Below are 453372 nucleotides of genomic sequence, written 5' to 3' on the forward strand. Positions count from 1 at the left end.
CAGTGGCTTAAAAAATTCCACATGTTTTTTCCATGTAAACAAGAAAATGATTTATGTTCACTTTCCTATCTACACTATGTATATAAAAGCTCTTCAGGCATGAACAAAGAGCTTAGCATTGATTGTAATATATGTGTGTACACAGATTTCACATATAATTACTTGTCACTCATAGGAACTTGTGTACAACAATGATCCAAAGAAGAACTACAGGTTCTTCTAAGAACCTCTATAGGTTCAACTGAGTTATGTGAAAAATTCTTGTACAACTTGTTGTAACACGTTCTTTATTTCCAGTGAGGATTGGACGAAGGAAAAGAAGTTTTTAGGCAGAAATTCAGGGTGTGTCTCATGTAGTCATGATTAATACTCTCTGGTAACTTCTCTGGTGAAGTTGCCCGGCACCAGTTAGCTCTCCTAGTATCATTTTAACCCTCGGACTTGCATCTTGAACCCAACTAGATACTGCACGTGTTTAAAGCAAGACCAATGCCTCTGGTTTTGTTCACCTTGGAAATTCCCAGGGCCCTGTGCATGGAATGAACATCGAATGACATTTGTTAGTGAGTTACAGAAGATTCAGAGTGAGCAGATGAAACAGCTTCCTGAATTAAAACTTTCTAATTGGCTGGTGACCTAAGTGAGGCCACACACCCTCATTTTGGAAACTTTTAACCATTATGTTGTCCTTGGAGTGGTTTAGGTGCCACGTGACTTGGATAGTCTCTTTGGATTGTTCCTGTCCCTGCGTTCTGCGGGAAAACAAAATAAGAGTAAGTCTGAACATCTTATCTGGAGCTGACCCTGGCCAACGGAATTAAGTTTTGTTTGCTCCAAAGGCTAAGTAATGAAAACAATAGATCTAGAATGTAGATCTTTACACCAGCTCTAGTTTCAGCAAACAAGTCAGTCTCCAGTCTACCACCACCACACCCTTTGAGGGAACAAATGAATTCTGCAACGTTTTTGCTCTTGAAGCAAACTTTCTAAAATAAAACTGTCAAAAACTTTCTTAAAAGGGCGTTGGCACCTAAAACTCATTAACATCCAAATCCAACTTAAAATATTATTACAAAAGCTGAGCAGATATCCAGTATCCAACCCAGTATCTCACAAGTGGACGTTTCATGAAACACTACTTCTGTTGGATTGTTCACAGGTATTCACAGACAGACGTTTACATGGTCAAGTACATCTGGGAAATTCTGGGTTTAACACGAAGTATAGGTTTTCTCAGAGCCTTTAATATGATGTAATATTGTAATATCCCATGAAGGTGATCTGCTGAACTCTTTCCCACACTTATTTGACCGAAGAATTCCTTTTTCCTTCAAAAAATGCTCTGTAGAAACCAACTTGGAAATCCCTGGTTGCGGCAGACAATGCTGTTGCCGCCTTTAGGGCCTTTCCCTGCTTCCTCCTTGCTGTCAGAAGCCTGATTTGTTCACTCTGTCCAGAGTGGCCCTCTCCTTCCATGGGGGTTGGACCCCTCCTCAGCTCCAGACGATGAATAGTGATTGAATGAAACCAAACAACTGGTCTCATTCCCTTTGCTAAGCCACTGGTTCGAGCATGAGCATGTAATGCAATTCTGGCCACTAAAATTTGAGGGAAAGCTTTCCGGAAGGATTTTTAGGAGGATTTGTTTTAAGCTTAAAAAGATAACCAAGACACCAACATTCCATTTTCTACTTCTGGCCTTCTAAATATGAGCTGTGGCAACCATCTCAAGACCATGAAGGGAGCCAGCCTCAGAGGCCCCTCAGAAATAACAAGGACCACTGAAAGGAGAGATGGAAAGGTGACTTTTTATATGCCCTCTTGTCCCAAGATTATGGCCACAGGGATATCCAGGTCACCAACAATAGTTTGAAGGTTGCCAAGGACTTGTTTTAAAGTGTTTTCAAGTCTGACCGAGAACTCGAACACTTGGAAACAACTGAGAAAATATGAATATTTAAAATCACGTTCAAAAAAGAAAAGAAAGAAAAAAGGTGGAAAGAGCCAGGATCCTTGAGAACTGCATTGAATCACTGATTTTACCAGCCTTGGGACTGCCCTATTTCTGGAGTTCTCTTCTGGAACAGTATAAATAGTCCTTATTTTAAAATCAATTTCTTTTTTAATATATGCAGTCAAAATCATCCAGACATGGGGTTCTAACTAGTCAGAGCCTTATATGCCATTGGCACAATTATAAAACATTCAAAGGATTGTTTTTGGAAATGTTAAATGTTTTTTTTTTGAAATGTTAATTATTAAAAAGCAGTAGGTTATTATTACAAGCTGAGTGTCTACTGCCATTATCATCAGGATCTGCAACTTTTATACTTAAATGAACGACTCTAATACTACCATTTTTAGTGTCTCTAAATTAGAAAAGGAAACACTTATTCCTTCACAGTGGGGACAGGCTAAGTTGAGAAACAATCATCAAAGTGCTGTTACAGTGAAATCCGTAACTGACTGCCATCCCCAGAGTCGAAGGAAGTCGAACGCACACAGCAGCCCCGTGTCTCCCTGTGGTTGCCCGGCGTGTGCTGCACGTTGTCTGGGCCAAGACTGTTTTTCCTTTGCCTTTGGCAAGTTTGTATGGAGTTCTCCCCATGTGCAAGACTTGGGCAGGCTCCTCTCCTTTCCTCCAAGTCCCACTCCCCATCCCAGTCCTGCTGAAGTCCATCCCCGGGGAACCTCCCCAGTTACTCCAGCCTCCACTCAACAGCCTTGCCAAAGGATTCTTCCCGGATGCCCAGTCGGAACCATTTATTCTGCCATTTAATTGAAACACCCTATATTTTCTTATTAGTTTGTGTTTTGTCTAGCTCCCCTGTTGGGTGAAAGGAGTGGAAGGAAGGTGGACATGATAAGAGTATTGTCCAGGTCAGTGGTTCTCCGCTCTGTCTCACCCAACAAACCCATTTTATAAGAAATACTTCCGTAACACCCCTTTATCTAGCGTGACATTCATAGATATGGTAACTGGCCTACACATATACCTTCAAAATACAGTTGGGCTTCGAATAATGCTGGGGTTAGCGGCGCCAACCCCCTCCAGTTGACAATCCTGTGTAACTTTTGACACCCCCAAAACGTAACTACTAAAAGCCTACTGTTGACGGGAAGCTTTACTAATAACATACATAGTCGATTAACATACTTTGTATGTTACATGTATTATATACTGTATTCTTACAATCGAATAAGCTACAGAAAAGAAAACATTATTAAGAACATCATAAGGAAGAGAAAATACATGTGCAGTTCCATACCGTATCGAAAAAAAATCTGCATATGAGTGGACCCATGCAGTTCAAACCTGTGTTATTCAAGGGTCATCTATTTATCAATTCAATGCCCTTGCTGTGGTATAAGAGAAGAAAAGGAAAAGCAACTTATGATAAAGTAATATGTATATCAATATGTAAAGTAATATGTATATCAATATGTATATCAATATGTAATATGTATATCAATATGACAAAAAAAAATCGTCACCAATGCTGTAGAAGCCACAATGAACTACTGAGACAATGCACACAGATGCAGTGTGTGGTATTGGCCGCTCGAATTCCACAGGCCATGGCATTTTTTGTGATGGGACTTTCTGAAATGACAAACAAATGATAAACAATCTAAGTGATAAACAAAACAAAAACATACAACTTACCTTGATTTATGTAGTAGTCTCGTTCCTAGCAATTCAGTGTCTATTAAAATTCAGCAAAAAATACTTTTTGTTATATATAAGGTATGTTTGGTTCTAGGTTCAAATAATTATAAACAAAATTTTCGCCTAATGAATGACTGAAAGGACATTCAAAAGTTGCAAGGTGGGGCGAATGCCAGGGTGGCTCAGTCCATTGAGTGTTGGACTCCTGGTTTCAGCTCAGGTCATGATCTCATGGTTCATGCGATCGATGGAGCCTCATGTCAGGCTCTGCACTGTGCATGGAGCTTGCTTAAGATTCTCTGTCTCTCCCTTTCTCTCTCCCTCTGCCCCTCCCCCATTCTCTCTCTCTCTCTCTCTCTCTCTCCCTCTCTCTCTCTCTCTCTCTCTCAAAAAAAAAAAAAAGTTGCAAGGGTTGCAGGACAATTCTTCACGTGGGGCGCAGTCCCGCACATTTTAGTGTGCTCGGCAATACTAGCCCTCGCCTGCTGCAGGCCAGCAGTACCCTCCAACCGTTAGATTACCCCAAAAGTCGCTGCAAATTTCTAAAAAGACCTATGGGGGAACAGGTTCTAATGACATCCACTGAGCTAAACCAAGGCCAGTGGGGGGTGGGATTATTATTAGACAATCCAGAACCTGACCCTCAGCTTTAAAGGCCCTAAGAACCTGAGGTCAACTCCCAAATGTCAGTTTACTGGTTCATTGCCATGGTTCTGAGAAGGGTGCTGCAGATTAATCAAGGGAGGCAGCAAGTTAAGCTGGGGGTAGGGGGTGATCTGCTTCACCATCAGGGGTTTTCATTTGTTCCATTTACCAAGTGAGTTGCCATCTACATTTCTGTTTGAGCAAAGGGTTCCTCAGTTTTAAGAAGTAAATGTATATGTTTTGACAGTTGTGTCCTGATTGATATTTTCTGTGAGAGGAAGTGTTGACCTCCTCACTCCATCATGCCATAAATGAATGTCCCATTTTGTTCTTCTTAGTAGTTTCTACCTTCTCTATCAAGGCTCTGTATATATTCAGTCTTTGTCATCATAGTTTCCATTAATTCTTTGAATATATTTATAATAGCTGCTTGGAAGTCTTTGTTTAATCTAATTTCTGGGCCCAAGCAGAGTCCATGAGTTCTGCTGGTCACTCAACTCTGAATGTCACATCTCAATATTCACTTGGCACATTCACTTCCTATGGTCAAAACTTCATGGAAAACCATGAGAAATCCTGTCCAATGATAGAAACCTCTTGGGCTATGGACTTGTTATCAGCTCCTACTCTCTCTGTGCTTGGAACAGCTAAGCAGAAGGCTCTACAGTGACAAAGAAGTATGAACTATGGCTGAGTGGCCTACCTCAGAGGTCATGGGCTTCTGGAAGAACTGCAATGACAGGCTTCATTGAAGAGAGTGTCCTTCAGCTGCATGTCGTTCTCTTGTAGGCAACCCGTGAGAGAGGGCATAGTGAGCCTCGACACAGAACCTGGGGAGCTGGACGATCAGAAGATTCTCTGGCTCTAAGCTTAAGATGCTGATTAATATGATCCATTTATACTCAAAACACTTGGGACACCAAAAGTGGGGGTTTTCCACACCAAAAAAATTCTTCAGTTTCTCTATAGACACCAACTGGGTGTCAAATGTAATTCAATTCTGATACTAATTTCCTGGATTTAGTGAAGACTCCACAGTTTAAGGGCTCAGTTCCACAAGACTGCTACCCTTCAGAGACAGTCATGTGTCTGGGCCTTTTAAACTTCTGACTGACTAGCCATAAATTAGGGATTCCTACAACCCCTCCTCAGGTTCAGTAATCTGCTAGGAACCTCACTGAACTCAGAAAGGTAGTTTACTTACTATTACCAGTTTACTATAATAGATATAACTCAAGAACAGCCAAACGAAATAATGCATAGGACAAGGTATGGTGGAGAGTGGGGGCCATGGAGCTTCCTTGCCCTTCTTGAACACATCACCCTCCCAAATGTGTTCCACATTCTGAAAGTTCTCTCGACCCCACTGTTCAAAGTTTTTATGGAGATTCCATTATGTAGACACGATTGATTAAATCAACAGCTGCTGGTGATTAATTCAATCTCTCCTCTCCTTGGAGCTTGGGGAGTGGGGCTGATACCCGGCCTTTGTCTTTCTGGTGACCAGCCTCCCATCCTAAAGCTATCTAAGAGCCTAGCCACGAATCATCTCATTAGCATATGAAAAGACACTCTTATTACTGTGGAGATTGCAAGGGTCGTAGAAGGTTTTGTGTCCGGAACCAGAGGCTAAGACAAAATATGATAACAGAAGATGCTTCTATTACCCCTATCATTCAGAAAATTACAAGGCGTTTAGGAGCGCTGTGGTAGGAACTGAGAACAAAGACCAAATATATATTTCTTATGACATCACAGTATCACACTGATATATTCATCTTGCAGTTGGATGCCCTGGAAGGCTATGTTATGGGCTAGAAATACACAGCTCCTCTGCCAGATTCCGGTCCCCTGACTGTGATTACGTCTGCTCCATCTTTATCGGCCTCAGCCTTTCTTTTCCTGTTCTTTTATGGCTGACCTACCCATAGTTCCATCTGGTGCTAGCAGAAGCTTCTGGAAACTACTTGTGAATATCTCTTTGATCCAATGACAGTTTAACCCTCAGAGTAATATTATTTCTCTCATTTCCAGTTCCCAGAGGAGCTCACGGGAGCCTGCAGGTGCAGGCAGCACCCCCCATCTGGACGATGAGCCCTAGAGGAGCACAACATAGCTCTGGGTCTGGCAGACCTGGTCTCGGCTCCTCCTGACCAGTACTGTGTGTGTTCCTGGGTGAGCTATTTCTCTTTCAGAGCCTAGTGTACTAAACTGCTAAATGAAGATCATAACACTTACTTCACAGAGCTAACATGATGATAAAATACGACGAGGTATGGGTAGCATCTGGCTAAGATATTATTGATAAGCATTATTGTCTTTTCCTGTCTCTTCATGGCAGGGGCCATATTTCCTGTGTAACTCCTGTAATATCTAGCCTAGTGTCTAGTTCCCAGCTGCTGCTCAGTAAATACTTGTTAGGGGAATTACCTGCCTCTGCTCTATTGTCCTGCATTTTTTTGTTGGTGATTGTCACACTATGCTCTGTGCAGTCTTAGGGCTTCTGAGGAGGTGCCCAAGGACCTGGGTGGATCAGGCAGGTGAGACTAGATAAGGGTGGAAAGCAGAGGAGGGAGCAGGAGGGTTCCATGCCCATCCTCATGTAAGCTCTGCTGGTTTGTGTTTTATTAGTTTGGGAACAATATTTTCTTTTTTTAAAAGAATGGATTCTGGGATTTAAAGTTAGAAAATAACTGCCTTATGCTTTGAATAACAGAGAAGGAATTAAATTTTATGAGTGACACAAATGTTTACATCTTCATTCTCCAAAACATTAGCCACTGTAAGTTAAATAAAGAATTCAATTCAGTTCCTCAATTTCACTAGGCATATTTCAAATACCCAATAGCCACATGTGGCTAGTGGCTACCATTTTGGACAGTACAAATGGGAACATTTCCATCGTTGCAGAAAGTTCTCTTAGACAGTAATGATCTATAACTTATATTATTTAAATCATAGGGCTTAATTGATACTGGCTGTGTACTCTGTGCTATAATATGTTTATAAGCTTAAAGGGAAAGTTGAGTTGCCCATAGATGTAGGTTTGGGTCCTGCTACTTAAAAAAAAAAATTTTTTTTAAATGTTTACTTACTTTTGAGAGAGAGAGACAAAGCATGAGCAGGGGAGGGGCAGAGAGAGAGGGAGACACAGAATCTGAAGCAGGCTCCAGGCTCTGAGCTGTCAGCACAGAACCCTGCATGAGGCTCAAACCCAGGAACTGTGAGATCATGACCTGAGCCGAAGTTGGACGCTTAACTGAGGGAGCCACACCGGCGCCCTGGTTTGGGTTCTGCTATTAACTTGCCATGTGGCCTACTGTCCTGGCTTCCTGTTTCCTTATCTGTACCAGGGAGGTGTGGGCCATATTGGAGGCTTCTATCTATTTTATCTCCAAGCGTCCCTTTGTTATTTTGTTCCCTTGGACCCACACCCATATTTAAAATAAACTGTTTTATTAGGTAATAATTGGCTTACACTCCCACTTTTGTTAACTGGCACTATTTATATCTACCAACAAAAGCCTCTGATCAGCATAAGATTACCAGAATTCCTATATTGAGCTGAAGTAATTCCAGCCCAAAACTTAGAAATGAGACATTGTGTTTAGCTTTGCATTGTCTCTGATAATTGTACAATGTTCATGTGGTGTTTTTCAAATATTGAAAGTGTCTTGTTAATTGCCCTTCCCTGTCCCTGTCCCTGTCCCTAATTTCTCCAACTCCTAAGGTTTAAGGGGTCCAAGTTAGGAGTCTCCTAATACATGATCATTTAAAACTTTTTGAGTTTTTAAATGGATTCTAGGTCAAAGTAAATAATGACCCCCAAAGTTCAATTTTGGAATTCAGACAATCAACTAAAAGAAGCCGAGCACCTAATGCACAAATGAAATGGAAAATCTAGAATGGACTTTTCAGTGTAGAAAACAAAATGTGTAGTGTGATTGTATTTTTAAATTATTTTAGGGGGTGGGGGACTTCTGGCTATGGCAGAATGAAAAGGTTGACGAATTCTCACCCCCCAAAATAAAGTATAAAACTGAGCAAAATGGTAAAACAAAACAAAACAATTTCAGGACTTGGGAAATCAAGGAAAGGGCAAGAACAAATTGAGAAGCATTTAGTCCTGAAAAGCTGCTAAAATTAAAATGATGAGAATCTGTGGCGTTTATGTCTGGAGCTGCTCCCTTCCCCGTGCCCCCAGCACATGTAGCCTGGTAATTTTACCAGCACAATTCTGGCTGTGAAAACCAGCAGCATCACTGTCAGAGGGGGGTGGATTGGATTTGGAATGAAAGTTGAAAACCCACACCCAACAATGTTGTCAGTAAAAGCAGCAAACTCAGTAGGATTTAAAAAGGAAACTGTAGCACTGCTAGCCTGAGACTGCAGTCCTGGTTGGAGTGAATGGCTGACCAGCCAGAAATTTAATGGGGAAATCCTAGAAGTAAGAGAGCCATAAAAAAGCTATATGGGGGGCGCCTGGGTGGCTCAGTCGGTTAAGCGGCCGACTTCGGCTCAGGTCGTGATCTCGCGGTCTGTGAGTTCGAGCCCCGCGTCGGGCTCTGTGCTGACCGCTCAGAGCCTGGAGCCTGTTTCAGATTCTGTGTCTCCCTCTCTCTGACCCTCCCCCGTTCATGCTCTGTCTCTCTCTGTCTCAAAAATAAATAAACGTTAAAAAAAAACAAAAAACACAAAACAAACAAAAAAAACCCCTACTGTTTAAAAAAAAAAAAAAAGCTATATAAGTTCTCCACACACCCCTAGTTGACCAGGGAACTATGCATCTGTACAAGGGAGAGCCAAGAGAATCTGGAAGAAAGTGCAAGTCAGGCAGACTTGAAAACGGACTGAATTTTGAATGCATTCCTCAACCCACACACAGATCCATCAGCAGAGGATGGATCTTATAAGCTTAAGATGTTTGAGCATAACCTCTGCCCAATCATCAGCTGGCCATAAACTGTGCAGACACAGGGACAAATGCTTAGGGAACCAAGGTCAAAATTAAAACATAAGAATTACAAACAAAAAAACTGAGCAGGAACATCCACGGCCACACACTGCAGGAGACACAGATTCTGCAGATTAAGTCCAGGCTACTTAATAAAAACAAAATAACCACCTCAGAAAAAGAAGTCAGAGTCTACAGTTGCTACAGTATATTTTCCAAAATGTCGAATTTTCAAGAAAAATTGTGAGACCTGAAAAGAAACAGGAAATCTGATTCATACTCAAAAAAAAAAAAAAAAAAATGGAACCATACTCAAGGAAAAAAACAAACAAAACAATAGAAACTATCTCTGAGTAGGCCCAGAAACTAGATTTAGCAGAAAAAAAATTCAAAACAGCTATTATAAATATGTTTAAAGAAACATAAGTGTGGTCTAAAGGAAACCACACTTAAGAATTAAGGAACAGTTTAGTGACAATGACTTGACAAATAGAGAATCTCAACAAAGAAGTAGACATTATAGAAAAGAACTTAATGGGAATTTTGAATTGAAATATATAACAGAAAATTAAAAATCTACTAAAAGAGGTCACTGAAGAAAAACTCAGTGAACTTGAACACAGATCATTAGAAGTCATTCAATCTGAGCAACAGAGAGGAAAAATATTACAGAAAAATAAACAGAGCCCCAGAAACTGGTGGGAAAACACCAAGCATATCAATATACATGTAACTGGTGTCTCAGAAGGCTAAAAGAGAAAGTGGCAGAAAAATATTTCATGACATAATGCTGAAAATTTGTCAAATTTGATGAAAATAGTCATCTACCAACCCAGGAGCTCAACAAACTCCAATAAAAAGAGATTCACACCTAGACATAGTCAAACTATAAGAAGCCAAATACAAGAGAAAATCTTGAAACTAGTGAGAGAAAATGTCTCATCATGTGCAAAGGAACAATATAATTAATGGTCAACTTCTTGTCAGAAACCATGGAGGCCAAAAGACAATAGAATTAGATATCCAGATTGCTCAAGGAAAAAAGAAAAACTCTCAACCAAGAATTTTATATCTAGTAAAACTATCCTTCAACAATGAAAACAAACAAAAAAAAAAGATGTTCCCAGATAGAGGGTGAGAGAATTTTATTGCTAGCTGACAAGCTTTATAAAAAAATACTAAAGGAAGTTCTTCAAGCTGAAAGGAAGTGACACCAGATGGTAACTTGAATCCAAAGAAGAGATGAAGCTTTTTTACAAGAATAGTGCCAAAAGCAAAGAAGGAAGCTCCTGTCCCTGCTCCAAAGCCAAAGTAAAGGCTTTGAAGGCCAAAAAAAAAGTGATGTTGAAAGGTGTCCACAGCCACAGAAAAAAAGATTCACATATCACCTGCTTTCTGATGTTTCAAGACACTGCAGCTGCAAAGACATCCCAAATATCTTTGGAAGAGTGCCCTGGGAAAAACAAGCATGACCACTCTGCCATCATCAAGTCCCTCTGACCACTGAGTAAACCATGAAGATAATAGAAGACAATAACACACTTGTGTTCACTGTGGATGTCAAGGCCAACAAGCACCAGATCAATCAGGCTGTGAGGAAGTTCTATGACATTGACATGGCCGGGATCAACACCCTAATCAGGCTGATGGACAGAAGAAGGTGTATGTTTGTTTCCTGGATGTTGCCAACAAAGTTTGGATCATTTAAACTGAGTCCAGTTGGCTAATTCTAAGTGTAAAGTTTTCACCATTAAAGAAAGAAAGAAGAAAGAAAGAAAGAAAGAAAGAAAGAAAGAAAGAAAGAAAGAAAGAACGAAAGAAAGAAAGAAAGAAAGAAGAAAAAAATGAAGAACATAGGAGTTCAGAAGACATGAACTGACACTTTTCCAAAGAAGACATCCAGATGGATAACAGACACATGAGACATGTTCAACATCATTCATAATCAGAGAAATACAAATCAAAACCATGATGAGATATCACCTCACACCTGTCAGAATGGCTAAAACTAACAACACAAGAAACAACAGATGTTCACAAGGATGTGGAGAAAGGGGAACCCGCTTGCACTGTTGGTGGGAATGCACACTGGTGCAGCCACTCTGGAGAACAATATGGGGGTTCCTCAAAAAATGAGAAATAGAGCTACTCTATGATCCAGAAATTGTACTATCAGGTATTTATCCAAAGGATACAAAAATACTGATTCAAAGGGACACATGCACCCCAATATTTATAGCAGCACTGTCAACAATAGGCAAAGTATGGGAAGAGCCCAAATGGCCATTGACTGATAAATAGATAAAGATGTGGTATACACACACACACACACACACACACACACACACACACACACACTAGAATATTACTCAGCCATCAAAAAGAATGAAATCTTGCCATTTGCAATGATGTGGATGGAGCTAGAATGTATTATGCTAAGTGAAATAATCAATCAGAGAAAGACAAATACCATAGGATTACACTCATATGTGGAATTTAAGAAACAAAGCAAATGAGCAGATAGGAAGGGTTGGGTGGGGGAAGAGGAAAGAGGGAAATAGATCACATTAAACTCTTAACAATAGAGAACAGACTGAGGGTTGATGGAGGGAGATAGGTGGAAGATGGGCTAGATGAGTGAAGGGCACTTGGGGGGTGCCTGGGTGGCTCAGTCAGTTAAGCACTGACTTCAGCTCAGGTCATGATCTCACAGTTCATGAGTTCGAGTCCCATGTCAGGCTCTGTGCTGACAGCTCAGAGCTCAGTGCCTGGAGCCTGCTTCAGATTCTGTGTCTCCCTCTCTCTCTCTGCCCCTCCCCCACTTGCACTCTGTCTCTCTCTCTCTGAAAAATAAATAAACATTAAAAAAAAAAAAAAGGGCACTTGTGATGAGCACTGGGTATTGTATGTAAGTGATGAATCACTGAATTCTACTCCTGAAACCAATATTGCACTGTACATTAACTAAAATTTAAATTTTAAAAAAGATAAACTTTTAGCTAGAGTGAAGAATTAGAAAAAAGAGAGAAGACACAAATTGTCAAAATCACCAAAGAAAGAGGGGGTGTCATTACTAATCTGATAAAAGTATTTTTTTTATATGTTAAAATATTTTATTTAAGAAAAAACTTATAAGTTTATTTATTTTAAGTAATCTCTACACTCGAAGTGGGGCTTGAACTCAAAACCCTCCGATTAAGATTTGCATGCTCTTGGGGCGCCTGGGTGGCTCAGTCGGTTGGGCGCCTGACTTCGGCTCAGGTCATGATCTCACAGTTCGTGGGTTCGAGCCCCACATCGGGCTCTGGGCTGACAGCTCAGAGCCTGGAGCCTGCTTCAGATTCTTGTGTCTCCCTCTGTTTCTGCCCCTCCCCTGGTCACGCTCTGTCTCTCCTTCAAAAATAAACATTAAAAAAAAAATGGCATGGCCCTTAGGAAAGAGAAATTCCTAAGTATTAATTCATTCCTTATTCTTACCTGGGACCTTGAGCATTATTATAAATAAACAGTTGCTCTCACACCAAAAACCGAATGCAGTTACTGTGCCTTTGAGAAGGGTAGTGCCTGCTGGGGAGAGGCCAGAACTGGTCTACCTCTGGAAGCACTGGTAGGGATTTTTAAATTTTACTTTATTTAATATCTTATTTGATGCTTTGTTTTGCAATTTGGAGAAGGAAATGACAGTTGGTAAATAGAAAAGTTTCTCTCCTTACCAACCTCCTACCTTCCCTGAAACTCTGGCTCCCAGCTCTGGTGACATGACTTCCCGCTTCTCACTTTGGACCAGAGGGGGCTCGTCTGGACACTAAATCCTGAGACTGCCGAGGCAGACCCACAAAGCTGGTGCTGATGCTGAGAGGAGCGGGGTTCCAGCCTGGGCATGCCAGGGCCTGCGATGTGTGGGGTCCCTCTCTCCCTGAGCCCCAAAGTCCTTTACCAAAAATGCATTTACTTATGCATCTAGCATGCTAATAACTGTCGAAGAGGTCACTTCTGCACCAGTGTTCAAACAAACATGCTAAGTGATACAGAGCCCTTTCAGAGAACCAACTGCAGAGGGTTCTAGGTCCCTGAAAGGAAGCTTGGAAGCCATCTGTCCACCAGACCTGTGTCATTCAGGGCACACGACAAACAAAATGACAAGCAGCAGCACGCGCACAGCACATCCCTGACTGAAAGTGAGGAGATACTGGGCCTGACTGACAGGAGCGGGGGAGGTGCAGAAATAGGAGGACTGTCGCTGCTGGCCTAGGAGCTTCTGGGGAGCACAGCAGGAGGCTGGAGGGTGGCTGATGGGGAAGAGGCCGCGAGGCAGAAACTGAGAGTGAGAACAGTGCGTTCGCAGGATGAGCCTCAGAGGTATGAGAGGCCTGAGGCTGGGGGAGGGTGTGCGGGCTCCTACAGAGGCCTGGGACAGGCAGAGGAGGCCCAGACCTCAAGGAGGCTGCAGAGGCCCACCGAGGGCACCGCCAGGGATTGCTTTTATGCCTGGGTGTCCATTCCCCTGAGGCTATGTTGATGAGGTCTGGACTCCCTTGCGGCAGCCCATCCTTTCCTCTGTCCTTGCCTGAGGACCCTAAATACCACCTCCACTCTGCTTCACCTCAGAATCTGCTCTGCTTGCATTTGGCCGTGGCCAGGACACATGGGAGGAATTGAGCAGAAACCCCTCAGGCTCGAAGGTCAAGCCTTTCTAGTCCCGCCTGTGATGCACAGCACCAGAGTCACTGACAGGCTACGGCTCTCCTCTCCTTCCCGTGTTCCCTGGTCTTGCACACGCGGCTGTCTTCTGGGCTCCGCAAGCTCTTGTTGCTTTACTTGGCATCTGAGCCTCACTCGTTGGGCACCTGCCCCAAATTTTATCGAAAGGCAATTCATGTGGTGGTTAAGCAGGTAGGCTCTGGGCCAGACTGCCATTCATTGTGCAATCGTGGGCAAATACTCAAGCACTTTCTGCCTTAGTTTCCCTCTATGTAAAGGGGGATGATAATACAGCCTGTTTTCATACGGTTGTTGTAGGAATTGAAAGAGTTAAGTACAGGGGCGCCTGGGTGGCTCAGTCAGTTAAGCGTCCGACTTCGGCTCAGGTCATGATCTCGTGGTTCACGAGTTCGAGCCCGGATTCGGGCTCTGTGCTGACAACTCAGAGCCTGGAGCCTGCTTCGGATTCTTTGTCTCCCTCTCTCTCTGACCCTCCCCCCATTCATGCTCTGTCTCTCTCTGTCTCAAAAGTAAATAAACGTTAAAAAAAAATTTTTTTTTTTTTTTAAAAAGAGAGAGTTAAGTACATACTGAGCACTCGTTAATGCCTGGCATTTGGCCCGAAGGCTGGCTCTTGCTCATTTCTTTATTCATTCGACACGTTTGTATTGTGCATCCGCTTGCCATGAACTGCGTTAGGTGGTGGAGATACAATTGTGAATGCAGAGAAGCACTGTCCTTGCCCTCAGGAAGCCTCCAGTCTCAGTGAAGTGTTCTTAGACTTTAATCAAATAATTATGCTGTATTTATTTGTAATTGTTGCAAACATTTCATCTAATCCTATTGTATGTGTATTGACGAGAAACCTTGCTGCAAGAGGGCAGTGGGTACAGTACTAAGAGAGTGTAATAAGGAATATCACCCAGGCTGGGGTGAAATGTCTGAGGAAGGGCGACAGGTGTTACAGTTCTTCGCTCCCACTTTCTCTCTTGGCATCTTGAGATAATCACTGGCCACCCATGACTGTGTGGTTCATGAAAAAGAGCCAGTTCTCTTCTTGAACTAAACCAGTGTCCAGTCATTAAAGCAGGATGTTGTATATGCATCCGCCTCCATGCAGTGTGTGGGGAAGGCACCACTGAGATTTTCATGTCTCTTCCACCAGCTATGGGACATGGGACGCAGTGTCGGATTTGCCTGGGCCTCAAATAGTCAGCCCCGGAGCAGAGTAACCACCATAAACCCTATTCCCACAGGTCTGTGTGAGCCCTGGCACCTGAGAAGACCCCTGACTTTTGCCTCCGGCCTCTGAAAGGGCTCTGTATCACTTAACATGTTTGTTTGAACACTGGTGCAGTGAGGGTGAGCCTCACTTGGACGGGTCTTGTCCAGTTACAGGGAGTAGCTCAGACCTTTTCAGAGCCAAAGTGACAAATTACAACAGAGGTTTGAGACTGTAAAAATCCAATGATTACATTAGACATACTTAAAACTGTTCAGACTCAGATCTCAAAGATATGGCTTGGTATCTTTGGGAGAATGCACAAGGAAGTGGTAATTGGTTACATGTGGAGACTGGGATGAAATTAAGATTTATTTTTCATTGTATTCCTTCATACTTTTTATTTTATTTTTTATTTTTTATTTTTTTTAACATTTATTTATTTTTGAGACAGAGAGAGACACAGCACGAACGGGGGAGGGTCAGAGAGAGAGAGGGAGACACAAAATCTGAAACACGCTCCAGGTTCTGAGCTGTCAGCGCAGAGCCCGACGCGGGGCTCGAACTCACGGACCACGCGAGATCATGACCTGAGCGGAAGTCGGACACGTAACCAACTAAGCCACCCAGGCGCCCCTTTCGTACTTTTTAAATTGTGTATCATGTACCTATATAGGAATATATAATTTTATGGGGTGCCTGGGTGTCTCAGTCAATGTCTGATTCTTGATTTTGGTTCAGGTCGTGATCTCATGAGTTGTGGGATCCAGCCCGGTGTTGGGCTCTGTGCTGATAGTGTGGAGCCTGCTTGGGATTCTCTCTCTCTCTCTCTCTCTCTCTCTCCCTCTCTCTCTGCCCCTCCCCTGCTTGCACATGCTCTATATCTCTCTCTCTCATATATATATATATACATATATATATTATATATAATTTATGATTAAAATTAAGGAGATAGTGAGACTTAGAACATTTTTCAAAGCTACATAATATGATGTAAAACATAAGATGTGATAGAGATTTTTTTGTCTTTCACGGAGCTATGGTTTTTGTCCTTTGGTAACTTTACTGGAGCAAGTGACTATATGTAAGAATTAATTTTATTCTTTCATCCACCATGTGCCAGGCACTGTTGTAGACACTGGGTATAGAATGGTGAACAAAACAGAACTCTGCCTTGTCTCCCAAATTTTGTTTCCTCAAGGAGTTTATTTTTTAAGAGTTTTTTAAAAAAGGTTTTTCATTTTATTCATTTTGAGAGAGAGAACCAGAGCGGGGAAGGGGCAGAGAGAGAGGAAGAGAGAGAATCCCAAGCAGGCACTGTGCTGTCAGCACATGGAACCCAATGTGGGGCTCGATCTCACGAGCCGTGAGATCACGACCTGAGCCCAAACCAAGGGCTTAACTGACTGAGCCCCTTTCCTCAAGGAGTTTAAATTTGAGAGGACCTAAGTTCTAGTCCTGGCTATGTTACAGATTAGCTAGGAGTCCTTAGAATCTTCAGGTTTATATACTCCCATCTTTAAAGTAGGGACTCTATTGTTTGTTTGTTTATTTATTTTATTTTTTTAATATAATTTTTGTCGAGTTGGCTAACATACAGTGTGTACAGGGTGCTCTTGGTTTTGGGGGTAGATTCCTGTGGGTCATCGCTTACATACAACACCCAGTGCTCATCCCAACAAGTGCCCTCCTCAATGCCCACCACCCATTTTCCCCTCTGGGACTCTATTTTAAAGTACAAGATCTTTCGGGGCACCTGGGTGGCTCAGTTGGTTAGGCATCCAACTTCATAAGCTCAGGTCATGATCTCGTGGTTTGTGAACTCCAGTCCCTGCCTCGGAGCCTGCTTCGGATTCTGTGTTTACCTCTCTCTCTGCCCCTCCCCCATTTGTGCAAGCTCTCTCTCTTTCTCTCTCAAAAATAAACAAACATTAAAAAAAGTTAATGCACAAGATCTTTAAATTCTAAAGGACAAGATCTTAAAGCTGATTTAACCACCTATTCTAACTCTAAGAGGTCAGTAGTACATATAGCACAGGCTAGGCACTGTATTCATTCTTTATGGTTTTGTAGCAAATTGCAACTAATTTAGTGCCTTACAACAACAGATTTATGTTCTTACAGTCTGGAGGTCAGAAAGTCTGACGTGGGACCTCACTGGGCTAAAATCAATGGGTTGGCAGGTCTGTGTTCCTTTCTGGATGTTTTATGGGAGAATCTGTTTTCTTGCCTCTACCAGCTCAAGAGGGCATCCACATTCCTTGGCTAGGGGCCCCCTTCCACCATCTTCAAAGCCAGCAGCAGTAGGTCAAGTTCTTCTCACTCTGCATCATTCTGACCTCCTCTTCTTCTTCCTTCTTCCACATCGAAGGACCCTTGTGGTTATATTGAGTCCACCAAATAATCCAGAACAGTTTCTCCATTTTAAGGTCAGCTGATTGGCAATCTTAATTCTATCTATAATCTTCATTCCCTTTTGCCATGTAAGAGAATGTATCCACAGATGCTGCAGATTAGGTCCTGGACGTCTTTGGTGGGGGGCATTATTCAGCCTACTATAGATGTTTAACCAAAACAGGAACCAGCATTTCTGTGACTTTTGAATTTCATAAACTGTTTAGACAAATGAGCTGTTTTGAGTATGTATTTCTATATACCAAATCATTCTCAAACTTAGTGGTTTAAAGCAACAAAAATCATTTATTTTCCTCACCTATCTGCAATTTGGGCAGCATCTGTGGGATTCATCTCTGATCCATGTAGTATCAGTTGTGGAAGTAGGACTGGAGCTGAAGGATCCACTTCCAGAAGGACTCACTCAGTGACTGACCGGATGGTGCTGGCTATCAATTAGGAGCTCATCCAGTGTATTGACCAGGGGCCTTGCTTCCTTCCTATATGGGCCTCTCCTCGTGGCTCCTTGGGCTTTCTAACAGCATGACAGTTGGGTTCCAAGAGTAAGTGTTCCCGAGGTCCTAGGAGGAAGCTGAAAGGCTTTCTATGACCTAGTTTCAGAAATTCTAGACTATTGGGGCACCTGGGTGCCTCAGTCGGTTGAGTGTCCGACTTCGCTTCAGGTCATGATCTTGAGGTTCGCGAGTTTGAGCCCCGTGTTGGGCTGTGTGCTGACAGCTTGGAACCTGGTGCCTGCTTCAGATTCTGAGTCTCCCTCTCTCTCTGCCCTTCCCCCCCCCACCCCCCCGCCATGGTCTCTCTCTCTCTCTCTCTCAAAAATAAATAAACATTAAAGAAAATTCAAAAAAAAAAGTTCTAGGCTGTTATGTCCACTATATTTTATTAGCCATGTAAGTCAACAAGGCCAGCCCAGATTCAAGGGAAGACAAATCAGATCGACCTCTCAATGGGAGAAGTGCCAAAGAATTTGTGACCATCTTTAAGCTACTACACACACGAATAAAAACAAAATCGCAGACAAAAGGGAAGGCTAACATAGCATTGCCATATTTTATTTTGATGGAGAGGAATATTAAACAGCAAAGCCAAAAATATTATCATCTATTACATTATCCCATCTGTTTCTTAAAAGCAAGTCCTTTTTTTTCTATGAAAAAAAGTAGAAAGGACATAGTCCCAGAACAAATGGTAGTTCTCCAAAATTAAACAAATTTAGCTTCATTAAAAAGACACTATGCTATACTTGTTTTTCGCATTTCAAGCCAGGTTAAAAAAACTCGGTTATGGAGAAGGGCATCCAGACAACCCACCAGGCATTAGGCACGAATGCCTCTGGGGTTCAGAGCAGCAGTCTAGTGCCACCCCTTTGGCCTGGTTTGCAGCTAGACTATCCAGAATCCCATGTCCTGCTGGCTCTGGGGGTTCACTGCCCTACTCGGTTCCTGGGCCCCAGGGAGCTGCCAATGGGCTCATAGGCAGGAGGATCTCCCTGTTGTCTAGGGTTCGGTTGGGGTGGCAATGTTGGGGCTTTTCTTCTAGCAACGTCAGGCTCTCCAGCCATAGCTTGAACTTCTTTCAATGTGGCTTGGGCTTGGTGGGCCGGGCTCTTCCGACCCTGCAGGCCTAGGCAAGGCACTGATACGACTGGCCTGGGGCAATGTGAAACTTGCCCAAGACCATCACCATCTCGCCATCTGGGCTTATCAGAATCCCTGCGGGAGGCTTTTCAGTGCCAGCTTCCACCCACCTTACAATTCTGGCACCTCTTGGGTACTGTGGAGCCTCCCGTCCTGCAACGGAAGTGTTTTTGCTAGATCAACAAGGGACCTTTACTTGGTCTTCTGCGACCAAGAATGCAGAGACCTCTAAGCCAAGCCAACCCTGTGCTTCTAGGCCTTGGCCACCTCAACCAGACCTGGGAGGTATTAATTAATAAGATGGTTCTTAAAAGGATGACCGAGGTTTTTACCTGTAGAAGGCAATTACCTGCTGTTAGCTACTCAGGTGGTTGAGGATTGATTTAAGTGTTTCTGACCTACACAGAGAAGTGGGGAACCTTAGGGTCTGAGTCAGGGAGATACATACCCTCTGGATTACCTCCTCACTCCAAGGCCTTGGCAGTTCAGGGAAGCGGAGGCCTTCTCTATTTTCATTTCACAAATGTCAGAGTGGGATATTTCTAGAATTCTTGATGCGGAGGGAGGAGCCAGTGTATATTATCCACCCTACTCCTTTTAGGTAAATTGTTCCCTCTTAGAAAAATGGCCTCAACCTGGATTTCTGTAAATGAGAGGTGTATGGAGTAAAAGGACCAACTAGAAACTGGAGTCATGATGCTATTCACGAGGCCTTATTTTTAATGACAAGTGAGATGAGGGGGAGAGAGCACGTCCCCTCGGTGTTTCTCCTGATATGGGAGAGCAGGGCTCGGGGTTGGAGAGGTCACCCATCTAGTGATGCATCGAAGAAGCAGGTCAGCCGAGTACAGGCCGGCACAGAGCCCTCTGTTTGCAATTAGCACAAAGAGCCAATTCAACAGCCCACAAAGCCCGTCCTCCATAATAGTTCTAATTAGAAACATTATACATAGGAGGGAAACAATTCACACCAACTCCAGCATGAGCTCATGGCAATAGAGTTGTCTGTCAGCCCTGAGGCTATAGACACACACGGCCCCCAAAATAATGCATATGTATTTTAAAGACTGATATTTTCACTCTAGAAAACCATGGCAGCAGCTATATGCTGTGCCAAAGCAGCCTCAGTCACGACTGGCCCCCGCCCCCCATTTTCCTTCCTCTGCTGTCTGTCTTGGTGAGTGTGAGGGTTTTGTTAGTAGCTTAATATTTCAAAAAATAATTTACAACCTGTTCTCTCTTCTCTGTTCTCGTATAACCTTGAAATTGAAACATCTTTCCATCTGCTTTCAGTCCTTTTCCACCAGGCAGACCCTGATGATGTTTCCCTTGCTTAACGGAGCAGAAATCAGCGTGCTGATTAGCAGTCATGCTGCCCGGAGCGACAGTCAAGTAAGCGTGCTGTGTGTTAGCACTGATGTTACTGAACTGTTGCTAGGGGAGCCAGAGAGGGAAGACAAAGAGCTTAAAACACAGCGTCTCCCCGATACTTTGCCATCAACACTCCTCTTTCTGGCTCCTCATTTGGACCAGGGATGTTGGTTTTGGGGGTTTTTTTTTTGTTTTGTTTTTCTTTCTCTCTACAGTCTCTCCATCTGGTGCAGTGGAGAGGAATTCTCCATCCGGGCTCTGGGAGATTCACAGGGGATGTCATCTGAGCCACACCTTCATTAGAACCCCACCTTCCTGCCCCTTTTTTTCTGCCTCCTGCTCCTGTTCGCCGGCTCCAACAATAGCTGGTGGGTAAGTGCATGGTCTGTGTGTAGTGTGGGTCCACTCGCTGGCTCTAGCTGTACGATCTTGGGTCACTTAAACTCTCTGAGCCTGTCTCCTCCTCTGTGAGACAGGATAGGCTGGCCCCTCCTCTTGGTACTGTTTCGAGCATTAAATGAGATACTGCAGGGAAGAGCCTAGCATAAAGTACTGCGGGGTTCAATAAACATCATTTATCTTGTCATTAATATTCTTGTGGCTTTCTAGATTTTCTTGGCGATTGGTCCTCAGTGAAACTGTGATAATGGAGGATAACAGCGTGTTCAGAGTATACATCGTAGATGCTCAATAAATTCCATATGATGAGAACCAATTTCAGTTAATCCCCAAAACTGTGCTGGACAGAATGCCGCTCCAGCCCAGCTGTCCCTGCCCCCTCCTCCTCGCCCAAAATAAGGCCTTTTCCTGTGGTTGAGATAAATAGTCCCCCCCACCTCACGCTGAAGGGGCACTGTGGGGGAGTATTAAGTAACACTCATTAAATTGCCTTAAAGACAATGTTTGAAATCATTCTTCCCTCAGTTGGATAGAAGATGTATTTTGCCACGAGGATCTTCCTGATGACCCAATTTTATTTTCCCACTTTTTTCAATGTGAAAATTCTCCACTTTCAGACTTGCATAATTTAACTCTCTGAAAATTTACACATTCACAAAAGTTAAAATAATCACCACAGTGTGTACAGAGGGGTGGTTTCTGACCACTACAAAATTTCTTTATACACACCTCTGTGTGTTTCCCTAGGTGGACTTTGCCCTGGCCCCACCTCCTCCTCTGGGAGCCTGGCCTGGTTCTGGCCACCCGTCAACCCCAGAGGTGTCAGGGAAGGGGTAAAAAAGTGCAACTGAGTGGCTCAGGCCGTTGCCCGAGCCCTGAACTGAGGAGCAATTGCAAGTAACTCCAAACACTAACACTGCACTCACAGCACAAAGACAAGTTCCGTTCCTTTGTGCTGCCCAGAGCCTTTGCCAACTGTTAGGTCACGTTGCCTGGAACCATGTGCTTCTGCAATGAAAGGCCCCATTGTGATGACTAGTCAACAAGGCAAAGCAAAGTTTGCCCCATGCATCAAAACCTGGACCGTCCTGACTTTTTACGTGCTGAGAAGTGTGTGCCTGGTATCGTACTAACGTAAATGGGGAGGGGCAGTTCCTAAAGCAAAGAAAACTAGACACCTATCTGCTCAGTATCTCAAATTGGAGGCTTTTAAAATGACCTGAGAAATGGGTTTATTGCTTTCATTGTTTCCTTCCTTCTTCCTCCTCCTTCTCTCTGACATTTGCCCTCCTCTCCACAACTTCCTTTCACAATGAGCCCAGGTTTCTGTCGGGAATGTTCACCCTGCTGCATGGATAAACAAGCAAAACAGACTGTTATACGTGCGCTGAAAACATGGACAAAAAGACATGGGAAAGTTTCTGATACAGAAACCCAGCTGGGTGTGAAGTGGTTCTTGTCGGTAAACAATGTAGTGAGCTGAACATGTATTGAAACTACAGCCTCATTAAGAGCTGACTGTTTAACACGTAAACACATCGTTTCTCAGACACGGGCATCTGAGTGCAAAACCACGATCTTTGTCCTGCTTGGGTGCACCAGTGAGCCTGTCTGGTCCCAGTTTTCTTGTCTATACAACGATGCATTTGCTCAGATGATCAGATGATCAAAGGCTCCCTTGGAAAGTCTTTCGGATGTGAGCTGAAATTCCAGTTCTACTATCTGCCTTTTCTTGGTTCTGAGATGCCACAATATCCTTCTAGAAGACTGAGTTGGTAGGGGATGTTGGCAAGGAATGAGAACCTCTTCATTAATGAGAAACTGAGGGAAGGGGCCAACATCAATGAAGGCATTAAACATGGCAAATGTTGAAATGAGGACAGTGAGAGCAATTGACTCTACTTTTTGACACAAAAGGAGCCTTGATTTAAATTCCTCGAGCCCCCTCTTTTCTTCTGGGAGCTCATTTCTTTCAAAACAACTTTGATCTGAAGTCAGGAGAACTGGCCCAGCTCAGGGTCTGCCACAAACTCAGGCAGGTCCTTTCCCACCTCAGTTTCTTCACTGGTGAATGGGAAGTATGGGATTAACTGATTTCTAAAGCCCATTTAAGAGCTAACATTCAGATTCTGAGAATTTCAGGAAATGCACATTCAAACCAACATTCTGAAACAAGTGAAAAAACAGATCAAATAATTGAACCAATGATTTTCAGACATTGGACCACTGGCAGTGTGTGACGGTGATTCCTGGGAGAGAGGAAACAAATGAGGAAAATCCTGTGATTGCCCCCAGCTGACTACCTAGAGAGAATTTCCAGACCACAGTGCAAGGAAAGGAAATATAAGCGGGGCCCAGTGGTATCCCTGAGTAGAAGGAATGGAGCTGGTATCCCAGGGAGACCAATGAAGCTAGAATTCACAGAACAGAATACTGGAGAGGAGGGAGCTACACACAGAGAACACTGTGGAGTTCTACAGAGCATCCCCTTCAAGTCTTCAGCTGAGTACTGATCAGCAAGTGCATGTTAGGGAACTCCATAAAGCCAGGGAAAGAACCCCCCACAAGGATTATGGGGAACAATCCAGAGAGCTCACCCAACACAGGGAATAGTCCCCATTCCCACCAGCCAGAGTTGAAAACCTTGTAATTCACAGGGCATTTAGTACTCAGAAGTCTCAGGAATGAGGCCTAATTAGCCTAAGATTAAAGGCTGCTCTGGGCATTTCTAACAAGGCTTAAAAGCAAGCCTTTAAAGGACCCAACTATTTCCAAGTAACCATGTCCTAGAACGACACCCAATAATATCTTAAAAACAAAAGAATATCCAGCACTCAGTAGAGTGAAGTTCAAGCAAAAGAAACATGAAAGAAATTATACCAAGGCACAGCATAATCAAATTGCTCAAAACTAGTGAAAAAGAATCTTAAAAGTAGTCAGAGGGAAAAAAAATTATGTTATGGACAGAGGAACACAGGTAAGGATAAAAGCAGAATTCTTGTCAGAAATAAAGCAAGTCACATGACAAAGGAACAATGATCTTTGAAGAGCTGAAAGGAAAATATTGTCAATCTGAAATTCTATACCCAGCAAAAATATCTTTCAAAAATGAATGCAAAAGGAAGACTTTTTTAGACACACAAAAACTGAAAAAATTTATTCCTAACAAACCTGTATTATAAGAAATGTTAAAGAAAGTCCTCTAGGCAGAAGTAAAATAATACCAGATAAAATTCTGCCTCTGCACAAAGGAATGGAGAAATCTGGAAATGGAACTTCATTTACTTCAAACATTAAAATAGCAAGCTATTAGGTGGGACTCTTTCTGTTGCCCTGGCCCTGGGTACCAGCATCCAAGAATAAGAAAAGAGAATTACTCAATACTTGAGCCAACATCCATAGGAGCCAGAGAACCAAGGATTCCTAAGAGGAGACAGATGTGGCCCTGTTACCACCAATCACCACCGTCTATGTAATGAGATGAGGAAGGAGAGAGAGAAGTTGATCTAAGAGTCATTGAAGTACAGTGGGTATGAGGAGAGGCAATTCCTCCCCTTCCCATGGGGATGAGAAATAGGGGTAGCTGTATTTTTTCTCCAGTGAGGGGATTCTAAGAAAATCATTAATAAAGATTGGGGTAGAATGCAGTTCTCCAGTGGGACAATTTACTAACAAAAGGATTTTCTGATTTACCAGTACATCATTTGGACCCTCAGAGGCATCTTAAAGAAAGAAGAGAAGGCACAAAGGGTTGTGGGGAGAAGTTGGAATGCACCCAGTTTGTCAAGGCTAGGGAATGAGTTCTCTGTGGTTTATGTGCATGTTACTTAGCAAGTAGTTGGATTTGTTACATTTCCATCCTAAGTCAGTTCTCTCCTACTCCCCAGGGAGGTTGAACTCAGAGCCTTTAAGGTGCTGAAGAGCATGGAAGGGTTGAACCTGGATTTACCATATCCCTGCCTTACAAGTCCCCGTGAAAAACTCACATGTATCCCCCAGGTGAAGCCAGGGTTTGGGTGTCCACCTCCCAGAGGGGATCAGCAGTCAGTTTAGGTCTGTCAGAGAAGCAGCTGCCACAACTAGGCTATAGCAGTGGTCTGTTTATATAAGACCCTTGCTCCCTTCCCTGTCCTATGTCTTAGCTCAACACACTAGAGGAACCAGTCCTGGAAGGGGAAAGGAGAAGCAGCAGTATCCCAGAATGAGACCTCCAATCAATCAGGGTCCAAGTTGCACAGGGTGGGAGAAGTGAGAACATGAGAATAGAACCAAGTTTGGAATGGATGTTTTCAATTCTACTAAGGCTTAATATCTGAAAACAACTGGAAAATTATGAATCTGCCTAAGAGGCCATTAAGAGATCTGCTACCTACTGGAGAAGCTGGACTTGGTGTAGTACATTTGGGGAGAGTGTTTGAGAAAAGTAGAGAGCTTTAATGTCTTGAAAAAACAAACAAACAAACAAACAAGCAAAAACTGTCTTCCCCTAAAGGCACAATTACCTTTGTGAAGACTTTTCGTCTTAGTGCTCTGGTTCCCAGCAGTGAGTGAGTGCTAATGAGGCCAGGGAGGGACTCATGAAACCATCCACCTTCTTTACCCTGCTCCTGTGGAACTCTCATCATGCCTGGTCCTCAGGCTGGTGACTTTTCTCTGCAGCTAGCTGTTCTTTTTTTTTTTTTTTCTTAATTAAAAAAAAAAAGTTTATTTATTTGGGGGGAGGGGATAGGGACAGAGAGAAGGAGAGAGAGAATCCCAAGCAGGCTCTGTGCTGTCAGCACAGAGCCCAACATGGGACTTGAACTCATGAAATGTGAGATTATGACTTGAGCTGAAATCAAGAGTCAGACACCTAACCAACTGAGCCACCCAGGTGCCCCGGCAGCTGGCTGTTCTTTAATGCATGGTCTGTCTGGCCGGAAGAAAAACGTGAGAGAGTGATCTGGTCCAGCAATCTCTGCCTGAGAGCAGAGTGGGGTATGTCTCTCTCCTGGGAAGACCCCTTCACAGCAGGTCAATAGCAGCTGAGCTCTACCCCAGTTGAAGCCTTTATACTTGGTTATTTTATTTCCTTTTTACACTGCAAATAATACACATTCTTAGTTGAATAAACTAGAACATACAGGTATGTGAATGGATAAATAAATAATAAATACATACCTCTTATAATCTCACCATCGAACAGCCACTGTTAAATAACATTTTTGTGTATTTTCTCCCAGATTGGATGAGCGTATGAATTATATATAGACACACACAAACACAAAATGGATTGATATTGTGGGCACATATTATAAGACATTTATATTGTTCACAACTTACTGTTCTCCTAAATAAAGTGCAATGAACGAACACTCTTCCACATAAATCCTTGTGCATATTCTTTATAATTTCCTTTGCATAAATTCCAAGAAGTAAGCTGAGGCAGGGAGGTTGCACATTTTTATGGCTAGTCACTGAATTTCTGTGATGGTGGAGGACCAGAAGAGGTGGGGGGAACAAAAAGGGCAGGACCTCTGAGGCTGGAGAAGCTGCTTTGTCCTTTTCTTCCTTCTGTTCACCTATTTAATCTACCCCTTCTTTCTCTAGTCTCCTCTTTTCTCTTTCACCCTTTAATTTCTTCATCCTTTGCCCCTTCTGCCATTTCAACTCTGGATTATTCCCACCGTCTCCAACCCGTGCTCAAATCCCATTCCCTCTTGGGGCTTTGAACCTTCTCTCCATTTCTCAGCCCGCCTTTGTGCTAGTTTCCTAAGGGCCATGTGATGATAACACGCCTGCACTGGCCTCAGCTTCACACCGTCTCAGATTTGTCTACGGCAGAGACGAGTATCTTTTCTAGTGGTTCCCACAGTTCCCTAGTGACTCTCTCACCGATTCATTAAGGTCACGTGCTCATCTCTGAACCAATGACTGGGGCCAGAGAATACGGCGTTTTAATTGGCCACATCTGGGCCACTTCTCCGAGCCCTGGAGTTGGGGCGAGGCGTCACCCAGCACACAGGAGGTAAAACTAGGAGAGAGGTGAATCTAAGGATGAAAATTGATGAAAATCGAGCTCTGTGCTGGGAATAGTGGGAATGTCCTGGGAATGTAGTGGGATGCTTGTATATAGCAGGAGAAATTATGACAAAATAAATTATGTGAGAGCATTTTGCTTTTGAGTGTCGGGGGTCCTACCTGAGGAGTGACTGGAAATAAATTAAATATTAAATCTGAGGGCATACATTAGCTTAGTTAATACTACAAGGTTTTTGTTTTTGTTTTCTTCTCTTTAAAAAAAAAAAACCCTCGTGTGCTTGTAAACAAAAGAAGATTTTGAATGAAGGATAACCTAGTCTTTTTCAACCAAATGTATAGTGTTAAAAATGATTTCACTATGAATGAGAACTTTTTCAGTGCCAGGTTGTGCACTAGGCTCTTTACATGTTATTTTTAATCCTACCACAATTCTGCAAATAATAATCCAATTTTAAAGATGAGGAAACTGAGGCTGAGGGAGGGTAAATAATTTTCCCAGAGTGACCCAACTAGTAGCTGCCCCTAAATGATTCAAGTATTCAGGCTGTATACGCCAGGGTGTCTTTTTCTGCCAAGGAAACGTCGAATTCCCTAAACCTATGTGTGGCTGAATTTCTGAGGGATTTTAGTGCTCAGAATGCTTTTGCAGCTTCAGAAGCCACAGCTTCAGTTGCTTTTGAACATCTCAATGGCCACAGGGATGGAAATAATACTGAATGGACAAGGGATTTAAAAGAAGAGTCTAAAATTTCAGATATTGTGTAGACCAAAAGGTGCACTACTTGGGCCTTTTCAAATGGATTAAAGGATGCCACACCTAGGTTTTCCAAAAGAACTTTCCTTTCGGTGTGCCTGGACGGTGAGGTGTGTGTGGGCTTTGTAAAAGCATTCTGATGCCATCTCTTGGTAAGGCCAAGGGCTTCGGAACTGAAATGCACAAGAAGGGAGCACTCAATGGAGCAAGTTACAGTCTGTTCTCTTTGGTCCTCCACGTATTTCTGCGGGCTGGTTTTCTTTTCATTTTTGCGTCTCATCGCCAATGTTTTTGGTTTCCCGAACCTCTCACTCACGAGATTTCACGTTGGAAGTGATAGTTTTTGTTACCATCTTATCTGCTCCCAGAGTCCCCTTTCTGTTACAGAAATTTGGAGCAGGAAAATTGATGCTTTCCCCAACAGGTGAGTCACCAAGAAAATGTCTGAGCCCTCAAAAGGGGACGGATCCACTCCAAGCTGGTGAATTCCATGAGCAAACAAAGCTCTGTTTGTAACCCTGTCAGATAAGAATAATCTGGAGTGTGTTTTCTGTTTGGTACAGGAAATAGGAGGTGGGTGATTCCATTTTGTGGAATTTGGCAGTCTTCTCTTTAGTCAGTATCTCTTATTTTGTTACTCATATTTTAAAAGAGAGACAAGAGGTCTTTTAGAAAACTATGAAACCCATATTTTGAATGGGGTAAGGTAAGGAAGGAAGTGTGGGATGTGTCCAGAGGACAGACAGTTCATCTGCTTGGCTGGAGCAAAGGGGATGTGGCGGTCAGGAGGAGGTCAATGTCAGTTCAGGGAGGGCATTGAAGGTTCAGCTGAGGAGTTTAGGCTTTATTTTCAAAGTAGCAGGCGCTCCCAAGGGCTTTTGGTGAGGTGGATCAGAACTGTGTTTGAAGCTGAGCAATTTATTCACAGTATATGAAACAGAATGGAAAGTAGAGAGAGTGGAGGCGGGGAAACCTGTGAGGGGTCCCCCAGGGTCTGCCAGGCTGACTCAGGAAGGCGGGAATTAGCATCTGGAGAGGGTGAGAATGGAAAAGATGTCACAGGAGCGGGGGACAGCTACTGTAGAGACAAAAGTTACAGGATCAGGGTGCATATGGAAGGCAAAGATCGTGCCAACACTTCTGCACAGGGTGAGTGGGAGGATGGTAGTGCCATGTACAGATACGGGGAGGACACCAGGAAGCACAAGCTTAAAAGAAGAGACCACGAGACCCCTTTGGGACATGCTGAGTTTGGGGTTGTCAATGGGACATGCAGGCGGGGTTGCTTAGAAGGTGACTGGATGTGTGCACCTACGACTCAGAGGCTTAAACTATTAGCCAAGCTTTTAGACCATGCCACCTGCATTGAGGGGTTGGTTGGAGCCATGACGCTGGGTAAGAATATGAGAGATTTCCAGGGGAGCAGTCAAAACTAAGGGGAAAAGAGCAGGCCCTTAAAGAATCTTGATTTAGGGACTGGGAAGAAGGGGTTAGAGAAACAGACCAACCAGAAAAGAACAGGGGTCCGGGAAGCCGAGGGAAGAGTTTTAAGAAGGGGGTGGTCAGTAGCATCCAAGTTGGTGAAGGGACAGAGAAGGTTGACGTCGGAAGCTGCCGATCTTTGAGAGAATGCATACAGGACAGGGGACAGAGGGTGGAAACCAAATGACAAAACACTGAAAAGTAAGTGGCTGTAATTAACACCGCTGAAACATACATTTAAAGAGGGTTAAAATAGCAAACTTTATGTCCCAAAGAAGTCCTCTCCTCAAACTTTGAAAGCTCCCAATGAAAAACTGTTCTTGGAGGTGGGGGCAGCAATCCTCCCTGGGAGCATGCACCTTGTGCTAATCCACACGGGCCAGGTGATAGGGGAGCCTGGGACCGAGGGGGGCAGCAAGTGGCAAAGGGAAGGGCTCTGGAGAGGCCCGGAGGTGGGCCTGCCCCTCACAACTGTGATGCACATTAGTTGCTGATTTCGACCATCCCAATCCTTCTGAATTCCAGTGACGGGTGGGCGTTACTGCGGGCCAGGCTCGCCAGGGAACAGATATCTGTCTTCCCAACCCTGGCAGAGATGGATGTGGGCCAGGATCCTCGTCCCGGCCAGAGCTGAGGTACTATTTTGAGGCCTGAAGGAGGGGAGTGGGGCTGGCATGCTGGGGAGGCAGTGTCCTCTGAAAGTCCACACTCCACGCAGTTTTCCTGTGGCCACAGACATGACTGCTGAGTAGGGTGGCCCTCGGGGAGAGCACAGCTCTGACAGGGTCCTCCACCACCAACACCACCTACACCACTGTAATTCCCCGGCCCCTGAGCCTCTCTCGGTCACGGTCTATTCGCCCCCCACCCCCACCCCCACAGCGATGCACCAAGTCTTTTGCTTCTCTCTCACTTAGTGCACCTCTCTCCTTTCCTTCTCATTCCCGCTACAGGTGTCCCTATCGGGAACCTTTGGTCTTTGTCTCTCTTGGTCTGCCCACTGCCTGCTCCGCTGTCCAGGTCTTAGTGCCTGCTCACTGCATGCAAAACGCATTCCAGCCTCCTTGGCCCCCCGCCCTGTGCCCTCTGTAACTTGGTCCCCATTGACGGCTCCTGGTCTCTGCATAAACCTCCCACTTTGGCCACACAGGGCTATTGTTTCCTTAACACGTGGCTCTGGGTTCTTGCTCGTCCTGTTTCCTCCACCTGGAATGGTGTCCCCACAGATCTAGCCATGCATTTCCTTTAAGACCCAGCTTTCCTACTTTCTCCATGAAGCCATTTCTACTTATTGTAGTCCACAGAGCCTTCTCTGTCCTGTGAAAGTTTCTGGTTCGGTGCTATCGTCCCTGGCCCTGACTCACTTTTCATCTGCCACTGATAATTTTCATGGATGCAGGTGCACTCTCATTCACTCTTTCCTACATTTGTTCAGAAAAAGAAATGCACCATGTGCCAGGCATTTGAATATAGGTGAGTGAAACCTAGTGCCCGCCTTCTGGGAGCTTTGGGTGTGGTGTATGCGCTGGGTGTCGCCCACTGGCTCTCCCACATCCGTTCTCTGCCCTGCTCATGCCTGAGAGGCTGACCTGTACAGGGCCATCTAGAGGCCCCGTTGCCCACCCCCCCCCCCCCCCCAGCTTCTGGTGGCTCCACCAGTGGAAATCCCCTGTAGGGGAGCAAGTCTCTGTGTGGTAGTGGTCCCGTTTCTACGGCTCCTCGCTGTAGAATTGCCCTGGTTGGTCTGTGTCACTGCTTTTTCTCTCTGGGACTAGTAACTGTTGGTTGCCTTCAATCCTCAGGCAAAGGGTGGCAACTGTGCCCACTGTCGCTAGCCCCATGCCGTCGCACCACCCATCCCTGTGGCTTCCCCACACCTGCTCACACCTTTGTGGGTGGTTCCTCTAGTCCATGTCCCCAAGGTGTGTGAGTGAGCCATTCATCCCCTTGACCTGTATGGGTGGAAAGCCTTTCCCAGGGGAAACCTGGAAGACGGAAGCTCCTAGCCTGAGGACAGAAGACGCTGCCACACGGTGTAACCTCTGCATATCAGACTCTTGTGCCACAGAGTGGATGCCCAACCTTTTTTGCTTTCATGTCTATTAAAAGAAATTTACTCTAACCTAACCCATACCCCACTCTACTTCCCGTACGGAGCATTTCATCATTGCAAGACTATGAAAATAATTACAAAGTTTAAACAGCATGCTTTACTGAGGAGCTTCTGGCTAAGAACTTTGTATCTGTGCCCCTAAGGCTGTGGGGCAGGACTCTAGCTGGGTGGCGTAAGACTTGCTGTCCTCACGAGGGTGGGAGTTGCTCGAACAGGGACTGTTCGGTTTCATTAACAGAGCAAAGCCTGCTGTCAACAGGCATCAATGGCCATAGGACAAGATGCAACCAAATCTGACTCTGAAACATCCAGTCCTAGCCTCGAGCAAACTTCCCCTGTAGGGGTTTTCCGGGAGAAGAATGGTAATCAGCCAAGGAGAGCCCCCTTGAAGGGGAATTATGTTGAAGTCGATCTAATGTGTTCTGAACATTCAGCTACCCTAAAACTGCCCCAAACACTGTTTGCTACAAAGTGGAATTCAGTATCCAGAGGGACGCCTTGGACTTCACCCACGAGTTTAGTTTTTGAAACACCTAGAGGATTGCCAATATATCTCTGGGGTGAGTGTGGGAGCCAGGTTCCAGAGCGTTATATCGTCCGTGGATGCTTTAACACCCCGCGGAAAGAGAATTTAACAGAAAGAAAAGATTGTTCAGCTGGAGTAGATGTATCTAAGAAGTAAACCTTTCTTAAGCCCCACTAATGTACGACCTCAACCCACAACTGGATTCAATTACTGCGGGGAAAGAAAGGCATTTTCTCATAAAGCTGCTCTGTTTCCACGCCTGGCTGTGAGCTGGGGCGGTCATGACAAAGACAGGCCTGTGCGTTGTTTTTGGTTGTTTTTCCTTTCAGGCTCTTCCACTGTCAGTGCCAGGCCCCAGGCCGTTTGGATCAGTTATGTGGGGGCCAGTTTACTTGTTTTGGCTTTCAGCCTTTCTGTCCAGCATTGATGACAGAAGAGTGAGCCTGTGTCCTGCGTGACCAGTGGAACTGATGGGCCACGCAGCACGATTCAGTGGTCGCGCTGTGTCTGTGTGCCTCTTAGGAACAGCATTTGTGAGGAACATCTTATGGAAGGAGAGTGGGACAAAGTATAGGGGACTGGAGAGGGGTCTGGCCTAAATCAGTCTGGGTGTACCTGTTCTCAGATATCAATAATTATAGCTGACAGATACAGTGCTTGCTAGGTGCGATGTGCTACCTTGTCCAAAGAGCTTTGCCATTAACTGACTTAATCCTCCCAGCAATCCTCTGAGTAGGTACTATCATTATGTCTGCTTTCAGATGGGAAAACTGAGGCACAGAGGGGTGATGTAGTTTGCCCCAGGTTGCACAGTTAGTAAGCAGCTCAGAGCCCAGGCTCTTGTTCACTACATTGTCAGGGAGTATGTTGCAGAAATTTTGCAACCACGATTGGCATTTATTTAGCTACGAAACATATCCATTGTTCATGATTCTTAATTCATCCTTACAGTATTCTTAATTCATTATTTTTCTTGATGCCACTAACAGACATATTAGTATTGTTAAATATATATTTTAAATCCTAAGACTGGGAGATCCATTTGGTCCAGCCTGCCTTGGGTAGAGTAGGAATGATTCATATGGAAAGGCAGTGGACTTTCAATAAAGCTGTTGCACAGAAGGAGGCTAAGAACCTGTTCGCTCGGCAGCTCAAGCTTCCTGCATGGGCTTGGCTCTCTAATAGGAACATCCAGGGCAAACCAATGAACATAGGTGTAGCCATCAGCTTAATTCCCTGTGACAGTTGCCAGTTTATTGTCTCTCAGGTCCCAATTCACCCTTCATTACCTGCTCTGCAATAATGGACCTGGACCTTCTTAGCAGTTCTCCTTTGCCAGCTAGTGTGGTGGTAAGTTTTGTCAGCAGAGGGTCCTAAAGGGAAACTGTGAAAGGTTGGGGCTTCTCTTTCTGGTTCCGGGGGGGCTTGCTTTGTCAGGATCCTGTAGCATGCATAGCTCTTTCCTTCCTGTAGGCAGTTACCCTGGGCATCTCCCTTTGAATGATGTCTACTGGAACCCTCACAGGAGGTTCACAAGAGAGTGGCCAAAGGTAGGGTGTCTCCCCTTGGATGACTTCCCTGGAACCCCATTGGATTGGTTTGTAGTGATTTCTGGGGCATGGTATCTCACTCAATGGATGGCTTCCTCAACACTCCAGACAGCAGGTTTCTGGAAAGCCCCACCAGTGCAGCGCCTTCTGAACTTTTCCAACATTCAGAGAACCACATCTGTACCCTCTCCAATAAGGTCTAGATCTCAGCCCTGGGACGTGGTGGCCTCTTCCTCAATGTTCTATCTCAGCCATAAGGGTGATAGCTGCTCTTTGTGTCTGCTACTACTGTTTTCTTTCGAGCTCTCTTTACTTCTTACTAGCCAATCTCTTGTTACTCCAATTCCCTATTACTAATTCTTTATAGTTAACTTTCCTTGTAGAAATTACTGTGTGGTTTCTGTCTCCTGTTTGTTCTCTAATAGATTTACCTTATTTTTTTGTCTGCCATTTTAAATAAAGATGTATCTTTTCTATGGAAAAACATGTAAGAATTCATGGAGGCAATGAAAACAACATAAAAACTTTCACCATAAATTTACTAATAAATTCTAATAAATAATAAATTTAGTAATTAGTTAGAAAACTATTCTTTTAAAATTCTTAGCTGTGTATCTGCATGTCTCTTACATAATTGTAACCCTTGTACATAATTGAGTCTGTAATTTATGCTTATCAGTCTGACATTAGTTTATACAGTAGTTTGATGCAATCTCATAATCCACATGGAGCCACAGTCCACACAGGCTTGCATTTATCATCAGTCATGGCAAGATCATATTCCATCTTTTTTTTTTTTTTTTTTCAGATGCTGAAGTTTGCTTAACTGGTTCCTAATTGGTGGATGCTTGGGTCGGTTGCTGCTTTTCCATATTACAAAAACGACATCTTAAGATATCTTCGTTCAAGTTGTGTTAACCCTACCTAATTTTTTCTGTCTCCCCCTTTCTTTTCTCTAATAGCTGGGCTCACACATTAGACAAGAGATTATAGGGAAAGGAAGGAGAAATACAGGGAGAATGTCTGCCCAAGAAGGATGATGGAGCTTTTTACTGGAGTAAAAGCTTCAAGGAGCAGCAGGTTATACTCTGGAATAGAGTACTCTGCCCAGAAGAGAGCCAGTCTCAGAGGGAACAATAATTCTTTGGATGGGGAGCAGGAAGACTAAGTATTGGGAAGAAAGTCATTCCAGAGACCAAGACTGTCTTTTCTTGAGTCTCTCATACTGTAACTTGTGACTAATGCATTAGTCATACTGAGCACGTGGAAACTGCACAATATATACTAGAAAAACATTTTAGTTCTCAAGAATAGCCTCAAAATCAGACAATGCTTGAAGTAATTGAGAGTGGGAAGCACATTGTGATTACTGCTCTCTGACATTTTAAACCACCAATAACTCAATTGTTTCCTGAATTCCCATGGAGTCAGGAACACCAAAAACCTTCTTTGTCACTCAACTAAGTAAATGTTAAACTCCTGCTTACATTTTTTTTCTTTTTTCACAAAAAAGCATTCCTGGTATGATGCCCAGAAAGAAGCTTAAGCATAGCACCCTTCATATTGTTCATTTTTTGGTTCACATATCATGTTTATCTAAAAATTATTTATTCCACACTGATTCTTTTTTTTTTTTCAATGTTTATTTATCTTTGAGAGAGAGAGAGAGAGAGAGAGAGGATACAAGGGAGGGGCAGAGAGAGAGGGAGATACAGAATCTGAAGCAGGCTCCAGGCTCCGAGCTGTCATCACAGAGCCCACTGTGGGGGAGAACTCACGAACCCGGGAGATCGTGACCTGAGCCGAAGTCAGACACTTAACCGACTGAGCCACCCAGGTGCCCCTATTCCACACTCATTCTTAAAAGTAGTTTTGTGGCACATGTAATTCTGGGTTATTTTCTCTTATCACCTTGAAGGTATTATTTTACCATTTTCTGGTTTCTGTTTCTGCTGATACCTTTATAGGTGTCTGCTGACAACCTGATTGTTTCTTTGTAGGTGATCTGCCTTTTTTCTGCTTGTTGCCTTCAAGATCTTCTTTTTTGAGTTTAGCATTCTGCAGTTTTATGACAATGTGTCTGAGTATAGATTAAAAATTTTTTTTTTAATCCTGCATGGTCTATGTTGTGCTCCTCTGTCCCTGGATTCATATCACTTTTCATTTTGGACATTCTAATTCATTATCTCTTTGAATAATGCCTTTCCCCTATTCTCTCTGGTCTTTCTGGGACTCTTCTGATCAGCATATTAAAGTTTCTCATTCCATCTTCTTTCATATTTTCTATCTTCCTGTATCTCTGTGCTGTATTCTGGGTAATTTTTTCAGACACGTTAGTTAACTCTCTTTTCAACTCTGTCTTATTTACTGTTTAATCCAGCCACTGAGTTGTTCATTTCAACAATTATATGTTTTACTCATAAATGTTTTACTTGTGTCTTTTTCAAATCTGCCTGGTCATATTTCTTGGTCTCTTGGTACTTTTACAACTATGATTCCGTCTTGGAATATTTCATATATGGTATTAAAAAATTTGCATTTGATAATTCCAGTACTAAAGCCCTGGAAGTATAAATGTATTGTCTGTTCTTCCTGCTTTCTCTTACATGTTGTGGTTTATTTTCTTGCTGTTTGGTAATGTTTGATTTTGAACTCATTTTGCTTCATCTGTGGGAGTGCTGAGGGCCTAAATTAGAATTATTTACTCTAAAAGAAGTTTTCATTTGCTTCCTCCAGGACCCGAGGGCTGATTTAGCTCCCTTCAAGGGTTAGAGTTGAAAGCAGGACTTGAATTTGGCTTTGGCATCTTGCAAAGGGCTCAGGACTCAGTGTTCAATTTGGTCCTGTGCTTGCCACCCTTACTTGGATTTCAGCTCACTGCTCATTTCTTTGGACTCTGGAGGATTCCTTTTCTATCTGCAAGCCCAGTAGTGCACATTAAAAATGACACTGTCTTGGGGCGCCTGGGTGGCTCAGTCGGTTTGGTGTCCGACTTCAGCTCGGGTCATGATCTCGCGGTTCGTGGGTTCAAGCCCTGCCTTGGGCTCTGTGCTGATGGCTCGGAGCCTGGAGCCTGTTTTGAATTCTGTGTCTCCTTCCCTCTCTGCCCCTAACCCACTCACGTTCTGTCTCTCTGTCTCTCTCAAAAATAAACATTAAAAAAATTTTTAAATGACACTGGGTTTAGGATCTAATAGAATTGTAGCAGGAGAGCCTTTGGATGATCGGCTCTGCCATGATACTGGGAATGGATATCATGTGTTCATAATATTCAGGGCATATGGACATAGCAGCAAGATATATACATGCAGAAGCAAACATAGCCTGCATGTCAACATTTTAAGATAAAATAAAGATATGAGAAAGAAAATTTCAAGGCTCTTTCTGTCATTCTTCATAGGTGTGTGTGTGTGTATACATACATTACATATATATAATAAAATAGTTAGTGATGAGTGAAGAGCTCATACCCAGAGTATCAGCTGTAAGGGACTGAAGCTGGTATTCAGGGTGGAGTAAACAGCATTAACAGAGGCACCAAGAAGGAATAAATAAGGGCTTATCTTTGAGTCTGTTTATAAACCAGGCCTCGCCTCACTGTGATTTTATTCCTCTGGCTTCATAATTATAAGACTTAGCTAGTAATTTTTCATATGAATATCCGTTTTAAAGTCCCCTGTAATTTCCTGATTTACAAGAAGGGTGCTTATTAGAGTCCTCCTGGTCTTATCAGGTGGCTTACATACGTGTATACCGAATGAATGAACCATGCCATTTACCCTCCTCGATGACTTTGTAGTTAAGGGTGCTGAAATCAAACAACAATACCTCAAAGACACACACCTTGTTTCCTACCTCTGTGTGCAAAATGAATGCTTTTTCCTTACAATATCCACTTACTGAGGAGAATTTTTAGAACACTGGTTTCTGTTTTTTAACACTAAAATTCCCTCCGACACAAGTATGCCTCCCCCTTGGTATGGAAAGTCTGTTTGGCTCAGCCTCCATCCAGATCTTTGGTGTCATCCTAAACTTTGTCGTTTCTCTAGTCTTCAAAACAAGACGATCCAAAACAGGACCTACTTCTGGGTTGGAAATTCGTTGTAGGAAATCTGGGCTCTGAACGAAAACCACATTTGAAAGAGTATGTCTTTTCTTTTATTGGCTTTTGCTCTAAAAAGCAAAGGCCGAAAAACAGCTGTTAGCTGTTTATACAGTATTTTTTATTTAAGTGTTAGACAATAGCTGTTTTCTTCTCCACTTAGAATGGCACATTTTTTCTTGGGCCATTTAAGTCCTCTCTCCGTGTGGCCACAAGTATTGGTATGCACCCCCTCCGTCTCCCTAGGTTTCTGGAGGAGATTAAGGAGTCTTTCTTTCCTTCCTTCTTTTCTTTTCTTTTCTTTTCTTTTCTTTTCTTTTCTTTTCTCTTCTTTCTTTCTTTCCTCTTTTTTTTGGTCTTGAAGTCAGACTTTGGTTTTTCAGAATAGATGGCTTAGTTTCTTACTTGGTCAGAGCTCTGCAGGTTACCTTTGGGTCAGTTGGACACAGGTACTCACACAAGACACTCTAGATGCAAAGTATCTATAGGTTTGTGGCTAGATAACATAAACCCAATTCGATATGGACTGAGTTATTGCCATTTATTCTCGAGCCCTGAACACTGATAGTTGGTTTCCTCCATTTGGAATTCGGAAGATAATTCTTGGCAATTCTCCCTTCCTCAGACGTGCTCAAAGGACACCATCCGTTATCATCACCCTCATGGTGCAGAGCAAAGCAGTATTAGCAGGACTCATGGAAGCCTTGTAGATGAGTAGAGAGCCCTCCCTAACCTGCAGAAGGACTCAGCCAAATAATTTCCTTGCTTCCTCCTCTCGTGTTACCATAGCAATTCTGTAAGACAATGGTTACAACACCAAGTTTCATGTTATTTCAGATCTTCCTGGGATTTTATTTGCCTGCAATCTGCTTCCTTTTAATAAATTTAGCTTCATTCAGGTCATCAACCTGCATTGATTTACATATGAGGGAATAGTCTAGTCTATGACTTTTAGCAAGGGCAGCATCTTATACCTCGCTAAGAATAGACAGTTGCTGGGTGTCTCTCCCTGAGATATCAGGCATTTAGAACCTGCCTAAAGAACATTGAGCCTCTTCATTTATCAATTCATCACATCATGAGCCAGGCTACCTCTAAACCAGTTTTTAGAACTTGGAGATTTCCTACAAGGTGACATCTGAGAAGCGTTGTTGAAATAAAGGTGCGGCTGGATGAGAAACAAGTTTTGTACCTTTCACTAGGACCCTAGGTATTTGCAAAACTATAGTGACAATGCCACCTCCAACTCTCTAGTAACACTCTAGAGGTATCCCTCAATCTTATTTTTTTGTCACACATGAAAAACCATTTTTGCTCTTATTTAATAAGGAACAACACATTATCATTTTTAAATTAAACTAATAAATTTTCTGTAATTCCAATATAATTAACTTACTGTATTAGATTAGTTTCAGGTGTGCAATATAGAGATTCAACAATTCTATAGATTACTCAGTGCTCATCCCGGTAAGTATACTTTTAATCCCCTTCACCTATTTATTGCATCCATCCCTGCACCCACCTGCCCTGTGGTAACCACCAGTTTATTCCCTGTATTATCTGGTTTTTGATTGTCTTTTTTCATTTGTTTTGTTTCTTAAATTCCACATATGAGTGAAATCATACAGTATTTGTCTTTCTCTGACTGACTTATTTCACTTAGCATAATACCCTCTAGACCCATCTCTATGATTGCAAATGGCAAGATTTCATGCTTTTCTATGGCAGAAAAATATTCCATTGTATATATATACCACATTTTCTTTATTCATTCATCTATCATCAGACAGTTGGACTGTTTCCGTAATTTGGCTATTGTAAACAATGCTGCAATAAACATAGGGGTGTGTGTATCTTTTTGAATCAGTACTTTCATAGTCTTTGGGTAAATACCCAGTAGTGGAATTCCTGGATCATATGGTAATTCTATTTTTAACTTTTTGAGGAACCTCCATACTGTTTTCCACAGTGGCTGCACCAGTTTGCGTTCCTACCAGCAGTTCATGAGGGTTCCTTTTTCTCCACATCCTTGCCAACACGGTTGTTTCTCGTGTTTTTGATTTTAGGCGTTCTGACAGGTGTGAGATGACATCTTATTGTACTGTTTTGATTGCATTGTATCGTTTTGATTTCCATTTCCCTGATGATGAGTGATGTTGAGCATCTTTTCATTTGTCTGTTGGCCATCTGGATGTCTTTGGAGAAATGTCTGTTCATGTGTCTGCCTATTTTTAATTGGATGATGTGGTTTTTTTGGTGTTGAGCTGTAGAAGTTCTTTACAAATTTTGGATAGTAGCCCTTTATTGGATATATCATCTGCAAATATCTTCTATTCAGTAGGTTGTCTTTTCATTTTCACTGTTGACAGTGGACAATCAAGTAGACAGTGACTTGGGCCACGGCACCACACCACCTGGATGCCAGCTTCCTGAGTGCGGAAGCATCGATCTCAGTCCAGAGATCAGGAATTTACCTTTGAGATCAAATATTTACCTTTGTAAGATAGTGTGCCTATGTTCTACCCTCTCTCCCTCTGGCATCTGGGTGCAGAGTAGGGGGAGCAGAGGGACAAGGAGGAGGTGGAAGGAACTGACATGTTCTGGCCCATAATTCTCTTGAGCAGAGAGAGGCCAGTGAGACTTTCAAGGAGGCTGATTTCCATTTGCCAGTGAAATCCATGTGTGTGTATCACTTTTGCCATGCATGCCACAGATTGCACACGGGCTACAGGCTTACTTGGTTACATTCATGCCCACGTCCACTGCACATTCACACCCTTTGCAAGGATGAAGCAAAATGTTAAGAATGGTTGCATAACAGTCATTAGTTTCGTAGCTGAGAATGTTATGCATAACAGTGTTCTCAGCTGTTTGGTTACCAATCCGCCCCCAGGAGCAAGATGAGGCTGATAAAATGTTTATGGGCTAGTAAATTTTTTCTACTAATTTGCAAGGCTGTAATAAAACCCATGAACTTGATGGCCTACAGGAAACATAACAAGAACTGGCAATGTACAGTGATGTGGAGGTAGAAGGCCTCTTAAGGCCCTACAGGAAATGTCTGCCGGAAAGGAGATGAATCACTATTTTAAACAGAAAAGAATGATGCTACATTTGTACTTACCAGTTATAGCCTGAGAAAAGATTTTCCAGAAGGATATGGTGGAAATATTCTGCTTTCAATTATTCTTGCTTCAAAGAGTAGAATTAATTCAAGTATATAAGAACAATGTTCAAATGAAAACAGTTACTGAAGCACAGTGTATCCTGTTGTGTAATACTAACTTTTAAGATTGTCCATTGTTTCGTGCAATATACACAGTCCCACTGTGCCCTCTTGTGGTAGAAACATTATTATAATTAGAATTTAGAAGACGTCCTGGCCTATTTTATAGTTATTCATTAGATTTGTTTTGTGAAAAGCTTATTCAAGGGCAAAGATGGTTTGCAGAAAAGGGTCATTGCTGGGGCACTGACCGCATCTACATTTGGGTGGGGTTATCCTCACACTAAGGGGAGCAGGAATGGAAAGAAATCATGACATTGTCACAGATGCATAGAAATACCCATTACAGAGAGCTGGCATTTAAATTTTCTGCTTAATGTTAAAACTCACTCATGTTAAATGTTTTATAGTTATCCACATATATAAATAACAGTACTTTATATACATTATCCCATTTTATCTCAGAACTATGGGGTTATATAGGGAAACTGAGGCTCAGAGCTATCAAGTATGTTTGAGTTTCCCCAGCTAGTGAATGGCAGTGCTGGGATGTGAATTAGTCTTCCCCTGATTCCATAAGCCTGCATACTTTCCATCGTGCAAAGTTGACTCTCTAGCCAAATATGTCTCTTTTTAAATGTTTATTAATTTTGATCGAGAAAGAGAGTGAGAGAGAGAGAGAGTGGGAGGGAGGGGCAGACAGAGAGAGGGACAGAAAAAAATCCCAAGTAGACCCAACATGGCGCTCGATCTCACGACTCCAGGATCATGACCTGTGCTGAAATCAAGAGTCTGACGCTCAACTGACTGAGCCATCCAGGCGCCTCGCTAGCCAAATATTTCTTGAGTGTTTGACACATGTGAGACACTGCTGCTGGGTGCCTTAAGACTTATAAAGTGTAACATAGTCCCTATTCTTCAGGAACTTATAGCCTAAATATGGAAATAAAAACATACATGGATGCTTAACAGTGAAAACATTAAAGCTTTACCTTTAAGATCAGGAACGAGACAAAGATGCCCAACTCTCACCACATTTATTCATATGATATTAGGAGTCCTAGCTGGAGTAATTAGTCAAGAAAAAGAAATAAAAGGTATCCAAATTTGAAAGGAAGAAGTAAAACTGTCACTATCTGCAGATGACATATTATATATAGAAAACCCTAAAGACCCTACCAAAAAAACTATTAAGACAAGAGAATGAATTCAGTAAAGTTGCAGGAAACAAAAAATTAATATACAGAAATCTGTTGCATTTCTTTTTTTAAAGATCTTATTTTTTTTTTAATTTTTTTTCAATGTTTATTTATTTTTGGGACAGAGAGAGACAGAGCATGAACGGGGGAGGGGCAGAGAGAGAGGGAGACACAGAATCGGAAACAGGCTCCAGGCTCCGAGCCATCAGCCCAGAGCCTGACGCGGGGCTTGAACTCACGGACCGCGAGATTGTGACCTGGCTGAAGTCGGACGCTTAACCGACTGCGCCACCCAGGCGCCCCTAAAGATCTTATTTTTAAGGAATCTCTACATCTAGTGTGGGGCCTGAACTTACAACCCCAAGATCAAGACTCACATGTCCTATCAACTGATCCAGCCAGCACCCCAAAGAAATCTGTTGCATTTTTATACACTAATAATGAACTATCAGAAAGAAAAATTAAAGGGGCACCTGGGTGGTGCAGTTTGTTAAACATCCGACTCTTGATTTCAGCTCAGGTCATGATTTCACGATTGTGAGACTGAGCCCCACAACAGTCTCTGTGCTGGGTGTGGAGCCTGCTTGAGATTCTCTTTCTCCCACTCCCTCTGCTCCTCCCCCACTTGCACCAGTGCTCTCTCTTAAAAAAAAAAAAGAGAGAGAGGGGTGCCTGGGTGGCTCAGTCAGTTGAGTGTCCAACTTCAGCTCAGGTCATGATCTCACAGTTTATGAGTTCTAACCCCACGTCAGGCTCTGTGCTGACGGCTCAGAGCCTGGAGTCTGCTCCAGATTCTATGCCTCTCTCTCTCTACCCCTCCCCCACTCCACTCTGTCTCTCTCTCCTTCAAAAATAAATAAACATTAAAAAATTTTTTTAATAAAAAAAGAGAGAGATTAAGGAAATAATTCCATTTACAATTGCATAAAAAATAATAAAATACCTAGGAATAAATTTAACCAAGGGGATGAAAAACCTGTACTCTAAAAACTATAAGACGTTGATAAAAGAAATTGAAGACAACACAAATAAATGGAAGGATATGCATATTCATGGATTGGAAGACTATTGTCAAAATATCTACACTATCCAAAGCAATTACAGTCAATGCAATCTCTGTCAAAATTCCAATGACATTTTTGCAGATAAATAGAACAATCTTAACGTTTGTATAGAACCACGAAAAACCCTAAGCTATAGCAGTCTGAGAAGAACAAAGCTTAAGGCATCACTCTCCCTGGTTTTCAAACTATATTACAAAGGAATAGTAATCAAAACAGGAGGATACTGGCATGAAAAGAGACACATAGAGCAATGGAACAGAACAGAAACCCAAGAAATAAACCTATGCGTCTATGGAACATTAATTTCTGGCAAAGGATGCAAGAATATACAATGTAGAAAGAACACTCTCTTCAATAAATGGTGTTGGGAAAACTGGACGGCCACATGCAAAAGAATGAAACTGGATCACTGCCTTACACCGTCCACAAAACTTAACTCAAAATGGATTAAAGACTTGAATGCAAGACTTGAAACCTGAAAACTCCTAGAAGAAAACATAAGCGGTAAACTCCTTGACTTTGGTCTTGGATGATTTTTTGGATTTGACACCAAAAGCAAAGACAACAAAAGCAAAGATATACTACATCAAACTAAAAAGCATCTGCACAGCAAAGGAAACCAAAAACAAAATGAAAAGGCAACATACTGGATGGGAGAAAATATTCGCAAATAACATATCCAATAAGGGGTTAATATCCAAAATATATGAAGAACTCCTATAACTCAATAGCAAAAAATTAAACTATCCAATTAAAAAGTGGGCAGAGGATCTGAATAGACATTTGTCTAAATATCCTATACAGACAGCTAACGAGTACATGAAAAGATGCTCAAATCACTAATCATGAGGGAAATGCAAATCAAAATCATGATGAGATATTACCTTACACCTGTTAGAATAGCTATTACAAAAAGACAAGAGATAACAAATGCTGGTAAAATTGTGGGGAAAAGGGAACCCTTGTGCAATGTTGGTGGAAATGTAAATTGGTTCAGACATTATGGAAAACAACACTGAGGTTCCCCAAAAAGTTAAAAATCGAGCTATCCCATCTAATGCAGCAATTTCACTTCTGGATATCTATCCAAAGAAAACAAAAACACTAACTCAAGAAGATATAATATGTACCATCATGTTCATTGCAGCATTATTTACAATAGTCAAATATGGAAACAACCTAAGTGTCCATTGATCGATGAAATGGGTTTAAAAAAATGTAAAGGGGGCACCTGGTGGGCTCAGTCAGTAGAATATGCTACTCTTTGATCTTGGGGTCGTGAGTTCAAACCCCCCTTTGGGTGTGGAGCCTACCTTAAAAGCCTACCTATAAATATATATGTACACACACACACACACACACACACACACACACACATATACACACACATATATATAATAGAATATTATTCAATCATAAAAATAATGAAATCTAACCATTTGTGACAACATGGATGGAACTTGAAGGCATTATGCTAAGTGAGGTAAATCACACAGTGAAAGACTAATACTGTATGATCTCACTTATATATGGAATCTAAAAAAAAAAAACCAAACTAAAACATAGATAGAGTGAACAAGTTCATGCCAGAGGTGGGGGGTGGGGGGAGTGGGCAAAATGGGTGAAAGGAGTCAAAGGCACAAACTTCCAGTTTTATCAAATAAGTCAGCATGAGGACTATAGCTGATAATACTGTATTGTGTATTTGAAAGTTGCTAAGAGAGTAAATCTTGAACATTCTCATCCCAAGAAAAAATAATTCTGTAACTATGTGTGGTGACAGATGTTAACTAGAATTATTGTGGTGATCATTTCATAGTATATACAAATATCAAATCATTATGTTGTACACCTGAAACTAATATAATATTGTATGGTAACTATTCCTCAATAAATTAAAAAAAAAGCATACATGGAAAAGATACCACCATGCAAATCAACATACAAGAAATAACTTTGTAGAACTTTTTAGAAAAAATTTATTTTGAGAGAAAGAGAGGGAGAGCAAGTGTGTGGGAGCAGGGGAGGGGCAGAGAGAGAGGGAGAGAGAGAATCCCAAACAGGCTTCATGCTGTCAGCTCAAGGCCAGATGTGGAGCTCAATCCCATAACCATGGGATCATGACCCAAGCTGAAATCAAGAGTGGATACTCAACTAACTGAGCCACCCAGGCACCCTTGTAGAACTATTTTTTTATTTTAAACAAACAAATAAGCAAAGGATTTCTATGGTCATGTACATTTTTCCCCCTATCAGTGCAGAAAAGCTATATACTTTCTTTAAAAATTTCTTTTTCTTGGGGCGCCTGGATGGCTCAGTCAGTTGAGCAACCGACTTTGGCTCAGGTCATGATCTCACGGTTTGTGGGTTCGAGCCCCGCGTCAGGCTCTGTGCTGACAGCTCAGAGCCTGGAGCCTGCTTCTGATTCTGTGTCTCCCTCTCTCTCTGCCCCTCCCCCACTCATGCTCTGTCTCTGTCTCAGAAATAGATAAACATAAAAAAATTTTTTTTAATTTCTTTTTATTTTCAAATTTTTATTTAAATTCTAGTTAGTTAACATACAGTGTGATACTGGTTTCAGGAGTAGAATTTAGTAATTCATCGCTTACAGGTAATACTCAATGTGCATCACAAGTACCCTCCTTAATACCCATCACTTATTTAGCCCATCCCCCCCTCTCCTCTCCTTCAACCCTGTTTGTTCTCTGTAATTAAGAGTCTTTTATGATTTGCCTCCCTCTCCTTTTCCCCCTTTCCTATGTTCATGTGTTTTGTTTCTTAAATTCCACATAGGAGTGAAATCACGTGGTATTTCTCTTCCTCTGACTGACTTGTTTCACTTAGCATAATACACTCTAGCTCCACTCACATCATTGCAAACAGCAAGATTTCTATATATTTTCTTTCATTGTTCTATTGCTTTTGGCCTTGAGTGTGGGCAAGACCTGTGGCTTGTTTCTGATCAACAGAATATGGCAAAATGGATGATATATATATGACTACGTGTGATTACGTGATTATGTGACTTAAGATTTTAAGTTCCACTTTGCTGGGGTCTCTTTCTCTCTGGTTTCGAGGAAGCAAGTATTCACGTAGGGAACCCCTCATTGTAAGGAACTGCGTGTGGCATCTAGGAGCTAAGAGCAGCCTCTGGCCTGTGGCCAGCAAGATATTGAAGTCCTCAGTCCTACAGCTGCAAGAAACTGACTTCTGCCAGTAACTGTCTCTAGTAGAGTCTTGAGTGAGACGATCGTCTGGCTGACATTTTGACTGCAGTCTTGTGAGACCCTAAGCAGAAGATTCACCTACCCATGCCTGGACTCCTGACCTGCAGAAATTGTGAGATAACGTGTGTTGTTTTAAGCCACTAAATCGGTGGTAATATTGTTACTTAGCAATAGATAACTAGTACAGTTATCTTTTTGAAGTTATATAATTTTAACTCCTATGTGTATACCTTTGATCTATTTCAAGTTAATTTTTTATAGTCAGATCATCTTTTTCTCTTTTTTTCCTTTTCTCTTTCTTTCTTTCTTTCTTTCTTCTTTCTTTCACCATCCAATTATTCAAGCACCAGTTGTTGAAAATATTATCCTTTTCCCATTGAATAGCCTTGGGGTCTTTGTCAAAAGATGATTGACTGTATAAATGTAAATCTATTTCTGGACTTTCTGTTCAATTGCCCTATATGTCTATCTTTATGCCAACACACACTGTCCTAATTACTGTAGCTTTATAATAAATCTTGAGGGGTGCCTGGGTGGCTCAGTCGGTTGAGTGTGTGACTTCAGCTCAGGTCATGATCTCACAGTTCGTGAGTTCAAGCCCCACGTCGGGCTCTGTGCTGACAGCTCAGAGCCTGGATCCTGCTTCAGATTCTGTGTCTCCCTCTCTCTCTGCCCCTTCCCCACTCATGCTCTGTCTCTGTCTCTCAAAAATGAATGCATGTTAACAAAATGTTTTATAATAAATCTTGAAATCAGATAATACAAAGTCCTCCTTTGTTGTTTTTTCTTCTAAGGATTTTTGGCCATTCTGGTGCCTTGCATTTCCACATAAATTTTAGAATGCAGATTCATCACAATTCAAAAGTACCCCCCCTGCCTTTTGCCCTGCTGCCCCTGGCCTCTGCCTTTAAAGCTTCCTCACCCCTGAGTCACCTGAGCCCTGTGTCTCACAATTTCCAGGAACACATATCAAGCTCTCTAAGGGGTTTTCTGGAAGCTCTTCTTACTAGATTTGAGAGAGGCATCATCACACTTCATAGCATAGCACAGCTCCCACCAGGGAAGTCTTCCCACAGGCCCCACCGCAGCGGGGTTCCAGGTGGAAAGTCACTGTGCTGTTTTGTGTCTTCAGTGTATTGTATTCTTGGCCACCTGTGATGGACATCTTTATCTTGGTCTGTCTCATAACTCGCTTTGCATCTGACATTTATTGCATTTTGGTGTCTCACTCAAAACTCCTTTTTTTTTAAATTTTTTTAACGTTTATTTATTTTTGAGACAGAGAGAGACAGAGCATGAACAGGGGAGGGTCAGAGAGAGAGGGAGACACAGAATCTGAAACAGGCTCCAGGCTCTGAGCGGTCAGCACAGAGCCTGATGCGGGGCTCGAACTCACGGACCGCGAGATCATGACCTGAGCCGAAGTCGGACTGCTCAACCGACTGAGCCACCCAGGCGCCCCTCTCACTCAAAACTCTTAATTTAACATTTTGTTATATATTTAAATTTGGATAAATGAGAACACTTAAATAATTTCACCTGGCATCTTTAGTTGTTTCACAGGGGGAAGGTTGTCCAGAGAACTGAATCTGTAATACAGAAGGTCTGCAGCTGTATTTCACCCCATGATTGCTATTTCTCAGCTACCATTATAGTTACATATTAATTGTATGGAAGGTACAGATTATTTCTCTGCGGTGCAATCACATTATGAACACAGACAGAACTTACCTGTTTGGAGGGGCAGAAGAAATAGAGGGAGACGCTGCCTTTTGAATATATTGGAAAGAAAAGAAGTGACCAGAAGCCAGTAAAACCTGAAATTTTCCGAGTCTTTTTCAGCATTTAAATCAGCTCCTGTGAGCCCTTGAGCCCACCGGCCAGCCAGGAGGGTTACGCAGCAGCATTTAAATGGGAGACGAACCGTCTGAACCACATGCTGGCTCTGTGGCAGGTTCCTGCAAAACGACTATGTAAATCCAGGTGAATACTTGTTAAACACACAATTATACACCCAGAGAGCTGGACTGAAAGCACATGAGCAGATGAGAAGCATTGTGGGCACAGTTTCTCAGGATTAATAATATGGCTATAAAAGAACACACACACTCATGATAAAAATTGTGCAAAACCCGGGTGTAAAGTAAAAAGTAAATGTCCTCCCCTTCATCTAACCCCTATGTTCTATTCCCCAGAAGAAATCAAGTTATCCATTCCTTTCAGAGATATTCTGTATATATTTAAGCATATATATGTATTCCTTTTATTAAAGCACATTTCCGTTAGGCAGAAAGGATCCCCATTTACCTTTTCACAGTACATCATGAACATCTTAACATTTGGTACATATTGTTCTACCTACTCATTATCATTGTATGGATGCACCATGATGTATTTAACTACTTTCTTAAATTGCTTTTTTCATCAACAATATGTTTTCAAGATCTTCCTGTATCTCCCGTACGGATCTCCCTCATTTCCCCCATGGCGTGGTATTCTGCTGTAGGAATATACCACAGTGTATTTATCCACTGACAGGTTGTTCCCAATCTTCCTCTATCACAAACAGTAACATTTCTTCTTCTTCTTCTTTCTTTCTTTATTATTTAAAAAAATGTTTTAACGCTTATTCATTTTTGAGAGACAGAGCGAAAGCAGGGGTGGGGCCGAGAGAGGGAGACACAGAATCCGAAGCAGACTCCAACCTCTGAGCTGTCAGCACAGAGCCCAATGCGCAGCTTGAACCCACAAGCTGTGAGATCATGACGTGAGCGGAAGTTGGACGCTTAACTGACTGAGCCACCCAGTTGCCCCTAATTTTTTAAAAAAGCTTATTTCTTCATTTTGAGAGGGAGAGATACAGAGAACAAGCAAGAGAGGGGCAGAGAGAGAGAGAGAGAGAGAGAGAGAATCCGACGTGGGCTTCTGTGCTGACAGCAGAGAGCCCGACGTGGGGCTCAAACTCATGAACCGTGAGATCATGAACTGAGCCAGAGTTGGACACTGAGCTGCCCAGGCACCCCAACAATAACACTTCTAGTACATGTTCTCTTGTGAGAGTTGCTCTAAGAGTTCTGCAACGGTTCCTGTATTTCCAAAGGATCACTCTGGCTGTTGTGTTGCGAATAGGCTGGGGTCAGCCAACAAGAAGGAGAGCAGGGAAATGGGTTGAGAGGCCACTGCAATAGCCCAGAGAAGTGGCAAGGATGGTAGTGATCAGCGGCTGGAATGGGGTACATTTTGGAGGTAGAGGTAACATGATTTGCTGATGCTTACAGGTAGCCTGTGAGAAAAGAGTCAAAGAGATTTCAGAGTTTGGGGCTAAGAGATTGAAGGTACCACTCACTACGATATAGGACCCTGGTGGATGAGCAGTCTTGGGGAGAAGCTCAATTATCACAAATTCTGTTTTGGAAAACATCAAGGTTGAATGCCCATCCGACTTCCCAGTGGAGTTGCCAAGAAACTGGAGTTCAGGGCAAAGCTCAGGGCCAGAGATCCTGATTTGGGAGTCAGGGCTGTGAGGATGGTATTTAAAACCACAAGACCTATGAGAGAGTGCAGGCACAGTGAGAAGAGGTCCATGGACTCTCAGAGCATTCCAACGTTTAGAAATTGGAGAAAGGAAAAAGACCCAGTAAAGGACACTGAGAAGGACTCGCCATCGACAGAGGAGGAAGCCAGGGGAGAGAGAATGCTAAGATCAAGATACGGAGACATTCTTGTATGCAGAGGAGAGATCCCAAGCTGAGAGGGGAGTGCGGGAGGAGAGAGGAGGTAACGGCATGATTGATGACCTGGAGTAGGAGAGAGGAGATAGGGACGCAGCTCAAAAGTTGCAGGGCTGGCCTGAGTTAGAACAGGGTCCGCCCTTCACAGCAGTGAGAGAACGGAGTATGTAGGCATGCGGCAGGAGCATGGGTAGATGTGGTGCTGGGAGTGTGTACATGTCCTCGACTGGTTTTTTCTCTACTGTGTCCTTAGTGCAGTAAGAAATAAGAATCAGCCAAGACTGAGGGGCTGGGTGTTGAAGGCAGTCCCACCAGGGGTGAGTGAGAAGTTTTGCCTATGATGGAGGACAGCTGGTTAAAGCTGTGTCATAAAACATAAGTGAATTGGCAAGGAAAGACTGTTGTGCCTACTGGCAAGGTAGGGCGGTAAGCTGTTCTAGAAAACCAAAGAAATCGAAAGCCAGCTGAACAGGGGGAGCCTTTACTGAGCAATTCAGTTACCTTTTGTGGCGTTGCGTTCATTGTACAAACATTGGCTGAGAGCCACCACCAGGCTAGGAGGTCAAGATGTGATAATGGATGAGATTCCTCCCGGAACATATAACCTATGGAGGTGTATTTTTCTGTAAGAATAAATCTCAATTTATAACTGAAGTGGGGGGTAAAGGGAGGATATTCTCAGGTATCTGCTGAGAGCAGGTGGAGAGAAGGAAGCTTGTGAAAACTGAGGAATAAATTTGCAGGGGGGTGGGAGGCATGCATTTCACAACTTGGAACAAACGTTCCTCCTTAAGCTCAACTATCCTTTCAACCTAAGTTACACAGAGTTAGTCACGACCCATTGTGCTACTAGCTGACTGAGGCCTTTGAGAAGTCCCTTAATTTATGTGCCAAGTACATTCTAGATGAGGTGCTCTCTGCGGCCCCACCCCACGGTGCTGTGATTCTGCCACAGATTCCATTACGAGCAGTAACTGCATAGGTTGTTTTGTCAAATTGCTGTAAGAAAATCCATCCCGAACATGAACTGTTTTTGCAGACCTCTCAAATTATGCTGCCCTTTTCTCCTTTCACGGTTCCAGGTAAATCCAAGAAGGTCATCATCAAAGAAGCCATAGTTGTAAAAGACACACATGCTAGGACTTAGTGTGCTTTGCAGGCAGTCATCACACCGTGAGCCCCACAGGGTTCCATTCCATCATATTCTGCGATTCTTGTTTTGGTTCCTTTCTTTCATTATTCCAAACAGACCCACGCTGAGCTCCCACACTCTCAAAAGGACCATTTCCCGTACTGCTAAAAGTTGTATAGAGTTTTCTACTCAGGGCTGTTGCTGTTTCCCCACAGCACACTTCTGTCTCAAAGCTACATTATCCAATGCTTGTCTACATGTTATGATTTCCGCTTGCTTCTTTCCAATGCTCTTACTTAATGGATTTTAAGTAAATACAGTTCTTAGCCAATTAAACTTTTCCCCACTTGTTTTTCATCTTTACGCAGATTGACTATTTCCTTATTCCATTGGGAAAAAAAAACAGTACTAGGCAATGATTAATTCTAGGCAACCACACCAAAGGAGCCATTTAACCATTTCCCATTAAGAGCTAATTAATAAATACTTGGTAAAGGCAATAATACTCTTTTCATTTTATTGTTCTGACCTAACAAATGTGTTTATTCCTGCACATATCCTTGTGTGGTTTGATCATATTGATCACACAGTGCTAAAAATTAAGTGATTCTAAGTTGTTTCTGCTCTTGGAGGAAATTGCTGTGTGATTGCACAAATCATTCTATATTTTGCAAGCTGGGATAAATCCTAAAATAATTTGTGGATGGAAATCTATCTATAATTGAAGTTTATTATGAGTTTTTCATAATCTTTGTATCAATTAGTATTCTGTATTGTAAATAACTCAAAGTAGCTTAGACAATAAAGAGAAATAATGGCTTATCTAACAGAAAAGTCCACAGGTACTTAGCTTCAGGTAAGGTTTGATCCAGCAAACAATGTCATGGAGGAGAAAAGGATTATAAAGAGTGTCAGAGCATTCAGTAATAACACTATTAGGTAAGTTTTTGAGATTTTGTGATTTTTTTTTGTATTTGTCAGCTTTTTGAAATCTGTAATGCATTGTGATTTTTTTCTTATTCTAAATATATTTTTTTATCCTTTAGAGTGGTTTCTGCAATTGCATAAACTGTGGACTTCACAAAACCTGGATTTGTTCCTGCAGAAGAGAGGGGGAGAAGGTTGCTCCCAGAAGAAAATATTTTATAAAAATGAGGGTGAAAGGACATCTAGTGACACAAACAAGACATGACCACTAGGTTTTAAACTTGTTTTGAGATTTCTTAGCTTTCAGTTCTGCCTATACAGGTCTAGTGAATGGTTTTGTTGGTAATGAAGCTATTTAAGGCAGAGACTATGTGTTAAACTTTTCTGGTTGATCCCCCCAGTGATCAGCAAAATAGTTTGTGTATAAAAGCATATTGATTTATTAATGCTTTTTTCCAGGAATGTGATTCCAAAATGATTATACTTTCTTTTTATTTGACCATAGACAAAAATCTCATGGAAGTGTCCATGTTCCAGAGGAGTTCAATCATAAACTCAAAGAATCCTATACAGAAATACTATTACAACAATAGCAAAACATGGATAGAGAACAAAACAATGACCTAAGCGTTGGCCACTGACTCTCTTATTTCAAGTAATTATCCATTGGCTATGTCCTTGATATTTGTTGAAACAGAACTTTCAAGTAAAAAATCTTGCCTGATATAAGATTGTTATTATGTTAGGAAATTACTAAAAGTTGCCTCAATGTTTTCTTACATCCTTGAAGAGCATGAGTTTAAGGGTTGACAAAGAAAATGCATTTTCATAAAGAGTTAATGTGAAATTATTTGGGAGGAAAATAATTGAATTAGACTGCTCACCCTGGCCTTTCTGGGAAAGGTCTGGGATTCATGTTCAGTTTTGTCATGAGCTAAAATTCATTCTCAGTAAGAAAGCTTGTGAGAATGAACTTGGTTAGGTTTGTCTAGAGATTGTTGTCATTGATCCGGAAAGGTGAAGATCTTACCCTCAAAGAATCTTTGGCTTCTACTAGGAAGACTTCATTCGGCAGTATGGGTGACCCTTTGGTACATTACTAAGTAACCACAGCTTGGGTCTCTTTGGGCCTATTGGGAACAACTCCAAACAATTGAGGATGCACCTTGTTTGTACTTGGCTGTTTGCCTAGTGGACTCTCTCAGCACAGCGTCTTTATCTGTAAAAACCAGAGGCTGTTCCAGAATGATCTCCAAGGTTCAAGCAGCTGTGACAGTCTGTCATTCTAGGATCCTATGATAGGATATATATATTCTATATACTATATTCTATAGTACTCTATAGATTATGATATACAGATAGTCTCAGACAAATGTTAAAGACTTGATTAACATGAGAAATAGTTCCCTGAAACTCAGGAATCTTCTTCAGCTTATTGTGAATGTACTGACTTTAATTTTTTCTGTGTTTTCTGAGATTTCCTAGAAGGAAGGAGACTTTTCTTCCCCCTCAGCTGTTAAACCAGCCTGCCTCAGACAATCCTCTTGGATTGGGAATATTGATGTAAGTGGGTTTGTAGGCCTCAGAATGTGCGTATCAAACACAGATTGCTGGGTCCCACTCCCAAAGCTCCTGGCTCAGCTAGTCTAGGGTGGGGCTTGAGAACCCGCCTTTGTAACAAGTTCCTAGGTGATGCTCCTGCTGCTGTGGGACCATGCTTAGAGAACCACTAATTTATTGAATTAACTCATTTAGTGGATTCTTCCCTTGAAAGGTGGAGAACATTTAAGGTCTGTGGCAATTATGTAGGATTAGGTCTATATATTCTTGTCTCTTCTCCTTCCTCCTTTCACATCCTTCCCCACTCCTGGAAATTCAGAGCTGCTGTAGGAGACAGTACAGCTGGGTGGTGGGTGCTCAATTTCCAATTTGTGGCATGAAAGATGGGGGATGAGACTAGAAAATACTATCTTCTTTCACCAGTGGTCTGTACTGGGAGACTTATTTAAGTAGACTGGAGCCAATTAGCATGCCTGACCTTTCATCCAGTTAATTCTATAATGGTTCTTGTTTAATCCTGAAATTCTGCATTTCATCCATCTTTTTATGTATCTGCCCATCCATCCATCAAATTTATAATCACCCTAAGAACATGGAAAATGCATATAAGTAAAAAATAAAAATATCCAAAACTCATTTAGCTCAAGAAAATCACCTCCAAGCTTTTTCTATAACTGAAGAAACACACATTAAAAAACGGGATCATATTGCTCTGAAACATGCATTACCATCTGTTGTGAACATCCTTCCATGTTAACAAATATACAACTACACCATCATTTAGTTTTTATTTTAAAATTATATATTATTTACTATAAAAGTAACAATTTCCTAGTGCAAAAACTTCAGATGGTTTAGGAATGTATAGTAACTGAAAGTCCTGGGGCACCTGGGTGGCTCAGTCCGTTGAGTGGCTGACTCTTGATTTCAGCTTAGGTTGTGGTCCCAGGGTGGTGGCGTTAAGCCCAGTGTCGGGCTCCGTGCTGAGCGTGGATTGGGATTCTCTCTCTCTCCCCCTCTGCCCCTCTTGCCTGCTAGCATGCGTGCTCTCTCTCTACAACAAAACAAAACAAACCGTGGAAGCCCTATTTTCCCATATCAAAACGTCATTTTTAATAGCTGCACAGTATTTTATTATATAGAAAACACCATGATTTAACCAGTCCTCTATGAATAGTTAGCTCTTAAGTTGTTTCCTTTTTTGCTTTCATTATAAAATAATACTGTATTGAAATATTTTGCATATAGACATTTGCACATTTCTCTGATTATTTCCTCATTTTAATGATATGTTAATATCCTTATGGTTATAAGGATAATGAATGTTACCATATTTGGAAATAATAACAATATTTTTACCTAAGGCAGTTAGGACAAGTAGGTGGTTAACTGAAAAAGTTGGTAAAGCGGGACGCCTGTGTGGCTCACTCAGTTGAGCGTCCAACTTTGGCTCAGGTCATGATCTCACAGTTCTTGGGTTCAAGCCCCTCATCGGGCTTGCTGCTGTCAGTGCAGAACACACTTCAAATCCTCTGTCTCCTCTCTGCTTCTGCCCCTCCCCCGCTCATGCTCTCTCTCAAAAATTAAAAAAAGTTAACATTAAAAACATTTTTAAGAAGTTGGTAAACATTAAAAAAAAGTTGGTAAAGCAAGGAATCATTAAAAAAGAAGAATTTTATGAACGATGCAGATGACTCTAATGCTATTTAAACTGTCCCAGAGCCTAGAAAGAGAAATAAATTATTTTATATGAAGCCAACATAACACTGATAATATGCAATAATGATTACACAAGAAAACTGTAGAAAAATCTCACTTATGAATGTCAACCCAACAATCCAGCATAAATATTAGCAATCAAACTTCAGTAGCAAATTAAAAGAACACTGACATTAACAATTAGGAATTCCAGGAATGTAAGGACTCTTCAATTTTAGGAAATCTAATTTTGTGATAGGAAAACCTTAATATTATATTTCCAACAGGTATGAGGAAGGCATTTGACCAAATTCAATATCTATGCCTGGTAAAGATGCAGTAAACTTAGCAATAGTTGGACACTTTCTTAACATGATTCAATAGATCTTAGTCTAAAAGCCAGCATTTAGTGTAATGGTGAAATAATGTATGTTTCCATTAAAGTCAGAAATGAGGCAAGGATGTCTAGTAACACTACGATTATTTAACATCATTCTACAGGTATTAGCTAATTCAGTTAGGTAAAAGAAAGAAATTAGAGGAATGCTGAAAGAAAGAAGGGGTTAACATAACCACTATTACAAATGAGGTAATGTTATAGGGCACCTGGGTGGTTCAGTCGGTTGGGCATCTGACTTCAGCTCAGGTCTGATCTCACCATTTGTGAGTTTGAGCCCTGTGTCGTGCTCCGTGCTGACAGCTCAGAGTCTGGAGCCTGCTTCAGATTCTGTGTCTCCCTCTCTCTCTGACCCTCCCCCACTCACTCTCCGTGTGTCTCTCTCTCTCTCTCAAAAACGAATAAACATTAAATTTTTTTTTACATGAGGTAATGTTATATTTAGAAAGTTTAAGAGAGATTCATCTGACAAATGATGTTAAACAATATGGGAAGTAATTTGGCTTGGTTAAAACACACACACACAGACACACACAGAATAAACAGCCTTTGAAATATAAAAATAATAAAAAATAATAATCAATTCGAAGATCTAATGGAAGACTTTATTTACACTGTAACTGAAAAAACAAATGAAAAGCAATATGGAAGTTCTGGTTAAAGAAAAACTTCAGAACTACATGAGAAGATGTTCGACACCACTAATCATCAGGGAGATGCAAGTTAAAACCATAATGAGATGTCACCTCATACTTGTTTGAATGGCTGGTATGAAAAAGATAATAACAGGTGTTGGTGAGGATGTGGAGAAAAGGTAATCTTCATGCCCGGCTGGTGGGAATGTAAATTGGTGCAGCCATTGTGGAAAACAGTATAGAGGTTCCTCCAAAAATTAAAAATAGAACTGCCATATGACCCAGCAGTTCCACTAACTGGGAAACATTAACTTGAAAAGCTGTATGGACCCCTATGTTCATTGTAGCATGATGTTCAACAATAGAAGTTTAGATAAATGGACTATGGTATATTTATAGAATAGAAAAATATCATGCAGCTATTTAAGAAGGAAATGTAGTCTGGGTCCCTAAGTGACTTCGTTCAGCCTGTAACTCTTGATTTCAGCTCGGGTCATGACCCCAGGGTTGTGGGATTGAGCCTGAGGTGAGGCTTCCTGCTCAGTGTGGAGTCTGCTTGGGATTCTCTCTCTCCGTCTCTCTCTCTTTCTCTGCCCTGCCCCCACTCTCTCTCTCTCTCTCTCAAAATAAATAAATAGACATTTTTTTAAAAAGAGAAATATTTGCCCAGAGAGTCCAGTTTGCACAATGGAAAGTGTGCAGGCTTATGGAATCAGGGGAAAACGAATTCAAATCCCAGCTCTGCCGTTCACTAGTTGGGTAAATTCAAACATACTTAATAGCTCTGAGCCTCAGTTCCCCTATATAACTCCATAGTTTTGAGATAAAATGGGATAATGTATATAAAGTACTGCTATTTATAGATCTGTGTGACTATAAAATGTTTAAAATGAGAACCAAACATGTGATGTAGGCCAGCCAATCAGAGAATTCCCTGCCCTGCATTTGATGAGAGGCTTTCGCTCATCTGGGATTGAAATCTACACAGAAAAGCAGAGAAGAGAGGAGATGGAGAATAAGAGAAAGGGAAACCCAAGGCACTGTTTGTCCCTCGGGATCACATCACACATCCTGCTAGCTCTACCTTTGGACTTCTCCCACAGTGAGTCAAAAAAGTCCCTTTCTGGCTCTAGTTTGAGCACGGTTTGCTGCTATTTGCAACTGAAAAAGTATCAAGAGCACTTTACAGGGCTTAGCTAATTGACCTCACCACTGCGCCGTAAGGTAGGACTGTTACTTGAATTCAATCATTTTGACCACATAGTGACATCAGAGAGATGTTACTTGGCCTGCGTGTCAAAGTTTTTAAGTGATGGAGGTGGAATTTACAACCAGGTTGTCAATTGCAGAGCGTGAGCTCTTAACAGTGCATTCCAAGGCCGTTCGGGTCAATGTACCCATTATTTTCTGTGTGTCAGGCCTAAGACTGAGCCCAAAACATGCCTGCTCTCATCCCATCAGCTTCTTCGACTGTCCACATTGACATAATTTTACTATTTTTCTGTCTTCATTAACATGACTTTACTATTCTAGAAAACTCTTGCCAAGGAAGATAAAAGTTACAAATACCTTATTGTTCATTTCAGGAATTTCCCCAAAGCCTTTAAATGATCATCATACTCTTCAACTTCTCAATAAAAAGCCTGAGATGACTGTTTACTTCCCAAGACTCTTTATTTTTAATTCATTTTTAAAAGTTTATTTATTTATTTATTTTGAGAGAGAGAGTAAGTGGCAGAGAGAGAGGGAGAGAGAATCCAATGCAGGCTCCATGCTGTCAGCACAGAGTCCAATGTGGGGCTCGATCCCACAAATCATGAGATCATGGCCTGAGCTGAATGAACCAAGAGTCGGTTGTTTGACTGACTGAGCCACCCAGGTGCCCCTACTTCCCAGGACTCTTAATGCCTTGCTTCAAAATCCTTACCTTTCTGTGTTCTCCAATTCTAAACTCATATATTAAGATCCTTTTCCAAGCCCAGTCCAGCCCATGGAAAGACCTTCCTGAAACTAGACTCCCAGACCTCACCCGCGTTTGCCCTTTCCCCTTTGAATGCTACGGGGACGCTGGCAAGTCCATGCTTTCCCTTACCACAGCTTTGCTTGACTTTATCAAGTAGTTTTGGTGGTGTTTTCTGGGTTCCAATACTGGTGAGTCTGCTCAATCAGGAGAGAATATAGGGCAAGAAAAGAAAAAGGCCAAAGATAAGAAACGCCAGAGACATCATCATTCACAGGCAGTGGAGGAGCCGAGATATTTTTTTCCTACAAGAGGACCCAATATTAACATAAATTCCATCTAGAATCACTGGCTTTGGGAAGCAGGGCTTTGACAGCGGAGGAGGAGGTAATTTTAGCTGGGGGCCTTCAGGCGGGTGGGGCAGAGTGAGGGGGCAGTGGGAGTGGAAGTGATATTTACAGATCAGCCCCAGCCTGGAGCCCCGGAATAGAGGTGATGGGGTCCCTGGGGTGGGAGGGAGGTGTGGTCGGGGAAGTGAGAGGGTGCCAAGACAAGCTCTACTCCAGAAACTCCCCTCAGGCAGGCCCTGCCTGGGCTCTGTTGAAGAAGGACTTTGGTTTGATAGCATGTGGCTGTCTGTCTAGACCATGGGGAGGACAAGGTGCGACAGAGCCTTTGAGAAATGGTTGGCAGACCTGCACTGGCAGCAATTTTGTGGGCTTCTGCCTGCCCCCCACCACATCAAACAAATCCCCTTCCTGCTCATGTTGGTGATTTCTTAGCCATGGGCAGAAAATCTGTTTCCATACATTTATTACTAACTTTATAATCTGATGTGTACTTAGCATTTTATAAATAAAGCTCCAGGTCACTCTTTGCCCATCAATGAACTTAATCACCATTTGCTCTTTGGTTTCTCTCCAATTTGTGGATACCTCTTAGGTACCTAGATATAGTTCCAAAGAGACTTTGAACAGAAACTCCAGGCTGGTGGGTAGCTCAGCCAGTTAAGCGTCTGACTTTGGCTCAGGTCATGATCTCATGGTTTGTGAGTTCAAGCCCCATGTCGGGCTCTGTGCTGACAGCGTAGAGCCTGGAGCCTGCTTCAGATTCTGTGTCTCTCTCTTCCTCTCTGCCCCTCCCCCACTCATACTCTGTCTGCCTGTCTCTCTCTCTCTCTCTCAAAAATAAATAAACATTAAAAAAAAGAAAGAAAGAAAGAAAAGAAAGTCCAGGCTGGGATGAAAGTTGGGACCTGGAAACCATGAGGCCACAGGACATCAGAATACTTATGTGCCTAGGAGTTCAACTCACCCAATTAAACAACTAACCATTTAGATTTAGAAGGATACAAAAACGTTGTTTTTTCTTGGATTCCTGCCTTTCTCCCTTCCCTGTTCCCCTGTACCCCTTCTACTCACTGGAAGAAATACATCTGCCCTGTATTTGTGTTAAAACGACCTCACTGGATTTCTAAGAAGGCAAGTGCGTTGTTAGGGGGCTCCTCTTTAGGAAATCTCAAGATTTGCCTGAGTTGTGTGTAGGGTTTGAGCCAGGACCTTAGCCTTCTTCCATTCATGTGTGGATACACTGGGGCTCTTAGAAAATTGTGTGCATTTTATTTCATTATTCCTGATGTTTGGATTATGTTCATTCATTCAACATATACTTGCTGAGCATCTACTGTATGTCAAAGTCCCTGCCCTCATGGAGTTTATATTCTATAGCAGTGATATCAAATTATATATACACATGCCAGGTTGAAGAAAAATAAAGCAGGATAGCACAGTAAGGGGCTAGAGAGTGGTGAAGACTGATACTGTAGGAGCAGCAGAGAAATCTTCTCAGAAGAGGAAACATTTGAACTGACTGAAGTAAGGAAATGAGTTGTGTGATTCCTTGGAAACAGAAGTCTCAGGTAGAAGAAACTGAACTCATAGAAGCAGAAAAGAGATTGGTGGTTTCCAGAGGTGGAGGGGGGGGAGGCGGTTTGGGAGAAATGGGTGAAGGTAGCCATGCTTGCGGCCTTAAGATGAATAAGTCCTAGGGATGTAATATATAGTATGGTGACTATAGTTAACCACACTGTATAATACTGTATACTGGAAAGTTGCTGAGAGAGTAGATCTTAGAATTTCTCACCACATGCACACACACACACACACACACACACACATAGTAACTATATGAGATGGTAGGTGTGTTAACTAATTTTACTGTGGTAACAATTTTGTAATTTATACCTGTATCAGATCATCACATTGTACACCTTAAACTGACATACTGTTATGTGTCAATTATATCTCAGTAAAGTCCCAGACTCTTGGTGGGGGTGATTTATTTGGGCTTATTTCCCATCTCAGTAAATGGCACCTCAGCAGTTGCTTAGGCCAAAACCCCTGGTACCTTCTTTCATCGCTCTCTTGTTTTCATGCTCCATATCCTTTTCCAGCAGAAAATTCTGGCTGCTCTGCCTTTATGATAGAGCCTGATTCTGTGCACATCTCTCTACCCCTACTACTAACCTTCTTGTCCAAACCATCATCTCCAGGCTGGATTGTGCCACCCCCTCCTAATTGGTCTCCACGCTTTCTCCCTTGTCCCACACATCTCCCTAAAATATAGTTGTGGCTGTTTTATCTGGGAAGGGGTGCATATTTTTAAATTGAAAAATAAACAGAAAGTCAAAGTAGAAAAAAAGTTGCAAGCAGAGGGAAAAGCAAGTGCTAAAGTGTGGGGACTGGAGTGTGGTTTACAATGAGCAAGGAGGCTGGAGTGGAAGAGTAGTTGAGAAAAAGGTGGGAGATGAATCAGAGAAGCAGACCGCGCCATGCTAGGACTCTGATTTTATTCTAATAGTGAGAGAAAGCTGCCAAGCAAAGGAGTGTCTTACTCTGAATTATATTTTGGGGAGATGTGGGGGGCAAGGGAGGAAGCATGGAGACCAATTAGGAGGATGTTGCCTAGTCCAGGCTGGAGATGATGGTTTGGACAGGAAGGTTAGCAGTGGGGGTAGAGAGAAGTGTTCAGAATCAGGCTCTATCATAAAGGCAGAGCAACCAGAATTTTCTGTTGGAAAAATATGTGGATTGTGAAAACAAGAGAGGGATACAAGAAGATACCCAGCGCTTGGCCTAAGCAACTGGTGAGGTGCCATTTACTGAGACAGGAAATGCTGGAGAGGAGTGGGATTGAAGGTGGCCATGGTAATTTTGAGGTGGCTTTTAGACGTGTGGACAAGGGGTGGAGAAGGTAGTGGTATTAACAAGTCTGGAGTGCTGGGCTGAGGTCAGCTTGGCCACATAGATCTGGGAGTCATTCATACATGTTTTGAAAGCCTTGGGAGTAGATCATGGGTTGACAAGCTTTATCTATAAAGGGCCAGATAGTAAATATTTTAGACTTAGTGGGCCATACACTCTGTCACAGCTACTCAAGTCTGGCATTGCGGTATGAAAGCAGCCACAGACAATATATGAATGAATGAACATGATTGTGTTCCAAAAAACACAATTTGCTAGAGCAGGTGGCAGACCCGACTTGGCCTGGTCTCTGTGGTTTGCCAACTCTTGAACTACGTCATGCTTCTGAGGGAGAATGTAAAAAGTGAAGAGCTCAGAGCCCTGGGGCACTCCAACATTTAGAGAAACCGGGAAAGGGAGGAGGAGCTAAGAGACGGAGATAACAGCAAGTGGAAAGGTGAGAGGAAAATCAGGAGACTGGGGTAGCCCAGAAGCCAAGGAGGATGTTTGTTTTAAGACAAACCAATATTGTGGTACCAGTAAGTATTGTGAGACACTTTGAGATGGGAACCTTTTTTTGGAATACTCTTCACGGTTATCTTCATCTTTCATTATTTTTGAACCATTTTACAACTTTGTAAGTTGTAGAAAACTGATAATAATGCAAATTGTTCTTGTCCATAGAAATGAAGTGTGTTTAGTGGAATGCAATTGATACATTGGTGGAATTGGTGAAATGCCATTGCCTGGTGGACGGATCAGTTCTGCATCTATTTGTAACTTCGTACTAGCATCCCTTATTATTTTTATATGTGGGGTTCACTGAATTCTTCTTTGAACAGATTGTAGCATCTTATTGGTTCCCTCGTTAATTAATGAGTGAAATAAAGTTACTGATTTGTTCATTTTATATTTCTATGCGAGTCATGATCATACCTTGTAAAATAATTTTTCTTTAACAGTGGACATTAAGTAAGATAAGGATTGAAAATTGACCGTTGGATTTGGCAACATGGGGACCATGGTGTCTTTGATATGAGCTAAAAGTTTGATTGGAGCATATTGTATGAAACTATAATAATAAAGACACATGGGTATAGGGAAAAATAAATAGGTCACTGGAACAGATTTAGAGAGCCCAGAACAAACCCGCCCATAAACTGAAACTTCATAGATGACAGAGGTGGCAATGCAGAGATAGAAAATGCCATAAATGGTGCTGGACAATTTTTTATGTGTATGACAAAAGCCCCAGACTGGATCTCTATCTTAAACTAAATGATCTTTCAGTGGATTTAAGACCTAAATGAGAGAAGCCAAAAGCTATAACTTTGAGAAGAAAATAGAATATTTTGTGACCTCATGGTAAAGCAGAATTAAAAAAAATTTTTTTAATGTTTATTCATTTCGGGGGGGGGGGTGGGGGTGGGTAGGGGCAGAGAGAGAGGGAGAGAGAGGGAGACACAGAATCCAAAGCAGGCTCCAGGTTCTGAGCCGTCTGCATAGAGCCTGTTGAGAGGCTGGAACCCATGAACCCTGAGATCATGATCTGAGGCCAGGTGGGATACTTAACCAACCGAGCCACCCAGGTGCCCCCGGTAAAGCAGAATTTTTTAAACAAGATACAAAACCACAAATTATAAAGGAACATATGTATGAATTCGACTACATTAAGATAAAAAATACCACTTCTGATCATCGAAAACACCATAAATGGATTGAAAGTACAATTTCTCATAACACTTAACTGACAAAGGATAGGTATCCAGAATATACCAGTAGGTGAGGGAAGTACTTTGGGAGTGAGCTTTTCTCTCTTTTTCAAATCCTGCTCAAGTACAAGTTTCTTGTTACCACTGTTCTGCTCGAGCCTCTGCCCAGAGCGTTCTTTAGCCCTTTGGGTGACATAAAAGCTCTAACACAGCCCTGCCAGATCCTGTCACTTTTCGGGGCCATCAGAATCCGTTCTTTATGCTCTGCTCTTGGAGACTCTGTCCTGGCGCTCAAACTGTCGGCCTCGTCTGAGAGGGCGGTTTTTGTCCCAGGCGAGAGTGGAGTCCAGAAACGCTACATAGAAAAATCAAGTACCTGCAGTAGCCGCTTCCCGCAAGTCTGAGTGCTACGCTTGTGAGGCGTGTCTTTCCAAAGATGCTAGGTTCTTGCGGGCCCCCAAACCTAACCCCGGTCTCTGCATTGCCTCCTCGGGCAGTCCCGAGGCACCGGCACGACCGAGAGAGACAGAGAGACAGAGAGAGGCGACCACGACGACGCGGTGAGTGTCCCACAGGAGGGAGGGAGGGCGCGGGCGCGACGGCGGGCCCCAGGACCGCGACGAGCTGGGGACGAGGCCACGGCGGCGGGGAGAAGCCGGAGGCTGCGCGGGCGGGGAGGAGAGACCGGCCACGGAGGGGGGAAGCGAGCCCGGCCCCGCGAGCCGCCCGCTGGCGCGCGGGGGACACTGCCGGCGGGGCTGGCCCCCCGGGGCACGGCGGGCCTGGGCGGAGCGGGGCGGGGCGGGGCGGGGCGGGGCGCGGTGCCCGCCGTCCCGGGCGCTCGGCGCGCTCGGAGTGTCCAGCTGGGGAGCGCAGCGCACGGCGGCACCATGAAGCCCCACAATTTGGAGTTGATTTTTGACCACGTGGGGCACTTCGGCAGGTAGGGAGTTGGGGGTGGGCAGGGGGGAGGGCGGCGGAGGGGAGCGGGAGCCACGTGGAGGGGGCGCCGGTGGGGTCTGTTTCTTTCCGTTGCGGTGGGGGGGGGGGGGTTCTCGCGCGGCGCTCCCGATACGGAAACCTCTCCCGCTCGTTTCGTGGGGTAGTCGGGAGACCCGCGTCCGGACTCCGGGCCCAGGGCTGGGCTTGTCCTCTCGGACTCCGGCGCCGGGGTCTCCCCGACAGCGAGCAGCGGGGCGCTGGGACTGGCCTCCTGAGTGGTGGCTGCTGCGAGCAGGTGGGACCCGGGGCGCGCCCTCTGCGGGAGCCCAAGTCCGAGGTCGGGCCGGAGCGGCCGGCTCACACGAGTGGAGGAGTGCCTGCTCCTGGCGGCCCGTTTCTCCAGTCCGCCAAACCGGCCCCTCTTTCACTTCCCCGGACGACTGCTGACCAGCTCTGCCCCGTAGGGTCTGCCTCTGTGCCTGGCAGGCAGGTATTGCCCCAGGAAAATCCGTTAGTCAGATTTTGTTGCCATTTATAGAAGCCTAAAGATGTGCCAGGTACATTGTGTCGGCTTGTTACACACAGAGTTTCATTTGATGCCCTTGCAAAGGAGGTGTTTGCATCCTTATTTTAATGATTGAGAAACTGAGACTGGTAGGGCCAGGGTCCCACAGACGCCACACGCTGGGACCCAGATTTAGCCACGTTGCACCCCCCTTTCATTCGTCAAATTAATTAAGACATTAAAATATTGCATTCATTCATTCATTCATAGAGAAACGCTCCTCTCTGACCCAGAGGCTTTTGGGAGGAGAGGCTGCTGGGTGAGGGGCTATACAGTAAGTATGACGATCAGAGGTTTGGAGCTAAGTCCTGGCCTGCCTCTTACCTCTAATATTCTGGTAATATTGTGCCTCAGTTTCCTATCCACAAAACAGGAATCACAATAATTCCTGCCTTACCTCCCAGGCTTGTAGTAGGGAGATGGTGTGGTGCTGTTTTCCAAGTCGGAAAGTTACATAAATGTTGGTTATGATTCTGCGTGGCGGGAGGGAGAAGGCGGTTGAGCAGTCCTAGGAGGGGCAGGAGGTCCCAGCTCTCTCCTGCTTCCTCCTAATACCTGTGTTTCTTGAACACTGATCTGTGCCTGGCTCTGTCAGAAGCTTTTGGTACATGCTACCTTCTTTTGTCTTCTCTACAGCTCCGTGAGATTGGTAGTATCACTCTCATTTTACACCTGAGAAAACTGGGGCTTGTGCCTACGTCACAGATCTGGTAATGGCAGGGCAGAATTGGATGTCTTTGGAAGTCCATCAGTCCTCATAGCCCACACTCTCAACCATGATGCTCTCCTGAGCACGGTTAGGTACCATCCCCAGGACTCCATCGGGCTCTTTATATATTATCTTGTTTTATCCTTCTTGAAGCAGAATAGCATGGGGAGTACAAGATCCGCTCTGGGGGTTGGATGTCTGAGTTCCAGTCCTGGCTCTACCACATACTGTGTGGTCTTCAACATTTCACTTACTACTTCCTCATCTGTGAAATGAGGGTAATTGTTACCCTCCAAATGCTTATTCTAAGGACTCCACATGCAACCTCTCATTACATCCTTACAGTAACCCTGTGAGGTAGGAGGTGCTAATACCATTCTTTCCCTTTGTATTTTAGAGATTAACAAGGTCATTGTATCAGTTGGTGTTTGGCTAACAGAGATCCCTCAGTTGGAAGTTTGTCCCTCTCCAGTAACTATTCAGGGTAGGTTCTTCCCACGGGGTCATCCAGGGACCCAAGTGGGTGAGGCAGCCCTGTCATCCACAGCATGGGGCTCTCTCTCTCTGTGCTTGGGGCATCTGGTCCCTCACCTGCAGCAGTCAAACAGTCAAACGTAGCTCTCCATGGTGGGAAAAGGAGAGAGTGGATTTGGGGAGACAACTCTTAGCTGGCTACAATGATGTGTGCAAAAGTCTTAACATTCAGTAAGTTCTCAGTAAATCATGGTTATTATTGTTACTCGAGTCCCCATCCTGGTAGGAAGGGTTGGCTTGTGAAAGCAGCATGTAGCAAGGCAAGGGTAACGAGCATGCTTACAAAAGGTGAAAACAGTGTGACCATGGCATGGGATCCCCAATTTTCTCTGATATTTGCTGTAATTGTGCTTTTTTATTGTTTACAAATAGAAAGGAAGGTTATCGTGTTTCATTATTTAGCCTTCTTTTAGGGAAACCTAGTGAAAGTGTTAAGTAGGGAACCTTAATTATCTTTCATTTAGCATTAATCATTTCTAAGGGGAGGAAGCACTATCCTAGTCACCTTTAAGAGAGGGAAGCAGGACACCTAAGAATTAAAAAGCTGTTCCTGGTCTTGTCTTGAAGCCATACTGAAGTTCCATAAACTTCATGGATTAAGGCCCATGTGAGAGGGAAATGAGGAAGCATACTCAGGTATCTGTGCTGGGATAATCTCAGAACTGGTTCCCTGAGTTGTCTTGGCTTAAGGGGAAAAATAACTTAAAATACTAGAGTTGGAATGTGGAGCCTGTAGCTGATTTACACCTATGGACGCAGGTAGTTTTGTTTTTTCAATATATGAACCTGCTTTGGTTCATCTTTTCTGACTTCACCTTATGAACATCGTAATAGCCAGCACTTCTGTGCACTAACAATGTGCCATAGTGCTTTACATTAACCCTTTTCAGTCCCTCAACAACCCACTTTTCAGATAAGGAAACTGAGGCACAGAAAGTTTAAGGATCTTGCCCATGGTCCCAGGTGGTAAGTAACAGACACAAGATTCAAACCTTAGTAATCTAGCTCTGGAGGCCATGCTCTTGACCACAGAGGGGTACCACCAGTTACGTTTCTTTATACAGAATGATATAAATCTAGGACTGAAGGTAATTTTCTTCACCTGTCACCCAGATTGCCTGGCTCCATTTCTGGTCATCTTTGCTTTTCCTTGCCTCTGGGGTTTCTGCCTACTGTGTCTGTATGATTCTTTTTTTTCCATTAGTGTGCCTCTCTAGCTGTGAACAGAGTGCTGTGTTATATCTATAAGTGTTATCCCAGAGGGTCCTCAGGTTGGACAGATTGATAACACCTGTTGGACCGTAATCTTTGTAAGGGAGAGAGTGGTATGTCAGAATGCTAGATGCCTCGGGAAGTAGGGTCTCGTTTTTTCCAGAAGTTATCCTTGCAACGAGGAAAGGGAAATTTGAGTTGCAAGGATACTCAGGACCTTTCCAGCATGTACAAAGCATATTTCTGTGAACCAGCATGGGTTGTTTGGAAACTGCGAAGAGGCGTATTATTCCTAGAGTATAAAGTATGAGGGTGACAGAAGGGAGGTCAGTTCACAATCATCTCTAAGAATATTTTTGTGTGGCATGCTGAGGAGTTCAGGTATTAGGAAGGTCACTTTGCAGAATGGAAGGTGCATTGGAGGGGCAGGAGTTTGGGCACAGCCCAGAGAAGACCTAGGTAAGAGCCCAGGCAGGAGATAAGGAGGGTCTGGACCGAAGCAGGGGGAGTGTGAGCAGGGAGGACTGGACCGTTTTGACAGGAGGGATTGATGGGGCCTTCTGGTGATAAAGGACAAGTGGGCAAGACACCCCCCCCCCCCATTCCATGCATCCTATTTCTGGTTTGTGTAGATGATGGTGTCCTAAACTCAGAAACAGTTATACTCCAGGTGGGGCAGGCTTGGGGCTTGCATCAGTTTGAGAGTCTTGTGGGAATTCTTGGTTGAGGCATTTAACAGGCATTTGGATAAATAATGTATTGCTCAGGCAAGACGCCTCCTTGTCAGTATGGGTTGGATGGCCATTCAGGGCTGAAGGCACAATGTGGACAGACTGGGTATGACTTGGTACCCATTCCAGTCAAGCCTCAGCAGGGCATTGCCGAATACTTTTCCTGCTCTCTGGGTCCTGCAGATATAAAATGTTTAAATTGATATATTACATGTATACAGAAAAGTACACACCATACTCTACAACCTGATGAATCATCATAAAGTGAACACCACCAGACCACCCCTTCTCATGCCCTCTCTCAAACAATATCCTCTCCCCTCCCCCAGCCACCACTGTCCTCATAGCTATGGCCACGGGTTAGTTTTGTCTGATTCTAAACTTAAATAAATGGAGTAAAAAATCATATACTTTTGGTTGGGCTTCTTTTGTTCAACATCATATACGGGTGGGGGGGTCACCCACATTGAGCGCCATGGTAGTTTGTTGATTTTCACCGGCATGCAGGATGTCATGACACGAATATTCCACAGTTCATTCACTCACTGTTAACAGACATTTATATCGTCTCCAGGTTGGGTTTATCACACATAGTTCCTCTCGTCTATGTATTTTAAGGTCCTTGTGTATGCATTTCGTTGGGTACGTACCTGGGACAGGAATCCCTCTGGCTTAGTGTGCATGTGGTCAGCTGCCAGACAGATGTGCGAAGCGGCTGTGGCAAATTACACCCTCACAAGTTTAGGAGAGTCCCAGTGGCTCCACAACAACTGTTAAATATTTTCAACGTCAAATCTTGTATCAACAGATAATTCAACTGAAGATTTTGATTTCCCGGGGTGGTGTTTCTCATCCACGTCAGAATCTCTTAGGAAGCGTTTTAAGCTTGTATAGAGTTCTGGATCCTACCTCAGACCTCCTGAACCACAATCACTAGGGGTGGGATAGAGAAGACAAATCCTGGTCTCAGAGGTTGCTGTGGTGGATGCTCTGTTGGTGTGTGTGTGTGTGTGTGTGTGTGTGTGTGTGTGTGTGTGTGTGTAAGTAGTTCTAGTGTTGACTGTGGGATTCAGGCTGGTTGGGGAAGGAATTGAAGCCAGGAAGGTGGCAATAAGCTAAAGAAGCTGGTGGGATCCAAAGACTGGGCACCTGGATGGTGCTGGGGATGGGGTCAATGGGAAGGACTCGGGGATATGGGGGAGAGTGGGAGGTTACGGTCAGCAGAATGTGAACTTTTCAACGGTGGAGCCATTCCAGGGGAAGAAACTATTTAGGTACCAACCCAGATGCTAACGTGCGTGATCCAACCTACAGTGTTAGTAGAATAGGCACAGTAACCCACCCAGACAGTGCCAAATAAGGTGTCCTGTATAGCACGAGCAGCAGGTGTAACCTGGATGAGGGAAACGGGGAGCCTCTGCTGTGCAAGAACAGGCACAGCAGAATCTAGAATCTGCCTGACAGAAGCAGAACCACTCAGATAGAATTGTCTAACAGGATCCTTCTATCCTGTTATCCATCATCCTTGCAGGCTGGAAAGTGCTTCCTGAGAAATTGCCGGGGAAGGAAGAAACACTTCCTGAATTCACAAGCCTGTTCCCTGGCGCAGGTGACCCACCAACCACACCAGGTGCTCACAAGTAGCATAGTGTGTGCAGGCCAAGGGCAGAGCCTGACCCTGTGGCTCTCCAGTGATATCTAGTAGCCCATGCATGGGGGCTAGTGACCTGCAGGGGTGAGGGTTCAGGCACCACCATTTCAAGCTGTGATCTTAGCTTCTCAGGGTCTATTGAGTCACAGCAACTCAGGCTTGTCTTCCCAGCCTGCTGTTCCTACCCGGCCCCTCTGTATGGAATAGACCGAGGCAGATTTCTGATAGTTTTTCTTCGGGCAGGGGCGCCTTTTCCAGAAAAACAGAGCTGGCTCCTTTTAGCTGCAAGGACTCAGGCTTTAGCGCTCTAGGCTCTTTTCTTGGCTGCCCATCCCATACTCTGAGAATAGTATTTGTGTGTTCTCCCTCCCTTTCTGTTGCTAGAAAAAAGCCACTTGTTGCTTGCTTGCCTTTTGCTTTGTGTTTTTCTTTTCTGAACTAGCTGCTGGGGCCAGTGCCAAACACAGAGTTCAGCCTTGAAACTGTGGCCAGCTCCAGCGTGTGGTGTCTTGATGGCCACAATATGTTACATTGATTCCATTTTACTTCTTTATCGACGTGGGTTTCTATGAGACGTGAGGAACCGTGGCCACGTGCCAGCTTGGCAGTCATCCCCGAGGACTTGGGGACGTTGCCAGCTTGACAGTTTCACGGCACCACTTCTATGACTTTGCTTAGCGTTGCCACTTTGTGATAGTCTCCCAGGTGGGGTGTGTTCACCCCTCTGGCTGGCAAAGATGATTCTTTGGAGCACCATGAAAACACCTACTTTGTACACGAATGTATACGTGTAAGTAAATATATATGACTTTATATTTCCATATGCATCATATGTATGTCACTTTAATCTGGGAATACGTGTATCCAGATATGCTCATTTTATACATCTGTGCCCACACACACATTCATTTTTTTGCTGGTGGAGAACCCAGTAAAATTTTTTTATACACTGGCCTCTTTTTTTTTTTTTAAGTTGATTTGTTTATTTAGAGAGAGCGTGCGCAGGGGAATGGCAGAAAGAGAGGAAGAGAGAGAATCCCTTGCAGGCTCTGTGCTGTCATCATGGAGCCTGACATGGGGCCCAAACCCATGGACCATGAGATCATGGCCTGAGCTGAAATCAAGAGTCAGACGCTTAACTGACTGAGCCGCCCGGGTGCCCCCATACACTGGCCTCGTGAACACCTCTCCTTACCAGAGGTACTGAGTATGCATTAACCTCAGCACTGTCCCTTTTACCCGGAGGGATTCTATGACATTCTGTATACATTGCACAGCACACCATTCTGGGCACCACGGGATAGACTAACGTGATTGAAGCACCGTTCCTACCTTTATGGGACTGTCGTTCAGCCTTTTGTGGGATTTCTTTGGTGGCTGTTGATTTGGTAGAGAAATAGAAAGCATTCACCTGCTCTTTGTTAAAAAATACACGTATATAACAGAAGGTACTTCAGCTGTATACGGTGGTCAGAGAAGGGAAAGAAAGAAATGGGGGAGGAGATGAGCAAATGAGAGATGGCGGAGCAGGGGAAGCAGATAGAAAGGGTGGACCTGAGAGAAGCAGGCAGTGGGGGATAAGGAGGGGCCGGATGGAGGCGGTTAGCGTGGAGGGAGCAGAGCCGTGGAGAGGAGGTGCTGCGACAGGGACGGGTGAGGCCAGCAGTTGTCACGGTGTGAGACCTGCACATCTCTGGGTCTGCAAGATCCCAGCTGCTGTCATAGTAACACAGAGACATTAGTTGACTCGTTTAGTCTCACTCTCTCATGAAGGCACAGTGGAGTTTTCCAGAGGCTAGCCGACACGTGAGAATGCATCAGATGGAATGCAGACACTGGTATGAAAAACTAGCTGTCTTCCGTTAATCTAAATTTAAAATTTTTTAATGTTAATTTATTTGGGAGAGAGGGAGAGAGAGAGGAAGAGAGAGAGGGAGACACAGAATCCGAAGCAAGTTCCAGGCTCTGAGCTGTCAGCACAGAGCCCAACATGGGGCTCGAACTCACGAACTGTGAGATCATGACTCGAGCCAAGTCGGACGCTTGCTTAATGGACTGAGCCACCTGGGCACCCCATTAATCTAAATCTTAAATGTAAAACAACACCATGCTGCTCACTAATTTTGTTTCATTTTGTTTTGAAAACTATGGCTATATGTTCTTTAACGGCTTATTCCTGTTATGTTTAAGTGGATGAATAAATGTTAAAATTTTTCTCCTTTTTAATTTCTAATACTTACTGACGACTCACATAAAGAAAAGACCCTTGGGACCCTCAACACTTTGAAGGATACAGAGGCTCCTGAGAACAAAACATTTGAGAACAAGTGAGCTACAGGAGGGTCAGAAGCGCCTTCTAGATAGAAGGCACACCAAGACCAGGATGATGGGCAGCTCCGAAAAGCAGACAGGGAGATAAAGATTGTATGTATCAACAGTGCAGTTTGGCTCAGTGTGATCTGACAGGACCTATTTTCTACTTCCTGTTATAACGGTTTTACAGTAATGTTCCTTGTTGTCCGAACTGATCATTTTAAAATTGAATATTGAAACCACCCGCCCAAAGGGGGCTGTTCTATCTTGATTCCAGGGGTCTGAAATTAATGGGGAAATCCACATTTTATATATTTTACCCTGCCGTCCTATGGGCACAGTTGTCCTTATGAGACAATTTTTACTTGGGAGAATATGTCACTGCTTGTTGGTTTGAGTCTGTAAATTTAGAGACTTTACATTTATTTTTAAATTTTGAATAAACTAATTTTTGGATCATTTTAGATTTACAGAAAAGTTGCAAAGATAGTTCCTGTATGTCCCTCACCCAGTTTTCCCCATTGTTAACGTCTTACATCACCACGGCATATGTGGCAAAGTAGGAAGCTGACATTAGTATATTACTATCAACTAAACTCCAGGCTTTCACCAGTTTTCCCACTCACATTCTCTTCCTGTTGCAGGATCTAGTCCAGGGTATGACACTGCATTTAGTTGATATGTTATTCCAGTCTCCTCTGGTCTGTGGTAGTTTCTCAGTCTCTCCTTGTTTTGTTTTTAATGACCTTGGTGGTCTTTAGGCATATTGGCCTGGAAACCTGTAGAATGTCCTACAATCTGGGATTTTTTTACTGTTTTTCTCCTGGATAGACTGGGATTATGGCTTTTGGGAGATGTCGCCGAGGTGTGAAGTGCTTGATGATCACATCATATGAGGAGGTACATGATATCCACATCACATCATGGGGGTATTAACCTTCAACATTTGGTTAAGATAGGATTTGCCTGATTTCTCCCACTGTAAAGTTACTATTCTTTCCTTTTTCCTTCTTTGTTTTTTTTTTTTTGTTTTGAGAGAGAGAGTGTGTGTGCATGAGAGGAAGAGAGGGGGAGGAAAGAGAGAGAGAGAGAGAGAGAGAGAGAGAGAGAGAGAGAGAATCCTAAGCAGGCCCCATGCTCAGCTCAGAGCTCCACACAGGGCTTAATCCTATGACCCCAGAATCATGACCTGAGCTGAAATCAAGAGTCCCATGCTCAACTGACTGAGCCATCAAGACACTCCCCCTTTTTTTCCTATCATATTCTTTGGAAAGGAGTCACTGTGTCTTAGCCTGCCCTTCAGGAGTAAAGGGTAGGAATGAAACTCCATCTCCCATAGAGGGGGAATATCTGCAGATAGTACTTGGAATTCTACTAGAAGAAAGATTAGTTTCATCTCTCCTTTGTACTTGTTTGTTCAACCATTTATTTATGCCAAGTGGTATATTTATCAGGATTCTCCAGAAAAACACAATTGATAGGATATATAAATAGAGAGACATAGATGTAGATAAGAGGAGATCTATTACAGGAATTGGCTCACACAATTATAGAAGTGAGAAGTCCCACAGTGTGCTGTGTGCAAGCCAGAGACCTGGGAGAACGAATGGTGCAATTCAGTCCCAGTCCCAAGGTCTGAGAACCACAGGGTTGATGGTGTAAGCCCCAGGCAGAGTCTGAACCAGGAGCACGGGGGCATGAGATGTCTGAGGGTATGGTAACATGGAAGTCTCAGTCCACGCAAAGAAAGTGAATTAGTACTGCCTTGGCTTTTTTGTTCTCTTCAGGTTCTCAACAGGTTGGGTGATGCCCACCCACATTGGTGAAGATGATGTTTACTCAGTTTACAGGTTCAAATTCCAGTCTCGTCTGGAGATCCCTCACAGACGCACCCAGATATAATGTTTTACCAACTGTCTGGGCATCCCCTTGGCCCAGTCAAGTTGATTCATAAAATTAACCATCATAGGTTCACCCCTTGTCAACTTGCAACCCATATGGATCTCTTTACACCAAACCTGATCTCTAAATAAAGACAATAACAAGGCCCTAATTCCACCCAACATGATACAACTATCCAACATACAACTAAATACACTAATCCCTTTCCCAGAAGGGGACATAAAGTCCTTGGATGATGTTTACTCTTTTTTTGATATCCCGTAACTTAAATATTATGGTGTAAAACTATTTAAGGACTTATATGTCAATACATCTTATGTTGTATGAGGAGACAATAAGGAAGAAAACAAAGATATTTGCTTAATATATGTCTATATATACACAAGCATTCATAACAAAATAAAGAAGAAATACTCGCAGTGCCTGGTGGCTCAGTTGGTTAAATGTCAGACTCTTGACATCGGCTTGGGTCGTGATCTTGCGGTCATGGGTTCGAGCCCCACACTGGGCTCTGTGCTGACAGTGCAGAGCCTGCTTGAGATTCTTTCTCCCTCTCTGTCCTCCCCTCCCCCACTGGCACACACACTGTCTCTCTCTCAAAAAATAAACTTCCTTTTTTTTTTTTTTTAGAGAAGAAATACTCATGATAATTACAGCCCTTGTTTCTATAACTGGTCATGTGGTTGTAGGTGGTATTTAGTATAACTACCTTCTTTTCAGGACCCATTCTCTATTCCCTTTGCCTTAAGCAAGAACCTCAGTTGCCTGTGGACCTTTACCTGATAAAGTGACTCACCCTTTATTCCTTGAAGGGTCTGGGCCATTAATATTCCTGCCTGGATTGGGTTGTTGTAATTTCCCATTGACCTAATTCACTGGGCATGGTAATGCTAAGGAGATACCCTAAGGAATCTCCTGTATTGCCGACATACTCTTTCTTACCTCCATCGTGGTGTCAATTTCCCCTTGATATTGAGGATCCTTCACCCCAGCCAACACTGTAACTCCCTGCTTTGCCTTTTGATTCAGACGCCTGAGGAACCCAAAGTGGTCAGGCAACAGTCTTTATTTCCAGGTCAGTGGAATCGCTGTTGTGTCCCCTGGTGGCAGTATTCTTCCCTCTGGAACTAAGATCTTGAGGCTAGCAGAGCGTAAGATTATGGGAACAGGAAGCAAAAATTTTGTTAGGGGATCGCTAGGTGTAAAAGTGAGTGCTACAGCCCTCATTTCCACGCCTCGATTCCTGGACCCGTGAGTGCTGACTATTTGAGAAATAGCACCATATATTGGACACTGATTTGGGGCATATGCAAAGAGGCCAATTAGACATTGTCATTCAGCTGCTCCCAGGATGAGGTTCTGTGTTTGATTTTCGGGTCTGTGGCTACAGGAGATAAGGATCTCTTTCAAGATTCACCTTAGAAATTCTTAGGTTGTTTAGGCATTGCTTGAGCTGGGGATTCAAATTCCTTGAGCTCATCTGTTTTCTTTCATTAATTTATCCAACGACAATAGGAGCAACCAACCAATGCCATTACATTTCTTTAGTTTTCAAAAAATGGTTGAAATTTTCAAATACAGAGTCACTTAGCCCCTTGCTTCTTCTAAGTGGTTGATTATGAGCGTCCAACACAGATATTTTGTGTGTTTCTCTAAACAGTGCACACCACGGATTATCAGTGTTCTCTACTGCTGGAAATAGCCATTAGTGCTTTTCAATCTAATCAGATTAGACAACCAATTCCAGAAACCCCAGGACCAATTCAGAAAGCTCATTCTTAAAATTCTGTTCCTTTAGAACTACTTTCAGTACCAAAACCTGTATTCATCAAGATCTCCTAGAAAAACAGAACAAATAGGACATATATAGAGATGTAGATAAGAGATTTATTGTAAGAATTTGTTCACACAGTTATGGAGACAGTCAAGTCCCACAATGTGCTGTCTGTAGGCTGGAGATCCAGGAAAGCTGGTGGCATATTTGTGAGGTCTAAGTCTGAAGGCCTGAAAATTGGGGGGCTGATGATGTAAGTCCTGGTTCAGATGCTGGCAGGCTGGGTTCGAGGACCCAGAAGGGGTCCCACAGGATCAGCCAGGAAAGTCCTTGTCTGTGCACAGGATAGAAATCAAACTCGAGCCAGCAGGAGGTGAAAGCAGAGTTTATTCAAAGTATAGAGAGTCTGCAGGTACAGACAGAGCTTCTGGAAGACTCAGAAAGGAAAGGAGGAAGTCTCTATTTGTTCGGGGTCTGGGGAGTTTTATTGAGGATCGTGACCTGGTGTATGTGTCCTCTCAGGCATCCAGGACTCAGAACAAAGATGAGGGCCCAAGTGCTATTGCTTGGAGCCAGGGGGCCTTGGCGTCGAGATGTCTAGTGCTGGTGGTCTGGAATATGCATATGACAGCTTCATTGGTCATTCTCACCTGGTCCTTCCTTAGATGTTATCCATTCTGAAGAAATCATTAACTCCTCGTACCTTATAAGGAGGACATACACTGTTTGCATTCTGAGGCATGTGTAAAGTGGGGGTGCAGGTGCTAGCAAGAATAGAAGCAGGAAAAGGAGCAAAAGACAGGTTTTTATGGAGTCTTCAATTTCCCTGTATCAGCCTGAGTCCAAAAGCCTGAGAACCAGGGATGCCAATGTCTAAGAGTAGGAGTAGATGGATCAAATTTGCCCCGCCTCCACCTTTTGTTCTTATTCAGGTCCTTCCTGGATTGGATGATGCCCGCCCACTGATGAGGGCCCTCTTCTTCACTCAGTCTACCGATTCAAATGCTAATCTCATCCAGAGACAACCTCATAGACATATCCAGAAATCATGTTTACCAGCCCAATCATGTTGACATAAAATTAAACATCACAGTATAGACTTATATATTTATTTTATACTTTGGGATATACCAAGCTATTTATTTTGTTGCTCAAATTGTTTCAAACTTGCCCATTTGGGAGGTTTTTCAGATTGGTTCCTGTGTCCCTTTAACATGCCCCCATCATTTTGTATTTTGAGCGCTTCCTTACTTTCTGATACCGCAAGCATACCTAAAGCATTAGGCATGTTTTTCGTTTTCCCTGACTTGGTCTTAAATGAGCCATTTTTCCTGGTTTCTTTTATTGAAGGATGGTATTTAGAAAACAAGATCTGGGCACTGGGTGTGCTTGTTGCTATTGAGATGTTGATGCAGGCTGGCTGGGTTTGAGGACCAGCCAAGAGGGTCCTTGGCTTCGTGGAGAATACAAATCAAATGTGAGCCAAGAGGAAGTGAGGACAGAGTTTATCGAAGACCTAGAGAGAACAGATATAGACGGAGCATCTGGGAGACTCAGAAAGGAAAGGAGACTGAGTTCCATATTTGCTTGGAGTCTGGGGTTTTTATTGGGGACAGTGGTCTGGTGCACGTGTCTTCTCAAGCATCCAGGACCAAAGATGAGTGTTCAGGTGTTCTGCATAGGTCACTTACGACCTGGCACCAGGTGTCTTGATGAGTTAGTGGTCTTGGCCCTACCTGGTCACTCCCTCGATGCTATCTCCCGTGCTGGAAGACTCCAAAGAAATCATTAACTCCCTGGCCTTTACAAGGAGGACATATATTACCTGTTCTATAAGGCATGTGTAAGGTGGGGGTATAGGTCCTAGCAAGAATAGAAACAGTAAAAGGAGCAAAAAAGCAGTCCCTTTAGTTTCCCTGTCTCAGTGTCATTGCTTCTAGGCCCTCCTACCAGACAGAGCTATGTGTATATACTAACATGTTATGTATATGTATATATTACATATCTATAATTATTTCTGTATTTATTCATCTCTATATATATTAAGCTAACCATGATGAACACCCTTCATATTTGCTTATAGTCTTTTTTAGCCTGTAGGTTGGATACAATAACTTGCTTTTCTTCTCTTTGCAGATTTCAGATATTCCTCTATTTTATATGTGCTTTCCAGAACATCTCTTGTGGTATCCACTACTTGGCTTCTGTGTTCATGACAGTGTCCCCCTACCATACCTGCAGGCCCCCCGGCAACGTGAGTCGGGTTCTTTTCCACAATATCTCTAGTTGGAGGTTGGAGGACATCTGGATTCTGTTTTTCACAGGCCACGAAGATCACATTATAGTGCAGCTACAGAACGGTGAGGTCTGGGAGCTCACAAGTTGTCACAGATTCCGGAGGGATGACAAATCTGGTTTGAACTATGATTACAGTGGCCGTAAGAGTAGCTTTCCTTGCATGGATGGCTATGTCTATGACAAGAGCAAGTGGGACAGCACCGTGGTGACTCAGTGGGATCTGGTCTGTAACCGAGAATGGTTCGCAAAGGTGATCCAGCCTGTGTTTATGGTGGGAGTCCTGCTGGGAGCGATGATTTTTGGCTACCTTTCTGACAGGTAAAATGAAATATTTAAGTTTGTTGCATCAGGGTTCATTTTCCTATCTGGTTTTCTTAAAGGTCAAGGAATTATGTTCAAAGCTTTAGTCATTTTCATACCTCCTATCTAAATACCTGCCTCTGCTCATCTGTTATTTAGAGGCACACAAAAAACCATAGTGTTAGAGGATGGGTTTTGAAGACAGTCTGCCTGGGTTCAGACCCTGGTTCTACCACTTATTAGCCATGAGCCCGAGGCAAATTGCATAACCTGTGTTTCAGAAAGTAGTCTATAAGCTGGTGATGAAAATAATAGCACTCACTTCAAAGGGTTATTGCAAAAATAGTAAAAAAAGTACCTTGGACATATAACCACTCAATAAATACTGGTTACTATTTGAATATCAACATATATATCTGTATCTATCTATCTATCTATCTATCTAATTTTCTAAAAATAAACTTGTTTTTTAAGGAGTGTAGCCTGGTTCTAAGCAATAATATCTATGAAATTGTGGGTTTGATACACCAGCCATATTTTCTTAAAAAAAACACACACACACATTAAAATGAATACATAGCCCTTAAATAAGGCAAAATTCATCTCTGTGTGGACAAGGACTGTACTTAAAGTACCTGTGCTAAAGCACAGAAATGAACTTCTCTGGTCCCCATAGTTGTGAGTTTTACAGCCATATGCTGGGCCCTGGGAACCTGAGGGCAACAGCTTAGGTCCAAATCCCACCCCTGGGATGTGCTAGTCTAATGGGACTGACAAACATGTCCAAAATAAAATGATAGGGCTTTGTTGTGGCCAGGGCCATAGGAGAAGTGAGAACAAATGGAGGCAAAATCTGTGGAAGCCTAAAGGGAGGAGTGCCTAGGTCTTCCCACCCCTAACCCTATCCCAGGAGGTGGCATTTGAATAATGAAATTAAGGCAGAAGTGGAGTCTAGTTATTATTTGGTGGATGAAGTTATGTTACTATGTTTAAGAATCTTCTATTCCAGGGGCACCTGGGTGGCTCAGTCGATTGAGCATCCGACTTCAGCTCAGGTCATGATCTCGCGGTCTGTGGGTTTGAGCCCTGTGTTAGGCTCTGTGCTGTCAGCACAGAGCCTGGAGCCTGCTTCAGATTCTGTCTCCCTCTCTCTCTGCCCCTCCCCCGTTCATGCTCTGTCTTTCTCTCTCTCTGTCAAAAATAAATAAACATTAAAAAAAAAATTAAAAAAAAGAATCGTCTATTCCAGGGCACCTGGGTGGCTCAGTCAGTTAAGTGTCTGACTTCAGCTTAGATCATGATCTTGCAGTTTGCAGGGTCGAGCCCCACATTTGGTTCTCTGCTGATAGCACAGAGCCTGCTTCAGATCCTCTGTCCCCTTCTCTCTCTGCCCCTCCCCTGCTGGTTATCTCTCTCTCTCTCTCTCTCTCTCTCTCTCAAAATAAATAAATAAATAAATAAATAAACTTAAAAAAAAGCATTAAAAAAGAATCTTCTGTTCCATAACCATCTTCCTGGAATGTGGAAATTAGGTCCGTCAAAGCCAAAAACATGATTGAAAGGCACCATGAGTGAGAGTCAGTAGAAGCAATAGGCCCCCAAAGCAGACCTTCTGCACAAAGAAGAATTGAAATACTGGAATTGTCAGGCACAGATAAAAATTCACTATGCTTACTGCTGTTAAACAAATAGAAGACAAGCCTGAAATTATTAGTAAAAATCTGGAAATTGTATTTTATTTTTGTTTTTTAAATATTTATTTATTTAGAGAGCGAGCATGCACACACGAGTGGGAGAGGGGCAGTGAGAGAGAGGAGAGAGAGAATCCTAAGTAGGCTCTACACTGTCAGCACAGAGCCTGAAACGGGCTCTGTATTTTATTTATTTATTTATTTATTTATTTATTTATTTATTTATTTAAGTAAGCTCTTTGCTCAACATGGAGCTCAAACTCATGACCCCAAGATCAAGAGTTGCATGTTCCACTGCCTAAACCAGCCAGGTGTCCCTGGAAATTGTATTTTAAAATGACATAAAATTGAAGAATAACTACCTAGAACATCTAGAAAAAAAACCATAATAAGTGACAAATTCCTGGGCAGTTTTAACAACCTATTACATATAACTAGAGAAAGAATGAGTAAAATTGATAAGAGCTCAGAAAAAATTATCAATAGTAAACATCAGAGAGACAGTTGGAAAATATGAGAAATTAAAATTCATGAAGGCAGAGGGATAAGGTCTGAAATATACTTAATATCGGAAACTTACCAGGGACGCCTAGGTGGCTTAGTCGGTTAAGCCTCCGACTCTTGATTTCCACTCAGGTCATGATCTCACGGTTTGTGGGATCAAGCTCGGTGTCCTGCTTGGGATTCTCTCTCTCCCTCTCTCTCTGCCCATCCCCTGCTTGCATGCTCTCTCTGTCTCTCTCTCATAAATAAACATTAAACAAAAATAATTAGTGGAATTTACCACATTAATAGATTAGAAGACAAAATTCATATTATCCACTTAATGAATACAGGAAAAACATTTGATAAATTTCAAAATCCATTCATGATAAAAACTGAAAGTGGAAGAATGTCCTTAACCCAATTACAGGTGTCTACAAAGAGATCTACCATGAACATCTTAACTGTGAAATATTGAAAGCTTTCCCTTGGAATCAGGAATACATAAGGATGTATGAAACACTGCTTCTGCTTAGTATTATACTGGATATCCTATTACTGTAAAGCAAAACAGAGAAATAAAAGAGAGAGGGAGAAGCAGGGGTGGGGGGAGGGGGAAGGCATAAATGGAAAGAAAGAAGACAAAAAAGTCATTATTTTTAGCCATTACAATTCTGTATGAAGAAAATCCAGCAGAAGACTTATTGGAATTAATGAGCATTTAATGATGTTGCTGGATAGGTTATCAATATATATAAATTAATTATATTTATATCTACTAGTAACAAATATAAAAATTAAAAAATGCCATTACAGAGCCCAGAAATAAAGTCACACTTATATGGCCAATTAATCTATAACAAAGGAGGCAAGAATCTAAAATGGGTAAAAGACAATCTATTCAATAAATCGTGCTGGGAATACTGGACAAGAATGGAACTGGACCATTTTCTTACATCGTACACAAAAGTAAACTCAAAATGGATTAAAAACCTGAATATGAGACCTAAAACCATAAAACTCCTGGAAGAACACATTGACAGTAATCTCATTGACATTGGCCTAAGCAACATTTTTCTAGAAATGTCTCCTCAGGCAAGGGAAACAAAAGCAAAAATAAACTATGAGGACTACACTAAGATAAAGAGCTTTTGTGCAACAAAGGAAACCATCAACAAAAGGAAGAAGATATTTGCTAATGATATATCCAAAGAGGGAATAATATCCAAAGGGTATAAAGAACTTAGGCAACTCAACACCAGAAAAAACCCTCCAATCTGATTAAAAAATGAACAGAAGATATGAATAGATATTTTCCCAGAGAAGACAGGCAGATGGCCAACAGACACATGGAAAGATGCTCAACAGCACTAAATGTGAATCAAAACCACAAGAGTTGAGCATCTGACTCTTGGTTTGGCTCAGGTCATGATCCTGGGGTGGTGGGGTCGAGCTCCACCTTGGGCTCTGTGCTGCCTGGTTGGGATTCTCTCTGTCTCTCTGTCCTACTTGCTCTCTCTCTCTCTCTAAAATAATGAAAAAAAAATAGCTCACTTTTATGGACCATTCACTATGAGCTATTTTAAATGTCTTGTGTATTATCTCATGTAATTACTTAAAAAAGTCTGTGAGGTAAACATCATTGGCCCTATTTTAAATACCAGTGCGGAAAAGGAAGGACAGAAGGTCAACCTGGAAAGTAAAGCAGCAGAGCTAGGATTTGAACCCAGGCCCGGGTACCTAACTACTATATTGTATTGCCTCTTCCTTTCTGCCACGAGACCCCAGAGGATGGTCAGAAAAGGCTGCACCTTTGACCTGGCTTTTTTTTTTTTTAATTTTTTTTAACATGTATTTATTTTTGAGACAGAGACAGAGCATGAATGGGGGAGGGTCAGAGAGAGGGAGACACAGAATCTGAAACAGGCTCCAGGCTCTGAGCTGTCAGCACAGAGCCTGACGTGGGACTCGAACTCACGGACCGCGAGATCATGACCTGAGCCGAAGTCGGCCGCTTAACTGACTGAGTGACCCAGGTGCCCCTTGACCTGGCTTTTAAACACACAATGGGGAAGGCTTTCTAAGGGAGAAGGAACAACTTCATGTCTTGAGAGAGCCTGGCACATTCAGGGAATTGTGAGGAGGTCAGTTTGGCAGAAGCATAGGATGGATAAACCAAGTGATGCAAAACCGCATCTGGGATTGTTTTATTTCTGGGCAGTGTGGGGGGTACACTGGTGTGTTGTTAGGAGGACTGGGTGGGAGGCCCTGAGGATGAGGGCTGTAGAAAATGGTGAAGGTCTGAATGAAAGCAGGAGGGGCAGAGAGGGAAGGATGGACACATATTGAGGAGGTATGTATGTATGTATGTATGCATTTTGAGAGAGAGAGAGAAAGAGAGCACAAATGAGCAAGGGGCAGAGAGAGAGAAGAAAGCCCAGGAGGGGCAGAGGAGGAGAGAGAGAGAGAGAAGCAGGGCCCATCCGAACAGGGTTCACCCGAAGCGGGGCTCGTGCTCACCTGAAGCGGGGCATGAGCTCACCCAGTCCAGACTGAATCATGATCTGAGCTGAAGTCAGATGCTTAATGACTGAACCACCCAGGCGCCTGAGAAGGCATTTCGAAACTGACATAATTTGGTGGACTTTAGGAAATGCCAGCATGGAGACAGGTAGGCCACCAGGGTGATATGAGCCAAACCTGGAGAGTGGGGTTCTACAAGATGATGGAGAGCGGTCCCTCAGGAGTGGGTGTGGCCAGTGGCACTAGAGAAGGTAAGCAAATAAGGACTGAGAGAGGCAACCTGGAGGTCCCTGGTGACTGGAGAGCAATCTCAGAAAAGCCAGTTGCAACCTGGTGGTCATGGCTAAGGAAATGTAGGAGTTGAGGAAGTAGATATTCCTTTCAGAGATGCCATCAGTGGAGGAAATGCAAGGTGCAATGAGGCTGAAGGAGTGATGGGATCCAGCAGTTCTTGTCTTTGGTTGGAAAAGACTTAAACTGAAAGGGAAGAGTCAGAGGAGAGAGAAACATAGAGGGAAAAAAAAGTAATTGTTAGAATAAGTTCTCAGAGGAGGTGGGAAGAGGCATGATCCAATTCAAAGATTGCAAAATGGTATTTGGAGAGAAACGTGTGTGTGTCCCTGGAAAGGAGAGAAGAAGAGAAAGCTGAACACAGATTCAGGTTGTGTTGACAAGTGGGCAGAATAGGAGGTTGTGGGGCTTTCTCTTTGATGGTCTCTGTTCTCTGCAGGAGATGGGTGGTGGAGACATTGTGGGTGGTCGAGGAAGTTGACTGGGGACGGGTAAAAGGTTTGAAACGGCATTCAGGGCTCAGATGAGATCAAAGCATATGCATGTGTAGGACCAACCATCCCTACTAGTGTGTGGGGGGAGCAGAGAAGGCTGAGCGTGTACAGAGGACAGTTTTTATTTGCTTACATATCCTCTGTTCTACCAGGCAAACGTGTTGGTTGGAATCTTAGGCCTATATTCTTTTGCCTTAAAATTATCTGTCAGGGAGAAAATATTTGTAAATCATGTATCTAATAGGAGTCCAGTATTCCAAAGATATAAAGAACTCTTACAACTCAACAATAAAAAGACAAATAACCCAGTTTAAGAATGGGCAAAGGATTTGGATAGATATTTCTTTTTTTTTAATTTAATGTTTTTATTTATTTTTGAGACAGAGAGAGACAGAGTATGAGCGGGGGAGGGGCAGAGAGAGAGGGAGACACAGAATCCGAAGCAGGCTCCAGGCTCTGAGCTGTCAGCACAGAACCCGATGAGGGGCTCGAACTCACAGACCACGAGATCATGACCTGAGCCGAAGTTGAATGCTCAACCGACTGAGCCACCAGGCGCCCCAACAGATGTTTCTTTAAAGAGTATATGCAAATGGCCAATAAGCACATATAAAAATGCTCAACATCATTAATCATTAAGGAAAATGTAAATCAAAACCACGATGCGATATCTTTGCACACGCACTAGGATGGCTGTAATCAAAAAGACAATGGGGCACCTGGGTGTCTCAGTCAGTTGAGTGTCCGACTCTTGATTTCAGCTCAGGTCATGATCCCAGGGTTGTGGGATCAAGTCCCGAATCAGGCTCCACAATGTGGAGCCTGCTTAGGATATTCTCTCTCTCTCTCTCTCTCTCTATCTATCTTTCTCACTTTCTCCCCACTGCTCCTCTCCCCTGCTCACCTGCATTCTCTCTCTCTCGCTTAAAAAAAAAAAAAAGACAGACAATAATAGACAAGTGTTGTTGAGGATGTGGGGAAATTGGTCCCCTTATACATTGTTGGTGGGACTGTAAAAATAGGTCAGCCACTTTGGGAAACAGTTTGGCACTTCCTCAAATGTTAAACAAAGAGTTGTCATATGATCCAGAAACTCCACTCCTAGGTATACACCCAAGGGAAAACAAGTTCACACAAAATCTTGCTCACAAACGGTCATGGCAGCATTACGCCCAATTGCCAAAAAGTGGAAACAGTCCGAACGGTCCATCAGCTGACGAATAGATAAACAAAATGTGATACAGCCATAAAGGATTATTTAGACACAAAAAGGAACGAAGTACTGAGACATGCTACATCACAGACGAAACTTGAGGACACAATGCTAAGTAAGAGCAGCTGGACACAGCAGGTCACCTATTGTATGACTCCGTTAATGTAAAATGTCCAGAACAGGCAACTCTGCAGAGAAAGAAAGTAGGTTGGTGGTTGTCAGGGACTGGAGGGAGCAGAGAGGGCAGAATGATGGTTCCTGGGTGCAGAGTTTCTTTTTGGAGTGATGAAAATGTCCTGGAATTAGTAATGAGAGTTGCACAACTTTTTGAACATACTAAAAGCCACTGAATTATATACTTTAAAAGATTGGATTTTATGTGAAGTATACCTCAATTTTTAAAAACCTGTCGGGAATATGATTTGTTTGCTTTTTAGACAAAGAAATGCCCCTCCCAATTATGAAAATAATAGGGCAGGTAAGCACCTTATTCTTAGGAGCAGAATGTGGCAAGAGCTCTGTTTTTAGAGGGGCCTGGCAAGAGCTGACTTACCCCTGTGGGCACAGCCAGCCTGACACGGAAGATGATCCGACAGATCCGAGAGCAGAAGTCCTCTGAGCGAAAGGACACATCCTCCCCACTCTCCCTCGCCAATCCTGGGTTAGGAGGTCCTCTGGGCATCACCCAGGGTGATCATGTATGTATATGAGCGGCTTAGGTAGAGGCCTCCCCACTGAAGACTGGCCTCTTGAAGAAATCCTGCGTTAACTCGTGATTTCCCCCAAATGAATGAATGGATGACAACAATCAATACAGAAGCTATTGAACACATAGATCACGCTCACTTTCATGAACTGGAGTGAATGTTTAAGCTCTGATAACCATACCTTGCTGCTTCTGCTGTGTGCTTCTTATTTTTCAGGATAGGAAGACGATTTGTCTTGTGGGCCACAAGCACTGGCATATTTTTATTTGGCCTTGCAGCGGCGTTCTCATTCGATTATTACAGCTTCATGATCGCACGCTTTCTTCTCGCTATGGTGAGTTGTGGGGGGCGCTTTTCTTAAACCTCTAATTCTACTGCAGTATTTTCATATTAAACCTTACTCTCTCTGAGTGTGGGTCCTTTAGAATGTGGTGAGAGAGATCCGGGGCTGATCTTTGTTCATTCCACTGAGAAGTCTTTCTGCAGAATAGTAGTGCTCTGTGTTTGAATGAAACTCATTAAAATGAAAAATGGTTGCTTACTAGGCAGAACCTTTTTGTTTGACTCCATGCCTGGCACATGACCCACATTCCATGACTACTAAGGCATTATTTTATTTCTGAGCAATTTAATGGGCCTGGTCAGGGCCTGCACACATGGGCCAAACAGACATTTAAGGTGTAAACAAAGTCGTTTGTGTAATGCACAGTAGGAATGAAAACCAGAGGCATTTGGCTTTTCTGTTATGAGGAACAGGGACGTATAGTTTGAATATCCGCTTTATCTTATTTGGGCAACATGTTGTCCTCTTTGAGCCGTAGTTGCTAATCTATAAACTGTAGAAAATAATACCTGCTTCACTGGTATTGATAACTGGTTGTGATCAGGATTCAACGAGATTAAAGAAAACTTCCACAGTATGGCAGCTGTCACGAAACAGGCCTTCCTTCTGGCAGCGACTATTATAGGAAGTGGACCAGCCAGTGAGGAAGCGTCCCCACACTTGGTGAGGCTTCCAGACAGGTTCCCAGCTGCCAAATGACAGCAGCAGCGACTCTATTTGGAGGTCACTGGTCAAGGATAATGGTGTGAAGTTACCGTCTTTGAGAGGAACATGTGGCCTTGCTGAACACAGAGGTGGGGGTGCATCCCCTCTCACCAGGGTATATGAGCCAAGGGTCCAGCGAGAAGCCAAGGACTTTGGTCTCAGAAGAGGTCACTGCAGCCCCTCACAGAGCAAGGTGCTGTGTTCAGTTTCGGTGTCTTCACTGATGGCTGGAAAGAGTTCCTAGGAAGCCACACAGATGGCCAAGAGTAGGGACGATGCATAAAAAGAGAAACATTTAGGAGAATGGGAGGTGTGGCACCTTTAAAAAAAGTAATTATATATATATTTAGGAACGTAAAGAGTGTTTAATACAAAAGGCAACAACAGCAGTCTGTCTCCACTGAGGGCAGAGTAAGAGGAAATGGCCCTGTAACTGATGAGATTTGATAAGAGGCCTTTTGGTGGGAATGATGGTTCCAGAGGCACAGGTATGGGAGAGGGTGAAGGTCCTCTTTTGGAGGACGTTCTGAAAATAGCTATTTCAGTCTTGCAAATAAAGTGTTTGTTTTCAGAGCTGAGAAAACAAGCCACTCATTGAATACATTTGTAAAATGTGACCTTAAGTTTCTGCGGCTCTTATCTTTGATTTTCACACGAAATGTTGTTGTGGTTGAATTCTGAGTAGGGAAGATGCAGACAGACCAGTTTACTCACCACATTTATTGATCTGCCCACAGAATGTAATGCTAAGTAAGCAGACCAGGCCATTTCAGTAACCCTACAGTGTGGTGGGAAGGCAAGACACTGATGGGCCATCTTCAAAAATACAATGTTGACAATGGAGGCTCGACAATGGAGTGGTTTCAGTTGGGGTGGGGCAGGGGGAGCAGTGGAGAGTCTGGAGAGTCAGGGCTTTTTAGTTCTGAGGGACGGGTAAGAGAAGAATGTTCCAGGTAGACACAGCAAGTGAGAAGGCCCTAAGTTGAGAAGGAATGAAAGGTCCAGACGTCTGGAGAGTAGAGAGGAGGTGAAATACCTTGATGAGGCTGAAGGGGAGGGAGATGATTAGGCAGAGGCTTAGAGGGTGATCAAGAGTTTGCTTGACTTCTTAAGGGCTGTGAGAATCTCCTGAAGGGGTTCAGGTGTGGTGAAGTGACCATTCTGGCTGCTCTGTGGGTATAGGGTCAGGGTAGATGTGAAGAACAGAGTGTTCCCAGCGGAGGTGACAGGTGTGAAGGGATCCGAGCAGTCTTTGGAGATAATATAGGCAGTTGTGTAGAGATTGTCTGAACCCAATGACAGAAGTAACCAGTAGGAAGTGGGAGTGGACTCAAGAATTAATATGGAAAAAAAAAACTTGTCATGGACTGATGTTACTGCTTAACTTAATGGAGAAATTTATAGTATTTTACAATTATCACAATCTTTGTTTGGGTACTGTAACAGCAGCAAACATTTACCAAACAACAAGATTCTTGGATGTGGGAGTCCTCATTATCAGGGTTCATTGTCTGAGTGTTGCGATTATAAGGCTGTATGGAGAAATGAAAGCTGTTGTCACAAAAATATTAAACTGAACTTTAATGCGGAGGCCCCACTAAGCACACCCCTACTTACTACTATTGTCATCCTCTCTGTCACAGGAAATTGCTTGTAGGTTAGTTAGCCTCTTTGTGACTCTCTGATGCAAGGTGAAATTGCAGGTCTTACAAAGGATGTTTGATTACAAAATGTCTTTGAAAGCAATGGGGGAAAACTGAATCCTACCCAAATCCGTTGGCCAATTGGGATGTGGCTGAGATAGACAAGTTAACTTATGAAGAAATTGATGTCCACAGGATAATGACATGATGAGCCTTCAAAAGACTATGATTTGAATATCAAAGGATTAGGAGATGCCTTTGGCTTTCGAATAATTTTGCAAAAATTAACTTTATGATTTGTGTTATAAAAGTCAAATGTGAAATAATCCTGTAGGTAAAATTCTAACCCTTTCATCATGCCTCCCACAAAAAAAATCCATCATTTGATTTGTTCTTTGTTTACTCCAAGAATGATCACATAATATTATTATAGCCTAATTTTTGATAAAGATAGGCTTAATTTCAAAATAATTTTCCCTGATTTTTAAAATTGTAGTTTCCCATTCCCACCAACAGTGCACATAACATAAAATTTCCTATCTTAATCATTTTTAGGTATACATTTAGGGTCATATTAAGTATATTCATGTTGTGGCACAATCAAAACCACTATCCATCTCCAGAACTCTTTTCATTTTGCAAAAATTGAAACTCTTATACCCATTAAACAGTAAGTCATTTCCTCTTCCACCCAGCCCCTGGCGACCACCATTCTACATCCATGAAATCTACATGATTTCGACTATCCTAGGTACCTTATATAAGTGGAATCATACAGTATTTTATCTTTTTGTGATTGGCTTATTTTACTTAATATAATGTCCTTAAAGTTCATGCATGTTGTAGCCTGTGTCAGAATTTCCTTCCTTTTTGAGGCTGAATGATATTCTATTGTATATACCACATTTTGCTTATCTATTCACCTGTTGATGGATGCTTGGCTTGCTTCTACATTTTAGCCATTGTGAATAATGCTGTTACAAACATGGGTGTACACATATTTCTTTGAGATCTTGCTTCCAGTTATTTTGGGCATGTATCCAAGGTAGGGCTGCTGGATCATATGGTAATCTATTTTTAGTTTTTGGGGGGGAATCCCCATGCTGTTTCCCACAGCAGCTGTATCATTTTACATTCTCACCAAAAAGTGCACAAGGGTTCTGATTTCTCCATATCTTTGTCAACACTTGTTATTTTCTGTTCTGTTTTTGTTTTTTTGTTTTTTTGTTTTTTTTTATAGTAACCATCCTGATGGTTACGGGGTGGTATCTCATTGTGATTTTGATTTGCATTTCCCTAGTGGTTAGTGATGTTGAGCATCTTTTCATGTGCTTATTGGCCATTCATATATATTTTTGGAACAGTTCATATCCTTTGCTCATTTTGAATTGGATTGTTTGTTTTGCTGTTGAGTTTTAGGAGTCTTCTATATATTCTGGGTATTAATTTCTTGTCAGATATATAATTTGCAAATACGTCATTCCATACATTGCCTTTTCACTCTGTCGGTAGCGTCCTTTGATGCACAGATGTTTTTAATTTTCATGAAGTCCAGTTTGCTTACTCTTTTCTTTTGTTGCCTGTTAAAATAAAGTTTCAGTCAAATCTTTTTCTTCCCATCAGTTGCCATAATTTTTTGTCCCCATTTAACAATTTTGGATTTAATAATAAGGGCCTCTTGTATATAGGTAAATTGGTATGCACACTCACATTTACATTAACTGGGAAATAAATTCACACCGTAGAGGAATACTTACATGAAACAGGAGGTAGGGTCTAACATGTATTGTACAGATCCACTTGTTTATCTCATACTTAACCTCTCAAGTTTGGCCATTTGGGGAAGCAAGGGTGGGGGAAGAATGAAAAAACCCATTTGAAGAAGAAGGATGGATTGGATGAAACACCGTTTTATAAATGTGGTATGGCTTTCAGAAAACAATTTTTGTCATTTTCTTTCTTGCCTATGTGTGATTTACAGAGAGATCAGACCCCTTAGCAGTTATAAATATGACCTTAAATCTGGACCACCCTCCCTGCTTTGTTTTTCAGTCTGGAAGTGGCTATCTCGTGGTGGTGTTTGTCTATGTGACGGAATTTATTGGCATGAAGTCTCGGACGTGGGCATGCATCCAGATGCATTCCTTTTTTGCGGTTGGAACAATGGTGGTGGCTTTGACAGGCTACTTTGTCAGGACCTGGTGGATCTATCAGATGGTCCTCTCCACAGTGACTATCCCCTTTGTCCTGTGCTGTTGGATACTCCCAGAGACACCTTTTTGGCTTCTCTCAGAGGGAAGATGTGAAGAAGCACAAAAAGTAGTTGATACAATTGCCAAGTGGAATAGGGCACGCTCCTGTAAGCTGTCAGAACTGTTGTCACTGGATCTAAATGGTCCCGTTGGTAATGAACCCCTTGAAGTTAAGAAGCACAACCTGTTAGATCTATTTTATGACTGGAATGTTGGAACAAGGACCCTTACTGTTTGGCTGATTTGGTTCACTGGGTGTTTGGGATTCTACTTCTTCTCCTTGAATTCTGTTAACTTAGGAGGCAATGAATATTTAAACCTCTTCCTCATGGGTAAGTAGTTAAATTATATGTAAGTGTAGCAATGAAGTGACATTTCTACCATGTTTTTAGTGTGTTTTCATTGTCCGTTCTCTACCAAGAACAATACTGCCAACCTTATTACTATGGTCTCTTTTAGGGTTTATATACTGGAACACAAGTGTATATTTTCTTTCAAAATAATGCAAACAGAAGAATTTAGTTCCTTCTTCTTTCCCTGCTTCTGCTCCTTGCTTGCTTCCTTCCTGGAAGCCCATCCCCTCAGAACTGTCTTTGAGAGGTAACATCTATTACGTCTGGCTTGTACCCTTTTAGATCTCTTTCTGTGCATTTCCAGACATTTGTGCAGATAAAGAGATCATTCACTGCTTATTCTTTTTTGTAATTTGTTTTCCTTTTAAAACTTAATATGGCTTAGAGATCTTCTGATGTCTTTCTACCTTCAAAAGTCCTTAATTTAGGCATTTCAGGCAGTAAAATCACTTAAATGCAACTATAATTTCGTTGTCATGCTTCTTTCATTTTAGTATAGCGGGTTAAAGTGGATCCAGATTTTGCTGTGACATCTTGAAGCATGACTCCTAGGGTCAACCAAATTCAGACCAAACATGAGAGAAATATGAGAAACCTATATTTGTCTGTCTAGCCTTAACTCCTGGTTATTTTCACATAGGCTGCCTGCATTTGATATTATCCTCAGAAAAGCTTGCTTTTACATTTTCACACATAGATATCATCCCTTCTCATTAAACTGCTCTGATGACACTTCTGTGTTTGTTTATTAGAGCTCAGCGGGAATTATGAGAGAAGTCGTTTTAAGAAAAGAAAAAAAAAACCCTTTTTTTTTCTCTTTTTGGGCAAGCCAACAAGTTTGCAGAGTCCGGCTTGATTTCAAACCCATTCTATGTGCCGGTTTGAGAAATGACACAGAATTCCTAGGACAGGGCAGCAAATGGCAGGAGAACCAAGTGGGGCAGGGTGTGACATAGGGACGCTTTTGGCAAGCTGGAGTTTTAGATCGTTACGATATAGTTTCTTAATTGTAATGCAGATATAAATTCTCAAGAAACTGGGACATCCCCTAAATATAAAAATGTCTCTAAGATAAATATACATGGTTTTATATTCTCTACTGTCTTGGATTTTTCCTGTCATCACCCTACCCGGAAGTCCTCTTGCTGACAGGTGCTTCTAGTTGAAATTCCTACACTGGGAAATTTTTGAACGAGTTTTTATCTCCGGAGATGGGCTGGGGCTGGTGGGCATTTCAGATCAAGTTGTGGGTGATAAATGCTTCAGTAGCTTCAAGACATCCAGGGATAGGAGCGGAATTGGGCCTGAGTGATTAGAGAGATTATATATTATAGAGTGAGGAAAGTAATGGCAGATTGTCCTAATCCCGTGACGCTTGGGCCTCGCTGCTTGTGCCATTTATATCCCAGACACTGTCAAAATTAGATGTAGTATCAGTATCCTGAAGTGACAACTCAAGGAAAACCAGTTTAGGGTACTTTAAATGCTCTTCAGCCATTTCACAGTTGCTGCCCAAGCGTTGCTAGACTCCAGGAGTCAGGCAGGGAGGGGGGCAGTGGGGGAGGGAGGCTGCAGGAGAGGAGTCTTGGCTCCTGAAGACTTTGCTTCTAGTCCCTGAGCTGTCACTTACTCTTCCGCTCAAAGCAGTTAATCTCCGTTGTAAAGTGGGGACACTAACCCAGGGCTACCCCCATGCGGCTCTTTTGTGGATCGTTGTCTCTTATTTGACCTTGAAAAGTGCTTGATAAAGTCTTGGAAAAAAAAAAAAAAGAGTAGAGTAACAGATGTACAAACCGATCCGGCCTAAAAGCATGGACTTTATCACAGGGTCCAGAGTCTGTGGAAGGGAGGCATTTCCTCCAGAGGTGTCTGTTTTCCATTTCAGTGAAACGGAGAGACCGGCTCTCAAGGGCGGCTTATTTTTTGCCTTTGCCTGAGCCACTGTTTTTGAGCAGCGGCAACTGAGTTTAGTTTCTAATGTACTACTAAGACCATTCACTCCGAAAATATGTTATCTACCCCTGTGACGTGTTCAGAAGACGTGTGGGAGATGTACAGATAGATGCACACCTGCCTCTCCAGGTGTTTGTGGTGTTCTGTAGTTGCAAGGACAAGTGCAGGTCGCTCCTAAGAGGTGGTGGCCCAGTTGTGTCCCGAGCTTAGGCGAGCTGCAGAGGGAGGAAGGAACTTGAAGACTGAATTACATGGAAGATCTGGGCTGCGAAAAGATGGCAGTTTCCTAAGGGCGGTTGTGGGGTTTGTGCAGCTGGGTCGAGCTTGCTCCCTGTTTCATTGTGGCTGGTAGATACATAGCTTTTTTGCTTTGGATCTCCGATGCAAACTTTGGTTTTGCAACAGAAGAGCTTTTAAGTTAGTTATGGACTAGATCCAGCTCTTTACTTTTGCTGTGGGGCAGTAAGAAGAGGCCAGAGGAAGTTTTTGTTCTATAGGGGATTTTTTTTTCTTCAAGTTAATTTATTTGGTTTGAGAAAGAGCGAGCGCGAGCAGGGGAGAGGCAGAGAGAGAATCCCAAACAGGTTGCCCACTGTCAGCACACAGCCCCATGCGGGGCTTGATCCCACAAACCCTGGGATCATGACCTGAGCTGAAACCAAGAGTTGGATGCTTAACCGCGTCAGCCACCCAGGTGCCCCTTGTGTTAGAGTTTTAAATATTTTTTAATGTTTTATTTTATATTTGAGAGAGAGAGAGAGACAGAGACAGAGCACAAGCAGGGGAGGGGCAGAGAGAGAAGGAGACACAGAATCTGAAGCAGGCTCCAGGCTCCCAGCGATCAGCACAAAGCCCCATGCAGGGCTCTATCCCATGAACCCTGAGATCATGATATGAGCTGAAAGCAAGAGTTAGAGGCTTAACTGACTGAGCCACCCTGGCGCCCCTTGTGTTAGAGTTTTCAATGTTAGGTTTAAAACCCATCACACATTTTCATTAGTTTGTGTACCTAGCCGACACTGAATTTTCTACTTAGTTCCTAAATTTGAAGTTACTAATATAGAATTTTTCCTAGTTCTGCCAAGCACGAGAAACCAAAGAGCAGAACTTATCAATGTCATCTATGAATTTACTTATTTATTCATCCGACAGGTCTGTCCTCTGGACACCATGCTGTGTACTGGGGAGCTGACAGCCTGGTAGGGGGCAGGATCCCTGGGACAGGTGATAAGTGCCAGGTGGATTGTGTGAGCATCAGTGCCCTTCACAGGAAACATCCTCCTCACTCCAGGGGATTTAAAAGGGTTAGGTCTTCCCGCCTTTCAGGCAGTCAATGGGTGTTCTTGGGGGCTCCTGGAAGTGGGGAGAGGGCTAACCATTCCTTTTGGGTGGTGGGTTAGAAGGAGAGGTCCCCTTGTGCAGTTGGTTGCCATGACTTATAGAGAGCCCTTTTGCTCAATGACAGGTGCAGTGGAAATTCCTGCCTACATCTTCATGTGCTTGGGGATGGACAGTATAGGGAGAAGAAAAGTTCTGGTGTTCTCCCTTATCTCAGGTGCACTGCTCTGTGGTGTCATTATGGTGATCCCCAAGGTGAGTTATTTTTTGTTTTCTTTAGGGCACGGTTAGTTGTATTATGACAGGAAGTACGAAGATCCATTCAGACATATGAACAGCATATATACATAACATTTTTAAATGTTTTCTTTAAAAAAAACCATTCTTTCTGTGTTACATAAATAATACATGTTCATTGTAAAAAAAATTAAGGAAAAATATGTTAAAATTAAAAAAAGCCCGTAATCTCACTTCCCAGAGATGGCCCGTGTTGCATTTTGTAAACATAGTGATCCTGAATGAGGAAAGTAGATCACGCCTTCCAGTGATTATCATTATCTTAAACATTCATTCATTTAACAAATATGTATCTGGCATCTCTTATGTGCCAGGAGTTCTTCTAGTTGCTGGAGACACACAGTGAATCAAGTTTCTAGAAGTATGAAGAAAAACAAAACAAGATAAGGGATAGAGTGTATTTGTGTGTGTGTGTGTGTGTGTGTGTGCATGCGTGCACGTGTGTGTGACATGTGTACTATTTTATTTTATCCAGGGTGATGGGGGATGGTGTGCTTCTCAGAGAAGGTGACAGTGGATTAGAAACCTGAAGGAGGGAGGAAGCCATAGAGACATCTGAAAGATAAAATGAATTTTATATTCAGGACTATTTTAATTTGAATATCTTGTTTTTCATTGCAGTAGATTAGTAGTTTCCAATTTCTAGTATGCCTAAATCCCACAAGGAGCTTGTTCCCAAAAATGCAGTTTCTCACTGAGAAACTACTCAAACAACTTTCCTATTCCTGCATTTGGGCAAACTCCATCCCCTAGAATAACTCTTGCGTCAAAAAGGGCTCCTTTTCTTCCCTTCCCCCCCACCCCAAATGTTATCAGAACCTATTTTCATTCTTGATTTGGAAAATATAGTCACTATAACAATACTTTAAAATACCTTCTATAGGGGTGCCTGGGTGGCGCAGTCGGTTAAGCGTCCGACTTCAGCCAGGTCACGATCTCACGGTCCGTGAGTTCGAGCCCCGCGTCAGGCTCTGGGCTGATGGCTCTGGGCTGATGGCTCTGGGCTGATGGCTCGGAGCCTGGAGCCTGTTTCCGATTCTGTGTCTCCCTCTCTCTCTGCCCCTCCCCCGTTCATGCTCTGTCTCTCTCTGTCCCAAAAAATAAATAAAAAAAACGCTGAAAAAAATAAAAATAAAATACCTTCTATAATTTTCTGTAACGATTGTATCGTTATCTAGCAATAGTATCTCAACATTTAGAGCAAGGCATTTTAAGTTTTGCATATTGTTTGAAATTTACTTTAAGTTACCCAGTGACTTCCTTTTGTAGTAATACTTCATTTAATTATCAAGGTTGGCAAATCAAATTGTTTATGTACCTGAAATTTCCAAGTGATTGATACACAACTAATATGAATGCAGTAAAAAGACTCAGAGGACCGTGAGGGGACTTCATCCATACCGTTTTTGGTTTGTTTAAAAGAAATTTTTTGAAGTGTATTTATTTAATCTCATGAGCTGTGAGATCAGGACCGAAATCAAGAGTCAACACTTAACCGACTTAACCACCCAGGTGCCCCTAGTTTGCTTTTTAAAGTAATTTGCAGATATACTAGTTGAGTGATGGCAGCTGCTTTTGAGCTGGTGAAGATTTACGGGAGCCCCAGAACCTTTGAGTTATATAGTGGTTAAGCCCCAATGGTCATGGGGAAGACAGGAAAGTAGATGGCGGGGATTTCTAGAAACAGGGCACTAACACTTACCTACAAATTTCTCCCTTCTAATAAAATCTCTCCCCACATGGCAATGTCAACACGCTTCGGTTTTTTCAAGTGACATTAATTCATTCAGCAAATACTGTCTACAAAAGGGACTGTCAACAAATTCATTTGGCAAACACATAGTTTATAGGGTGACCGTGTGACATTAGTTGCTTTATTAGAGGCATCATCAAATCTCAGTGATTTCCCAAAGCAGATATTTATTTCTCGTTCTTAGAAAGTTTGATGTGGATGCACCTGGTTGTAGGCAGAAGTGGAGGGAGAGTATCTGGCTCCATGGAGTCATTCAGGGATTCAGGTAGACCAAGGCGCTGCCATCCTCAGTGTCGGGACTCCAGGGTCACCTGAGTCTCAACATCCAGCTGGCAGATAGGGGAGGAGAGAAAAGATGGAATGTGGGAGGTCTTTGTGAACACAGCGGGAAGTGGAGCACAAGCAGGGACAGCAGAAACAGAGTTGGAGGCGCTGAGGGGTTTCACTGTTGAGGAATGTTATCAGCCAAAAGAAGAAAAAAAAATGTTTTAATAGTTCAGTTTATCGCCTTCAAATTATCTTCTGAAGATAACTTATAATCTAGAGGATTACTGTCACAAAGGACACAGTTTGTTTTTATGGCTCTTTGATTCCTTCTGCTGGATCATTTCCAGAAGGAGTAGGTCAATTACTTGTGGAACCAGGACCATCTGGGCATGTCTCATTCCAAAGCAGCCTCTGCAAATGGCTTTTCTAATTGGGTAATTTGAAATCTCCAAGGCTGCGAGGAGGCACAATTAAACTTTTCCCTAAATTTCATAAAGACGGAAAGCTTTTCCAGACCAGGAGTAGAGATCACAAAACAAATTCAGAGAAATAAAACTTTTTATTGTTCTGAAAAATCCTGGGCAGTTAGAAAGTTTTAAATAATAATGTTAAAGATTTTATATTTTCTGTTTAAAAGTGTTACTTATGATGGTCTATTTTGCTAATCCATGTCTTTCCAGAATTACTTTATTTGGACTGTGGTGGTGACCATGGCTGGAAAGTTTGCCATAGGGGCAGCGTTTGGCCTCATTTACCTTTATACAGCAGAGCTGTATCCAACCATGGTAAGGTAAGAACTACTTATTTTTCTTCTGTTTCCTTGTTGTCTTTTACTTACATGTCATTTCAATATATTTGGCCTTTGAGTATAAATGCTTTCTTTCGGTAGCAGTTACTGGAGCGCTGAGATAATGAGAAAGTTACAGGATGACGCTAATTCCGAATCGGAGGCTTTGTCTACACTTCATTAGCAAGGATAGTAAAGAAATTATGAAATCACACTCTATTATTCTAGAACCATTCTAAATCTCAAGTGCAGTTGACTTACACTGACTCTCCATACGACTCAAGGCTAATCTTCTCAGGATGTGTCTCTTGATGTTCTGATGTCACTTGTCTTAATTTTTACGGCTGCTGTAACAAAACACCAAAGTTTGGGTCAAACAGCAGAAATCTATTTTCTGGAGGCTAGAAGTCCAAGATCAAGGTGTTTGGCAGATTTGGTTTCTCCTAGAGCCTTTCTCCTTGGTTTAATAAGAGATACTTATGCACTTAAAAAATACATTTTTTCCTTCTTACTAGATATTCTGTAAGGTTTCCTTACATAACTTTTAACAAAAAGCACATTAAGGTATTGCTTGGGACTCCTGGGAGGCTCAGTGAGTTAGGCCTCCGACTCTTGGTTTTGGCTCAGGTCATGATCTCACTGTTTCATAAGATCGAGCCCTATGCACTGGAAGGGCAGAGCCTGCTTGGGATTCTCTCTCTCCCTCTGCCCCTGCCCTGCTCGCACTGTCTGTCTCTCTCAAAATAAATAAATAAACCTAAAAAAAGATATTACTTGGCTTTAAAAAATTGAAATAGAATGTTCCACAGGTATAAATCTTCCGTTCTCCCAAATTCCCATTCCCTACCCCAAAGGAATTCCTGCTCTAGAAGGCTGATGTTATTCTCAATGTTAGACTGAATGAATATATAGAAGGGCCTCATCTGCGTAGCAAAGGAAGAATGGTTTATCTTTTTTTTTTTGGTCTTGAACTCTCTGTATGCTTGTATACACCACTGTTTCACAGAACGTGGATATAGATCACAAGTGATTCTTGAAACAGTGTGAAATGATTTTCAAGTATATTAGGACGAGCGTAAGTGTTCTTAGGTTTATTTTGTGCTGGGCATGCGGACAGGGGCTGCCTCTGTGCTCCGCTGGGCTTCAGTTCTGGCTGCTGTCTTTTTTTTTTTTTTTTTAACATTTTATTTATTTATTTTTTGAGAGAGAGAGAGAGAGAGAGAGAGAGAGAGAGAGAGAGACAGAGCACAAGTGGGTGAGAGGCAGAGGGAGAGGGAGACACAGAATCCAAAGCAGGGTCCAGGCTCTGAGCTGTCAACACAGAGCCTGACGCGGGGCTCGAACTCACAAACCGTGAGATCATGACCTGAGCTGAAGTCGGATGCTTAGCCGACTGAGCCACCCAGGCACCCCGTGGCTGCTGTCTTAACGCTCCTCCCCCGTTTGCAGGTCGCTGGCCGTGGGAAGCGGCAGCATGGTGAGCCGCGTGGGAAGCATCATGGCCCCGTTCTGCGTTTACCTCTCCAGCATTTGGAACTTCCTACCACAGGTGTCCATCAGTTTATAGGCCCTCACTGAGACAGCAGAGAGGCAGAGCAGCTAACTGCCTTCTATCTCTTTACTCATTGGAAGCCAATTTGTAATTCAATGATGGAGGTTTCTAGAAACGTGATTAACAGCTCACCAGTCGGTAAGTAGAGTGGTGGCTGCTGTTTTCCTGTTGGTCGATCCCTTCCACCACTGGTGAGCTGTTAACCGCAATCGTGCCCACTGTGGAAGGACCCTCTCCCCTCCCATCTCATGCAGCTGCGTGGGGAGAGCTCTGTTGTCCGTCCTCCCTCTGGGTTCCCGCTGCATGCCTGCTGGTCAGGGTCAATTCTGGAGGCTGCTTGCCGCTTGGAGGGTTCTGTGGTGCCTGGTGGAGAGGTTTAGGGTCCTGGTTTTCAGCTTACCTGAAACTTGACAGGCTCTTCATGGTGAGGAGGAAGAAGATGGGAAGCAGGTGGGGTGGGGGGTTAGGGAGGCAGGGAGGGTTTGGGGGCGGCCTGAGGTGCTCTGAGACTAGGGGGAGAGCCCTGGGTCTGTGGCCCTCTCCCCCTTCCTTCAGGTGCCCTCTCCTGAATTTCTTTGCCGTAGCTCTGTCTAGGCTGTCCCCTCTCGTCCTCAAGGCTCCTCATTCTTTTTCTGGGTTCCCCTTAACTAGACTCACTCTCTGGGAGCCATCCCGGCTATCCTCCCCAGTCCCTGCATGGATAACCTCTTCTCAGTTCTTCCTTCCCTTCCAAGCTGCAAACCCACCCTTCCGCTGGGCTCATGGATATTCTCCCTGGGTGTCTCACAAACGAAGTCAGCTTTTCCCAGACTGAAGGGGTCAGTGCTTTAGAGCCCTTCTCCTCTGTCTCCCGCTTTGGGTTAGGAGTCCGTGGCCTCCAGCCTGACACTTGAGCATCAGCGTTTCATTTACCCTGTGCTTCTGTCCCCCTCTCCTCCCAACCCATGACCCCAAATCCTCCCCTTCTTTCTCAAAACCACCCCAGCTTGCTTGCTTCCAGTTCAGTTGCCCCCACCTTCTGCCTCCCAGATCCTCTCCCTGCGCTCACCCCCACCCTGTCAGAAGAGTTTACCAGACCACAGCTCTGACCCAACTGCCCCGTCACCTTCAGAATGGACTAAACTCCAAGCTCTTCCGGATGTTGAAGTCCTTTCCAAATGGACCCCCTGCAGATCGCCCCTGTCCTGTTTTGTTTCCTCACCCACTTCCCTCCTCTGCACCCTTCTCTCCTCCTGTGCCTGTTCCCCTCTGCAGAGAAGCCTCCTCCCATCTCCGCTTGCTAAACTTGCATGTACCCTTTAAGAGGCAGAGCAAACCCGACTTCTCTGAGAAAGACCCGGATCCATGACCCCACCTCTCCCTTCCTCAGTCTGTGTAGCATTTCATATGTGCCCCTTTCCCAGCCCACGGCCACAGTCTGGCTTTATTATCTTCATGCATGTTTTTGTCCCCTTCCTTAAACTGTTGGCCTCTTGCAAGACAGGGCACTTTGTATCCCCACAACTGTGTCCAGCAGAAGCATTTCCCTCACCCTGTGTGCCACTCACGTTATAATTTATTTGATATTTTAAATCAAATAGACTGGCTTTTTAAAATTATCTTTGTCTTCAACACTATTGTCAGAGAAGTCATGGGTGTTTTGGTAGTTATCGGTTTTTCAAAATACACTAACAAAATCTCACAATAGAACAAAGTGTGTGATGCTACCTTAAAAAAATCACCTTGCACGCACAGGTACACCTGCTCTTTGGATGTCTTTGGGAATCTCACGTTCCAGCAACAGGCACTCAGTCAAGTTTGCTTAACTGAGGTGTTGGGATGCCAGCATATTTTATGGGCTGACCCTGAGGTTGAGAAATGATATGTGCTGTCTAGCCTGTGCGGGGAGGTGTTTTTGGAGAGCCCACCATCCTTTTTAGGGCATGGGTTTTTCTAGAAGCATCTCCTTTAGGCTAGCACTTTGTGTTCCTCATTAAATAAGTAGAAGATAAAAATGGAGAAGGCGTTTTTGAAACCAATAAGCTGAAACATACAGAAGATACATATATCTATAAAAGCAAGCTACTATAAAAATACTAAAAACTAATAAAGATGAAAAAAAAAAAGACACCCGTAAGAGTCAATTAGGGGCTATGTAGTCAAGAGGGATTTTAAATTTTATCCAACAGATACTTAAATGGCACTTGTTATGCAAAGCCACGAAAATTGGTCTTCATAGAATGCAGATACTGTTCATTGCTATCCCCATTTTACAGATGAGGCTGATGAATAGAAAGTAATCATTAGCCCGAGGTCACATACCCTAGAGGTGACAGAGCTTGGATTCAAACCAAATACCAGATTTTGTTACTGTATTTTGAAAAACCGATAACTAGCAAAACACCCATGAGGTTAAACAAAACACCCATGAGGTTAAACAAACAGTACAAAAGGGAATACGAAAAACTGAGCTCCTCCTCCACCCTGACCTGGAACCGCCCTAGTCCCCTTTCCCCAAGACGACCCCGGTCAGGAGGATCTTGTATATATTTGCAGGGCTATTCTGTGAATATGGTTCCTTTGGATGCAACAGATGTTGCTTGTTGTTTTAAATGAGTAAAAACAATAAATGATTAAATTTCTCATTCAGCTTATTTACGGGAGTCAAACTGCCTAAGGAGCCAATATTTTCATTTGAAGGAATGGAAATGCTAAACTAAAAGATAAGTTTGTCTTTCTCTTTTGAAAAGAAGCACATGAAAATCACTCATTCTGATGCTTCTTTTATCAACCATTGTTTTCTGGTAATCTGAAAAAGAGTGGACTCTAATTCATATCAGTTTTGAATTCATCATTGAGTTTGGCAAAGATTTACTGAGTGTTGATTTTGAACCAACCCCTCTGTTAGGTGCTATGGAGCAGAGATGAGAGAAACAGCCTCTTCTTGAGAGACATCGGTCCAGTGTGGTGGGGAAGTCCGAAGAACAAACCATCCCGAGCCCCAAAGACAAGGGCTATAGATGAAGGCTGCATGTAGGGAATGCCAGAGTTATGAGTTGTAGGAGAGGGCGACCAACCCAGGCTAAGGCCAGAGGGGAGGCTTCCTGGAGGAGGGGGCCTTTAATCTGTGTCTGGAAGAGCCAGTGAGGGTCAGCCAGGGGACAAGGAGAGAAGGGAATTCTAGGCAGGGGGAATGAAACAGGGTGCTGTCGGGGGGAAAAAAAAAAAAAAAACACCAGACACCAAATAGAAGCGAGGCAAGATTTTATTCCCGGCTGGGCCAAACCTGATCTCCTGATCTTAAGGAGAAAAAAGTGCAGAGAATGGCCCCAAACAAAAGTAGCAGTGAGCTTATGTGGATTTTAGCAAGTCAGAGTACGTCATTATTTAGTTAACCAATTACAATTTACAGCATTTCATGGTAGCCATTCATATTGTGACACAGAGACGTTAGTCTTGGCGGGAACCTATCAATTTAAAGTTCTTTGTCCTAAGAGGGTTTAAAATGACCAGAGTTAGACACCTAAGATACCGTGGGGAGTGAGTTCGTGACTTTTTACATTTTGGTCTTGCCTAGGCTAGATCTTGGTAGAAGGGGTGGGGGAGCATTTTGCAACCTAAGTTATCTATTTAGCAAGCAGGCGAAGTTACAGAAGCGAGATAGGGCGGTTAGTAATTTCCCATAACCCTAATAGGGAACTACATAAGCTTTTTATCTCAATTATTCATGAAAGGTGAGTTTAAGCTGAACTCATGTACAATAAGCTTTCTGATATCTTATAAGTTGACCTATTACAGGGAACAGGAAGGCAACAGCTTACAGGAAAAAAGGAACATGGCCAGTGTGGGTTTGGGGGCGAGCTTATTGCTAACAGCTAGGGTGGGTTGTGGGTGTCAGGAGATAAATCTGGAAAAACAGGCAGGGATGTCAAAGGAGGTCAGAAGGGAGGTGCATGCCTACTACAGTCGGCTTAGAGATGACAGGATGGAAAAGTCGCCTCCGCAGGACCTGGTGACCCGTTAGTTGTGCTGGAGGTGGGGAGCAGGAGGGATGCCAGAGCCATTCTTGGGGCTGGAAGGAACTCAGGAGGAGTCACAGGGTTGAAGTGGGGAAGGACAGCGCCCTGGAATTGTGTGTGATGAGTGTGAGGCACCTGCAGGACGGCCGGCAGAGGCGTCTGGGAGGCAACGCCTTTCCAGGTCTGGAGCTGGGGGGGGTGGGGGAGGGGGGGTGGGAGGGGTGAGCAGACTGAAGAGCAGAGCCCTAGGAACGATGGCATTTAAGGCGTGATGGACGGAGGGCCCGGGTCCGGCAGCCAGGGAGGTGGGGAGGTGACCAGGACCCCAAAGGAAGAGAGGAAGTGAGGAAGGCAGGAGAGGACAGTGGCCAAGAAGGACCAGGACAGGAAAATGTCTGGTTGGTTGGCAGCTAGGAGTCTGTGGCTTGGGAAGCGCAGCTCCTGTGGGTGGAAGGAGAGGGAGAGAGGACAGCGGGAAGCAATGGCCGCCGTGCGGGGGATGAGCCAGCAGCCAGAGTGGTGTAGGCCCAGGCTGAGGGCCTCTCTGGCTTCTTCGAATGATAAAATCGCATTTATTGACTGCTTACCGTGGTCAGGCACTGTTTAAGTGCCTTAAATGTGTCCTTTAATTAAACCTTTCAACTGTCCTCTGAGGGAGGTTCTATTGCTATTTCCATTTCACAGATAAGGAAACCGAGGAGCCGGAAGTTTAGGTAGCTTGCTCAAGTTCACACAGGTAGCAAGAACAAGTTCCCAGGAGGAGTGGGTACAGAGATTATAAGAGGCTCGAGAACTGTTGTTTTTACTGAAGGAAAACAACCAGTGGAAAGGAAAAGGTCAAAAACCTGTGAGAAGGAGGGAGGCCTGTTGATAGAGGAGCCCCCTTCTGAGGCCGAGGCCGGAGGCAGTGGGGTCTGGAGAGGATGAAGGGGGAGTGAGAGGTGGGGCATGAGGGGTAGGGGCTTGTGAGGAGGCTGGAGGGGCTGGAGGGAGCTGACCAGGGGGCTGGGAGGCCAGGTCTTCTGCTGATAGAGAGGAGGGGCTGGAGGGCTATGGGTTTGTGTACTGCGGGACTCTTCTCACTGCCAAGCCAAAAAGAAAACCCCGGTCCTGTCTGGGATTCTATTTCTTGTTTTGACTTATTCGATGGATGTACCTGCTACTTCTCGAGGCACCAAAGATGCCTTCAAGCGTCCTTTGGAGGATCACTTTGAATTCTGCTACTGCTTCTAGGCTTGCTCATGTCTAAGAATTAGGTTATCAGCGTTCCACAAAACAAAACCAAGCCCTGTCTTCTCAAGGCCACGTGTATTGTTGAGGCGGCCGTGCATCACATCATGGTTGCTCTGTGTGCTTTGCGTTTCACATTCTCAGAGGTGGTAAAAGCACCAAGTATGCGGATTTATCGGGAAAACCATCTAACTTACGGGCTCTTCCCAGGCAGTAGTTTTGGCTGGACGAGTTTGAATTATGTAAGGATGGAACACATTTTTACAGACTGTGTGGAGGTTTAGTTCCAGAATCCACCCAGCATCTCATACGGCTCAACAGAGAATAGATATATAGATTTGCATTTTAAAAATTGAGGTAAAATTGGTGTAATGTGATTTGCATTTTTAAAGGCACACACCTTGGTGCTAATCTAGAAGGTTGCCTTTGATGTGTCAAAATTTGGAAAGTAAAGAAACACTGAATTATTTTTTAAGGAAATTAGATGGATCCTTACCCCCCAAAGTAGCAATTAGTTTTCATTTGCCTTTGTTTGGTTTCTCCCTAAATTCTGTAGGCTTTGGTTCATTGAAACATTTCATTTGTGCATTCATTCAGTCATTCATTCATTCTGTGCCACTTACTGAACACTGACAGTGTACCAATTTTGGGGGTAAGGACAGGGTTGACCAAGGCAGTCTCTGACCATTAAGTCCCAACCCAAGGCTCAATTGCTGGGTTTCTCTCTAAGACTCTGGGATCCGGGAAGATGCAATAAGGACTTTTTTCCCCCCATGCATCTCCTAGGACAGTGCCTGCAAGAGTACTACTCTAGGCACAACTGGGATTTATTGAGTAGGTCTCCATAGTGGTCAATGAAGTGATGAGTGACCATTATGCCGGACTGCATAAGTAACCAAAGCCTAGTTCTGTATAAGTAACCAAAGATTTCACCAGGAAATAAAAATGACAACTGTTACATCAAATTTAATTCTATTGCCTCTGAAAAGGGCTCAGAAATTATTATTCTGAAGGGTACGTTGCTTTCTGGGTATGTCACTTATTATTGTTTTTTTTAAATTCCTTCTAGTTGCTTGTTGGGATTTTGGCCTTCATCAGTGGAGTGCTGTCACTAATGCTTCCAGAAACCATGGGAAGGCCTCTGGCAACGACTTGGGAGGAAGCTGCTAAACAGGATACAGAAAAAGATAGTTCAGGCAAATTATTTCCCACAACCAATAATACTGCGTTGGAAAAAATAGAAGTGATTGACTCAGGGGTTTCTGGTCTTAGTGAATAAACGTGCCGTATGTGCCGTCTAGCACCTGAAATATTGTTTACTTTCATGACTTTGTATTCGAGGAATATTATTCTCATCTCCTGAATGTGATTTGTATGTGTCTTTTAAAAATTTTTTGTAAGAAAGTCTTAAAATGATAATTTTGTAAAAGTAAAAGAAATAAAACCAAGATGAGAATTCTCATTTTTTACGCCGCTTTATTGCCACAAAATATTTCTTCCTATTTGTTCTTATATGTCATTGATTCTCAACCTTCCCCCCTGTCCCCTGCTGTGCCTGCCTGAGGGAAGACCCACACTCTCTTCAGGACCAGGGTCCTTGGGAACTGTGGACTGGGAAAAATGGGCATGGCAGCTTTTGACAAAGCCCTTTGAAGATTCTAGTTCTGATATTCCTTTCCCTCTTAGGAGAATCCTAGCTCTAAATGCAAGTTTTATTCAGAAATGCTCTGTCAAAAAATGTTTGTCTTCATAATTTAACCGTGAAAACCATAGCTGCAGAAAAAACGGATCTTGCTTTCCAGCACCCTCGGGACACAAGGCATGAGTTTTCTAGTCTGACATTCTTATCTCTCCTAAATTTGCCGAATGCCCTCCCTAAGTCTCCTTCAAGCTACAGAGAAACTGTGGCATTTTAGTGCACTGCAAAATTTTTGTTTGCAGATCATCCAGGAAATTGACTCTAAGTACCATTTGGATCTGTCACCAATGTAAAAAAACAAACAAACAAAAACAAAAACATTAAGTATTCATTTTTGAGAGTTTTTTTTTTTTACAGGAAGATTTTACTTTTTTTTTTTTAGTACTAAGTTTTGTTTCCTCAACTTTATCTAAAACCGTATTTTGCAAATATGTTCAGTTTAACATCCTGAACATTTCAACAGCAAAATTTGGGCATAATTTTACCTTTAGAAGAATACATTTCAGACAAGTTTGCTATAAGTTTTGGATTTTTTCTTTCTTATGGTTTCATCAGAAGCTCATTATTTTTTTCTTCTTTGCTCTTGAAATCGAGCTGTCAGAGATGCTTTATTGGAATTGGTGAAGTACTGGGGCACCTGGGTGGCTCAGTCAATGAAGTGTCCAGCTCTTGATTTCAGCTCAGGTCATGATCTCCCGGTTCATGACTTTGAAACCTGCATCCGGCTCTGTGTTGACAGTGCAGATCCTGCTTGGGATTCTCTCTCTTTCCCTCTCTCTCTCTGCCCCTCCCCTGCTTGCGTGCGCAGCGCGCGCTCTCTCAAAGGAAAAAAAAAAAGAATTTGGTGAAGTATTAGTGGCAGAGGCAAGTAAAAGGATTAAGACAACTTATAGATACTGGTTTTTAAAAAGCACTGCTAGGGGCGCCTGGGTGGTGCAGTCGGTTAAGCGTCCGACTTCAGCCACGTCACGATCTAGCGGTCCGGGAGTTCGAGCCCTGCGTCAGGCTCTGGGCTGATGGCTCAGAGCCTGGAGCCTGTTTCCGATTCTGTGTCTCCCTCTCTCTCTGCCCCTCCCCCGTTCATGCTCTGTCTCTCTCTGTCCCCCCCCCCAAGAAAAAAGCATTGCTAAGGGGGAAAAAGGGATTTGCCCCGAATTATTCAGACTTTTTATATTAATTCAGTTCCCTGGATAATCTCTCAGTTCTTCACTTGGCCTTTCCACTTGGAAAATAAAAAACCCCCCAAACCTCTCTCCCTTTGTAAGGAAAAACAAAATAATAGAAGGATATGAGAGGGAGATTTTCTTTCTCTTTTATCTCACCTCTTCTTGTGTCTCTTTTTTTCCTTTAACCTTAGCTTGTTTTTCTTTTTTTTAATTTTTTTAATGTTTATTTATTTTTGAGAGATGCAGAGTGTGAGTGGGGGAGGGGCAGAGAGAGAAGGAGACACAGAATCTGGAGCAGTCTCCAGGCTCTGAGCGGTCAGCACAGAGCCCAATGTGGGGCTCGAACTCACAAACTGTGACATCATGACCTGAGCTGAAGTCGGACGCTTAACCAGCTGAGCCACACAAGGGCCCCATTGTTTTTCTACTGTTACTTAGGTTTTTCCCTCCTTGTTAATCTTTGGTGTTTTCTCGACTTTCTTTCTATGGTCTATATTAGTTTGCTAAGGCTGCCATAGCAGAATACAGACTGGGGGGCTTCCACAACAGAAATTTGTTTCTCACAGTTCTGGAGACTGGAAGTTCGGGATCAAGATGCCTGCAAGGTAACTTTCATTTTAAGGCCTCTTCTCTTGGCTTGTGGGCAAGCCAGGGTCTCCCCATGTGCTCACATGACCTCTTCTTTGTGCCTATGCACAGAGAGAACAAGCGAGCGAGAGAGACAGAAAGAGAGCAAGCGAGCTCTCTGGTGTCTCAAAAGGGCACTGATCCCCTCAGGAGAGCCCCCACTGTTTTTACCTCCTCGAACCTCACCAACATTTGGTCTCTAACACCCATGTATGTGTCTCTGTGTTTATAAGTGTCCAGAAGCGTTCTGTCCAAAACAGAAACCCTCTGAGCTATTTCAAGCATAGAATTTAATACAGGGAATAAGTTACCAAAGTGTGGGAAGGACTGATGGAACAAAATGGAAGAAGTTACCCAGGGACTGGGAAGCCACTGCCCTCACTGGGCTAGAAGTCCCCATGCCTATACTCTCTGCTTCCAGTGCTCATCCAGAAATCACATTTCTGTTGCTGACAAGAAACAAAGGAGCCCACACTCCCACTGATGCAACTGAAACTGCCTGGCATGGTTTCAACGTGAGTTGAATTTTTAGATTAATTTAGAAAATTTACCTTGTTTCTGGTATTGACTCTAATATCCATTATCATGGGTAATGTCTTCATTTAGTTGGGTTATTTTAATGTCTGTCAATGAAGTATAATTTTCTCCACAAATCATGCACATAGCTTGTTATACTTAGTCCTGGGGATATACATTTATTACTGGAAGTGCTGAGTTTCTAATATATTTTCTATTGCTTCTTGCTGGCATTAAGGGAGGTGGTTGGTTTTTGTATGTTGTTGTTATAGCCAACAACCTTGATAAAAAGTGGTTTTAAATCAGTGGGAGATGAAAACTTTATTGGGAGAAAAATTGAGCTTTTCATCATGACAATTAAAAATATTAGTCATACAGGAAGCCAAACATGCTTTGTTCCTCCAGCATTTCTTAACATGCACAGTCTTCTGATTTTATCCTTGCAAAATAGTGATATAGATCTTTAACAGTTGGACCCTTGTCATAGCACATCAGATGTGTCTCCACCTGTAAGTATTTCAAGGAGTACTTTACCATGGCGCTGGAAAGCTCAGAGAACAACCCGTACACAAGTAGGTGAACTTCAGGCAGATGACCTCGTTATCAGTTCTGTTTAACTGAGGTCTATGCATCAACCTGATGATGAAACACTATATCTGCATCTATCACCCTGCACAGCTCTGATGCTGTACAACATTATTTCTCCCTGCTCCGTGTACCATTCCAACACTCGGTCAAGGAGAGTGTGGCAGGTGTCCTGTCCAGTCTTGGTCTTCGTCAGTGGGCATGTGGGGCCCATTCTGTCAATACTACAGCATGCTGTCACTGTCCTGAGTTGGTTGTGCCCTCCAACATACGTTGTTTCTCTCTTGAGGACCCTGCTATTCACATTGTTCTGGTGATTAGTCTTGGCCCATGATAGCTGCAGGGAAGACCTCCCGTGAAGCAAGCCAACAAAGCATGAACTTCGGGTTCGAGTCCCACCCTTGCCCAGGCTCTTGTGAGAGGCCTTAATAATGGGCTCGTTGGTCATAAGTTTTTGTAAACTCTTGTAAATTTTGCAAAAGGAAGATATAGTCACTGTAATCAGTTAAGAACGCTGGCTCTTACCACTCTATTTCCCTTCTGTCACATTTCGCCTCTGTCACATGATATCAAAGTGACCACAGGCACTTTTTCTGTTATGATTCTGTATATTTTTTTCTTAAAGGGGGCTTTTAAAACTGTACAAACTTCAGATCTCACAAAATCTGACCCTCTTCCCAACTGTTGTGTTGTTAGGGAAGTCCATATTGAACTTCAAAATATACTCTGAATGTATACCCTGAATGTATACCCTGAATGAGGGGCTTGATCAGTTCTGTTCTTTTCTCTCACACCTGTCAAATATTTACTGACAACATGCTAAACACAAAGGGTTCATTCTATAATATGACACATCCAAGGGAGTACTTAATAAATTCTTGCAGATGGTGAAGAGGAATCTTTTCTTATTTAAGATCGTTTAAACTGACCAGGAAAGCCAAAGCCCATTGGTAACCTTCCCCAACAGAGATGAATTATCTGAATTTGCCAGAAGTCTGTAACAGCTACTCACTCTATCTCTAAAGTCCACATTGCACCAGTATTTACTGACAACTGCTAGTTCCCTAAGTAAATTCATTTTTCTCATTTATTCCCTGTCTCTCCCTAGGCTCACCTACTTGGGTTATCTTTAATGTCTTTCTAATGTCCATCAGGAGATTTTCATGGATGTTCCAATAGTAAGTCTTGAAAGTCAGATTATTTTACAAAGAAGAAAGGGTTCCATTACAGAGTTTGCCCTACTTCTGTATCTCAAGTCAGGGCTAGCCTGTGTATCAGAGAGTTACGTCACCCTGAACTCACTCCTCCCCCATTTCCCTGCCCCAACCTGTGGCCTATGTGACTGAATCCCTGGCCCCCACAAGCCTTGCTTCTTTAACAGCCTTCAAAAAGATTCAAGTTCTGTTGGTTTGAAGCTCTCCATTTACTGGCAGACTAACATACCAGCAAGGCCAGCACATCATAAGCCATTGACACCCATGGAAGCAGAGCAGGAGGGGCTGGGTGGCCAGGGAGGCCTCCAACATGCTGCATAAGGGCGGCTCTGTGGACCTCCAGAGCCCACAGTAAAATGTCTCCAAAAAATTGTTGAGGAGGAATGTGATGCTGAGCTCACCTGCATTCTCAGGGGGATCACTTCAACTTTTTGGCCCTCAGCCGCTTGCCTGTAAAATGATAACACAAGACCCCCCTAGATGGTCCCCACTGCCCCTTTTCAACTCCCACCCTCAGTGATGCCTAAATCAGTTTTCCAAATGACCCCTTTTTTGAGTCACATTGCTACAAGTCTGTAAAGCAAACACTAAAAGACCTATTAGCTGTTGACGCACGTAGCTTGCGTTCTTGGTTTCGTTTCTGAATGTTTCCTCTTCTTGCTTTCATAGGAAAGTAGAGTCCTGACCCAGGTGGGGAGAAGGAGCCCTCTCAGGTATCTTCCATGGTTCCCATTACTTTTCAAACGCTGTCCTTCATCCTGGCCAGATTCCACACTCCGCTCTCACCCAAACCTCCCCATGGAGCCACACCTTGTTTCTTCAGCATTCTTGAAGCTTCCTGCCTCTGTGGCTTTACTCACACTCTCCTCCCTCCCAATATGTCTCTCCCTCCTCCTCCTTGTCCATCCACATCCCACTGATTCTTTGGAACCTTCCTCATTTCCCATCCTCTCTCCTGGACTGGCTACGTGGGTCCACCAAGCTCCCTTCTCTCTGAACCCCCACAACACCTACACTTTGTGCTACATATTAGAGCACTGTCTATTCTGCCTTCTTTCCTTTCTTGAGGGAGAAAACATCATTCCAGAAATCCTTAAATCTCTGATAGTCCCGGCAGCATGCTTTGGACAGGGCAGGTGCTCCATAAATGTTGGATGATTTTATAGTAGGTGCTCAATAAAATATATATATACCACCTCACAGATAGTTTTGCATATTTCAACTCAGCAGATGCTCACCACAACTTGTAAGAGAAATTAGTTCACCCCCGATTTTCAAAAGGGGAAACTGAAAACTCAGAAGTTAAGTGACTTACTCAAGGTAAAACAGACAGGTCTCTTGATGCCATAGTGTGTGCTTTGGTTAAGACCTTGAGCCTTGGAGTCTGACACTCAGACTGGGCTTTGCTGCTTAGGAGACCTTGGACTCTTCCTTATTCTCTTGGAGACTCAATTTACCTATCTAAAGAATGGGGATAATAATAGTACCTCACCACTTCAGAGGGTGGTTGTGTTATATGGTGTCATATATGCATGTAGCACATGGTTAATGCTAACTACATATTAGTTACAATATTATTTATTATTTTGATTCATCAGACTGCTTCCCCATCGACAACTTGTTGACCACACGGTGGACAATCAGCAAATATTTGAATATGCTGGTTAAAGAATCATTTGGTTTTTATCCTCAATTGTCTCCTGAATAATTTTCCCAACTGCAGTCAGGTCATCTTCTTAGTGATCAACAACATTATTCTGCCCTCACGCAACCCCCATTCCTCCCCCCACCTGCTGACCCAGAAGAGCCAAATGAGGAAACCAGTGTTGCTTCTGGCCAGAACTTGTTGGAAATTGGAGGAATTCAACTGTTATTTCCTGTGCCTGTAAATCAGCTGGAGAAATCCCAGACTGTTGGCAAGATGGAGGGTTTGTAAACTAGGAAGAGAAGAGCTGCTGAGGGTGTACCGGCTCCCAGGGGCTCGGCAGAGCCACAGCTCCACACGGCTCCACGAAGCTTACAAAACGAAGTTAATCCCTCCTTTCTCCAGGGAAATAAGTTCCAGAGACAGGGGGGTATGGGCCAATGGAGAGTGAGTTTAGAGAGAATGTCCTTAATAAATTCCCCAATGGGAAGCAGTTTTACTTTCCCTCTGTCTCTCAGGGCACTAGACCAACCACTCACTGGGAAAACAAGTGTTGGTGCCAGAGCCTTCTGTGGGTTCCAAGACTGCTTTTCCAGACTCAGGTACTTGAATCCTTGTGCTTGCAGCTCAGGGGTCATTCTGTGCGTACTCTGGGAGTTTGGGACTGTCTTAACGGGATCAGGTGACAGTGATTCATAGGTCATTGGGCTAGGATGTACCCACCTTGCTGGCTCACTTTTCTCCTCCCTGGCAGCTGGTTATTCTCAGCCACAGATTACTTTCCCCTCTCAATTTATTACAGCTATTTTGAGAAAGTTGGTAGGCAGGGGAGCCTGTGAAGTAGGAAAGCCACCAAGGGACAGCTGAGTGCCTCCTACCTCCAGGGGACGTGTGTGGGACTATGCTCTTCCAGCTTGCCCCCCTCCACTGGTCTCCTCCTTGCCTTCTCAGTTAGCCAGCCCACTGGGGAGCAAGCAAATTAATGGCCAAAGAAATGCATAGATTGCTTGAGAAATAAAAATAACACACATTAAACCTCATTGGAATGACTTTAAATTATCCTAGAGCCAGAGACCTTCAGAGCTGGAAGCCGAGCCCCGCCATGTTTGCCCTGCTCACAGCAGAAATGCCCCACCCGCTCCTGGGGAAGGGTGAATTTTATGGGCAGGTGGCCATGATCTGAACCACAGGCTATTGGTTGCCCTGTGCCAAGATGCCCCGTCTATTGCTGATTGGATGGGAAAGGACAACTGTGCCAAGAGCGCATTTACAGGCTGGCTTAGCCCAATGAGCTGATCCGGTGCTAGAACTTTGGTAAGGATGATTATGACCAACTGGAATAATTGCATTTTTTTTCTCTCTCTGGAGACCTGAGACCTACAGAGAGCCTTGGAGAGTGGGAACAGAAATGGAAAGACAAGCAGGAAAGCAACAGGGGTCAGGAAAGCTGACAGCAGAGCAAGGCTCGGTGGGCTCCCACTGCTCACCGGTGAGGAGGAGAGAGGGTGTTGGGCCCTCACCAACCCCCTAGTTCCCACGCTGGGTGCCAGTCTCAGGCTTCTGGATATCTGCCTCCTGCATTTCCATTCCAACCCTCAGAAGGAGCCAGCTTTGTGAGACAACCTGAGTGGGTCCTTCTTATTTCCAACCCAAACGAGTTAATAAAGAATTCACATGGCCTGCTTTACAGATGAGGGAATTAGGAGCCCCTGGGTTGCCCCCCAGTTTACAGAATCAGCACCTGAGTCTGCGAAGGAATCCAGTTTCCTTATTTGGGAAGTCTGCTTTCAGAGGGTGGGTTTCAGGCACAGGAGTGGAGGGGCGAGGGGTAGGGCATGGGGTGGGGGCATGGAGTGGGGAAAACTGACAGAGTCAAGGAAGGGGAGAGGAGGGTTGGTTTCCAGTTAGAGTGGGGGCAGGAGAGGGGACGTGGGGTTCAGTCATTCAAACTTTTTGTCTTGTTGTTATAACTAAAATCCAGTTTGTAAATGGTAAGAGCTGAGTTCTGAATTTGCCCATGGGTCAGGTTTCTCAGCGGCTGTTCCTCAGGAAGCTTCTGGGAGCAGAGACGGCATCTCTTCTGTTCTTGTCTGCCTTCCTAGGCTGTGCCCAAAGGAAAAGTGGTTTAGGAAGGGGCTGGAATGAGTAGCAATTTCCCCCCAAACCAAACCTATTTACCTGTCGTGTGCTCTAAAGGCAACTCCAGGCTGGTTTTGGGCTAATGTCTAACACTCCATCGAGACCTTGTTGCCCATAGCCCAACATTTAGCAGAAACAGGGCTTATGGGGAGTTCTCTTGGTCCCATGAGAAATGCTGACAGGAAAGGCGTTATTTTGAGAGGCGGCGGACCTAGGAAGAGAATCCTCAGGGCCGGACTTTGTACCGGATGCAATGACCCTTAAACAAGGTTTATGGCTCACACTTTTTCTCCTCACAGGTCCATGGACCCGGTACGGATTGCGGTTGTGGGGGCAGGCGTGGTGGGGCTCTCTACTGCCATGTGCGTTTCGAAACTGGTGCCCCGATGCTCCATTACTGTCATTTCGGACAAGTTCAGTCCTGATACCACAAGTGACGTGGCAGCCGGAATGCTTATACCTCATGTTTATCCAAGTAAGAGGGATTTTAGCTCCTCTGTCAGATATGATTCCTCAGTCAGAATTCTGTTGACAGAGACAGTTGGATATGCATGTAACTTAATGTTCACTTTTTAGAAAAAAAAATCTTTTTAAATGTTTATTTATTTTTGAGAGAGACAGAGCACTAACGGGGGAGGGGCAGAGACAGCCAGAGACACAGGATCCAAAGCAGGCTCCAAGCTGTCAGCACAGAGCCCGACATGGGGCTCGAACTCACAAACCGTGAGATCAGGACCTGAGCCAGACGCTTAACCAACTGAGCCACCCAGGCGTCCCCTTAGTGTTCACTTTTAACATCGTACTGGTTCATCTGTTAGGAAATGCTCAATTATGCTGTAAGGCAAACACAACCTCCAAATCCTAGCAGCCTAAAAAGCAAAGGTTCGATTCTTGCTGGGACCGCATGTCAACTGAGCATCAGCAAGGGCTCTGCTCATCATACGTGATGGGACAGCCACTGTCTTGGATGTCATCAGTACCTGTGCCTGAGGGGAAAGCAGCTCTGGGGAGGTCTCACCTCGGCTGGCTCTGGCCAGGATGCAACTTTCATTACTTCTGATGGCCGGTCATTGGCCAGCACGAGTCACATGCTCCCACCCCTCAGAAGGTGGCCAAGAAGTGCAATCCTATAAGGCTCCCAGAAGGCAGACAGTCAGAAGGATTTGGTGAACCGCTCTCATGACTACCACAACTGGTAACTCTAAGTCTTTCCACTGATACCAGTAATGACCACAAGGTCAGAAATTACTTGTAACGGGACTAAAATTATCCACACTTCTCAGCTGGTAGACAAACAATCAGTCAGTATGTATTTGGGCCTAAAGATGCATTGATTTTTTTTTTAATGTTTATTTAATTTTGGGATGGAGAGAGAGAGCGCGCAAGCGGGAGGGGCAGAGAGGGGGACAGAGGATCTGCAGCGGGCTCTGTGAGCTGGATGCAAGGCTCCAACTCTCGAAGCATGAGATCATGACCTGAGGCAAAGTGGGATGGTCAACCTACTGAGCCACCCACATGCCCCTGCATTTAGTTTTTAAAACATGGTCACACATCCTTTCCAGCTGTATTCTTCTCTTGAAATAGAATAGAATAGAATAGAATAGAGGAGGGAAACAGCATTAAATAAAAACCCAAATCACTTTGCAGCCAATGAGGTTTATACTCACTGTCTCCACTTCCTCATTCCCATGCTTTTATTCCCCTTTAATTTTAGCTTTTTTTTTTTTTTTTCATCAAAGTTACACATGCACAGGATTAAGCACAGGAACCTGGCGTGTTTGCAGAATGCTAGTTCACACTTCCTGGGCACCTTTCTGGTGACCAGAGTTCTTTTGTCCATTGTCCAGGAACCCCTTTGCTTGCATCAGGCCTGGGTGAGTGGTCAGAAGGCTGCATGATAGTCATGGAATCGTCTTCAAAGAAGGAGGCTCGTCTAAGAGTTCCTCCAGGCCATTGAGGCCCGAGCTCATCCTTCGGCTAGGTGGTTGGGGCCCCTGGATCAGAGAGTGTTACTCTCTGGTGCTTCCAGATAAGGACTTTAGTCTTCTCTTTGGGCTTGTTTCAGACCAGCCTCAGTGATAACAGTGGTATCTTCTGTGCTCATAAATATCAGTACCGTATGGGGACCATACCTATCCGATAGGGTTGCTGCGACGATTAAATATATTTATACATGTAAAGCATTTAGCACAGTGCCTGGGACATAGTAAGAGCTGTATCAGCAATTGCTATTATTACCGCTACTCCAGCTACAGCTTTCTTTTACCAGCACTTGAACATGGATTAGATCACCAGGTTTGCTGGCTCTATCCACTGCTGAATTGGAACTGTCCATTCTTTTGGGATGACTCCTACAACATGTGAGTCGCAGCCAATATTTTGTTTCAAAGTCTGAAATGGCAACAAGGGGACGCGTTTCAATACAGCCCCATACACTGGCTTAGATTGTTGGGGTATAATCCATTGTGAGGTCTAATTTAGCTCATTTTGCAGCTCATTATTTCTTCCTTATTTCTAAACCAGTGGCCCAGTCTTCAATTTTGGAATACAGTGTTGAGTTCACATGGGCACGTGTTTAAAGATGACAGCACAGATCCACTATTAAAGAAATATTTATTGGCACTTTAACAAGTGAATTGTTACAAAACCCTGCTATTGAAATGCCCTCATTGACTTGGGCACTTGGTCTGGGGGAGCAGGATGTCTCCAGGGGCCTTTTCATCTCTACTGTGAACTCTGGGGACATCTCTCCAAGCAGAGCTTATCCAGTGTCCTCTCTGCCTCAGTTCCTTCACCTCCTCTCTGGCTCCCCCCATAGCAGCCCCTTGGGATTTTCATTCCCCAGTCCCTCGCTTGACCCTGGATTCTCCCTCATGACCCTTCCATAGGGATTGGATGGCCAAATTCTTCACCCCATTTGGATTTGTCTGCCTGTCCAGATTATGCTTGTTTTCTGTGCCTACACTGGACACTATTATTTTGGGGCTTGAACCATGACCCTTCTTTCAACCCTGACCCTTATTTCCTCTCCGATAAGTCTGCACCCTTCCAGAAGCTGGATGTGGGTCCAGCCTCTTGTGCTCTGGCAGGGATGCCTGGGTGACAGGAGCGCCGATCCACAGGACTCTGCCAGAAAGGTGGTGCCTCGTGTGGTCCCTGCATGCTCTAGTGACCCGGGGAATGCTACTCTATGCTATTGCATGATTCCACAGAGTGGAAGGGGATGGACATAATGGCAGCCTTGAATGGGACTGCAGGGAGTCCTTCCTGAGGAGCTCGGCTCCACAATGCAGACCTTGTCTCCTTGTATCAGAGGGTGAGCAATCTGGGCTTTCTCTTGATGTTCAGTTATTCTCTGTTCTGGTTGACCTGGGCCCCACAGATCTTCCCTTATCACCCACCATGTTTTCAGGACCCATGAGAGAAGTTCTGGGTTCTTTCTCCTATCATCTCAACTGTGTGGCCAGCTGGATACCTCAGCCATGAATTCACTTCTGCTCAGATTGGTTATGAACCTGTCAAGGTCTGGAATATATCTAATGCCAAAGACTACCTTCCAGATGGCTCATATGTCAGATTTTGTCCTGATCGGCCATTTTACCCTCTGATGATTAATCTTTACCTGAACAGGAGTCAACAGCATGTGTCAGCATTCAAAACTCGGGTTGCTGATAGATTCTCCACTATAATGTGGTACCTTATCTAAATGTTCCTCTCTGCCTCTTTATTTTCTCCCGGCTTCTGGGAAGGAGATTGAAGCATAGTTATCATCACCACTTCCTTTCTGTTCTGCTTTGTCCCCCCCCCCCCCCTTAACAGACACACCCATTCCCACGCTGAAGCAGTGGTTTCGAGAGACCTTTGATCACCTGTTTGCAATCGCCAATTCTGCAGAAGCTAAAGATGCTGGTGTTCATCTGGTATCTGGGTAAGAGAGGATATCTGAAGTTATTTTAGAATTCGGAATGATCTTAACAGACTTTAAAATTCAACATAAGATTGGGGTGCCTGGGTGGCTCAGTCGGTTAAGCGGCTGACTTCGGCTCAGGTCGTGATCTCGCGGTCTGTGAGTTCGAGCCCCGCGTCGGGCTCCGTGCTGACTGCTCAGAGCCTGGAGCCTGTTTCAGATTCTGTGTCTCCCTCTCTCTCTGCCCCTCCCCCGTTCATGCTCTGTCTCTCTCTGTCTCAAAAATAAATAAACGTTTAAAAAAAATTCAACATAAAATATTGTTGGGTACTGCCGTGAGCAGAGTGCTGAATTCAATGCAGGAGGATTTTGGAAAACATTTTCAGCTTTACTCCAAAGAACTCAAGAAAGACAAGTTATTAGTATAGTGATTGTATATTACACATCAGTATATATAGCATTCGACTTTTAAACAACCATCACAGTTTCTCATCACCAATACTAGTGTGAGTTTCGTCAAAGATTTTGCAGTGATTTGCAAATACAGCTAAAAAAACATGCAGCAGGTAAACACTGAGCATGGGGATGATGTGGCTGATGGAAAGCCAACAGGTGTGATATTGAAGAATGAGACATCCCCGAAAAGTAAATGTTGTAGGTCACTAAAGTGACCTTTGAGGTGCCATTTAGGAACTATATTTCTGAAATGGTTAAGGCACTTCTATTTGATTCTTAATATGTGATTTCAGGGGACATGCATAATTAAATGAAAGATTTAAAAATCCTATTTGACATTTCTGGCACAAACCAGCACTTAGAATATGATAATATCTTTCTTTATCTTCTTTTCAAAAATATTTATTTTTGAGAGAGAAAGAGCATAAACGGGGGAGTGGCAGAGAGAGAGGGAGAGAGAGAACCTCAAGCAGGCTCTGTGCTGTCAGTGCAGAGCCCAAGGCAGGGCTTGATCTCACGAACCATGAAATCATGACCTGAGCCGAAATCAAGAGTTGGACGCTTAACAACCCAGGTGCCCCTCTTTCTTTATCTTCTTAAAAAAAGATTACTAACCCTTCTATCACTTTTAGTTTATGACATAACACGTATGTCATCTGTGTTACCCCATGTGCTAACACAGTAATGCCCTATACCTTTCTGAAGAGCAGAGGGTGTTTGCTTTTTACTAAGTTCTCACAACCACTGCACCCTTTGTACTGTATAAAAAAAACCTGTCCTCGCTCCTCCTTTGTGATCAGGCTGTCTGCTTACATTTCTGGTAGGAAACACACCTGCAGCAGGCAGGTTTCTATCCTTTTCCTCTTCTTGCCCTCCCTCACCGTCATTAATGGTGTTGACATCACTAATTTCCCCCAGTCTGTACCCAAAGTAGCAACTTTTACTTCTCCATCTTCTGAGGATGAATTGATACTATAACTGTCCCCAGATCCAGCCGATGAGTCACAGAGAAAAATTGTCCTTATTGATTTATGGCCACACTTCATTTTTGCTCAAAACCAATTAATTCACAAACGTTGTCTCTAAGTAATTTTTGAAGGCAGATGTGTCTAAAATTCAAATGTCCTTTCAAGACTAAGATTTTGCCACCATTAAGGATATGAAAAAGAATATACTTTAAGCTAGCCTAAAAGAGAGTTATTTATTGCACTCACATGAATGATTTTTCTCCCATTTGCTTCCAAAAAGACAATTTGAATCAGTCAAATGAAGACAAGGGCCTTATTCATCTGTTCGTCTATACATTTCTTCAAAACAATTTATTCAGCATTCACCTGTATCGGGTACTCTCTTAGATATTGGTGATATAGTAACGAGCAATTTAGCACATACTGTTTGGCATATAGTAAATGCTTAATAAATGTATGCTTAGTGAATTTTTAAGAAAAGAAGACACGGACCTGTTCTCATATAGCTTATGGTCTGTAAGGAATGTCCTAAACGTAACTAGCTGCAAAAAGACACGAGTTACCAAGGGAAGCGTACAGGGTACTATGGAAGAATATGTTTGGAGAATAAACTTGCTCGGAGGAGTTATGAGAAGCAACCTGGAGCAAAGTGACATTTCAGCAGAGACCATCCGGATGAGTGTAGGTTAACGTGGTGACATTATAGAAGTGAAGGGGACAGAGACAGGGCCAGGAACACAGGAGGCAAACCATTCCAGGTAGAGAGAGCAGCATAGGCATAGACGTGAGTCGAGGGTGACTGTGGTGTGTTGGAGATACTGGAGATCATTCAGATTGATGGGAAGCCATTGAGGGATTTTACACATTGAAGTAACTGATCATGTTTACATGTCAAAAATATGCCTATAGTGGGGAGAACAGGTGTGTGGAGAGAGAGAGAGATGGTGGTGCAATAGATTAGGTGTTGGCAGTGGGGACAGAGAGGAGACGGACTTGAGAGAAGCCTGAGAGGAAAGCTGATAGGGCTTGAGACTTGGTGGTTGATGGCATGTGGGCTTGTGGGGAGAGAGAAAGTCACTGTAGGTCTGGGTCTGGTTCGGGAGCTCAGGAGAGAGAGAGGAGGGCTGGAGGTGGAGCCCCCTGTTTGGTCTATAGGTGATGGTGAAGATATGGAAGGGGAAATCTAGCCCAGGGAGAGTGTACGGAATGAGACAGTGAGAAGGCCCGCATGGAGCCCCACAGCAAACATTTATACTTTTGCCGGGGACTGCTTTGAATGAATTACTTAGAGGTATATGAATTCTGGTGTGTTAATGACCACATCATTAGCAACCACATACACCATTCAGGTGATTTTCCTTGCTCTTTTAGAGCAGCCATGATTTATAACACTTACTCCGATTGATGAAAACAACCCAATACTTACAAATCCAAACATATGCCCAGCAGCTATCGGCAGCACTATTCGGGCTTGTTAACAACCAATATCATTCCAGCCTCACCCATTCCAGCCATGCTGGTGGCCTAACAGTAATGGGGTTCCTCCTGACAACCCAGTTTTTCTTACCAACAGTGTGAGGTGATGACCCACATCTTAACGGAAAATTCACACTTAACTCATAATTCGCAACTGACCTTGTAATTCACACTTCCGCCTCCTGTACACCCACCATTGCTCACTGTAATTTAGATGTTTTGTTCAGAATTGAGGCCAACCTTTAAACTTTTGATGGATGCTTACAATTTATGTAAAATGTTATACGAAACACAAAAACCTCTCATCAAAAATGCATAGTCATGAGTAAATAAAGAAAATCTGAGCAACAGATTTTTAGGAAAAAAAACAATTAAATTAAAATTTAAAATTTTTTTTCAACGTTTTTTATTTATTTTTGGGACAGAGAGAGACAGAGCATGAACGGGGGAGGGGCAGAGAGAGAGGGAGACACAGAATCAGAAACAGGCTCCAGGCTCCGAGCCATCAGCCCAGAGCCTGACGCGGGGCTCGAACTCACGGACCACGAGATTGTGACCTGGCTGAAGTCGTTCGCTTAACCAACTGCGCCACCCAGGCGCCCCTTAAATTAAAATTTTAAAACACAACTTTTTAAATGTCTTATTCTCCCCAATCGTGACCATTTTATTTATTTTTTATATTTTTTTAATGTTTATTTATTTTTGGCAGAGAGAGAGACAGAGCATGAACGGGGGAGGGGCAGAGAGCGAGGGAGACACAGAATCCAAAGCAGGCTCCAGGCTCTGAGCTGTCAGTACAGAGCCCGATGCGGGGCTCGAACTCACAGACTTTGAAATCGTGACCTGAGCCAAAGTCGGACGCTCAACCGACTGAGCCACCCAGGTGCCCCACCAATCGTGAATATTTTAAAGTGTTCACTTATTTATTTTTGAGAGAGAGAGGGAGTGCATGAGTGTGGGAAGGGCAGAGAGAGAATCCCAAGCAGGCTCTATGCTGTCAGTGTAGAGCCCGACGCGGGGCTCAAACTCACAACCTGTGAGATCATGACCTGAGCTGAAAGCAAGAGTCGGATGCTGAGCCACCCAGACCCCCTTGAATATTTTAAATTTAGCTACTGAATTATCTGAACCCAAGGGAATGGAAGAAGAGATCTTTTTCTTTCTTTTTTTTTTTTTTAACGTTTATTTTTGAGACAGAGAGAGACAGAGCATGAATGGGGGAGGGTCAGAGAGAGAGGGAAACACAGAATCCGAAACAGGCTCCAGGCTCTGAGCAGTCAGCACAGAGCCTGACGCGGGGCTTGAACTCATGGACTGCGAGATCATGACCTGAGCCGAAGTCGGACGCTTAACCGACTGAGCCACCCAGGCGCCCCGATCTTTTTCTTTTTATGGGTATAGGAAGTGTGTTTTAAAAATGCTTTAGAGAATGTCTTGCGGGGTTCACCGGAAATGTGTTATTTCACAAAATTTCAGGAAATTTTTCCACTTATGTATTTGAGTTGGCAGATATTTCGGAGCATTCCTGCTGAAGAAGTGCCATTCTGGGCTGATGTGGTTCTGGGGTTTCGAAAGATGACCAAGGCTGAGCTGAAGAAATTCCCCCAGCATGTGTTTGGTCACGCCTTCACGACTCTGAAATGTGAAAGCCCTGCCTACCTCCCATGGTTGGAGAAGAGGTCAGTTGAAATGGCTCTTTGCTGCTTCCTTTATCCTTCATAGCATAGCCATAAATAATTGCATAGCTATTCACAAAATATAGATGGAAAATTCCCTGTGGTTCCTCAGAGCTCTTTTGCATTGTGTCTTGTTGCTCACAACGGCTAGGGTTTTGTCAAACAATCTGAAGACAGTGCTGTGTCCAAAGGAGTAAGTCATACCACGCTGGTAGTAACACACCCATCTTCTTCTTCTAGTGCATGATGCGTGATTCTTCTTCGTCATGCATGATTTGGTTCCCTGCCCACCAGTAAAACCCACTTTATTGAAACAGTGTCTTAGTTTCCTCATTTGTAAACTGGAGAAGTTTGGGGAGTATGCTTCCAGCTATAAAATTACATGATTTGCTCCAGTTCTTTGGATGGAGAATCTTAAGCGTATTATAAATTGTTTTTTGAATTTTTTTCTCATTGGTGATTAAGAAAATGGCCTTGTTATTTTCTTTGTTATAAATAAGATCTCTAAACCTGAGAGGTCTTAGCTTATCTAACTCAGGTAATTGCTTCCTCACCAAGTCCAGTCCAAAATACCTTGAACTTGTATTTTGGCTTGGTTTTCAGGACTTTCTGATTCCAGTTAGTTAGGAAATGCATCAAGAGCATCTTTATTTGAGATATATCAATAAATCTCTCTTTAGTTTAGTCTGGAAATTGTAAGCATATTGAGGGTTGTAAAACATTGGCCCTTTCAGTCCCCAAATGTGTGTATTTGGTAGATAAATAGGGGCAATGTGAGCTATTGTGTAAACATTGGAAGAGTGACTTGAGGCAAGCAGTGGCCATGATGATTGGTCCCAGATGTGGGCTGTAAGGTAATTGATTCAGACAATTCATTAATCCCACAATTCTGTGTTGAACACCTACGTCTGAACTTGGCACTGTGTTAGAAGCTGGTCAAAAAAGGATAAAAATATGATCCCTTTTCTTAAGGAATTCACAGTCTAATGGCAGTCATGGGGTGTATGTATGCGTATGTGTGTGTATGCATGTGTTTGTTTATATACGTTAATTAACAATCACAGTAACACACATGGTATGGGGTTGTACCAATTTTGAGGGTGGATTGGGAGCACAGAGAAGGGAGGCTGCATCTATTAGGCACATGTCAGGAGCATCATGATACATTTTTATAGCCTTATGAGTGCTCTTCTCATTTTTATCTATCAGCAACTTACATGGGACATTCTCCTTTTGTAAGTTTCAGTTTTTCATAAAACCCACACTCTTAAGCTTTGTTCACTGGGCCCTAAAGCACAGTTGCAGGTCAACCTCGAACCTAGACATCAGCCGATACCCGAGCATTTTGAGCTATCACGTGATGAAGTTGCCCATCAGTCAACATTCAAGTTTCAGCAGCAACACAGTCTTTCCCTCAGTGGCAATACCGTGTAGTTTTCACTTTTGTCCTTATAGTATAAAAACGACTGGAAATAGGAAAGCGGAAGTGTTAATGCTAGTGATTTAAGATAAAGGTATCATGTACTTTATCTTAATTAAATTCAGATAAGGGGAATTATTAGGCTGCCATAAGGGGCAGAGCTTTACTCTCATTATGGTACATAATTCTGTTTGATTACAATAAAAAATGGAAGAACATGTACAAAATGTTGGGTATAAAAAGGTGTCATTACATAGTTTTATAATTTGAGGCTAAACTTTCATTATTACTCCCAAGTCTATTGTTTGGCTCCCTCATCTTGGACTTTTTTCTCCATGTTCAGGAAGGTCTATAGAAAACCTGGATGGATCCCTGTGGTCTTTGGAAGATCAGACAGAATCAGGGAAGGGAGGATCCTGCAGAGTGTTCCCCATCACAGAGACTATCAAAGGCTTCCCCTTGGCTTCCCTGTGTGGAAATGGCTGGGGATCAGGCATGATGATGGACATAGAGACAAGGAAAGTGGATGAATGAGCTCTTATAATGCTTTATGCAGATGCCTAACATTTTCTTTATCATTTTCTCTCTCTCTGTCTCATATATATGTATATACATATGTGTGTGTGTGTGTGTGTGTATTCCCCCCCCCAGAACGATTTAAGAGTAAATTGCAGACATGATGCCCCATGATTTCTAAATATTACCATGTGTATTTTCTAGGAACAAGGATGCTCTTTTACGTAAATAGAGAGGTATGATAAAAATCTAGATATTTATACTGATACTGTAGTCTATGGATCTTATTCATATGTTGCCCAAAAAGGACCCAATTAGGTCCTTTATACAGATATATCTGGTCCATGATCCAATTCGTAGTCACACATCACATTGGTTGTCATGTCTCCAGTCTGTAGTCTGTCTTTGTCTCTTATGACCTTTACAGCTTTGAAGAGTACAGACCAATTGCTCTGGAGAATGTCTCTCAGTTGGGGTTTGTCTGACGTTTCCTCATGATCAAATTGAGGTTACACATTCCGGTGGAACCCCGTAGAAGGAACGTTGAATCCTTAGTGCGTCGTAGTAGGAGACACGTGGTGTTGGTTTGTCCCCTTCCAGTGATGTTAACTTTGATCACCCAACCTGCCAGTTATCTCCAATGTGAAGTTACAACTTTTTTCTTTGTAATTACTAAATGCTTTGTCAAGATACACCTTGAGGCTGTGTAAATATTCTGCTCCTACTAGTTTTAGCATACATTCATGATTCTTGCCTCAATCATTACTATAATGTTTGCCAAGCGATAATTTCTTTAAAAATTTTTTCGGGGCGCCTGGGTGGCGCAGTCGGTTAAGCGTCCGACTTCAGCCAGGTCACGATCTCGCGGTCCGTGAGTTCGAGCCCCGCGTCAGGCTCTGGGCTGATGGCTCAGAGCCTGGAGCCTGTTTCTGATTCTGTGTCTCCCTCTCTCTCTGCCCCTCCCCCGTTCATGCTCTGTCTCTCTCTGTCCCAAAAATAAATAAACGTTGAAAAAAAAAATTTTTTTTTTTAAAATTTTTTTTTCTTAACATAATTTTTTTTTGAGAGAGAGAAGCAGGGGAGGGGCAGAGGGATGGGTTCGCAGCTCATGGGCTGGAAGTGAAGGAGGAGGACTCTGGCCGGGTGCTCCCGGTGGCCCCACATACTCATTTCTCATGCACAGCCGGAGAAGGGCCAGAGTGGGGTCCTCTAAGTGGCCCAGTGGAAGGAACGTACAGCTCAGATTAGCCAGGATCATTTTTAAGTCCTAGAAATAGTCTTGAGCTTACAGTAATCATATGTATATGTTTGCGTGTACGTGTGTGTGTGCATGTAGTTTCTCCTGTTTTTTCAAAGAAGCATTGGCTATAAAGTCTAGACAGAAAACTGAAACAGAAATTCTTCCTGGAAGAGAGCATACATTGCTTTCATGAGTAGTAGATAAGGTTCTTGGAAGATGGGGAGTTATGATGGGGCAGAGAGGGAGTCTGAGGGCCCAGGGCACCTGAGTAGGTGGTATTGCTGTGGGAGGGGGCAGAGGCAGGGAAGCCAGCATCACCCCCAGTGTACGTGTTCCTTCTCTGAGGGGTCTTCGTAAGTCTTGCAGTTTGCCTGGGGCTGCCCTGAGCAGTGGGAAGCTTCCCCCTGGGTGGGGGAGGGGCATCCCCAGGAAGACTGTGAGGGCCAGTCCCCAGCATGGCCACCATCCCAGCCGCCCTTCCACTCTGGCTGAGAATAAATGTGTTAGCTCTGCAGGCCACCCTCAACCACTTTCACAGGAAAACAAATATTATCTGAACGATTTGTTCTGCCTGTTTCTAAAGTTATCACCTGGAAAACAGGCCCCCGTTTCCATAATAATGTTATTTTCAGGCCTAATCTCTAACTGTGGGATGAAGACCTGGGAAAAATCCTGCTACCTTCTCATTAGTCGGAAGCCTGGTGTCAGCATTTTACTCTACTTAAAATAACCCCGAGTCAGTGGTACTTTGTGCCAGTGGGAGCCACCTCCTGACAGCAATGCCATTGGCCTGATGACCAGTCAGCTGGGGTTCGTGTCTTGGAGCACGTTGCTTCCTGTCTGTTTTTAGGTGACAGTCAGGGAGAAGAGGCCTGAGGGGCTGCTCTTGTCCTGGGGAGGTCTTTTTCAGTCCATTTCTTGGATATACACATCCACCATGACAGTGGACTGGGACGTGAGTGCCTCAGACAGACTGTATACACGCCTTTGTCCCACCAACCCTCCCGTCCCAGCTTCTGTGCCCCTGAACCTTCCTCTTCCTCCTGGCCCCCAAAGCAGGGCCTGCGCAGATAGCACACAGGGTCTCCTCTCTGTGGAAATTAGCTGTCTTCTCTTCTCTCAGGGCCTGGCATCTGGCCAGAGGGCCAACATGGGGAAGAAGAGAGCCACATGTCCCTTGTTCTCCTGAGTGAGGCTTTGTGGGGCAGGGACTCCTCTACGCCTAAAGCAAGGCTTTCAGGCAAGGATTTCAAGCCAGGTGGGAGGCAGGGCGGCATTGTGGTGAGGGGGTGGGACCCCCAGGGTTCATTCTGTGGGCTGTCACCTGCTCTTCTCCATCAGGGTGAAGCCAGCTGGGAAGCCACACAATCCCTGCTTGTTCCTCACCCCCGGGGTCTGTTGTATTGCCTCCTACGCCCCTTCTACACAATGTGAGTGTTCAGCCTACAGTGTTCTGACTCAAAAACAGGCATTTTACTCAGTAAGCCACACAAAAATGTCTCCAACCTAAGCTCTATCCTTCTGAAATCATATAAATTTCCAGGAAAGGGAAAAAAATGTTTTTAACCACAAATCAAATCTTCAGCTTTTTTTCAAAGAACAGAAGGGATCATCTCACTCTCAAAAAAAGAAACAATGCCCAATAATATCCAGAACAAACAAAAGAATAAAAACCCCTCAGAGGTTTAATCAGCCATGCAGATCATGTTTTACATCCTCAGCCAGTGGAGTCATATTCTGCTGCTTTTTACTTGCCCCTTCCAGGAAATGAATCATAGAGGCAATAATTCAACTGAGACTGCTCTTCGCCAGACATTCTACCTAAATAAATCATCCCAGCAAGACCAGGCTCATCGTGTCTTTGACAACATCCAGAGAGCTGGGTGCCTCATTTCAGTGCCAGGGGCCCTGTAACTCGGGTGCATTTCTTTCTCAGGAGGCCATGCTTTATCCTTTGGTCTTGATAAGGCCCACACTGACCACAGCACTCACCACACTGAGCTTCTCTCTCTGTACTTCCTTCCCACTGGTCTAATGAGGCCTCGCTGTTACTTTCCCTGTCTCCCATCTCCCTAGCTTCATTCTCCCACTTGGCCTGATTCACAGCAGTGCCTCTGAAAGAAACTCATGTGGCTCTCCCTGCAGTTGGACAGAAATATGGATTGTACATCAGGAACATGACAGATAACCCTGTCTTATAAATGCCCAACTTGCAAAGGTGCCTTGCTGTGCACAGCAGCCCCCTCGTCCCCAGGACTAACACACACCTTGCTGCTGGAGCACGGCCATCCTTCTCCAGGCCTCTAGTTGTTTCTGCCCCCCCTCCTGGCATCTGCCAGCTCTAACCAGAGGAGCCGGGGGCAAATGATGGTCCTGGACACAGGTCGAATGTGAGCACCCCATTTTCTGCCCAGGTATGCAAGGATAAAGTGGGAGGGTACCAGTCAGGAAGGTGCAAAATGCTGGTATTTATTTTTTCCGATGATGGCAATAAGGTTAGCCAGAAATAGATGGAGGCTGTGCGCTAGACTTAGGAGCCTCCACTGGGCCTTCAGTAGCTGCCCCAAGGTGGCTACACAGGTGAACTTGTTCCCCAAAACCTCACCTGCTGGTCTGACTGAGGGTACACAGCTGCTCCCCTCCAGGACCACCCTGCCCACAGAAATACTGAGCCTCATCCACACCCCCTTCCCCAAAGGGACCAGAGGCTGCTCTACTCCTGAACGGAACTTAGAGCCATTAATACAAGTTTGTGGAGTGGTCAAAGTGAGGATAGCTATTCCGAGAAGTGGGGAATAGAATGCACTTGGTTTTATTGGAATAGGCATTGCAAGGAAATGAGTGAGGAATGTGGTCATCAGGGGAGATCATGTTGTTAGGTCAAAATCAGACTATATATAAAAATACAAGAAATGCCATGTATTCTTCACTCAGATTCCCAAATCTTATACTTAACATATTTGCTTTATCCTTTTTCCTCTAAATATATACTTTTTCCCTGAACCATTTGAGAGTAAGCTGCAGATGTGATGCCCCTTTACCCCAAATACTGAATATGTATTTCTTAAACTCATGGTCAGTCTCTTATATCACTAAAGTCAACTCATCAGAATGAGGGCATTATCTTAACACAGGTATATTTCTTTTCTTTTCTTCTCATTTCTTTTCTCTTTGTTTCAGGAATAGAATTTAGTGATTCATCACTTATATGTAATACCTATCACTCATCACAAGTACCCTTCTTAATACCCATTACCCATTTAGCCCATCCCCCTACTGAGCAACTCTCAGTTTGTTCTCTATAGTTAAGAGTCTCTTATGGTTTGCCTCCCTCTCTGTTTTTATTTTATTTTATTTTTCCTTCAACATGGGTACATTTCTGAAATCTACAGACCTTATTTGGATTTTGCCAATTGTCCCAATAATATACATTGCAGCAAAAGAAAATCCAGGATCATATGTTGCAAATATATATATTATGGATATAAATATTCATGAGAAGCAAGTGACTAGGTTCAGCCCACATTCAAAGAGAGGGGCATTAGGCTTCAGCCTTGAAGGGTTCAAAGAATTTGTGGATATATTTTGAAAACATCGCCATTGACCTTCTGAGTACAAATTGTTTACATTCCTATCACATGCAAAATATGCATATATATGTAAGCATATATATGTACATTTAAAATCTAACTCTTGTAAGCTATTTTAGGTATAGCTACATCAAGTATCACTATGAAGAAGAGTAGACTTTTTCTGTGAATCTGTGTGCATAGTTCTATTTGCCAAATGAGATTTTCTTTTCTTTTTTAAAAAATATAATTTATCGTCAAGTTAGCTAACATACAGTGTATACGGTGTGCTCTTGGTTTTGGGAGTAGATTCCCATGATTCATCGCTTACATACAACACCTGGTGCTCATCCCAACAAGTGCCCTCCTCAATGCCCATCACTCATTTTTCCCTCCCCTCACCGCCCACCCCATCAACCCTCAATTTGTTGTCTGTATTTTTATGGGCTTGCCAAGAGGGCTTGCCTCCCTCTCTGTTTGAAACTATTTTTCCCCTCTCTTTCCCCCAATGTCTTCTGTTAAGTTTTTCAAGTTCCACATATGAGTGAAAACATGATACCTGTCTTTCTCTGACTGACTTATTTCACTTAGCATAATACTCTCCAGTTCCATCTATGTTGCTGCAAACGGCAGGATTTTATTCTTTCTTATTGCCAAGTAGTATTCCATTGTATATATAAACCACATCTTTATTCATTCATCAGTTGATGGACATTTGGGCTCTTTCCATGATTTGGCTATTGTTGGAAGTGCTGCTATAAACATTGGGGCCAAATGAGATTTTAAATTAGGTTTCCTTTTTATTTTATTTTTGAATAGATTGAACATAGTTAATTTTCTGATCATTGTCATTAAGGTGTCATGATTCAGTCTTGAAGCAAGGATTACTTTTATTATTATTATTGTTATTATTATTATTTATTTTTATATTTGAGAGAGAACATGTGAGTGTGGGAGAGGGGCAGAGGGAGAGAGAGAGAGACAGAGAGAGAGAGAGAGAGAGAATTCTAAGCAGGTTCTATGCCCAGCGAGGAGCCTGACATGGGGCTCCATCCCATGCCCCTGGGATCATGACCTGAGCTGAAATCAACAGTCAGATGCTCAACTGATTGAACCACCCAGGTGCCCCAAGGATTAATTTTTTTTAATTGACTGCATCTAATAATTCATACATAATACATAACCAAATGCTTCTCAAAGCCAGCCCCCCACCATGTTCTTGGCCACCATCCTCTCCCAGCCTCCCTGCATCTCTCCACATCTTTAGCAATGTCTTCCTAGCTCTTCACTCTTTCTCTCCACTCCAAGGCATCCTCACATCAGTGATGCAAAAACTCAATGCTCTTTTCCTCATTCCAATGAACTTTGAACTATAGCAGCCATGTGGAGAATTGTCTTTTTTCCAGCTCTGACCCTGGGGTTCCACTGCATGGCAGTCCTGCTCAGGCTCAACCCTCACCAGTTCTCCTCAAAATCAGCGCCCCCAGGCTCTGGTCCTCAGGCTCGGGCTCTTGCGCGTTGGTGAAGATGTTCCAGCCAGTCTGAGGAACCAGCTGGGGAACAGACACTGAGTCATCCCCTCTTCCCTCCTCCCTCCTTGGTGGGGACCGATTTTCCAAAAGCAGTCTGGCTTGCAGAGAAGTATCCTGGCTTTCATGCAGAAATTGTGGACCCTCTCACCCCAAAGTCATCTTGGACCCTTAGAAGAGGGTTTTTACTTTGTATTTGTGTAATCCATAGACCTATTTGGATAATATTCCCAGAATAAATGTACAAGCTATTAAAATGTTACCAAAGGAGTGTTAAAATGTCTACCTTTGGCAAGCGCTTAGAAATTTTAAATGACAAAAAGAGTGTTTTCCCCCAGTTTCTACTCATTAGGTTTTCCCCCCAAATTTAGGGTGTGTCAGCGGGTGAATTCCAGGTATGCATGGGTTCCAGGGCAGTATCTTGGCGCTGCTGCACCCCTCGTTCTGTCCCTGTTGGGCTGCACCCCACATCCTGCCCTGCCCTCCCACTCCCTGCAGCCCTGCTGCCCAATCCTGCTGTCAAACCAGCCCCATCCCTCGTTCTAGAGCCCATGTGTACCCCATTTCCCCCAGTGGGTCTCCACACTGAACCCCCACTTCCCTATTTCGTGCTGCCCAGGATTTCTCTCTTATATGGCTTAGGCTGCAGCAGGCAATGGGAGGTGGGGTGCAGGAATGCCTCTAGTCCCAAGAGAAGGGAGAGGGTGAGAGGACTCCCCTTTGCTCCTGGGATGTGGAGTGTGTGTGTGTGTGTGTGTGTGTGAAGAAGCACTTAGTGGAACCCCCATCCCTCTCAGGGCCACACCTACTCAAATTCCCTCTTGCTGACACACCCAGAGAGTTAAGGAAGGGCTCCAAAGACAACCATCCCCCAGGTTTGTTGGACAAGCTGACTTTTAGGCTTGGTGAAAATGGGCACTCTTGGGTTTTAGCGTGATGACCAGAAGACATTGGTCTGGGGCTATTTAGTGAGCACAATTTCTTGAGTCCCCCATCCCCCATTTCCTCTTGGGAGGTTGGGACAAGGCATTCTCCCAATCTAGAATGAGGTCTTGTTCAGTTTCAGGAAGCCCTACAGGGAACGTCATCAAGTTGATATCCCCGACCATGTCATTCAAAATCTCCAGAATAACTACCTCATATGGTTGTAGAAGTGCTTGGTTTAACGTCCAGCTTCCATGTAAGATTTCCTCCTACACCCCGGTGCCCCTTGATACATTGCCCGTGGGGTACACAATAATGACTGGGCATCGCCACATGGTTATATTGCAGCAGTACAAGGATGCCAGGTTCTGGCACATTCCATAAGTTCCCTCCTGGGGTGCAGACCTGTGAGGTACACAGCACAGCAAGCCTTCCAGGGCCTTCCCACAGCCCGGCTGCTATGATCATTTCAGAAGTAGAAAGTGGACTTTCATCAGTAGTGACCAGCAGGGGCCCCTTGAAAAGGAAAAGAAAGATATCTGCATGTGTTGAATTCTTTTTTTTTAAGTTTTATTTATTGAGAGAGAGAGAGAGGGAGAGAGAGAGAGGGAGAGAGAGAGAGAGAATGAGCAGGGGAGGGGCAGAGAGAGTGAAAGAGAGAGATTCCCAAGCAGGCTCCACGCTGCCAACATGGAGACCAATGTAGGGCTTGAATTCACAAATCATGAGATCATGATCTGAGCCAAAATCAAGAGTTGGATGCTCAACCGACCGAGCCACCCAGGCACCCCTGAATGTATTGAATTCTTACAGAATTTTTATAAAAACCCTGTGGTCTCAGCATTCTTATCCCTAGGTGATAGTTGAAGAAACAAGTTCAGTTCAGTCATGCCCCAAGGCTGGTAAAATTCCTTTATTTCTATGAATTAGGAGAATAATTCTGAGTTCTAACTAGAAGAGTTGGAACACAGAACATCATGTTCAACTTTCAATACGGGGAATCTCCAATCTGTTAAAAGCAAAGCCAAGATAGTGTTCAAATAATAACCAATGTAAAACATTTTTTCGAGGTCCAAATGTCCTTCTTACAAGCTGTTAAACCATTGGATGCCAGTGATAGATGAGTGTGGAAAATAGGCATACCCCTATGTGAGCTACTGGCTCTTGCATTTTATAGGAGCATAGCAACTACAGCCTTCCCCCCCCATTAGAAAAGATTACTGAGGAACCGCAGTGCATTATGGGCTGCAGCAGGCTTTTTCCAAATGCTATCTCATTTCATTTTCACAAGGACCCTATGAAGTCAGTATTGTTGTCTCCAAATTATGGATGGAAGATTAAAAGTCCACAGAAGTTAAAGAACTTGACCAAGGTCTTATGATTGGTAAAGGATAGAGCCCTCCTAAACTCTTTTTAAGGGACTTTTCTTGGGGTGGCTCAGCTGCTTGAACACCAACTTCAGCTCAGGTCATGATCTCATAGTTCGTGGGTTCAAGCCCCGCATCGGGCTCTGTGCTGACAGCTCTTAGTCTGGAGCCTGCTTCAGATTGAGTGTCTCCCTTTCTCTCTGCCCCTCCCCTGCTTGTGCTCCCTGTCTCTCTCTCTCTCTCTCTCCCTCAAAAATAAACATAAAAAAAAAGACTTTTCTTCATATTCACTATTTTAAAGAATGTAAACACACGGCAATATGTTAGTGTCACCACAAAATTCATAGGTGAATATATTAAAACTAATGCCATTGAACTATACTACTAAAAATGGTCAACGGAGCGAGTTTTATGTTATGTGTATTTTACCACAATTTAAAAAAAAAAGATTTACAGGGCCTAGATAAGCATTTATTTTTATTATCAATATACTTGGTCCAAAATAACATTATTAACCATAACTGTCAATCCGTGAGCTGCAAATATTTTGCGTTCCTCTCATGCTATCATCCCTGTGGTAGACATAAAAGAGTGACTGCTGTCCCAAACAGCTAGTTAGGGAGACCAGAGTTACAAAGGAACATGCAAGAGTTAACAGTATGACACAAAATGTCTAAGGCTACAGATTTAGGCACTAAATATGACACAAAAAAGATATGCTCAGGGATTTAAACGACTGATTAAATTAGCATTTATTTAGCATCTAGTATGACATAGGAACTTTATAAAACATAAAAAGGACAAGACATTTGTTTTGAATTTCTGAAACAGGTTTTTATTTAGGTTGGAGTTTAGGAATCCCCAGTTTGGGATGCGAGGTAGTTGATGGCTGGAATTTGGCCTGTTTGGGCCCTGGATGTGCTCATGATCTTGTGCATCATTTCCTGTGAGGGGCAGCACAGGAAGCTGCTAAAGCTTCCCTGATGGTCTCTCTCTTTCTTCCAAGGTTAAAAGGCAGTGGGGTCCTGATACTCACCCGACGAATAGGAGACCTGTGGGAGCTTCATCCATCCTTCGACGTCGTGGTCAACTGCTCAGGCCTTGGAAGCAGACAGCTTGCACAAGACTCGGAGATGTTCCCCATGCGGGGCCAAGTGCTCAACGTTCGGGCTCCCTGGGTGAAGCATTTTATCCGAGATGGGAGTGGGCTGACATATATTTATCCCGGCACATCCAATGTAATCCTGGGTGGAACTAGGCAACAAGGAGACTGGAATCTGTCCCCAGATGCAGAAATTAGCAGAGGTATTTTTTCCCGGTGTTGTGCTCTTGAGCCCTCCCTCCAGGGAGCCTGCGACATAAGGGAGAAGGTAGGCTTAAGGCCCTTCAGGCCTGCAGGTGTGCGGCTGCAGACAGAGTTCCTCGCCCAGGACGGCCGGAGGCTGCCCGTGGTCCACCACTACGGCCACGGGAGCGGGGGCATCTCCGTGCACTGGGGCACTGCTCTGGAGGCAGCCAGGCTGGTGAGTGAGTGTGTCCAAGCCCCCAGGACCCCCACTCCCAAGTCAAACCTGTAGGTGACATGACATGACGGCAAATGGCCCAGACACTATGGATCGAAACACAATTTAAGCACCAGAATGGATTCCAATAACTTTTCCACCGCATGAAAAGTTAATGAGGTCTATCTTTGTTTTCAAAATTAGAAATGATGCAATATGAATCAGTAGCCTGAGACTGGTACTCATCTGTAGAACTAGACTCAAGTCTAGTGCTAATGACATAGAGCATAAAGTTCTATTTTTGTTAAAAACACTTGTTACAGAATAAGATTTCTCTCAGACCTGGCGTTCAAAGATCTGTGCTAATTTTCATGGATGCTGGAAGCTGTAGGGATGTTGAAGTTTTGGGGGCTAATAAATCCCCAGGAAGAGACAATGTACGGAAAACACCTAACTCACTGTTGCAAAGCCGCCCATGGTGTTTGTAGGTTGCACTCAAGTGAGCATTATAATCCCTCTAAATAAAACACACAGTGATCGTGTGGCACAGGCTTATTCCATTTAATGGCAGACAAAGCATGATTCCTGCCAGTACCCGAGGCAGCCTCTTCCACCCCTCAGCTGGTCATGATGCTTAGAAGACAGGGATCAAGTTACCTATGGACATGGCATCAACCCAACGGCTGCCTGGGGTCAGTCACCTAAGGGTCGTACTCTCCATTACCACAAATGATGGAGCGCTAGCTTGTTGTGTGGTTGACTTTGCCTAAGCGTTTTTGAAGATTGAATAGCAGGTGCAGCCAGAGAGCTAATTAGCTGATTAGGATGGAACAATCGTTCTGAATGAAATATATCCAGAGTTTTCCGCAGGTTGTTAAAAAAAAAAAACAAAAACTACTGGGGAGGAGGGGACATGTGTCATGATCAGATGAATTTGGGAATTGCTGATACAAATCAATCTAGCCTGATTTCTTGACTCTGGCCTGCTCAGAGGCTTTAATCTGTTCACGTGTATTGTGGACGGTCAGGAGGGTTTTGGCTTTAGTGAATGGTAAAGGAGGAGCTCCTCACTGAGGTAAGGAAGCTTTGGAGAATTGTACAGAACTTTAATTTTAATTTTGGCAGGAGATGGCTTGTGCTTAGTGATAATTCTCGTTTGGACATCCCAGGGGTGGGGGTGGGGGAGATATGGGTTTGGCAATGAGAAGGTGGGGAAGAGAAAGTCCCCAGCAGAGCTCCATTTGATTGTTTTGTTCATTGAGCTTTTGCATATGATTTTCTCTAGGAGAACATTCTGCTGGTAAAAAGAAAGAGGGAGAGACAGAGAGACAAGGAGAGAGAGACAAGGGGATGAGAAAGAGAGAGAGATCTTAACTTCCTTTGCGGTATTAAACATTCTCCTTTCAATCAGTGTGCTTCTTCCCCATAGATTTCCACCAGGGGGCGATATTGTATCAGATTCAGGTAAATTGGTAAATTTGAAAATTTAGAAATGACTAGGAAAAAAAAAAAAAAAATAGAGACCAGCCTGTGTGGAGTGAGTGTGTGATTCTTTTAAGGTTTTGGAGATTACATGCCCCAGATGTAACTGTTTCTGTTTAAAGTGTTTGAGAGACGTACAAGCTTAGACACAGTTAAGAGCACGCACCCGTGTGTGTGCTCATCACAGCCTGTGAGAAATAGTAAGTTACGTTAACATGGCATTTGAAAAAGACGCAACAAGCTGCTTAATGGTTAAAATGAAAAGGAAGGCTGCTGCTCGAAATACGTAGGGCTCAGCTGTGTTTGCCGCGGTTTTAAGCGCACACGTTTGCTCCTCACGCCCTCGGTTTAGATCCTGCAGCGTTTTCATTTCGCACACACAGGCTCATGCTCCATGCTGCTGTCTATGTGCTACCCTGTTTCAGTCCACATTTGATTTTTCTAGTCCCACATTGCAAGACTGAGAGATTGGAGGCTTCTTGAGAAAGTGGTCATGGCTCCATGCCCTGATTTCATTGTCACTAATAGCTAAATATGTGCTCCCAGCGTCACTCAAAGGTTTATTCATTGTGGTCAGCAGCTGCCAACGTGGGCTGCACATTCGAATCACCGGGGAAGTTTTGAAAGAAATACTGATTTCTGGCCTGCTATATTAAATTAGAATCTTTGGAGGGTGGTGTGGGACCCCGACATCAGTATTTGCTCATACCTGCCCACGGGGTTCTAACCTACAACGGCAGCTGAGGGCTACTGAGCCCTGTTGCCTCCTCTCCTCCTAGGACTCCGGTGCTACCATAACCACTACCCTTCCCTTCCTTCTTTGTCACCTTGGGGCACTGAGTTCAGAGGGATGTGTTCACGTTCAGTGGTGTGCCCTTAGCACTTCTGGGCAAGGTGGCCTATGGAATTAGCTATCTCTCTCAAAGTGGCTCTCTAGAAACGCTGGGAGTTACCTTGCTGGTAGTAGGCCAGCTGCCCAGAGTCAGCTGTCTTTGTCTGAAAGATGAGACACTGAATATACAAACGGATGATGGCCAGACTACATATAAAAATAGAGCTCTGACCTACAACGTGCAGCAACCCGTGCAGGAAGCCAAGCCCCTTAATCTACAACAAGCAGCCCAGGGAGCCTGCCTGCGATAGGTCAGCCTCCCAGGGGGCCAGATTACTATCTGCATCGTTAGATCCAGAAAACTAAACAACCATTTCCGAAACAATTGGCCCCAAATGGCCAGGGCTTGATTATTAATTGACAGCTTCCCTAATTTTCGTCCCACTTCCAACTTAGGACCAACTAGAGAAAGCCAATACTCACCCCTAATCAATGACACGGGACGCCCCATTTCTACTTAGCTTGCTTACAGTTTCCTCGTGACAACAGTATCTATTTAGGGTACACCTACAGTCTTCTCTTTTTTCCTACTATAAAGCTTTCCCACTCCTCAGCCTGTCTTGGAGCCATGGCGGCTGACTCCCTTGCTGTAGCAAACTGGATAAATCGTCATTTTTTTCCCATTGGTAGTCTTCATTTCCACAAACGTTTCCTGTTTCTTTCTCTTTTTTAAAAATTTTTTAAGTTGATTTATTTATTTTGAGAGAGAAAGAGAGACAGCCAGGGAGGAGCAGAGAGAGAGGGGGAGAGAGAATCCCAAGCAGGCTCTGTGCTGTCAGCACAGAGCCCAACGTGGGGCTCGAACTTACAATCTGTGAGATCATTACCTGCGCTGAATCCAAGAGCCGGACGCTTAACCTACTGAGCCACCTAGGCGTCCCGCAGGTTTCCTGTTTCTATGAGTTGTCTTCTTGGGGAATCTGTGCTGAGGCCAGAGAATAGAGTATTTCCCTCCCCACCCCCACCCCCCATTTTCTATTACAGACCATTTAAACATTTTTTTCTGAACACGGAGAACAACCAATTTCTTTCTTAAATCTCTTCTTTCAAGTGTTTAACACTTGTGGCTAAGCTCGAGCCTGCTGTGCCTGTGACCCAGAGGGACACGGCCACTTGAGGGTATGGGCATTGCAAAGCTAGGTGCTTCTTCACCATCAAAGGTTACGTACATACTTTTAGGATTTTATCCACTTGGGAAGAAGTTAAACAGAAAGACCACAGTCCAGAAGGACACGGTTGTATAGAAGAAAGGCTACTTTTAAAAATGACATACCTTGCTCCTTTCATTGAATAGATGCATTCAAACCAATTGATATTTGAACCAGTTTTTTTCAGTTCATTAAGAGCTTTTAGAGAAAAAGAAGAAAAATAATGGCGGGATCTGAGTCCTCTGGGAGTTGTAGTTCTGTTGAAAACCTGTTCCAGGACTCTCCTAACTTGTCAGATATTTCAAATGAATGTAGCGCTTTTAGTATTTTTTTCTTGGTTCCTCTCATCTTTCTTCTTGAGGGTGTGAATTATGGAGACACATTTGAAACCTGTTTCCTCTGGGTATCATTCACTCAGGAAAAGCCAATTGAGATGTTTTTTAAGTGGTCCCTTTCTTCCTGAAAAATCTCAGCAGTTTCCTACCAGGCCTGGGGGCTTTATTATCCTAAGTGACTTTGCTGCCTATAAATTACAGCCCTAAGTAGCCAGAGGGAATGAGTTAACCAGATCTCTGAAAGAATGTAACCAACGTTTCTTCAATTATTAGCAGAACAGTTGACTTCCATCTGCTCAGGGCACCTGCCGACCTGGCCCGCAGCCATGCTACCCACAATTCCATCACTCAGAGTCTGTTTCTTTTGAATTATAATTTTTACCTTGGTGCAGGTTCTACGATATCAGCCCACTCCCAAATTTTATATGTATCCTAGTATGTCCCTCCCTTACAAAGCCAAGTGGGCTGGCAGTGGACCTCAGCCAGTGTTGCGAATACTCCACATGGTTTGCCTGCTCTGCCCAAGCCCACTTTCCCGGGAAATCTGCTCAGATCTGGGGGCTCACTATCTGGGCAGTATCCCCCATGTCCTGCCTCTCTGGCCACAGCTTATTGGATCAGAGGAAACTATCAGGTTTACGTTCAGTTGCAAGTAACAGAAACTTCCCCAAATAGTTGCTTTAACAAGATGGGCATACATTTCTCTCACATAAAATATGCCTGGATGTAGGCAGTTCAGGGTTGGTGTGGGGACTTCCTCAGTAACCCAAGCTCAAGGATGTGGCTGTTGTGCTCTTGGCCACCACATCATCACATCTAACCCCAAGGAAACTTCCCAGAAGACTTGCTACACTGTTGCTTCTATCTCATTGCATAGGATTTAGCCTCAGGGCTACACTGAGATTCAAGGGAGGCTGGAAATGTGGTCTTTTGGCATGGTGATAATGTAAAGGTCAAGGTTTTAGCAGGCTCTTCTAAAAGTATCCAGCTATAAATTGGATTAAGCCAGTCAGATTCTTAAGAATTTACACCAAGGGATCCTAACACTGTCTCCTGGTGATGGCAGGCTCTGGAGACATGTATGCTTGGGCCAATGGGCTAGGTTGTTCAGATTATTACAGAGGAAGCCAGGCAAGAGAGGATGCAGGGGAGAACAGAGAGGGAAGCCCAATGGGCCATGTACTTCTGGGGAAGCATTGAGAATGACCTCAGGTCCTGACCCAGTTCTACTCCTCATGAGGTCTGACTGGGCAGTCAAATCTGCATTCCTCAGAAACCTCACATTTTAAAAACTGCTTTTTAAATATATATATATGAAAATGTTTATTTATTTTTGAAAGAGAGAGAGAGAGGGAGCAGGGAGGTGCAGAGAGAAAGGGAGACAGAGAATCTCAAGCAGGCTCTGCACTGTCAGCACAGAGCCCAGTGTGGGGCTTGAACTCACAAACCGTGAGATCATGACCTGAGCCAAAATCAAGAGTCGGATGCTTAACTGACTGAGTCATCCAGGCACCCTTTCAAAAATTGCTTTTTAAATATCATTGTATTAAGGAGGGAGAACGAATGGGGGGTGGAGAGTTTCAGATTTGCCCCAAAAGAAGTTATTTTTTCTGCAGTAATTTCAATAATAAGGATACTTTTATAGCTATAAGAGTAAAATCTAAACATCACAGAGCAAATTCAGCATTTGGTGACTTTTAGCTTTTGCTTAAAAATCTTGTCCATTCCTTTCTTATCACCAAGAGGGGACATTTTATATATCCTTAATGTCCTTTACCATTGTTATCACCTATTGTTAGGATAAATAAAGTCAAAACTACCCAAACAAAGCTCTTGTGTCTCTCAGGCAACAGTTTTTCTTGTATCAGTGCCAGCTCTTGAATATGTTATTAGTTCCTGGTCAAGATCTTATTGTAACCAATGGTGTTCTTAGTAATGCAGATGATGTTCTTTAATTAAAAGAATTGAGTTATGGCCAGTTTGTATGGCAAAAGCTCATGCTATAGGAGCAATGCCTATATATAATTTCTTGTCCATGGATTCCATGAGGAAAAATCCCCCTTTCTCCTTGAACCGAAGTAGATTCTCTCCTTTTAACCAAAATCCCTTGTCTAAGTCAGCTAACAAAAACCAAGTGTTTCCTTGAAGTGGGAAAACATATTTCAACTATCCAGTAGACCAGGGATTGGCCAACTGCTTCTGTGAAGTGCCTAGTAGTAAATATTTTAGGTTTTGCAGACCATATAGTCTTTGTTACAACCACTCAACTACTCAACTTTGCCACTCTAGTCTGAGAGCAGTGAGATAATTTGTAAACAAATGGTCATGACTCTGTTCCAATAAAACTTTATTTACAAAAACAGGCAGAGGGCCAGATTTGGCATCAGGGCCATAGTTTGCCCTGCCCTAAACTATAATCTCCATGTGGGCAGGAACATGTCTGATTCATTTAACATTTTCTACCTGACTCTCAACACCAGGACTGGTACTCGATAAACATTTGTTAAGCTACTGGGTGAATAAACTATCCAGGTGACGTTAGGAGACAGATTATCCCAGCTTAAATGTGAAAAAAAAACTACTCAGTCTCATTCAACACTCTTTTTTGTTGGTTTTCTAATTGATTTTCCTTAAAAACTGTGCAAACCTATCTACTAGTAATATCTTGCAGCTTGAGTATACCGCAGAGAATACATTCATGGCCTGGATTCTCAGACAATTGAATGATTTAACCAGCCAGAGGGTGTAGAGCAAAGAAAATTTTCTTAGGAGCAGAGCCATTACGTCAGTATCCTCATCCAGGCCTGCACATCCCAGTGGCATTATTCTACTAGGCTGGGAGCAGGAAGGAGAATAAGGATGTCCTCTGGTAAGGGAACAGATTAAAGCTATGTCTCCTCCCTGCTTTTGTGGTCTCTGCAAGCCTCCAGCCTGCTGTGCCTGGGATTTGGTTCCTAGTAGGAGAAGAATGAGATAAAAAAAAAAAAAAAAACATGGGCCTAGAGTCAGGAAACTACCTTAGCAGAAAGGCTTCTGGGTAAGCTTGATATCTTGTCTGAGCTTGGCCCTTCCCACATTGACCTCTGCATCTTGCTGTCTGCCTAGCCCACCGAGAGCACCCAGAGTATGTCTGGTCTTCTCCCATGCCTGTCTTACCTTTGCACCCACTCAAATGTGAGCTAACATCCCCGAACAAAATCCCGTTTGATTGTCTGGACCAGAGGTCTTCAACCCTGACTATGCATGGGAAAAAACAAAACAAAACAAAACAAAAATTTGATACCTCGGCCTACCACAGACCAACAGAATCAGAATCTCTTGGGTGGGGCTAGCCGACATCAATAGTTTTTAAAAGTACCCCCCACTCTCACCTTGGCAATTTTAATGTGCATCCAGGAGTCAGACACACTTACCCAGATTTCCAACACTGCCTGTACCTCAGAGTCACCCGGGAAGCTCTTAAAAAATATATAGATTCCAGACCTAATAAACCAGAATCTCAGGGGGTGACGGGATCTGGGAATGTATATTTTTGAAAGCTCCTCCGGGAGCTTTCTGATAAACAGCCAGGGTTTAGGCCATGCCGAGCACTTGCTGTTGTTACATGCTGGGATTGGGCACAGAGAGAGGGCACCTCAGCCTTCTGAGCCTGTGGGAAGGGCAGAAAACAAGACTAGGTCAAAAGATGGAGGTGAGTTGTGGCCTGCTCATGGTAATACAGCCCACCCCACTCAGGCCCCAAAGACCTCCGACCTGGACTCTCAACTTCAGTCCTTCAGCTGATTCTGTCCAAGCCTGATAATGTAGGGGAGGCCCACCTTCATCCAAGCTCTGGGATGTTTAAAATGACAGACTTGAAAATGCTCAAGTTTCCTGGAAGGAACAGAATGGGAGACACTGAAGATTCAACCACAGAGAGTTAATTGATGTACAGATTCTTGGAGAAGACAGGGGAGGGGATGGTAGAGACCACTCTTCCGCTGAGACAGAAGGCAAGCCAGAACGGGGACGGGGTGGTGGGGGTGGGGAAGAGGGTATGTTTGTAGGTGTGGAATTCTCATTTGATGACCTTGCTTGTTCCCCGTCTTTTGCTGATAACAAGTGAGGAACTGCAGGACAGGGAAGGAGCTTGAAGATGGGGGGGTGGGGGTGGCGGTGGGTAGTGTTAGAAGAGGCATATAGAAGAGTTCTGCCCACAGGTTCATGAGATAGATCACTAATGCTTGGAGGTTGGTGACCCTAAATTGATGGTGCTCCAAATCTGCAAAATTCATTCATTCAGTCATTCATTCACTCAAGGCATATTTATTAAGTGCCTACAATGAGTCAAAAAGATGGTGAATGAGGCAAAAATCTTGTCTTCATGGAACTTATATTCAATTGGGGTAGACAGAGTACAAAAGTACATACCTTAATGTACAGAGGCGTTTCATGCTAAGAAAAATAGGTTTTTTTTTTAAACAGGGAGGATCAAAGTCTACTATTTTATATAGAGTGATATGGTTAGACTTCTCTGAGCAGGTGACATTTGAATGGAAGCCCGGGGAAAGTGAGGGAATTACAATCCATGTGAGCCTCAGAAGTCTCTCTCATGCCTCTCCCACTTTACATCCCTCCAAAAGTAACCACTTGTGATAGTTAATTTTTTGTGTCAACATCATGGGATGCCCAGATACCCGGTTAAATATTATATCTGGGTGTGTCTGTGACAGTGTTTCTGGAAGAGATTATCATGTGAATCAGTAGTCTCAATGAAATAGATTGCCCCCCTCCCCAGTGGGTGGACATCATCCAGTCCACTGAGGACCTAAGAAGAACAAAAAGGTACAGGAGGGGAGGCATTGCATTCCATCTCTCTCTTACTCTCTCTCTGTCTGACTGCTTGAGCTGGGGTATCAGTCTTCTCCTACCCTTGGTGCTCCTGGTTCTCAAGCCTTGAGACTGAGACTGGAATCTACACCATCGGCTCTCAGGCCTTGAAACTACACCACTGGCTTTCTTGGGTCTTCAACGTGCAGAGTGCAGACTGTGGGACTTTTCACCCTCCATAATCATACAAGCCACCAGTGAGAGTAGGGGCTTATGGACGTCAGGTGATCAATGGAGTATTGGCTCAGGTCTGTTTCACAGTGGGCCCAGTAGATCCCCAAACACACCCCATGATTATGTCCCCAGTTCTGGAATGCATGATTAGAATAGATCTGCTCAGCAGCTGGTAGAATCCCCACATAGGTTCACTGATCTGTGGAGGGCTATTACGGTGGAAAAGGTCAAGTGAAAGCCACTGGAACTGCCTCTGTCTAGGAAAATAGTAAACTAAAGGCAATATCACATTTCTGGAGGGATTACAGAGATTAGTGCCAGCCTCAAGGACTTGAAAGTTGCAGAGACTGTAATATACTCCTCATTTGAGTGTTACTCTGGCCCATTTACTAAGTGACCTGAAAAGCTATTAGTTTTGAGTGGGTCCAAAAACAAGAGAAGGCTCTGCAATAGGTCCAGGCTGCTGTACAAGCTGCTCTGTCACTTGAGCCATATAATCCAGTAGATTCATAGATACTTGAAGTGTCAGTGGCATAGGGATGCTGTTTGGAACCTTTGACAGGCTCTTAGAGGTAAATCCCATCACAGGACCTTAGGATTTTAGAGCAAAACCCTGCCATCCTATGGATATAACTACTCTCTTTTTTGAGAAAGAGCTCTTGGCTTGCTACTATGGTGTAGTAGAGGCTGAAGACTTAGCCATGGGCCACCAAGTTACCATGTGACCTGAGCTGCCTAACATGAACTGGGTGTTACCTGAGCCACAAAACTATGAAGTTGAGCATGCGTAGCAGTACTCCATCATCGAATGTAGGTGGAATGTAGGTGATTGGGTCTAAGCAGGTCCTGAAGACACGGTAAGTTACATGAAGAAGTGGCCCAAATGCCAATGGTCCCCACTCCTGTTGCACTGACTTCTTTTTCCCAGTCTGCACCTATGGACTTATGGGAGGTCTTTCCGATCTGTGGAAGAGAAGATCTAGTCCTGGTTTACGGAGGGTTGTGCATGGTATGTGGGTACCACCGGAAAGTGAACAGCTGCAGCATGGCAGCTCCTTCCTGGGACAGTGGTAAAGAGAAATCCTCCCAGTGGGTGCAATTTTGAGCAATGCACCTAGTTGGCCACTTTGCTCGGGAGGGGAAATGGCCAGATGTGTGATTAAATACTGGTTTATGGGCGATGGCTAATGGTTTGGCTTAATGGCCAGGGACTTGGAACATGACTGGAAAATTGATGGCGAAGGGATTTGGGGAAGAGATATGTGAATAGACGTCTCTGAATGGGCAAAAAGGGTGAAGATATTTGTGTCCCAGGTGAATGCTCACCAAAGAGCACCAAACCTCGGCTGAGGAGGATTTTAATAATTGAGTTGATAGGTTGGCCTGTTCTGTGGATACCAACCCACTTCTTTTTCCAGCCATCACTGTCATCTCCAAACAGGCTCATGAACAGAGTGGCCATGGTGGTGGAGGTGGAGGTCATGCATGGGCTCAGCAACATGGACTTCCACTTACCGAGGCCAACCTGATTATAGCAACTGCTGCAAGTCCAATCTGCCAGCAGCAGAGTCCAACACTAAGTCCCTGGCGTGACACCACTGCCTGGGGGTGATCAGCCAGCCACCTGGTAGCAGGTTGATTGCATTGGACCACCTCCATAATGAAAGGGGCATGTTTTGTTCTTACTGGAATAGACACTTACTCTGGGTATGGATTTGTCTTCACTGTACACAATGCTTCTGCCAAAACTACCATCTGTGGACTTACAGAATGCTTCATCCACCATCACAGTATCCACATAGCTTGCTTCTGATGAAGGAACTCGCTTCCTAGCAAAAGAAGCATGGCAATGGGCCCATGTTTCTGGAACTCACTGTTCTTGTCATGTCCCCCACCCATCCTGAAGCAGCAGCAGAATGGCCTTTCAAAGACTCAGTTAGAGTGCTGTGTAGGTGGCAGTACCTTGCAGAGCTGAGGCAAATTTCCCAGAAGGCTGCCCTATGTTCTGAATCAGCATTCAGTTTATGGTGCTATTCCTCTCATAGTTAGGATTCACGGATCCAAAAATCAAGGGGTGAAGATGGGAGTGTGGGAGTGGTAGCACTCACTATTACACCTAGTGACCCACTGAAAAAAGTTTTTGCTTCCTATTCCCACAGCTTAGCCTCTGCTGGGTTAGAGGTCTTAGTAGTTCCAGAAGGAGGAATGCTTCCATCAGGAGACACAATGATCCTTTTGAATTGGAAGTAAAGACTGCCACCCCACCACTTTGGGATCCTCATACCTCTGAATCAACAGGCAAAGAAGGGAGTTATGGTATTGCCTGAGGTGATTGATCCTGTTTACCAATAGGATAAATAGGAAGAGCCATCCCTTATGGATGGAAGGAAAAGTATGTTAGGAAAATAGGAGATCCTTTAGGGCGTCTTATTATTACCGTCCCCTATGATTAATATCAGTAGAACACTACAACAACCCAATCCGGGCAGGACTACTAATGGATCAGACCCTTCAGGAATGAAGGTTAGGGTCACCCCACCAGGTAAAGAACCATGACCAGTTGAGGTGCTCGCTAAAAGCAAAGGGAATATGGAATGGATAGTGGAAGAAGGTAGTTTTATAAATGCCGGCTTCAACCATGTGACCAGTTATGGAAAAGAGGACTAAGGGGCGCCTGGGTGGCTCAGTCGGTTAAGCGTCCGACTCGGCTCAGGTCATGATCTCATGGTCCGTGAGTTTGAGCCCCGCATCGGGCTCTGTGCTGACAGCTCAGAGCCTGGAGCCTGCTTCAGATTCTGTGTCTCCCTTTCTCTCTGACTCTCCCCTGTTCATGCTCTGTCTCTCTCTGTCTCAAAAATAAACATTAAAAAAAATTTAGAAAAGAGGACTAAAATAGTCATGAGTATTCCTCCTTATATTGTTATATATATTTATATATACATCCATGTATATATATATATATATATATATATATACACACACACATACATATATACATACATGTATATACATGCACATATATATACACATATACACACTGGTATTTGCAGCACAGTAAGCGATGTTTATGGTTATGGTTTTGGATCATTGAGAACAAAATGAATTGACTGTGGTCCTTTTTATCATTATCTGAGGCTGGAAAAAGTGGAAAGCCCTTCACAGAAAGTAGTTGTAAATAAAGGGATTTAGTACTTCAAGATTGGTCTTCGGTCTTACTGGAGCTTCACTCATTAGAAATACAATGTAGTAGATTTTGTGAATTGTTCAGCACTTCTGTACCGTAGAGTCTTGAAAGCCAAAAACTGCATTTCCTAGACCATCTTACAGTGAGCATTCCATACGTGATTTGGGTTCTTTTGGACTGACGCGTTTGCGTGACACTTGGATCTGGAACTGAGTAGAGTGTTGGAAGAAGCAGGACCAGAAACATCCACTCCTGCTGGAGCAGACGGTGGCAGAGGCATCACAGTGCAGAACTAGCCACTTCCTGATTCTCTTGCACCCAATAGCAATGGCAGCTACTCTTCCAACAATGGCACAGGCAGTTGTAAGTTGTTCTCCGTAGCTCAGTCAGCACCTGTTCCTCTACTTTTCCATGATTTAGGAAGCCACATAATACTTGGAAATAAGTACCTTTCTGCTTACGTTAACTCATAGGTAGCATCTGTTGTCTGCAACTGAATGCTGTATACCAAACATGCCCATCCCTGAGAAGCCATCACCGTGTTCTGTACCTCAGTCCCCGGTGCCTGGAAGCATGTGGCCCTGTAATCAGGGTTAGGTTAGCCTCTAGGTGGAACAGGGAGCACCCAAGGTGAGTGACTTCAGGGGATGCCCCCTGTTCCCTGAGTTTATGGCCCTCAAATTTCACTCGAAATTCTACTCTTAGGATTTCACTTAATTTAAAGCCTTCCCGTACTCCCCTCCAAACCGTTCCTATGTGCGTCACACCCCTGTTGGACCATCTCTTATAATACATAATGATTTTTAACAGTAATGGAATTTCCTCTCTCTTCTGCTCATTGGGGATGATAGGTTGTGGGAGAGAATATACAAGCAGGACAGGGAGAGAAGGTGTATCAGAGTCTGAAGGAGAGGAATAGGAGGTAAAAATATTTAGGAGGGTGTAGCTCCCTAAACAGATACTAGTGAGTTACAACTGAATGTGAATGTTTTGCAGGTCTTAGGTGAGAGTTGGTTTTGATAATGTAGAATTTGGGGAATTTAGGTGGGAAGGGCTCTGGAGTGGAAGGTAGAAATATTTGGGAAATCCACATATATGGGGTCAACAGAAATGTCTGTTGCCAAGGATGCAGAATCCTGGGCTTTTAATTGGGAGAGGGCTGTGAGATGGGATCATGATGAGTATTTCAAATTCCAAAGAACAAGCTTATCCACAAAGTGTGCCCCCAAGTCTTCCCTAAGGAGAGTTAGAAACACTTTCACAATTATCTAATTTTAATCTTTGCAACATCCTTCTGAGGTAGGTAAGAAGATAGCTTCTGACACTTTTTTTTTTTTAACAGATCATAAAATTTCATGACAAGTAGTTTCCAAAGAAACCACGTGGGGCCAAAGTGTGAAGCCAGCTAGAGCAGTCTGTTTTCTGAGAGCAGAGTTACTATTCTTATTGCGGAAGCATTTTGTGTAGCCTGTGCTTTCTTCTCTTTCTTTTGATCCTGTGGCCATTGATGGCCTTCCGTGCAGTAACGCAGGGCTTAGCATTGACCTATAACAGATTCAAAGAGTGTTAATTATGAAGGCTTTCCTATGGTTCTGAGACTAGACTGCATATAGAATCTTTTTTTGTTTTGTTTTGTTTTGTTGATAGGCACTTAGGTTTCAGGGTTGCAGAAAATTTCCCTGGTATGTGAAGCTGTTCAACCTAGGAACTGTCTTTTGTTCAGCAACTCAGAAAGCGTTTTCTGGAGCACAAACTGCTAATGAAAGGCAGAATTTTTTTTTTTTTTTAATGACATTGCTAATCATTATCTTCCTAACTTCTACTGTCTGAGGAGAGAAATAATTCTATTGATCTGCCCAGCTAAGATTTACCCCTGTCAGTAACAAAGACTTAATTTCTAACAGTGGCGGACAAATAGTAGACAAACAGCCAATTTATCCTGGGATGTTAAAGGCTGAAAGATAATGGAACCTCTCCCCTTTGTTTAACATGGGATTTGAAACGAGCCACATATAAATAGTTGTATTTCATTAAAGCATGGTGGTCAAGACGATAAGGATTTTTATGGTAAAGAGGGTTTCTCTGTTTTAAAGAGATCTGGTGGTAACAGATTTCGGATTTAATTTTGAGTTTCATTTTTTATCCATGAAACCATCAGTCATCTCCTTTTCATATTTAATTTAATTGTTAAAAAAGCTTGGGGCTGGAGGACTCCTGTGAAATCAATACCCTTTTGCTTTCAAATCAGCATTAGGCAAAATGAAGGACTGGGCTGGTTTTAGGTAGGTACCCAGTGCTCACCAGTTGTAGTAATAATCTCATCCTTGTTCTGAAATTGAATGCTGGAATACGATTGCATTCTGCGGCTTACAAACTAGTTTCGTTACTGTCCACCAAACTTAGGAGTGCTCTAATCTAATATATTCAATACACGAAACCAAGATTTCCTTAAAATGTCATCAACTTTTAAGGGTTTCAAGAAAGATACTCTAGGAGGCGCCTGGCTGGCTCAGTTGGTACAGCCTGCGACTTTTGATCTGGGGATTGTGAGCTGGAGCCCCACGTTGGGGGTAGAAACTACATGCAAAAAATAAAAAATAAAATCTTAAAAAAAAAAAAAGGACACTTTGGATATACAATAGCAGCGCTATGAGGCTATTCTCAGTGCATTCTCTGAAGCCGCAGCCAAAGTGAGAGGATTTATTCTGAAGCAATTATGCTAAACCACCTCCTAGTTTTGTGTGAAGAAAATGTATAGTTGAGCAATGGCCACTAAATTTTGTTAGATCTCTGTGTTTGAACCTTATAAAATTCTATAACTATCGGGGAGAATGAAGAAAGAGATCATGGCAGCCTTGGATGGGAAGGAAAAGCAGAGACAGGCGTGGAAAAGGATCCTGTTTTCTGTTTTCAGAATTTTGCATGCAGAAGATATAGAGTTGAGTTTTTTCAAAGTCAATATATCTGATGTTTTGTGTTTCACCAGTTGGTACTGTTTTCACTTTGAAGCATATAAGGTGAAGGTTTGGGAGTGTCGTGATCTGCATTCTCAGGGTCTATAAATGTCTTCATCACATTCTACCTTGAATCCATACTAATGTCTCTGGTTCCAAAACCATCAGTGACTCCCCACTGCTCGTTCAATAAAATCCAAATCGCTCAGCCTGCTCTTTTCCAAACCTGCCCACGACCTTGCCATTTCCAGAACAGCGCGATCCTTTCAGGCAGTAAGAATAGCATAAGCAAAGGCCTAGAGGCAGGAAAGTGCAGTGGGTGTTTGGGGCATAGCCAGTGTGGGGGGGGAGAGAGGGGAGAGGGGGTGCCTGGAGATTGAGTTCATATATACCACGTCCAGCACCGCAGGGTTCTTGAAATCCTTGGTTGCGCACATTATCCTGAGCCCCTCTCCGTGCAAGACACTGGTTACTGCGGGGAGACAAAAATAAATAATTCCCCACCCCCACCCCCATCCCTGCATCTGCTGTGGGACTTAGGCTGGTGAACCTTTGCTGCAGAGTTGGGAGCTGGGATACCTGGTTGGCCACAGTTAGAGCAACAACCGGAATTCGCTTCTTGACTTTTACCTACAACTTCCCCGCATTAAAGGCTGAATTAAAAACCCACAACGATGTTAAAATAAGAGCGGCAGCAATTAAAAACCTATTCCACTGATCTCATACTTTGAGGTTAAAGCAGCTAATGGTAAGTACACACCCACAATATTAGCAAGACACAGAAACCCCGGCCCCTCTTCTTTGTCCTCCGGCTTTGAGCCGCTTTTCTCCCGGCTGCCCTTTGTGAGGGGAACTGTTTCTCCTGCTTCCTCTCCTGGCAACAGCAACATTCTTTCAGACAGCGTTTGTCTCCCCTCTCTGAGCAACCGTCTAAGTCTCAGGGGAAGGTGGGGGTGGGGGACAGAGGAGGAGAAGGAGGGGGAGGGGAGGGGGGTGGAGGGAGAATAGCTCCAGGCTTTCTACTCCCCTCCAGGGGCCCTCCCGGCAAATTCTCAGTGGGCCTCTGCACCAGAGAACATTCCTCAAAGAGGTGTTGGGGGATGTGTGCTCTGCGATTGGCGTCGTATCTAATACTGACGGTGCACGCTCCGGGTCAAGTGAGCGGGACGGGCGCTGTTCCGAGGGGCGGATGACAGGCAATCAGCAGCAAGGGCACTGGCACTGTGCGGAGCGCAGTGTGCAAAAGTGAGCGCGACCAACAGCTTGAGAAAGGTCAACTCGGAGAGGAGAGTGGCCTGTGGTTCCATGTCACACAACGCCCGCAGAAATCAGAAGCACAAGGGAGAAAAGGGCGTGTTTTAGAACACTGCAGGTCAAAGTGGGAAGGAAAAGGCCTGTCAGTCAAATCGGATCAAGATGCCTTCCCAGAAATGGTGGAGGGGCGCCTGGGTGGCGCAGTCGGTTAAGCGTCCGACTTCGGCTCAGGTCATGATCTGGCAGTCTGTGAGTTCGAGCCCCGCGTCGGCTCTGTGCTGACAGCTCAGAGCCTGGAGCCCGTTTCAGATTCTGTGTCTCCCTCTCTCTCTGACCCTCCCCCGTTCATGCTCTGTCTCTCTCTGTCTCAAAAATAAATAAACGTTAAAAAAAAAATTAAAAAAAGAAATGGTGGAAAGCATAGAAGGTATGCTGGTAGCTGATGACTGTAAAGGAAAAAGACAGTGGGCTAGGTAGGAACAACAGAAGCAGAGGTGTGGGTTTCGTTTCCCCACTTATGTCGGTGGAGTCAAGACCCAGTGGGCCCAAGCCCCAAACAAACAATTCAACACGAAGGCAAGAGGAATACACACCAGTGCAAAATGAAAACTAATGTCCTTTCTGACTTTCAATGAACGATAGGAACACATTACAGACACGTGAAGCACTTACCATGCACCAGGCACACTACTCTGAGTTCTTTATTTTTTTAATTTTGTTTTAAAGTTTATTTATTTTGAGAGAGAGAGAGGGGGGAAAGGGGCAGAGAGAGAGAGAGAGAGAGAGAATCCTAAGCAGGCTCTGCACTGTCAGCACAGAGCCCAACTCTGAGCTCAAACTCACAAACTGTGGGATCATGACCTGAGCCAAAATCAAGAGGCACCCCAATTCCAAGTTCTTTAAATATATCAATTTATACAATCATTACATAGGAAGTTACCATTATTATGCCCATTTTACAGATGGGGAAACCAAGGCGTAGAGGGGAAAGGTAACTGGTACAAAGGCCACACTGCCAGTGAGTAGTTTAAGCTTAGAGTAGGGTCTTCTCCTTCCTGCTGACTTTTTGGCTATGTTCTTTAATCTACCTTCCCGAGACCACGTCTCTTTAACTCTCTGGGGTCCTCTAGTGAGTTGAATGCCTTTGCAGCCTCACTAGTGATGCGGATTTCCAGGTGCTACAGAAACAGGGGAGGGAGGGCAGGCAGGAACGAGTCATGGGGAAGAAGAGAATGGCTGCCATTCTCTTCTCATATGAAGACCCTTTGTTAATACGTAAAACTTTCTTAGTAACTGTACTTAGAGGCTTGCGGGAGAATGTTTGCACCCATGGATACATGGACACCGTGTAAGAACCGGTGACATTCAACTATTCACCCTTGACAGTCAACTATTTCCACGGCTGGGGAACTTCTGTGCCAAGACTTCTGACAGTTTGATCATGGACCACCTAAAACACATTAAAATAAAGATTTGGGGGACTCACCTCTGACTGCCTCTCTGGAGGTGGGGCTTCTGACTTATCTTTAAACAGCTCCCCAGGTGGTTCTCATGCATGCTTGAGTGTGAGCATCCCCGCATCATGATCTGAAAATAATATGGTTTCTATACTTTCTGTAGGGCTAGAGCAGTAATGTGATGAGAAAGTAAAATGGCTTTTGACCTCTGGATTTTTAATATATTCACAAGCTCAGTTGAAATGACAGGGCCTGGAGATTTTTGCCTTTGGGCATGTTGTGCTTCACTTTACCCTGTCAGCTCCCTGGTGATCTTTTTCTGACCTTAAAAGATTTTTTTTTAAGCCCTTGACTTTGGGAAATTTTCAACCAGGAATGTTTCTGACTTCAAAGTGATCTGTAGCTTGGGAGATTATTTCTGGCATGTGTCATAATGATAAGATGAGCTGAGGGTGAGGGAGAGGAAATGCTCCATAGGTGGTCCTATGAAACAGGCAATGTTTTGATAATTGTTCACCTGAGCTGCTTTATTGTCATGAAATCCAGGACTGTCTCATTAAATAAATCTACCTAATAATATCTCAGATGTGTTTTCAGAATCCAGGAAAGTGTGTGTGTGTGTGTGTGTGTGTGTGTGTGTGTGTGTGTCTTTTATGAACTTCCTGTCCAGGTTGAGAGTTTACCTAAGAGCCATCAACCCCCAAAATTCCCATGCTGCCAAAGTACTGCTCTCCCCCCAGCCGTGTCTTTCATTTTGGTTCTTCTTTCCCAATGGCTTGTGTGAAGCATTCCGTGGTTCTTCCCAAGTCCCTTGGGTGAAAAAAGTACCAGGTTGGAGACATAACCTGTAAGCCATCCAGTAGAGGTTGGGGTATGATTCTTTTTACAGGCAGGATAGATGACAAACAGGATCTGTTGGAAGAAATGTGGTATCTTGGGTCTGACTTCAGCCTGGTTGGGTGTGATGTCTGTTGTTTGTCAACAATTCCAGAGACGTGGTTGAGACCCATTCTATGCAGGGTGTTGCAGGGGCACAGAGGTAAGACTGCACCTGTATATTTGAGAAACTGCCTATGTAAAGGAAAGAGAAAGTAAGACCACAAATTCTAGAGTAAGTTGAATACCAGGAATGGGAGAACACAATGTTAGGAGATTCAAAAGAAGCAGGAAAGACTCATGCTGTCTCTCCGCAGGCAGGCGAGGGCATTAAGCCATTCCCCAGGCATTTTCCATTAGGCGAGCTCTGAGCCAGCTTTATTAGGTTGTGGATCAAGCAGTGGTATGATTTTAGGCAGGGATGCCAGCCCTGAGCAGCAGTTCCAGTGTCTGTCATTCTATTATAACTTCATTCTTCTAGGTCTTCAAAGCTTTCATCTTGGTGAGTTCTTCCTTTAGCATGGATACTTCCGATGGGGCCTTAAGTCATGTTGAACTGGTATCTTCTTATTTAGCTACACGTTTAGGGTGGGGAGGATGAAACTAATTGACAGCCCCACGAACACAATCCTATGTAAGATGCAGCTCGTGATGAGGGGGAATCCAATGTGGGATCAAGTATAGTGATAGCAGAGTGGGAGGGAACTAAAAATAAACTGCTTGGTTCATCGTTTGGCCAGAGGCTGGCTCAAGCTACTTTTTGAGGTTTCCCACTGATAACAAAGGAATACTTGATGGACTTTGAATGGGATTAATCCAGGCTTCCCAGGCTTCTTTGGTGGACTGAAAAATTAATAATAGCACTTCACATCGAAAGATCTATTAATTTTGCCTTAAGTTAGCAATTCTATTCTCAAGAATTATAACTAATTACAAATGCACACAGACTTGATTCATTTCTACTCTTTAACTCAAGCATTATTTACTGAGCACATACGACATGCCAGGGAAAGTTCTAGGAACTGGTATTGTAGAAATTACTGAAGAAAAGTCCCTGAATTTATGGAGCCTCCGTCCTCGTTGGGAAAGAGGTATTAAATAAGTCATCATGTTTCCAAATCTCATGGGAAGTTTTCAGCCCACATGTTATTAGACCTTTTAGTCTCTTCCTTCTAGAAATACTTTCTTCATTTGGTTTCTGGGACAACACGTTCTCTTCCCTTACTGTCTATCCATTGAATTCAGTATGCTTTGTTGACTCCTCCTCATTTTCCTGACTGTAAATTGGTGGACCCAGAGCTGTCTTCAAATATTTCTTCCCTCCCTTATTTGACATCACTGCGCCCATGATCTAAAATTTGTATTTCTAGCCCTCGCTGCTCCCCTGAATTCTAGTCTTTTCAATACAACTGCCTACTTGACACCTTCACTTACATATCTAATGGGCTTCCAAAATTTAACATGACCACCCAAATCACAGTCTTGATTTTACACCCCAAACTACTCTTACTATTAAGTCTTTTCTTTCTCCGTTAATAGCAGCTTCATTCTTCCAATTACTCAGGAAAATCCTGGGAATCATCCTTGACCTCTTTCTCTCTCAGTCTACCTCTGATCCATCACAGGTAGCTATAAAGATGTCCATCACAGCATTGTTTAGAATACTAAAGCTTGGAAATGATCTAATCATTCAACAGTGGAAGACTGGTTACATTTTAGCACATATGGCCATTAAAAATGATGCTATAGGTTAATAGCTTACTGTTTAATGACATTTTTATCATGGAAAATTTCAAACATGCTCAATAATAGAGATCTGTAAACCCCATCATCCAGCTGCAACAATTATGGACTCAAAGTTAGTCTTGCTTCATTTATACACCCCGTTATCTCCCACCTCTTTCACTGGATTGTTTCTAACCAAATCCCAGACATCACATTGTTTAATATGTAAGTATTTGTACCATATACAAAAGCAGATTATTAAGAAATATGTATAATGTGATTTCATTTTTGTAAACTATGTACCTAGGTGCATAGGAAAAAGTCTGACAGGGCAGCTATCTCTGAATCGTGGTACGTGACTGTTGACATCTTTTTCTCAATGAACATGTATTACATATAGAAAAGACGGTGGGGATGGGGTGCGTGGGGGAAGATGTTGATGCCAGACATTCTAGTTCTATTCCTTTCCAAATCCGATTACTTTAATTCAGGCAAGATACTTCATGTAGTGAAAGGGAAATAACCACTTTGTAGAGGTGAGGATCCCTGTCTTTCAGCTTCTGTGTTCTCTCCCAATAGTCTGTAACTAAAAGTTGCCATATGAACATCTATTGTTACAACAGGGCTTCTCAACTTCAGCTCTACTGACATTTGGGGCTGGATAATTACTTGCTGTGGAAGGCTATCCTCTGCCCTGGATGAGATCTCGCAGCATCCCTGGTCTCTGCTTATTAGATGCCCCTTGCATCTTCCCCTCATCCTCACCCATTGTAGCACCCAAAAATGTCTTCAGAAATCGCCAAATGTCCTTGGGGAGGCAAAATTACCCTGGACTGAGAACCACTACACTTTACAGCATGTGTACTCATTTAAATGCATGGTATCTGGGAGGTTAGCGGCAAAAATGTTCTGTTTTACTCATTTTGCTGGCTGAGACCTCGGGAAGGATATAATTTGTGATCTGATGAAAACTGCTTTCATGGTTTACTGACCTGCACATTTAAGTAACCAACCTATGACTCCGTGGTTAATGATTATCTGCATTTTTGAAACATATCCAGAAAGGAACATGACAGGTTCAACTCCATGAGAAAAGCAGATGTCGTGAATGAAAGATGGCTTGTCAGCTAAGACAGTGATCAGTTAGATTTTCCTCTGCTGCCTACCAACTAACCTATTTCACTATTCATTAAAATCCACGACACAGGGAAATGTGCGGAAGTTAAAAATGGGGGAATTCTTCCTAGAAAATTAATGATGCTACATACATATAAACAGTTCCTTTTTATTAGTAATAAACATGTAGGGACCATTGTAAAAGATGAGGGAAAAGGGCATTTAAATGTTGTACTTTATTTGGATTTTTTCTCATAATGGAAACATTATTAAAGAATCATAGAAATGAGATAAGGGAAAATATGAGGTCATCTTGCCCATTTTCTTCAAGAGCTACACTGTTCTGTGTAACCCCTCCCAACCCCAGTCCAGAGCCTTATTAAATATCCCCATTTTCATAATATAGGCTCCTCCTCATGTTCCCCCCCCCCCCCCCCCGGAGAGTAACTCAACAGATGAGCAGAGGACTTAAGTTAGTGGTTTTGTAATATTCCAAAGATTACCTCTTTAGCTAGCACTGTGTTGGTTGCATAGAAAGTAAAACTTCTAGCAAAGTCTACACCAGACTTTGGTGATCCAGATTTATCAAGCACAATGTGCATCATGTCTTAAACAGCTTTACTGGGGCACCTGGCTGGCATAGTTCGTTAAGTGTCAGACTCTTGATTTCGGCTCAGGTCATGATCTCACAGTTGGTGAGTTTCCCGTGTGGGGCTCTGCACTTACAGCATGGAGCCTTCTTGGGATTCTTTCTCTCCCTCTCTCTCTCTCTCTGCCCCTTCCTTGCTCGCATGTGCACGTGTGCATGTGCTCTCTCTCTCTCAAAATAAATAAACATTAAAAAAAATAGCCTTACACAGGGGCGCCTGGGTGGCTCAGTCAGTTAAGCGTCCGACTTCAGCCCGGGTCACGATCTCGCGGTCCGTGAGTTTGAGCCCCGCGTCGGGCTCTGGGCTGATGGCTCAGAGCCTGGAGCCTGCTTCCGATTCTGTGTCTCCCTCTCTCTCTGCCCCTCCCCCATTCATGCTCTGTCTCTCTCTGTCTCAAAAATAAATAAACGTTAAAAAAATTTTTTTTTAAAAATAGCCTTACACAATTATACAACTTAATGAAGTAGATCTGTGAGCCTTAATCGTTGTTTCTTGCAACTGTTGGATACTCCTGATGCCAGACAATGTGTAAGATATTTATAAATCTCCTTATACTTTCTTACATTTACCTACTTTAGAATCAATGCTTAAATTTCATTTTTCATGATAACATCCAGGATTTTCTTTAATGGTAAAAATACCATTAATTGAGTAGCTTCTGTGAGCCAGGCATTATTTAAGTTACTGAACATTTAATATTTTATGCAATCTTTGTAATCCTACCAGATATATAGGTCTATTTACACAGGAGAGAATGGAGGCTGAGAGAGGTTAAGTACTTTGTCCAAAGTCTCACAGCTTCTGCAAGACAGGGTTCTGATCCAACACATAGGTCAAGTCTGACTATTTAAATAGTCACAGAATGTGAGATTTTCTCTAAAAATTTGTGTCAGGGAAATGTTACTTGCTTGGATTCCTTAAAACAAAGCCCATCTGCAATAGCCCCAGGGCTACATCTAAGAAAAAAAACAAGAGTCAATCATAATGAAACACTCAGGAGCCTGAAGACTGGCGTGGCCCAGGGAATGGACTCCATTGTGTTGTTAGATGTGGAGAAAAATAGCCCAAGTGCTTTGTACAGTGACGGAGAATAGACTGGCTCTTTCTTAAGCTACAGAGGTTTTAGAGAGGAGGGCTCCTTGTGGAAAATTCCTGAGATTCAGGGAGTGGGGGAAGGGGACTCCATATTTGGTTTCTGTTGTCCAAGCTGTGGGTAGTTAGGGGACAGAATAGGACTGCAGGGGTAGTCTCATGTATAAGTATGGAAAATAGAAGCAAAGAACATAAAAAGAAGTGGCCACAGCTAAAGACAACAAACCCAAATCCAAACCTAAACCCCAAGCCCAAACCTCAAACAGGTTATGGGAAAGAATTGTAACCATTGGAAATGAACAGTCAACACCGGACTTCAGGCTGAGCGTTCAGTCTGATTAATTAAGGTCAAGGTGGTGATGGAAATACCAGCTGGGGAGCATTTTGCCTAAAGATAAATTTGTCCCTCTGTATCTCTGCAAGACAGCAGGGAGGTGTGTGTTTGGAGCTAAATTAATTTGATTTACATCATGCCATGGTAACTTCTGTTCTCTCTCCCTGCTGTCAGATGTCTCAGCTGGCTCTTTCCCTCTCCTTCACCCCCACACATTTCATAACACGGAGAGAAAGCATGGATTGGCTTCGGGCAGAATTTAGAAATGGAATAGCTCTAATTTGATTATTTTGTATCGAGTGCTCTTTCCTCCCCCCGCCCCTTTCTTGAGGGAGAGAAGTTGTAAACCCGAACCTAAGTGCGATATATTTTTACGCTGTGCTTAATGGCACAAACTGCTTGACAATCAGAACTTGTTCCGTGTAGCAAAACCTAGCAGCTCACCTACCTCCTGTGTTTCTTCAACAACACTAATGCTACAAAATGAAGTTACCAATCAGGACCCCGTTAGGAATGCGCTTTTTCTGGCCATGTAGCTTTTCAACTCCGCCTGGCGCCGGAGGCCGGGGTGGAGCCCCCCCCCCCCACTTCCTCGGGGACCCCCCCCCCCCGGAGCCCGGGTTCTGGCCCCGCCGAGCCTCCTGCACCTCCGCGACCCCACCCGACACGCCGCCCCTCACCCCTTCCAGCGGCCGGCGCGCTCGGCCGGGCAGGATAAGGTTACGCCGAGGCTTCCTTGGACCGCGGGGAGGGAGGCGGGTCCGAGCCCGCGCCCCGGCCGGCGGGGGAGTTCCCACCGTGGGCGGCTCGGGCCCGCGGGGCCACATCCTCGCTGCTGGCCGGGCGCGGCGTGCGGGCCGCCGAGCTTAGCCCCGGGCCCGGCCTCCCTGCCATGGCGCGGGAGAGGCCGCCCGGGAGGGGCTGCGGCGTCCTGCGCCGGTGTGTGGTCGGCGCCGCGCTGCTGCTCGGCCTGCGACTGTGCGCGGAGCTGCGCCGCGCCGGGCCCCGGCCCCCGGCCCGTAGCGCCCCGCCGGGCCCGGCTCCCAGGCCGCCCGGGCCGCACCTGCCGCCCGCGCCCGGCCCGCCCCGAGGCGCCAGCAGGAGGCAGGTGACCTACGTGCGCAGCGGGCGCCGAGCGCCTCCGGAGGGCGGCGGCAGCGGGACGCCGGAGCCGGGCTGCTGCGCCCCGCGCGGGCGTCCCCGCCGGAAGGTCAGTTGCAAACGGTGCAGTCGTGGGCCTTAGACCCGACTCCCCTCCCCGATCGCGCTCAGAGCCCTCCGCTCGGGCCCGCAGGCAGCCCCACCGGGACCTTCAGAGAAGTCTTCTGATTCTCCCAGCTCAGCCCTCCCTGGAGGCTCCAGTGGTGGCACCCTCCAGCGCCCAGATACGAAGAGGGACTGAGCCGAGTCCATCCAGTAGTCCACCGAGCGTCCACCGCGTGCCAGGCTCCCTGCAGGCTCGCATCCAGCAGTGAGGGACCAAGTCCTGCTCTCAAGGAGCTTACATTCTAGTGAGGAGGGGCTACGAGTGATGGGCAGGGAAAGGAAAAGAAAGGTGTTGGGGTTTTACTTATATTCTGTGCTTCCCCCGGTTTTCTCCTTGAGGCCTGGCAAAGCGAGGTGGGTATCCACCGTGAGTGGCTTTTCCTCTCTGCCTTCATCGAGGCGATGGAGATCCACTTTCCAGCCGAATTTCCCTTGAGTGCCGCCGCAGACGTTGGCATGGTGGCTGGCACGGGGCGAGAAGCCGAGCCCCGGCGCCTCTTGATGGGAAGTTAATTGGAACCTCAAGGACTGAAGTAATAACCTGGGTTTGTCTTACAGCACTCGACAGTGTTGCTCTTCCTACCGCATTAACTTCTTGACTCACACCTCAGTGCGTGGTTCAAGTTTAACCTCTGGTTGTGAAGCCTCTGGCCTTCTTCCCTCCTTTTGGAGCTCAGTAATTTACTAGGTCCTTGAGGATGAAAAGATTAAGAACTGCAGGTATGAGCTTGCCTGGGCCTCACACCCATCAAGCCAACCACAGCCTCTAGGGCAACTTCTATCTGTTGCCTGGCTCCCCCTCTTTTCTTTAAAACATCCCCTGTCCCCCACCCCCCACCTCTTGGGGAGAGGGAAAATTCTTCCTTTGACTCTGCTGCTTCCTGTAGCTTCCCAGGCTAACCTACTTTTCAGGATCACACCCCTGCCTTCCTTTCCTCCAAGGCTTGCCTCTGCGGTGCCATACCCCTGCTGTACTTGCCTGGCCCTCAGTGTTACCTTCCTGGATAAACTCAAATACTTTTTCCTATCTCTGAAACCTCACTTCCCAAATCTTTTTTTTTTTTTTTAAGTTTATTTATTTGTTTTGAGAGAGGGAGAGAGAGAGAGAGGGAAAGAAGAAAGAAAGAAAGAAAGAAAGAAAGAAAGAAAGAAAGAAAGAAAGAAAGAAAGAATCCCAAGCAGGATTTGCACTGCCAGTGCAGAGCCTGACATGGGGCTCCATCCCATGAACCATGAAATCATGACCTGGGCCAAAACCAAGAGTCAGATGCTCAACCCACTGAGCCACCCAGGTGACCCCCCCCCCCCCCGCCGCCGCCCCCCCCCCCCACCAAGTGAAGTCTTAATTTGCTCTTTCACTCCCTTCTTCATGCTCCTAATGCACTTTCCATGACACCATGTTATGTCTCCAGCACATGTCTGCCAAAGGCTTTCCAGGTCCCAGATGCTGTATCAGGTGCCGGGGCCCAAAATGAGTTCAAAGTCTGGTGAGGGCGGCACTGGGCTTGGGCCTCTAGTAATGTGACTAAAGTTGTAAATAAGGTCTTGAACTCCAGCTGAGGAGTCAAAAAAGGCTAACCGTGAGGGGACATTTGACCTAGGACTTGATTTTCCTTAAAGGTTCAGGTTCTTTTGTTTCTCTCCATGTCCTCAGATGTCCCCATCAGGCCTGCCCTGCAGTTTTCCTCTCACATCCGCCCTCAGCCTGTGTTGTTTCTGTTGTCACCTGTCCAAGAATCACTCTTAAATCTTGGTCACCACTTGAGACAACAGTGTCTGTAACTGGGGCCTGTCCTGCACATGGACAGGGTTGGAATGCACAGACTCCGAGGGTCGCTGGAGGGGAAGTTCACATCCATCCTTTTCAGGAGTCTGCAGCAGTGATGCAGGGGACAGTGGTGGCTTTTACAGGCTGGTAGGAATGGAGGTGTGCAGAGTGGTCTGATCCTGGATGTGTTTTGAAGATGAGGGAGGGAGGAGAAGTTTTTGTTGTTTAGCTTTGGGTTTGGGGGGGAGTGGACAGAAATCAGGAGGTTGGATTTAAACATGTTGAGTCTGAGGTAACCTTTAGACATCCAGGTGGAAATGTCAAACAGGCAGTTGGACGTATTAGTCTAGAGTTGGAGGAAGCATCCAGGCTGAAGAGAGAGATGGGAGTCATCAGGGTACAGGTGGGACTAAAGCCATGAGACTGTAGGAAATCATCTAGGGAGTGGAGGGTGGCTAACACAAACGAGCGATCTGGGTCTGAGCCCTGGAGCTCAGTTTTATTAAAATTAAATTAGAAAAAAAAAACCAAGGAAATATGTGCATAGAGTCTTGCATGGGATAAGCACTCAATTAATGGTAGCTTTAATATTCACATATCTGTCCTGGGTCTTTAGCCTCAGCCGTTCCCCAAGTGTAATTTGTTGTAACCTATTTCCATTCCTTTGGCTGATGCTGATTCTCTTCCTTGCAAGCCTTCCATCCTCCCTTCCTGTGACTCATGCCCTTTCCATTCTTGACCGCTCAGGTCAAGGGTCATCACCTGGAAAGCTTCCCATATCAATCCTACTTCCATGCCAATCTTTCCCCAACTGGGGATGATGACAAATGCATCCTGGTTTGTCATTTGCTTTGTACATGTCGCATGGTAATCCATTTCAGATTGACCGTTTTGTCCCCACAGTTGTGCTTGATGGAAAGGATTGTATTTCCCAAAATGACCCCTTGTAGATGCTTACTCCTGAGACACCGATATGTAAAAAAAAATATGAGAATCTTACTATTTCAACCTATGATGTGTAACTCTAAATGACTTTGGTTAAAAATATATAAGAAAGGACTGAGCTTATTGCTGTTTTTAAAGTACTGCTTAATTTTTTAGCCTCCTAAGGAAGACTCTTCCCTGGGTTTCTTCTTTTCCCCAGCTCTCTATTTATTTACTCTTCTTCAAGATATACATTCTAACTTCCTCGCATTCCTAGCTAGTGGGAATCTTGAATGTGTTTCATTTTCCCCTTTTTTTTTTCAGTTGAATTAAAATGTTCCTCAAAACCGGAAAGACCAGTTATCCAATCTGTTCTCCCACTTTTGGAAACAGAGTTTGCCATCCCTTATCGATCTTACTCCTCTGTAGCCTCCTGTCCAGATGTGCAATATAAGCTGAATGCACCATTAAGTAATTGACAACTAAAGTTTGGAAATTATGCGTTAAAAACCTTGGATCTTATTTAAATTTTGCTTGTTGAGAATAATGGTAAACAATGCTATTTAGGTTCTTGGTTACTTTGTGGAAGGCACCTACCAGATCGGTGAAAGAGAAAAAGTTCCATTCTATTTTGAGGATGGTTTTTTGGGTGGATGAAACCTGCATGGAATAATTGGGTTGTGGAGGGTTTCTTGTCAACGTGCTTCCTTTGCAGGTGTTAGAGGCACAAATAATTCAGCAATTATATTGCCACTTTAATCATAGCTCGTGCTTCTCTTAAAGAAAATAATCTGTTATAAAAAAGAAAAGCAAAGTGCAGTCCTCATATAATTCTTTCCCTCTTTCCTCCTCCCCTTCTTTCAGAGTCATGCAAGAAACTAACTCTAAATATTACATCTGCTTTCACATTAGAGGTCATAGCCTTAGAGCACTGTGAAATCGGGGCAAATGATACATGGTGGATAAAAACTGTCTTTTTTCATTAGGACAACCCTAGAACCCATGCATTTTGGTATAGACAGAAGCTTTCCATCAGAGATCTTAGGCACTAGAATCTGCATACTACATATGAATAAAAACGTCGCTGTAATTCTTTTCCTTCCCCCCATTGCTGTGTTTCTTTCTGGTTTTTCTGTCTTTGACATACACTGTGATCACATGGGCGAAACCTCACATGGGTGAGGACTAAGATACGGCCTCCATGATTTATGCTGCTTTCCACAGTCTTGGGTAGATGTTTCTCTTACAGGTTAGCAATCCACCTAAAAGGCAGCACCACAGTACGTGGCTCATTTGCACAGGAGAAGCACTCACATAGGAGCCAAGCTTCCTGAAGAAATTTTTTGTCTTATCAGAGATATTTTACTTGACATTTAATATGTTGGAGAGAAAAGTGGCTTCTGAGTCACAGAGCCAGGGAACCAGCAATGTGCTGGATTGGTTTGATAGTTACAGATCCTTTGGAACAATGTGTCAGAAAAGAAAAAAAAAAGCTGTTTCCTTTTCTGAATAACCATATGGAAAAATTCAGTCGTTCTTCCTCACTTCTCATCATCTTAGTTTTCTAATTCTGTGATTTTCATCAGGAGGGAAGAGGAAGATGCATAGTAGAGACTTTGATACATCCAACTGCCTTCAAAGTCCTTACTCTTTGCAGAACCCTTGAAGGTAGGTTTGAATGGCTTGTAAAATATGGCCCAGCGGTAGTTTCCAGCTGCTTAGATTTTTGCTGTGCACCTACAACTCCTGTCCTTCAGGGAACAACATTAATCAGTCCTCTCACACTGTCCTCAGGAGGCAAAGCATTTTCATTTTAAACAAAGTCATTGAGGGTAATTGAATGAGCTCCAGCAATATGTGGGTGTGAAATAGCAGTTGCTTGGTTTCACAGAGAAAAGCAGATTTTGATTAAAACTTGGATGTGCCTCAGATGGAGAATAGACCTCCGCACGCCTTCTAAACCCCCACAGTTCCTCAGAGAACATTCTGTGGGCAAAGGAGCTGGTAGTGGAGGCTCCACTGTTTGTCAACAAGTGGTGGTGGAGATGTTAGGTGCAATGTGTCCAGTCCATTTTCCGAGGACAAGAAAATCCTGTCAGTTTTCTCGAGTGAGATTTCCCTTTTCGTCTGCGAAGAGAATCAAGAGTTGTGTAGTCAAACTGGAGACTGTCAAGGGTGATGGGCATTTGAGGTTTTCCATCTACGCTATGACACCTTTGGAGTACTTCTGCCTCTAAGGAGTTTGGCTCTTTATTCTGTGCTTCATAGAAAGTAACAGGAGCCTGCTTCATTTACCACGAGACACACACAAAAGCAGGAATCTACCAGCGTTGATAAGCTTCTTTTAAAAGCAGCCCTTGTATTCTCTAGAGACCTCACGCGGGTCCCCTTAATGGCCTGTGGAGTTTTCTGCTAAGAGAGGGTGGGAGGATTTGCTGTACAAGAGCATTTTTATCCTGTCAAATGATTGAGACAAAATTTAGTTGTATGAGCCTCACGGTCTAGGACCATGGGTAATTTAAACTAATAGCAAGCTGGGTTGTTGGTGAATGGCTCAGGCGGTAGATCTCGCCCGTGAAGAATTTTATTTGAACCATACAGTTTTTTAAGTATTTGAACATTAATATCATTCGATGGGGCCTACAGTGTCCAGTGGAACCCAGCACAGCACTCTCTCCATTTGCATTACCTGTCTGATCTCTGAACGCATTTGAAGTTGCAACCTCTTAGCCAGACGTCAAAATTGATCATCGTTTTTGCTAAGAAGTGACCGGCAATGTTAATGCTGCTAAGCTCAATGACCACACGGCGCAGAAAAACTAGATACGCAGAAACCAAAGGGCCTTTTTAGTCATTCCTAGTCAAGAAAGATGAGTTACTAAAGGCTAGAGTTGGATAATGGGGAGAGAAAGATGGTACAGCAGTATACTTGGTTAATGTAATGTTCTTTTGGTTATAAACGAGAGAGAATGGACTCTGACCTAACTTAAGCAAAAAATGCCAAAACGAACAAAAAAAAAATTAAAGACATTTATTGGGAAAACCTTGAGAATTTCTCACTGAATTGGAGGAAGAGTTAAGCGACCACTATGTGCAGGGGGAAGGAGCAGGGTTGCCCAGGAAATCCCAGGTCTCCTTGACCTTTTCCCCAAAGTGTTACTGTAACAAGACTGGCCTCCCTCAGCTCCAGCTTACTGTCTTAGATACTCACCTTGGATCAGTCAGCTCTAGCCACAAGCCATAATCATAGCCTGGGAGCCCCCTCCCTGTTCCAGAAGCCATTCTTGGAGAAAGGGGAAGCCTTCCCTAAGTTACCTCAAGAAGTCAAGTCCTTGGCATTCCTTAACTGTTTGGTATAGTTATTGTACAGTTTTACCCTTAAGGTTTTGCTTTCCTCATATTCTAATATTTTAACTAGTCCAGTTCAGGGATCTTGAACCTGAGCACCCAGAAGCAGAGTTAGGTTTTTTTGTTTGTCTTGCTTTGTTTTGTTTGTTTTTTAATAAGCCTAGCATCTGTGCCTCTGTGTGTATGTATTTCTCTATTGGTTAACTATTTCTCTGTCTAGATATATTCTTATAGATAACCTTTTTTTTTTTTTTAATGTTTATTCATTTTTGAGAGAGAGACAGAGCATGAGCAGGGGAGGGGCAGAGAGAGAGGGAGACACAGAATCTGAAGCAGGCTCCAGTCTCTGAGCTGTCAGCACAGAGCCTGACGCAGGGTTCAAACTCACGGACCGTGAGACCATGACCTGAGCCGAAGTTGGATGCTTAACCGACTGAGCCACCCAGGCGCCCCAGATAACCTTATTTCCACGTAGCGTTTGGCAGTAAGTTGGCACCTTCTGCATATTACTCATTTTTAAAAATTCATTTGGGTATATGCACACAAGATCTTTGTAGATGCAACATTTTTCCTTTTTTTTTTTTTAAGTAAAAAGTAATTTGTGGGGACTTTTAATAGAGAAAGTAAGTGTGATCAGTACGTAGCCCATTATCCCAATTAGGGTTCTCAAACTAAAGCTGGAGTCTTATGTTTTTTGTTTCATTTTTTTTCTGTCAATGCAGAGAGTTGCTCTGCAAAAAAAAAAAAGAAAAAAAAAAGAAATCTGAAAAATTCTTCACAGCATCTAAATATTTACAGTCCTGTTTGCAACTGGCTAGTTTGAGTCTCTTTAAAATACGATTACTTCTGTATCAGGAGTCTCTTGGTTGAAGTGACGGAAGCCAACTGAAACTACTCAAAAGAGGGATTCACTGGAAGGGTACTTGGGTAGAACTGAGGGAAAGGTAAACCAGAGAGGCTCTGGGAACTTGACTGTGGACTAAAATGAGCCCTAAAGACCTTAGTCATCCCTGTTACTTGCTACCCAAGATGTAGCGGGTATTAATCGTTCTTTTTGACCACACCTTTGAATTTCTCTACTGTATTTGAGGAATTCTTCACCTTTCTAAGACAAAAAAAAAAAAAAAAAAACACCAGAAAAGAATTTCCACATTTTTCCTTGCACCGAGAATGCATTCATGCAACCGAGGCCTAGCATTCAGATATACCTGCGTGAGAATATGGTTGTACCTTAGAGATTCAAAGAAACAAGTGGCATGATGGCTGTGGAGTAGCAATGGTGGCCGACTGGAGGCATTCCGTGTCCAGGTTGGTGAAATGAGCCATAGAGTCTGTGCCCAGCAGTGGGGCAGTGTAGTCTACACTGGCGAGTAGGGTGGTGTTCCTGCCCTCGAGATTCTGCAAGCTAATAAATCTTTAATCAATTCCTTTTCTACTTAACTAGCCAGAGTGGTTTCTATTGTTTACAACTAAGAACCTTGACAGATCAATAAATTAGAACTGGCAGTTTGGAAGGTTACAACTGTAATTTTCTCTCTCCAATTTTGCTTGGTCTATTTAATTCAGATTTTAGAACATGATGATTGGGGTCTGAGCGAACTATGGGCCGAGGGATCTTTCCCTGACAAGATAATAACATTTAGCTTCAGATACTAAATTACACAGATCTGCTAACTTATCACGAGAGACATCAAGCCCTTTTTCGTGGCACCATTTGTTCGGGGTGTCGGGCAGGAGGGGGCCAGTTTATGCTGTGATAACAAACAACCTTCAAATCTCAGGGCTCACACTAACAAAAGTTTATTTCTTGCTCATGCTGTGTATCTGTCACTGGTTGGCTGGGTTGGGGTGACTCTCAGTGCTGTTGTCATCCTCTCTCTGGACCCCAGGCTGGCAGCACAGTCACCATCTGGAGGCTTGCCTGGCACCTTGGCAGAGGGGTGAACGCTCCGGAGGGTCTTGCATGGCATTATTAAATGTCCTGGCTGGAAGCCACACCCAGCACTCATGCTGACAATCCAGTGGCCACATACCCGTTATGGGAGGACAGAGGCCTGTCCTGTGCTCAGAAATCAGAGAGCTGGAAATGTTCGGTGAGCAGCACTTCCGGCCACCACGGTATGGTAACCCTTCAATCATCCGTATCTAAACGGGCATCGTCTAGGTCATGTTTCTTGTTCGCCGTTCTGAACGCCTCACTGAGTATGCACATTTGACAGTATTGAATAAAGCACGTGAAGCTCTTTTCAGGAGGCCTGGATCTAAAATGAAGCAGACATCTGAATTTAGCAGAACAGGGGAAATAAAACAAGACTCCATTTACATCTTATAAACACTGCTGTGGCGTGTCCTGGAGCTTGTTAGATACAGTGATTCTCATTGACATTGTTTATGTTAGATTCCTTGCACAAAGTAGTGATGGGATGATGGGCTGCAGGTCTTTTTTTCTGGGGAGAGGGCAAGCAAGTTTTGAATAAATAAAGCCATGCATCTAAATGAGCTGAAGGCCTCTGGGGAGATGACTCAAACTCCATGTTTAAACCCATCTTCATAGAGATCACTTACTTTTAGTTGGAGCAAGTTGAAAGACTTCCAAACTTCTTTTCAGGATCTGGCCCCAAATCAGAGGCAATATGCATGTTATACAGTGTTTGCTATTGTGCATAACACGACAGCAAGTGTTTTCAGTTTGTTTTTTATCTACTTTGAGTGGAGTACAACAAATCACTTACAAATCCTAATTCACAGAATGCTAATTGAGCACAGTGATTAGATCACATGTGGAGGGAGGCCTCCTCATTCAGCAGTTTTGGGGGTAGAATATGGGGAAGCCAGTGAAGGTAACGCATGAGATTCTTGGAGACCTGTTTCTGTGGATTTGCACTTGTCATGAAAGGACTTGATTATCGTGCAGCCTCATCTGTGAGATGGGCTCATATTTTTATACTTGAGGCTGGAAGTTTAAATTCTGCTCCCGTCCTCACTGGATGTGGCATCCCTGGTCTAGTCTTTAGTTTTCTCCTCTGTGAAAAGTAGTAGTGCTTAATCCACATGAAAGTTGTGAAGATTAAACGAAAGCATGTAGGTAGAGATGCCTGGCCTATGGGAACAGCTCTGGAAATGAGGATGGTCTCTGTTCAGCCTTGCGTTTCTCCTGGGAAGCAGGCCCTTTGGCATCAACAAGGTATAGACATCCGTGTCTGGGGGGGTATAAAGCCTAATATTCGTTGGGATGTTTAATATTTTTCATTCTTGAAATTTTTAATTTAATTTTTGTTAAGTTTTAATTTAAATTCCAGTATTAACGTATGGTGTTACACTAGTTTCAGGCGTACAACATAGTGATTCAACAATTCTGTACGTTACTCGGCGCTCATCATGACAAGTGCACTTCTTAATCCCCATCACCTACTTCACCCATCCTTCCTCCTTCCTGCCCTCTGGCGACCATGGGTTTGTTCTCTATAGTTAAGAGTCTGTTTCTTGGTTTCTTTCTCTTTTTTTCCCCTTTGCTCCTTTGTTTTGTTTCTTAAATTCCTCAGATGAGTGAAATCATATGGTATTTGTCTTTCTCTGACTAACGTACTTCGCTTAGCATTATACCCTCGAGCTCCACCCATGTCGTGGAGAATGGCAAGATTTCGTTCTTTTTTATGGCTGAATGATACTGCGTCGTGTACATCTACCACATCGTCTTTATCCATTCTTCCAGCAGCGGACCCTTGGGCTGCTTCTATAATTTGGTTATGGTAAATAACATTGCAATAAACATAGGGGCGCGTGCATCCCTTTGCATTAGTGTTTTTGTATTCTTGGGGTAAATCCTCAGTAGTGTGATTAGCAGATCATAGGGTAGTTCTATTTTTAACTTTTTGAGGAAACTCCATACTGTTTTACACAGTGGCTGTGCCAGTTTGCATTCCCACCAACAATGCTCAAAGGTTCCTTTTTGTCTGCATCTTCACCAGCACTTATTGTTTCTTGTGTGTTTGATTTTAGCCATTCTGACATGTGTGCGGTGATATCTCATGGCAGTTTTGGTTTGTATTTCTCTGACAATAAGTGAGGTTGAACATCTTTCTATGTGTCTATTGGCCATCTGGATGTCTTTGGTGAAATGTCTGTTCATGCCTTCTGCCCATTTTTTAATTGGATTATTTGGGGGTTTTGGGGGTGTTGAGTTGTATCACTCCTTTATATATTTTGGATACTAACCCTTTATTGGATATGTCACTTGCACATATTTTCTCCCATTCAGTAGGCTGTCTTTTTGTTTTGTTGGTTGTTTCCTTTGCTCTACAGAAGCTTTTTATTTTGATGTAGTCCCGAGAGTTTATTTTGCTTTTGTTTCCCTTGCCTAAGGAGACATATCTAGAAAAATGTTGCTACCGCCAGTGCCAGAGAAATTGCTGCCTGTGCTCTATTTTAGGATTTTTTATGGTTTCAGGCCTCACGTTTCGGTCCTTGATCCATTTTGAATTTATTATTGTGTGTGGTGTAAGAAAGAGGTCCAGTTTCATTCTTTTGCATGTAGTTGTCCAGTTATCCCAAGATCATTTGTTGAAGAGATTGTCCTTTTCCCACTGTATATTCTTTCCTGCTTTGTGAAAGATTAATTGACCATATAATTGTGGCTTTATTTCTGGGTTTTTTGTTCTGTTTCATTGATCTATGTCTTGTTTTTGTGTCAGTACCATACTGTTTTTGACTACTGCAGCTTTGTAATATAATTTGAAGAGTGAAACTGTGATACTTCCAGGTGTCTGATTTGGGGAAGCATTTTTATCCTATGTTAATGAGGGAGAGTAAGTTAATTAGGATGAGCATCAGTGTGTGTGTGTGTGGAGGGGGGCGTTTAGAGGGGGGTGTATGCAGGGAGCAAAGCTTTGTGGCAGCTCCGGAAGTCAGAAAACTGAGCTCCAGGCCTTTGTGTGTGTGTGTGTGTGTGTGTGTGTGTGTGTGTGTGTATGCATGTGTGCACATGGTGCGGGAGGGAAGGGTGAGGAAGCAGGGAAGGTGTAGTTCAAAGGAGGCCAGTGGAGTAATCATGGGTTAAATAACTAAATTATTTTTCTGATCCTGCCTTCTATATTTTAGTCAATTAACTGCATGCTATTATACTTGGTATTTTATATACATTTAAAAGATAAACTTAGTTTAACCAACACAAGAAACCAAAATTTAAATATTGACCTTGGTAGTACAGGGAAGATAAGGCCTTCGAGAAGTTTACGATTTAAGAGTGGGGTGGGAGAGGCCCTGTGCTAGGGGAGTTGCATGTGTTCTTTCATTTAATTTTCAGAAGAAACCGATGAGGTGGGAATTGTCCTCATTTTGCAGTTGAGGAAGCCCAGGCTCAGAGACATTTACCAATTTGGGTAAAACAGAGCTATGTGGGATGAAATGAAGGGTTAAACTCAAAACCCATGACTGTTTCCATTTGCCTGTTGAGATAGGTAGCCAACAACCAATTCTTACGTAAGGTAGATTACTTACCAGATACAAATTAAAATCAAATTAAAAGGCAATCATAGGCTGGGAGAGGATATTGAATATGTATCACCAATAAAAGATTAATATCCAAAATATAAAAACACTACCACCAACAAAAGACCCCCCCCCCATACACATAGGTTAAAAAAAAAAAAGAGAGAGAGAGATAGACAACTGAACAGAAAAATAAGGAGGGGATTACATTATATATATTATATATATACACATTATATTATTATAATTATATTACATTATAATTATAGTTACATTATTATTATATACATTATATTATGTACATCATATATAATATATATACGTATATATGTATATGTATATGTATAAGTGTGTGTATATATATATATATACATATATATATATATATATATATATATATATATATATGAGAGAGCAATGTGAGTATACAGAGAGATGATTAGTTCCACCAATAAACCATGGAAGCAGATCAAAACACAGTGGGATTCTAGTTTACCCCCATCATACTGGAAAAAATCCAAAGGTCTGATAAAAAAAGGGTTGATGAGAATGTTGAGCAAAAGGAACTTCTTACTAAATGACTTTATCCAGGTAGCTCCCATCCACAATTTCTTTTGTTATGTCTTCTTTCTCCATAGCACTCCTACTTGATCACAGTTTTTTCTTTCTTCTATTCTTTTTTTTTTAAAGATTTTTTTAAGTAATCTCCACACCCAACATGGGGCTTGAACCCACAACCCTGAGATGAAGAGTCCCATGCTCCACCAACTAGCCAGCCAGGGACCGCCCCCCCCCCACTCCACCTTTCTTTTATTCATGTTTGCAGTCTTATCCCCTGTGAAGATCAGGTGCTCATCTGTCCTGCTCACCACTGCATCCCCTGTGACTATGATAGTACCAGCACATAGTAGGTGCTCAGTAAATATTGGTTGAAAGGATGGTTATTTCAATCTTTGCAGTGCTAGACCTATGTGTTTGAGGAACATCTGAATCTTTCGAGAGCTACTCTAGAGTCCTTTTGAGGTGTTTAATTTCTGAATCAAGGTATTACACTACAAATTCTTGGAACAGAGCACCCAGCATTGACTTTGCTTCAAACATTGGTGACTATAGAACAGAGGTCAGAAGCCATATCTGGCTGGCCTGTGCCTGTTTTTGTATGGCCCATGAGCTAAGAATGGTTTTTATAAATGAGCACTTGCAACCTACCTTATGATAGGAAACATTAACTTTGTGGGTTTTTAAAGTTTTTTCAATGTTTTTATTTATTTTTGAGAGAGAGAGAGTGTGAGCTGGGAGGGGCAGAGAGAGAGGGAAACACAGAATCCAAAGCAGGCCCCAAGGTCTGAGCTGTTAGCACAGAGTCCAATGTGGGGCTCGAACTTGTGAGCCACGAGATCATGACCTGAGCCAAAGTCAGGCGGTTAACCGACTGAGCCACCCAGACGCCCCTAACTTTGTGGGTTTTTTTTAAAGTTTATTTATTTATTTTGAGAGAGAGAGAGAGAGAGTTCAAGGGGGGAAGGAGGACAGAGAGAAGGTGAGAGAGAATACCAAGCAGGCTTTACGCTGTCAGCGCAGAGCCCAATACAGAGCCTAATCTCATGAACATGAGATCATGGCCTGACCCAATATCAAGAGTTGAATGCTTAACCAACTGAGCCACCCAGGCACCCCAGGTAACATTAACTTTGAATCCCAGTGAAGCAAAATGCCAAAAAAAAAAATTCCATTCTTCTCATTAGTGGATCTGTATTACAAAAAATGTACACAATTGTTATATTTTGAATTGAAGAAATAAAAATGTGTAAATTTGTCTTTTCTCTTGTTATGTAAGTATTACTTAATATATTTAATTTTGCTTCTTGGCTCACAAAGTCTAATGTATTTATTATCTGATTGTTACAGAAAACCTTTGCCAACCCCTGCTATGGAAGTGGACCCAGGGCCACTTAGCTATGACCATTCCACCTGGGGCGACCACTGACCTTCCTGAGAAGAATGGTCTTGACTTCCAACAGGGACACTGAGAAAAAGTTTTAATCCTCTAACTATTCACAGGAATGTCATTATAAAGTCTTCAAGGTCTTTGTTTTAAGGCCATTGCCATGCAGTGAACATTAAAGTGAGTTAAATCTTGGTGTTTGTTTACCACTGCCAGTTACCCGCCTTTTCTAACACAAGTGTATTTTTTTGGAGCAGACTGTATTATGACAATCAAATGACTTTTCCAGTCAAAGATTCTTTTCCAGTATCTTAGGTCATAGCCCTTCATACGTAAGATGGCTCAAGCCATGTGCTATGAGAGGTCCAGGACTTTTCCTGCCCTCCAGTGTTCTGATAATATCTGGAGCTTACATTTTCTGGTCACTCTCTCTGAATTCCTGCTCAGTGTTCTACCTGGGGCCACTGCTTTCCCCTCTCTGCCCATTTTTTAATCCCCCAGTGTGACACCCACACAGGCCTTGCTGAAGGTCTCAGGGTAATGGAGGGAGATACTAATGCAGTTCAAAACAGAAATTGACTTAAAATTGATTGCTCAAAGTTTTCTTGGCCATTGAGGATTTCTTACTGGCTGTATTTGCTTCTTAGACTCATGCACCATTGATCCTGCCTTCTCTTGCCTATACTTTAATTCCTTTCTTCCCTTTTCAAGGCTTCAAGCTCCACTCCCATTCTACTCTGTTGAGTTCCCAGAAAATTCCAGATACATGTCATTTTTTTACTCAGGCAGTTTATCTTCTGGTTTTCTCTCTCCTTGCAGGCCTGGCCTAGAGATGAATTATGCCACTCTGGTGGGAATTGGCTGCAATCAGTGTTTGTTTTAAAAAATCATGTTTCCCCATCTTCTCAACTGGTAGACCACCCATGTAATGTGCCTAGCACAGTGCCTTGGATGCAGTGAGCACTCATTACATGTTGGTTGTTCTTATTATTAGGAGGATTGTGCGAAATTAGTTCCAGTGTTGGTCCCCTCATCCTAACTATGGCTGCTGCTTTTGTATGGTATGGGGAATTATATGATTAGGACATTTTTGGGAACAGCAGTGTATTGCTTCATGCAGAACTCCCCTTTTTCCTTTATGCATGTCTTCATCTCCTCCTTTGATTTTTTGGGCTCCTTGGTGAACTACATTGCCTTCTGTCTGCCATTAAAATGAGTTACACAGAGGGTGCTGACATGAATATTAGGGTTCAAGAGTTCCTGGAAATAACCCAGCCAGTGCATTCTTTGGGATATACCCAAGAGAACTGAAAACATAGGTTCACACAATGCTTGTACACAGATGTTTATAGCAGCATTATTCAGAAGAGCCAGAAGTGGGAAGCAACCCAAATGTCCACCAGCTGATGAATGGATACTCAAAACGTGGTATATCCATAAAGTGAAATATTATTCAGCCATAAAAAAGAAAGAAGTCCTGATACATGCCACAATGTGGATAAACTTTGAAAACATTATGCTAAGTGAAAGAAAACAGTTACAAGAAATAACATATTGCATCTCTCCATTTTAATGTAATCACCTGAGTGGGTAAATTTATAGAGACAGGAAGTAGATCAGTGGTTGCCAGAGGCTGGGGGGAGGAGAGAATGGAGAATGGGGTTTCTTTTTGATGTGATGAAAATATCCTGCAGTTAAAAAGTGTTGATGGTTGAACAACCTGTGTATATATAAAAAACCGCTCAATTGTTTAAAATGGCAACTTTTATAGTATGTGAAATATACCTCCGGTAAAAGTAATGCCCAGAGGCCCATGGAATTTATGACCAGGGTGAAACTACATGCTTTTCTCTGTTCAGTTAAAGATATAGTCACTGTGGGAGAGTCCTGGACCCTTGGCCTGTCGGTGCTCATTAATGGGGATGGGCGTGCTTAGCAGAAATGTAGTGTCTATGTGTTTGCTCCTCTTGGGCATTTGTGTTAAAGAGAACAGCAGTTATACGGATACCTCACTTTTAAAGTTTTTTTAATGTTTATTTATTTTTGAGAGAGAGACAGAGTGTGAGCAAGGGAGGGGCAGAGAGAGAGGGAGACACAGAATCCGAAGCAGGCTCCAGGCTCTGAGCTGTCAGCACAGAGCCTTGATGTGAGGCTCAAACCCATGAACCTCGAGAGCATGACCTAAGCCGAAGTTGAACGCTTAACCAACTGAGCCACCCAGGCACCTCCCAGGATACCCCACTTATAAACAACTCTTCCCAAGCTTACAAAAGCTTGCTGTGTCATTATCCTAGGTGGTTCTCATAATAGCCTTATGAGTGAGATGGTTGTTATTTCCTTTCTACCAAGAGGGACTCTGTTAAATTACTGCTTCAAGGTAAATAGAGGTTTTAAACCAGGTCAGATTTAATACTCTTTCTACTCTATACTATGCCCTACATCCATGCTGAAATCTGGATCTCAGAAAAATATGTTGATTACTATAGATTTTAGGTTTGATATTAAGGCTTCTTAGATATTTTCCAAGTCAATTAATATATTTTAAAGCTTAATTTTAGCTATTTTGTTAGGGTGGAATTTCAAGCATGCTTTCCATTGCTTAAGAACAAATTTGAACTGATTGTATAATTATGATAGGGAATATTCTTTTGAATAGTGAATATTCATTTTGTACAGAAATAGTAAAAAAAAAAATGGCTTATTTAACTAATGTGCACTTATAGGACATTAACCTCAATCAGAAGCAGAGAGCTACATCAGTTTGGAAACCTAAGTGTTTGACTTCATTTTGGTACCCTGGATACAGAGAATTGTTTTGGAAAATCTGAATGCCTGGGCCTTATTCCTGGACAGGGAATGTTCTTATTTATAAAACCAAACCACTAGCATAGATTGAAGTCTGTTTACACATATAACATTGTGTCCTTTCTCATTATGGTGATATGTTGAGACAGGGAACAGGAAAAAAAAAATACTATCTCTATATATAATTTTGTTATTTAAAAAATATAGGTAAACTAGGATGCTGATAATTAAAGGTACATATGTTTGGACAAGCCATTAACTTAATAGAAAAAAACAGATCAAAAGTGCTCTTAAGGTTTATACATTTTTTTTAAAAAAGAATAAAACCGTATAGGAATGGGAGAAGTGAGTAAGGGAAGTTGGGAATTTAATTTTCTGTGTCTTGTATTCAAGGGGTTTTTGGATTATAGTTATTTTGAAGGCAAAAATTTTCAATTTAAAAATAGAAGGGAAGAAATAGGAACAGATTGGAGTTTGGTGGAAAAAAATTAGAGACAGAGAAAAATACAACAGGGAGGCTCTGTGTAGGGAATTCTTATGTTCAGTTTCTTCTCAAATTTCCTGTGGCTTGTGTAGACAGGAGTTACAAAATTTGATGAAAACAATCCGATGGAAGCCATGGACAAGCATTGCAGAATCACGAACATCTGTTTGCATACACATTTGTTTGCAGTTGATTTCAGGGGGAGCATGGGCCTCATGAAGCCCTTAATCTGGGAGTGGATCAGAATCAGGCATAGGAGTTTGCAGAATACAGATACCTCTGCCTCCCCTACCCCAGGCCTCCTGTGAAGGACCACTCCCTCCCTCACTGGAGTGGGTGCCGGGTTAAGACTTGTCAATTATGATTGAGATGGTTGACTCCTAAACCTGGTGGAGAAGCATCCGCAGCAAGTGTTCAGGGTTTTGTTTTGTTTTTTTTTTAACGTTTATTTATTATTGAGAGACAGAGACAGACAGAGCATGAGCAGGGGAGGGGCAGAGAGAGAGAGGGAGACACAGAATCCGAAACAGGCTCCAGGCTCTGAGCTGTCAGCACAGAGCCGGACGCGCAGCTTGAACTCACAAACCGCGAGATCGTGACCTGAGCCGAAGTCGGACGCTTAACCGACTGAACCACCCAGGCGCCCGGCAAATGTTCAGTTTTAAGTGAGAGCTGCCCCAGTGTGATGTGATGGGCTTTTGTCTCCTGGAATCACCTCACTGCCAGCTGGGCTGAGCCTCAGGAGGTGGAGCCCGGGGTCCTGCCCAGCAGCCTGGAGGGTGGGGCCCCCACCAGCCCACGCCTGGAGGTGGTGCTGAGGCAGACAATCCTATCCGTGGCCAGGGCCAGTTCTGCCTTCCTTGGTCTTCTTAAACTGCACCTGGGAGAAGAGCCATGTTTTGTTTTCAGGGTAGTAGCCAATGGCTCCTCCCTCGTATGGATTTTTATGTTACCTCATTTGTAAATAAGTGCTTGTTTTATATTGTAAAAATGTTGAATGTCAAAAAAACCCTTTTTTTAAGACAGAAAACTTGGTAGCTTCTTGAGAAACAAACATAAAAGAAGTTGCAGTCATCTCTTCCACTCTTCTGCCTTGTCCACAGTCCTGCTTTATGTTTGTATTTCTCCAGCTACACACTGGCATTAGCCTAGTATCTAAGTTGATTAATAACATCGCCCTGTCTCTGTGTGCGTGTGGAATCTCTACAACCATTTATTTAGCAAGGTGAGTAGAAGCCTCCTATGGAAAGCCACTGATTCGCAGTAATTGGTCAGTTATGTAGAAGGTAGTTAAAGCAGTGATTAACAAAAAGCATACACACAGTCTGCTTTAACTCAAAACACGCATGCACATTTGTTTGCCAGGCTTTTGTTGTGAGTTTGGCTCCTGATTGGAGTTCTGGTCTTTCTTGCAAAAACCCATCTGAACTGCATCACCCTTTTCCAGTTTTGGTTTCTTCAAAGTGGGGCAAGAACTTAACACTTGTGAGGCAACCTACGTGCAAAACACCTTTAGATTTCAGTGATTTTGTTACTCCGTTTTACAGTTGCTTTACTCATACCTAACTCAACGGCATTTAAAAATAGTACCTAGCTTTTATTGACTTGGTTTCTGTAGAAAAGAGAACTGTTTTCTTTCTGTGCACAGGTTTCATCAGTTTACCTAATTTTAATTAAATTATAGAAGTTCAATAACTTGTGCAACTGATGTAAATTGGTTTGGGAACAAACCAAGTCACTCCTGGTGAAAATACAGCTACACTGGTAGCAGCAGGAGAGCACAGGTAGAGACGATGCTGAATGTCCGTTGATCTGACAAGTTAGTTTTTTTTTTTAATTTTTTTAATGTTTGTTTATTTTTGAGAGAGAGAGAGAGAGAGAGCATGAGTGGGGTAGGGCAGAGAGAGAGAGAGGGAGACACAGAATCTGAAGCAGGTCCGGGCTCTGAGCTGTCAGCACAGAGCCCGATGCAGGGCTCGAACCCACGAACCGTGAGATCATGACCTGAGCCAAAGTCAGACACTTAACCGACTGAGCCACCCAGGTGCCCCTGACAAGTTAGTTTTGTAGAGAGATTAAGAATGCTCCCACTGTAAGAAATGTTGAAGAAGAGCAAAACTTCACCATGTTTTCAAGTATGTTGGAGTTACTTTATTTGTAAAATGAATTCCTACAAGGAGGAATGCATCTGTTTACCTTTAAGAGAATCTGCATGCATAGTTGTGCAGGTGGGATGAGGGGGACTGGACCAGTTATGAACAGAAGGGGCATCCCTTCAAGACTTTGTGGGATCGGCCTTTTGAGTCAAACATAGTTTTGCATTTAACAAATAAAATTGACTGTAGCAAGTGTTTATAGTTTTGAGGTTACAGGTCAACAGCTTTGGGATTATGAAAACAAACTTTATATAGTAGAAAAATCTCAGTTCTCTTCTTAACAAATAGGTTTGGATAACACCTAACTTGATTTCAAGGTATAGAATATATATGTACAGGTTCCGATTAAATTTTACAACCGGTACATAAATCGTTGTTGCCCTTTTTATCTATCACACATTTAAGGTTGATAACTTGATTCCATCTAAATAAATAAATAAGTAGTATTTATATTTGGCTAGATTGAGGTATTACTATGAAACCCAGCTAGTGGATATCCCTACTTTCATCCAAAGTTATTTAAAAAAATTGTCCTCAATCCCAAGAATTATGTCATGTTCTTTCCTCCCTGGCATTTAAATCAATATAAAAATGTCCCTTGGAATCACTTATGTGGGGGACTGTAAACGAAGTAAAATACATGGTGTTCTCATGAGGTTTGTAGTCTGGTTAGAGAAACAAGACCAACGTACTTGCAACAGATTACAGCAAACATTTGATTAAATATAAAATGAGAAGTGCAAGCAATAATTGCTGAAGAACCTGCTTTGCATAGTTTATCTTGCACATAGTAAAGGCTTGAGTGAATAGGAAGTTTGGGGGAAGTACATGAGACAAAATAAGTGGAATTTGAACTGACTAGTGAATAAAAGAGAGGATTGTTGGTAGGAGAGGAAAGGTATGTTCAGGACAGGATACACTTAGGGAGCAGACCAGAGAATAGGGTTTGTTTTATAATCCTAGAAGGCCCTATAAAATCCTAAAAAGTTCCTTATAGTATTTATCTGAGCACCTCCTAACTTCTCTGAGCCTTGGCAGTGAATTATCTTTGATTATACTTCTTTTCTTTCCCTGGGAATATCCATAAAACCAACGTTCTGTTACAGCCTACCATTCAATCTCTAACGTTGTGGCATTGGGAGAGTTCTGTGGGGATTCATACCCAACAATGATAACCATCTTTTACCTAGTGCCTTGTAGGTACCTGTATCAGTCAGGATAGGATAGGTTATGCTGCAGTAACAAACATCCTCAAAATTTCAGTGGATTAAAATAACATATAAAGTCTATACTAATAGGAAAAGTATAAACTTCCTATGGGAAAGATAAAACTCTGAGACCTGGGATGGGGGCTGCATAATGTAGCAGAGCAAGTATGGGACTAGTTGCCTAGAGGTCTGGCTCTGAGTCACAGCCCAACTCCTCCTACCTATGTGACATCGATATGTCATTTCATCTCTCTGAGCTTGATTTTCTTCAATTATATCTTGATATCTTGATTTCTTCAATTATAATATGAAGGAGTCTAGCTCATCCTTAAGCTCTCTTTGAATACAGTGATTCTCTGCATGCATAAAACAAGTAAAAATAAAAGCTAGAATAGTTTCTGTCTTCTAGATTCTAGAATGTATTTGCTTTTTTTTTTTCTACATGTTTATGTATTTATTTTGAGAGAGAGAATGTATGCGAGCAGGGGCGGTGGGGGATGGCAGAGAGAGGAGAGGGAGATTCCCAAACAGGCTCTGCACTGTGAGTGCAGAGTCTCAGGAGGGCTTGAACTCACAAACATGAGATCCTGACCTGAGCCAAAATCAAGAGTTGGACGCTTAACCGACTGAACCACCCAGGTGCGCCTATAATGTGTTTGCTTTTTAAGCTCTTCCAAGATGTTTGTTTGTTTTTCTTTAACATAAGGACTGCCAGTCTTTTTTTCTCATACCATTAAGAAATATGGTCAACATTTTCATCAGCTTAGATCTGCTATATTTATTTGCCCAATTTGTCCCCTTTACTCTTGTTATTTCCAGTCTGAAATGGGGAAGGAGACTGGGCCAAGGTCGGCTGCCACATTGACGGCTCCACTTCTAACCTCAGGGATTCTTGCTCTCATTCACCAGAGAGCTCTGAGCCCAGAAAGTTCCATGGTGGCAAACCCAATTGACCTCTATAAAGGTCTGCTTCTTTCAGCAATGCTTCATGTTCCTAAAAAGGGCCAGTTAGTGATAAAGATTGTAGATCTTTCCTTCCATTTAGGTTTGAAGCTTAAGTGCTTTTGGTTCCAGAGTTGTGCAACGAGCTTGCCCTGCCTTGTGTTATACTGCTGGCAGCCTCCCATAGATGGAAAAGAAACATTTTTGGGGCTGCTTCTGCTTGTCAGGCACTATAACTTACAGTGCATTCAGACAGAAGAATGTTCTATAAATACAGACTCATGAGAGGAATGTCCCAGCACCAGAGTCTTATTTTTAATTGTCAGTAGGATTCACTCAGGCTACCTAAAACTATATAACAATCAAAAAGGACCAGAGAGTGGCAGTATGGACAATATGAAAATGACAGAGATTTAATAATGAGTGAAAATGTATTGAAAACCCATAAATCATACATACGTATGTGCATACGTGTGTAATTGTGTGCAACTGATGGCTTGTATTCAATGGGGTGTGATAGCCTCATCAGAAAACTGATGATGCCCTTGAACCATGTGCAAAATGGTGGGTGGTTTGGCTGGGCTCCTGGACTCTGCTGTGCTCTTTTCCTTCTACCTATCCTGGGCGGTCCTACCCACGGCAGAGGACCTTATGCCTTGCCTGCTTATGCCCTTTCTCAAAGGCACCATGCAGTGTCTACCATTGATTTCCAGGAAAGGTTTTGCTTCCCACCCATGTGCTGTGCCACACTCGGCTGCTGTTCCATGTGTCAGCCTTCAGGGTGGCTGCAGGGTGCTGCAGCTCTGTGACTCAGATGCTCAGTGTGGCCTCTTTGGATACATTCTGCCACGACCCCTGTTTCTCTGCACTTGGTGACTCTGGGTGACACATGTTAATTCTCTTTAGTAATGAAAATCACATCTTGTTTAGACTCTAGAACTGAAACCCTTTCTCTGTAAAATTGCTCAACAGCACTGAGCTTTACCATTGACAGGCATTCTGCTCGACATTATTCCCCAGAGCCTCCTTAGAGGCTCTAGGGCTGGGAGGCTAATGGGGCATCTGTATGGATGTGACTGGAAGTCTTGGGATTACAGTGAGGGAACCATGGGGAGATCTGTGGGCTGGCCTGAGAATTGAGGACCAATGTGGGCTGAGAGGCACCAAAGAGGCCTTAGGCACCCCTCATGGACAACTCTGAGTCCCAAGTGACCTTGTGGGGAGGATAGAGGTAGCTATTCAGGTATTGGGGGGAGTATCCCCTCCTTCCTCTCGTAACCCCCTTTCCTGTCTTCCCTTCTTGATTCCTTGATTCCGTTCCCTCCATTCAGGTAGTTTTCTTGTTTTCCCCACCCTCTACTTCTCCTTTGTCTTTGACAGCTACTCAGGATCTAAGGATCCTTAAAATGGGTTTATAGGGGGTGCTGCAGACTTTCTATCCTGAGGCTGATGATTTGGGAGCTGGTGAATGGGGAGATGTTAACTGGCTGGAGTTTTCTAACTGAAGTAAGTCCACGAACTCCTAGCAGATGTTGATTCAGATGATGTTAAGCTTCTAGGAAATTTTTGAGTTTATTTATTTATTTTGAGAGAGAGATTGAGAGCAAACAGGGAAGGGTAGAGAGAGGGAGAGATAGAATCCCAAGGAGGCTCTGCACTGTCAGTGAGGAGTCCAATGCGGGCTTGAACTCACAAACTGTGAGATCATGACCTGAGCCGAGATCACAAGTCAGACGCTTAACCAGCTGAGCCACCCAGGTCCCCCAAACTTCTAGGATTTTGACTTACAGAAGGTCTGGGTCCCCTATATGTTTTGAATAGGGCATGCATATATGTGGAAGTGTGTGTGCATGCGTGTGTATATGTGTGTGTGTTTGTGAGAGAGCTAGAGAACACGAATCCTTAAAAATGTGGTTAATGTTGTCTTCCAGTTCCTGTTTGATTTCTTAGGCAACCTTTCTTCTATAATCTTACAGACAAATGAGACTCCTCCCTCCTTTCCTGGTTATGTGTTACCCCAGTGAGAAACATGATTTGACATTTGAGTTCCTACTCGGCATGTAGATGCTGTGTAGTTTCTATATCATGAAACCAAATGAGAGCCTCTGCCTTTCACTGGATCTATCCAGGAATTTGGCTGCTCTTTCTACTGTCTATGAGAAAAACCTAAAATACAATATGTTTTATTCTTTTAGCTATTCCCTCGGGGGTTCCAATCTCACCCAGACTTGAACTATTTTGACACACACGCACACACACACACACGCGCGCACACACACACACACACACACACACACACAGAAAACATGGTGAATTTAAAGATGTCGGTTGAAGAACAAAACCCAGCTCAAATTTGTTTGGCATTTCTTTCCACCTTACCAGGGTAACTTAGAGATTCAGTCTAGAGCTGAGCGTCTTTTCTTCCTTGTCCTTAATTCCTTCCTAAAAGTTATCAGGGCCTGCTTGAATTATAGTGCATTTTTTTCTTGTCAGAGTTGATTTGATTTCTGGTTCCCTTGCCTCCCAACCTACACTCTGTGTAATGCTGCAGAGGCAGCAGATTGATGGGGAAAGGATTCAAAATGCTGCTCTGCATTTGGGTTTCAGCATGTGTGCCGTCTGCTGCCAGAGGCATTTAGCAGATGGACTTGGAGAGGTAGGACTGTGCCTCCACAGGGAGGGGACCTCTGGGGAAGAGGTCCCTAGGGGAGGGGCTCTGCCTTTCCCACCTCGCCATTCGGACCCTGACCCACCACCGAGTCGAGTCCATCACGAGATGATTAGACTCGGCTTCTGTCGTCATGTTCAGTTTGGAACAGTTTGCTTATGATGTGTGTGGGCAGGGATTTCTTGGAGTCTGTTTGGGGCTCGCTGAGCTTCTTGAATCTTTATGTTTAGAGCTGTCGTCAAATTTGGGCATCTTTTCAGCCATTCTATCTTTCAATTTTGTTTTTTCCTTTCTGCACTGCATTCTTACTCTTCCTCCTCTGCGAGTCTAATCTGAAAGTTAGACCTCTTGATATTGTCCTACAGGTCCCTGAGGCTCTTTTTACTACCCACCCTCCCCCGCCAAAAAAAATCATTTTTTTTTCTCTCTGTTGTTCAGATTGGATACTGTCTATGGATCTGTCTTCAAGTTCACTGACCTTTCCTTGTGTCCTATCCATTCTGCTGCTGAGTCCATCCATGAGACTTTTATTTTGGTTACTGCATTTTTCAGTTCTGAAGTTTCCATTTGGCTCTTTATATCTCGTATTTCTTTGCTGAGGCTTTCTGTCTTTCCACTGGTTCCAAGAATGTATGTCCTTGCTTCTTGGAGTTTTTCTAGAACGGTTGCATTTAATTTTTTTCAAATAATTCCAACATTTGTGTTATGCCTATATTGGCATCTGTTGATTGTCTTTTTCCCACGCCAGTTCGGATTCTCTTCATGTGCCGAGTAGTTTTGGGTTATATCCTGGACATTTTGCATATTATGTTATGAGACTCTGAGTCATAACTCATAAACTCTGAGATTAAATACCATAGATAAGGTTGATATATTTGTTTTCACAGGCAATTTGGTTGGATTGAGGCCTCACATTTCAGCCGGCCTTCTGTGGATCGTAATTTCAATATCAGTCCTGTTTTCAAAGTCTTTGCCATGTTTTTTTTCAGACCTCTCCCACATGCATGCCACCCAGTGTCCAGTCTGGGACCCTGACCCAAAGGTCAGTCGCCTTGGCTCCCAAAGCCTTTGATATGCTAACAAGGGTCAGATCCATGTTCCTACGGCCCAGGGCTTCATAAACCACTTTATGGGGTTGCTTTCCTTTTCCACAATTTTCCCAGTATTTTCCGGTTCCTTGTGGTTTCTGAACCCCTGACCAGAAAGGGTGGGCTTTAGTTATTCCTGCTCTACTCATGCTGTACTGCATACCTCTGGTAACTGTGCCTGAGTCCAAGGCCAAGATAACAGAAGAAAGAGACAGAAAACACTCGCTGGGGCATTTACCCCATCCTCTTGGGGTGATAGCCACAGATAAAAGGGTGAGCTGCCCTCTCCTCTAGAGTTTTAGGTGCCTGTGGCCCCCTGCTTGACTTCCACCACTGCAGTGGGATGGCCCAGGCATTGGGGTGCTAGAATAGAGGGGGAGAAAAAAGAGAGAGAGAGAGAGAGGAAAATGAAGGATTTTCTCACTGTCTCTGAGCATTAGGAGGCCCCTTCTCTGCTGGAGCCTGAACTGGAGGGCTTTTCCCGATGCTCTTGGTCTGTGCCAATGCCCGCTTCCAGTGTGTGGCTGTCTCGAGCGGGGGCCAGGAAAGAGGACCTCAGAAGAAAAAACATTGGTGACCTCACTGCTCGTTCAGTGGTACTTTGAATTCTGGTCTTCTTCTCCAATCTGCCTGCTAGTGTTTACTTTTCAGATTCCTTAAATCACTGCTTGTGTGTTCTGTCCAGGTTTTAGTGCTGATTCAGTGCAAGACACAGGGTGGGGGTGTGCTTACACATCTTATCCAGAACTGAAACTGAGATTCCTTTGTTTTAATGACATTTTTGCACAGGGTACCTGAATTTTAAATGTCACCCCAAAACGTGTAACTGACCCCTGCTCTTTTTGAAGCAGGACTGACTGAGAAAAAGGGCCTGAGCATGCAGAGGGGAATGCATGTTCCCTGCCACCCCAGAGACTCACAGAGCCCTGCACACTCACTCAGGCCAAGTCCTAAAGACCGTGATTATCTGAGGATGTTACAGAAAGGTTGTGGCTGATGCTTGCACGCTCTCAGCTGTGCCTGGTAGCATGTCCTGCTGGGGACCAACTCTACAACTCCCACAACTCCCTTCTCCTAAAAAGGAATAAATAATTTCCTTCAATCGTTGTTTTCCTGCCCACTAACGGATGCTCTTAATTAGCACAAGATTGCAAAATAGATATATTTTTCTTGTTTTGGGCTTGTTCCTCCCAGAAAGCTTAGGCTTCCCCGACATCGACACATCAACACATGCTCAGTGGATGGTTTAGTTTGCCTCAAGGACTCACAACCTTGTTCTTTTCCACAGAAAAGACGCAGAGCTTCAGTTGTTAGCCATCTCTCCCGATATAAAATTGCTGGTTCTAAAACCTTTCTGGAGCTTCCTAGTTGTGAGAATGTGCACTTAGGAGTATTGCAACTTTATAAAAATGTCCCAATCACTCTGCCAATTATCCAGCACAGTAAAGAAACACCCTTTACATCACTCATCCTACTATTTCATCCCTAAAGACCTGTCGCATTGAAGTACAGAGGAATGGGCCATTAGAAGCCTTCCTTTGGCTTATGTTTGTATTTTACACAAATATGTTGAAAAATGTGCAATCGTGGTACCGTTCCTTGTTTGACAATTTCTACGGGAGCTACTTGAGGTCATTCATGGGTGTGGGGAAACTGCCTACGAGAAAAGAAGCCGTTATTCCACATTTCAAGACAAGGAAAGCTTTTGCACCAGGCGGAATTGATGGCTCTCTTTTCTAGGTCATGGGTGGGTCTGCTTTTTTTTGTAATAACTTTTTTTTTAAATGCGGTCAGTCTTGCTTGGGGCTTACGGTCTCGAATTAATGCATTTCTATTATGTGCATACGTGTAGGCTGGTAGGCAAAAGAGCATGTTAAAACATTGCTTTATTTCTTGTATTATCTTTTAATAGTAAAATCTTGGAATTCAGCTCCTTTGGCTTGAAAGAATCATTTTTGTTTTCAAGAAACAAATTTAATGCCGAAATCATAAATCATAAAAAATATCTGAAAGCCTCATGGCGATGCTTGTGGTCTTTTTGAGACTGACTCAGTGATCACTTTTTGCCCTGTGGAAAGCAGAATTTCAGATGTCTGCAAAATAGCCTGAGAGCGACATGAGTTCGCGGTGTATATCTTTTGCTGTCCTAAATCGTAACTTTTGGAAATGTTTTCTATGCACTCAAAACATATTGGAGGAGGCCGGCTCACTTTTCAATGCACATTGCCTGAAGAAAGTGGCAGATAGAGCCTTGACAAACAAAGTGGAGGCTGCTTCCTTGCCTCAGAAATCTGGGACCTTGTCTTCCTTGTGCCGCTTGTCCGTGCTTGGGGAGGGGCTCCTTTATAGGAGTGGCCTGGTGGTTCAGGGAGCAGGACCTTGGACTGCAACGGAGTAGAGGGACCCTCCTCCCTGGGTTGGCTCAGGAGGAGGCCTACTTCTCGGTGGCCGCTCATTGTGTGTGCCCCATTTGACATTTTAGCCCAGGTCTGCTGGGGACAGACAGACCAGCCTCAAATGACAGTACGTCCACCCCCTTCTGCCGAAGCAGCTCCTTTCCCCATCCCGAGGGGAAGCGGGGGTGGCAGACAGGACTGGGAATCCGTGTTTCCACCTTCTGGGAGTGATGGGGGTAGCATCGTTCTGGCCACATGATATTTGCAGCATGTGGGTAATAGCGTATCCTGGCATTTAGGGAATGGTTTGGGGGTAAAATCATGACAAATTTTCTTAAAACAAAAAGATTTGGTGGGTGGGTGTGTTTGCCTTGTTCTATTTAATACCGGCCATTGGTGTTCTAAGGTGCTCAGAGAGTTCTGTGTGTGGGATGTTTGGAGGGACAAATATTGATGTATGTACCAGAGAATTAAGACAAATGATAATTGAAAGAGATGATAAAAGCTAATGGTTTCCTTGGGGTAATAATCACGAACTGCTGTCAGACTGATTCCAGGAGGAACATTACTTTATGTGAAGTGTTTTTTAAACAGCTCGAGCAAAGCATTAAGCCAGAGCATTTCTGGGGCATCTCTTTGCTGTATATTCCTATCATGTCTCCACTTGAGATTCCTCAACGGATAGTCGCTGTTCCAGCTGCCATGTTTAGCTTCATCGGGGTCGACAATCAGTTGGAAATGAGAAATATGAGCTTGCAGTCAGGATCTTGTCTGTGGATTCTGAAGATAATTCTATAGTCCTGCTATATGGGTTCACCATTATTGATCTGTGAAGTTATTTTTATGTGTTAGTGAAGGGTGAGTGGCTTCTGCTGTGTTTAAAGGTGTCTCTTTCATGAAGCCTTTGGGTTTCTTGCAGTAGAGACAGATTTCTGCAATCTGCACTTGTGTTTTTGGCATTTAGTTTGGAGCTATGTTTACGTCCTCGATCTCTTCGTGACCCCACTTACCCTATGGAAATTTCCATCAGAGCCCCTATAGAACTTCATTGCATTTATTGGGTTATAGCTGTATTAAATTGTAACCCAGAGCCTGGCACAAGGCACAAATGCCCACTGAATCAATGGATGACTCCCTGGTCGAGTCTCATTGCTTCTTTCCAAAGAATGCTGTGCAGGAGACCTTCTATTTGTCTCTCCAGATCCACCATCCACTCTTCTCCTCCTCCTCTGCACCCCCAGAGGCTGACTTTGCATGGACAACCATAGCCTCCCTCTTCTCTGCCTTCTCTTGGCTTTGACAGTTGGTGTGCATATATAATAGGACTGGATGTGACAGGATTGGCTATGTTCCTTTTTGAAAAAAAAATTTTAATGTTTATTTATTTTTGAGAGAGAGACAGAGCATGAGCAAGGGAGGGGCAGAGAGAGAGGGAGACACAGAATCTGAAGCAGGCTCCAGGCTCCGAGCTGTCAGCACAGAGCCCGATGCGGGGCTCGAACCCACAGACCACAAGATCATGACCTGAGCCGAATCAGACCCTTAACTGACTGAGCCACCCAGGCACCCTGGATTGGCTTTGTTCCTTTATTAAATGCCTGCTCCATAAAGTTTCCCTCTCTGGGTTCCATAAATTCCTCTTGCTCCTTGCTCCTTCAGGCTTAGGATTTGTAAAGTCTCTCTGGTGCTACCTGTCATAGATACTGCATTATTCGTTATCGGTTTCCTTGAACCCTGCCCACGCCTTTATAGATAGTCTATTGAATTCTTCTTGGATTAGCCAGTTGGAAGGAGCCTATTGTATCCTGCTGGAATCCTGGCTGATATTTGCCCAAGTCACCCAGATGACAAAGTTAGTTATAATCTAGATATCATAATCTTGCATTATTTCAAGTAAACAGTCTCTTCTAGGCCAGTCTGCCTCCAAATTCGAATCAAATATAGCAGGGGTCAGCAAACTACAGCCTTGTGGGCCAAATCTAGCCTGCAACCTATTTTTGTAAATGGAGTTTCGTTGGAACACAGCCACGACCATTGGTTTACTCACTGTCTGTGGCTGTTTTGAGATACAGCAGGGGGCGAGGAATTGCAGTGGAAACTGTATGGCCTGCAAAGCCTAAAATATTTGCTGTTTGGCCCCTTATAGAAAGAGTTTCCTGATCCCTGATTTAGAGGAAGACCATGATGGGTGAACTTTATCATTTCTATCAAGAGGCTCCTGGGCCAGATGCTGGCACACTTGTGAGTGGCCGTGTGAGAAAGACATGGGGAGTTTTAAACCTGGACAAGCCTGCCTGAAGCTCTGCGTTGCTGTGCAGACAGCAGGGGCGACCTGGAAAGGCACTTTGTCATTTGATGCAAGGACATGACCAGGCACAACTGGGAGGCGTTTGTACTTAACTGTGCTTATAATTTATGATTTCATAATTCAGTACTTCCTGAAAAGAACTGCTCTCCCTAATTTTCAGCATTTACCTGCCAAAGTTATTTTGTATGTGTCTGTCTCTGCCGCCAGACTGTGCACTTCTTGGGAGAGTCAAGGTTTTTTATTTTTTATTTTTTTTTTAACGTTTATTTATCTTTGAGACAGAGAGAGACAGAGCATGAACAGGGGAGGGTCAGAGAGAGGGAGACACAGAATCTGAAACAGGCTCCAGGCTCTGAGCTGTCAGCACAGAGCCCGACGCGGGGCTCGAACTCACGGACTGCGAGATCATGACCTGAGCCGAAGTCGGACACTCAACCGACTGAGCCACCCAGGCGCCCCGGGAGAGTCAAGGTTTTATTCGTGTCTGTGTTGACCAGTGTCTGGCACAGGGTGGCTGATGCTCAATGAATATTGTTTGACCACGTGGTAATCACCATCTACTTCAGAGAAGAAAGGAAAGTAGGGGGGTGGCGGAAGGCATTACCTGGGAAGATATGTTAATGTTCTCAGGCTTTCTCTGATTAGACTCTCTGCCTGATCAGCCTTCACAGAGCAAGAACAGCTATAAGAAAAGGCTGCGTTCCCAGAAAAGGGTGCCCCTCAGGGCAGACTCGCTACATAATTTGTGGGGCTTGGTGCAAAATGAAAATGTGAGCCCTCTTGTTCAACATTTATTAAAGAATTTCAAGACAGTGTCAGCAGAGCATTGAGCCAAGCATAGGCCCTTCTTAAAAAAAAAAAAATTAAGATTTTATCTTTAAGTAATCTCTACACCCAGCATGGGGCTTGAACCCACAACCGCAAGATTAAGAGTCACACGCTCCACTGATTGAGCCAGCCAGGCGCCCCCAAGCGCAGGCCCTTCTAAGACTGCATAGGTTGCACGCCCATGAAACTGGCAGCTGAGAACAAGACAGCCTGTGGGAAATCAGTGAGGATTCCTTAAGTCTAGAAAGCTGCAGGGCACTTAGCTACTACAAGGAGGCACGGACCTTTCTAGACGGTAAGACTGTGGGCTCTTGGGCTTTGTGCCACGATGTGAGGCTAATCACATCGGACCTGGAATAACGCTTATCACTTACGAAGTGGCCACATTTATCTCAGACCCCCATGCCAGGGTGGGCTTCTCTTCCCCAAGCTCACACACCTGGCTTGGTGCTGACTGACCTGCTTGCTCCCCCACTCCTCCTAGCTTTTCAACCCCAGGTCACCGAGGCCACCCCATCCAGGGGCAAACCCCCCACATTTGCACTAAAGTGTATCAGGGCTAGCCTGTTTAGGGTTTTTTTTTGGGGGGGGGGGTGGGTGACAGACAGTTCCTGTCATAATACCTAGTCTTAGTCTGTTTGGGCTGTCATAGCAAAATGGCACAGACTGAGTGGCTTATAAAGAACAGAAGTTTATTGCTCACAGTTCTGGAGGCTGGAAGTCCAGGGTCAGGGCGCCAGCAGAGTTGGTTTCCAGTAAAGGCCCTCTTCAGGGTTGGCGCCTTCTCTCCAGGTCTTCACATTGTGGAAGGGGCTAGGGAATTCTGTGAGGTCTTTTTTAGAAGAGTACTGATTGCATTCAGGAGGGCCCTACCCTCATGACCTAAGCTGTTCCCAAAGGCCCCACCTCCTAATACCATCACCTTGGTCATTAGGATTTCGACCTATGAATATGGGGGAGGGGAACACACACATTCAGATCCTGGCAATATCTGAGTGAAGAACAATGTGTATGCGTGAATGGTGCATTTATCTGTCCCTAGAACCTTCCCTTGCCTCCTTCCGCATCATAAAAGGGGGTTTAAAGGCCCAGTCTAAGCACTGCGGGAACCCCTGTGCCTAGACACCCAGCGTCTTTCCTGACTCCAGACATCTACCCTCCCAGCAGATGGGGCTTCTCTCTCCCCCCCCCCCACCCCCTTCCCCACCCTGCACCCTGAGCGCTATTCTCCCCCTGAGAATCACAGCAAGGCTTTGGAAGGTTTCTAAGTGGTGATAAGTACAGGTGGGGGACTTGGAACTCTAGAAAGGACTTCATGACTAGTGCTTCCTTTTGACTAGAGGGATCCTATTTGCGTTTCTTCCAGACCACTGCGATCCCCCAGCCCTGCATCCCTCCCACTACCCTTGCTGCAAAAGGAGGCCTAGCCTTCATCTCTAACCACTGTGCTCATCGGTGCTCCTCACGTCCTCTGCAGAAAGGCAGCAGCCCCTTGCTAGAAGGCTACTCTTGTCAGCCTTGGTGGTGACAGCTCCGGGGTCCTCTCCCGCAGGTGCACAGCCCCAGATGCTAGGCACACTGAGACCTGGAAGACTGAGTGCGGCTGCCCTTGTCTCCCTGTGCTGGGGAAGGCACCCAAGCACCCAAAGGACTTCAGGCTTTTGCCTCGACGACATAACTGGCCCTTAGGGAGGCTCATAGTTCTGAAGCTCTAAGCTTTGGAAACTCTAGTAGATAGAGGAGTTTTTCTTCGCATGGGGGAGAGGCACAGTAATACAAAGCCACAGTTGAGAAAGCCTGATGGGGTCAAGTGGAGTTTATTTTTGATCAGAAGAGTCAGACGTCCCCAGGCCTTTGCAGTCTTTTGCTTAACCTGGTAGCTGGGCTTTCTCAGGCCTTGCTTGCCTCCCTGTGACCGAGGTGACTGTAATGACAGCAGCTCTGAACCCACTCCCCACCGCCTGTGCACAGACATGTTTGTTTTGCAGACAGTTAAAGCAGCCAAGGAGCCTAGCTGATGCTCTGTGTCCATCCCACCCCCACCCCGACCCCCAGTGCCTCAGCACTTTACACATCAACCTGTTTTCTGTTTTCTGTCTTCTACAGCGTCCCCGGTGGCATATAGATCTCCAGCCGTGGGCAGGACCTGCTCAGTCCCTGGACGAGGAAGCCTTGAGGTTTCTGAGATACATCAGCACCACTCAGGTTGTATTTCAGGTGCATTTGGATCTGGAGACACTCTAAAAGATATTGATCAACCCCCTTTCAAAACGGATTCGATCAGTGAGGGGGTAGGAAGATTCTCAGGGACTCCTGGTGGGGACTTGATAGGGACATAGTTTCTGAGGCCTCAATGCTTACATTTATCCACTTGTTTGAAGGCAGATAAGATGCCTTCTATTTGCTTCAGCATCTTCTGCCTTCCAGGGGTATTGTCATCTTGAAATGTTTTAATGATTCATCCTGACGTGTTCTTAAAGATCCACTTTAGCAAATTGCTTTGGAAAACCATTTGAGGCGACAGATTCACACCCGTGAGTAGGCAGTCAAGTGTGTCATAAAACAAAACCATCATCTGGAGGTTCAAGTTCCATTTTGGATTTGGAGGAATCTGCCTTTTTGCTTTTCTGCCACAGATGCTTGGTGGACAGGGCCCCGCTAGGCCAGGGAGCAGAGGGGACATTGCAGGAGGTCCGAGAAGCTAATGAATCCAACAGTACTCTGTTCTTAGAGCATTTAAAGTCATTATGGAGCATCGGCCTTAGTGGTGACTTAACACATTGTGGCAGCTCCTGCCGAGGCTGAGCCTGTGCCCCCGGCAAGTAAAGGGACTGTCTATTAAGGAGAGTCTATGGCTCTTGACACGTTAATCAGGAGGTTCTGTCCTCAAGTAGCCTGATCCTGGGGACGGAGAGACATAAGAGAAGATCAAGGCCTGAGGGAAACTTTGCCCTGGATTAAGTGGGAGGTGTTAGTAAATTAGAAACTCACACTGCCTCTCAGGTGCCTAGGCCAACTGGGGAGGTAGCCCGTGGAGCTCGTGTGGCACTGAGGGTCCCAGGCTCTTTTGATGTCCCTTCAGCCCCCTGGCATCCCACTTCTTCTCCCAAACCTTGCTGGCAGCAGAGCCCGTTTTTCATCTGTGGAGAGAATATGTTTCTAGAATATGTTTTAGAAGACTGGGCGTAAAAGAAAGTCCCATTTCTCATATAATGCAGTCAGACAATTGGACTTTAATGGTTGCCACCTAGACGTGGAAGTGAAAGCTTGTTGAATTAATCGCAAGTTATGGAATGATAAATTGATCCCTGTGCTTTACATAATTTCATCTTGTTTTGCTGCTGCAAATTAATTTGGTGGACACTCACAGATTTAATTAAGGTGCTGAAATTTTAATTGTACAGTTTGGTTTTACATGAAGGATGAAAAGCCCGACCTCTTGACTGTGACTTTAAGAAACTCTTAAGACACCAGAGGAAAATGAGAAGGTGTTAAACTTATGAGTTGGGTTTGAGAACTATGGGCTCCATCCCCACCCCAAATAAATTGACCAAGTAAAAGCCTCTAGATTCCATTTTATATGTATTTCAGGTTAATGTTCTGTAACTTATAAAAGGCATATTTACTTAGAAGAAGCTCGTGAGGCACAAAAGGATTATTTCAAGCCCCTCTTGGATTTTCCCCCATGAGTTATGAACTGAGAGGAGAAAACTTTTGAAGAGAAAAGAAAAGCATCCCACAATGCAGTCTGAAGTGACTCTGAGCGATTTATTTTGTTTCTCTGTTTCTCAATGTTGCAATCTTGAAAAGGATCAAGCTATTAAATTCTTCCTTAGGTTTCTCCCAGTTCTGTGAGCTTGTACTGCACCGAGAGTAGTGTAGGATCAATATTGACAAAGTAGTTTTGAGCACCTGCTTCGTGCCAGGGATTGTGGCAGGCCCTGGGGATACAGTCTCTGCCCACAAGCAGCTAACCAACTAGTTGGGAAAGTAGATACATAGACATCTTATTCACCTTGATGAGTGCAGTTGGTTTATGAAGTTCACTAGAAGGATTTTCATCCTCCAGAAAAACTGAGATAAAGCTCTAGACGTCACAGTGGTTTTGTACCCAGGAGTCATTTTACCCAGGTGAAGTGCTGTGCTTTTCTGCACATCCAGGTCACCGGGAAGCCAGCACATGGGAGCTCATCAGAGATGACATTAACTGACTCTTGATCAGAATCTTTTGCTAAACAGTGTTCCTACCCCATCTCTATGTAATGCAGAGGTTTTTTTGGTTTTTTTTTTTTTTTGTTTTTTTGTCTTTTTTTTTTTTTTTTTTTTTTTTGGCTCTTGTAGGAGCTCAGGCTTCCCTTAGAATTCATCTTGACAATGAAAGCCTACAAAACTGGAAGAATATTAGAGTCACTATTACCTAAAATTTCCATAGTTAGCAGTAGTGAGTCATAATGGCAAGGGGGGAAAAAACCTTCGGAAGGTACTAAAGCAAATTCCACCCCCATTCTCTTATGCTACTTAAAAAAAACCCATCTCCTTCAAATCTGTGTTCAAGCTTGTACAGCAAGGCCCAGCATTTGATGTGTTCATCATTGATTTACTCCTTCTTCAATTCAGCAGGCATTTGCTGAGCACCTGTTCTGTGGTCGGCACTGCCTGGGGTATAAAACCTAAATTCAATACATACGCGTGCTGGCAAACAGCTAGGATGCAAGAGAGTTGTGTGTTCTCTAACACGGGTGAACAGATGGGTGGGGGAGCTTGGAATCGGAAGCACAGGGCCAGGGACAGTGTGGCATTCGACTGCAATGAGATGGCACACTTGCACGCTGTGTGTCCCTGATGGCATGATTGGGGACCTGAATTTTTAATGAAACACCAGAGGATATGGTGTTTGGTAGAGTGTGCACAACGTCAAGTGCAGTTTAATTAGGTATTGTTTCCTAATGTGAAAGACCACGATTACATCGCTGAGTTCTGGAGTCGATGATACACTGTTTGATGCTAACAAGAAATGGTTAAGTCATAAACACAGTGCTCTGTTCTAAGGGAAGGCTCCAGATCCAGCTTTTTATGGCCACCCCCAAACCATATGCCTCTGGGAAGCAGGCCTTGCGGCACAAAATTAATCTAAGCAACAGTTGCTGTTTTAAAAAAGAAAAAGTGGATTTTAAAACATTATCTAACTACCTATCTAGCTATCATCTAGCCAGCCAGCCAGCCATCTCTCCATCCATCTATCTCATCATCTATGCATCTATCTATTTGTAAAAATAACATAAAAATCCAAGCCCTGGAGATGCAGACTTTACGACTTTGTAACAGTAGTATCTGTTATATTTACTGGTACACACACACACACACACACACACACACACACACACACATACACACACACACGGATAAAGGCAACAAAAATACAACTCTTTCCTTAGATATTGCCTTTCAAAATAACGGTATTACATGAACATACAGTTGATCATTGAAGTGATTCTTGCCAGAAGTCCCCAAGTTTTAAGGGCTCTCTTTGCCAGATTTTACTTATGGGGTGCCAGAAATTCTATTCCATCTTTTGGGATGCCAAATGAAATGAGAATAAATTAATCCCTTTAAGCGGCACCTGGCTGGTGCCATAAGTGGAGTATGCGACTCTTGATCTCGAGGCTGTGAGTTCGAGCCCTGCGTTGTCTGTAGAGATTACCTAAAAATAAAATCTTTAAAAAAAATTGGTTAATCCCTTTAAGTTAAATAACTAAAATGCATTTCAGAAAACATTTTTTTTCCTGGAGTTTCTTCTCCTTTATCTAGGCCTAATTTGCTTTTGCAGCTAAAATTACAAGGGGAATTAGAGAGAGAGAGAACGTAATTACTGGAGTTAGAGCTTAGCTAGGAGTTATTGCCCTCACTTATTTTGCTTACGAGAGTTTATTGAAGCCCTGGCCATAAATCTTAACAAGAAACTTTGAAAAATCAATATTTAATTAATTTTTAGGAGCTGAATTTTACTGAGTGCTTCTAGTTGTTTTGCAAAGCTAATGTCTATCACTGAGATAGTTAATATGGAAAAACTCCTGTGTTAGGTATGTTTGAGCTAGGAGTGGAAAGGGGAACATTAGCAGAGATTGAATGGAAAAGAATGCCTTTCCAACAGGGGTATATCTGTGTAAGATGAAATCTTTGGAAGAAGAAGAAATGCTTTAAGGGTCACCTTTAATAAAATAAAACTCTACTCCCCAACATTGGCAAAGTAAGGGCAGTTGAGCCTCAAAGCCCTGAATCTTGACCCTTAATAGTTATCGGATTCTTGGAGGCCTCTGGCTAATTGTCACTGCCTGCCTCTCTGGCTTTTTGTTAGGGGCCGGGTTGCAGGGGCTGCTGTTTTCATTTTAAAGCTCTGGCCCAAGCATAAGAGACTCTTAAAAACTGAGAACAAACTGAGGGTTGATGGGGGGTGGGGGGTGGATGATGGGTATTGAGGAGGGCACCTTTTGGGATGAGCACTGGGTGTTGTATGGAAACCAGTTTGATGATAAGTTTCATATTTAAAAAATAAATAAATAAAGCTCTGACCCAAGTGGAGCCTCTTCCCTTAATTTGCTAAGGCACAGATGAGGCCAAGCTGGAACCTTCCAGTGGGGCTTTACAAAAGGGTTCCTGTAAACTCACAGGACTATCCGCATAAGAATCACCTGGGGCAGCTTATTAAAAGGCATGTCCGCAGGCATCAGCCTCAAAGAGTCTGACTTTACAGAGTGGGACTTGAGCATCTGTATTTTTAGGTGCCTCCCAGGCCTGTCAGAATGTAGGTGGGCCATACCTCGGGAAACATGGTGGGAGAGGCGAGAGTTAAATTTTAGTGGTGTTAGGAGGGAGTCATGAACAAGAACCTGTGAACATCTATATCATGTTCTGTCATTATGGAGGTTCTTAGCGAGAAGTGCACACAAAGAAATGGGAACCATCAGACCACTTTAATAAAAATACTCCAGGAAGCTGACCTAGAGCAAATGGTTCAGGCTTATGAGGTCCAGGTATGCTTTAGGGGCCTACAGAACTGCCTCCCTCCCTCCCTCCCTCCCTACTTACCTGCCTACCTGCAGGGGTGAGAGGAAGGGAGAGCGTGGGACACAATGACAATGAAGGTGCTGATGTTTAAGGCGCAGTAACCTGCCTACTAGTAAGACAGGCCCACCAAGCACATTGAACTTTAATTAAATTAGCAGTTTTTCCTCCCTTGGTGGGTGAGTGGGAACTAGGATATGGGCAGAGGCATAATTCCCATGTCTTTGTGGGTGAATCATAGGAAATGAATTAGACAAATTAACATGCTGATGTACCCAGTTAATAAATGTATTCTGTAATAGTTGCTTAAAATTCAGTTCCATTTTCTGTTATTTTTTTCCTTTAAACAGGGGTCATGGGTAGAGAAGTAGAAAGACATTGGTGAGGGGCAAGAATGTATATACACAGGGTTTCACATTTTAGACTTCCCTCTGAAATGTCCAAATCCTAGCAATATGCTCTCTCATTTATCTCTCTGATAAGTAGTGCTGGATAATTTTGCCAGGCCAGTAGCCCTTGATCACAGCAAAAGTACGGGAGATGCTGTATCAGTTGAATAGGCTACATGTATATACTCTTTTCAGATTAGAATTCTGGAAACTCTGTTAAATAAAAGAATTGGGCAAACCCAGAATATCTTTTAAAACATTTTTATTAAAAAAAAAACTTTTTTTAATGTTTATTTATTTTTGAGAGGGACAGTGTAAGCGGGGGGAGGGGCAGAGGGAGACACAGAATCAGAAGCAGGCTCCACACAGAGCCTGATGCGGGGCTCAAACTCTTGAATTGAGAGATGATGCCCTGAGCCAGAGTCGGCCGCTTAACTGAGCCACCCAGGTGCCCCCAGAATATCTTCTCTTTTTTTTTTTAATTTTTTTTTAACGTTTATTTTATTTTTGAGACAGAGAGAGACAGAGCATGAACGGGGGAGGAGCAGAGAGAGAGGGAGACACAGAATCTGAAACAGGCTCCAGGCTCTGAGCGGTCAGCACAGAGCCCGACGCGGGGCTCGAACTCATGGACCGTGAGATCATGACCTGAGCCGAAGTCGCCGCTCAACCGACCGAGCCACCCAGGCGCCCCCCCGAATATCTTCTTAAGAAGAAAATCATTTGCTGTTATATTTTCCAATGAATTAAAGCAATGAACCTCAGACCACACTTTGCACCCAGAATGGTCTGTTGTCTGTGACGTGACAGCCAGAGCTGCTGCATGATTCATGGAGCATCATGATGGTGATGGGAGTTTTGAAGGATTAGGGGGAAATTGATGTTCAGTGAGGTGCTGCTGGCCACAAAAGAACACCTGGGCCACAGAACCTACTTTCTTTGGTTCCAGCCACCTCAGCGTGCACACTGTGCCAACCTCAATCACAGTGCATTTGCTAAATGTGCATTTGAAATCAGAGACTTGCTTCTGCTTGATTTAGATACATGTTCCCTTTGGTTTCCTCACCTAATTTTGATGGATGAGTTAAAAGAAGTGCTTTGGTTATAGCTCAGGAAGAGCTTCCTTTCTTCCTGCGTGGGGCTCTTGCTCTTCTCCCCTAGGAGGAAGCTCATTAGAACAGTTTCTCACAAACAATACGGTCTTGGGAGCAGGGACTATGAATTAATTTCACTTGACCCTTGATCAGCTGTTTACCTCGGATGACTCATGCTACTTTTCTGGACCGAGGTGGCCCCAGCTTATCTGCCTGAGATAAGGAATTGATAATCTGTATCCCTCTGAGACCCATGGCCACGGTTGGATCTCACAACTTCTGGTAGAAACACCATGGATTACAGTCCTCTGTGTTTTGCCAGCACTGTTCTCTACGTCTGGAATGCTCTTCTTGATCTCAGCGTCTTGGTCAACTTCTGTTCATTCTCCAGGACTCACAAATCTCTGCAAAGCTTTTTGCGACCCCTCCTTTCTGCCACCTTTGCTCCTGACCTGTTCTCCCTTACATACTCTGTGCATATGGCTATAGCAGCTCTCAACTTCCCTTCAAACCTGTCTATAGTCTCCACGAGGTTCCTTATAATCCAGTATTTGGAGTTCCTCCGAACATTTGATAGCAGTCTTGTGCTTCCCTGGGGGAGAGGAGTAGTTGGCAGTGGAGAAGGACATAACTCTCCTGTTATGGCTTTCAGGGACTGAGAAAGCAGTAACTCCCCACCTGCCACTTATCATCCACCGCTTTAAATTATTCACATTGATTTCCAATCCTTACAGATTGCATGCAATCACATGAGCACAGACAGCCTAGCTACTGACTCCAGCCCTGCAAAGAAGCCTTGGTCAGTCTGTCTTGATGACAGGTTTGGCTTAGCTCATCAAATCCGCAGCAAGCGATGCCGCCTCTACTCTTTAGGGTAAGTGCATTTTATAGCAGAATACCAAAATGCTCCTGCAGGTGGCCAAGGCTATTTCAGTAACACAAAGTTATGAATGTAACAATGTGTAACAGGTGCTATACTTTGCCTCCTACACTTTGTTTCAGGCTCATGTGTCGGTTAGGTAACTGTGGGCACTTGTGGGTCACCAGAAGCCGCCAGGCCATTTTCTCTCCCATTCTGCTGGGGGTGAATTGGCAACTTCAGATTTCAGTATGACGATGATCCTCGTGGCGAAGCCCGTGGTCGCCAGCTAGAATTACAGCATCCTTACTGTGAAGAGAGAGAATAGTAAGAATTAAGGGGGGGGGGGGAAGAACAGCAAGCATATTAGAAATTTTTTACACATTTATGAGGAGTGACCCAAGATGAATGGCCACTGTTGGATTTTTATGGTTTGTGCCAATGGTAAATCTGTGTGTACATTTACATTAAAAAGAAGGAAAAGGGAATTCTTGTGAAATCACTGTGATTTTGTCGAAACTGTAGGAAATAATATTCAGTTATTCAGGCTGAAAATGAGCTAAGTGTACAAATGGATTTAGAGGCATTTTTGTAAAAGGGCGAATATAAAATAATGAGACTATTTCATGAAATATATTAGGACTTGCATCCAGTTCTGAACTTATAAAAATGTGTCTCAAAAAAAAGGGGGGGCAGGAAAGTTGTTTTTATTGGGAACACCCTATTCCGTAGACTCTTTGTGGAAGCTGTGTGATTAGGTTCTCTGACAAGGTCCCCAAGGTCCATTACAAAAGCACTGGGGACCCTAACAGGTGTCCTATGCCTGTTTCTCACTAATCGCTTTCATCATCTCGAGGATTCACATTCAGGCACATGAGTGACAACTGCTAACCCAAATCCCTGATGATAAGGGTTGGGGGCAGACGTTTGGGTCTGTGCCCAGAGGATCACCATCAACATCAGACTTTATCAAACAAGAATTCTTAGTTGTAGTCACTGTGGACTTTTTATAAAAATGAACGGTTCAAGTAAGAGTCTCAGGATAATGGAAATTGTATAAGCAGAGCTTGGGACACAGTAGGCACTCCATATATATTTGCTACATAAATGATTGCTCTAGGTAAGGAGAGCAGGGAGAGTCGCTGGTTATGCTGTGATTTAGACCGGGAGGCTGAGGCTTAGGAAATTAGTTGCTCAGCCACTTGGTTAGAACAGAGGGGAGCCCACCAACTATGCTTCAAGATTGTAGAAAGGATGGGAAGTTTTGACAGTAGAGTTTATTTTCTGTCATATTAAAAATGCATGAAAGTAGGTCATAAAAGTAATTGCAGAGTACCACATGCAAATTGGAGATCTCAGCTTGGTCCTGTTTTCTTGCTCTGAACTGCCTTTATAGTTATTATTTTACACCCTGGAATAATTTCATTTAAAGCCTATCACTGAGTAAAATGAAACTAGGAAAGCTGTTTGGGGGGAGGGGGATTTTTAAAATTCCTTTTTGCTTTCCTTGTACTTCAGAGCCATTAGATAATTTTGTTGCAAGATTTCAGACTACTTCCTGTAAAAAGGTGGTTTCTTATTTTCATCTAAATGTTCACTATTCAAACTCAACGTTGTGAAGAGCAGATAAGAACAATTGAATTCCACTGGGAACAGACGTGAATAGATTATAAGGGCCAACATTTGATTCAAAACCTAGAAATGCTTAATTGAAAATGGGGAACTAAAACTATTTCTGATGGGTAAAAAAAAAAAAAGAAAAGATGTTTTGGATTGTGGTTGCACACATTGATTGCACTGTTATTCAGGACTGAGGATCAGGACAAGCATACCCCCTTCTCAGGTGAATTGCTTGCCTGGGGGCAGGTAAATAGCCAGCTGACATCTCAATTGATACTGAGAGAAGAAAGAGACCCAGCCCAGAAGTGGAGGTCCTAAAATGAGGCACAAGAACAGGGAATGTGGATCATGGATGGTCAGCGTTCGCGAGTAGTGGGATAGTTGAGAGATGGGCAGGGAGGGCAGGTGGCAGATGGGTCATGGGGTCCCTACACCAGGCAGTAAGTGCTCGAAGCCCCAGGGCTATGGCAGCAGCAAGACTATGCCACTTCTGTGCCCAGTCATTCCCAGGTCAACCAAAGATGATTGATAAAGCCATAGCTTGGGGTGTCTTTCCTAGAGAGGAAGAAAGGAGTCGGAGGACAGACGGACCAGAAGACAAAGGCTGAATGTCCTGCTTTCTGATCTGTTCCCTACCTTTCCTCCACCCCAGGAACTGAAGCAGGAGTCACTTCCACCTTATTTCAGAGTCTGGAATGTCTTTACTAGAAGTCAAAGCTCTTTATTCCACAGTTAATGTAAAAGCATTTTTTCCAGGAGAGTGTACTCTGTGTGAAGTTCAGTTGAAAATTAAAATCAGATCCTTTTCAACCTTGAAATGGGGTAGAATAGACCAATTAAGATAGGGGAAGGTGCTGTACAGGAAGGTTATGTTACAGAGGAAGGGGAAGAGAAGAGGAAGGAGAGGTTGTGTGTTTAGGTGATAATATCATGTACTTGACCTCTTCAGCCTGCGGTGGTGGCTGCTCTGTAAGTCTTCTCCTCTGTGACTTGGAGGCAGAGGGTTGGGGAGGGTGGTAGCTAACACGAATCGGGAAATATCCCCGATTTTATCCTCCCTTTCAAAGATTGTTTTTTCAGAGGTGGGAGTGAGAGTGGAAAAGAAAACTTGAGAAGAGACAATACATAGGTAGCAAATCTTCTTCACCTCTTTTTTTTAGTTCTCTGGCTGGTGGTACCGTTTGGTTTCAAGACATAAATTCTCAGCATAAGACAGAAGAACATTTGATAAATGACACATGGTTAGGCAACAACCAGTATCTTACACAGAAAAGCTGGGACTTCCAGGTGCCAAACATTTTCAACTTGTAATAGTTTAACACAGCAGGTGCTCATAGTATACATGAATGAGGAATCAGAAAATCATGGACCCAAGGATCCTTTTTAAATAATTTTTTTTCCTAATCACCACTCCCCCATGAAATTTTAATGCCAGAGATAAACTGTATATCTTTTTATGTAACATATGCATGTTGTTTTTTTTTTTTCAACGTTTATTTATTTTTGGGACAGAGAGAGACAGAGCATGAACGGGGGAGGGGCAGAGAGAGAGGGAGACACAGAATCGGAAACAGGATCCAGGCTCTGAGCCATCAGCCCAGAGCCTGACGCGGGGCTCGAACTCACGGACCGCGAGATCGTGACCTGGCTGAAGTCGGACGCTTAACCAACTGCGCCACCCAGGCGCCCCTGCATGTTGCTTTATATATAAAAAGAGGAGGTATTGTTGACTCCCAAGAATGGAATTTTGCCCCATTAGGGGTGCTATCATTCCTGTTGATAATATATGTTTTGGACAAAATCTTGGCATTTCACGCAATGTTATTTAATAAAAATTAATAATTTATAACATATTTTTAATCTACTATTTAGTGTCATTTATGCTTTGAAAAACCCAGAACAGACCATGAAACTCCTGGGAAACACGATTGTCTTACTTCTTCCAACCCTGATGCCTTCAACGGTCACAGTTAGAAACCTTTCCTGTATCTGCTTTTATTTATTTTTAGCAGCTTTGTTGAGCTATAATTCACATACCATACAATTCACTCTTGTAAGGCATACAATTCAATGGGTTTTTTTTTTGTCGCTACAGTCAAATTTAGAACATTTTCATGACCCCAGAGAGAAGCCCTACACCCAGTAGCAGTCGTTTGCAAATTCAACTGAAGCATTTCCTGCTTTTCACCCCCTCCTCGTAAGCAACCACTAGTCTACTTTCTCTCTATGAATTTGCCTATTGTGGACATTTCACGTAAATGGAAGCACACAACATGTGGCCTTTTGTAACTGGCTTTTTTTCACTTAGCATAATGGTTTCAAGGTTCATCCATGTTGTAATAGGTATCAATACCTCATATCTTTTTATGGCTGAATAATATTCCATTGTATGGCTACACCTCATTTTATTTGCTCATCAGTTGATAGACATTTAGGTTGTTTCCACTTTTTGGCTACTGGGAATAATCGTGCAACGAATATGCACATGCAGGTTTTTCGGTAGACATTAGTTTCACTTCTCTTGGGAATATGCCACTTCATATTCCCACCAGCAATGTATGAGGGTTCTCATTTCTCCACATTGTTGCCGACATTTGTAATTATTGGTCTTTTTGATTGTAGCTACCCTAGTGGATGTGAAGAGGTGTCTCATTGTGATTTTGATTTGTTTCTCCATGTTGGTGAATGGTCATGAGCATGTCTTCATGTGTTTGCGCTAGGACGTTTTGATTCCTGGGGAACATAAAGGATGCTTACCTTAATACTCTTGGGAATATTTTTAAAAGAATAACCAAGACCTGAAACAGTACCACATCCATGCCTTCTACCCTTCAGTAGCATTAAAGGGCATGCAGTTGCTAGCACTGTAGCTGGTCCAAAGGACACCTTTATATGACTTGGGAAGAGGCACCCCCTCAAGAACCCCTACCCCACCTGCTAGAAAATCATCATTATGGTGACTATGATGTGAATGGTACCATCTAGAATTGTTGGGTGCACAATTCACACAACCACACTGAGGAATCTTGATTGTTGCTCTCTGAGCATCAGAAGAGGGGGGTCAAGATGGTTACTGTTATTCTGTGACCTGTGGAAATTTAGTCCTATAATTCTCCCCGTTCCTATTTCTTCAACAAATCTCTCAGATTTGATGCCCTTTCTGTGCTGAAGAGCTTGTCTCCATCTCAAACCCTAGGCTTAACATGTGCAGAATAATACTCATAAGCATTAGTTATATAATTTTCTCTCTCCTCCGTGTAGAGATAGGTTATAGTCTTCATGAATGCTTATACATTTGAATACACCTATTAACTGCTTACCTATTTCAGAAATGGGTTGTAGCAGGAATTTCCAGTTGTCCTCCGATATCCATTCTTTCCTTTTTCCTTTGGTAACAGAACTCCTGAGTTTAGCAGGGCACCTGGCCACCTTGCTGAAGACTGCATACCCTAGCCTGCCTTGAAGCTGCAAGTGGCCGTATGACTAGCTTTGAGCAATGAGATATGAGCTCATGTGATGTGTGCAACTTCTCAGCCATACCCTAAGAGGAAAAGACATGACCTTCATTCCCCTTTTACTTCTCCTGATGGCTTGAAGGCAGACGTAGTGGCAGGGAATGGAACAACTGTCTTAGATCATGAGATAGAAGCCTCTGATCTACATGTCTTGCTTCATGGAATACACATTAAGTAGAACATTCCTGTAAAGTAGGATTTTCTACAGTGAATTCTCTTTCTAGATAAATAAGAGCAGCAAATGATTTCCTTACAGACTAAATACATTTTTGCTGTAAGTAATATTTTTGTTTTGGTTACTTCATAATTTTACTATATTTATTTGTTCAGAAATCTCTCTTCATTACTACTTGTGAACTTCAGATCAAGGGTTATGACTAATTTGTCTCTGGTGTCTAGTATAGTGCCTTAAACATATTAAAGTGCTTTATCAGTATTTGTTTATATACATGAAGAAGACAGCGAAACATAGCCTACCCCATGCCATGCTAGTTACTGTGTACTATGTATTCTAGGAATTCCAGACCCTATAATTTTCTAGTTTTCTCTCACTTGGGGCAGCATTTTATAGATTTGCTGTCTCTTTACTCAGCACTTGGGATTCAGAGAGAAGCAAAAATGTTATGCTGTGTGTTAACCAATTGGAATTGAAATAAAAACGTGAAACGAAAAAAATAAAAGCAAGAGTGACACAGTGACACAGTTCTCTTCCTTATGGAGCTTTACCCTCCAGGAACTGGCGATTTCGTAGATCCCCGAGATCACAAATATTCCTTCCAGGGTTCTGTGTCCTGTGCTCATTCACAGTGAGGTGCAGTATAAGGAGCACATTTACCTGGATTGGATTTGACTCCTGGTTTTCCTACTTTGGGCCAGGTGGCGCCACACCTATGTATATTACATTTGCCTTTCCTGTCGCTTTTTACACCTACCACAAACTTGGCCAATTTAAACTAAGCTTGAGGAAGTACCATTTTGAATAAATGGAAGTAAGAATTATAGACATTGATTAAATTAATGCAGCTTATTACTTTCCAGTATAGTACACTTGTGTATTAAGTGTATTTTATTTACTAAAAGTAATATAAGTTGACCCCCAAATTACAAATTTCAGTAGTTTCATTTTGTTTAGTGCCTACAAAATAGTTCTTCACTATTTGATGATTAACTTAAATATGTATGTGTGTACTTATGATATCTGTAATAAAGAACACTTGTACATATCTAGAGAATTTCTGGAAAGATACACAAAGATTACTAACTGTGATTATCTCTGGAAATTAGTGGCCAAAATTTCTAGGGGCAGAAAACTTCCTTTTTATTTTATCTATTTCCTTGAACTCTTCCTATGTGTCTTTGTTATTTTTTCATTACAAAATTCCTTGTTTAAATTGAAAACATCAATATGTAATAAAGTGCCTTACTAAAAAAGTTAGTTACAGAACCGTATGTGGTTAATTTAATCCCTAAAAGTTTTTGAAGTCTTAATTAAAATACATGTTTTAGAGTAGAGAATGTTTCCTTGAAACTAATATTTTGAAAATTCACTTAGAAAGAAATTATTCAAATTTCTCTACTCTCGAAAGCTTACATATAAATTGTATTTAGTGAGTACTTTGTTGACATAGTGTTCTCCTAGGAAAGCCACAGTATTGCCATTTTCCATCGGATGACCCATAGTAACACCGGTTTGCTCATCTCAGTTTCAACATATTCAGTTAAGTGAAAAATCTCTTGGGGCAGGTGAATGTGGCAACATTCTGACAGATACAGAAGGAAATCTGTCTACTAAAAAAATGCTTTGTAGTTTTTGCTCAACTCTTGGATTTATATTTCATGGCAGGTTTATATGTTAGCTGTTGCTGTGTAACAAATCACTCTAAAATTCAGTAGCTTAAAACCATTATTTATTCTTGCTTGTATGTCTACAAATCAGCGGGCTTCCATTGACGGAGGCTGGGCTCAGCTGGGAGACTTTATTTCAAGGTGTGGTGGCTAAGGGAAGTTCTCCTTTTCATAGAAATTTGGCAACTTGGCTGGGGTATCACTGCCCCTCATGTTTCTTATTTTCCTGAGCCTGGCAAGTTATCTAGGGTATGTTTTCATCATGAGGATGGTAGGAGGATGTCCACGAGAGTGGACAGAAGTACTTAAAGCCTCGGCTTGGGACTGGCTTACTGTCACTTCCTTCCACAAAGTAAATCACCTAATCAAGCCAGACAATCAAAGGGCAAGAAAGGATGCTCTGCTCATGATGAGCACAGCATGGCAGTAGTGTGGATGAAGGGGGACAGAATTAGAGCCAGTCAGTCAGTCAGTCAGTCTGCCGTCTGAGTTGAGTAGGTTCAGTAGGAGGTAAAAATTAGGAAACAGAATTTCTCAGGTAAAACGAGTGATATAGTTTTGAAGGGTGCTACACTTTCTAGCCACAAGGGAGACAGAATTGTAGCTGAGGGATAGCAGAGGGTTGACATGCCATGCGTCCAGTGAGGGCAAAAGCAATGTAGTAGGAGTGAAGGGAAAGAACAAGGCAAATAAGAGTAGTAAGAATGTCTAGGTGGAGGGAGGATCTCTGTACTGAAGGCTTATTTTCATTGCCTAATACCAGGTAAATAATTGTTAGCCAGTGAGCTTGTACATGTCCAAAGTATGAAATGTCTGCGATACTGGAGTCTAAGAGAATGAAGCATTTCTGCCCTGGGTTCAGGTTTGGCCAATGTCTTATAGATACCCTTTGAGATTTTGGTATCTTAAACCATATCTAATCATAGTATTTTGAGCAAAGAAGCCATAAGCACCATTAAAAAAAATCGTCTTTCATTTAATCTCATGTTTTTCATCCAAGCTGATGCTTTAATCAAAGTGATGAATATTACTCCACCAAATAAGTAATATGTCTGAGTAAATTAAAAATGTGTAAGTATATGAATGTTTCACATGACGTGCTACAAAGCGGATACTTAAGTACAATTCATAACTTCTTCCTCCTGTTGATGTGAATTTAGGTGAGGTGTCTCTTCTACTTCTTGGGTACTAGATCCAGTAGAACCACACATATTTGCCTCTTCTTTAGCTGTACTATTTTAAAAGGCATTTCCACTTCTAAGACAACGGATATTGTCTTTAAGTCAGGCTGCAAGCATCATGGCCATTAGAATGGAGACAAATTACCTCATTAGTACACTGCACCTCTCCCTAAGGGAACCGATCCTGGTGCTTCTATTTTTGATGTATTCTGAGAAAAGCTCTTAAGATTACTGGATAGACTTGTTTCATTGCTACTGTGGTTTACATCTTAAAAAAAAATTAATTTGCTATGTGTCTACATGTTTGAACATGTGATTCTCTGGTCTGCATTTAGCAGATAATTTCTCTGCTTGCTTTTTATCCAGAAGCTTTTAGCTATAATGCGTTTTGTGATGGAAGCAGATTTATTGAATGTGTACAGTTAGCCATGTGTTAAAACAGGAGAAAGCTTGATATGAATAAGAAAATTGTCCTTAGAATTGTCATTTTATCAATCTAGCACTTTTGCTTCATTGTATTTGTGTTGTTATTGATTTCCACGCTCTTTCTTTATAGGCTGGGGAATGATGATACCCAATTTGAGGTTAGCATGGCCAACAATGGATGTGAAGTACATCGTTTTGATCCTAGTGTTAAATCAGCTCATATTCTGGAGAGTCCGCGCCTTTGGTATCACCGCTTGTCCATTGACTGGCGGGACCCCCATCCAGCTGTTGCTGCCCCCAAACTGCACAGCAACACCAGGAAACTGGGAACCATTTTGAATGAATTTGGGCATCACAAGGTGAGATTTTTTTCATTTGATCTTATAATTAAGTAAAGTGAACAAACTCGTAAACTTTAAAAAATGCAAACCAAGAATTGGATAGTTGAGGATCTAGTTTCAGTTTTACTGATGTTCACCCACCATTATTTATAGCATCAGCTCTGTAGACATGAAGTTTTGGCAAAGACAGAGATCTTAAGTTGATTTGTAGATTGTAGTCGCTGTTGAGTAGTGCTAGGGTTTTGGCCAAGACTGGGCAAGGAGCTAAGAAACCTACTTCTGGCGTAGGTTCAAGAGTCCCATTTTCATTTGGCAATTGATTTAAAGTGTTCAGACAGAGCAAACTACTTATGTCGGCCTCAAATACAAAAAGTAATCAGAGCCAGGTTTTTGTTTGATAAGAGATTGCTCATGTATCATGTTTCTCACTGTTTTAACAACTATTTTGGGTTTCTAGGCTCTTAAAGACCAGAAAAAAATGTGTATCTTTGATTAAAATGAACTTTGTAAAATTGAATGGACATTATGTGTGTTGCAACTGATATAATTGTGTCAAAAGTATGTCAAATCCCTACAAGTATTTTATTGTGAATGGATAGTAAGAGGAAACTCAATCTTTGAACTGTGTTCCTGGAAAGCAATTTTTTAGTGTAGACCTGAGCCAATTGCATTTTGTAGGCAAATACTAGATAAGTCTCCTGAGTGTGCTTGGCTTGCGTTTGTTTGCTAACCTGCCTGGGCTCGGCCTACTTTGCCTTCATGTTCTCAGCCAGAGATGGCATGTGATTTGGAACATGCCAAAATGGGTGCCTCTGAAAACCAATGTGCATGGAACTTAATTTTAAACTTGAGTTGGCTCCTTGATCTTTAACAAAAGGGCTTTTCCTCTGCGTTGTTCTTTTTCTTCTCCGCTCCCTCTTGCTCCACTTCCTCCTCCTCCTTCTTAAAACACACACACACACACACACACACACACACACACACACACACACACACACACAACTTCCCTTTAATTGGACAGCTGGAGCTTCTTCAAGAACGATTTCAAAGAATTTGCTGCTCTTTTGACATGTGATTAACTGTTGATTTGTATTTTGCTCTGCCATGGACGGTCACTAGCATTTAATAATTAGGAGCCTAAATGAAACATATATAGGATGGGGGGGGGGGTAAAAATCTCTAAACAGAAACTGATGTGAGAGCATTGTTCAGCACTTCATTTTCTTTTTGCTACCTGTTACCTTCAAAGACCTGTTTTTTGGCAGCTGAAAATTACAGGCTTGAATCTCTAATGTGTCAGCTCTCGGATATTCAAAGAGCTAACTATAGATTCTTTGTGCTCATTTGGGACTCTTGTTGCTCTACCATGATGTTCTGTACACCTTGGCCCTGTCTACCCTCACTCTTTAAAGACTGAATAGAGACTGCTTTTTTCGCTAATATAGTAGCAAACGATTTGGTAAATGTGAGGATAAAATAGGGCTTTGAAAAATGACATGTGGATATAATTTATCTAAGCCACGTTTCCTACGAAAAGTGTGTTTTCAGATACCCAGGTATGCACCCGAATTGTGTTTGTTTAACTGCCTAGGAGCTGCAGTGGGCAAACTTTTATGCTGCTGATGAAGCATACAGTCTTTTACACTGCTCCTAAGACAGCGGAAATATATATAGTGGTACCTAAAAAGGATAAATGTTCCAAAGGATTTTTTATATTCCTGAGGCTACTTATTTTTTAAAAAAATTAACGTTAAAGCATTATTAAATTAAAAATATTCTGATAAGTACTTATTTAAAAACATTAAAAAATTTTTAATTTTTTTTATTTTTGAGAGAGCGAGAGAGACAGAGTCTGAGCTGGGGAGGGGCGGGGAGAGAGGGAGACACAGAATCGGAAGCAGGCTCCAGGCTCTGAGCTGTCAGCACAGAGCCAGACGCAGGGCTCAAACTCATGCACTGTGAGATCATGACCTGAGCCGAAGTCGGATTCTCAGCTGGCTGAGCCACCCAGCCACCCCTATTTAAAACATTTTAAAACTAAAAATGGTTAAGATGGTAAGTTTTATGTTATGTTTTGTGTATTTTACCACAATAAAAAAATTGGGAAAAAAAACCCATAAAAGTGATCTGGCTCAGAATTGCCAGGTATATATTTGCTGCTTTAAAAATTCCTTATTGAGGAATTGAAAAGATACTGATACACTTTCATAGGTGTGTGTGTGTGTGTGTGTGTGTGTGTGTGTATTTGAATGCTTTAAAACAAAGCAAGAAAAATGAAACCCACTGGTGACTGATTGCTTCCATTAGAAACATGCCTCTAAAAGCTATGCGGTGTCAGATAAAAGGAAACTGCATTTCTGGCCTGCAGCAAGCAAAGTCTGTTTTCATTTTTCTGCATGTGTACAGACACTGGTCAATAGGATGTGGCTCTGGCAGGAAAGCAAATAGAAAACACACACACACACACACACACACACACACTAAAATATGTGCATGAGCCTTGCCTTCTTCACTCATTTTTTTCTGCAAGTGATTTTAGAAACCAGAGGGTTTTGGGTTGTTTTGTTTTCACTTCACGATGCTAAACTATTTTACATAGTTTGGCGATGTTCTCCGTGTTAAGCTGTGATTTTTCCTCTTCTCTTTATCCATACCTAGACTCCAGCCCCTCAGGCAAAAAGGAAAGGCAATCCCCTGACATGGTGACAGAAAGATGCATGTGGCTTTTGCACTGCTTTAAAAACCCTTTGGTAATTTTAATTTCAAACTACAAATCAAAGCCCTTTTGAAGCATCAGGTGAGAGCAGCAGCAGCAGCAAAACCATGTGAACCATAAGCCATAATAGCACCTGGATCCAGTATTATTAACGATGAACTGTTTTCTCCTTGCTGATGTACTCGTTGCTGTAACTATGCATAAGAATTTTTCCAGGATGGGACTACAAATATCGAATCTGAAATTTCTGCTCATATTAATTGTAATGTGTGCTTTTCCCCTAAAGTCTCTATGACACAGAGCATCCTAAATGATCCAGGCTGATGAAAGAGAAGTTACTACTTTCAGTCTTAGCCATGCTGATGATAATATGAATAACAGGACTGCCTTAGACTTTGACTCTGGAAGCTCAGTAATTTACATTTGAGGCGCCGGTTCTCGTGGTGGTGATTTTTGGCGATGGGCAAGTCATTTAACCACTCTGGTGCTCATTTTGATCGCGAGTGTAATCGCAATGACACTACCTGGATGGATTGTTTTTGAGAAGTACATCAGAGAAGACAGTTGAAAAATGATGATTTAAATTCAAAGGATTTTTAAAAACAACTTCAGTAAGTTTTTACAAAACTCTATAGAAAACATTTCTGTTTTCTTTCTTTGTTTTCAGGGAAAATATGTCAGATTTCCCTGGAAGTTGCTAACTGCACCTAATTCCACTCAAGAGTTTTTAATGAAAGCTCTGGGTGACACTGAAGGGCAATTGGTTCTTCAGACGTGGTGGTAGAGAACTGTTTCTGTCTGCTGCCCTGGGGCGCTGAACAGCTTTGCTGGCGATTGTGTAGAAAGAAAACACTGTACTGTAGATAAATTAAATAAGCTGCTGAGAATTAATACAGAGCAGAAGTGGAGCATGGGGCCTTGGGCTGCGGGTCAGAGGGACCGGGTGGAGCTGACCGATGCCTGCTCAGTGCGGGTGCGGGCGCGGGTCCTCCCCTGGTGGGTGGGGCCGCTGTCTTGGGCTGAGTGGCCGCAGGTACCCTCACTGGAGGGGGCGGGGCCTGCTTCCCGGCCCTCCACCCCCTAACCCTCCGGCTCCCCAGGGATCATGAGAAGTCAGCTCTGTTGTGTGATCCCCGCTGTGCTGGGGCGAACCCGGACTTTGAAATTGAACTACAGAAAGATTCCCTTTTCTTTTGCTTGTCGAATCGGCAAATATAAACAAGATGTTGATACTGGCCTAGAGTGGAATGCGTCTTGGGAATAATACTCCTGCTTTGCTGCTGGCAATGGAAAAGGATAGATTCAGGAAGAAGATTCGGCTCCACGTGTATATTATGTCACTTTTCATTCCCAGAAATTTTCTTTACCTGAAATTCTATTCTGTCTGCTATTAGTTCTGCCGTGCCAGTTTTTTTGTTTTGTTTTGTTTTGTTTTTTGATAAATATTTATGTGAAATGTCATTCCACATTCCTGTCTTTTTCGATACAGTTTTAGTTTATGTCGTGTTCTCTCTCTCTCTCTCTCTCATAATTTTCTCTTTTTGGTTTGTGTTTGGCGTGGGGGAGGGGTGCATCTTCCCTTTAGGGAAGAAGGAAGAAGGCGCGTCACCTTTCTTAGAATTATCTGGAGAAATAATATCCGTGGAACTCACGAGTAAACTGGCTTAGTTATGTTTTCTGAAGCATACTAAAAATACCTAACAAACACAAGAGTTTGAAGTACTTACTTGTACTGACCCAAATCCTATTCCATGCCATTCTCGCTCATATTTACTGTGTATGTGAATCATCTGGGGATCTAACTAAAATGCAGATGTTAATTCCGAATTCTGGGGTGGGACCCAAGATTCTGCATTCCTAGCAAGCTACCTGGCCCTGCTGAGGCTGCTGGTTGGGGACCATACAGTGACTAGCAAGGCCTGTTGGCAGAGGATATTTACTAGCGGTTGATTTCCCCCCCGGAAGCCCAGCCCTGGGCCACTTTGTGTTCTGATGCCCTCCACTCTCAGCCCGAGTCTCTGCCAAGGGTGGCATGAGGCACAGATGCTGTGCTGTGCTCCAGATCATTTTCCCGTTCCCGTGCCAGCCTATGCACCACATTTCTGTATTGGACTTGCTGTTTTCTTGGAACAAATTTGTTTTTCGCAGGAGGGAAGCTCTTCTGTAAAAATGTCTCATCGGGTGCCTGGGTGGCTCAGTCTGGTGAGTGTCCAACTCTTGATTTTGGCGCAGGTCACGATCTTGGAGCTCCTGGGATGGAGCCCTTCGTCAGGCTCTGTGCTTGGGATTCCCTCTCTCTTGCTCTCTGCCCCTCCCCCATCCCCCCCCCCCTCTCTCTCTCTCAAAATAAACATTAAAAATAAAAGTCTCCTAGTGGTCTCCCACACCAGTTCAAGGCCCAGACAGGCCCGAGTTCTAAATGACTAATGGTTAAGCCTCCAGCTGGACCCCTGCATCTCAGATGTGTGTTCCTCACTAAGCAGTATATGGCTTAAGAGTGGGACTCATGTGGGATCCCATTCCAACCATCTAGTGAAGTGCTCAGGAAATATATGATACTTGATCTGACTTTCTACCTAGTACCTTCCTAAATAAGATGCAGAGTATCAAAGTTTGAATGCTTTGTCTTTTCACACAGCCTACTGCAGAATTAATAAGCAGCAGTTAGAGCATCCAGAGGCCTTAGCCACCGATGTTTCAGAAGAACATTTGGGTGGGAAACGCCACGGAAACAAGATATACTATGGTAAAGGTAGAAGTCCAGGTGATTCTTTTAGGGCCTGGTGCAATCTTCTGTTTAGACTTGTTGATACTCCTTTTTCAAAGAGAGGTGTGTATCTTTCTGTGTATTCGAAGGCAACTTCGTCTTGCAGAATTGCTATTTAATCATGACAAGGCTATGTGTCTGTGAAATAAGCCAGTAGCAATTTAGGAGTAATGAGTCAGTTACATTCCTGAATTGCAATTTGTAATGCAGACACATCTTTCTGTCTCCATCAACCTGTAGTGGTCCCAAAGGATGAGCCATTGTGAGCACGTGGGTTGAGAACTTCGGCACTCAATATGCAGGAAATGAGTGTCGGCTTTTTACCCTTTTCACTCATCTATAATGGTGAGATTTGCTGTGAGGCAAATTTCCGGGCCCTTAGTGATTTTCAAACCATTCCGTATTTAGCTAGCATATAGATTATAAAGCCTGTTTTGAAGAATGAGCTAGGTACATATGGATTTATCCCTGGTTTGTTTTTTCTTTGATGTGTTTTCCTTGGGCAGAAGCCATGACTGGCAAGGTTGCGTGTGAACCGTGCTCTGGAATCCAGAGACCCACTCCCACCTGTACAACTGAGTGGTTCTCAGATCTCAGTGTTAGAATTGGGAATACTGGAAAACAAACCAAAAATAACAGCACAAGCAAATAATCTGATCACCCAGGGACCTTGATTAAACTGTGGAACCCAGAGCCAACCTTAGAGATTCTCAGCTGGTATGGCATGGAGCCAGAGAACCTGCATTTTTGACGGGGGGGGGGGGGGTGTTAAATCTGGTGGTTTATTAAAGTTAATGCTACACCTGGTTTAGTTCTTAAAACTGTGGTTTACCGACATGGCTTGCATCATAGTTCTGTTGGATAGGGCTGGTCTAGAATTCTAGCTCCAGCTCTGCTTCTAAGGAAGCTTCTCCTAAGGAAGCTACTCCTGAGTAGGAGAGACGCAGGGTCACATGGAGTTCAGTGGGTTACTTGACTGCCGGGGTCTTTGCAGAGTTTCCTTGTCTTGTCTGGCCTTTTGAGATTCATCCATGTTGTGGATGTCAGTATTTTTATTCCTTTTATTGCCAAGCAGTGTTCGAGAACCTGCATTTTTGACCAACCCCCACCTAACTCTGACCCAGGTAATATGAAGATCACCCTGTGAGGAGTGTCAATGTGTAGAGAGGACTTCAGTGGCTGAGTCTTCCATTTGCAGATCCCCCTTCCCCTGCTGCATATAAAATGACTAGTATCCAAAATCTATAAAGAAGTCACCCAACTCCACACCTGAAAAACAAATAACCCAGTGAAGAAATGGGCAGAAGACATAAATACTTTTCCAAAGAAGACATCCAGATGGCCAACAGACACATGAAATGATGCTCAATGTCATTTATCATCAGGGAAATACAAATCAAAGCCACACTGAGATACCACCTCACACCAGTCAGAGTGGCTAAAATAAACAAATCAGGAAACTATAGATGCTGGCGAGGAGGTGAAGAAATGGGAACCCTCTTGCACTGTTGGTGGGAATGCAAACTGGTGCAGCCGCTCTGGAAAACACTGTGGAGATTCCTCAAAAAATTAAAAATAGATCTACCCTATGACCCAGCAGTAGCACTGCTAGGAATTTACCCAAGGGATACAGGAGTGCTGATGCATAGGGGCACTTGTACCCCAATGTTTATAGCAGCGCTTTCAACAACAGCCAAATTATGGAAAGAGCCTAAATGTCCATCAACTGATGGATGGATAAAGAAGATATGGTTTTTATACACAATGGAATACTACTTGGCAATGAGAAAGAATGAAATCCTGCCATTTGCAGCAACGTGGATGGAACTGAAAGGTATTATGCTAAGTGAAATAAGTCAGAGAAAGACAGGTATCATGTATTTTCACTCATATGTAGATCTTGAGAAACTTAACAGAAGACCATGGGGGAAGGGAAGGGGAAAAAATAGTTACAAACACAGAGGGAGGGACAGGCAAACCATAAGAGACTCTTAAATACAGAGAACAAACTGAGGGTTGATAGGGGGTGGGAGAGAGGGGAAAGTGGGTGATGGGCACTGAGGAGAGCACTTGTTGGGATGAGCCCTGGGTATTGTATGGAAGCCAATTTGACAATAAATTATATTTAAAAAAAAAGAAGCAGGAGGTTGAGTAAGGTTCTGTGTCCTCCTTCTCTGTCTCTTCACCAAGTTCCTTTCTTCTTTGTGACTCAGTTTTCCCTATTATAAGGTGTGTGATATGACCCCTGCCATTTAAGAAGGTTGTGCAGGCAAATAAACTCATGTTGGTGAGAGAAATGAATGGAGTATTTTCATGAGCCTAGAATTGTGATTTTACATAAAACAGAGCATTTTGACTGATTGTCGCTTCTTTGAGATTTTCAAAGGGGTCCAGTATTGTTACATAAAGGGGATGATTTCACACACAGAGGACATTAGGCTCCAGTGAATGGCATTTGTTTTTCTTCACTGCTGTGTCCCAGGGTGGGCGTACTTGAGAATTCTGCCATTTTGACAGAGTTTTGGGAAGGAGAACCAAATGGATCCTGAGGAAGCGGAGGGGTTCTTAGCTTCAGGTGTCCACAAAGGTTTCCCTCTGTGTGACTCCCTTCTGTAAAGGAGATTGTGGTTCGATAGAAGAATGTTATGTTTAGCGTTGCACAGCTCGGTTTCACCGGGTCATGACACTCTGCCATTTATTTTATATGTGTTAAAAAGTGCTTAATGCTTTTTGACAGTAAGAGGCCCCAGAACTTGTTATCATATTAGTGAATCCTCTGAGGGTGTATATTCTTTAAATTTTTTTTTAACATTTATTTATTTTTGAGACAGAGAGCATGAACGGGGGAGGGTCACAGAGAGAGGGAGACACAGAATCCGAAACAGGCTCCAGGCTCTGAGCGGTCAGCACAGAGCCCGACGCGGGGCTCGAACTCACAGACCGTGAGATCATGACCTGAGCCGAAGTTGGCCGCTTAACCGACCGAGTCACCCAGGCGCCCCTGAGGATGTGTATTCTTGAGCAAATCCTGTGAGGTCACATCCCGGCCAGCCATTTCTGCCTGGGGCGCTCAGCCATGCCGGTTCTCTGAAGTGCCCGTGCATAACCAACCCCCCATGAAAACAGGCTCCAGGTGCTCGGCCGGAAAGTGGGCATAGTTTTATGTGGAGGTAAAACTTGATTTCTTTTCCAGCCAGTGAAAATATAAGGAAAGGAAGGTTTCACTTGCCGCTTTTTAGTTAAAAACATAAGGACCTTATAAAGACACTAATTTCCCAGCATGGAGTGGCATTCAACAGTTTTGCAATTAAAATGATAATGAAACATTTCTTATAAGAACTCCTCTTTAAAATCAGCACACCATTAGAAGGAATTATGTAAAGCGGCCTCTCTGTTCCAAGTTTTATTTTAAGCTTTAATTTATTCCAGATTCTGCAGGAAAAAACCATCCATGTGACGAGCCTGCTAACAGATGTCAATTTAGTTTTATAGCACATGCCTGCACTCCAGAGTCAGAAAATGGAGATTATCCTTTTTGCCTGCTGTTTATTACACGACACCGCTTTATAACACTAAGCCCTGGAGGATAGCTGATTAATAACTTATGGGCAAGCAACTTATCATTTGCTCTCGTCTTCTGTGGTGTTGAGCGTAAGCTTTATTTCACATTACCCTTTTGGATTAAAAGAGGTGCCAGAAGGAGCAAAGGTGACAGGAAATGGATCTTTCTCTTTTCATTTCATCTAGGCCAGACAACAGATTATACTGTAGTGAAGAGAAATAAGAGAAAAAAATAGAATTACTCAACTAGAAAGAATTAAATTTCTGATAATCTTTTTTGTGCCTTTGGTAGATAACACAAAGTAGTTCTATATGGCAAATATTATATCAAAATCAACCATAACCACAATTCTTCCCTTCTTCATAGTCACAGGGTCCATTTCTCTATGTTCACATGGCGTACTAATTATTGGTTGATGTTGCACCTCCGTTCATATTCCCATCTGTCTGTCCAGTCCATTCATCCATCCATCCATTCCTCCCTTGTCATCTGTCCATTCAATAAAGACTTATTAAGCATCTTCCATATGCAAGTATGGTGCTTAAATAATGAAACTACAGGGGAAAAACTCTTTATGAAATTAGAAAAAATTTTAAAATGTGGTAAAGTACACATAACATAAAATTTACCATCTGAACCATTTTCAAGTGGATAGTAAGTACAGATCTTCCTCGACTTGAGATGGGGTTATGTCCTGATAAACTCTTTGTAAACTGAAACTGTCATAAGTTGAACTCGCATTTAACACACCTACTAAACATCATAGCTTAGCCTAGCCTACCTTAAGTGTGCTCAGAACACTTACATTAACCTACAGTTAATGCAAAATCAACTAACACAAAACCTATTTTATAATAAAGTGCTGAATATCTCACGTAATTTATTGAATGCAGAAAGTGAAAAACAGAATCGTTGTATAGATACAGAATGGTTGTAAGTGTATGGGTTGTTGACCCTTGTGATCGCATGGCTGACTGCGTGCTGGAGAAAGGATCATACTACATATTGCTAGCCAGGGAAAAGATCAAAATTAAAACACGAAGTATGGTTTCTACTGAACACATATTGCTTTTGCACCATGGTAAACTCGAAAAGTCCTGAGTGAAACCACTGTAAGGCAGGAACCATCAGCATATTCACATTGTTGTGCATCCAATCTCTAGAACATTTTCATCTTGCAAAACTGAAAGTCTATTCCCACTAAACACTAATTCCCTCCCTCCTGCAGCCCTTGGCAACCACCACTTTATTTTCTGTTTCAATGGATTTGATGCTTCTAGGTACCTCATATAAGTGAAATCATACAGTATATGGCTTTTATGACTGGCCTATTGCACTCAGCATAATGTCCTCAAGGTTCATCCATGTTGTTGCATGTTTCAGGTTTTCCGTGCTTTTTAAGTCTGAATAATATTCCCTTGCATGTGTCAGTGGACCATTGGGTTGTTTCTACCTTTTGCCTATTGTGAGTAACGCTTCTATGAGTATGGGTTTGCAAATATCTTTTCAAGACCCTGCTTTCTGTTGTTTTGGATATATACCCAGAAATGAAATTGCTGCATCCTATGGGAATCTATTTTTAATTTTGTTGAGAACCTGACATACAGTTTTTCATAGTAGCTGTACCATTTAACATTCCCATAAACAAGTCTCTTCAGATTTAGCATGTAGCGGGGCGCCTGGGTAGCTTAGTTGGTTAAGTGTCCGACTCTTGATCGCGGCTTGGGTCATGATCTTGCGGTTCATGAGTTCGAGCCCCACATTGGGCTCTTGGCTGATGGCATGGACCCTGCTTGGGATTCTGTCTCTGTCTCTCTCTGCCCCCCTCATGCACGCTCTCTCTCTCTCTCGCTCTCTCTCTCTGAGGCTGTCTCTCGCTCTCAAAATAAATAAATAAATAAATAAAAAAGATTTAACGTAACTGAAAAACAGAAATGTGATCCTGCAAAGAGTGCTACAAAGAAGTATGATGTGCTATGGGAGTATTTAATAGAGAAATCCATCTAATATGCCATTTATTTTTGTATTCCTGATGCCTAGTCCATAGTGGGGACTTGATGAATGTTTGATGGGTGGGTGAATGAGCCATTCAGACCCTTGGTGGTTAGACCCCTTTCCTTTGTTTGTTTCCTGATATTCAGCTCCCCTCTGTTCTGCAGGAATGGCATAGGAGGGCAGCAAGAGAGTTTAATAGATTGCTAGCTTTTCCTTGGTTGTGTCTATTGATCTCTGGCGAGAGTATGGAAAGTATTTTCCAGTAGTGTTTCTTATTCTGTATCTCATCTAATATCCAGAGATGTTGAGATATTTCCACCAGATATGTTTCTGCCTTTTCTTTGGGGGAGAAAAAAAGAAAACTCTCTGCAGATGTAGGATGAAAGTGTAGTGAAGTTAGGGAACGGTGGGGATATTCAGGGAGAAAATGTTCTTCCTATTCTTAGAACACTGCCTCTAGTCCCTAAAGAATTTTGTTCTATAAAGATAGCAAAAGGGCCTCTTGCTCATTTTCTCATTTGGCTTAAATCAGTAGCATTTTGCTCAATTCCATGCTATTTATAGATATCTTAAATTGCAATTTAATTCTTGAGATTTTTAAAGGGAATTTCAGATATTTAAAATGTATAAGGCATTATATTCATAGACTTAAATTTCTTATTTCTGGTTTTATGAAAGCAATCTGTTAACCTGATCCCCAACCCAATGAAAGACATAGTTATTATTCTACCCAATTTAAAAACAGTTTTGTTGGCAATGGAGGCATAGAGGCTGGCCACAAAAATATTTGGCACAGCTCTTTCCTTAGAAATTTTTATTGGTTTTGCTGTTTGCCACCGCATTATTATTCTGATAAGCTAGAGAAATCCAGTTATCTGTCTGAAATGAGTCCTGAGGTTTCTGTCAGTTGCTCTGGTCATAGTATTGGCCCAGGAACACATTTCATTGGCCCAGGAAAATGATGACATTTTCAGAATGGTGTTCTGGGGGCAGGTGGCAAGTACTGGGCCATGTTGTCCAGGGGAAGGGTCGCTAGCTCTCATCCAAAAAGACCCTAGCGTTAGCTTAATCTCCTGTTAGTTGTGTGTATAAGCCCTCTTATTCACCTCAGAGGGTAAATTAAGCCCTCTGAGCCATGTGTTATTTTTCCGTCAAATGGGGATGATAATCCCTTCTGAGAAAAACCATTGGGATTAAAGACAAAAAGGCCTGTAAGGGCCTAGAAGAGTGCCTGGCCAGCTGCTTCCCAGATGGGAGCTGTTTTTTAAATAGTTATTAAGTTGGATTGATACGAAATGTTTTAGACCAATATTAAAATACCTAGAATGGAATATTATGGTATGGACCATTTGGTATATTTTTTTGATCTTTTGCTTTCTTAGTAATTAGTGGGGAATCTCCAATTGGTCAACCATTTACTCCAGAAAACATTAAACTGAATCCATATTCTGGATTGGATTATGGAAGTGTGTAGAACACAGCAGTATGAATCTGCTGTCCAGACACCACTGCAATGTCCTTAGGATCGATCTTTCTACAGTGATAGTCATAAATATAATTGGTGTGAATTTCAAATAGTCCACCTGCTTCATGACATTGGTAGAAATCTTGGAGTTCCCATGTCCATCCCTGGGCATAAGTACTGAAAGTGCCACAAGCTTTTTGAGTAAATTTTTGGGAAATCATTTGGGTGGTGAGTATTGATGTCTTTGAAAGTGTTTTATATAGCAATGATTCTATAATACTTTCTATTACATTTGCCTTATGACATTGTATTTTCTTTAGGTTGACTTCTCAATCTTTGAAACACCCTGTTTTTATTTATTATTATTTATTATTATTATTTTGATTCCTTTTTGGAGACATATCAAATATAATACCAACAGTTGGCTAAACTAAGTGCTCAAGAATATTCTGGATAAGAATTTTCTGACTAAATGAAAGAAGTGCTGTTGCCTGCCTCTGTCTTTATTGTTTCTCTCCTGAGCTACCTACTGTGTTAAGTATAAACATCTCAGCTGATGTGCAAGGTCTCAATTCAGTTTTCCAACCTCCCTATTTTCTACCGCTTCCCTACAGGTATTCGGTTCTCTAACTTAGACAGTTTTACTTCCAACTTGCCTAAAATTTCTCACCCCAAAGAGTTTCAGCCACAATTCCTTTTATCACTAATATTTTCTCTGTTTCTGAGCAAACAAAAATTTCACCTAGTTTTCTTTCTTTTTTTGTTTTTAATGTTTTATTTATTTTTGAGAGAGAGAGCGAGCAAGTGAGCAGGGGAGGGGCAGAGAGAAAGGTAGACACAGAATCCGAAGCAGGCTCCAGGCTCTGAGCTGTCAGCACAGAGCCTGACACAGGGCTTGAACCCATGAACCATGAGATCATGACCTAAGTCGAAGTTAGACACTTAACTGACTGAGCCACCCAGGTGCCCCTTACCTACCTTTCAAATCTATTTAAAATGCTGTCTCATCCATGAAGCTGTTCTTAAAACCTTTTAATATTTTTAATTATAGAAATGTTATTTGTTCCAGGAAGAAAATTTAGATAATAAAGATCACAGAAAGTAAAAGGATGAAAATTGAAATCACATGTAATTCTACCATTAGGATGACTACTATTAATATATGAAGTCTCTCCTTTCAGACTTTTTCCCACTATGATAAATATATTTTAATAAAATTCAAATGAGATCGTACTGTGTATACTATGCGATTATTTCCCTTTTGTTATTGACTATTTTTTAGAGCAGTTTTAAGTTCACAGCAAAACTGAGGGGAAGGTACAGAGATTTCCCATATACCCCTGCCCCCACACATGCACAGCATCCGCCATTATCAGCATTCCCCACCAGAATGGTACAGTTGTTACAATTGACGAACCCACATTGACACGTTGTAATCGCCCAAAGTTCATAGTTTACGTTACAGTTCACTCTTGGTGTTGTACATTCTGTGGCTGTGGACAAATGTATAATGACATGTATCCATGATCATGATATCATAGGGAATATTTTCACTGCCCTAAAAATCCTCTGTCTCATCTATTGACCTCCCCCTCCTGCCACCCCAAACTGCTGGCAACCACTGATCTTGTTACTGTCTCCACAGTTTTGCCCTTTCCAGATTGCCATACAGTTTGAATGATAAAGTATGTGGTCTTTTTAGATTCACTTCTTTCACTTAGTCATACGCATTTGTTTCCTCCATGTCTTTTCATGGCATGATAACTCATTTCTTCTTAACTTTGACTAATATGCCATTGTCTGGATGTACCAGTTTATTTATGTATTCAGCTACTGAAGGACCTCTTGGTTGCTTCCAGGTTTTGGCAATTACATATACAATTGCTATAAACATCCACATGCAGGTTTATGTGGGAACATTCAATTACTTTGGGGATCGTATGGCAAGAGTATGCTCAGTTTTGTAAGAAACTCCCAACTGTCTTTCAAAGTGACTGTACCATCCCATTATGCATCCCTCCCAGCAATGATGAGAGTTCCTCTTGCCCCTCATCCTTGCCACATCTGGCGTTCCAGATGTTGGTCATTCTAATAGGTGCATGGTGGTGTCTCATCATTGTTTTAAGTTCTATTTCTCTGATGACATATGATGTGGAGCATCTTTTCATATGCTTATTTCCCATCTGTATATCTTCTTTGGCAAGTGTCTGTTCAGTCCTTTGGCTCATTTTTAAAGCTGGCTGTTGGTTTTTTAATTGTTGAATTTTAAGAGTTCCTTGTATATTTTGGATAACAGTCCTTTACCAGATGTGTCTTTTGCAAATGCTTTTTTTTCCCTAGTCTGTATCTTGTCTTTTCATCCTCTTGATATTTTCTTTCACAGAACAGAAGTTTTTAATTTGAATGAAGTCCAGCCTATCAGTTGTTACTTTCATGGATTGTGCCTCTGGTGTTATCTAAAAAGCCACTGTTAAATCCAAGGTCATCTAGATATTCTCCTATGTTATCTTCTAGGAGTTTTATAGTTTTGTGTTTTACATTTAGGTCTATCCTCCATTTTGAATTTTAGTTCTTGTGAGAGATATAAGGTCTGTCCAGATTCTTTTTTTTTTTTTTTTTGTATGTGGATGTTCAGCACCATTCATTGAAAAATTCTGTTTTCCTCCAATGCTGTCCTTTGCTCCTTTGTCAAAAATCAGTTGACTCTATTTATATGTGGGTGTATTTCTAGGCTCTCTATTTTGTTCCATTGATCTGTCTATACTTTTGCCAATAACAAACTGTCTTGATGACAATAGCTTTATAGTAAGTCTTGAAGTTGGATACTGTCAGTCTTCAGCTGTGTTTTTCTCCTTCGATATTGCAGTGGCTGGTCTGGGTCTTTTGTCTTTCCATATAAACTTCAGAATAAGTTTGTTGACATCCATAAAGCAATGTGCTGGAATTTGGATTGGGATTGTGCTGAATCTTTATATCAAATTAGGAAGAACTGACATCTTGGTGTTGAGTCTTCCCTAACCATAAAGGTGGACTGTCTTTCCATTTATTTAGTTTTTCTTTTATTTTGTTCATGAGAGTTTTGTGATTTCCCTCATGTGGATTTTATACATATTTTGTTAGACTTATACTTAAATATTTCTACTGCTTCTATCCCCTGAAAGAGATTGTCAGGAATTGGTATAATTTCTTACATAAATGATTGGTGGAATTAATTGGTAAACTCTTCTGGGCCTGGTGTTGTTTTGGAAGGTTACTAATTATTTTTATTTTTTAACTATTTGTTTATAGCACATAGGAGAGGGGCAGAGAGAGAAGGAGAGAGAGAATCCCAAGCAGGCTCCACACTGGAAGGTTACTCCTTATTAATTCAATTTCTTTAATAGAGGCCTATTCAGATAGTCTGATTCTGCTCGTGTAAATGTTGGCAGATTTTGTCTATCAAAAAATTGGCCCATTTCGTATAAGTTTTAAATTTGTGGGCATAGAGTTGTTCATAGAATTCCTTTATTATCCTTTTAATGTCCATAGGATTTGTAGTGATTTCTTCTCTTTTGTTTCTGATATTAGTAATTTGTGTTTTCCTTTTTTGCTTAGCTAGCCCGACTAGAGGCTTATTGATTTTATAGATCTTTTCAAAGAACCAGCTTTTGGTTTCACTGATTTTCTCTATTGATTTCCTATTTTCAATTTCATTGATCTCTAATCTGATTCTTATTACTTCTTTTCTTCTGTTTACTTTGGATTTAATTAGCTCTCTTTCTAGTTTCTTTTGGAGGAAACTTAGATTATTGATATTAGATCTTTCTTCTCTAAGTATGCATTCAATGATATAAATTTCACTTTAAGCATTCACTTACACAGCATTCCACATTTTTTTCTTTTTTCCTTTTTCTGCATTCCACAAATTTTTTTTTTCAACGTTTTTTATTTATTTTTGGGACAGAGAGAGACAGAGCATGAACGGGGGAGGGGCAGAGAGAGAAGGAGACACAGAATCGGAAACAGGCTCCAGGCTCTGAGCCATCAGCCCAGAGCCTGACGCAGGGCTCGAACTCACGGACCGCGAGATCGTGACTTGGCTGAAGTCGGACGCTTAAGCGACTGCGCCACCCAGGCGCCCCAACAAATTTTGATAAATTGTGTTTTCATTTTCATTTAGTTCAAAATATTTAAAAAACTTCTCTTGAGATTTCTTTTTTGATCCCTGTGTTATTAGAAGTTTGCTTATTAATTTCCAAATATTTGGGGATTTTCCAGCTATCATTCTGTTATTGATTTCTAGTTTAATTCGACTGTGATCTGAGAAAAGACATTGTGTGATTTCTATTCTTTTAAATTTGTTAAGGTGTGTTTTTTGCCTCAGAATGTGGTCTCTCTTGGTAAATGCTCAATGTGAACTTGAGAAGAATGTGTAATCTGCTATTGGTGGATGAAGTGTTCTATAAATATCAATTATATCCAGTTGACTGATGGAGTTGTACAGTTATGCGCTTACTGATTTTCTGCCTACTGGATCTGCCCTTCCCGATAGAGAGGTATTAAAGTCTCCAACTATGGTAGTGGATTCCTCTATTTCTCTTTGTAATTCTGTTAGTTTTTCCCTCATGTAGTTTGATGCTCTGTTGTCAGGCACATGTACGTTAAGGATTGTTATGTGTTCGTGGAGAATTGACTCTTTTATCATTATGTTATGCCTTTCTTCGCCCCTGATAATTTTCCTTGCTTTGCAGTCTGCTGTGTCCAAAATTAATATAGCTATTCTTACTTTCTTTTGATTAGTGTTAGCATGGCATATTTTTCTCTGTCCATTTACTTTTACTCTATAGGTGTCTTTATATTTAAAGTGGGTTTCTTGTAGATGGCATATAGTTTGGGTTGTTTCTTGATCCATTCTGACAGTCTCTGTCTTCTAACTGATATATTTAGACCATTGACATTCAAACTGATTATGATATAGTTGGATTAATATTTACCGTATTTATTACTGTTTTCTATTTCTTGTCTTTGTTCTTTGTTTCTGTTTTTGTCTGCCACTCTTTTTTTGCTTTTTGTGGTTTTAATTGAAGGTTTTATGTGATTCCACTTTCTTTTATTTTTAGCATATTGCTGATACTTCTTTTTAAACTTTTAGTGATTGCCCTAGAGTTTGCACTACACATGTATAGTTAATCTGAGTCCACTTTCAAATAACACTATACCACTTCCTGGATAGTGTGAGTACTGTATTATAACAAATCACCCTAATTTCTCCCTCCAGTCCTTTGTATCATTGCTGTCATTCATTCTACTTACATATAAGCATATGATATTTACATATGTATACACAATAAAATACATCATTGGTATGATTATTTTGAGCACACTGTTATCTGTTAGATAAGAAAAATATGGGGGCACCTGGGTGGCGCAGTCAGTTTGAGCATCTGATTCTTGATTTCAGCTCAGGTCATGATCCCAGGGTCATGTGATCAAGCTCCTTGTTGGGCTCCACACTGAACATGGAGCCTGCTTGGGATTCTCTTTTTCTTTCCCTCTGCTTCTCTCCCCAGCTTGCATGCACACACACGTGCTCTCTCTCTCTCTCTCTCTCTAAAATTTTTTTTAATTAAAAAAAAAAAAAGAAGAAGAAAAATATGTTTTTATTTTACCTTCACTTATTCCTTCTTCAAAGCTCTTTCTTATTTTATGTAGATCCAAATTTCTGGCCTTTATTAGTTTTCTTATCCCTGAAGAACTTCTTTTACCAATTCTTGCAAGACAGATCTCCTGGCAAAAAAATTCCTTCAATTTTTGTTGGTCTGAGGAAGCATTATTTCTCTTTCATTTTTAAAGGATAATTTTGCAGAGTACAGAATTCAAGTCAGTGGTTCTCTCAATGCCTTAAATATTTTACTCCACTCTTTTTTTTTAATTAAAGAATTTTTTATTTGAGTATAGCTGACACACAATGTTACATTAGCTTCAGATGTACAATGTAGTTATTCAACATCTCTGTTTGTTATGCCACGCTCACCACAAGTGTAGCTACTATATGTCGCCATACAACACTATTACAATATCATTAGCTATACTTCCCTATGCTGTGCCTTTCATTCCCGTGACCTCTTCATTCCATAATTGGAAGCCTGTATCTTCCACTCCCCTTCACCCATTTTATCCATCACCCCATGCCCTCCCCGCAACCCTGGCAACCATCCGTTTGTTTTCTATATTTATGGGTCTGTTTCTGCTTTTTGTTTGCTTATTCATTTGTTTTGCTTTCTGGATTTAGACTTTTGATTTTAGACTTTTCAGATTTAGATTTTTTTCATATGGCATTTATCTTTCTGTGACTTATTTCACTTAGCATAATGCCCTCTAGCCTGTCTATCCACGTTGTTGCAAATGGCAAGATCTCATCCATTGTTCTGACTAATATTCCACAGTGTGTGTGTCTGTGTGTGTGTGTGTGTGTGTGTGTGTGTGTGTGTGTGTGACATCTTTTTATCCCTTCATCTATGGGATGAACACTTCGGTTGATTCCATATTTTGGTTATTGTAAATAATCCTTCAAGAAATGTAGGGGTGCATATATCTTTTTGAATTAGTAGTTTTGTTTTCTTTGGATAAATAGTATACTCACTGTCTTCTTGATTGCATGGTTTCTGAAGAGATCTAGGATGTAATTCTTATCTTTCTTCCTCTATAAGTGAAGTTATTTTCCTTTGGCTTCTTTCAGGATTTTTTCTATATCTTTAAGCCTTTGTTCTCTTTGCTTTTCAGTTGTAGACATTTCAATTGATACGTCCTTCAGCTTAGAGATTTTTTTTCAATTGTGTCCAGTCTACTAGTAAGCCCATTGAGGATTAGGGCTAAAGTTTCAGTGTTGTTGATCCCTAGAGCTTCTTTTGGATTCTTCCTTAGGATTTCCATCTTGCTGCTTACATTGCCCATCTGTTCTTGCATACTGGCTACTTTTCATTAGAGCCCTTAGCATATGAATAATAGTTTTAAATTCCCAGCCTGTTAATTCCAACATCCTTGCTATGACTGATTCTGGTCTGTCTCTTTAAATTGTGCTTTTTTGCCTTTTAGTATGCCTCATAATTTTTCTCGATAGCCAGCCAAGATGTATCGCGTAAAAGGCACTGCTGTAAATAGGCCTTTAGTAATGTGATGATAAGGTGTGTGGAGAGGGGAGGTGTTCTATAGTCCTATGATTAAGTCTCAGTCTTTAAGTGAGCATATACCTCTGGACTGTGAACTTCTCAAGAGTCTGTCACTTTTTTTTCTCTTCCCTTAGGTGGGACAGGAGGGCTAGAGTAGGTTGGATTTGGATATTTTCCCTTCCCCCAGGTTAGTTAGGCTCTAAGAATACCCCAGCAGGTTAAACTCCACTTAGCCACTCTCCTGAGAGCAGGCCTTGTTAAGAAAAACAGAGCGCTCTGCCATATTTAAAAAGGATTCCTGGGGCGCCTGGGTGGCTCAGTCGGTTAAGCGTTCGACTTCGGCTGAGGTCATGATCTCACGGTCCGTGAGTTCGAGCCTCACGTTGGGCTCTGTGCTGACAGCTCAGAGCTTGGAGCCTGCTTCGGATTCTGTGTCTCCCTCTCTCTCTGCCCCTCCCCTGCTTGCGTTCTGTCTCTCTTTGTCTGTCAACAATAAATAAGTGTGAAAAAGGACACTAGTGGGGCGCCTGGGTGGCTCAGTCGGTTAAGCGTCCGACTTCGGCTCAGGTCATGATCTCGCGGTCCGTGAGTTCGAGCCCCACGTCGGGCTCTGTGCTGACAGCTCAGCGCCTGGAACCCGTTTCAGATTCTGTGTCTCCCTCTCTCTCTGCCCCTCCCCTGTTCGTGCTCTGTCTCAAAAATAAATAAACGTTAAAAAAAATTTTTTTAAAAATTAAAAAAAATGATTCCCCCTGCAGAAGCCTCAGGGGATTTTCCTCTGATGTTTATTTACCACAGGAATATGGTCAAGCTCCTAGGAGTAAATCTCACAATACTGTGGGGACCACCCATGACTGGGTCTCCTCGGAGTTTTTCACTCTCAGACTTGTCCACACCGAGCTTCCAGCAAGTTGACAGTTAGAGTCCAGGTTTTCCATCCCTGGTCCCCGTGCCTGCTGCTGCATTCCCAAGACTCTGCTCTGGTAAGCCAGGACTTCTGTATTCTCTCTGTACCTCTTGTTCTCTAATCTTGGGGGCTGTGGTCTGCCCTGTGTCGTCCTCTCTTATGGATCCAAGAGGTGTTGATTTTTCGGTCTGTTCAGCTTTTTACTTGTTGGTAGGATGGTGTCACAGCCGCCAACTTCCTACATGAGGAACTGGAAACCAGACCTTCATCTGCCTTTGTTTTTCACTTAACAGAATATCTTGAACATTTTCACATAGTTGTTAGACATTTCATCTAGATATATTGCAGCATTGTTTGTAATAGCAAAATTCTGGAAACAACAGAATTGTCCTTTGATAAGGGGTTGAATAAGTGAAATATAGTTAAAACCCATACAGTTGCATCCTGTGGTAAAGAATAGATCTATATTTTGCTGGTATGGAAAGATCTCCAAGATAAATGGTTAAGGGCCAAAAACAAAGTCCCAAGCAGTGGGTATAGTATGACACCACTATTCTATAAAAATAAGGAGGCTTACATACAAATATATATTTGTACAGGTATGTTAAAATAATAGTGTCTTTGGGTAAAGGTACTGGGGATTCTGGAGTGGGAGGAAGACATTGCATTGTCCTTTTGAAGAGTTTGAACATTTTTTTTTTTTACCATGTGTATCTTACACTTTTCCCATAACACTGTATGAAATACCTACCTGCAATGTAATTTAAAAAATTTTTAATGTTTATTTTTGAGAGAGAGGGGGAGGGAGGGAGGGAGGAAAGGACAGGGAGAGGGAGACAGAATCTGAAGCAGGCTTCAGGCTCCAAGCTGTCAGCACAGTGCCCGATGCGGGGCTCGAACTCATGAACCGCGAGTCATGACCTGAGCCGAAGTCGGACATTTAAGCAACTGAGCCACTCAGGCACTTCTGCGATGTAATTTTAAAGAGCTGCATATATTCTAGTGAATGGATGTATTAAAGTTTATGTAACCACTCTCAAAATTTTAGATGTGTGTGTAGATTATTTTCAGTTTTTAATTACCATAAACCTTAAGAGTCTTAAGGTTTTTCATATCCATTGCTAAATTATCCTCAGGAGAGTTTGTACCCTTTTATTTTACTGGGATCCTTCCAGTGAATATGATTGCTTACTTTTTTGAATTTCCATACAGTGTGGTTTGCATGTCTTTTATGGGACGTAGCTAGTTTTTTTTTGTATCACAACTACCTGGGTGCTTAGTGTATCTTTGTGATACAGCACGTATGTCTATGATACACTATGAAATTCCTGCGATGGTGATCGATCATATTTACCTTTTCTTCACTACAGCACTTAGTGTAATGCCTGGCCCATGTGGAATTTGGAGTGAATAAATAAAGGTGCAGTGAAATGAGTTTAGTTTCACACTGTTCACGGGCATCTTTCTGAGATGACGGTAGTGAAACCTGTTCTGCTGGCTGAGCATCCTGAGATCACAGCCTTCTTTATAGACCACTGTCCTCTTTGTGGAACATCATCAAGTCCCAATACCTGTAATTTAACAGTTTGACTTAACAGTAATGTTACCAGGAGGAAACATGATATATATGTATGTAATACAAAGCCACAACAAGGACCACGTGTAGCCAAGCTGTAGGACGAAAGCAGGGTTGACTACTTCAGGTTTCCCCATTAATAGTTGGTTGCCTTCTTTCGCTTATTTTTCTTCCATTGGCCCTTGGTGGCAGACAATTAGCAGACAGTATGAAGGCTTGAGAGACACTGATGAGTTTTGTCCTGTGGGAAATTACCCTGATGCAGTGTAGCCTCCAAATATACTACAAGGTAAGCTATCCCACGGGCATGGATCATAGGCTAAGATGCTTGAATCACATGGTTTATTGAATCCATTAAAAACATACAGCGAGAAATAAGAGAAAGAGATGGAGAAGGTTTATGTATTTAGAATGAGGTACAAGTGAGGTAGAAAGACCACACTGCATGAATCCAGGTCAGCTCATGTCCCCCTCGCCCTCGTCCTCCCTTCTTTTTCCTCCTCCCCCCTCCCCTTACTTTCTCATCAGTCTCCCCTGCCATTGGTGTGGTTACAAGGAACAGAGTTGAGGTTTGGAGCAAGGAAGCTTAATTGGAGAGACACAGAGCCAGGTATGTCTGGCCACAACTGTAAACTCACTGATTAGACTATGAGCAGCTTTGAGTTTTATTTGGCCATGATGGGTATAATCAATGGGTGGCCGATTTAAGACCTCATAAATATTGGATGACTCATATGCCTTGTGTATATTTAATGTTTAGTGACAATTTTAGTGTTTACTCAGCCTTTCCATCCCTGTCGATGTTCAGCACATGCCTGTACTACTTATGTGACTTATGCTTAATGTCTCCTGAGTTACGTGTCTGTACTTAACACATCTTACAGGTTTCATCCACCCCCACTTGATTTCTTGTTTTCTATAGCAGAATTGAATATTCTCAAGTAAAACAACAAATGCACATTTTTAGTTTGCAACCTAATTGATAAGATTGTGTTGGTTAACTTTGTTGTCATCATTAATCCACTAAAGCCCCTCAGTGTTCAACCGTCTCCACCCAGTATTCCACTGGAGCTTAAACCAGTCATTAGTAAGACCTTGTTAATAAAATAGAGTGAGCAAAGAGAGGCATTTGACAATCCTGTAAAGTCTTCCTGAACTTCACTCTTATGGTACAGTAATTGGTTGTAGAAGACAGAACTGGATAGGCACTTATCTTAGGACCTTCTGTGGAAATTGTTTTCATTTTTTAAAAACAAGATTTCGTATATGAGTCTGTTCTCTTGGCATTCATGTCCCTTAAAATGGATCTGCAGAAAAAGTGTTGGGTTTTTTTTGATATTTATAAGCTCCACAGTGCCCAAGAGAGTGCTTTATGACAAATAGGAATTTTTCTTCTGTGGTTCAATTCTGGTTCATTGAGATTTTGCTATTCAGCTAATGGCCATCATTGCAGAGATGATTCTACCGGAAGATATAAGTCTGAAGGACAGAGTCTCTGCTCTCAGGCACAGGATGGCCAGGATCTTAAAATTTCGTAGAATATTGGGGTGCCTGGGTGTCTCAGTCGGTTAAGTGTCTGACTTCGGCTCAGGTCATGATCTCACAGTTCATGGGATTCAGCCCCACGTCAGGCTCTATGCTGACAGCTCAGAGCCTGAAACCTGCTTCAGATTCTGTGACTCCCTCTCTCTCTGCCCCCTCCCCTGCTCGTGCTCTCTCTCTCTCTGTCTCTCAAAAATAAACAAACATTAAAAAAAATTAAAAGTTTTGTAGAATATTGAACTCACCAAATCACATATTACCCTTCTTTAACCATAGGTTCTTCCCCTGGTCTAGATTTTTTTTCTAGTTTAGTGAATGTTTTTATTTTTTTATTTTATTTTTTATTTTTAAAAATTTACATCCAAATTAGTTAGCATATAGTGCAACAATGATTTCAGAAGTAGATTCCTTAGTACCCCTTACCCATTTAACCCATCCTCCCTCCCACAGCCCCTCCAGTAACCCTCAGTTTGTTCTCCATATTTGTGAATCTCTTCTGTTTTGTCCCCCCTCCCTTTTTATATTATTTTTGTTTCCCTTCCCTTATGTTCATCTGTTTTGTCTCCTAAAATCCTCATATGAGTGAAGTCATATGATATTTGTCTTTCTCTGACTAATTTCACTTAGCATAATACCCTCTAGTTCCATTCATGTAGTTGCAAATGGCAAGATTTCATTCTTTTTGATTGCCGAGTAATACTCCATTGTATATATGTATCACATTTTCTTTATGGCTATTGTTGATAGTGCTGCTATAAACATGGGGGTGCATGTGTCCCTTTGAAACAGCACACCTGTATCCCATGGATAAATGCCTAGTAGTGCAATTGCTGGGTCGTAGGGTAGTTCGATTTTTAGTTTTTGAGGAACCTCCATCCTGTTTTCCAGAGTGGCTGCACCCGCTGGCATTCCCACCAACAATGCAAAAGAGATCCTCTTTGTCTACATCTCGCCAACATCTGTTGTTGCTTCAGTTGTTAATGTTAGCCATCCTGACAGATGTGAGGTGATATCTCATTGTGGTTTTGATTTGTATTTCCCTGATGATGGGTGATGTGGAGCATTTTTTCATGTGTCGGTTGGCCATCTGGATGTTTTCCTTGGAGAAGTGTCTATTCATGTCTTTTGCCCATTTCTTCACTGGATTATTTGTGGGGGTTTTTTGGGTGTTGAGTTTGATAAGTTCTTTATAGATTTTGGATACTAACCCTTTATCTGATATGTCATTTGCAAATATCTTCTCCCATTCTGTTGGTTGCCTTTTAGTTTTGCTGATTGTCTCCTTCACTGTGCAGAGGCTTTTTATTTTGATGAGGTCCCAGTAATTCATTTTTGCTTTTGTTTCCCTTGCCTCCGGAGACGTATTGAGTAAGAAGTTGCTCTGGCCAAGACCAAAGAGGTTTTTGCCTGCTTTCTCCTCGAGGATTTTGATGGCTTCCTGTCTTACATTGAAGTCTTTCATCCATTTTGAATTTTTTTGTGTGTGTGTATGGTGTAAGAAAGTGGTCCAGGTTCATTCTTCTGCATGTCACTGTCCAGTTTTCCCAGCACCACTTGCTGAAGAGACTGTCTTTATTCCTGCTTTGTCACAGATTAGTTGGCCATACGTTTGTGGGTCCATTTCTGGATTCTCTATTCTGTTCCATTGATCTGAGTGTCTGTTCTTGTGCCAGTACCATACTGTCTTGATGATTATAGCTTTGTTGTATAGCTTGAAGTCTGGGATTGTGATGCCTCGAGCTTTGGTTTTCTTTTTCAGGATTGCTTTGGCTGTTCAGGGTCTTTTCTGGTTCCATACAAGTTTTAGGATTATTTGTTCTAGCTCTGTGAACAATGCTGGTGTTACTTTGATAGCGATTGCATTGAATATGTAGATTGCTTTGGGTAGTATCGACATTTTAGCAATATTTGTTCTTCCTATCCAGGAGCATGGAATCTTTTTCCATTTTTTTGTGTCTTCTTCAATTTCTTTCATAAGCTTTCTATAGTTTTCAGTGTATAGATTTTTCACCTCTTTGGTTAGATTTATTCCTAGGTATTTTATGGCTTCTTGTGCAACTGTAAATGGGATCGATTCCTTGATTTCTCTTTCTGTTGCTTCATTGTTGGTGTATAGAAATGCAACCGATTTCTGTGCATTGATTTTATATCCTGCAACTTTGCTGAATTCATGAATCAGCTCTAGCAGTTTTTTGGTGGAATCTTTTGGGCTTTCCATATAGAGTATCATGTCATCTGCAAAGAGTGAAAGTTTGACCTCCTCCTGGCCGATATGGATGCCTTTTATTTCTTTGTGTTGTCTGATTGCAGAGGCTAAGACTTCCAATACTATGTTGAATAACAGTGGCGCGAGTGGACATCCCTGTCTTGTTCCTGACCTTAGGGGGAAAGCTGTCAGTTTTTCCCCATTGAGGATGGTATTAGCATTGGGTCATATATGGCTTTTATGATCTTGAGGTATGCTCCTTCTATCCCTACTTTCCTGAGGGTTTTTATCAAGAAAGGATGCTGTATTTTGTCAAATGCTTTCTCTGCATCTATTGAGCGGATCATATGGTTCTTGTCCTTTCTTTTATTAATGTGATGAATCACGTTAATTGTTTTGTGGATATTGAACCAGCCCTGCATCCCAGGTATAAATCCTGCTTGGTCGTGGTGAATAATTTTTTTAATGTATTGTTGGATCTGGTTGGCTAATATCTTGTAGAGGACTTTTGCATCCATTTTCATCAGGAAAATTGGTCTGTAGTTCTCCTTGTCAGTGGGTTGTCTGTCTGGTTTTGGAATCAAGGTAATGCTGGCTTCATAGAACGAGTTGGGAAGTTTTCCTTCCATTTCTATTTTTTGGAAGTTTCAGGAGAATAGGTGTTAACCCTGGTCTAGATTTTAACATAAGCTGTTTCAGAGAGGAAAGTGAAGAGAGAAAATTTAGCCTTGCCTAGCTTCCTTGTAAACAGTGGTAATATATAGAGAAGCCAAAAGCATTAGCAGAGAACATAAACAGAAGGAATATTCTCCCCACTGGAAAGTCAGATCTCAAGATGCTCTTTATTCATTTAACAACATAAGGGACACAGAAAGGAGACACGGTTATCGTACATTCAGTGAGGTAACTACTTTGGCCTGATAGGGTTATAGGAAGTAAGAAGGACAGGGATTTGGCCAGCAGTGTTTTCATAGAAAACACACGTGTGCTAATACTGGTGGCACTTCCAATAAGCCCCCCATGACAGTCACCCAAACTTTTCTTCTTCATGGCTGGACATGTAACAGGCAAAAGTTAAAGAAAATTTCTCCTGTCCAGAAAACCAAACATCATTCTTTTTGCTTCTTACACATTCTGTTATCAAGGATATTCTTTCATTAATGCTTAGGGAAATAAGCATCAGAATCATCTTGCATGGCTTCGTTCAGGCTGGAATATTCCAATTTATGTTTTTAGATATGCTAAGATAAGTGTGTTTAATCAAGACAAATTCACTTATTTATAATAAGATTCTGCATCAAATGCAATCAAAATGAAGATTAGGTTATTATGGATAAGAAAATCTATCCAAGTAGAAGAATGTTAATGTATGGGAGCAGCAAGAGATATTAAAGGAGGGTTAGCTTTCTATAACACTTTCCTGACAAAGATCCCTATACTAATAACTTCAGCTGTACTTGTGAGGAGCTGTTACATTTTATAGTGAATTAAACAATCATAGATAGAATATAGGGTAGCAATTTCCAAGACATTATTGGATAGCAAAGCTTAAATGAATCCCGTTCCCTAGGCAACCACATGGAGGGGTATCACATCCTCAGGCTCCTAAAATGAAGTTTAAAGTTGCACTATTTTTGGTTTTGGCTTCTTCTGGAAGTGGTTTTTATCCCTGGAAATTATTTTTTATATAATGAAGTTTGAGCCCTTTCCAACTCTTCTCTCTGTAGCATTTAGTCTTCTTTGCAACAGCCTCTCCATCCTTTGATCTCAGCATGCGTAGCTATAAAAGGAATGGCCGCGCTGAAAATAAGATCAAATTTGGGGTAGAAACTAATATCATGACAAGTGAGGGTAGAGCAAAGACATTTCTAGCTCCTCGGTAGGCTTTCATAATTTCAGGAAGAAAAGTGCTCTGGAGTTTTCTGACCCACTCAATCTTTTATGAATTTTTTTTTATAGCTAATATGTTATAGGACACTCAGCTTCTTTAGGGGCAAAACATTTTAAATAGAAAAAAGTGATGGGATGGATGCATTTCTGATTTGTTTCAGTAAGCTTTTTGTGTGAGTGCCCAGTGTCATCTATTTAGGCATTTTATCTTCTGTGTGGTTCCCCCAATATTGACGTGCTTTCTCACTTCCTCTCCACTTTTTTCCTCCTTGTTTCCCTTGCCCTGCTTCTATAAGTTTGTGTGTTTGTTTGTTTGATTTTAGAGAGAGAGCACAAGTAGGGGAGAGGGGCAGAGGGAGAGAGAATCTTAAGCAGGCTCCACACTCAGCCGATGTGGGGCTCAATCTCATGATTCTGCGACCGTGACTGAAATCAAGAGTTGGATGCTCAACTGACTGAGCCACCCAGGTGCCCCCTTCTATATGTTTTTAGTGATTCTTTCCATTAGGCCAAAAGTGTATACACTAAGCAATTGTGATCTTTTGAGCACGGACTGTCTAAGCAAAGTGCACTGGGAAATTCCTGCAGACATGCCAGGTGTGGCCAACCTTTCCGGTGGGGGTGTGGGGGGGTCCAGTTGCTGACACCATCTCTTCCGTCTTGGAGCTGGCGGTATCTGGTGACCGAGAAAGTCCAAGGGACTTCTGGAAGGCCTTCCAATAAAAATACCTTGTTAGTATATTCTGCTGGTTAGACTCAAGTTAATTAGTTGATCTTTGAAAATGATTTTTCTCTCTGGAAGATTGAGCCTATTCTTACCCGAACATCAGTGACTTAAGTCATACAAGCTTATTTGTTTCTTGAGTAGGTGTCTCATGATATTTGGCTGAGAGAGTGGAAGCTGGCTGAGGTGGAAAGGGGAAAATACTTGATGTATAGCTTGGTGTACAGTCCGTAATAAGCTGTGACCAGCCAGTGGGCACCCAAGAGCAAATGCAACGGGTGTGAAGTCACTTTCTGTCAACAGAAAGTAGGAAAGAGAAACACTCGGGTATAGTTGGCCTTCTTTGCCGTTTCAGCTGAGGCCATGGAGGTGCCCACCTGCAGAGTTGCATGGCATGCTTTGCTTGTGAAGGTCAGTCACAGGTTGTTAATGCTTGCTATGTCCTAACTACTCTCAAATATATCATATTCCATGCCCTAGATGAAGAAGAGAGAGTGTTTTTGTTTCCTTTTGCTGAATGCTAGTGAACACTCTTCAGGTACACCGTGAATCCTGTGAACCCTTTTTTAGGAACTCAACCAATGGCAGGGGAGCAGTGATGAGGTCCTTGCCCTCAAGACATCATGGTCTATAGGGAGAAACCTGTGTTTGTACAAAGATTATATAGTAACATACTAACTACTGCTGTAAGAGAAGCAGAAGAGGAGTAACTCTTTTTTCTTGGGGTGGGGAGTGGTCAGGGAGGTGATAGGAGGAGGAGAAGAGGAAATATTTCAGCTGGCTCTTGCAAGTTGAAAAGGAGTTTATCAGAAATAGAAGGTGGGAGGGGTTAGTAAATGCAAGGGCAAAGGTGTGGTAAAGATCATTGTAAATTCCAAAAAAGCAAAAAATTCAACGTGGCTGGCACAAAAGGTGATTTGTGGAGAGAGCAAGGTCACGAGGCAAAGAAAGGAGAGGTTGGGCCCACGCGGTGAAAGACTTGGTGAGCCCAGTAAAGGAGGTTGGACTTTATTTTGAAGCTGCGGGCAGCCTGCAGGGGCCCTGAAACAAGGGACTTAAATAATAGGGTTTTAAATTAGGTAGATAACTCTAGAAACATTGTGGAGGGTGGACAATTCAAGGCTAAGTTCTCCTGAGAGTAGAGTTCATTGGAAATATCGGGTGAGCAGGCATTAAAGGACTGATAAGAGCCAGTGCGGTGGAGGCAACATTAGTCAGCCTTGGCATTTTAGCAATAGCTTTCACATCTGTCAGTGCCTGCCAAAATTTAAAGTGTGGGCAGGAATAAGGGACTTTCACTTTTCGTTTTATGTATTTCTTTCCCAGTTGCATTGTTACAACCAACTTTTTAATAAAACAAATTTGTTTTGGAAAAAAAAAAGAAGTTGAATCCCACTGCAATAAAATTAAAGCTACAGAACAAAACATCTTAAAGCTCTCTTTAATAATTCATTCTAAAAAGAAATATTCATTTCTAAAACATTTAAAAATTCCTCTAGGGCTTGCTCTAAACAAATTTGAACTGGGTTTTTGCCGATGAAGAAAACAGAAACATGTCACATTCCCCACAAACAACGTAAGTGGTTTTTGCACTATCAGCGACTTGTGATTTTCCTCTGGGGATCTGGTTAATCCGAATTGTTTATATCTCAAAATAAATATTTGATATTTAGCTATGAACTGTGCACTTATAATTGCTTTTGAATGTGGGTGTGGAAATTACCCCACAGATAAGTGAGAATTGACTTAAAAAAAATAATAACTTCCCCGTACACTGTTTCTGTAGAGTTCAAATGTGGGCCTGGTTGACAATTTCCAGCACAAAGATCAAGAAACTCACAATTGATACAGTCTAGTTTACCACACTCAGTTTTTTGGAAACAGCAAATTGGAAACATATGCTCTTAACTAAAGATATTGAGAAGCTGTTGCAGTCTGAATTCATTAGTTAGACATCCAGTTACTAAGGAACTCAATCAAATTTGGCAACTCACTTTAGAAGATGGGGCTGCTTTTGCTTTTTTCACAAGAAACAAGACACTTAGAACACATCTGTCTCCGGGGCGCCCGGGTGACTCAGTTGGTTAAGCATCGGACCCTTGGTTTTGGCTCACGTTATGATCTGGTGAGATCGAGCCCTGAGTCGGGCTCTGTGCTGACAGCATGGAGCCTGCTTGGGATTCTTTCTCTCCCTCTCTCTCTCTCTCTCTGCCATTCCCCTGCTTGTGCTATATCTATCACTCTCAAAATAAATCAACAAACATAAAAAAACCCACATCTGTCTCCATTTAGACATTTATGGAAAATACTGATAAGAGGGTCATTAGTAAACTGAAAGATCTTAAACTTGCTAGTATAATGTCTTATAAGAGATTTGGTTTTGCAGGAAGTTCAAATGTTATTACATTATTCAGAGAAGAAGCTGGTAGAGCTAAGAGGGAAGGATTCTCATTCTTTTTTTTTTTTCAATATATGAAATTTATTGTCAAATTGGTTTCCGTACAACACCCAGTGCTCATCCCAACAGGTGCCCTCAATACCCACCACCCACCCTCCCCTCCCTCCCACCCCCCATCAATCCTCAGTTTGTTCTCAGTTTTTAAGAGTCTCTTATGCTTTGGCTCTCTCCCACGCTAACCTCTTTTTTTTTTTCCTTCCCCTCCCCCATGGTCTTCCATTAAGTTTCTCAGGATCCACATAAGAGTGAAAACATATGGTATCTGTCTTTCTCTGTATGGCTTATTTCACTTAGCATCACACTCTCCAGTTCCATCCACGTTGCTACAAAGGGCCATATTTCGTTCTTTCTCATTGCCACGTAGTACTCCATTGTGTATATAAACCACAATTTCTTTATCCATTCATCAGGTGATGGACATTTAGGCTCTTTCCATAATTTGGCTATTGTTGAGAGCGCTGCTATAAACATTGGGGTACAAGTGCCCCTATGCATCAGTACTCCTGTATCCCTTGGAAGGATTCTTACTCTATTTAACATGCTTGGGAGCTATCCTTGGTGCCTGAAAAAGTGTCTGCCTAAAACCACCTACTCCCTGAAGTATAGAGCATCCATATTAGGGAAGGTGTTCATGGTGACAGGTTAACAATGGACTGACTGTCAAGCTCCATGAGCAGTGTATGTATGTTAGGAAAACTGCATCCTACCCTTGATTTCTATTGAAAAAGTGCCATCTGAAAACTCCTCCAGCTCCAGTAAAACTGCATTGCCTCATGGCTGAAGTTCCCAGGCATCAGCAATTCTTTTAAAGAAGGAAGATGAATAAGAGGATAGAGAATCCTGGGAACCTCAATTTAAAAGTGATCAAAACAGCCACCATTGAAAGCAAGCAAGATGATGAAGTTCCTGGTTGACAACCTGTAAAGCTTTCATGATTACCTTCACTCTCTTTGTCCTGGGCCAACACAGAGACTTAAAAAAGCCCATTATATGTATTGATCTCTTTGATTCAGTTAGAAGCGTATAGATTTGGATGATTTTCAAAGATAATCATCTGCCAAATCTCCCACATGTCAATTAGTATCAGACAAAGTAGTAAATGCATCTTTTCACTTTCACTGTTGGGCAGCCCTACTGTTCGCTGGGTCTGAGGAATACAAAAGGCCTTAGGGCAGTGGGAGAGGAGAAATCTCAGCCAGAAGTCCTCTGCAAGCCTTGTCTCCCCCTTCTCTTTTGCATCCTTTTCTTTCACCTACCTGTTCCTTGTCAAATGAATGAGGCTCTTACATACTTTGATCTCAGTGTTTCAGTGACTCCATCACTCTTCTGTATGTGCCATATCCCTTCCCTTCTTTTGAATTTGCAATCTTTCCTGCCTGTGCAATTCAGAGATTGCCAGGTGTAAATCATAGATGTTGTGAAACATGAACAAAATACAGACTTCTCATTAAATTCATGTTAGCATGAAAATACAGTGCCAACTCTTATTTTCTGGGAAGATCAACTCTCACTTTGTCATGTAGTCCTATGTACAGTAAATCAAATGGGCATATCTCCACTACTATGGGATCACAAAGGCCTAGGACAGCCCATTGAATTACACCAAACAGAAGCTTGCACTGTTTGCACACGTCTCTAGAATACACAAGTTGAGATGTTGAACTGATCTTTGCCTGAAAAATAAGGGAGCTGTATATGAGCATTAAGAGCAGACAACTTTTTGGGGTGCCTAGGTGGCTCAGTCGGTTGAGTGTCTGACTTCCACTCAGGTCATGATCTCATGGTTTGTGAGTCTGAGCCCCACCTCAGGCTCACTGCTGTCAGCACAGTGCCCTCTCAGATCTTCTGTTCCCTTCTCTCTGCCCATCCCCTGCTTGTGTTCTCTCAAAAATAAATAAACAATTGGGAACGCAAGCTGGTGCAGCCACTCTGGAAAACAAGATGGAGTTCCTCAAAAAACTAAAAATAGAACTACCCTACGACCCAGCAATTGCACTACTAGGCATTTATCCACAGGATACAGGTGTGCTGTTTCAAAGGGACACATGCAACCCCATGTTTATAGCAGCACTATCAACAATAGCCAAAGTATGGAAAGAGCCCAAATGTCCATTGATGGATGAATGGATAAAGATATACATATATATACATACCACGGAGTATTACTCGGCAATCAAAAAGAATGAAATCTTGCCATTTGGAACTATGTGGATGGAGCTGGAGGGTATTCTGCTAAGTGAAATTAGTCAGAGAAAGACAAAAATCATATGAATTCACTCTTATGAGGATTTTAAGAGACAAAACAGATGAACATAAGGAAGGGAAACAAAAATAATATAAAAACAGGGAGGGGGACAAAACAGAAGAGACTCATAAATATGGAGAACAGAGAGTTACTGAAGGGGTTGTGGGAGGGGGGATGGGCTAAATGGGTAAGGGGCACTAAGGAATTTACTCCTGAAATCATTGTTTCACTATATGCTAATTTGGATGTAAATTTTTTAAAAAAATAAATAAATAAATGTCATAAATTGCAAAATAAATAAATATTTAAAAAATTTATAAAAAAGAGCAGATGGCCTTTTAAAGTGAAAGAAAAACAACAAAAAACCCCACTAGCAACAGATTTCAGTATTATATATACTGTTTGATTTCAATTACCTGCTAAGGTAGATAAAATGATACAAGAACTATAACCAGAATGTTAATAGTCATTTCCTCTTGGGACAGGGATTTTGGACAATTTTTTTTTTCTTTTTCTCCATATCTTTTCTCACTTGCCCAATTTTTTAAACAGTTCCATGTCTTATTTTTATAAATAGAAAGAAACAAACAAATAGCATCCCAAATTGTCCTCTTCTAGGGAATGGAGAGGCCTGGGGGGGTGGGGAAGGATGTCATATGTTTGTTGCTTGATGGGTTTTGGTATCAAACAGTTTTTCTCTTTTTGACAGTTAAACATGTTTTATGGTGTTGGCTATAGGCCTGGCCTCTTCCAATTGGACCTGAACCTGAAATCAGGAATCGAAGGGAATATACAGTCTATTTTGGGTGTGGAGGGGATGAATTAGTGGGAGGAAACCCATCTTTAGTAGGAGCGGAGGCTTATGGCCATTATTCCAGCCTCCACAAAACGCAAGTGGTAGTTTTCTTCTTATTATGCGTTCATGCTGATTTGTATGGAACTTCACAAACCATGAAGTGCCAAAGAAAATGTCCCAGCCCCAAATTGTGCCTTTTGGTCATACAGAAGCTATGAAATGAATATAAATGACAATTTTGTTATTCTAGAAAAAGTAGTGCATGGAACAAAGGGGAGAGGACACTCGTTCCCATGGTTAAATAAGCTGCAACCACTCAAATGTGTGTGCTTTCTCTGGACGCAGGGCCTGAGTGTTGCCTTTTGCCTCCAAGAACAACAGTTAGTAGGCCACGCGCAAGCAAGGAACTCAACAAAGAATTCTCAAACTAATAAATGCTGCCCGTTTGCCTTTCTCCTGTCTTTTTGCAAAAAGGAGCTGTAAATCGGGAAACCGCTGACAATGTTGCATTTGGGGCTTGGATCCCTTAACCATTGTTAACAGTTCTGAAGTCAGTCCCAGTTAGAATCCTGATTCTACCACTTAGTAGCTGTGTGCCCTGGGTTGGTTGGTTAACTTCTCTGAATCTCAGGTTTCTATGGAAACTGCTTGGCTATGGTTTTGGCTTCACCTTTTACAAGCTGTGTGGCCTCCCTAGGCCTCAGTTTCCCTACCTGTAGCATCAGGATAATGAAACATTTCAGTCGTTGGTTGGGAGATTAGTGGGTATTGCAGGGAAAGTGCTTAGCGTGCTGCTTGGCTTGGCACATAGCAAGTGCTTAATTAAAGTTGGTTGTTAGTTTTTAATTACCAGTAGTGGCGAGGTAAAAAGATACTGTGTTCTGAGAGATGGTGGATATAAAACAAATGTTAGGGGCTTTGTCTCCAGCGAGAGCTAATGAACAGTTACTTCTACAAGCCACAGTCTTAACGTTTTCCCAGAGATGAGGTTTCTAGATATAATCTATACCTGAATATCTAGCACATTTCTTTCAGTATTTTATGGGTGATATCTATGTGTTGTCAGTACCGATATTTACGTGTATAAATTTTTTTCTCCTCTCCCTGTAATTGCCACATAAATTTAACAGGATCTTCAAAACTGGTACACTTGTATTTTTTCTTGCAAGTTGTTTTTAAAGACTTTTAAATTTTTTCTTATTTTCTGGCTTTTAGCCATACATCTGTTTATAGCTTTCTTTCATTTAATCTTGTCTTTTCTCTTGGGTTGGGACTTGTGCATATGTCTTGATTATAAGCAGAAATGATTTCACCTAATTCTGTATTTATAATTTTGTATTCTTTTGCATAAAGAGAGCCTTTAAATTAAATAAGCTTTAAGCTCTACAAAACCACAGTCTGCTTCAATTAGAAGCTACATTTGTTTTGCAGGTGAAAGACTTGGTATATTCACCTTAAAATCATCTCAAGTGAATGTTATTATAGGAGGATTAGGAGACTAAAGAGATCTTTATTTTCTTGTTCCACTTGAGTCTTGCCTGAATTTTGCTTTGCTTCTTTGAGAAAAAAGCATCTGTGCTTTCAATGAAACTATGCAGACATGTAGAATTCATTGGGTGGTCAAAATATAATCAGTCAGTATCTGGTTTCTTAAGTATATATTAGAATTTCAAATGTATAGAACAGATAAAAAAAAAAAAAAGAGAACTAACTTCATTAACATAACTCCTCAAACCTAGGTTTTTCAGGCTAACGGACTGACCAAGTGTGATTTCACAGCCCCATTTTGTTAATGTATTATGCATTTTTTGGGCTCAGAGAGAAAGGGAGAGTGCAGTGTTGTGGTCCTGAGAGGTCTGGCAGGAGAGCAAATGCCATGATTCTGGAGCAAAGAGGAGGAGGCAAGAAGGAAATACGTAAGGAATCCAAAGGAAGAGTGATCCCAGAATTAGAAAGTTGCTTACCAGTTCAGGACGTGCTGAATAAAACAGTGAACTTCTAAGTGGAGACTTTAACTTCCAGTAGGCATGGATTGCTGCCTGGATTCACTGCCACTAGTTACTTCCCTACAGAAGGCTTCAACTCTGAGTAACTTTGAAAATAGAGACACCACTCTTTATAAGTAATTAAGAAAACTAGAATATGTTAAAGGTATTTAAAATCAAGTTGGGTTGCACGTGAAAAACAATTACAGTGGCTTAAACTATAGAACATTTTTCTTCTCTCACATAAGAGAAGTTCTTAGGGTAGATAATTCAAATCTTGCAAAGAGACTCTGTAGTCATCAGAGACCTAAGGTCCATCCCATCCAGCTCCCCTCTCTTCTTTCCCTGGGGTGGAATTCTTCTCCGCAGGGTCCAATAGCACTGCTATAGCTTCAGCCATCACACCCCTGCCCCAGGCAAAGGGATGGAGAAAGCACTACAGAGTACAGCCCTTTTTTAAAAAAAGAAACTTCCTGGAAATCCTACGTGACACTTTGACTTCTATCTTATTGGTCAGATTTTAGTCCCATGGCCACACAGTCATAAAAGAGACTGGGAAATATAGTCTTTTATCTGGGCAGCAATGTGATCAGCTGGAAATCAGATTTTCTTATTGAAAGAAGAAGGAGGAATGGATATGTGGGCAAGCGATACCTCTGCTGTGATACATTTGCCTTCAAACTAAGTGATGGTGTATATGTTGCTATTTTTCTTTATTAAAAACCAAGCTTTAGCCAAATTATGGAAAGAGCCTAAATGTCCATCAACTGATGAATGGATAAAGAAATTGTGGTTTATATACACAATGGAGTACTACAGGGCAATGAGAAAGAACGAAATATGGCCCTTTGTAGCAACGTGGATGGAACTGGAGAGTGTGATGCTAAGTGAAATAAGCCATACAGAGAAAGACAGATACCATATGTTTTCACTCTTATGTGGATCCTGAGAAACTTAATGGAAGACCATGGGGGAGGGGAAGGAAAAAAAAAAAAAAAGAGGTTAGCGTGGGAGAGAGCCAAAGCATAAGAGACTCTTAAAAAATGAGAACAAACTGAGGGCTGATGGGGGGAGGGAGGGAAGGGAGGGTGGGTGATGGGTATCAAGGAGGGCACCTTTTGGGATGAGCACTGGGTGTTGTATGGAAACCAATTTGACAAAAAATTTCATATATTGGAAAAAAACAAAAAAAAAGAACCACGCATTTTATAGGATCTGAATCTGTATTAATGTGCTTAGGGGGAAGCTGGTAATGATCATAAGTAAATTTAGAAAATGCCCAATTGTGCTTTTTCTGGGTACTCCTGGTACAAAGAGATGCTCGGCAGAGAGGGATATTGGGAGAAGGAAGGGATCACACTTCTTTCTCAAATATTATAGTGGTCCTTGAACGGAACTCTTCGTTAGCCCTTAAGTCTCAGTCTCAAGGACGATAAACTTAGGGTAGTATTTGCCCCAAAGCTGCAGTAGTGTCTGATGTATGTTAATAATGTGTGTGTGTCTCAGATTTAGAGCAAAGGGATGGTATTTGAGATGTGGAATATATGTCACTAATTAATTAATTTGTGATCTTGGGCAATTAATTCATTTAGCCTTTTCAGGCTTTAGTTTTTCCATGTCTATAAAATGAGGAGGTTAGACCAGATGTTCACAACCCCACTGGCTTAAATTTTCCATAACCTGGAACCTAGGAGGTTGATTTAACCACCTTCCCATCTACCTATCCATCTGTCCACCTGTCTACCCATCTACCCATCCACCTATCAACTACTTTTGATAGTGCTTGGTGGTGTGCTAGAAGCTGGGGATTAAAAAAAAAGTTATTAGCCTTCATGGAGCTTATAGTCCATTCTTGGCCACGGGGAGTATAACTCTTTTGCCTCTTGTCAGATGCAAATGCAGTTGAAGAAACTGTTTTAAATTTCACCTGCCAGTGTGTTATGTAGAGATGGTTCTTGTCTATTATGTGTGAAACATCTCTGTAGATTTCCTATTTTAATTCTTTCCCTGAGTCATCTCCCAAAACATAGCTGCTGTGGTGCAGAGAAGACACATTTTGATATTAGCTTAAACAAGATGATCATAATTTGGGGGGGGGGGGGAGGGTTGGTTATGGACCTCATTGTGAATTGGTAAAAATAATAACAGCTAACACACATACTCTGTGTTGGGTGCTGTGCATGGTGCCTTATGTGCATTTCTCCTCAAGGCCATTTGACCTCAAGACAGGTAGGAGTCCTTTTGTTCTTCTCTGAGTCACTGAGAGGCTATACAACCTGGGCCAGACCCATGTGATGAAGCAATTGTCCCCGGAGCCAAAGTCCCAGGGACCACAATGTTCTTAGTAGAGTGTTCATGAGCACAAACACACATTTTTACATACAGTTCCAAGGAGTACAAGCCACACCGACACCGTGGTGATGTGTTTAGGGAACCCTGACCTAACTGTATCCTAATGAAGAAAATAGCTGATGTTGGAAAACCATTCTATACCCCCTCAGGTCAAAGAGTCCCAGTGTGTGGATGCTTTCTGCGCTGGTCATGAGAAGGGGGAGAACCCAGCCCATGTTGAGGCTGAGAGCCCTGTGCATACATGCCATAAAAAACTAATGTAATGTCATCAGCCACATCCAGTGGTTCTCAAAGTGTGGTCCTTGGATCAGTAGTGTCACCAGCAGCTGCACTCCTGGTAGAAATGCAGATACTCAGGCTCTGTTCTAGATCTACTGCATCAGAGGCTGTGTGTTGACATGCCCTCCGCTGATTCTGATGCATGGGATACCCGGAGCAGCACTGTCCAACAGAACTCTGTGTAACGATGGAAGTGTCCCAGGGCTGCACTGTCCAGTATGGTAGCCCCCAGCACAGGTGGCTTTTGAGCACTTGAAATGTGGGTGGAGGAAAACTGAATTTTTAATTTTATTGGATTTTAACTAATTAAAATGTAAATGGCCACATGTGATGAATGGCCATTGTGTAGGGCAGCACCACTTAGCCCCATGGCATTCCTAAATACTCCTGTTCCTCACAACACAACAAAACAAAGAACTGAATGCCACATCTAGAATTATGTATTATCTATTTGCTTATTCCAGTGTTGATGTTATTTAACTAGAAAATGTTTGGGATGGGGGCCTTGCAGTTTAATGCCAGTGACATATTCCTGTGAGGCGTGAGATGATTCATTTTCAGAAATACCAAATAAAAGCAGTGCTGTCTAGTTCACAATAGGCTTACAATCGGAGTCAATCGGGTCAATATTCAGTCATAATCTTTAAATAATTGCATCAATACAACTTCTTCCTGGTTTTTAGCATAATTAAGAAAAGTTGTTATTTAATGAAGAAAGCAAAGTAAGGCCAGGCTTTTCTATATCAATTCTACTTACAGCAAGATATATCTGCACCTACAAAATTAAAAGCTCAACACATTAAAAAGAGGATCTTAGTTTTGTAGAAAATAGAGAAAAATGGAAGAAATGACTCTATCCTAAATGAACGAGAGGATTAAAAGTCTCTTTAAGATCCTTAGACTCTAAACACACTAAATCAGCCTCAATTACCACTGTTGGCTGGCAGAAATGTGACATTACAAGACTTCCTCTACCACTATGGAGAGAGAGATAAGGCTCCGCCCTGGATATTATGAGAAATACGAAGGGTCACTCCAAGCTAATGTCAAGACCAATTGTGAACTCATAATAAAGGAAAATAATTTTACGTAGTAATCAGATCACAGAAATGACCTCTGCAGGGAGCAACACCCTACAAAGGGATTTTAAAAGAAATAAGGGAAAATTTTACAAACAAAGACATGTTGTCAGATCTCCAGCCTGTTCAGAGCGTCCAACCTGAGGCTGCTGGGCAGGAATCTTCTGGGCTGGATGCAGTGATATAACCTGGTCCTAGCTCCAGAAACCTAGGTCAGACACAGGAAATGGAGTCAAAAAGTCAGCTGGGCTACTGGTGATCTGCAGCAGCAAAGAGCCAAGCAGGGCACATTTAGCAGGACGGAGGAGGCCGCAAGGGACCTGGCCCCGGCGGTCAGGCAGGAAAGCAGTGGCGGGACCCAGGACAGCGCTAGGCAGATGCTTTAATTTACTTCTTTCTACCCACTTCCCTGGGCATCTGTCTCTGACCTGAGGTCAGAACCCTGTGCCTTAAAGCCACATCACCTGGTTAATTTATTTTTCTGGCCTAATCATATTTATGCAAGAGTTCTCAAGTATTTCCAGAAAGAGATGGGACGTTTAAAAAAAAGTCTCTAAACCATTCCGAAGAGATGCATAAACAAATAAATACCCACACAAATACCCAAATAAACTGTTTTTCAGCCAGACAGTTTACTCTTAGATGTGGGACTGGTCAATCTCAGAGCATGGTGGAGCCAGCAATGTGACTTACGCTACATCAAACATGGCCCCACGCACTTAGAGAAACAGAAAATATACTCGTTGGGTTTTTTAATGGTTAAAATACACTGAGCTATGAGTGAGGAAAAACACAACCGTGGGTGAAAACTATAAAAGGACCAGCAGAATTAGAAGCCAGAAATGAGAGATGAGGAAACAGCAAGAGGTCTCGGGGTATATGCTATATATGTCAGGGTCACCTCGATGTGATGTCCTCCATTTCTGGACCCCGTATTGATCTCTAAGGGAAGCACATAGCATGGTTTGCACTCATATGTTGATATGTCGGTTCCCTTCCCTTACCTGGGCTCTAAGTTCCTTCAGGGCAGCACCCAACTCCTCCTTGGGTGTCACGTTTCTATGAGAGTTCTGACACGCGGTATGTGCACCAGCCCCTATGATAACAAGTCCTGGCCCTTCTGCCCCTGTGACATCTTACACTGGGCCCCTCTTTTCTACCACCAGCACTGTGATCATCCTGCTTAGGATCCCACGGACTGCAACAGTGGCGAGAGAGTCGAAGGCTGGAAGTCAGGAATGAGGGCAACTGTGGATTCCATCATCCCACTCCACACAAGTGGTGTCGGGGTCTTAATTTTCAACACTTAAGAACCTTACGCTTTAGCCAAATGTTATTCTGTCATGCAATGTCCTGCCCTTGTTCCTTTTATTCATGAGACTTCCTCTCGGTGTGGGACACCAAAACTTTCTGCTAGTGACCATATCTCCCCTCGACCAACATACAGAACACCATAGTTGTCCCTCAAGTACAAGCAGAATTTCATGTTCTTTGAGGAATTTGAGTTGCTGGGGTTATTCAAAAGTACTTGCCCTCAAAATCCAAAAGCACCTAAGAAGGCACACATGCCATAAGTTCTGACGGAACTTGGAAATGTATACAAATCGTTTTTTCTGTTATAGAATGTGAAAAATAAGCTCTCATCGGAGGGACACGCCGACTCTGAGCACAGTGAAGCAAGGCTTTACTCAACATTCTTGCAAGAGCGGGTGTCTGATGGACAGGCACACTTGGAGCAGTCCCATCAGACAATTTATCTCCTAGCATGCAAGTCCCTCCCCTGGTTCCTCATTGGCTGAGCACTACAGAGCTTACAGCCTTACCCGGAAGTCGCCTATGCCCATGTAAGGCAAAAAGTACCCTCCTTGAGGTGACGCAGACACTTCAGGTCTTTGGCGCATGCTCCTTGCAAAGTCTGTGAAAATAAGCCCTCGAAATGGAGGGAGGAAGAAGAACCAGGAAGTGAAGCATCTAAGGGTTTGGGACTCCATTTTGAGGGGAGTGGTTCGTACATATTTCCAATCGAACTCAGTTTGCACGCTCCTTTTCAGGAATCCATTTTTTGCAAACTAGATCTCTTTGTAAATGCCGTAATGTGTATGATTCTGGCCCCAAACCCAGGCTTCAGATATTGAGGCAAGCAGCTGTGTTTGTAGGTCAATTATGGCTTGAATAGGAAGTTCCTTGTTCTGTTAGTTGATTGATAAGCTGGATGGTTGATATTGACATTTTATTGGTGTTATAGCTTAGGCTCTTACCAGAGATTTTGATTAATATAATGATTAATTAGCCTTATAATTGATGGTAATAGCCAGTTTTAAGCTTTAATTCATGTTTTCTGGGTGAAAAAGAGAATCTATATCCTTTTATTTATTTTTTAATGTTATTTATTTTTGAGAGAGAGAGGGACAGTGTGCGAGTGAGGGAGGGGTAGAGAGACAGGGAGACACAGAATGTGAAGCAGCCTCTAGGCTCTGAACTGTCAGCACAGAGCTGACATGGGGCTCGAACACACAAACTGCAAGATCATGACCTGAGCTGAAGTCGGGCGCTCGACTGACCGAGCCACCCAGGTGTCCCGGATCTATAGCCTTTTAAAGATTTAATGTAGAACAATACATAAAGCGTTTTTTTTATTAAAATGTTTTAAATAAAAAGATCGGTAGAGACAATTTAACATGTACTTAGGTAAAATTGGTTTGTCTTGCTTTTTCTTTAAATGGCATGAAGGTTTTTGTCTTATCTAGCGAATCATTCAGACATAGAGACAAAAGTATGTTTAGGAAAGCTCCAGAATGTCACATGGCTTTGGGGTAAGAAAACAAATGGTCAGTTGACGGGGTGATGACAGTGGAGGAGCCTTTTGTAGTGCATCAGTGCAAGCCTCCCAGCCTGAGTACAACTTGGTTTGTCCTCACTTTCCCAAGAGCAGGTACAGGAAGGGTCTATAGCTTAGTAAAATTATTGAAAGTTATAAACGGTGCCTGGCCTTTGCACATGCTACTCCACTTCTGGGAATATGGTTCTTCTAAGAAAGTAATAGAACAGACTTAAATATGGAGCTCCAAATTAAATATTTGTTGATCACATCAGTGCGCAGTATCCAATTGGAAAGAATCGATCAGAAGGGGGATTGATTGGGGTGCCTGGATGGCTCAGTCGGTTAAGCATCTGACTTTGTCTCAGGTCATTATCTTGCGGTCTGTGAGTTCCAGCCCCACATCAGGCTCTGTGCTGACAGCTCAGAGCCTGGAGCCTGCCTCTGATTCTGTGTCTCCTTCTCTCTCTGCCCTGCCCTTGCTTGTGCTCTGTCTCTCTCTCTTTCTCTCTCAAAAAATAAATAATAAAAATTTAAAAAATTTTAAAAGAAGGGGGAATGACTAAGTAAATTAAACTAGTATAAAAGTTAAAAAACATGGAAATGGAGTGAGTCAAACTTTTTTCTTGGCAGGAAAGCTCTTTTTCAGGCAAAAATTTGTGAGGGATTCCAAATATATAAAACAGAGGAAAGGGGAGTTGCTTCTGTCGAATTGAGGTAGAGGGCCTAGAGCCTCCCCCACATCTCCTTCACTCCTGCAGGGGCCTCAGCCACCTCAATCACATGCTTAGGCAATCCCCAAGGGACACAGAGAACATTTTAATGAAAATCTATTGGCCTGGAAAGATACTCATGGTTTGTTACATTGTTACATGAAAAAGCATATTTGAAAACACAATGCGATTCTAATTTTACAAACAACATGTGTGTTTGAATTTTGCCTGTTTACGCTGTGATATATGTGGTGTGTGTGTGTGTGTTTATGGCAAAGAAAAATGTTTAGCAAGAAGTACACCAGGTATTCAAGAGTTAACTCGTTTTTTATGGCCTTTTCTTTATACACACACACACACACACACACACACACATATAATTTTTCAGTATTCTTCATTTGTTTGAAGTTTCAATACTTTATTTTTTTAAATTTACATCCAAGTTAGTTAGTGTATAGGGCAATAATGATGTCAGGAGTAGATTCCAGTGATTCATCCCCTACATATAACACCCGGTGCTCATCCCAACAAGTGTCTTCTTACCCATTTAGCCCATCCCCCACCCACAACCCCTCCAGCAGCCCTCAGTTTGTTCTTTATATTTAAGGGTCTCTTATGTTTTGTCCTCCTCCTTGTTTTTATATTATTTTTGCTTCCCTTTCCTATGTTCATCTGTTTTGTATCTTAAATTCTTCAATGAATGAAGTCATATGATATTGGTCTTTCTCCAGTTTTGCTTAGTATAATACCCTCTGGTTCCATCCATGTAGTTGCAAATGGCAAGATTTCATTCTTTTTGACTGCCAATTAATACTCCATTGTGTGTGTATGTATATATGTATATATGTATGTGTATATACATATATACATACACACACACACACACACACACACACACATATATACATACCACATCTTCTTTATCCATTCATCCATCAATGGACATGGGCTTTTTCCATACTTTGGCTATTGTTGATAGCGCTGCTGTAAACATTGGGGTGCACGTGCCCCTTTGAAACAGCACACCTGTATCCCATGGATAAATACCTAGTAGTGCAATTGCTGCGTCATAGGGTAGTTCTATTTTTAATTTTTTTGAGGAACCTCCATCCTGTTTTCTAGAATGGCTGCATCAGTTTGCATACCCACCAACAGTGCAAAAGAGATCCTCTTTCTCCGCATCCTTGCCAACATCTGTTGTTGCCTGAGTTGTTAATGTTAGCCATTCCGACAGGTGTGAGGTGGTATCTCATTGTGGTTTTGATTTGTACTTCCCTGATGATGAATGATGTGGAGCATTTTTTCATGTGTCGGTTGGCCATCTGCATGTCTTCTTTGGAGAAGTGTCTATTCATGTCTTCTGCCCATTTCTTCACTGGATTATTTGTTTTTTGGGTATTGAGTTTGATAAATTCTCTATTGATTTTGGATACTAACCCTTTATCTGATATATCACTTGCAAATATCTTCTCCCATTCCATCAGTTGCCTTTTAGCTTTGCTGATTATTTCCTTCACTGTGCAGAAGCTTTTTATTTGATGAGGTCCCAATAGTGCATTTTTGCTTTTGTTTCCCTTGCGTCCAGAGATGTGTTAAGAAGTTGCTGCGGCCAAGATCAAAAAGGTCTTTGCCTGCTTTCTTCTCTAAGATTTTGAAGGCTTCCTGTGTTATGTTTAAGTCTTTCATCTATTTTGAGTTTACTTTTGTGTATGGTGTAAGAAAGTGGTCCGGGTAAATTCTTCTGCATGTTGCTGTCCAGTTTTCCCAGCACCATTTGCTGAAGAGACTGTCTTTATTCCATTGGATATTCTTTCCTGCTTTGTCAAAAATTAGTTTGCCAATGTTTGTGGGTCCATTTCTGGGTTCTCTATTCTTTTCTGTTGATCTGAGTGTCTGTTTTTGTGCCAGTACCATACTGTCTTGATGATTACAGCTGTGTAGTATAGCTTGAAGTCTGGGATTGTGATGCCTCCCGCTTTGGTTTTCTTTTTCAAGATTTCTTTGGCTATTCGGGGTCTTTTCTGGTTCCATACAAATTTTAGGATTGTTTATTCTAGCTCTGTGAAGAATGCTGGTGTTATTTTGATAGGGATTACAAAAGTTAACTCTTTTAGACCTGGATTATGAGTACTTTAATTCCCTTTCTTTTTTCTTATCTGTAGTTTTAATTTTTAAACAATGACCATGTGTTGATTTTTTAATAAGAGAATATTTTTGATTAAATATACATATGAATTTATAGAAATCATGGCTTTGGAATATATAGTATTTATATATCATACATCTAAATGTACAAGTAACCTCTAACATTTAGAAAGAAGATCTGCATAAATAGTACTTGGTCTCTGTTCTAGTTATCTTCTGCTACATGAAAAGTCACCCCCAAAACTCAACTTTCTTAAAACAACAACCGATCATTTCATCATTGATCATAGTTTCTGGGGGTCAGTATTTGGGAAGGGCTTTGCTGGGTAGTTCTGGCTCAGGGTCTCTCTTGTAGTTACAGTCAGATGATGGAACAGCCGGGGTTGGTCAGGCATCTTTTTCTTCCTATTGATTTAGGGTCTCTCTGCAAGGGCTACTCTGGACTTTCTCACAGCACTGTAACCTTGGGACAGTTCAGACACCTTGCATAGGGGCTAAAGTTTTCAAGGGTGAGTATACCACTGAACAAAGTAGAAGCTTTTATGGCCCAGTCTTGAAGTCATCTGGAACCATTTCTACCATACTCTTAGTCAATAGTAACAAGCCCATCAAGGTTCACGGGGAGCATCACAGGATAGGAGACATAATTCATGGGGCCCAATGCAAAATGAAAATGCAGGGTCCCTTGTTCAAAACTTACTAAGAATTTCAAGTCCATGGCAACAGAGCATTAAACAAGGTATGGAGCCCTTCTAAGTGGGGGAGCCTGGTGTGGCTGCACAGGTTGCATCCTATGAAGCCATCCCTGGGGAGGGAACATCAGTCCCATCTCTTGATAAGAGGAGCATCGAGGCCATATTGTAGAAAAGCATGAGATGGGAATTAACGGTGAGACCATCTTTGAAGAACAAATCTGTCAGTCTCTGTGACTGATATTCAGTTAATGAGGTGGGTCACATTTTTACTCCCCAGAACTGGAGCTATCCATTAAATACAAAGGAGGAACTACTGACTCTCCAGCAGTCAGGCTGACATAAGAGTAACAGGGATGTATTTTTAAACTCTTTGTGGAGAGATACTGCTTGCCTCTAAATAGACTCGAGCAAAAATACCTGTTTTATATCTGTTATGAACTGCATTGTGTCCCCCACAAAAGTCATAGGTTGAAGCACTTACCCTCAGTGTGACTATATTTGGTGAGAAGATCTTTTTTTTTTCAAGTTTATATATCTATTTTGAGAGAGAGAGAGAGGAAGAGGGAGAGAGAGAGAGCACATGAACAGGGGAGGGACAGAGAAAGAATGGGAGAAAGAATCCCAAGCAGGCTCCATGCTGTCTGCGCCAAGCCCAGTGCAGGGCTCAATCTCACGTGACCTGGGCCAAAATCAAGAGTCCATCGCTTAACTGACTGAGCCACCCAGGTGCCCTGGTGATAGGGTCTTTAAGGAGGTCAAGCTAAATGAAGTCATGAGGTGAGGACCTCATCCAATAAGACTGGTGCCCTATAAGAGGAAGAGATACCAGGAGTGCATGAGCACAGAGTAAAGTCCATATGAGGGCACAGAGAAGAAGCAGCTGTCAGCAGGCCAAGGAGCAGCCTCAGGAGAAACCACACTTGCCGACACTTTGATCTTGGACTTCCCAGCCTCCAGACCTGTGAGAAAATATAAATGTCTGTTGTTTAAGCCCCCCGTTCTCTGGCATTTTGTTATAGCATCCTGGGTACACTAATACAGTATCTAAGATTTTTACCTATTTGCTTTACTTGTCCTTGTGTTTTCTTATTAGTCATCCTTAATCCATTGGCTGTCCCAGTTCTTTGTCAGCTTCCAAGGAAAGCCAGATCTGATAGCAAATGCCACGTTTCAATTGATGTCCCTTCTTTAATAATATTTTGATGACTAAGGGCTTCATTATTTTTCCTGGAGTATTGCTTATGTCCAGCAAAGGTTCATGTCTACTCTAATATTGTAGATCATTCATGGATTTGTATGTACATTTGAAGATTGCTTTTATTAACTGGGTCAATTATTTGCAGACATGACCATGAACGGTTCGTTTCACCCTTTCTGTGTATGCCACTATTGCCCTCAAGGGCTGGAATCTTTCTCACCTCCCCTTGAGTCTGGGCTGGCCCTATGATTTGCTTTGACCGACAGAATGCAATGGAAGTGATGTTGGTGAATCCCAGCCCTAGTTCTTTAAAGGTGTTGCACTGTGTAATGCAGTCTGCCTATCCTGCTGGGAGTACCTGGGAAAGGGAGAAGGCTCAGGTGGGGAGCTGCAGGCATGAAGATGTTGAGCGCCTGCAGAGTTCCAGGACGGAGAGGGAAGTGGCTAGGGAATGGGGGGATGTCAAGGACAAAGTGCACCAGCTGGCCCTGGTCTTGTGGCCAGGAAGGAACCAGGAATGAAGCACAGGGGTTTCATGATGGTGGTTTCAATTGGCCTCGGAGCCCTGTTGACCTGCCCTGGATATTGCAAAGTTGTAACTGTCAGGGCTGGCTGATGTAGGAGCTAGCAGGACAGCATCCATAATTGCCTCAGAGAGCTGCTGGCCCTTGGATCTCTGGTACGGGACACTTTCTCCAGGCATTGACTGCGGAATTGGCTCCAGAACACATAGTGTCTTCCCAAAGCTGTATGATGATAGCTCCCCTAAACACTGTAGTACTTTGAATTGCGTGACCTCAAAATTCATATGTTGGAGTCCTAACCCCTAGTACCTCAGAATATGAACTTAACTGGAAATAGGGTCATTGCAGACATAATTAGCTGAAATGAGGCCATACTGCTGAAGGGTGGGCCCCTAATCCAGTATGACTGGTGACCTTATAAAGAGGGGAAATTTGGACATAGGCAACACGTAAAAGAAGAAATAACACAATGTGAAGATGAAGAAATAGATCAGAGTAACGTAGAAGCCAAGGAACGCCAAAGACTGCCAGCAAACCACTAGGAGCTAGGAGAGAGCACGGAACAGGGGCAGAGAGAGAGGGAGAGAGAGAATCCCAAGCAGGCTCCATGCTGACAGCACAGAGCCTGACTCACGGACTCACGAACCGTGAGATAATGACCTGAACCGCAATCGAGTCAGACGCTTGATGGACTGAGCCACCCAGGTGCCCCTGTGGTACTTTTTTCTAGCAGCCCCAACAAGCTAGTACAGAGGCTGGTGCCCCTTTCCCCACTTTCCCTCATCCCTGCAGTTCTGGGTGGATGAGTGCAGCCATCAACTTGTGCCCATGACGAGGAAGCTGCCAAAATGGCCTCACATCTTAATCCACTTAAAATGAAAGTTCTCGTTTCCTCAGAAAGTTCTGGGAAAGGAGATTTATTGGATCTTTCAGGCACAAGGGAAAGGAGATGATTTTTGGTAAGAGGACCCCTTTAATGCCTCTGAAATGATGCTAGATACGTGGTTTGATCTACCTTCTTCAAGACCTTTCTACCCAAGAATATGTCTTTAGTTATCCCAGAGTTTACGGAGGGTTAACACTGAGTTGTTTCTCTCAAGAAAGCTGAGTTAACCTAACTGTATTAGGATTGGCACTCAGTTATTCCAATGTAATCATTTGCATGACTTTTAGTGCCTTAATTGTTGAGAGCTGATGTTAGCATCTGAAAAGTAACATACCTGGTGCGGAATGTTTAGTGCCTTAGACTAACGGTAACACTGGGTGCATTATGAAGGAACAGTGGAAATTACATTTGCAAGATGGCTGTGGCGATAGAACGTTCTGTTAGACAAAAAAAAAAAAAAAAAAAATGGGAAAAGCACGCAGGAAAAGAAAACCATGTTTTATTCACAGCATTTGTCTGGCTATGCTCTCAGACTGGAAGGCAGGGAAGAGTTTATGAGCTGCTCAGTGCTGCACCAGCCTGGGCCGGATGATTTAGAGCAGCCTACCCAATTCTGACTGAAGTAGAGAATTTTCAGTCACTGGAATCAAAAGAGGTTGGCAGTGTTGTTGTATTTGAAAATGCTTTTCGCACTTTAGATAGGATAGCATTTTGTAAGTGAAAATTGGATTTCCACAGAAAGCACATATTTGCAGTGATGTATCCCAATTTGGTTTTTTTTTTGTGTGTGTGTTTCTCATAACTTCTGATTGATAGCTTATTTTAAAAATATGTTTGGAAAAAAATATGTAATGTATATGCCTCTGTCTTCACCAGTGTAGTTTTTAGGTCAATTTTAGGCTGATTAACTTTGCCCTGTCCCTTTAGTAGTTTGTTTTATTGATCACGTTCGATATGTGCAAACTCATAGAAAACTATGGTAAGAAATAAGGCTCTAAGGATTTAAAAAAAATTCTTAACTATGTGAATTGACACAAAGTGTTGATTTTGAGTTTGGGATACTTTCTGTACTAATTGAGAACATTTTGTGAAGTTTTAATTCTATATTTCTTCTGGCAGTTTAATTACCCTAATTCAGAAATATTCTGCTTAAAATCTCAAAGATTAAACAAGTCAAAAAGGTGGGAGGGCAGCAAGATGAGAAAAGAGTGAATTAATTCTGTTGTGTCCAGTTCACAGGAATTATCTTAGCCCTTGTGCATGTTCTTCTGGAATCTGCCTTTAGTCGGTTCCTTTCAGAAAAGAAAGTTGTTTTGTGTTTTGTTTTTCCATGTTGCTTTTTCCTCTTTGAGTCTGGACAGGCTGGCTTCCAGATATCTGGGCTATTCTAAGGCCTCTTGGTATTCTTGGGGTATTGCCATCCCTCTTTCCCGGGTGGATCATGAGGTACTGTCCAAAGCAAGAGAGTGGCAAAAGCATCTCCCCTGGGGTCTCAGGATGCTGCTGGGCCAAGACCATTTTCCTGGAGCAGTAATGTCTAAATCCTCTGTATCTTCTTCTCCACCCAACTCTGAAATCACACAAGCAGTGTTGGCAGCCCAGAGTCATTTCTACCAAGTCTCTGTCTGCCTCTAGGGCTGTTTCACTGAGATTGCACCTGTAGACAGTAATTCTTTAAGCTGTAACGTGTTCTGCAACTCTAAACTGGGGATGTTGGTAATACTGCTTCTACTCGCTGACCCTTATTCACTCTCTAATAGCAACCTGGTTTCCACACCGAAAGCCGTCGAGGGAATCTGAGCTACCATTTTCCCCCTTGTGGTTTACGAGGAGTCGGCATCGCATAAGTGGTTAAGAACATGCTCCAGGTAGACAGACTCAGTTCACCTGTCACTACTGCCTCTCGGGCTGTAGTTGGTTGGGGGTAGTGGGTTGTTCTCTGAGTCTGGGTTTCCTAAACTTCAAACAGGGATGGAAACAGCGTCACCCTTGCAGAATCGTTGAGAGGAGTAAATGGACGTTGCAAGCGAAGCACTATGCGTAGTGCCAGGCGCATATAAGCACTCAGCAAGTCGTTAGCTCTCATTGCTTTCTGGAGGTATTTGGGGTTCTGTTATTCTAATAGCAAAGCCAGCGAAACCGAGCTGATTCTCCTGACTTAATGAATTGCAGCATCTTTCCTATCCTTTCCTACTCTTCCTATATTTCATCTTCCCTGGAATGTGAACTTACATTCATTAGATGAACAGAGGATGATGTTGCCTCCCCCTTCCCCGCCCCCTTTTAAAATGCTGTGCTGGTGTTTACTTTGGAAAAGAAATCATGGAATAATAATAGATTTTTTTTTTTTTTTTACAAGTCTAACATTCAGATACCTGAGAACTCTGCCTGGCTTCTAGTCCTGAGAAATTGGAGGGAGCTGAGGTTCGTGAGGCAGTCTTGCAGGCAGTGGCCCTCTGCCAGTCCCTCCCGGTGGGCCACCATTCTGTCTGGACCATGGCTGGGTTCCTGTGAGCAGGGTCTAGGTTGTTGGGGAGGGGCCATGGGCATGCAGTTCTGTGAAAACACATGCTCCAGCATCTCCTTCTCAGGCATCCATTCTCATTGGGCAGAAGGTAGGACGGTTCATTATGATTTCTGGCTGGCATTTCATTATTTGTATATTAACATTTAGTGTGGAGTGAGGTTAAAAATTCATGTTGCGGGCGCCTGGGTGGCTCAGCTGGTTAAGCAGCAGACTTCGGCTCAGGTCCTGATCTCACAGTTCATGAGTTCGAGGCCTACGTGAGGCTCTGTGCTGTCAGATCAGAGCCTGCTTCAGATCCTCTGTCTCTCTCTCTCTCTCTCTCTGCCCTTCCGCCACTCGTGCTCTCTCTCAAAAAAACCAAACATTTTTAAAAAACACACAAAAAAACATTTAAAAGAAAAGAAATTCATGTTGTCAGTGGCCATTTGAAAAAGCTGTCTAACTCTAAAATTTGAAACATTCTGCTTTCGTAGGAGGTAGTTATACGGTGATGCTCCTGATGTCAAGATGGTATTTTTAACAACGCTTATTGAATCTGCTAATCTCATTTCATCATTTTGTTACAGATTGATGTTCTCAAAGCAGATCTGGAAAGCGCAGAATGGAAAGTTTTAGAAAATCTTATTCTGGAAGATGTCCTTGAACAAATTGGACAGCTCACCTTTGAGGTTCATCTCCACTGGCCCGGGTTTGAGGTCAGTGGCCGGGACAGCAGTGTCGTGAGGTTCTGGTACAGCCTCCTCAAAGAGTTAGAACTAAAGGGTTTCAGGCTTTTTCATAGTTACAAAGATTTATCTAAACCTCAGCTGTTCCTGAAGAAAGATATTTTCAATGCAAGTAGCTGTTATACTCTGAGTTGGGTGAATACAAGATGGAAATAGGATGAAAGACCTCATCAAGAACTCAAGGAAATAATTACAGCATGAGGCGTGTCCAGCAGTCTAATTATCGGTGTACTTGTCCAGTCTCCACTAGCCTGTTACCTGCTTGAGGCGGGGGTTGTGTTATTGCCTCTGTAGTGCATGTAGCTTGGCACCTGCCACGTGCTAGGGGCACAGTTAACACTCAGGGAAGGGATGGACACAGAGGGCCATAGGAGTCAACCTCCATCTGCCCAGATGCTAGGCCTTTCACCTGTTTGCCTCTGACAGAGTGGGGACGCTTGTCCTCCTTCTTTTTAACATGGAAGATAATCCCCCACATATGTTTTCCCTAAAATTCGTTTTGTGTCTGAAGTCCATGAATTCAGCAACATGAAGAAGAAATTACATAAATTTTCCATTCTTACTGCATTCCTGAGATTAAGTTTGTAGCTTACTGTTCAAAACAGAGCCTTTCCTTTGACTTTCACTCAAAGGTTTTTTTCTGTTCACCTTGGTCAATAACATTGTTTACAACCTTGTAGATTTCAATCATTCCTACTTGCCTTTTGCCGAGGGCTCTGCTGTGGGGTTATAAGAGCCACTGATGCTGGTTTCTGGGAACTCAGGCACACCAAATTCTGTCTTTGAGTTTCAAAGACTAGACATCAAGAACTTCAACTCAGGATTCCTTCAGACTCAGCCTTAAATCCCCTTCTGTTCCTATGAAACTAAGCACAAAGCAGAATTTGCGTGTCTTTACTGTTGCCTTTTCTGACTTCAGACCTGATTTCTCAACCACCGACTTGCCTACGCTGTCAAATATTTTTTTTTTTTTTAATACATGATCTGAAAGATTAAGGGAGTTTTTCGTAACTGCCAGTTGGCATTCATTACAAGACTGTGGCCTGAGAGCCAAAATCTGTATCTTTCCTGGGATGGTTATGCAGTATTTCAGTAGTGCCAATCTTTTTTACATTTTTAAATATTAAACAGAAAAGTGTAGGTTCTCAGTAGTTCAAATGATCTCTATCATTTTTATTTATAGGATTAGACATTTATCCTTACGAATGATTTTCAAAAATTCTACTTCAAATAAGTTAAATGGTATAAAATAAAGCAAATTATTACCTTATTATAAATTAAGTTTATTTCCTGGCATTTTTACATCCTGAGAGAGCAGGAAAATTTTGTGTCCATTGTTTGTTCAAGAAATCTAGGGAGTGAGTAAAATACTGATTGCTACTAGTCTTTATTCCTTTTCCCCATTTTTTACCTCCTTTTACTCCAGATGTTCCCTGTGTTGGCTTTTTGTTTCTTGCAGTGGTTTGAAAATACCGTTCCTCAAGTGAGAAACCAAGATATATTAGCTAGATAATCTTACTAACTTCAGTTCAAAAGGGAACAAGATTTTCTGAATTAGTAGTGATGATTTTGAAAAATACAAATGAGGTTTTTATTTTAAAACTCATAGTACACTAATAAAATTCATTGAGGTGGGAAGACCAGCTTGAATAAGTGTGATTTAAAGTAGCAGTTAGGAGTGCCCGAGTGGCTCAGTCGGTTAAGTGTGCGACTTTGGTTCAGGTCATGATCTTGTAGTTCGTGAGTTCAAGCCCTGCACTGGGCTGTGTGCTGACAGCTCGGAGCTTGGAGCCTGCTTCAGATTCTGGGTCTCCCTCTCTCTCTCTCCCTCCTCCCCCCTCTCTCTCTAAAAAAATAAAAATAAAAAAAAATAGCAGTTAAGTTGCCCTCAAGACCATAGGTATTTCAAAAGCACAAAGTGGCGTAACTCTCAGTTTGCATGGTGTTGTCTCCAAAACAAGGTTAACTTCAGCCTAGTTCCTGTTTGGATTATATCACAGATTCTCTCTTTTATTTTTTAATTAAAATTTTCCACACTGAAGTATGTACAATAAACCTACTTTTTACATTAAACCTTTTTTAAAACCTTCTTTTACACTAAAGTGTGAAATGTACTAATCCTATGTGTCCAGGCTGATCAGGTTTTAGATATGTACACACCCATATTAAGATTTTTAATTCATCAGATTGAAGATTTAAGGAATTACTGAAAGCCCCCTTTGTACAGGGCAGGTTACCACTTAGTCCAGATTGGTGGTGCAGAACGTTGACTTCATTACATTATATATATATATATATATCTGAGGTAAGAATGGCTGTACTGTTAAGGAGAAAAACCACTCAAAATAAATCACAAACACACCCACCCACACCCACCTACTAGGCAGCTTGTTCAATAGTTATTTGTACTTGTTTTATGCTTATTTCTAAGGCTGTCCTTCATTCCCTTCATGGATAGTTTGAAATTTATGATGAGTATTCTGACTGTTGCTATGGTTTCCCTGCCTCTAAAATTTGTTATGCTTATTGTGTAGGCTGGGGTTTCTTAACCTCAGCACGGATTGCCATTTGGGGTTGGCTAATTCCTTATTGGGGGAGGGAGGGCTGTTTTGTGCATTGTAGAATGTTCAGCAGCATCCGTGGCCCCACTCGATACCAGGAGCATCTCTCCCTCTGCTCCCTCAGTTGTGACAACCACACATGTCTCCAGACAGTGGCAAATATCCCCTAGCGGCAAAATCATCTGCTGCAGAGAAATACTGGTGTAGGCCATGAGACAGGGTCTGGGGTACCACAGGACTGCTGTTTGGGAAGCTCCTGTTTGAGAAGAGCAGGAAAAATGAGAACCAGCACCACTGTAACCACCGCAAAGGCAGCACAAACAAAACACAGAGAACAGATGAAGTCAGGAGCTGCTATTGAGAGCTTAGCGTGTGTCCAGCACTAGGCAGAGATTGCCCCTGATTCTCCCAGCAACCCTGGCAGGAAGTGTAATTTTCCCAGTTATACTGGTAAGGGAATTCTGAGAGATTAGATAGCTTTTCCAGAATATGCCACTAGTGGATGATGGTAGAGCAGGAATCCACATCTGAGCCTTTCAGATCCGGAGCCTGTGCTGGCCCCCTTCCCTCCACAACGTCACCTCAATAGCCTCTAACAGATGTAAGATGCTACTCCCATGGATGTATTTTTGCTTCCTTATTAGTAAATGGGGCGTGTGTGTGTGTGTGTGCGGGGGAGGGAGAGAACCACAAATATACTAAGATCAGACCTGCAAATCTGTTAGCGTTGGGACATTTTTGTAGCATGCAGGTTTAATTTAAACAACCTACTTGCGGGGCGCCTGGGTGGCTCAGTTGGTTGAGCATCCGACTTTGGCTCAGGTCATGATCTCACAGTTAGTGAGTTCGAGCTGCGCATCGGGCTGTGTGCTGACAGCTCGGAGCCTGGAGCCTGCTTCGGATTCTGTGTCTCCCTCTCCCTGCCCCTCCCCCGCTCATGCTCTGTCTCTCTCTGTGTCTCAAAACTAAATGTAAAAAAAAAATTTTTTTCTTAAACAATCTACTTGATTAAAATATGCCTGCCAAATGGAGGCTCAGTGAAAGAATATGGGGACCCAGCAACCCCTCGGTCAGTATTTCAGTTGCCAGAAAAGCTCTTGCAAGGCCTGGAAGCCGCTCTTGGCCCTGGCTCATCCCACTGTGTGGTACTTTCCTCATGGGTTTAGAAAGGGCACAGTCACTTGGAAGTTCAGTGTTTCCTTTGTTTAGTCTTTGACCTGCACATACATGAGCTTATTCTTAACAGAGCAATGCTCATAGATGGATCTGAAAATACAATTTAACATTGTTCTTCAAATGATGACAAATCTGTTATTTTTTTAGGTGAAAGACACAGTGTGTCAGAGATTCAGAGGTCCCCTTTTAGCACAAGCTGTGCCACAAGTTGAAATTAAAGTCAAAGACAAAAGAATTTCCCTTTTCTCTTAGAGTGATTGTATTTGATGCAGCGAGCACAGGTTATGCTATAAACATTTGTAACTATTTGGTACGTTCAAATGAAGGCAGCCAGGGAGAAGTTGTTTGTTGAACATCTGTTAGAGTTTACATCAGGGTAGAACAAAAGTAGAACAAAAGTAAGTGCAAACTCATGAATTTACAGTGTTTAGTCCGGTTAGCTATTTGTGTAAGCCATTTCTGCCTTGGCTATACGATTTTAGGTATAGTAAATATGGCACAAGGTTTGTATTTCTGCAGTATTACATGTTTGGATTTTGCAAAGCTTGGATTCATACCGGGGAACCCCCCTCATCATCATATTTTGTCAGATTAAAAATGAAGCCCTCATTAAAACAGATTATTTTACTTGACAATAGTACCTCCCAGCTCAATTAATATACTTGTTCACTTCTGCTAGAGGTAAGTTTATGTTTTTGCCTTTTAGGCAATAATGTAATTCTTTTTGTATTAGCCAATTGCTGGTTCTTTGTGAGTTCGTAAATACACTTAACCCTATGTAAAAAAGTCTTTTTCTGATTGAGAGAGGTATTTATAGTTACTTATCACATGAAATCGGAACCCAAAGATTCAATGTATTCAACTGCCTACATTTAGATCTTGTTGAAATTCTTTACATAATTATATTTCTGTCCTTAAGGAAAAAAAATCAAGCAAGCTAGTGCCATACTTCGTATTTAGCACTATATGGAAAAATGCTAGCTCTCATTAAAACCGATGCTTTGTAAAACTAGCAATGTTGCTGTGGGCACAGTTGTGAGAAAGTGATGGGGGCCCGACTCTAATGGAAGAGGCCAAGAGAACGTCTTTAGCTAGGTTCTGTTTTACTGAAGAATGAAACACACATAATCTGGGTAACTGAGTGTTTCTTTTAAATTACCTCGGAGAGAGCAAGCTGGAAGCCGCAAAGATTATGCTGCAAATCTGAGATTTAAAAAATACACAAGAAAGTTGCATTATGTAAAGGTGGCAGAATAGTAGGATGAAAGGAGACAGATTTTGATGCTGTGGGTAACTAGCTATGTGGTATTAAACAAATCATCACCTTTATTGGCCTGTTTTCTTATGTTAGGTTGGAATATTTGATTTCTAAGGTTTCTCCTACCTTGATGATCTCGTTATTCTAAGGTTTTTGTGATTAGAGAAGGCTTAGACAGTGGTAGGATAATTTCTTGATTTGTGCGCTATAAAGGGAAGCCTTGGGATAAATTCAGAAGGATCCAAATGATGTGCTATTCAGAAGAAAAGGCCGGGACACCTGGGTGGCTCAGTCGGTTAAGTGTCCGACTTTGGCTCAGGTTGTGATTTCGTGGTTGGTGAATTCCAGCCCCGCGTCAGGCTCTGTGCTGACAGCTCAGAGTCTGGAGCCTTCTTGGGACTCTGTCTCCCTCTCTCTCTGCCCCTCCCCTGCTCGCACTCTGTCTCTCTCCCTCAAAATAAATAAACATAAAAAAAAAAAAAAGGCCCAGATAATAGGGGACTCTGTTCTGATGGCTCTCCAATCAAATGAAGTCCCCTTAGGCAAAGTACCTTTTTGGATAACACACTTAAACTCACCTGGTTCTAAAAACCAGGTCTCAGACTGCACTGGTTTATCCTTTTGTTTCGAGAATGTGCTAAAAAAAGTGGCAATATCTGAAGATGCTAGGTTAGGTATGTATGTATCTATGGTGATCCTTTTGTGTGTACATGTGTGAACGTGTTACCTTTTGTACACACACAACACAAATGTATAGACATATACCTTTATATGTATGGATGAATTCCTGAGAAAGAAAAATCTTCAGACACACGAAGCTCAGAGGGAGCCTGGACCCTGACAGAGCAGGAACCTGTACCTCCTGCATTAGTGCTAGGAGTTGAGTGTATCAGTGATGCTAGAGGCCTACAGCACTGGACATAAGGCTGTGTTGGGGGAAAGGATTGTCCTGGAGACACCTGCAGCAGTGGGCCCGTTGGAGGGCGACAGCCTCAAAGGAAGAGTCCTAAAAAACCCACCCCTCTCACCCCCACACCACAAGAAAGCTTTATCCTTGCTGTAGCTCTAGGAGGAAATCAAAGTTTCCCATGAGAATTTGAAGCCCCTGGCCGTTTTAAGGAATTGAATTTATATTAATCTCATGGTGAGGAAAATCATAAGGTGAGAAACTGAGGTAAAAAACTGAGGGAGTGAGGGTGAGGGTAGATGGCAGAAGCAAATGTAACACCACTGCGAAGGGACTGCTTCAACTCAGACTACAAAGGCTTTCTTAAAAAACAAAATGAAAAACAAAACAAGACCCACAGGAGATGCATTCCTAACACAAAGTTACAAGTGACAAAGAAATGGCCCACCATGAGGTAGAGTTGACAGACACAATAAACACTGGGATTTTCAGCCTAAGAACTTGACATAGCAAATCTTAAAGAAAATACAAATTGTTTAAAATGATTACAGGCGTGAAAGACTATACAAATAGACCTTCCATCAAGGGAAAATCATTGGAATACATTTAACGGATTAAGTGGCAGATTAGACACAGGTGAAGAGACCTCCAAGTGAACTGGAGGAAACTGCCCAAAATGTAGCACAGAAAAGTATAAACATGCACATTCTTAACATTTTTTGGGGTAGTTTGAACCTTAGAAGATGAAGCAGTAAAGTTGAACATTTGAACCACATAAAACGTGCTGCTAGGCCTGTACGTGCAGTATGGCAGCCATTAGTCACATTTTGCTATTGAGCACTTAGAATGTGGCTAATGTGACTGAGGAACTGAGTTTTACATTGTATTTACTTTTAATCAACTTAAATTTAAAAACTTATACCTGATTCAGTTATTAGAAGACTCTCTTTGCAACAACTTGGGCATGTAAATCGACTTGGTATAAAAGAGGTGGAATATTTCATGGATGTTTAGGGTCTGAATGGAGATGTGCTGTTAAGTGTAAAATATACACCAGATTTCAAAGACTTAGTATGAGAAAAGTAAATATTTAAAAAATAATTGAATGTTGAAGTAATACCTTGGATATGTTAACTAAAATATTAAAATTAACATCCCCTGGGCTTTTTTTTAATCTTTTTCTTTTTTTTTTTTTTTTTACATTTATTTATTTTTGAGAGACAGGGCACAAGTGGAGAGGGGCAGAGAGAGGAGACGGAACCCAAAGCAGGCTCCAGGCTCTGAGCTGTCAGCACAGAGCCTGGCATGGGGCTTGAACTCACAAACCGTGAGATCATGACCTGAGCCGAAGTTGGATGCTTAACCGACTGAGCCACCCAGGTGCCTCACCCCTGGGTTTTTTTGTTTTTTTGTTTTTTTTTAAATGTGACCATTACATTAGAAAGTTAAAGTCTACGGCCATACCACCCTGAACGCGCCCGATCTCGTCTGATCTCGGAAGCTAAGCAGGGTCGGGCCTGGTTAGTACTTGGATGGGAGAAAGTTAAAAATGACACACATGAAAAAAAATTACACAGCTCACATTTTTCTATTCAACAGCATGATACTGGGACATGTACTTAAAATATGCTTGAGATTTGAGTTAGTCCCTCAGATCTCAAATGCTGAAGGGTGGAGAGTAGGTTGTGGAGAGCTAAAAAAAAATTCATCTGAACTTTGTGACTGCAGTTACAGGAAGCTGTACCAGCAAAGGAATTATCTTTCTTTGTCGCTAAAAATAAAGCCACTCTAAGGACTCTGGCTGCAAGTTGTGCCTTCTTTTCCCTTAAGTTCCAGATAAAATTGTGGTGTTTAGGTTGAGAAAGTGGTTCCTACAATTATTATAGTGATTATGACCATGGAAAGTTCACATAGAAATACAGATAATGTATATCTATACATATAATCACACACACACATGCATATATACACAAACACGCATGCACACACATGTATTTGTTTTTGGTTAGCAAAATTTGTCTTGAGTTTACATGTTTCTGAAATGAGGCTCAAGATAGACTCTACATCAGTGTTTCTCATCCTCAGTGTACCTGCCTATCAACTGGGGACCTTACTACAAGTGCTGAATTTGATCCAGTGAAGGATATATATATATATATATATATATATATGGATACAAAAATATGAATATATGAATGAACACAGAAATATATATGTTCACTGGCTCCTCCAACGAACCTCCATTTTTTTTTCTGTATCTCGGTGAGCAACACCATCTCCACGTGATTCTGATACAGCTGGTCCTCAGTCCCTCTGAGAAACACTTTTGTCCAAGGAGAGCCTCCGTAACCCACGAAGTGTGGCAGTCCTTATGGCTATCATCCAAGGGTTTAAGATTTCACTGTTCTTGTTTTCCTCCCGGTAATTTATAAACGTGCTAAGGACATCAGGCACCCTCACAGTGCATCGTCAAGAGTCACTATACTTTTTTACCTAGGGAAGTGCCTGTCTGACGCTATTCCCTGTCCTTTATCTTCAGAGTGTCTCCTTAGGGCAAAACATTCCCAGCTTGTGCTTCAATATTTAAATGTTCATTTGATTAAAACTTTCAGTATAGCATCACTTTCATTCCAACCTTTAGGGAGGAAATCTGTCCTGGGTGTGATAAAAAGGTTGCAGTGAGGAACAGGGGCCAGAAGGTAACCACTTAATTTCAGCGACCATATGGATGGTCTTGAGGCTTTTTGAAGCTGGGCAAGAGCCGCACTCATTTGTGTACTCTGAAATAGGTACAGTCATGACTCAGTGTCACCACTAGGTGTATAAATATGGAAGGCGTTAAACTTAATCTGTGTGCTCTCAGCGTGCTGCCCTGTATTTTTGTTACGTAACTAGAATAAACCCACTAATGTTCCATACTAAAATACCATCCCCGCCTCTAAAGCACCATTTCTCCCCATAAGATAAAAATGACCCATGAAAATCTGCAAATGGTTTAATCTGTTGTCTCTCAACAGAGTTAACACTTAAAACTAAGAATGAAAATTTTGATAACACTTTCTACAAAAATGCTTTATTTAAAAATACGATCTTTTTAAAAAAGAGACTTTTATATACAGTTACTTAGTTTAGAAACAGTCAAAAACACAATAAAATAAACCCAGATTTAGAAATTATGATTTGTAATGTACACAATACTGATGCTGAACAAGATCAAAGTTTAAATGTATGGATTAATTCTTTTTGTCCCATCACATTTCAGTAATTCACATTTGTTAAAACCAGTGGCTTGGGACCGAAGAAAAGGTCTTGTGTGAATTCCTTCCTCTTCAGGAACAGCAGCCACCCTTCCTGGCAGATACAGAAAGGCAGTGTAGCAGCCAGGCAGTGTATTCTTATTTCTTTGAGTGTCTGTGTGTCCAAAAATAACATGTCTACCATTTTTATTCTCTTTTTCCATTTTCTTCTTTGGGATTTATTTATGTGTGGCTCTAGTACCAGGTCATCAATACCAGGCCTTTTTAGAAATTACTTTTTAAAAATGGAAGTTCTAAGCACAAGGAGCATGAATTGCTATTGATAGCCCAGGACTCCGAGCTAATGCCCTTAGGATATCAACATTCAACATGATTTTGGTCTCCACGTCGGCACTCTGAGCCACGATGAACCGTTCTTTGTAAGCATGGTACTGAAATATATCAAAGTACATTCAAATATATTATAGAGATTTGTACTAAACCAGAAGAAATGGCTTGTCACCCAAAGGGCTATTAGCTACTGTATTCGAGAGGCTATCTTGATTCCACAATTTGAAACTTAAAAGTTTTTTTTTTTAAACCAACCAACCACAGTTATTGCTTCTCAAACTGGGGAACCTTAGCCATCTTCTTGGAGTATCAATTTTACTCAAAGATGTGGAAAGAAGTTAAACATTTTTCTGATCTTAAAAAGTTCTGTTGACTATATCCACGAGCAAGATCAGAATAATTTTGAAGATAAAACATACAACTTCAAAGAAATGACAAGGTGACATTTTGGACGATGATCTCATACCCTGTCTCCTATGAGGAGTATTTCAGTAGTAACATCTATGAATCAATGACCTAGGAGACCCTGATTTCTGAAAGTGTAGCCAGGTCCTTACAGACAGTAAATACAAATAAAATTCAAAGTCTTCACTCATCCTCTTGAGTGTCACCTTCAAAAATAACATAATTCTCTGATTATATATATAGTCCTGTCTGTACTGATCAGGAAGAAAGCCAAGGAAAGAACTCTGGACTGTTTATTTTCCATCGTTTAATAATTAGAGGAATATCTGCAGTTAGAGAAGATTGCTGGCTTACAAGTAAACACACAATATATGCCATAAAAAATAGCAGAACTCCTGAATCCAAAAGATTTGAACTTGACCCACCAAAAATAATGGGAACAATAATTGTGGGTGGTTTTATCCTTCTTTCACATTCACATTGAATTATATCACCCCTGTTCCTTACTTCCCTTTTTGTCGAAGAGGTACACATACGGTGCCTTTCAGAATTATTTGTCATTAGTTATATTACCTACCTCCTTTAAAACCCCAAATCCACCAGGGATTCTTCCTCAACTCGAGAGAGATCCTTTCAGTATATCGACGGGGTAAACCCCAACTGCCTGCCAACAATAATCCTCACCAAATGGAAAGTCAGTGGTTATTCTCTGTATAAATAACATCTATAAATGAAATTGCCAATGAAATTATAGGAGACAAATTTACAAGAAACGTTTTTTTTTTAAACAATGGGTCAACTTCATAAGGCCGTGTAAGGAAATCATAATTTGTAAATCAAGTTGTCATCCAACACATTTAATAATTAAATATAGTTAAATATGATATTGGATCAAAAATGACCCTAGATAAGGATTAATCTCATTAATCCCACAATTTAATGAGACCATCCCAACCACATGTGATGACTTTCGATGTTTCATGAGGATGCCACACTGCACCTATGCACACCTTATCATGAGCTTTAAATCGACTGTAGAGTTTTGTGGTCTTCCAGTCCCAGATATTCAATTTTCCATTTCCATCTCCTGAAATCACATAGCTAGAATGGGAAGGAAAATAAGTTCAAATTATTGAAACACCTTAAAGTGGATAAGGAACAGAGAAAGAGTTCATCTTTTTCCCTGTAACATTAAAAAAAAAAAGTCAATATGAATATACAATACTCAGAATAACACGGTAGAGTATAAAGTAGTCTATAATTTAAACTTCTACTTAAAAAATCTCCCCATTGAGCTACCAATCTATGAGTCAAAATTTATTAACTTGGAAGTTATTTAATAAATTAAAAATTCATTCACTTAGAAATTTATTAACTATGGAAACCCAGGGGCCACAATAAATGGAGTATTAAATCACTCTCTAGACAGAAACAGTGCAGGGAAACGAGCTTCACACAGAGCCAGCGAACACCGGTTCTACCAGAGTCAGACTCGACCACCTTCATGGTTATTTTCTGGCTTCAACGTCTTTTGAAAATGTTTAAGACTGACTCAGAGGGGTCAATTCCTAGCCTAAACATACAAGGTTGCAGAGACTTCAGAATTACTTGTACCTATATATTTTAGCTGAGAATAGGGGAATGAGTGCAGAGTTTAACTCCAAGAAAGGCTCTACCTGGGCTCCGCAAATCCAGTGCGGCCTAGAAAGAGCCAAGAGCTGGATTTGAGGTCTCAACACAAAGGCTGCCGTGATGTTGTTCATGTCAACACTGTGATACAGAATTAATTCTGCTGTAGAGTGATCTACAGCAGTAGAGTGATCACAGTCTGGCTAGCCTTGTTAGAAGAGCAGAGAGACAAGAAGGCACTGCCTGTATAGATAGGCATTTATGATGTGGTTAAAGGCACAGGACCAAGCAGTATAAGGAGACACAGTACAGAACTTAAAAAAGCCAAATGTAGTTTTCATAGCTTGCTCTTGCCTTTCCAGCAGGCATTGTGACAATCTGCACAGTTCTCATACAATTACATATGTGGGAGTGATTTTTAAAGTGTTATTACTTGTACAACGGTAGGTCATATCATCATTATTTGAATATGAGAATACAGGAGATTTAAACTTACCTCATGTCTGGCGAAAAGTCCACCTGACAAGCGTAACCTGCTACCATATGGCCCTTAAAAATTTTTTTCTTATTTAATCTAAATCTATTCTGTGCTCCAAAAATTAAGATTTGGTTGTCCATCGATTGGCACGCTAGCCATTTCCCTGTAAATTCAAGAAATGGGACATTTTAGAGCCAAGACCAAAAATTCTAAAAAGACTTTATTTTAAATATGTTCAGACATTAATATTCTCTTGTTACCAACCACTTTACAACAATAGAAAAATGGATTTACTATACTGTCTGTAAGGTATTACAAATGTGTTGCTGACAAGAGGGATTTATGTATAAAGTAATGGATTTTGTGCATATAATCCCGTATCATTAAGTACTCTCCATATAAAAGCTTCTTTTTGCCTATATAAGGATACACAGAAATTCTCAGTTTAGCATTAACAGAACTCAAGTAAAATTTTATTAAATAAAATTAACTTGGACTAAGTCCAACAGAACCCTGGAGGAAAAGAGATTTACCTATGTTAATTACGGAAAAAGGAAAGATTACCTCTTGGTGAGAAAACCTAGGATTATTAAATAAAACTATTCAAAAAAGATGTATCCCTAAACAATTATAGAAACTGTATTGAAAGGCCAAGTTGCTTTTATCTACCCAAGACTCACCAAAGCCTCGAGAGCCTATCTTTTTGCATCCTAGGGAACTTGCAGACATTATTAACTAAGGAAATGCTCTTAACAGTATTCAGTCTGAGAGGGTAAATAGCCTTGTTCAGGGCACGATATCTGTGATGGATAGTTTAAAAATGCATACATAAAATGTAGACACAGGGTGACAAATGTGACAAGTATACAATATGATTATCAAAGCAGAACCCAGTTAGGTTGCTCTTCTCATAAAAATCATAGGGCATTTGACAGAAGTGATCACTGATTTGCCTGTGGCAGACTCCTTGATGGAAGCACAAACTGTTTCTTGCCTCTTTCTTCTTCCTTGCTCTACATTCACAGGAGCTATGTGAGTTAACAGTGATTTGATGAGTGTTGCCCAAACATCAGATCCTCTATAGCTCATGGAGAGCTATAATTATATCAGTAAACTGTCACAGTATCTCTGTAGTGCAAATTACCTTATACTTAAAAGGCAATGCATTATTGAATAGAAAATAGTATTAGACGGATTTATCTTTTTTATTTTGCCTGAGAAAATCTTTTATGGTAAATTGCGAAAGTATTTTTATTATGGGGAACCAGATCAAAATTTTCTATCCCTTGAAAGAGAAAGAACTCACAGTAAATCACTAAATGACTGAACACGGTTCTGTCGGAAGGAGAATTCTCAAAAAAACAAAAACAAAACCCGATCCTCAGATAGAAATCCTTAAGATGCTCAGTGTTAGCTAGAATTCAGTTTGTTTGCTTGCTTGCTTATTTATTTATGTATAAAAAAACAAGAGAATGGGTGAGGTGACTCACTTATGAAAACCAGTGATTATTTCCCATTTTGAAAACGTTTCCTTATACAAGTACAACCCTGTGACAGACTTGCCCTGGGAGGGAATGGCCAAAGTTCTTCTGAAGACAGAAATCACACTTTGTCTTAGAGGCTCATAAAACACATTAAAACCACATTCTACCTACTGACTCACCATTTGGAGACAAAGTCACTGCAGGCATTGAGTGCATACTGGGCTCTGCTATGTACTTGAAATCCACAGGGATGTCCCTAAAATTTAACAACAGCTTATCAGAAAAAGTAATTTTTAAAAAGTATCTTTAGGAGAATTGTCTCGGAAACTAAAGAGGTATTCTTGAAATTATATATTTAATGAACCTTTCATGAAACTTCCCAGGGGGAAGGAAAATCACAAAATGGCATCCCGTTGCTTATTACAGATCTTTCACTTCACAAATGCCTTTCCATGAGAATTATGACAGTGTTCGTGGTTTTCCAGTTCTACTGAAACTTTGAGTTTTATGTCAGAAAAAAATCTGTGACTAGAGTTCTTTAACAATGAGTTCATCTGAAAATGTACCACCGTAGGCAGAAGCAAGATGTCTGAGGCAAGCCTACAGGGACGTATTTTCCCTGCCAGTCAGCCTTAACGTGCTACTCTGCAAACAGGTGAGAGTGTGAAAGAGCCTTCAGCAATGCAAGTGGATGGTAGGCGAAGCTGCACGGGGATCTGCAAGCAGGCAGGGCCCATCCAGAAGTAATGAGATTTCTGCATGGGAAAGGGCGATTAAGGGCCTGGTACCTGGACATCTTCTATTTTCAGTTTACATGTGAAGGATTCTAGATGCATATGGTGCAGGGGAGAAAATGCATTAAAAAATTCTTATGTGAGTGACACGAAGAATAAAACAAAAACAACAAAAATGCCAAACTAGTCACACCTAGATCTAGAACCATGACAATTTCCATATGCCGTTTTGTTTTTAATATTCTCCACTTAAAATTCTCCATGAAGAATTCTTTAGTAATTCTGAGGGATGTGGGGCTCGTTGCTTTTCATGAGTGACCAGGAATGTTTCTTACAGAGTAATGTGTGGAAAACGTAGTCTGAAGAATAACACAGATATAAAACAGCAACATCAATTTCTAACTATAGTGCAAGTTTCAAAACTTTGATTAATTGGAAAATAACAATAATCAGAATACTAATTTGCTTTAAGTAAGAATTTTCTCTATCCATCTATCTACCCATCCAGAAGAAGCAGATGGTTAGACAAAACTTCTATGAGCGGGAATGCCTGGGGGGCTCAGTCAGTTAAGTGTCCAGCCATTGGTTTCGGCTCAGGTCATGATCTCACGGTTTTTGAGTTCGAGCCCCACATTGGGCTCTGTGCTGACAATGTGGAGCCTGCTTGGGATTCTCTCTCTCTGCCCCTCCCCCCTTGCTCTGTCTGTCTCTCTCTTTCAAAAATAAATAAACTTCTAGGAGGGTCTTGGTTAGAAGAAAACATTTTTAGGTGTAACCTGGGAAATAGTATCATTTATCAAATTTCCAATGCTTTATACCTCTAAGATATCAATGAGAAGTCACATTTAAAATGACTCAAATGTATCGAAAAGAACCTCAGTCTGAAAAAGGCTCAACCATTTGTCTCTCCTCATATAAAATTATTACCAAAAATCATCGGTAACATGGATTAAAACACAGGAGCAGTTCTAAATTAAATTAACCATAGTCTAGGTTCAGATCAATCAAGGTTTTACTAAAAGTAAACAGAAAAAAAATGTAGGTAGATCCCTTCTTTCAAGGAATCTTGGTACAATGAGTGGTAGACTAAGAAAGGAGTCTCAATACTCTGCGGACTTCGTCACTGCTAGCAAAAATGCCTGCTAGGCATAGTTATATTTAATAAACACCCCACTATTTTCTAATTAGAAACTGTAATTCAGTGTAATAAGCTAGTAACTTACATCTTACAATCATCTTCAGTCTGGAAATGGTATCACTGAAAAAACCTTAACAAAAATCCATGAAATTGTAAAGATAAAAGATAAACAGGAGGATCAACCTCTGTCGAATTTTCTTCCAAAAATATTTTAACAAAATAAACACCTTTGGGAGAAAACATGTTGGTGACATCTCACTCGTTTAGCAATTAGCATACCACAGGCTGCTCCATATCTAATTATAATCTCTTATTCTCCTTTAAAACTGTCTGCTAGTCGTAATAATTTAGTATTGTTTAAGAAAACCAAGTTTCCTTTAGTCTGCTTGTATCATTGTGCTACTCTTAGCAGGCTTAGGGTGTGCAAGTTTGGCAAACACCAGCCGTCTGAATGATAGTAATAGTAATTTCAATTTTCCTAGTAATAATAGTAATAATTTTCCTATTGGTGGGATCAGTTCTCACGCTGAGGTGGCCAGGGCCTCCCTTTCTCTCCCAAGGAAGCTGCCAGTAGCACCAGTAATTGCCTTTCAGAGACAGCTGTATGTGGTGAAGGAGGGTGCTGGGGATCCGGAGGTGGTTTTGATGCCTACTTGTCTTTGTAGCAACACTGATCCTCACTTCTGTTTCTTTCCAACTAATCAGACTGGATGCAAGTTATCTTCTGTCCCCACCAGATCCTTCTTTCATCTAACTGTCCAGCCATATAATTAATTCAGGTTCTGGATGTTTTAGGTAGGCCTCAGGGTATCCACAAGGCACAAGCCTCTAACAGATACACAAAAGAGAAAGAGAAAGAAATCAAAGCATACTGCTATATAAAATCATCTAATCACAAAGGAAGAGAGAAAGAGAGAAAGGAATAAAGGAGAGAAAGGAATAAACAGCCAGAAAACAATGAACAAAACGGCACTAGTAAGTCCTTACCTATCAATAATTACTTTAATTGTAAATGGACTAAGTTTAGACAAATATAGGTTAGCTGAATGGATAAAAACAAAACAAACAAACAAACAAACAAGACCCAATATTGCGTATAAGAGAATCACTTCAGTTTTAAGGACACACACAGATTGAGAGTGAAAGGATGGAAAATATATTCCATACAAATGGAAATCAAAAGAAAGCAGGGGTAGCTGCTCTACTTGTATGAAACAAAGTAGACTTTAAGCTAAAAATTCCCAGTAGTAGAAAGGTCATTATATAATAATAAAGGAGTCAATTCATCAAGAAGATATAACAAATATAAATACTTATACACCCAACATCAGAGCACCTAAATATATAAAGCAAACATTAACAGATCTGAAGGGAGACATAGATAGCAATACAGTAATAGCATGGGACTTCAGTACATTGTCAACAATAGATAGATCATCCAGACAGAAAGTCAATATGGAAACATTGCACTTAAATGACATACTGGACCAGATAGACCTAACTGACATATACAGAACATTCCACCCAACAGCAGCAGAATACACATTCTTCTCATGTACACATGAAATATTCTCCAGGAAAGATCATATATTAGGCTACAAAGAGTCTTAATATCTTTAAGAAGACTGAAATCATATCATGCATCTTTTCTGACCACTATGGTATGAAACTGGAAATCAATTACAATAAAACTGGAAAATGTACAAGTATGTGGAGATTAACGACACACTACTAAACAAAACATGAGTCAAAGACATGATCAAAAGGGAAATCAAAACTATCCTGAGACAAATGAAAACAGAAAAACAACAGACCAAAACTTATGGGATACAGCAAAAACCAAAGGGAAGTTTATATTGATAAACACCTACATTAAGCAAGAAGAATCTCAAACAACTTAACTTTACACTTGAAGGAACTAGGAAAAGAAGAACAACCTACGTCCAAGTTAGAAGAGGAAGAAAATAACAAAGATCAGAGAGAAAAGAGACTAAATAGATACAGATAGGAAAGAGACTAAATAGAGACTAAAGAGATAACAGAAAAGATCAATGAAACTAAGCAGTTTTTCTTTTGAAAAAGAAACAAAATTAACATTTAGCTAAACTAAGAGAAAAACTCAAAAGAGACATTACAACTGATAATATAGAAACACTAAGGATCACGAGAAACTATTACAAACAATTATATACCAACAAATTAGAAAACCTAGAAGAAATGGATAAATTCCTAGGAACATGCAATTTACCAAAACTGAATCATGAAGAAGTAGAAAATCTGAACATGACTAAGGAGGTTGAAGCAGTAATTGATAACCTCCCAACAACAAAAAAAGTCCAGGACCAGATGGCTTCACTGGTAAGTTACACCAAACATTTAAAGAAGAATTAATATTAATCCTTTTCAAACTCTTCCAAAAAATAGAGAATTCTTCCAAATTCATTTTATAAGGCCAATATTACCCCGATACCAAAGCCAGACAAGGATACTACAAGAAAATTAGAGGCCAACATCCCTGATGAATACAGATGCAAAAATACTCAATAAAGTTTTAGCAGACTGAATTCAACAGTACATTAATGGAATCATATACCATGATCAAGTGGGATTTATTCCTGGGATGCAAGGATGGTTCAACATACACATATCAATAAATGAGATACAAAAATGAAGGATAAAAATTATATGATAATCTCAATAAATGCAAAAAATTTTGACAAAATTTAACATCCTTTCATAATAAAAAGTCTCAATAAACTGGGCATATATAGAACATACCCATGTGTGACAAACCCACAGCTAACATCATACTTAACTCTAAAAGGCCGAAAGCTTTTCCTCTAAGATCAGGAAGGGTGTCCCCTCTAACCACTTCTATTCAACATAATAGTATTGGAAATCCTGGTCAGAGCAATCAGACAAGAAGAAAAAGGCATCCAGATCAAAAAGAAGTAAAACTGTCTCTGTTTGCAAATGGCATGATATTATATATAGAAAGCCCTAATGACTTCACACACAAAAAAAGACCATTAGAACTAATAAATGATTCAGTGAAGTTGGAAGATACAAATTCAACATTCAAAAATCAGTCGCATTTCTAGGCAATAACAATGAACTACTGGAAAAATAAATTAAGAAAACAATCCCATTTATAGTAGCATCAAAAAACAAGAAAATACGTAGGAATAAACTTAACCAAGAAGTTAAAAGACCTGTATACTGACAACTATAAAACACTGATGAAAGAAACTGAAGATGACATAAATAAGTGGAAAGATACTCCATGTTCATGGGTCTGAAGAATTAACATTGTTAAAATGTCCATAATACCCAAAGCAATCTACAGATCTGATTTAATATCTATCAAAATTCCCATGGCATTTTTGACAGAATTAGAACAACAATCCTTAAATTTGTATGGAACCACAAGACTCCAAAGCAATCCTGAGAAAGAATAAAGCTGGAGGCATCAGGCTTCCTGATTTTAACCATATTACAAAGCTACAGTAATCAAAACAGTATGGTATTAGACATTTAAAGCAGAGATAATACCTATCCTTCTCAGCCTGTTCCAAAAAATAGAAAGGGAAGGAAAACTTCCAGACTCATTGGATGAAGCCCGCATTACTTTGATTCCCAAACTAGACAGAAACCCAGCAAAAAAAGAGAACTACAGGCCAATATCCCTGATGAGTACAGATGCAAAAATTCTCAATAAGATACTAGCAAATCGAATTCAAAAGCATATAAAAAGAATTATTCACCATGATCAAGTGGGATTCATTCCTGGGCTGCAGGGCTGGTTCAACATTCGCAAATCAATCAAGGTGATACATCACATTAATAAAAGAAAAGAACCATATGATCCTGTCAATCGATGCAGAAAAAGCATTTGACAAAATTCAGCATCCTTTCTTAATAAAAACCCTCGAGAAAGTCAGGATAGAAGGAACATACTTAAACATCATAAAAGCCATTTATGAAAAGCCCACAGCTAATATCATCCTCAATGGGGAAAAACTGAAAGCCTTCCCCCTGAGATCAGGAACACGACAGGGATGTCCACTCTCACCACTGTTGTTTAACATAGTGTTGGAAGTTCTAGCATTAGCAATCAGACAACAAAAGGAAATCAAAGGCATCAAAATTGGCAAAGATGAAGTCAAGCTTTCACTTTTTGCAGATGACATATTATACACGGAAAACCCGACAGACTCCACCAAAAGTCTGCTAGAACTGATACATGAATTCAGCAAAGTCGCAGGATACAAAATTAATGTACAGAAATCAGTTGCATTCTTACTAATGAAGCAACACAAAGACAAATAAGCTGATCCCATTCACAACTGCACCAAGAATCATAAAATACCTACGAATGAACCTAACCAAAGATATAAAAGATCTGTATGCTAAAAACTATAGAAAGCTTATGAAGGAAATTGAAGAAGATACAAAGAAATGGAAAAACATTCCGTGCTCATGGATTGAAAGAATAAATATTGTTAAAATGTCAATACTACCCAAAGCAACCTACACATTCAATGCAATCCCAGTCAAAATTGCACCAACATTCTTCTCAAAGCCAGAACAAGCAATCCTAAAATTTGAATTTTTTTTTTTAACGTTTATTTATTTTTGAGACAGAGAGAGACTGAGCATGAATGGGGGAGGGTCAGAGAGAGAGGGAGACACAGAATCTGAAACACGCTCCAGGCTCTGAGCGGTCAGCACAGAGCCCGACGCGGGGCTTGAACTCACGGACCGCGAGATCATGACCTGAGCCGGAGTCGGACGCTTAACCGACTGAGCCATCCAGGCGCCCAAGCAATCCTAAAATTTGTATGGAATCACAAAAGACCCTGAATAGCCAAAGTAATACTGAAGAAGACCCAAGCGGGAGGCATCACAATCCCAGATTTTAGCCTCTACTACAAAGCTGTAATCATCAAGATAGCATGGTATTGGCACAAAAACAGACACATAGACCAATGGAATAGAAACCCCAGAATTGGACCCACAAAACTATGGCCAACTAATCTTTGGCAAAGCAGGAAAGAATATCCAGTGGAAAAAGACAGTCTCTTTAACAAATGGTGCTGGGAGAATTGGACGGCAACATACAGAAGAATGAAACTAGACCACTTTCTTACACCATTCACAAAAATAAACTCAAAATGGATGAAGGACCTGAATGTGAGACAGGAAACCATCAAAACCCTAGAGGAGAAAGCAGGAAAAAATCTCTGACCTCAGCTGCAGCAATATCTTACCTGACACATCTCCAAAGGGAAGGGAATTAAAAGCAAAAATGAACTATTGGGACCTCATCAAGATAAAAACCTTCTGCACTGCAAAGGAAACAATCAACAAAAGTAAAAGGCAACCAATGGAATGGGAAAAGATATTTGCAAATGACATATGGGACAAAGGGCTAATATCCAAAATCTATAAAGAACTCACCAAACTCCACACCCAAAAAACAAATAATCCAGGGAAAAAGTAGGCAGAAGACATGAATAGACATTTCTCTAAAGAAGACATCCAGATGGCCAACAGGCACATGAAAAGATGCTCAACGTCACTCCTCATCAGGGAAATACAAATCAAAACCACACTGAGATACCACCTCACGCCAGTCAGAGTGGCCGAAATGAACAAATCAGGAGACTATAGATGCTGATGAGGATGTGGAGAAACGGGAACCCTCTTGCACTGTTGGTGGGAATGCAAACTGGTGCAGTCACTCTGGAAAACAGTTTGGAGGTTCCTCAAAAAATTAAAAATAGACCTACCCTATGACCCAGCAATAGCACTGCTAGGAATTTACCCAGGGGATACAGAAGTGCTGATGCATAGGGGCACTTGTACCCCAATGATTATAGCAGCACTTTCAACAATAGCCAAATTATGAAAAGAGCCCAATTGATGAATGGGTAAAGAAGGTGTGGTTTATATAAACAATGGAATACTACTTGGCAATGAGAAAGACTGAAATATGGCCTTTTGTAGCAATGTGGATGGAACTGGAGAGTGTTATGCTAAGTGAAATAAGTCATACAGAGACAGACAGATACCATTATGTTTTCACTCTTATGTGGATCCTGAGAAACTTAACAGAAGACCATGGGAAGGGGAAGGGGGAAAAAAAGTCAGAGAGGGAGGGACGCAAACCATAAGAGACCCTTAAAAACTGAGAATAAACTGAAGGTTGATGGGAGGTGGGAGGGAGGGGAAAGTGGGTGATGGGCATCAAGGAGGGCACCTGTTAGAATGAGAACTGGGTGTTGTATGGAAACCAATTTGACAATAAATTTCATAAAAAAAAAAGATTACTTAAGTAAATTAAAAAAAAAAAAAAACCCTAAAGAAAAAAAGACTGAAAATCAACAATCTAAATGTGCAACTCAAAAATTAGAGGAACAAGTAGAACAATGAAACTAAAAGCAATAAAAAGAAGTAATAATCCGTTAGTATAAAAAAACCAAAAAAACCCAGTATGGTATTGTATAAAAACACAGATCAAATAGAGCAAAACAGAAAGCCCAGAAATAAATCCATGCATATATAATCAACTTATTTTTGACAAAGGAGCACAGAATATACAATGGAGAAGGTACAGTCTCTTCAATAAATGGTGTTGGGAAAACTTGATATTCACATGCAAAAAATGAAACAGGACCCCCCTATCTTACACCACACACAAATTCAAGTCAAAATGTACTGACGATTTGAACATAAAACCTGAAACTCCTGGAAGAAAACACAGGAGAGAAGCTCCTGGATACGGGTCTTTGCAAATATTTTCTGGATTAGACTAACCTTAAGCAAGGCAACAAAAACAAAAATAAACAAGTGGGACTACCTCAAAGTAAAAAGCTTCTGTACGGCAAAGGGAAACCATCAACAAAATGCAAAGGCAACCTAAGGAATGGCAAAAAATATTTGCAAACCACATATCTGATAAGGGGCAGTATCCAAAATATACAAGGAACGCACACAATTGTTATCAAAAATCCAAGTAACCCAGGTAAAACTTGGGCAAAGGACCTGAACAGACATTTTCGCAGAGAAGACATACAAATGTCCAACAGGTACAAGAAAGTGCTCAACATCACTCATCATCAGGGAAATGCAAATCAAAACCATAATGAGATATCACCTTACATGTTGGGATGGCTATTATCAAAAAGACAGACAACAAATGCTGGTGAAGATGTGGAGAAAAGGGAACCCTTGTGCACTGTTGGTGGAAATGTAAACTGGTGCGTATAGCTACTATGGAAAATAGCAAGGAGATTCCTCAAGAAATTTAAAATAGCATTACAATATGATTCATCAATACTACTTCTGGGTATATATCCAAAGGAAATGAAATCACTACCCTGAAGAGGTATTTGTACTTTCATATTCAATGCAGCATTATTCACAATAGCCAAGGTAGGAAAGTAACCGAGGTGTGAAAGAATGGATAAAAAAAATGTGGTATTTACATATATAATAGAGTATTATTCAGCCTTTAAAAAGGGGAACGATGCCATTTGCAACAACATGGATGAACCTGGACAGCATTACGCTAAGTGAAATAGGCCAGACAAAGACAAATACTACATATTATCATTTATATGTGTAATCTTACAAAAGAAAAAAAAAAAAGAAACAAGAGTCAAACCCTTACAGAAATCGAGTAGATTGGTGGCTGCCAGATGGTTGGATAAGGATAGGGAACTACATGAGGCTGGTAAAAGGGTACAGACTTTTAGTTGTAAGATGAATAGGGTCTGAAGATCTAATGTAGAACATGGTGATTACAGTTATTGTATTGTATAATTGAAATTTGTTAAGAGAGTAGATAGAACCTAAGTGTTCTTACCAAACAAAAAAGGTAAATATTAAAATACTGTAAAGTGGTAGATGGGCTAACTTGGTAGGAATCCTTTCACAAGGTACACATATATCAAATCGTTATGTTATAAACTTTAAATATATTACAATTTTATTTGTCAATTCTATCTTAATAGAACTGGAAAAAAAAACCCTTAAGCTTTGGAATAAGTTTAATACAGGTTTGAATTCTGGCCTTTCATGTGTCATGGAACCTGGGGTAAATTACTTAACCTATACTAGTTTCCTCATCTATAAAAACAGGGATAGCAAATATATCTATTCCAGAAAACTACTTTGCACATGAAATGAAAGAGCTCACACAAAATGCTTGGGATGCCTCGCACACAGAAAGGGCTCAATAGATGCAGCGTCATTAATCACTATGACAGTAACGACTCCCTTAGACACTCAGTGCATACGGCATGCCAGGCACTGTGCTGGCACTGGGGACACACCGTGAGCACGGCTGACACAGGTCTCTCTCGGTTGGGAACTTGTCAGGGAAGAGGAACAAATACGCAAGCACTGAAAAGCGGCGGGAAGCAAAGCATTATGTGGGGTCACAGATGGGAGGCACTTATCCTCGTGTGAGGATTGTGAGGAAGGCTCCACTAGCAAATGGGGATTAAACTGAAGTAAGTCTAAGGATGTCATCATTTATAATGAAACAGTAGTAGGACTCTTAGGAGCATTTCTTCAGCTCTGAGAAGGGAAAACAAGAAACATGCTGAGCTCACCCCTTAATGTAATCAAAATATGTGCTGACCAATGCTGTCATTTAGAAAACACACACAAGTGTTCTTAGAGCCCTGTAACTGGTGCATCATTTAAATATTTACCCATTTCTTTTATACCATCCACGTTTTAAAACAAAGCTGAAATACTATCTGAAGATAGAAACATCTGAAAGTTTAAGTATAATCGAACTGTCAGATTCTGTGCGTGTAACATCACTTCCACAGAAAGATCTTAGTTATAAGAGGGTCTCAAAGCATGTACTTTAAGGATGACATAAAAACTATACATAAAGTATAAAGTCAGCTCCCCATGAAATGGGGGTGATTTGAAGGGGTGTACTGGTGGTGAGTGCGGGAGAAATTGCAGTTAAATTACATGAAACCTTCAATTACTCAAATTTCCCTGACAGTGGCTAGGGACCTGCTCAGCTCCCCAAAGGGACTCCGTTTTCAGTTTCAGGAGGAAACTACTGGCTGTAGTTCAGGGCTTCCCACTTCTTAAAGCAGAACAACTTCTGTGGTGAGAAGTCACATTTTCTAGTCCCTGTAAGGCCATAACCACGGTTAAGCTGTGCTTCCTAACTGACTATAAAAACAACCTGGGCTCCATCCAAGCATTCATTTTAACAAAAAGATTATTATGCATTTCTTTGTAAGGAAATTATAAAACATGACCTGTGATACTGAGTGAAACTAGCGTTAGTATTTCTTGACTTTAGAAAAGTGTTTTGGTTTCTTGGTTTTTTTTTTTCCCCTTCTCTGGGAAAGCAAAATTAACCAATATATTCTCCAAATAAAACATCTGTTTTCTCCCAGTATGGGCTATGAATAGCAGGACACGATGGGTGATGACATGGGGCAATTTTCAGTACCGAACAATCATAATACAGACATTTAAAAAATCAAGATGTTTTAAAATATTTTCTTTGGGTTGGCTCTGAGGCCAGGATCTAATGCTCAATCCCAGCCGTGAACAATACAGTCTATACATTTGTGGTCCCTATGTGTCATCGGTCATTTTGCAAACGAATCTAAGTCAAAACAATATAAACTTGTCGGCAATACAAGAAAAATGACTCCAAACATATAGCCTTTGGTTAGACTGTCCCAAGACTATCAAAGGTAGCAGGTCTAAATTTTTATTTCCATATTCTGGATACTTAAATATTTACAACAGTTTGGTTGGCAAGCCAGAGATCACAGTTGTGAAAATCTTCAAATGGTTGAAAGACCAGAAGGCTGGTCTTTCTTTGGCTACAGATTTTTAAACTGCTTGCTATTTATATATGAATCAGATTTTCTACCAACAGAAACTCACCATTCCCAAACTCGGAGGCTCTTATCGTCAGATGTGCTCACAAATCTCCTGTTCTCATCAACAAAAACAATGGTGTTGACGGCTCCCAAATGCCGGTCATACTCCTGAACAATTTCTCCACTTCGAATGTCCCACTGTACATCAAACAAGACAAGAGGTAAACACAGAAGTGGAGCAGATTTATGAAAATAAAGAGATATCAGACCCATGGAAAGTGAAGAAGAAAAAAATCTCTAACATAATGTTTTTTACGACCGACTGTTTTCTACTAAAAATAGCCCATTAGCAGTCCCTAAGAGCAGCAAGCGTTAAACAAGTTAATATTCTTTATTCCATCCCCTAATACAACATAAGCTGTAGAAATCTTACTAAAATACTGTGAAAAGACTTACCTGCACAATCTTCTTATCAGACATGCCAGCTACAAAGAGATTTTGCTTATCTTCATCAGGATTAAATTTGACACAATAGGGCACTTTTCGGTTTGTAAACCTTGATATACACTGTCCTAAAACCAAAGACTCAAGTTAAGGTAGGTAAAATAAACCCTGGGATGAAAATCTAGAGATTATCTGCTTAATAAATTTTGGGGAAGGGCAGCCTGCTTGTTCTTTACTATAAACTACATTGTTCCTTTTCACAGATTCTTAATGATTAAAAATAAATTTTTCAAAAGTGAATCATCAATTGCAGAATAGATAAAATGATTACGATGTGTAGCCGGAGTTGAGAGCTACTGTGGGTTAAGAGTATGGGCTTTGGCATTAGACCTTGGCTGAAACCAGTTCGGCCATTTACTAGCTGTGTGACTCTGGAAAATTTACCTCTTTAAGCTTCAGTTTCTTCGTCTATAGGAATGATAAGAATAATTATAGGGATATTTTAAGAATTGAATGCAATACTGGGCGTAAGTGCACACACAGCACAATGCCTGGTAAACAGTGTTCAATAAATATGAGCTATTACCTTTCCCCTTAAAACTCAGTAAGACAAAAGATGGTTATACAAAACCATACTGGCCACAACGTACTGATGCAATTAATGTTTGTGAATATATAAAACCAACTCGCCTATGGGCCTGTAAACTGACTTATTTTAATCAATGTGGGCAATTAAATTTAATGTTGTTCATCAGACATTTATTGTGCTTCCATTAGGTGCAATGCTGTGTGCTACGTGATGGAAGAGAACAAAAATCAATTAAATAGTCTATGGAAGATTTCAGATTTGCTTGTCTATCAGCACGTTTGCTTTATAAATTGTATTTGATGGAAACAAAGTTTCATAGTAAAAAAGCTACTTACGTAGCTGAGTTTCAACTCTACATTTTATGATATTAGCTGATGGTGGTACGAGAATCAGCAGTTACAGATGGCATCATCTGCCACAGAAGACCACTCACACTATTTCATTTATCAATGCTAATTTCTAAGATAAATATGGATTAGTATCAGTGAGCTCTTACCTGTCTCAGTGTCCCAGAGCTTAAGATACCTGTCATAAGCTGCACTGAGGAACTGTGTTCCTGCAGTATTAAAGCAGATGTCCCTAACAGCTTTACTGTGACCTAAAGGTGGAGACAATAAAAATGGAGGTGAGGTGAAATATCTCTTAAAACACAAGCACTGTAAGAGAAATAGCATTTTCAAGCCACACTGTGAGTCAAAATCTCTGGAATCCTATTCCCTGACTTACTGACTCAGAGTTCAGTTAGGTGTGGGCTTGGGAACGTAGGAGGTTTTTTTATTTCCCCTTCAAAAAGCTCCCTAGGTGTTTCTGAGGCATAACATTTAGGTAAGAACCAAGAGACAAGGGGTAACTTTTTTTTTTTTTTTTGAAGTTGGTCATAGCAATCTTTTAATATGTAATACACATAACTGATGACTAAGCAGTCAAGAATTTAAGGAAACATAACAGGCCAATTATTGCCAACGAAAAAGAAGGGACTAGTGACATGTCGGAGGTTCGCTCTCCAGATTACTCACTAAGTGAAACAAAGTGACCTAACCCTCAAGTTCATGGAATCACAGCCCTTCTTCAGTAGCTGTGGATTTCTGTGATCACATTACCAAGTTTCACAGAAGTGAATTCAGAATCTCCGAGACTAATAAACCTTTTTGAAACAAATATCAATTTCTATTTTAAGATAGCATTTTGACAATATATTAATTTTAAAGTGCTTTGCTTGGAAATCAATCCTGCCAGGCCAGTCAACTCTTCTGAAAGTTACAGAGACAAATAAAATGTAGCTAAATGAAAGCAGAAACTTTCCTATTCTTTACCACCCCATCATGACCAAGACTGACAAGTACAATTGTGCAAAATGTGCACTGCACAAATTGTCAACCACACACAGCAGCCCTGAACCAGCACCACCAGTGAACTAGTCAGGCAGTGTGCTACAGTAATTAGGCATTCTTTTCTACAGCAATAGTCCTATCTTCCGAAAGCAGGTAATTTTCAGTTTTCCACTGAAAAACTGCCAGGGAGCGGTGGGGAGACAGATGGGGAGCAAATCCACTAAATGTACAGGAGGCATTTTGTTCCCCCATACGCTGCTGAGAGCCTTCCCACAAGTCCTCCTATAGGCACCTTGGGCAGCATTTATTTGTGGGGTGAGGCCCTAAAATCATAACAAAGCCTGCAGAACGGACTCCCACTTGAATCTAAAAACAGAGCCACTACGATTTACGCAAATAATGTTTCGATGATGTACAGTTAAATCTGGAAACATAACCAGCCTTCATATGAAATCTGCCCAAGACTGTAAACTATTCTCTGCCAGAAAGGTTTGCCACGAAGCTGTTCGCTTTTTGGCCTTGTTTTCTCCTTCAGGGAGTTCACTCAGTCTTATCCTTTTGTATGCTGTAGCTGTCAATTCCTAACTTCTCTTCAAAGCTCAACATCTGGCTATCTAATTGCTTACTGGAAATTTTCATCTCCATATCCCAAAGGCAGCTCAAACTTGACAAGTGATACCTCATCATCCTCTTCTGTTCCCTCTCTTGGCGAATGGCACCGCCATTCACCCAGCCAGCTGGGAGTCACCCTAGATTCCTGATGCACTCTTATCACTTACATCCGCTAAGTCCTGCTGATTTTTAACTCTTGATTGTTTTTCCTCTCTATGCGCCGCTTTAGTCCAGACTCTGAGCATTTCTAATCTAGACCAATGAAATAACCCTGTAACTCACTTCCCTGCCAGCGGGCCTGCCCCACCAAAACATCTTCCATACTGTCACTGTGATCTCTATAAACTTCTAATCTAATTAAGCTAATTTCCTGCAAAAGCCGTTTAATGGATGGCTTTCCAAGGTCCTCTGGATAGATTCTACACTCCTTATTTTTTTTAATTTTTAAAAAATTTAGTTTATTTATTTTTGAGAGACAGAGAGAGAGAGCGAGAGAGAGAGCACGAGAGTGTGAGTGTGGGCATACATGTGGGGGAGGGGCAGAAAGAGAGAGGGAGACACAGAATCCAAGACAGGCTCCAGGCTCTGAGCTGTCAGCACAGAGCCCGACGCGGGGCTCGAACTCACAAATCGTGAGATCATGACCTGAGCCGAAGTCGGACGCTTAACTGAGCCACCCAGGCACCCCAATTCTGCACTCCCTACTAAGGGCATGTAAGGTCCTCCATGCCTTGCCTCTTGTTATACTGCTTTCTCTGCTTGTCATCTCTCACCATATCCCATACCCTGGCAATTCTGAAATATACCTGGCTGCCCCAAAGCAGCATGCTTTCTCAAACCACTTTTGCTTTTCTTCTCAGTTCCCTTTTTTGTCTATTTGGGAGGACTTAGTCCCTCTTCAAGACTCAGCTCAAGTTTTTGAAGACTTTCCTTCATTATCGGTACAATGAAATTACTGTCAATGATGTTATCTTAGTTTAAAAAAGTCTTTCCAAACAGGGGCTCCTGGGTGGCTAAGTCGGTTAAGCGTCCGACTTTGGCTCAGGTCATGATCTTGTGGTTCCTGGGTTCAAGCCCCGTGTCGGGCTCTGTGCTGACAGCCTGGATCCTGGAGCCTGCTTCAGATTCTGTGTCTCCTGTCTCCTTCTCTCTCTGCCCCTCCCCTACTCATGCTGTCTCTCTCTCTCTCTCTCTCTCTCTCTCTCTCTCTCTCTCTTAAAAATAAATAAACATTAAAAAAAAAAAAGTCTTTCCAAACAGATTTATAGCCAGAGATAAAAGAAGTATTACCAATAAATGTTCGTAGACAGCGCCTGTCTCCATAAACCTCCCATAGCTGGGGGAAAAAAACACAGAGAAATTAAATTTAATAGAAGACTTGGGTAAAATGACAAGTTTCAATCAATAACAACAGTCGTATGCTGGCTATGTGTGTGCATATATGTGTGTACAGGGGATTTAACCAAAGGCATTATATTTAAGGGAACATGTTGCTTAGAGCTGTTAGTCTATGTTGCAACATTTGAACCACACACACACACACACACACACACACACAAATTTGAAATCTGACACTGAAAGATACACCAAAATATCAAGAAAACATAGATGGAGCTAATAAAAGTGACTTTCATTTCTTGTTCTTTTCTGTATTTGATATATTTTCTATGATGAAAACTTTTATGTAATATTATAAGCTACTTCTGGAAGAATTAAATACTATTAAAAACTGCCATGTTTATAACATTTTGGTCCTTACCAAATGTATTTCATTTTTGGGGAACTTACTGAAGTCACAAAATATTATAGAAGCTATATGAAAATGATGATCTACACTATAATAGGCTAATAATTCTCATCACATCTAAAGTGAATTAATACAATAGCTTCAAAACTACCTTTATTCTTGCCTACCTCAAATCAAACCGTTGGTAATGTTACTAGTGTTCTAAAACAGCACTTCCTGGCCACCCAGTGCCAACAGCATAAAGTCTCAGTTCCTGCAGCATACCAGGCAAAGGACTTCCAGGACCTACCTGGTCCTTGGCCTATGACTGTTGCCACTCTCTATCTCTCAGATTCGAGACTCCAGAAACCACAAACTTACAGTGTTCAGCACATGCCATGCCTATGCATCCTATTCACTCTTTTTGGACCTGCTTCACTCCCTACACTACCCCCCGACCCCGTAAACCCCTTTACTTAGTTACCCTCCTACTGAAGTGTGCTTCCTCTTTGAAAACAGAGCACCTTATGCCAGGTTCTATAAGCATCATTTACATCATAAAGAAATGATCACCCTAAGGTCAGGGAGAGGGTCTTTTTTAAACTTTTTTTTTTTTTTTAATTTTTTTTAACGTTTATTTATTTTTGAGACAGAGAGAGACAGAGCACGAACAGGGGAGGGGCAGAGAGAGAGGGAGACACAGAATCTGAAACAGGCTCCAGGCTCTGAGCCATCAGCCCAGAGCCTGACGCGGGGCTCGAACTCACGGATCGAACTCACGGACTGTGAGATCATGACCTGAGCCGAAGTCAGACGCTTAACCGACCAAGCCACCCAGGCGCCCCATGGAGAGGGTCTTAATATATTTTTTAGTCTTGGCCTGTTGACATATTAGGTACCTAAAAAATGCTTAGGAAATGAAGTAAATTGAACTCTATGTTTTTTCAATTGGTCAGAAAGACCTTAATCTTAATATAGTTTGTATGAAGTGAAAGTTAAAGGAAACAAGGTTTTTCTACTCCAAACTGTTAGCCTGTCATTTTAAGCTACTGAGTAGAGACAACTGCCTAAATGACTGCCCTCATCAAGAAAAGCTACCTTCACATATCATTGAGTTGTTTACACAGAGTACAATTTTAATGATTCAACTTTCTAAGCCTCAAGAGTACTAGAAGGCTGATATGTCTTGACCATCATAATAATGCAGACACAGAAGACACAAAAAAGAGCACTATTCTTTCAGACTTTAGTTTTAAAAAGGCTTCTCCCATGTTCAAGTTGATATGCTCTGGCAACTGAGCTTTTTCCCCACATACTCTATAGCGGAAACTTAACCTTAAAGTGGAGCTTCCCAAGACTGTACAACCTGAGAGAAGAGGCTGGGAGCAGTTCTGCTACTTGGTGTCTACTTGCATTTGTAAGAAAAAGGATGAATTATGTTACCTACTTTTTGAGATGGGATTTCTATCATGTGTCCTCTCTACCTCATAAGGTTCTGAGGAACCAATGAACTCATATTTGTTACGTATCCAAAGCCTCTATAAAAATACATTATTAGTGATTAAATATTTATATATCTAAAGCCAAAGTGATTGATTACATCCTAATCAGTTATCTAAGCTTACAAATGAGCCTAGACAGTTGGACCACAGAGCCATACTTGAATCAACATGTTTGGAAGCAATTCATAAATGGCTGCATTCACGGGGCCTAAGAGAAAATAATTAGCCTCTAGTTGCCTAACAAACCCAAATTTATTTATAATTAACCAAACAGACTTAACCAAAGCACTAGCATTGCAGCACTCCTACTCTGTTACTGAAAACTCACCTTAATTTTACAGTCCATGGAACAAGACAGCAATAAATGGCCAGAGAGAGGAAACAATCTGACAGCACTGACGCCCTATAAAAAGGTATTACAGTTATCAATCAGAAGGAGTCTAATGTCCGCTAAAGTGAAACAAGGAAAGTATGATATATTTTTAAGCAACCTAATTTACTGTTTTTCTTAATTCCAAAAATCATGCCCCAGAATAACCTTTGTTAGTAGTCCAAGAGCAGCCCTTATTGACACTAAGTTTCTGAAGATTTGTTTTTTGACCTTTAATACTGACTTGCTCACCCCAGGGAATTCTTAGTCAATCAAGTTGCTAATGCTCTCTCTCCTCTTCCTGCTTTTATTCAGTTCCTTCGCTCTTTGCTAGGAGCTGGAAAATTATCAGTTGGAATAGTGCAGATGACAAAGAATATCAACATCAAAAGTTTCAAGTATCTTGTCTCTGCATCAGTTTAAATATTATCATGGTTTATAAACCAGAAACCATCTAATCTTCTCTTAAGCATGATAATCCCAAGAGCTAAGGCAACATTACTGAGGTCTTAGTGCCACTACCAACCCATTATTCACTGCTGTGGTTCCAGAAAAAAGCAGATTGGGCAGGAATATGTGGGGAAAGGCTTGGGTTACCCCTAAGGGGATAGGACGCCAATTATGAATGTGATGTCATGGCCAATCCATATGACCACTTTGCTTACCTTCGTATGTCCAGACCACACATGAATTTGTTTCTTGGGAAGATAACACTTCTCAGGTGGCACAGTGGACCGCAGATTAACACCAACATCCTGAGGTATGTGAAGATAGGATCTGCCTTGGTAGTCATACATTTCTTTAACTGAAATAAGAAAACAAAGGAAAGCAGTGAACAAATACAAGCTACAGTCATAAAATCTATATCCTTAAATGATAACTTTTTTTTTTAATTTTTAAAAAAATTTTTTTTAATGTTTTTTTATTTATTTTTGAGACAGAGAGAGACAGAGCATGAGCAGGGGAGGGGCAGAGAGAGAGGGAGACACAGAATCGGAAGCAGGCTCCAGGCTCTGAGCTGTCAGCACAGAGCCCAACGTGGGGCTCGAACTCACAGACTGTGAGATCATGACCTGAACTGAAGTCGGACGCCCAGCCGACTGAGCCACCCAGGCGCCCCTGGTAACATTTTATTTATAGGGATATTGTTCCCTATTAAGGTTTAGGTACTAACATTCTGATGAAGTTAAGACCAAGAGTCAGCTAAAATTTAGTTCTTGAAGTCACTGCTATTGTTTACAATTAGAGGTAATACTTTGGAATTTCTAAATACCCAGAGACTATCAGACATTTAAATAAGATCTATACTTTTACTTAGTTACACATTTTAATGATATAAAAAAGACTTCACTGCAGCATAATTACAGTGAGGGAAGAAAAGATAATACTTGAGCCTTGTGAGTCACTGGCAAAGACTCAGAAGCAAACCAGGATAAAAAAAGAAGTTAAAAATATCAACTACCCTTTTTCCCTGTTTTCCTCTTTTATGCCCTTCCAGGTTCCTATTCCATTCTCTTCTCCACTTTCAACATAAAGTTTACAGTGAAGTCACTGGTGGCACTTAAATGGCATAGTATATATAAAACATTTAGCGGCATGCCTGGCACAGAATAGTCCTCAATAGATGTGGGCTGTTACATTTATTATGGCTGCAAGCATCACAGTACTCAACAGACTCCTTGGAGAGAAAACTCCAGAAAACTGGAGTTTGAGAAATCGAATATGGCCTCATCAAACCTAAATATTTGATATGTGATCAATATTCGAATAACCAATACATCAGTACTAAATTATTCCTTACAGTTTGCTAATTACTACATAATTTTCCAAAGGTAACTAATTATTAATGAACCAGGTACATTTGAGAATACTTATAATTCATTTTGGACTATATTTCCTGATGTAAAGGAAATAGGCATTTCCTTCCACATATCAAAATTAGTATAAGAATTTTAATCTCCAGTCTATTCACATGAAAAAAAAAGTTTTTCTTTTAAAGTAAAATTTAGTAACAATTATGAATTAGGAGGATATCTGGAGAGTATCTGGCTTGGGTTAAAAACAAAAAGTTAAGATGACTGGAGCCAAGAGTCTGTTCTGAGGAAACAATAGATTGTGGACAATTCAGACCTCTTCTTTACCTGTCATTTTTAAAGATTCACTAGCACTTCGAAGAATCATCTGTGGCAATCATTAATCATGCTCTTTTCTCTCCTTTATTAGAATACAGAAGAGTCTGGTATAATTTCTTTGAGATGCGAACAGTCAAATACAATTATTCTTAATACAGTGAAGCACAGCAGCTGATTAATAAGGGCAATTGATACTATATGAACAGAGAACAGAGTAGATATCTGAAAGTTTATCATAAAAATGAAGAAGCATAAAAAATATATTACCATGTAAGATTGTCTTCTCTTCCCCAGGTTTCTCTTCTTCCTGTTTGCCTTTTTTCTGCCTCTTGGCCGTGATTTCATCTAATTCTTTTTGTTCTTCCTAAGGAAATTAAGAAGTGAACTTTAAAAATGGATGTTTTAGGGGCGCCTGGGTGGCGCAGTCGGTTAAGCGTCCGACTTCAGCCAGGTCACAATCTCGCGGTCCGTGAGTTCGAGCCCCGCGTCGGGCTCTGGGCTGATGGCTCAGAGCCTGGAGCCTGTTTCCGATTCTGTCTCCCTCTCTCTCTGCCCCTCCCCCGTTCATGCTCTGTCTCTCTCTGTCCCAAAAATAAATAAACGTTGAAAAAAAAAAAATTTTAAATGGATGTTTTAGAACCCCACCGTGCCCAAGGCTGATTATAAATACTTTATGATGAGGTCCACTTTTTGGTGAAGCAATAGCTATAAGTATGTCTCTCGGATAACAATCTCAACTCTTTGACGGATTACAAAATGACATTAACAAATAAAAGGTACTAGTTAATACTTTTAAAATCATTTTATACAAAACCCATCCTTCTGGAACACCCAGAAGCAAATTTAATGTGTTATGCTAATTATGTAAGTGAAAAGACAAAGCAATTAGAAAATCTACTACTGTAAAGGAAACTCCGTTTTAGGACATAATGTTGTTCTCCAGTAATGACAGCTTTTACTAAGCCATAAGCATATAAGCAATGACTACAGATCTGTGACAACTTTTATGGGAGGAGCAGTGAAAGGAAGGTAGGGTAGTAATAAGTCCCTATCTATAATAACAAAGAAGTCAACAGATGATGTCTAATGTAAATAAAAAGCAGCATATGTCTATAATTGAGATACATTGATGAAAGATACAGCTAGAACATAAGCTTCATGAGGACAGGATTTTCTTGATCTTGTCCACTGCTATATCCCTAAGACCTACAAGAGTCACTGGCCCATAGAGACAGTAGGATTAGGAGGGGGGAAGGGGCAGATAGGGGTCTATAGTTTTATTTTATAAACTTCATGGTATTATTATTTTAAAATATAGATAATTATTAAAATTTTTAAATATGTTAATAAATAAAACCCATCATCAATCCTAAAATCATAGAAAGGCTAATTTAGTATTCTAGATACTCACATTACTATCTGAATATCTAGTATCAGAAGAACACCTACCACAATAGTTTAACAGCATTATCAACTTTTATTAAATTTTAACTTTTCTTAAAAATTGTTCAATATTGTATTTTAATTAAAAATATGGAAGAAAATCAGGGTGCCCAGGTGGCTCAGCTGGCTAGGTGTCCGACTTCGGCTCGGGTCATGATCTCACAGCTCATTATTTCAAGCCCCGTGTCGGGCTCTATGCTGACAGCTCGGAGCCTGGAGCCTGCTTCGGATTCTGTGTCTCCCTCTCTCTCTGCCCCTTCCCCGCTCATGCTCTGTCTCTCTCTCAACAAAAATGAAATAAAATAAAAAACCAAAAAGGTATTTAAAAAAATACGGAAGAAAATAAATCAGAAAAAGGATAAATAAAAATATTCCCAGGGCACCTGGGTGGCTCAGTCGGTTGAGCATCTGAGTCTTGATCTCGGCTCACGTCATGATCTCAGAGTTTGTGGAATCGAGCCCCGTAAGTCAGGTTCTGTGCTGATAGTGCAGAGACTGCTTGGGATTCTCTCTCTCCCTCTCTGCCACTTGCCTGCTCATGCTCTCTCTCTCTCCCTCAAAATAAACAAACAAACTTAAAAAAATATTCCCAAGAAAAATTTAAAAATCTTAGTGTATTTTCTCAACCATGGCAGGGAAATTCTAATGAGTCATCATTTGGTTCTCTAAGGAAATCTCAAGTTTATTAACATAGATATCCTTCACAGACACATAGCATCTACCTGAATTGGCAATGAAAAACATCAAAACTTACTTCTGAGGGTTTGGCTACATCTTTTTCATCCACATATTTTGCCCATGGTCCCAAGAAACCATCAATATTAGATGCATCATTTTCTTTAAACTTTTTCCTTTTTTCTATTTTTTTCTGACCAGTTTCAAACACAGTTAAACCTACATTAAAAAAGAGATTACAAACATGGATATTTTTTTAAAGAAACAGCATTTATATAAATACATATATAGAGCATATATGTTTTTACTTTGTATGGCTAAAGAAAAGTGATTGTTCAAGTGACCAAAGATTTATTTAAAAACACAAAATAAAATCTATATGAATCTGCCAGATAGACCAACTCATGGTATACAAAAAGAGACTCAACCTTCTGGGAAGAGAAGCTTCCTACTGTTCCCAATATTTTGCAAATCCTCATCTATTTAAAGAAAAGACCCAGCTATGTAATCCTACAATGATACACAATCCTTTTAATGAATCATGGACCTAGATCAGATTTTACCACTTTTTGAAAGAAATCCAGCAATTTAATATTGCTAAATAATGATAAAGCCACTTTTGAAAGCAAGAATAAATTAAAATTTATCATTTAAAAACTGAATTAGGTTAAATTACATTAGGAAATTAATAATTTTGATTCACTTGTAATTCAACAATATTAATTAAACAAGGTTTCACAAGAATCTGGTATTCTTCCAAGTGATTTCAATCTAAACTTGACCTCTAAATCACAAATCTTAGAATTAAAAAGAAAGGAGGAAAGAGGGTGTTTCTGGTTGAGGTTCTGATTTGATCAGTAGGAGGTGGCACTCTGGGTGCCGGCACTAAATTGGAAAAGGTTTATGGGTCACAGTCACAATCTAACTACATAAAAGATATGGCTTGTAAAAAAAAAAAAAAAAAGATATGGCTTGTAGAGGTCTAACTTAAAAAAGCTTACCTATATTAATTCAAATCAGTTTCCTTCAGGTTGCATGTTACAACAAAAGCTTGTTAAAATTCTATTTTAACAATAATGTAGCTGGATGATATGATATAGGGTCTGTAGCTACTAACTAGAAGTCCTCATACAACCATATTCTTTTTCTAATGAGCATATTTTATGGGTAAGATTCCAATGATGAGCTTTGTGAGAAGTTAGCATTTAGAATATGACACTTTGTCTTGTAAGTACAAAATGAAAATCTGCACAAACATATATTCTAAAACACATATTCAAACTCAGCCTTCAAACCTTTAAAGATAATCTTTACAGACAATGTATAATAAAATTTGTTCTGCTCTGTAAAAATGTAGCTTGACGTTAGTGTTGAGAAATTAATTGCCAAGATTAGCTACACATTAATTATAATTTATTGAATGATTTCTACATGGTTGGCACTGTGCCTAGTGCTCATCACAACCCAGAATATAGGTACCAACATCTTCCCTACAAGGTTGCACACCTAGTTGAGTGGCAAAAACAAGCTCTAAACTATAATAGTTCTAAATGATACTGCTCTAAAATATATCACTGTATTGTCTCAGCCTAAAATAAAACCAACCTAATAAAACACTAGTTTTTTCTTACTGCTGAAAGTCAATCTGCAAGACAGTAATCATAAGTGTATGTATACATAGATATAGACACATACATATATATTTGATATTAAATATTTTAAATAAATTTGAATAAATTACCTTGATTTTTTTCAGCTTCTTCTACAGAACCAATATATTTAGTAGACACTTGGTGATTATCTAATGAAGGGTCTAATGCATAACCTGAAAAGGAAGAAAGTACATATTATGGATACATTTTTGTCATGTATAGTTTATTTTATTACTATACGAATACACTCATTTCACATTTTCCTTCCTAGATGTTGAAATGGTCTTTAACTTAGGACCAAATCCCTCTTTCCTGAGCTATGTTCCTTTGAGAACAATTAACCCAAATCTCAGGGGGGACCATGCATGACTTCAGTCGAGTAAAAAGTATTCTTATAGGACGAATTTAGCATTTTGTCATTACATTATTAACAGTCTCTCTGGCCAAGATATCAGACTTTAGTCTTAAATTCTAAGATCTTAAAAATATATGTACATCACACGTTCAGAAGCTTAGAAACCATTTCCTTTTTGTTTTCGGTAATAGATAAGACATGGCTTTAGCTTATCAAATTATATAAACTATTAAGTAATTGAAAAAAGAAGAGACTAAGAAGAAGTATATAAAATCTAGCTATTATTTTGAAAATGCTATTCTCAGGAAAGACAGTTTTGTTTCTCAATTTTAAAATAATACATTTCTACTTCATAAATCACTATGTATGTTTCCTTGGTAAGAAAAGTAAGTAAGAATATCTACTAGCATGTGAATACACTGCTTCAAAAAGTCATGAAAGTGGGACGCCTGGGTGACTGACCAGTTGGTTGCGTGTCTGACTCTTGATTTTGGCTCACGTCATCATCTCAGGGTCGTGGGACTGAGGCCCATATTAGGCTCTGTGCTAAGCATGGAGCCTACTTGAGATTCTCTCTCTCTCTCTCTCTCTCTCTCTCTCTCTCTTTCTCTTGTGTGTCTCTCTCTCCTTCTGTCCCCCTCCCTGGCTTGCTCTCCCTCTCTCTCAAAAAAAAAAAAAAAAAAGTGATGGAAATATGTAGCTACTATATATATAAATGTAGTCTTCAGTGGTCTTTCGGAACTTAAGGAAAGAAAATCTATCTATATGAACTCAAATCAATTTTTCCTTAAGTGGGGGTGCTATAACATGATAAATGGTGAAATTAGTTTTAGCAATAATCTAGCAAATTTATAAAAGAGAGCTAGATCATTAATCAGTTTATGGCCTATGACTTGCATGAATAATCATAAAATATATAAAAGTATTAGCCAATTTTTTAAGGGGTACATCCTAGTGGATCAAGTTGACACTTTAATTTTCCAGCTGAAGATTAAAGAGAACTTCTTTTGGGGAACAGAAAGAGATTTGTCATTAAACATACTTTTCAAACAAACTAAGGATATAGGTGTTCAACTCATCCTCATGATATGCTAGAATAGAAACAACCACCTTGGCTATTAGCTCATTTGCATAGTTTTTTCAGTATTAAAATATGTTCTTAGCCAGAGGAGAAAGCTTGATGACAGAAAAGCAGCTTTGGAGTAGAATCTCTGAAATCACAGGTTCAAATCCCATGAGTTATTTTATCTTTCATCTCTTTGACATACAGAACAGTGTTCTGTAAGGGATTTTTAAAATGAGACTTTATAAGGCTCATATAAAATTTATACCAACATATCTGATGTTAAAAATCCCCATCTCAATCATAAAAATTTATCTAGAATGTAATTCTATTTTGTTGGAGAGTTATGTCTATACCAACGACATTGCATTATGGGTTTGGAGGAAGGGAGGGGGAGGCAAAGAAGAAAGGGAGATCCCTGGTCCTTCCTGTGATATCTGTGTAAGCACCAATCCCCAACTCATTTGGCCACAGTCTTGCTTCTGGGACAGGAATTCATGCTCTCTTCCTTTTCCACGTCATCTATGGTAAAATAAATCTTTACTGCGATTATCACCATTACCACTACTGCTTCCCACCCAGGTAATTAAGGGACAATAATATTTTCCCTTCACAAATAAGAGAAGTTAAATATTTAGCTATATACCCTACTAGAAGCCAATCAAGTGATAGAGCAAGATATAACTCTAACACTACAGAATTTTAGTCTAATTAGATTTCTATCATCCTATGGCTCAAGTAAATTTGAATATGTCTGCATTTCAGTTCTGAGATATTCTCATCTGTCTTTCTAAAGTTCATTTTCCTTTTTATGCTTTTAATACAGTTAATGCCTACTTTCTTCCTCTGTAGTCTGTCTGAAGTAGCTCTAACAATACCAACCTTATTAGTAGATCCTTAAGATTATTAATACTAATATACCAGTGTATAAATAAGAAGATACAGTGTGCAAAAGAATCGTCACAAATTTATGGAAAAACCTTCAACCTCACTAGTGGTCTACAAGAAAAAATAAAAATAAAGAGATATATTTTTACTATCAAATAAATAAAGGAAAAACAATCATACAGATCTTGGGTAAAGAGAAATAGGGCTTTTACATGTGGTGGTGGCAGTATGAGTTAGGATTCTTTTGGATAGCAATTTGACAACATATAACAAAACCTTTAGAGACACTTATATTTGGTGATGTGCAGGAAACCATTACAACACCACTTGGACCGTGCTCCCTGGCCACCGCACTCCCACCCTTGCCTCCGGTGCACATTAAAGATCCAACACCATCACTGACTCCAAGTATTTCACAACCAATAAAAGAGGAGAAGTCTTTGAGTTGAAGGCTAAAGTCAACAATGAAAAGAAAGAAAAGAGGGAGGAGGCTATAAAGAAAGCGACTGCTTCCATGACTATGGCCCAGGACATCAGCTCTCTCTTTCCAGATGTAGTAAACTACGCAAACGGACAATGTGGAATTAAAGAAGCTTGTGTATCTCTATTTGATGAACTATGCCAGCAGTCAGCCAGACATGACCATCATGGCTGTCCACAGCTTCGTGAAGGTTCCAATCGTCTAATTCGGACTTTCACAGTCAGGATCATGGGGTGCACCTGGGTGGACAAAATTATAGAAGATCCCTGTGAGTCCCTCCGCGAGTGCTTGAAGGATGAAGATCCGCATGTTTAGAAAACAGCAGCAGTCTGTGTGGCAGAACACCATGATATCAATGCCCAAATGGTGGAAGATCAGGGATTTCCGGATTCTCTGCTGGACCTCACAGCAGATTCAAATAGCAGATTCACCACCAATGGTGGTGGCTAATGCTACAGCAGCATTATCGGAAATCAGTGAATCTCACCCAAACAGCAACCTACTTGATCCAAACCCAAAGAACATGAATAAGCGGCTGACAGCACAAGTAAGTGCACTGAATGGGGCCAGATTTTCATCTTGGACTGCCTAATTACAACCCTAAAGATGACCGGGAGGCTCAGAGCAGCTGTGTGAGCATGTTAACTCCCCAGCTATCTCGTGCCAACTCAGCATTGGTGCTTTCAGTGTTAAGAGTCCTAATGAAGTTTCTAGAGTTGTTACCCAAGGACTCTGACTACTACAATATGCTGAAGCCAACACTGCTCAGGTTCTGGCAGAATTCAAGGAATATGCCAAAGAAGGGGATGTTAACTCTGTTTGCAAGGCTGTGTGGGCCACTGTACGGTGTGCCATCAAAGTGGAGACATCTGCTGAGTGCCGTGTGAGCACATTGCTTGATTGCATCCAGACCAAAGTAAATTATGTAGTCCAAAAGGTAACTGTTGTCATCAGGGACATGTTCCACAAATACCCAACAAGTATGAAAGTATCATTACCACTCTGTGCAAGAACTTTAGACTCACTGGATGAACCAGTTGCTTGAGCAGCTACAATTTGGATTGTGGGAGAATAAGCTGAGAGAACTGACAACAGATGAGTTACAGGAGAGCTTCCTGGAGAGTTTTCATGATGAAAAGCACCCGGGTGCAGTTCACTCTGCTTGATGCCATAGTGAGGCTGTTTCTCAAGAAACCATCAGAAACACAGGAGCAAGCTGGTACAGCAAGTCTTGAGTTTCGCAACACAGGATTCCGATAATCCTTGACCTTGGTTCCCCAGTCAATGTGCCACAGGTGTCCTCCAGGCACATGAGAGTAAACCTGTTAGGAGGAGGACTACATAGTCCGGTGGGACAACCCTCCATCCCATCATCAGTGCCCACAACCTTTGCTTCTTCTCCTATTCCTGTTTTGGTCAACAGTGGTCTGAATGACCTATTTGAGCTTTCCACGGGGATAGGCATGGCACCTGGTGGATAGGTGGCTTCTAAGACTGCCTGGCTGCCTGAAGTAAAATAAAAGCTAAAGGCTTGGGAGACATCTGGAACATTTATTCACTGCCAAGGACACATCTATATGGAAATGAACTTCACCAACAAAGCTCTGCAGCACATGACAGACTTTGCAATCCAGTTTAACAAGAATAGCTTTGGTGTCATCCCCAGCACTCCTCTGGCTACCCACACTCCACTGATGCCAAATCAGAGTATTGATGTCTCCTTGCCTCTCCACACCTTGGGCCCGGTCATGAAGATGGAACCTCTGAATCACCTGTAGGTGGCTGTGAAAAACAAGACTGATGTCTTCTACTTCAGCTGCCTCGTCCTACTCAATGTGCTTTGTCTAGAAGATGGCAAAATGGAGCGCCAGGTCTCCCTTGCAACATGGAAGGATATCCCCAATGAAAATGAACTTCGGCTCAATGAACTTTAAGGAATGTCATTTAAAGGCTGACACTGTTTCCAGCAAATTGCAAAACAATAATTTTTATATGATTGCCAAGAGGAATGTGGGCTGGACATGCTGTACCGATCCCTAAAGCTCACTAATGGCATTTGGATTTTGGCTGAGCTACATATCCAGCCAGGACACCGAAATTATACACTGGCGCTGAAGCGTAGAGCTGCTGAAGTCTCTCGGTACATCTATCGGGTCTATGACAGTATACTGAAAACCGAATAGACTGGTCTGGTGCCCTCTGGTCACGCTGTGATTGGTGCAAGCCAAGAACTTTCAACTGGAAGAAACTGTACTACCACGTAGAATCTGAACCCAAACACACCAAGGCCACCGACCATGGTAGTGACTAGTCTAACTTGTGCTAACATTAGGGCACAACCTGTTGTATAGGTTTAGCTTCCTGTGAACATTTGTAACCACTGCTCCAATCATTTCCCACCTCCTGCCACTGCTATCTGTCCCTGCTTGTGGGCTTCTCCACAGTGTGCCAATGGCTGGTATTTTTGAGTGTAGTTTGATATCTTGTAATTAAAAGCCTATTTCAAAAGCAGAAAAAAGATAAAAAATAGTAAAGCAAGGGAAAGTGTCACTGACTGGGGCACCTGGGTGGCTCAGTCGGTTAAGCATCCAACTTCGGCTCAGGTCATGATCTCACGGTCCGTGGGTTCGAGCCCCGCGTAGGGCTCTGTGCTGACAGCTCAGAGCCTGGAGCCTGCTTCAGATTCTGTGTCTCCCTCTCTCTCTGACCCTCCCCGTTCATGCTCTGTCTCTCTCTGTCTCAAAAATAAATAAAACTTAAAAAAAAAAATTAAAAAAAAAAGAAAGTGTCACTGAAAAAAAAATTTTAAAAAACACCAAAAACATTTATATTCTTAGAACTACCCCTGGGAATTCATCTTAAGAAAATGAAAAAAACCCATAAAGTTTTATGCACAAAGATATTTACAAAGATAATTTAAAATTACAATTTAAAAAGCATTTTACTGCAGTTTAAGATATACATCACTACATTTTTTTTACATCACATTTTTAATAGTGAAAATTAGAACCAGTTTAAATCTAAATGACACAAGGAATGTTTACATAAATTATACATCTTCAGCAGAGTATTTTACAAAATCACTTAAAAAGGTTAATGAAGAGTTTCTGATACTAAAATGAAAGCTCAGTTAATAATGACTATGGTAGGGGCACCTGGGGTGGCTCAGTCGGTTACCCATCCAACTTCAGTTCAGGTCATGATCTCACAGTTCGTGACTTTGAGCCCTGCGTCGGACTCTGTGCTGACAGCTTTGAGCCTGAAGCCTACTTCAGATTCTGTGTCTCCCTCTCTCTCTCTGCCCCTCCTCTGCTTGCACTCTTATCTCTCTCTCTCAAAAATAAATAAACATTAAAAAAAAGTTAAAAAAATAATGACTGGTAAAACTAAAGGTGTTTATTTTAAATTCTATTTTCCACTTCCACAGACTGATGTGGAGGAAATTCTGGGGAACAGGAGGACCAAAAGAAGTCTGAAACCTCACTGAGAAGCCCCAAGTTAAGACTAGCCAGGGAACAGGCCAAGAACCTGGAAGGAAAAGGGAGGAAAATAAGACAAAAGAATTCACACAAACCACTGAGAGATGAAATCAGGAGAAATACCATAAACAGAAGCTAAAGTAACAGCCTATCTTCACTGATACGGACTCTACAGGCGGGTCTTGTGATAAATAAAATGTAGAGTACAATAGAAATCTTCCAGGAAGAATACACTTAGATTATAACATTGCTACAACCATTTAAAAACGGGAAGAGAAGTAGGATCAATGGTTGTTCTCTAGCCCAGCAGGTTGTACAGTGATATATTTGAGACACGTAAAACTGAAGTCACGTGCCATCTCCTTTATGTCTCAGAAATAACACTAGTACAAGGTGTGAGAGGATCTGCTCCCTGGTACTTTGCAAATGAGGGAAGGTAACAGAAAGGTCTCCTAGCCTTACATTCCATGTAGAAGGGTGAGAGAAAACAGATAGGAATTACGATCTGAAATTAGACGAGACCTTTTGATGAGAAAATAAGAAGACTTTTAAGTTAACAGAAGCTATACTTGCTGAATACTTAGGGGTAAAGAAAAGAGAAATTGCTAAACCTGAGGCTGTTTAACTTGTTTATTAATTTAAGTTCAAGCAAACTGTCCTTGGTTCTAAGATTATCACAAAGGAGACAGACCATAATTTGTTTAGCAATTGGCTACTTCATTTATTCCAGGCTGCCTAATATAGGATAGCCCCAAGTCCATTTTTGAACCCAGATCTAAGCCAACTTAGTTTTAAATGTTTTTACTATAGGGGCCGCCTGGGTTGCTCAGTTGGTTAAGTGTCTGACTTAGGCTCAGGTCATGATCTCCCGGTTTCTGAGTTCAAGCTCCACATTGGGCTCTGTGCTGACAGTTCAGAGCCTAGAACCTGCTTCAGATTCTGTGTCTCCCTCTCTCTGCCCCAACCCTGTTCGCGCGCACTCTCTCTCTCTCTCTCTCTCTCTCAAAAATAAATAAACATAAATAAATAAATAAATAAATAAATAAATAAATAAATAAATAAATATTGTTACTACAGGATAATTTAAGAAGGAAAATAGGCATCAGTATAAGCTTAATTGGACATTTTCTTTTCTGTTTTGTTTTAAAGTAGTTTTAGCTATCTAAGTTATTGCTTAAGTCCTCTCTAAAGAAAACAAAGTCTTTAAAAGTCTGTTTCATACAGGCTAGAATATAATAATAAATTCATGATGTAATAAAATTGATTTTTATGTGCTATACACACATACACACACACACATACTTCATATTTACATGGGATCCTTTATGGGTACAAATGCATTTATAACCATTTTATTGGACTGGAAGAGTCCAACTCTTCTAGTTGATTTCAGAAGTATACAGTCTAAGTTTTTGAACATTGTTAATTATAACCTTGTCATGATGAAATATAACCTAACACATGACAATCTCTTCAAAACCAGTTTCTGAGAATGTATTGTGATAAATACTATCTTTACTAAAACTCTAAACTAATACACAGTGAATCAGTTTGCATCACTCCCTAAAAATTAGAAAAAAGCAACTTTCCAACATTAGAATAAATTATGAAAATTATGACAGAGCCCATCAGTGGATACTACCGAGGTCTTAAAAATGACAAACTGGGATTATAAATTAACACTGGGAAATGCTGATGGTAGAACACTGAATAAGAAGGTGAGATGCAAATTTTTCACTATAGAATGATTACAGTATAGAGTAACTTGGAGGGATAAAGATCATAATGCTAAAAGTAGATATTTTAGTATAGTGAGGTTATAGGTAACCTTTTTCTTCTCTCTTTCCTAAAAGTTTTAAAATTTGTTTATATTCTTTTTTTATGAAAATAACTTTTGTTAAAAATCATCACTGAATACACAGTATTTCACGTGATACTGTTTTATTAACCTTTAAAAACGTTTTTATAAAGTTTTATTGAAGTTTATTTATTTATTTTGAGAGAGAGAAGGAGAAGAGAGAGAGAATCCCAAGTAGGCTCCACACTGTCAGCACAGAGCCCAATGGAGGGCTTGAACCCACGAACCATGAGATCATGACCTGAGCCAAAATCAAGAATCAGACATTTAACTGACTGACCCACCCAGGCTCCCCTTAACCTTCTTTAATCCTATCTTATAATAATGGAAGTTAATGGTAGATAGGACAGAAAAATTTGTTCAGAACTTAAAACAAATTCTGTAAGAAATAAAAGGAGGAATTAGAATTCTAACTGCAAAGAAAGAAAAAAAAAGAGAATGTGCTGATGTCTAAAGACGTGATTATTAAATTTGTTGTAAAATTCAAAGTTTTCTTTGTCAATTACTTTTTGGAAAAGAAACATTAGCACACGAAACTAATTCATAAAGAAGATAACAACTACAACAGCATAAAGACACAGATGAGGATTACAGAAAGAGAAAGGAAAGGTACCACCGAATACTAGCAAATCTGATATAAGTGACTAGGAACTATAATCTGTGGAACTATCAACAGGGACATTATAAAGACCATCTTCTTTTAGAGGAGATTCCTGACCTTGTATGCATGTTAACTTTATTAAATCCTACCACTGACAGATCAGATATAATTATTTTACACAATGCATCTGTGGCCATTCTATTTCCTGATGTCCTTCAGTAAATAAGAGAAAACATTTCAGAGAGAAGATGTGAGAAACAGAATAAAGTCAGTCGGTTAATAACAAGATATACAGAATGTACCAAAAAAACAAATAATCTGATGAAAAATGAGCAAAAGACATGAATAGACATTTCTCCAAAGACATCCAGATGGTCAACAGACGCTTGAAGACATGCTCAACATCTCTGATCATCAGGGAACTGTAAATCAAAACCACAATGAGATATCACCTCACGCTTGTTAGAATGGCTAAAATCAAAACCTCAAGAAACAACAGGTGTTGGCGAGGATGTGGAAAAAAGGAACCATCGTGCACTGTTGGTGGGAATGCAAACTGGTACAGCCACTGTGGAAAACAGTATGGAGGTTCCTCAAAAAATTAAAAATAGAACTATCATATGATCCAGTGATTCTACTACTGGATATTTACCCAAAGAATAGGAAAACACTAATTGAAGATTTATGTAGCTCTATTTTACTGCAGCATTATTTACAACAGGCAAGTTATGGAAACAATCCAAGTGTCCATCGATAGTTGAATGGATAAAGATCTGAAAGATATATACAACGGAATATTACTCAGCCACAAAAAAGAATGAAATTTTACCATGTGCAACAACATGGATGGATCTAGTGGGTATAAAGTCAAAGTGAAATAGGTCAGTCAGAGAAAGAAAAATACTATATGATCACTCATACGTGCAACTTAAGAAATAAAACAAACGAACAAAGAAAAAGAGACAAAGCAAAAAAAGACTCAACTATGGAGAACAGACTGATGGTTACCGGAAGGGAGGTGAGTGGGGGGATGGTGAAATAGGTGAAGGAGATTAAGAGAACACTTATCATGATGAGCACTGAGCAGTGTATAGAATTACTGAATCACTATAGTGTACATCGGAAACTAATATAACAATGTAGGTTAATTATACTGGAATTAAAAATAAAAGTAAATTCAACACTATCTGGTCATTTACCAACTTCAACAGTGACCTGCATATAATGGACATTCAATAACAAGTGTTCATTATCAAGTACAACAGAGAACATTCTGTTTTTAAGACCACAGAGTATTTCTAGTACTCAGAAATCACAGCAGATTTAGAATGACAGCTAAAAATATTAGTTCAACTTCACACTTGTATAAATATTTATAGATGTGTTTAAGAAAATGCACCTTTTGAAAAAGGAATCTAGGTTATTAAATTTAAAAAGCAAGAAGATAAAACAGATTATCACACACCCAAAAATGTGTCAAACTGGAAACTGTAAATCTTATCTCCTTACCATAGGTAGCAAAAGTTCTTCTTTGCTGTTCAAACATAAAGTCATTGATATGAGCTGGTTCAGCATATCCAGAAAGCATATTTCTAGGGGCAGCCATTTGCTGTGTCCTAAAGGGATTTTCTGGTCCAAACTGCAATGTTATAAGAAAACAAAATCAAACTTAAATCCTAAGTATATAAAGCCAGAATACTAGAATTATTGTACAATATATTTTTAACTCTAAATCATTAGGGGCTAAGTAACCTACTTGGGAACATGCTCCCCACACATGGTTCAGTGCAGTTGGGCAATGGCTGATGAGCACTGTTTGTCAGCCCAGCCCCTAGGACAGAAGGAGAGGAACCCAGCTCACCCAAGTCTCTGTATGGCTATTTAAATTTAAATTACTTAAAATAAAATATTCAGTTCCTTGGTCACACTAGCCAGACTTCATGTGCTCAACAGTCACATGTGGTTATTGGCTAATACATTTCCTTCATTGCAGGAAGTTCTATTGGACAATGCTGCTCTTGATGATTGAGTTACTATATTTTTGTCCAACGATTTGGGGGATTTGGGGTAACTTTTTTTTTTAATTTATAAAGATGATTTTTGGTATATCAATAATGGTACCATGATGTAATTTTAAAAATACATGTTTCTTCTCTACTAGATTATGAGTTCTTCAAAGGTAGAGACTTAAAATCCTCAATACTTACCATCATGCATGACATACTAAAAACATTAATGAAGTGAAAGATTAATCAGAACCCCACTGGGGTCGGAGAATAGGAAAAAGACAATAAAAGTAAAATGCTTGAAGAAATCCCTAGAAAAAAATATTACAAATGAAATAAAATTACTCTGAGAAGTCACACTATGAAAGTCTTACACAAAATAGTACGTTATTATCTGTTTATAATGCTTTGAGTTTCCATAATGGTTTCCAAATGTTATTTAATTTGATTTGTACAAAGATCCTGGGAAGTTAGAGAGGTATTGTCCTTCTCATGTTAGAAATGAAGAAAAAAGGCTAAGGATGATGTATTTTATCTGCCCCAGAGTCAATAGTTTTATTATTAATTGGTAGAACCAAGGTTAGAACAAACTCTAGTCTAGGATTCTATTGTATCATAACATTCCTTAAATGTACAATCATACTAACTTTTAAAAAAATGGTAAAAAAAAGTATCAGATTATGTCAAGCACTATTAATTTAATAATATTTATTTAATGGTAATGGAAAAATCCAACTCTATTTTTTTGTTTGTTTTAAAATAAACAATGAAATGAACTTCCCATTTTGGAAATAGTGGGGTTAGACAGGATATTCTTATTTAAAGTCTGGAAGGTCTTCATGATAAAGTATTTCAGCGTCAGAACACCTTAAGTCACTACCATTAGAAACCACCATTCCTGTGATATATTTCCAGAGCCATAAATATAAGTTATTGGTCTTCTCTTAAGGAGAATGCTGCCTTCTCTAGATATCAATATTATACTATGCACAAAAATCTGAATTTAAATGATGTTACATTTGCTTTATGTTTTTTTTCTGCTTTAGAAGAAAATGCATTACTACAATATTCTTTTATATTGATAGCTTCCATTTCTATGTTTAAAGTGATTCAATTTAAAAATATTTGATTTACATACAAAACTTTTATTACTATTCATTCTGAATTTATAATAAAGGAGAGTGCAAGATTTCACAGCCCATATTAGTTCCTCCTTACGTAAGGGAGAAAAAAAATCTATACTACTGAATGCTGGCAGTTATAGTAACTTTGTCATGAAATTTATTACAAAAACAAGGAACATCCACAAGAGTAAGGATAATAAAGTGATTTAAGTTTCCTAGATGTTCTACCTAATATGGTCAGCTATCATCCACAAAGCAGTATCTGATATTTCTGGGGGGAGGGAGGATCTAAAATGATAAATATCTCCATTGATCTTGTTACTCATATAATAAGTTAACCATTACATTTATAATTTCCATTTGAAAAAGGAAAATACAATTTCCATAGTCTTATTTTATTAAGATTTTACAAAAAAAAAAAAAGAACAATTCTTCTACTGGCCATATATATCAAATCAACTCTATCTTTTAAAGAAAAATTCTCAGTGTTAAGGAACTTTGATTTCTATATGAATACAGATCCACAGATTACAGCTAAGTGTATCTTATATTGGTGCTATTTCTAAAGCAGTCTAAAAACTTAAATGTGCTATGTTTTATAGATGTTTAAGCTGGAGACAACAAAAAAAAATCTTCTAATGCTATAGGAAGCTGGGTTGGGGGAGGATCTATCTACTTCTGGCTCACCCCAACTGCCTGGTTAACAGCAGCTACTGGAACTGACCTTAAAGATATTAAATAAATGCCAACAAAGAAAAGAAGAGAAATGTTACTCAGCAGAAGTCAGCTCTTCTCAATTCCTTAAAAATTATGTGTCCCAGATGTTCCTGGTCTCTGTGAATATGCATTTCTATTAATTCTGGGTTAACCATTAAAAAACAAAACAAAGTATAGGAGCACTTGGCTCAGTTGGTGGACCATGTGACTCTTGATCTTGGGGTTGTGAGTTTGAGCCCCATGGTGGCTGCAGAGAATACTTAAAATAAAAATATCTTCCAAAAAATAAAAAAATCAAAAAGCACATAAAACACAAAACTGACTTCCAAATATTCTTTTTAACTTCTGGCAACTACGTTTAACTAAATTTGTATTCAAAGGATTTTAAAAATACATACTTAATTAGGTATGAGTATTTAGCGGTTTTTAGCTAAGACCATACTGAAGCACACCACAGTCAGTTATAATCTTAATCTCCCATATAAAATATACACATTTAAGTATTAATTCATAATTCAGATCACTACATCTCGGGATGTTCCTAAGTATGCTTATATGTTTCACCTGAGTGAAGTAGTGATTTATTTATAAAGTAGGAGAAAAGCATTTTTAATTCATTAAGACGCGGGTAGATAAATCTAAGAAATCTGTGTATTGTAAGGCAGTGGTTCTCCAAAGTCTTCAGGAGGTACAGTACTTGAGGGTCAGTGTCTTAGCAGTATAGCATAACACCACAGGTATTAAGAAAATTTACACTAGTAAAAACTATGTGAAATCATAATCATAAATTCACATATAGAAAACCCCCCCAAGTTACTGAACCAGTAATAATCATATTATACTTAGATTTCTGGTAAGTTTTTCATTAATGTTTACTGTAGCCATCAATGGTTAAACATTTAGAAACAAACTTTAAAGTGAGAAGATCCTGTTGATTAACTTAATTATTTTCCACAGATTTGGAAAAGATCACCACAATTCATTTTTATTGGGAGAATACCTCAATCATCTAAGACATAAGCAGAGTTTATTACGAAAATCAGATCTTTTACTAGTAGGGGTTCTATGACCTTGAGCCTCAGTTTCCTCATCTATGAAATAAAAGAGCTGAACTGTCTTCTAAAGTTCATTCCAACATTAATATTTATAGCAGCCCTTATGGCCAGATTTCTAATATAAACTAGGAACTTTTTTTCCTTTTAACTTTGATGTTTTTCTATTCCTAAAAGTACTATTATTTTAAATCTGAAAATCTCCCTGAAACTTACAGGTTTTACATGAGTCTAGGAAAGCTAACAAGTACATTTTTCTCTAAGTAAATCCAAAAAGGATTGAGTGAAATGAAGAAAATCAGTAGACTAAAGCAATGGCTATTATATCTTCAAGTTCTATCTATAATTTGAGAAAGCTTATCTGGATACTAGGTTAGACCACTTAGGAAAAGTCCTCGGTTGGGAGGGAAAAATAATATTTTATAAAATAAGTAGTCAATTCAGTTAATTTACTGAACTAGCAAAGTCCAAGACGCAGGGGTATAATGTGCAAACTCTGCAACGGTCTACAAACAGGTCTTCTAGCCACAGAGCAATTGTGAAGAGTGATGTGAACTCACATCCCCAAATACATTACCTGCTGACAGTAAACCCTGAGACTTGGTTTCCTCCCTATAAAATAGGGATTAGAGTACTAATAATAACATGGGTTATTGTAAAGACTAAAGGAGATGAGGTATACAACTATATAAATCTCTCAGGGATGCAGGATACAGTAAGAAATGGTACTTTTATTTCTACGACCACTCTTTTCCATCATGCAAATCCTTACCAAATTAACCTTCCTAAAAATTCAGCTTTAATTATGCCGCTTTAATAAGAACTTTAAAAATCTATGTATCATCTATTAAATCAAGACCAAACTGTTTACATTGGCCAGAACGCTGTACAACACCGTGCAAACTATCACTCTAATCTTACCTCTCTGTTCTCCCCAACTGACAATGACTAAAGTATTCCTTCCTGTTCTTTAAATCTTTTATAATTTGGCTAATGCTACTCTCTTCTGCCTGGAATCTTTCCTCATAAAAGCCTTTCTAGCCATCAATGCCAGTAATAGTAACATAAATAACAGTAAGGGCTGCTATTTATTAAATGCTTACTCTGTGCCAGAGTTTCCTAGGCATATCATACATTAGTGTGTGTATCCATATAACTTGGTAAAGTAGAAATTATCTTCATTTTACCCTTGAGAAAACTAAGGTAACCCAGGGTCACACCAAAGCTAGTAAGCAGTACATTTAACCCCACATCTCATGTTCTTTACTGGGACTTTACTGTTTATTTTAAATTCAAGTGTATTTTTTTAATTAATTTATTTTTAAATTTACTTATTTAAATTCAAGTTAATTAACATACAGTGTAGTACTGGTTTCAGCAGAATTTAGACATTCATCACTTACGTATAATACCTAGTGCACATCCCAACAAGTGCCCTCTTTAATGCCCATCACCCATTTAGCCCATCCCCCCACCCACCAACCCTCAGTTTGTTCTCTCTGTATTAAGAGTCTCCTATGGTTTCCCTCCCTCTGTTATGTTATTTTTCCTTCCCTTCATCTGTTGTGTTTCTTCAATTCTACATGAGTGAATTCATATATTTGTCTTTCTCTGACTTATTTTGCTTAGCATAACACACTCTAGCTCTATCCACTTTGTTGCAAATGCTGATTTCAAGGGGTACATGCACCCAGTGTTTATAGTGGCACCTCTCAACAATAGCCAAACTATGGTAAACACACAAACATCCATCGGCTGATGAATGGATAAAGAAGATGCAGTATATAAAATAGAATACTACTTGGTGATCAAAAAGAATGAAATCTTGCCATTTACTGTTTATGTTTTTTTTACATTTTTATTTTATTTTTGAGAGAGAGACAGAGTGTAAGCAGGGGAGGGGCAGAGAGAGAGGGAGACACTGAATCTGAAGCAGGCTCCAGGCTCTGAGCTGTCGGCACAAAGCCCAACGTAGGGCTCGGACTCATGGAACCGAGCTGAAGTTCGGACGCTTAACCGACTGAGCCACCCAGGTGCTCCAGCCATTTATTATTTTAAATACTACTTTCTCCATGAAACGTTTTCTTATCTTTACAACCAGACACAATCTCTCCTTTAACCTGAATAGGGCTTTAGGCATTCTAGGAAACAATGTGCTCTCTATCGTTTTAGTGTATGTGCTGCTGAAGTGAGCACTCTATCTTTTAAAATAACACAAAGCATATCCTCTCTGGTAAACAGTAGCTTGAGGAGAGGGGTTATATCTTGTTTCTAACAATGGATTCTCAAAATATGGGAACTTGAATTTCATCCAGCAAAGTTCCTCGTGACACCTTTCCATACTTTGCAAATTACACAGATCCCAGTCATAAAATTCTAAGTTAATTATCTATTATGTAACAGACAATTCATTTGGCAACCAGGAAAAATTGTAATTTTTCTTCACTTTTCCCTCTCATCACTCCTTTCTCAAATTGGTGACAAGCATCAGTGTTTGTAACATAAACTAATTTATATATTGAATGGGAGGCTCCCTAAAACAAGAAAAAAAAAGAACAGATCATTAAAGGATTGGTAATCTCACAAAGACAATGATACGCCTAATGCCTCATCAATACCACCAAAAAAAACCAACTTCATCTTTTAAATTTTGAAAACAGTAATCACACAGCAATGTATTAGTTATGCACAGGACCTAAACATTTAAGAGAAAGAGACTTCATATAAAATGCACTGACATAGGAAGGTTGCGCGCGCGCGCACACGCGCACACACACACACACACACACACACACCACACTACTTCCTAACTTTCTCATTTCCTGAATTTAGTGGCCCTATTTTATTGAAGCACTTTTCATTTAAAAAAATCATGAAGCATGTATGTAACGTACAACCTTTCTTCACCGTGCCAGCTAAAGTGGTGCCAAGGGATATGAAACAGTCTATAGGTTCAACAGGCTAGAAGGACTTAAGAAATAATATAATAAAATTTAAAATGTGCTGCAGTCTCAGAATATGAGCATGGGATTTCTGCTAACTGGACAGCCGGAGAGCCGCTACAGGGATGTCTAAATGCTAGCACTGACATCATCGGCTGTGCTACATTTTTCACTCGCCGTATTTCAAGTGACTACAGAAACCTGAGCAGGCAGATTATATAAAACAGCTTTATGACTGCTTTATCAAAAAAAGGACAATGACTGTGTGCTCAAAACCAAAAAGTATTAAAAAGTACCTCTTTCTTCATTCAGCTGCAATAAAATATGGCTCCTCACCCCCATTTTAAAGCGCTTCTTACAGATCCTGCTACTGAAGGCTTACTTTTTTGTTTTATAATGACCATTTTCTGGCATCTCCATTTTCTCAGCCAAGCATTCTTTCCCTTTTTGAAAACAAAATAGCTATAAACTTCATTTTTCTACAAAGACTTTCCTAAATGGACAGTTTTCACTGTTTTCCTTCCTTCCTTCCTTTTTTCTTTTCTTTTCTTTTCCTTTCTTTTTTTGCCTTTTCCCCCCTATCTTCTTTGTGCTTACATCAGCATTAATCATCATCCCCACCACCACCACCACCATCATAAGATGTCTCACACAGAGCAAGCAATACACCGTGACTACTTCTGAGCAGTGAACACATTAGCACAGCACTCCTTTTTTGCATTCATCACAGGAGCATTTGTAACCAGATGTTTCATAATACACTCCGCACTGATGATGCTAATAAAACAAGTTCTTTTTCCCTTATGGTTAATTTATAATACTCCCTTAACAATACTGAGGAAGATGTTAACTACGTTCACATCTAAGAACCAAACATTTCAAAATGTCTTTTTTCAAAAGACTGAGTTCCATTCTATCAGATAGTTGTATGTTGGTAGACAAACATTAGCACATTTTTAAAGGTACAATTTCTTTTTTTAAAAAATTGAGATATAACTGACACATAATAAGACATGTTTTTCGTAAGTTTAAATGTATATTCTTGTGAGAAAACTCCAAAAACTCACTGTTTATCTACCTATGTATAATTCAAATGCATTAGCAAAAGGCAGAATTTTTTTTTTTTTTTTTTTTTAAGGCAGAATCTTAAATATAATGTTTTCTCACCTCAGGAGCAAACATGGTCTCATAGGTAGGATTATACTGAACCTCTTTGACTGCAGGGTCAAGGTGAACTCCGGTCTCCAAATCTTCCTAGAAGAAAACCAAATGAACGTTAAAGATCTGACAGATAAAGATTTTATTTTAGAAACTACATTAAGATCATACTAGCCAGCTTAACACGAATTTTATGATTATTACACGAGTACCATATGATTAATATTTCTAATAATCAAGGACTAGTAGAAGTAATGTATATAGGTATAGAAGTTAGAAGGCATACCAAAATTTTTCTCCTTTCAAAATACTTTGTCTCATCTGAACATATTAAAAACTTTTCTAAATAAGCTAATGAGCTACTCAAAGCCTTAAATTAAGAGAGTCCAACTCCTCTTTTTTCATGAACTCAAAACCTCCAGTTCCAAATTCAGGATAACTCCTTCTTTATTCACCAAACCTTATTAGCTATACCCAGATGGCACATGGTTCAGGACTGCAGAAGTGGCAGGACCCTAACATTCTAAATCTAAATCTTACACTCTATGCCAATGTTTCAACCGTCTTAAATTCATCCCCTAGCTTAACAAACACAAAAATCTCACGTCCACTGGAGAATCACTGGTGATCTCTATTTTGTGTAACCCCAACACTTACAAATACCGTAATTCCCAAATTGGCATCTCTAGTCTGGACCTCTCCTCTGAACTCTAAAGACTTGTGTATCTGACCTTTAACTCAACATCTTTTCTCCCAGGATGCCTAATGGACATCTCAAACTTGATATATCCAAAAGTGAACTTCTGGTCACCCCTTCCCAATGACTTCTTCCAGCCTTACATCTGCTCACGCAAAAACTCCTGGAGTTATCCTTGATTCCTCTTTCTTCTACATTGTACCTCCAATTCATCAGCAGATCCTCTATCTTCTACACACATCTAGAGTTCAACAACTTCTCAAGTCCTCTTTCATGGACATCTCACAACCCAATTTATCAACTCGCACCTGGATTATTGCAATAGTCTCTGAAATGGGCTCCCTGCTTCTACCCTTGTCCACTCACAGCCTCACTCCATGCAGGAGCTGTGAGATTTTTAAAAAATATTAGATTATGTTACTCCTGCTCTAAACCCTCAGGTAGCTTCTCCACTCAGAGTAAAAGCCTAATAAAGGTGTAAAGGCTCATTACCAGTTGTTCTCAGAAACTAAGTATGGTTCCCCTAGGTAGTGTTACAAGGCATTTTTGTCTTCCTGTATTGTTCTGCCTGACTATTTACGTATTAAAAACGTGCTGTTCATACGTGTTTAATTTACACATTAAACAGGTAATAAATACCTTTCCTTTACTTATGGTACTCAAGTTATATTTAAAAATTTTTAAGAAAGTTACATATCATCTGTGAATTATACTTCAGTAAAGTGGAATTACAAAATTACTATTACAAAATGAGGATGTTTGAATCTAATTGGTTGAGAATTATCCTCCCCCTGAGATCCCAGAATGATCTGTACCCCCACTCGCCTCCATAAACTTCTGTATTCATCTAGTCCTGTGCCGATGCTCATTAACTCCAGCCTCACTGGCTCCTTTGCTATTCCTAGAATTCACCAGAGGACAATCTTGCCTCAGGGTCTCTGCATGTACTGTTCCCTTTTCTTGGAATGTTCTTTCCCTGGATATTCACATGATTGGTCTCTCTCTTTTTCAGGTCCCTGCTCAGTTTTTCCACTTTCCTCTTACTTTGCTTTATTTTTCTCCATTATATTTTTCATCATCTGACATGTGTATTTATTTTGTGGATTTTGAATGCACAAATGTATCTTCAAATTCTAGAATTATCCCTATCACATCACCAACTTTATTCTGTTGGTCTTTTGCTGATGTGACATACATCTGTCAACACAATGCATAAGACAACTCAAAGTAATAATCAAAAAACATGTTTAATGTTCATTTATTTTGAGAGAGAGAGAGAGAGAGAGAGAGAGCATGTATGTGCATGTGCACACAAGGGAAGGGCAGACAGAGAGAGGGAAAGAGAATCCTAAGCAGGCTCCGCACGGTCAGTGCACGGGCCGCCACAGTGCTCAATCCTCAACGTGAGATCATGATTGAATGGAAATCAAGAGTTGGATGCTTAATTGACTGAGCTACCCAGATGCCCCTGAAAATTTTTTTTTAAAGGTGAGATATCAAAAGGGTGCCTGGGTGGCTCAGACACTGGTTGAGTGTCCGACTTCGGCTCAGGTCATGATCTCACAGTTCGTGAGTTTGAGCCCTGCATCTGGCTCTGTGCTGACAGCTCAGAGCCTGGAGCCTGCTTCGGATTCTATGTCTCCCTCTCTCTCTGCTCCTCCCCTGCTCACACGCTGTCGCTCTCTCTCAAAAATAAATAAAGATTAAAAAAAAATTTTTTTAAGGGTGAGTGACGCTGCAGAAGAAGCAATGCTACTGACAAATGAAGATCTGGGAGACTTAGAATGACTAATGACAAAGACTAGGAAACTGACCAAAGAAAATAATATTGTAGGCACACAATTATTGTTCCAAAATTTTACCACTTCTAAAGCAACCTCACCCAAAGCAGCCAACTTAGTTTTTCTACTTCTCAGAGATAGAGTTCTTCAAATATGACTCCCTTAAACTTCCATCCTCTCTAGTTTCAAAACTGTATCTTTACCTTCTCTTGTCTTTCTCATGACTTCAATCTCCACCTTAGATTTTTATCTGCAACCTTGACCACACGCTTGGCCTCTGGATCCATATATGTAACTGCTTACCGAACTGCATTATACGGGTGTTCCATAACATCAAACACTTTGTGTCCAAAACACATCTCAATCCGCCATGCCTCTACCTTCACTCACTAACAAATAAGGCACAGAATCTTGATTCCATTTCTGAAATATTTCTCCAACAACTCCACTTCTACAGTCCCTCTCCACATCCCTGTCTCCACTATTCTAGCACAGACTCCATCATATCTTGTCTATTCTAATACCTCCTTATCTGGTTTAATACACTCCCACTTTTGCCATATTAGACAAATTACTGATTTTTAAAAATATCAAGTACTTGCATCTATTCTGTGCTGTTGGCAATGTCACACTCTTTGTTCCTTATTGTATATCCCTTTATTATCTGATAATATGTCATCTTACTTTCTCTTATACCTTTCCTCCTCTTGGCTCAGGAAAACTGCTTTTCCATGGTCCTAAGGAATGTTGTACATAATTCCTTATAGCAATTGTGATACTATATTATCTGTTGCACATGACTTTTACGAAGATTTTATATCCTTACTGCCTAGAATGCAGAGAATTTAGTGTATGTTCAATAAATTTGTTAAACTGAAGAAAGAAAAGTCAAATCCATAGAGAAATTAAAGAGGGTTAAGGCTAAATAATGATTGCCAAATCTGGCAATTGCATCACAAAAAAACCTTTGCCAGAATGATTCTGGTAGTGGAGTAGATAGAAAAGCAGTCGTGAGAGACAGAGATATAATTAAGGATTTAGAAAAAGAGGACAGTAATAGTTTCTACTCTCTCAAGACACTTGGCAATAAAGCAGAGATGGGGTGCCAGATTGAAGGATTTTCAAGGTAAAATTAAGTTTGTTAGCTCCCTCCTTAAAAAGAGACTAAGCTGAGATTTAGTCAATTATAAGCTACAGGATAGGAGAGAGTAGGGAGAAACACATGAAAAGAATGAGGGGAGGGGTGCCTGGGTGGCTCAGTCAGTTAAGCGTCAGACCCTTGATTTCAGCTCAGGTCATGATTTCGTGGTTTTAAGCCCCACATTTGCCTCCGCACTGACAGTGTGGAGCCTGCATGGGATTCTCTCTCTCTCTCTCTCTCTCTCTCCTCTGCCCCTCCCCCACTTGCATTCTCTCTCTCTCTCTTTCTCTCTCTCTAAATAAATAAACTCAAAAGGAAAAAAAAGAATGAGGGAATAATCAATGGTGTGGTTATCCTGGAAGAAGTGGGAAGGAAAAGAATCGAGGACACAATTGGAAGGTTAGCTTCTGAAAAGAGGAGAGCCTTCTCTGAGATGAAACAGAGGTGACAAAGGATGGGTAATGGGTGATAGATGTTTGGAGCCGGTGGGAGATGTTGGGACTCATAACTGATTTTATTTTCTTTGAGTAGTTGGGGGCACAGGCCTCTTCACAAACCAAGTATGGTAACTTCAAATTCATTTATTGATTCAACAAATATCGGTTGGGTGCCTCCTATGTGCCAAGCATTGTTCTAGGCCCGCAGAAGCAGATAAAGCTCCCTGACCTTGTGGAGCTTAGAAAGTGGGGGAGACAGATAATAAGCAATATACTAAGTGAATTACATAGTTTGCTGGAAGAGGGTAAGTGCTATGAAAAAAAAAAGGGGCTTAACAACATTAGTGCTGACTCACATTATCTCATGTAATTCCTACAACACTTCTGTGAAGCAAGTATTAGCAACATTAAGTCGCTTACTCCAAGATACTAATAGAATAAATGGGAAGGGGGAAATTTTCAAGTAACCACAATGAACGATATTAAAGAGACACATTAGCAACAAACGAAAAAAACCACTGGCGGGCTATCAGTCAGGGTGCTTAGCCACAAGCAGCTGAACTCTCACAGACTGATTAAACAATATTGAATCCTTTCTCTTAGAACTGCCAAGAAGGGTGGAGAATCAGTTTGGGGAAATAGGCATAAGTGAGGGTGAGTATACAGATGGAATCACAATTGAAAATCAATCCTACCACAGAGCCAGTCCACTGAGGACAACAGTTCGCCATTACTGAACATCATCACTAAAGGACTGTGGCTGCCACTGGACACTGCTGTTGAGACTCGTGGCCTGAGAAACGAGATGTTGGCCACCACTGCCACTGAAGATACTCTCTTTCCTTGCTTCTTTGTGGAATAGCTTTAGATTAGAATTTAAGTGAGTGCATTTGTCTGCTGAGCCCAAGTTACTGTCCTGAGCCTTAAATAAAATGGAATTAGGAGAATGAGAATCTGGGCTTTCAGGCTCTGAAGGTTGGGGCAGCAAGGGCTATTCTTCACATGAAGACTCTCAAGGAAGGGGATTCAAATGTCGGACCATCTAAAGAATGATATGTATACAGCTGACCTTTGAACAATACAGAATTAAACTTATATACAGATTCTTTTCAATAAATAGAGTACAGTCCTGTAAGTGTGTTTTTTCTTCCTTCTGGTTTGTTTTTTAATGTTTCTTTGAGAGCGAGTGCACGCATGCACGTGCACACGCAAGTGGGGGAGGGGCAGAGAGGGAGACACAGAATCCGAAGCAGGCCCTAGGCTATGAACTGTCAGCATAGAGCCCAATGTGGGGCCTGAACCCTAGAACCATAAGATCATGACCTGAGCCGCAGTTGGACACCCAACTGACTGAGCCACCCAGGTGCCCCCTTCCTTATGATTTTCTTAATAACATTTTTTCTCTAGCTTCCTTTATTGTAAGAATATAGTATATAATACATATGCCATACAAAGTATGTGTTAATTGACTATTTACATTATCAGTAAGGCTTCGTCACCAGTAGGCCATTAGTAAAGTTTCTGGGTAGTCAAAAGTGATAGGTAGAATTTCAACTGGATGGTGTGGGGGAGGGATTGTGTCCCTAACCGCTTCCTTATTCAAGGGTCAAGTGTATATTACCCTAAAATGCACACTAGAATCTTCACTGATTAGAGATAGTATCTGCCTAGCGTTGAAAAGTAAAACTCAGTACCATAAAATTAAAAAGTCATACACAAATGGCTTCAACTGCATAAAAACTGAATTAAATGTGTCTCTCTCAATATTTAATTCTAGTATAAACTGCTTAAAATAACAAAGCTTAGCCATATTCATGCCTCCCCAATGTATTTTATAAAATACAGCTGCTAGAACCACTTTTTTTTTTTAAGTTTATTTATTTTTGAGAGAAAGAGACACACAGCACAAGTGGGGAGGGGGGTAGAGAGAGAGAGGGAGACACAAAATCCAAAGCAGGTTCTAGGCTCTGAGCTGTCAACACAGCCTGACGCAGGGCTTGAACCCACGAACCATAAGATCATGACCTGAGCTAAAGTTGGAGGTTTAACTGACTGAGCCACTCAGGAGACCCTAGAACCACTTTATAATATAGTTTATCACATTTTTCTAAATAAGGGTATTTTAACTTTGAATTATTTTGAATGGAGTACCATGAGACGGCAAATTTTAAATTCAAATTATAACTTAAAAAGATTTACTCTTTATACATACAACAGTGGCAACTAATAAAAAATATAAATAGGTCTCAGTCTGGTTCCTGCTAAAATTATAGAACAAATTGGACAACCCTCCAGAAAGTGAAGAGTCAGTAATTATAACATTTGATTAGAAAAACTTGGACAATACCACAACTTTGTTTTAATACCCATGAGGAGTTCAATAATAATTAAGCACGCAATTAAGAATACCACAGAATTACAAAGGATTTCTATTCCATTTTAGTTATCCATAAAAATTAAAGTACAGTGAGTGAAGGGCACCCTATGGGTCAAATAAGTTGAACAAGTTATCTTCTCTTGATTCAAACAAATTTGAGAATAAAATGAAATAGTATTTACTTCTGAGTCCTTTTCACATTTTTTACTGTTGCACAAATAAGAATATAGATGTGAAAGCACTTTGTAAACTATAAAGCAGAACATAAGTATTAATCATTACTATGAACTATTTACCAATTTATAGTATAGGTTTTTTTTCCCCAAAAAGTAGGAATGAGTAAACTTTCTAAGATGGAAGTTTAAGTGGATGTCATAAAAGAATAGAAATTCACATAAAGATATCCTTTGGGTTTGGCTCTTAACAAATGCAGAGGAAAAAGGTGATCTATTTGAAGCTCACGAGTATGAGTAAGATCACCCAAAAAGAAATTTTAAAATATGCTCAAAATTAGAGGCAGAATTTTCATTTTACTCGAGTTGGCTATGCCAAAGCAGGGAATGCATTGGGGAAAGGTAACATAGTCATGGACTGAAATGAGAGAATGCCAGGTCTGCTTTTTTATTTTTTTAATTTTAAAGTCAATTAACAAGCAACTCTTGCAACCCAATAGGGTTCATTACATGATTTTCAAAGTGCAAAAATCTGATAGTGCTGCACTGAAATACATTTTTAACCAGAAAATAATTGTTGTCACACACTGGAGAACACAAATATGTTTAACTGGAGTTCTAGAATAAGAGAAGAACAGGACTAAAATAGTATGTGGAAATAAGAACTGAGAACTCTGCAAAGAGTTCTGGATCTGAATCTGGATCTGAAAGATCCACATTCCAAACCAATGAATTCCCAATTAAAGAAGCTCTACAAATTCTGAGCAGGACAAACAAAAAGATATCCACACCTGGGTATCCCATAAGGAATCTAAAGACTGAAAGTACACCCCAAATAAAGGGGAGCAGAAGGTAAGGGCCTTAAAAGCAGTCCAAGGAAAAGAGAACAGCTACAATGACAGCTGACTTGTTATCAGTAACAGTGAAAATCAGAAAATAGAGTATTTTAAATATGTTGGGAGAAAAGAACTGCCAGCTAGTAAATGAAACTTGGTGAAAAGATCCTTCAAGAAAGATGGTTAAATAAAAACATTTTAAAGACAAACGAAAACTGCAAGCAGTTGCCACCAGCTACCCCTCACTAAAGGACATCAAGTATGCACGATAGGCAGAAGGCAATCTCTTTGCATATGAGATACAGGAATCGGCATAACTCACTACCATCTTCTGAAATTTAAATATATATCAAAAAAATACAGGACAATAATAGCTAAAGTAGGGGTAGTGGAATGTTAATAAAACTGCAGTGTTCTAAGGTTCTTGCACTGTTCAGTAAAAAGTAAAGATATTGATTAATTCAGATGTTTTAATTTCTAGGGGTAATCAAAGAGCAGAAATGAGGGCATAATTTACAAATGGGTACAGGGAAAAAAAACAGGATAAAAAAAATCAATCCAAAAGAACGGATGCCTAGCATATTAATTTTCTATCTTCTTTTCCATTACCTGTATTCAAGACTACACTTAAAAAAAAATATTGCTAGGGCATCTGGGTGGCTCAGTTAGTTAAGTGTCTGACTCTTGGTTTCAGCTCAGGTCATGATCTCAGTTTCATGGGTCTGAGCCCCCGCGTGGTGCTTGCACTATAATTGGGGAGCCTGCTTGAGATTCCCTGTCTCCCTCTCTCTCTGCCCTACCCCCCACTCGCGCTGTCTGTGTCTCTCAAAATAAATAAATAAACTTTAAAAAAAATATTGCTATGGTCGCACCTCACAACTTCTGGTATTATTCTCCTTATTAGTCAGTTCAAAATATTTTCTATTATTATTATTTTTGATTTAGGTCCATGAGCATATTTTGGTCCATGTATGTGTGTGTGTGTGTGTGTGTGTGTGTGTATCTTTTATATAAAGATACACACACACACACACACACGTATGTATCTTTTTCAGGCAGGATCCACACCCAGCATGAAGCCCAACAGGGGGCTTGAACTCACAACCCTGAGATCAAGACCTGAGCTGAGATCGAGTCAGATGCTTAATCTATTGAGCCACCCAGATACCCCTTTGCTCAATATATGCTTTTTCTATCTTACTTTTGATCCTTCTGGAAATCTTAGCAAGCATGGCAAAAAAAAAAAAAAGAGAGAGAGATTCAAAGAAGGAAAAAAATACTGTCGTATTTACATCTGATAGGACCATAGGACTATGTAAGTAGTGAGATCAGTAAAAAAAATTAAATAAATAAAAAATAATGCTATTTATGAATATATTGCATAAAAACATGACACACCTAGAAATACCTTCAGCAAAACTATGCAAGATACTTATGGAGAAAATTATAAACTTTGGAAGAAATTAAAAATCTAAAGAAAACCTAAACAAATAGATAGAATATTGTCTCCAAATTGATCTGTGGTTCAATGTAATCAAACAAAACCCTACCTGGGTGTTAGTAAAACTCTACAAATCAATTCTAAACTGTATTTAGAATTACAGGGGCCAAGAATAGCCATGACATTCTTGAATAACTACAACAAAAAGGGGTTAGAGGAATAGCCTCACCAGAGATCAAGCCATATTATTAAAAATGTTCACACCATACACAATAATTAAATCCCTGTGGATTTATGACTTAAATGTAAAAAGCAAAAATCTAGTGCTTTCAAAAAACAAAATAGAAAATTCTTATGACTTTGGGATTAAGAAAGGATTTCTCAAACAAGAAACACAATTCATAAAAGACTAACTTGATAAGACTAGACAAGTAAACAACTATTTATCATGACAGTGAAGGAAGTGAGGAGACAAGCCACAAGCCAGAAAAGATATCTGCAGTACATATAACTGACAAAGGATATTAGGCAGATATACAAAGATCTCCTACAAGTCAAAAGACAACCCAAGTCACTTCAAAAAGAAAAAAAAGTCTAATCGCCAATAACATATATGAAAAGATGTTCAATCTCATTAGTGTTCAGGGAAATGGAATATTAAAAACAGAGTACGTTTATAATCTTGTCAAAATGCTTGCGATTCGTCACAATAGTCAAATACAGATGATCATATCTGCATGTTTCACATCTCCTCCCTTGGTCATTTCTCTATCATTACATTTACTATGTGTAAGGTTTTGTTTGTTTTGCATACAAGTGTTGGTTCACAAACAAATGATAATTAATGTCCCTTATTCTCTCATCATAGAACCTTCATCAACTGGGGGGGTGTAGCCCCAGTTGTGTGCTCTGCTTCTAATGGACCTCTGGTGCTTTATGTGACCTCTCTTCCCAGATTATTTTACTTCACACTTGAGTTGATTGAACTAAGTGAGTTCTAGAGACATTCCATCACCCCCACCCAATAAGTGTACATTGATTCTCGATGTACATGCTTTCTCAAGACTTTCTTTTTCACGTACTCTTTCATTCATTCTCTCACCAAATATATTTCCCTTAATCTTGTATACTAGGCATAGGAGACATGAAAATAGACACAACCATGTCTGGTCCCTAGGGTCTGACAATAGTCCAGGGTAAAGAAAAAGTGAACAAGTCACAGCAATGCAGCAAGTGCTACGACTGAGGTACAAAGGGGGCTGCTTGGACAGAGGAGGGAACGTGTGCGCTGAGACTGAAGGACAGAATTTGGAGGCGGAGGGAGCACAAGGCATGAGGAAAGAGATTTCCAAGCAGAGAGACTTGTATGGCCAAAAAATCTAGAAAGGAAAAAAAAAAAAAAAGGCTTTGGGGCTTTATAGAGAGTTCAGCATGGGAAAACGGCAGGCCTCATGTTACACAGGAACTTGGAAATTATCCAGTAGCAACATGGTATCTTTGGGCAGAGAAGTGGTACAACACTGGAATTTACAAAGATGACTCTGGGCACACTGTGAAGGAAAGAATGGGATACGGAACTAGGAAACAAGAAGGAAAAAGTAGAAAGACCAGTTAGAGGGTTATTATAATTGTCTTGCATTAGATAGAAATGATAAGAATCTGAAATAAAATATTTGACAACTGTCATTGTGTCACAATGATAGGACCCACCACCCAAGAGTAGCGGTTGAAAGAGAAAGGAACATCAAGAATGACTCCTGGGAGGAGTAAAGAAGATATAAAGTAAGGCTGTATCAGTGAAAGTGGAGAGGAAGAAATTAATTTGAGGAACGTTACAACTCTCTGAATGACAAGCTTCAGGGGCTGAGGAAGAAGGAAAAGGAAGACGCTTCTGTTTTTGGCTTGGACTAATACGGGGGTTGGGAGATCATTAACCAAAATGGGAAAAACAGGTGAGGTGGATCTTGAGGGGGAAGAAAAATTGTTAATTTTTCAGCACATTGGATTGGAGGTGCCTGAGTACCATCCTGAGTAAGAAGTGTAACAGTTCTGGAGCTAGCAAAGAGGTTAGAATTGGAAATAATAAGGACGGTGTGTCTGACACTATTATAAGTGCTTAATGTGCTTTGTGACAAGCCTATCTTCGAGACAGGTATTAATGTCATCCCGACTTTACAGATAAGAAAAAACCCTAGGCACAGAGCACTTAAAGTAACTTATCCAAGTTACTTATCCAAGTTACCCAAGGTCACCATTTGGGTAAGTGCTGTAGGCAGGATTTGAATCCTGATAGTCTTGATTCCAGAGCCTTTCACTTCACAGTGTTCACCTGTGAGTCATCAGAAGCACAGACTCAAGTTGAAGGCATGAGAGAGTATGAGGCGTGCAAGGGGGACTAAGGGCCGGGTCCCAGGAAACCCCAATGCACAAGGGAGGACAGAAGAACAGGGGATCAGAAGACTGAGGATGGCCTTATGGAAGCCAGAGGGAAAGCAACTTTTGGGAAACAAGAATAGTGTCATTTGATGCAGATATTCAAGTCAGACAGCAGAACCTGACACGTTCTCACCTTTCTCAGGGAGAGTAGGTAGTTTCCCAAGAGGCCAGGGCTAGGTTGCACTGGCTTGAGGAGAAAATGAGATGAAGTGAGAGCTCGAAAAAGTTAAGCTGTGAAAAGAATGAGGACTCAGGAGGTTGCTGGAGTGATACAAGTTTGGGGAGTTTGTTTTGTTATAAAGATAGGATTCTAAGCATTCTTTCATACCACTTTATTAATAAAAAGTAAAATTCGTGAAAGTTTGCAAAAGACTTAAAATTGTAACACTAGACTTGGGAACATCTTTTTCTTGGTTTGATTTTTTTTTTTTAATTGAAGTATAATTAGCATACATGTTTTATTATTTTCTGATATACAACAAATTGTTTTGACGATTGTATAGGAAACATCTTACATGCAAAGCAGTTTTTGTATACTGCCTCCCACCAGCACATCTTGAGCTTCTGGTCACCCCCATTAGGCTCTACTGGGCCTATATTACCAATTGGCAGGTGTTTTTCCCTGGTTCTAGACATGCCAACCTTTCCTCGGATCTTCAAACACACTAAGCTCCTTGTCATCTCAAAACTTGCTTTGTTTGCTTTAACTTTCTTGCAAAGTTTCCTTTGTCTGGAAACTCTTGCCTTATCTTGCACATGGCTGGCTTCTTCTTCAAAGCTGCTTTTACAGAGAAGACTTCCCTGACTCATCTATGGAAGTCATACTCCTACTTAATTCTCTATCACGGAACTTTTTTTTTTTTCCATTCATAGTACTCAATTGAATCTGCAACCGCTTTACTTGCTCACATTTCATTGGCTGTCTCTTCCACTAGCATGTATGCATCATGATGGCAAAGATGTCTGGCTCCTTGGCCTCTGTGTCTTCAGCCCCTAGAGTAGTTCCTGGCAAATAACACGTCTTCCGTAAATATTAGCTGAATGAGCTATACAATCCGTTTTCTCCCTCTATCACCCTTCTCAACTGGGATCAAGCACGCTGTTTCTTAAACCCAAGGCCTTTTCTTGCTGTACTGACATATATAATCACAAGGGCTAAACTAACATTATTGCACTTTTATTAGATACCAGAGTCTGCGCTATAAGCTACATTTGTATCATTTCACTTACATAAAACCCTCACACAGATACATACTTTAAAAATAATCTCTATTGCACAGGTAATGAAACACAGGAGGTTGTATAACTTGCCGAAGTTCGCAGAAGTGGTGGAGCCGTAACCAGAATCTAGTTCTAACTTCAAAACAAACCAAGGCCGGGACACTGCTCTCTTCAAGTCAGAGTACATAGTCTGGTTTGGGAAGTGTCTGTTTTACACCTGCTCTACACAGGCCACATCCTAATCATAATAAATGAAAGTTTCACCACCTCCCCCTCGCCCTTCCCACTGGCTCGATGGAAGGAGAAGACAGCGGGGAGCAGTGGAGAACTGTCCTGAACTTTCAAGTTCCGGCTTCTCCCAAGGAAGATGCATGTAAGGAGAAGAGACCCGAGCGTTAGCAACTTGTATCTCAGCACTGAGGCAGCGGTAACCCGGAGCCTAACAAGCGACTGCCGAATTTTGGAGCAGAAGCAAAGTCCCGCACTGCATCAGTGGCCACAGCGCTTACCTTAACTGCCACCTCCGGAGCCGAGTCCACCGCCACTGCCAGAGACGGCTTGGCCGAAGCTGATTTAGTCAAGTGCATGAGGGAGTCGGAAGCTGGCAGTGAACACCGTCCACCCTCACTGTCCGAGTCCGATTCGGACCCTGAACCCGAACCATAGGACGCAGCCAAAGATGCAATCGCAGCCGACATGACTGCAACCGATCCTCTGCGGAGACCAGGCCCCGGCGGAAGAAGCGGCTTCCAGGTCCTGACAGATTAGCATGACACACATTACTTACTTCCTTTGCTAAGAGTTCATTTACGACGTCTTTAAGCTATAATCAATTAGTATTTGAATAAATATAAGAGAACGCAGAATACGAAAATGTTTATCTAGGGAAGTAGAGAGAATTGTGATACCTTATAACTTTCAGGACCTATTCGGCTGGATTGAAGACTACGAGTTCCGAAATACCCTGAGGTCACGAGGTCCAACACTCCCGGCGTTCAGCGCGGCGGGAAGTGGAAGAGGCATAATGGGAAGTGTAGTTTGGTGAGAGGGGCGGGGCGAACTGGGCAGGCCTCTCTTTGACCACGCCCCTGAATGGATGGTTCATTCAATTGGCTATCATCTTCCCTCACTCCCAGGCCAAGCACTGTTCTCTCAGTCCCCTTCCCCCAAATTGGAGATTGGGCAATACCATACAGCCTCAGGAAATGGGGGGGGAGAGCCGTATTCATTCCCTCTGTTGGGTGAGTGGGCGGAGGCTGAGTTTTCCACCACGGCTGCACCTGGGCTCTGGGAGCTGAAGAGGAAAGTGAGAATCTTAAATTGGAAGACCTTGAGTGGTGGAGAACAGCTCCTGATGGGAAGGATGGGAGATTAGGTGGCGAGGTCCAGCGGTTCCCCCTGCTTCAGGAGCGGATCTCCGCGCCCAGTTGTGGAGCGTCGCGCGCGGGGAGGGGGCGGGTGGGGGGCGGCGGCGGCTCGCGGTGTTGTTCGCTCGCGCGTCGAGCACACGGTGGGTCCGGCGACCGGCGGGCGCCGCAGGCGGCGTTCCCAATAGCCCGGTGCCTGGGCCGCTGCCCGGAGCGGATTCCACTCCGGAGCCTGTCGCTCCTGGAGGCTCTAGGTGGAGTCCCGGGAGCAGAAGGGGACCGGCGGCCGCCGCCGAAGCATGAAGAAGGGGTAAGGCAGGAGCCCCCCATGATTTCACGGTGAGCGCGAGTCTCTCAGGAATTGTTTTTTGGTGGGGACAGGGTGCTGGGAGAGGAACTCTTTCTCACTGGCCAGAACGGATGGAGGTATGTGTGGCGCTCTTGCCCGGCAAAGGTGACGGGGATGGGCGCGCCTCCCCCGCGCCGGCCCCCACCCCCATTCGCGGGTTTCCAGAGCTCTGGCCGCCCACCCGCCTGCCGGGCTGGGTGCCGAGGCAGACGGCTGGCCGGCGCGCCTGGGTCTCGGTTGCAGGGACCGCCCGATGCTGCCCTAGGCGGGGAGACTGCGGGTCTTACCTGGGGTGCCACCGCCTGAGCGTCCCTGCCCCGTCGGCCACCCCCATGCCGCCTCGCTTTGGGGGCGGCTGCAGCACCGGGTGGCAGCGAAGCCCCCGCTCGCGCTACGTGCGGGAGGCTCCGTAAAGCCGGCTTGTGTGCGTGTTTGCGCCGCGCGTCTTTATATTACAGCCATAAAGGTAAAGCGAGTGCGGGGATCCCTTTCTTCCCCCGAAAGGTGGTGGAGGGGCGAAGCGGGGCGGTCGCCTCTGATGCCTCGTAATGGGGGAGTGCCTGGGGCAGAGTTAGGGAGCCGCTTACTCAGCTCCGTTGTCGGCAGGACTCGCCCATTGTGCCACCCAGATAATTATTCAACTATGCAGCATCCATTGCACCTTTCCCATTTTTCTTTTCCCCTTGCTACAGCATGCCCCCTAGCTTCGGTACTCTGACGCCTTCTCTTGCTTGCACTTGGCGGATGAGGAACTGGAATAATGATGAAAAGAAAGCACATCTGACCTGAACATTCACAACCTGTCCTAGAGCCGATTAATTAACTAATCCCCAGCTAGACTAGGTACTTTAATACGACTCAGTCTAATCCTATTCTTTTCTGTTTAACGTGTGCTTTGGATTATGATTTAATTTTTTCTTTGGTGTTAGATTCACCTATTAGTTAAGTCTTATTTTTTTGTCCAGTAATTTATTGGTTATTCAACCCATCTAATGTTCCTAAATTTAACATATGTGATAGGTAACTTTCATCTTTCTAATTGTTGATAGCACTGTATCATAATTACAAATGCAGTCTGTCTTTGAACTCTCAGGAACAGTTTTTTCCGTATCTAAGTTTCTGTTAGGAAAGTATTTTTATTTATGGCGGATATTTGAATAAAGTACTCATTCAAGTTTTGAATGAGAAAAGTTTTGTATTTCTTTATTTTTCAGTAATGGAATATTTTACTGGTAATCATAGCCTTCAGTTGAATGAAAGGAAGCATCTAATATTTTAGGTGGGGTTTTAACTGCCATAATGAGCATTCGCTAATTTCTCTAAATTTTTTTTTCAGTCTTTGCCATATCATGTATTAATTGTTAAGAATTTTTCTCATTTTTTTCGAACTTCTTTCTACGAGGATGGGCAGGCTCCAATTTTGCATGATCTACCTGAAAGATGAAATATTTTTTGAAAACAGAAGAAACAACTGTTGGTTACTTGATTATTATGTTAAAAACTGTTTGCCTTTCATTACTTAAAAATAAATGATTCACTACCAAAAATAAGTGTTCCTTTTTTTTTTTGTAATCCTCCCCTTCCAGCTTTTCTCCTTTAAGCTTGTTGCCATAACCCTCTTGATAAAACAATTGCACATAGGCATTGCAGAGGCAATTGATTTAAGGTACAGTAATTGTTTTATGTCCTTTGGAAGTGGCGCACATATAATATCACTTGATGGTGTAGGATCAGTTGCTTGGTTAGAAAATGACCTTGCAATCTACAAAATGGACACCTCTGTGCCTTGGTTTCCTTATATGCAAATGGTGGAAATACTTATTTATGCCACTGAGTAGTATGCATAAATTCAGTAAAGATGTTTTCATAATGCTTTTAAAGAAAATTTAAATATTTTAGCTGATAGATGATGAAAATATTTCAGTGTAAAACAAGGAAAAAAATGTCAGGATATTCCATGGCATGTCAGAATGGCTGATTTACATTGAATTTTGCTTTGGAGATGTATGGCTCTAAATTGAAAAATGTTTCTCATCCATCAAGAATTTTTAATAATTGTAAATTTAATAAACATTATAGTTAGTACCTATATATAGTTGTAAATGTAAGTATCATTTATATTGATGATAAAAGTTATACGACTTGGTAATAAACAAATACAATCTTGAATTAAGTTTGTAAAAAAATTTTTACAAAAAACGTTAAGGCCCTTTTTATTGAAAAATTTGCAGATAACATGATCCATAGTACATACTTGTGATCATTTGTAAGGTATGATACAGAGTTTTATTATTCAGGCTTGTAAATAAACACATATTTAGACATAATGTGGTAATCTGTAATATTACATTTAATTATACATTTTGCTTTATTTTCAGAATAGGTTAAGCTATCCATTTCCAAGTGTTTGGTTTTCATTATGAAAGAAATGGTATTAGTAGCTTTTGATTTCCTTATTGGAGTATTATTAACTCAGTTTATTTTTATAGTGAAAGCTACTATGAGAATATTATGTTATTATGACTTCTACCAAAGTTGTATTTTACCAGAGCTTAGTGGGGAAACTTCATATAGATGATAAGTTTATTGAAATGTCATTAAAATTACTATTGTATAGTTTGTTTTTTTTTTTGAGAATGAATTTGATTACATTTTTAATGTTTTCTCAAATGACCAACTTAAAATTCAGCTGTCATTGTCTCTTGGGTAAACACAGCTAATTAAAGGTTCTTCTAACTTCCTTGAAGACAGGAACTAAGCTAATGTTTATTGTCATAAATCCAAAATTGCTAGCATAGGGTTTAGCAAATAGTAGGGACTTGTTTTTGTTGTTGCTGGACAAATAAAATGAATGAGTGAAGGGTATCCATTGATATGATATACTGAGTAGAAATTTTAAAAAATAGATTTATCAAACAAATTTTAACTCATGAAACATAGTTTTATCTCAGGAGAAAAGACAAAATGTTTGGAAAGTGCTTTGAACTTTATCTGTTCATATAGAATTCCTTTACCCACACATTTTTGGAAAGAGCACTAAGTACTGCATAATATATATGAGGTCAACCTTTCATTTATAAAATGATTAATTTTCTTACCTCTTATAGGTCACTACATGAAAAAGTACAGTAAAGGTTCTTTGTTGTTATTTTCCTAAATTAGATGAGTATAGAAATGTGTTTGATTCTTTTTTACTTCAGTTTTTTAGTGAAATATTATTTAAAAAGATGTAAGTAAATTACAGCCTGTGCTAAATGTGCCTGAATACTGAGTTTTAAAAATAAATGACTTCTGAGGTGGAGTTTTTTTATAACGTAAAGAGTCTTGTATTTTTAACTTATCATATTTACTTTATAATTTTCAGTCTTTGTGTATTGCTGGTTCCTAATTTAGCATGAGATCTATATTTTAAAACTTGGAAAAATGGTTTAGAACTTGGAACTTTCTCAAAAACAGTATGCTTAGTGGTTAGATTCACAGACAACCTACCAAATTCAACCCATAATATACTTAGATTATAAGATTAGGCTAATAATACCAGAGAATTAAAGAATATTAATAATAATTAGGATAAATACTATATCGAAAATACCTACACTATGTACAATAATTTTTCTTTGGGATTTTTCCTTGAAATGCTAGGAATACATTTCTCTTGTGTTAGACATGACAACATTATTAGGAACTTGTCCTCTAACATCCACTGGACGTGAAGAAGAGGATCTTCCTCAGTTCAGTGAGCCTTAACATTATATGGGGCAAGAGGTGAGAGAATGAGAGAAATTAGAAGGAGCTAGGGTCTTCTATGTGACGTTTGACAGGTCATTTTACCTTTCAGGGTCTTTGGTTTTCTCTGTTATAAAAGGAGAAGGTTGACATAGACCTCTCTGAGATGCCTTTCAGTTACAAATAAAATTCAAAGGCACTTCAGTGCTCAGTGTAACCACTTTTTTCTGAGAGTTCATTTTTCCTTTCTAATGTTCCTGCTTTATATACCTTCTCTCATGGAATTTCTTCTTTCTAGATCTACTTCTGAAAAGATTATAGTCTTTTTTTTTATCATTTAAAAAATTTTTTTTTCATTTATTTATTTTTGAGAGACAGAGAGAGCACAAGTGGGGAGGGGCAGGGAGAGAAGGAGACAGAAATCCAAAGCAGGCTCCAGGCTCTGAGCTGTCAGCAGAGAGCCCGACGTGGGGCTCGAACTCACAAACTGAGATCATGACCTGAGCCAAAGTCAGACGCTTAACCTACTGAGCCACATAGGCGCCCCTGAAAAGATTATAGTCTTAATCTTCTGTCATGCCTATTCTTGGAAGCAAGACTTTTTAGGTTTTTAAAGGAGTTTTTTGTAATGTTTGTTATTTTGTCTGCTTTTATTTTTATTCTACTTTATTTTTTTAACTCCTAGCACCACCAAGAAACAGAATTAAGATGATTTGCTTTGTTCTTTGTTTTTTATTGACAGTGTTTAAGAAAAGTCAAGGTAGATTTTATTTAAACTTGGGAGAATGATCATATCCAGTGAATCTCCACAGAAATTTTTTTAATAAGGAAAATTATTGGAACTAAGGTTTTGGAGTGGGTTTATGAAGGTAAAATGATGGAATATGACCTGGGAGTAGGGTTGTCAGGTACTGTTTGGGATATCTTGCATTTTTATTTGCTAAATCTTTCAGTCTTACTTTGGGTGCTCTAGAACTTTGGGCATGGCAGGAGCAGAGGTATGGTATGGTTGGAAGCAGAGTGAAAAATAGAGTTTATGAATTCCTTGAGAACAGAAGCAGTTTCATTGTTTTGGTTGGTTGTTTTGTTTTGCTTTGCTTCATTTTTGTGTTTCCAGAATTCTTTAAGTTACATGGATATTTGAGTGGATACAGTTAATACAAAGATTAGCAGGTAAGTGATTCTCTTAGGTGGAAAGATCAGGATGCTGTGAGAAAAGGGGTCATGAAACACAGTTATAATGCTCATTTACAGTGGAATATTTTGTTGGTTTTCAATTCATATTTGGAGGTTAATAGTATTCAAAAATAATATGTAACATGTTCTCCCATGTGGAAAAAATTGATATTACATGCTTGCTATATATGCAAGTCACTGTATAGCTACTGTTATATTTATTATTTTACTTAATACCATAGTCCTATTAGAATTTAATGGAGGAAGAAGGTTAATGGAAGTAAACAAGTGGTTTATTCTGCTCAGCAGAAACACAGGTTCTCTGGGAACCACTTTCTCTTCCCTTTCCTCAGTAAGTTACTCTGGAGCAACCATTCTAGTAACTTGGGAACAGTAATTCTGCCTGCCTGCTACTCTTCCCCTCGTCTGTAATTGGTCAGTCTACTGGTGAGATACCACTTGTCCCATGCTAAACCAGTTATTCACTCAGCACATAATATTGAAGACCAAGTAGGTGCTAAAAGTATACCATAGAGAGCAAAACAGGTCTCAGGTCTCTTAGAGGTAACAGTATGGTTAGACAGATAATGAACAAATACACATATCTGTAATTAGAAATTGTGGCGAGTGCTGTAAAGGAAAAGAACAGGGAACCTGATTTACCTTGGAAGTCAGGGAGGGTTCTTTAAGGAAAAATTAGTGGAAGTTAGCTATGAGAAAAAGGAAAAGATGCCAAGAATACATGTTAAAAAATTTGGAGGTAGGAAAGAGCTTGGTAGGTTCAACTAAGAACTAAGAAAAGGCCAGAGTAGATAAAGCTCAACTATATAGTGAAAAAGAGGGATTGTGGCTTAATGTACAGTTGTAAAGGTAAATAGGACTCAGACCATGTAAAGCCTACTTAAGTCTTGTTTCAGTTAGAGCTCTGGATTTTAAGTGTATTGGGGAAAGCCATGAAGGGTTTTAAGCAGGTCAACAACTGTACTGGATCTGTCTTTTAAAAAGATCACTCTGGGAGATCAGTCACAATCCTGCCTGTTTTTGTTGGTGCAGTTCTAGACACCTTCACTGAGCCAGGACAGTCAGAGCTTTTCCTGAGTTCTAAGTGCCCAGAGGTTTGAATAATTTGTTTTTTCTCCAGTGGCTGAAACTATAAGACATAAAACCCAGGAACTGTTAATGGTGTTGTTTCTTGTCATATGAACTAAATAAACAGAGTAGGAGAAGCAGATGCACAGAGTCCCGACTGTATTCACCTGTCTTTGTCCATGGTCCTGAGATTGGGTTCCAAGAGACACCTGAGTGTAATAATAAAAAAAATCTTTGTAATAAGTTGTCCATTTTTTCCCATAAACTAGTTGGAATTATATTTCTGGTACTTGGCAGTCAACCACCCAAGACCCATCATAGATTAATATGTACAGGGTCACATGTCTAATAAAAATGTTAGAGGTAGAATTTGAACACAGATTTTAAAATCCCTTTTTTCCTACTACCCTGTGCTGGTAAAGTGCTACATATTAAACTAATGGTTCTGACGGAATTCTAAGGAGGTGGAAGTTGGATGTGGTTGACACCTGTTAGGTGATGATGGCAAGCAGTGTTTTATTTTGGGTATGTTTGACAATGGTACAGTTTCCTGCCATTTTTTCGTCTTGAGTAACTGTTAATCAAGTCTACTGTAATAAGTTAATGTTTCCATACTGAAATTCATTTGAAAAGAAAAAGAAGAGGCACCTGGGTGGCTCAGTTGGTTAGCGTTAGACTTTTGTGGTTTGGGCTCAGGTCATGATCTCACAGTTCATGAGTTCAAGCCCCAAGTCGGGCTCTGCACTGACAGTGCAGAGCTTACTTGGGATTCTCTCTCTCTCTGGGATTCTCTCTCTCCCTCTCTCTTTCTGCCCCTCCTCCCCTCAAAATAAATTTAAAAAAACTTTAAAGAAAAAGCTTGCATGTCAGGGCATAGATTAACTTATTTGATTTTTCTACCAAAAATGTGAAGTCTGTCAGTTTTTCATGTTATGCTATGAAAGTAAGCTTTTTTTGTGTTCCACTCTTTATTTAGACTCTGTTGTCTTCTATGTGTCTTATATATCTTTTTGGGCCAGGATAAATTTTGTAACATACATGTACTAGAGATGATGTCAGAGAATTGTAGAAAGGTTAAGGAAAAGAGAACAGAAGAAGCATTTTGTATTTTAGTTGAGGATGAAGACTAGCAATCAAAAATATTTTGTTGATATATTTGGTTTCATTCATTTTCTGTGTTGATTTCCTGTTTGCAGTTTTGTTTATTTTTATTCTATTTTCTGCTGTGTCTGCTTGCTTTAGGCTTGTATGCTTTTCTTTCATGGTTTCTTAAGATGGATCCTGAGATTATTGATTTTAGATCTTTCTTCTTTCCTAATGTATGCATTCAGTGCTCTAAATTTCCCTCTAAGCACTACTTCTGATGGATCCCACACATTTTGAAAAGTGTTTTTTTCATTTTCACTTCAAAATATTTTAAAATTCCTCTTGAGACTTCTTTGACCCATATGTTATTTAGAAGTGTGGTGTTTAATCCTCAAATATGTTGGGATTTTCTAGCTATCTTTCTGCTATTGCTTTCTATTTTAATTCCATTATGGTCTGAAAGCATACATTCTATGATGTCTATTCTTTTAAATTTTGGAGGGTGTATTTTATGGCCCAGAATGTGGTCTATCTTGGTGAATAGTCTATCTGAACTTAAGAAGAATGTGGTTTCTGCTGTTGTTGGGTGAAGTACTATATAAATGTCAATTAGAGCCAGTTGATTGATGGTGTTATTCAGTTCAACCCTATCCTTACTAATTTTCTGCCTGTGGGATCTGTCATTTACTTACAGAGGTGTGTTGAAGTCTCTATAATAGTGAATTTATCTATTTCTCCTTGCAGTTCTATCAGATTTTGGTGTTCTGTTGTTAGATGTATATACATTAAGGGTTGTTATGTCTCCTTGAAGAATTTACCCCTGTATATTATGTAATGCCCTTCTTTATCATTGAAAATTCCCTTGCTCAGAAGTCTGCTTTGTTTATAATTAATATAGCTACTGTTGCTTTCTTTTGATTAGAGTTAGCATGTCCCCATCCCTTTACTTTTTATCTATATATATATATCTTTACCTATAAAGTGGTATCTTGTAGACAACACATAGTTGGATTTTTTTCATCCACTCTAACACGCTCTTTTAATTGGTGCATTTGAATCATTCACATTTAAAGTTGTCATTGATAAGTGGATTAATATCTATCATACTGTAATGTTTCTATTCATTACACCTGTTCTTTCCACCACCACCCCATCTTTTTCAGCCTTCTCTGGCTTTAACTGAGCATTTTATATGGGTGCATTTTTTCTCCTCTCCTCATATATTGATTATACTTATTTTTTAAATGTTTTTTAGTGGTTGTCCTAGAGTTTGCAGTATATGTTTACAACTAATCTAAGTCCACTTTCAGATAACACTGTGCTACTTCACAGGTATTGCAGATACCTTATAATGGAGTATTCCCAATTTCTGTCTCCCGTCCCTTATAACATTGCTGCCATTCATTTCGCTTGTCTGTATGCTATAATTACCTGGAACTTTGTGGCTATTACCACTTTGAACAAACAGTTATATGATACAATCAGAGAGGATTAAAAAAATAAAGATTTTTATCTTCTCTTTATCCATTCTCTGTGGCTCTTTCTTTATGTAGATTAGAGTTTCTGACCTTTTTCTCTAAAGAACTTTTTTTCTTACAAGGCAGGTCTGCTGGTGACAAATTCCCTCAGTTTTTATTTGGCTGAGAAAAGTCTTTATTTTTTAATTTTTGAAGGATAATTTCTCTAATAACAAAATTCTAGGTTGATGGTTATTTCTTTCAACACTTGAAATATTTCACTCTATGCTTTTTTCTTTTTTTTGCATGGTTACTGACGAGAAGTCCAACATAATTCTTATCATTTTTTCTCTATAGGTAAAGTGTTTTGTTTTGTGTTTTCCTGACTTATTTCAATGTTTTTCTCTTTGTTTTTAGTTTTCTGTAGTTTGAATATTATATGCTTAGGTATAGATATTTTGGTATATGTCTTGCTTGATGTTTTCTGAGCTTCATGAATTTATGGTTGGCTTCTGTCATTAATTTTGGAAAATTCTCAGGCATTATTACTTCGAACATTTCCTCTACTCTTCTCTTTCTTCTGGTATTTCTTACGTATATGTTATGCCTTCTTTTATTGTTCCACAGTTCTTAAATATTCTGTTTTCTTCATTCTCTTTTCTCTTCGCATTTTATTTTTTATATTTTTATATTTTTATTTGCATTTTAAATGTTTGGGAAGTTTCTACGGATACTTCTTCAAGCTCATTGATTCTTTCCTCAGCTATGTCCAGTGTACTAGTGACCATATGAAAGACATTATTTATTTCTGTTACACTGTTTTTGATTTCTAATGTTTCTTTTCTATTGGTTCATAGTTTCCATCTCTCTGTTTACAATACATCAATTTGTGCATGTTGTCCATTAGAGCCCTTAGTATGGTAATCATAGTTCTTGTAAATTCCCAGTCTGATAATTACAAAATCTGCACTATATGAATTTGGTTCTGATGCTTGCTTTGTCACTTTGGAATATACTTTCATTTCCTTTTAGCACACCTTATAATTTTTTGTTGAGAGCCAGACATAATGCATAGAATAACAGAAACTGAAGAAGGTAGGTCTTTTGTATGAGGTTTTGTATTTCTCTAACTAGGAACAAGGCTGTGTTTACCGTTTGGTGTAGCTGTAGGTTTCAGAGGTTTTAGTTTCCTCTAGTGTTCTTGTTTTTGTTTCCCTTGTTGTCTTTGGGTTTCCCTACAAATACCTTCTTAAATAGTGTCTGAGCCTTGCAGTTTTTTTCAACTATAATCCTGTTACTGTGTAGGAGCCCTGTTTTAATTTTTTTTATATCTTTGTTTATTTTTGAGACAGAGGGAGAAAGGTGAGTGGGAGAGGGGCAGAGAGAGATGGAGACACAGAATCCAAAACAGGCTCCAGGCTCTGAGCTGTCAGCACAGAGCCTGATGTGGGGCTTGAATTCAAACCATACCATGACCTGAGCCAAAGTGAGACATTCAGCCGACTGAGCCACCTAGGCACCCCTAGCTTTTCTTTTTTCTTCTTTTTTTTTTTTTTACATTTTATTCTTAAATAATCTCCACATCCAACCTGGAGCTCGAACCTACAACCCCAAGATCAAGAGTCACATGCTCTACCAACTGAGCCAGCCAGGCACCCGTATAATTCTATGCTTAGATATTAGTCTTTATTTGGTCTGGACCTCCACAAGTGCTTCTCAGTTTCTCTTCTTCCCCCGCCCCCTCCAATGTAGGTATGCCAGAAGTCTAGAGTGAGTAGGAACTGGGCAGTTTTCATTTCTCCAAAGTTGAACAAGGCTCTGATGAAGTCTTTTCCTTTACTAGATAACCTTTTCTTATGGAGAATTCTCTGGACTTGTTTCAACTTGTTTCAACTGGTTATTGTTTTCCTTCCCCCAGCCAAGCAGAAGATTTTTCTCTGATTTTTCTCCTTGAGAACCTTGTGGGGCATAAAACTGAGAAAGTGTAGCAGCCGTTCTCAGACTAGACCCTTGGGCTCCCCAGGAGTTTTAAACTCTCAAGCTAGACCACAGTCAGCCTCCAGCAACTTGTTCAAGTTACCATTTAAGTGTTCATATCAGTCCCTGGCTTCTGTGCTTTCATCTTCAGTTAGTTAATCTGTATTCTCTGTATTAGTCATTCTGATTTCTTGGATGATAGTTTGTCCTCTGACCTCAGTATCTCAAGGATCAAAGAAAAGTCCATTAGCTTCCAGTTTGTTCAACTTTTATTTTGTTGTGAGAGAAGAATGATGACTTCCAAGCTGTTTACATGTTGGAGTGGAATCTGGAAGTAACCATATATTAAAAACAACTCCATAGTATTCCACTATATGGATATACCAAAGTTTATTTTACTTGTTCCCTACTGTTAGTCTTTTATATGGCAAGCTATACTCTAATAACTCTCCTTGAATAAACTGCAATTTTGATTTTAATGGCTATGTTCCAGTTATCTATATCTCCCCACATAATTACCCAGAGATTAATCAGGAATTGACTGTATTTAAGCCAGAAGACTGGAGTTAATTTTTAGTGCTTTCACTTATTTAATATTGGATCATTTTACTTATCAGTTTCCTCATTTGTAAAATGTGAATGATAACTACCACCTGGAAGAGTTGTTATAAGGATTAAGTGATATATTAAAAGGTATTTGTGAACTATAAAAGACTATATAAAAGTTAGGTAACTTACGGGGTGCCTGGGTGGCTCAGTTGGTTAAGTGTCCGACTTCAGCTCAGGTCATGATCTCTCAGTTTGTGAGTTCAAGCCCTGTGTCGGGCTCTGTGCTGATGGCTCAGAGCCTGGAGCCTACTTTGGATTCTGTCTCTCTCTCTCTCTTTCTCTTTCTGCCCTTCCCCCACTTGCACTCTGCCTCCTTCTCTCTCAAAAATAAACGTAAAAATTTTTGTTAAAAAGTTAGGTAACTAAGGTATATTAAGTTGTGATATACATTATGAGGTTTAATAAATAATCAAGCACCTTGGTAATGAACTAGCTTGAGACCAGGCTGTATAGTACAGTGTTTTGAAAGAAGGTATGATTTATTGATAATTCTGAGAGAGGACAGTTGATTCTGAAGGAGATAGCTAAGTAACAAGCACACCTTAAAAACTTAATTGATGAAATAATATGTTGATAGGGAATATTGTTTAACTTATGCTGGAATACATTAGGTTTTATGAAGATAAGAACTAAGAAAAATAAGCAAAGCCATTTTTATATAGCTCTGCAATTGGGCAGGCACTTACTATATTTCTAAAACACTTGATAAAACTGTTAATCAGATAGAATTTAGATATTGCACTTATTCCAATATTATTTTCCAAGTGACTTAGTGATTTCTGAGGTAACATAGTATTTAGTGACTGATACTCAAAAATGCGGACCCATAGTGTCAGTACCATATGAGAGCTTGTTAGAAATGCAGAATATTAGATATTAGGCCCACTCCATATCTGCTGAATCAGAAAGTACTGAGTCAGTTTAACAAGCTTCCTGGGTGACTGGTATATACATTAATGTTTGAAAGTCAGTAACTTGGTATGCATAAATCTTGCAATAGAGAAGGACCTTTGTTAAGGGTTTCAACTACATCGTATCTCTGAATGAACTTATGGTTTATAGAGAAGGGCATACTGGGTTAAGTATAACTACCAGTATTGATAAAATTGTTCTAAACAAAGAGATGCACTAATCTATTTTTAAAATCTTACACACTTAACAAAGATGAGGATAGGCTTTTGCAAATCTGATGACCTATAGATCAATATTGACATAAAAAAAGAAAATAAGGTTAATTTTTAAACTTATAAAAAGTGGTAATGGCTCCTTTAAGTAACTTCACTGAGAATTTAGAGAGTCCATTTACATGTCTTTTTCCAAAAATTTGTAGCTTCTCCATATAAAAGTAAAATTTGCATTTTAATTACTTATTATGGGAATAGTTCTAAAAGTATTATACAGTTCTCTGCTTCCTTAAAAAAAAGTATATGGAATGTAATTTAACTTTTTCTAAATGATAAAGATTCCCCTGTCCTCTACCAAAGCCTTATATGTATAGATGCTCTGGGTTAAACTGATTAATTGACTCATTATGAAACTGACTATTATTATACTTTGTTGTAATACAAAGATGTTGGTTATTAGAGGATATAGCATTATTTATCCATGTAACAAGTTATCCTGCATTGCTGGCCAACATTATTGTGATTGGTACTTGGAACTTTATATTTCTCTGTCAATATTTACATGCCTGCTTCTAGCACTTTCCCCCTCTAAATTGTTGCTTCTGATCTACTGCATTCTAGGAAACCAGATGAGATTATACAACATAGGAGGGTCTTGGCCTTTCCATGAATGAATGAATTAATTAATTAATATTTATTGAGCAGCTGTTGTGTGCCAGATTCTGCTAAATGCTGAGTATTCAGTGAAGAACAAAACAAATGCTCACTCATATGGGGTTTACATTCTAGTGGGGGAGATAAGCGATAAACAAATACCAATCTAATATAATGATAGGTAGCAATAAGTGCTATGAAGAAAAATAAAGCAGGGCATAGATATAGAAAGGAGGAGCCGCTACTTAAAATAGAGTTGTTAGAGTGAAGGGGGTACAGACCTGAATGAAGTAAAGTGAGATATAATGTTTGTTTGTTTTTAAGTTTATTCATCACACAAGCAGGGGGGCAGACAGAGAGGAAGAGAGAGAGAATCCCAGGCAAGCTCTGCACTGCCAGCACGGAGCTCGAGAGAATGCCAAATCCACGAACCAGGAGATCATGACCTGAGCTGAAACAAGAGTCGGACGCTTCCCCAACAGAGCCACCCAGATGCCTGAGATAGAATAGTTTTTAAAAGAAAAATGCATAAATTTAGTACAGAGACTGGGGCTTCCTCTTTGCCTAGAATTCTCAGGTGTTTACTTAAGGTGTAAGTTTTAAATATTTCTGCAGTTTTGATTTTGTTGGATAACATGGGAACCAAAGGTATGGTTACCATCACACCATCTAAGAATTTTTAGGCTAACTTCTGGGATGAAAGGCAGGCTGAAGGAGTTTAGATGATAAAATATTAGAACTTTGAAAGGTTTAAAAGAACTATTATAATACAGGAATCAAAATTGGAATTGTTCTAGAAAATTTAGGATTTAAAATAACACTGTAACAAATGTGTGCTATAAGCAGTCCCCTGGAGAAACAGAATGGCTTCCCGCGTGGCCATACTGCTCCTGACTTAATAGTGACACCATTAATAACAGTAGTACCATTTTTTGAGCCCTTATTATACGCTAGGTACTGTACAAGGCAGATGTGATATAATCCTCACAACAACCCTGTGAAAATGTGAGGTCCTAATTTTTATGAAGTACAAACTAAGTTAAGCATAGACTGCTACAAAATCAGTACCAGGCCAAATTTAATTGCTTAGTCTCATAAGCAATGCTTATGCTTACCCCGGACTCAAGATTCCTCTAGATATAGGGGGGAAACGAATTATTTTGATTACTTGTTGGGTAGCAAAACTGGAGAGACTGGTTCCAGAGTTCACGCAATGCACAGAGTAAAAATAGCTTACTGTATTAGTGTACCATAATTAAATGAATATGACTTGTTATATTACCAGTTATTTTACCAGTAATTCACATACAATCAAAAGATTAGTGAATTGATTAGTAAGGAATCCAGTACTTAGCTTTAATTTAAAGATGATCTCAAATTCTAAGTGATTTGGTGCTGTTACTAGAAATAGAGAAATCCAAAGCATGAGTAAATTTTCTTTTGGGGGAGTCATGGATGATGAATTTGAATTTGGATGTGTTGAATTTTGGTTAATGAGACATTCTTGTGTTGTCTGGCAGACTGATAGCACAAGACTAAATATTTATAGGGATGTTGGGGTTGTTTGTGTAAGTAATTCTGGGGTGATAGTTCAAGATTTGAAAATAGATGGATTTATGAAGAAGAGAGTGTAGAAAGAATGGGGTGTAACAAAACTGTTGACTCCTGACTTAGTATTTACAAGGTGGGAATTAAAAGGAGAACTAGAAGAGGATGGTGAAAGTGTGATCAGAAAGGATAATACTGTGTTGCATTCTGATATGACTGTTCTATTGGGACCAGGAGGTATAAGGTGTTGTAGGCCGGGGCCCTTCTTCTTTGAAGAGGAATATGAAATGCTAGTGACGTAGGAGGGGAAGCAAACCCAGAAGTATGTTGATGGTTTTGAAAATAGAGGAGAATGAAATGATTACAAGGACTTTGATAAGGACAAAATTTTTTATAATGAATTGAAGGGGTAGGATAAAATGTTTAAATCAGAAAGGAACATTTCAGATACGGAGGTCTTTGAGGTAGAACTGTGTAAGAATCTGTACACAGACACTTGATGTATTTAGTAGAAGGGAAGATGCTAACTCCTCAGTCCTCAGGTCTGGAAGTAATGACAGTGGAGCCCTCAAGAGAAGTGGGGTATACTTTGAAAAGCCTTATTCTAATCTTTATGCTTCTATCACTTGATTTGGGGTTGGCAAAAGTACATGCTGTGTCATTTGAGGTGGGACTCTTCAAGGGAGGAAAGGGGTCATGGATTACTAGTGAGTGTTCAATTATAAATGTATTCTTTTTCTTGCTTGCAGTAATAAATCTTTTTTCACTGTGATAGAGGCAGCCAACATCTGTATACCTTATGTATAGTAGATCAGTGTTAATGTCATAAAAATCATCATTTTCATGGTCAGTCTAGTGGTGGAAGTAAATGAAATAAAACATGTCTCTTTACCGATTTGTATATAAAGGACTTAGTTTCATTCGTTAGCATTAAAAAGATAATGTAAGTTTCTTTTTTTCTAATGCTATACTAAATACAGAAAGATGACATTAATGACCTGTCATCAGTTGAACATGAATTTTAATATATATTCCTTGTAGTAGTGATGGATTTATGATTCTCCAACTAATTTTAAATTCATTAAATTCACTCATTAAAAGTCTTACTGTTATATGAGAGATCATGTTAGGAGCAGAAACTGCTGGTTAAAACAGTATTTACTAGGGGCGCCTGGGTGGCGCAGTCGGCTAAGCGTCCGACTTCAGCCAGGTCACGATCTCGCGGTCCGTGGGTTCGAGCCCCGCGTCGGGTCTGGGCTGATGGCTCAGAGCCTGGAGCCTGTTTCCGATTCTGTGTCTCCCTCTCTCTCTCTGCCCCTCCCCCGTTCATGCTCTGTCTCTCTGTGTTCCAAAAATAAATAAAAAATGTTGAAAAAAAAATTTAAAAAAAACAAAAACAGTATTTACTATAATATCCTTGTGGAGTCTTTTGTAGGGTAAAATGAAATGATTGTTATAAAAGGGCTTTTGAGAAGTTTCTATTAATATACGTTGTTACTGTTATAGACCACAGGACTAGGACTGTAGATAAGGCCATGATTTATGTTTTTTTATGAAATATTTAGTGTGGTATTTAAATGTTTTTAATGTAATAAATGACTAAACACTAAGTATTTGTTTTAGTACTCATTAATTTTTTAGTATTTTTAATTTTAAAGTAACTCCCTAACCAGTCATATTGAACTTAAAGAAAGATGGTGACGATTTATTGAAAATTAAGTTACTTACTTTACGTAACTTTTTTATTTCTATTTGAATCTGTTTTCGTCTGCAGCTGTGTCCCCAGATAATGGTAAAATTATCTATAGTTGATTCTATTTGAGGATGACAGTAAAGCATATAAATTCTCCAAGTTAGATATAGATATATCTCACTTTAAGAGAATTTGATATGAAATCATTAATGGAGTGAGTATAACTAAAAATAAGAAAAAAAGATCCAAGGACTAAGTCCTGCTTGGAGTACTCTAAGATTTAGACATACAGAAAATGAGGAGAAGGTGGTAGGAAGAAAACCAGGAACTTGAGGTCTTCTGAAAGCCAGATTAAGAAAGTATTTTCAGGGGCGCCTGGGTGGCTCAGTCGGCTAAGCGTCCCACTTCGGCTCAGGTCACGATCTCGCGGTCTGTGAGTTCGAGCCCCGCGTCGGGCTCTGTGCTGACAGCTCGGAGCCTGGAGCCTGTTTCGGATTTTGTGTCTCCCTCTCTCTGACCCTCCCCCGTTCATGCTCTGTCTCTCTCTGTCTCAAAAATAAATAAACGTTAAAAAAAAAAAATATTTTCAAGGAGTGAACAACTGTCTCAGATGTAGTTAAGAGGTTGAGTGAGACAAGGCCTGAGAATTAACTTCTGGTTAGAAAAAACAGCCATGGTGAGATGGTTTGGTACAATGCTGGGAATAAAAACCTTTATGAGACAGATTTAAGTGAGAATTAGAGGAGAGAATCAGAGACCTCATTCAATGAATATTGCCATAAAGGAGTGGGGGGGAAGAAATGGGGGGAAGGGCGCAGGGTTGGTAAGTTTGCTCCATGGAGAGTTTGGGACCAAGAAAGATTTGTTTCTGTTTTTGATGTGTTTTTTTTTTTTTTTTTTTAAGAAGGATGAAATTATAGCATGTCTCTATGTTGATGGCAGTGATCTAGTAGAGGGGAAAACAGTGATGCGGAAGAAAGAGAGGATAATTAATCCCTACTGCTTAAATAGGATTTGGGGACTGGTCTGGAACTTTGCCATGTGAAATGGTTTCTGTGGAGAAATATTTGACTTTGAAATAGGAAAATTACATAGTCATCCAGCTCATCTTCTATTTTATAGCTGTGGATTATTTTTAGTGATGGGATGGAAATTGTTAAAGTTGCACACTTCCCAGTTTTCCATTGTGACTACTATATTTATTTTCAAGTCAAGAATAGGATTGGCATGTGGAGAGAAGATAGCAAAGCTCCTTCATCTACCTGAGCTTGTCTGAATTTGCACTATGTTTTAATCCATTAGCCTTCAAAATTTTTTGCTTGCATGTTTCCAGAAAAATTTTTGACAGTGTTCTCTTGCACATTGATGTCTAATATTACTATCATAAGTTTAAATCATCAATTGTTTTGTTTATAAGTGGTAGGAAATAAGCATTTTATAGCATGACATGAGTATTGACTCTATTGAATAAATAATGCTATTTGATTAAATGGATGTTTGATAGCTTTATTGAAATGTAATTGACATAAAATAAATTGCACAGTTGGATAAATTTTGACTTAAGGATGCTTTCCTGAAACTATCATGTCAAGATAATGAATCCCCCCAAGTTTACTAGTCTTCCTTTGTAATTTCTGCATCCTACCTCTCCCTGCTCCTTCCACCAACCTCTCCAACCCCACCCACCCCCACCCCCACCCCAGGCAACCACTGATCTATTTTCTGTCACTATAGGTTAGCTTGCATTTTCTGGAACTTTATAGGAATGGAATCATATAGTATATGTTCTTTTTTGTTTGGCTCTTTTCAGTCCGCATAATGATTTTAAGATTCACCCATGTTGTTTCATCCATAATTATTAGTTCATTTTATTTCTGAATGCTATTTTATTGTATGAACAGTATTCCATATAGCAGTTTGTTATTCATTCATCTGTTGATGGACATTTGGGTTGTTTTCAGGTTTGAGCTATTGCAAATAGTCATTGTTTAGACATATGCTTTCATTTCCCTTGAGTAAATAGATGGAAGTGGAATGGCTGGGTCATATAATAGGCATTTGTTTATCTTTATAAGAAGGTGCCAAAGTGTTTTTCAAAGTGATTGTGCCATTTTATATTTCTACGAGCAAGTTATGAGTTCAGTTGCTCTACATCCTCACCATTCTATTTACTTTTGAAAAATTTTTAAATGTTTTATTAGTTTTTGAGAGAGAGGGCAAGCGGGGGAGGGTCAGACAGAGGGGGAGACACAAAATCTGAAGCAAGCTCCAGGCTCAGAGCCTATCAGCACAGAGCCCTATGTGGGGCTCAAACCCACAAAGTGTGAGGTCATGATATGAGCCAAAGTCGGATGCTTAACCGACTGAGCCACCCAGGTGTCCCCTCACCATTCTGATTTTAGTCATTCTAATAGGTTTGTAGTGGTATCTCATTATGGCTTAAATTTGCATTTCCCTAATGAGTAACGATCTTGATCATGTTTTCATATGCCATTTATATATTTTCTTTTGTAAAGTATCTGTTCAAATCTTTGGCCATTTATCTATTGGCTTATTTTCTAATTGAATTTGAAGAGGTTTTTTTTCTTTTTTCTTTTTTTTTTAATTCTGGATACATGTGCTTTATCAGACAGTAGATTTGCAAATATTTTCTCTTGACCTGTGGGCTGTTTCTTCATTCTCTCTTTTTTTTTTTTAGTTTTTTTTTTAATGTTTATTTATTTTTGAGAGAGACAGAGGGCAAGAAGGGGAGGGGCAGGAAGAGAGGCAGACACAGAATTTGAAGCAGGCTCCAGGCTCTTGGCTGTCAGCACAGAGCCCAATGCGGGGCTCAAACTCACGAACCATGAGATCATGACCTGAGCTGAAGTTGGACGCTTAACTGACTGAGCCACCCAGGCGCCCCTGTTTCTTCATTGTCTTAACAGTGTCTTTCAAAGAGCAGAAGTTCTTAATTTTGATGTATTCCAATTTAATAGCTTTCACTTTATGGATTGTACTTTTGGTGTTATATCTAAGAAATCTTTACCTAACCCAAGGTCACAAAGATTTTGTTTTTTTCTAAGAAGTTTTATCAGTTTATATTCTACATTTAGCTCTATGACCTATTTATGCATGGTATGAGGTAAAGATCAAAGCTTTTTTTTTTTTATGTGAAAAATTGACTACATATATGTGGGATTATTTTTATAAGTATTGAAGTCCAGTAGTATAAATCATTCAATAGTGTTTCTGTTTTTCAATAGGCTATGTAGGTTACTTACTTCTTCAGTGAGCCTTAGTAGCAGTGTCTTTCAAGGAATTTGTTCATTTCACTGAAGATGTTGATTTATTGGGATAAGTTGTTTATAATATTCCCTAACTATTCTTTTTTAAAATATATATATTTAAGTAATCTCTGCACCCAATGTGGAGCTCGAACTCTCAACCCTGAGATCAAGAGTCACATGTTCTTCTGACTGAGCCAGCAGGCATCCCTCCCTAACTATTCTTTAATATCTGTAGAATCTATAGATAAGAGTTGTTATCACACCACTGATTCTGGATATTGGCAATTTGTATCTTGTTTTTTCTTCCCTGATCAGTCTGGCTAGTGGTTTATCAGTTTTATTGATGTTCTCAAAGAACCAGCTTGTGGTTTCATTTTTTTTTTTTCCTCCATTACTTTTCTGTTTTCTGTTCCATTGACTTCTCTAATCTTTATTATTTCTTCTTTTTTGCTACTTTGAAGTTAATTTGCTCTATTTTTTCTAGTTTTCTTGAGGTGAATATAGTTGAGACCATTCATTTGGGACTTTTCTTCTTTTCTAATAAAGACATTTTAGTGCTGTAAATCCCCTCTGTGTACTGATACTTTACTACTAGTTTAACGCCTTCCCTCAAATTTTGATATGTTGTTTCCATTTTCAGTTAGTTCAAAATAACTTCTAATTTTTTTATTTTTTCTTTGTCTTGGGGTTATTTGGAGATATGTTTTGTTTCCAAATATTTATATATTTTCCAAGTATTTTTATGTTGATTTATAATTAGATTGTGGTCAGAAAACACACTCTGTAAGATTTGAATCTTTTAAAATTCATTTATTCCTAGCACAGAATGTGGTCTCTGTTGGTAAATGTTACTTGTATACATGAAAAAGTATGTAGTCTGTTTTGAAATAGGATGTTCTATAAAATTCAATTAGGTCAAGTTTGTTGATGATGTTCTTCAAGCCTCTGTATTATTTTCTGTCTACTTGTTCTGTCATTTTTTGAAAGAGAAGTTGAAATTTCTGACTGTAGCTGTGGCCTTTTAATTTTTTCTTAAAGTTCTATTTTTGCTGTACTTTAAAGCTATTTATTTATAAGTTGCATAAACATTTTAGATTTTTGTGTCTTTGATGAATTGACTTTTATTATTATGAATGATCCTCTTTATCTCTAGTAATAGTCTTTCTCTAAAATTGACTTTGTCTGATATTAATATAGTCATTCCAACCTTTTATTCATTAGCATTAGCATGATATATCTTTTTCCATTCTTTTACTTTTAACCTCTCTGTGTCTTCATATTTAAAGCAGATTTCTTATAGGCAGCATATAGATGGCCCTTAGCTTTTTTAAATGTAGTTTCAGTCTCTGCCTTTTAATTGGCACGTTCAGATCATTTATGGTTAATACGAATATTGATATGACAGAGTAAAAAAAAAAATTTATGTTTATTTTTGAGAGAGACAGAGACAGCATGAGTAGGGGAAGGTCAGAGACAGAGGGAGACACAGAATGCAAAACAGGCTCCGCACTCTGAACTGTCATCCCAGAGCCTGACGCAGGGCTCGAACCCACGAACCATGAGATCATGACCTAAGCTGAAGTCGGATGCTTAACTGACTGAGCCACCCAGGCACCCCAGTATGATAGAGTTTAAATCTATCATTTTTCCATTTGTTTTCTTTCTGTCTTCACTGTTCATCAATCCTATTTATCTCTTTTTTTGGTCTTCTTTTAGATTGAGTCGTTTTTTTAATGGCTCCATTCTGTCTCCTTTGTTGGCTTAATAGTTATAACTCCTTGTGATATTTTAGTGTTTGTTTTATAGTTTATACTGTACATCTTTGACTTATCGTAGTCTACTGTCCGGTGGAATGGTGAGTTTTTCACAAATTAATTTATCCAGCTTTCAAATTAACATTATGTCCTTTTGGGCTTTTATTTCTTTGGACTTTGAAATCTACCTGATTAAATCCTAGCCACACTAACTCAGTATAGGATAGCTTACACTTCTGTGCCTTAATCTTCTCATCTATAAAGTGGAGTTAAACTCTTTCATACTCTTGTGAGATACAAAGCATTTAGAATGGTAACTGACATGTAGCACTATAATTAGTAGCTACTTTTATGAAAAATCATGTTGGTAAATTATGGTAAGAGCCTAAATGTCCATCAACTGATGAATGGATAAAGAAATTGTGGTTTATATACACAGTAGAATACTATGTGGCAATGAGAAAGAATGAAATATGGCCTTTTGTAGCAACGTGGATGGAACTGGAGAGTGTTATGCTAAGTGAAATAAGTCATACAGAGAAAGACAGATACCATGTTTTCACTCTTATGTGGATCCTGAGAAACTTAACAGAAGACCATGGCGGGGGGTGGGGGGGGAGAGAGGGAGGGAGCCAAACCATAAGAGACTCTTAAAAACTGAGAACAAACTGAGGGTTGATGGGGGGTGGGAGGGAGGGGAGAGTGGGTGATGGGTATTGAGGAGGGCATCTGTTGGGATGAGCACTGGGTGTTGTATGGAAACCAATTTGACAATAAATTTCATATTTAAAAAAAAGCAGCTAAGCATGTAAATTCTGGGCCTGTGTAAAAAAAAATCACGTTGGTAAAAATGTCGTATGAATTTTAGTTATCTTGACATAATTTTAGTTCTCAACCACCCTAGTTAAAATACCTATGACTTCTTTAGATTAGTCACTGGTCTGCTACCCTTCTCTCTTACCCAATTTGAATCAGTCCTCCTGCCACGTTAATCTTTCTCCAGTGGAACAGCAATCATATGCTGTCATTTCTCTGTTCAAACTATTTCTACCTTACTCACTTTTCTCCAGGATTAAGGACAGACTCTTCATCCTGACAAGCAACATAGCCCATTGTATCCTTCAGCTTTCTTTAACTGCTCTTATAATTGTATTCAGTATAGCTCAAACTGTAATTCTTTCTTTCTCCAATATGTACTGTACAGGTGACCCTGAACAATGTGGGTTTGAACTGCACAGGTCCACTTATAAACATTTTTTTATAGTATAGTACTGTAAATATATTTTCTTTTTCTAATGATTTCAACATTTTATTCTCTTTAGCTTCCTTTATTGTAAGATTATAATATATACTACATCTAACATACAAAATATGTGTTAATCAACTATTTATGTTATCAGTAACGCATCTGGTTAATAATAGACTATTAATGGTTAAGCTGTGGGGTAGTCAGAAATTACATGTGGATTTTCGACAGTGCAGAGGTTCAGCACCCTTAATCCCTGCATTTTTCAAGGGTGGTTTCCTGTCTGAATTTGTTGTTGCTGCTTTGTATGTCTGAAAAGTTCTGGGAGCAAGTATGTCTGAAAATTACCTTTTGTAAGGTTTACCAGTGTTCACCTGTCATAATCCTTTGCATCCTTGAAGCCTCTCATCAAATGCCACCTATTTCATGAAGCTTTTAATGATAGGTAGCTGGTTGTGGTCTTTCCACTCATTATTTCTACAGTTATCCTGTGCTTTTCTTATATCACTGCCCTTATACTACCTTGGATGATAGAGATCCAAGATTCCTTATCTGTAATTCTGAAGTCCAAAAGAATGTGAAGGTCAGGAGTATTGTTTTAAACTCATTTGGTGGCTGTGGTGTGCAGAATAGTGGACCCCCAAAGATGTCCATGTCCTAATCCCTGGAAGCTGTGACTGTGTTGCCTTACTTGGCAGAAGGGACTTTGCAGAGGTGATTAAATTAAGTGTCTTAAAATGGGGAGATTAGCCTGGATAATTGAGCCAGGCTGAATATAATCACAAGGGTCCATATAAGGGAAAGAGGGAGGCAAGAGAGTCAGAGAAGATGTGATGGCAGAATCAGAGGTCAGGGTGATGAGATAACTGGCTCTCAAGATGAAAGAAGGCCAGAAGCCAAGGAATACTGACTGCCTTTAGAAGCTGGAAAAGACAAAGAACAAATTCTCTTATAGATTTTCTGGAAAGAACCCAGCCCTAGACATTTTGGCCTTAGCTCAGGGAGACATCTGACTTCTAAAACTGTAAGATAATAAATTTGTATTGTGTAAGCCACTGAGTTTCTGGTAATTTGTGATAGCAGCAGTTGGAAATATAGAGTGATAAAGCCTTACTTGAACTGATGTGAGGCTATTGGTAGTCTTCATTTATGCCAGTTAGGATAAATATTCATACATTTTACGATATAAATAAGTTTGATCATATGGTACTGGCCTAGACCTTGCTGAGTGGTTATTTAATATGAGTATATGTACTGTATTACCTTTCTAAAATTTGAGAAATTCTAAACATGAAACACATTCATCCCCAAGGGTTTCAAATAAAGGGTTTGTAGACCTAGAGTCATTTACACTAAATAATGTCTCTTTCCCGCTACAAAATTGTAAGCTACATGAGGGCAGAAATTGAGACTTACTGCTCATCTCTTTGTCTCTCAGCTTAATGATCTACAGGTAATAGCATGAAAAACTATTATTGAATTGACCTTAAGTTTCTGCATACACTGTAAGGAGTATAAAATGTGAGAGACTTGGGAACTTCCCAGATCATCTCAGATCCTAGTAAGGGAGATAAGACATATGTTGGCTTATGATTAGGTACCATAATGTAAATGACCTATAAATAGGATACGGACTGAAATAAAGAGGTGACAATTTAGCTATAACAATGACTACCATTTGTACAGCACCTACTTACTAGGCTCTTAATGTGTATTATTATTATTTTAGTTGGAGTGGAGCTAACACACCATGTTACATTATTTTCAGGTGTATAACATAGTTATTCAACAACTCTGTATGTTATGCTCATCACAAATGTAGCTACTACCATCTGTCACCATACAATGTTATTACAATATCATTGACTGTATTCCCTAATCCCATGATTTATTTATCTATAACTGGAAAGCTGTAAATCCCACAAAAATCTTGTGGTAAAACAGCTGCTCAGAGATGTTAAATAGCTCTCAATCCTAAAGGTGAGTGGATTGAGATTGGGTTCGTTCTTTGAGGAGAGAATGGCGTGAACAAAAATCTGTAATTGGATAGGCACAGAATATATAGAGAGAATTAGATTCTCTTTTTAATTACCATTAAATATGAAATTTATTGTCAAATTGGTTTCCATACAACACCCAGGGCTCATTCCAACAGGTGCCCTCCTCAAGACCCATCACCCACCCTCCCCTCCCTCCCACCCCCATCAACCCTCGGTTTGTTCTCAGTTTTTAAGAGTCTCTTATGTTTTGGCTCCCTCCCTCTCTAACATTTTTTTTTTTTTTCCCTTCCCCTCCCTCATGGTCTTCTGTTAAGTTTCTCAGGATCCACATAAGAGTGAAAACATACGGTATCTGTCTTTCTCTCTATGACTTAATTCACTTAGCATAACACTCTCCAGTTAACATCTTATTCAACAAATAACTGTACTTTAGACTGACTACAGTATTATGTAGACATACCCCTTTTTTTTTTTTTATGTAGACATACTCTTAAAGAGTATCTAACTCTTGGCTGCTCAGGAACTTAAAAAATTCTGACCTGGGTGGCTCAGTCGGTTAAGAGAATCTAATTCACTTTAAGAGTATGTCTACATTAAAAAAAAAAAAAGTTATGTCTACATTATACTGTAGTCAGTCTAAAATACAGTTATTTGTTGAATAAGATGTTAACTGTTAGTCTCTCTAGTTGCTGGGATCTGGGATGATTTTTATTTTTATGTATGTGAATATTTCCCAGATTTTCTTCAAGAAACATATTGATTATGTAATAACCAGCAGCAATAAATATTACTTCACAAAATAAAAGACAGGTTTGTTTTTTCTGAATATAGTGGAGAAACACTTCATTCAATGCTAACTACTATTCGATATAATTTTTTTTTAATTAGTGACCTACCTAAGTTTAGTTCATTTTATTAATTTACATGCCCTACAGACATGTTATTCCCCTTTACAATAACTGACCTTAGAAATTCCCTCTTTTCAACTACCTACAAACAACCATTATTTAATCTGTTTCAACACAGTTATTGCTGTTATGCCAGAAACAGTGTCGTAATCCTGTCTTTGGAACTACACTGTGCTGTATTTGGGAGTTCGTATGTAAATTTCATGTCTGTATGTTTCAGCAGCCTGATACTTAACCTGGTAAATGCTCTTATAGTGAAATAGGAAAAGTGAGGAAAGCCTGTTATTAAGTTACACTAGCAGTGATATGATATTCCCTGTTTCTAAGTAGCGAACTGCTAATCCTAGATACTCCAGGCACATAGGAACTAGGCTTCATTTTTCTGACAATTAATAATTTAGGTGATGGTAACAGGCATTTATTTTTAGGTAATAAATTGTATTTTCATGTTGGGTGTTGACCCTGGAGACCTTTTCATTTTAATTCCCTGTGGTGAATTTAGTTTTGTCCCTTCTTCCACTATTTGCTGTTGGAAAATAAACCAACATGATGTCATACAGAAAGTAAACATTGCTTATTTTTAAAAGTACTTATTGAACACTTACTATGTAGCAAGTAGTATGGTAACTATTGGGACAGTATGAATGAAACATAGTTTCTACTCTAATTTATAGCCTAGTAGGAGAGATATAAGCAAGTAAATATATATTTATAAGTTGAAAACATGCTATGAAGAAAACAAATAGGACACTATAATAGGATAACAAGGGGATCTATTTAAGAGGAATTAGGAAAGGCCTTTCTGAGCCTTGAGAAATGAAAAGGAGCCAGAAATGCAAAGGGGAAACAGTGCATACAAAGACCCTACAGTGGAAAAGAGTGGTGTGACAGAAAAGAGGATAGTGTGACTAGAGCAACAGGGAGAAGGGCTCAAGGTGAGGATGGAAAAATAAGCAGGCTCTTATAGGCTACAGTGAAGGGATTACAGTTATATTAGGGAAGCTATTGTGAAAGGTTTTAAGCAGGAGAAATAACATGATAAGACTTATATTTTAAGGATATCAATAGCTGCTCTAAGAAAGCAAGAATGGACACAGGGAGATCAAATGAGTGTCAGTTATGGTCTGAGCAGCTTGATCATGGAATGTTAGTGGAGATGGAGAGTAGTGGATGGATTTGATAGATATTTTGAAGGTAAAATCAACTAAGTGGTACAAAAGATGTGGGTAATAAGTAGTGGGAGAGGTCAAGAATGACTGATAGGCTTTTGACTTGGGCAATTAAATGCATATTTGTGAATATCTAATAATACCTGCAGGTGACTCAGATTTGTCATTAGCTGTATCGCAGTGTTTGAATGTAAAAAGGAATATGTTCCCATTAAAATAGTAGATTCCAGAAATTTCTCTAAAGATAACGACTCCCCCTATTAATCCTTTATTTTCATGATTCAAGAAGGGCATCTTCATGTGGGGAAAACTTTGAAATAAAGTTTATGAAAGCAGATTATTTTGCTGTATTTCAGTATTTAGTACAGTTACTGACAGACAGTAGGCATTCATTGAATGAATTCTTTTTGAAAGAAAAATTAAGTTCCAAGAATCAGTCTGAAAGAAGATGACTCCTGTGCCATGTGAACAACTTCTTATTTAAGTTGATTTGTTCGGCTAGGTGTACTGTACCAAAGTAATCAAGCAAATTTGACTTACATCTCAAATTATAAACTATTTTGTTACATGATATTATTTAGAGGCTACTCTATGGAGGTGTTAGAGGACCACTAGGATCTTGCAATAGATTTCTAGAAAACATAGGATGATATAGTAGGGGAAAAAACATTGAACTAGGTGATACCTATAAAAACCTCACTTCCAATTTTGATTCAGTTCTGTATAAGTAATAGTATTTTGGTCTAGTTATTACCTTCTCAAACTTCAGTCTCCCTGCATGTAAAGTAGAATAGCCTATCCCTACCCTAAGGACTTTTTGTAAGGACTTAATGTAATGATTAAATACATAAAAACGTACGCATCTACATGTATGTAGCATTTAGCAAAGTTCCTGGCACAAACTAAGAGTTTTATTTCCCTAAAAATAAATACATAATACTTAACATAATACCCAATATGTATGTCTGTGGTAGATTGCAAAAATGACCACAGTAATTGTGTTGGCTTGGCATACCACGTATTTTTCTCATGAATGTTTCTCTTTTCCCAACTATACCCATGATACTTCTTAAATCTAATTTTGCATTACTGCATCCTTATTCCTTTTCCTTTGATAAAACCTTGGCCTTATCCATTTGACTGTGGTACATTATTCCCTTTATCTCTAGAATTCATGTTCCTTGCAAGGAACCTACAGGAGGAAGTAGAAGAGTTGCTAGGTCTTCCAGCAACTGTACTCAGTAAAATCTTTTACTGTACTGTAAAATCTGTACTCAGATTTTATTGTGCATCCTGATTACCTGGGGATCTTGGCAGAAAGCTGATTTTGATCAGAAGTTCCAGGGTAGGACTAAAATTCTGTAGTTCTTTGAATGAGCAATGCTATAGAAGGTCTAAACCAGAAGGAAGTAATTATAAAAAATATTGCCTTAAAGGAGACTTAAATGATGATATTATATATTTTTTTAGGTTTATTTATTTAGAGAGAGCTCAGGAGGAGCAGAATGGAAGGGGATTGAGAGAGAGAGAGAGAGAGAGAGAGAGAGAGAGAGAGAGAGAGAGTCCCAAGCAGGCTCCATACTGTCAGCATGGAGCCCAGTGTTAGGCTCAAACCCACAAACCATGAGATCATGACCTGGGCCAAAATCAAGAGTCAGGTGCTTAACCGACTGAGCCTCCCAGGTGTCCCAGTGATAGATCGATATATGTATATATATTTGTGCGTGTGTGTGTATGTATGTATAATATATTTAATAAAAGCTCCCTTGCTCCTTCCATCGCATGAAGACAGCCATCTATAGACAAGAAAGGGGGCCCTCATCAGACATCTTGATCTTGGACAGCCTTGATCTGTTCTGATCTTGGACTTCCCAGCCTCCAGAACTATGAGAAATAAATTTCTGTTGTTTATAAGCCACCCAGTATATGGTATTCTGTTACAGCAGCTCAGGTGGACTGAGACAATAGTTTGAGTAAGATGAGATAGAGAGGAGACAGATATCTAAATAGAACATATACTCTTAGTTCCTAATATTGCTAGAACCCTTTCAATGACTTTTAGAAAAAAAAAATACATAACAAAATTTACCATTTTAACCATTTGGAAAGTGTACAATTCCTTGGGATTAAGTACATTCACATTTTTTATGACTTTTAAGTGGATTTTATTTTTTATGGCAGTTTTAGGTTTATAGCAAAATTGAGCATAAAGTACAGAGAGTTTCCACATTCACCTTCAGGTCATATATGTATAGCCTCCCCCACTATCAACATTTCAACATCCTGTCACCACAGTGATACATTTATTACAATCAGTGAACCTACCCTGACACATCGTTACCACCTAAAGTCCATAATTTACTTTAGGGTTCAATCTTGGTGTTATATGTTCTGTAGATTTTGACAGATGTCTGATAACATGTATCCACCATTTTAGAGAATGCCCTAAAAGTCCTCTGTGCTCTGCCTGTTCATCTCTTCCCTCCTCCCTAACCCCTGATAACCACTGATTTTTTACTGTCTCCAGTTTTTCCTTTTTCAGAATGTCATATCATTGGAATCATACAGTATATAGCCTATTCAGATTGGTTTCTTTCTCTTAGTAATATGCGTTTAGGATTCCTCCATATCTTTTCATGGCTTGTTAGCTCATTTCTTTTTAGCATTGGATAATATTCCGTTGTCTGGATATATCATACCCTGTTTATCCATTCACCTGTTGAAAGACATCTTGGTTGCTTCCAGCTTTTGCAATTATGAATAAAGCTGCTATAAACATCTATGTGCAGGCTTTTGTGTGGACATAAGGTTTCAACTCATTGGGTGTGATCCGCTAGATTATATGGGAAGAGTTTGTTTAGTTTTGTAAGAAATTGCCAAACTTGGACCCAGAGTGGCCGTACCGGCATGTATCCTCACCGGCAATGTGATTTCCTGTTGCTCCACATTCTCATCAGCATTTGGTTGGTATTGTCAGTGTTTCAGATTGTGGCCATTCTAATAGGTATGTAGTAGTATATCATTTTAATTTGCAGTTCTCTAATGATTTATGTTGAGCATCTTTGTATATGTTAATTTCCATCTGTATCTTTTTTTGGCAAACTCTCTGTTTAGGTCTTTTGTCTGGTTTCTAACTAGGTTGTTAGTTTTCTTACTGTTGAGTTTTAAGAGTTCTCTATATATTTTGGGTAACAGTCCTTTTTTCAGTCTTCTGTGAATATTCTCTCCCAGTCTGTGGCTTGTCTTCTCATTCTCTTGACAGTGTCTTTCACAGAGCAGAAGTTTTTAATTTTTGTAAAGTCTAGCTTATTTTTTTTTATGGATCTGGTGTTATATCTAAAAAGCTATTGCCAAACTCACGGGCATCTAGATTTCTTTCTGTGCTATCTTCTAGGAGTTGTATGGTTTTGCATTTTACATTTAGGTCTTTGATCCATTTTGAGTTAATTTTTGTGAAGGGTGTAAGGTCTGTGTCTAGATTAGACTTAATTATTATACTAGTTTTTGTAGCATGTGAATGTTCAGTTGTTCCAGTGACATTTGGTGAAAAGACTATCTTTGCTCCATTATATTGCTTCTACTCCTTTGTCAAAGATCATATATTTACGTGAGAGTCTTTCTGGTTTCTGTATTTATTTGTTCCATTGATCTATTTGTCTGTTCTTTCATCAATACTACAGTTTTGATGACTGTAGTTTTATAGTAAATTTTGAAGTCAGATAGTATCAGTCCTCTAATAACTTTGTTCTTCTTCAATATTGCAATGACTGTTCTGGTTTTTTGCCTTTCTGTGTAAGCTTTCTAATCAGTTTGTAAATAGCCACAAAATAACTTGCTAAGATTTTAATTAGGATTGCATTGAGTCTATAGCTCAAGTCGGGAAGAGCTGACATTTGACAGTATTGAGTCTTCCTATCCATGAACATAAAATTTCTCTCCACTTACTTAGTTTTCCTTTGATTTTTAAAAAAAATGTTTATTTTTTTGAGAGAGAGAGAGCAAGTGAGCGTGCACATGAATGGGGAGGGGCAGAGAGAGAATCCCAGGCAGGCTCCAGGCTGTTAATGCAGAACCCAGTGTGGGGCTCCACCTCCCGAGCGGTGAGATCATGACCTGAGCAGAAATTAAGAGTCAGATGCTTAGGGGCGCCTGGGTGGCACAGTTGATTAAGTGTCCAACTTGGGCTCAGGTCATGATCTTGCAGTCATGAGTTATAGCCCTACGTTGTGCTCTGTGCTAACAGCTCAGAGCCTGGAGCCTGCTTCAGATTCTGTGTCTCCCTCTCTCTCTACCCTTCCCCCATTCATTCTCTGTCTCTCAAAAATAAATAGAAACATTAAAAAAAATTAAAAAGAGAGATCTTAACCGAATGAGCCACACAGATGCCCGTCTTTGACTTTTTTTTTTTTTAATCAGAGTTTTGTAGTTTTCCCCCTACAGATCTTGTATGTATTTCATTAGATTTATACCTAAGTATTTTGAGTTTTGGGGTGCTTATGTAAGTGTGCTTTTAATTTCAAATTTTAATTGTTTATTGTTGCTATATAGAAAAACAGTTGAGTTTTGTATATTAACCTTACATGCTGCAACCTTGCTATAATTGCCCAATAGTTCTAGGAGTTGTGGATTTTTTTTTCCTGATTCTTCTGTATCTTCTGTGTATATAATCATGTCATCTGCGAATAAAGACAGTTTTATTTCTTCCTTCTCAATCTGTATAATTTTTCTTTTCTTATTGCATTAGCTAAAACTTCAGTATAATGTGATGAGGGGACAGCTCTTCCTTTGTCCTTGATCTTGGTGGGAAAGCTAGTTTCTCACCATTAAGTATGATATGAGCTGTAGGTTTTTTGTAGATGTTCTTTATCAAGTTGAGCAATTATCCTCTGTATCCTCTGTTTGCTGAGAAGTTTTATCATGAATGGGTGTTAGATTTTGTCAAATGTTTTATCTGCATCTACTGATGTGATAATGAGATTTTTCTTCTTTAGGCTATACATGTGATGGATTATATTAATTGATTTTTAAATATTGAATCAGCCTTCCATAACTGGAATGAATCCCACTTGACTTGGTATATAATTTTTAATACATTTTTTAATTCACTTTGCTAATTTTACTGAGTTTTGCATTTGTATTCATGAGAGATACTGGTCTGTAGTTTTCTTGAAATGTCATCTGCTTTTTGTTTTAGTGTAATGCCAGCTTCCTAGAGTTAGGGAGTATTCCCTGTGCTTCTTTTTATGACTTTTGAAGCAAGAAATATGCTGTCTGCCTTGCATATCTTAGTTTATATCTTACTTGTCTTGAGAATACTGTACAATGAAAAAGTGAAATGTGATTATGTCAGAGTGGGCTCTCATAGAAGAGTAATCATGGAAAAAATAGGAGATGTGAAGTATAATTTATGTCCACCCAAATAGAAATTTTTTTTCATATCTAGTCATTCTTTATGTGTTGACATTACCTTTACTCGTTAAAAACACTTTGAATTAGTTTTCTTAAATGTGCTCAAGTTCCCAATAATCACTTCAGATAGGTCAGTGACACAGATAGAATTCTGAATTTCATCACTCATTTGTATTCTTTAAAAATTGCCTAACAATTTGGATGTAAATGTAAAAATAAATAAATAAATAAAAATTGCCTAACAGTGAACTTTGAATTTAGTAAGCTCAGTTGGTGGTAACCAAATCCTGTCATTATATGCTTGGTTTTGGACCCCTTTTCTTTATTTGCTTATGTGTATAAAATATTAGTTGAAGACTTCCCATATAGGCTAGGTTCTTGCTGAAATGTGGTCCTTCCATTGAGGTTAGGTTAAGGCTGTGCTGTGGCTCTTGCTGTCGTATAGTCTGTTCATAGAAAGTTAAATGACATTACTCATCATAGTAAATAAGAAATCTGGAATTCAGACATCTTTATAATGTTAAATGTAACGTGTATGATACTGTATTTTATTAGGCATATAGGCAACAAAAACCATTGAAAAATGTGTTGAAAACTAAGTAGAATTTTAAAGAAGGGATTTAAAGTCTTTGCCTATCAACTCATCTTCCTGCCTATCAAAAAGTTTGTAGACTCCGCTTCTTGGACACTTCTTCAGATACAAGAGATGTCACAGCTTCTCCTGAAATTTACTTTTGAAAGTCAGAATAATCCCTCTCATTTGTCACTGCTTAAGTACCCTTAACTCTTCTCCCACCTCTCATTCCCCCCAGGTCTTTAAAACAAACATATGTATATTACCCAAGAAAAACAACATATATGTCCACACACAAACTTATACAAAGTGTTCATTGTAACTATTTGCAATAACTCAAAACTGAAAATAATCCAAATGTCCGTCAACAGATGAATAAACAAACTATGTTGCATCCATACAGTGAAATACTAGTCAGTAAAATGAATGAATTATTGATACATGGAACAGCACTGATGAATCTCAAAATCATTACGCTGAATGGAAAGAAGGCAGGCAAAAAGAAAAAGTAAATACTTTATGATTCCATTTATGTAGAATTCTACAACAAGCAAACAAATCTATAGTGACCAAAGGCAAGTTAGTGGTTGCTTGTGGACAGGGATAGAGGGAGGGATTACAAAGAGACACAGAAAGTTTAAGGGGTGACTGGTGATTTCTCAGTGTTAAACTGTTAAAACTTTTAAAACTGATCCAACAGTACACTTTAAGTATGTACAGTGTATGAGTTTTCTGTTGCTGCTTAATGAGTTAACCACAAATTTAACAGATTAAAACAATTCCTATTAATTATCTAACAGTTTTGTATGTCAGAAATCTGGGTGGGCTTGTCTGTTTTTCTGCTTAGGGTCTCACAAGGCCAAAATCAAGGTGTCAACTGAGTTACATTCCTTTCCGGATGCTTTGGGGAAGAATCAGCTTACAGGCTCATTCAAGTTGTCAGAACCCATTTCCTGCAGTTTTGGAATTGAGGTTCCTGTTTTATTCCTGGCTGTTAGCCAGAGGTTGCTCTTGGCTTCTAGAGGCCACACTCAGGTCCTTTTCAAGTGGCCCCTTCCATCTTCAAGCCAGCCATGGCCTGGTGAATCTCCCTCATGCTTTGAATCTCTTCCTCTTCTGCTATCAGTGGAAAATATGCTGCTTTTAAAGAGCTCATGTGATTAGATTAAGCCCACACATATAATCTCCCTATATTAAGTTAGCTGATTAACAGCTATAATTACATCTTCAAAATCTCTCTTAACACACAATGTAATAGAATCATCAAAGTAGCACTAGGGGCAGGAGATTTGAGGGCCATTCTAGAATTCTGCTTATTACATGTAGTATATCATGCTTCATTTATACCTCAATAAAGTTTATATATTTTTTCCTAAAAATATGACAAAAAAGACCTGAAAATAATAGTAATGATAATAATAAATACTTGCAGAGGGATGATTGTGAGACTCAAATAAGATGTAGATTGATTATTCTCACTGATTTGATTTAGCATAGCATTTCCATGTCCCCAATAGGGCTAAAATGTTAATAATATTTATATTTGTATTTTCTTTCACCGGTCATGAGAGCAAACAGAGAAGTGAAGAAGTAACTAAGAATTGAACATGGTTGAAAAGAGGTTATTTTATAAGTTTCACAAGTTCTTGACTCAAAATTGTGATTAATGCTGTGACTTAATGTAGGTCTATAAATTAAATTTAATATTTTAAAATCCCTATTTTTAAATTAAATTTGTATAATAAATGACTTAGGGTAGCTGTACATTTTGTTGATCCTGTTATTAGTTAGACCCACCATAGAATTCTTGACTTTTTTATAGAAATCTTACATTACAGAATGTAGGGAATACTGTTTCTTTATCTACTGATTGTTTACTTCCAGAAAAGATTAAGTCAAGAATAATTTATTTAGTATTTCATTATAATTATTATTTAATGGCCTTTAGAAATTAAAAATTTTGATTAGATGAAACTTTAGAATGAAATGTGGTTAGTCTTGCTTGAGTCATCAAGTTACTAGTGTGTACCAGGTGTTAGCAAGGATGTCAAACAACTGGGATTATCATAAATTCATTGTGGGGCTATAAATTAACATTATTTACTAAAGCTATACGTACATAAGTATATATTTATACCACATGTGTGATGCAGCAGTTTACTGCCTTGTCATTCCACATTTAGTCCATAGGAAACAGTAAAATCTTTTTAAAATTCTCAAAAATCAAATGTTTGTGATCTTTTTACTCCTTAAGAAGAATCATGTGTTCTTCATTGAATATCAAAGTTCACAATCTTCAATTTGACTTCATTTTTGTTTATCTTTTATTTCTACCTTTGTGTACCTTTCCAGCAAGTTTCCTTATTTTTCTTCCCTTACACCTGACCTAATGTATCTTGTCTCCTTGCCATTTTATCCATCTTGGGCCTCAGTGCCATCCAGTAGAACTTTCTGCAGTAATGGTGGAAGGTTCTATAACTGTGTTGTCAGATGTGGCAACCACAAGCCATATGTGGCCTTTGAGTACCTGAAATGTGGCTAGTGTGACTGAAAAAAACTGATTTTTAAATTATTCATTTAATTTTAATTTAGCTACATGGGGCTAGCAGTTAATATAGTCTGTATCAGTATTGTCTTCCTAACCTTTGTAGATTGTTTTGATTATATTCTCTCTGCATACCTAATAATTTATTTTATCCTACTTTTATTTATTATTTTATTAAAAATTTTTTAACATTTATTTATTTTTAAGAGACAGAAAGACAGAGCATGGGCAGAGAAGGAACCACAGAGAGCGGGGCACAAAGAATCCAAAGCAGGCTCCAGGCCCTGAGCTGTCAGCACAGGGCCCATTGCAGGGCTCAAACCCACGAACCATGAAATCATGACCTGAGCCAAAGTTGATGCTTAACTGACTGAGCCACCCAGCCTTCCCTATCCTATTTTTAAACCTTAGCCATCCATATGTTCATTTTTAATTTTTTAAACTTTTTGGCATATATCTTTGCTTCCTGATTATCTTGTAAGCTTTTGGGTTAGTGAAGGTATTTTACTTCTTTTATATCTCTTTTACCACCTATATTTTGATCATAATACATAATCTGAAAGTATTTGTTGATGGAGGTAGTCACTTGGGAATTGGGGAACTTCAAAATAACCACTGAATGTTTTTTAGGGTATTGTGAAATTGGGGAGACTCAAGAATACAAAATGGATTTTTAAAATAGTAATAGATTAAGTATAGAACAGTAGATTACAAATCTGGAAACCTAGGGCCACCTAGGTGGCTCAGTTGGTTAAGAGTCCAACTCTTGATTTCGGCTCAGCTCATGATTTCACCGTTTGTGACTTCAAGCCCTAAGTCGGGCTCCACACTGGCAGTGCAGAGCCTGCTTGGGATTGCCCCCTGCCCTCTCTTTGCCCCTACCCTGCTCACTTGCACTCTCTCTCTCAAAATAAATAAATAAACTTTAAAAAAAAATCTAGAAATTTAAAATCTAATCATAGCTGTGCTGTTAATTTTGTTAATAACATGGGCAGGTTTCTTTTTCAGGTGAATTTGCTCATCTACAAAATGAAAGATGAATTATTTGGCTTTTAATATCTTTCCCAGCTTAAGATTCTTAAAATTAGTAGGTTTTTCTGAATTGAAAACTATTAACCATGGAGAATAATGTTGGTACTAGTTTTTGTTTAAGTGTATTTTTGATTAAGTGTGTTTTTTGAAAAATAAAGTTATTTTGAGAAAGAGAGAACATGAGAGGAACAGAGTGGGAGGGAGAGAGAGAATCCCCAGCAGCATCCTCACTGTCAGTGCAGAGCCTGATGTGGGGCTGGAACTCACAAACTTGGGATCATGACCTGATCCGAAACCACGAATCCAACACTTAACTAACTGAGCCACCTACACACCCTGATTCTAGTTTTATTTTATATTTTTAAAATGTTCAGGAAGAGAAGGTACATGCTGAAATGCCCAGGTTTGAGATGCCAGAACACTCCTATGTTGTGGTAAAATGCCAAGATAAAAAATTATGTGATGACTAAGATTGGGCAGGAAAATAGCAAATCAGCTTTTTTTAATACATTTTTTAATGTTTATTTATTTTTGAGAGACAGAAACAGAGCATGAGTGAGGGAGGGAGGGACGGAGAAAGGGAGGGAGACACAAAGTCCAAAGCAGGCTCCAGGCTTTGAGCTGTCAGCACAGAGCCTGACACAGGGCCCTCACGAGCCGTGAGAGCATGACCTGAGCCAAAGTCTGACACTTAACCGACTGGGCCACCCAGGCGTCCCCAGATCAGCTGCTTTATAGCAAACAGTAAATACAATTAGAAAAATAAAACTATATTCAAATGACTATTTATTCCAAGTAATTAGTTACAAATCCAGGAATAAAATTTAGGAGAGAATGTGAACATGTTACAGTGAAGGAAACAACTTAACTGGAAGTCAGAGTTGAGATTATTATTCCTCCAATGCAGGTAATTAGTAGCTGTAGGACAGTATGTGGTAAAGTTTGAAAGGGTATTTACTTCTGCATGCCATAACATCATCTCTTGACACCTTTCAGATCATAACATAAACCAAAGAGAATGCACATATTCTTTTCAAAAACCTAGAAATAATTCCATTATGTTTCATCTCACTGTTTTTCTGAGTCAGCTGGCAGAAGTACAAGCTGCCTTTGTTTTCTATTATCTTCTCAACTCACATCTTTATACCACTTGGAACAGCTCCTCATTTGACCCATTTCTCTATCTTTCCCAAATCCTTCCACTGTGCTCCAGAGAGGTTCCGCCTCTGTGACTTTGCCGACTTCCTTATAAATAGTTATTTTCATCCTCTTTTCCAAACTTAAACCTTCCATCTCCTTGCCTTAACTGATAACTGGCTAGTCCCTAGTGGGGGGTGTGTGTATATTCACACATCCCACATATATTAAACTTGGAAAAGATGTGGGTCAGTATCTTCTTTGCTCTCTGAAGAGAGAGCAATGCTTCCATATCATTTTTCCCACTTTAAAATGAGTCAAAGAGTACTATCAATTCTCTCTTAACAGTTTGTGAGAAATTATAATGGTAGTAATATTTACTGTGCACTTAGCGTGTGACAGAGACTAACAGTCGCCGCCCTCCCCCCCCCCCCCCCGCCAGCTTTCTTGAGGTGTAATTAACTTATATAACGTTGTATACATTTAAGGTATACGGTGTAATAATTTGATACATATATTGTGAAATGATCACCACAATAACACACCCATCACTTGCATTACTGTTTTTTTTTGTTGTTGTGAGCACATTTAAGATCTACTTTCTTAGCAATTTTTAAGTATTTAAGTACAGTGGTGTTAATGTAGTCACCACGCTGTACATTACATTCCCAGGACTTATTTATCTTATAACTGGAAGTTTGTGCCCTTTGACCAACGTTTCCCATTTTTCCAACCCCCAGCCCCTAGCCACCACCATTCTGCTCTGTTTCTATGAGTTCAGCTTTTTTATATTTCAAATATAAGTGAGATCATACAGTATTTGTCTTTTTCTGTCTGACTTATTTTACATAGCATAACCCCTCAGGATTCATCCATGTTGTCATAAATAGCAAGATGTAAAATTTCATTGTATATGTTTACTATAGCTTCTTTATCCATTTACCCCCCGATGACCCCTTAAGTTGTATCTGTGTCTTGACTGTTGTGAAATAAATGCTACAGTGAACGTAGGGGTGCAGATGTCTCTTCAAAATAGTGATTGCATTTTGGGGGATATATACCTAGGAGTAAGATTGCTGGATCATATGATAATTCTATTTTTAATTTTTTGGAGGAACTTCCATACTGATTCTCATAGGGGCTGTGCCAGTTTCCAATCCCACCAACAGTGCACAGGTTTCCCTTTTCTCCTCATCCTCACCAGCACTTGTTATCTCTTGTATTTTGATAATAGCCATTCTAACAAGTGTGAAGTGATATCTCATTATGGTTTTCATTTGCCTTTCCCTAAAGATTAGTGATGCTGAGCATCTTTTCATGTACTCATTGGTCATTTGTACATTGTCCTTAGAAAAATGTCTATTCATTCCTCTGCCTATTTCTTAATTGGATTTTTAGGAGTTTTTGCTATTGGGTTACTAGTTTAGTTGCTGTGGAGTTGTGTGAGTTCCTTATATATTTTGGATAGTAAACCCTTATCACATAAATGTTTGCAATTTTTTTTTTCTATTCCATACTTTGTGTCTTGATTTTGTTGATTTTTTTTTCTATGCAGGAGAATTTTAGTTTGATGCTTTATTGTGCTCATGGTGTCTTATCCATAAAATCATTGCCAAGACCAACGTTGAGGAGATTTTTTTTCCTGTCTTTTCTTCTAGGAGTTTTATGGTTTTAGTTGCCTTTTTTTTTTTTTTTAGAGAGAGAGGGTACAAGTGAATGAGGGCGGAGAGAAGAATCCCATAAGTGGCAGAGAGACAGAAAGAGAGAGGGAGGGGGGGAGAGAGAGAGAGAGAGAGAGAGAGAGAGAGAGAGAAGCGGGGCTCACTGAAAGTGGGGCTTGTGTTCACTGGAAGCAGGGTACTGCTCACCCAAAGCAGGACTCGAACTCATGAACTGTGAGATCACAACCTGAGCCAAGTCAGATGCTTAACCAACTGAGCCACCCAGGTGCCACTATGGTTTTAGTTTTTAAATTTAAGTCTTTAATACATTTTGAGTTAGTTTTGTGAGTGCTGTAAGTTGGGGGTCCAATTTTACTATTTTGCATGTGAATATCCAGTTTTCCCATCACTCTTCATTGAAAGGACTATCTTTTTCCCCACTGAGGATTCTTGGCTCCCTTGTCAAATATTACTTGACCATATATGCATTGGTTTATTTGGCTCTCACTTCTGTTCCATTGACTTATGTGTTTATTTTTATGCCAGTATTATACATGTTTTAATTATTATTGCCTCATAGTGTTTAAAATCAGGAAGTGTGATGCTTCCATCTTTGTTCTTCCTCAAGATTGCTTTGGCTGTTGGGGTCTTTTGTGGCTTCATACAAATTTTAAGGTTGTTTTTTCTATTTCTGTGAAAAATACCATTAGAATTTTGATAGGGATTGCATTGAATCTATATAGTTCCATTATTTGTGGAACTTTTTCAGTTTCTCTCATCAGTGTCTTACGGTTTTCATTGTACAGATCTTTCACCTCCTTGGCTAAATTTATTCCTAGGTATTTTTTGGCTTTGATGCTATTGGAAATCGGATTGTTTTCTTTATTTCTTTTTCAGCTGGTTTGTTGTTTCTATATAGAAATACAACTGATTTTTTTTATATTGATTTTATGGTCTGCAACTTTACTGAATTTGTAAGTTATAACAGTGTGTTTGGATAATCTTTAGGGTTTTCTAGTTATAATATGTCATCTTCATATAGATAGAGCTTTACTTCTTTACTTTTTTTTTTTTTCTTAATTGCTCTGGCCAGGACTTCCTATACTATGTTGAATATAAATCATAAGAGTGGGCACTCTTGTGTTGTTCATAATCTTAGAGGAAAACATTTAGCTTTTTATTCTTCAGTATTGATAATAATTGTGGGCTTTATGTAAATAAAGCTAATACTATATGGCCCTTAATATGTTGAGGTATATTTCTTCTGTATCCAATTTTTGCAAGCTTTATCATGAAAGCATGTTGAATTTTGTCACATGCTTTTTCTGCATCTGTTAAGATGGTCATATGTTGTCTATCTTTCATTTTGTGAATGTGGTGTATCGCATTTGTTGATTTGGGTAGTTCAAACCATCCATGCATCTCAGGGCTAAATCCCATTGATCATGGTATATGATCCTTTGAAAAAAATTTTTTATGTTTTATTTATTTTTGAGAGCAAAAGAGACAGAGTATGAGCAGGGGAGGGGCAGGGAGAAAGGGGGAGACACAGAATTTGAAACAGGCTCCAGGCTCTGAGGTGTCAGCACAGAGCCCGATGCAGGGCCCAAACTCACAGACCGTGAGATCATGACCTGAGCCGAAGTCGGAAGCTTAACTGACTGAGCCACCCAGGCGCCCTGGTATATGATCCTTTTAAAGTGCAGTTGAATTTGGTTTGCTAGTATTCTGAGTTTTGCATCTGTATTCATTGGGGATTGGCCTGTAGTTTCCTTGTAGTCTCTTTATTTGGCTTTGGTATCAGAGTAATGCTGGCCTCATAAAATGAGTTTGAGAGTGTTCTTTACTCTTCAATATTTTGGAAGAGTTTGAGAAGGACTGGCTTTAATTCTTCTTTAAATGTTTGATAGAAATCACCAGTGAAACCATCTGGTCCTGGGCTTTTCTTTGTTGAGAGGTTTTTGATTACTGACTTGATCTCCTTACTCATTATCGGTCTGTTCGTATTTTCTATTTCTTCATAACAATGTCATGGTAGGTTGTATATTTCTAGGAATTTATCCACTTTTTAATAGGTTATCTAATTTGTTGATATATAATTGTTCATAGTAGCTGCTTATGAACCTTTGTATTTCTGATGTTAATTGTGATGTCTCCTCATTCAGTTACGATTTTGTTTATTTGAAAAATTTTTTAATGTTTATTTGATAAATTTTTTAATGTTTATTTTTGAGAGAGAGAGAGCGTGCACTCAGGCTGGGGAAGGTCAGAGAGAGACAGAGACACAGAATCCGAAGCAGGCTCCAGGCTCTGAGCTGTCAGCACAAAGCCTGATGTGGGGCTTGAACTCAGGAGCCATCAGATCATGACCTGAGCTGAAGTAGGACGCTTAACCGACTGAGCTACCAAGGCACGCCATGATTTTGTGTATTTGAGTCTTCTCCTTTTTTTTCTTAGTTAGTCCAGCTACAGATTTGTCAATTTTCTTTATCTTTTCAAAAACCAACTCTTAATTTCATGGACTTTTTTTTCTATTGTCTCCTAGTCTCTATTTCATTTATTTCTGCTCTGAACTTTATTACTTCCTTCCTTCTGCTAACTTTGGGCTTAGTTTATTCTTTCTTTAATTCCTTGAAGTGTATATTAAGGTTGTTTATGTGGAATCTTTCTTTTTTCTTAATGTAGACATTAATCACTATAAGACTCCAAGAACTACTTTTGCTGCGTCTCGTAAGTTTTGGTATGTTGTGTTTGTATTTTTGTTTGTCTCCAGATATTTTCTGATTTCCCTTTTAATTTCGTCTTTGACCCATTGGTTGTCCAGGAGTGCCAAGGACTTTTCTAAAAACTCTGCATTTAACAACCATTTTAACCTACATAAAATACCCTTGAGTTAGGTGGTGTTATTTTCCTTATTTTAAGGTGAGGAAATTGAAATATAAGAGGTCTCCTAGATAGTAAATAATGGAGCTGAGAAAGCATTAAAATATCCTCATGTATGGTAAAAATGAAAATGAAATAATGTTACTGGAAGCAATTAGAAAATAAATATTTCAAGGATCTTGAATTTTTAATACTCCAAGAAAATAACCAGGAACTGCTATAAAGATTTATATAATGTAAGGTTATCCAATATTATTATTATAAAAATTTGGAAGTAGCCAAAATGTCCAGCATTAGGGGAGTGTCAAATAAATTATGGTGTATCTTGTAGAGTATATAACATGGGCATCAGAAAGCCCATGTGATCGTGAGGATGTGGAAATATAAATTTTTCCAGAATTTTGGAAGATTATCAATATTTTCAAAAATTTTAAGGAAAATACCAACAGTTTGATACCAACAGGTCTTCTGCTAGGAACTGAATAGATATTCTTGTACAGATAGGTATGGTAAGATTGAAAGGAGTCCAAGAAGATTCTAATAGGCTGTACTTTGATGGAGCTGTTAGCTAATATAAGAAATATAGAGCTAGGTTTTTGCTAGGGAAAAATAATGACTTTAGTTCAGGGCTTATTGACTTATTGGTTTTATTCATGGGGACATCCAAAAATAAAGAGTCAGTATTTGGAAATACGAATGTAGAGATACGAGAAGAAAGAACTTGAAAGAAAGATGAGGGGGTAAAAATTTCCATATTTTGGCATAAATCAGGTGCACAAGGAGACTCTTGGTGGGCTTGTTATCGTCTGTGATAACTGATATACTTTTCTACTTTTTAAAAATGTATGTTCATCTGTTTTGGTTTGTGAAAGAATCATTTTTGATTCTCCTCTTAAGTGAAATTTTGCTCAGTCCCTGAATAGTGAATTGTTAGAATGGTTTTTTAAAGTTCACATTGTATAAATACATCTTAATATGAAAGAAGCAACAGCGTTTGGTAAAACACACATATACACAAATAGGTTCTGTTCCTAACCCTGTCTTTTGAACAACTCATTCCACCTCCTTGAGTGATATCTTCGGCTTGGCCTAGAATGGTTCCCAGCCTGGACATAATTTTGGATGTTTGTATGTTTTCTATGTGATTTTTAAATTTTTTAAAATTCTTCATTGTATTTAAATTTTTTAAAATTTGAGTCTAGTTGACACAGGTGTACAATATAGTGATTCAGTATCTCTTTATGTAATGCTGTGCTTACCACAAGTGTAGTTACCATCTGTCAATATACAATGCTATTACAATATCATTGACTATATTCCCTATGCTGTACGTTTTGTTTTCATGACATTTTCATTCCATAACTGGAAGCCTGTATCTCCCACTCCCCTTCACCCATTCTGCCCATCCCTCCACTTCTCTCCTCTCTGGAAACCATCAGTTTGCTCTCTGTATTTATAGGTCTGATTCTGCTTTTTGTTTGTTTATTTATTTGTTTTGCTTTAAAAATCCTTTATTTCAAAAGGACTTAATGAAAGCATATTCTGAATCATTTAGATGTGTACTTTATAATGAGTCCTGGGAAGTAGTTTTGGTTATCTCTGTTTAGGATTGTGTTTAGCATAACTGTGGTGCCACATAGTAAAACTTTAATTGTTTCAGTATATCCTGGATACTACAGGAACACAGTGGCACCTAAATGTTGTATTTGAACATAGGAAAGCCTAAATAGTGTCAATTAGGTAACATATGCATAAAATTTCACAGTAGTTCAAGTAAAGAAAAGGCTGTTACATGGTAGGATAGGCATGAACAAAATAAAGCAGATTTTTGGAGCAGTCAGTACAAAATTCATATAGCAAGCAATGTGATTTTTATCATATTCAATACTATTATTTTGAATTTTATTGGTTTTGTATTTTTGTATTTAATTTTAAATCTGTTTTGGCTTTCTAGTTATGTAAGGGGTTATAAGCATAAGGATTTACATTTGATTTTATATCTGTATACTGCTAAGTAACATATTCAAAATAAGTTACTATCAGGGATCTGAAATACTTTTTTCTCCTCCAAAAAAGTGCTATATTACTAAATTTTTGGTGTGTAAACCTTAAAATTTCTCTTATACCGTATGCCACTTCACTGTTAGCCTTAAGATACTTAAGGAGGTCTTTTAAACTCTCATTTGAGTTGTAAATTTCAACAAAAGAGACATGAAATTTGTCTCATAATGAATGCACAGTTCCACAAAATAGTGTGGTTATTGCCATTGTCAGTGGTCACCATGCATTTTGGGTTTTTGTACACATGAAAAGAAAGGTACAGTTAAACATTGGAGAAATGGAATTTTTAGTAATGTTGATACACATTTTTGCCATGCTGTTCCCTCCAGGAAGAAGATGACTGGACATTTCATTTGGCTGGGGACATTAGAAGGTGAAATGCTAGGAATATTGTGTTCACTCTGGCGCTGTAGTCTAGAAGTCAAGTGAACTCAGGTTACAGGGAGGTTATAGAGACTAGGAACAATGTGGGGGGAACAAAGGAGTTAGGAGGAACAAAATTGCTCCTCTGGGGCTAAAATAGATAAAGTAGGCATGTATCATATAGGAGAATAATGAAATATAAGGAAAAAATAAAAATAAAGGGAAAGAAGAAAGCCACTAAATGCTCTTTCATCTCCTTGATGACCAATTTTGGCTAATGCTCTGCTCCAAATATCAGTAAGTTATTCTCTCTATGATCCCAGATACCTGGTTGTAAATGTTACTAGTGTTGGTCATAAATCCATTCCTAATCCCATAGATTTTATGGATAGGAATAATATATTGATGTAATAGGTCTGCTTCAGAAATCACTTTTAGTTTTTGGCTGACCACAGAAAGTTTCTTATGCCACAAATTTGGACCTCACTCCTATGTCTAATCCATCATCAGTCTTATTGATTCTGCCTTCAGGATATATATTGAACGGACGTGCTTCTAGATTACCATCACCTAGTCCAGGGGCACCTGGGTGGCTCAGTCGGTTAAGCATCCGACTTTGGCTCAGGTCATGATCTCATGGTTTGTGGCTTTGAGCCCTGTGTCAGGCTATGTGCTGACAGCTCAGAGCCTGGAGCCTGCTTCAAATTCTGTGTCTCCTCCTCTCCCTGCCCTTCCCATGCTCGTGCTCTGTCTCACTCTGTCTCTCAATAATAAATAAATGTTTAAAAAAATTAGATTACCATCACCTAGTCCAAATGACTACCATCTCTGTCACCTGGACTATTTCAGTCATCTTCTAACTTAATCTTCTAATTGGCCCACCTGCATTTATTCTGCCATTGCTCCCCTCCCCACCAAGTATCCATAGAGCAGTTAGAATGAATGGCGATTTCTGATCTTGGTACTCTTTTCCTTAAAATCCTTGAATGCTCTCCCATTAGAATAATCTGGACAATCTTCACCATAACCGTCAAGGTCCTACTTGATCGGATCCCCTGCTGACTCTTAGTCTCTGTTCACTACACTCCTGTCTACTGGACTGCTACCATATTGTGCAGGTGCATCAAGCCCCTTCCTAGTTGAGAGCCTGTACGTATGATGCACCTTCTAATTTAGAATGAAAACGCACACAACACACACACACACACAAAACACACATGCTTCAATTCTTCCAGCCTAGCTAGCTGACTCCTAATAATCCCATTGGTCTCAATTTAAATATCATTTCCTTAAGGAAATAGATCTATTTATAGTGCCTAGTACTTTTACTTCATTGCAGTTATCATAAGTCTAATTAGATACTTGATTCTAGCTAATCCACGGGAGACTGGTTTTGCTCATGCCTTTTTCTTTAGCACTTGGCACAATGCTTGAGTCATTGGTATTTAGTAAATGAACGGCTAGATGAATGGATGATGGCAGTGTATCAATAGTGTAATTTCTCATATAAAGTACAACATATTTGATAGGTAATTATTGTTTTTAGAAGTATTAACTTTTTAATAGTATAAAGAACACTTGATCTTTTCATATAGTTTAATCAGCATTTGTGGTTTACATACCTCAAATTTCAAATTAACATCTCTTAAACCACCAAAAATAACCTTGGAGCAATATTATATTTGTATAATGATTTGTTGAGTAAGTGTCTGTGGTGGTTGTATTAATTTAAATATATTTTTTTCATTGAAAATGACATGGAATCACATAATTACTACTATCTAGTGAATCTTATTACTTAGTTAACTATCCTGAATCTCATTTCTGCTCTATAGGTGTGTAATACTATTTATTATTTCATTAGCCTCCAGTTTTCTTCTTGGGCCTAACAGTAATGTCCATAATGAATTGCAGAGTATGTAGCTCATTTCTTCATTTCTTTTCAACCTTAGCCTATCAAAATTTGATGCTTTGTTATTGTAACTTAAGATGAAATATATAATTATCTACCAATTTATTTATTTTTGGTAAAGATAGCACTGTTTTTAGGACAAATTCTTTAACTAGGGCCAGAACATTTCAAAGCAATCAAATAACTAGAGATCTTCAGCATGAGTAATCCTGTGAATGCCCAATTTGGCTTTGTCATGTCTTTGTATATAGAATTTTTGAAATTTATGGTTAGTAATCTTCAAGTTTACCTCATAACAAAAGGGAGATATGTTATTTTTATATGATCCTATTGTTTCACGGGTAAGTTCAGTTACTTTCTATTTCAGTGTATTTATAATAAACAGTTTGGGATATATACATTGTAGATTGGGAGAAAAGGTAAGTTATAAAAATTCTGTTTTTGATATACTTTTAAACATCCTTTTTTATATATTTTAAATCACTTTATTTAAAGACCCATGGTTTTACATACTTGGAACAAGTATTTTTAATTAGATTTGATAAATTTGTTAATGTGGAACTATTTTATGCATTCATATTTCAAAAATGTTTTATATTTTAATCCGTTGTGTCTGTAAGAATTATAAAGTATTTTGTCATTTGCATAGAACTTTATTGGAAAAACTATTTCCATGAAAACATACCTCTATTTAAACATACTTGTGCTCAAATTATTTAATTGTTCTGTTACACATAATTAAGTAGTTTCTAATGTTAGGGAGGTAGGACATTTGTTAAAAGTCATTTGCTCCCCGGGCACCTGCGTGGTTTAGTGGGTTAAGTGTCTGACTTCGGCTCAGGTAATGATCTTACACTTCGTGGGTTCAAGCCCCGCATCAGGCTCTGTCCTGACAGCTCAGAGTCTGGAGCCTGCTTCAGATTCTGTGTCTGCCTCTCTCTCTGCCCCTCCCCAGCTCGTGCTCTGTCTCTCTCAAAAATAAATAAACATTAAAAAATACTTTTTTAATCATTTGCTCCCTTAAATTTCTGAAATTTGTATTTAAAATACTGAAATTTGTTTTTATTAGAATAGTTGTTTTATTCTAACCTGTTCTCTTAGGTCACATAATATAATCCTTTAGTTTGAAAAGTGTTCTTATAAAAATTGAAAATTGTATTTCTATAATTTAACATAAAATTTTCCTTATTTAATATTAATGCCATTTTATAAATACAGAAATACCCTTAAATGATTATAGGTTAGTTGTTTCATCAATGTGTGAGTGTAAGGAATTAATCATTTGTCATCAATGGCATAATAGAATACTCGTCATTCTTATGTTCTTTATATAACCCATGAGGCAATTAGTAACTACAGTTATCTTATGGCAGTTTTTTAAAAGCAACTATTTTATGTTTCCTGAAATTGTTAAATAAAGGAATACTTTAAACATTTTAAATAAAATTTACAGACCATTTTTGAGTTCTGAAAAGGAGAATTTAGATAACGTATTTTTCTGATTTCCAGAACCATAAAATCACTATTATGTCTGATCTTGGGTTATTTTTAACACTTTATGTATTGCTTGCTTGACTGATTGGAGAGAGAGAGTGGGAGTGGGAAAGAGAGGGGCAGAGGAAGAGAGAGAGAGAGAGAGAGAGAGAGAGAGAATCTTAAGCAAGCTCCATGCTCAGCATGTAGCCCAATATGGCGCTCAAGCCCACAACCCTGGGATGATGACCTGAGTCCAAATCAAGAGTCGAGAGCTCAACCAACTGAGCCACTGAGGCGTCCCACTTTATACTTTTAGATAGATATAGATATAGTCTTGATCCGAGTCAACAGAAGACATTCTTGAAATAACTTAGAGAACATATTGATATTATAATAGTTGCCAAAATATAATTTTAATTAGAATTCTGCCAAAATTTTGCTGTTAAATTTTAATATGTTTCATTTTCTTTACTCCTCTGAAAGAGGGTTTCTAATATGCTAGTTTAATAAATATGATGTCTTTAGCAGTATTGTAGCTAATTTTATTTTTAATTTTAACATTTACACCAGGATTTAAAGTTAAGCCCATAAAAATATTATTTAAATTAAGAAACAAATTTATTGAAATTTTAGCTGGATTATGTTAAAGAATAATTTAAAAATCTCTAAGGGATATAGACTTTAGTTTGCATGCTCTCAGTCTCTTGATGTTTGCTTCAGTAACTGGAAGTTTAATTTTAAGCTAAGAACCCAAGAAAATGGTGAAGAAACCTAGGAATTATTTTAGTTTTTTACATTGCTGGCAAACAATTACTTTTATAACCACATGGGTTATATAATAGTTGGAAAATTTTTGTTTGCTATGATAGTATTTTTAGTTGTGACCTAAGAAAACAGATTAACAATTATTAGAATTAGTTATTTCATGTCTTAGCACAATATACTTTAGCTTCTTTATTAAATAAATGTTTTCCACCCTTAAATAGGCAAGTTAGTCAACGGTGGATTAAAAGATGTTAAAGTATATGTAATCGGTTCATTCTGTGTAGTATTTTTTAATTGTTTTTAATATTTATTTTTGAGAGAAAGCAGGAGCAGGGGAGGGGCAGAGAGAGGGGGGACAGAGGACCCAAAGCGGGCTCTACACTGACAGCAGACAGCCCAATATGGGGCTCAAACTTACGAGTGAGATCATGACCTGAGCAGAAGTCAGATGCTTAACCAACTGAGCCACCAGATGTCCCAGTTATTTTTAATGTTTTTAAACAGAAAATGTATCATTTGCAATATTTAAAAATGCTGAAATGAATTCAATTTTAATTTTGCTTGCTAATTAAATTATACCTTTTAGCATTTAGGACTTTTTCACCCTTTCCCAGTATGATAAAGGATTCCTACATTAAAGATAGTGTTGGGAACTCTCTAAAACATCAAGTAGGCAGTTTGCTCAGTATTTAAGAGATGAAATTGTTAGACTTTATTTTACTTTTTGCCACCAAGATTTTTATAGGTGAGTTACATAAGTGACCATTAGAATCACCAAGAAATAAGAAAAAGAATCTAATATTGGAACTGAAGTAGAAGGATGAGGAAGAGAGTTTTTCTCTCCAAAACACTTTTGAATGTTACCTAAAAGCACTATTTTAATCACAACAAAAGCCATCCACCCTTTTTTGAGATGAGGATAATATTTTAAAACAACTTTCTTCATAACCATTATTTATCAGTGGTGAGTACATGTAGCCCTCACTTGTATGGTAGTGTGGGACCAAAAGAATGATCATACAAACTAAAACCACACATAGTGACATTAACAATCAATGGGAAAAATTACAGTTGTTCCATGATCTTTAAAAAATTTTGTCAAGACATTAAAAACTGTCCTGTGTTGGTTATAAACAGAGAGAAATGAAAAAAATAGTAAAACTAATACTAGTTTATTACAATGTAATATACTAAAAACAATTAGAATTGTTTTATTCTTTGTAAAAAACTTACCAAGAGTAGCTTGAACAGTGCTTTGCCATCTCCTTGTATAATAAGTTAGAATAGCAGATCTAGCAGAGTGAGCATCTTTTCTGTGCCTTGGCAAATTGTCCATCTGGATCAGCTTCCAGCATTTTACTTTTGCATTTTCAATATCGGGAAATACCTCCAAGAGTTTCTTTAATGTGAAATTTTTTGCTGGCATCACTTCCCCAGGGATATCTTCATTATTGTCACAGCCACTTTCCTCATTTATGTCAATAAGTTTGCCTTCACTAAATTCTTCTGACTGCATATCTGGAGTCTCTCAAACAGTAATAATGGCAACGTTCCCACAATTAGCTATTTCTTCTATTATTCCATTTACATTTGAGTCCAGTTTCACTTTCATCTTTATCATTTTTCATTTCTTTGTTGCACTTTTATCTTTGTTGGCTAATTCACTCTTTTAGTTACCCATTTTGTAAAATTTCATATGGGTTTAGGAGGCAAGAAGGTAACCCAGCTACATGTTTTTCTGTCTTTAGGCAGGCGAATCGAATGATTAGGCACCAACCAACTTTGGAAAGAAGTGATGAGTTACTGATCATGATATACCTCTCTTATGAACATAGTGCTTTGTAGACTGAAGTGCTAGCAAAGTAGTTTGTATTTATGCAGTTGTAGTTAATATAGTGTGGAAAGTGAAATTGGAACCGTGTTGTTGGAGACTGGTATTATTGAACTAAACTTATGATAGCTGAAATTTGTGCAGATGGGAGGCCTGGGAAGTAAGGGCTGCCTATAATTAGAAGAAGGCTGAACTATTTGAACAATTAAAGATCTGGTCAGTGTTGATGAAATTGAAGATGTAGGACTAGTTGGACTATTTGATCTCTGAGCCATTGAACCCCTGATAACATTTTACGTGGAAGTGTAAATTTGATACTATTCTTCCAGCTTCTTTAATCCTCTTAGGCACTTCCTTAGAGAAGATCTTTCACGCTGTTTCTCTAAAACAAAACCCCTAGTTGTAGTAAAAACAGTGGTTTTAAACTGGAGAATAGTAGTAACGGTGATTATGAATTCGTTATGAAGCAACTGACTTTGAAAGTTTTTTTCAATTTTTATATAATGTTGACATTCTAATAATTAAAAATAATAAATAAGTTTTGATTCATTTAGTCAGTAACTCCATTTTCATTGTTTTCATACTAGCAAATATTTTATTATTAAACGTGAAAGGGGAGGTCTTACTCTGTATTGGGTGCAATTGAATAATGTTAATTTATTGTTTGATTTCCTACAGGTGAACTGGCACAGAGGTTGATCTCAAGATGCCATTAGTGAAAAGAAACATTGATCCTAGGCACTTGTGCCACACAGCACTGCCTAGAGGCATTAAGAATGAACTAGAATGTGTAACCAATATTTCCTTGGCAAATATAATTAGACAACTAAGTAGCCTAAGTAAGTATTTCTATATCAGTGAAAAATATTTTTTGCAAACCAGAATGTTAAGCTTTAGAGTATTAAGAAGATGTCCTTGTGATTAATTTGGGGAGATATTTGATGAGAAGAGTATAAAATTATCTTGGAAAATGTAGTCATTTTAAATAAAATAATGAATCTTAGAATAATTTATTCTCTGCATGTTTCCTCTGGGAAAGAGAAGTAGGGACAGAATTTTAGGAATGGCATCACATGATGGATAAGAATTACTGAAATTGTTTTTAAAGTATGATTTGATCTATGAAAGGTTAGGCCAGGGTTTTACTTTTGCTTGCTCGTTATCACTATTACTTTTTTAGTGGCTTCAATTTGTGTTTTAGGACACTAGTATCTCTTTCTTTATATGTAGTCTAGGGAAGTATTTATATATTCTCAAATATCTAAAAGTAAAAGGTATGGGGTAGTTACTAGTTAGAGGATTAGGTTAGTCAAGTGAGTTGTCTAAAGGACATTAAGATATCAGTCAAGGGTCTTACATGCAGCATGATGTGAAAATAGTAAGTGAACCTGGCTTCTGACAGACAAAAGGTGAGCAGATTGGCCAGATAGTAAAGGCCAACAGAAGGGACAGGAAGAGGAGGATGAGACAGGCAATGTGTTTCTATCACAAGATTGTAGAACAGAGCTACTAAATTAAGGAATTAAACAAATTATTTCCTATTATTCTAAATTTAATGTTAGAAAATTTAAAATCTGTCTTGTGAATTGATGGCTTAGCTTTTTATTAAGACATTTATATTTCATTTTTTAATATTTCATTTTAAAGATAAAACAAGATGTTCTTGGCCTGGATGTATTCTCTAAGTGGTCCTAGATATGTCTTAGCCATACCTACCCATGTAGATTATACTTATAGGGAAGATTGACTCTTCCTTTTAACTTTTGTTCCTTTCCTTTTATAATTGAGAACAAGATAAAGAGAAGTTGTTAATCTATTTTGTTTCAAGTGAGAGCATTTGGACATACACATATGTAACTAGAGCAACATAAAAATTACATTTGAATGCTCTTGGTGAGAGCACTAAATTTCTACATTGCCTATGAAATAGTTTTAAAAATAAAAGGATGTTTGTTTGAATTTAAGTATATTCTTTCCCCCTTTTTGTGGTTATTTTTTCAGGTTAGTTACTGACAGTGAATCACTAACATGGTTTACCTGTTTCTTTCTTGGGAAAGTCAATATAGAATATACTTTTGAGACAAGTCAAAAGAAGAGTCCTAGATATTAATAATGATTAATCTTACTTTTTAAAAGACATTTGCTGACCTTTTTTTTTGACCTATCACTAATTGAATCTAACGTAACATGACTTCCAATAACATTTGTATTACTGTGTGTACATGAGTACATCAGTTAATATTAAAATATATATTAAGAGCGTAGAAATGACATTAACAAATTTAGTTAAAAGTATTTCTTAAAATGAATTTTGGATCTACTACAGGCGTGTTGTTTTAGGTATATTCCCAATAAGAACTAATATAATGATTAAGAGTGTTCATTTCTGTACTAACCCGTTTTGTATATAACCTAAAGATGAAGATGTAAGGAATATTCAAGTCTGGTATAGTTCCTATAAACATCATCTATCAACAAGCATGTGGTCATATTGTAGCCAAGCTCCAAAAATAGAAATACTTTGTAAAAATATAACTAAATTAGGTTTTCGGTGCTTCACGTTTGGAATCAAGAGACCATTGTAGACATTTTCTAAGCAGTTTGTAGAGATTCAAAAACAAGAAAAACCATAAAATACTGTAGCAAGGTATAGCAATAGTTTACTGCCCTGGAATTAACCTCTCTGGCGGCTTTCCCACTTGACATATTTGGGTTGTAGAATTAAATTTAAAAGGCCCCTAGGTACCCAAAATAAACAAGCCCATGCACTAAAGATTATGCACATAAAATAATCAATTGATCCTTCTCTCAGAGCCTGTTTACACTTACTTAGCTAGTTCATACAGGTTTGGTGATCTGGTTCCCAAACATTTATGCTTCAGAGCATTAAAAGAGGAGGTATTGGGGAGATAAAAATAGAAGCAGGTATTACCTAAGCCAGCCAAAAGAAGTCCTTTACAGCAAAGGAAGAAGTGACGTAAGGAGAGAAGCAATATAAAAACCAGAAAGAGGCCCTTTCACGTAGAAGCAGATATTCTTACACATCTCAAGGCTGCTTTCTAGCTTAGAACATTTTGATTTCAGAATCATCACTAAGTTCTCAAGAAAAGGTTAAATTATGTTTAATTTTGTATTTCTACTTAAGACAGGGAAGCTTAGAGTAGATTTTACATCAGCATTCATCCAAAATAGTTAAAATAATTAGTTCATTAAATAATCTCTGAATTACCTAGTAAACTTGGCTATCCAAAATGGTTCTAGGTGTTCACTTAACCAAAAGCATTAACAGAACGCAGCAATAAAGGTAAACTGCAGAACTTGGTCGTGGCTTAGGGGACATCCTCCTGACTTCTTCCCCACAAAATGTTTTCCCTAGTAGAACACAGTTTATAAAAGACACTATATAATTACTGAAGACATAGAATTCACTTTCTATAAATTTCTTCTGTCATACTAAAATTCTTTCCCATCTTATTATTGTTTTACTTAATGACCATTGAGACTCTAATTACCTGAGGAATCTTTTACCATTCTCTTTTCCCAAGGCCATTCTTCTGTTGAATACAGCCAGTTCATGCTACCAAGATGAGCTGATAGAGCCTAAATTTGACAGATAGATAGCAAGTAGGAGGGAGGATAAATAGATTGGCTTGATAAGACTAATTAGAAACACAGACAATGACAGATAACACTGAATACTTTGCTGTGTGATAAAGCTACAAGGTTCTTGTCTGAAGAGTATACCCCATTTGAATTGAAGAGTTGAGTATGATAAATACTGAAGTTATTCTGAACGGTGTGATCATGTATATAATTAAAATCATGAGTTTTAGATTATAGGAACTGAGAAAAGAGAGATAAGCATAAGGTGAAGTCATTAGAGGAGACTTGCTGAATGAAATATGAATTGAATTGGGCCTTTAAGGAACAAAAGAATTTGGAAAATGGAGAGGAATGAGGAAGGAAGGCATTTTTAGCTTGCATGAAGAATTAGGCAAATGAATAGAGGCAAAAATAAAAATGTTAAGGGGATTAAAGGGACAGGTGATGTGGGATGCTATGTATGGTGGACACTGATTTTGGAAGACATAGAATTTTAGTTGAGAAGATTTAGTTTTAACATCATAGATGATAAGTGGTAAGGAAACCAAGTAGGTTCTTAAATAGGTAAGTAGTATAATACTTCTAAGATTAGTTCAAATTCATATACATGCCCAGTCAGTTTTACATTGCAAATTTTACTCCTTTCACCTCGAAGAAAAGGAGGTAGATGTGGAAAGTAAGAAAGGATGTGAAAAGAGAACAGATGGGATGTTTATTTTATCCACTGATACATTAGCACTTAAACCTGTAGTGGGGAGGAGCATAGACTCTTACTTAAAAATCTGTTGAAAAACTGTGGGCTCTCTCTTTAGAAAAATGCAAATATATTTTTAAAAAATCTGTGTATAATTTCCATTGGTTTAAATTAAGGATCCTTGTATTAAACTAAGCTCTTTTAGGGATGAAATTGTCTCTTCTGTTCCTAGCATTTGTATCCTTAATGTTTGTTGAAAAAAATGAATGGCTTTATACCTGCCCTTTCTTACAGTTGGGATGCTTTCCTTATCTGCCAGAGAAACTCTGTCTCTGGAAGCATCTCAGACACCATCCCACATTCAAAATTAGGTGCATCTTACCTAATTTGTGTTCTGTGGCTCTTACCTTGTATATAGTAAGAGCTGCCTATTGTTGACCTCCTACCCTGTACGTGGAACTCTGCCAGGTCCTTTGTTCACTGTGTCTCCTTTCCTTATAAATTCTTTTTGAAGCAGATATTTTTATCCCTATTTTACAGGTGTGAGGAAATTGATACCAAGGTCTCAAAGTGAATGGAACAAAGATTTGGACTTATTTATTAAATTGCTTTTCATATTTGTTTAGATGTCTGTTTCTCCCTCTTGTTCAAAACTCATCAATGGCAGAGACCTTCTTCCATCATTTTTATATCTCCAGGGTCTGGTACAAGGTCTGGCACATAAGACATTTTCAGTCTATTTGGTTTAAAGATATATGTGAGTAAATGAATATATACAAAACTATTCATTTTTATATTTTTATAGAAACATTAAAGTTCTTAATTTAATATAGAGAGATTGAAGTTCTGATTTTTTTTCTTAAAGACCATAGAATCTTCTAGGCCAGGAATTTTATGTTTTACTTTTTGGTGCCTTCGGTAGGTCATACACCTGCCTGGCACAAGGTGAGCTCTCATTAAATGTTTGTTGATTTAACAGATATTATATTTAAATACTTTGAAAAAAAGGCACAGGGTGAGCTCTCATTAAATGCTTGTTGATTTAACAGATATTATATTGAAATACCTTGGAATGAATGCAATATTATTCAAATATAAACTAGTGAGATTAGTGAATTCTTTTAATAAATATTAATTACCTCTGTCTCAGGAACTGTCTGAAAAGAGTTTACTATGGAGCTAGACTTAACCTATACAGTATGCTTGGGTCTAAAATGTCTTAATTTAGCAAGACTGTCAATTTTTTTTATTCAAAGGTGTACATAGTAATTGACTCATCTTTATATTGTAAGTATGCATTACTTTATATGTTCTAAATACACTGAATATTTTTCATTATAGATTGCCTAAACTTCTCCCTGGCTTACTTACTAGATAGAAATTTCTGTTTTTTTCTCCTTTTATAATAGGAGTATTTTCTCTTATTCTTTTCAGTAATAGAAATTTATATGACTAGAGAAAATACAGCAATTTTAGATTTAGGATTATTTTTTTAAGAAACTAGATAGAACATGAAAATATAAAATATCTCACAAATTTTCAGAATGTACGTTTTGGGCATATCTGAGACTGGTCTTCTGCTGGGCTTATGAAGACTCTTAGATTCTGTCAGTTGGCCTGAAATTCAATTCTAGTGTAGAGTTTATTTATGAACACTGATTTAAAAGATATATTATTTGTATGTACTTTTTCATCATAGCGTTCTCTAACCCTCACCAGATGGGTAGATACGGATAAAGCAGATAGAGTATTTGCATTTTAGGCATAAGTCACGTAGCAGGATGTGGTAGAACTAGTGTTTAAAACCAGATTTCCCAGGGTTTATGTTTTATCACTTTGTCTCAATTCATTTACTTTTAGGCTAGGGTTGTATAAACTAGTTCCAAATAAATGTCAAATTCATTAGGATAGCACTTTTAAATGTTAAATTGTTTGATATTTATCTCTCATCACATTAAGTTTATGGTATATGTTTCATTTTTGCCTAGGTAAGTATGCTGAAGATATATTTGGAGAATTGTTCAATGAGGCACATAGTTTTTCCTTCAGAGTTAACTCATTGCAAGAACGTGTGGACCGTTTATCTGTTAGTGTTACACAGCTTGACCCTAAGGAAGAAGAATGTAAGTTTATTCATATTATATTTTCTGTCACATATATATTTTGAGTTTGGTGAGATGAGCAATATATTTAAAAACAGTATTAAACACAAATTTATCACAAGTCTTTTTTACTGATGACCTTTGATGTACCTGTTGTAATTATCTATAAATACCATTAGTGTGACTCTTCTGGCTTTTCTATTCTCTTTTTCTTTTTTGCCTCTTTTCTTTGTATATTAAATAGCTTTTAATTTTTGACCTAAAATTTTTAACCAGACCTTTTCTCCATTCTTTTTTCCTTTATAATTTATTTGTATACTTCTGTCCTAGAAATAAGTTATTGGAAAATTACTTGAAATTTTAGGTTTGATTCCTTAAGAATGTAATTCCTTTTAATATTCTTTTGTGTGTGCATATTAAATTGATGAACTCTGATCTAATTGTTTGAATGTTACTCCCCACCTTAAATGAACATTTCCCAAAAAACCCAAATTGCCAATATGTTGGATAAAAGTATTCTATACTAAGTATTAAACCAGGGATATCAGAGAAAAAAAACAATACATTACAGGCTGACATAATGGGAAAAACTTTAGTGGTAAAATGACATTTTATACTTTGATAGAATACATTGAATGCTGTTGTGTCTCAAATTCCTCTTTTTGATTTTTTGGGTTCTTTTTCCTTATACAAAAAGAAATGAAACTATTTAGAACATAATTTACAGTTATTTTCCCTAGAGAATTATTATTAAATAATATATATAGAATATCTCTTATATCCCTTTCTTCAAAATATTTTTTGTTGAATAACATTTTTAGTATAAGTACAAGGTATGTAACATACCTAAATTTGAATAAAAATAATAGAAGATATCACTGGAAAAAGCAAAAAGTAGAATGTAATGGTACATATCTTCATGATAGAACCAACTTATATATATACATATATATATATATACACATATATATATATATATGTGTATATATATATATGTATATATATATATATATTTTTTTTTAATATAACTTCTTGTCAAGTTAGCTAACATACAGTGTATATGGTATGCTCTTGGCTTTGGGAGTAGATTCCCATGATTCATCACTTACATAAAATACCTAGTGCTCATCCCAGCTTCTTTTTATGTAACCTAATTAAAACCTAAATAAGTAGAGGTAAATACTTGTCATATTAAGTTTCTACTGCTTGCAAATATATAAGTTCATAGGTCTGGATATGATTTTCTTATCAAAATAGAACTTTTTTTTTTCTTAAACAGCTTTATTGACATGTATTTCATACACCCTACAATGAACCTGTCTGACATTAAAGTGTACAGTTCAGTGGTTTTTAGTATATTCACAGTTAACGCAACTATCACCATAATGAATTTTAGAACATTTTCATCACTCAAAAAAGAAACCATATACCCATTTGCAGTTACTCCCTAAATCCTCTTTCCCCCAGCTTCTAGCAGTTACTAATCTACTTTCAAGTAGAAAATCTATTTTCAAGTCCCATGGATTTGCCTATTCTAGACATTTCTTATGAATGGAATAATACAGTACATGACCTTTAGTGATTGACTTCTTTCCTTTAGCATGTTTTTAATATTGCTGCATGATGTAGAATGTATTTGCATTTCCCTGATGACTAATGATGTTGAGCATTTTCTCAAGGCTTGTAGCCATGTAGAGACAAGTTATCCAGCAGGAAGTAGTAGAGCCAGGATTTAAAACTAGGGTTTAACTGGCTTATCAGACATGTGTGTATCTTTTTTGGAGGTCCTTTCCCCATTTTTAAATTAGAATATTTTTCTTTTTGTTGTTGAGTTATAAGAATTCTGTATACGTTCTTGATTTAAGTCCCTTCTCAGATGCATGATTTGCAAATATTACCCCCCATTCTGTGAGTGGTTTTTGTTAGTGATATCCTTTGAAGCATGTATATGTGTATTAACTACACTTCATGAAATTCTTGAAATAATTGCTAGTGGTGAAAAAATATTTTATGACCATACTTTTAAATATATCATTACATTCAAACTTTTCAAAGTTAAACGTTTAAGTTATAAATATATGCCATCTAATAATACAAGAATACAGAGATAGTTCCTATATGTAACAGAAATAAAAATTAACAGTTTCAAAATACTGTTAAATTTTAACAAATATCTTAGCACTCCAATTGAAATTGAAAACAAAAATATACGTAATAGTTAAATAACTTTAAAGATATGTTTAAGTATTTAAAAAAATCTTAATGTGCCAATAACCATCAGAATTGTTTATAATTTCCTTTAAGCTTATGGCGAACATTGGAGAAGGATTCAGAATCTAAAAGCTGAATTGCTTAATTTGATACTATTTTAGGGATATTGTATAGAAGTGTTCAAAGCTATTTAACCTAGATTTTTAAACTCAGTAAGAGTTCACGTAAAGTAATATTATGAATATAATACTTAAATTACAGAGTGTAATATTAATATTTTTGTTTTCAAATTACTAGTAAATCATTAAGTAATGGTGAGAACTACCAATATAATTTAGAAAGTGTGTAAAAAAAATGAGTTTTTAAACAAAGACCTATACTATTGTATTTAATTATGTTTACAAATATTGTGTTGACTTACTGTTACATAGTACTATTTAAATATCAGATGTTGTTTTGGTAACTGAAAGGCTTTTGTTTTAGTGACCTGTTAATAAGACAAATGGTAAATGAGAGCAGTTGAAGATAGAAAAGTGCTTATTACATTGTATGTTCTCTCCTTGAGTAAGACCGTTTTGGGAGACTAAACACTAGGTTCCATCTTGGTTATATACTTATGGTAAATAAGTGGAGTGGGAGAGTGGCAAGAATTGGTCCATTTTGATTGTAGAAAACAGAGGCCACATCTGATGGGAGCCAGAGAACAGCATGTGTTGTTAGGGTGAAAGGGTCAGTCTCAAAGGCAGACAGGTCTGGGTTTTCTAATCCGACTCTGCTGCTTATTTTGCCTTTGGCCAGTTATGTAATGTTTCCTAGTCTTGGTTTTCTTATCTTTTTTTTTTTTTTTTCAACTTTTTTTTAATTTATTTTTGGGACAGAGAGAGACAGAGCATGAACGGGGGAGGGGCAGAGAGAGAGGGAGACACAGAATCGGAAACAGGCTCCAGGCTCTGAGCGGTCAGCCCAGAGCCTGACGTGGGGCTCAAACTCACGGACCGCGAGATCGTGACCTGGCTGAAGTCGGACGCTTAACCGACTGCGCCACCCAGGCGCCCCAATAGTAGAGATTCTTATAGTATGAGATAAAAGATAAGTGAAATAGATGATGATATAGATTGCCCAGTACTTGAAAATATTTTCTTTATGGTAAAGTATGTTTTAAGTTTATAGCGTATGTATAATATTTATAGTCTAGCTAGCATAGAGGTCAATATAGCCAAGAATGCAACTGAGGACTAAGTAATCCCTTCAGTGTTATTGGTATAAGCTAAATAAAAGTAATAAAGAGAAATGAGAGAAAAAGATTATTTAAAAAAGAAAGAAGAGGATGTAGGTTAGTGGGGGGTAGTGATGGCAATTAGAGAAAAGTGAAAGGTATTTTCGGTGGGAAATACAGATATGCTTCAGGCATCATTACAGCCTTTTGAGCCTTAGAAATCAAAGGTGCACTGAAACGTATCTGATTGGGAAGATCAGAGACAAAATGATATTGGGACATAATGATAGAGCACTTAAAATGTGGTTCCTGATTCTCAAGCCACTACAGTCACAACTTCCTGAACCATGCTGACTCTTAAACACAGTATGTGAATTTGTCCTTATGTTAAATCCACTTAGTAAAATAAATAAAATACATTTTTGATTTTTGTTTTAGTGTCTTTGCAAGATATAACAATGAGAAAAGCTTTCCGAAGTTCTACGATTCAAGATCAGCAGCTTTTCGACCGCAAGACTTTGCCTATTCCGTTACAGGAGACGTATGATGTTTGTGAACAGCCTCCACCTCTCAATATACTCACTCCGTATAGGTCAGTGGGCTAATAAATATGAAGGCTGGCTATTTACTTTCATACTGCATGTTCAGATAGGTAGCAGTCTACCTTTATATGCTAAATCCCCAAATATGCTTTATGTCACTGGGCTTTTGATCAACACAGAGAACCCTCTTTATCCATCACCCTTAGAAAACTTGTGCTTTACTCACTACATACGTTCCCAAGGTTCTGGCATACAAAAGACAAGACTTACTCAAGGGAGTTGTTTTGAGACACAAGGAGTTGTTATTGTCTTTTTAATGTAATATCTGGTCAGATGAAAAATAAAAAGGGCCCAAAATTCCACCACACTAACAAAATTAATATCATTTTTGCTTGCTCATATCTACTCTTGATCTATATGCATTAAGCTTTTACATAATGAATATGTAGTATCTATTTTAAAAATGTTTTTTACCATTTAAAATAAAATCTGGAATTATTCAGGCTTTCTTTGGGGATAGTTCCACATGATTTGTTAAATGGGTAATTTAAGATATACCACACATATCCTGAATAAAATAGTATTCAGATACTTATTTGAAGCAGTTTTATCAGTATGCAAGTCATTGGATAAAATAACTGTTACTAGCATGACAATTAAAGGAAATGTGGGGGGCGGGGGGGTTTGTAAGGTAATAAGTAAATTACAGTATTGGCAGAAACTCTTTGTATATCTCCATTGTAAATGATATTATTGTCTTTTCAGGCTTTTATCTTTGGCAGAACCTTTTGTAATTACTGGAATTCCCCAGAGGACTTGTAGAAAAGTTGGTATTCAGCACTAGTTAGAGATGAAAATTGTCCAGCTGTTCTTCAGATTAGTAACACCATCTCTGAAAAACTCCTGGGTTTCCATTTTCCTTAGTTTTTTGTCTGATTTGTGAGAATATTGATGCAGTATTCTTATTTCGTCAATATTTTTACACATTCTGTATTTCACTGATAGGAAAAACATTTTAGTAAAATTATTCTGATTGCCTCTCTAAGTCTTACTGATAAATGTTCTAATTGATATTTTTTATTTCAGAGATGATGGTAAAGAAGGTTTGAAATTTTATACCAATCCTTCATATTTCTTTGATCTATGGAAAGAAAAAATGTTGCAAGATACAGAGGACAAGAGGAAGGAAAAGAGGAAACAGAAGGTATTACAAGAGATTGAAAAAATTGAAGTTAGTTTTCATGTATTTGTGTTTTGTTGCATACATGGAACTTTATTAATCTTGTATTTTGTCGGTTTTATACTGAAGTCTTCATAACCACACAGGAGGATCACAGACTAATTGGGGAACAGATGAGCAATCAGATTCTTATATTATGGCATGATAAGTGCCATAACAGAGGTATGCATGGAAGGTTTAGGTAGCACAGAACTACCTGCTTTAGCCAGAGAACAGGGTTGGTAAATGCTTTCAGCAAAGCTTATAATAAATTTCAAAGAACAAATAGGAATTAAGTGGACCAGAGAAGAGAAGGGCATTCTGGCAAGAAGGGATGAAGGAATATTTTGCAGATATTGGCAAAGTAGATTAAGCTAATATTTTCTTAACACAGATCATATCCTAAATGTTTTGGAAAGATTATTTTAGTCTCCCTAAATTCCTATTATCTCTGTCTGCTGTGTTATCATATTCTACTTTGTAATAAACATTTGGATCTGTTTTATTCCATGTTGATGAGAACTAGAAGTAAAGAGGGAAGGAAAATTGGATTTAGGCAGAATTATGAAAGATGCAAAATCTGTTCTCATCATCCCTCTGTTTCTTCTGTAGCTATCTCTTCTCTCCTCCCTTTTCCCCATAATGCCTTCATGTTATTATTTTCTGTACTAGACAGTATCCCAGTGTTCTAGCCGAAGTTTGCAAACTGGTGACTGGCAGCTCAGAGTATGCCTGCAGTCACTGTTTTGTTGGACAAACACAGTGGTTTTAAAATTTTTGAACTGGAAAGCCTTAGTTGGACATGCTTGTTTAGTCACTGTAGTCCCCATCTTATGCCCAACTTTCTTGATTCATGTATGTGATCTGCTTAGCCCCTTTGGGCATTTGACTTCATTACACCTACTCTAGACCCCTCTGTGCTTTTTCCCACAGTTTGATTTATTTTCTGTTTTGTTTTTTGAATATCCTGTTTCCTGTTGAGTGATACAGTTATAATGAGTTAATTGGATGTTTGGATTTTTTCTAATGTATTGGCTGGCTGATTGGTCACTTTCCAGATTACATAGCCTTAATAAATTTCCAGGTTTTGGTTAAAGGTAGGCAGTGCCATTAATGGTAGAAATTTCACTCATTATAGTAAAAACTAATAGATGTGGGAGCAGAGTTGGTGAATCTGTTTTTCATCTGGAAGGACTTTCTGACCTCAAATTTTATTATTTAGGCATACTATTTTTATCTGGTGCATGAATTCAAATTAGAAGTTAAAGAAACATGACAAGAAACTGGGATTACAAGCAAACTAACTAAGATTTAACTCTGAACGTACAAATGAACTGTCTCTGTGTTACTTTAACTATATTATGATGGCATTGTCTTTTTCAGTATTAATGTTAGAATTTTATTTTGATTGTTATAACTTCTTTTTAAAAACTTAGCACTTCAGCATTTGGCTTTGTTTCAATACATCTGTTATAGCAGAAAAATCTAGATCGTCCTCATGAACCAGAAAAAGTGCCAAGAGCACCTCATGACAGGCGGAGAGAATGGCAGAAGCTGGCCCAAGGTCCAGAGCTGGCTGAAGATGATGCTAATCTCTTACATAAGCATATTGAAGTTGCTAATGGCCCAGCCTCTCATTTTGAAACAAGGTTTCTTTTCTTTTTTTGTTTTTTAACAAAATTAATGATAAAATACTGGCTTTATTTCTAATATCTGTGCCTCTTAAGTCTTAAAGTCCTGAACTGTTGAACCAGCTACTTTAGCTATAGAAATCATTTTGAAACCCTGACCACTGTGAGCCTACTAAAGTCTGATCATGGGCAGGTCATTTTCACACCTGGATTTTAGTTTTGTCATCTACAGAAAGAGGTGGTTGGAGGAGATGATCTTCAGGGTTTCATATGAACTCTCAGCTCTCTGTCAGTATTTCAGGCAGAGTCTGCTAGAACTTCATAGTAGAGCAGTGGGGTCTGGAATTTCTTTCTGAAATATTACAGATTCACTACATATAAAATAGGAACTGAGAAAGGGTAATATTTTGTTTCTTTTTCTTTCTCCTGACTTCCTTTCTATGCCACATCTCCCACCTCAGTTATATCAGGACTTTTTAAACAAAATCACTCATCCCCTTTTGCAGAGCTATAGAACAGGTCTTTTTCCTTGCTCAGTAGCCAGGGGGCCCCATCTGAGTAACATGCTACCCTAATAAACATTATACTAGCATCTCTCTGTGAAGAAATTTGTGTATAGTTGACTGATTATAGTTATTATTGTATATGTTATAATTATTGATTTTTTAATGGAAAAAGCGCTTAAAGTTTTCTTTGGAATAATACATGTAAACTATTAGGCCAGTATCTTAGCCAATTTAGGAGTAATACACATGTAAGATATTTATATGCATTGTTGAAAGAATTGAGATTTATTTTTTTAAATAATAATCTATAGATAAACACTGATTTTTACTGCTGTTAAGTAGTTACAGTATTACCAGCATTACCTGATCCAGTACTATAAGTACAATTTAGTTGATTCTTGAACAACAAGGGAGTTAGGGGCACCAATCCCTTGTGCAGTTGAAAATCCACATGTAACTTTTGGCTATCCAAAATTTAGCTACTAATAGCTTACTGTTGACTGGGGAGCCTTACTGAGAACATAAATAATCCATAACACATATTTTGTATGCTATGTGTATTGTATACTGTATTCTTACAACAAAGCTACAGAAAAAATGTTAAGAAAATGATACGGAAAATACATTTACAGTGCTTTACTGTAAAAAATCCTTATATAAGTGGGCCTGCTCAGTTCAAACCTGTGTTCAAAGTCAGCTGTAGTTTCTAATTTGTTTTGTGTACATGTGTCCCCAGCATGCACTACAATCAGCAAATATTTATAAAACCTTCACATGCTCAAGGTATCTAAAATTTTGCTTAAATCTGATCTTATGTCATTTGTTGCTTTGTTACTCAGTTATTTTCTGAGTACCCTAACACCTTTGAAAACATCAAAAAGACAAAACAATGTAGTTAGTCATCCTTGTGGTGCTAGTATCATGGAGGCCTTTCTCGCTGATACAAGATATTTGGAAGTCATTTAGGTTTAAGACTCCAGTTTTCGTATTCTAGCTTTTTGTCATTGGCATCTTGTTTAAAAAAATGAAACAGAGGGGTATATAGCTTTGAACACAATTTACTGAAAAGTTAATTTTGTTTATGAGATTCTATATGTAATACTTTTTATCCTTGTGAATTGAATTAGTATTATATTATGAAATAATAAAATAACTGCAAGGAAAGGTTACATTATGAGCAGCATTCTTTGTTTGAAAAGCAAGATAAATGTAACAAATTTCTGAAGTTTCGTAATAGTGATTAAAACGTTGGCATTCAAAAGATAAAGCTTAAATGTCTCCTGTACCACACTTTATACCATTAATAATTCAAGAAAAATACACTGATACTGTATTTTTTTTTTTTTTTAGACCTCAGACATATGTGGATCATATGGATGGCTCTTACTCACTTTCTGCCTTGCCATTTAGTCAGATGAGTGAACTTCTGACTAGAGCTGAGGAAAGGGTCTTAGTCAGACCACATGAACCTCCTCCACCCCCACCAATGCATGGAGCGGGAGATGCGAAACCCATACCCACCTGTATCAGGTATGTTGGGACAGGCATTTGATGTTGCTTCTCAGGGGTTGGTAACCTTTTTCTTGAAAGGATCAGCTAGCAAGTGTTTTAGGCTTTGTGGGCATTACGGTTTCTGTCACAACTACTCAACTCTGCCACTGTTGCATGAAAACAGCCATGGACTATACATAAATGACTGTTTGTGTTCCAGCTAAACCTTATTTACAAAAACAGGGAGCAATTCAGATTTGACCTGTGGGATGTAATTTGCCAGCCTCTGATAAGAGCTGACCCGTACTCTTGGGAAAAATGTAGCTAATGAGAATTCACTTTAAAGATTAGAGTGTCTTTCATTTTATTATACCTTTATTATCAAGCACATGATGTGTAGTATATTAATAAAAATTAAGAATTTTTAGAATGTGGTAAGGGACTAAGAAATGGGAACTAAAGATATGATTATGAGTGTTAACTTGGTATTAGGGGGAATACTTTGAGAATTTGAGAGAGAATAAGCAATTGCTCATAATTTTCAGTAAAGCAGTTTTGAAGTTTGTTATAAAATTTTTAATAGGTAAATAGAGATCAGCTTTATAATTTTCAGTTAAAAAGATCAACCTTCTATCACTGAGTCACTCAATGTTCCATCCTCAGGAAGGGTTGACAGTCCTAATTTTCCTTTTGTGGTTTGTAATTAGTTGTTACTGATTTTACTGAAATGACATAATGAGTCTTAATAGCTTCAATATAAATACAGCATTGTAATGACCACAGGTATTGCTGCAAATATTGTAATGTGATAAATGTTGAGTCATTATAAAGACTCCTATCACAGCATAGAATTGAGCCTTTTATTTATCAAAGTAAGCATAAAATGCTTGAGTGTATTCTGACAGGTGCATGAAAGGACGAGACCATCTGGAATCTTAGAAATGAAAGCAACACCCATTAATTTTCTTGGCATATTCATTCCATCCTAAATACTGAAGAATTTTTAATTTCTATACGATCATGTTAATACATCTACCTTGATATCATTATTGATAGTCATATGTGTCATGCGGTTCGGTTTTTCTCTTTGAGTAACTTGCTAGGGTTTCTTTATCATTTCAGTTCTGCTACAGGTTTGATAGAAAATCGCCCTCAGTCACCAGCTACAGGCAGGACACCTGTGTTTGTGAGCCCTACCCCCCCGCCTCCTCCACCACCTCTTCCATCTGCCTTGTCAACTTCTTCATTAAGAGCTTCAATGACTTCAACTCCTCCCCCACCAGTACCTCCCCCACCTCCACCTCCAGCCACTGCTTTGCAAGCTCCAGCGGTACCACCGCCTCCAGCTCCTCTTCAGATTGCCCCTGGAGTTCTTCACCCAGCTCCTCCTCCAATTGCACCTCCTCTAGTACAGCCCTCCCCACCGGTAGCTAGAGCTGCCCCAGTATGTGAGACTGTACCAGTTCATCCACTCCCACAAGGTGAAGTCCAGGGGCTGCCTCCACCCCCACCTCCGCCTCCTCTGCCTCCACCTGGCATTCGACCATCGTCACCTGTCACAGTTGCCGCTCTTACTCATCCTCCCTCTGGGCTACATCCAGCTCCATCTACTGCCCCAGGTCCCCATGTTCCATTAATGCCTCCATCTCCTCCATCACAAGTTATACCTGCTTCTGAGCCAAAGCGTCATCCATCCACTCTACCTGTAATCAGTGACGCCAGGAGTGTTCTTCTGGAAGCAATACGAAAAGGTAACTTTCTCCAGGCCATTAAAAGCATTGCTATGGTAGCATTAGGAACTTTCTAAATATTTGGCACAATAACATTTTCTCATTAATAAAATTGTAGATGATCATATTTTTGCACAAGTGGTTTTTAGAAAGGAAAGCTATGTTCAACTTAATTTTTTTTAAGTTTCATTTATTTTGAGGGAGAGCACACACGAGTAGGGGAAGACCAGCAGGCTCCATGCTGTCAGTGCAGAGCCCAACATGGGGCTCTATCTCACAAACTGTGAGATCATGATCTGAGCCAAAATCAAGAGTCAGATGCTCAACTGACTGAGCCATCCAGGTGCCCTTAACTTTTATTTTAAATCATTTGCCAGAGAAAATATTACATTTAATTATTTTATTTTCCTACTTGGGGATTCTTAAAATGTTTACTGAATGATTGAGAGTATCAGACTTATAAGTTATAGAAAATTTAGTTAAAACCCTTTACGTTATGTTTAATATGTATGGTCACTCCTTTAAAAATGGTATTTTCTTCTGTAGTAAGGCTGTCCATTTGTTGTATCAGTGACACTTGCTCTACCAGATGCCTTTACAGGATTAAAGTTCTTCCCTTAGTAACCAAGGAAAGACTTCTCATATTCATTCATTTATTCAGCCGACATTTCCTAAGCACCTACTATAAGGCAAACACTGACAATATAGAATGAAAAATAGTGCCTTTCCCTCAAGTATTGGGGAGAGTAAAGCCACAGAAAACATACTCAACAATGTTTATTTGACCACTGATTAACTTTTCGGGGGGCGTGGGGGGGGGTTTGGTGAGTAGAAAGGCACAGTAGACCATCATACCTAAATAAACTGTAGATATTCACTGGGATAGCTAGTAAGTTTGACCAACTAGTATTGCAGATAAGGAAAGAATTAATTGACCAAATTAATGTGATTCTAAATATGATCCCTTCAAATTCTTTTTAATAGATCTTGGTTTTTATTTTCCTCTTAGTATTTCTCACATGTATTTGATTTTATTCCAAAAAGATTAATAATATGATATATTTAGTATCTTGGCTTACAGTGAATGCTTTGGTTTTTCTCTATCAGGTATTCAGCTACGCAAAGTAGAAGAGCAGCGTGAACAGGAAGCTAAACACGAACGCATTGAAAATGATGTTGCCACCATCCTGTCTCGCCGCATTGCTGTGGAATATAGTGATTCAGAAGATGATTCAGAATTTGATGAAGTAGATTGGTTGGAGTAAGAAAAATACATTGATAAATATTACAAAACTGAATGCGAATGTCCTTTGTGGTGCTTGTTCTTTGAAAATGTTTGGTCATTCCAGTGTTTTGCTTTCTTTTCCTTATGATAAATAACACTTTTCCTCCATAATTTTTGATTTCTAAGAAAAATATTAGCATACACTTCAAACTAAATGTTTTACAGTGGCTTATCTTTTTTATTTTTCCCTGAAAAGATAATTTGGTCAAATAAACCACTAAGTATTAAGCATGGACAGCTGTTGTTAGAGTAGCAGATTCAGTTTTTTGATATATTAATTGTGCACTTTGTGAATTTTAATTTAAAGAAAGCAACTGAGATTGAAATCTTGAAGGCAGCTGTATCTATTAATGAGCCTTATTCCATTTCCTGATGTTTTACAAGAGGAAACACTGCCTTGATTATATGAATACACTCAGAAAGTACATTTAGCTAGTAGTATTGAATTCTCTTAAAGGAATGCTTGAATTTTTTTTTTTTAGTTATTGTTTTACCGTTTTTAAATACTTGCCTTATTTGAATGTTTAGCAGTACCCCCTTCCCACTTATATATTGTGTGGTACGATTTTGCTTGCCTATAAGAGTTTAAAAAATTTCCATGTGAAATACTCAGACATAAACATACATGTAACTTACATTAACTGTTAAGAATAACAGTCTGATTTAATAAATGGTTCATTTTAAAGGTTCATGGGTGTTGTTCTTTGAATAAAACTATTTCTGATAATTTATCAAATGTATATATAGTAGGTTTTAAATACATAGATAGTAAAAAACTTAAAAACCACTTAAGCATATAATTTCCTCTTAACTATACAGATTCATGTTGTCTTGTGTGGAGATAGCTATTACATCATTTTTTTTCTAAGGTCACAAAATCAACATTTTTTTTTTACAACTCCTTACGCTCTTAAATTAAAATCTCAATTTGCTGTCTAATTTCAGTACACCTTGCCTTCAGTTTAACAGCATTTTTGAAATCATATTTTGCAGTGATAAAGTGACTTGTTAGTGTTTACACAACCCAGATTCAAGGATGGAGGGAAAGCAGCATTTGTACTGGATTGTTTAATGTGAAGTTTTTGTAGCTGTACCATACATAAATGACTGTGGTCTTCATCCTTGTTTCTACCCCTTTCACAGTGCAATTTCTAGCTCCTCCCATCAAGAGATGGGTTCTTTTTCCACCCGCCCCATGAATCTGAGAGTTGTTGAGACTTGTTTGAGCCAATAGCTTTGTCTCAGATTAATCTCAGAGTAGCCTGCTGAAAGATCAGAAACTTCGCACAGAAAGCTTTGCTGGGTGTGACCATCTGAGACTAGCCAAGCAAAGCTCACCTGTTGGCCGACTGTAAACGGATGAGCAAGGCTAACCAAGATTAGCCCAGCCCAGAAGAATTGTTCAATTGACGTATAAATTTATGAGCAAAAAAATAATAGTAATAATGCTTATTATCTTACAAAACCTGAGTTTTGAGATGGATTATTTCACGTAGCATTATTGCAGCACCAATTGATAGCTGATAGATGAGGTCATTGATAACTTGATAATTTGAGGGTTATTTAGGTAGATAACTAACAACCTGTACCCTTTGTGGAATAGGAATGAGGAACTAAGTTCTGTTGTGGCAGTAGTTTGAACATAAAAATTTTTTTCCTAATTGCTCTAATTAACAAAAGATGTGCTCTTTTGGGTAGCTTTGCCTAGAGCAAAAAATTAGATGGCTATTTGAGATTTCTTTCTAACTTTACAAAAATATGCAGTGTTGAATTTAAGTCAAGAAAATACGGCACAGTTTAAAGTTTATCTTCCGAAGTGTGTTATGGCCAAAAGGCAGTAGCTGTATGTAGTTTTTATAAAGCTCAGTTGTGGCCAGTAACCAAAGTGTAATGGTACTGGCATTGGAGTAGTTAAGGGTGATAAAAAAGGAAATGGTTGAAGATCTCTTAATCATAGAAGTGGATCCATTTTATAGCCTGGCAGTACATATCCTAAATAGTTTATGACAGATTATTTTGTTGTTTTTCAGAACATTCCTGAAAGATAAGAAAGTGCCCACAGACTGAAGAGGCCATATATGTTGTGTCTATTTTGAAATCAAAATAACCTTTTGGTCTAGATATTCAGCTTAACTTGGTGAGAGAGATTTGGAACAAATCATTTCAGTGGCCAATTTTAATACCCTAAGAAGAATTAAAGTTCTGGAAAGTACTGGATAATTACTGTCTTCTTATTGCGTTGTATTACTATTCCATTAGGTTATGAAGTATAGAGGTAGAAAAATGAATTGTATATCATGGGGAAATAATTGGCTTCACTTGTTTGGGTCAAAATTGTCACCTGTTTACCTTCATATTACTAAATTCAACAAACACTTTTTAGTCCTTAAGTTATTTGACATTTAGTCTATATATATCAAACACATACAGAATATATTTATGTGTTGTATTTTGTGTGTATTTTTCAAAAGCTGTCTCTGCCTTTTGTGTGTGTGATGCTGATCTTTCCCCTTCACAATAATGGGCGGACAGAAGAGGAGGGAAATACTAGCAGCCGTGCAGTTGGGGATGGCATTCAGTCATTATAGAGAGGAGGAGAGTGTGTCTATAACTTTTTCTAAGGAATATTTGCAAGCTGCGTATTTATAAGTAATTTTAAGCTATAACTACCACTTTTCATAACTTGATCTATTTGGGCAGATGAGATGACTTCTGAAGCATTTTCATGTTGTAAATATTTATTAAAAGACAGTTAAGGAATATGTTCATTTGGATTGTGTTCTGTAAATTATGAAACGCCTCCCTTCATTTCCAGAAAGCCCTACCCTTTCTTCATCAACCCGTCTTCTATCCATATTTTTATGAAGTCTTCTTAGATCACCACAACTAGAGTTCATATATATTCCTTTTCAATTTCTCTAATTCTTTTATTATAAGCTTCCTTCAAGTATACTTAAATGCCATTTAGCATTACAGTTATTACCTATTTGAACGTGCCAAATAGATTACTCACAAGACTGCAGGGGCCTTGTCTTAAATTCATAATTATCTCATAATTAAACTCATAATTATCTCCTCTTATAAACAGGTTCAGAACTACCCTCTTTTTTTCTTCTGTCGACTAGGGCTCTTAAAATCATATCTTCCTAGACATTGTTCCTCTTCTCAGTAACACAGTTGAGCTGAAACTAGTCCTAACTTTATCAAAACTCTCTGTGTACGTGTGTGTGTGTGTGTGTGTGTGTGTGTGTGTGTGTGTGTGTAATTTAAAAAATAGAAAGCTAGAATTGACTCTTTTGGCCAGAAGGTAAAAGTTATTATTATCTCTGAAGTCTTTTCTTAAGGCAGAGAGCAAATCAAGTATTTTTATTTAATAAGAATCTCATGAATTACTTTCACAATGTCTTTAACTTTGCCCTTAGTAAACATACAACTGCTGTTTGTTGTTTTATTTTCACTCCATTACATTTACCTTGACCTCAGCTTTTTAAAAAACAACCTCCCTAAACTGGAGCAAGTACAAAATAAATTATTTAAAGCTCCTAAATAGTTTAATAAATTCCTTTTGGAGTTTATGATCTCTGTATTGTCTACTCAATAAAACTGTAAATAAACCAACGCAAGATAATTAATCATGTAGTATCAGAATTTGATGATGGCTTTGCCTCATTGAACTAATGAAAATGAAATATCAAAATATAGTTCTAAGTTGTGTCTTTTAACTGTGATTAATAAATCTTACTGAAGCCAAACAATGCATAGGAGACCCTTGTAATCCAAAGAATAAGCCTTTTCCTCGATTCATTGCTGTATGAAGAACAAATTTATTTATGTTCTCCATGACTTGGCTGTAGAATGCATCAGTAATCTCTGTTGCTTTTCAAGCCTGACAGCCAGGCTCTGAATAAAGAATGAATACCAGCCTTGAATGAACATTTCAGGCACTTTTTTTTTTTTTTTTTACAGACTAGTTATCAATACCTTTTTCTCATTATTGTAAGGCCAGCTGCTCTGACTTTTTTTCCTTTAAAAAAAAAATTTTAAACCACTGACCATGTATTGAAATCATCTTTCTCAGGATATTTATAGTTTCTCCTCTTTCTCACAGTAGATAAATTGGTTTAGTGATAATGATTTTGAATATTTTATACTATCTATATAAATACGTTCCTTGTGTCTATGTGTGTGCTATACTCAAAGACTTCTTGATAAATTCCTTTTTATCCATCCTGCCTTTAGTCCACCTTTTTCAATACTGTTGCTTTGACAGAGGACATTGATATCTCCAGGGGTAATAAAATTTCCTATCCACCTTTTTGGCTTGGAAATGACAATATGTCTTCTATTGTAACAACTTCCAATATTACTTAAAAGTATCTATTTCGTTCTTACCTTTGAAAACCATGAAATGTTGCACTTGTAACTTTAAAGAAAATCTATAGGAAATATCTGTCTAGACCATTCCAGATAAAAGACCACATCTCCTATCATTATGCTTTATTTTTATTTTTTATTTTTATTTTATATTTATGGCCTTTCTTCTTAGTTGATAATTTTTTTTTAATGCCTGCACAATTACTTTGCTGGGTATCGGGGCCACAGCAGTGAATAGACAGAGCCCTCCTTTCTGAGCATACAGATAAATTAACAAAGAACAATGAGTGTTATGTTAGGGAAGCACATAGCACAGAGACCAAACCTAGTCTAGGAAATCAGGAAAAGCCTCCAAAAGGAAATGGCATTTAAAGTTTGAGGTGGACCTAGACAGATAAATTCTGAAGTGAGGGTAGACAGCCTACCAGGCAAAGGAAATATGTGTGTGGATGTCTGGAAATGCTTGATGCAAAGAGTGATATAACTAGAAATAAAATAGAAAGGAAGCAAGAACAAATCATGAGACGGTTAGGAACCATATTAAGGAGTTTGCATTTTATTTCGTGGACTGTAAAATTGAAGAAGTGACATAGAATAGCACATTGGAAAGATAATTGGCAGCTGCAGCGTGGTAAATGAATTAGTAGTAACCTTGGAGGTCCAGAGACCAGTCAGGCTGTTATAATAGATGACAGATCATAATTAGGGATTGGTGGCGACAGAGGAGATAGATGATGAGATAGATTCAAGAGAAATTTAGGATGTGGAATACACTGGACTTGGTAATTAGGAAGGAGTCAAGGATCACTTCTAGAATCCTGGCTTACTGATACATAGACCAGTAGAAGAGGAGCAGGTTGGGCAGGATGGGTGACGCAGTTTGGGACATAAGGCAGGGAAAGGATCACCTGTATAGTTGGAGGGAAGAATTAATCTTGGATTTGTGAAAGGCAACCTCTTCGCAGGAAGGAGAGGAGGACAGATGTGTAGGCAGTTAGATTTAAAACTCTGCTGCCAAAAAGTGGAGAAAGTTTCCTTATGATTGCATCTGTTTTCTCTTTGACAGTGCTGCCGAGGGTGACTGGGGAGACAGGAAGAATGTCAACAGTTTTAAGAAAAGTCATTAAAAATGACTATTTGAATGAAATGGTCATTGTGAAAAAGGGGAGAACTTTCCAGGGAAAAGGAAATTGGCAGCATTGAAAACATGGTTGAGATTGAATTTATAGCGACTCCAGGCTATGCTCTGTGATTTTCCACCCCCAGGAGTCTGAAAATAGTTGCCAGAAGGAAACTGTTGGATTCTTTCAGAGTAGGGTTTTGACTATATCATGGGCTGGAAGGACTATTTCTAGGAAAGATTGATTAATCTCCTTAATACCTTAACCCCGTGATTAAACTCCATGTTGAAGCTCTTCTCTTTGGATTTGCCATAATGCTAGTTTGATCTTCTTTTCTCATTAAGTACACTCATAGGCTCTCCTAGGTTGTTAAATCATACAGATGAGTCTTCTCTCATTTTGAGACTATATTTCACCTCCTCTAGATGCAACATCTTCTTGGTTTTCTTTCTGTATATTGTGCAGCTCCTCCTTTCTATCCTGTTGTACCTGCAGAATTCTTGCTCTACTCCCATTTTAACATGTTCAGCTACCCTTTATTCTGTTATCTTTCAGATCTAGAAATCTTCTAAGGATTCTGCCAAAGATAATTCTGCCATGAAGGTTATGTAATTCAAAACAAAGAAGCAGCAAGGGATTTGACTTTTTATCTATCCCTTTCATGTCTGAGTTACCTCATCTGCCTCATTTACTCTGTCGGCAGGAATCCATTTTCTTTTGAAGACACTTCCCTCAGCTCAAAAAATAAATACCATACTTGATTCTATTGATTTTGATTTTTAGAGCACATAAAATGAGTCCAAATTTTTCGATTTGATTCTTGGATTAGTTAACAGCCAACGATCTTAGAAATGTCTGGCATAGAATCTCAATAAAACAGTTTGGATAATTCAATGTGAACTGCTTTCCATTACCAAAAAAATAACTCAGAATAGGGTGTGTGAACCAAGCACTAAGCCTTTCATTTTGATATCAAAGGCTGGATTATTCCTTTTGCTTGGTGGTTTAATCTCTTTTGTTGTGAAACATGCATAACAGAAAAGTGCATAAAATTTTCAGCTCAGTAATTTACCGCAGTGTAAGTGCCAATATAACCACCCTCCAGGTCAAGACATTGTTACCACACTAAAAAGCTTCTCTCATGCCCCCTCCTGACTACTGGCCCTTTCTTCATCTCTAGCCCCAAGAGTAACCACCATCCTAATTATGGTAGTCACTTCCTTGCTTCTCTCTAGACTTTTACCACCTAAACATGTATTTTCAAATATAATTAGTTTAATTATGCCAATATTTTGAACTTCACATAAGTGGTTTCTTTTAGTATGTGCTTTATTTGTATCTGACTTAAAATTTTGTTTGTGGCATTCAGCCAGGTTATATGTGAACTGCTTGTTCATTTTCATTGTTGTATAGTAATCCATGGTATATAAATAGGTCGCAATTTATCCATTGTACTGTTGATGGATATTTTAGTTTGCAGTTTGGGGCTTTGACAGGTAATACTGTGTGAACATTTTTGCATATGTTTCTTGTTTATGTGTTGGCATTTCTGTTAAGTATATACCTAGAAGTGGTGGCACCTGGGTGGCTCAGTCAGTTAAGCATCTGACTTCAACTCAGGTCATGATCTCACAGTTCGTGAGTTTGAGCCCCGCGTCAGGCATTGTGCTGACAGCACAGAGCCTGGAGCCTGCATTGGATTCTGTGTCTCCCTCTCTCTCTACCCCTATCACGCTTGCATGCTCTCTCTCTCTCAAAAACAAATAAATATTAAAAAAAATTTTTTTTAAGTATATACCTAGGGGCGCCTGGGTGGCTCAGTTTGTTGAACATCTGTCCCACTTCGGCTCAGGTCATGATCTCATAGTTCGTGGGTTCAAGCCCCGCATCGGGCTCTGTGCTGATAGCTCAGAGCCTGGAGCCTGCTTTGGATTCTGTGTCTCCCTCTCTCTCTCTGCCCCTCCCCCGCTCATGCTCTGTCTCTCTGTCTCAAAAATAAATATAAACATTAAAAAAATTTTTAATAAAAAAAGTATGCAAAATCATAGGATATGAATATCTTCAGCTTTAGTAGATAATGCCAAACGGTTTTCCAAAGAAGTGGTACCAATTTATACTCTCACCAGCAGCCCAAGAATTCCTTTTGTTCCATATCCTTGCCATGGCTTCTGGTATTATTCTGTTTAGTTTTAGCTATTCTAGTGCATTTATGACAGTGTTTCATTGTGGTTTGTCTTCTTTTCCCTGTTTAGAGGTTGTATCTTTCCATATGTTTACTAGCTATATCTTCTTCCCCTCTGTGGCTTCTCTTCTCACTGTATTGATGCTCTTTGAAAATAAGTTACTAACTTTCATGTCGTCCATTTTATCAATTTTCCTTCTGGTTAGTGCATTTTCAAGAAATGCACTAAGTTTCCTAGTTTGAAGAAACTAAAATATTTCCCTATGCCAAGTTTATAAATGATTATTCTCTGTTGTCTTCTAGACACTTAACAGTTTTACCTCCCACAGCTGGATCTATAATCCATCTGGAATTGATTTTTATGTGCCATGTGAGGTCAGGGTTAAGTATTTTCTTTTCCTATGGATATTCAATCAAGTCAACACCACTTACTGAAAAGATTGTTCTTTCTCCTCTGTGCTGCACGGCCGATTTATAAAAAATACATTTGTGTTGACATATGGTTATATAATATGACTGTATAATGATGACAATACAGATGCACACAGATATATGAATCTGTTCATAGACCCTATTCTGCTCTACTGGTCTGTCCTTCCACCTGTATCACAGTTTTAGTGGTTATAGCCTTGTAAGAAGTGTTGCTATCCAAGAAAGAAAACCTGTTCACCTTGTTGTGGTTCCTTAAGATTGTCTTTACTATTCTTGGCCCTTTGCATTTCTATATAAAGTTTAGAATCGGATTGGCTGCTAATAGATTGGACATTTAGAGGCAGCAGTGGCTAGTTTGGCCTTGGTAAGTGGGAGCCCATCATGTAGTCTTCATTTCCACCACAGCGGCCAACTCTGTTCATATGCCTTCATGAAAATTTGCCTGGCCTTCACATAGTAGATCTCTATCAACTGAGCAATTAATTAAATGTCTCTGAAATTCTGCGACTCTAATGAACAAATCTTCAGTCACCTGCTCGTTATATCTGCTCCAACATAGCCAGAAATAAGGGCCTTTATGTAAGCAACCAAACTAAGCTCTCACCCATAGTTTTGACTGCTTGTTAACAGCCCTCACATTCTCATTATCCCTCTGCAGAACATCATAGCAACTTGGCAATAACCAGCCAACTCTGCTGTTCTTTTAGGCATTGTTCTCCTCATTTCATTCAAATGTCTGAATCATTACACACGCAAGGGCAATCACCTCTCCAGGATGTTTTCCCAGGTCACCCTTGGTGAAATCTGTAGCAGTTTGGCCGCTGCCTTGTACCACTATCCGTGCCCCACATACCATTCAGGGTAATATTCCTCTTTGCCTTCCAGGTAATGAATAAACCAGTCCAAAACTCCCTCCTACCGCTTGTGTTCTTCCACCATTCCTGCCTCCATATGAAAGACAGTGTTAGATGTGCAGGATATGTATTGGGTGGAGGGGAAGGAAAGGGAGCCAGAGAAGGCATGTGGAGAGGCTTTGGATGGTCAAAGGAGAAGAGGGGAAAAAGGAAGATTGGTTGAAAAGTATCTTAGACAGCAGTGCTATTCTAAAAAAGTTTTGGCTAGGTCTGTGGGGAGTCTTTCATTCCGAAGTTGCCTGTTGGAGGGATGGGCCACTATTACTAATCCTGCTGTGCTTAATCACTGGCTAAGAGCAGCATAAGGTAAGCTTGGCCTTGGCATGAATATAATAGTAGATCCAGAAGGGTAGCAGCTGGGGCCTCAGTTAATTATACTTTCCCCAGCAGGAGATCTCAATGCATTTTTATGGCCACCATAGATTGCTTTGGTGACTTTGTCAAATTCAAATGAATATATGAGTATGGGTTTATTTCAAGGCTGTCTGTTATTCCATTGGTTTATTTGTCCTCTGCCGCTACCCCCACAATTTTGATTACTGGTACCTTTTATGAGTCTTGGAGTCAGGTACTAGAAACCTTTCCCTTTCAATTTCTTCTTTTCAAGATTGCTTTTAGGTATTCTAGGTCCTTTGTATTCACTTGTGCATTTTAGAATAAGCTTGTCAGTTGTACAAAAAAACTGATGGGAAATTTTACTAGAATTGCATTGAATCTGTAGCTCAATTTGGAGGGAAACTGACAACCTTGAGTTTTCCCTTCGATGAGCATGGTCTATGTAGGTCCTCTTAAATTCTCAGCAACATTCTATAGTTTTCAGTACAGATGGTTGGCATGTTTTCTGTTAAGTTTATTCCTAAAGAATTTAATGTTTCTGACAATATTTAATTTTTTTTAATTTCACTTTCCAGTTGTTTGCTCTTAATGTACAGAAGTACAATTAATTGTTGTATATTGACTTCAAACCTGCTAAACTTACCTATTAGTTCTAATGGTTGTTTTGTAGAATCCAGAGAAAAACATGTGTAAGCAATCCTATCATCTATGGATAGAAACAGTGTTCTTCTTTCCTGATCTGTATGCCGTTTATTTATTTGTTTGTTTGCTTGGTTGGTGGTTGTTTTGTTATGCTGGTTAGGACTTCCACTGAAGTGTTGGATAAGAGTGGTAGGAGCAGACAGATTGCTTTGATCCCGTCTTTAGTGAGAAAGCATTCATTAAGAATGATGTTACCACATTAAGAATGATGTTAGCTGCGGGGTTTTTGTCAGATTTAGGAAGCACTCTTCCAGTCCAAATTTGAGTTGCATTTTGTCAGATGCTTTTTCTGTATCTGTTGAACTAATGACAAGATTTTTTCCTTTCTTCTATTAATAGGATGGATTACATTGATTTTCAAACATTAAGTCAACTTTGCTAGAATAAGTCTTTGCTTGTTCATGATCCTTTTTATGTTAGATTTGTTTTGCTAGTGTTTTATTAGAGATTGTTGTATCACTGTTCAGGAAGGTTAATAGTTTTCTTTGTTTGGAATGTCTTTGTCAGATTTTCACATAAGAGTTATGCTGGCTTTATAAAAGTGTTCCCATCTCTATTTTCTGAAAGAGTTTATGTAAGGTTGGTATTCTCTTTTTTTAATGTTTGATAAAGTTTACCAGTGAAGCCATCTGGGCTTAGAATTTTATTTGTAGGGTGGTTTATTATGCGGCTTATTTTCTTTAGTTGTTGTTGGGTTATTCAGATTTTCAATTGTGTCCATTTCATCTAAATTATTGAATTTATTGGCATAGAGTGGTTTATAATATGTCTTTATTATCCTTTTAATGTCTTTAAAGTCTATGGTGATATGAGCTATGTATGTATGTATGTATGTATTTTTATTTTCCTTAGAATCCAAAATGCTTCTTGAATCTGTGGCTTGATATAATCAGTTTTGGAGCATCTTCAGTCATTATGTCTTTAAAAAGTCCTTCTGGCCTGTTTTCTTTCCTCTGCTCCTGGGACTCCAATTACCTACATGTTAGACCTTCTGAGTATCTCCTCTTTGTCTCTTCATCTTTGTTTCCTATTTTCCATTTTGTTTTTGCCTCTCTATGTTAAATTTAAGTATTTTCTTATGATCTCTTTTGTAATTAATCTGTGTCTAATCTGCTTTTATACCTATTGAATGAGGTCCTAATTTCTATGTATTTATCATTTCTAGAATTTACAATTTTTTTTTAAGTTTCCAGTTCTCTGTCAGAATTTGTCATCTTTCATCTCCTTGAAAATAGTAAGGATGCTTATGTATCTGATAATTCCAGTATCTGGAATAAATCTGGATCAATCAAATATCCTCTATTTCTAATGTCTGTTATTTCCATTTGTTTTCTTTATATTGTCTTCTCTCCTTATGTACCTAGTTATTTGTGATTATAGAAGTAATTTGAAGGTTTTGTTTTTCTTTCTTTTTTAATCATCTTCCAGAGAGGAGTTACTTTTTGCTACTTCCAGACCCAGCAGTCCATGTAGGATTACCTCAGTCCAGTGTTAGGAATGGAGATATTTCAAAGTTGAGTTGCACCCCTTGCAGGGCCTCCCTACTTCTGATTCAACCTTCCTTCTAGGGTGCAGCCCTTTAGGAGTCCAGCCTAAAGTGAGGACGCTCACCTGGCGGCCCCCTACTGCCAGTCCCAGACTCCAGTCGCACCACGAACATGTTAGAAGTACTGCTTATTTTCTCAAGAGCCCCTTCTGGAATCCAAGAATCCCTTAAATTCATCCAAGACAAAGTGGCTGAGCCATCAAATTCCCCCAAATCTTGGCCAGCCAATTCTTTACAATTTTGTTACCTCTCAGGTAGTTTCAAGCACATATCTTCAATATTTTGCCCAGCTTTCTGACTGTCCTCAGCAAGAAGGTAGATCCAAATTACCTAGTGTCCCATTACCAGAAGAAATTGGTCATACCAATCTCTGTTTTGTTCCTTTATCAACAAAAAGAAAATTAATGTGAAGTCCATTTATGGTACTTATGAAAAGTTAAAATTAATTACCATTTTTATCATCTTCAGCATGAGTTACATAAAATGCACAGTTTCCAAATTTTAACTGAGTTCTTTAAGCTCACAATTAAACTGTTTGCTATGAAACTGCATGCAGCTGCATTTAAAGACACATCGGAACAAAAAAAGAGAACTGTGAACAATCCAGGTTATTTTTAACTAACAAAGGGAAGTATTCAAAAGCATAGATACAGAAGCTTATGTAAGTGGAGTCAGTGCATCCCTGGAGTTTTCTAAAGAATGAGAAAAAGCAAGTGACAGACCTGTCAAATGGTTCCCAATTTACTGCCTGGGGACTTATAGGATGCTATTTGAAGTTACACATATTATAAAAAACTTCATCATAAATTAAAATTCCCCGGTGGCACTTTACTTTGAAGCAGTCTTGCTTGAGGGAAGAAGGTGTGTATTTGAAGCATTTATTTGTACTATCAATTTTATTTTAACTTTTTGGTGACTGTAGAGTCTTTGTTGATCACAGATGGTGCCCTAAGAGATCTCACTGACAATACTTCTGCTAGAAGATACAGACTGTGCCTTACTCATCTTTCTACTTCTAGCTCTTGGTATATATAATACATGTTTATTAAAATACTAGCTATTTAGAATTCTTAAAAAATAAATCATTCTGGATAAATCTCCTTTCCAAAAATTAAGGCTTAAAACTTCACATATTAGGGGCGCCTGGATGGTTCAGTCAGTTAAGCGTCTGACTTTGGCTCAGGTCATGATCTCACAGTCCGTGAGTTTGAGCCCCGCGTTGGGCTCTGTGCTGACAGCTCAGAGCCTGGAGCCTGTTTCGGATTCTGTGTCTCCCTCTCTCTCTGCCCTCCCTTATTCATGCCCTGTCTCTCTCTGTCTCAAAAATAAATAAACGTTAAAAAAAATTAAAAAAAAAAATTCACATATTATAAAGGAAGTTTATTACTATTACTACCATTACCATTCCCCACCCCCACCAACCATCTGTTTAGGCACTGCCCTAACTAGTTCACATTTTTTTCCCTCTGTTAAAGTGCACTTTTATTTTTTATTTGTATTATTGAAGTATAGTTGAATACAGTTTTATATGAGTGTCAGGTGTACAACAGAGTGATTTGACAGTTCTATACATTACTCAGTGCTCACCATGATAAGTGGACTCACCATCTGTCACCATACAATGTTATTAGGATGTTATTCACTATATTCTTTGTGCTGTACCTTTCATCACTGTGACTTAGTTATGTTATGACTGGAAGTTTGTGCCTCCTAATCCCCTTCACCCATTTCACCCATTCCCCTACCTCTTCATGTCTGACAACCACCAGTTCTCTGTATTTATGAGCCTATTTCTGTTTTGTTGTTGTTGTTCATTTGTTTTGCTTTTTAGATTCAGTATAGAAGTGAAATCATACGGTATTTACCTTTCTCTGTCTGACTTAACTTCATTTAGCATATTACTCTCTAGGTCCATCCATGTTGTTGCAAATGGTAAAATCCATTCCTTTTTATGGCTGAGTAATATTCCAGTTGTGTGTGTGTGTGTGTGTGTGTGTGTGTGTGTGTACACCACATCTTTATTCATCTATCAGTGGGCCCTTGGATTGTTTTCATATCTTAGCTATTGTAAATAGTGCTGCAATAAATATAGTGGTGCATATATCTTTTTGAATTCGTGTTTTCATTTTCTTTTGGTAAATACCCAGTAGTAGAATTATTAGATCTTATGGCATTTCTATTTTTTATTTTTTGAGGAGCCTCCATACTGTTTTCCACAGTGACTACACCAATTTACATTCCTACCAACAGTGCATGAGGGTGCCTTTTTCTCTACATCCTTGCCAGCACTTGTTTCTTGGGATTTTGATTTTAGCCATTTTGACAGGTGTGAGGTGATATTTCATTGTGGTTTTGATTTGCATTTCCCTGATAATGAGTGATGTTGAGCATCTTTTCATGTGTCTGTTGGTCATCTATATGTCTTTAGCAAAATGTCTATTCTGGTCCTCTGCACATTTTAATTGGATTATTTGTGGGGGGTTTTGGCATTGAGTTGTAGAAATTCTTTATTAACCCCCAATTGGATATATCATTTGTAAATACCTTCTCCCATTCAGCACCATGCCTTTTCATTTTGTTGATATAGTTTGCATTCTTTATCTCATTTAATCCTCCTCTAACAACAGGATGAGGTAGGAACTAGTATTATGTCCATTTTGCAATAGGAAGGAGCTGAGGTTCAGAGAAGTTGTGATTTGACCCATGTCTCACAGCTTATAAGGAGTAAAGTCAATTTGAATGCAGGTCTGAATTTGAATCTGACTCCAAAACCCATATCCATAGTTGCTATTTTTGCTGAAAACTACTATGAATCTTCTACCTTTTGAAAAAGATTATTTTGGGGGCGCCTAGGTGGCTCAGTCGGTTAAACATCCAATTCTTGATTTCAGCTCAGGACATGATCTTGTGGTCTGTGAACTCGAGCCCCGCATCAGGCTCTGCATAGACAGTGCAGAGCCTGCTTGGGGTTGGGATTCTCTCTCTCTCTCCCTCCCTCCCTCCCTCTTTCAAAAATAAATAAATAGACATTAAAAAAATAAAGGGTATTGTGAACATCATTTCCGTTTAAAAAAGTAATACATGACACTGACCAGAATGCATTGTAATTATTTGTTTATATTACTATCTCCTTATATTAGACTATGAGTATCTTGAGAACTGTATCTTGTTCACTTTTGTGTCTTTAGCCCTCAGCATGAGCCCTAGCCTCATAGGAGGCTGGGGGTCTTTAGTAAATGTTAACGAAAGAATGAGTGTCACTATTGCCAGTATTAATTACTGTCAGGTGCTAAAAAGCAGATCTAGAGGTAGTGTGTGGTGCATGAAGCTAAAAGGGTCGTGTGTCCATCCTTATACTTGAACCTTTCTCTTTTGAGAAGAGTTTCCAGGTGTCAGTTTTTCTTTTTTGCTCATTTCTTTCAATCATTCAACAAATATTTACTAATAGGTACTGTGTGTCAGGTGCATGTGATAATTGTGTGCTTGTAAAGAAAAGAAAGACCCTTCTAGTCTTACAGCTTATAGTCATTTTTTCATAAAGGAGTGTGAAGCGAATCCAGCTGCACCTCTTAGGAAGGGGTTTTTGTTTCCCCAGGAAAAAAAACATTATTAGAAATTAGAGACTGAAACATCCTTATCATAGAGAATTTTCTGGCTCTCCACAAAACCCTCTACTTGTTCTATTATGTTGACTTGTCAGCATGATTGATGTCTCATTAACACAGTGAATAAGCAGATACTTGTCATAAAACTTCCATCTGCTCTTCCAGTTGACTTGCACTATTAGCTCATGGAGTGAGGAGGAATTGCCTACCATTTTCCCACTGGTTTTTAAACTTGGCTGATCATCAGGTTCATCTATGGAACTTTTAGAAACTTCTCAACCATTATCTCAGCGAATTCTTTTTCTGCCTTCTCTTTCTTGTCTTCTTCTGGAATTTGAATTACACGTGCTGGATTATTTGATACTGTCCCCTGGCCGCTGGATGCTCTGTTCTGTTACCCACCCTCCTACACACTCCTTTTTCCTCTTGTGTTTCAGTTTGGATAATTCCCATTGCCTTGTCTTTGAAGTTCACTGATTTTGTTTTTGGCTGTGTCAAGTTTACTAATGTCAGAAGGATTCTACAGCTCCTTATTGGGCTTCTTATTTCTAGCATTTCCATTTCATCTTTCTTAACATTTCCATCTCTCTGCTGAAATTCGTTTTCTGCTTATGTGTGTTGACTACCTTTTCCATTAGAGTCTCTAATAATAATCACTGTTGTTATGAAAATCCCTGTCTCATATTCCAGCAGGAATGGGTGCTGTCTTTGCAATTCTGGTGAATGTGAAACAATATCTCTTTAGGGTTTTTTTTTTCATATCTTTATTGGCCATTTAAGTTTCTTCATCTATTATCTTTTGTATCCTTTGCCCATTTTTCTAATAGAATGCTTGTCTTTTTCTTACTGACTTATATTATACAATAATATGAACTGTTAAGTATCTTATCCCAATCTGTAGCTTGAGTGTGAAGAGTTTTATACAGAAGTTTTAAGTTGTTTTATACAGAAGTTTTAAGTTTTAGTGTGCAGTCAAACTTGTTACTGTTCTTCATTATGGTTATATTTTTTGTGACTGATTAAAGACATATTTTTGTACCCTGAGGTTGTAAAGATATTTTCATATAATTTCTTCCGAAAGCTTTAGAACTTAGCTTTTTCACAGTAGGTCTTTAACCATCTAGAATTTATTTTTGTTTAGGGTATGAGATAAAGAATCACTTTTCTTTGTGAATAAAAAACTTACACAGTCCTTCCTATCTCCACTGAATTATAAAGCCACCACTCTCCCATATCACATTCCAATGTGTGAGTAAGATGGCTGTATATTAGTCTTTCTCTACAACAATACATTTTCCTAATTAACATAGATGTCTAAGTCTTGATTTCTGGTAGGCCAAGTTTCTTTTGATTTTTCTAAAGAATATTGGCTCTTTCTGGCCCTTTATTCTTTCAAATGAGTTTTAGGACCAACTTAGCAAGCACCATGAATACTTGTTTTGAGATTTTGATTGAAATTGCATGGATTGCTATCTATGCATAAGTCGTATAGATAGACTATGATCCCACTGTCCAGGGAATACATGTTAAGCCACTCCCAGGAACTCCCTTTCCACACTTAGATGACAGTCTGGGCTGGCCTACGAGTTTTGCAGCTCAGTCAACAACTAACGAACTAGAGAACCCATTGTCAGTAGTCTCCAATCTCTATTAGTCTCTCTTGAACCAGCTGCCCTCTCTACCCTTCGCTCAGCTAACCACAAATTCCACACTTAAGGTCACTGCCGACCACTCCTTTGTCTTTATAGTGCTCTCTACTTAATACATTCGGCAGGAGTAGAGGTAGATGGTGGTAATTCTGTATCCTCTAGAGGGAAGAGTCTGGCCCCAAATGTGGTTGGTTCATAATAGTGTCCCTGGAGGTGGTGCACTTGGTGCCTCTTGACCTCACTTTTGGTCTTAATTGTTCTGGGATAACACAGCAGAAAAGTCCTGCTCAACTTCCTGTTTACAGTTAGATTACCATATACCTTATAATCTTTTTTTTTAATAAGGCAGAGATGGTAAAATCTTTGGGAATAGGCACCTGTCTTGATAAATGTGGTATCTAAGTACTAACACAGTCCCAGGATGAAGAAAGTGACCAACACGTGTTGTGTAGAATGTATGGAAGCCATATGTGATTTTCTAATTCTTGATAAAAATAAAATAAAAACATTGAGCATCTCTGTACCTTCGAGATCTTGAGACGGAGAGAGGAGTTTTTTTGATATTTGAGAAATTTAATTCTATTAGTTTCATTTGTGAAACTGGCACCTTCAGTCAAGTTTAAGATTTAAGGAGGGACAAGGTACAAATGACTGCAGCTAAAATCTAGGATTGAACAACATCTCAGAGGAAAGCAGTCCAAAGCAGGGCCAGCCACCAAAGTGTCATCCCGTTGAGGACAAAAGGAGAGGTTGAGGCAGGACCTCAAGCAGCTGCTAAGGGAAAGAAGCAGTACAAGTAAAGAGACCTTCCCCCCTCCTTGGGAGATCCCAGCGTCCTTAACTGGTAGGCAGCTGCTCTCTCCTTCTACCCCTTCCGCTTCATCAAAGATGAAATCTTGGATGAGCCGTGCTTGCCTGCCCATCCACCTCCACCTCCCTATTATTTTCCTACACAATCCACTTGCCATTAGCTCCACTGTGAAGATGTTTTGCTTGTGACTGATAACCAGCACTGAGCTACTGACCAGCCATCTATTACTGAGCAAGGACTCTGCTGAGAGACAGTCCTCCATGACTCTTGCGCTCCAGCAAGGCCCAGAGTGAACCTTGCTCTGGACCCTTTCTCAGGGTTGTTTTTTCAGTGAGCAACCTTGAGGGATGAGGTCATCTCTCTCTCCCCAACAAAGAGCAAACTCACTTGCTGCCTGCTTTTAAGCACGGGTACCCAAGCTGAGCCCACTGGGTATGCAGGCCCGTCTACATCTAGGCCCATTCACATCACCCCAGTGGGACCTGGAGCTTGGGGAACCATTGAGAACATCTGACACTCTGGCTTTTACTGTGAGTAATAAAGTATTTCATTTCTTACTCAGCTGTCTCATGTCTTCTGTTAGCATCCAGAAAAATAGCTTGCAAATAGGATGAAATCTCAGACTCTTTACAGTGCTTGACAGACTGGATTGTAACCGTGCAGCCAGTGAGGTTGTCTGGGACTTGCCGGGAACTGGAACCGTCAGAAATGATTGAATTTTCTCCTTTTGCTATCGACCTGTCTACATCATTGCAGGGACACTCCGAAAACTGGGCATGTCTTACAGGAGGACCTTTCAGAACCGAGGCTTGGGACTCTGAACCAAGGCCAAAAGGGAAAACTTTTTTTTGCCAGAAAATTGGCTACATAAAATCTTTCTTCCCGTAATTAATGAAAGATGACAGCCAATATCAGACCTGGAACTTATTATAGGGTCTAGGCCTCAGGGGACTCCTGCGTGCTTGGCTAGAAACTTAACATTGGTCCCTTTTCTTCATCTTCCCTCTTCCTACCCTCTCTCTCCCCTCAACCCACAAATTGACCAATTAACTTTTAAAAAAATGCTTTATGTGGAAATAATTTCAAACTTACAGAAAACTTGCAAGAATAAGAAGTAGTACAAAGAACATCCACATACTTCTTATATATAAGCTTACACTTGACAGTCACCTTTCCTAAATTCCATTCCGTGTACTCAGAACATCTTTATTATCTTGAGAATTTAATAAGGAACTTGGTGGTTGAAAGTTTGGGCGCCTAGTATTCTCCAATAAAATGATTATTTTCACCTCACAGGAATTATTATGATATTTTATATCATTGTTCCACATGTATATACTATAATTTGTTATTGCCTTCAAAGCATGATTTCTAGAGGCACCGTTAAATTTTTTTTCATTCCTTCCTTAGGATGAGATATAATTTAAAGTTCATGGTGTCTACTTTTATTTGGAATGTATAATTTTAAGATATTAATGTAAGTTTCTCAGATTTTATATATGGTAATGACAAATGGTTTGTATTAGGAAACTACAGCAAAGGATTCTGACTGATGATCTCAGACTGAAAACCCTTTACAAATGCCAACGTACGCAGATATTAATTATGGTTTGCAGTGACTGCACACGGTACCAGTGTTACATGTAGAAAAAAGAGAAGTAGGGGTGCCTGGGTGGCTCATTCCAAAGCGTCTGACTTTGGCTCAGGTCATGATCTCACGGTCTGTGAGTTCGAGCCCCGCGTCGGGCTCTGTGCTGAGAGCTCAGAGCCTAGAGCCTGCTTTGGATCCTGTATCTCCCTCTCTCTCTGCCCCTCCCCTACTTGCGCTCGCTCTCTCCTTCTCTCTCTCTCAAATATTAACATTAATTAATATTAAATTAAATTTATAATATGATTATACATTAATTTAATGTTAATATCTCAAATATTAAAATTAACATCTCTCAAAAATATAATAAACATTAAAAAAATTTGTTAAGAGAAAAGCAGCTTAAGGGACAGGGTCAAGCAACCAGTTGATAACAGGTGAATTTTGTAATTATCTGGGATTCTGTGCCCATGTCGTGGCACCAGTCTGGTGCCAGGAAAATACAGTAGAAGATATTCTCTGAATATTTTAATGAAAAATTCAGAAATATTAATGGTGGTTATACTTCATTAAAACATGATTTTAAAATTGGCCAGTGGTGATGTATAACACTGAAACCTGAGTAGAAATGAGCAGAAATCACAGCCAGTTTGCTTATGCCAGTTTAGAAACTTAGTTCCGGACCCACATTAATTTCACAGTTAGTTTCAAGAAAGAAGGGAGTTGGTTTTAATTAGGATTGAAGTTTCCTACTATGACATGTGCTTGGAGAGCAACACATTAAATGATGTGGAAGCTATCTTCCTAAGAAAATAAAGCCAGCACCTTCTTACCAGAATTTCACATTTTGGGAAGTCAAATAATAAATGACTTGTGACAATTTCAGGTAACTTTAATAAAATACGTGAGCTGGCTTGTAGCAAAAGCTGGAAGGCACTTTCTTTTTATATGTTTTGCAATATATACAATTTATGAAATGTATAGGCTGAACCATACGAAATCCCTGTCTTCCCAGGAAACTGTCTAACATGCTAATGTGTACATGAACAATGTGATTCATGAAGAATGTCCTTTCTGGATATGGCTCAGATTTTTCAGGGACAGACAGGGTATGCAGCGATAGAAGGCTTTTCAGAGAAGGTGTGAGTGTAGACATACACTCCTGGGAATCAGAGTGAAGTAATTCTGAATAGAGAGAGAGGCTGGAGACACGAATCCTGATGGCAAGGACAGGGAAGAAGAAACTTGAAGGTTGGAATCAGCTAATGGAGATGGTTGTCTCTGATTGGTATATTGGAAAAAGAGCTGGAGGCCCAGGGCCAGGAGACAAAGGCATATTGGTGATTTCTTAGCAGAGCCCAGAAGACAGCAGGCAGGTTGGTCTAGAAAGCTTGGAAAGCAGTCTTGATGTCAGAGGGGTGGACTTAGGTCCAGACAGGGAAATATCATGCTACAAGGACAGCCTGTCTGAGGACTCAACCTAGAATGGGGGTAATAAGCCCTCAGGCAGGCAAACAGTGTCCACCTTGCCCCCTTCCCATCCCCAGGACTAAAAACTAGGAAAAGCATTCACAGGGTGGTCTGAACAAGACAGTTTAATCTGTGTCAACCATTTGACTTAAGATTTGCCTTGAAGTACAGTAAAGATTACAGCCAACAATCATGCTGTGTTACAGGGAAAGGGGAGCAGGGATAGGGCTTCGACTATGAAAGAAGAGAGTGAAGTAAAATCATGAACCCGGGGAGCAGACTGTTGAGGTGAGATTTACCTTGTCTTGTTTTGGGGGTTGGGAGTTTGGGGTGGGGGAGGAGGGTTTCTGAATAGCAGCTAAAATAAACCAAAGCAAAGGATTAAACCATGACAAAGAGCCAGAGTTTGGAGGAAGGAGAGGGTAGACACTTAGGTTTTATTCTTGGGGGGGAAAAAACATTGTTAACAACAAGAAGGTAATTCCCTGCCTTAGGAAGGGAACATCTAATGCTTTGTTGTTGTTATTGTTGTTTTTGTTGTTGTTGTCGAAGAAACATATATCCAGATTTTAAAAAATCTTACAGGCATAATCCCAATTATGCAAAAATAATAAAACATAGAGCTCTTGAGTGAATTACATTAGATTTATCTCTAGGTCATAAGATTGTCACCTTTTTCTACAGATAATATGCATTTTCCACATAAAGAATTTTATGTTGGGGCGCGTGGGTGGCTCGGTTGAGTGCCTGACTTTGGCTCAGGTCATGACTTCGTGGTTTGTGAGTTTGAGCCCCTCATGGGGCTCTGTGCTGACAGCTCAGAGCCTGGAGCCTGTTTGAGATTCTGTATCTCCCTCTCTCTCTGCCCCTACCCCACTCACACTCTGTCTCTCTAAAAAATAAACAGTAAGAAAATTTTTTTAAAGACTTTTATTTCAAAAATAAGGTTTATTTTCTTAAAAAGACATGCTTGGGTTGCCTGGAAGGCTCAGTCAATTAAGCATCCAACTTTGGCTCAGGTCATGATCTCACGGTTTGTGGGTTTGAGCCCCACATCAGGCTCTGTGCTGATAGCTCAGCCTGGAGCCTGCTTTGGATTCTGGGTCTCCCTCTCTGCCCCTCCCCTGCTCACACTCTCTTTCTCAAAAATAAAACATTAAAAATTAAAGAAAAAAAAACATGCTTTAGAGCTTAAAAAAAGATCTGCAGAATACACTGATGCTGGGTTCGAATCACCAGCCAGGGCCAGCCTGGGGTAGGAGGGAAGGAAAGATACACACACACACACACACACACACGCATGCATGTGTGTGTGTGTATGAAAACATACATGCATATGCAGAGACAGAGTGTTTACTTTTGATCCCTTTCATTCTCTCCTCCCAGAATAAATTTCCCACCTCAGTCATAAAGCCCTCTCCATCTCCTCCCACCCCACAGATCCCTTCCTAACCAGCTCAGTGCTGCCTCTGTCCACCATGCCGGCAACCCTGCAGCTCCCTAACACCACTGTGCACAGGCCCCCTGATGCTCCACCCCCATCTCACCTACCAAATGCACTAGTCCTCTTCTGTATCACCAGGCGGCTTATCGTCCACCAGCAATAGGTCAGTGAGCTAATCACCTTTTTGGTGAAAAAGGTTTATTGCTAATGGTTTATTATCTATAGCATCTTTAACAGGAGATATTAAAGACTGGAAAAGCTTAAGCCAAAATGGTGATAAATTTAACAGGTGATTTTTGGCATTTCAAGAGAGTTTTGGGCCAAGGTTTCCTGGATGCCTCTCAACTCACACCCAAGACTTGAGCTGTCTTCGTTATCTTGCGATTTTAATACTGACAGAGAGCCAATAAGTGATGTCCAATAAACACAGCTGTAGAGGAAGGAACATCACTCTGAATCCAGCTGTGTCAGCTGAGCTGGTTCAGCCTTGCTGTTGCATGTTATGTGACCCTGAAAAACCCAATTTTTCTTTGGTAAAACTCATGTTATTCCATATGTAGCCTTTTGAGATCTTTGGATAAATTAAATTGCACCAGGTATCCCATTATCCAGTATGAGATCCAGTCTTTCTAGAAATAGGATAAAATAGAACTATATCTCGTCTTTCTAGAATTAGGTAACATAGGGTATGAAATGGAGCCATCTCTGGGCTGGTTTAAACTTAAAAAATTCTACATTCCGTTTCTGGGAAAGTTGATTGAAGGAAGAAAATACATATTATGCATGTAAATTTATTTAATATATTCTTCTGGAATGAGCTACCTTTTAGATATATTTATGTACCTCTGTAATTCATCAACAAGATTTATTGGACCTCTAACATCAGTATTTGATTCAGCCTTATATTTTCAGCAGGAAATGATTTGTCTTCTCAAAGAAAATGTGTAATCTCTGGAGTTCTTTCAAATATGTTCCATTTTCATGCCTAAAAATAATGCTATCAAAGTGAATTTTTTATCAATAGCAGCACAAACTGTCTTGAATTATATGTGGCTTTAATTTGATATTCGTTAGCTAAGCTAAAAGGTAAAATACTGAGCTCACTATGTTTCTTTCCTGGAATCCTGCTGAACGCCCCCAAAATAGAAACTGTTTAAAATAATATGAAATAGAATTTTTTCCTACTATGACATTTTAAAAAAAGCTACCCTAGTTAAATGCCAGGACACAGAGGATGTAGTATCTAAATGATAATACTCCTAAATAATTTTCAACCACCCAATTTAAATGCTTAAGATTACCATTACTTTGCAACAGATCAACAAACATTAATTAACATTTATGGGAGAGGCATTTCATATGCGGGGAAAACATCAAGCATAAATATTCAATAAATATTTGTATAGCTCTACCACACAATAATAGTAAAACACCATGATGAGAAAGATCCGTTCATTCAGTATGTCTTCAGATGTTCCTAAATCCTCAATGGTACCAATTTTCTCCAAATCATGTGGTATCACACACCGGCCTTTCATTGAGATATATTCAAATGGACTCTGTACCTCCTTTAGCTGAAGAAAATATTAGCGTGTCACTTTTTTAAAATCTCACCTTACCGTATACATTATGATTTTTTTGAAAGATATGGATGTGGAATATATTTCTATGTGGTGTCTTTTAACTGCCTTGTCTCCATTTGTCAGGGGTTCTTGCTTGAAGCAGAAGTGAGAAGTGTTGGCTGAGCTCAATCAGAACTGGATGTTCTGCCAGAGGACAATGTTTGACAGTGAAGGGATATAGAAAGGGTTTAGGTTACCCTGATGGGCAATGAGAATTTAAAGATCACCCTGGAGGGTCTCTGACATCTCTGCCACTTAGTGTGTGGCCCGTCACACGTGGACATCATTACTAGACCATGAGACATCAGAGTGAAACTGGAAATGGATAAAGAAAGGAGCTAGAGACTGCTTTATTCTCTTTTGTTTCATTTTAACAGACAATAATCAATTGCAAAATTGAACACCTGTAAAATCTGAAATAATAAGAAATGTTTCAATTAGTAAGTAAAATCATTAAAACGTAACCCTAAACAGCTGCAGTGCTCTACAGGCATTATGTTAATTCTTCTTTACAGCAACCTTGTAGGGTAGGTATCAATATGGTCCTTATCTTACGGAATCCAAGGCACAGCAGGTTAAATAAATATCTTGAGGTCACCCAAGTCGTGATTGGCAGAGCTAGAGTTTGAACCCAAATAGCCTGGGCTCTCCACTCTGCCATTCTACTTATGCAGCATGGACATTTTCAGTGTTGGACACCTGGAGGAGGTGAGGCAGTCAGTAAGTGTCTCCTTTAGCTGGACCTCTGGTAAACCCAGCTGAATTGGAATTGGTGACTGCTGTATGCGTGCATTATTGAGTTCCTGGCTCTGGTCTGAGTCTATTTGCTCATGATAACAGATCAGCCCTTTCTGTTGCATTCCACTTAACTGGGAAAGTGGGGAATTGTCTCTTTAGAAAAGCCATGTGTCTCTACTAAACCTTTGGATGTGGTGATGAAGTTTTCGTTCTTCTTCACTATCACATTCAACATGACGTTTTCCCGGTAAGAGAGGACCTATTATGGACCACACGCACACACACACACACCACCAGGACAGATTATCAGGAAATACGGAAGAAACTTATTCAAACTCTACTGTTGTCTTTTAAAATAAATGGATGGTTAGAAAGCAATTTTGTACCTCCCACAATATTAGGACAAAAGCTCCAGTCATAGGCAATAGTCTGTCGAGCAAGAAAAGCTTTGAAATTAAGTGGTCCCAATAGAATAGAATTAACCTTATGATTAACCACTTGTGCGATTTGAGGACTACAATCTTTTCTAAAAAAAAAAAAAAAAAAAAAAAAAATTAACCCCGGGACCCATTAATTCTATTCTTGTAGATGCATTCTTTTTTTTTTTTTTTTTGTCTTAAGACTTTATTTCTTCCTGAGACCCCTTTTAAAATGCAGCTTCCCCTGGGAGACAGCACAGCTTTTGCCTTTATCAGCCCACAGGTGATACTGCTCATCACTTTAGCAGAGGTTAGAGGACAGACAGCCAAGTGGAAGAACAGCCCATGGAATCCAGCAGAAAAGGTGCAGAGAAGGGCCAGAGAAAGCTCCATTACCTCATAGATTTTCCCATGCCTGGTCCGCCTTGGAAATTTGATAAGTACAGTATTCAACCTAGAAAAAATAAGGCTTTTGAAAGCCCTTCACAAAGGATGTCTTGTTTAACGCTGACCCCACCATTCTTCTGGTTGCTTGAGCTTAAAATCTTAGATTCGAAGGCATAGACCGTTGTTCGCTCCTTTCTCTCCATTTATGAGCTAGTCAGTCTTCAAGTTGCATCACATTTCTCTTTGCATTCTTTCTTTTACTTACCCCTTCCTTTGAATTCCGACTTTTAATAGCATAGCTCAGACTCTTGTCCCTTGCCAAAGTTAATGAGTGACAGGTTGCCCAGGGTGACTGTGGATCATAAATTCCTCTGAGATGTGGGATTCCTAAGTGAGAGTAGGACCACCTGCTGTTCTTAAGCATTGTTTCACCCTAACTATAAAATCAGTAGCACTTCCTAGTGAGAGGCACTTTCACAAAGAAGGACAGAAAAAAAGGCACTCCATGGGGTCAGGGACCTAGGAGACTGGGGGAGGGATAATAAGATTTGGAGAGTTGACCCTCAGGTACAAAAGGGAAAGGAAGAGAGCCAGAAGCTCCAGGTATTACTGGGCAAGGAATGCAGAAATCTGATTACGACAAATTTAAGGTTCTGGATCCTCTGTATGAGCTTTTGTTATTATCCTTTTCATTCCCTTGTAAAAAAACAAAAAATAAAACAAAACAAAAACCCTAAATGAAGAAGGGTCTACATGCTTAATTTTGGAGATTAAAGAGAAAAGGGGAACAAAGCAAGATACTGATTAGTGTTTAGAAGATTACCATTTGGGTAAATCTGTAAACATAATACTTGCTTGTATGTGCATAAACCATCTCTGCAAGGACACCCCAAGAACTGGAAGCTGGTGGCTCCCGGGAGGAAAGCTGAGAGGCTGAGATGGGGAAGAGTAGGAGACCCATTTTTTACTCTGGGTTGCTGTGGGCCTTTTGAATGTTGTTAACATGTGAACAAAATATCTCTCCCAGATTAATAATAAAGTAGGGAGAGGGGCGCCTGGGGTGGCTCAGTCGGTTAAGCATCTGACTTCAGCTCAGGTCATCATCTCACAATTCATGAGTTCAAGCCCCACATTGGGCTCTGTGCTGACAGCTCAGATCCTGGAGCCTGCTTGGGATTCTATGTCTCCCTCTCTCTTTGCTCCTCCCCTGCTCTTGCTCGGTCTCTCAAAAATAAACATTAAAAAATTGTTTTAATAAAAAAATAATAAAGTAGGAAGAGAACAGTGCAGAGGTACGTGCTCCTCCACAAACTGTTTTATGAGGAGTGAGAATTGCAAAAAAGAAAAGAAAGTCAGGTAAACTCACTGGGGAACGATGAGAAGAAAGAACAGGGTGCATGGGAACCTATGGTTCAGGATTAGCCCCAAACTGGGAGTTTAAGCTGCAGAAAAACTGGCTCTTTCCAAAAAAAAAAAAAAGTACTGTAAAAAATCTCTCTCTCTAGTTAATTGTGGGTATGGCAACCTGAATATCTTTCCTAACACATACATAGTATTCCCCATATCATGTTCCTGCTCAAATCCCCCCAATGGCTTTTGAGCTTCCAATGGTCCCAGTGGTGGGTGGTTCCCAAATTACCAGTATTTTTTTTTAAGGTTTATTCATTTTTCAGAGACAGAAAAAGAGAAAGCATGAGTGGGGGAGGGTCAGAGAGAGACACACACACAGAATCCAAAGCAGGCTCCAGGCTCCAAGCTTGTCAGCACAGAGCCCAATGCGGGCTGGAAACCACGAACCATGAGATCATGACCTGAGCTGAAGTCGGATGCTCAACCGACTGAGCCACCCAGGCGCCCCCCAAATTACCAGTATTTTTGTTTTAAATCATCCTCAGATGAGTCTAATACACAACCAGAGTTGAGAAGCATTACCCTTCTTAAATTCAATCTGAAATTCAAAAGTCTGTAGATGATGTGAAGGAGTGTAAAAGACTCCTTGTTTCAGGGCTTAGCATGTGGGAAAAAATGCAGGCACTCGGAGGTCTCAGCATCAGCCTACTGCAGACCCATCCTGTAGTGGATTTGTGGGGAACGTTCCTGTAGAGGAGGGCTAGAACATCATACGGACAACCAACAGCATCTCTGTGAAACCCGGGTTGGATTCTGGGTACACATTCCATATAAGAAGGTTAGTTAGAAAAAAAAAAAAAAAAGGTAGGCACATTAGGTCAGGCTTAAGTCTAACATAAAAATGTAAAAATCTAATGCATGGGAGATGCATACAACTGCCCAAAACTATGTTTCACATGTTCCTGGATAGAAGGTGAGTAAACCAGGCCGAGTCTAATCAGAAGCTTGTTGAGGGGGATGTTTATTCTCCAGAATCTACCTGATGGAACAGTCGTGGCAAAGAGCCAAGGAGAGAATTCATGTCAGCTCTAACACTGCCTGGTAATGTGACTTTGGATGAGTCACACATATTCTCTTGGGGTTTGTTATCTGTACTATGAGGGAAGATCCCTATGGGCCCCTCTGCTCTCCGTGGTTCTGAGAGAGAGCATTCTCCCACCCCGGAGTAGTTGGGAGGACAGGATCTGAGCGGTTGCCAGGCCCTGCTTCCCCCCACACACTGTGCCACCCCCTGCTGTGTGTGTGACCTTGGGCAAGTTTGTTAACCTGTCTAAGCTTTAGTTTCTTCATCTGTACAATTGGGATATTGATGGTACCTATTTCATAGTGAATCTGTGAGGATGTAATGAGAAATGCCCACAAAACACTTAGTACATTGCCTGTAATAATAAGTAAATGACTACTGTTCTTATTCAGTGTCTAATATCAGAAGGCACCACAGAGCACGAGAAACCTTCTAGGCCTGTCCCCTTCTGTTAGAGATGATGCAACTGTGGCTCAAAGGGACTGACTTGCTCAAGGTCACATATTTCACTTTGTGTGCTTAGGCATTAGGACCAGGGCAAGTCCTGGCAATGCCATTTAGCCACCAAGACTCCATCAGGGCCACATACAGTGGTTAGTCTTTGAAAGTGATAAAATTAAGGACCATAAAGGGGACAGTCTGCACCAGGTTTAAAATAAGTATACTCACTCATGGGGAACAACAGCGAAAAACTTCGTGAAAGGTACTTTTTAAAAAAATGTTTATTTTTTTGAGAGAGAGAAAGAGAGAGAGAGAGAGCGAAGGGGAGGGGCAGAAAGAGAGGGCGAGAGGGATCCCAAGCAAGCTCTGTGCTGTCAGTGCAGAGCCTGACACGAGGCTGGAACGCACGAACCATGAGATCGTGACCATGAGATCATGACCTGAGCTGAAATCAAGAGTCAGAGGATTAACCAACTGAGCCACCCAGGCGCCGGATGAAAGGTACTTTTAAAGCAGATGTCACACAATACCTTGTAGTGAAAGAAGTAAAAAGGAAAAGAATTCCATATCCAAAGGGTATACTTTTCCACTTAAACCGGGATTAAATTCCAGATGCTTGCTTTAATTAAAGATTTTTTTTATTCTTTTAACATTTATTTATTATTGAGAGACAGAGACAGACAGAGTGTGAACAGGGGAGGGCAGAGAGAGAGAAAGGGAGACACAGAATCCGAAGCAGGCTCCAGGCTCCGAGCTGTCAGCACAGAGCCCGACGCAGAGCCGGAACTCACGAACTGTGAGATCGTGACCTGAGCCAAAGTCGGTCACCTAACCAACTGAGCCACCCAGGCTCCCCTAGATGCTTGCTTTAATTAATCCTACCCCCTTTTGTAATATGCTCAAGGCAATTTCTTCTACCGGTTTTACGTTTAACAGTAGTTAGAACTGGTTCCCCCATGAAACTTCCTGTCTGTCCACTCACCAGAGGCAGAAATATCTCACTGAGATCTTTCAAGCCGAGTAGAGAGAACAGGGAACAAACACCTGACCTGAGCCCATTCATCCACTGCTTGCTATGTGACCCTGGCCAAGTCACCCAGCTTGTCATTGTCTTAGCTTTTTCATCTTTAAAATGAGACACCCTTCCAGCTAAGAACAGAGAGACTTTGCAGGTGATGAAGAACGTGGATGCCGACATCAAACCTCAAGTTGAATCCTGGCTCCACATCTTCCTAGCTTCATAACCTTGGACGAATCATTCAACCTCCCTGGGCTTTGGTCTCCTCATCTGTGGAACAGGACTACTAAGAGAACCATCTCACAGGGCTGCTTCAAGGATCAGACAACAGGTATGTGGCGAATAGTTACCGCTCAACCCATGGTGCTATTATTAAATAGTCGGTAATTCTGTAATGATATGGAGAGAATTTTTTTGGCAACTAGAAAGGGGGGTTCCTCTGGGGGAAGCACCTGTACTGGAAGGATGGCTCCGTGGATGAACACCGGGCAGGTGAACCATAGGACACAGCAGGGAGGAAGTTTGTATTGCTTTGGAGGAGGAAGGGTGTGGGCCTCCCTTGAGGGGACAGGCCTCTTCTAGCTCCAGAATCCTATTGTTCTAATTCTCTGCAGACTCCTCCCGTGAGCTGAATTTCTGAAGCCTCTTTTGTATCAGAGACATGGGCTAGCGCCATGTTTTGACCCCAGATGTTTTTACTTCTCTGGCGGAATGATTCATTTTCCCACCTCATTTGCTACGGGAGCCAGATCGTTTAGCAACAAAATCAAAAGTAGCTTAAAACCCACTCGACCATTACATGTCACAGACAATGTATTACACAAATGTACCGTTGTTTTCTGCATGCGTGTGTTCATTCATTCATTTACAAATATTTGCTGGTCACCCACCATGTGTCAGGCGCTGTTCTGAGCCCTGGGGGAAAAGCAGTGAACCACAAAAAGCCCCTGTTTTTATAAACCCCATGTTCTACTGGGGGAGATTCAGCCCTATGATAATATAGGTAGTGGTTAGTGTGGCAAAGAATAGTAAAGCAGGTTAAAGGGATAGAACGGAACGTGGGGTGAGGGTTGTTGGGTAAAAGAAGCAGGGAGAGGGAAGAAATTAGGGAGAGGGAATGAGCCATTCCAGGAGTTCCAGGCAGAAGTAGCAGCAGGTGTGAGGCTCTGAGGTCAGGTTTGAAGCAGAGTCAGGAGCAGAGCAGGTTTGAAGTGTGTCAGGAGCAGAGTGGGCAGAGGGGAGGGTGGTCTCAGAGGAGGCTGGAGAGGCGGGCACACCTGATCATGGTGGGCCACTGGGGCCCGGATTTTGGGGCCCGAGTCACAAGAACTCCGGATTTTGTTCTTCCCGTCACCAGAAGACATTGGAGGGTTTTGAGTGAGGTAGTGATAGGATCTGATTTGTGTTTTTCGGAGAGTCTGGCTGCCAGGTGGAGAATAGACTGTAGGAAGGAGAAAGGGCAGAAGCAGAGAACTCAGGATACCACTGGTACAATGCAAGCGAGATGAGGGTGCCGGGATGGGAGCCAGGGAGCGGTGAGAAGTGTTCATATGTGGGATATACTTTGATGGTGGAGTCACCTGTGTACTTCAGGAGGACTGTCCAGCGCATGCTGTGTGTGGGATGCCCGTTGGACAGCCATGGGCACACATTGAGGTTGGCTACATCAGTCTTGAGTCTAAGAGCCACAGATACAAATGTAGGCGTCATGAGCGTGCAGATGTAGCGAGAACGAGAATACTAAGTGAGATCACACAGAGTATGAAGGGGGATAAGAGGGGGAGGACTTCCAAGCCATAGGTCATCGAGAGTCAGGGAAGAAAGGAAGATCCTGCAAAGGAGAGTGAGCAAGAGTGGCCAGCCGGCTCGGAGGGAAATAGGACAGTGGGTTCTCTGGAAGTCAAGTGGAGGAAATGGTTCAGGACAGAGGCACCAGTCAGCTGTGCCCAGTGCTGCCATGAGATGAGCAAACTGAGCCCGAGTCCACGCTGAGATGCAGCACGTCGGGCCCTTTTCAATGCGAGGGATGTTCTCCCTCTTCAGAGACAGATTGCTAATGGTCACTGGAGTTAGTCTAACCGTATTTGAGGAGCTCGTTTCGCTCCAGGCTTTTTAATGACAACTATGAAGGATATAATGAGAAGAAATGAGCTCACCCTATGGGATCAACTATCTGCACTTTACTAACAGTGAATCATAACATTTTTGCCACAACTACAAAATCTATCTAGTGCATGGCAGGGTTCTGGGAAGAACTCCAGTCCGTCCTCCCTCCAGAATGGGTGCAGCCTTATCCAGGAGCCTGGAGGAAATACCCTTGGCCCCCTGTGGATCTTATCAGTTCTCTTGGTTCTTGACATCACTGATCTTTTTCCTGTCCCAACCTAGTTTGCATGAGAAGGGTCACAACCGGGCTGTATGTATTTATTCCAAAGAATTCTCATTCTGTTTGCAGGAGTTCAAAACCCACTTCCTCCATCGCCCTGCGCTTTCTTGCCCCTGGTCTGCTCCTTCATAGAGCCTTGCGGTGCTAAAACTTAAAAGAGGTTTACTTTCTTCCGCTCCCCCTTTGTGTGGCTGGCCTGCCGCCTTTCCTGAATGGCTTCTCTCTCTCTCCCTTCGGTGTGCCGGTGGGAGGGCTGACAGGGCCTACCTGATTTTTGGCTGGGAAAGACCAACTTCTAAAGCAAGTTGCTATAGTTACCAAGTCTTTCCCCACTGCAGAGCAGACACTGACTCTGTGCTCCTTTTTTGTGTTGCTCTATCAGACATTCTCCTCGGGTACAGCAGCTTGGGGTTTTGTTATTAAGCATTTCATGCCCACTTATGTGTGGGCTACACAGAGTGAGCAGCACAGGGACTCTATTATGAGGAGCACACACATACACCCACATGCCCGTACATGCATATTTCAAATTGGACGTGCTATATACATCACAGATGTTCTCCAGCTAGGATTTCTTGCACCAAATCCATTTTAGAAGGCTTTCTACAATGATAACAGATCGTCTGTGGAATCATCTCGTGCGTGCCAGAGAAATGTTTGTTTCTATGTTTCTGAGCATAAATAATGCACGTGGAAAGTTTTCCCAATTCTTTTCTCAGTAATTGTCTATTTTCTACCTCTAGGAGAAAAATAAAATAAAATAGAAGTTGATTGTAGATGAAACGATTCATTTGTGCGCATTTTCGAAAGTTAATGTTTCAAATCAGACCCATTGTTGAGTTTCTTTCCATTGTTGGTGCATGACGGTAATTACTAGAAACTGTGACACTTGGAGCCTAACTGAGCTCCTCTCTTATCTGACAGGCACAAATGTTCTAAGCAGAAATTCAAAAAACTAATGTGAAGGGTGATGAACACTACGTAGACTTCGCTTCATCCAGCTCTCAAGGAAAGCACACAAATGGACCATAAACCAGAGTTGTAGTCAGCTCAGGGTCTGGTGTAGTCAGCTCAGGTGTGGTGACAGAGCCCGGTGTGATTCTGGCTCTTCCTTCCCATGAGCTTCTTGTTCCATCTTCTGGTCCTTGCCAGGCTGCCTTGCCCGGCTGCAGGTGCTGCTGGGAGTGAACAGGCCACCAGCCGGCTCTCTGGGCTAACTTTCTGGCTAGAGATTCTTTGTTCTGCCTTCCCCTCTGGCTACACAGCCACAGTGGGGCTGTTGGGGGGCAGACTGGCCCTCTGGCGCCTATCACTCATGCCCTCTGGCAGACTGAGTTGGGGATCACTTCCTCTGTATGAAGATATTGGTCCTAAGAACTGACAGGAAGCCTGTCCCTGTCACTGCCTCCGAGGTGTGCCGGGCTGGGCTGCCCGTGAGGAAGGTCAGCCTGGGGACCGCACGCACTAGGACCTGCAAAGTGACTTGGAGGAAAAAAATGGAGCCCACAGGGGTGGGCTTTCTGGGCCTCGTCAGCGGTTTCTCACTGGAAAGTTAGCAAACAGGTGTGATGTTGAATTTCCAGACAGGTTCCTCCAAAGACAAGCCTGAATAAGAGCAACCCCAGCTTGGGGCTGAGCCTGGGGTGGGGAGGGCGGGTGCTCAGTCCGTTAAGCGTCCGATTCTTGGTTTCCGCTCAGGTCATGATCTCACAGTTCGTGAGTTCGAGTCAGACTCTGAACTGACAGCGTGGACCCTGCTTGGGATTCTCTGTCTCCCTCTTTTGCTATCCCTCCCCTCCCCTGCTCTTTCTCTCTCTCTCTCATAATAAATAAATAAGCATTAAAAAAAAAAAACCCAATCCAGCCCCAGCTTGGAGGAGAGGCACCCTGAAAGTCCCAAGGGGCCATACAAATCCCCACAGGCCGTGTCGTGTCAGCTCTTGTCCCCTAGTCCCCCACCACCAGCAAAGGCTAAACCTCTTTCTCCTTGGACTTACACTTTCCAAGAAGAATGGAGCCTGTCTCTCTCCCATCCAGGCTACAAGCCCTATTTTTATCTGCTCACTAGGCCATTTGCAGCTGCTTCTAAACAGTCTGCCACCCTCCACCCCTACGCACACTCCATGAGACCCAGATTTCAAAACACTTCAGAATCTCTGGAAGAAGAGAAAGAAAAGACTAAGGCAGTCTCCCTGAACTCTCACCTGTGTCTCCTGGAACGGGAAGATCATCGGGCTCTGCTTAGATGTTCTCTCCCTGTCCTGCACCCTGGAAACTGTCTCCAGGCAGAGTCAGGAGTGGGACTCACCTCATTTCTTTTTCTTCTCTCAGGGTCGACTTTCCTGTGCTTTCTGTTTTCCAATGTCTAAAAACTATTGTTTTACAGACCTTGTCGTTTTAGGTGTTTAAAGCAGGAGAGTAAATCTGGTGGCCGTTCCTCCATTGTGGCCAGAAGTGAAGTCCTCTTCGTCATGAGACGTGTTCTTTCCTAATGGATTCCATGACCTGACTCTGTCTCCGGCTCTGTCTCCTGCTTCTCTGGAAGTTCCTCTTAAGCTTTGCAGGCTCGTTCTCCATTAAACTATCAGAGTCCTTCCATCATTCGCAAGCTTCTCTCTCCTCTTCTGTGATGGCTCCCCGGGCGAACATGTTCATGCCCAGGGCTTTGGTCACCATCTACCTCGCAAATTAGATGCCTGGCCCGGAACTCCTGTCACAGATGCCCAACTGCCTCTTTGTACAACTTGAACGTCTCGAAGCACCTCAGACTAAACATGTCTGAAATGTATTCATTATCCTTCCTCAGATATGATCCTCTCCTTACCATACAACCAGTTATGAAGCCAAAATCCGTGCGTCTTCCTTGACATCCCATCTCTCTCACCCCCACATTGAGCCTATTGCCAAGTCCTATTGACCCTTCTTCAAAAGATCTCTAAAAAGTGTCCCCTCCTGCCCCTCTGTACTATCACTCTGGTCCAAGTGGTAACTCTTAACCCGTCTCCACCATCCTTTCCTGTTTCTTTCTCTGCTGCAGCTAATACTGATTTTTTTTAAATGCAACTCTGCTTATTTCATGTGATTGTTTCACAGATGTTAAGGACTTTGCATTTTCTGGCTGAACTGGCCCCTCTCCTGGCTCATTCCCCACCCCCCCCCCCCACCCCTTCTGGTCTTCTTTCTGTCCTTATAGGCTCGTGCTGTCTCTTGCCATTGCTGTCCCCACTGCCTAGAGCGGCCATCGCCCTCTTTGCCTGTTCCTCCGTCAGAGTCAGCTCAGTCACCACTTCCTAGGGAGGCTGACTAGCTCAAGTCCCCAATTTCATGCTCTAGTGGTACCATGTGCCTCCCTTTCTTGGCACTTGGTGCAATTATAGCTTTGCTTCTATTTGTCTAATTCTGGGATTAATGTTGCTTCCCCCGCCCCCCAGATTTGGTTAAGTTCCGTGATGGTTTTTACATTTATTTTTTCCCCTCGCCATCCTATTCCCAGCTCCAGCGCAGGGCTTGGCTCCGGGTTGGGACTCAAGAAATACCCTGCAGAGCACACAAGTGCCATATGGATGTCCAGGAAGTGGGAGGAGAAGCCGAGCAGGGGAAGTGCACAGACGGGGGTGGGGGTGGGGGTGGGGGTGCAGGAACCACAGCTGCTTTACCAAGAGGAGGAGCAGACAGGCACCTGCTGAGGCTGGACCACCCACAGGCTTCTATGCTTCTGATGCTGGTACTGTCCTTTCTGCTACCAAAATGGCAGAACTCTTCTAGAGCTTTTAAGGTGATCTACTCAGCTTTCTTTGCAGTGTTTTAATAAAATTTTTAGGAAAAGAAAAAAGCCAAGCAGGTACACTGAAGCTATCACCTCAGTGCCCAACAGAAGAGGCTGCTACTCTAAGCTGTAGGCACGTGACCCTGAACTTCTATCCCGTGGCTCTAAGAGCCCCAGGGCATCTCTGGCTGTGAGATGCTCCCCCACTCCCCTGGGCCCCTGTCCTCTCTTCATCTGCTCCACCAGCGCCAAGAAAGCTTAGAGGGCTGGCCCAGGCCAGGTCTCAAGGGACCACGAAGCCACCCACAGTCCCTCAGTAATTTTGGATCCTCTGTGTGAAATGAGCAGCATGATTTGTGCACATGATGCTTTAGTGGTTAGAAACCCAGCAGGAAGTGCTTTGTATTTTTTCCTTTGTGCCACAGCCCGGCAGGGATTTTTCTGCGGGGGGAGCCGCCCACCCTCTGGTGTGGGGTGAGGTTGAGCTCACAGCTCAGGGTGCCTTTCTGACATCAGGCAGTCTCAGAGTGCTTCTGCTCCAGCACAACAGGACCATTTCTTTAAAAGGTCCTAGGCACTGGGGCGCCTGGGTGGCTCAGTCGGTTAAGCGTCCGACTTCAGCTCAGGTCACGATCTCGCAGTCCATGAGTTCGAGCCCCGCGTCGGGCTCTGGGCTGATGGCTCAGAGCTTGGAGCCTGCTTCCGATTCTGTGTCTCCCTCTCTCTCTGCCTCTCCCCCGTTCATGCTCTGTCTCTCTCTGTCTCAAAAATAAATAAAACGTTAAAAAAAAATTTAAAAGGTCCTAGGCAGAGACCAAATATGTTCACTCTTAGAAAAGATCTCAGCATGAGGCACACTAACCTGGGCATTCAGGGGAGGGAGAGTGAGTGTGAGTGAGTGGGTTCCCGCCGAGGCCCCAGGAGAGTCATTAGCTGTGCTCTGACGGCAGATGGCATTTGTTCTGAAAGAATACATCAACTCCTGATTCTGTCCTGGAAACTGGAAGCCAGCACTTCCCTCGCTCTGATCTCTTCAGCAATGGGGGAGGAGGACAAGAGGTGTAGAAGTCCAGAAGGCAGCAGCCATTCTTGGAGCCTGGTCGGCGGCCCTCCTTGCTCAGGACTCTGCAGGGGAAGCAGTGTGGGCCCTCGGGGGGGGAACGCCAGTCAGCCAGAGCCCCCTTTCCCAGCCCCAGGGCCTGGCATTCTGGTGCTGAACTTGCAAAGGAATGCAAGGCTAACCTCTGTACTTGCAGTTCCCACTCCTCTTTGGGAATTTTTGACATGACAGAGATGGTGACCCCGGTGCAAAGAAGTGTGTGTGTGTGTGAAAGAGAGAGAGAGAGAGATGTAATTATAGGTTTGGGGTGTGGTGGCGGGTAGGGAGGACCTGGGAGCCAACAGTTGAATGAATGTTATTTACTCCACATTCCTGCCCCAGTAAGGGCAGGGATCCCTCAGACCAAAACGGTATCCAAAGGCCCGAGAGTCAGACAGATTTTGTAATCGAATATCAGATTTCCCATTTGACCAAGTTACTTAAGCTCCCAGAGCCTTGGTTTCCACATCTGGAAAGTGTGAATCTCTATCTGTCTCTTGGAGGCAGAGATCTGTGTGCAGGAAATTCCTTTGAGAATGGCCTTGGGGGCGGACAGAGGTATGGGGGGGGGGGGAGGAAAGAAGCAGGACTAGGCAGAGGGAGAAATTGGGACAACAGGTCACTGCCTCAGCCAGTTTCACAGGGCGCTCCAGTGTTGCCTTTCAAAGCTGTGCCACCTTGAGTGAAGATGGGCCAGGCCTTTGTACCTCACCCATTAGCCCCTGTCAACTAGCCACTGAACCCCCGGCCATCCCTGGGGAGAGGGTGTGACCTTGAGTAAAGAAAGTGACTCAAACACCACCCCCCCACACACACACACCCCTCACCCCACCAGCTGGGGAACATCTGAGCAATGAACTTCAGCACCAACTGAAGTTGGAAAATTAAGTTAGAAAATTAAGTGATATAACATCTATATGATAAGGTAGGAATTAACAATAAATAAATAAACAAAACCTAACTAGTTTATCTTTTCTCAGCCTTGTCCTTGGAAAAAAATGGCATTGTGTTATTAAAGTTCGGAGCTGTCATCCTTAAACTCAAACACCCCACAGGGGAGAGAAAAAGCTTTTGTGTTTCAAATTCATTTAGGAGGAGCAGGCTACATGGTCTGGCCCAGAGGGGACGGAAGCATGTTTGGAGATGAAAAGATGGGAATGGTCCTGACTTTAAACGGAAGGGGAGAGAAATTCCTACAAACGAGAAAAGATCAGTGGCAGTGGATTCTGACTTGTGAGGCTGGTTTCCTCTCACCTGTATTTAGCCCCGCAGAAGGTGGGGTGTGCATTTGAGAGAGGGAAGATTGTATATTTCCAGTTGCTGCTTCGGAAATCTCAGAGAAAACCCTTTGGGCTGATGCCTGGAAGAAAAGCAGCAGAACTGCCTCTGTCCAAAGACTGCACAGAGTTCCCCAAGAGAAGCCGGTAGAAACTGAAAAGCAGATGCCCTTTCCAGAACATTCTGAGCTGCATTAGACTCATTCTCCCGGGACTTCTGCATGTTTCCAGGGAGGGATAGCTCCTTCCATCAATGAGATAGATTTTTTTTCCCACTAGCCAGGTGGGTGGGGGCATAGAATGGTTATCTGATTTAGAGAAATAAAGAAGTGAACCAAATTTTGTGGAGTAAATTTCATACCCACGTCACATGCTTAGCGTCTAGCAAGTGCACAGCACCTAGTGGGCACACAATGAGAAATCCATCCCTTTCTGTTTCTTATCCCCTTATGTCAGATGTACACCTAAACCTTGTAACCAGTTGAAAACCTTTCCCGTCTAAATAACAAAAACAAACAAAAAAAAAAACAAAAAACAAAAAACAAAAACCTGGACAGAAAGACATGCTTCTTTATTAGCTTTGCTAATCAAACACAAACGTTTATTAAATATTTACTATGTTAGATTCCAACCGAATCGGCAAACTAGATCAGGCCACTTGCTAATCGATACTGAAGAAACATAGAAGCAAGAACATTCTTGCAAGAAGCAAGAAAATGTGCACTTGGGGTAACAACAATAACAACAACAACAACAACAAACAACAAAAGAAACACACAAACCCCTGATAAGCCCCTGGGGATGTTGTCTTGGGCCCTTGTATATGGAGGGGAGGATTGTAGCCTGGGTGGAGGAAACCAGGGGCAGCACAGTGAGGAGACCAACTGGAGAAAAGTATTTCAAAGGCTGCCCTTACCTCTCCCTGGAGTAGCCTTATGACAATCGTTGCCTGCTTCTTCAGCGCAGATTCCTATGGCTGCAGCCTGGACTATTGGTACAGGTGTCTGCAGGGCTTGTGGCAGCACAGAAGCCCAGCCAGGGGGAAGAAGTGATGAAAATGGATGTGGATCAAACAACTGATCTCCAAGAGTCCTCCCTCTCCTCCTCCCTCTCCACAGCCCCAGCGACGGGGGATTGCATGCTAGGGGACTGCCTCCTCCCAATCCTGCCTTAGCCTAAAGATTTAAAGATGAAATCTTGACCAAAGAAGTTTCCTGATGGAAGGCCAACAGCCCAGAGGAATCCATATTGATCCCATGGGGCTGGGGACTCTCCAGTCCAGGGCTCCACCCCTCTTTTCCCCTTAAACTCTTTGAAACTGACACATAAACTGTGTCTTTGGCCCTATGTATTGGGAATATATATTACAAAATAGGGTAGAGGAAATATTAACAGGTGAAATACATAGAGGAGAGGAGAGGAAGAGAAGCTCATAAACAAAAGTGACGGAAGAAATACAATAAACAAACAAACTGCACAACATATGCCATTGGGCAGAAGTATTTGAACATATGGGCCAAGAATTTTATTTTATTTTATTTTATTTTTTTCAACGTTTATTTATTTTTGGGACAGAGAGAGACAGAGCATGAACGGGGGAGGGGCAGAGAGAGAGGGAGACACAGAATCGGAAACAGGCTCCAAGCTCTGAGCCATCAGCCCAGAGCCCGACGCGGGGCTCGAACTCATGGACCGCGAGATCGTGACCTGGCTGAAGTCGGACGCTTAACCGACTGCACCACCCAGGCGCCCCGAGAATTTTAAACAGGCACTATAAATACACCGAAAGAAATGAAGATATTAGCAAGAATTTTAAAAAAAGTCCCCAAAAAGAACCAAGTAGAAATATTAGGTATAAAAAGATAAGCAATAAAATTTAGAACAGTTATCCATGGGATAACTAGGAGGATTGATACAGCTAACAAACGATCAGTAAGTTGGAAGATCAGATTGAGAAGTTCTCCCAGAATGCAACAGAAACAGGTGAGATAAGAAAGAAAATAAATATTAAAAAAAAATAATGCAAAGAAAATTGGAAGATAGAGAAATGTCTACAACCACATAGGGTCCTGGAAAGGGAGAAAAATAAAAACAAGAAAAGGCAATACTTGGGTAAGTAGTAAAGATAAATTCCCTGGTATTAAATTATTTTATCCAGTCAATCTATTAATCAAATGTTAAGGACACACAAAAAATATGCTCAGGCATATAAAGCTTCAGAGGTTTTATCACAAAAAGACCCAGACTGCTAATACTTTTGGAAGAAGTTCTTAAATAATAGGAGAAATAAATCCTGACAATGAAGCAAGAGTTGTGGGAAATAAGAGTGATTGCGTATCTTGATAAAGTTTTCTATTATCTTTAAAGCTAGGATGGAAGGAAATCTATTAACATATTATGGTATAAGAAGAAAGATATTTGGTCTTTGTCCCAGATTCTTGGCACAGAGCGCCTACAACTCTTGGAATTTCCTGAGTAATGAGGTGGTAAGAGCATCTTTTGTGCTAAAGAGACAACTCCTGGAAGGCCCCTTAGATAGCTTCAGGATGGGGGCTGGTGGCCAAAAAGACCAAGCCTTGCTTAGAAGCTTGGAACTTTCAACCTTACTTTCCAGCCTCCAAAAGGGAAGAGGGCTGGAGGTGGAGTTAATCACCAAAGGCCAGTGATTTCATCAATCGTGTCTATGTAATGAAACCTCTGTAAAAATCCCTAAACGATGGGGTTTGGGAAACTTATAAGTTGGTGAACACATCCGCATGCTGGGAGACTCCACAGGGACAGAAGCTCCTGTGCCCAGGACATTGCCCTGTGTGCCTTCTTCATCTAACTGTTTATTTCTAACTTTTATAAGAAATCTTACGAATAGGTACAGGGTCTTCCTGAGTTCTGTGTCATTCCAGGAAATTACCCATCCTGGGTGGGGGTTGTAAAAAACCCTGACTTTATAGCCAGGATGGACTATAAAGAAGCATGGGTGACCCCGGAATCCTATACTTGCGGCTGGCATCTGAAGCGAGGGCAGTCTTGGAAGGCAAGGCCCTTAAACCTGTGGAATCTGACCAACTCTGGGTAGTTTCAGAATTGAATTGTAAGATACCTAGTTGGTGTTGAAGAGGTCGTTTTGGAAAAAACACCTTGTCTTTGGTGTCAGAAGGGAAAAAACCCTCTCACGTAATAACCCAGAAATAAAATTCTATCAACATTACGTAGAGGGCAGAGTGGGAGGGAGCTCAAGAAGATGTGAGATCATAGTAAAGGAAGCAGGTGGGTATAGACAGCAATGTGTTTAGGAACATAGAGGGAAACGTGAGTGTGGGACTTAAGGTCAACCGCCATAAGGACACAAACAGAATGCATCATCTCAGTCTTACAGAAGAAAACTTGACAGAGCCCGCAGAATTTAGGAACAGAGAAAAGAGAGAAAGAGAAAGTAAGTAGAACAAATGGAAAATAGGTCGTGGAGACAACATGGACGGATCTTGAGGGCACTACGCTAAGTGTAATAAGTCAGACAGGAAAAGATAAATACCGTACAATCTCACTTATATGTGGAATCTTAAAACAAAACAAAAACCGAATCATAGATACAGAAAACAGATTGGGGGTTGCCAGAGGAGGGGGGTGCTGGTGGTCAAAGGGTAAGGGGGCATCAAAAGGTACAAACTTTGGTGGTAAGACAAATAAGTCTCGGATATATGATGTAAACCATGGTGACCATAAAAATAATAAAAAATAAATAAGACAATGGAACTAAATCCTAATGTGGCAGCAAAAAGGTGAAACTCACCAAAGATAGAGGTTTTCAGAGTGTATTCAAAAACAAACAAAATATGTTACAATATATTGTATCAAAATTGACAATAAAAATAGATTAAATATATATATCAGGCAATTACAAACAAAAAGAAAATTGGGACAGCAATATTAATACCTTCCAAAATAAGAATTTAAGGCAGAAAATGTCATAAGAGACAGATGATAGACATTATAAGCATAAAAGAAATAAGAGGAAGAAAAGATAAACCCATTATAAACACATATATACTATTAAGAAAGCTTCAGAAATGTTTAAACCAACTGAAAGAATGGCAGAGAAATAGATAATCCTACTTTAAAAAAAAGAAAAAAGAAAGCAGAGCTATTGGTGACCTAACAATAAAATAAAACAAAGATTTCTTTTCAACCATACTGGAACATTTACAAAAACAAATCATGTTCTGGGCAACAAATTAATAATGAATACCTTCAGAAACTATTAAGAAAGAGAACTAAACAATTCCTTTTGTTCGGAAACCAAGTAATATGCTACTGAGCAACCTTTGAGTTATGGAGAGAATCATCTAGGAACTTAAATAATACCAGAACTACACTGAATACTGAACATAAGAATTGTGAGCTCCTGGGGCGCCTGGGTGGCTCAGTTGGTTAAGCGGCCGACTTCGGCTCAGGTTATGATCTCGTGGTCCGTGAGTTCAAGCCCCACGTCAGGCTCTGTGCTGACGGCTCAGAGCCTGGAGCCTGTTTCAGATTCTGTGTCTCCCTCTCTCTCTGACCCTCCCCTGTTCATGCTCTGTCTCTCTCTGTCTCAAAAATAAATAAACGTTAAAAAAAAAAAAAGAAAAAAGAAAAAAGAATTGTGAGCTCCAGCTGAAAATCTCAGGCAAATTTGAAGCTTTCAATACATTTATCAGGAAATAGGAATGTTAATCAGAGATGAAGTAAGTAATCAATAACAGAATTTGGAAAACAGCAACAGAGAAATCAAGGAAGAAGGAAATATTTGTAAGGGCAGAAATCAATACAATACTGAAAAGGAACAATTGACAAGAGTAACAAAAACATTTTTTCAAGAGTTAACAAGACAGATCTCTGGCAAGATTGACTAAGAGGAAAAGTACATGTGAATTTAAAAATACAGAATAAAAAGAGGGAAAGAACAACAGAAAGAGGATAGAAGAACACACATATACCTATCTGCCACAAATTTGAAAGCCTAGATCAAAGATATGAATTCATAGAAAAATATGAAATGTTAAAATTGGTACAGGAGAGAGAGAGCTTGAACTGGAGCAATAAGCATGAAACACATTGAAAAGGAGGTCAAAGACCTCCCTCTCCCCAAATCCAGGCTCAGACAGACTCACAGGTGAATTTCACCAAACTTTAAAGGAACAGACGTTCCTATCTTGTACACTGGTACCAGTTGTGCCAGCAAATGGGGAAAATGGAAGCTTCCCAGAGCATCTGATGGGTTTAGTATAACCTTGATTCCAAAGACAGAAGATAAAGAAAATTATAGACTCGTTTCATTTATGAATGTCGATATATAAGCAGAGAGTAAAAATACTGAGTGAATACACGAGTTTATTTAAAAAATAATACATCATAATCAAGTAAGGATTATCCCAGAAATGAAAGGATGGCTCAACATCAGAAAATGAATCAATGTAATCCGCCACATTCCACGCAGATAAAGGAGAATTATATAATTGTCTCAATCTTTGCAGAAACAGCTTTTGGAAAGGCTTAATACCTACTTACGATAAAAACTCTTATTAAATTAGGAATAGAAAGAAATTCCTTAAATTGATAAAACTTATATACCAACATCTTACAGCAGATACATGCTTACACAAAATAAGAAAAGTTTAGATGTAGCTCCTTTAAGATAGGGATCAGACCGATATTGCCCCTTCTATACTAATAAACACTACAACTGCTAGGACTAATACCCCTAAATACTATCTTACAGATGACTAGAGGTCCTGGATAATATTCAAAAGGAAGAAAAAAAAATGTGTCTAGAGATTGAAAGGAAAGAAGAGGCGCCTGGGTGGTTCAGTCAGTGAAGCATCTGACTCTTGATTTCAGCTCGAGTCCTGATCTCATGGTTTGTGAGTTGGAGCCCTGTGTCAGGCTTTGCGCTGACAGCACGGAGCCTGCTTGGGTTTCTCTCTCTCTTCCTTTCTCTGCCTCTCTTTGCCTCTCAAACATAAATAAATAGACATTAAGAAGAAGAAGAAGAAGAAGAAGAAGAAGAAGAAGAAGGAGATTGAAAGGGAAGAGTTGAAACTTTCATTGTTACCTGTAGTCTTATTTTCAATGGTCTTTCTAGAAAAATTATCAGGAATTATAAATTATTAGCAGTAATACAAATTCAGCAATATTGCTGGATAAGATCAACCTGTAACTATTAATGGTATCTTTTATACTATATAAGCAGAGTTAAGATACTACTTATAATAGAAACAAAAACCCATAAATTATCCAGGAATCACTTGACCAAGACTATAATGATAACTTTATGGAGAAAACTTTAAACTGTTATAAACAGCATAGAATATGTCAGTGAAAGGAGAGAAAGTCCATACTCTTGGATGGTGTGGTTTGACGTTATAAAGATGTCAATTATTCCTCAAAGTAAGCCGTAAGTCAAATGTGATTTCAATCAATATTCCCACTGGAGGCTTTGTTTTGTTTTGTTTTGTTTTTTGTTTGAGGAACTCAATTAACTTACCCTAACATTTATATGAAAAACTAAAGATTCATGACTGATTTGCTTTAAAAAAGAAGAGTAAAGATAGGAAGGGGCTAATTCTACTAGATACTAACACACTACCACACCAGTATTATTGAAGTGTCATTTTGGAGTAAGAACAGACAAATGGATTAATGAGAGAGCTCAGAGACAAATCCAAGTGCTCGTGGAAACTAATAGTACAGAGGTGACACCACAAATCAGTAGGGAAGGGACAGGTTGTTTAGTACAAATGGGAAATCTGATTCACTATATAAAGAAAAATAAAACTGGATCACACCCAACACCACATCACCAGTGGGTGGGAGAGGAACTAAAAACCAAAATATAAAAGATAAAATTATAAACTTAATTCAAGAAAAGGCAGGAATTACCTTGGTGACCTAGAAACAGGGAAAGAATTTTTAAACAAACCTTTGAAAGCACAAATCACGTTGCAAAACAAACTAACAACAAACAAATGAGTCGGATTAACTCAAAATTAAACTTTACTGTTCAGCGAAAAAGTTAACGGAGAGACCATAGGGTGACAGAAAACACTTCAAAGTCTGAACTACAGCTGAAATAAACATTTAGACCACATAAGGACCTCCTGCAAATAAAAGATGAAATGACAGAAACCCCAAGAGAAAAATGGGCAAAGGATAGAGTCAGCTATTTACAGCCACCCCAGCAGCTAACTGTGTGACACAATGTAATGCTTATGAAGAGACGCTTCAAACAATTAGCAATCAGACAATGCAAATTAAAACAACAATGGGATGTTAATTTGTACTAATTAGCCTGGCAAAAATATGAAGTTAGATAAGGCCAGGTATTTGTAAGGATATAGGACGCCTTAGCACCATTCAAAGGAAGGAATGACTTGTTCATTCCTTCTGGAAAGAGCAGAAAGGTTTCTGGTCCTACTTAGAAAAATGTAGTAAGTATTTGCATCTCCCGATGACCCATCAGTTCTCTCCTGAGTGTTAGGCCAGAGAAACACTCCCCCAGATCCACAAGGAGATTGTTTTTTATAGTATTGATTGTGGGGGCAAAGAGTTGGAAATGAACTCGGGGTCCCTGATTAGGAGGACAGTGATAAATGCGATGAGACATTGCCTGGCGATTTTACAGCCCTTGTACCTGCTTGGTTACTGAGATAGTAGCTTAGATGGACACCAAAAACATAATGCTCAGTGAAAAATGTCAAAGGACAGTGAGCTTTAGATGCAGTATCACTCATATAAATACAAGTAAAACAACAAAAATAAATAAATTTTATAGAACACAGATATGCAAAAATACATACATGAAAATATTGCATTGTTTGCTTATGTGAAAGCGATTAAAGAAGAATGGGTGTGGAATACGAGGATAAAGGAATGAAGTTTTAAGAGTGAATGAACAAAGAAGCAAATAGAAAGTATGTGAAACTCATAAACTGCTGGGTAGAGGTCGTTTCAATAAACGCGTTGCTGGCAAAGTTTCTGCTTAACCAAGTCAATTTTGATTAATTTGCTTTGTGTAAACATCCAAAAACAAGCCTACTGTCATTTAGAAATTGTTCCCACAAAGCCTCAGGATATCTCATATAATGAAGTTTAAAGGATAATTCTTAAAGTGAAATTCTGTACAGGTTAATCGATTTAATTAAAAAAGAAATCTAAAAAAAAAATCTAAAAAAAAATACATCTAAGGAGGAAAGAAAAGGAAATCGCTAATTTAGACAATGATAGGACAGCCCATTCCCGTGTGGTAAACCATTTAAAGTAATTCTGGGGTGCCTGGGTGGCTCAGTCGGTTGAGTGTCCGACTTCGGCTCAGGTCACGATCTCGCAGTTCACGAGTTCCAGCCCCACTTCAGGCTCTGTGCCGACAGCTCAGAGCTTGGAGCCTGCTTCTGATTCTGTGTCTCCCTCTCTCTCTCTGCTTTTCCCCCGCTTGTTCTCTGTCTCTTCCTCTCTCTCTCAAAAATAAATAAAAACATTTGTAAAAATTAAAAAATAATAATTATTGCCATCTGCAGTGTTTTTCTATATCCAGTGTATATTTTGTGCTGAAATGTAAACTCCTTTTCTCTTGTTTTGTCCTCCAGAGAAGGAGCTTACCCTCTAGGTGGACACCAGGGTGTTGGGCTTCTGTTTTCCATCACCTCAGCCTGGCTTTCTCCAGACTCCTGGCCTGCCTCCCTCCCAAGGAGGCCACACAACCTCTACCCCCACCCGCCTGCACTGACTGCTGGTTTCTTGACGGCTTTTCTGTCTCTCTGGCTTCATTACTAACATGCAAATTGCTTTTTGAAGGGAGTTCTTAGTTGAAGCAGATTGGCCAGTCTTCTTGGATGTGCGGATTCGTTGGGAGGTGGCCAGCAGCTGGAGGAATGGGGACAGGAAGAGAGGATTAGGGTGGAAGAAGGAAACTGACCAGGGCAGAGAAGACGCACCTTCACTTCCTCACAATTTTGTTCTGAGTCCTGCTGCCTCCCGCTAAGCCTCAATGACAAATGGAAGACCAGGGTCAAGGACACAGCTGGCTGTGGGTGCCCCTTGGTTGGGTCTGAATGAGGTCGATGGCAATCTTTTCAAAGATTCCCTGGGACTCTCCTTCAGCTCCTCCACACCGTATTTCCCTGGAGTGGTAGCTCTCTCCAGCCACAGGAGGTTGGACGGATGCTGGAGGGCTGGCGGCCTATGCACAGTGCGGGTGTCCACTCATGCTGTAGGGGCTCAGCCGCTTTTCCAAAAGCGCTCACCCTAGGCACAGATTTCCATTGGAGAGATACACAGCTACCCCCTGCTCCCTTTTCAGCCTCATCTGCCCAGAGCCGATTTCCTTGCTTCAGAGCCGACTTCCCAGAGTCCTCCTTCCCAGACTTTCCCCTTACTCCCCTGATCTTGCAAGAATAACCTGTGATTCCCCTCTCTCTGCACTCTGGCTTCCTGCTGTCAGCAGAACACTGGCGACTCTCCAACGCTCTCTCAGGGGTTGGTGGGTGGAAAAGACAACTTGGTGTTAACTGTTTTGCAGGATGGTAAAATACTGTTTCATACCATGAGGAACATGTAATGCTCTGTATAAAAACCTGTAGGGAACGGGCTTGTGTCTTTTGGAAGTCATCGGTTTTGAGGGTGCATTCAGTTTGCAGAGATGTGCTGGGGTTGGCACTGGCCAACGGTGCATGTCTCTCTCCAACTCCGCGTCAGTCACACCATGGCTGGAAAGTGGCCGTGGCAGGAGGATTCAGACCACGGAAATTGGTAAACACTACACTCGAGGGCTTTCTGCACCCCCCTCTAAGGTGGCGGGGTGGGTGTTAAACATTTACCAGCATCCCGCTCTGTGACGGTTGCAGGAGGAGCGTTATGGGGACTTGGAGAACAAGGCAGATACATGACAAAGACCCTCTCCCTTGGGGATGATATGCCTCAGATTCTCAAGTCATTGCCCAGTCATGAACTGAGAAAAGAGATTTGCTGCTGCCAAGTGAGGCTGGCAAGTTCTTCTAACCAACTATAAACACTAGAGTCTGAGACATAGAATAACTAAGCCCGATTCTGAGGTAGTACATCTGAGAATGAGTAGGTGAGATAAGTAAACACATTTTAGAAATGCCCGGTGTGTTTAATGAGCGCAAGTAGTGTTTTGAAAATTTTAAGATATTAAGTTCTTTTTACAAAAATGTTTATTTTGAGAGAGAGAAAGACAGAGAGAGTGGGGGGAGGGGCATGAGGGACAGAGAGAGAAGAGAGAGAGGATCCAAAGCAGGCTCTGCACTGACGACACAGAGTCTGACGCGGGGCTTAAACCCACAAACTGTCAGATCATGACCTGAGCTGAAATCAAGAGTCGGATGCTCGGCCGATTGAGCCACCCAGGCGCTCCTTGAATCTTTTTTGATTACTATAATTTGCAACGGATTTTCTTATTTTAGCAAATGTGTGGCTATATATTTTTTAATTTTTTAAACGTTTATTCATCTTTGAGGAACAGAGAGAGACAGAGCACGAGCAGGGGAGGGGCAGACAGAGAGGGAGACACAGAATCTGAAGCAGGCTCCAGGCTCTGAGCTGTCAGCACAGGGCCCGACACGGGGCTCGAACTCACGAAACATGAGATCATGGCCAGAGCCGCAGTTGGACGCTCAACCGACTGAGCCATCCAGGCACCCCAATATATTTTTATATTAAGATGTGACAAATCAAGACTGTACGGGTACCTCTGAACCCCCTTGTTCTTCCATTTCCATGGCTGACTGTGCAACTGGCAAGACTCTGTTTTCCCAGGTGAGAAAAAGTCCTAACTGGTGCTGCAAACCTTCAAAGCTCCAGAGCCACGTACACAGGTGTCCTGGGAAGTAGGGATGCATCCTACTTGCTGTCGGTCAGTGGTCACAAGCTCGGATGGATATCTGGCCCCAGGGGCTCCTCACGTGGGGAAGCCCCAGCCCCTTCACTTGTGTGCGTGTGTGTGTGTGTGTGTGTGTGTGTGTGTGTGTGTGTGGTGATGGGGGCAGATCCGGGTTCCCAGTGTCAGCAGCAGTCAAGGGTGGTTTGAGCACACCCCACTTTCTGTTTGAAAGGATGAGAGGGAGCCATTCCAATAAATGTGGGGTGATGGATGTGTAGCTTCTTGATTTGTGCAGCCCCAGTCACCCTCTTGATTTGAGGCATCTCTTCACTGCAGGCCCAATGAACTGTTGCAATGTCATTATGATACACAGGGCTGCCCCAAAGAGAGCCTTTCTATTATTTTTCTTAAAATATAACTTCTGCAGTATAATAGTTTTTAGAAGGAATGCTTTTTTTTTATTTCAGAGAGAGAGAGAGAGAGAGAGAGAGAGACTGAACAGGCAGAGGGGCAAAGGAAGAGGGAGAGAATCTTAAGCAGGCTCAGAACAGAACCCCACGTGGGGCTCCATCCCATGCCCCTGGGATCATGACCTGAGCCAAAATCAAGAGTCAGATGCTTAACTGAGCCACCCAGGTGCCCTTGCGGTATAATTTTGATGTTATACTTAGTTCCTGAAATTCACTTATAATGTGTTCCCATTAGGTGTTACCAGGTACCCAGAACCTGTAGGATTGGAGCTGGAAGTCCCCACTTACCCCCACCTACCGGAGGGCCTGTCAAGGGAAGGGGCTTCCCCAGACCCACAGCTGACACAGTGGTCATGCAAAAACAGATCCTGGAACTCTTGAACTTGAAGCTCAAGACCCCTTTACTTCTCTGACCCTGTATAACTTATAAATGTACATGAAGTGGGCACCTGGCTATTCAGAGGTGACTTTTCAAAAAGGCAACTGGTGATTTTCAAGTCTATTCACAGGTTATTTGTGTAAAAATGCATACACAGGGCAAGTATATAAGATATCAAATTTTCTAAATATTCAGCACTAGTAAAAGGCGGGATTCATTTTTACAAAGTGCGTGTGCATGGAAATTTATGCTCAAACAAGGATTCTGAATGATCAACAGGTGGCAGTATTTCCCTGCCTTATGCAGTCCTGTTAGCGGGCTAAAAGGAGGGCATATTGTTTCTGAGCCCCTGGATTGCACAAGGATAAAGAACTTCTCCAGAAATGTTGTCAGGCTGAGTGGAGGAGCCAGTGTCTGACAGGGCCCAGGGGGAATCGTCCCCCAAACCTACCTGCCAGCACCCCAATAGAGGGATCACGTGACAAAGTACTCTCCTCCAGAATAATCTGCCCTCACCTCTCTTGGGGAAGAATTGAAAGAAGAGAAGAGCTAAGTTGACCAGGCTGGGCTCAACTGGACTGTTACTTCAAGTTTAATTTATAAAATTTACATCTCCCATGTAAAGATGCAGTGATAACAGGCTGTTTGACAAGATTGTTGTGAGCATCAGGTGATGTGGTTTATGTGAAAGGACCTAGCACCATGCTCTGCAGATAGCAGCTTCCTGCCTGGTCTCCTCTCGGGCTGAAGGAGCCACACTCTCCTTCCACTGCCAGTGTTTTATGAGAAACTGACATCTATTTTCAATCTTCTGTGAAGAGCCATGCAAACAAGAATGAAGACACATCGCATACTCACCTTCCAACGAGACTGACAGAGTCTTGCGATGTACAAATTCTAGAGCAAGACGGTCACCTCAGGTAAGGGTAGGGAGCTGCTGGCCGTGGCCCAGAAAAGCTTCTCCAATTATACATGGGGCTTTGGCAAAACCCTTGACCCCGCATCTCTTCACATCACTCTATCCTCAGCATCCGGAGGGCAGGCAATGTGTTTATCTGGTTCACTGCTATATCCCCCAAACCTAGCCCGGAAATGGAGGAGACTGATGGTAAGTTTAGTCAGCATTTTGTGATGTGTGAAGTACCACTCTGAGCACTTTTGTGTCTTTCATCTGCTTTAACTCTATGCAAGCCTCTAAGTGAGGTGACCAGCCACCTTCGTCAGAATCACCTGGAGGCTTCTTAGAATCCAGACTTCCAGGGTCTTCCTCAGATCTGCATCAGGACCTTGGGGCAGGGCCCTGAGGCTGCATTTTTAACAAGGGGTTCAGGTGCCTCATTTAGCCCACAGCTCAGAGCTCCAGTCCTGTCTCAACTTCCTTTTGGGACCCCAGCTGGCCAAATCCTATAAATTAATGTGCACTATTCATCTCCAAGTGAGAATGTTTCGTTATGTAACTCTGCCACCTATAGGGAAGTTGAGTGCTTTGCCCTGAGGTATGGGGTGAATAAAAAATAGTCAATCATATTGTAAAAACATTGTCTAGTGACAGATAGTGACTACACTTTTCACGGTGAGAATTGGGTAATGTGTAGAATTGTGTAGAATCAATTGTGTAGAATTGTGTAGAATGTGTAGAATCAATACGTTGTTCGCCTGAAACCAATATAACGTGGCAGGTCACCTATATTTCAATAAAAGACAACAAAACAAAACAAAAAACCCAGACTAGAGTCACAACTCTAGAACCCAGACAGTAGCTCTTCCCAGCCCAGGAGAATAATAATATACTAAATACATCTATGCGTGGCTTCAGAGTCCCTAGGGTGTAAGTCTTCCAGCCCAGAGTGAACTTGAGTAGGAGGCCACCAAAGCTGGAGTCAGGAGTTTGGGTAGTGGAGAGGCTGTTGTGTTGTTAGGCCTCTACGGCTACTCACGGCCGTCCTTCCAGGCCCCTCATAGGCCGGCTGCGTGGCCCCTGGTGGATCCCTGCCTCCCTGCTTCTCCATGGGCCTCCCAATGAGCCCCTTGTTACGGAGTTAATCTCAATAAGCTGGAACAGCCTCTTGAGATGGGGGTACCATTGGGAGGCCCAGATTGAGGGTCCTAAAACCCTGGGACTGCCTCTCACGAAGGGATGACCTGGTCCAGGGCCTTTGCTCCCAGCTCAGAGCCTCTGGGCAAGAGAGGTGCCTGGACACCTGGGTAAAAATGTAGTTTCAGGGTCCCATGTCCTCTTGGAAACTCTGATTCGGAAGTTCTGGGTGATTTGGGGAAAGGTGAGCTTGTGGCCTCCCTGGTTGCTCCTTCACCGTTCACCTGGAACTATGCTTTCCAGCTCTGCTACAGAGCAGGCGGTGGATTTTCTTAAAAGACATAAGCATTTATTACATTTCCTTTTATAATAACTTAAAAAGTGGTTACTAAAGAAACTAATGAATATTTTAAAAAAATAAGCAGAGGATCGGGCATGCCATTTGTCCCATTGAGCCTTCCTCAGGGCTCTATTAAAATCCCAGGCCCCACCCGGCACCAGCATGGGCTCCGGCCATCTTCCCAACCTGCAGAAGCGTGTTGCTGCTGATTTGACCTTTTGTGGATGTTTCATTTCCCCAAACCTAAAATAACTTGAAAATAAAGGAAGAAAATGAAAGCCAAGGAAAGATGGGCTGTCAAAGTAGACTCAGGAGATTGAAAGCATTCACACCGCTCACGAGGCTCCTAAGATTCATGCCAGAGATGTTTGAGTCTTCCTCTCCTCTGCCCAAGGTCAGGGGAAGCTCGGGTGCTGCTATGCATCCTTCCTGTTCCGGTGGGGGATACCCAGCCTCACCCTGCCAGAACCAGGGGCAAAATTCCCTTACCCTTGGATCTTGCTTTCCTTTTGAGGTTCCCAACTACTAGCCCACGACTCACATCGTATCAACTCACCTTGTACTCATGCACAAAATAATGTACATTTTCTACCTGCAAGGGAGAATGTTGCCTTTAACCATGCAACTCTCTGTTACGTATGAACTCAAAGTGTCTCCACGCTCAATTGCCTTTCTTATATGGAATAGCTGTTTGGGGCTGTAGTGGGGAGAACATCATTGCTGTTATTACATGGCTGACTTCTTTCCGATGGGTTTAAATTATTTCTCTAGTGACTTCCTGCCAGGGTTCCATCCAGGGTTTGCGAGACCTGAAACTTACATCATTTTGGAGGCCCTCTTCAATTAAAACAAAAGTACACATTACAAAATTATGTACGAAAGTTGGTATTTATTTAAAATGAGAAAAGAAATCATGATTAAAAAATATCACAAACATTATAAAATTCAAACAATATACTATTTTCATTAGTTCTTTGAAATACCCTTATAACACTATTCCTTTTTTATCACAAATGACTTCGTAATCTTTTTTATGGAGAAAAGAGAAAGATACTTGATTTTTCATCAAATCTGGCTGGTGAAAATTTTTCATTATTGTATTTCAGTAAAGTTTTTTCCAACTGCACAAATCTTCACTGGCATTGTGTTTAGACTTGTCAGTGTTTGAAAACTGCTATCCAGTTTCTTTTATATGTGACTTGTAAGAACTGGATGAACCTTCCAGACCTGCTTCTGGCTTCATACATTCCAGATCTTGGTTCTCCTTCACTACCCCTCACTTCCAGAATGTGCTCACACTGCTACCCAGCCCCTGGCCTTGCTCCTTTGTGTTAGGAGGAGAAATGAGAACACCCAGTAGGCGGCAGGAGATTTCCTAGAGGTCATTCTTCAGGGTGGCCAACAATAGTCTAACAACACCTGGAAGGAACCTCACATAAAATGTCCAGAGAAACCCAAATTAAATGGACCCCTCACTCAATTCCTTGTCCACTGACGCCCAGAGTACCTTGCACCACTCTACATGAGTGTGACCGAGGGGATATCAGAAGGGAAAGTGCCTTCATTGACTAAGGTTAAAATATTTCACATCTACAATGTTTACAAAAACATACGACGTGTGAGGGCATTGCTAGGACCCTTCCCAGAAGCCTTGATGTGGAGCGTCCTGGCATTGAAGTCTCATCACCCTCAGCGTAAATCTCCCTCCTCACCTGCCTAGTTTGTGGGTATGAAGCAGAGCCTCTTCCTGTCCCAGCTCTGCGGTTAGCCACTGTGTCGGATTCACATGTGACAGGGACTGGCCTCCATATGGCTTCCTCTGCCCTGGGACTGCTGTCGTGTAGCCTTGGGCCCAGGACAGAGCAGGCCGGACCTGCTTGGCACTCGCCAGCTCCTTTGCTAAAATGCAGGAAATGCAGGCCTTCCATTTGCTTGTTCTAAAAACAGTGTTGGAAGCAGTTGGGTCCCCATTCTGGTGATTTCTGCCCCAAGGAGAAGGGAGGCAAACTCTGTTCCTCTTATGGTCCAAAGGAAGAGTGTGCAGAAGAAGGGAGGCTGAGGTCTAATGTCTTGTGTGGCTGGTGTTTTGGTGTTCCAGTTTGACAGCTCTGTGTGAGTGGTTTCTTGGGAGAGCTCCACATGTCAGGAAATTACTTCTTGTCAAATTAAAGGTGATAATAGGCAATACCTGGCAGTGTTTGAGGGTATTGAGAAAGCAGTAAGACAGAAGAGAGAATTTCTTCTCTTGTCTTTGCCAAGCCAAAAATGTAGGTCAGCACCAATAGCCTGACTTACAGCAAAATTCGGGTTCAGGTAGTCAAAAGTCACATGAGACATTCTGTTTAGGGGCTCAGTATTAGGGACTGCGAATTTGTCATTGCAGGTGAAGGGGTCACACTGGTTGGCCTGTAAGGTCTCTCCCTATACTAGTTTGCTATAACAATTGTCCTTGGTAAAGCACGGGCCCTGCCATAGGGCAGGTGCCCTTGGGAGGGGTAACAACATGTTGCATGTTTATTCACACCACAGTGAGAATCGTTTGTCAGCCGATTCCACACACGTGATGTCTAGGATTATCAGGAAGGAGACCAGCCTTGTGAAGTGTTGGAGGCACAGTGCAGCAGAGTTCAGAGATCTGGCCTCTCCCACCCCCACTTTCCTTCAGGGTGAGGGGTCCGAGTCATCCGTGACTAACAAGAAGGTCCTGGCATCAGGAATGAGGAGAAACCTAAGGTAGGGGTGAAGTTGGAAGAGTGTCAGAGAAATTTCAGTTGCCTCATGGGTTGGTCTAGAGCTGACGTGGAGTCTCTCAAATAACTATAGTCTTCTGTTCCCAGGGGCCCTGCTGAGGATCTGGGCCCAGGATCTGGGCCATCCTAAGTGGTAGCAGTAATGGTAATGGCCAATGTACCATGCTTGCCTCTTCCCTTCCCCTCTTCCATCTTTCTTCCTTCCCCACCTATCCATTGAGTACAAGCCTCTTTCCAGGTGTTGGGATTCAGAAGTAAACAAACAAAGACCAACTTCCTATCCACACAGGCTTACATTCACATGAGGAGGGACCATTACTATGGTCACAAACCATTACTATATGACATGCTAGACCCTATACTTCATGTTTATCTCAAATCTCCCCACCCACTCTGAAAATGATGTTTATTATTCCCATTTTACCAGTAAGACAATACCTAGGAGCATGTCTGAAAGATAATACTTATTCTGTAGAATGAATGAATGAATGAACTAGTGAACAAATGAGTGAACAGAGGCACCACGAATGTAAGCCATTGACCCACCAACATACAGCAAATAAGTGATATAGCCTGGGTCCAGCTCCAACGCCTGGGTCTGGCCTTTCAAATTGGGTGGGGTTAGCCTCTCTCCCGAGTTTGGAAACAAAGGCACGCAGGCCTCTCCTTTCTGTGCTCATGACTGCTTTCCCCCTTTGTCCTTCTCCTCTCATTGGTTCTCTTTCCTTCCCCCTTCTTTTTCTCATTTCCTATCCCCCCTCTATCTCTACCTTCAATGGCATGGCTGTCCTCCCTTGGGGCCTTTGGGTCTGTAGAATCAGCTGCATCCTGGAGAGTAGTTTGTGGTGATAAAGAAGCTAAGGAGAAGGAACGAGAATCCAGTCATTCTCACCTTGGCGCCCCCCGCCCCGGGGAAAAGGGGCTGGGGAATGCTCATAAAATGGTCCATCGTGAGAAGACTCTTACGGGCTGAAATGTGTCCTCAAAATTCACACATTAAAGTCCTCACCTCTACAACTTCAGAATGTGACGATATTTGGAGATTGGTTTGTTTTTTTTTTAATGTTTCTACATACTTTTTAA

At 40.8% G+C, this 453372-nt stretch overlaps 5 protein-coding genes and 1 pseudogene across 24 annotated transcripts; 5 read left to right on the forward strand and 1 right to left on the reverse strand.

Moving 5' to 3' along the window:
* Nucleotides 1-64086: 64086 nt before the first annotated feature.
* Nucleotides 64087-105538, forward strand: SLC22A16 (solute carrier family 22 member 16). 3 transcript variants are annotated; one of them, XM_027057097.2, is made up of 8 exons: nucleotides 64087-64215; nucleotides 77742-78221; nucleotides 85822-85939; nucleotides 90349-90880; nucleotides 94320-94447; nucleotides 97190-97299; nucleotides 98746-98845; nucleotides 105146-105538. In XM_027057097.2, the coding sequence occupies exons 1-8, from the start codon at nucleotides 64163-64165 to the stop codon at nucleotides 105353-105355; spliced, it is 1731 nt and encodes a 576-aa protein (XP_026912898.1). In that variant the 5' UTR covers nucleotides 64087-64162; the 3' UTR covers nucleotides 105356-105538. The 3 variants fall into 3 exon arrangements, with proteins under 3 accessions (XP_026912898.1, XP_053078352.1, XP_053078351.1); XM_053222377.1 differs by lacking the exon at nucleotides 64087-64215 and adding an exon at nucleotides 64329-64509; XM_053222376.1 differs by lacking the exon at nucleotides 64087-64215 and adding an exon at nucleotides 64522-70406.
* Nucleotides 105539-107886: 2348 nt separating this feature from the next.
* On the forward strand, nucleotides 107887-135193 carry DDO (D-aspartate oxidase). 5 transcript variants are annotated; one of them, XM_027057100.2, is made up of 6 exons: nucleotides 107887-108083; nucleotides 112047-112130; nucleotides 113967-113979; nucleotides 117487-117595; nucleotides 121977-122153; nucleotides 133722-135193. In XM_027057100.2, exons 1-6 carry the CDS (start codon nucleotides 107967-107969, stop codon nucleotides 134290-134292), a joined length of 1071 nt encoding a protein of 356 aa, XP_026912901.1. In that variant the 5' UTR covers nucleotides 107887-107966; the 3' UTR covers nucleotides 134293-135193. The 5 variants fall into 5 exon arrangements, with proteins under 5 accessions (XP_026912901.1, XP_053078354.1, XP_026912902.2 ...); XM_053222379.1 differs by lacking the exon at nucleotides 112047-112130 and adding an exon at nucleotides 115937-116027 and having other exon boundaries at nucleotides 107942-108083; nucleotides 113967-114142; XM_015065360.3 differs by having other exon boundaries at nucleotides 108038-108083; nucleotides 113967-114142.
* Nucleotides 135194-158496: 23303 nt separating this feature from the next.
* METTL24 (methyltransferase like 24) lies at nucleotides 158497-326436 on the forward strand. 6 transcript variants are annotated; one of them, XM_027057116.2, is made up of 6 exons: nucleotides 158497-158969; nucleotides 191487-191585; nucleotides 198660-198799; nucleotides 207502-207730; nucleotides 259477-259605; nucleotides 325654-326436. In XM_027057116.2, exons 1-6 carry the CDS (start codon nucleotides 158652-158654, stop codon nucleotides 325678-325680), a joined length of 942 nt encoding a protein of 313 aa, XP_026912917.1. In that variant the 5' UTR covers nucleotides 158497-158651; the 3' UTR covers nucleotides 325681-326436. The 6 variants fall into 6 exon arrangements, with proteins under 6 accessions (XP_026912917.1, XP_026912914.1, XP_026912915.1 ...); XM_027057113.2 differs by lacking the exon at nucleotides 325654-326436 and adding an exon at nucleotides 319824-320238; XM_027057114.2 differs by lacking the exon at nucleotides 325654-326436 and adding an exon at nucleotides 319727-319959.
* On the reverse strand, nucleotides 268583-328645 carry CDC40 (cell division cycle 40). 2 transcript variants are annotated; one of them, XM_053222380.1, is made up of 16 exons: nucleotides 328516-328645; nucleotides 328117-328363; nucleotides 315077-315163; nucleotides 307578-307707; nucleotides 297433-297516; nucleotides 295771-295910; nucleotides 293841-293937; nucleotides 292107-292246; nucleotides 291400-291474; nucleotides 289134-289179; nucleotides 286397-286498; nucleotides 285324-285439; nucleotides 284932-285065; nucleotides 273300-273376; nucleotides 271655-271799; nucleotides 268583-270630 (listed from the first exon to the last, which is right to left on the reverse strand). In XM_053222380.1, exons 2-16 carry the CDS (start codon nucleotides 328303-328305, stop codon nucleotides 270453-270455), a joined length of 1740 nt encoding a protein of 579 aa, XP_053078355.1. In that variant the 5' UTR covers nucleotides 328306-328363; nucleotides 328516-328645; the 3' UTR covers nucleotides 268583-270452. The 2 variants fall into 2 exon arrangements, with proteins under 2 accessions (XP_053078355.1, XP_026912904.1); XM_027057103.2 differs by lacking the exon at nucleotides 328516-328645 and having other exon boundaries at nucleotides 328117-328385.
* LOC128315669 (AP-2 complex subunit beta-like) lies at nucleotides 297709-302865 on the forward strand (annotated as a pseudogene).
* Nucleotides 328646-328763: 118 nt separating the features above from the next.
* Nucleotides 328764-398376, forward strand: WASF1 (WASP family member 1). 8 transcript variants are annotated; one of them, XM_027057105.2, is made up of 10 exons: nucleotides 329102-329313; nucleotides 330016-330166; nucleotides 380136-380296; nucleotides 385743-385877; nucleotides 389722-389875; nucleotides 390912-391056; nucleotides 392521-392693; nucleotides 394532-394711; nucleotides 395795-396423; nucleotides 397510-398376. In XM_027057105.2, the coding sequence occupies exons 3-10, from the start codon at nucleotides 380164-380166 to the stop codon at nucleotides 397665-397667; spliced, it is 1707 nt and encodes a 568-aa protein (XP_026912906.1). In that variant the 5' UTR covers nucleotides 329102-329313; nucleotides 330016-330166; nucleotides 380136-380163; the 3' UTR covers nucleotides 397668-398376. The 8 variants fall into 8 exon arrangements, with proteins under 8 accessions (XP_053078358.1, XP_026912906.1, XP_053078357.1 ...); XM_053222382.1 differs by lacking the exon at nucleotides 330016-330166 and adding an exon at nucleotides 370852-370906; XM_053222383.1 differs by lacking the exons at nucleotides 329102-329313; nucleotides 330016-330166 and adding an exon at nucleotides 328764-328848.
* Nucleotides 398377-453372: the final 54996 nt, after the last annotated feature.

This window comes from Acinonyx jubatus, chromosome B2, assembly GCF_027475565.1.
Source record: "Acinonyx jubatus isolate Ajub_Pintada_27869175 chromosome B2, VMU_Ajub_asm_v1.0, whole genome shotgun sequence".
In the NCBI taxonomy this organism is placed as follows: domain Eukaryota; kingdom Metazoa; phylum Chordata; class Mammalia; order Carnivora; family Felidae; genus Acinonyx; species Acinonyx jubatus.

What these genes read in the sequence shown, in the direction of transcription:
- SLC22A16 (XM_027057097.2), top strand. Translation starts at nt 64,163, where the DNA reads ATGAAGCCCCACAATTTGGAGTTGATTTTTGACCACGTGGGGCACTTC. An exon ending in CACGTGGGGCACTTCGGCAG is followed by an intron (nt 64,216 to 77,741) that starts GTAGGGAGTTGG and finishes TTCTCTTTGCAG; the next exon opens with ATTTCAGATATTCCTCTATT. An exon ending in CACGCTTTCTTCTCGCTATG is followed by an intron (nt 85,940 to 90,348) that starts GTGAGTTGTGGG and finishes TTTGTTTTTCAG; the next exon opens with TCTGGAAGTGGCTATCTCGT.
- DDO (XM_015065360.3), top strand. Translation starts at nt 108,052, where the DNA reads ATGCAACTGAAACTGCCTGGCATGGTTTCAAC. An exon ending in GACTGCTTTTCCAGACTCAG is followed by an intron (nt 112,131 to 113,966) that starts GTACTTGAATCC and finishes TTCTCCTCACAG; the next exon opens with GTCCATGGACCCGGTACGGA. An exon ending in TATACCTCATGTTTATCCAA is followed by an intron (nt 114,143 to 117,486) that starts GTAAGAGGGATT and finishes CCCCCTTAACAG; the next exon opens with ACACACCCATTCCCACGCTG.
- METTL24 (XM_027057112.2), top strand. Translation starts at nt 158,652, where the DNA reads ATGGCGCGGGAGAGGCCGCCCGGGAGGGGCTGCGGCGTCCTGCGCCGG. An exon ending in GCGGGCGTCCCCGCCGGAAG is followed by an intron (nt 158,970 to 191,486) that starts GTCAGTTGCAAA and finishes TGTCTTCTACAG; the next exon opens with CGTCCCCGGTGGCATATAGA. An exon ending in TGCCGCCTCTACTCTTTAGG is followed by an intron (nt 198,800 to 207,501) that starts GTAAGTGCATTT and finishes CTTTCTTTATAG; the next exon opens with GCTGGGGAATGATGATACCC.
- CDC40 (XM_053222380.1), bottom strand. Translation starts at nt 328,305, where the DNA reads ATGTCGGCTGCGATTGCATCTTTGGCTGCGTCCTATGGTTCGGGTTCA. An exon ending in AAGAACTTTTGCTACCTATG is followed by an intron (nt 297,517 to 307,577) that starts GTAAGGAGATAA and finishes CTTCCTTTTCAG; the next exon opens with GTTATGCATTAGACCCTTCA. An exon ending in CCATGGACTGTAAAATTAAG is followed by an intron (nt 289,180 to 291,399) that starts GTGAGTTTTCAG and finishes TTTTTCCCCCAG; the next exon opens with CTATGGGAGGTTTATGGAGA.
- WASF1 (XM_053222383.1), top strand. Translation starts at nt 380,164, where the DNA reads ATGCCATTAGTGAAAAGAAACATTGATCCTAGGCACTTGTGCCACACA. An exon ending in TGACCCTAAGGAAGAAGAAT is followed by an intron (nt 385,878 to 389,721) that starts GTAAGTTTATTC and finishes TTTTTGTTTTAG; the next exon opens with TGTCTTTGCAAGATATAACA. An exon ending in AATATACTCACTCCGTATAG is followed by an intron (nt 389,876 to 390,911) that starts GTCAGTGGGCTA and finishes TTTTTATTTCAG; the next exon opens with AGATGATGGTAAAGAAGGTT.